This window comes from Mesocricetus auratus, unplaced genomic scaffold, assembly GCF_017639785.1.
Source record: "Mesocricetus auratus isolate SY011 unplaced genomic scaffold, BCM_Maur_2.0 Super-Scaffold_100004, whole genome shotgun sequence".
Lineage (NCBI taxonomy): Eukaryota > Metazoa > Chordata > Mammalia > Rodentia > Cricetidae > Mesocricetus > Mesocricetus auratus.
This window is the reverse complement of record NW_024429189.1, coordinates 92,402,931-92,979,646: the sequence shown is the minus strand read 5'-3', so window position 1 is coordinate 92,979,646 and position 576,716 is coordinate 92,402,931. Positions and strand designations below refer to the sequence as shown.

The following is a 576,716-nucleotide window of genomic DNA, read 5'->3' as shown; positions in this document are numbered from 1 at the left end:
AATTTCAAGATTCCATTGTTTTTTCCCACTGAGTAGTACTCCATTGTGTAAATGTACCACATTTTCTCTATCCATTCTTCAGCCGAGGGGCATCTAGGTTGATTCTAGGTTCTGGCTATTACAAATAAAGCTGCTATGAACATGGTTGAACAGAAATCCTTGTTGTATGAATGAACATCTTTTGGGTATATGGCTAAAAGTGGAATTTTCCTGAGGAAACTCCATACCGATTTCCAAAGTGACTATAGAGAGTTTGCACTCCCACCAGCAGTGGAGGGGTGTTCCCCTTTCTCCACATCCTTTCCAGCATAAACTGTCATTGGTATTTTTGATTTTAGCCATTCTGACAGGTGTGAGATGGTATCTCAGAGTTGTTTTGATTTACATTTCCCTGATGACTAAGGATGTTGAGCATTTTCTTATGTGTCTTTCAGCCATTTTAGATTCCTCTATTGAGAATTCTCTATTTAGTTCTGTACCCTGTAAAGAGAAGCCTTCCTGCCAGCCTATTCCAGAGCTGCATCAGTCCCAAATAAAAACACAAGAGGCTACATTAATTATGAAACTGTTGGTCTTGCTTGCTTCTTACTGGCTAGCTCTGACTTAAGTATTTATCCCATAATTGTTAATCTAAGTATTTCTCTTACCGGAGCAAAGATTCCGGGCTTCTTATCCCTATGGTAGTTACATCTTGACTCCCTGTGTTTCTCCTACCCAGAGTCCCACCTATCTTGCTTCCCTATTGGCCAACAGTGCTTTATTGACATATACACAGGACTTCCCCAACAGTACCCCACTTTTTAATTGGATTATTTGGTGTTTTGGAGACTAGCTTCTTGAGTTCTTTGAATATTTTGGAGATCAGCCCTCTGTCCGATGTGGGGTTGGTGAATATCTTTTCCCATTCTGTGGGCTGCTGTTTTGTCTTATTGACTATGTCTCAAAGCAGATAAAGCAGAAGAGAATGATCTTAAAAACAACTTCCTGAAAATGATAGAGGCCCTCAATGAAGATATGAGAAAATCCCTTAAAGAAATGGAAGAAAAAACAAACCAAAAAATAAAAAAAAACCAACAAATTTCTTAAAGAAAGCAAGGAAAGCCAAGAAAAAATAATCAAACAGATGAAGGAAACAATTCAAATAGTTCAAGACATGAAAACTGAAATAGAGACAATAAAGACAATAAAGAAAACACAAACTGAGGGAATGCTGGAAATAGAAAAGCTGGGTAAAGGATCAGGAACTACAGATGCAAGCAATTTTTATACCTTGGCTTGAATTGCCTACATTGGGGCAAAGAACACTCAGAACATCCACCCATCTCTGAGCTGTTTCCTACCATCACCTTATTCCCTCTAAATCAATAGTGAAGTATATTTATGTTCTGAGGCATTCTATTCTTAGAGAAAACTTCAAGTGGAAAGCATGAAATGATCTTTATGATTTAATCGATAAAGTCTGTGAAGATGTGTGTTAGACTATGAAGTGAAGTTGTGGCCCAGGTAATTGTCTCACATTGTTGGATCTCCTAGGGAAAAATATATGACCTCACCGTCCATCTATCAGTCTGTCCGTCTGTCCATCCATCCAGTCATCCACATTAATTGTTTACTGTGTGCCAAAGTTTAAAACCAATCCTACAATGTTTGGTCAACTCTTATGTGATTTGAGAGTGAGATTGGATAGAGCATGCAGGTGAGATTAGTGAAATAGGAAGTCTGTGAGAGCTGTCATTCCTGAATCTGGAGAACAAGGGAAAACAACCCTACAAACAACAACTTTCAGCAGAAGAAAGACAGAAGCTTTGTTTCTTTCAATTCTGTGAAGTGTGTTTGCAACTATGACTGACCCAAGAACAAACCACTGAAATGAATGAGCTTTCCCATGCACCAAAGGGCATAAAAGAGCAGCAGAGCAAGGACCAATGACTGACGTGCATCCAACACCCTGAGGGACTAGGAGTTATTAGACCAGGTAGGGAGTTAGGCAGACAGGCAGGGAGGGGCCATACTAAGTTCTAAAGACAGCAACTTTTCACTTACCCTCCTGACCTGAGACAAAAGACTGGCACTTTCAAACAAAGGCCTGGTAGGCTCTGTTTTCACCAATCTGGTTCCCTTTCTGTTGGACCATAAAGGAGGGATTAGGTCAGGTTCACCAAGTTGTGGTCCTATCAGTCAGCCTGTCTTTGTTCAAACTGGCTAGCCCTAAAGTAGGGGAAGAATAACTCCCAAAGATACTTAAAACTCCTGTCCCTAGAGGAGAGAATGAATTTTGGATTCTAGATTCCCCCTTTGCTTTGAAGGTTTTATATCTGTGTGCTTTGCTCTGTGTGTGTGTGTGCATGTGTGTGTGCATGTGTGTGTGTGTCTGTCTGTATGTGTATATATATATTTTATGTATATATGTGTGAGTGTGTATATGTGTGTATGTGTGTATGTGTGTGCATGTCTGTCTGTCTATATGTGTGTATGTGCGTGCATGTATGTATGTATATGTGTGTATGTATGTATGTATATATGTGTGTGCATGTGTGTATGTATGTATGTGTGCATGTGTGTATGTATATATGTATATATGTATATATGTGTGTGCATGTGTATGGTATGTATATTGTATGTATATGTGTGAGTGTGTATATATGTGTGTGTATGTATGTATATATGTATGTATACATGTATGTATATATGTATGTGTGTGCATGTCTGTCTGTCTGTGTGTGTATGTGTGTGTACATGTGTGTATGTATGTATATGTGTGTATGTATGTATGCATATATGTGTGTGCCTGTGTGTATGTATGTGTGTGCATGCGTGTATGTATTATATTGTAAGTATGTATGTGTGAGGGTGTATATGTGTGTGTAAGTATGCATGTATATATGTGCATGTGCTTGTCTGTATATATATGTGTGTATATACGCATATATATATATATGTATGTGAGCATATGCATATGCATGTGTGTATGCATGTGTGTATGTATCTGTATGTGCATGTATGTATGTATGCATATGTGTGTGAGTGTGTATGTGTATGTATATGTGTGTGAGTGTGTATGTATATGTGTGTGTGAGTAGGTATGTATGTGTATATTCTTGCCTCTAATAAAGTCTTTCTTCACTGCTTGATTCTGTCAGCTCTCTATGTGCTTTTTGCTGCCTTTTAATTCTTGAAATGGCAGAGAAAAAGAACAGTATCAAGATCCCTAGATGGCAACAACTTGAGTGGCTAGAATTCCACATGGAAATGTGTTGGCACTACACTGATATTTATTTAAATAGAAGATCTTGAATTCTGCACCAAGTGCTTTCAAGTAAAGCTCTTAATTCTCTTTAATACACATGTCTTGATTTAAGGCTTTCAGCTGTTTAGCAACAGGGAGCTGGGTAGGTCATGTATAAGAGTATAAAAATTCTTGCTTCTGAGTTTAGGGATCAAAAACTTCCAGTAGAAGGAATATTTTTAAATTAATTGAACAGGAATAAAGCCCACTAACTTAGGTAGTGATTGTCTAGCCAGTGGCCCTGAATGCTTTCTTTGTTCCTGGCTGAAACCTTATGCCTATTTCCAGATGGGTTAGCTGGGACAGTCTAGTTTTCACAGATTTCAGTGATATAACCTGCTTTTCCAAACTCTTTTTTTTTCTAGTTCGAAACCCAGAAGGACAAATAAAACTTTATTCCAAAGGAGCAGACACTATTTTGTTTGAGAAACTCCATCCTTCCAACAAAGAACTGCTGTCTTTGACGTCAGACCATCTCAGTGTAAGTGCCCCATGGTAAGGTCAGCACAGGAACCCTTTGCCATCCCCTGTGACACTTGTTAATGAAAATCAGCAAACAAGCTGACTTCTAAAACAGAAAGCAGCTGGGAGCCATGCCACAGAGGGCAGTGCTAGGGAGCATCTGGGAACTGGCTGCCACTCAGAGTTTTAGCACAGGTGAACTAGCACAGGACGTCTGGGAGAGCCACACAGCTCGGTGAGCCAGGGTCAGTTGGGGCCACCACTTTCTGACTGTGTTTAGATGGTGAGGGAAAAAAGTCTCTGGAGACAATCATCTTTGTCCTATGAGGCTTCTTTCACTCCTGCTAAAATGTGAGTCCCTTATGTGTTCTGGGTGTCAATCCACAGACTCTAGGACTAGAGTGATATTTTTTTGGAAATTTTCTGAAGGGCATAGAGGTGATCTTTGTACCTTCAATCCCCTCTCAAGGGTAAGGGTCTATAAAATAATAGACCTGTTGTTCACCTGTCACACTAATAATTTGTTTGAGGTTCTGGTTGAGCCCTGTGAACTTTGCAGGAAATAGTTCAAAATTCTCATTTTATCAGTTTTTATTCCTCCACTGAAGATTTGCGTTCCTTTGTCGGATGTTGTTTTTATTATAAAACACCCTCTCAATTCTTCTAAAAACAAACAAAATGTAAATATTCTGACTGACTTTTAAGTTTAAAGTGATGGTTTAATAGTAATTGTTACAAACATAGCTGTTTTTTCCTATTTAATAGAGCATTCTTGATTTCCTTTTAATGTTTTCCAGAGACTGACATGGTCTTTTAGTTTTCTTAATTAAAACAACATTGGAGTAATAACTATATGATTTTGTCATTACCCAAACACCAAGGCTCTAGACATTTTCCTTTCATAGTAAAGTCCTTTGCAGTTGAATTCGTTTTAGCACAAATAAATTGAACCTGCCCTTTCCTTCATTCACGTTCACCATTTTGATTTCCAAAATCGTTGATTTTGGATAGTTTAACGATAGGAAAAGGCCTTGCTCAAGTGGCCATTTCGGATTAAATGTGTGTTTCATAACTAATTAGATGACTTAAGGCATCTGTCCCCTTTTCTAGTGTCCTCTTAGAGTTGATTCACTGTTGTGAGGAACAGAGAGGGAGGCAGTGGTAATGCCCAGTGGGGTTTCGAGTTAAAGGCAAAGACGAATCTGTGTGAATTGAGAAGACAAAGGATGGTTTTAAGGCTGTAACTAGATTTTCAGATCAGAAGGGGATGTGGTGATGTTCTTGGGAGATAGGGCTTGCAAATGTGCATGAAATGTCCCAGATACTACCAACTGCCTGGGCGATGAATTCAGTTAATGTTTCCTGTGGTCTTTCTGGGCTGAAACACATCTTTGTACCACACACCAGCTTTTCTTTTTACTCATTAGGGTGCATCATGATTTAGCACATGTCTGATCACAATACTCCATCTTCACTATACAGCAAAATGATAGAGAAGTTTGCTTGGTGACCAGCATGCCCAAAGGAGCAGAGATGGCTATTAAAATGCTTTGCTGGAAGTTTGGAGGCCCATAAAATGACCACTGGAGGCAGAAGTGACAAGTGAGGTTTTCAACATTGCCCCCAAACTCAATCTACTTATGTTTCTAGCTAATGTGGCTGTGTGAGACACATAGCAGTCACCAACCTCTGACACTCCACCCCTGTTAGAAGGAAAAATTATCAGAAGAATCATATGCGATTGTGAGTTTATTTGGCTTATATGTCTGGGTCCATCATTGGGTATGACAAGGCAGGAATTCAAGGCAAGAACTTCAACCAGAAACCATGGAGGAACACTGCTTGCTGAATCATTCTTTGACTGGCTCACTCACTCCTCACTCACTCACTCACTCACTCACTCACTCACTCACTCACTCACTCACTCACAGGCTCATGCTTACTAGTTTTGTTTTTTTTACACAGCCCAGATCTACCTGTCTGGATGGTCTTGCCTGTAGTGGACTGGGCATCCTTGCATCAGTTAATCAAGACAACCCCCCCCAGACAAATCCAAAGGACGATCTGATCTGGGCAATTCCTCAGCTACGTCCTTCCTTTTAGATGACTCTAAGCTGTGTCAGGTGGACAATTAACACAAACTTAGGAAAAGTATAAGTATGACTTCCCAATATTTGATTACTCATTAAAATTAACTGTGAAAAAATTCTAACAAATAATGAATGTTTGAGCTGGTCTGACTTGATGATGATGTCTTCAAGATTTCAAAGAAGTTTTTTTTTAATTAAACATGAAAGTTAAATGTAGTAAAGAAGAAAAACATTTTACAGAAGAGTCTCGAATGAAAGACCCAAGACAGCCCTCAAGGACCCAAGACAGCCCTCAAAGTTTACATGTGTAGTATCTTTCATTTCTTTCTCTTCCTTTTCCTCCAAAGGCAATTATCATAGCCATATGGAGTATAGCAGACTTCTCTTACTCAACTATTTAGCATCTACTTATTCATCAGTTACTGCTTTTAGTTTCTATTATGGAAATTTTCAAGTAGATACAAAAGTAGCACTCATTGAATTTTCATCAAGGATGCTTTATTGGGACTGGGGTGGGGAAAGCTGGTTAGACAGCCGGCTACAGTCCATTAAGGGCTTCCTCTCTTTCTTTGTCTGGAGATCTGTGGCTCCTCCAAGGGCTTCTCCTCATCACTGGGAGTTAGGGCTGTGAGGTATGGACAGGAATGCTTCCTATAGGCAAAGAAGGTTGGACACTGATGCAGTTGTTTCCAACAGATCTTCCACACCCTTCCTTTCTTCCCAATTAGAACACAGGCATTTTCAGGAGCTTTTAGGGGAAAACTAGTGCCCCTGCTGGTCAAACCTCATGGACATAAACATAAAGCACAACCATTCTCTCCTATGCCTAAGGAGTTAAGGATTTAGAGTCAGAATGACCATGCCGTGCTCTTGGGACAAAATGGATGTGAGTGAACCCCTCTCCATGTTGTGTGGACTTTTGCTGTATTTATTGTTGTCTACCTATTCCTAAGATTACATTTTCTCTTACAGGAATTTGCAGGTGAAGGCCTTCGAACCTTGGCAATTGCTTATAGAGAGCTTGATGACAAGTACTTTAAAGTGTGGCAGGAGATGCTTGAAGATGCAAATGCTGCCACCACTGAGAGGGATGAACGGATATCTGGGCTGTATGAAGAAATTGAAAGAGATTTGATGGTATACATTTGGAAGTGTGATACCGTATGCTTAAGCCATTGGCTAACTCATCTTTAATAGTAGATGGTTCTCTTTCAACATGGTATCTAGATTTGTTTGCTGGCTTTGAGCTTAATATGTATGGACCCAGTGAATCTAGAGGACTGGCTTTGTCAGATAATAACTTATGCAATGGAAATCCTCCCAAACTAAAGGAGAGTAGACACCTTATTTATCAACCCTGGTTTATCTTTGATACATCATATTCATTTCCTCTCTCTGCTTTGCGATTTACATCTTTAGTGTACAGACAATTGATGTGGAGAGCAGAGCTGTAACCCTGAATTTCTTTGGGCCAGGAGACTCTGATGACTACCCAGACTGTGGTCTGTTTTAGAAGTCACTCTTCTGAGAGACCCTGGTGACCAAGGAGGTTGGTAGCTGGGAGTCGTAGGAAGCAGGTCCCATCATTGGGGTGAAAACTGAAAACTCTTTACTTTTTATTAGATCACCTGCTGACTTCTTAATTCATCAAGTGACACCACTTTTTGTCTCCTCAGTTTCTTGAATATGAGGTGAGGGCTTCTTCTTTGGGGCTCTCCTTTGCTGCTCAAAGTGGAGAAGCAGCTAGGGACTTCTTAAATCATCACAGGTGGAATAACCTCTGTCCATTTATGCCAGCATGCTCTCTCAACATCCCGTCTCCCTCATGTAAATTCTACCTTCCTGGGCCTCTGTTATTAAGTAGGCCACACTTGTATACTTCCTTTTGGGTTTCTACCTGATGAATCGATTTATATACACAATAGGGTGCTTACTTATACCAACATTTTATAAGTTGTCTTCATTTTCTGTTCCTTTCCTTAACCTTTGGCTGAAAGCTATGGATGTTACATGTGTTCTTTCCATGTACTAATATGTTATTCTTTACTCTCCAATGAAGCTGCTAGGTGCTACTGCTATAGAAGATAAGTTACAAGAAGGTGTTATTGAAACAGTTACGAGTCTATCACTAGCCAATATTAAGATCTGGATTCTAACAGGAGACAAACAAGGTAATTTGGAAATGGATGACAATGACGCTTGAAGAGGGGGAACTAATTCTTTGAAAAAAATTGTTAATCGGTAGCTTTAAGTACTTCAACATTTTGTTAGTTCTCTGCATAGGAAAAAGTTGAAATGCAATAAGAAAGGTTTTTTAAAAAATATGAACTTATTATTTAAAATTAACAAAAATACCTTCCACAGTATATTCTCTGATCAGCAGAGTTTTTGTACAGTTGCCTCCCTTACAGAGGAACTGTCTTTACAGGGTTTTCCTATGAGTATTGTTCTGTCCGTAGGAAACCTTACTTTGTCCTTTAGTTTCCTAATGCCAGGGAGGTGTGGAACATCTTCTAGAAGAACTCAGGGTGTTGAGTAATCTCCTGAGAGGCTAAGGACAACAGATGTGTCTCAGCTGTTTCTGGCCATGTTACTGTATCTTACCATCTACTGCAGCTGTACCAATGAACCTGGCTGAATTCCAGGACTTTCTGTGAAACTTGAACCACTTTTAGGAATGATCTGACACTGAGTGAGTGTTGTTCTCTTTTTACATTTTTTTACTTTTTGGTTTTACATTTCAAAGTGTGTCCACCACAGCTGTTCTATCCACTACTTTATCACTGCTTCTCCTTAGATACAGGTGAGTCTCCCATGGATACCAGCCAGCCATGGTATATCTAGTTGCAGTGACACTGGGCACCTCCTCTTCTATTAAGTCTGGATGAGGCAATCAGTAGGAGGAAAGGACCTCCAAAACAGGCAACATAGTCAGGGACAGCTCCTGCTCTCACTGTTAGAGTCTCACACAAAGACCAAGTTACACATCTGTGACACATATGCAGAGGGCCTACCTAGATCAGTCCCATGAAGGCTCCCTTGTTATTGGTTCCGTGTCTGTAAACCCCTATGAACCTAAGTTAGTTGGTTCTGTGGGTTTTGTTGTGGTGCCTTTGAGCATACCGGGTTCTGCAATCCTTCCCCTGCTCTTCCACAGGATTCTCTGAGCTCTGCCTAATGTTTTGCTGTGAGTCTCTGCATCTGTTTCCATCAGTTTCTGGGTGAAGACTCTTTGATGACAATTGGGATAGGTACCAGTCTATGAATACAGCAGAATATGATTAGGAACTTTTCATTGACTTTTTTTGCTATTCATGTTTGGTCCTATCCTAGGACTCTGGGGTATCCTGCATCTGGGTCCTGTCCCTCAGGGGGTGAGCTCTGTCTCATGGTATGGGTCTCCAGCTGTGTCAGTCATTATTTAGTCACTCCTGACGTTTTTGCATCACCTTTCCTCAGCACATTATGTATGCAGGACAAATTGTAGGTCGAAGGGTTTGTGATTAGGTTGGTGTCCCAATCCCTCTTCTGGGAGTCTTGCCTAGTTAGAGGAGATGCCTGGTTAAAGTTCCAGATCTGCTACTGCTAGGAGTCTTAGCTAGGGTCACCCTCATAGATTCTTGGGAGTTTCCATTACAGTAGGTTTCTAGCTCATCCCAGAGATGCCCCCAGATTCCAGATGTCTCTCCCGGTACTCTCTCCCTCCATCCTCCCCCAATCTAATCCCTCCTGTTCCTATCCCTCTACCCCCTCACATGTCCCCCCCCTTCCACTGGCAATATTCATTCTATTTCCCCATTCATAGTAATATTCATGTGTCCCCTGGCCCCTTGAAACCTCATTGTTACTAAGTTTCTCTGGGTCTGTTGGTTGTAGTATGGTCCTCTTTTGCTTTATGGCTTGTATCCATTTATGAATGAGTACATACCATGTTTGCTTTCTGGATCTGGGTTACCTCACTCAGGATGATCTTTTCTAGTTCCATCCATTTGCCTACAATTTTCCTGATGTCATTTGTTTTTAACAGATGAGTAATACTTCATTGTGTAAATTACCACATTTTCTTTTTCCATTCTTCAGCTGAGGGTCATCTAGGTTGTTCGCAGGTTCTGACTATCACAAATAATGCTTCTATGAACATAGTTGAGCAAGTGTCCTTGTGGTATGGTGGAGGGTCCTTTGGATATATGGAGTGGTATAGCTGTGTCTTGAGGTAAATGGATTTGCAATTTCCTAAGAAACCACCATATTGATTTTCAAAGAGTCTGTACAATTTTGCCTTCCTACCAGGTGTGGAGGAGTGTTCCCCTTGCTTTACATCCTCTCCAGCATGAGCTGTCACTTGTGTTTTTGATCTTAATAATTTTGACAGGTGTAAGATGGTATCTCTGTGTCATTTTGATTAGGATTTTCCTGATGGCTAAGGATGTCGAACATTTCTTTAAGTGATACTCGGCCATTAGAGATTCCTCTGTTGAGAATTCTCCATTTAGATCTGTACTCCATTTTTAGTTGGCTTATTTGGTTTGTCAGTGTCTATTTTCTTGAGTTCTTTATATATTTTGTATATTAGCCCTCTTCAAATGTGGGGTTTGTGAAGATCTTTTCTCATTCTGTGGGCTTCTGTCTTATCCTTTTAACAGTGTCCTTTGCCTTACAGACGCTTGTCAGTTTCATGAGGTTCTATTTGTTAATTATTGAATTTGGTGTCTGTGCAACTGGTGTTCTGTTCAGGAAGTTGTATCCTGTGCCATTATGTTCAAGGCTATTGCCCACTTTCCCTTCTGTCAGGTTCAGTGTATCTGGTTTTATATTGAGGTCTTTGATCCACTTGGACTTGAGTTTTGTGCAGGATGATAGATACAGATCTATTTCCATTCTTCTACATGCTAACATCCAGTTATTCCAGCACCATTTGTTGAAGATGCTTTATTTTTTCCATTGTATAATTTTGGATTCTTTTTCAAAAATCAAGTGTCCATAGGTTTGCGGATTTATGTCTGGGTCTTCAGTTCAATTCCATTGATCCACATGTCTGTTTTTATGCCAATATCATTTGATTTCTATTACTTTGTAGTAGAACTTGAAATTAGGGATAGTGGTACCACAGAAGTTCTTTTACTGTACAGGATTGTTTTAGCAATCTTGGTGTTTTGTTTTCCCATATGAAGTTGAGTATTGTTCTTTCAAGATTTGTAAGGAATTATGATGAAATTTTGATGGGAATTGTATTGAATCTATAGATTGCTTTCAGTAAGATAGCCATTTTTTTTACTCTGTTAATCCTGCTTATCTATGAGCATGGCAGATCTTCTGATATCTTCTTCAATTGTTTTCTTTAAAGACTTGAATTTCTTGTCATACAGGTCTTTCATTTGCTTGGTTAGAGTTACCGCAAGGTATTTTATATTATTTGTGGCTATTGTCAAGGGTGTTGGTTCCTGGTTTTTTTCTCAACCAATTTATCATTTGTATATAGGAGGACTAATGATTTTCTTTGAGTTAATTTTGTGTCTATACATTTCACTTAAGGTATTTATCAGCTGTAGGAATTCCCTGGTAGAGTTTTTGGGACTGCTTATATATATCATATTATCTGTCAATAGTGATATTTTGACTTCTTTATTTCTAATTTGTATCCCATTTATCTCCTTCTGTTGTCATATTGCTCTAGCTAAAACTTCAAGTATGAAGTACTATATTGAATAAATATGGAGAGAGTGGACAGCCCTGATTTTAGTTGAATTGCTTTAAGTTTCTATTTAATTTGATAGTAGCTATTGGCTCCTCTATATTGCCTTTATTACCTTTAGGTATGTCCCTTTTGTTTCTGATCACTCCAAGACTTTTAACCTGAAATGGTGTTGGATTTTGTCAAAGGCTTTTTCAGCATCTAGTAAGATATTCATTTGGGTTTTTTCTTTCAGTTTGTTTATATTGTAGATTACATTGACAGATTTTCATATGTTGAAACAGTTCTGCATCTCTGGGATGAAGCCTACTTAATCATGGTGGATGATCTTGGTGTGTTCTTGGATTTGGTTTGCAAGTATTTTATTGAGTAATTTTGCATCTATGTTCATGAAGGAAATTGGTCTGATATCTTCTTTCTTTATTGAGTCTTTATGTGGTTTGGGTATCAGGGTGATTGTTTATATTTTCTTTTGTTTTTTTTTCGAGACAGGGTTTCTCTGTGGCTTTGGAGGCTGTCCTGGAACTCACTTGGTAGTCCAGGCTAGTCTCCAACTCACAGAGATCCGCCTGCCTCTGCCTCCCGAGTGCTGGGATTAAAGGCGTGCGCCACCAACGCCCGGCGTGATTGTTTATATTTTGTGGAATGATTTGAGGGGTATTAGGTTTTCTTTAAAGTTCTGGTAGAATTCTGCCCTAAAACCATTCAGCCTTGGGCTTTTTTTAGTTGGGAGACTTTTTTTTTAAGAAAAAAATTATTACTTTTTTTTAAGAAAAGAGCTTGTTTCACATGTCAATCCCAGCTCCTTCTCCCTCCCCTCCTTCTGCACCCCCCCAGCCTCCCACCCCATTCCCACCTCCTTTCACACAGGGGATATCCAGAATCTGTCACCTCACTCAGGGCAGGGTCCAGGCCCTCCCCCAAAAGTCCAGGCTGAGAGAGCATCCGAGTCCAGACTGAGAGAGCATCCCTCCCTGAGCCATGGACACACGAAGTCCATCTGTATGCCAGGGACAAACACTGATCCACTGTCCAGGGCCCCACAGGTTGCCCAGGCCTCCCCACCGACTCTCACACTCCAGGGGTCCAGATCAGTCCCATGCTGGCCTCCCAGTTCTCCGATCGGGGTCCAAGAGCTCCCCCCCTTGTTCAGGTTAGCTGTCCCTGCTGGCTTTGCCAGCCCATTCTTTGCCCGTTTGCTCACCACTCCACTCTCTCTGTCACTGGTTTTCAGGGGTTCAGTTCAGTGTTTAGCTGTGGGTGTTTGCCTCTGCTTCCATCAGTCACTGGATGAAGGTTCTAGGATGGCATATAAAGTTCATTATCAGGAATGTGCATTTAGGGTAATCTCTCCACTATTGCTTAGCTTGCTAGTTGGTGCCATCCTAGTAGATCACTAGAGGTCTCACTGGTGCTAGATCTCTCTTCCAACCTATGACTCCCTCTATTATGGTATTTCTCATCCTGTTCTCCCCCTATTCTACCCCCAACTCAACCTTCCTGTTCCTCCATGACCTACTCTCTCCTCCTCTTCTCCCCCTCTCTTCTTCCCAGCTCCCACTCCCCCTACCCCCCGCCGTGTTCCCAATATGTTCAGGAGATCTTGCCTCATTCCCCTTCTCTGGGGTACCATGCATATCTCTCTTAGGTTCTTTCCTGTTTCCCAGACTCTTTGTCAGTGGAATTGCAGATGGGCACTCCCCTGATCCATGTCTAAAATCCATATATGAGTGAGTACATACCATGTTTCTCTTTTTGTGACTGGGTTACATCACTCAGGATGGTTTCTTCTAGTGCCATCCATTTGCCTGCAAATTTCAAGATTCCGTTGTTTTTTTTTCCCACTGAATAGTAAGTACTCCATTGTGTAAATGTACCACATTTTCTCTATCCACTCTTCAGCTGAGGGGCATCTAAGTTGCTTCCAGGTTCTGGCTATTAGAAATAGTGCTGCTATGAATATAGTGGAACAGATGTCCTTGTATGAAATTTGCATCTTTTGGATATATGCCTAAGAGTGAATTGCTGGGTCTTGTGGTAGATTGATTCTCATTTTCCTGAGAAATGTCCATACTGATTTCCAAAGTGGGTGTACGAGTTGGCACTCCCACCAGCAGTGGAGGAGTGTTCCGCTCTCTCCACTTCCTCTCCAGCATAAATTGTCATTGGCATTTTTGATTTTAGCCATTCTTACAGCAGTAAGATGGTATCTCAGAGTTGTTTTGACTTGCATTTCTCTGATGGCTAGGGATGTTGAGCATTTTCTCAAGCGTCTCTCAACCATTTTAGACTCCACTGTTGAGAATTCTCTATTTAGTTCTGAACCCCACTTTTTAAATTTTTTTTATTTTATTTATTTTATTTTATTTTTTATTTTTTTTATGAACCCCTCTTTTTAATTGAATCCTTTGGTGTTTTGGAGACTTGTTTATTGAGTTCTTTGTAAATTTTGGAGATCAGCCCTCTGTCAGGGCTGATATGGGGTTAGTGAATGTCTTTTTCTGTGGACTGCCTTTTTGTCTCGTTGACTGTGTCCTTTGCCTTACAGACGCTTCTTACTTTCAGGAGGTCTCATTTGTTAATTGTCAATCTTAGTGTCTGTGCTACTGGAGTTATGTCCAGGAAGCGTCTCCTGTGCCAATTCGTTGAAGAGTATCTCCCACTTTCTCTTCTAAGAATTTCAGTGTGGTTGGATTTATGTTGAGGTCTTTGATCCATTTGAACTTAAGTTTTGTGCAAGGTGATAGACATGGATCTATCTGCAGTCTTCTGCATGCCAATATCCAGTTATGCCAGCATCATTTGTTGAAGATGCTTTCTTTTTTCCATTGTATAGTTTTAGCTTCTTTGTCAAAAATCAAGTGTTCATAGTTGTGTGGGTTAAAATCAGGGTTTTCGATTTGATTCCATTAGTCTACCTATCTATTTTTGTGCCAGTATCAAGCTGTTTTCAAGACTATAACTCTGTAATAGAGCTTGAAGCCAGGGATGGTGATGCCTCCTGAAGTTCCTTTATTGCATAGGGTTGTTTTGGCTATCCTGGGTCTTTTGTTTTTCCATATAAAGTTGAGAATTGTTCTTTCAAGGTCTGTGAAGAATTGTGCTGGTATTTTGATAGGGATTGCATTGAATCTGTAGATTGCTTTTGGCAAGATTGCCATTTTTATTATGTTGATCCTACCAATCCAAGAGCATGGGAGATCTTTCTGTTTTCTGGTATCCTCTTTGATTTCTTTCTTTAGAGATTCAAAGTTCTTGATATACAGGTCTTTCACTTCTTTGGTTAACATTATCCCCAGATATTTCATGCTGTTTATGGCTATTGTAAAGGGTGATGTTTCTCTGATTTCTTTCTCAGCCACCTTATCATCTGTATATAATAGGGCTACTAATTTTTTTAGTTAACCTTGTATCCTGCCACTTTGCTGAAGGTGTTTATCAACTGTAGGATTTTCCTGGTAGAGTTTTTTAGGTCACTTATGTAAACTATCATGTCATCTGCAAATAGTGAAAGTTTGACTTCTTCTCTTCCAATTTGTATCCCCTTGATCTCCTTTAATTGTCTTATTGCTCCAGCTAGAACTTCAAGTACAATATTGAAGAGATATGGAGAGAGTGAACAGCCTTGTCTTGTTCCTGATTTTAGAGGAATTGCGTTGAGTTTCTCTCCATTTAGTTTGATGTTAGCTGTTGGTTTACTGTATATTGCTTTTATTATATTCAGGTATGTTCCTGTTATCCCTGATCTCTCTAGGACCTTTATCATTAAGGGGTTTTGGATTTTGTCGAAGGCTGTTTAGATTATCTGTTCTTAATTTAGTTTTGGCAAGTAGTATCTATCCAGGAAATTGTTGGGAGACTTTTAATGACTTCTATTTCCTTGGAGTTTATAGGTCTATTTAAATTACTTACCTGTTCTTGATTTAATTTTGGCAAGTGGTATCTATTGAGAAAATTGTTCATTTCTTTTAAATTTTCCAGTTTTGTGGAGTACAGGTTTTTGAAGTATGGCCTAATGATTCTTTGGATTTCCTTAGTGTCTGTTGCTACATCTCCCTTTTCATTTCTAATTTTGCTAAATTGCATGTTCTCTCTTTACCTCTTAATTTGGATATGAGTTTATCTATCTTGTTGATTTTCTTGAAGAACCAACTCTTTGTTTCATTGATTGTTTGTATTGTTCTCTTTGTTTCTGTTTTATTGATTTCAACACTGAGTTTGATTATTTCCTGTCATCTACTACTCTTGGGTGTGTCTGCTTCTTTTTTGTTCTATAGCTTTCAGATGTGCTGTTAAGTCTCTAGTATGAGAATTCTCTAATTTCCTCATGCAGACACTTAGTGCTATGAATTTTCCTCTTAGCACTTCTTTCATCGTGTCCCATAAGTTTCGGTGCTGTGCATTCATTTTCATTGAATTCTAGGAAATTCTTTCTTCCTTCCTTCCTTCCTTCCTTTCCTTCTTTCTTCCTTCCTTCCTTTCCTTCTTCCTTCCTTTCCTTCTTTCTTTCTTTCTTTCTTTCTTTCTTTCTTTCTTTCTTTCTTTCTTTCTTTTTCTTCCTTGACACAGTAAATAGATTCCGCAGAATCCCTATTGAGAAGTCCAGTGTAATTCTAATAGGTCTGCCTTTATATGTTACTTGGCCTTTTCCCCTTGCAGCTTTTAATATTATTTATTTGTTTTGTATATTTAGTGTTTTGATTATCATGTGGTAAGGAGACTTTCTTATCTGATACAATCTATTTGGTGCTCTGTAAGCTTCTTGTACCTTTAAAGGCATGTCCTTCTTTAGGTTAGGGAAATTTTCTTCTATGATTTTGTTAAATATATTTTTTTGTGCTGAGTTTCTTCTCCTTCTTCTATTCCTATTATTCTTAGGTTTGTTCTTTTCATGGCTTACCAGATTTACCAGATGTTTTGTGTTAGGTTTTTTAGATTTAACATTTTCTTTGACCAATGAGTCAGTTTCTTCTGTTGTATCTTCAATGCCTGAGATTCTCTCTTCCATCACTTGTGTTCTGTTTGTGATGCTTACATCTGTAGTTCCTGTTCCCTTACCCAGATATTCCATTTCCTAAATTCCCTTGGTTTTTTTTCTTTATCACTTCTATTTTGATTTCCATGTCATGAATAGTTTTCTTCACCTGTTGGTTTTTTCTTGGAATCTCTAAGGGATCTGATGATTTCCTCTCATTTTTTGTTGTCTTTTCCTCAGTTTCTTTAAGGGAGTTTTTCATTTCCTCCTTAAGGACCTCCATCATCTTCATAAAATTGTTTTTACAGTAATTTTCTTAGTCTTTGATCTTACTATTGTAGGTTAGCTGAACTCTGGTCGTGCCATATTGCATTGGTTATTGTTGCTTGTAGTTTTACACTGGCATTTAGTCATCTGGGTTCGGGATGATGAGTTCTAGTCCTAAGTTTCTGGGTTTGTCTTTGTTGGTTGGATGTTTTGTTGCTTGGTTTCTGTTTCTTTTTTGGTTTTCAAATCTTTGTGACCTGGATTTTTGGTGGCTGGTGTGATCAATCTATGGTCTAGTTGGGGAGTCTCTGTCTTAGTTGGGTGTTAGCCTTTTGGTGGTTTACTTGGCTGTTGGGACAACAAGGGAACTCTGTTCTTTTGATTTGTGTGACCTGCACATGAGCAGCTGGCATCTAAGCAAACTGGCATGGCTTGTGCCTGTTCTGGCTGGTACGGTTTGCTCATGAGTAGCAGAAGTCTTCTGGGGCTGGGGCCTGGGCCCAGAAGTTGTGACATGGGTCACTGGAGGGGTCCCAGGGGAATAGAATCCAGGGAGTGAGTTTTCTGACAGGTGGGTCACTCAGCAGTTCTTACTGTTGGGGTTGAGGTTGGGGCAGGGCCCAGCAGAGGGGCTGGCAAGGAGCTGGAATAGCTTGGGCATGGGGAAGGGTCCCCGGGAAGGGGCAGAATTGAGTGTTATTTTCTTAAGAAAGAAAAATAGTTTAATAAGATTTTAATCTGTTGCTAACAATGAAAGCGTAAAATTTTATGCTTGATCATTAGGAAACAGAAAATAATTCAGTAAACTAGCATGTGCCTATTTTAAAGGCTATATTCATTTTGTTTGGTACTCCATTGAGCATTTGGGGCTTTTAGATAAGATAAATTATTTCTTTATGTAACTGCACATGCATGCCTATATTCTATTACCTACCTGTCTGACTGTCTGTTTGCTATTGATTTAACCTAGGGTCTCATACATGATAGGCAACACTGTTCCACTCAGATGCAAAGCCCATCCTTTCTTTTTAGAGACAGGATATCCCTAAATTGCTCAGGCTGGCCTTGGACTTGTGACCCTCCCCGCCTTTTCCAGAATTACAGGCCTGTGCCACCAGGCCTACCACTCTGTTTTTCTAGTTAAATTATTGATTACAAAAGTAAGCAGTAGAATTCTGAAGCCTGAGGTACTCACTGGATCCTTATTCTATGAGACTTAGTGCAGCTGATGTGTCTCTATGGGTCAGCTATTCAATTATGACAAGCACCTATGAGTTTATCATTATTTATTTGATTTCTTTGCTTTATACAAAAGATATACTGAGATTTCATTATTTGCTTTTTTTGTTTTAGGTCAAGACTAACGATTTTGTAGAACTAGCTAGTGTTCCATGATTCTTTACTTTTAGAATCAAATGATTATAAAATTAGAACAGCGATTGCTGTCTACTCCTCCAGGTCTCTGGCACAGTCCTGGGTGGCTTGTGTAATGACTATTGAATTCCAGTTTTTTTCATTTAGTTGGAGAAGTATAAGAAGTATAAAAATTTTCGTTCATTTGCCTTCCATTATAAACCTATTGTATTAGTATTGGATATTAGCCAATTTAGTATTTTGGCAATTGAACAAAGTTATTTGTAGTTTCTGGTAAAAGGTTTTATGTGTTTTCTTCATTGTACCTCAGGATCTTAGGATATCTAAATGAGCATTGATTTGAGAATGCAAAGGTGGTTTTGAGAACAAACAGAAATGCCATGGATTTATATATGTTCCTGATCCTCCAAGGGCTTAGTGAGGGGTGACTGGTTCTGGGTCTCAGGTCTTAGGCCTCTCTCCCAGTCTGCTGTGTTGTATACAGTGTTGTGTGTTTGCTAACCTCAATGGGTCTGATAGACTCTGAGGAACACAGCCACAGCTTCAAAACTTTCTGGAAAATGTAACACAGGTGATCTTTCTTTGTACCAGAAACCGCCATCAATATTGGTTATGCCTGCAATGTGCTGACTGACTCCATGGATGCTGTGTTTGTGATAACGGGGAACACAGCTGGGGAAGTGCGAGAAGAGCTCAGGTATGTGTTGAAGGAGAGGGAGAGAGAGAATGCAAGTGTGGGGAGGAGAGGGACTACCAGGCATTGGGAAGGCAGGAGTATGTGTGATGCAGTCCCCAGTGATTCCTCTCACGTAGGTGTTCCTGCAGCTTCCTTAAGTCTCATTCATGTTAGTCACAAAAGCTAGGATAAAGGTGACATTGGCAACAAATCAGTCATTGTCTTTGGGACTCCAATATTTCTTATGTGTTTTAAGAAAGAATCTCAAGTCACGTATGTTGTTCTTTGAAATTGTTTGTTGGCAAAATCTGGAAGATTTAAGTGATGACGAATAACAATGCCACTGGAGGTTCATTTCAAAAACACTGTTTCCCTGGCTTCCTTCCCTCTTTGCAGCAGGTCTCTGGGGCATGGAGTATTGGAATTAGTATTTAGGAGGCACCTGCCGTTTGTGATAAGATAGCTTTGGAAAGCACAGTAGGAGATGCCGTATGGTCAGAAGAGTGAGCACTCATTTGGGACTGCTGAGCGCTCCGTATAAGAAGTGAACGTGTTGCCCTACAGCTGCCACCCAGAGCTAGGACGTTCAAGAGTGCTGCCTGGCACTGGACATAGGAGCACATAGTTATTAATTTTGGAGAACTAATACTTCTTAGCATTATCTGTTCACTATATTTATTTTCTGTCACTTCACTTGAAAAAAACCATTAAAAACCTACATAATGGAATACAAAATAGTAAAAATGATTTAGCTTTTATTGGCTTTGGAAGATGTGTAAACATATCTAAGTGGAATATGAGCTTATAAAATATGCATAGAGTGATATATATTGAAAACACGCGTACACACACACACACACACACACACACACACACACTGCTACTACTACTACGCATCTGACTACCTATCAAGCCCTGGAAAATATATACTATAGTTCTTTCTAAGTAATAGAATCAGGCAGTGAGCTTATTTTCTTCTTTTTGGTTATGTTATCAAAAGTAGTAGTATTTGTGCAAAGTTTTCCAATTGATAAAAAACTAAAAACATGTTTATTTTTTAATTTGAAAAAATTTTCAAAGGAAAATATTTACAGGTAGGTGTAGCATCTCACGCCCCATGAGGCGGTGTTGCTTAGCTAAGTATTTGCTTTCTGTGGAAACTGAGGGGAAAGAGTTTCTAAGGAGACTATTGTGTGGAGATCTCCACTACATTTCTAAAGTTGGTGATTTATATTATCTAAGCCCATAGCTTTGGGTATGAAATATTAAAATCATAACTTTGTGCCATTCCATGTTATGTTTTTAAATTTAGTGAAGTTCATGCAAAAAAAATTATGTCAAAAGAGCAGGACCTGAGGGATAGTAGTCACTGGAGGGAAATTAATTAAATGCCTGTGGTTAAACCTGTTAAATGTGTTTAGATTTTGTCAACACGGATGTATAATTTTCAAGCTACACAGCATGCATACAGCTTGTTTAGTGCCATCAGTGCTGTTTTTGGACACTTGGAATTCCCATTGATTTTGCTTGCATTGATATTTTCTTGTTAGTAGTGTGCCTGTAGATCTACAGTTAAGCCCCGCCAGTGTTTCTGAGGTTATCTCATGGATTGCATGTTAATGGTGCATGCATCTTCTGCTCTGAAGAAAACAGAGAATGCAGCGTTGTTGGGTCAGACAAGAACTCTCATTCGTGTTTTATTTCTGTAGCACTGATCACATGCTTTGTTATAGGAAACTTTCATTAAACTGTGACTCCACTGCTTCTGAGTAACCCGCTGACGCAGCAGGACCCCACACTCCCCCTTTAACCAGTAGAAATTTTAATCATTAGTCCCTTTTGCAAATCAAATGTCTCTAGGGCAGGCGGGTGAGATTTGTTGTGTGATGAAGGCTGTTTATAAGATATTAGACAGTCAGGAGTCCTTTTCTGGAGCAGAATGACTATAATGTCATTTAGACCAATCAAGAGGCATCTTGGTTTGACTTCCCAGGTTCTAGTCTCTCGGGTAAAGTGTTTAGTAAGTCAAGTTTCTTCTCATAAATTGTAAAATTCCAGAACACTACATTTTGACTTCTGGCACATTCTGGTACAGTTTTCCAGAGTTTCAAAAGTGTTGCCTGTTTTCAGTGGTTCATGTCCTTGTCTAGGCCAATTTCCAATTCTTCAAAGACCTTTGGGGGCAGCGAGAGATGCTAATCCTGAAGCTTGCACTAAAACTTCATTCTTTCTCCCTTCCTCCACTGTTGGTAGGGGTAGGGTCATGCTGTTTCTAATTGCCCTCTGTCATTGTATCATATTCCATAATAGAGACAGCCTATGGCTGACTGCAGGAGTAAAGTCATTTACTGTTGTAACCAAAAGCTAGGAATCTGAAGTCCTGGGCTTGCCATGGACTAATCAAGTGTCCAAAAGTGAGATAACTAATCTGTCAGAGGCAGACCCAAGTTCTCAGGAAATAATCAAGCACAAAACACTGGCCTTTGTACCAAAGTCCAAATTCTTTTCCTTTAAACACAATGTCATAATTTAAACCTATTTCCTAACAGATCCTTTTAATTCTTGGATCTAGAGTGCCAGAAAAGGAATGACAAAAGGCCTGTTTCTTCCTCCTTTCTTCTTTGTAGGTTAAATGCATGCCTGAGTACAGGCCCCACCCTGCTGCACTGTGCCTCAGATGGTATGGGCTGTGAACACTATAGTCAACTCAACTCCTAATGTATCTCTGCATTCCAACATTGTGTTAAACTGTCCCTCATTACATAGCCTAGGAGGTACAGGCATCCTTTTGTTTTAGTGTCTGTTTGTATCCTGAGGTTAAACAGTATGTGTAATGCTTACACAATGTACAGTTTATCTTCGTTGAAAGGTATTATGCGCAGCTTCCCTCCTCTTAATGAATTGCTTTTGCAAGAACCAGCTTGTATTTGGAGAACTGAGTTCCAGGAAGTAAAAGAAATGACAGCTATGAATACCCTGTCCCAGGTCTGAGTGTGAGCATCCAGTTTGGCAGGGAGTGTAGGCCTGGGAGGAGGGAGCATTAGGAATTTTAGTGGAGCATAAAAATTGTCCCTTTTTCTGCCCAGAAAAGGGCTTGTGTCACATGTTAGGAAGACATTGTTGGGTAAAACTCCTAAGTAAATAGAATTTCAGCCAGTATGGTCATGAACTTCACCCTCCTTTGGAATGTTTTCATTCTCCAAGGGGGAAATAGGTTGAGTCATTGACACAGCAAATGGGAACTTCACTAAACAGGAAACCCTGGAGATGATTATTATTTTTTTTATGCTTTAGGGCCTTCTCAAAACCCAGTTTGTGGGATCTGTAGCACCATCATAGAAATGTTCAGGCCCAGTTTCATTTCTCCCGTTCATCATTGGGTGCTGCCAGTGTTCATGGCTATGCTGAGCATTCCTTGGATTGCTTATCTACTGTGGAGGCCCAAACCTTGTGTGTGCCCCAGTCATCCTTCATGCCCGCTCTGTCTCCTCCCCACAGTGCGTTTCCCACACAGCCCTCTAACTTTACACTGGACTTTCAAGTGAAGGTGCGATTTTGGTCCTGGACAGCAGAAGGCAATGTTGAGCCAGGAAGCAAGGTGGCGTGAGGGCTTCTGGGTTTCCTTTGTAGTTTGTATGTAAATTCCTAGGGATGCATGTTTAAATAACTCAATAGCTGAAGGTAAAATGCTTTTTTAAAATATGGTCATTCTCTCCTATTAGAGGAACTTCAGTATAAACCTATTTTAATAGACGTTTTCCACACTGGGTGGGCTCCAGGGAGACAGTTCATTTTGCCGTAAGTCAAAACATCTACTAATTTTTCCTTACTTCCTGTCTTCTTTTGGCATTCATCTATATATGTAGTTGTACATTCACATGCAGTGGCTGGCTTGGGCACCCTTGTGCAGGGGACATCTGCTGGTATTCCTGTGATGGAAGCTTCTGTGGTTATGCCAATAGAACTGTTATATATAACCCTGTCACCCACAGGTCTTCCTTTAAAGACATTAGCATATTTTTTAAAAGAACAGTAAAATGCCACTTATAAGGATGCTATGTCATCAAATAAGTTTTCTCTTAAATGGGAGACATGAGTGAGATGTGTGTCTCTATTAGGTCTAGAGAATTACAAGGAATTTCCATTTGCAACAATCCTCATGCTTTGGTGTTTGTAGTTTCTTATAACATTGTATGTCAAACTGATGATCATGCACACTACACACACATACACACACACACACACACACATTCCCCCCACATTATATACACACATACTCTACATCTCTCTCTGTGTCTCTCTGCCTCTCTCTCTCACACTCACACATACCCCACATTATGCACACACACATACACACACACACTCCCTGCACATTATATACACACACACATTTACCCCACATCTCTTTCTCTCTCTGTCTCCCTCTCTGTCTCTCTGTCTCTCTCTTTCTCTCTGTCTCTGTCTCTCTGTCTCTGTCTCTGTCTCTGTCTCTCTGCCTCTCTCTCTCTCTCTCTCACACACACACACACACACACACGGGGCAGGGGAGGAGAGAGAAAAATTGAGAAAAGGAGAGGGGAGGGAGGAAAGGAGGGGTAATATTCTGTGATGACAAGGTGTCATTCATGGTCTTTAGCATACTTAAAATCACTGCATGCCAGAGAGTAGCTCTCCAGCCTTTATACACCAACACTATCAAGATCCCTTTGTTAAAACTAGCTTTTAAGTAGTTTAAAATGTTTGAGATGATTCTGTCTTCATCGTTCTTAGCTGTCTATTTCCCCAACAGCCCAGTTTTTTTGACACGCACTGCTGTCCATCCATCAGCTTGCTTGGTAGACCTAATTCTTGGGCCTTAGTCTGTCTGAGTAGTGATGGAATGGATTAACTTCTAGGCAGTTTTTGGCACGGTTACATAGATTAGCTCTGTGTACTGTGCTATGCCTTTTTAATTCTCCTATTCTTTAAGGAAAGCAAAGGAAAATTTGTTTGGACAAAACACGAGTTTTTCCAGTGGACATGTAGTTTATGAAAGCAAGCAGCAGTTGGAGTTGGACTTGGACGCAGAAGAAGCTGTAAGAGGAGAATATGCCTTAGTCATAAACGGCCACAGTTTGGTGAGTTTGCCTGAGGCTATTGCCCTTTCTTTTCCTTTACCCCAATAATTTTCTCTTTTGTGCTGTCATAATGAGAACCCCTTTTGTGTTTTTCAAACAAATGACACTACAAGAAATAGGGCGTGCACAGGATATCCTGTTTACAAAAGGGAAGACTTCTAGGGTGCATTTCATTGCTTGAATGATCACACTGGATGTGAGGAACTGGAGACAATTCACAGGGAATCTATGAATTTTGCCTAAACAGTCACTTAAGGAGATTTGTTTAAATGCTTTTGTAAGGAGGGATGTCACAGATCAGTGTCACTTAATTGAAATAATGCAACCGAATGGAAGGGTTTCAGTTACTGCTCTTGCTAATGTTTGTGATTTGCGAGTCATAACCTGACCTTCACAGAATTACCATGCCAAATTATTGCCATTAAGACACCTCTGGTGGTTTTTCTAAATAGCAACATTCTACAACAAAGCCAACACTTTGATTTGATTAGGAAATCTGGTTCTTGTCATAATAGAATAAACTTGCATTGTACTTTTTACGCAGTTCAGGTTCCAAGGCCCGAATGAAACTCAAACGACTCCTCCGAGTCTCTAATTAGAATACAAAAGCCCCAACTTCAGTCTAGTGAAATTATCATTTATATGTACAAAGAACTTAATCTCACATCTTTCTTTGGCTTTGAAGCTCATTTTTCACTTTGGAGTTTGGAAAATTGAGCATTTGTTCTTGAAGACAGTTTCTCAGTGAACAAAAGCAGTTGGATATGAGTATATTAGATTCCCCTTGTGACTATCCGCCTGTTAGCTCCCAGTGCTCTAACCTCTATCCAGCTGGATCCCAGACACAGCGATGTGTTGCCTTCTACACCATGGAAAGTTACAGAGCTCAGCTGCAGGCCAACCTCAGTCAAAAGTTAGTCCAGATGACATGAACTTTTCCCTTGCACAGATGAACACCAACTGAAAGTCATGTCTGTCTGCCGAGTCTGGAGCTGAATGGCCCAGCCAGCACAGTTGGACAGGATCCCTAATGGTTTATGCTTTGACTGTCCTTTGGGCTTGAGGAAGCCTGCTTGTGGGTGTGGGCTCTCAGGTGATAATTACCTACAGGTCTTTCTCTCTGTTGAAACAAAGAGCTAAGATAGATGCTCTTCAGGAGCCCTGTTTGCTAAGGACTCACTCAGGGTTTCTCAAATGTCTATTACTTAAAACTAGATTCCTGTTTCCTTTGACCGTGTCTACTATAAAGTGAAAGGTGCGATGTTCCTAGTAAGGTAGTTGTCCAGCTAGTTGGAGAGAATTGTGCTTTCTTTCTCAGTAGTTTCCCAGAGTACAGAAAGGCTTCCGGTGTGTGGAGCAAGGATGCTAAGGGCTGGGGAACCTGGAATGAGGCACAGGTTGCCTGTCATCCTATTTTTCAGGCTTCTGATTTCAACCACAGCACTTTTTAGGGCCAGCCTCCCATCATGTCCTTTTCATCTTGCCTGCACATGGGCATTCACAAACCGTAACAGCACAAAACAATACAAAGGAGGCTAGAAGCCCCAAATGTAGAAATAACCATGGTTTGCAGTTCACGTGAAACTATTGAGATGTGGGTGGGATCTGTCTGTTGCTTCCACTGATTTTAGTGGTTCCCAGAATTTTCCTGACATCTGTTATAGCTATGTCTCTGCCAAGATAGCATGGTAACACGTCAAAGCGGCACATTGGGGACATGTCTCTTTTTTTCCTCAATATATGTTGTTATTTTAATTAGAAACATGAATACTTCACATGTCAATCCCAACTCCCTCTTCCACCCCTCCTCCCTTGACCAGTCCCCTTCCAGCCCCCTACCCAATCCCCATATCATTCCCCAGGGAGAGTGAGGCCCTCCTTGTGGGGATCTCCAGAGTCTGTCATTTCATCCAGGGAAGGAACTAGGCCCTTCCCCAGAGGACATGTCTCTTAATTTTATGTTAAATTTCCTTGAAATTTACTGATGGCTCAATATTCATGCCTTTATTCTTATTATTGCTTTTGTGACTCTGAATTAACAAAGTAATGAGATGGCTTCCGAAATTAAGCCAGTTAAGAACTAAGGCATTTGCCTTGACAGTTGTCATGTGTTTTGTTGCTGTTAACACATTTCTGTTTGTTTTGATGATACAGGCACATGCTCTAGAAAGTGATGTCGAGAACGATCTTTTGGAACTTGCCTGCATGTGTAAGACTGTGGTTTGCTGCAGAGTCACCCCACTCCAGAAAGCCCAAGTAGTAGAGCTGGTCAAAAAGCACAGGAATGCTGTAACCTTGGCCATCGGGGATGGGGCCAATGATGTCAGCATGATAAAAAGTAAGGGTATTTTCTCAATGAGGCACACTCCATGCATGAAGTCCCATTTGAGCATGTAGTGATATGTCATCGAAATGTGCATTATTTAACTTTGCGGTGGTTCTTCCATAAATGATACTTTCTGGGCCCAGCACTTCTACACTTTTTAGCATCCCAGAGATACTTCTCTTCAGTTAAATCATTTGTGTATTTCTTGCTTTCTCCTCTTTGAGGATGAGTGAAAGTAGTCATGGCTGCTTTCCTAGTAGCTGGGTTGATCCATCTTGGTTATTTTACCAGTGTAAAGTGCAAATTTCCCAACCTTTCCTAGTCCAGTTTTCTCTTATGTAAAACTAGGATTGATACTTAACTATGTGACTAATTCATGATAGATGTGGAAAACAGTACTAATTATTGTAGCTATAAAGTTGCAATAAATGGCTGACATAAAAGAGGAATACGTTCCTTAAAGGTACTGCACTTTTCTTTGGAAATGAAAGTTCTTTTCCCTCCTAGGTGCTCACATTGGCATTGGCATCAGTGGCCAGGAAGGACTGCAAGCGGTCTTAGCCAGTGACTACGCTTTGGCTCAGTTTAGATATCTCCAACGGCTGCTTCTTGTTCATGGAAGGTGGTCCTATTACAGAATATGCAAGTTTTTATGCTATTTCTTCTACAAGAACTTTGCGTTCACCCTTGTGCATTTCTGGTTTGCCTTCTTCTGTGGTTTCTCAGCACAGGTGAGTAAAAAGCACCTTGAGTCCCCTCCCATGAACGATACCCACTCTTCTTCACTCTGCTTAACTAATAAAGAAAAGACACTTCTATATGCCTGGCCTAGGAGTGTATATTCATTAGGTGACTGAATGTTGATGAGCCTTGAATCTAACCCACATGAAAGTATACGCATAGCTGGAATTTTTCTTATTTATAGAATAACTAATTAGTACTTATCGCACATCTTTAGCTTTTATAGCAATATTTTTGTATGATAACAGGTATACTCAATGAGGAGATTTTAGAATATATTTTTAGTCTTTAGAAATTTCACACATGCCTGTAATATGTTTGATCATACTACACCCACCTCACCCCAACTCCTTCCAGAAACATTACAACTCCACCTCTCCCAATTTTGTGTCTTAAAAATTACAACCTGCCAAGTCCAGCTTGTGCTGCCCATAAACTCATGGTCATTCATTGGTACATGGTCAACCTACCAGGGACTGCAGCCTTAAAGAGAACTGAGTTTTCCTCCACTATCAGCCAGCAGTGACTAAAAACTCCTCAGCCAGGTTGGTGGATCATGAACACCTCCCCCATGCATGCTGGAATGGTGACTGGCATGATCTTTGCAGGTCTTGTGCAAGCAACCATAGTCACTGTGTGCTCATGAGTGTAGGGCCTGTCATGTCTGGAGGGGACTGCTCGCTTATCTCACTGGCATCTTCCTCCCCCCATCCCTGACCTCTGTCTCTTATAATCTTTCTGCTCCTTCTTTCCCAGTGATCCCTTGGGGAGATGGTGTAATATAGATTGCCCATTCATGGCCCAGCGCTCCACAGCACTGTGCACTCTGATCAGTTGTGAGTTTCTGTTTTAAGCATCACCCACTGCACAAAGAAACTTCTTTGATGTGATCTAAAATCTGTACTAATTAATGGGCATAGAGATGTAGATTTAGAGGGCAATGTGATATTTTACACCAAGAAGTAGTTGATGCTCTGACCTCAGACCTGTTTTGATATCATCCCACCAGCTAAAGTTCATTTACAGGTGATGTTGATGTTGTGTAAGTAGTTAGAAAATTCATATGCAGTATTCTATTTTATATCTATGTGCAGACAACAGTTAAGCTCTAAAAAGAATTTATTTTAAAATTCTTGGATATTTCATTCTGTATATGATGTATTTTATTCATTTATATGTTCCATTACTCTTTCCTTGACACATTTCTTCTTCTCAGCAAGTTGTTCTCCTACTTCCCTGGAGAATGGATGAGTCAGGAAAGTATATAAAGTGAGGTGATCCAAATGCAGAAAGACAAATGCTTTCAATTTTTTAATATTTTTAGTTAACATATGAAGTGGGTAGATATGTCTTATGACCTTTGCATACATCCTGAATTGTGACTATGCCCAGCCTGCTTTCTTTTCTGTCCTGTCCCTTCATTCTTGCATGAGTTGTTCTCTCCCAGGACTCCTGCCTCAACTCTTACATCACACACGTGTGCTCTCCTATCCTATCCACACTTGAAGTCCCTTTCCCTCCTGATTATGGCCCTATGCACATGTGTATAAAGATGAGAAGCTAGGATCCACATATGAGAAGACATTGAACAGTTTGTCTTTCTGAGCTAGGTATTTTCCACTTCTATTCATTTTTTCCTGCTCATTCGTGATTTAATTTTTCTTTACACTTGAGTAAAATTCCATTATGTGTATGTTCCACAATTTCATTATCTGTTTATTAGTTGGTGGACTTGTACGGTGATTCAATTTCCTTGCTGTCATCACTAGAGCAGAAATGAACATGGATGTACAGTTGTTTCTGCAGTAGTGTCTAGAGTCCTTTGCATATATGCACAGGAATATTATAGATGGGCCACATGGCAGTTCTTATTTAGCTTGTTGAGAATTCTCCACACTGATTACCATAGTGGCTGCACTGATTTATACTCCCACATCCTTCTTAGCATTTGTTGTCGTTTGTGTTCTTGATGATGTGTTCTTGATCTAACTGGGATGCTGATTTGCATTTCTATGATGGCTAAGAATACTGAACATTTAAAATATATTTACTAGCTCTTTGCATTTGAGACTCCTCTGTTTTAGTTCTATAGCCTTTCTTAAAACTGGATTGTTTGTTTCCGTAACATTTATGTTCTTGTGTGCTATGTATAGCCTTCTGCTGGCAGCATAGCTGACAAAGTCTCACCCATTCTGTAGGTTCCCTCATTGACATGATCGACAGTTTCCTTTTATGTAAAGAAGCCTTTTTACTTCATGGGGTCCCATTTATCAACTGTTGGCTTTATTTCTGAGACCCTAGATTCCTATTTAGAGAGTCTCACATATGCCATTACCTTGAAGTATTTCCCTACTTTTTCCTTTAGCAATTTCAGAATTTCAGGTGCCATGTTAAAGATTTTGATCCATTTGAAGTTGGTGAAGGATAAGAGATAAATACCTGATTTTTATTCTTCAGCATGGGTGTATCCAACTCACTGTATTGTTTCTTGAAGATAATGTTTTTTCTTCAGTTTTGGCATCTCTGTCAAAAAAAGGTGTCTATAGCTGTGTGGTTTCTATCTGGGTCTTCTATTATGTTCTGTGACCTACATATCTATTTTTGTGAAAATATAACTTGAAACCAGTTATAGTGATACCTACAGCTTTATTTGTTTTGCTCAGGACTGCTTTGACTAGCTGAGGTCTTTTGTTCTTCCATGTGAATTTTAAGATTCTTTTTCCTATTTATGTAAAAATAGTGGTTGAATTTTGATGTGGTTTGCTTTGAATTTGTAGATAGTTTGTAGTACAATATCCATAACCACAATACTGATTCTAATCTATACACATGGAAAGTTTCCTTCTCCTGTGTCTTCCATCAACTGCACAGTGCCTTTGTCAACTTTAAAGTTTTCAATGTAGAGTTCTCTCACTCCCTTGGTTAAGTTTCTTCCAACATGCTTTATCCTAATCTTTTGGTTAAAAAAGATTTTTCTTTATTACTCTCTGTCTCTGTCTCTTTCTCTCTCTGTGTTAATTTGGGTTTCTATTCTTGTGATAAAACACCATGACAAAAAGCAACTTGGGAAGGAAGGGTATTGTTTCATCTTACACTTCCAGGTAAGTCAGGACAGGAACTTAAGCAGGGCAGGAACCTGGAGGCAGGAACTAAAGCAGAAGTCATGGAGGATGCTGCTTAGTGGCTTGCGTCTCATGATTTGCGCGGCCTGCTTTCTTGTACCATCTAGGACTACCTGCTCAGGGAAGGCACTGTCCACAGTGGGATGGGTCCCCCATCAACATCAATCAAGAAAATGTGCCACAGGCTTGCCCATAGGCCAACTTGGGCTGTTTACTGAATTGAGAGATGTTCCCTCTTCCAAAATGATTCTAACTTGTATCAAGTTGACAAAAATCTAACCAGGATTGTGTGTGTGTTGTGTGTGTGTATGAGAGAGAGGTTGGGGGAGGGAGGGAGAGAGACAGAGATAGAAAGAGAGAAGGACAGACAGAGACAGACACAAACACACAGCACACAGAGAGAAGAGAGAGACAGAGAGAGAGAGACAGACAGACACAGAGAGAGAGATAGATAGATTGAGAGAGAGAGAGAGAGAGAGAGAGAGAGAGAGAGAGAGAGAGAGAGAGAGATTTGTGAGGTGTATGTGCATGTAAGTCAGAGTAGAACATCACACTCTCTACGAAGAATCCAGCCCTGCCATATGTTTCCTGGCCTTACAAGTTTTTTCCTGTGGAATTTCCATTGACCCTTGCATTCTGCCTGCCTATGAAACCATCTCTATGTAGCACCAAGTTCTGCTACCAGTTAACAAAATAGCTGAAACCTCTTCTATCATGACTATTGTGGCTATTATGAGCGTGGGTGCCTGAACCTGGAAAATTGCTCCCTTTGTGGCCCCAGTGCTGTAAGTGAGTAGCTGTCTTGTGTCTTATTCTCAAGGTACATTTCTTTTCAAGAAAGGTTTTTAAATTCAGGTTAGGAATTCCAGTGACTACCAGTTTGTGGTTCAGGTTTTCTGGAGAATTTTTTTGTCTCTCCTTTTAGCTATTAAGTTTCCTTGAAGTCTCTTTCTGCATGGAAATGAGTTCTTTTTTTGTTCCTGCTGAACCTTTGGTTTGTTGTTGCCTTAGCTTCATGGAGGTGCTTGATTCTCTTTGGTCTAATGTTGGCCTTGGTGATGGTGTCTCTTAAAGTTAAGGTTGTTCAATGTGAGGTGCACTCTCACCCTGAACTCTTGGGGGAGGGTCTAGGCCCTGCCCTGGATGAAATGACAGACTGTGGACACCCCCATGGAGGGCCTCACCCTCCCTGGGGAAATGAGGGGATATTGGGGGGACAGGGGGAAGGCTCGGGAGGAGGGGAAGGAAACGGAGAGGGACCTGGAACTGACTTGTGAAGCAACCTTGTTTCTAATATAAATTTAAATTTAAAAATAAATTAAAAATGCTAAAATGAAAAAAAAGTTAAGGTTATTCAGGACAATGGAGATTGGTATTATTACTTTAGCACATATCCATGGTACCTATTTCTCCTCTTACTCCCAGCAATATGCATAGTGTCCCATAAAGCAGATGTCATCATAGAACCTTCCTTGGGATGTTGTGGAATAGATATCTCTAGAGTAACATTTTCAAAACCTGATATTGTACTATTAATCCTAGGTCTGGTGATTTGAAAGAAAGTGTGCAGAGCAAAATGTGATGTTGAGAATACTTTTTCCATGGGAACTATTTGCTTGTTCCTTTCTTCATTAACACTAATTCAAAGAATATCCCCATTTTATATAGCAACATTGTGATTTGCATTTCAACGCTGCAAAGCCTTCCCCCATGTTTTCCACGGTGTTCTTTAGATGATAAAGATATTTGTACATGGACACTCTTGGCTCTACAACTGTGATTATGGCCTTTTGTATTTTTCTTATTGAAACATAATTTATTTTCAGAGACCGGTCTGATTTATGCTCTTAAAGAATTTTATTTTTCTTTATAATATTCTGAGCTATTGTTTTATTATAAATTATTTAACTATTTGATTCTATGGACACTTAGATGTCGTCAGTTTTCTCTTCTAGTTCAAGTCACCCAATATCACAAACTGCTAATAGTCTGGCCACTTCAGGGATGTCTGGTCTGGTTCATACACAGGTATAAAACTGTCACATAAGATGAAGAAATTCTTCCTGTCATTTGCTTCCCAAGTGGCCTGCCACTAAATTCTCCTTCTAATTGTTTTCAAACCTTTGAGAAAATTTAGTACAGTGGTTTTAGAATTTCTATATTAAATTTGTACTAACCACTGTGATAATCTTTTTATAGTTATGTACTTTTATTCTTGTTTTTGATTTAAAATTGTTTGAGAATATCATACATGAGTACTGAATTTGCATTATTTCCATACCTTCCTCTCACCAAAACAACTTCTATGCCCCTCCAACTTCCTCTCAAATGCCCTCCAACTTCCTCTCAAATGCATGGTTTCTTATTTGCTTATTTATTGTTACACACACACACACACACACACACACACACATCCATTTAGTGTTGCTCCTATGTGTATTTGTTAATAGCTGACCACTTGGAATTAATTGAACAACCTATCAGGGTCTCATCCCTGGCAAAGACTGATTTTTCCAACTCTCTGAAGCCATTAATTGCTTGCAGCTTTTCATCTAGGATGCAACCTTGTGAGATTTCCCCTGCCCATGTCAGCATGTCAACTGCTGTTGCCATTGTGCTGGTCTTATTTAGGTGTTAAGACTTCATCTTGTTGAGATTTTGTGGGTGTAGCTCCCTGTCATGTATATAAGACAGTGTGTCTCATGGCAGATATCCCGTGGGTCTTACAATTTTTCTACCCCCTCTTCTTTTATGTTTCCTGAGCCTTGGGTGCAGTGGTTTTGTTGTAGATATATCAATTGTGGTTGGGAACCCTACAAATCAGTTGCTATCTGCATATGAATGAGCTGTAGGTTTCTGTAATGGTTGCCACTTCTGCAAAAAGAAACTTCTTTGGTGAGGAGTGAGAGCTACACTTATCTGAGGTAATAGGCTATATATTCAAAATGCAATTGGTAATTACTAGGTTAGTAAGCTGGGACTAGCAACTTCTCCTGTAGGGTCTATTGCCTCTTCAGTCATGGAGAATTGGTTAGCTTTACAGTATGAGGCTTGAATACATGGATTCCCTCCTATTGAGCAGACCTTAGATCAATTATATGGTCATTGGTTACTCCCAATATAAGTGCCGATATTGTGTCCTTTGGTATATCTTGCCATCCTGGCTATTGTTGTGGCTTATTGACTCCACAGCTGGGTAGGACTATTGGTTGCTTCCCTCCCCTGACAGCTCATGTAGAACCTGCAGATGGAAGCTAGTACTCGAGGAGGAGGCTTCAAGGTCAGTTCCAGTTCAATTCCTTCAAGCCCTGTGTCCGAAGTGTGTCTTTAGCAATAGGGTCTTACCTTCAAGTTCTGGAAGGCAGCCAAGGGTAATGGTAATTGCCTATGTCATTTTTGAAATCTCTCTGACTCCCCTGACCTACAACTGAAGGGGATGTATCCCATGCCTGGCCCTGGAATTCTGTTAGATTTCATTTAATATAAACTCATACAGAAATATTTTCCAAAATTGGCAGAACACAGAAAGGGGATTTTTCTCAAAGCTATTGTGTAGAGCAAGAGCCCTGTTCTGTAGCTTGCATTTAACCACTCTAAAGATGGAAGCCTTGTGTGTGGTCTCTGTTTCAGGGGTACTGAGAACTAGCTGTGAGGGTCACTGGGAGGCAGGGCTGGAATTGTTGGGGATTACTGTCTCTTCTTCCTGTTTTTCACTTGAAGGGACTGATTAGGTTGTAACATGTTTTGGCTTCCTCTCTGAGTCCTGTTCCTCCAAGGACATTATGTTACAATGAGGCAGATTCAATGAAAACTTGTTTCGAAGAGACTCTGACAGTCTACGGAGAATTTGTGAATGAGGGACATTCTTGCCTCCATTGAAACCATCTAGGCAGCTTTGGCCTCCAAAGTCATGTGCTGAATGTGGAGGCTTCCTCAGCTCATAAAGCCATATGTCCTTAGAAGAGAGCTGGTTATTTGAGGTTCCTTACTCCCTGACAGTGTTCTCCTAAGTGGTTCTTCTGTGCAGTCCTGGCAGGAGTAAGGCTTATACACATTCTCCCGTGTCCTTGAATATTTGCTCACTTATCAGCAATGAGCTTAGGTCTAGTTTAGGGCAGGTGCTCTGATGGCCTCTAGGGACCCTGCAATGAAATGGAAGGTGGTAGTTCCCACTGACAAAGAACCTACAGTCTGGGAATGAGTTTATTTGTATAAATATGAAATGGATGCTAAGTCACTCCATTGTCACATTTCTCTTATTTGTTCAACCAACTATTTTTGATTAATTTTTTTCATAAAATATATTTTGATATTTTCCCTCCCCAAACTCCTCTCAGGTCCCACCTCCCTGTCTACCCAACTTTATGTTCTTTCTATCTCTAAAACAAAAGAAAACAACTACTTCCAGAAAAAAAACTCCAAAAGATGAGACAAAAATGCCCCCCCCAAAAAACCAGGATGAAATAAAAGCCCCATAACAAGCAAACATGGTGTGTTGGCCAACTATTCCTGGGCATAGAGCCTGCCCTGGATTGTAGTTGATATACCCAGTGACACTTCATTGGAGAAAACTGATTTTTGCTTTACAAGTATGTATAAATTGCAAATAGCAGCTTAGTGAGGGTTGGGACATTATGTCCACTTCCCCTTTTCAGTATTGGGATTTTTGTCTGGCTTGAACCTGTGCATACCTCATGCATATTGCCACAGTATAGTTCATATGTGTACCAGTCCGCTTGTGTCTGGAAGGCACTGTTTCTTTGAAGACACCCACCAGCTTTGACTCTTACAGTCTTTCTACTTTCTCATCCACTTAGAGCCCTGAGCCTTGACAGGAGGGGTTAGATGAAAACATTCCATTTAGAACCGAGGGCTGCAGTCTCTCACTCTCTGTCCACTGTCCACTTGTGCATCTCTGTGTTAATTCCCCTCTACTGTAAGAGGAAGCTTCTCTGATGAGTGTTGAGTGACTAGGAGTCATTTGATTGTTCTCTTCCCTTAGCAGAATAATAACAGTAGGTTTTATCCTAGGCCCATGACCTAGTCAAGTCTGAAGTTCTTGGCCACCTCAGTTTTAAAAGTGGTTGGTCATTCCCCCAATATTTGTCCACTATCATACCACATTAGTACATCTTGCAGCTGGGTTGTTTTTATAGGTTGCAGATTTTGTAGCTAGGTGATATTAATGGTTCCTTTCTCCCACAGTGACATGCAGAGTACCTTCCAGCACTGTGAATGCTAGTCAGTAGAGGTGAAGCTTTTAGTTGGGCACCAGCTTGGCTTCTTGTTCAATTATATCTAATGTTGTCTTCAGCAATAGGACCTTACCATCCGGTTGTGAAGAGCAATCAATAGCCTTGACAATAGCCTGTAATATTTGAGGGTGGGCCATGGTACCCTTATGAACAATGACTCAACAGGATGTAACCCATTCCTGGCACTTGGTGGTATGAGATACTTTTCCCTTTATATGGTAACACCACTTAAATTCCTTTCATATGTGTATATGTTTTAGGAAGCTTGTCTGAGTCACTGTTCTATTGCTGAGATACCATGATCATGGCAGCTCTTATAAAGATCATTTAATTGGTGCTTGCTTCCTGTTTCAGAGGTTTAGTCTACTATCAGCATGGTGGGTAGCATGGCAGCACACAGGCAGACATGGTGCTAGAGAAGGAACTGCGAGTTCTACATTTGGATCTGCAGGCAGCAGGAAGAGAGAGCCCCTGGGCCTGGCTAGGGCCCTTGAAACCTTAAATACCACCCCAAGAGACACACTTCCTCCAGCAATATTACACCTACCGATCCCTCTCAAGTAGTTCCAGTCCCTAATGACTGAGCATTCAAATATATGAACCAAGGAGACCATTCCTATTCAAACCACCACAAAGCTTCTACAGTAATAGGTTTCCATGTGGTTGTTCATAAGGTCTTTAGTGTTAGCTGTCACTCCCAATATTCCCTATTTAAGCCTCCTATTCTAGTTTCCCCTTTATCTCTCTAAAACACTATATTGCATATTTCCATTTTCCTTGGAAAACCTTCGTCTGCCCTTACTAGATATTTAATCTCTGTGTTTATTCAGACTGTAGCAAACATATTGGAAATTTAAATACTAACATCCACATATAACATATTTAAAGAATTTATTGTCTGAGTGTGTGTGTTTGTGTGTGTGTGTGTCTGTGTGTGTGTGTGTCTGTGTGTGTGCATGTGTCTGTGTGTCTGTGAGGAGGGACCCATGCACCATGGCACACAGATACAGGTAAGAGGACAATGAATCTGTTCTCTTCCTCCACCACGTTGGTCCTGGAATCAAACTCAGGTTATCAGGTTGAGGGGCAAGCATCATTTGAGCTATCTTGATGGCTCCTAAAGTGCATGTCTTGTTCAAAGTAAAACCTCTGTCTGGCAGAGAGTTTAGAGGTAGGGAATGTAAACCTCTATTTTATGAAGAAAGAACTGGATTCCCTCGAGAGCTGGCATCAGTGGTGAGCATGGTCAGGAGGGCAGCTCTTACCTCTTTTTTTCTCAATATATGTTTTCATTTAAATTAGAAACGTGAATGTTCCACATGTCAGTCCCAGCTCCCTCTCCCACCCCTCCTCCGTTGTCCCTCCACCAGCCCCCCACCCAATCCCCACATCAATCCCCAGGAAGGGTGAGACCCTCCTTGGAGGGGGATCTCTAAAGTCTGTCATTTCATCCTGGACAGGACCTAGGCCCTTCCCCCTGTGTCCAGGCTGAGAGAGCATCCCTCTATTTGGAATGGGCTCCCAAAGCTCATTCATAAACCATGGTGAACACTGATCTACTACCCAAGGCCCCAGTGATTTCTGTGGCCTCCTAATTGATACTACATTCATGGAGTCTGGATCAGTCTCCTGTTGGCCTCTCAGCCATCAGTCTGGGATTCAAGCAGCTCTTACCTCTTTAGTTCTCTGTCTACTCTGCTCAACCAAGCTTCTCTCTTCTAGAATCATCTGGAAGCTCTAATCGACCTTATGTCAACAAATATCCCAACTGAACTGCTCCTAAGAAGGCAGATAAACATAACTTGTCCTGATGAGATTTCTAGTCCATCAGGGTTTGGATAAGTTTGAATCATGGCTCTTACTGCAGGGCATGCCTTACCCTGACCTACTGTTGCAGCATGCTTGATTTTTCTCCAGGTGTGTGTGTGTGTGTGTAACTTATTTTAAAAGCAGTCAGCCCTTTGGGGACTTTAATAAAGATGACTTGTTCCCTTCAAAAATTGCTAAGACCCAGTTTAGGAGATTCACATTTGAAAAACCATGTAAGTGTTGGCTTGGGGCATTGAGATGATATTATCTGGTGTCAATTTATCATTGTCAGGGAGATACAGAGATGTGTGTCTTAAAAAACAATTCCATGTAATATGGAAGCAATTATCTTGTCAAGGCTGGAAAAGTTTTGTCAAATACTACAAGAAAACATACAGTGAAATTTTGTAAAGTGATGGGAAAGAGTGAGACTAACTTGAGGTCAATGGTATCATGGGTTTTGATACCAGAAACCTGTTTCCACACAGCAGGGGACTTCCTCTGACTTTGCTTTCCAGATGTGCCCTGTGGAAACCTGAGACAGGCTGATGTTCAGGCTTGGCCCTTCTACCTGATCCTACCAGTGAGTCCCTGCTAATTGTGCAGACCAACAACAAAGTAACTAAGTCAGAGCACCTCCTATTAATTTTCCAGTGTCTTTTCTTTAACAGAAAAATGTTTTTAAGAGCAGAAAGAAGTTTTACAGATTTTCTCTGTCTGCAGCACACAACAAAAACAGGACTATACATTTCCAAAGAGCTGTCTCATGCTCTTCCTTCCTTCCTTCCTTCCTTCCTTCCTTCCTTCCTTCCTTCCTTCCTTCCTTCCTTCCTTCCTTCCCTCCCTCCCTTCATCCATCCCCCTTTCTTTCTTTCTTTCTTTCTTTCTTTCTTTCTTTCTTTCTTTCTTTCTTTCTTTCTTTCTTTCTTTCTTTCTTTCTTTCTTTCTCAGTGCTGATAGCTGGTGCTCAAACCCATGACCTTATTCATGCTAGGCAAGCATTGTGTCCCCAAACCAAAACATTTTATGACAGTTTGTACTCACCACATGCTGCACTTGGTGTTAGGTTCTTGGGCTCCTGGGTGAGTAAGTCTCCAGGAGCTGACAGGTTGATATGGTGGAGCTTGGAACCAGTGTGTAAGCAATTACAGGTCAATATTAAGAAGTACCGAGATGTGGTGAGTCACGGTACTAACAAGTGGCCTGGAATCCAGCCCTGGAATGAGCCTGTTGGGGAAAGGTTGCTGTGGCTTTTCTGCTTTCGGATGCTCTTGGCATCCAGACTGCTTCAAGCTGGTGCCCATTACCTGGGAATGTGGGTCTTGAGGAGAATGGTGTAATTAACTACAAGGGATGGCTGTGGGCTAGATCAGAAAGGCACCCTAAAAGACCTGCCACCTACACCAAGTTCATTCCTTAGGATCAATCAAAGCTAAGCAAGCTGGATTGAGAGGACAGGCGCCCCAGCTGAGGGTCTGCAGGAAAGGGGAGGGGGAGTGAGTGCTGGCTGGGTAGGGGTGCAGCCATTGAACAGGATGACATCATGAATTTGAGGAACAATTTGGTGATGAGGGTGATTAGAGGGAGGGAGGAATCTCCAATTTTCTCTTCTCAAATGACTTAGCTTGTGTCAAGCTGACATAAAATTAACTAGTGCAGATACACAGAGAATAAAAGAAAATGCCTCCCTCTTGTGTGTGAGTTTTCCTGGGGAGACACAGCACATGTGTTCACTCACCCAAGAAATGGAACCCATAATGGAGCAAAGTAGCAATTACAATAATGTCCATCTTGGTGAAACAATGAGTTTTCATTAGGGTTGCTAACAGGAGTGTGGGTGAGGAATTACAGGGTCAGAGATGACACAAGGACAGCTGCATCAACTCAAGGGCACATAGTGACCCTCATGTCACCTCTGAGCATCCTGAATAGCCAACAGGCAGCACGAATGGTCTAAGTTTCTCTTCTCTCCTCGTCTGGTCAGTCTCTTGCTGCTGTGGCTATTTCCCCCTTTTATAAAGCTGGGGGTAGGGTGGGCCTCCAGAATCTTCCAAGTTTATGCTTTTTCATGCATGTAACCTTTTGTTTATCTCTTGAGTTTCATGTACCTCTTTCCCCTCCTGGAAAGAATGTTTCCATTGCTAGGAAACTGCCTCACACACTTCTCACTCATTTACCAGCCCTTCCTCCATCCCATCCACCCTTCATATCTAGCTGAGGGCACTAATGCTCCTCCAGTGCCTTTCTGTCACCACAGGATCTAATCGTACTAAAAACGTTTCCAGGGCCAATAGCCAGCACTGCCAGCATCTGTTAGTCATGTGAAACAGCGCTCCACAGAGCCCTGTTGGTTAGGATTTATCATTGGACGAATGGTTTCCACTTCTCTCTCTCTTTAATAACCTATCCTTGTGTCAAAAGTAAATGATACTGCTAAGACATGGCATACTTCAAATTCAGATTTAACATCCAGAGACTAGAATATTTTCTCTTCTTCCTTATATAACTAAGCACAACCCACCTTACTGTCTCCAGCTCATTCGAGTCTAAAATTCTCTAATGCTTCAGCACGTCTGTGTTTCAGAATATATTCAACCTCTGATAGGTTGACCTAGGGCCTTCTATCATCTATCAGGAGCACTGTTGAAGACTCAGCTTGTTCTCAGCTTAGCATCAATCCTTCAGTGCTTTTAGTCAGTTAACCACACAGTAACTTTGTCTTCAGGGCCTTATCTATCTATCTATCTATCTATCTATCTATCTATCTATCTATCATCTATCTATTGAGACAGTACTTTACTATGTTCCCTCAGTTGATCTTAAACTTGGTCTCCCTCTCACCCTTGCCTCAGCCCCCAAGTGCTGGCATTGTAAAGGGTCATCACTATGCTCTACCTTAGCTTGTGATATCTATTGTCCCCCTTATCAGTAACTCTGAGTCATTCAATGAAAGGTATGCTCTTTGCCGGGCATATGGACGGCTTTTTGCCTAAGGTATGTTTCACCAGATCTTCCTGGATCAGGGGAGTGTGCCTGTGCTGGAAATCTGCTCATTTAGTCCCTTCCTTCCTTCCTTCCTTCCTTCCTTCCTTCCTTCCTTCCTTCCTTCCATGTTACTTCAGTGAGGTCATCTTCAGTCACCTTGTTACAGTGATAACCCTCTCACTCCCTGTCTCCTTTCCTCCCTGGTAATTATTGTATTCTAATTCGCATATTCACTCTGTCACTCAGTCACTCAGTCACTCACTTCCTTCTTCAAACTTTGACCTCTTATTGTGTCTTCCTTTACAAAGCAAATTTCTTGATAAATGCCTGTGTGAGTGACCATGTTGAATTATTATTATACAGAACCTAGTATTTGTTGTATATCAATTTCTGAATAATATTGAATTATAAATGAATGAATTCCATGAAGGTGGTAGGAGAGTCATTGGTTAGGAGCCAGAGATCCGTATTTTAATGTTTACATATTCCTATAATAAGAGACTTGAAAATTTTCTCTCTGCCTCTGTATGTCATCAACAAAATGAATATGTAATATCTGTTATACTAGTGGAACTTATGCAAAGATTTTCTTTGTTTGATTTTTGGAAACAGGACCTTTTCTAGGCAAGGTTGACTTGAAACTCTCTATGTAGTTGAGTGTGACCTAGAATTTCCAGTCCCCTGCTTCCACCTCCTAGGTGCTGTGACTATAAGCTTATATCTCTACCTCTGGCTTATATAATGCCGAAGATCAAATCCAGGGCACCATGCATGTTATGCAAGCATTCCACAGACTGAGATGCACTGCCAACTCCCTATGCAAAGCTGTCATAGACACCCTACCCTGTGCAGTGATCCTGGGAGTTGTGTTCCCTTTGCTATAAGCTAATCCCAAGAAAAGGTTTGAATACAGTGTAGGGGTAACAGGAATACTTTAGTGGATTCTTTGTGTATCACTTAGATCATGCATTTGAATTTGTGATAAGCTACTGAAAATTTGAAGAGTAGAATAGTAACCACTACAAGGGTCTGGTGTCTCACATATGTCTGGTGTTGTGTGTTGATTTGATGTGCTGCATGTATTAGTTCATTTCACCCCCACTGACACACAATGAGGATGATCTGATGTCCCTTCAGAGATGAGATAGAGTTGAGCATGGTGATGCATGCCTATAATCCCAGCACATGGAGTCAGAGGCAGGAGGATAGCTTCAAGTTTGAGGCCAGCTGGGTTACCTAGTGACTAAGGTTCCTCCTTAAAAAACAATAAGAAACAAATCAAGCAAAAACAAAAGACCTGAAGAAGCCAACACACTAAAAATCCAGCAGCCCCCAAAAGAGGCAGAACATGGAGAGAGCTCTTGGCCCTGACTCTGCGTTACTTAGCCCTGACAATGACTGTTTTCACTCTGTGGATGGTGTTTCTCATGGATGTGTTCCTTTTTTTTTTCAGACTGTTTATGACCAGTGGTTCATTACCCTTTTCAACATCGTTTACACATCACTACCTGTTTTAGCCATGGGGATTTTTGACCAGGTATGTGGTTTCTTTTTCTGTATTTTTTGCTTACTTTCTCTGTTGAGTCTCTCAGCTATTACTAGCTAGCTTTTGAGTAGAAGGCTGATTCACGGAAGGATCCCTAGGAATGCAGTTTTCAAAAGAAGTGTCACATGGGTCACAAGTTCTTCTGCGTCCTCTCCCCTGCCTGCTGCTTCTCCAAAAAGGTCTTCCATCCAAGTTTGCCTTATCTGTTCTTAGGGGTTCACATCTCGCAGTATTGATGTGAGGCTCTGAGAAGTCATGCATGAAGTCCTTTCTTTCATTTAAGTCCAGCATGTCTCAAATTTCTGTGATTGTATCTTTTTAAAAATGTAATATTTTAAATTAAATTTTTGAGACTTTCATAAACACATACAATGTATTATGATCGCACTCAGTATTACCAACTCCTGCTCCTAAGTCTTCCCAGATTTACCCCAACATTCCCACTGCCCCTCTTAACTTCACATTCTCTCTCTCTTTTAATGATCCGAAGAGTCCAGTTTATGTTCCCTATTTATACATGGTACATGGTTGACCTACCAGAGGACATATTCTTTTTTTTAAATATTTTTTTATTTTAGAAGCACTCTTATTTACATATTAATCCCCCTATTCCCTCACCCTTCCATCCTCCCATGCACCCCACCAACCCCCCCAATCTACCCCCACCTACTCCCCAGGGATAGTGAGACCCTCCACAGAGGACCATCAAAGTACCTCACATCATTTTGGGGGAGGGCCCAGGCCCTCCTTCCCATATCTGGGCTGCAATAGTATCCCTCCATAGGAAATGGGCTCCCAAAATCCATTTATGCTCTAGGGATAAACACTGGCTCCACTGTTAGAGGTCCCATAGACTGATTTGGACTCCTAGCTGGCACCCACATTCAGAGGACTTGGTTCCATCCATTGCTGGTTCCCCAGCTTTGACTAGGTTGTCCGTGCTCTCACTAGGTCAGGTAAACTGTTTCTGAGGGTTTCTCCAGCACCTTCTTGGTTCATTTGCTCATCCCTCCTCCCTCTCTGCAACTGGATTCCAGGAGTATGGCTCAGTGATTAGCTGTGGGTGCCTGTTTCTGCTTCGATCAGCTACTGGATGAAGGCTCTAGGAAAGGCAACCAAGGTAGTCATCAATTTCATTACAGGGGAAGGGCATGAAAGACAGCCTCTCCACCAGTGCCTAGATTCTTATTTGGGTCATCCCTATGGATTCCCTAACATTTTCCCTGTGCCAGGCCTCTCTCCAAACCTATAGTGGTTCCCTCTATCAAGACATCTCCTTTCTTGCCATCCTCTATTCCTTCCCTGTCTCAGTCCTCCTGTTCTCCTCCAACCTTCCCTTCTTCCCCTCTCTCCTTCCCATCTCCCTCCTCTCCCCTCCCCCCATGCTTCCAATTTGCTCAGGGGTTCTTGCCCCTCTCCATTTCTTTGGGGAACCATGCATTCTTCTCTTGGGCCCTCCTTGTTTTCTAGTTTCTCTGGAGGTGTGGATTGTAGGCTGGTAGTCCTTTGCTCTATGTCTAATATCCATATATAAGTGATACATACCCTGTTTGTCTTTTTGTGACTGGGTTACCTCACTCAGGATGTTTTCTGTGAATTTCGTTTGCCTGTGAATTTCAAGATTTCATTGTATATTTCTTCTGAGTAATATACTCCATTGTGAAAACGTTTTCTCCATCCATTTTTCAGTTGAGGGGCATCTAGGTTGCTTCCAGGTTCTGGCTATTACAAACAACACTGCTACGAACATAGCTGAACGTATGTCCTTGTTGCATGAATATGCATTCTTTGGATATATGCCCAAGAGAGGAATTGCTGGATCTTGCGGTAGACTGATTCCCATTTTCCTGAGGAACCACCATACTTATTTACAAAGTGGTCATACAAGTTTACACTTCCACCAGCAGTGGAGGAGTGTTCCTCTTTCTTCACATCCTCTCCAGCATAGACTGTCATTGGTGTCTTGATTTCAGCCATTCTGGCCAGTGTAAGATGGTATCTCAGAGTTGTTTTGAGTTGCATTTCCCTGATGCCTAAGGATGTTGAACACTTTCTTAAATATCTTTCAGCTATTTTAGATTAATTTATTGAGAATTCTCTATTTAGTTCTGCACCCCACTTTTTAATTGGATTGTTTGGTGTTTTGGTGGCTAGCTTCTTGAGTTCTTTGTATGTTTTGGAAATCAACCCTCTGTTGTATGTGGGGTTGGTGAAGATCTTTTCCCATTCTGTGGGCTGCTGTTTTGTCTTAATGACTGTGTCCTTTGTCTTATAGAAGCTTCTTAGTTTCAGGAGGTCCCATTTATTAATTGTTGATCGCAGTGTCTGTGCTACTGGTGTTATGTTCAGGAAGTGATATCATGTACCAATTCATAGAGGTTCAGTGTGGTTGAATTTATGTTGAGGTCTTTGATCCATTTGGACTTAAGTTTTGTGCATGGCAATAGATATGGATCTATCTGCAATTTTGTACATGTCAGCATCCAGTTGTGCCAGCACCATTTTTTGAAGATGCTTTCTTTTGTCCATTGTATAACTTTAGCTTCTTTGTCAAAAATCAGGTGTTCATGGGTGTGTGGGTTAATATCAGTTTCACAGCTGGATAAAATTGTTGATGACTTTTCTCCTTCACTGCCCTGAATAACACCTTCTAGAAATGTGAGAGCTAGTTTGCAGTGATGAACACAGTTAGGTATGTTTCTTTGTGGTAGGATATAGGGTCCTTTGGATATATGCCCAAGATCACATGGTAGATCTATTTATAGCTTTTTGAGGTACCTCTCCACTGATTTCCATAGTGATTGCACAAGTTTGCACTCCCACCAACAGTGAATGAGGGTTTCTGCTCCCCACATCCTCACCAGCATTTGTTATCACATGTTTTCTCAATAATAGCCACTGTAGTTGAGGTGATTATGGAGTCTCAGAGTAGTTTTAATTTGCATTCCCCAATAGCTAAGGATGTTGAAAACTTTATGTTTATTGTCCATTTACATTTTTCTGTTAAGAATTCTGTGTTCAGATACATACATCATTTTAAAATTGTACTATTTGTTTTCTTGAGATGTGTATATAAAAAAGAAATGTGTATATATTCTAGACCAGCAGGTCTCAACCCTGTGGTTCATGATCTCTTTGGGGGTGGCCAAACAACTCTTTCACAGGGGTCACCCAAGACCATTGGAAAACACAGATATTTGCATTACAATTCACAACAGTAGCACAATTACAGTTATGAAGCAGCAACAAAAATAATTTTATGATTGGGGTCACTACAACATGCTGTATTAAAGAGTCACAGCATTAGGAAGGTTGAGAACCCCTGTTCTAGACATAAACCCTTTGTCCTATTTGCAGCTGGTAACTTTTCTCCCATTCTTTAGGCTCCCTTTTTGCTTGATTAACAGTTTTCTTTGATGAACAAACACATTCTAATTTAATGAGATCCTACTCACTGATTGTTGATCCTATTTCCTGAGTGACCAGGGTTGGATTCAGAAGATCCTTAACTGAGACTGTATCCTGACATGTACCCCCTAGTCTTTCCTGTAGGAGTTTTGGAGTCCTTGATCTATTTGGAGTTGATTGTTTTGCATAGTGAGATATATGTTTTGAGTTTCATTCTTCTCCATGTAGTTATCAAATTTCCCAAGTACTATTTCTTAAAGATACTATGTTTTCTATAGTGTGTACTTTTGGTCATCTTTATAAAACAAATCAGGTAGATTTAGGTGTGTGAATTTACATCTTGACTTTCCATTTTATTTCACTGATTAATGAACTTGTTTTTTGTGCCAACACCATGCTGTTTTAACACCATGGCTCTGTAGTTTAAGCTGTAGTGGTGTTTCTAGCAATGTTATTATTGTCCCTGACGGTTCTAGCTATCTTGAGTCTTTTGTGCTTCCATGCTAACATTTTTCATTTTCTGTGAAGAATTGCATCAGAATTTTTATGGGGCTGCCTTGAATCTTTAGTTTGTTTTGATAGGATGGCCATTTTCACAACGTTAAGTCTACTGGTTCACAAGTATGGGAGGTCTGTCCATCTTCTGTGTCTTCTTCAGTTTCTTCCTTTGCTGTTTTAAAGATTTTCATTGTGCAGGTCTTTCACTTTGTTATGCCACTATATTCTTACTTTTCCCCTTTTTCCATTAAATGTTAGAGCACAGATTCTCTAGCTTTCTCCACTCTAATCAGGTCACGACGACCCTGCAGTCTGTCAAAGAGTGACTCTTGGAGCACACATACTTGCCAGGAAAAAAGCCCTGCTTTCCCCTCTGCTGCTCAGGATAAAGGAAACTTAAATTAGAATGTCTGCCTCTCAAATAATGTGGTAAGGAAATTCTTACCATCCCTTGTGAGTTTGAGCAGTAAAAGGAAATCTCAGTTGTTCAGAAGACTCAATAGCTTCTCTTTTAGCTTCCCATCATGCTAGACTTGGTGGCTGAGTGAAAATGAGGACATGACCACACCAAGGTATCGTTGAAGGGAAGGATTTTATTGTAAATATGAGGGACAGAACAGCCAGAGGCATATGTAAGGGTCCAGACTGAACTGTGCCCTGATAATTGGGGTGAGAGGCAGTGAGAGGAGAAGAGAAGAGAGAGAGAAAAGGAGAGAGGCCAAGAGAGGACCAAGAGAGTACCTGGCCTAAGGCAGGTTTATATAGGAGTGAGGAACTGTGGGAAGGGAAGCAAAACCCCTGGGCTGGAGATTTTAAGGTAGGGGCAAGGTGAGAAGTTCTGGAAGGAGCCTCAGATATTGAGTTAGAGCCTCGTCCTGGGTTTCTTCGGGACCTGACCTTGGCTATATGTCCTAATGTTCTCTCACTTCAAGCCCTGCCATTTTCCTCTCCCTCCATAACTTGTTAACTCTCTTCTAATAAACCTTATTCTGGAGGGTTCTTCCCCTCAGGCACATCTAGGAGAGGTGAATACACACAAGCCCTTAGCTGTGGAGAGAAAAGTACACAGACTTTTATTTGGTGTTTATGTGTGTGAGACAGGAGAACGGGGAGAAATCAATTACAAGAATTATAAGATTGGTGCTTCATGGCCTGCTCTGGTTTGGAATGTACTTCCTGGCAAGGAAGGAAGTCTGGCTGCCTGTGGGGAAGTAGAAGCCTAGCCAGTAGAGTTTCCATGGCACAATTAAAGTGTATTACTTTTAAAATGTTTTTTAAAGTATTTTTGAGACCAGATTTTCTTCAATCTGTTATTAGACCTGTTTACTAGACTTCGTTTTCTGGCCCAGAGGTATCTATTGCACAATGCACATCTTCACTCTGTGAGGTCACCCCCTTCTCCCACTCTGTCTACTTTGTAGCTGGTTCTGAGTCTCCTGTCCATATGTACAAAGGGATCTGCACAAAGTACCAAACTTCAAAAGACTTTAGATGTAAAGGATTAAGCACATGCTCTTCCAAGTGCTGGTGTTTACAAGTGTTTCTTTTCTTGGTGCTTTGTAGCTGCCCACAATGTGGAATCAAATAGTAAAAATAAAGCAGTTCTGGGAAAAAAACAACAAAAAACCAAAAACAGTTATTGTGCAACTTGAAAAAAGCAAGGCAAAACAGAACGCAACACAATAAGCCTCCTTATTGCTGTCTGTTCCTCTCCTTTCTTGGTTTGTCGGTGTTGGCCCTTAAATGGATGGCAGTCATGTGTGCTGGCTACAGATGGCCACAGGGATCATGTCTGGTGTCACTCATTTTGTGAAAGGAAGCAAGCCCTGGGGGTTCTAGCCACTGACCGACCAGATGATAAGTGGTGGAACTAAGCTCATCACAAGCTTACTTGAGTTTGGCCTGCTACATTTTGCTATCATTGCTATCTATTATCACCTTTGTTTTATCAGTGTCTTGTGTTAGCATAGGTTATTGACTACTTAATTCTGGGCAAGGATTTTGCAGAAACATCTCTTAGTCATGCCAGTGGTTTTCTGTGTGGGAGGTATTACCGTTTGCATTTCTGCCGATGAAGAAACCAAGACTTGGGTTAAGTAACAAGGTTACACACTGCCAAAAACGGTTACCAGGCCTTCAGCTGATTCCTGTGTGGTTTCAAAGCCTGTGACTCTAACTATACCAGTCATCACACTAGAAGAAAGTACACTCATACCCGACAGCTTCTGTAGGGAGGACTTCTTAAAGAGAACGTGTCAGGATTCACGGAGCAGTCTGGGTCATTCTACAAGGATGAAGGGGAATTAGACTTCCCCTAGAATTTATCATCCGTGGCTGCTCCTGCTCTACCTATTGTCTTTAGATTTTTTTTGTTTTTTTCTTTTTTGTTTTGTTTTTTAAGAGAGAGTTTCTTTGTTTAGCCTTGGAAGTCCTGGAGCTAGCTCTGTGCACCAGGATGGTCTCCAATGTACAGAGATCCACCTGCCTCTGCCTCCTTAGTTCTGGAATTAAAGGAATTCACCACCATCACCTGGCTGGGCTTCTGTTTTTTCCCAATCTTCGATTCTCACAGTGTGGTTGTAGGCATCACTTTGCAGCTAGCCAAAAACGTAGAATCTGTTTCATAGATTTATGTGTCCATTAAGTTTTAGAGAAATCAGCTAAGTTTTTTCTAGAACTTGGTGGCTGATAAATACAGAGCGTCCTATTTGTTGTCTTGAAGCCTTGGCATTTACTACCGAATTCTCACCAGGGAAAGCACGTAGATCCTAACTGTTTAGTCTCAGCCCCCATCACTTTGAACACCACATGGGATTCCCCCTTTCCTCATTGTTCCTGCTTATCTCATCCACAAATTTCCAATTCTGACTCCACAACTCCCTGCAAATTATGTTAGTAATTTCCTTCTGGTCCATTGCTATACAAAATGTGCTGAAATCCTGAAGCTTGAATTCTTCCAAGATGGTAGCAGCCACAGCAGTCTGTGGAGGATATAGCAAACGAATTTTTACTTGAGTAAAAAAGGGGTCATTTGTAATCTGGTAGGTATGTTCTTCAGGAATAAAAACAAGATACTGTCTTGTTTTAGCCCAGTGAGTAGTAGGTAACAAGGCATACTTACAATGACCTTGGGTATTTCTGGGGATAGGGAATATATGGCCTCCTTGCCTCTTATCTGAAATTATACTCTGTTCACAGGATGTGAGTGACCAGAACAGTATGGACTGTCCCCAGCTCTATGAACCTGGACAACTGAATCTACTTTTTAACAAGCGTAGATTTTTCATCTGTGTGGCACACGGAATCTATACTTCGTTAGCCCTTTTCTTCATTCCCTATGGATCCTTTTACAATGTGTCCGGAGAAGATGGGCAACACATTGCTGACTATCAGTCCTTTGCAGTTACTATGGCCACATCTTTGGTCATTGTGGTCAGTGTACAGGTAACCCTTTTCTTTAAAGCACCTCTGCCTTGATGTGATAGGTTTACATATTTTGAAGTTCACTGTCAGTTGGCTTGTTAAGGTGTTAGGTAGGGAATACATTTTGTTTGTGTGTAGGCTTATGCATTTGTGTGTAGGTGCACTCACCTTTGTCCATGCACAAGCAGGTCAGAGCCTGATATCAGATGCTGCCCCCAGTCACTTCTCTGCCTTATTTTTGGGGACAGGGTATCTCACCAAACCTGGAACTCACCATTTCAGCTAGACTGGCTATTGGCTGAGCCCCTGCGATATGCCATCTCTGCCCACCCAGCATTGGCGATACAGGCATGTGTTTCCATGCTTGAGATTTTACAGGGGTGTTAGGGATAAACTGAGATCCTCATACACTAGGTCATTGTTTCAGCCCCAGGATTTTCTTTTTAGTTGCACATTTTGAAATGAAATCGATAATCTTTAATAAATAATAAGATGTGGTAAATTTAGCATTAGGAGTTTATAACCTTCATGTTTGTAGAAAGATAGCAATAACTTATTAGGTTGGGTATTGTGTATAAGGAGAAATGATTAAGGGTTTGGAGGTATAGCTCCAAGGTAGAGTGATTGTCTAGTGTGTTCAAGGCTAAGGGTTCAAGGCCCAGACTGAAAAAAAAACTAGCATAACAGAGTGGCACATACCTGTTATCCCAGCACTAAGAGGCTATAGCAGGAGGATTACTCAAGGCCAGACTATAGTGTGAGATCCTGTTTCAAAATAAAAAGTTGTACCACTATTCCTTTCTTGTGTTTGGAGAAGAAACATTTCCAAGGATAACAAAAGTTTCCTATAATTTCAGACGTAATAAGTCGCAGGTTCTAAAGTGAGAACTAGAACTTATTTGGTAAGACATTTTAAAAAAATTACTCAAGACGCTCAGTGCTCTATTCAAATGGCATATTAAGGAAATGCTCTGACAGGGGAGTTCTTGATGTTCTGAGCTATGATCCAATTTATTTTCTGATGCTGTTGCATTAGATTTCACACAAACTTCTGGTCCATTAATACCTGCAGCACCAGACTGCAGCACAAACTAACCTCTGTGTTAGTTTGTTTTTTTGTTATTGAATGAATGGTTAAGAATCAGATGATCTCTTTGTCACAAGTTACAGTCATACATGACCATTTCTTGAGTATTGAGTAAATGAGGGAGATGATGAAAGGGGATTTTGTCTCTACTGATCCTATCATAAAAAGAGTTTGTCAGGGTGTGTCCAACCACTAGAAAAGAATAATTAAAACTAACTTGGTTTTCCAGATTATATCTACAGTCTTCAGACACATCTATGGCCAGTTTTCAAAAGGCCTGAGAAACAATTCCCCAAGTTGAGCTTAGGACAACAACAGATTCAGCCATGGGCTGTGGTATCTCATGAGGTTCCGAAGTCTTCAAAAACAAGGCCCTGCAGGGGAGCCCCACACAGAACTATGTCTGAATAAGCTTGGAAAGAGCACAAAAGTACAGAAAAAAATTAAAATTTATACACAGTCCCACACTGGTATCAACATGGCAAACATAGTAAAAATCAATTTTGTGTGAGTTTATAATTTTGTTTCTCATTTATCTTTGTCTCATGAGTATATATCTTGTTTTAGGATTATTCTCTGAAATGTCCTTTTCATGGCTATTATACATGAGCATATGAACATATCAACCAAGATATTATCAGATTGCTTGTACTATTTCCACTGGAAAAACAGCAGCACAGTGGCAAACTTACATATGCCAAATTCTCCATGCTTCTTGATTGCCTTAAAGTATACTCTTTTTTGGCCTTTCATTTGTTTGTTTGTTTGAGACAGGGTCTCACTATCTGGCATGGAACTCACAATATAGACCAGGGTAGCCTCAAGCTCACAGAGATCCACCTGCCTCTGCCTCCCAAGTTTTGGGATTAAAGGTGTGTACTGCCATGCTCAGCCAGGTTGTATTCTTAAAGGGGGAATTCTGGGTCCAAGGATATATGAAAGTTTGATGTTATTTTTAACTCATTGAAAAACATCTTCATAAATAGATTCCTTTTAGCCTAAATACCCCTTTCAGCCAGGCCTACACAGGCAAGAGATCATTGAATTAGTTCACAATGTTAAGTACACAGTCTCTGGTTGCCTGGGAAATAATTGAAGTACATTGAAAAGTCTTTATTAAGCTCACAACTTAAACAAGAATAATAATTTTTTCTTTTGAAATAAATATAGACTTGCAGAAGAGTTGACTGTAGTGACAGTGCCTGTGTCTGCTCAACCTGACTTGTTAGGACCATACAGCCATGACAGCACCTATGGAAATTAGGAGAAATTAGCACAGATACAGTATAGTTACCTAAACTACATTCATGGCTAACACTTCCCTAGCTTTTCTGTTAATAACTTTTCTCTATTCCAGAGTCCAACACAGGGTACCTCGCTGGAATGTCACCATAGTCTCTGACTTTGGCTCTTTCTTCATCTGTAATAACTTTGAAGAGTAGTGGTCAGATAGTTTGTAAAGTGTTCTGCCGTTTGCATTGTGTGAGAGTTGATAGACTGTGGACTTCCAGGGAAAATCAGAGAGAGTTGTTTTATTCTTCATGTTTCTTTTCTTAGAGCACAGCTTCTGTACCCGGGAGCATCATGCATATGTATCACATTCTCATTGTCTATCTGTCAGCTGATGGACAGCTAGGCTATTCCATTTCCAGCCTGACATGTTGTATTATAGCATGCGGGGTCCAAAGATTGTGCAAGGCCTTTTTCTCACCTAGAAATCTACACAGTACCTTCTGGCACTATGTAGCTAGTCAGCAGGAGGAAGTTTCCCAGTCAGTAAGAAATTGGTTTCTGTATGTCCTGCAACCAAAGCATGTAGTGTTTTCAGCAATAGGATCTTACCTTCTAGTAATGGTGGGCAACCAAGAACAATGGTGATAGCCTGTGTTGTTTAGGGGGTGGGCTCAAAACAACAATAGGAAATATTCCATGCATGAAACTGAGATTTTTGTTTAATAACTCATGTCTTTTGGCAATATTGTACCTCCATGCAAACTCCTTTTTATTTTAAAATTCCTCCCCTTCTCCTTTATACCATGTGTGTTCCCATCTCCCTTTAATGAACAGCTTATGGATTTTTGATCTCTACAGACACCCTAAGTAAAACATACAAATCTGAAAATGCAAAGCTTGGATTCACATATGAAAAAGAGCAGACAATGTTTTGTCTTTCCAGGTCTGGATTCTCACCAAGTACAATATTTTTTAGTTATGCCCATTTTTCTACAATCTTTATAATTTCATTTTTCTTTACAAATGAATTAAATTCTGTCTTGTATATGTACCACATTTTCATTATCTATTCATCAGTTGGTTGGCATCTAGGGTATTTCCATGTACAGGCTATTCTGAATAGAGTAGCAAAAGTCATAGAAGTGCAGGTATTCCCATGGTAGGATGCAGAGACCTTTGGATGTCTGCCCAGGAGTAGTACAGCTTGATCAAATAGCTTTATTTTAAGTTTTCCTGCATAACTACCACACTGATCTCCATAGTAGCTACACCAGTTTGCACTCCTACTAACATTAAATAAGGGTTCCTGTCTTCCCAAAAACCTCACTAGCATTTGTTGACACCTGCTTTCTTGATCATAGCCATTTTAAATGGGGTGATGTGGAATCTCTAATAGCTTTAATTATCACCAAACATTTTACACTCATGTTCTAGATCTTTCTTCATTCACCTCTGATGAAACAAGTTTGGGAATATTTGTTTTGTTTTTGGTCTTTTAAATTTTTCTTTTTATTTAAATAGATATTTTTCTCATAATATATCCTGATTATGGTTTCCCTTCCTTCTATTCCTCCCAGTTTCTCCCTAACAATTTTGGGATCCCAACCTCTGGCTTCACTCCTTTTCTGTCTCTCATTAAAAAACAAACTGGCTCCTAAGGGATAATAAAAATATTTTGATAGCAATTTACAAAATCATTCTATTGTCTTATTTCTCATAAAAATAAAACCCTTAACATTCTACTTTCTGAGGCTGTTTCAACCTTGGCAGATACAGTTGCCTATATACCTAAGCTCTAGCCACTGGTTTAGCACAAGTCAATCTCCTGTGTATGCAGAAAGTGAAGGTATGAGCCATTGACCTGGTGATCTCAGAGCAGTTCTGAGGGCAAGTTTCTATTTACAGTGACTCTTCTTTTGCATTTGACTGTATTTGCAGATAGCCTTGGACACCAGTTACTGGACTGTAGTTAATCATGTCTTCATCTGGGGCAGTGTTGCTACCTATTTCTCCATTTTACTGACCATGCACAGTAAAGGCGTCTTTGGAGTCTTCCCACACCAGTTTCCCTTTGTTGGTAAGTGACCCTACCTTTTGTGAGGGCCTGTGTCATACTGAAAGTTGTTTGTCTTTGTAACTTATTTTTTTGCATGTGTGGTGTGTGGAGCTAGAAAAGACCAACAATATTTTTTTTTTCTAGAAATTGATTCATGCACCCAAAGTCCTCCATATTTGAAAGGGGTTCCAAAAGACTGCCAAATGCAACATAAAGGCTAAAGTAGCCCAGATGTGATTGGTTGTGCCCTATAAAACAGGGGCATACCATGTACATTGGGACAACTGTACAGTCTGTGAAAAGTTCATTTGTTATACAGAGAAAAGAGGAAGAAATACTCAATTCTCCTTATACCAGGTTACCACCAGCATATCTATCTGCATTTAGATAAATCCATAGACATTATCTACATTTAGATAAAAGGGAAATGTTGCATACACTATAGCCCTCTGTAGATTTCGGAACATCCTTCCAGAGGTGGCCAGAAGAGGTGGCTGAATAGATAGTCAGACTTCAAACACTGGCTTCATCACTTAACAAATTGTGTGATGTTAAATACATTTTCCTTCCTTTCCATGATTTAAGATGTATTTATGAACTGGGTTATTGATTATTTCCCTTTCCAATAGAAAGAATTGAATATCAAGTGAGTTACTACATATAAAGTATGAGGATGCATTCTGGTTAAATAAATATTAACTCTGATGATAGTGTTTGTCTTAGGGTTTCTATTGCACTATGGCCAAAAACAACTTGGGGGGTGTAAAGAGTTTATTTCATATTACATGTGCTGATCACAGTCCATTATGAAGAGAGGTCAGGACAGGTCCTCAAGGCAGGAGCCTGAACACAAGAAGAGCTGACACAGAGCTCATGAAGGAACATAATTTATTGACTTGCCTTCAATGGCTTGCTTAATCTGATTTTCTTTTCCTTCCTTCCTTTTTTCCTTCCTTCTTTCTTTCTTCTCCTCCTTCCCCTCCCTCCTTCCCTCTCTCCCTTTCTCCCTCTCTCCCTCCTTCCCTCTCTCCCTCCCTTCCTTTCTTCCTTGTTTTCAATACAGAGTTTCTCTGTGTAACAGCTGTCCTGGAACTCTCTTTGTAGACAAGGATGACAGAGATCCACCTGTCATGTGTGCCACCATGTCTAGTTAGTTCAATCTGATTTTATAGCACCCAGGATGACTAGTCCAGGGGTGGTACCACTCACAATGGCCTGGGACCTTCCCCATAAATCATTAATTAAGAAAATGTACAGACTTGCCTACAGGCCAATTTTATGAAGGAATTTTTTCAACTGAGAGTCGCTGTTCCCAAATGACTCTAGCTTATGCCAAGTTGACATAAAACTAGCCAGAACAATATTATTATTTAAGAAACTGTGACTTGATGATTATGTTTGGGGGCATTGTAGGGGAATTTGAGTGTCTGATGGTTTATCACAGAACTCCTACAATCCCTTGAAGTCTTGAGGATGCATTATTCAATAAAGAGGACAGATCCAGTGTTCCTGTGTTAAGGGTCACACTTCAGAACGACTCTGGAGAAATCACTTCCTCTTACATAAGAACTATTAATACACTTTCCAAGAAGTTTGGAATTCTCTAGTGCAGTTGAGTAAGCAAGGAACAGAGAGTTTTGCAGTTCACCTCAATAAACTAGAAATGAATGATTTATAGAGACAAGTCTTGTGAGCTCAAGAAGGCAGCACAGCACTTGGAATCAATCCATTCTCTGATTATCCCAGCCTAGAAAACAATTCTCACAAGACTGATCTTGTGAGATCAAGTGTCACAGGATCGCTTCTGAAGTGGGCCTCCTCACGCTGCTGGAGTTCCATTTCCATCCATCTGTGCATGGACACTGTTCTTCAGCTTGGTCCCTTCCTACATGTACACTAACTTCTTCATAGCCTAACAGTCTTGCTCAATATACCACGATAATTCTTTGTTTACTAAAAGATTCCAATCATGTAGAGACATGTTGGTTAGCCATGAGAACAAGTCAGTTAGGAAAGGAAGACATCGAGAACTGTTCTTAAGTTTCACTTTATTTACTTTAGTGTTACCAGATCTGAATGCAGTGCATCCTAACGACGACTATATCATGCAAAATGGGACTGCTTCCCCTGGAGAATGTAGCTTATGTGCAGACTAATCCATTTTAGTTAAGCACATGCCATTCCATGACTTAACTGTGGAGATCAAATCAAAGTTCACAAAAGTTAGATCTGCAATGGGGTTTTCTAAAAAAAGAAAAAGCTTTTTCCTTAGTAACTAGCAACAAGGGGGTGTGGCTTTAATGGGGAGCTTGGTTTTTTGCAGCATTGCCTGTGGGTAATGAACATCAAGGAGCTCAATCTAATTGATTGGATCAAATTTGTTTTTGACCTTGACTGATAGCAACTGGAGTCAGCTGTTCTCTGGTAGGCAGATTTAGTCTCTGAAGCCAGAAGAAGCAGACATACCAATCAGTAGCCAAGCTTTCATACCCAATACTCATTTGAATGGTGGTAACATGGGCACATTGGGGTGAAGAACCAGATGATTGAACGTATCATGGTAAATCCGTGGAAAATGAACTGAGGCAGGGATGGTATCTTCCCATGGAGTCTACCTGCCCACCCCTTGCTGCCTCGATTAGACAAACAATAAATGTATGAAGAATGAGTATCAAGTCTGGAAGCTAGCTTTAGGACTGGCAATAAGTTTCTCTGTCCTTCCATCTCTCATATTGGGTAGCTACATCAGTGGTTATGGGGAACTCTTTTCATCAACCCAGTCACCTCCAGGATCTCTTTAGATCTTTAACTTATAACCAAGGGAATATCAAAGAAACAGCAAGTTCCTTTTGAGACAGAATTTTTGGGCTGTTGCCTACAATTTCAAAGGTTATCCTTGGGCTTCATACAGTGTATCCCTGTGACACAGACAGTTAGTGAGGCTATTATTTGAGAATGGTCCCGAATTCAAATAATTTATCAGAAGTTCTAATCTGGTCATGGATCATGAGGTTGAAGGAAGGAATTAAGCCAAGCTGGCTGGAGCCTGGAAGAGAGGATGCCTGATCAGGATAACAGTTCCCTAGGGTTTTGTAATAGCATTAAATTTTTTCTTTAAGTTTATATAATTATCAATTTAATTCATAATCACTACCTATAAATGTAAATTAATTTATGTAATTATAAAGATTTTATAACAATTCATTGTTTTATAGCTAGGATGTCTATGTTTCTCTAATGGTAGGAAATGCATGGCACTCCCTGAGCCAGAAGTTCGTCTGGCTTGTTGTTCTCTTGATAGCAGTGGCTTCAGTCATGCCGGTGGTAGCATTCAGATTTCTGAAGATGTATTTATACCCAAGCCTAAGTGATCAGGTATGTTGCCATACTGTGAGTACTTGACAGCTGGTTGGTGGCTCTCATGAATGGTGTCCTTCTCTGTCTGAACAGATATACAAGGAATGACTCGTGAAGTTCCCATAGGTCCATGGCATCATGACACAATAGACGGTATTCTCATCTCGACACACTAGTGTACTAGTCCTGAATGCCAGTGAGGAGAGGTGTATTAGGCTAAATGTGGGCATAAAGTGATGAATTATAAGGATTTTTACCCCTGACTCTGGAAAAAGAAGTTCACTGGGATAATTTTGGAGTATTTCTTTAACAGAAGGGCAGGCTATAGGGAAAGCTAAGGGCACCATAGAAGGAATCCGAACAAGTCATGTCGAAGGGTCTCATCGTTTGGGTGGAAATGGAATATCAGCTTTGGAAATAGGTGAGAGAGTTACCTGTTGAGCAGATTTTAAAAAGGAATAGCAGCATGACGAGTGGACTGGGAATACAAAGCTAGAAGAACAGAAAGAACATGGTATGGAGAGTAGCCTAGACCAGAGATTAGAATAGATTTCAGTGGTTCATGGGTAAAAGAGTACAAATAGAGCAATGCTGGGCTAGGATGTGACTTGGGGGCAGAGAGAAGAGGAGGAGGGGGAGACTTGTTGCTATCATCCCATGAGGAAAGATGGCATGTCTCTGGAGGGAGTAGGGCCAGACCAGTGATGCTGAGGGCTCCAAGGTGGTCTTTTCTTACTGTGATGTCCCTTTAATTCTGGAGGCAAATTATGGAATGATTGACAGAGTCTTTTTGTCTGTCATTTCTCATTGGTTCTGAGCTGAATCCAACCCAGAAAATGATGGACAGTTTGAAGATGCTCATTTTTCTTATGTTAAAGATGATTGTCATGATTTGCTTATTAAGTGTCTTTAGACCCGAAAGTTAAAATCTGAAACAGTTGTGCAAAATTTATGGTCATTTTCTCTACTCACCTATACAGGGAGAGGGGAGATATGTTGGAAACCCACCCAAATGATGTTTAGTTCTTAGAATGTTTTAGAAAATTCATATGAGCACTACATCTAGATCATTCTCCGCCCCCTTCCAATTCCTTCTGTGCTCCCACTCCAGAATTCATAATTTCTTCTTCTGTTATTGTGTGGAATCTGTCCATACATGTGTAGATACTGTGCATACATGTCTAGGGATGACTACTAGAGACTGGGCAACCCATACCGAAGCTTGCCCCTGGAGAAAACGGATTCTTCCTTTCCCAGTAGCCACTGACCATCCGTAGTTCATCACCTGGGATATGACTTTGTGAAGTTTGCAGGCAAGTTTAATTCTTGCCCCTCATCAAATAAGCTTCTCTGCAGCAGGTAGAGACTACTGCAGAGAGCCACACTTGTCAAAATGCAGAGACTAACTTTCTATAGGGTGTCCATCTTCAACACAGCCCCGCACTTAAGGCTCAGGAAACACTGCAAAGAGAGGCAGAAAAAGCCAGAGGTGAAGATAGAGTTTCTTTCCAGGTAGGTCCCACAGCCGTTTAGTCTCAAGTAAACACACAGAGGCTTATAATAACTATAAACCGTTTGGCCGATGACTTAGGCTTCTTATTGGCTATCTCTATCTTAATTATTAACCAATTTCTATCAAACTGTATTGTCATGAGGTTGTGACATACCCATAAATGCTCTGACATGTTACTCCTTCAGCAGCTACCTGGCGTCTCTCTGGCTACTCTCTATTTCTGTCTTCCTCTTCCCAGCATTCCTAGTCTGGTAGCCCAGCCTATACTTCCCCCCTGGCTACTGGTCAATCATCCTTTATTCGCCAACCAATAAGAGAAACATATATTCGCAGCATGCAGAAAGACATCTCTCCCATTATAGAGGAACACATTGCTGCTGCTAGATAGTGTCCCTGAGACCTAACAGAGTAAATCCACCCATCAACTCGCAACAATATGTTTACTTCTTTAAAAGTCCACACAATCCACCTATCCATATTCTTGCATCATACATGCACATGTACACACACACACCAAAACAGAATATATAAAAACCCAAAAATATCAGGATAAGTTGACTTTCTATAAGAGGGAAAAATTCTGACTCCAGTTTCGCAAATTCTCTCTGAATTCAGTTATTAGAAACTGCAGGACTCAGATAGACTCTAAAAGAGAGAAGAGGGAAAGACTATGGGTATTGGGGCTATAGACATAACATTTCTGTACAAAAGTTTGTTCAAGCCCCTGGGTTCTGTTCAGAGCACTGCTACTAAAGCAAAGCAAAAACCTCCCAGAAATTTACCATAAGGCCAACAAAATGGAGACAGTAATGAAATTCATTGGAACATTTCTCATTTACATGAGAATTTCTTGATAGGAGTAAAGAAACTGGTTAGTGTCTAGTGTGATCTTTGAGGTGGAGAATATCATGGCATTTACACTTGACATTTCATTTTGCAGAGAAGGTAAATGTTTTCTTGTAGCAGATACTCAGTTAAGTTTACTCAGTGGCTAAATGGAGTCTAACATTTGGGTTCATTATCTCACTGTGGTTTTCCTTCTCCCCAGATCCGCAGGTTGCAGAAGGCTCAGAGAAAGGAAAGGCCCATACGAAGCCGTAGGCCTCAGATCCGCAGGTCAAGCTCCAGAAGATCTGGGTATGCGTTTGCTCACCAAGAGGGTTACGGAGAGCTCATCACATCTGGAAAAAATATGCGAGCTAAAAGTCCAGCCCCAACATCAGGGCTGGAAAAGATGCTTTATAATAACACAAGCTGGATTGAAAATTTATGTAGGAAAACCACAGACGTCGTGAGCAGCTTTAATCATGATAAGACAGTAAAACTGTGAGTCAAGATGGACTTGAACCACAAGGCTTTCTTTTTGCCTCATCTGGGGCTGAGCTTCGGCTGCTCAGGGGCCAAGAGCAGGGCGGATTGCCTTGCTGAACTTACATTTGTGGCATCCAGCTGCCAATGCCCATTACATACTGGTGTGTTCTGCAGGAAACTGACCCAGATGGGCATCATCCAGTTTGTGATTTTGTGGACCAAGCCCTCCCTCGTGGGACAAGCACAGAGTTTTATTAACTTAAATACCAGTTTATCTGAACTTTGAATCTTATTTATGGAAAAAGGTTGTAAATTAGCATCTACACTGGATGGGTCCTGGGTATGTAAAGGGTACATTACAATGGTGTGTCTGAAACCAGAAAACACATGTCTACAGATATACCATGTATGTGAAGAACTAGCTGCCTTTCCCAAATGCGATTGCAGAAGTTAAAGCATGCAGTATGGTGTTCTCATTGAGAGTCAGTCTCTCTCTAGTTGTGACCTCTACCTGCCAGTTCATCCCAGACAACAAACCATTACATTCTGAAGAATACATTAAAAAAGCCTGTGGGATTCCTGTTTTACAAACCAGTCCAGGGACAAAAGAGACTGAATATCTTTGCAGAGGGGCTGCTAATGAGGTCAGGTTTATTCAGAATGTTCAGTCTGTTCCATGTAGGGACAAACACTAGGAAGTATCCTAATGTTTCAGTGACTTGTGTGACAGCATCAGTAGCAATCTGCTGCATGTTATACAGAAAATGGACAGAACCATCAGGGTGGTGGAATGCCACATTATTTTGATAGTGTTCCATACAGTCCAAGGCAAAGGCTGCCAGCAGACCCCATTTTCAAAAACATGAAAGGGAAGTGAGTTAATAGGCAGTCTACTGTTATTGTTTACTCAGGTTTAGGTCATGGAGACTTGATTCCTTTCAGTGTCCAGCTGTTGTATTTATAACTCAAACATCTATGAAAGCTTATTTTTAAAATAGACATTACAACCCAATTTGTGTATCTCTGGGAGAGGCACAATTTTATTTCCTTTAAAAGGCTCTGTGTTGAAATTGCTGCTCTGCCTCCTCTTACCTCTGTGATGGGCAGGTGATGTGCCCTTCCTGAGACTCAGTTTCCTCCTCTACAAAAATGAGGATGTACTACCTACCTCATGTGGTTGATGACCATCAAGCAAAGTTCTCAGAACATTTGAAACGCAACTCTCACACGAATGCACGAGTTAGGCTTCAGCTACTCATCATCATAACAGCAGAGCAATGTGAAGAGACTACAGGACCTGGCCTGCCAGTCATGAGTGGGATGACCTCAAGGAAATGATGTTACTAAGTATGATAGGAAGCAAGTAAAACTATAGCCTGGGGAGTAGGTTTATCTGCAAGGAAGTAAAATAAAGCATCGGGTCTTACTAGTTTTCCAAAGTCAGCCTTTGGTTTCCTAGGCTCCTTCCTTTGGTCCCTACTCAATTGCCCATAAAGCAAAACTGCTTTCTACTAAGAGCTTGCTAATCCTTATGTGACCTTGCTAGATGGTGAGCTAGGATATTAATAGGTCAGTATCCCCTGCCCAATTAGTCTTTGTTTCTAAGGGTAAATTTTTATGAATGGTACTTAATGAGACAATCCATATGCAGGAGCCTAATACCTAGAGCCTAAACCAAAAACAAATGCTATTCCTTTTTCTTATACATATCTAGCTTACATAAAGTAAGATTTTCATGTCTAAAGATCAGCTTATGTGCTTGTTTATGTTTTATAGCAATTTTGAAAACTTGGGAAATTTTAAGTAAACATTTTGCCACTCTTGGTGCTTGGTGTTTGTTTCTTCATTATTGGGAACTCCCTGGGGAAAATTTTGTTTCATTGTTCTCTCTCCCTTGTGTTCTTCACTCTCTCTCTACCTTCCTCCCAACATTCCTTCCTCTCTCTCTCTATCACTCTCCGTTCTCTCCTCTTCTCACTCATCCTCTGTCCCTCCTTTAGATGCTTGGGGAAAATGTACACCCTTTACAGCATTAGAATCAAGAATTAGATGAACAAATTGAATTCGTGTATAATATTAGAAATGGTCAATTTTGGCAAGTTCAGTTTAAAAGGCCATTTATAAACAGGTAGTTCAGAGGACTGTGGGAGAAACATTTTATTAGTTTACTTTGGTCGTATGAGAACCAAGTAAACTTACACAGTCCACTCAAAGATACTGAACCATATGGAATAATTTTAAACCTTAAGATGAAAGTTTGTGGGGGTGGTAGTGACCTAAATAAAATAAACACAATTTCAGTTTTGCATAAATATGTGAGATTATTTGGGGGGGTCTCCCTTTTAAAAATGTACTTAGACCGTAAGCTGTGCTGGTCTTGACTTTTAAAACCTCAGGCTGAGTTTGAAGTATTACAGGCAAGAGCTAATTGCATTTCCTTTTGCTGCTCTCAGGGACATAAGCTGAGGAAGGAAAGGCGAGACAGGAGGTGAAACAAGTAAGGGAGAGAATACAGAAAGGAGAGGCCAGCAGGTGGGAGGAGGCATTCTTGGCTCTGTCTCTTGAGATGACATGATTCTGCAAAGCAAATATAATCTGTCTCTTAACGGAAAAGAACCCAGGGATTAGAGGTTTGAATAACAAAGCTTCTTTACATCCTGTGTGTGCTCATGACAAAACACCCCCAAAACAAACAAACAAACAAACAAAAAACAAAACAAAAAATAAAAAACCTTTTGGAACAAAGTCAGGAATTATGGCTTCTCATATCAGCAATGACTTGGTTTGTGTGGCCAAGGCTTGAAGCTGACCCCCGTGGGGCTTTGCATCTTTATCCATCACCTGGGAATCTGGGAAGATTGGTCTCCAGGCTCTTTCTCATTTGCCTATTCTGTGACCTGTTCTGTCCTCTGCACTGCTCTGTGAAATTGGCTTTGATTGTTAAGAGCATGGGGAGGAAAGGAGAAGATGGGTGGGCAAGGGGAATCAAACTGGAAGTTCTCTTGAGACTGTATTTTCTGGACCTTACAGCCTGTAGTGTTCAGCACATTCATGCTCAGTCTGTTTTGTTTGTTTGTTTGTTTTGTTTTGTTTTTTTAAATTGAAAGTGGCGAATTTTGATGTTTTACAGAAAGGTCTGCTCCCAGTAAGATACAAGATCACACACACAAGAGAAACAAACATGTCTTAAATAATTAAAAAAATCATTAGAAAAGATAAACCAGAAAGAATTACTATTTTATCACAGTAAGTTGCATCACTCTGTATGTACCTGATCAAAATCCCTAAGACTGACTAAATTGGTAATATTGTTAGTGATATCTTGAAATGATTTTGTATCAATAAATAGAGGATTAAGGGAGACCCCAGAAGTGGTAACTTGCAGACTTTAATGGGATTTTGCAGGACATGGGTAAGATAACCATGAGGAACTATGATTTCCAGTTTTGAAATAACATATGGTATTAGAGGTCTACAGTTCACGCTACTGCGTCATATCCTTATTCCTCACCAGGAAATAACAGACTTTTGCAATTCTGTAAGCTAAGCCTTCTGTAGAGCTATTGGGAAGCCAGCGATACATTGCCCTTGTATTTCAAAGTGCTCGTTGTGACAGACTTGGAGCTCACTGGGAGAATCTCCGGGTTTACAGTTACAACTTAACCAGTAAAGGGACCTGTCTGTCCTAAAATTTCAAAACTCCCTTGAAGATCTATCCTAAAATTGATGCAGAATGTAAACCAGCATTGAGATGCAGGCATAAATGTCCAGAGTTGTTAGTTGGTTAGATGTCTCTGGATATCTTAATTTGATCTACATAAATCTCAAAGACAAGTTCAAATTTTTAATGAATTACAACTCTGGAAACATACATAAACTTCTTATTGGGACAACATGTAGGGTGAAAAGCACCAAGGAAAAAACCCTGATCCCGACTTGGGAACAGGGATTAAAATCCCACTAATCACTGAGCGCAAAAACCCACTAATCCCAAACCACCCTAGAAAGTTCTGCTTCTCTCTCCACTCTCTGTCCAGGAACTCTATATAAACACTGTACCCTGTTCAGTTTGCTACTGCCTCAACCTAGAGCAGCCACCCTCCTGAATTCTTCCCTCCCAGTAAATCTCTTGACTAAGGTTTGGGTGACAACCTTCTTTTGCAGGAGCTGAACGGAGTGGAGCACTCTCCCTGTGGAAACCTTCCTCTAGCCCCTAGCTGAGCAGAGCTGTGACACTTTTGCTGGGGAAAGCCTTCCCAGCTGGGGGAGGGGGTTGCAGAACGTTTCCCTGGAGCAGAGCTGTCAGCTGCTACATTTACAGCGACTTTGTGGTATTCCTTTGGCTCCCAACTGCCAGGATATCTTTCCATTTGAGGTGTAAAGCTTACACAGCAGACATGTGGCTAACTTAATCTGGAACTTAAATGATAATCAATTTGGTTGTTCTCACCTTGTCACATGTTTTCCCATACTCCCTGTGTTCAAGGCAAGTATTAATAGTGAAATTTGGTGATATCATTCTGGCTCCTGTTCAGTAAGCAGTGTTGCATAGGTATTTAAACACAGCAAAGAACATGAATCATGGACAGAATTTAAATTTACACCATGAGAACTGATGAAAGGCATCAAGATCAAAATGAAAGTTAAACTCAATGGAAATATTTAAATATACAGAAATACGCACAAACAATTCTACAACATATTTATTGTACTGATTATTAGAGGAAGTGCTGCTATGGGGAGCCAACCAGAGATGACTACTCGATTACAGTTTAGAGCCAATCTAAAGCATTCCAGCTAGCTGATACTACACTCAGGTTTTCAGGTCCTAAGCATAGCCTGAGTGTCCAGGGCATGGGATTTTTGAAGGCAAAGACCTCATCCTGGCGTCTTGCTTGGCAGCTCCAGGGGAGGTCCACAGAAGCAAGCAGTTTGACAGAAACTAGGGTAGATGGTTAGCTGGAGGGAGTTCTGTGTGCAAGCAGGCAGTTTCACAGAAGCTGATATAAGGTGGCTGGAGGTGCTTTCAAACAAGCAAGAAGTTTGACAGAAGCTAAAATAAATCACCCGGGACATCCTGACCTTGGGTTCCTAGAATAGAGCTGGGTAATTTTCCATGGGATTCTCCATCAAGGAGATAAAATTCTAGCTCACTCTGAAATGGTCTCAGCCAGAGTACAGACGAAGGAACCTCTACACTGTCTTGTCCAGTCACCACACAATAGGAAGTAAATTTGAACAGCAATTCTCAATAGAACATAATTGGTGATTTAAAATATCTCACATATAGTCAGATGCTAAACTCATCAACCAGAGGCTTTTAGGTTATAAATATAGGATAGAAAACATTAAATGAGATTAATTACAAAGTAATTCTTTGTTATTGAAAGCAATCTTTTCCCTCACATAGGCTCCTGCTTGATTTCCTGAAGTCTACAGTCCTTCACTCCCACAAAGATACATATACACAAAAGATTAGAAGCTCAGATCCCTATATGAAAGAGAACATGTGCTGTTTGCCTTTATGATCCTGGGTGCCATCACTTAATACAATACTTTCCAGCTCTGCCAGTTTTTCTGCAAATTACATAATTTTATTTTTCTTCACGGGAGAACAAAATTCCGTTGGGTATAGGTGTCACATTTCATTCTCCACTCATCTGTAGATGGATTCCTTGCTGTTGTGAAGACAGCAGCAATAGACACGGATGAGCATGCAAGCATCTCGTTTTTTCTTTGATGAACTGAGATCTTTTGTACCTCCAAATGAATTAAAATCATTTATTCTGTGACCATCAAGATGAAAGTCATATTGTGATGGAGACTGCTTTGGGTCAGTAGGTTGCTTTTGGTAAGATGGCCTAACCACGGCATCTTCCAGTAAAAGATGGTGGGGGGAGTCTTTCCGTCTTCTAGTGGCATCTTTAATTTATTTAATGTTTTAAGTTTTTATTGTAGAAGTTGTTTACTTCCTTGGTTAGATTTATTACAGGGTATTTTTGAATGAGATTATTTCTCAGTATGTTTGTCATGGGTATATAAGGAGGCTATTGATTTTTTTTGTTCATTAACATGATATCCTACCATTTTGATGAAAGTGTTTATCAGTTCTAAATGTTTTTAGTGGTGCCTTTGAGCTCTCATGTATGGAATCTTATCATCTGCAAACAATCTCTGGCTTTTCACTTTTCTATTTGTATCATTTTTATTCATTTCTCTTTTTTATTGCTCTAGCTATGACTTCCGATCATACATTAAATTAGAGTGGAAAAAGTAGACACCTTTGCTTTTGGTGGGAAGGACATTTTCAAAATATTAGTTCTACCAGCATCATGAGATGTCTTTCCATCTTCTTCTGTCTTTAATTCTTTCTTCAATTTTTAAAAATTTTCATTGTAGAAGTCATTCAATTTAGGGAGGTGGGTTTAAATTCTAGGGTGAATTTCTGTAAGGCTAATGTGAATGGGATTGTTTTTTGAATTTCTTCTTCAGTATATTTACCATTGACTTATAAGAAGATTGATTTTGTGTCCTACCATTTTGCTGAGAATGTTTATCAATTCTAGGTTTTTTTAAGTGGGTTCTTTTGTGTGTGTGTGTGCAAAGACTCATTAGGATATGCGCGTGTATAATATAAAGACTCATATATATTGATTGAAAATCAGAATGTTTTGACTTTTCCTTTCCCTGTTTTCATAGCTTTTATTCCCTTCTGTTTTATTGCTTTCATTATTACCCTAAATATTATATTGAATAGGAGTGATGGAGAATAGATACCATTGTCTTGTTCCTGATGGTAGCGAAAACACTTCAAAGTTTTTTCAATTTAGCATGATGTTGGCTATAGGTTTCACATATTGAAATGTTTTCCCTACATTCCCTATCTTCTCCAGGACTTTTCTAATGAAAGGATGATGGATTTTGTTAAAGCCTTTTCTGCACCAATTGAGTTGATCATATGATTTTTGTCCTTGAGTCCATATATGCAATGAATTCTATTTACTGTTTTAGATATATTGAAGCACTCCTACATCTCTAGAATGAAGTTAACTTGATGATTAAAAATGATTTTTTTAGATTTGTTCTTGTGCTTGTTTTTTGAGTATTTTATTGAGAAATTTTACATCTATGCTCACATGGGAGGTGAGTCTATAATCTTCTTTCTGGTTTTGATAAGAAGCTAATATTAGCTTCATATAAAGAGTTTAAAAGTTTTCTTGCCTTCTCTACTTTTATTAATTAACCTAAAAAGTAATGTTGGTAGTTCAAAGTTCTGGTAGAATTCTGTGGTGACTCTGTTTGGAGCCAAGCAGTTTTGAATTGGGAGGAATTGTATTACTTTTATTTTGTTATTAGTTTCAGACCTGTTAAAATTGTTGTCTCACCTTGGTTTAACTTTGAAGTTCATATTTATCTAGAAGTTAATTTATTCCTTTTATATTTTACAATTGATTAGAGCACAGTTTTTGAAGGCCTGACCTGTCTCTTCGCAGCAGCAGGAGAAAAAAAAAGGCTTCAGCAACTCCACTCTTAGGCATATATCCAAAAGATGCCCATTCATACAACAAAGATGTCTGTTCCACTATGTTCATAGCAGCTTTATTTGTAATAGCCAGAACTTGGAAGCAACCTAGATGTCCCTCACCCGAAGAATGGATAGAGAAAATGTGGTACATCTACACAATGGAGTACTATTCAGCAGAAAAAAATAATGGAATCACGAGATTCGCAGGCAAATGGACGACACTAGAAGAAACCATCCTGAGTGAGGTAACCCAGTCACAAAAAGAGAAACATGGCATGTACTCTCTCATATATGGATTTTAGACATAGATCTGGGGAGTGCCAGCCTTCAATCCTATGGCCAGAGAGTCTGGGAAACAGAAACTTTATTTAGTGGCTAATCGAAGAAGAGGCAGACTCCCTTGGTTAAGTACTGAGCTGAACTCAAGAAAGCCAGTAACAGAGAGGGAGGACTGATGATCAAAGGGATTAAGACTGGGCTGGTTTAACCCCCAGAAACAGCTGACCAGACAAAGGTTAACTCTTGAATCCCAGGCATCAGCCTGGGAAGCCAGCATGGGACTGATCAAGACCCCCTGAATCTGGGTGTCAGAGAGGAGGCCTAGGGAATCTATTGAGCCTTGGGCAGCAGATCAGTACCCATCCCAAGTATACACACGGACTTTGGACTCCCATAGAACAATGTGAGGTGCACTCTCACCCTGAACTCTTGGGGAAGGGTCTAGGCCCTGCCCTATATGAAATGACAGACTATGGACACCCCCATGGAGGGCCTCACTCTCCCTGGGGGAATGAGGGGATAATGGGAGGGGTTGGGGGGGAGGGCATGGGAGGAGGGGAGGGAATGGGAGAGGGACCTGGAACTGACTTGTGAAGCAACCTCGTTTCTTATCTAAATTTAAACTGGAAAATAAAAAAAAAATATTAAAAAAAAAAAGGCTTGACCAGGTGCCTGGTGGTTTTCTGAGTTTCATTGTCATCTGTAATAATGTAATATGTTTCCATTTCCATTTCCTTCTCCAACTTTATTAATTTGGATTTAATTGTCTTAATTTCTCCCTGGTTTTTATTAAATTGACAGAGGGTTTATCAAGTTTGTTTATGTTGCCAAGGAACCAACTTTAATTTCATTGATTTTAATTATTTATTTAATCTCTGTCCTGATTATCATTATTTTTTCCCAACCTACTGCTTGAGGGCTTATTTGTTGCCATTTCTTGTCTTGGGGTTTTTATTGCTGTGATAAAAGTACTGTGACCAAAAGAACTTGTGTAGGAAGGGGTGTACTCATCTTAAAACTCTCAGATCATTCTCCATCACCCAGGGAAGTCAGGACAGGAAGTCAGGACATGAAGAGCCCATGGACAAATGTTGCTTACTGGCTTGCTCATAGACCAATCTGGTGCAGGTATTTTCTTAATTGAGGTTCCCTCTTCCCAATGAGTCTGGCCTATGTCAAACTCACATACAAACTAATCAATACGTTTTTTGCAGTGCCTTAAGTTGTATAATTTAGCTGTTTGAGATCTCCCTAATTATTAAATGTCTCTATGTAAAGCAATAAACTTCTGTCTTAAGACTGCCTTCTTTGTGTGTGTGCGTGTATGCATGCAGGTAGAGACTAGGAGACATGTTGTCTTCCACAATCATTCTTCACATTACTTAATGTTTTAAAAAATATTTATTTCATTCTTTTTTCAGATTTTTAAAATTTAAATTAGAAACAAGCTTGTTTTACATGTCAATCCCAGGCCCCTCTCCTTCCCCTCCTTCCCTGCCACCTACCAACCACCTATCCCATCCCCTTTCTGCTCCCCAGGGAGGGTGAGGCCTTCCATGGATGATCTTCAAAGTCTGTCATATCATTTGGAGCAGGGCCTAGGCCCTTCCTCTCCCCCCCCCCCGCGTGTGCCTAGGCTAAGAGAGTATCCTTCTATGTGGACTGGGCTCCCAAAGTCCATTCATATACTAGGGATAAATACTGATCCACTACCAGAGGCTCCATAGATTGCTCAGGCCTTTTAACTGACACCCATATTCAGAAGGTCTGAATCGGTCCTATTCTGGTTTCCCAGCTATAAGTCTGGGGTCCATGAGCTCCCCCTTATTAAGGCCAGCTGTTTCTGTGGGTTTCTCCAGCCTGGTCTTGACCCCTTTGCTCATCACTCCTCCCTCTCTACAACTGGATTCCAGGAGTTCGGTTCAGTGTTTAGCTGTGAGTGTCTGCCTCTGCTTCTATCAGCTACTGAATGAAGGCTCTAGGATGGTGTATAAGGTAGCCATCAATCTCATTATTGGAAAAGGGCATTTAAGGTAGTCTCTCCACTATTACTTAGATTGTTAGTGGGGGTCACCCTTGTAGATCTCTGAATATTTCCCTAGTGCCAGATTTCTCGTTAAATCTATAATGGCTCCATCTATTATGGTATCTCTTTTTTTGCTCTCCTCTATCCCCAACTCAATGTTCCTGCTCTCTCATGTCCTCCTCTTCCCTCCTCTTCTCTCCTTCTCTTTCTCCCAACTCCTTCTCCCCTCCATCCATGCTTCCAGTTTCCTCAGGAGATCTTGTCCCTTTCCCCTTCTCCGGGGCACCATGTATGTCTCTCTTAGAATCCTCCTTGTTTCCTAGCTTCTCTGGCAAGACTGCCTTCATTTTATCTTGTTGATTTTGGTGTATTCATTTTGTTTAACTCTAAGATATTTTTGTTTTCCTCTTTGATTTCTTCAATGACCCATTAGTAATTCAATAGTGTGTAATTTAATCTCAATGACTTTGCATATTTCCCATATTTTCTCTTACCATTGATGTCTAGCTTTATCCCATTATGCTCAGGTAAAATACAAGGAGTTATTTGAATTTTCCTGTAGTTGTGACACTTGTTTTGTGTTTAAATATGTGATCTGTCTTAAGTTCTATTGGCTCCTGAGAAATATGTGTGTTTTGTGGTGTTTGGGTGAAGTGTCTGCTTGATATAGATGTTGTAAGTTCCAGTATTTCTCTGTTGATCTGGATGATATGTCTAATGGTGAGAGTGGGATACTGAAGGCACACACCAGTACTGTGCTGAACTTAATCTGTGACTTTTTATTTACAACTACTTCAATTTTACTTGTGTTTATGTGTGTGTACATAAGTGCATATATCCTCACTGCATGGTGTGCAGGCACCTGAGGTTTCAGAAGAGTCATTGGATCTCTTGAAACTGGAGTAAAGGTGCTTGTGAGCTGCCACACGGGTTCTGATAACCAAATCTATAGGTCTTCTTGATCACCAAGTCATCTCTCCAGACATGGGGTTGCCTTTGTTCAGTGCATATGTGTTTAGAGTTGTAATGTCTACTTCTGAGATGACTGGGACAGGATTGTGACATGGATGGCTTGTCCTCTTTCATACCAACCCATAGTCTTTTGATCACTTGCATCCCCTTCCTCTTCTGAGCTGGCCTCAGTCATCAACTGTGACTCCTTTTTAAAATGGTTTCAGGCGATGATCCTGCTCTCCAGCAGGGGATTCTGTACTTTTTACTTGATGTAGATATCACCTTAGAATAAAGTCATCTGCATTCATTCTCTGTTCAGTTCTCCCAGTGGTACTCTGCTTGTAAATGCAGGGTATCAGGCAGTTTGACTGGACAGGCCCTCGTCTAGTGCTGAGGAACTCCTCCTTCCCTTGGCCTGAATTGCTTCCTTACCAACATAATGAACTCCTGTTTCTGCCTATGAAAAAAGACAATAAGTCTTGCTTTTATTGATTTCCTGTAATCATTAAAGTAGTCTGTGTTAATTTGGAAGAGTTCCCAACCTAAAAAATGCTCTAATCTTTCTTAGAAATCCCAGCATGATCTGTGAGGGAATTCCTTAAGGCTAACAAACTATGGAAATAGAGAAACCAAGGAAAAAGACAGTCGATGCAAACCGAAAGCCAAAAAGAGAGTGAGCGCTCAGCTGTTCAGTCTTTTATTCCTTCCTTTGTACACGCCCCTAGCCACGACCAAAAGTGGGCCTGGCTAGTGGCGTAGTTCAGCTGCCCTATCTCTAGTCATGCCCAAAGTGGGTGTGGTTAGCAGTGCAGTTTTGCCCTTTCGTTACCATAGCTGTATGAGTCTTTAGAGCACCATGTGGTTAATGGCAGAGTCCTAATTTTCCCCCTACAGATGGTGGCTGAAGAATAGTTTCCAAATCCAAAAGAAAAACAAAACAAAACAAAAAACCCTGAAATTCAAATAGGAAAGGAATATAGTGTGCAATCCTCAGTGTTCTTGGCATAAAAGAGCTCATGAACAAGTGCCATCATAGACAACATTTTGGCATGTTTGGGGAAGAGAAAGGGCTTGAGGATCATGGGAACGTTTTGTTTGATGATGAGAAGTTTTAAAATAGGGCATCATGGTGAGAGAGTCATGAGGAAAACAGAATTGTAGGAAAGAAATGAAAGGAAATCAACACTACTCCTGGGAAAAAGGAGGAGAGAAGGCAGGCTGTGGTTGTCACTTGGAAGGTCCTTAACTCGGCTGAAAGACTGTCTGGCAAAGATGCCTTTTCCAAGCCCATTTATCCACTGGAAAAGCAGGGCTTAATGGACAGTTCTTGAAAGGTAAGTATTATGACATTCAGTTCTAACAACCCAGCCAGGTTAATACCATTATTTCCTCCATTTTCAAGCAAGACAAACCCTTTGCAGGTTAACTTACCTTCTCGGAGACACATGATAGAGGAGCTGGGCTTCATATCTTGGCATGTGATTTTCTTCTATCATGTACTCTCAAACTAATACCTCTTCTCATTGACCTTGAGTGCACAGGCTCAGTCATTTTAGTTTCCATTGGATTAGTCTGGGGGCACAATATGAATATGTCTCTTGAAGGCTCTCTTTTTAAAACTAATTTTTGATCATCAAATTTTCTACAGCTGTCCTCAGTTTTCTCCACACTTTTTTCAACTTTTCAGTGTTGTGGGTCTTTCTTGTTGGACTTTCTTTTGGGACCACCAGCAACCCAATGACGACATTGAGAGTTATTATTGATTATAAAAGCTCAGCCTTAGCTTAGTGCTTGGTCCACTAGCTCTTATAACTTCACCCATTTATATTAATTTATGTTCTTTCACGTGACCCTTTACCTCTCCTTGATTTTGTACATCAGACTCCCTCCATATCTCACTGGTTAATCATTCTCTCTTCATCCCAGTATTCCTATCTCTGCCTGGAAGTCCCACTTATTCTCTCCTGCCTAGCTATTGGCTATTTATCTATTTATTAAATCAATCAGGTCCCATAGGCAGGCAAGGTAAAACAGTGACGCATCTTTACACAGCACTATTAAATACCCCACAACATTACAACCCATGATCTAGCATAAGAAAGAAAATAGATTATTTTATTCAAACATTATTGCATATGGTTTCATTTCTGAAGTAGAAATACAGGTCTTATTTTGGGACAACATCGTCATTGGACACTGTCATTTGTCTTGGGCAAATTGTCATTGTCTGTGAAGTTCTTTGCTTTGGAGTTCCTACAGACACAGAAAGATAGCCTGGAAAATCAACTGAACTCTTCAGGTTGCCTTTTCCTATATGGCTTTGCAAATTCTTTAGCATTCATACCATTATAGCTATGTAACCCCAGCCCTAATCCATTCTTTTCAGTTTCATTTTCCATGTCCCAGTTCATGGTCAACCATCAGAAGTATGCATAGAACATCTAGAAACAATTAATAGGTGTTTAGTTTGCACATAGTTCTGAATAGGATAATGAAGTCTGATCTGGTGTTGATCTTTTTTTCCTCAATTATCCACCATCCCTTCTCTCAGTCGATATGTGCTGTATGTATGCTACTTGTCCTGTGGTAGTTGAGAGAATAACTATGTTAATTCACATAAATTACTCCAATTTATTATTATATCTGTCTAAGTCAGGGTTTCAATTGCTGTGAAGAGATAACATGACCAGGGAAACTCTTGTAAAGGAAAACATTTAATTAGGGTGACTTATCATCATGGTGAGACATAGTGGTATGCAGGCATACATGGTTCTAGAGGAACTGAGAGTTCTATATCTTGATTCAAAAGCAACAGGAAGTGAACTTTCTACCACACTGAGTGTAGTTTGAACAAAGGAGAACTCCAGTCTGCTACCATAGTGATACAGTCCTCTTACAAGGTCAACCTAACTCCAAAACAGCCATACCTCCTAATAGTGCCACTCCCTTTGGGGGCCAGTTTCTTTCACATCACCACAATAACCATCCTATTTTATTATTTATTATTGATAGTCTTTTACTGTACCCAATATATGAATTGAACTTCATCATAGATATTTGTGCTAGATAGTTTCATGTCAACTTGACACAAGCTAAAGTCATCTTAGAGCTGGAAACCTCAATTAAGAAAATATCTCCCCAAGATTGGGCTGTAGGCAAGCCTGTAAACTCTCTGTGTTTCTCCTTCCCAGAGTCCTTCTGGACTCCTAGTCCTACCTATCTTGGTTCGCTATTGTCCAACAGTGCTTTATTGACAAATACACAGTGATGGGGGAATTCCTATGTATATGTCAATAAAGCACTGTTGGGGAAATAGGGAGTAAAGATAGATGGGACTAGGAGTCCAGGAGGACACTGGGAAGGAGAAACAAAGAGAGTCAAGATGTAACACCATGGGGTAGGAAGCCCGGAAACCTCTCTGGTAAGAGAAATACTTAGATTAGCAATTATGGGATAAATACTTAAGTCAGAGATAGCCAGTAAGAAACAAGCAAGGCCAACAGCTTCATAATTAATATAGCCTCCTATGTGTTTATTTGGGACTGATGCGGCTCTAGAACCAGGCTGGCAGGAAGGCTTCTCTCAAGGAAAAAAGCTTCCCTTTACAACACAGGACTTCCCCAACATCTCCTCTTTTCTGTTTAAACAAAAAGAAAGGTCTTAACTTTAACATAGTCAAATTATATATAACAGAACAGTTATCAAGTAAGAACACAGTTACAATATTTTGTCAACATTTAGCAAGATTTAAAGAAAATATCATCCATCCCATACTTGTGAGTCTAAAGTTCTATATGTAGCTTATCTTTTATCATAACTAAGGAAAACTATAACTATCTGTCTTCAACTCCATCAAAGACCACAGAAGGATAATATATAAACACTAGGATTGACAGAGACATCTTGCTACCTGAACAGTCACCCAGAGTTCCTCTGTAACGTTGGGGTACCCATCTTCAGCCCATAGGCCACAATGTATCCAGAAGATTTCTCAGCAAAGCAGGAAATTTCAAAACTGTCCATCTGCATTGGCAGTCTGTCAGTCATTTCTCTGTGTCCTGCAGAAAGTCTCGTAGACTCTTCCATGAAGCAGGAACCCTGTAAGACTGAGTTCAGCAGTCACTTTCCTGTGGGTCCTGCATGTCCAAATTATACAACAACAGTCAAGCAGTACAGGCAAGAGCAGTTTCTTGCCCAAATGGCTAATCTTGCCATGTTGAAAGCAAACTCCATAACAAGTTTCTTCGATGCTCATCTTCCTCTCAGACGTAATTGGTGCTGCCAGGAGCAGGCATTTCTCATTGTCAAGAAAAACCCTAAACCATTTTAAATGCCATTTTCTGAAGGTCTTTGAGAGGTTTGAAGACTGTTTATCTACATCAAATATATTTCTGTATATCCAGAAAACCTAACTTACCTAACTATAAATTATATTATAACTAACTATCTATAGTCTGTATTCAATTATGCATTATGTTTTAAAAGATCCGTATAAGCACAATACTTAATCAAGAGGAGAAATAAACACATCACAAAATTGACCTTGAATTTGTATCAATAAATGAAAAACAATACCCATACCATAATTCCCCTTTTTACCATTAAAAAGAGATTGGCTGTGATCATTAGCCAATTATAAATAACTCCATTTAAATGAAAGCAAAGATTTATAAACAAGATGGGAATTAGGATGTCGCTCATTCCAAACTGCTTTGTGCTGGATGGGGGCGCTGTTCATATCATAGGGATCATGACAAAACTCAGAAACCTGTATAAGTCCTTAGTTTCAGGGTCTGTAAGACTGCATCATCTTAGCTGTTTCAGTTGTTGGAACACTTGGTCCACTGCTTCCGGGAGTCTTGGTTCATCAAACCACAGAAGCCTGGAAGGAATCCTCAGCTTTTCATTTTCTGTAGAGACATAAACAAAATCTCCTTTCCCAAGTAACATATCCTTATACTTAAATTTTGAAGTCAAGGCATTTTCAAAAGATAGAAGTTGGATTAATTCAGCAGCTTTTATAATCAAGTGTACTTTAGCAGTTGTTCCTTCCTGAGCAATCAAAAAACTGAAAACACAATAGCGTACAGTATCCAGACTTTCTATGTATTTTTCATCTTTATGTGGCTTATTTATCTATTATTATTACTGTATTTCTTTTACTTTTATTTCTTTATTTATTTCTCTGAGACAAGGTTTCTCTTTGGAAATCTGCCTGCCTCTGCCTCTGCAGCAATCCTCCCAGCATGCGCCACCACACCAGCTTCTCTATTTACCACTATGCCTTTTTTCTCTCTCTCAATCTTACGTATATTTTTAAACACACTGTAAACCTTTAGAGGTTTTTCTTCATCCAAGTCTGACTTTACTGTAAATCTTTATGTTTTTCTGGCCACATGTCTTATCTGTTAAAACCGAGGCTGTTTTAAACTGCTGTTTTTCCAAGTTGGCGGGCATAAGTGTGACTCCAGCTTATCGCCTCAATCCATGTTGATATCCAGCAAAAGCTGTAGGCTTGGAAATGTGGTCACTGCCACTTCCAGCTGTACATACACACCTTTTAATGGTTAGCAGAGCCTCTTAAAATAACCTTGTTGGTTTTTTGTTTTTGTTTTGTTTTGTTTTGTTTTTTTGATGCTGAGTCAGGAAGCCTCACTTAAGCGAACCGGGAGTCTCTGCTTGTTGCTAGCAAAACAGAGCCCACCTGAGAAAATGCTGCTACCAGAAACCCATGCTTTTCTCCATTCTTTTGTTTTTAAAATTCCTTTAAAGCTTTTGTCATTTTGCATGGAAATTCATGATCCCACTTCTGATCACCATTTGTAAAGGGAAACCTTTTCCTTGAGAGAAGCCTTCCTGCCAGCCTGGTTCTAGAGCCACATCAGAGCCAAATAAACACACAGGAGGCTATATTAATTATGAAGCTGTTGGCCTTGCTTGTTTCTTACTGGCTAGCTCTGACTTAAGTACTTATCCCATAATTGTTAATATAAGTTTTTCTCTTACCAGAGAGGTTTCTGGGCTTCCTACCACATGGTGTTACATCTTGACTCTCTGTGTTTCTCCTTCCCAGAGTCCTTCTGGACTCCTACTCCCACCTATCTTGGTTCGCTATTGGCCAACAGTGCTTTATTGACAAATACACAGGACTTCCCCCAACACATCAGGGAAATGTAAATCAAAACAACTCTGAGATACCATCTTGCTCTTATCTGAATAGCTAAAATGGAAAACACCAATGACAGTTTATGCTGGAGAGGATATGGAGAAAGGGGACCACTCCTGCACTGCTGGTGGGAGTGCAAATTCATAGCCACTTCGGAAATCAGTATGGTGGTTCCTCAGGAAAATCGGAATCAGTCTACCACAAGATCCAGCAATTCCACTCTTAGGCATATACCCCAAAGATACACATTCATACAACAAGGACATCTGTTCACAGCATCATTATTTGTAGTAGCCAGAACCTGGAATCAAACTAGATGCCCCTCAACTGAAGAATGGATAAAGAAAATGCGGTACATTTACACAATGGAGTACTACTCAGTGGAAAAAAAATGAAATCTTTAAATTCTCAGGCAAATGGAAGAAACCATACTGAGTGAGGTAACCCAGGCACAGAAAGACAAACATGGTATGCACTCACACATTTAAGGATTTTAGACATAGAGCAAAGAAGTACCAGTCTACAATCCACTCCACTAGAGGAGCTAGGAAACACAGAGGACCCTAAGAGAGACATACATTGTCCCATGGAGAAGGGGATAGGGACAAGATCTCCTGAGGTAATTGGGAGCAACAGGGGGGGGGTGGAGAGGATACGAGAGGAGAAGAGAGGACATGAAGGATCAGGAAGGTTGAGTCGGGGTAAGGATAGAAGAGAACAAGAAAAGAGATACCATAATAGAGGGAGCCATTATAGGTTTGAAGAGAAATCTGGCACTAGGGAAATGTTCAGAGATCTACAAGAATGACCCCAACTAATAATCTAAGCAATAGTGGAGAGGCTACCTTAAATGCCCTTCCCTGATAATGAGATTGATGACTGCTTTATATGCCATCCTAGAGCCTTCATTCAGTAGCTGATAGAAGCAGAGGCAGACACCTTCAGCTAAACACTAAGCTGAACTCCTGGAATCCAGTTGCAGAGAGGAAGGAGTGATGAGCAACAGGGTCAAGACTAGGCTGGAGAAACCCACAGAAACAGTTGACCTTAACAAGGGGGAGATCAAGGACCCCAGACTTATAGATAGGAAACCAGCATAGGACCGATTCAGACCCTCTGAACATGGGTGTCAGTTAAGAGGCCTGGGCAATTTATGGAGCCTCAGGTAGTGGATCAGTATTTATCCCTAGTATATGAATGGACTTTGGGAGCCCATTCCACATAGAGGGATACTGTCTCAGCCTAGACACATGGTGAAGGGCCTAGGCCCTGCTCCAAATGATATGACAGACTTTGAAGATCCTCCATGGAAGGTCTCACCCTCTTTGGGGAGCAGAAACGGGATGGGATATGTGGTTGGTAGGTGGCAGGGGAGGAGGGGAAGGAGAGGGAACTGGGATTTACATATAAAATAATCTTATTTCTAATTTAAGTAAAAAAAAGAAAAAAGGCAAAAAAAGAAATTAAGGTGCATTGATAAGTTTTGTGTCTCTGTTACATGTGCACTAATTACATATTTGCAAACCTATGCTCTCTTCTAGAAAGGGAAGTCCTATAGGAAAGGGCCAATGTCTCATTTGTCTTTGGATTTTCAGTGTATTGCAGTTTCTGGCATAAAATTTATTGCCAAAATATTTGTTAAATGAAGGAATGATCATGATTCAGACTTATTGTTGAAACAAGAGGCATTGACGTGGTCTTTCTGGCAATGGTTGACTTGGAAAACTCATATGCAAACTAACCAAGGATGTTGAAATATTTTGTGCTGACCACATCCTGAGGATAAATTCTATAGTTTTGTTGATTTAATCATCCTGGGTATATAACTGTCATGGGGGAAAACCCCACAGCAGTAATTGAACCCTTAAAAATGCCTCACTGACTAAACTACATGCATAGAAGTTCTACTTCACCACGTGTGTGGAGGTCAATTTTAAATGTTTCAGCCCTGGTGGATTTAAACCTTTTTTTCCCCTCTTTCTGAATAACTAAGTATTTTTCCTTGGGCATGACTTTTATATTTTCCTGAGTCTTGGTCAACCTCATTGTTTATATTTTAGTATTGTTATTCTATCCATTCAGGATAGAATGTAAGTCTCTTTGAATACTGTGGCGAATGAGCTGGGGTATGGCTAGAAAAGAGACAGTGATGCGTGGCGACGTTAGAGACTCTGAGGGAAAGTGTGTAGAACTTATCTCCTTTCCCTCTGGTATCTGCCACTCCATCTATGGTTATAGGACTTGTTACTCAATTCACTATCGTGTTTGCTCTTGCTAATTCATATGCAAAGTTGGGAATCATTCCATTAAGGACTTAGTTCTAGGACAGCCACAGCTGTTACACAGAGAAACCCTGTCTTGAAAAAACTGAAAAGAAGAAAAAAAAGACTGTGGCTGTATCCTTCCTTGTCCCTCACCCACCAACAGTAACTTAGTTGTGGCACTAAAAAGAATCCACAGCCAGGTCTACTCAAATGTTCTTTCTAACTCCCCCAGAATGGCTGAGTTCTGTATTAAAGGACTATTGGATCAGGTGGGTCATTATAAAGTAGTAGATTCTTGAAAAGTTCAATGAATGAAGAAGCAGGATACATATCTGAAACCATGGGATGAATAAGAGCAGCATCAGGATTTAGGGATCAGGAAAGAATAGAGCCAAAACTTCATGACTCTTCTGAACAGTGGAAATGGCCATGCAGTTTGGCTCAGGCAGACTTCTTAAGCCCATTAATAGGGTATTGGATCTTAAACAATTTAATTTTTGTTTTCTGGACATCATTCCCCGATTTGTGACCACAGTGGATAGTGGGGCTAGTATGGTAACAGTAATAGTAAGAGTAACAGTAATTAATAATAATAGTAATTGTGAGCTTTATTCCAGAGGTGCACAGATAGGTCAATATATATAAATAATTCAATATAATTCATCACATAAACTGACTCAAGGACAGAAGCCACATGATAATCTCAATAGATGCAGAAAAGGACAGGATTGCTCCTTTTGGTCTTAGCCTTGGTAGAGATAAGAACTCTCTAGTGATTGGGTGCTCTGCTTTTCTGATCTCCAGCTTGAAGCCCAATATCTATCTCTGGGTTTTATTATTTGTGATACAAAAGATCTCTACAGTGAAATACTTTAAAACACTGAAGAAGAAATTGAAGGTGACTGTAGAAGATGGAAAGACCTCCCATTCTTATCAGTTGGAAGAATCAATACTTTAAAAGTGGCCATTCTACTAAACCCACAGGTTCAATCAGTAAAAAATCTCAGTGCCATTATATTTATAGAAACAGAAAAAAAAGGTAACAATCTTGAAATGTATGTAGAAGCACACACAAAAAACAAAGATAGCTGAATAAATCCCAAGCAAACAATACCACTGGAGTGAGTATCATTCCTGATTTCAAGGTTTATTACAGAGCCATACTAGTAAAAACATATGTCATTGGCACAAAGATGGATGGATCAATGAAACAGAAGAGTCAGGGCTAGAGAGAAGGCTCAATGGTCAAGAACACTTACTGTTCTTGCAAAGGATGGAGTTTGGTTCTCAGCATCCACATTAGGTAGCAAACAATTTCCTGTGACTCCAAGTTTTAGGATCCAGTGACCTTTTCTGGCTGTATTGGATACCTACAGGCATGTATGCATAAACACACACACACACAGTCAATAAGTTTAAGAAGTGATGATTGATCTAAAGAATGGGAGAAAGGAGAGGTTAAGGAGAAGAGTTAACTAAAACTAAGGGTGAAAGAAAAAGCCCTGTTGAAATCTAATAGTTTGTAAGTCTTTAAGAAAAAAAACATAATTTCCTTTCTCTGAGCATCTCCAAAATGCTATAATCACAATAATTTAAACATAGTTCATTTCAGTTCTCTTTTATCCATAGAAATAAGTATAAATCATTCCTACTAAACTAAAAAGAAAGTTTTAAATTTTCATACATGTAAATAATGGTTTTAATCAAATCTACCTATTCCTCCCCCCTCTATTTCATCTCTTAACTTCCCTACTGCTTTTCCATCCCAAATTGGTGTGTCCTTTTTTAAAAAAACTAAATATTGTATTTTTAATGTTTGAGTCGAGGTAGTCTTCATAGGTGGATAATGCTCCCCTCAGATTATTAAAATTCTCAGATGATGTTGTTTAGCGAGTTCCCAAAGACTTCAAAGACTTCAAACAATTATAGGCTATTGCCAATGTCCTGATTGTCCACAAGAAGTTGATGAAGATACCACACACTTGGGTTTTAGGATATTGAGAAAAAAGTATGATGTGGGGTAGAAGTTTCCTGCCTGTTATCCAGTTTTCACAAGCTGCTGGAAGAGAAGTTATCAGTGGTACTACCCAGATGTGGACCCAACAAACTACAAAAATTGCCCTCCTTACAGGGTGAATCCAGCAATAAAGTAGTGGTATGACCATTAAGAAGGTAATCAATTGTTTTCTTACTGGATTAGAGGCCTGATCCACAGGAGGGAACTCATACCTTGTGTTGTTTGTCTGTTCAAAATACTTCAGTCAGGGATGTCATGGGCTTTTTTAGGGAAGAACATATTATTGCTGTTTTGAAAAATAGACATGAGGTCATGTTGCCTTTTTATCCATAGCTTAGAACTGGTCTCAGTCTTCATCAGAGAACTTCTTATGGCAGGGTACATATTAATACAGAGAGTTAAAGCTGGTCAAAATACAAAGATTAAGTGACTGTGGAGTGCTGAGTCCTAAGCAGGACATTTGTATCACTTCTTGAGGTGATCATGGCTCAGGAACTATCATGGAAGAGGAGATGGGAAAACAATGTAAGAACCAGAGCTTGGGGAGAAGTCTGACAAAACAGTGTCTCTTGAACATGATACTTCCATCACACTTATGACCTCACTGCAGCTCTGGTTACCTGTGTAAGATATGCACCAGGCAGGCCTGGCACCATTTCCGCATTCGTGGTTGACAGGCTCAGAAGATGACACCACTTACTTGTAGGACTATGGGAAGTTACTGGGTGATATAGTAATGGGGCATCATCTCTGATGCTGTGCCAGTGATAAACACCCACCCTATCACTTTCCTAAAAGGCATCATAATTAAGTTCAGTGGGTCAAAAATATCAAAGCGGGAGTGGTTGATTGTGAAAAGAGAAATTTTCAATGGAGAGAAAGGGTAATGAGAAAGGGAACGGTGTGAAAAGACCAAAATCCAGTACATTCATGTATGAAATTGTCAAAGAAAAAAATTTACAAAGTAGTGCATAAGGAGGAGATGGTATAATTAAAAAATAGTATTTGCTTTGATTCGAAAGGATAATTAGTATTTGAGAGGCAAGACTTAATATCTGTAGATAAATATGGGGGAATTTTGGAAGCAATATGTGCAGAAGATAAATCAGAGTGGCTGGCACACAGCATAGGCTGAGTAAGTATATACCTTCACTTCACTATTGCTATAGCATCACTATAGAAATCATTTATAATCCGTGCCAAATTGCTTAGGTCCTGCAGACAGTGTAGACTTCAGAGAACAAAGGTGTGAGCCAGCTACATTTGGAGTCTGGTGAAAGGTCTGGGTAGAGGGAGGCTTGCAAACTGCATGTACTTTACGTGGGCAGAGGAACAGTAGAATTTATCTAAGTGAGTTTACATGCTGGCCACAGACAGGGTAGTCCTATCAAGACCACACATATATTCTAGAATAGTGGTTATTACATATCTGTCTGCCTCAATGTGAGCATGGGGAAGGACACATATTATTTAAACTATATGCTTAAAGTACTGGGTCTTCCATCCATGAATAACTGGCATAGAATTATTTTTAATTAATTAATTAACTAATTAATTCTATATGTCTTTTACATCATGCATCTTCATCCATTTATTTTCCTGTCCCTTTGCATCCATCCTTCTCTCCCGAAGACCCTCTCAAATAAAACAAAAACCAAGAGGAAAAAATTAAATTAAATTAAAAAAGTAAAAACTAAAAGAAAAAAATCTTGTCATGGAAGCAGTAGTGCGACACCGTGAGTCACACCGTAAATACCTCTGTCCACATATCTTGTCATTGGTTTTGGTTCAAGGCCTCTAGTTTCTACTACACTATGGAAGATGGGCCCTAATTAGGGCTCATCCTGGGTATCCTGTTGTTGCCATGTGTTGTGGAGACCCTGCAACTTTGGGTCTATACATCAATCAGGTCCCTTCACATATTCCAGCAGATCATAGATGGGGTGGATGATGGGACGGGTCAAGTCATAACCTTGGGTTTGGGCCTAGGTTGTAGGGTTGGTTTGCTAGATGTGAAAAGGGCACAGCTCTTCGTTACAACTTCTGGGCTGTCTTACCTACACCTGCACTATCAGTGTTGTTTTCCCACTCTTATGATCACAAGGCCCGCTCTCCCACCTCCTTCAGGCATTGATGGGCAGGAGGGAGGACATCGTCTCCCCCCTTTTCCACAAGACAGATGAGAAGTAGGAAGAGCTCTCCCATGCTCACGACTTGGGGGCTGGCTCACCCACCAGTGTTAGTAGGGTTGGTTTGATTGTGCTGCCCTGGCGAGGCACAGGGCCTGCTTTTACCAACAGCATGGAAAGAATGTCCATCCTGATATTGAACTCGTGTTGGAAGAGGCAAGTCCGGTCTCAAAGTGGAGGGCCATGATCCAAAGGAACCAGAACAGTTGAGGAAGCTGTTTATTGGTGGCCTGAGCTTTGAAACCACAGATGATAGCTTAAGAGAACATTGTGAGAAACGGGGGCACACTTACAGACTGTGTGGGAACGAGAGACCGCCAAACAAAATGTTCCAGGGGCTTTGGTTTTGTGACCTCCTCTTGTGCCGAAGAGGTAGATACTGCAATGTGTGCTCAGCCACACAAGGTTGATGGGCATGTGGTGGAACCAAAGAGAGCTGTTTCTAGAGAGGATTCTGTAAAGCCTGATGCCCATTTAACAGTGAAGACAATTTTTGTTGGTGGTATTAAAGACGATACAGAAGAATATAATCTGAGAGACTACTCTGAAAAGTAGTTATGGAAGACTACTCCGAAAAGAAGTTATGGAAGACAGGCAGAGTGGAAAAAAGAGAGGATTTGCTTTTGACAATCATGACATCGTTGATGAAATTGTTCAGAAATACCGCACCATTAAAGGGCATAATTGTGAAGTGAAAAAGTCCCTTTCTAAACAAGAGATACAGTCTGCTGCATCACAGAGGTCATGGAGGTAGATCTGGCAACTTTATGGGTCGTGGAGGAAACTTAGGGTTGGTGGAGGTAATTTTGATTGTAGTGGAAACTTGGGTGGTAGAGGAGGCTATGGTGGAGGTGGTGGCAGCAGAGGCAGTTACGGAGGTGGCAACGGCGGATTTGGAGGTGATGGTGGCAACTATGGTGGTGTCCTGATTACAGTGGTAGAGGAGGCTATGGTGGTGGTGGACCAGGATATGGAAACCAGGGTGGTAGATATGGTGGTGGAGGAGGGTATGATGGTTACAATGACGGAGGAAGTTCTGGTGGAGGTAACTATGGTGGTGGTGGGAACTATAATGACTTTGTTATTAGAGTGGACAACAGCAGTCAAATTATGGACCCATGAAAGGGGGCGGCTTTGGTGGAAGAAGCTCAGGCAGTCCCTGTGGTGGTGGCTGTGGATCTGGTGGTAGAGTAGTGGATATGGTAGCAGGAGGTTTTAAAAGAATACAGCAGAAAAGGGCTACAGTTCTTAGCAGGAGAGGGAGTGAGGAGTTGTCAGGAAAGCTGCAGGTTACTTTGAGGCAGTCATTCTAAATGCATTAGAGGAACTGTAAAAATCTGCCTCAGGAGGAAGGATGTTCCATAGTCAGAAAAGCTACTGCAGCTTAAACAGGAAACCCTTCTTGTTCAGGACGGTCATAGCCACAGTTTGCAAAAAGTGCAGCTGTTGATCAATGCGAGGTAGTGTCAATTAGACGTGTACATTCCTGAGGTCTTTTATCTGGTGTAGCTTTGTCTTTCTTTTTCTTTTTATTACATCAGGTTTATTGCCCTGTAAATTGTGGTGGTGGTACCAGGAATGAAATATTAAGGAATTTTAAACTTTTCAATATTTGTGTAGTTTAGGTTTTCTACATTTTAGTACAGAAACTTTAACAAAAATGTACTTTTGAAGGTGTTTCCTTGTGAGTTAACAAGTAAAGAAGATTTTTGTTAATTACTATTTTGTGTGACTTTTGCTAAAGCTAACTGTAAAGAAACACCTACTGAAATTTAAGGGGAATCTATTCTCCTCATTTCCAAAACCATGATGAGTGGGTTCTGACATGTGGAGAGAACAGATATTTGTATGTTTGCAATGTGTGTTTTAGATAAATAGGATTGGGTAATAAAAATTAGCATATTTGTGAATTTAATAGCATTACAATTACTTTCAAATGAAAAAGATCTCAAAAGTCAAAAAAGAAAAAAATGTCCATCCTGTGGTCTCAAGACAGTCCAGTTAAACTGGATTGTAGTTGCAGGGTATGAAGAAAGGTAGGGTACTGCAGAATTTAACAGTCTATGCTCATTCATGAATCTAGGGTAAGAAGTGTTGTCTTAAACTTCAGTCACACATGAATAAGTTCATGTTCAAAGGTTTAGATGGTTGTATGGCATGTACTATTGCAAAAAACACACTGAGCTATATTTGGGTCTAGAATTTGAGTAGGTTATAGTCAGTTAACCAGGCCCTTCAGCCTCCCCTGGCTCTGTATACTGTGATGGAAGGAGGCTGTGCCCTACATCTCTTTAAAGTCATTTGTTTGATATTTGACCCAACAGAAACTGCTTCATCTCTCTTTTAGAGAACCAAGGTTAGTGGAATTGTGTGGGAACTCTTCTTGTTTCCCATCTCCACACTCTCCTGTCATGCTCATGAAAGACCTGCCCAGAAGTATATCAGAGGATCTCATAAGGGACATTTGGAAAGTGTCCCCTCCTGCAGAAAAGGCATGGCATTTCATTCTGTGTTTATCTGAGTTCTAATGAATGAAATGTGCCTGTTTTATTAGAAGCACATTATGGAAGGAGGCTAGGGTGTTTCCCTGTACCTGGCAGCAGAAAACAGAGTTGTCAATCCCACCTTACCTCCCAGTAACTGAGCCAGACAAGGCCCCAGATGCTTTCCAGACATTAACCTTTGTCAAGTCTCCACAGACATGGTACAGATTGAGCTTCACACACTGATTTGGGACAGGGTAACTCAAACCACATGTCTGGAGGGGAATCAAGGCAAATATGGTTCTCTAAGAGGCAAAATATAACCAGTGGCAATTCCCTATCTGATCCAGGGATTAAGAACACAAGCCAGGAATTAGTCCAGCTCATAGTAATCACCGATGCCAGTACTTAAAATTACCTTGAAGTTAAAAGAGCTACCTGTGTTCTGTTTATTTATTCTGTTTTTCCATTCTTTAATAAACAACCAAGAGAACTAGAGTATACAAGTGCAGAATTTCCTTTGGAGTCATAGCTTTTGAGTCTGAGCTTAGGGCCAACAAATGGAATAAGATAGCTCCTGTGCCCAATCCTTGAGCTCCTTCCCGGGCTCTGAAATTAGCTTCAAAGAGACACACTGGGTGTCAGGTACCCATGTGGGCTTGACTCACAAGCATGAATGTCTTTGAGAGTGTCATTAACTAGTGGAAAGGCGAAAGCATCCTCCATGCTGAGGGAAAGGTGTCCTGGACAAAGTCAGACTCCCAAGTCCTCTTGAAAACTGTTTCTGGGGAGTTGGCTTTTTTGATGATTATAAATAATAATTTTGTGATCTATCCCAACCAAGCATTGGCTCTGCCTGATGCTATGTAAAGAGCTCAGAACAGAGCCTCACACATCCTATTTCAGCTAGTTGCTACTAAGGAAATGCCAGCATCTAACACTCCACACCCAGCTGAGTTCACCATCTGTGAAGATCAGTGGTGATCTCAGCAAAGAATCCTTGTAGGGATCATGTATTAAAATAGGTTCATTAATAAGCTTCAAAATCAGTGTTTAAATTCCCTATTACCTCCTCTTCTAGTTCTGCTTGCCTTAAGCAAGCTAATAAATTTATTTTCCCTTCGCCCTGCTGTGGGTATATGTGGTTTGTAAAAGGGTAATAATAATAGGGACCACCTCATGGGGTTGTTTTGAATATTAAAGGAGCCAGTTCTTGTAAGGATCCTGGAATCTTAGCTGGTACAGAGAGAGGACTCAACGAAAGGGAGAGTTCACATTTGCTATGCATTACAGCTCGGAGCGCAGCGGCTGGCATACCACACACGTCAATGACTGCTGGCTATTATGACTACTCGGGCTATTATCCACTTAGCCGAGGGAAGGATGTCTGTCCAAATCTTTTATTTCCTCACTCTTGACCTCCTGGTATGATTCAGACGTAAGTCCCCCGAGGTTGTCATTTGGTTCTGATGGGGAGAGAAGGAAGAGCTATCAGGATAAATGAGGAGGAAAAGATGTCAGGCTAGCAGTTCAGACCCCATGGGGTGCTCAGTGGTTCAGACCCCATGGGGTGTTCAGCCCAGGACATCTGACCTTTCCACTAAGAAGAGAAACTACAGCAGCCCTCACTTTCCCTGGACTCCCACTGAGTCATCCTAAGTCATTCCCTTGGCTCCCAATCCATGGGGAAAGATGTTAGAAACACAGCTGGAATCACAAACTGAGTAGACCAGAATGTTCTGATGTGGTTAACTGGACAAAGAGGATGCGGAATTCCTGGCTCCCAGGGACTTTTATTCACCTCTGGTATTTGAAGAGGCTGGGTACAAGTCTCTAAAACAAATGTTATCTCTGGGGCTAGAAGGAAAGGCAGCCGGAGAGCCCCAGTTTGGCTCCAATGCACAGTTACTATTTCTTCTTCTCTGAAATCAGCCTGTGCCTTATAACTCTAGACAAATATTTGTGGTGTACATTCTTCATTCTGTAAGCATCAACTGGCCACTGTGTACTAGGCATATTGCTGGGTTATATACCCTCAAAGAAGATATGAAGTCTTAAGTGATTACCACGTAATATTTAAAGCTTGTAACATAAGTGCCAGCAAATCTGTTGTGGGCCCAATGAATGGGGAAGTCATAAAAGGCTTCTTGGAGGACATGATGCTGGAATAAAATTGCCACTCTCAGAGAGTGACCACTGAATTATACTCTACTCTTGGGAAGATTTCTCACTCATTTTGGGTCTTGTTTCTTTCATCCACAAAGTGAAGATGGTTGTACATTTTTAATAGGTTCTGTTTATGGACTGAGCAGGGTAATAGAGGTAGAATACTGTGGCAACGTGCCAACAGCACAGTTAGCAAATGGCGGCCACTTTTGCCGGTGGATGTCTGCATGTGCCTCAACATTCCACATGCATATCTTGCCAGGTTTGCACACTTTATTATTTAAGTTTGCATCTCATAGATGGCTGCATCTGAGCCCAGAAGCCCATAACCATGTTTCTGAAGAGTTCCTTTTTTTCCTGGGACTCATTGGCATCCTGAATATTCAGAAACGAGTTTAAGATGGATCTCTAAGCTGAGGACAACCGAGCACACACACTCCTGAGTAGAGGCCTTCCTTGAGAAGCTCACACACTGTCTCTTCTGTGTATGCTTCCTAGACTTACAGGTCTAGGTTCTGGGTCCATTTCTACTGCTTGGCTCCATCCTAAAGCTAGAAGGAAGAAGAGAGATTAAGCTGTGCAGTCATCTTTGAGCTCACAGTATGGTTGCTTCTGGGGAAAATTCTAGACTACTTTGGATTACGAGCTTCTATATGATGAACGACCTCTCATCAGGTTGTTCGCCAGGTGCTTACTGAGGGTCAAGGTGTAGAAGATATGAGTCAAATGTGTTTTTCATCTTCTGTCATTTCCATGTAAAATGACAAAGATGGCTGAATCACCCCCAAAGAGATCAGCACAGATTTCTATACAAGGGTTCTTAGTCCTCTTTACTTTATCATCTGCTACCAGTTTCATGGGTCTTTGGTCTCCTCTTCTTTTTATGAGCTTTTTCTTATCTCCTAGCTGTGCTGGCTAGTTTTTTGTCAGCTTGACACAAGATACAGCCATCTGAGGGGAGGGACCTTCAGTTGAGAAAATGTCTTTGGAAGATTGGACTACTGGCAAGCCTATAGAATATTTATAAGGCATTTTCTTAATTAGTGATAAATGTGAAAAGTCTCAGCCCATTGTGGGTGAGGCCATCCCTGGACTGGTTGTCCTGGGTGCTGTAAGAAAGCAGTCATAAGGAGTAAGTCGGTAAGTAGCTTTCTTCCACAGCCTCTGCATCTGTTTCTGCCTCCAGGTTCCTACCCGGAGTTTCTGCTGTGACTTCCCTGGGTAATGAACTATAAGCTGTAAGATGAAATAAGCCTATGCTTCCCAAGTGGGTTTTGGTCATTGTCCTAGTTTGGATTTTTATTGCTGTGAAGAGACGCTATGATCATGGCAAATCTTATAAAGACAACATTTAATTGAGGGGGGGTCGCTTACAGTTTCAGCGGTTCAGTCAATTATCATCATGACAGGGAGCATGGGGTGTGCAGGCAGAGGTGGTGCTGGAGCTGAGACTGCTACATCTTGCAGGCATCAGGAAAACAACCGACGTATTGGGTGGTATTCTGAGCATATGAAACATCAAAGCCCACCCCCACAGTGACACACTTCCTCTAACAAGGTCATATCCACTCTAACAAAGCCACACCTCCTAATAGTGCCACTCCCTATGAGATTACAGGATTATGGGATTATGGGGGCCAATTATATTCAAACTATCATAGTCATAATATTTTATCACATAAATAGAACTAAGTTACTTAACTAAGACAACATATTTTAGAAGGCAACCAAACAGACTTACCAGCAGATGTAGGTAGAGGTAAGATAGATAGTGATTCACCCTACATGTCTCTCCCAAATTCCACAGTAGGCAAATTAATTTCAATTCTCTTGTGGCCTTTACAGATTAATTTTGCTATTTTTTGTATACTGTGCTGTGATTCAGAGAGTGTTGCCAAGCCCCCCACCCCTACCCCATGAGTCCCAATAATGTGGGATGTCCTTCTGTATACTGCTTTTTATTGGTTGATGAATAAAACTGTTTTGACCTATGACAGGGCAAAATATAGCTAGGCAGGAAACCCAAACAGAGATAGAAAGCTATGGGAAAGCAAGATGTGACATAACAAGCAACAAGCCACTACCTTTGTGGTAAAATATAGAATAATAGAAATGGGTTAATTTAATTGTGAGAGCTAGTCAGTAATATGCCTGAGCCATTGGTCTTGCAGTTATATTTAACATTAGCTTCTGAGTGATTATTTCATAAGTGGCTGTGGGAGAGAAACTGGTCCAGCAGGACCAGGTGAAACAGAGGAAAAATTATCAACTACATGCCAATCTTGTACCCTCTCCCCCTCCCATGAGTCCCTAAATAGAGCAACACTCTTTGAGGTCAGGGCACTTCTATTTTCATTCTTATGTAGTCAATATTCTTGTAAACGTGCCTTCAAAAGATGGGTGTTGGTGTAATCCTATTTCTTGGTTAACTTTTTGTCAACTTGAAACAAGCTAGAGTCATTTGGGAAGAGGACCTCTCAACTGAGAAAATTCTCCCTATAAGGTTGGCAGATAAACAAGTCTGTCATGCACTTTCTTGATTAGTGTTTGATATGACAGAGTCCATCCATGGCAGAGAGTGGTATGGGTGGTCCCAATTCTGGGCTGGGGGGCTGAACTGAATAAGAAAGCATGCTGAGTAAGCCACTAAGAACCAGCCAGTCAGCAGCCCTCCTGCATTGCTCTCATCAGCTCCTGCCTCCTGGTTCCTGCTCTGACTTGCCCTCACTGATGTACTTATAAATTATAAGATGAAAGAAATGCTTCTCTACCCAAGTTACTTTTGGTCTTTTTGTTTGCTTGTTTGTTTTTACCACAGCAATAGAAACCCCAACTAAGACACCTATTATCCCAAAATGAAGTAAAGGTAGAGGACCGGGAGTTCAAAGTCAATCTTAGTTACACAGAAAATTCAAAACCCTCATGTGCTACATGAAACCCTGTTCTAAACCCAGAAGAGATGAATTTTTAAAAATCATTGTCTTTTATTACAGGTCTTAGATGCTAATTGATGGCATTCTTAGCTCTTGGGTTACAGAAGATATTCCAGAAAAGTTACCTAATGATCAGAGGAAGTGAGGTCACACACAGGGGTGGACAATGCAAAAATTATTCAAGGGCCAACATAGCCCACAATAATCTGTAATTTGGCTCTAAACTTGCAAAATTCCAACTGCTCCACAATCACCAAAGTTCTAATCGGTCAATAAGGCCATGCAGAAGGTTTGCTTCAGGGGTTGCTTCTCTCTGGGAACTCCCTTGCTGTCACATATCACATACTGTTTCATTGCATATTTCTTGTTGACAAGACATGATCCTCATTCCTAAGATCTGATATATATGAGGCATGGAAATGGGCTTTAGGAAAGAGGAATAGCTGATAGAGCCATTAAGACATCCCTGGGTCAGGTCAAAACTCTTAGCCAGATAATAGAGCAAAGGTGGGATTTGAAGGATTCAGTACACATTTTCCACAACTGTTACAAAATCAAAGAGAAGTCACAGATATGCCTGTTGTTCTCAGGCTTCATAGGGTTCCTGCCACACTCCAACCCTCACCATTTCCGTGACCATTCCACAGCCTTTTCTGAAAGTCAAGAAAAGTTAAAATCCATCAGTAGTCACTAGATACTGGTATTCCCAAAGACGGGATTCTGAGTTAGTTCATTTGGGCTGCTCTAGCAAAGTACAAAAATGTGTGATTTACAAGCAATCACAACTTATTTCACACAGCCCAAGAGATGGAGAAACACAAGATCAAGATGTTATCAGGCTTGGTCCCATGATGAGGACCCTCTCCCTCATCCATAGAAACTCTTCACTGTATGCTCATATGGTGGAAAAGAATGGCTAGGTCTTTGGAGCCACTTATAAAGACACCACTTACGACACCAGTTGCAAACTCCCATGATCTCATCACCTCCAAAGGTTGAATCTCCAAGTGTCATCTCCATAGTGATTAGGATCCCCACATATGGTTTCTGGGCACATACAACTGTCTGCCAAACTGTGTTGATTAGGAGAAAAAGAATGCTTCCCCAAAGAGTCAAATCTATCACCTTGAGCATTAGAAAGCTCTTACAAATTGCAACCCTTCCTGACTTGATTTCTTCTTGCTGAACAAAATAATTGTCTGCATGAATCTTGATCTCCTAGTGATACTGTGGCTTCCCTGTGTTTTCAAGACTGAATCTGATTCAGATGAAATTATGTGTATTATAGCATGTGGGAGAAGACTGTAAAAGAACATCAAAGAAGCAATTTTCAGTGCCTATAGGAAAGTTGCATTTCCTCTGCCTATTGATTCATTGGCTCTGTCCAAAAAAGCACATGGATTAAGGTCTGGAATGAGCCCTCAGATGGGAGCCTACATTTTGGCATTTGTGATGAGTAGGTAGCCTGCAGGTTTGGAGATCAAATTCATGGTTTTCTTTACAAGTTGTGGAGGGCTGGAAAGATCAAAGAGAAGTGAACATTCTGTAGTAGCATTCCACAAGGTGATTGAGCTAAAGAAAATCCATTTGTAGTTCTTGTGAAAGACTGGGATTAGGAACCCAGTCACTGAGGAGCAGGTTATTCTGTCTCTGTATGGAACACACCCCTAATGCCTGCTTCTTTAGAAGCCCTGGGTTTGTACAAGCCCTCTTCACAATCTCGAGCTCTTCAGGAAAAGCATGTGGTGAATCACAGAGGTCAGCTTTGTCTCTGCATGTGTTTACACTGCAATTTGTAGCATCTAATTTTATCATTTCTGCTTTAAATTTTTTCACTTGGACAGGAAGAATGACACCTGCCCTGCACACTTCACAGTGACTATGGAGAATATATTAATACTGTGGGTAAAACTACTTCATAAAATGGCTTTCCCTCCATTGCTACTTCACCAGTTTCTTACTCATTCCTTCAGTTGTCCAATGTTTACTCATATTATATCACCTGCTTGAGTTCAATGCCTATGACTGGCATGTAGGTATTTTGTTCTCATTTCCTTTCATTCATCTTTGCTTTCTCTGTCCCCGTTCTTTTTCATGTATTTTCATTACTCATTGACTCTTTGTCTTCTCTGCCTTTCCCTCTGTCTGGCCTGCTGCCCTGGTGAGGTTTTGCTTTCAATTTCTGAACTTTGTCCTATGTCTACTTCATTTCAGCTCAAGGCAATTTCACGCCAAGTTGGCCAGAGATAGATCCTTTTACTAAAGGACATTGGAGTACTGTCCCAGAATCATGACCCTGAGCTCATCCGAGTAATGAGCACACTTACTGACTAGGACACTGTGACTTCGTATCCTTTCCTTGCTGATGGAAAGACCTACCTTGGCTGTATTTGCCTGAAATGCAAGCTTACTAAGTAATAGTAAATAGGAACTGTAGGACATTTGTATCATATAAATATTGTTAATTGAATCAGATAAAATAACACTGTGGTATAGATATTTAGATCCAAATGCAATAAGCAAGATTCCCAATATTATACAGCCAGAATGAACTAAAAGTCGGGTGTGCCAGACTCCAGTGACTGTGTCATAGGCATGATTTCCATCTATATTCTTACCTCTGAAATGGTTTTGTGATAGATCAGAGGGTGGTACCATCTTGTGCCACTTAAGAGACAATGACCCCTCAAGAAGCCAGGGTGCAGAATCTTGGTCAGATGAATTTACTTTCTGTAGAACTGTGAACAGTAAGAGTAGAAAAGCCCAAGCTAACATTAGCTTTCCAACTAGGGTTGACAGAATTATAAAAATGTAGGTTATCTAGTTTAATCTGAACATCACATAAAATAGGGAGTAATTTTAGTATAAGTATATTTAATTCATACATCTGTTTAAAATATTTGTTATATACTTGAAATTAAAATTTAACCAGGAAATCTATATTTTATCTGTCAACTCTATTCAGGTCCTCAAAGTGTTCTGCCTTTTCTGCTATCATGGTGTTTTGTTTTCCTTAGAAATATATCATAAAACATGGTCTTCTAATTTGGTTACAAATACTGCACTATAATAAAATAGTGATACATTTGACTACATAAAAATTAAAGAATCAGAGGTAATAAGAACAACCATAAAAGCTGGCATGGTGGCAACTTGTGACCCCAGCCCTTGGGAAGTAGAGACAGGAGATTCATAAGTTCAAGGTCACTTTTGGCTTCCACTCAAAGCTGAGGTATATGAGATGAGAGAAGCCCAGTAAACTGGGCATGGTGGCACACACCTTCCATTCCATTACCTGGGAGGTGGAGGCAGGCAAACTGTGGGTATTAGGCTAGCATGGTCTGTATAGGGAGTTCCAGGATGACCAGTTATATAGTGAGACTCTACAAAGAGTCTATCTATCTATCCATCTATCTATCTATCTATCTATCTATCTATCTATCTATCATCCACTCCCCCACCCATCCATCCATCCATCCACCCACCCACCCACCTACCCACCTATTTGTCATCTATCTATCTATCTATCTATCTATCTATCTATCTATCTATCATCTCAAACAAAAGGACCACATCTTGGCTCACAGAATAATCTCTCACATCATCCCTCTTCACTTGAAGTCAGACATATTAAAATAAAGGGCAAGCACTATAACATTTATTACATCTTCACAGTCTTATGTCACCCACAGACACAACAGTTGGCTTCTTTAAAAGTACTGATTAAGGAGCAGTGAGGTGACTCAGTTGATAAAGTGTTTGCTGTTCAAGCCTAACAGATTATCTGAGTTTGATCCAGAATCTATGGCAAAAGAAGGGCACCAATTCCTGAAAGTTGTCCTCTGACATCTATATGCATACTAAGGCGTGAGCACCCCTTCTCTTCCTCCCTCCCTCCCTCTCTCTCTCTCCCTCTCCCTCTCCCTCTCTCTCTCTCTCTCTCTCTCTCTCTCCCTCTCTCTCTCTCTCTCTCTCTCTCTCTCATTAAAATTTTAAAAAATACAGATTATGCCAGACTTGGTAATCCTGGGGTAGTAGAAGGTGAAGGATAAGGAGTCAAGGAAGCCTAGGCTATATGCAGGGTTAGAGGGCAGTCTGAGCAGCATGAGACACCATCTCAGAGAGGTGTTCAGACTTGGGCATCTCTTTCAGATATGCTTAGGTTTAGATGGGGTAGATATGCTTAGGATAGGATATGAGTAGATTATAATTTTTTTATCATCTTCTATGTATATATGCTTTATATACATATTTGAGACATTTTGTTTATTGACACAATTTAGTTTTGTTTTAAGTTTAAATATCTTCTTTAGACGAAAAGGGGAATTGTAGGGAGAGATTTTAGATGACTGTGCCGCTGACCACACCCACTTTGGGCGTGGCTAGAGGCGCATACAGATGTGGTAATAAAAGGCTGTGCAGGAGAGACACACACTCTCTTTCCGGCTTCCGGTCTGGTCTCGGAAAACTGCTGACTCACCTGAGTTGCCAGTTTCTCTTGTAAGTACCTTCCACAATAAACAGTTACCTAAACCCTCATCAAGTGTGCCCTTTATTTTACAAGGCAGCCCATGGTAAGTCTTGATAATTTGCATTACTCCCAAGCTCCTAGTAGATGCTGTTGGCTCCTTAGGTAGTGAGGCTTTGTGTAATATTGAAGGCCACACAGTTGGTGAATTTATCTGGGAGAGTGGTGATAGGATCAAAGGAGGGAAAATATATGGATGTCTATCCCAAAGATTTGCTTGGCTAGAGTTGACACCTGGTGTGACATTATGTTCTTATGATAGCAAAGACATAACTTTGGTGCAAACTTGGTTAAGTTTCTCACCCTGTCACTTTCTAGTCATGTGATATGCAGGTGAGTTAAGCTTTCAGAGTTGTAAGTTCCGAATTAGAGACCAGAGTCCATGGACATTCACCTCAGAGTATTGCCGTGAATGCTAAATGTGAGTTCATGTATCAAACTCCCAACCCAGTATCGGCCCCCTGGGTTCTCTGGGAACACTTCTTAAGCTTTACTTAGATCCCTGTCAATCTGTTACGCCTCCCATCACCTAGAGGGCTGCAGGATCTTTACATGAGAACACTTGACTTTCAGCGACCACAGGGTGATTTATCACAGGGCTGTTCTCCTAGATTGGAAAGGCGGGCAGTCTCCCTGCCAGAGACATATGGGAGAGCTGTATTCCAGCTGCTGTCAGTTGTGTGCAGTAGATACATTTATAAGACTTTCCACACTTTCCTGGCATCCTCTTAGCCATACCCCAAAGGCAGCCCACTGCACAACATGTGCACACATGCTGGCTTCCATTACAGCTCCATGTTTTCTCCTTCCCCCTTTCATTACTCAGTTCTATGTGGTTGTGGTCAACATGCCACTTGGCTTCTCATGCCAATCTTTGTAAAATTTTTTTGACAAGAATTTCTGTCATTCAAAACAGCAACCCACAGAATGGGAAAAGATATTCGCCAACCCCACATCTGACAAAAGGCTGATTTCCAAAATATACAACGAACTCAAGGAGCTAGTCACCAAAATGGGGTACAGAACTAAATGGAGATTCTCAATAGAGGAGACTAAAATGTCTGAAAGACATGTAAGAAAGTGCTCAACATTCTTAGCCATCAGGGAAATGTAAATCAAAACAACTCTGAGATACCATCTCACTCCTGTCAGAATGGCAAAATAAAAAACACCAAGGGCAGTTTATGCTGGAGAGGATGTGAAGAAAGGAAAACACTCTTCCATTGCTGGTGGGAGTGCAAACTCTCTATAGTCACTTTGGAAACCAGTATGGTGTTTCCTCAGGAAAATGTGAATCAGTTTACCACAAGATCCAGCAATTCCATTCTTAGGCATATACCCAAAAGATGCACATTCATACAACAAGGACATCTGTTCAACTATGTTCACAGCAGCATTATTTGTAATAGCCAGAACCTGGAAGCAACCTAGATGTCCCTCAACCGAAAAATGGAGAGAGAAAATGTGGTCTATTTATACAATGGAGTACTATTCAGTGGAAAAAGCAAGGGAATCTTGAAATTCTTAGGCAAATGGATGGAATTGGAAGAATTCATCCCAGTCACAAAAAGGCAAACATGGCATGTACTCACTCATATATGGATTTTAGACATAGAGCAAAGGAGTACCAGCCTATGATCCATACCATCAAGAAGTTAGGAAGCGAGGAGGACCCCAAGAGAGACATACATGGTCCACCAGAGAAGGGGAAAGGGACAAGATCTTCTGAGCTAATTGGGAGCAATGGGGGGAGGGGAGAAGGTGTTTGGAGAAAGAGAAGAGGAGAAGAGGAGGGGAGAGGAGGACATGAGGGAGCAGGAAGATTGAGTCAGGGGAAGAATAGAGGAGAGCAAGAAAAGAGATACCATAATAGAGGGAGCCATTATAGGTTTAAAGAGAAATCTGGCACTAGGGAAATGTCCAGAGATCTACAAGAATGACCCCAACTAACCATCTAAGCAATAGTAGAGAGGCTACCTTAAATGCCCTTCCCTGATAATGAGATTGATGACTACCTTATATGCCATCTTAGAGCTTTCATCCAGTAGCTGATGGAAGCAGAAGCAGACACCCACAGCTAAACACTGAGCTGAACTCCTGGAATCTAGTTGTAGAGAGAGAGGAGAAATGAGCAAAGGGGTCAAGACCAGGCTGGAGAAACCCACAGAAACACCTGACCTGAACAAGGGAGAGCTCATGGACCCCAGACTGATAGCTGGAAAACCAGCATAGGATTGACCCAGACCCCCTGAATGTGGGTGTCAGTTAGGAGACCTGGGCAATCTATGGGGCCTCTGGTAGTAGATCAGTATTTATCCCTAGTATACGAATTTGGGAGCCCATTCTGCATAGAGGGATACTCACTCAACCTAGGCCCTGCTCCAAATGATACGACAGACTTTGAAGATCCCCCATGGAAGGCCTCACCTTCCCTGGGGAGCAGAATGGGGATATGACAGGGGGTTGGAGGTGCAGGGGGGGGGAGGGGAGGGAGAGGGAGCTGGGATTGACATGTAAAACAAGCTTGTTTCTATATTAAATAAAAAAAAAAGAATTCCTATCATCCTTACCCCTCAAAGTAACTCAGTAGTCAAGACATGAGTTGTAATACCATCTGCATAATAGATGACTTTTTAGCTCTTCATGGTAACTTGAACATGGTATCAATAAAGCTTTATTTATCAGTAGCAGTGTGTCTAGCAGCAACCTAGGTACCCTAGGAAAGCTATAATCAGGTTGTTCATTAAGCTACAGGAAACATGAAGAGGGTTTTCCTTTTTCCTTTAGGGCTATAGTAGTCAACCTTAGCTTGGAATAACTTGACTCCAAAGAGTTGTCCTCTGGCCTCTACACATGCTTTGTGCATGTGCAAATTAGTTTAAAATTTTAAATCAAAGAGTTCCATCAAATTTGCTGGGACAGATGGCTGAAAAAAGCATGAGTAATGCTTTTTCTCTTTCGTGTTAGCATTCACTCTTCCATCTACTACTTTGTTGCTGCCTCAATTCAGACTCTCCTGTTAGGGGATTGGTCATTGGTCAATATGCATCTCTTCTCTAAATTTTGTAAATATTAAAAACAATTCTCTCATTTCCTTATTGACAGACTTGGGTAATGCTAATTTGGAAAGACCCATGGTGCTAATGAGAAGATCAGGTCCTCCTGGTTTGGTGGCCAGTACACACGCTTGGTACACGGCAAACTGAGTGTCAAGAGAAATTGCATACATTGAGGAAGTCAGTGTTTCCTTAAGAAGCTGTGATACTCAGAGTTCCTAGGAGATACCCTGGGTCAGAGAAAGACAGCAGCATCTTCCCTTCTGTGCTGAGATCATCCTGCGCTCTCCAGGAGGTAGTACAGGCCTTTGTATGGAGACAGAATTGCCTGTTGATCTGTATAAATGCAGGAGTTAGATGGAAGATGGAAGTGTGGCTAACCTCTGCACTGCTCTGGAGCCTCTGTGTCTGAATTATTTTTCACTTGACATGTACTTAAAAAAGTCTGTGTTAACTTTGTGGTGGTGGTAGTAGGAGATGAAGTTAACATTGCATCCAGAGTTCTTTTGGTGTGTTGACTATGCCAGTCTGGAATGGAGCTATACTGAATATGGAAATATAGTGTCCCCTCTGAACTTCATTATGGATTCTAGCATTTAGGTGTTGGTCCTGACTCAAGCCAGTGCTGTGACCAATGGAAAGACAGTGGTGAAAGAACATCTACTGACTCATGAATTAACATGGGGGCAGAGCAGAAATTAGCAAGGGATTGTTCAGTTTGGTTCCATGACCATTCAAGCTACATAGACACCATTCACTTCAACCACTGGTCATTCTAATAGTCATTTGATTGGATTCCAATATACAATTTGCAGCCATTCTTTTAGTATAGCATTTGCATCTGTGTGGATACAAACAGACAATGTATCTCTATTAACCTTTCAAGTATATTGCAGAAAATTTGTTCACACTGTGTGATGATGTATCTGTCCTTCCTCATCTACCTAAGGTACCCTCTGATTGGTTTGATAAGGAGCTGAACAGCCAATAGCTAGCCTAGAGAGGATAGGTGGGACTTCCAGGCAGAGATACAAACTCTAGGAAAGAATCTGAGGTGGGGATCTGGCAGCAAGATGCAGAGGAAATCAGAATACTGTACTGAGGAGATATAACAAGTTATGTGGCAGAACATAGATTAGTATAATAGGTTAATTTAAGTGGTAAGGGATAGTTGGTAACTAGCCTAAGCTAAGGCTAAGCTTTCATAATTAAGAAGTCTCCGTGTCATTATTTGGGTGCTGGGGGTTCAAAGGAAGACTGTAACACAAGTAAAACTGTTACAATTATTTAACCCTTCTAAAGCCCTGGAGTTAACAAACTTGAGCTAAACTCTAGAGGGGTCTAGAGAGCTCAATGACTCTCAAGCAATCCTATACATTATTCAGTAACAATACATTGAGATGGAAGAATCATTTTTTCCTATACATCCTTGCTTGTGACTTGGGCCCACTGTAAGTACTCTCTAGTGACAGCCTCTCCTGCTGTTTGTCCACTCTCTACTGCTTTTCGTTATTCTCACTGAGCAACTTTTTAAAAAGGCTCAGTTTTTAAAGAACAATTTTAGGTTCATGACAAAATTAAGAGAAACATGTAGATGTTTTTCATATATCCTCTTTTCCCGAAACAGCCTCCATGTAAGTAATATACCCTCCTAGAATGGCACATTTATTTCTTTTTTGAAATGGATGAAAACACTCAACACTTATTAATCAATACTAGACTTAGGATGTGCTATTAGTGTTACATAAATTTTAACAAGTGTGTACTGATGCATATTACTATTATAATTTAATGAGGTGTATTTCTTCTGATCTAAAATTATGTGTTCTGCCTATTTTTCATTCACTCTACCTCCATGTAGCATGTTAATAGTGTCATGTAGCAGTTAATAGTATAGGCTGTAGAATCAGATACCCCAGTCAATTCCTGGATTTGCCATTTACACAACCTTTTGAAAAGTGTCTTGGACAGTACACACCCAACTCTTACCAGTGTCAAACAGTACATGGAAAACTAAGAATTGTCAGGAAATATTTTCACTTTTCCTATGTGGATTTTTAAAATACAGTGTGTCTTACAGGCATATCCAACTTGTGGTCAGGGGCCATGCACCCCAGAAGAGCTATGAATGTGGCCCAATACAAATTCATAAAGTTACATAAAATATTATGAGGTTGCTTTTGTAACGTTATTGCACATTTTCAGCCTTGAATTTTTACATGACAACAGTTTATTGTAGTGCCTGAAGGATCACATGCCTGCAAGTGGCCTTTGTATGATTAAAGATGGACTTCTAGTAATTAAGAGACAGCTAAGACAAAGGTCCAGTTACTATTTCATTAAGTAGAAGTACAACAATTTACTTAGCCATTGACCTATGTTTGGCAGCTTCATCGGACTCAGTCCTTTATATCACAGGTCTTTATATGCTGCGGCTTCTTTTTCTCCTTTGGATTTATTTCTTTAGGATAAATTCCAAGAGTAGGATTACCGGTTAAAACAGTACAAATATTGTTCTGGCTTGTGACATATTTTTCCATATGGTTTCCCAAAAATGAGTCTTGTTTCCCTCACACACATACAGGGAGGTCTCTGACTCTCTTCTTACCTGTTTTCTGTTGGCATCTTCTGGTTCTCAAGAGGATGCACTTTTCTCTTCAGTTTTAGAGCTGTTTTAGAACTCAAGTGTCCTAGAGACAGGACTCCTAAACTTTTCCACTGGTGGCCCTTCTTTAATGTGTCCTTAGCTATATAGGCACATATAATAGGTTCACATTTACTGATAGTGAATAAAAAATTCACTTACAACAATTCATTGATCTACATATATTTCTACCATTTATTAAAGATGAAACCAAATTTGCATACTAGTAAGATGGATGTATTTGTTTATTTTTACATAAATAATCAAATCTTGGCTGAAAGTATGAAACTGCCACACCCAGAGCATCTTGGATGATTCTCAGTGTTGTCTAATATTGTGAATGTTGCTTCACATAAATGCATAATATGAAAGGGCAGAAGAGTATAGGTATATCCATTTCAGAAATTGCTAGAAATCCTACCCTAAGTCTAAATATATTTAAAATTTTACAGTAAAATTGAGTCAGCAGAGGCTTAGTGGTTAAAAGAAGTGGCTATTCTTCCAGAAGACTCAGGTTCAATTCCCAGTATTCACATAGTGACTCAGACATACATGCAGGCAAGCACTAATACATATAAAAATAAATACATACATATTAATAAGAATCTCAAGTCAGTCAATCAAACAGAAATTAAATATTTATTACATTTATTTATACACCTACATATTTATTTATTTGTGTGTCTGAACCATGCACATGACATGGTGCATGTGTGTAGATTGGAGAATATCTTGCAGGTGTTGGTTTTCTTTTCCCAGTTTGTGGGGCCCTGAGTCCAGGCACAGGTTTTATACTTGGTACAGGTACCTTTACCACCCTGCTGGCCCTCAAACAGCCATTTTTAAGATCAAACATTCTAACACAGTTCAAACATAAATTAACCTAATATGTGTTGAGAAATGGTAGTAGGGAAATTATGTTTTCCAGTATTGAACCATTATGCTTTCATAAGAGCAGAAGACATTATGCACATGTTAAAAGCACTACAATATGTAACACACTGTACTCTGCAATGTGGGTCATGTGTTTCCCATAGTGACAGTCAGTGCTTGGTGGAGAGAGAGCAAGGTATTGCTGAGTACTCATGATGAAGTCATGCATGCAACATAGGCTCATGCTTAGACCTATTACAAATTGAATTTTGGATTAGTTTTTGGTTGCTGCATATCTAGAAACCATCTACTACTGTCAAAATTTTCCTGATCCTCACATTTAGCTATGAAACCCCAACTTAGGGAACTATGACTTAAAAGGACTTTTCTACTCTGACTAGAATATGCACATCCCTGTGAGACAGGTATGATTAACAATTCCATTTTACAGATGCGAATATAAGGCTCATAGAGGTCAAGTTACCTGCTGATGGTGCCAAAAGTATCTTTATATGGTTCCCTCAGAGTCAAATAACTCTTGATTACTCCAGGAATCTACCTCTATCATGACCTTTTCAACCAATCTAAACTCATTGTACAGACCCATGTATATGCCATCATTGTTTACCTGCCTGTCTTCTCTTAGCCTGGTTCTCTGGTTGCCAACTTAAAATACTCAATTTTCATCCCTATCTATTTCTTCTTTAACGTGAAAGGAGAGACCATCAGTGCTCACCCATAGCTAGATAGTAGAAGCTTGAGTGAACCAAAGTGAAGACTGGAGTTCATTCCAGGAGTGTGGATTCAGTTGATCTGCAGTGTGGGTTTGGTTCTGGGATTTCTTTTCCAAAGTTCATTGGCAACTTTGGAGGAGGCTCTAACTCAGATGATTCTAAATGTCTTCCTGGGTTTATAGAGTAGTGTCTATTTTTCTATTGTTTTCATTTCTCTTTCATTCCCTCCTCTCCCTCTCCCCATGACAGTACCTTTGGCCACAACCACCACTTGCAGTCATGTCCCTATCTGCCTCAACTACCATTTTTTTTCTGTCCTGTGCTTTTCTTTGGTTTTACCATCAAATCTCTTCCCTTACTACTATGGCTGTTAATAACATACTTCATTGTATCTTAAAGGACTCTCCCACACCTGGTGACTGTGCACACACAGCCCGTATCTAATGCGGACTCTTCTGATCTACCTCACATCTCATCTGGTTCCTTCTAGTGGCTTTTTAATTTCCCATGGAAAGTAGAAAATGATTTCCATGTGTGCCTAGGTGCAGCTAGGCATGCTGGCAAAAGTCTGTTAATTCAAGCTCTCAGAGGGAGACATGGGAAAAGAGTTTGAAATAAGCCTGCACTTCCCTAGGAGACCCCCTGACTCAAAAATACAAAATGCAAGGCTTGGGGATGTACTCAGTGGTGGAATGCTTGTCCACCATGCACAGGACCTGGGTTTGATCCCAAGCACCACAAAAAGAACAAATACACAGTCTAGACTGGAAGTCATTCTAAGCTTGTTTTCTTCATTTTTATAGTAAATATAAGTTAAAGGTCACATATGGCTAAATAATTTTAATATTTACAGTGAATGGTCACTTAATGAAAAATGTATGTGTGAGAGAGAAATCTAAAATGAGAGATTGATGACTGATGGGAGCACGCAGGAGAGTACCTGATGTGTGATAAAAAGTAACTCAGGAATGGCCATGCAACACCTCTTGGGCATCATGAACTACACCACCAAAAAGAAATGGGAAGTTTCTCTCTGTCTACTGTCGTGTAAATATTTTTATATGACTGAGTGGGAGGTGCCCACTACTTATAATGCTGTTGCATGGTCCAAATCTTTTCCAACAATCCTCTTTTAGAACTGCCTGCAGAGCCAACACATGAGTCAGAAAGAAAATGGGCCCTGTTCCTCTACTCTCTGCTTGTTTTTACCAAAAAAGGCAAAACCCAATTTCATTGCCTACAGTGTTCATTATCTTTGGTGCCAAATGATCTTTAGTGATGGGCTGTCCTTTTCCCCAAGTTCATTCTACCCTGAGGATGAAGATGCTACTAGTAAGAATATTCATAAAACATGTTACGGATACATGAGGTAATTTCAGAATAAGTTTCCCAAATCATACCCCAGCCCCAGGAAATTGCAGATGCTGTGTGTAGGGTATTATCTACAAGCAGGAGATCTTAATTTAAAGTTCATGCGAGTTGGGTTTAGACTTTAGCCTTGTGTATTTTTCTCATTAGAAAGTCTGTAGCTTTACCAGTCTCAAAGGCATTTATAACAAAACAAGGATAACAACACCATTTTAAAGTATTTGATATTTGTCCAAACTCTTAAAGAAAAGCACTATATTGTTAAGAATAAATGTAATATTTAAGCTGCAGAAATGTGCCACATGACACATTATAAGATAATAATATTCTATCTTTATGGCACATACCATTTCAGCCACAGAGAGGGGTTTGGAGGAAACTGCCTTCCCTCAACTGTTCCTGTCTTCCTCCACGCATGAACTCATAGAACAGCTGCTACAGTCCTGATAGACAGATTGTGACCTTGAAGTAAACACTACTTTTTATCTTTGAAGAAGGATGGATTGTCAGGATTGAAGCTGTGATTTCTCAGCTAGAATTTGTTGGTGACACATTCCAACACAGTGCATTAACTGAAGCAAGTGACACCAGACTTACTACTTGAAAGCACTAAGGTGTTGCCTTCTTCCCTGGTTCCCAATCCTGTGTTTTTAGAATCATTGTTTTAAATGGTAAGCGTCCAAAGGAAAGTACTGTTATCATGATCAAAGGGGGAAAAAGCAGAACCTGCAAACTTCAAGGATTATTCTTTTTAGCACTGTGGGTTTTTGCTTTGGGGGGCATTTCTGTACAGGGGTATGCTGGAAAACCAGTTCTTGGAGGTAGGGATTGAGGGTGGAAAGCAAGCCTTGATTGCATTGCTTGCCTTCTGTGGGGTAAACACTACCATCTGGCAAATTTTAAGTTACCAGTGTGAGAGAACTAAACGCATTTGGGAACAGATGCACAGAATATGTTCTCATGGTCCAGTGTGAGCTGGCCCTAGGACGCTGAATACCCAGTATACATGGAGGCTCTAGGGACAAGTTTCTGAAGGATATTCAGTTGACAGTACCACGCTATGGAAGAAGCATATTAGTAGGAATAAATTAGAAATGAATTCTATTGAAGGCTATTAAAAGAGATTAAAACACAGTTTAAAATGCAGTTCCCAAGCCCTTTGATAAAATTTGCCAATCTCTACCTAATCCACTAAGATTTTCTTTCTTCTTTTTTCATCTTCAATCACCTCAACTCCCCAATTTCGTTTGCATTTCATTTTTGGGATTCTAAAATAATAACCTTTCTTTCTTCCTTCCCTCCAAATCATCCCATATACCCCTCCCCATTCTCCAAATTCATGACTTCCTTTTTCATTAATTGTTACTGCATACATATATATAATATATACATATTATATGTGTGTATGTACATATACATACATGTTGTGATATTAGTTTAACATAGGTTACATTGTTTATGCTGTGGAATATTTGTTTAATGATGCAAAGAAGCATTGCATTCTTATATGCTGCATTTGTTTAACTCTGTAAAGCCGTGTTACTTTGTCTGCCTAAGACATCTGATTGGTCTAATAAAGATCTGAACAGTCAATAGCTAGGAAGGAGAGAAATAGGCAGAAAAAATAAATAGGAGAAATCTAGGGAAAAGCAAGAAGGAGAGGAGGACACCATTGGAAAAACACCCAGCCCCTCACCCTGGCATGGAGTCAAAAGGAAAGCAAGGTATATAGAATAAAGGAAAGTAAAAAGCCCAGAGGCTAAACAAAGTTAAAGAAAAATGGAATAATTTAAGTTAGAAAAGCTGGCTAGAAACAAGTCTAGCTAAAGCTGGGCATTTCATAAGTAAGAATAAGTTAAATTTCTGTGTATTTATTTGGGAGCTGAGTGGTGGGCCCCTAAAGAGTGTAAAAAAACCACCTACATATATATACTCCTAAATATAATCTGTTTTGTCCATATAATGTTACTCATATGTATGTTTACAGGGTTTATTGTTTGGTACTGGACAACTAAGTGGGGAAGGTCCTCTTTCCTGCTTCCAGTTTTCTTCTGCTGACTATAGTTCTTTTGTAGGATTGAAGCCTTGCAGGGTTTTCTTCATGCAGCTTGGCATGTTAAATGGTGTCGTCATTGATTAGTTCATGTTTGTGCATTATGTTGGTGACTTTACAGGTATAGCTTCTGACATTCCCTGGAGACACACTCAGAGCAAAACTCCTTGACGCTCTGGCTTTACAATCTCCCCATTTACTCTTCTGCAGTGTTCCCTGAACCTTAGGTGCACACGTGCTTTGTAGGTGTATCCATTTGGGACCAGGCTCACAACCATGCATTTTGATTGGTTGTAGCTTTCTGTAGCGGACTCTGTCTGATTCAAAGAGAAGTTTCCTTGATGGGGTGGCAGGTGAAGACTATACTTCTCTGTGGATATAAGGAAAATATTAATAGATTGCTGTTAGCCATTATGATGGTTTAATAATTAGTGGTCGCAGATACTCCTCTGATAACCATGACTTCACTAGTACTGAGTAGATTTCCAGCACCAGACATGCTTCCATCATACTGAGCAGGTCTTAAGTTAGAAACCTTTTGTTAACTTCCAAGGTATGTATGCCACTATTGCACCCTTGAGGTTATTGTGTCATGTTGGTTGGTCACTGATGTGGTTCATAAGTGTTACTGCTGAGTGACACTTTTTGTTGGCTCCCTCCTTTGGATGCTTGCACGGTGTCTTCTGGTACACTGAAAGCTAGGCCTCGGGGAGGAACATGCTACATTTTAATCTTGGTTATTTTTATGTTTAGGTTTTTTCATTCTTTGTGTAATCTAGATACTGACACTTTATCAGATGTATAGCTGGCAAAGACTTTTTCCTACTTTATGTGTTGTCTCTTCGCTTGAATGATGGTGTCCTTTGCTCTACAGAACATTTTTAGTTTCAGGTAGTTCCACTTATCAATTTTTTGTCTTAATGCCTGTGCTACTAGAGTTCTGTTTAGAAAATCTTTTCTTGTGCTTATAAATTCCAGTGTATTCCCTACTTTCTCCTCTACCAGATTCTGCTGCCTAAGGTATTAATTCAAGGTCCTTGATTCATTTGGAGTTGAGTTAAAAATGCTTATGTATCTTCTTAGATTTTAGGTAGTTCATAAGCTTTTAAAATTCATTCATTTCTTTTGGTTTTTCCAATTTGGTGGAATATACTTTTTTCAAATATGTTCTTATGATTTTCTGGATTTCATTAGTGTGTTGCACTGTATCCTTTTCATCTCCAATCTTATTAATTCAGGTCTTTTCTCTCTTGCTTTTGGCTAATTTGACTAAGGGTTTATCAATTTTGTTTATTTTTTGAAAGAATAAGCTCTTTTCATTGATTTAATTTTGTTGTTTCTATTTCATCAGTTTTGGCCCTGGTCTTAATCATCTCCTTATTTTTGTGTCCAGTCTTGACTTTAGTTTGTTCTTGATTTTTCTAAGACCTTGAGATACATCATTAAGTTATTTATTTAAGATCTCTCTGATTTTGCAATATAGAAACTTAGAGCTATAGACTTCTCTCTTAAGACTGCCTTCATTGTGTCCCATAGGATTTGCTATGTTGTGTTTTCATTTTCATTTAAGTGTAGGAACTTTTGAATGTCTTTCTTGATTTTTCCATGTAGCAGACATTGCTCAAAATTGGGTTGTTTAGTCTGTATGAGCTTGTGTATTTTCAGTGTTTTTTCCTGCTGTTGATTTCTAGCTTTACATCACGATGGTCTGATGGAATGCTGGGAGTTTTTAACTTTTCTATATTTTGTGAGACTAGCTTTATGTCCTAAGATAGTACTAGTTTTAGAGTATTTCCTATGGACTGCTGAGTATTCTGTATTATTTGGGTTGACTCTTCTGTACATGTCTGTTAAATCCATTTGCTTTATGGTGCCATTTACTTTCACTGTTTCTTCATTCAGTTTTTGTCTAGATGACTTGTCTATCGGTAAGAGTTGAATATTGGCAAAACCAGCAGAGACAGCTGATCTGAACAGGGGAGAGCTCTTGGACCCCAGACCGACAGTGGGGAGGCCAGCATGGGGCTGATCCGGACCCCCGAATGTGAGAGTCAGTGAGGAGGCCTGGGCAACCTATGGGGCCCTGAGCAGTGGATCAGTGTTTATCCCTGGAATACAAACAGACATCGTGTGTCCATAACACAAAGAGGGATGCTCTCTCAGCCTGGACTCTTAGGGGAGTGCCTGGACCCTACCCTGAGTGAAATGACAGACTGTAGATATCCCCTATGTGGAAGGAATTGGCAATAGGGTGGGAGGCGGGGGGGGGGGGGATGGGAGGGTGCGGGAGGAGGGGAGGGAGAGGGAACTAGGATTGACATGTAAAACAAGCTATTTAAAATTAAAATAAAAATTTAAAAAAACAAAATAAAATAAACAGCAAAAAAAACCCCAAAAACAACAACAACAACAAAAACAAATCACTTTCTGTGTTACTACACCTCTAGACCAGTGGTTCTCAATCTTCCTGAAGGTGCAACCCTTTAACACAGTTCCTCACATTGTAGTGAACCCCCAATCATAAAATTACTTTGCAATTACAACTGTAATTTTGCTACTGTTGTGAATCATAATATAAATATCTGATATGCCACCCCAAAGGGAGTTGTGACCTACAGGTTAAGAACCATTGCTCTAGACAGTCTATGCATACAGCAAGCTCTTCATTTAAAGCTATGCTGAGAAACTGCATCCATGTAATGTCTTGCTGTAATAACCCATGAAACTTTAAAGCCACTTTCACTAGGCTACTAGTGCCCTTTGTAAAAATTAAATAGCCGCCACTTATCTACACGCATTGCATTTACTGTCTACATAGCTTCAGAAGAGTCTTAAAGGCAGATTATATATTCTTTTACACATACAGTGTATAACAGAATGTAATCTCTAAGATGAAAAAAATCCCGGTACCATTTTACACCTGTGCTTAGTGTACAGAAGACACCAAGTGTCTATCGCATGAATTTCTAACCCTTGATACACACTTATTACCTTTGTCAGGGTTTCTGTTGCTGTGATGAAACACCATGACCAAAGCAGTTTGAGCAGGAAAGGGTTTGTTTTTTTTTGCTTATGATTCTACGTCACTGTTCATCAGCAAACAAACAAACAAACAAAAAAATAAAGTCACCTAGTACTAATTGATTATGTTGGGATTAACCCATGTAAACCTAAGAGTGTTTGTTTTGTGAAATTAAGTGCACCTGTTCCTGATATATATATATATATATATATATATATATAATTTCCTCTTGTGATTTATTCCCATAATGAGTGTGAAATGACTCTCTGTATCTTCTCTGACTTGTGTTGATTTGATATCTGTTTTCTGAGATACCAGAAGAGCAATTCCTTCTTTTTGGAATACATCCTGTGATATCTATCTTTGGTGGTATGTTCTTGGAAGCTTGGAAGCAGTATGAAGAGAGTCTTGATTTTTGATCCAATATGCTAGGCCTCATCTTTTGGTTGGAAAGATGAAACCATGGATACCCAGAGTTATTACTGAAATGTATTTATTAATTCATGCTATTTTGTTTGGTTTTGTAGTATTTGGTGTTTTCTTAGTTTTATTTGATTAACAAATGTCTTGGCTTCTTTTATTATTTTTCGTCACATTGCTCTAAGATCTTCTGGCTTTCTACAATTTCCATTGAGATATTATCTATTATTGTGATGCGTCTGAGTTGGGCCTTCTTTCTTGTAACTTTCAATAATTTTTCTTTATTCTGTATATTTAGTGTTTTGATTATAATATTGAGTAGGGGGGTTTCTTTTCTGGTCCTGTCTATTTGGCTCTGAATGCCTCTTATATATGAATGGACAACCCTTTTCCTAGATGTGGGGAAATATCTCTTATGATCATGATTATATTAAAAATAATGTCTATGTATTTGTCATGAAATTCTTCTCCTTCTCCTCTAATCATAAGTTGTATATTTGGTCTTTTCACAGAGATTTTGTATGTTCTATTCTTTGGCTTTCTTGTAGACAGAAGTTTCTGTTCTGCCTGGCTCTAAAGCTGATTGGTCCTAAATAAACACACAGATGCTAATAGTAATTATAAACTGTTTGACTGATAGCCCAGGCTTCTTATTGGCTAGCTCTCTCTTAATTATTAACCCATTTCTATTAAACTATGTATCTCCATGTGGTCTTGGCTTACCAAAGAATGCCCAGGTATGGTATATTCTCAGTAGCTACATGGCTTCTCCCTCTCAACTCCCTCTCTGCATTCCTCTTTCCAGCTTTCTCCTAGTTTGGTTGCCATGCCTATACTTTCTGCCTGACTACATCCTGCCTGTCCATTGGCTGAAACAGCTTTATTCATCAACCAGTGAGAGAAACATATATTCGCAGTATACAGAAGGTCATCCCCCATCACTTTCTTTTAACTTGACATTGAGTTTAACTGATTTGATTCCTCTACTTTGTCCTGAAGTCCTCCTTATGAGGTTCTAAATTGTCTTATTGAATTTTTCATTTCTAGTATCATTTCAGTTTTTATTCTGATTTCAATCTCTTTGTTGAATTCCCTTTTCACATCTTTAATTGACTTCCTTATTTCATTCAACTGATTATGTTTTTCTTGGGAAAAATGTCTTTGAACCATTCACGCATTTGTTTTCATGTCCTCTAAAATATTTGAACATATTTAAAATTAATTCTTAATTATAGTAATTAAATGAACCATTTTGCCTTACTTAAATATTATCTAAGTCATTGTTGTTGACAACCATTCTTATGGGACTGGAAGTTGGGATGGGAGGCACTTCATCTTGACTTCTCATGTTACTGCTGTCTTTTCATTGGGATTTCCCATCTTCAATGGTCTCTGGCACACCTGAGTTGAGTGAACATTTGTTTCATTGCTTGGGATTTCTAGTGCTTTGTGGATTTTGACTTGACTCAGTGTGGCTTAAACTTCATTTAGAAAGACTTGACACTGACTCTTGGATGGGGTGATTGAAGATGTCTTCAACTTGGTGGAGGATGGCATGCCATCTGACCTCATAAAAGAGAGTTAGTGTGGTGTGGGAGGGTTTTTGCATCAGTGACAGTGTTTTGTATGTCATCTGATCATCAAAGTCAGGTTTTCTAAGGGGTTCTGGGACTGTGTGTCAAAGCTGGGATCTCACAACTGTTAACTTCATAAGCTAGGGTTCATGTGGAACATTTTGTGTGTGTGTGTGTGTGTGTGTGTGTGTGTGTGTGTGTGTGTGTGTGTGTGAGACACCAAATGTGGGGTGTGAACTGTGGGAAATGGAAGTGAAGCATGGAGGTCCAGCGACACATGTTCTGTGTGACTGGGGTGGTGTACTGAATGGCCAAAGCGTATGCTAGAGCAAGAGGGTTCTGAGAGCTCTTACTTGTCTGGATCAGGTGCCAGAAGGGCAAAGAGTGTGCACTGGAGACAAAGGATCTTTAGACCCTAAGATTTCTGCATCAGGAGCTGGGAGGCAGAAGGGTTTGTAAGAGGCCAAGGGTCCTGGGATCCCTTCCTTCCCTGTACTTACTGGGAGTTCAAGGTGCTTAAGTATGTGCCAGAGGCTAGAGACCCAGAGATCCCTAATTTGTTGTCGCTGAGAGCGGAAGTTAGTGCAGAAGGTGAGATGCTGGGGACCCCTAACCTGTAGGCACAAGGAACAGAAGAATGGGAAAAGTGAAGGCTGGAAGCTGGGGATCCAGGGATCCCTTACCCATCTTTACAGGGAAAAAGGCATAAGAATCATCATAGAAAGACATACTTCTATAGTTGAGGCGACTCACAATTTTCTCTATCTAGATGGGAACACAGACGCATGACTTTGAAAGATTGCACCGAGAGATGTGGGGTCATGGAGAGAGTTGTGAAGAAAGGGAGCAGTGACAGGGAGTTTACCAGATGGTGGGCAGTGTTCCAAAAGAAGGTCATGTGTATGTGATTTATACTTCAAGACTGCCTTTTAGAAGACAATGCCAAGAGGAGCTAGAGCCACATGGGCCTTCTCTGCTGTTTTCTTGCCCAGAATCTGAAAGGGGAGATAAGGGTCAAGAGCTTCTCTGCTCAAGTTACTTGAAATCATTTCTGGTTTCTACTAATCTGGTTGTATGTAATATAAATCCTAAGCATGGTCAACAAAAACAGCTACCAAACAAAACAGATGAATATCCATTACCCTCATCTTCCTCTTCCTCAATGTCTTTTTTAGTAATACTAATCAATTCTTACCTACCAAATAGTCAAGTGTTCTGGGAAATTAAAATGCATTTCTGAGGCACGTGGGACACTTAAATTTTTGAAAGACATTTTAATGCTTTTTTGAGACAGGATCTCACGTATCATGTATGTTTGTCTTGTCTACAAGCTACAAGGCCAAGGATCATCTTGTATACCTGGTCCTTATACCTCCATCTCTTTGGGGAAGTCCCCAGTTTCCTCTGTTCTCAACCCTATCAGCATTCTCGGGTCATGTGCTCCTTGAAAAGAAGAATTCAGATGGGATAAGGCAATAGTCAAACAGTTGTCAGCTCCCATGTGTCTCCCCCAGAGTGGCCACTGTTATAAAAGTGCAGTGCTCTTCTTAGAAGCTCAAGCAAGGTGCAAGAATATATTATGGTTTAAGTACTTCTGAACTTGAAGACTCTACTAGAGGAAAGGGAAAAGCACTCTGCACTTTTTCCTGGAGAGGGAATATTGAAATTGCTAATAATCTGACCTAGCTAGAATGGTGCACTCTCACCTGCTGTCTTTACATCCTCTTTGAGGGTCTTGACTGAGCTAGTCCAAGTAGAACCGACCACTGCCACTATCTTATATCTTGACTACCATCACTAACTTCATACTCTGTTTCAGTACCTTGAGCTGAGTCATCTGTTTCTCTTATGTCCCATATTTAGGAGCCTATTGCTCAGTCCCTCCAGGAGGTAACCTCCTGCCTAATATGATCATAGACATGTGTGGTGATGATCTGTTTATATGATGCTGGGGGTTGAACCCAAGATTTCATTTTACCAATTGATCCACATCCCCAGCCCTGAGAACATTTTAGTCTATGGCATGTATTTTACAGCTATTTGAAGAAAACTGTAAAAAATGTAGGCTAAAACTAAACTGGTGATTTCTGTTTTAAATCTAGGCAATAGAAAATAAAACACACACAAGTGGGGAGGGAAAGGAAGAAGGAGAGGGGGCGAGGTGGGGGGAGAGGAGGAAGAGGAGAAAGAGGAGAAAGTAGAGTATAAGAACAAAATCTCCAGTCAAACCAGAACTGTGGAGAATACTGATTTTACAGAATGGGTTGATTTATATGATCTTGTTACTAACCCAAGAATCTTATGCCATGTGGTAGCTGGCGGATTGCATTTAAATCAGAAAAGAAAGATTGTCACTTTTGTGGTGACAGAACAATTCACCTACAAATTCTGCATAATAGAAAGGATGGTACCTTCCGAGGAAGAATTAAATCTACAAAAGAACCAGTAAAAACAAATGTCTAAGTTTTAAAATATTTCTACCAGAAAATGAGCAACAAAATACATTGCAGATCAAATACAGATGGTCAAGAGAGGAATTGCAACAGCAGATTGGCAGAGGAGCTAAGGACCTCTGTCCTGAAGAGAATCCAGTACAAGGCAGAAGGGCCAATTTCTCTAAAGACTGGCCCTTAATTTTCTGCAATAATCAATAAAAGGAATGTTGGATGCCTAGTCTCTGGGTAGTGTGAGATCATTTCTGCCCCATAGCAAAGGGGAAAGAATATGAGAAAGACAGGGCCCTAAAGCTAGGGAGAGGCATAGCATCCTAATACTTCTAGTCAGTTCCCTTTCCATATGGTCCAGGGTTGGATCAAAGCAGGACAAGGATATTTTCCAAAATAATAGGAGAGGAATAAACACCAGTCAGAGACTCTGTGTGAATTACAGTTGTTTATACTTTCATTGGACTAGAATAGGGGTAACTTGTTTCCCTCTCCCACCTCTGTGGTGTGTGGTGTGTGTCTGTTGTGTGTGTGTGTGTGTGTGTGTGTGTGTGTGTTTCTATAAACCTATCACTTTACACACAGTGGGATTGTGTTTTTATATCTTACACATTTCTTCTCCCACCTATGTTGGTTCTGAGCCAGATGAGGTATTATAGGCATGGATCTAAGTGGAGAGGACTTCCACTTAAATCTCCAGGTTCTTGTGCCCCAGAACAAAGACTCGGATCAGATACACATGAATAGTCACAGAAATAGATCCAGGTTATTAAGGAAGAGAAACCAGAGAGCTGAGAAAGATAAGCAATGGCACTGACTGACGCTGTGAGCTTTCTGAGCATACCTGGGTCATTCCCAATCCCGAAGCTCCTATGCTTTCCACACTTGGAGATCATGAGCTTTCCTGGCAAAGGCTCTTTCTGTTACATGGGTAATTTTGGTTCCTTTGAAATGTATTCCTTGCTTATACCCTCCAATGTGTGACTTACAATCCTTGAGATTATGATTCCATCATTGACAGCATAACCAATGTATTCAAGCTTTCATCAGGAATAGATTTTTCAGGAAACGTTCTGGGGTTGGGAGCACTGAGGCACCCAGTCTTGTGGCCTATGTAACTACCAGTTGTCACTTCCCAGTGAGAAATAGCTACTGTGAGACTTCCCTAACTGTTGAGGCACCCTGCCTTAAAGATCAGTGTCTACCAGGCTCTCAGTTTCTCGGGTGTGATTACACTTACTATTTTAAAGATGACTTAATAAATTCTCTCTCTCTCTCTCTCTCTCTCTCTCTCTCTCTCTCTCTCTCTCACACACACACACACACACACACACACACACACACTCATTCCTTTGGTTCTGTTCCTCTAGAGAACCCTGACTGAAACAGTACATTGATTTAAATTATAAATGCACAGTTTAAAATGTTAAGTAGTGCTATGAGGATTGCATAGGAAAAAGTTTCCAGGTTGAACCCCTACTCTCATCCAAACCTCTTTCATTTGTTTTCCTATATCAAGTTATATGCCTGTCCTCTTGTCTCTATAGTCATGCACTTTAGATATGCCTAGGCACATTCATACTGCAGGAGATGAGGAGTTTTGATGTCTTTCCTATATCCATTATCTACTTTCTCTCCCTTTATCCTAACTTTCAACTTGACCTCACCACTTTTCATTATATGAACAATTATAGCTGAGGTGTTTTAAATAGTGTTCACTCATTGTCAGGCAGAGTGAGTGCTAGAACCATTTCTTTTACACAAATTCATTTTGTCATTATTGACACTTCATGCTTATCGTTTGCTTAGTTTCCTTTGTACAGTTCACATAAGAAACCACCTCAAAGACAAAAATTATATGATGCATTCTGAAGCCAAATATGAGTGACCATGGTCAAGGAACACAGACCCAGATACCATGTTCCAGTGTGGCAACAGATCTGTGTTTTACAATAACAGAATAAAGAAAATCACAAATCAAGTTACCTTTCAAAGCAGTAGAAGCATTAGGTCAATGGGTGGCAGAACAGTAGGGAAATCTCAGCTGAAGTCTTTGGTGCTATTTGCTGGCATCCTTAGCCTTTGGTTAGTGGAAACTATGAATATATTTGTACATTTCAAAGCCACACATAGAGGTAGGAAACAAAATGGCTACTAAGTGGGTTAAGGGTAATCCAAGATACTTTGTCTCTAGACTTGAAACGTTCCATCCTTTGCATCACTAAGATCTAATCAGCAGCCTTGGGGTAACAGCTTCTTTTCAGGAACTCTCTGTACAGTACCTGTTTGTATAATAGGTATATGATTTTAATTTTCCCCAAGCTTAGTGATGGATCTGAAAATAACCTCAACTCTGTTGTCTCTATCCAAAACATCTTTCTTTGTATTTCCCCTCCTTTCCTGATTTCTCCTCCCTCCTTCTTTCTGTTCCTTCCCCCTTCTTGACCTATTTCTCCTTTCTTTCCTTCCATGGTGCTTTTGTTATAATCTCATGTGGTTTTCATTAGGCACCCATGTGAGAGCTCTCAGACACCCGTAACTCCAACTCTGGGGAATCCAATGCTCTCTTCTGGTCTCTGTGGCAGCAGACCTACGTATCATGGTGCACACTGTTTCTGGTTTTCAGTGTCGTTGAAGAAACATGCTGCTTTTCCTATTCAGTCTCCAGTTTACCGCCTTCCTTGGCTTCTGCTATTCATCTGTTAAATTCCTCTTAGAAACTTAAGCATCTTAAATTTCCCTGTGATATTGCTTGATGACTCTTTCCATTTCCTTTCATAATTGTAGGTAATGTAGGAAATATATTCATTCTGGAAACTTATGTCCTATTGTGAACTTTAGATATTATATAATTTTATGCTCTCCCTCTGGAATTCCCATTAGTCATATGCTAGGAACTCTGTCACACTTAGGAAAGGGCTTCTAATTCAATCTCTGTTTAAGATTTATGTGGAATTAGAGAAGTCTGAAGCAGATTTGACATGCGGTGGTAGCCATGGCTGTTTTCAGGTGTAGTCATCAACAAATCAACTTTAGGAAACTTCTCAGTGTTCAGGAAATGTTCACCAAATACATCAAAGGAAGAGTACTCTGTGCTCTACAAGTATAGATGTGTTGAAAAGAAGGAGAAACTAAAAATTCATGGAGAATAGGTGAAGTCGTCAAGAGAGACTCGCCTCAGCAGTGAAGAATAAGTAGCCAGATGGCCAGCGTTGCTCTGTTCTAACTAGTAGATTATATAAACAGCATCCCCCTGATCAATTTTCATTTAAATGCTTCATAAATAAAGCTCAACAATATTTACAGAGTTACAAAAACATCCAGAATCCAAGAAAAGAAAGTACGAAGGGCTTTAATACAATTATGCTTACCATGCATAAAAGTAAACAGGAAAAGGAGCACAAGAAAAGCAAAACCTAAGCAAGTCAAGTAGCTACATTGGCATTAGAGTAAAAAGAAAACGAGTACATGAAAGCAGATTTGATGATTTTGTTTCCCATATTTCCAAAGTTAGACATGTGAAATATATAAAAAGGACTTAGAAATGAAAACTACAGCTCCTGAGATTAAAAACCCATTGGAGGAGATTAACTTCAAATCAGAAGTCAGAGAGCAGATATGTGAACTCAAAGACATTTCAGTCTAATATAATTTAGTACAAACTGTCAAAAACTAAGCAGAAGGAAAGCAAGGTGAAGTGAACAGAGCTTAAATATTTTGTGGGGCAATTTAAATGGCCAAATACTAGAATGGAGTGCCTGAAGACGAGGCAGGAGGACACAGGAACCTACTTGTGACAATGACTTTAAATTGCCTACTTGCTAAGATCTGTAATCTACGGACCCAGAAAGCCCAGTTACCCCAAAGCACAGAAACACAACGAATACCAAGAAACATCAAAATCAAACAGCTCAAAACTAGCAGAGATCCCACTCCCAATTGACAATAACTAGGAGAGGGAAAATCAGTTTTCTTCAATGAAACAACACTGGGTATATCAACCACACTCCAGAACAGGTCCCATTCTCAGGAACAGCTGCACAAAGTGGACTCCGTGTTTGTTTGCACAAAGTGGACTCCGTGTTTGTTTGCTGTTCTTTTTGAAAGAGAGAAAAATAACATGAAGTTGGGTGGGTAGGGTGCAGTGGAGAACCTGGGAGGAGTTAGAGGAGGGAAAAGAATATGATCAAAATAAATTGTATGAAACCCTCGAAGAATAAATAAAGCATTATTAAAAACTAGTAATAAAGAGAAGACCTTGTAGGCAGACTCAGTGATTAAGAGCACTTGCTGTTCTTGCAGAGGATCTGGGTTCAGTTCCCAGAGCCCACAGGATGATTCACAACCATCCATAACTCCAGTTTGAGAGGGTACAAACCTGACTTTCTGACTTTTGTGGACACAAGAGACACACATGGTATGCATACATACATGTAAGCAAAACCCTTATACACATAAAAAAATCTCTAAAAATATTTTTAAAGTAACTGCAGAAACTGGCATTAACTTTTTAGTGATTGATGGCCAATAACTTAGATTGACCCAGTACCCAGATGTGGATGAGCCAAAAGACCAGCCCCCCTCCCTAGAGACTCTGACTTAGTAAATCTGAGGGAGCAGTTGTGAACCAGTGTTGGAAAATGACTACATTAGGCAAAATTAGCATGGAGCCGTGCTTCTTCCCTTGTTTCTATAAGAACCCTCAACCACTTCCTGCTCCAACTATTGCTGCCAACTTCACTCCTCACCTATTTGCCTAATTTTTACCTGTGCAAACATGCTAATATTTCAAGACATATGAACCTCAGTTTCTTCTCTTTTTTATTTTATTTTTTGTAATTAAGCATCCCTTCCCACCTTGCTTCTTCTTATGTGTCTTCAACCACTGTAGCACCTTTGATCTCCGAAATCAAAACGATGTGAAGATCCCAGGATAGTACAAAGAGATCCTCCTTGACTTGGAGCCAAGTTGAGGGCACAGAAGGAAATACATGGGATACATGGTAGGAGGGTCCTGGGGTTTCGCAGGGAAGAATTATTTGTGGTAACAAGACTAGTTTACATGGAAGGCTCTGGCAGATTCACTAATGTAACCCCGTTTCCCCCACTTTCTCACTGTACTTGACTCCATCTATGGACAACTAGTACCACCCTGTTTGGGTTTTAGAGAAATTATCACAGCGTACAGCAGAGTTGTTTATTTTTGTCCTCCAGATTTCTAAAAAGATGTTTGAGATAAGCAGTTCATTGCAGTCTTTGATCTCAGCTATCAGCTTCAAAGTATAACATTTAAAATAATTCTGTGTGGTTTCTATTGTTTTGGCGGTTCTGCTTGCATGGAGGCTCTTTTGAAGATGTCACTTCTGTTTTTTGAGCATTTTTATAAGATGGTCAATTTATACCTTTTTTTCTTTTGCGATAAAATCCCATTGTTACATAAATATCCAAGACTTTATTGATCATTACCTTGTTCTCTGTATATAAAATTTACAGAGAATTGGAGTGAGTGAATATTCAATCATAATGGTCCTCAATGGGCATAGGATTTTGATTTTCCCTCTTCATTATGAGTGCTTTTAAAGGAATGATTCTTATGTGTAAGCATGACTCTCTCTCTCTCTCTCTCTCTCTCTCTCTCTCTCTCTCTCTCTCTCTGAGTGTGTGTGTTTGCTTGGACTTAGAATATTTAACAATGCTTCTTCTATATGATGGTAGATAAACTTTACTTTAAAAATGACATTCTTTTAAAAACATTCCTAGTTATTTGTTTTTATTTTATATGTATGTGGGTTTTGTCTGCATGCATGTATGGATATCATGTTTGTGTCTGGTACCCTCAGAGGTCAGAAGAGGTCATCTGATCACATGGAACTGAAGTTACTGTGAGCAACCATGTGGGTTTTGGGAACTGAACCTCAGTTCTCTCAAAGAACAGCAAGCACTCATAACTACTGAGCCATGTATCTAGCCTTAACTTTTCTGTTCTTTATATCAGGTCTAAAGAGAAAAATGTGTTAATGAATAGCCTGTTGTGAAAGGTACCCAAATATGTCTCCAAAGTCTAATTAGTGATACATAATTTATTTTAAATTTCTTGGTTTGCAATCAAAGTCACAGTTTAAAAGAAGTGGGTATAGTCAGGAAGTAGTAGAATCAACTGTCCTGGGTGATGGGACCAGTTTCCATATCCTGCTAGTGCATCAATGTGACCTTGGGCGATGCTCTTCATGCTCTTGTTACTTACTCACATTTCCCACGAGTGTGTCTCGAGGATGCCCTTGTAGAACTTGTTGAGCACAGAAGTTCTGCTTCTATAAAGTGTGGGTTGCATGGGATGTGACCTATTTATCTCTAACGGTGGTGTCAAATGTGGTTGGATTTCAGATTCTGTGTTCTTAAATCCACTGAAAGTTTACCAAGGCTACTCTTTCCTTACAAGACACTGATGGAGGCAGGGGCAGTTTTGTGAGGCTTGGTCTTAGCTAGATCATGGTGTCTTGCTGAACATTCTTTAAGCTGTACCAAATTCATCTTGGTGTTTGTTCTTGTAGAATATAGGCTTGCTTGTGGAGAACATATATCCTAGTGAAGGGAATAAGAAAGAACCATGTAAATAACAAGGTATTTTCAAATACTGATAATTGTTGAATGTTAACTAAGTATAGTGGAATGGTGTGATTTCCAAGCTGGCCAGTGAGGGGCATTGCTCTTTAGCTTGAATGGCAGATGTGATTTCTCCAAAGAAATGACTTGTCTGTGATGACTGAATGATGAGGTGTGCAGATATAAGGGTTTCATTTTAGATTTAGCTAGACTGTTCTCCTTGTTAAGTGATGAGGAGTGCAAAGCATCATCTTTGAATTAAGCTATTTTAACTTTTAAATTTTGACTAAGAAACATTGAAGACATGTTCAAAATAAAAGGGAGATGAGTGTGTGCATCTGTGTGCATCTCTATTCTCCTTCAAAGCAGCCATTTTCTTCAATGAGAACATCACATAAGTTAAAATATCTTAGATCAAAAAGCATTTTATAACGATTGAGATTTCCCCGTTGTTAACAGTGATTAAAAGCTAATAAAGACATATGTATACTTTATCCCATTAAAGAACTAGAGAATGATCAATGTAACAACTAGAGAAAACTCTTCTTGAATGAAGAATTTTCATGAATGTCTTTTGAAAGTTCCCAGGCTCTTCCTTACACAGACACATTAGCAAGGAACAACCATCTCATTGATTTGAAGCTTCAGATACAGTTTAATAAAGAAAGAATTGCACAATAAAGGGATGATGCTGAGGGAGGGATATGAAAATAGGGGGAACCACAAAGAGCTACATATAAATTCTACTTTAAAGCTTTATATATACTATACATATGTAGAGAAGATATACTAGACAAACTTTACATAGAGCAAAATCTGAAAGCTAAATGACCTTAATGGAGAGTTTCTCTTCTGCCCACCACAGAGTTGGGATTTTGAATAGAACTACCTGCAATATCTGTTAAAATTAAAATTACTCTTCAGAAGAACAAAGCAGGATCCCAAGGCAATACAATTTAGATTAATAATGTCCAGTTGCCAATCAAGGATTACTGGTTGTGCAAAGACAACTTTAAAACAATGTTTTTAAAAGAAAAGTTTAATAAAGCATCTATTATTAATTGACCCTGGAGATGATTTAGGCCATTGGAGTTTTAGACAAGTACTTTAAAACAATTATAACATGTTTATCTAAAAACTTAAAATATATCCACATATATGAAGGAGAATTTTAGCCAAATTTAAGGTTCTATTTTTTCCCAGTTTCTTTAATTTGTGACTGATTTGAGAAGCACATCTAAGGAACTCATACTTAATTTACTAAAGATCTAGGAATTCTAGAGACATAGTCAATATTGGCCATCATCACACACTCCAGTTGGAATGGGCATGATGTGATCTGGGAATGCCAGATGGTGTATTAGTAGTCTAGGTGATAATGGCACAGGCAGGAATGAGATTACTACTAAGTATATGGATGTGAGGGAAAAATCTTACAGTCTCAGCTCTATTTAATTGAGTTCCTCCTATGTCCAGGATATTTCCTACGAGTGTTAGAATTTGATGATGGCCTAAATTATGTATTTCCTTCAAGATTTCTTGAGGAATGGTTGGACTTTCATAATTAGTAATGCCTAAACATAAGAAAATTTGGTTTTAGACTCTGATATTCTAACAAATTGGAAGTAAAATAGTATCCTGGAAATCCATCTTTTTTAACTCTAAAATAAGAAGTAGGTGGGGAAAATAATCTCTTATAGTGATGAAATATTGTTTGGTTAATGCTAAGCCTGTTTTAGGACTTATTTAGTAATATCTTTTATATGAATATGTGTGCTGTTTGCTCCATAGAGAAGTTACAAGCGGAATAACAACACCAACTTGTATTTGAGAAGTCCCCACTTTACAGGAATCGTCTAAGCACTTTCTTCATGTGTATTATCCAGTACTAACAACAAACTGGTACTGTGTTTATAATACAAATTTCACATAAAAAGAAATGAGTTAATTTGCCTTTTTGAAATGAGGTCTTCCTGGTAGTTGAGAATAAAGACGTGTGGAATCATGTTGCCAAATCCTGTTATAAAGATGAAAACTGGTACAAACATGGTGAAACACAACTCAGCAACAGTCATACAACTGGATGTTCACAGCTACTGTAGAGTAGAAATTCTGTTCCCTGGGACTCATCAAGGGAAACTCTTGAATATGTATAGCAGTCAGCATGACAACTAAAATGTTCATAGAACAATTATTGGTGGTGGGGAAAATCCCCACATCATCATTAAGTAGATATTCCATCAGTAAGATAACTGGTAAATTCATCTGTGTTGTCAGGGTGGTTTAGAAATTTACATCATTTAAATGATTAGTTGGTATTAGTAGCTAGTATTATGCTATCTAGTATGAGAGTCACTGACTACACGAAGCATTAATGCTTGAAATATTGCTAACTTCTTATGGGGATTTTTTATTTTAAAAAGTAAGTTTTTGAGAATTCCACACTTGTTTACAATGAGTGTATGGTATTTCTAGTGTCTTGTTGGTTGGAGTCTTAATATATGTTCCAGTTATGACTCTGTCCCCAGCTGTCTTACCACTATGCATCTCTCCATTGATTTCTGCCATTGCAAATATAAACTTTAATGTACTAATCAATTAGTTAATCTACTCTCATACAAGGCTGAGAGAGCCCAGGTCTGTATATATAACCAAAAATATGTAAAACAACAGCAAAAAAACCAACAATTAGACGCCATGATCATTGAGTACATACAGCCTACATACCCTTCTTTTACCATGAAAGCTAATGAACAGGGAAGACATTTCCCGATCATTTTCAGATTGTCCTACAACCAAAGGGTATGTCATCTTCACCAATAGGGCTCTACTACATTATCATGTTTAATAACAAAGGACAATGGCAGTAACCTGTGTTGTTTTTGAGACATCAGGAGTCTCTCTAATCAATAATCCATAGAAAAGTATTCCATGCCTTATCCGATGGCTTTCACTTAATAGCTTGTGGTCTTCTAGGCATGATGTTGTCCACCCAGGCATCTTAGTCACATTGAAACCTTTTTCCCTTAAGTTACATTTTGAAATTAGATGGCCCCATGCTCTACAGAAATGGCTAACACAAAATGAACTCAATGGTGTCTTTGTCTGGGGATAGTTTTAGCTAAATAAGATATACATTAAATTTAATTTTTCATGTAAAAATCGTCTACTAAAATTTTTAAATATCACTTACTTTGCATTTATTTGTTTGTTTGTTTTGTTTTTTGTTTGTTTTGTCAAGACAGGGTTTCTCTGTGTTGTTTTGGAGGCTGTCCTGGAACTAGCTCTTGTAGACTAGGCTGGTCTCAAACTCACAGAGGTCCGCCTGCCTCTGCCTCATGAGTGCTGGGATTAAAGGTATGCGCCACCACCACCCGGCTTACTTTGCATTTATATTAAACCACATTCATCTAGAAAGTATATGATTAAGGTTAAAAATGACACACTCTGAAAGAATCTGCAAACACTACCAAGCTTGCAAAGCAAAAATATCCGAAGGTCAGGGTTGGGTTTGATGGTTAAGAGCACTTGTTGCCTTTAAAGAGGTTCCAGGTTCAGTTCCCAGAACCTATATAGTGGCTCACAACTATACACAACCAGCTCTGGGAAACCCAATACTGTCTTCTGACCTCTAACGGCGTTGTACACACACATAGTGCAGGCAAAGCACTAATACACATATAATAAACTGCAGGAATAGATCTAAAAAGTATCCATTGAGAAAATAAACACAGTTCGTAGAAGTGTGGTTGAAACAGAAAAATCAAGGACTAAGGCTTAGGAGTAGAGTTCAGTGGCAGAGCTTGTATGAATGAGGCTCAGAGTTTGATCTTAGGTATAAAAAAAGAATAATGACAATAGTTTTATGGTTAGGAGTGTTGCTAGTTATCATCCCGAGACTCTGAATTCATTCCTTGCATTACCACTGTCTTAACTACTTTTTTAATTGTTGAGATAAAACACCAGAGCAACTTATAAAAGGAAGCATTTAGTTTTGGAGGTCATGGTCTCAGAAGGTTTGTATGAAAATTACCCCCATAGACTCATAGGAAGTGGCTATTGGGAGGCATGTCCTTGTTGGAGTAGATGTGTCCTTGTTGGAGGAAGTGTATCATCGTGAGGGTGGGTTTTGAGGTTTCAGAAGCCTGAGCCAGGTCCAGTGGCTCTCTCTATTTCTGCTGTCTGTAGATCCTGATATAGAACTCTCAGCTCCTTCTCCAGTACCATGTCTCCAGCACACCACCAAGTTTCCTACTAGAATGACAATGGACTAAACCTCAGAAACTGTAAGCCAGCCCCAATGAAATGTTTTCCTTATATGAGTTGCTGTGATCATGGTGTCTCTTTACAGTGATAGAAACTCTAAGGCAGGGTTAGACTTTGTGATAGCAGCAGGAATAGTTGAAACATTACATCTTAATCTACAAGTTGAAAGGGGAGGGATAGTGAAAGTCTTTTGCAAACTCAGAGCCTGCTTCCAGTGACACACTTCCTCCGGCAAGGCCACACCTCCTAACCCTTCCCAGTCCACCAATTGAGGACTAAGTATTCAGACATATGAGCCTATGGAGGCCATTCCCATTCAAACCACCGAACCACCACTCTCACCAGACAAACAGAAGTATAAAATAAAATACAAAACTATGAACAGAGGATTGGGAATACAATTCTGTAGTAGAATGCTTACCCAGCATGTTTAGGACCGTGGGTTCAATCCCCACTGCCCACTTATAAAAACAGAACAAAAATTATATACTCCAAATTCATAATAATAACTCATTGGAAAGGGATAGGAGATTGAAGTTGGAGGATACCAAAAACAAGAACATTATTGATAATATTCCATTTTATTTATGTTAACCAAATATCTGAAATGACCATTTATCATTTGATTATTCTTGAGAATGGATAACTGTACACTTTGTTTATACATTTCAAAAATTTTAAAAAGCAATACATTAAAACTAAGTAACGCACACACACACACATTTACACAAGCATTTACTGGTCTTCCAATCATTAGACACTACCTTTAAACAGAGAATCCAGCAAAGACTACTCAGGAGATAAATTGGAAGGAATAAGGTATTTAAGGAGAGAGACTGTTATATGTACATATCATCTGACAGTTTTAGGTGTGACTGTTTATAAAATTATTGACTTTTCTTGACTATAATATATTATGTACAACTACAGAAATTTTAGAATTTTGAGGAAGAAAAAGATAACCTTACTAGGAGAAAGAGCTTGGGATTTGGTGTTTTTTCCTGTTGCTTGAGTATTTGTATTTTGACTTTTACTAATATCTCACAGATATTTTGAAACAAACCCTCAAATGAAATATGATTATTTTGTCTTTGAACAAAAGAATCTTTGCCTTGGGGCTCCAGATTAGACTGTGATAAGTCTTTCTTTTTCTAAAATGAAAACAAAAGTAAAGCCAATTGCTGATATTTATTAATGCCTTACACTGCCTGCTATGCATGTTGCATACACTGTACAATTTAAACTAATTTTTATGTAGAGACTGTTTTAATTCCCACTTTATAAAGACAAAAATGAAACAGAGAAAAATTTGATGAGCTGCTAAACACAGAGCTAGAAGTAGGTAAAGCTGAGAGCTTTGGGTACAGAGTTAATAACAAACCAAATGTCTGTGGAGGATCCAAGAAAGTCCTTGGGTTTATGTTGAATTTGTGTTGTAGTTGGGGTGGTGGTGGTGGTGGCAGCATATCCTGTTGTCTGTTGCCATTGCCTCTACCCAAGAAACTCAGCAGAGCCTCATCATGTACCTCCATTCCTCTGACCTCAGAATTCAAGGTGACCCGGCCTGTAATCCAGGCGTCAGATGAGAGTGTTTCCAACGCCAGTATAAACATGCAGTAGACATCAAGCTGTGACAATATCACCATTTTCTGTCTCTGGGTTTAGAGAGTCATTCATTCCTTCTTATGCATCCTATGATTTATGGATTCAGATTCTTCTTCAGCTACTTTCTTGTTCATGCAACCCTCAGGACTGTAACAAAAACTCAGAACCCTAGTGGTATCAGCATCTATGGAGAGATACTTTTTCCCATTTCTGGGAATATACACAGGTATTTGTGGGCTAAGGATACTTGGTTGATTGAAAAAATAATTTCATTGTACTTTTAGTATTTAAATCATTATTGTATACATTCCCTAGACTAAGTACTTCACATGTGTGAGATATTATTTCATCTAATCTTTGTAACAATCAATTCAGTGAGGAAGGGTGTTTTATGATTTCCATGTTAGCGATATGTTACTTACTTTTCTCATTTAACAGACCACAAAGAAAAAGGAAACTTAAGAAATGAAGGGTATCTTTTAGCTCACTGTGGGGAGGCATGACAACAGATCACAAAACGGTGGGTTACACTGTATCCACAGACAATGCTGGTGTTCAGCTCACCTTCTTTGTATTTATTCCAGGACACTGGTTGTGGAATGGTGCTGCCAACACTCAGAGTGGGCTTAATAGAGCTGAGAAACTCTCCCAGGTCACAAAGATTGGAAAAGAACCCACGCGGTTCCACTGAGTACTCTGAACCTGAGTCCATTTCATTCTCATTTGTATTTCCCAACACACGAAGACTTTCTTGTTTCTTATTATCATTTAATGTAACGTGATGATATTTAGAGCCGTTTACACACGATCTTCTAGACATGGATATTACCAATATGATGACATTATCTTCTATAAGGACATCTTTTCACTGAGCACACTAAGTGTGACTTGAAAACTTATTGCCAACTCCTGAGTCCACCCATTTGGCACTCAGGAACGGTCCACAACCCAAGAAACAATGCTCTAAATGACTTGTTTTTGCATTGCCCAATGCAACCTTAGAGGAAACTTGGATGGTTACCAGTTTATAAAAATAAGGAAATGAGAACCATGTTTAATAGACAAGAGAACTGATGGTGACTGGAGCCAAGGGTTAGCCTTTTGAAATATGAAGGGAGATGGAGGATCAGTGAGGAATGGGTTTGGAGAAAAACTAAATTAGTGTAAAGTGTCTTTAACTCTGGGGGACTGACCCCACACCAGACTCTAGGTACTTGAGAAACTCTAGTAACTACATAAATATCTTTTGAATTAAAAGCAAAATATCTTTTGAATTGAGTTTTCTTCCATTTCTGTTCATTGATGCATTGATGGCCAATAAACAGTCACTATTTAGGGGCTTTGACTGTTGAGATGAAATGCTAATTAAGATGACTCTAAGTGGTCTGAATACTATTGAATATGTTCCTGGGACTCAGTCTACTTTGGCCTTAAAGAGTGCTCACGGAGGATTTAGCTCAGTGGTAGAGCACTTTCCTAGCAAGCGCAGACCCTGGATTCAATTATCGGCTCTGGAGGTGGTAGTAATGATTTGCTCACTATCATCAGTTTCTTCCTGGCACTGTTGGCACAGGGTCCATGTGATGCCTTTGGTTTCACTGCTGTTTCAGGCACCAATGAAGGACTGAGTCTGCTAATTATGCACCATGAGTGTGAATCATTAGAATTGTGTTGTCCATAGTGAAGGCACAGAATACCCCAAGTTCAGGGAGCTAGTGAATTGATGGCAGAAAATTTCTCTTTGATCATGTACCAGCCACTTAAGATGCAGAGATAAACTGTACACAGAGAAAAGAAGAGTAAAACAAAAACTGAAAATACCGAAGTCCTAATTTTCCTCTTCCAAAACTCTTAAGCTTAAATAAAGGAACATGTACTGAATGTGGATAAAGGCAGAAGCAAAACAAAACACAAAGTTTGCTTCAGGTTTTGTGTCTGCGTCAATTCTCTTTCCTGCCAAGGGATGAGTGTTTGGGGGGAAAAAGCATGCATTTTCTGGGAAATGAAATCAATGCTCTAAATTTTTGACAAAGCTGAGAGGGGGAAAAATCAGCAAGGGAAGAAAAAAATTGCACAATATCATCTGGAAATTCCTTTGCATTCATTTTTCCTGTTCTCTGAGAGAAACTTTTATCTGGGGAAAGACAGACCTATCTTGGCATTCTGCACACAGATTAACATGAGTCCTTGCTGTCTTTCAAATATAAAAAGCTGTTCTCATCATTTCTGCTCCACAAATGAGTCTTCAGGAGTCAAGCCCAGTAGTCATCTGAGGATAACCCTACCAGTTATGATGCTGATCTCTTTCTTGACATGGTGCTCCACCTTCATCTCAGTTCAAATATTACCTAGTACTAGTTTCAGATGAAATGCTCTGCCAAAAAGAACACGGGGTGGGAGTGGGGGCGATGACTGATTTGTCTTACACTAGCAGGTCACAGTCCATCATCGAAGGAAATCAAGATGGGAACCTGGAGACAGAAACCATAGAGGATCTGGTTGTTGACTCACTTTCTCACACAGCCTGTAGACCACCTGCCTAGGGATAATGCTGTCCACAGTGGGATGGGCTCCAATACATTAACTAATAATCAAAACAACCCCTCACAAGCACAAATTTGATCTAATTCAAGATCTTCCTCTCAAATGACTCTAAGCTATGTCAAGATGACAATTAAAGCTAACTAGGACAATTGGTAAGGCGTCTAGGACTGAAAAACAAAACCCTGTGTCACTAAAAAAGGCATAAAGGCTTACAAAATAGAGCTGTTGGAACAATCCCAAATTGACTGTGAAAGTATCAACAGTTCTTCTTCATGACAACACTTATCTCCATCAATTTGTCTGTGAGTGCACTAAGAGAGATCAAAAGTTTCTGGGCTATTGCAGTACCTCTGCAATACGTATTTTGAAACAATCCACAATCACACTTTAGTTCTCAGAATATATGTCATTCAGGGTGACAAGGATACTGATTTTCTGTAGTAGTTTGAGGCTGGGTCCTCTCTGAGTTTTCTTGATAAGTTGTATACCATATCATATAGACTTCCCACTCATACTCTGTTGTTCAATGCTAAAATTGGTGTCCATTCTCCCTACTTTTGCTTTTGTATTTTGCCCTCTTCTTGAACATTCCTAGAAGCAAGAACTTGTGAGTCCCAATAACCCTATTCTTCTATCTTCATTAGTAGAATATGTACTTGGAATTCAGAGTCTTTAACTGTTCAAATATTGTTTGAAATATATATAGAAAGGAGTAATATCAGTAAAATGATGAGGTAGTAATGACCAGTTCTTGTTATCCATAGAATATTGACTTTATGATACATAGATACTTCTGTAGGAATTCTAGACTACCCAGAATAAGCATGGGTGTGAGTATAGTTGCATTGAAATAGCTTAAAGTCTCACTTGTTCTGCATCCTCGAAACTAGCATAGTTCAACATGGGAAACGAATGTTTTGGGTGCATTGGGTCAGTATTTTGCTTTTGAGGGATGTCTGTAGGACTTATTTAATTGTACATCATTCAAGTATGGAAGAACAGGCATAGTGTGTAAGCATGGGGTACTTAGAATTAAAATAGTAGGGGTAATACACAGTTCAGCATAATGGGGAGAGGTGCATAGCCAAGTGCTTCTCCATCAGGAGGGAGGGAAAGGATTGGAGAGTAGGCCTTCCATTTTGACTTTTTGGAGAGCCACACGAGGAACTTGTATCTATCTCCCCTGACATTAGACAATGAGAGTGAGATGGCATAAATTAGAAACATGATGATCACTGGGAGAGCAAGACAATTTGTTATTCCATAATTAAAAAAACCTTGCCATGTCTCAGGAGACACAAGGGGGAGCAAGAGATTGTGAATCCTTGAAAAGAACGCAACCAACTTAAAAAGTTGTATGACAACTGAGAAGTTGCATACTCCCAAATACAAGCGCTAAGATACTGCGGAAACTGTAGCTATTCTCATTGATGAGGGTCATCTCCTGCAGGAAGCCAGTGGATGAAACTTGCGTAATTATTTTATCAGATGTATAGACAGTTTTCAGAAAGACAAACAGACATGGTAACTTGGCCCAAAGAAGGAAACATGTCAAATCCTCAGAAGCCAACCCTAAAGAAACAGATGTAGATTAATTACTTGACAAAGAGATAAAAAAAGCTCTTCTAAAAATTATTATTATTAAATCTTTGGGAATTTCATGAAATGTATTTTGTTCATATTCATCCTTCCTCCCAACTCCCCCCAGATCCACCCTACCTCCCTACCAACCAACTTCATGCTCCCTCTGTCTCTGTCTCTGTCTCTGTCTCTGTCTCTCTCTCTGTGTGTGTGTGTGTGTGTGTGTGTGTGTGTGTGTGTGTGTGTGTGTCTTTCCCAATGGAGTCCAGTAGGTGCTGGCCAACTACTTTTGTATGTGCCCTCCCCACTGGAGTGTGCTTGACTTATGATGGCATCCTATTAAAGAATAAAGACTCTCCCTCTCCCAGAAGCTATTAAATGCCAACAATGCCTCATCTAGGAGTGGGACTTTGTGACCTCCTTCTCACATCCATGCTGGAATTTTATTTGGTTTGAACTTGCACAGGTCTTGTATATGATGTCAAAAATGCTGTGAGTTCATAGTTTCAATTGCCTCGTATCTAGAAAGCAGTTTCCTTGGAGTCATGTACATCTAGCTCTTACAGTCTTTCCACTTAACCCCCTCTTCCATGAAGATCACTGAGCTTTGAGGATATGGGTTTGGGGTGCTGAATGGTTCAAAATCTCACATCTCTTCACATTGACCAGTTGTTGAGTCTCTGGGTTGTTTTGTTTTTTCAAGACAGGGTTTCTATGTGTAGTCCTGACTGTCATGGAACTTGCTGTCTGGACCAGGCTGGCCTTGGACTCGCAATGATCAATCTGCTTCTGCCTCCTGAGGCAGAGGTTAAAGGCATGTGCCACCACTGGCTAATGAGTCTCTGTTAACAAACACTTTCCAAAAAGAGATGCTTTTCTGAGCATGGCTGAGAGATACACTGATCTATAAAGAGAGTAAAAAGTCATTTTAATGCTGCATTTATTTAACAGAATAGGAGAAGTAAGTTTTTCACTGGGACTGATGGATCTGTCTAGCTACAAGTTAATTGTGCCAGGTACGGCCTCCATTTAATGGAGTAGGTTAGTGTTCTATGAACTCAACAATAATGTATGAACACAACAGAAATATGAATAAAAAATAAAATGTGTACTACTGAGTAGCCGATAAAGGTGCTTGTCCCTAAGCCTGATAACCTTCATGCCTGGGACCCATGTGGAGGAAGGAAAGAGCTGACTCCTGCAAACGTTGTCCTTTGACCCCTTCACAAACAAGTGCTTAAAAGCCATTAGAGAAAACATATTAAAGTAATGTAAAGAAATGAAATTGAAGGTCTTATGACTGGTGTCACAGAAATTAAAAGCAGTATGAGTTCTACAAACAATTATATGCCAACACATTGGAGAACATCGAAAAAGTGGCTAAAATTACAGAATCATGCATTCAGGCATGAGACAACTACTTGCAACTAGAACCTTTGAACAGATCTATAACTGGTAAAGAGATTGAATGAATAATCACAACTTCTCCCGACCCCTACAGTCTTCCCACCTCCTCTTCTTGTGACGTTCTCTGTCAGATAGAATAACAGGGATGTCCTGTCTGGAGTTGAGAACTCAACTGCCATGCATTTTCAGCAGTCTGACCAATTGTGGGTCTCTGTGGTAACCACTGCCTAACATAAAAAGGAGACTATTCCCTAACCAAGGATGAGAACAGCGTTAATATAGTAGTATAAACATAAATATTTAGATATTTTTGCCAACATGTTCCATTTAACAAAACAATAGTAGTAGGTTCCTGCTTAGGACACAGACCACCCCAGCCACCCCTCCCAAATTCATTTCTTTTTAAAAATATAATGCACTAAGTCCAGTTAGTGTTGGCCATAAATGAATGGGTGTGAGTCCATTCACTGAGAATTCTACCAGTGATCATATCATCTACAAAGAATTATTCTCCCTCCTTTAGAGACTATCAACTGCTGTATCTCCTCAGCAAGGAGTGGGACCTGGAATCCTATCATCTGCAAATGGAGATACCTTGGCTTCTTCCTTTCCTATTTGCAACCCCTTTGTTTGCCTCTCTTGTCTTAATGCTCTAGCTGAGACTCTCAGGGCAATGGACACCCTTATCTTATTCCCTACCTTCCTGGAAATGTCTTTTGTTTTTTCTCATTTAATGTACTGTAGGCTTGTTGTATATAGCCTTTATTTTGTTGAGATATGTCCTATCTGTTCTGAGTTTCTTTAGGATTATTAATTTAAAACAATTTTTGAGATTATAATATAATTATGTCATTTTCCTTCCTTTCCTCCCTGAAAACTTTCCCATGTATCCAACCCCTTGCTCTCATTCAAATTAGTGGCTTCTTTTTCTTTAATATCGGCTACATATACACATATACACACACATACATATTTATATACACATATATTTGTATATATATTTATTTATTTATATGTAACTTGCTCATTTTACACAATGCTACTTGTATGTATGTTTTCAGTGCTGACCATTTGGTATCAGATAACTAATTGGTGTGTTATTCTCTGGGAAAGGCTCTCCTGCTCTCAATATTCTTTTAGTTGCCTGTAGTTCTTTTCCTGGGGTTGAGGTTTCTCAACCTTTTCCCCCTTCCACATTAGCATGTCTATTGACATCATCCTTGCTCAGGTGATGTGTAGGCAGCCATGCTAGTGAGATTTTATTTAGATAGCTCCTCTGACATTTCTAGGCAATACAAGCTCATAGCAAACTTCCTGTTCCTCTGACTCTTACAATCTTTTCAGTCCACTTTTCTACAATAATCCTTGAGCCTTGGGTTTAGGAGTTGTGTTGTAGATAAATTAGTTGGACCTGGGCTCTGAAGCTTTGTATTTTGATCAGTTATATTTTCATTTTGCAATAATCTAAGTCTGTTGCAAAAAGAAGGTTCCTTTGTAACAAAGGTGAAAACAACATGTTTCTGTGGGTATGAGATAAATATTTAGAGTGTAGCTAGAGATTATGATGGCTTACTAAAGTGAAAGTTGTGCATTCTCTTCCAAGATCCATGACTTCTAGCCCAAGATAATTGACTGGGTTCCAATACCAGACATAATTTTCCTCTTATTGAATAGGCCTAAGTTCAATTGGAGAACTGTTGGTTACTGCTCAAATAAGTGTGCCACTACTGCCTCTTGGGATTATCATGCCATGCTGGTCCTTAAGGACTTTTAGCGTGAAGGGATTTTGGATTTTGTCAAAAGCCTTTTCAGAGTCTTTTGAGATGATGATGATGAGTTCTCCCCTTGTGTTCACCTATGTAATGTATAACACTTAATGATTAACTACACTATTCCTTCACCTCTGGAATAAAGCCAAGTTGATCATGCTAAATTATCCTTTTGATGTGCTCTTGAATTTGATTTTCACTTATTTTAGTTATTTATTCCTTATTGAAATTTGTTGTTATTGCTAGCATATGGTCTGTTTTGTTAATATCTCTGTGTGCATTTGATGAAATATTGTACATAGATCATTTAGGTTCAGTTTTAACCAAGTTATTATATCTCCAAAGTGCCTTTTAATTTTCATCTGATCACTTCATCACTACATATATCTGTGGATTCATGTGACCATTAGTATTGAATTTTTTAAAAATTATGTATTATTTGAAAATTTCATGAAAATATACAGTGTATTTTGAGGACACAATCCCCCTCATACTTATTTCTAATAGTTTATACTTTAGAATTGTTAAAGCAACTTATTTGGTATTTATACACTTATAAAATCTTGATTAATCTTTAATTTAATCATTTTGTCTCTTTGAAAATCCCTCTAATTCACTAAAATAATAAAGTAATTCTTTACCAGAGTTTAAGACTTTTAGCTGTTGTGTTTTCCCTGTAGTGTCATTTCAGCTTTCTTTTTATATAACCTAAGTACTACAACATGAATATCTGACTTGTTATAATTTTTTAACCTTATTTTTCCTGACTTTCCCACCACTGCAAGGACCTTATAATAATTTAACTTCATTTAATATTCTAGTTAAAGCTTTTACTACTGTTCATTATCTAAGTCCTCTATACAAACATTGGCTCTTTATAAAAGTAGGACTCTGAAATATTTTTATGGCATTTTAGTTATCTTGTTATCACTGTTTTACAGTACCTAGAATTTGCCAGCTTTTTTCTGTCTCTTGGTTTTCATGTTCTTTGTTGTATTTTTACACTTAGGCTTTAGTCCCTCCACTTTCCCACTGCCTTGTTTGTCTTTATGATTCTTGGTTAATTGTCTTCACTTGGATTCATTTTGGCTGTGAAGGAAGTTGGCTGAAATAATGAACAATGGTTTTCATCAGTCTCAATGTCAACTGCAAGTAAGACACCCACAGATCTCCCTCGTGCTCCTGACACACTGCAGAGACATCAGTGAGAGGATACTGTCTGTGAAAACGTAGTTTACAGTTTTGTGGCTGAGGGTATCAATATGTAAGTATTGAGTCAAGGAAGGAATTGTAAAAGATGGGGAGGAGATAAGTAAGAATGAAAAGGAAAGTATATTGACTATAGATGATGGCAGTAGAGAAAAAAAGATATTTAAAACTTACGCGCTTACTTGAATGAACATGTGTGTACCACATGGATGCAGGATCCTGAGGAAGTCTGAAGAAACATCAGATTCCCTGAAGCTGAAGTTACAGATGGATGTGAACCACCATGTAGGTGTTATAAGCCAAACCCCAGTCCTCTGTAAGAGTAGTAAGCACTCTTAATCTCTGAACCATTGTTCTAACCCTGAGAAAATACCTATTTTTAAAAGTTCATTTAAAAAGTTTTGACTACATGTATTTGTGTGGATATGTACATGTAAGTGTGGGTGCCTCTGGAGTCCAGAAGAGGGCACCTGATCCTTTGTTGGAGTTGGAGATGGCAGTAAGACTAACAGGGATACTGGGAACAAAACTCAGGTTCTTTGCTGATCAGTATGTGCTCTTAATCACTGAGACATCACTCCAGGCACAATAGAAAATATTGTGTATTAATTTTAGATAAAGGACAGACATAAGTGAAATATAAGGTATAACACCAATAAGCATCTAAAATACTCATGTATAACCACAAAAACACAATTTTAAAATAATAACCATAATCAAATTTAAGCATTGAAATAATTAAAATAAAATGAACCTTAGATGAAACTAAAGGGTGTTTCCCTTTAGATCTATATTCCTTCCCAATGGAAGACAGTTTCTGTCACCCCTCTTACTGCTTTTTGTTTTGTTTTGTTTTGTTTTTAAGGTATTCATGCAATGTATGTGGTGGGAGCTACCAGTGTCTTTAATTCCTGTTCTTTAGATTGGTATGCCCTCCTAGAGGGAAGGATTTCTCTGGCCCCAAATCACTTTCTATTCAGAACCCTACTTCTACTTCTGGTGCTTTGTGAATCAGTAAATTCATGCAGGGCTTTTCTGACTAAGGCTCTGAGGGAGTGGAAGGTCTGCCCACACTGTTTAGCCTCAGTTCCCTCTGGATATGGCAGCAACTCCTGCCATCAATTCCATGCCATCAGATCCTGTCTAGGGGGTTCTAGATATGGTAGGTTGGGAGAGTGTCAGTAGTGAGAATCTCAGACAGGGTCCCTTGCTGCACCTCTGCTGCTGTGTCCACTATCAGGGCTGCCTTGGGGTATGTTGCTCTCATCAGGATGCTGCAAGGTTTCAAGTTCTGCTGAGTTCTCCCTGTCCTTATTCTCAGGGGAGAGGAGAAGCTAAGAACATTGTGGATCTCTCAGCTCCCAACTCTTATATTCCTTTCTTATTGCTGTGTCCATAGTTTGCTGTCCTGTCCTTTCTGAGGGTGGCTTTGTGTTTCCCTCAGCTTTCCTGGAAAATGGTAATCTTAGATCTTGAGTGTTTTTCTATTGGTAGGACCCAGCTCTGCAGGAGTGGCTGGCTGTGACAGGCAGTGCCCCCTGGCTTATTTGTGCAGACAACCTCCCTCACCTCATTTTAATGTGTAATTCTCTCTCTCTCTCTCTCTCTCTCTCTCTCTCTCTCTCTCTCTCTCTCTCTCTCTCTCTCTCTCTCTCTCTCTTTCTCTTTCTCTTTCTCTCTCTCTCTCTCTCTCTCTCTCTCTCTCTCTCTCTCTCTCTCTCTCTGTCTGTCTTTCCTGTTTTGGTGACTTTTCATTATGATTTTCTCTATCTGATCTCACAGATTTGGGCTTCCAATCCACCATCTTGTCACAGACCTCTCTTTTGCCAATTTTTTCTGTCTTAACTAAATAATGGCTTTGCCTTTCAGTCTCCATTAAAGCATCACAAAAACATAGTGTGTTGCATTCCCTCAGGTAATCGGGAGCTTTCTGGATAGTTTTCAATAACACTTCATAGTTAGATTTCTCTTGTAATGATTGTATAAGGTATTTCTCCACATCTTTCAGTCTCTCTATTCTTCTGGGGTTAATACTGAAATGTGTAGATAATAAAAGTTATTTTAAGTTTTGAACTTCATTACAAATCTCCTGAGAAACAGTGTGTATGTATACAGAGGAGCTGTTAGTAGATCTGTCTCAATGTTCATTATGGACATCTAGTATTTGTAGACCCTGTTGTTTCTTTGCTATGGAGACTATTCTCAGACTATTGCTTAGAAGTCGGCACCTGGACTCACTTCAGTTAACTGTCTATTCTTGATTGTTTGGAAACTGCCAGGAAATATTTATTGCAAAAGCTTTTAGAAGGAGGTATTGCAACATCTGTTCTGTTTCTCTAAGAATTTATTTGGTTCTTGTCATAGATAAGACCAGAAGACCTGGACACTAATCTATTAGCAATTATTGTTTTTTCATATCTTAAATTTGTGTGTTTTCCAAGTGGCACTAAGTAAGGTATATGACAGGATTGGCCTGCACATAAGTTATTCTTCACACAGGTCATACATGGGCATCTTGCACTTAAAAGCGCTGCAACACACACACACACACACACACACACACACTGTATAATATATATGATTGGGCCAAGGCACCATGGTGGGTGGATAACCCATGCTTTCCAGATGTTGGCACTGGGCATAGAGAGATTGGGACTGCTATCAGACTTTATAAGATAAAGGCAGCAGGCTCAAGGAACAGATGATACAGTTTTGCCTGTGCTCCAGACTCTCCACAGCCCCTATTTTTGGCAGAAATTCAAGGGTTAGTCTTCAAATAAAACTTGTTGCTGCAGATGGTGGGAAGAAAAATGACTTGAAGAAGCAAAGTGTTTTACTCACCATGGTTTTTAATCGTTGAGCATTATCAGCTGAATTAAGTAAATGGCAAGTCCCTCTCAGAATTCAGTCATAAAAAGGGGTATTTATAAGGTACTGCCACAAGGATTGGATTCTGATTGTTTCTGATGTTACCAAAACCTAGGACTCCTCTGAGGGTCCTCAGAATGCATCAGAACATGACCTGATGCAGAGACATCACAGTTAGTATCTCTGTGCTTTTAAAAGACAGACCTCTACCCACATTCATTCTCTCTGTAACCTGTAAAGGGACCCATACCCACATTCATTCTCTCTGTAAACTGTAAAGGGGCCCATACCCATGAGAGGGCGAGAGAGGTTTTAAGTGAGGGTGCTGGGGTGAGTATGAGAACACATGTGATATGAAAGTGACAGAGACATTGGGGCTACTTGAAGAAGGGGAGAGGAGCCAGGGGATCAATTAAAGCTAAGCATTGTGAAGACGCCAATAAGAGACATGTTAGTTTGTATGCTAAATGAAATTACACCGAGCATGGTGGCACGTTCTCTTAACCCCAGTATTTGGGAGGCAGAGGCAGGTGAATCTCTTATGAGTTCAAGATTAAACTGATCTACATAGTGAGTTTCGGGCTAGCCAGGGCTGCACAGTAAGACCTTGCCTTGAAGAAAAGGAGCTCAATCATTAAACAAAACAAACTGAGTAGGACCTGAGTTTTAGCTGAGATTTGGGTTAGTATATTTCAGGGGAATGAAGGAAAGGCAGCAAAAATCGCCCTTTAATTTTTGTGAAGACATTCATAATATGTTTAAGACACCAATAAAAGCTACCATATTTGAGTATTGTCATCTAAAGAGTGGAAATGAGCAATGTGTTTCTCAAGCTGAGGCAGGAAGAAATATCAAAACATGGCTCTGCAGCAGCGACTGACATTACTCCGAAAGTCTTACCCCCCCACCACCACAATGAGACAGTTACTAAGGCTTGCTGTTCCTAGGAGAGGGGCAAGTTAAAAAAATCCTTATGCCATTGGTCAGCACTGCTTGGCTACTTCTCTAGACCCTGGCCTAGCCTGGACACAGGCCAGCAGACCCTGCTGGGGAACATCTGAGCACACCTGACACTTGTTTATTGGAGCCCAGGTATTTTGTTCGATGTCCACAGATACTAAGAGACACGGCAGGGTTTAATGGGCAGGGGAATGACTATTACAGTGGCTTTTCCTCACTATGATTCAACGTGGATTTGGGGAGGAGGAAAGGAAAAGAGGAGGACAGGGGGAGAGAGAAGGATTTGTTATTCCTAGCAGCGTGTCTTGTCTGTGGTTCAGACAGAGCTCCGAGATTCACTTGCCTGCATCTGGGTCAAGGTGACATAGCCTATGCTGACAGGAGGGTAGCAGGACAAGAGGGTTTGTCTTGCTTCTGGGCCATATGTGGGATGGTTCAACAAGCTTGCAGCCCAGCCGGGGCTTTGGGAACCCTTTCTTTTTGCTGCATGCTTGCTTACTTGACCAAACTGAAAATACCTTTGCCTAACTTCCCTTTAAAACGTCAGCATCTTCAGGATCTGAACAATAGGTTCTGGAAAGTTGTCCTGCTAGTTGCTTCTGTGGGAAGACGAGCACGGAGATTCTCAAAATGCAAGTGTAGCTTATGTGTAAGTGAGAGAGGCGGGCAGAGCAAGAAGTGTGTGGAAAGGTTAAGAAGACCCAGTGTGTCCGGGCCAAACCCGTCACCGGGGAAGGAGCAGAGTGGATCGTTCAGGTGACTCTATACATGTTGCCCTGGGCAGGCTTCTCAGTGCTGGCAATCCTACTGTTGTCAGGCACAGCCTAGTGTCTCTCCATCCCTCTCACAGACGACCATCTCACGTCTGTCCTCCCTTGGAGGGAGCTGGAGGCTACTCTTCTCAAAGGCAATAATATGCTGCACATTTGCAGCCACACCTGTACGTCATCAGATGACATCCTGTCTGTCATCAGGGTCATTCCTATGAATAGGTCCCAGCTTCAGGGTCATTCCTATGAATGGTTCCCTATATGCAAAGCCCTCTTGTCCTCCACATTCAAAGGAATTCCCCTGCCTACCATTACTCAAGACTGCAGTGACAAAGCATCCTATTGTCTCTTCCATGGGCCTCTCTGGGAGTCAGCTGTTGCCCCAGTGTGTGTCACGCAGCAGGCATTTAGACTACATCTTCAGAAGGAAGATCTCTGAGGCGGTAGAGCCTCAGACTTCTGAGCAGGCCTTGACAACAGACACGTTTCTGCAACAAGTTGCATTTCTCCGTTTTCAGGCTGGCATTCTATGAGGACACAGGAGTGAGATAGGTTTGCTGCAGGACCATCAGGACACAGAGAGCTGATTGCCACAATGCATTTCTGTACACAGCCCTTCTTGTCTTTCCCCAGGCTCCTCAGGACACCGAGGAGGTAGCTATATACCAGTCATAACTCCCAGCCTTGAAATAAAGTCCACCAGAAACCTAAATAGTCTATACTGCATACTAGCCTCTTTGCCTACCATTAAAACATATGTATATTAAAAAAAGAGTTGAAATGAATTCCAAATCATCCTCCTAGACGCAGGCCCTAGGGGAAGCATTTCCTATGCAGACCATTAAACATTCCCACTTCTGTCTTGGATTGTTCAGTTAAGAACAATCTGAGGGAGGAAAACTTGTGTGCTGGCCAAGTCCTTTAGATTGCACTTCTTCTGGTTCACTTTGACGTCCATCCAGTTTTGATGGACGATCAGATCACTTGAGTATGAACCTATGGTTTCAACCAGAAGACCACAGAATCTGCCCAGATGTGTGACAGGACTCTTAACTACAGACTTAAGACCACTCTTGGGACTGAAGGGATGGCTCAGAGGTTAAGAGCAGTGACTTCTCTTTTATAGGAAACTCAGTTCAATTCCCAGCAACCACTTGGTGGCTCACATCCATCTATAATGACATCTCGTGACCTCTTCTGGCCGGTAAAGCAGGCATACATGTCAACAGGATACTGTATGCTAAATAAATATATCTTTAAAAAAGAAAAATAAGAGACCATTCTCAATACCTAATTTTGGTTGTCTTGGCCTGGGTAGTACATATAACTCACTTTCACTGTGCCAATTAAAACAAATCAGGGTAAGTATTCTTCCTACATTTTTAATGACATATCAAGGCATTAAATGGTTTACCTTATTGTGAAACGACCCCTCAAACCAAGTTACATCTAAGTACCTGGTGCCTGTCCAAATTGAGAGTGGTCTTAGAATTGTCAATAGTTGTGTGTTTTTGTTAGGGAAGGTTCTACTGTTACCCAGAATTTGTCATATCTGTAGGAAACTGTTTTACATGGAGTTAGAGTTGAGTAGCACTGGAGTACCAAATTTGTTCTGAGCATTTCCAAATGTTCACATCGTGTGTGTGTGTGTGTGTGTGTGTGTGTGTGTGTGTGTGTGTGTGTGTGTGTGATGCCTGGGCGAGGCCTGGACTTGCTTTCCTCCTTACAGATTGAAAAGTATCAGGTGAGAGCAAGGAAATCCAGCTTCCCTTGGAGAAGTACAAGTGTGTTATTATGAGTCACAGGCACAAGTCAGCCTCACTGAAGAACCAGGGCTGACTCTGTGCTCTCTCCTGGGGGCTCTGCCTTGTCCAGTCTTAGGCTCTTGCAGCTGCTGAGCACTGGGTATGTAAGGATATGGCTGCTGTCCTAGAGCCAGGCTCCCATGAAACATCTGCCCACCCATCATCACCCAGAAACAGTCACACTGTGAACCGATTCAAGTTTTGGGATAAATCCACAGTCTTTGGATTCTGGAAAAGGAAATCATTAAAATAAAACCCAAACTGGCTCAAATATTAGACCAATTACAGGCTGATACAAGCTACATGTTTAAATGGTTACAGATTTGAATCCCTGAGCAGATGCAATTCAATAAAAAGTAATAAATTATCATCAAGTATTAGAGAAATTAAAAAGAGGCATCTCTTACTGCTGCCCAATACCATTCTGTCTCTCACAGGAGATCAACATGCTTGTATCATCTCTGGGAGACTGTGAACACCCAGATTTGGGGCTGATCCGGCCATGCCCCAGAAGATCAGCCACACCCTGCCACTAACAAGGCACAAGAAGCCTGTATCCTTTGCTGGCTCTCACAGTCTTCTCTTACTGGAAGGCACCAGATTGCAATTTGGCTTTCTTTACATATTTGTTTGTGTATTTCCAGAGGCTGTGAAGATTCCAAGGCTTAAAATACGACAGGAATCAAGAAAAGTCATGGTCTCAGCCACTAGAAATTGAAGTCACTTCAAGAAACATGGCTCCTCCTGGAAGCACTGTCAAGGGGGAAGGATTACCTTGTTGACCTCATATCTAGGAGACCTTTCTTTTTTCATCTGCTTTTCCTGCTGAACACTATTCTTGACTGAGAAGGTCAATAAGGTGGATCTTGATGACCTGAAGGGAAAAGTGTTATAAGGAGAAGACCTTCTGATGGCTGAAGCTGTGATGTACATCAAGGGTACCCGAGGGTGGTATCTCTCAAGCCTTGCAGCCACCTAAGACCTTGGAAAAAAGTCCTGGCATTCAGATTTTTAAAGTTCCCCTCAAGTGTCCATGGGAGCATACAGGAAGTGTTTATGCAAAGCACACCCATTTCCATTTCCTTAACTTTCTCCCCAGTACTTCCTACTACCAGCCCCTAGTGCTATCCCTGGTCTCCCACACACTGCAGACTCTGAGCAAGAAAGCCCTGCCTATAGCCTTCCTCATGACCTTCCACTCACTCCCCACCTCTGACCTTGCCTTCTAGGTTGAACATACACAGCCATGTTAAACTACATGGCAATGGAATCCTTAGTAGGATCAAAGAACTAAGTCTCCCAGGCACAAGTGTGCATGGAAAGAGGACACAATATTTAGAAAAGAGCCATATATGGCTTCACAGGTCTATAATCCCTGCACCTAGTAGACTGAGATAGACCGGCTACCAGATTAAGTACAACCTTGACTCTATATCGAGGTTTGAGGTCACTCTGGGCTACATAGGACGAGGTTGCATCAAACAACAACAAACAAACAAAAACAAAACTCCACAAAATTAGGGAGGATAATTGCCAAGGATAGGGGAGTTTATTGTGAACACTTCAGACTGGTCAGTGAAAGCAGCCCTGATTCTCACCTCCCAGACAGACAAGAGTCATCCACATTCAGAAAAGCCAGGCTGGGTCACTATGGCAACATGGACCGCACAAGGACAGCTGTACTGCTGGTCCCAATTTGCTCCAGACAAAACACTGGGAGAGAAATCCAACTGCCAGCACTGCTTAGTGGTGATTTGTTCAGAGGCTGTGGCACATCCAGCTGGAAAGGGTGTCACTGTCGTGATATGGCATTCTCACAGATAGGCTTACATTTCTTACCTCGCCTGCTAGCTGTGTCTTCCTATACTCCAGCATCAAGGCTTAGTATTCCATTGGTTTGCTCAAGCCTCAGTCCAACACAGAAAGGACATGCAATCAATCTCTGGAGCCACTACGTAAACAGCTGGGGTGGGGGTGTGGCCCAATAAACTATTCAAATGAAAGGGGATTATATATTCCTAATCCTAACAGAGTATATACATGCCTTACTAGCTACTTGAAAACTCTTTGCTTGTTTTTTAGAGCTTAATTGAAAAGCTATAGCTGCAGAAGCGGTGGGAAGAGGGAAGCAAGGCAGAGAACCTGTTTGAAGGCTCTTCAATCTCAGGTGCTTCCAGGGACCCTTCTGTCCCAAAGCAGGAGCCAGGAAGTCCAGTGTGCTCCCTCTTGCTCCTTCTCTTTCATTTCAGCCTTCCACAATCTTCACTGATAGCTGAGATACTGGTTTCCTAGCAACTGGAGCACATCCAGGCCTGAGCTCACCATTACCACAGAAAATCCAACCCATGCTAATGACTGACAGTGCCTCCCAGCATGAGTTAGATACAGGACAGACACTCAAGAAGCCCAAAGCGCTACATCCTTCCACTGTCCTCTAGAGCCTCCCTTTCTTCCTTGTGGTTTTACTTGATGTTTCTAGGTAGCCACAGTCAGTAGAACCTAAAGTCTTCAGCTGGGCTTTAAGACGAGACGGTTGGAGAAGGGTGAGTCAGGTATGATGGTACCTTCTCCCCACACCTAGACATTGCATTATCTTTTTTACTTCTTCATCTATATTCAAATTAATTGTACCTTAGCATATGGTTTCTTGTAGGAAAGCCAAATGATGGTCTCATGACTCCAATAACCGAATCCAGCTGTTTGACGTTGAAGTCATCTAAACCTATCTGGGCATCAGAACGGTTTGATTCAAGGCTACTATGTCAGTAGCTCTGTGCAGATTCAGGATACAGAGCTGTTTTCAGAGCCCTAAGTGATTATGACATTCTTATTTTGTCATTACGTAATTTAGGCTTCTGGTGCCAGACTGAGAAGTCAGTTACTTGATGTGTAATCACAAAACAGGTGTATGCCCTTGCTTTAAGTCACTTATTTCACATTGGCCTCAGGGTCCTTATCTGTAATCAGATGGGAAGAGAGTGGGATGTATACAATATTGGTGGCTACATAACTCACTGCCCAATGTATTTGGGGATTTTTGTGCAATTTGTTTAAACGTGCCAGGTTTCATTTCCTTGCTTTGCTCTACAGAGTCTAGGATCCCACATCTTCCTGAGACTTGATACATTTTGAAACTAGAACAAAGGAAAGGAGACACAATAGCATAATACAATATCGAGACCATTCTTTCAGAGGTTAATGCAGACATTGTGATCTTCCCTTTTTCTCACAGCACCCAGAGCCCTGCCAGCTCAGACAGACAGAAGCAATTAATTCAATTTGGATCAGTTTCCAAGTTAAAATCCATAAACCAAGGACCTTGGGAGGAAAAAGAAGAGATTCCAAAGAAAAGAAGTTTCTTTGCTAAACACAAGAGGGGTGGCTTCCTGTAGTCACCTAATGCAGACCCTGCCTCTGCGAAAGTGGAAAGGGGTGGCAATATCATAGTCAAGTAAGAAAAACAATTCTATACAACCTTTGCTCCTTCCTACCCAAATCCAAAATGCCTCTCTCCTGAATACTCCTGTGGGGTCCCCTTTATCTTCAAGGTCCATGTACCCACCAGTCTACGAGAACAAAGGGGCAGAAACAATGTCTGAGATCCACAGGCAGCCTGTTAACAGGATGGAGATAGCCGTCCAAGAGATGACTTCAGTGAATCAGCTCAACTTTATTCCAGAATATAAGACATATATAGGACTGGGAAGCCTGGAGACACACTTCCTATCATAAGTGACATGCTTCTATCATAAGACTTCATATGTGGCAGCAGAGTCCTGTAGCAAAACTCCTAACACAAGTCTTAGTTACCATATGCGCAGCAGGGGGAAGGCTTCTAGCAGGAAAGTGTGCCAAGAGTCATGATAGTGATAATGCAGACTTCCAGGCCTAGGGACAGCCTCCAAATAAGGGCAGGTGTAGTTCACGAAGTCCTTGCTGGTGGGAAGAGAGTCCTCCATGTTGCCGATCTTAGGGAAAGCTGCCAGACGATGGAAGACTGCTGCCTCTAACCAGCAGGGCCTCCCAACCACTCCAAGTGTAGAAAGATCTTGAGGCTAGGATGCTGGACTGTAAAATGCATTGTAAATGTGAGGATGCACAGCTGGTATTCATGCAGAATCTGATTTCATTGGTCTGGAGTGGTCCCAGGCACCTACCTATATAGCTTAAAATATGTACACCCAATGCTTGGATTTACTTTGTTTTTATATAGTCTTTCAATATGTCCAATTTCCTACTTCATTCCCACAACCTTACAAGATCTTGAACAAAGAAGCAGACCCTTCTCAAGCTACCTTCCTTGCTTCGGGGCAGTTAGTTTGACAAATTGCCCAGGCAACAATTTCACATGGATATATAACGGACATCTCAAACTTAATATACCCAAACCAAACCCCTCTTCTCCTCTCTAGACTTATTCTCTTTCCCCAAACCTTTCCCACCTTATATCTTCTCCACCTTTACATAAGTCATGACCCTAAATCAAAGTTCACTTCATACTTGTACTAAGTCGGCAGCTCTACGGGCTTCTTCAGTAACTACATCCACATTAGCCTCCAATACTGCCATCCTGGTCCAATTTCCCACCATCTCGTGCTGCCATCTTTCTTTTCCACAGTGTTTCCACAGTGACAATAAAGGAGAAGCTGGTCCTTTCCACCTACTTTGCCTAATCACAAGTTCTATTTTGCAAAATTAGAAGAAACACTGAGCTATGAGAACCCAAACAAATATACAGAGAAGGAGTTACATAGCACTGGTAATTACATATAGCCTTGGCAGACACACAGAACCTTTTGTGAAATAAAGAGAAGGACAGATATTCCATTCAGAGGAAATATCACCTGCCCACAACCCCATCTTCTTAGCTCCTACATTTAAGGGAAATAAGAGAGCATTGGAACTGGAGACAAGGCTCAGTGGTTTAAAGTATATAATGTTCTTCTAGAAGACCTAAATTTGGCTCCCAGCACCTATTCCAGGTTGCCCATAACCCCCTGTAACTCCAACTCCAGAGGATCTGATGCCTCTCCCTTTGTAGGGCACCTGCCACTCACACATGTGCACATACCTATACACAGATACACATACATAATTTAAAAATAATAAAAATAAAATCTTTAAAAAGAAAAGTTCTTTTTAAAAAGAGCAGAATTGAAGAAGAAAAAATTATGGAAATTCTTTTGATTCTAATGACAGTGGATCAGGTAGCTGAGGAAATAAGATAAAAAGGCTGAATTGTCTAGACAGACTATGTTGATCTACAGTGAGCACTCAGGACTCCCATTGGGTTAAAGCTTCCGAAATGTGAAGTGAAAAGTGAATGGTAGCCTTTGTTAGCTAGTTAGAAACACTCTAGAACTGCCTTCTAGATCTAACTGGCCATATCTCTCTGCCATTTGTTGAGAATTTGTCCTCTCATTAACTAAAAGAGATTTATAAGCTGTTATCTTACCAGTAACTATAGTAACTACTTGGGATGTGGAGGTGTTATTGCTTTTACAAATAAGAAAGTACCATCTTAGTAGATTGCGTGTGTGTGTGTGTGTTGGGTGTGCAGTGTGTCTCAGTGTACGTGGTCTCATGTGTGTTTGAACATGTGTTCATGGGGGTGCACATGGGGACCAAACTTAATTTAGGATGTCTTTTTCAGTTGTTCTCTCTTATTTATTTGTTTGTTTATGCTTCACAGTGCCAGGAATTACAATTAGACTGCAGCACATGCTTAACCTGCATTCTAGCACTGAGCTGCATTCCTCCCCTTCTATCTTGCTGTTTTGTTTATTTGTCAGAGTCTCTCATTGAGCTTGAAGCTCACTGTCTCCTCCTGCCACTGCTGGGTCATGGATGCACAACACCATATCCAGATTTCACATGGGGGCTGGAGATCTGAACTTAAGCCCTGTTCTTATGTGGCAAACACTTTCCCAACTGAAACATCTCCTGAGCACACATCTGAATAGATTTTAAGTGCTCAATTTGTAGAGGAAAAGAAGAAAGAGAGAGAGAAAGAAAGAAAGAAAGGAAGGAAGGGAGAAAGAAAGGAAGAGTAGTTCCAAGTTTTTGAATCAGATTGATTTAATGCCAATGCCATGCTTTTTCATCTCTACTGCATTTCTGAAGTGGGAGATAGCCAGATCCCCAAGACCATTAGCCTGCACTTCCTCTGAGCTATTTCTATGGCATGATATGCAATGTCCTTGTGTATATTATTCAGAATTGCTTGCAGACTGGAAATTATATCTTTTATTGTAATTTTATATTTATATTTATATGTTTTTCTAGCCAAATTGTACCACATGTGCTCATGTGCTGTGTTCTGCTTCGGTTGTCATAAGAATGACTCTATGAATCACTCTCATGTGTCCAATTAGAACACAGCTCAGTAGGAAGGAATGACCACCACTGGTAAAAACATAAACAAAATCAGGAAGAAAAAATGTTCAATTATTCTGCTTACAGCTCTTGAATAATACTGTAATCACAAAGAAAAGAAACATTTCTTCATCTGCACTCATCCTTTTCCAAATGAAAGTATACTAAACCTCTGTATACCATGGATTTGCCTCCAAAATGACGCTCCTCTGGTGAAGATCAGGTATGCTTCTACAGTGGATGCAAGCTCAAAGAAATAAGACTCAGTCTTGCCCATAGTGGTGACAATACCGGGCTCCTCATTGAGGATATCATTCTACAGAGTGGAATGAATTTGACTATGGTCATCTGTAGTAAGAAAATAGGTGTATGCAAGGGGAAAAAGGGAATGATGGGGGATGGAAGTTTAAGTGAGAAGGGACATGAAGGCTGTAGGGTAGAGGACTGGGTTGGGAAGGGATGACTAACACTAAGAATGATTGAAAAGGTATGTGGTATGCCAAAATATGGGAAGGTCTCTCAGCTGGGAGTCTTGCAGGAGGGCCTAGGCCCTGCCCTGGATGAAATGACAGTTACTGGAGATCCACCATGGAGGGCCTCACCCTCCCTGGGGATCAGAGTGGAGATTGGGTGGGAGGCTGGGGGACCTGGTAGGGAGGGCAGGGGAAGAGGGGAGGGAGAGAGAGCTGGGATTGACATGTGAAGCAAGATTGTTTCTAACCTAAATAAAAAAATAATAAAAAAGAAAAAGTATGTAGTAAACTAGTATTTTATAAACTTCCTCATGCATACACACAAATAAATATATACACATGAGATTTTAAATAAATACACATAAATTAATGAGTAAAATTTGTCAATATTTTAAAGATGCAGACAGCTCAGTAAACCAGTATTTCCTGGATGATACATTGTACAAAATCATTCATCTATACCTTCCATCAAAATGCAAAAGGTCTGATATACTGGACCATTATTTGATTCTTCAGTGTAGTTTCAGATTCTACTTTTTGGATAACATTAAGAAAATGGGCATTTATTTAGTTTTTGCATAAGGCCAAAGAAAACTAAGATTATCTGGAAAGATTGAACATAACATTTCTCTTACAATTGCAACCAATTTGAGGACCAATTTATTTTCTAAATACTTCACTTAAATTTCTTGTTCTAGGAAATCCAACTTCTTTTTTTTTCTATTTTTTTTTTCGAGATAAGGTTTCTCTTTGTACCAACTTCTTTTTCTTAAAATATATTACTCCCCTCCTTGGATCTTCCTGGGCCTGCTCCTCAAGTAGAGTGGACTCACCCTGGCAGGACAGAGTCTGGTCACACCTCACTCTTGCTCTGCCTCCACCCTCCACCCTCAGTCCTCCACCCTCAGTCCTCCACCCTCCACTTGAGTCTTGGAGCCCCATGCCCTTTGCTTGAGTGAGGAGAACACCAGGAGAGGTCCAACCACCCAGAGTTGCAGACACGGAAGTCTTGGCCTACCTACGCCACCAGGAGACTAGAGGAGAGGGAGAGACCTCACCTGTACCCACTTAAAGAAGGGATGGAAGACAACAGTATAAGAACAACACTGAACCCACTTCTGCCCACACTCAGGGCAGAGAGCAGAGGTGAGCACCTGGTCCCCATCTTAGACCCAAATTCCTCCCACTTGCCTGCCCTCTCTTGGATACCCTGGCCAGGGGACTGCAGCCAGGTCGACTTTCCCTTGGATGGACAACCAAGCGACCAGGGGCCTGCAGAGAGAGCCAGTCTATTCCTGCCTGGACTCAGAGCAGAGGCCAGAGGCCAGAGAGCAGAGGCCAGAGAGTATTGGATTTGCTTGCACCCACCGAAAGTGATCCCTGGTTGCCTACCCACCAGGAGAGGGAGAGACTGTTTCTACACCCACTGGAAGAAGTGATTCGAAAGAGACAATATAAGAACACACTCAGCAATAGAAAAATGAATATGACAACACCAGAGTCTTGAGATTCTACACCAGCAAGACCTGAACACCCCAATGCAGACGAAGTAGAAGGGAATGACCTTAAAAACACCTTCATGAAAATGATAGAGGCCATCAAAGAGGATGTGAGAAAATCCCTTAAAGAAAAAGAAGAAAAAACAAACCAAAAATCCAACAAATTCAAGAAAGGGAGGAAAACATGAAGCAAAAATTACAAGAAAGAATTCAAACAGTGCAAGGGTTGAAAGCTGACATGGAGACAATATAAAAAAACATAGTCTTAAGGAATGCTGGAAATAGAAAAACTGTGGAAATGGTCAGGTACGACAGATGCAAGCATAACCAATAGAATACAAGACATGGAAGAGAGAATCTCAGGTGTTGAAGACACACTAGGAGAAATAGATTCATCAACCAAAGAAAATCTTAAGTTCAACAAATCCCTAACACAAAATATCCAGGAAGTAGGGAACACCGTGAAAAGACCAAATCTAAGAATAACAGGTATAGAAGAAGGTGAAGAAACCCAACTCAAGGGACAGAAAACATATTCAACAAAATCATAGAAGAAAATTTCCCAACCTAAAGAAAGACATGCCAGTGTAGGTACAAGAAGCTTACAGAACACCAAACAGAGTGGACACAAAATGTCCCCTCACCACATAATAATCAAGAACCCAAGCATACAGAATAAAAAAACAATACTTAAAGCAGCTAAGGAAAAAGGTCAAGTAACATATAAAGGCAAACCTATAAGAATACACCCGACTTCTCCATGGAAACTCTGAAAGCCAGAAGGTCCTGGATAGATATTCTATCAACATTAAGAGACCACGGAGTATGGAGAGTCCTCAGGAAAATGGGAATCAGTCTACCAGAAAACCCAGAAATTCCACTCTTAGTCATATACCCAAAAGAGGCACATTCATACAACAAGAATGTCTGTTCCACTATGTTCATAGTATCATTATTTTTAAAGCTAGATCCTGGAAGCAACCTTGATGCCCCACAACTGAATAGTGGATAGAGAAAATATGATACATTTACACAATGGAGTACTACTCAGCAGAAAAAAAAAACAATGAAATCTTGAAATTTGTACGCAAATAGACGGCACTAGAAGAAACCATCCTGAGTGAGGTAACCCAGTCACAAAAAGACATGGCATATACTGACTCATATATGGATTTTAAACGTGGATCAGGGGAGTGTCAGCCTACAGTTCCAGGGCCAGTGAGTCTGGGAAACAGGGAGGTTCCCAAGAGATATGCATTGAACCCCAGAGAAGTGGAATGAGGCAAGATCTCCTGAGCAGATTGGTAATATGGGGGGAGTGGAGAGGGAGCCAGGAAAAAGAGAGGGGGAAAAGAGAAGGGGAGAAGAAGACATGGGGGAGCAGGAAGGTTGAGTAGGGGTAAGAATAGAGGAGAGCAGGATGAGAGATACCATAATAGATGGAGTCATTATAGCTTTAAGGAGAGAGCTAACACAAGTGAGATTTACAGAGATCTACAAGGATAACACCAACTGGAAAACTAAGCAATAGCGGAGAGACTTCATTAATAGCCCCTACCTGATGATAAGGTTGATGACTACCTTATGTGCCATTCTAGAACCTTCATCCAGTGACTAATGGAAACAGAGACAGATACTCATAGCTAAACACAGAACTAATCCTCTGGAACCCAGTAACAGAGATGGAGGAGTGATGAGCAAAGGGGTCAAGACTGTGCTGGTGAAACCCACAAAGACAGCTGACTGGACAAGGGGGAGCTCTTGAACCCCAGACTGATGGCTGAGAGGCCAATAGGGGACTGATCCAGACTCCATGAATTTAGTGTCAGTGAGGAGACCTCAGAAATCTCTGGGGCCTTGGGCAGTAGATTAGTGTTCACCATGACATACAAATGAACTTTGGTAGCCCATTCCACATGGAGGGGGGATGCTCTCTCAGTCTGGACACATGGGGAAGGGCCTAGGTCCTGTCCTGGTTGAAATGGCAGACTCTGGAACCCCCCCCCCAAGGAGGGCCTTACCCTCCCTGGGGAATGATGTGGGGATTGGGCTGGGGGCAGGGTGGGGAGTGGGGGGGAGGGACAAGGGAGGAGGGGTGGGAGAGGGAGCTGGGATTGACAGCTGAAGCATGCATGTTTCTAATTTAAATGAAAACATATTTTTAAAAAAAGCTTCACCCACTTCAAGCATCTATACATAAATGAGGTAAACTTTGGAAATCAAAAGGAAATGGAAGTAAATGGATTATGGCAGCAACTTTCAATAGCAATGGTTGTTAAAAAAAGAAGGACACACTGGACAACAGAAAGGCCAATATTACACCAGCAGAATCTAGGGACTCCACACCAGCAATACCTGAAAAGACCAACTCAGATGAAGCAGAAGAGAAGGACCTTAAAAACTATTTTATGAAGATGATAGAGACCCTTAAAGAGGAAACAATAAAATCCCTTAAAGAAATAGAAGCCAAAATAAGCAAAAATACATGAAATGGAGGAAAATACAAACCAAAAATTTCAAGAAATAAACAAATTTCTTAAAGAATCTAAAGAAAGCCAAACAAAAACAACCAAAAAAGTGAAGGAAACAATTCAAACAGTTCAAGGATTGAAAGCTGAAATAGAAATAATAAAGAAAACACGGAATGAGGGGATGCTGGAAATAGAAAATCTGTGTAAACAATCATGAATTACAGATGTAAGTACAATCAATAGAATAGAAGAGATTGAAGAGAGAATCTCAGGTGTTGAAGACTCACTAGATGAAATACAGTCATCGACCAAAGGAAGTCCAACAAATCCCAATGCAGAATATCCAGGAAACATGGGACACCATGAAAAGTCCAAACCTAAGAATGATAGGTATAGTAGAAGGTGAAGAAAAACAGCTCAAAGGTACAGAAAACATATTCAACAAAATCATAGAAGACAACTTCCCCAACCTAAAGGAGGATATGCTTATGAAAGTACAAGAAGCTTGCAGAACACCAAGTAGACTGGACCACAAAAAGAAGTACCCTCACCACATAATAATCAAAACACCAAACTTACAGAATAAAGAAAAAATATTAAGAGTAACAAAAGAAAAAGGCCAAGTAACATACAAAGGCAGACATATCCGAATTACACCCAACTGCTCAAAGAAAACTTTGAAAGCCAGAAAGGAACATGGATACCAGCCCAGACTACTATACCCAGCAAAGCTTTCAATCACTATAGATGGAGAAAACAGAATATTCCATGACAAAACCAGATTTAAACAATATATATCCACAAACCCAACCCCACAGAAAGTACTGGAAGGAAAACTCCAACCCAACGAAAATAACTAACACTCAAAAAAAAAAAAGGCACGAGATAATCCAACTTTACCAAACACCAAAAGAAAAGAAGAGGCAGAAGGAAATTCACACACAATAACACCATCACCAACAAATCCCAAACAAACAAAAATCAACAATCAATGGTCGTTAATATCACTCAAGGTCAATGGTCTTAACTTTCCTATAAAAAAAGACATAGGCTAACAGAATGGAAAAGAAGACAGAAACCATCCTTCTGCTACATGCATCTCAACATCAAAGACAGACATTACCCTCAGAGTAAAGGGTTGGGAAAAGATTTTCAATCGAAGGAACCCAAGAAACAAGCTGTTGTAGCAATCCCAATATCTAACATATTAAACTTCAAACTAAAATAAAGCAAAAGAAATGAAGAAGGTCATTTCATATTCATCAAGATGAAGTCTCAATTCTGAACATCTATGCCCCAAATATGAAGGCACCCATATTTGTTTTAAAAATTATTAAAGGTCAAATCACACATATAACCTCACATACTTATAGTGGAGGACTTCAACAACCCACTATCACCACTAGACAGGACAACCAGACAGAAACTTAACAAACAAACAAAGGAACTAACAGAAGTTATGACACAATTGGGATTAACAGACATCTATAGAACATTCCATCCAAACACAAAAGAATATACCTTCTCAGTGCCACAACCTTCTCTAAAATTGACCACATACTTGGCAATATAGCAAACCTCAACAGATAAAAAATATTGGAATAACCCCCTGTATCCTATTGGATCACCATAATTTAAAGTTAGAATTCAATAACATCAACAATTGCAAAAACCCTACAAATTCATGGAAAGTGAACAATGCTCAATTGCACCATTCCTCAGTCAAGGAAGAAATAAAAAAATTAGAGACTTCCTAGAATTTGATGAGAATGTAGACACAACATACCCAAACTTATGGGACATGTTGCAAGCAGTGCTAAGAGGAAAGTTCATAACAACAAGTGCTCACATAAAGAAACTGGAGAATAGTCACACTAGAGATTTAACAGCATAACTGAAAGCTCTGTAACAAAAAGAAGCAAACATCCTAAAGGAGTAAACGCCAGGAAATAATAAAAATTGAGGGCTGAAATCAATAAAGTATAATCTAGGAAAACAATACAAACAATCATTGAAACAAAGAGTTGGTTCTTTGAAATAATCAACACAATAGACAAACCTTTATCCAAAGTAACCAAAAGGCAGAGAGAGAGTTGCTAATTAACAAAATCAGAAATGAAAAAGGGAACATAACAATAGACACTAAGGAAATCCAGAGAATCATCAGGTCATACTTTGAAAACCTGTACTCCACAAAATTCGAAAACCTAAAGGAAATTAGTAATTGTCTGGATAGATACCATTTACCAAAATTAAATCAAGAACAGATAAGCAATTTAAATAAACCTATAACCCCTAATGAAATAGAAGCAGTCATCAAATGTCTCTCTATCAAAAAAAAGACCAGGGCCAGATTGTTTCAGTGCAGAATCTCATCAGAAATTCAAAGAAAAGTTAATTCCAATACTCCTCAAAGTGTTCCATGCAATAGAAACAGAAAGGTATTTGCCAGACTCTTTTTATGAGGCTACAATTAACTCGGTACCCGAGCCATACAAAGACACAAATAAGATAGAGTACTACAGACCAATATTCCTCATGAACACTGATGCAAAAATACTCAATAAATACTGGCAAATAGAATCTAAGAACATATCAGAAAAATCATCCACCAGAATCATGCAGGCTTCCTCCAAGGGATGAAGGATTTCAACATACAAAAATTCATCAATATAATCCACCATATAAACAAACTGAAAAGAAAAACCACATGATCATCTCACCAGGTGCTGAAAAAGCCTTTGACAAAATCTAACATACCTTCATGATAAAGGTCTTGGAGAGACCAGGAATAACAGGAACATACCTAAACATAATAAAGGCAATATACAGTAAACCAACAGCCAACATCAAAGTAAATGGAGAGAAACTCAATGCAATTCCTCTAAAATCAGGAACAAGCCATGGCTGTCCACTTTCTCCACAGTTCTTCAATATTGTACTTGAAGTTCCTGCTAGAGCCATAAGACAACAAAAGGAGAAAAAGGGAATACAAATTGGAAAGGAAGAAGTCAAACTTTCACTATTTGCAGATGATATGATAGTTTACTTAAGTGACCCGAAAAACTCTACTAGGAAAATCCTATAGTTGATAAACACCTTCAGCAAAGTGGCAAGATACAAAATTAACTAAAAAATCAGTAGCTGTAGAAAGAAATTAAGGAAGACACCAGAAAATGGAAAAAAAATCTCCCATGATCTTTGATAGGTAGGATCAACATAGTAAAAATGGAAATCTTGCCAAAAGCAATCTATAGATTCAATGCAATTCCCATCAAAATCCCAACACAATTCTCCACAGACCTTGAAAGAATATTTCTCAACTTTATATGGAAAAACAAAAAACCCAGGATAGCCAAAACAACCTTGTACAATAAAGCAACTTCTGGAGGCATCACCATCCCTGACTTCAAGCTCTATTATAGAGCTATAGTCCTGAAAACAGCTTGGTATTGGCACATAAGTAGACAGGTGGACCAATGGAATCGAATTGAAAACCCTGATATTAGCCCACACACCTACAAACTCCTGACAAAGAAGCTAAAGTTGTGCAATGGACAAAAGAAAGCATCTTCAACAAATGGGACTGGTACAATTGGATGTAGATATGTAGAAGACTGCAGATAGATCTGTATCTATCACCATGCACAAAACTTAAGTCAAAGACCTCAACATAAATCTAGCCACACTGAACCTCTTAGGATAGAAAGTGAGAGGTACTCTTGAACGAATTGGTACAGGAGACTGCTTCCTGAGCATAGCACCAGTAGCACAGACATTGAGATCAACAATTAATAAATGGGACCTCCTGAAACTGAGAAGCTACTGTAAGTCAAAGGACACAGCAAGACAAAATGGCAGCCCACAGAACGGGAAAAGATCTTCACCAACCCCACATCTGACAGAGAGCTGATTTCCAAAACATACAAAGAACTCAAGAATCTAGCCACCAAAACACCAAACAATCCAATTATCCAATTAAAAAGTGGTGTGCAGAACTAAATAGCGAATTCTCAATAGAGGAATCTAAAAATGGTTGAGAGACACATAAGAAAGTGCTCAGCATCCTTATCTATCAGGGAAATGCAAATCAAAACAACTCTGAGATACCATCTTATACCAGCCAGAATGGCTAAAATAAAAAACCCCAATGACAGTCTATGGTGAAGAGGATGTGGAAAAAGAGCTGGTGGGAGTGCAAATTTGTATGACTACTTTGGAAATCAGTATTGTGGCTTCTCAGGAAAATGGGAATCAGTCTACCACAAGATCCAGCAATTCCACTCTTAGGCGTATACCCAAAGAATGCACAATCATACAATTTGACATATGTTCAACTATGTTCGTAGCAGCATTGTTTGTAATAGGCAGAACCTGGAAGCAACCTAGATGTCCCTCAACCTAAGAATGGATGGAGAAAATGTGGTACATTTCCACAATGGAGTATTACTCCATGAGAAAAAACAATGAAATCTTGAAATTCTCAGGCAAATTGATGGAACTGGAAGAAAAATTCCTTAGTGAGGTAACCCAATCATAGAAAGACAAGCAGGGTATGTACTCACTCATATATACATATTAGACATAGAGCAAAGGACTACCAACCTACAATCCACACCACTAGAGAAACTAGGAAACAAGGAGGACCCCAAGATTCGAACGCATGGTCCCCTGAAGAAGGGGAGGGGGACAAGAATCCCTGAGTAAATTGGGAGCACAGGGCAGGGGGCAGAGAAGGGAGGTGGAAAGGTAAGAGAGGGAGCAGAGCATGTGGGAGGAGAACGGGAGGTCTGAGACAGGGGAGGAACAGAGAAAGGCAAGAAAGGAGATGTCTTGATAGACGGAGCCAGTATATGTTTGGAGACAGGTCTGGCACAGGGGAAATGTAAGGGGATCCACAGGGATGACCCCCAACTTAGAATAAAGTCAGTGATGGAGAGGCAACTAAGAATCTAGGCAGTGATGGAGAGGCTGCCTTTGATGCCCTTCCCCTATAATGAGATTGATGACTACCTTAGCTGCCATTCCTAGAGCCTTCATCCAGTAGCTGATGGAAGCAGAAACAGCCACCTACAACTAGACACTGAGCCATACTCCTGGAATTCAGTTGTGGAGAGGAAGGAGGGATGAACAAAGAGCCAAGACTGTGCTGGGGAACCCAGCAGAAACAGTTAACATGACCTAGTGAGAGCACGGAGAACCTTGTCGTAAAGCTGGGGAACCAGCATTGGACTGAACCAAGCTCTCTGAGTGTGGGTTCCAGCTAGGAGGCCAGGGCAGTCTATGGGACCTCTAACAGTGAAGCCAGTGTTTATCCCTAGAGCACAAATGGACTTTGGGAGCCCATTCCCTATGGAGGGATACTATTGCAGTCCAGAAGCAAGAAAGAGGGTCTAGTCCCTCCCCCACATGGTGTGAAGAACTTTGATGGTCCTCTGTGAAGGGCCTCACTATCCTTGGGGAGTGAGTGGGGGGTGGCTTGGGGGGTTGGGGGAGCATGGGAGGATGGGAGCGTGAGGGAATTGGGGGGATGATATGCAAATAAGAGTGCTTCTAAAATAAAAAAGAAACCAGAAAAAAAGAAAATTTATATTACTTTCTTTTTAGTTAAATAAGGTCAAGTGATGTTGTTTCCATTAAAATCCATCAGATTTCTTTTACTTTGAATGGAATTTTACTAGCATATTATTTTGTAGAAGCTAAGGTTTGTTTCTTGGAAATTATCGATTTTCAATATTGTTGTTTAAATGAAATAATCATTTAGTATTTACTTAGTTTAATCTCAAAGTCAGTGATTATAGGTATAAATCATATAGTAAATATACCTCAGTGATCTTTGACAATTTTCAAGAGGATAAAGAAATTCTTGGAACAGTAATGTTGAAGATTTCTGTGTTAGATATACAATATATTAAGGCAGTAGGTTACAGGGGATTAACAGACATTGAGGGTGAAGTTGACTTTGGTCCAGAGTTGGGTGGGGGACAGACAAGTTGCTCTGGAGGGTGGGTCTGTGAGAATGCTCCAAATCTCTCCCTTTAGCCTAGCCTTGATTCTGTCAATCACGATCTCATTTTCTGCTCACCCCATTTCTCCTGCGCACCCCTTCCCTGGGAAAAGTTTCTCTGCTTTTAGTAATTCACGTGATTCTATTAGGACCACCTAGACCAGTGGTTCTCAACCTGTGGGCCGAGACCCCTCTGAGGTTGAGTGACCCTTTCACAGGGCTTGCTTTAGACCATTCTGCATAATGGATATTTCTATTAAGATTCCACAATGAAAAAATTTTATGGTTGGGGGTCACCAAGAAATGAGTAACTACATTAACGGGTCACGGAATTAGGAAGGTTGAGCACCACTGATCTAGATAATCCATAATAACTTCCCAATCTCACAGTCCTGTGTCTTAATCACACTCGAAAAAGGCCTTTTTTGTAGGTGTGTGCTGGCTATTTTTATGTCAACTTGACACAGGCTAGACTCTAGCTGCTGGAGTCACGTGAGAGGAGGGAACCCCAACTGAGAAGATGCCCCCATGAGATTGGGCTGTAGGCAAGCCTGTAGGGCATTTTATTAATTAATTAATTAAATTAATTAATTTAATGAATTAATTTTACATCTCAACCACAGCCTCCAACTCCTTCCCTACCCCTTAACCCACCCCTTCTCTGTAATTCCTCAGAACGGGGAGGACCTCCCACGAACTTCAGCAAAGTGTGGCTTATCAAGCTGCCGTAAGACCAAGCGCCTCCTTCTGTATTCAGGCTGGACAAGGCATTTTCTTAGTTTGTGATCAATGGGGAGGTCCCAGACCATTGTGGATAAGGCCATCTCTGGATTGATGGTCCTGAGTTCTATAGAAAGCAGGCTGAACAAGTCATGGAACCAAGCCGGTAGTTAGTACCCTCTATGGCCTCTGCGTCAGCTCCTTCCTCCAGGTTCCTGTCCTGTTTGAGTTCCTGTCCTGACTTTCTTTGATGATGAACAGTTGCTTTGGTCATGTTGTTTCATCACAGCAATAGTAATGCTAACCAGGACAGTAAGGTAGCCTAACATAGATCCTGGGCACACATTAATATATTTCCTTCCATATGTTTTGAGTGCAGTGTAGCTGGTACCCACAGGAGGGACATCTGCTGGTAGCCCTAATGGGCATTGCCTTCCCATGAGAATCCTGTCCACAACTGTTATTCAGGAAACTAGGGAGATAAACATCCATGACTTCGGGAAATAACTTCTTTTTATTTTGTACCTCTCAAAAAAATTCCAATAGGATTGTCCTGGCTAATCACAGAAACCAGTATTTCATCGGTGTGGAATTTCACCCTCTCAGTCACTCAGATCTCAGCCATGAGCTTCCACATGACATGTATCCTGAGTGCAGCTGGGTTCACAAACCTTGAAGTGAAAGGCAACCATTAGGTGAATGCTGGTTAGATTGCCTACAGTACCATCAAAAAAGCACAATAAACTCCAAGCTTTTGAGTAATAATTTATAGAGATGGCCAAACTATGAAAGAATGCTTAGCTTAGATAAAAGGAACTTACAAGATGCATGCAGCTGAAATATTTTCCAGCATATGCTCCCTTCTGAAAGTAATTTATAAGTTTGTCTAGCTTACGCTAGCATTTGTGTGTGATATGGTAAGTAATTATGTAAGGACAGAAAGGGAATCCCTGGGGTATAAATTACAGGAACAACTGGAGATTCAGCCAAAGGTCATTCATAAATCAGAACAAGCCAAGATTCAGAAATTAGTCTCACAGAATCAAATGTCTTATTTAAAAAAAACTCAGGCAAAATGACAAAAGCCATTATTTTCACCCTTATAAGTGTGTGTATATACACCGGGATGTTGTTTCTTCAGATAGCCAAACAACTTACCAGGGTGTCTTTTATTGATATTTAATATCATCCTGTAAGAGTGGTCTTTGGCATCTGGCACCCTCACTGTGCAAAGCACACCATTTGTTGTTGACCTCTCTGGTATGTGTACGGCCGAGTCACTTTGTATGTGTTTCTTCCTAGAAAAGTATCCCAAACCACAGCAATACATGTTTCTCTTCTAATTTTCTTTTCTTAAACATCTTACTTGAGAAATATTTAATTTTATGTGTGTGCCTGTGTATATCTGTGCATGGTGTATGTGTCAGAGCCTGAAGAAGGTATCAGATCCCCTGTAACTGAACCTATAGACAGTTGTGGTGGTGGAAGTCAAGTGGGTGCTGGGACCAGAATCCAGGTCCTGTAGAAGAGTAACCAGTACTCTTAACCACAGAGCCATCTCTCCAGATCCAATTTGTTCTTTTCTTATGGAGGTCATTGTTCCACTTACTCTAACCTTCCCCAGAGCATGGCAGTGGATGCTGTCACACTAAGTTCACTGCTCTCCTATTCCTGTCCATCATTATCTCTGTAGGCTATATTTTGTCCTTTTTTATCCAATGTGCTGTTTCTATAATTACAGACATATATAGCTTACTGGATTACTGCAAGAAGGCTGTGTTCTCTTTCAGGTAGCATAACAATCACAGATCACAGTAACCCACTATAGTATATTAGCTAATAATATGAACAGGTTTGAGAATGAGGGGTGAGGTTGAAGGTGGTGCCCCAGGTAGAAAAAGTCCTGAGCATGGAAGCCATGGTATCATGGTATCTAGCTTGGAGAACACATTCAATGAGGTTCCAGAAGGTATGTGAATGTGATGGGTGAGTCTCTACAAGGGACATATAAGAAAATTAAAGGAAAATTGCATTTACTTCAGAAGTTTGCCTTTGCTTCTGGCCATTTGTATGAGCCTTCTTGGCATCTGTTCTGCTTCTTGCTGAAGCTGAAACATGGCCCCCTCATTCAGTTACATCTTCACCAGCTTTATGTTTTCAGTGGTTTCCTTCACTGCCTAAGCTTGGCTGTCCTGGAAATTGCTCTGTAGGTGAGGCTGGGCTCAAACTCAGTGATCCACCTGGCTTTGCTTCCAGAATGCTGGGATTAAAGGCACATACCACCACACCTGGCTGCAAACTTTTCTTTAATTCTTTTTCACAAGTTAGAAGGTTAGCTGGGTGGGACCTTGCTCTGAGGTCACCACTCCCTTTAGTCCATTTAACACCAGGCTTTTCTTTAATCTGTTTATCTCCTTGATAAGACTTAGCTCAGTTCCATTCCTGGTGTCCCCTTTTCTGTTCAAATTGTACGTTTTGTAACTTTTCTTGTTCAGCCTGCTCCTTTTCATTATAGATCTTCATGAGAGTGAACACTAATAACCATACAACAGAGTCAACACTAGGCTGTTTTGAGATTTCGTCTGCCAGTGCCATTAATCCAAAATTCTACAATTTAACCTCAGACAGACTTTTCAGATAAAGGAAAAAAAGGCAGCCACATTCTTAGCCAAAATATCACAAGAACAGTCACGAGGCCACATACAAATATTCTCCTCTGAAACCTCTTCAACTGGGCCCCCACAATTCAAATCACCCTCACCACTGCTGTCTTCCATGCTTCTACTAGTATGGCCCATTAAGACCCAATTAACACATCCAACTGCTTATCTAATCCAAACTCACAAAGTCCACATTCCTCCAAAGAAAAGCATGGTCAGGCCCATCACAGTAGTACTCCAGTCCCTGGTATCAACTTCTTAGTTAAGGTTTTATTGCTTTGAAGAGACACCATGACCATGGCAACTCTTCTAAAGGAAAACATTTAGTTAAGGCTGGCTCACATGGATCCACAGGCAGCAAGAAGAGCAAGTGCCAGGCTACTCCAGCAAGACCATACCTCCTCATAGCACCACTCTCTATGAGCCTATTTTTATTCAAACCACTATGCTGTGGAAAGACTTAAAGTCTAAATAGTTTGTTCCCTACTGTGAGAATTGTAAGTAGATGGGAAATTTTCTTTAAACTTCCAATTTTGTTTAAGAATTGAAAAGGGAGAAACAGTGAACTTTAGGATAACAGTACAGAATATCTCCAGAAAACCAAGGGAAGCCTTTTCTAGAACCCTTACAGTTCTTAGCCTAATCTTGAAAATCCAGAAATCCCAATCTCCCTGACACTAAAGGTCCTAATGAACCCTAGAACTAGTCAGTTCCTGGAGATAGCAAACACTTTGCCCAGGACTCACTGGCAACAGAACTAATGAATCAAATGTGAACCAGAGTCATGGCCCAACCAATCAGAGCTCTCAACAAACACCAAGGGCCAGACTTCAAACAATTACAATCTACACCCAAGATATTAAACCTGCCTACCCTGCCTTGCATGCTTCTTCCTACAGAATACCCCTTTGGAACTTCTCTTAGCTTTTCTGTGTCCTTCAGCTCTTCATTCTTCTCTGCCTTTTGGTACAAGATAGTCGAAAGGACACTCCTGGTGATATGAATATAGAAGTTCGAGAGTAGTATTGGGAAGAATCAGATAGATAATGAGATGAAAACTGCTCCTTTGAAAGGCACACAGGAGATCAGGCAAAGCACAAGAAATATACTTTAATGTATGGAAATTTAAATCAATATGAAAATATTACTAAAGGCTTGCTTCTGTATCATCTCAGTCCTTCAGCACATTTGCTTCTTTTTTTGTTCGAAAACTGGTTATTCCAACCTCTGTCCGAGCATACTTCTAGTACTGTCATGAGGAGTCATTTGACTTTCAAAATAAATCTGGAAACTGCTTTTAGATACTACAAAGTTACAGGGATGGACTACATGCAAGGCAAAATTATGCAAGGGACTGTATGTGAGAGGGAACCAGGAAGTGCATTTCGATTAAGGAGGCAGCCAGCACTTTGAGTCAAGTTGAGATAAGGTACTACCAAGGTTATTTGAAATCAACAAGACTTTGTTTTCTGGAAAGATTCATATGAACTTTTTTCATTTGATTCTGAAAATGCATCCATTCACAAACTCTCTGGAAAACAGAACAAAGATGCGCAACCTTACAGAAGACAGTTCACTGGTAGGACATGTGCATGCTGAAGAAAATGCTTACCTTTCTACTTCACCTGAAGCAACTGAGTGAACCATCTCAATATTTCAGAGAAACAGGCTGCCCCTGGATCACATCTTGTTTGCCTTTGAGCTTGGCTCAAAATACTTTGCTCAAATGAAAAAAAGGGTAAGAATGTAGGAAAACCACCAAAAGTCAAGGAACTAATTTTATACAGAAGGCAAATGAAGCTGTGGACACTCTGGCTTGCCACCGCATAATAAAGAAATATTTTTTTAGATATCAAATATTTGTCTTAGTCAGTGTTCTATTGTTGTGAAGAGATACCATGACCAAGGCAATTTACAAAAAAAACCAAACAAACAAAAACAAAAATTTAATTGGGGGGTCTGTTCACAGTTTTAGAGGGATAGCCCATGATCATCACGGTAAGAAGTAGATAGGCATGACGCTGAAGTAGTAGCTGAGAGATTTACATTCTGTTCCACAGGCAGCAGGCAGAAAGAGACACTGAGATTTTGAGATCTCAAAACACACCCCCAGTGCCACACCTCCTCACATAAGGCTGCAACTCCTAATCCTTCTCAAGGGGTTCCATTCCTCATGACGAAGTATTGAAATATATGAGCCTATGGGGGCCATTCTTACCCAAACTACTACCCTATGTAGTACTATTATTTGCATTGAAAAGTGTGAAGGCTTCCAGAATTTAAGAGGTTTTATAATTTTCCTTCAGAAGTAATTCTAAGATTGGAGAAACCACTTTCATCTGCTTACCTCAAATATTTTTATCAATGGATATATGTCCTCAAAAATGGCACTTTCTGATAAACAACAAAAATATTTACAGAATCCTGTGAGAAAATATGTGTTGGTCTGATTTTGCATTATTAAAATCAAAACAGTTCTGAAATTCCCAAGGATTTTCCTCAAACAGTATACTCAGGTGAGTGGTACTCAATGTCACCAGGAAAACTCCATCAATAAAATCTGTAGTCAGGGGTTCCTGGCAATAAAACAACAAGTAAATTAAACTGTGGGATAGACTATTAAGATAACTTGTTCACCTTGAAGATGAAGTAGCTGGGCTACATGCTAGAACTCATCCCGAAGCTTCCTCTATGTACAAAGTACACCAGCCCTCTTTTGGGTCTAGTTCCTTTCCTTGCTACAGTAATCAGGGAGCCATGACTGCCTTTGTTAGTCTTCTTGGCATGATCACCTGGCTTATAAAATTCGAGGGGCAGAGTTTGGGGTTCTTATGGATAGCTTACTCTATTTGCAATCCTTCCCTGTAGATTCTAAAATACAAAAGGACTTCTGGTTATAAGAACTTCAAGCAAGCTGTGGAGCAGTAACTGTAAAGTAGGCTTGAGTCAGGGCCTGGATTCGGAAGGGAGATGCAAATGGCATGACCCTGCCTTCTCCAACTTTATCCTGTTTAAAGAAAACAAGGATTTCTTTAAATAATATTTTTGAGCAAGACTCAGAGACAAATAGAGCACAAGTCAGAGACTCCTTTCTTTAAGTATTTGGAAAGTTTTACTTGGCATTTTCAGGCGACGAAGAAAAGTGACCCATTTGCTTGTTGAGTTCTTACATGTCCTGCCAATTGCACGTCAGCTTTAGTGCTGGCCTTTTAGACTCCCCTTTGCCTGACTGCCCAGTTTTAGGAATAAGTTTTATGAATGAGTCTTTTAACAGAACTACAATGTTTTTGTTCAGAAAAAATTTTCAAATATTATTGTGAACATAAATCACCAGAAAAACATATTAAGATACAGATTCCTGGGCTGCACTCCCCACTTCTAAGTCAGTATATCTGGAGGGGGACAGGTTCTCAGAAGTCTAAAGTGATGTCCCTGTTGAGTCTCAGGTTCACTGCTATTGAGATCAGTGGCTGCCTAGGACCCAGCCTAAAACAGACTACTCCTCATTCTCCCTGCTACTTCTTCTTTTGCCAAACCCTCTGCTAACCTGACCCTGCAGGAGGTGAGTGAGAGATGACAAAAATGATGGATTTTTGTCATCTTCTATTTGGGAGTTTTAATCCTGCCACTTTAGTGCTGATTTCAGAATTTTCTTTAGGCTTACCAATTTTACCCTCGCACAATGACCACACAATTCTTGTTCTCATTAGCTTGAGTGATCATTACCTCTTCTCCAGAATTCTGTAGTAGCTTCAATTTAGAAATATTTTATTACCATTTTCTAATCAGTTTCAGTCCATATCAGATCAAAATTTTCTAACTCAGAAATCTTAACCTAAAACTGTGCTCCCTGGGCCTTCAACAAGTAAGAAAAAAGAAGGCATTGTCTCCAAGACCCTCATTGGTCCTTTCAGCCATTTCCTTCCTTCCCTGAATCTCACCAATGCCCCCAGCACTCTAGGTCAAACTTGGCAGATGAAGGATGAAATCGAGTGGGTCCATCTCTTGTAACTACTACTTCAGTTGAGTATGTACCTATTGTTTGGAAGGTGTGCTTTTGAAAACTGATCTTCATAAAAATCAGATGTAATTACTGGGATGGAAGGAATAAGCACTATCTAAAGTTATTAGAATAAATATGTGAACAAAACCAAGTCCCTAGGTCAGTGAGATAGATTAGTGGGTAAAAGTGCTTACTGCCAAATCTGATGGCCTGAGTTTGATCTCTGATCCCAGAGATATAAACAATGAAGGAGGGATCAGACTTTCACCAGATGTCTTCTGACCTCCGCACATATGCTGTCATATCAACACACTCACACATACACACAAGTAAATGTAATTTAAAAATTAAATGTATTTTTTAGAAACTGGAATAGTTCCCCAGTTGCCTACATAGGCTACTTGACATTAATTCCATAGTAATTGCTTGATGTTCAAATAGATAAGGTAGACAGTAGAAACTAAGGGGTAAGCCTCAAGATAAACCATTCCTGATAAGACAGGTTCTACAATGCAGGAGTCCCGTGAAAATTATTCCCTGAGTATCAATTGCTTATGGCCGAATTAACATGTCCATTTTGTAATGATCTGTGAAATTACCCCTGGGGCTTCTGCTTCTTGGTATATATGCCTTTGTGAAGTTAACTTCCCTTGAGTGTAGGAAGATCTGTGATTTGCTTTAAAATGATGGGATATGGCAAGAATGTTACTATACCCTTGTGATAGGACTTTTGTTAAAACATTTGCTGTGGTTACAATGTGGTTACATTGTGGTTACAATACGGTGGATGCATTAGAAGCTTTACTCTCTACTCGTTAGACATTCAGCCTCCTGACCTGTGAAGTAAATCAATTTTTTCTCTCTTGGTAATACCTGCCTTGGGTATTCATTGTAGTGTTGAATACCAGAATAATAGAAAGTTAAAGTTTCTGATTATTTTGATTCTAAAGTTAATAAAAGAGTACTATCCTAGATAGCCCTGTGTAAAGGAGTTCTTAATTGTCTAAATAATAAAAAACTGGAGTCAAATATACAGGAAAATTCTGAGGGATCAGAGAGAAGAAGGAACAAGCCAAAGCTTCTGTTACCTCCTTTGCATCTCAGTGGACAAGAGAGCAAATTCCTGCTTCTTCTTGCTTTTATCCTCTCTCTGCCTAGCCATCTCACTTCCTATCTATCTGTACAGAGTTCAAAGCCTCTATTGTAAGCCTGGTGTTGGTGGCGCATGCCTATAATCCCAGCACTTGTGAGGCAGAGGCAGGCGGATCTCTGTGGGTTCGAGGCCAGCCTGATCTACAGAGCGAGTTCCAGGACAGCCTCTAAAACAATACAGAGAAACCCAGTCTCAAAAAAGCAACAATAACAAACAAACAAACAAACAAACACCAACAAAAAGACACCTCTATTGTTAGCTAGTAGTAAGCTCCATTCTCTCATCTTCAGATAGGCTTTATTTGTACAAGCAAGATATCACATTTTTGTCTAAAACTTTAAAAAGGTTATAACCAATATAAGAAAAACTATATACAGTAAGTAAAATAAGTATGCACAATTTATATAGGCAGTAAGTACATTAACAATGTCTAGTTCATTAACATTTGACAAATTCAGAGAAAATACTCCATTATCTATTCTTTCTTGATGAGTCCAAAGTCTTTTACCTAATTTACTTTCTAATTTGCATTATCAAATTATCCTTTAATGTCTTACAAACCTATTACACTTAATACACCTTTAGCAAGTTTCTTTACTGAGTCTAATAAACAAACAAACAAAAAACTACAACTATATCATCTAGTCTGCAACTCCCTCAGAGACCTGAGAAGGAAATAATATTAAGTTGGTAAGTAGGAAGTGTAAGCAAATGACTTCCAAAAAAATGAGAGAAAGGACAGATGGCTGCTCTGCAACATTGGGGCATCCATCTTCTGTCTATAGGCCTAGGATATCTAACAGAGATTTCTGTGAAGCAGGATATTCTGAAGGACTGGACCACCTTGTCTTGGCAAGGTTTGCAGTCACTCTTTTTTGGTGTCCTATTTGTCCAATTTGGACAGCATACTGTCAGCAGTTGAGGCAAGGGCACTTTCTTGCCCTGTGGCTTACCTTTGCCACAGAGAAAGTAAACATTGTGGAATTTCTTTGATGCCCATCATCTATCATCTTCTCCAACATAGATTGGTGATGCCAGGAGAAGACATGTTATCTTATCATAACTTCATCCTTCCTTTTTTCTTTTCAGGGTAGATTCAATAAACTACCCTTTTACTATCCTATAATATCTGTATTCACCTCCCCATTTTTTCCAAAACAATGTAGTTCCCAACATGGAGCAAGAATTTCCACATACAACCTGACAAAAGCTTAGAAAGGCATTCTAAACACAAAAGAACAAAATAAAGCATGGACTTCTTGGTAGCAGGATTTTCTCAGGTGGGTTCTGTTTGCTAGAGGCAAGCTGAGGCTGGACTCCTTTAAGAGAGGCTTCTTAGCATTAGCAACAGAAACTGCAAGACTCTTTTAAAAGGCCCTGCTACTAAACACTTAAGTGGTGTTTATGAGCAGTCAGCAACGTGCTTCTTGGTGGTGACATGGACCTAGAAACTCTGCAGAGTTGTGGCAATAGCCATGGCTCCCATCAGTACCTCTGCTATGAAGCTAGATTCTCAGGAAGCCAAGGAATGGAGTGAAGCTAGCCTCTGCTTTAATCCTAGCCATGCTGCTTAGCAGATCAAAGACTCTTGCGATCAGAGAAAGATGGAGAAATACAGTAAAGACAGAGTCAGATGGGGAATAAAACCTCTAAATAGTTTACAGTGTGTTTAAAAATGTACATAGACTTGGGAGAGAAAAGAAATGGGATAGAGAAAGTCCTTAAAAGCAGCATTATTTGTAATAGCCAGAACTTGGAAGCAACCTAGATGTCCCTCAATCGAAGAGTGGATAGAGAAAATGTGGTACATTTACACATTGGAGTACTATTCAGCAGAAAAAAACAATGGAACCCTGAAGTTTGCAGGCAAATGGATAGGACTAGAAGAAACCATTTTGAATGAGGTAACCCAGTCACAAAAAGAGAAACATGGCATGTACTCTCTCATATATGGATTTTAGACATAGATCTGGGGAGTGCCAGTCTACAGTTCCATGACCAGAGAGTCTGGGAAACAGAATCTTCATTCAATGGCTGATGGAAGCAGAGACAGACTCCCACAGCTAAACAGAGCTGAACTCAAGGAATCCAGTGACAGAGAGTGAGGACTGGTGAGCAAAGGGGTTAAGACTGGGCTGGTTTAACCCCCAGAAACAGCTGACCTGACAAGGGTTAGCTCTTGAATCCCAGACTGATGGCTGGGATTCCAGCATGGGACTGATCAAGACCCCTGAACATGGGTGTCAGTGAGGAGGACTAGTTAATCTATTGAGCCTTGGGCAGTAGATCAGTATTTATCCAGGGTATACAAATGATCTTTGAGTGGCCATACAGCAATGAGAGATGCACTCCCACCCTGGGCTCCCAGGGGAGGGTCTAGGCCCTGCCCTGGATGAAATGACAGACTATGGATACCCCCAGGGAGGGCCTCACCCTCCCTGGGGAAATGAGGGGATATTGGAGGGGTTGGTGGGAGGGTGTGGGAGGAGGGAAGGGAAAGGGAGAGGGACCTGGAATTGATATGTGAAGAAACCTTGTTTCTAATTTAAATTTAAAAATAAAAATTAAAAAAAAAATAAATAGAGTAACCAGGCAGTGGTACACCCCTTTAATCCCAGTTCTTGGGAGACAGAGGCAGGTTGATCTCAGTAGTTCAAGGCCAGCCTGGTCTAAAAAGTGAGTTCCAGGACAGCCAGAACTGTTACACAGAGAAACCCTTTCTCAAAGAAAGAAAGGAAGGAAGGATGGAAGGAAGAACGAAAGAAAGGAAGGAATGAACGAACGAACGAATGAATGAACAAAGATGTGGTGAACTATTATTTATGATTTATTAAAGCTTGCCTGAGGATTCAGAAAGCAAAGTCAGCCTCAAGCTATAGAGATAAAACAGTGGTGGCATATACCTTTAATCACAGGACTCAGGAGACAAAGGCAGATGGATCTTTCTGAGTTCAAGGCCACCCCAGGCTACTGGAGAGTGAATCAGAGCACAAGTCTTTAATCCCAGCATTAGGGAAGTATTTATGATGGGAACAGGGTCTCAGAGCAAGCATTCATTCTCTAGCCACATTAAGGATAGGAAAGCTTAATCTCAGAATTCTCTCTAGCCACGCTGAGGAAAGACAGTAGTCTGAACCTTGGTGGGGAGCTCACAGATCAGCCCTTTAAGTCTGAGCTAGAGGTAAGAGCTAGTAGCTTGCTGCTTTGATTTTCTGATCTTCAGCTTGAAGTTTGAACCCCAATATCAGAAAGGAAGAAAGGAGAGAGAGAGGGGGGTCTTTGAATTGTTTCACTGCTGGGCAAAGAGTAACATCTGCTAAAAGACATTTGATTATAAATATTGCTAGATTAATCCAATATATATATTTAAAATGCCTTTACTTCAAAATTTAAGTCAAAAGATTTGTTGCTTTGGAGAAGGGCTTTTTCTTTTGTTTCCACAGGAAATCAGAGATTTTGGATTCATTCTACATTAAGAAAAATAAAGTTTGATGGAGAAAGACCCCCTGAAAAATGTCTAAATGAAATGGATGGCCCAGATGATCCAACGTTTCAGAGCACCCCTGTTACAGTTTCTGCTGAGTTCTGCATCCAGAACAGTTTCAAGGATGCTGGCTGAGATGATCCAGTCTCACAGAATACTCCATTCAGGACTTGATCATAATCCTAAATTTTCTTTTGGTCCCTATAAGATTAATAGCAACCCCAATCAGCAGGAAGTAGCCTAGAAAACGATGCTCACATTTCCCAAAGATGGATTATGGATGTTTGACTTTGTTTAGCATGTTGGTTATAAATTGTTATAGAAATTGGTCAGAAATAAAGCCAAACAAAGGAGACTAGATTCAGTGTTCTTGTTTTGAAAAGAAAAAGGTGGAAATGATGCAGAATAATGTCTTGTACACTGTAAAGATTTGTCATTCATATTAGTTTAAGCCTTACTGAGAAAAGGTACCAAGCAATGTGACTAAATATAGATAAGAATTATGGGTTAATTTAAGTTAAAAGAGTTTGTTCGTAATAAGCCTGAGAAATAGGTCAAACCATTTATAATTAATACAAGCCTCTGTGTGTTTATTTGGGACTGAATGGGTAGGACAGAAACTTCCATCTATAGGCTTGGGCTTTTAGGGCAGTCCTTTCAAAGAGTGTGTGTGCTTTCCAGAAAACTTAAACTTCAGATTAGAGACTTTCTACTGTTGGATGATTCAGCTGACCTTTGTCCAGAGTCCCGACCCATAGGAACTACCATAACAAATCTAGATTGTTTCAAGCTGCAAGCTCTTTGATGCAGCAATACACATCTTTTCTCCTAATGCATTACTGCCATCAATGTCTCCTGCAGAAAACGGGCTTAAAGTGAAGTTTAAGGATGAGCACCGAAAGGCAGACAGCAGACTGTGTGGAGCTGGTTAAAGACATCTTCGCACCACAACCCTGGAAGGGTAGACTAGCTTTCAGTAGTACTGCTATGAGAAACAAGGCAATATATCCTGGAGAGGTGCTGTCTCCCAAGAGCACACCCCTTCCCAAGGCTCATGGAACATCACTACAGAACAGGTAGAAAAAATTTAAGAGCCAGAGGTTGGAGGGGGCTGCTATGAAGCAGTGTCTTCAGGGAAAGACAGAGCATTTGTATTCATGAATCCAAGCACGGCTACAGAAGACCTATGTAAGTTCATCCCATCAACATCCCTGCATGAACTGTAGAGGGAGAGCCTGAGTTCTTCAGAGAGTGGCCCCTCCTTGGCTCCCCTATGTACTGGAGGATGACCCTATACCCATGTGCATACAGCAAGCATTAATTGTATTTAGTGAGTTATAAAATTAAAAAAAGAAGAGGACTTAAAGTTAGGAAGGGGACATGGCCAGTGTGGTCTGACAGAAGTTGTAGAGGATGGTGGAATGGATATGATCAGAATACATTGTTTGCAGTGTGAAATTCTTGATGAGTAAATAAAAACTACAATCTAAAATAAGACTGGGCACTTTTCTTGTCTTGAAGTTCTGCCTATTTATGGAACTCCAGGAGGCAAAAACCCTGGCAAGTGGGGAGAGGAGCTGGCTTTGCCTTCAGGCAGGAACAAGTACCAAGCATCTGAATACCAAGTAAGTGCAAAGCCCAATCTGGACTTGGGCTCAGGGACACACAGTGCTAGCAGGCTCAACTCTGCCCTTCAGAGTCTGTAGTCACTGGGGAAGGGCATCAGCACACTCAAAAGGTTAGGTGAGTAGATGCAGTCAGGTGTCTCGGGTGGAGAAACAGGGCTGGGTCTGAGGATGCAGTATGCCAGGCTATAATGAATTAAACAAAAACTCATAGCAATGATTCCAAGTCTCTGCCCTGGCAGAATTTAGATACTGATGCAGAGCATCTACTAATAAAACATCAGATTTCTTTTTTTTTTAAATATATCAGATTTCTAAAAATCTAATTTTCACATGAAGGGGAAATTACCACAGCAGGTGGCAAGATCAAGATTACTGCAACAAGGGCTTTGGATTGGTAGTGAGGAGAGCTGTGTCTTAGATGTTGACAGTTAAGCTAAGTCCTAAGGAAGTAGCCACCCCCTGTAAAGGGCATCCTAGGCAGAGAGAAAGACTGTGAAATTGTCATGGTGCTAAGTCACACAGCCTTCTGTACATTGCATATATTTTCATCTTGTAGAAAGATAACATTGGCTTTAATCCATATTTGACCTAGTATCAGTTGAGGAGAGTGGAATCAGTCAGTGACATGTCTATGCAGACTTAAAGACCAGATCTATTGGCAGTTCTGGCTTACTCTGTGGTCCCCAGGGTTTGAGTGCCTGCAAGGTTATAAAAAAAGAACAGAATAAAATAGAAAAACCCTGACTAGTATTCTTAAAATTAAGAGGCATGTTCTGTCTTAATAGAAGGAACAACTAGTTTTTATAGACGGAAATGTGCAATGACCACCTTCTCAGAGATATGTCTTGTAAGCCATTCTTTAGAGGTCATCTGCATTCTTGGCTTCCGTAGTTGACTTTAAAGTTCAGAATTAAGTTGGAGATACTGTCATGATTCACAAACTCACTATTCATCAGACTCTTCCAAGAGAGTTTTATTCTTATTTCTTTTTGTTTTACGTGCTAGTTGCATTTTCCCCTCTCCTCTCCTCCCAGTTCCTTCCCGAACCTACTCCCTGTGCCCCCACCCCATCCACCTGTCCTCCATTTCTGTTTAGGAAAGGATAGTCCTCCTGTGAGTATCCACAAAACATGGCACATCAAGTTGCAGTAAGACTAAGCACCTCCCCATGTATTAAGGCTGGGCAAGGTGACCCAGTATAAAGAATAGGGTCTAAAAAGCCAGTAAAAGAGTCAGAGACAGCCCCTGTTCCCACTGTTAGGAGGCCCATAAGTGGACCAAGCTACACAACTGTCACATATATGCAGAGTATCTAAAGCGCATATTTCCAACCTTTACCTAACCCAGGGGTCAAAATGCCTTAAAACATAGTCTACAATTTTAAAAATATTTTTAAAAGACACTCAGTAATTATTATGTGTCCTTCCCTGGAACTCAGTGTATTTAGTACAAAGAATATATCTATAAGAATAGTAAGATACATGTGACAATAATATACTATAATAAATCAGAGTATATACATTAAACATTCATTCTCCTGGCTTATGATAATTATTAATAAATCCACTAAGTCAGTGGAAAAAACATTGAAATAGTGGCCATTGCTTCTTGCGTGAATTTAGGGGTTCAATTCCTATTTCTCATCAAAACACATTTGTCAGACAGTTAATGTAGAGTTCTGTCTTCCATATGTTTCGTTTACAGACTCCTTATCCAAAATATATTATTAATTTATGATTGTCAAACTCAAGACCAGCAACATTCTGTGCCAGCCTGAAACTATGAGCATTTTCTCCATAAGCCAAAACAAAATCATCTTCCACTTTGTGAACATTAACCAGAAACTTAACACTGTGAGTAGGGACATTATAAAGTACAAAATCACCAGAATTGTTGGCAGCCATGCAGCTTAGTTTCAGACCAGCATATGAGTGCATGTCCAACTGTTCTCCAGATGAGGAAAAAAACCCATGGTGAAAGTCTCGCTTAACAAGGACCAGTGGACTTCTGGACATCGCAGAATACTTCTGGGACTGTGCAGCCTCTGTGTTCTCGTCTCTCTTGTAATATTGATGATTCTCTTGTTTTTAGTATTGTTTTGTCAATCATGCATTGGACAGATGTGATTATTCCTGGAAATCCCATTTTTTCCTCAAATATCTTTCCCTAAAGTTCTTTGGGAGCTAATGCTTCTCAGCTTTCTTGTCTGGGGATGCCAGCTGTCACTCCAGACCTTGGGGAGTTGTTCTGATTAGTGCTGACAGGATGGAGGCAATTCACCCTATTTGTGTAAATATGTTTTGAACATAATTGTTGTTCTTGAAAATGTGTACCTATGTCAGTCACCTTTAGTTTTGTAAAGACAAGATGTACCTGGCTTAATATTTAGCCAGGCCAGCAAAATAATGTGTTGTTTTAGTTTAAAGATGTTTTGATGTAAAAGTTGGGGAAAATATTTGACATATTTGTTTTTGCTGGAGGTTAACAAGGAGGAAGGGAAAAACTTGTGGCTAATATGGTAAAAACATGCCTGTTTTTTAATGTTTAAGGAAAGATGGCTGGAGCTATTCAAGGCCAGCCACTCGCATAAAACTCATCTGGTGGTCAGACAATTCATTTCTTCATGCTGAAGTCCCTTCCCCATCTCAGGACCCAAACCTGGGCTGCAGCTGGACTGCACAACATATTAGCATGAAAGTGTGAAAATGTGGCACTGAATACTGAGAACACTTATGTATAGTTTGAGAGCTGAAACAAGCCCTAGTGTTATTCGTGTTATACTAACTAAAATATGAGTGTTAGGGTAAGAAATTTGCCAGTTCTCCATTCCTGTTTGCAGATGACTATCAAAGGGCCCCAAGTGTGGATTTGAAGATTACAAATACATTGAATTCTGAATCTATCATGTAGGTTCCAATGTTCAGATCCATGGGTGATGGCTGATCTTGACTATCTTTGGAATGAATGTGGACTCAAGCTGCTGGACACACTAATAATAATCAGATTATTTGAAGCTGAATGGCCCTCCCTAAGTCTTCCTTCTGGTGGCAGCCCAGGTAAAAGAACATAGAAGAAGGAAACTTTGAGTTTTGTCTGCTTGCCCTCACTTTAACTGACATGTTCATCTATACTGCAGCAGCACCTGGAGTTAAGGTCAACTTCTTCAAGTTTCCAAGGTAGACTGAAAACCATCAACTCTCCAGGAATGTCTTAGGATTCCAGCACCAAGTTGGGACTTCAGGGCCATCCAGTCTCATATACTGATTTGGATCCTTTACTTTTCCGTAGCGTGGCAGCCATTTTTTGGATTACCCACATCTTATAAGCCAGTTCAACAAACTCCCAGTCAGTATATATTTTCTGTCAGTTCTGTCCGCTTAGAGAACCTTGATTAATATGCCATGCAGTACTTGGGGAAATGGATTTCCCACCTCATTGAACCACAAATACTACTTTTTAGCATTACAGGGAATATGATGTTCTATTATATAAAAGACTTTGCTTGAGGAGTCATTTAATGATAGAATAAAAACAAAACTGGGGAGGGGCTCACAACTGTGTGTGAGAGGTATTGAAAAAGTCACGAATGTTCTCAAGCTTACAAATAACTTATTGCTTTCTCTCCAAATAAATACCATATGGATCTAAAGCTCCCTCGCTGAACAGCTTCCAACTGTTTCTGTTACTGGCAAATTATTGATAAGGGCTTTTGTTTTTCAGTGCATTCTGCAGTGAGCATCAATTATGTGCACAGTACAGAGCTTATTATAGGAAGCTCTTGCAATATTTACCTCTAGCAACTTTTTAACTCCTGAGATGTGTTCACCCAATACATTACATGGCAGTTCCCACTGCGTGTAAATAGACCAGGATAACATTAGCAATATGACATGAAAACAGTAACCGTCCTTATACCTTTTCCTTTATCACAAGGGTGGTGTTCATTGTTTATTGCTTAGAGGGCTCTGCCAAGGACAATGGTTGCTCAGGCCAGTAGTGTTCATTCTAGATGCATCTTGAACTGATTAAAAACCATTTCTCCTTGCCACAGTGATAGTTTTTACACTGAGCCAAGGATGAGTTTAAGGGATGTGGTCAAATTATCAGAGAAATAGTAGAATGGAAGGTGACAACGAAGTGATTGCTGTGTTTGTCGGTTACAAAAGGTATATATGCAATGATTTAGGTTTAATAGGCATATATGCAATGATTTAGGTTTAATAGGTATATATGCAATGATTTAGGTTTAATAGGCAAAAAACAATTTCTGAATAATCAAATTGATGTTAAAAATTGAAATATTTCTAAGAGATAACCACAAAACGTAACTTTTCTAATGACAGAAAGGGAGTAGATCTAGATGGGAGGGGCAGAGGGGTAGAACTGGGAGGAGTAGAGGAAGAGGAAACTGTAATTGGGATATATTGTATGGAAAAAGATTCTATTTTCAATAAAGGGGAGAAAAAAAGATAGGGAGAATGTCCTAAATGAAATAAATGCAACTGTCCCCATAAACTTATTACCAATATTCAACGAACTAATTAATGTATGGCTACATCATAGCACTTGATATATAATAATTAGAACATTAGTAATTTTTTACTATAATTAAGCATATTATCCTGGTTTATGAGTATTTGTCTTTACATAAGTATGCATTTAGATATATGTACTATTTATGTATGCATTTGTAATAGATACATGTTGTACATAAATTCTAAATATTGAGTCTTATTACAGCAATATAAAGGAATTAAAACATGAAACAATTTTAAATACTTCTTTGTTTAAGGTATATTTACTTATTTGTGATTTTCTGTGTATGTTTGATGTCCACTAACATACATGTGTGCTACAATATGTGTGTGGAGGTCAGAGGACTGCATGTGGGAGTGGTTCTCTCCTTCCACCGTGTGGGTCCTGGGGACTGAACTTAGGTTGTCAGGCTTGGCAGCAAGTGCCTTTACCCATGGAGCTGTCTCACCAGCCCTAAAGATTTCTTTTGAAGACTGGAGAGTCTACACATGATTTCCAACTCATGATAGGCACAAAAGGAAGACTTGTTCCATTTGGGAATAATTGCTTATACATCTAGATATCTTATGAAACTATCAGTGGCCATAGAATGAACCAATGTTACAAAGTGCAGATGGAAAGGCAGCATGGTGGACTGCCTGTTTAGAAACAGTTTCTTCATTGCAGAGAATGGACAAGCAGTGGAATTGAAATAAATTCCAGAGAAACAAAAACACACCAGCTGGACTGAATGACAAATGAATACACTCTACTACTATTGAGAAAAAAGGCATTTTGGTTAAATAGTTTTGTAACTCCCCAGGACAGCTGGAAACATGCAGATTCGAAGGCCAGTGGACGAGGACTCAGTGGGACTCCAAGGAAGCACAGGAAGAAAAAAATCCACCTTCCCACCTGCAAAGGAATGCCAAGGCTGGCTCAACAACTCCTTTGGAGCACCTTTCATGGAGAAAGCTAAGGAACCTCTAAATAAAGACAAGGAGAGTGCTCAATGGGAGGCAGGAAACTGCATTAGCTTCAGCTGGATACAACATTATCAGGCTGTTGGTTCAAAAGGGAAAGTGAATTTTCAATGAAACATTAAAAGTTTATCTTACAGTACATATATGTGATTTTAGAGACACAGCAACATTCAACATGCATGTGTTATGTAAACTACATAACACAATACTCAGTGTGACAGGTATATTCTTTCTCTCAGTGATGCCAGAAAAAGTCAGGTCTAATGGGTTATTTGTAAACTATTGACTCTTGATTCTCTCCATTTAAAAATTCTTCTTTAAGAATTTTATGCATGTGTACAATCAACTATAATCATATCCAACTCCATGTTCTGCCTCCTACTCCCCATTTCCCCCATCACATTCTCTCTGAACTTCATGGCTTTATTTGTGTGATGACCCAGTAAGTTCAGTTAGTAGTGGCCTTTTGTGCATAGGTGTTTGGCCATCTCCTGGAGCATGGGAAGCCCAGCAGGGGTCGCATTCTCGGTGAAGAAGGGCTCTCCCTCTCCCCAGCAATTATCTATTGCCAACACCTCCTCAATATGGGTAGAGAATCATCTCCCTCATCTGCTGTTGGCATCATGAAAGTAACCACAGCTGCTATGAGTTTATGAGTGTGTTGGTCGTGTTGTGTCTAAAAGATAGCATTTCATAGCAAGCCTCCTCCCCATCCTCTTTTGAGCTTTCTCTTACACAATGTTCCCCGAGCTGTGGTAATGACAGGGTTAATATAGATATCCCATTTAGTAATGAGCACCTAGCCTCCTGTTTTCTGCACTTTTGATCAATTATAAGTCTTTCCATTGACTGCTGTCCACAGCACAAAGATGCTCTGAACACAGTTGGGAGCAGCCCATGCAAATAGAAACTCTCTCCTCTGAGGTAAGATGCTAAGTTCTTCTGAGTCCCTGGAAAGGATGCCTTCAGCAGGAGGATGCCACTTAGTTTTAAGAAAACTCAGCACCAAATCACATACACACAAGTAACTTTAACTCACATGCATGAATGCACGCAGCTCGTGCGTGTGCGGGCACACACACACACACACACACACACACACACACGGGGACAGGGCATAAATTTGAGAGAGATCAAGGAGGTTCATTGGAGGGGTTGGAGGGAGAAAAGAGAAGAGGGGTATGGTATAATTATATTTTAATTTCAGAAAGTAAAAATTTTCAAAAAGAATACCATTCAATGTTTCTTTTTCTATTTATATTCTCATTGTTCTGTCATAGTGAGACTATTTTTAAAGTAAAACAAGTCTTGAATACATTCTTTATAACTAACACTGTTCTGATTATTACACTTTACAGGAAGATCTGCCCAAGTCTGCATGTAGAGTCATGTAAACTACTCAACTAGTGCCAGCTTCACCATAAGAATGAGTCTTAGCAAGCCACAGTTAACATATTTTATAAACCAGCTATGAAAGGCAGGGCTGTATCGATGCCAGTGCTGAACTGAAGCTTCCCGGGGACCGGGTATCTGCAGGGTATTTAGTGATGCCCTGTAGAAGCTGGTGGGATGTATGTGCTCATTGTCTTATTTCCTGCTACTCAACTCCCCCAAATAAGACTCCAACATGAGAAAAATAACTAGGAATTGAACCGTGTGTTTTGTGGGAAGTTCAAGGATACACATCTCTCCTCTTCCTTCTGATCTCACTGAAGAAATAAAAAACTGTCTTGGATGGAGGCAGGAAGATCAGGAGTTCAAAGTTGGCTTTGGCTACGCAAGAAATTTGTAGAAACCCTGGGCTATATGAGAGCACACATGTGTGCATGCACATGCTTGAGCACACACACAAACACAAACACACACACACACTCATACACATACGCATACACGAATGCAATATTTTTGCATCTGACTGACCTTGTTTGAAGCAATAGGTACAGCCCAAAGGTCATGTATTTTGAGTTATTCTGACAAAACATCAAATGGTTAAACTCTAGAAGACATTAGTTTAGTGAAGACAAGACAATGAAAATAATATCTGTTTATAAAAATTAAACTCAGCCAAAATTTGGCTCAAATTCTCACATTCCACTTCCATTGTTGTTGCTTGGAATTACCAAGACTATTTCAAAGGGGACTTGGGTCTGTGATACACCATGGTGCCAGCACCTTTTGTGTTCCGGTAGCTGTTAGTTCTTACCCTACTCGCCAAGCTTTAAAACAGAGTACAAGACAAAATTGAATTCCATTCCTTAATATTCTTGGCCCAGAAAAGGAGAGAAATTCTTCTCAATTTCAGTTGTTAACAAATAGGTAGGTTTTGCCATTTTGTACTGTCGTGCAAGTGGTGGCCTGGACAGGATATGACAAGCTGTTTTGTGTGTGAATGGTGTTGTTTTGTTCACGGCAAGTTCTCTGGAAATGTCTTTGAAATTATTATCTGACTCTTAACTCTTCAAGAAGCACAATACAGTTTTCTGTTTCTGTGATTTGCCTTTAGAGTACAGTGAATTATTTAATACATTTTAATTAAATGTAATTACATCACTCCCCCCTTTCTTTCCTCCAGCCCCTCCCAAATGCCCTCCTTCTGAGCTCTTTGATATCCATATCCCTCAAATTGATAGCCTCTTTCTTTATGCGGTGTGTGTGTGTGTGTGTGTGTGTGTGTGTGTGTGTGTGTGTGTGTGTTCAAGCGCACACAAATACAACCTGCTCAATCAATCTGTTTTCGTTGTTTATGTTCGCATGGTTTCAGGGATGACCACTTTTTATTGGGTAGCCAATTAGGAGGCTCATCCTTGGGAGAGGCTAATTCTCCCTTTCTCATTGAGCCTTAGTTGCCTCTAGTTCTTTGGGTAGGGGTGAGACCCTGGGAGATTTTTTTCTCCCCTTCACAGTTAGTATGTCTATTGCTATTCAAATCTTGCTTAGGTAGTCATTTCTAAGAGAACCTTTTCTGCAGCAGCTCTCCTGGTATTCTGGCTCTGACATTCTTTCTGCACCTTCCCCATTCCACTATGTCTCCTGAGCAATAGATGCAGAAGGTGTGGTGTAGATAGATGTATACCTAGGGCTGGGCTCCCCAGAATCCATTATCTCTGCATTGTATCCAGTTGAGGTTTTCTGGGGTAGTCTCTATTTGCTTCAAGGAAAAGTTTCTTTGATACGGGATGGTAGCTACACTTAACGGTGGGTATAAGGATAAGATTTAGAATGCAGTTAGGAATTATGCTCATCTAGCAAGGTGGAGGTAACAAATTCTTTACTAGGGTCTCACGAGCCCAGGGAAGCTGACTAGGCTTCCAGTACCAGACATTATTTCCCTTCTGTTGAGTGGTCTGACAGCTGATGGTTACCACCAATGTATGAGTGTGACTTACCGCACCATTGTGGATATCTGGTCATGATGGTCATTGTTGTGATTGATAGGTGCCACAATTGGGTAGGACTATTAATTACTTCACTCCCTTGACAACATGAATAGACTACAGAAAGGAGATTTTCCAGGTAGATGTAGATATAATAATCCAAGTTCTATTTCTTAAATGTGCAGTGTCTTCATCAATAGGGGCCTATATTCAGCCTTTGGGAGGCAACCAGAGCAACAGCAATAGTCGACATTGTTTGTGGAGTCTTTTGTACTATCCTGAATCTATGGTACTTTACCAAACCATGTTCTTGCCTTGTTTTATTTTTTCAGTTAAGTTCATTCAATGGTCACTATTTGTAAACATCCAAAAGATATTAGTAGGTTCCCTCAGTTGTAGTAAACTTTCTTGTTGGGACTTGCAGCCTTCAAATAATGACATGGAGACTTAATATTAATTATGAAAGCTTGGCCTTAGTTTAGGTTTTCCCCCAACTACCTCTTATAACTTAAGTTACACTGTTTCTATTAAGCTACATTCTGTCACATGGCTCAGTTACTTCTGCTTTGCAAATATGTCCAACCTCTTCAGAATCTCACTGGCTTCCTCATCTCTCTTCTTCCCAGAGTTCTCTCTCTGCATGGAAGTCCCACCTACACTCTCTTGCCTAGCTATTGACTATTCAGTTTTTTATTACACTAATCACAGCAACACATCTTCACTTCACACAGTGTACAAATATCCTGAAACATTCAGTAGCTACTATTGTATAGAGACATCTATAGACACATAGTCTCTTCACTTCCTTTGGATGAGTTGATGACTACCAATTAGTACTTCAAGTCCTTCATGTATCCCAAGACCCACTTAGAAATATCCTTCTGTCTGATACCTATTTCCACAAAGATATATAAATTAATTGTAACTGTAGCCAAAGTCAATAATTACATTCTTCTAAGAACAGATTCTGTCTCATTTTGCTCCATACTTGAGTTCATGCAGATTTTTATTATAGAACATACATTAAAGGACCATCTTAGTGATGTCTTGTCTCTACTCAGTCGTAACTCAGAGATGAGTTGCATTTGTAGAGAACTTCACAACTTTAAAACTTTCAGTCACCAACTGTGCCATGCTTGTCCAAAAGAACGCTCAACCTAGTAAGAAGCTATTAGAAAATAGCACTGCTTTTTCTCTTTTAATGTGAAAATAGAAAATCAAAAATCAGGAAGATTTTGTTCTCATATACTTACAAACAGTTTATTATATTTATACTTTTTTGTTTTGTTTGCTTTGTTAATGCTACTTTCGTTATAAGTTGAGAAGTCTCAGTTGTCTAAGTCTCATTCCAAAGAAATGGGATTTTGGGTTCCAAGGTTTTTAAAAAATTCTATGTAAAAATTTTATAGCTCAAGGTTCTTAAGTACATTTTACAGAAACTTTAGATGACTATTTCCCTTAGATCTGTACTCATTAAAACATAACTCTCTCCGTGGTCTCTTACAGTACCATACAGAACTACTATGAGGAGAGATAATTGGTTTCTAGCCCTGCTGGTAAAGGTGAATATTCAGTTCTTCCTGATTCTTTGAAATATGGCAATAATATGTAGAAATAAAATTCCACACTGGCTAAAATCTTTTCATCTTATCAGTTGAGTCTACCCATGAGATGATTAAATTGTGTTTACTCAGCTGCAAAGTACTTCTGGACTCAACACACAAACCTACTTTTTAGAGCCATAGAATACAGACAAAGGAAGTCAATAATTTTCAGAATCCTCAAAACTTCTACTTTAGTAATTTTCGGTTGCTGTGATAAAACACCATGACAGAGGCCACTTATAAATGAATACATTTAATGTTGTGCTTATGGTTGCAGGAAGGTTAGAGGGTACATGATGGCTGAGAAAAGGGACGGCAGCAGAAACAGCTAAGAGAGCTTACATCTTCATCTACAAATTGGAAAGACAGAGAAGGAAAGAGGAGACAGAGAGGGGAGAGGAGAAGACAGTGAGAGACTAGAAATGGTGCAAGTCTTTTGAAATCTCAAAGCCTGTCCCCAGTGACACACCTCCTCCAATAAGGCCATACTTCCTAATCCTTCCCAAATAGTTCCACCAACCAAAGACCAATTGCTTGAACATATGAGCTTATGGAGCTCTTCTGGTTCAAACCACTGCATCTTCTGTCTTTCATTCAGTGAGGAAGTTTCTGTTTTTCCTGGATATTATTGTACATGCTAGGCAAAGATGCCAGGCTAACTTTAGGAGGTGCTTATAAGATTGACACAAAAAAATTCTATCTTCTTTTCTTGAAAAATGTTCAGTCTTACAATTTTCTCCTAACAATAAAAACAAATGGGTGAAAACTATGTCTAAGAGTGATAACCTGAAGGAGACAGTCCCATGTATGGCTCATTTAGATGTCTGTGTGGTCCTTCTGCTTCAATCATTTTCAGATGTGTAACTGTTTTGCTTGTTTCTTTTAGATTTTAAAAAATAGCAATAAAAGATGCGAGGAGCCTCTGGGAATCGATCTAATGGCCAGAACTTACGAGTGTTGCCAGGGATTCTTTCTAGCCACCCTCTTTGATTTGGTCTCAGAGTTCTTTGAATTTTTCATAAAACAAATGTTTTATAGTTCAGAGAATTTTTGCTATTATTTTCCTGCGTAAATCTTCATAAAGCTTTGGCCAAGCAATGTGTTCAATGATAAGTAGCTGGCTATTGTGAGAAAAAGTCATTTACATTGTGGTTTTCCAGTCTGCCTGCAATGTAGTTTGTGCCACTGCCCCCCCTTTTGCTCTGGAAAGTATCAATCAAAACTTTATTTTTAGTGTAGGGGAACATTCAAGATAGGAAATTTTCTTACTTTCATCTAAACGACACCCACAGCTGCTTTATTTTAAGAAATGTTGGTATGTGGTGGCGCACGCCTTTAATCCCAGCACTCGGGAGGCAGAGGCAGGCGGATCTCTCTGAGTTCGAGGCTGGGCTGGACCAATAGCCTCCAAAACAATACAGGGAAACCCTGTCTCGAAAAACCAAAAAAAAAAAAAAAGTACTCGAATCTGGGCCTACCATTTTGTGCTTGAAGACTGACATTAGGAAGGTAACAGCATGCGTGAGGCCAGCCTGGACAACTTCCAAACAAAGTAAGCCAATGCCCACTTTGAAGACACAGAAAATTCATGCTAAGCATGCTCTCTCTCGGTTTAATCAAGACTCTACTTTTTATCAAAACAAGAAGCACCATCCACTCACACTGAAAGTGCTGCATGAGAAACCCTCTCCCTCCATTACCTGTGTGGACACATGTTTAGTCACAAAGAATTGGAGTTATTGGGTTGTTTTTAACGCCTCCGACTAGTCATCCGTCTTGATTATTTCATGGATTATTCCACTTCAAGTGTTTGAAGCTCATTAGTTCTTAGGTGCTTTTGGTTTTCTGATTTTTTAAATGTCATGTCTGAAAAGAGAAGTGTGTGGAAATGTGCTTTTTCCAATTAAATAGCAGTTAATATTCAGCAAACCACATCCAAAACTAATCAAGATTTGTTAAACATTTCAGTCATCTCTTCGATTCAATATGCTGAGACGGAAATAAAACATGTCACTAAGATCTCTAACACAATGTTAGTTTTTCACATAACCACTCATTCCATAAGAAACTGCTATGCCATCAGGGCACTGAGCACACATGTGAATGGAAGCTTTCAAGGTCGAGGAGCTTAAATTTCAGCCTACTGCTGACTTCTCTTCTGTTTTAACTTTATTGAACAAACCATTGTTTCTATCTTGCTTTAAATAGCATCTTCAATAAGCCTGGCAAGAAAAATTGGGAATAATGACCTCATTTGAAACCTGAAAAACTCAGATTTCAGACAATTCTTGAGACTGTCATGCTAACTTCCCATTGTAGTGACAGAACACTGAGAAAAATCAGCACAAGGGAGGAAAGATTAATTTTGCATACAGTGCTAGAGGGTTCAGTCCATGGCCACTTGGCTGTATTGCGTCTGTGCTATGGTGAGGCAATTCATAATGGCAGGGAATGTGTCATGGGCAACTCCACTTGAGGGTATCCTGGAACAGAAGCCATCATGTCCTGAAAACTACCTTGTTTGCCTGCTTGGCTGCTTGCTTTAAGCAATAGGGACTTTTAGACTATTTTAGACTTCTCATCTAATTTTTTTTTGGTTTTTCCAGACAGGATTTCCCTGTATTGTTTTGAAGACTGTCCTGGAACTCACTCTCTAGACCAGGCTGGCCTTGAACTCACAGAGATCCGCTTGCCTCTGCCTCCCTAGTGTTGGCATTAAAGGCATGTGCCACCAGTACCTGGCTCTCATCTAATTTTTATGGTTATTTTTGTCTTAAAACTGTAGAATCATAAAGGTGTACTGAAAGCAAATTGTTCTGGTGAGCTTTACAGGCATGTATGGGAAAAAATTGCAAGTTTAATAGTTGCATACCACAACAAGTAAGGAAACTGTATCTGGTACAATAGCAGCTCTCTGAGTCACTACTTGATGAAGTTTACAATAATCAATTGCCATTCTCCAAGATCTGTATGCCTTCTGCACAGGCTAAGAAAGAACGTTAAAGGGTGGCTATGCAGCTACGTCTACTGCATAACTCCTGCACCTAAGGTTCAGGGAACATTGCCAAAACGGCAGCAGGAGAATTTTAAGAGACAGAGGAGCAGGAAGTTTGCTGTAAGATTGTGTCTCCCAGAAATGTCAGAGAAGCTATGCCTATGAAGTACCACTAGTATGGCTGTCTAACATGACCTGAACAAGGACAACAATGGACATGCTAACGTGAAAGGAGAAATCCCATGGTCCCCCACTCCTAGACAAAGAACTGTAGGCAAACAAGAGACGTTAAGGGTAGAAATAGTCTCCCTCCAGATATGAGTATATAACTGGTTATCTAATGCCAAGTCTCTGAAATCATACACATGCAAGCAATGCTAAACAGACTCTAAGGGTTGCAGTTATACATTTACAGCAATAGCAGTAAGAAAATGACTAGGAATTTGAGAGGAATAGGGGTGTATAGAAAGAGTTGGTGGAAGGAAATAGAATGGAGGTAATGATGTAACTATAATTTAATAATAATAAAATTAATAAAATAAAATTAATTCTTAAAAATAGAAAAAATATCAATTGTCTTTGTTGCTGAGGTTAGAATCCCATGTTTCAATAGATTAAGAAATGATTGCGTTTGTATGGAAGAGATAATCAAGAGAAATGGCATTTAAAATTCTTGATAAAGGACCCAGAGAGATGGCTCAACAGTAAAGGGGGACTATTCCTTTTCCAGAGGACTTAAGTTCAGTTCCCAGAATCCACATCTGGAGGCTCACAATTGCCTGCAACTTCAGCTCCAGGGCGATCTGATTTCTGCTTTTGGCCTCCACAGGCACCCACTCACATGCGCATACTCCTACACAGACACATAACCATGCACACAAATAAAAATAAGCAAATTTTTCTTTTTGAAAAGAATCTGAGTTCAGTTCTTAGCACCCATGTAGGATAGCTCACAACTACCTGTGACTTTAGCTCCAGTGGTGGGGGTGAGGGGGATACAATGCCTCTGGCCTCCAAGGCATCTCCATTCATGTGCATATGCATATACCCCCAATCCACCCGCCCCATAATTTAAAATAGTGAGAGTAAACCTCTCTTTAAAAATTCGTCATTTGGCATAGACAGAGGGGCAATGTGTTAGATTTTTTAAAATTAACATTGTATCCCAAATTTAACACGTGCGCGCGCGCACACACACACACACACACAAGCTTTTTCAATCCTAGAATTACTTATAAATTCATTTATGTTTTATTCTATAACTTTTGTGATATTTCTAAAATTTTGTGTGTGCATAGGAAAATTTAAAACTATGCCTGTTTCTTTGTTATAGTTGGCATGTAGCTGTTGGCTTATGTAATTTCTTCTCCACCATCTCTGTTCACATCATAAGCAAGGGACATTTCTGTGCCCTTTGTGTCTTACCCTAAGCATAAGACCTGGATAAAATGGTTACGGGGGGGGTGAAGTGGGAGCTTCTGCCTTGCATCCTAGACATGAGCAAAGATGAGGATGAACACACACAATTGTTTCTGTTCATATGCAATACTTCCCCACCCCTACTGGTGGAGGCTACTGTATTATTAATAATAATCCTAAGTAAATGTCTTAATTCCTCATTACCAGAATTCATCTCTACTAAGGAAGATTAGCGCTTAAAATTTATAGTGTCTTCATAGGTCTCTGAAAAGATTTTAAAAAATAAAAAGCATTTTCAACGATTCATATCTCAAAGACATCTCAATGTTGTTCTCCTTTAAGCAACAGGAAACGATCACATAACAAATACAACCTTGGTCCCAAGGCCAGTCAAGCATAGAAGACAGTTTAGCAATTGACTGTGTTCATCACCCTCTTCTACAATGCACTTGACAACTGAGGCCCCCCTCATGCATCTACTATACATACATACCCTTCTCCTGACAACACACCTGCCAACCTCCGATCTCCACTCCACCAAGTTGCATTTTAGTCCATCTGGGGCTCGGTCATCCCTGAAGCTCCCTCTGTCTTTAAGGAAGGCAGGCCTTTCATCCACAGCAATGAAATTTGTCTCAAGTACATGGAGAGAGATAGACTAGAAGACCGCTTCAGTTGAGTCTGATGAAAACAGTGTTGGGAAAGGAGAGCGCCTTTGCAAGTGTTCAAGTGACACCTTGTCTAGATCTGAGTGTGATCAGAGGTCTGGGATAATGTAAAAAGGGCTTTTACTATATATAGTAACATCACACTCAAATCAGAATTCTGTGCTGCCCACCATAGTAGCAACAACCGATTTACTGGGTTAGGCTGTGATTTGCACCCACAGAATGAAAGAAAGAACCCACTTTGGCAATCATTAATTTTGGTACATAATTAGAAAATCTGTCCAATTCTTTATTATTGCATTCATGGAATTTCCCCAGCTTCAGAAATCATGTGTCAAGCCATTTTTAATCTGTTGAAAGACATTTGTGACCTTTCCTTAAGCCTAAAAACAAATAACTCACTCTGTTGGCTTCCTTTCCAGGGAAATCTGGAACAGAAGGATGCTCACAAGTAGGCAATAGAGAAGAGAGGCAGGTTTTCCCCCTGACCTTTGAAATCGTAATGTCATGTGAATTTTATCCGCATTTCTTGCTAACGGTTATTTCACTGGAAAATTTCTGAGAACTGTATTAAATCAAATGTTTATAAGAAAGCAGGTGTTTTCTCTCACGATTGTGTGTTTTCTACCCAACGTTCATTAGTTCTTCTCTTTTTCTGAGTAACTCATTCTCACAAGTGCTCCTGACTTTTCTCCTTGTAACTTAATCTCATTTGGTGAGAAGTTTGTGTTTAATAAATGCTAGTGACTAAGTAGCTAGAAATTGTAGTTTTCACACTAATATACACCAAGACTTTATCTGTAATAATTTGAGCCATAGGATGGCTGACACTTGAGGGATTGTCATTTTAGAAATATCAATGGGTTGCAGTCTACTTCAGTCTAAAATCATTAAGTCTAAGTCTTCATATATTAAAAACTCATTAAAATGCCTTTTATATTTACCTTTATTTAAGTTCTTTCTTGGGACCATCTATAGACTAGGAAAAAGGGAGGAAAGAGAAAAAGGAAGAGAGAGAGAAAGAGGTAGGGGCAGGCATAGGAAAAGGAATGCCAAGTGGCCTGTAACTGTGCTAGGCACTTTTCTCCACTCTCATTGTTATTAAAAACTGTTGTCGAAGGATAGAGACCCCTATTATGTCAGATACTGAAAGCTGGTGTTGTTCATGCGATTTCAGGTGGAAATGAAGACACTAGTGGATTACAGGCCATGTGCGTTATGTTCTACAGAACTTGTGTGCATTTTTCCTGTGTCCAGAGTTTTTGTGGAGATGCAGTAAAATAGTGATGGGCTAGTTGGAACTGCTTAATTTTCTACTCATGGCCCCTTTTCACCTGGGGAAATTTTGTGCCAAGTCTGTTGATGTATTAAATGAGTGTACAAGTCATAACATTTCCTGATAATCATAAAGGAATTTATAATTCTTTATATTAATGTAATCTACATAATAACGGGGTTATTTTTAAACAATAAAAAGAACATGGTTAGTTCTTAAATACTGAGGAATGATCATAATACAATATTAGCCTTTTTCCCCATAATTAATCCATTCTATTTCTATAAGAGCTGAAAACTTCGTATGATTAAAGTACCATGGTTTATAACAATAACAACAAAATTTGCTACCTAAGGTTTTAGCACCTCTATGTGCTGCGAAAGAGAATGAGAAGCCTGGGCCCTATGAGTAGCAGACCAGTTTTAGAATGCAAGGGAGCAGGGCTGAGAAAGAGAAGAACAATGCTGGGACACTGTCATCAGAGTTTGTAGGGTCAGGGCCTGGGTCCTGGCAGAGCAGTAGTCTAGGCTAGCCTACCTTTCCCGTTCACACACCAAAAGGACTCTGTTTCCTACTTCAGGGCCACACGCTCATCAGTGTTCCTTGCTGCTCTATGTCACAGTAGCAAGGACGTGGAAACCGAGAGATTTGCAACACGTGATGAGTGGATAATGAAAATGTAGTACCCATATGCAATGGAATTTTATTCATCTGTAAAGAAAAATGAAATTAAGAAATTGGTGGGTAAATAGAAGGATGTGGAAAAACATGATACTGAGTTAAGTGCCCAGACCCAGAAAGAAAAAAAAGATGCCACATGTTCTCACACACATGTGGACCTTAGCATTGAATTCTTAGATTTTTGTGTTTCATTTAGAGTACCTGTAGAATTCAAGAAACTAGAAAGGGACCGTTGGTAAGGAGAGAGAAGAAAAATCTTAAGAGAGGGAGAACACAGGGTTATGAAAGAGAAAGGAGGAGCAATGGGGAGGGAGAGTGTGGTGAGAAGAGTGGAGGGAGGCAGGGGAGCTAATGATAAGGCTTCTTAAAAATCAATACAGAAACCTATCATCATACCCCGCGCCCCCACACACACACATTTAATCATGAACTCAAGAGGAGTTGCATGCCTTGGCTATGGAAATTTGTATCCCGTAATCCACAGGTTGCCAAATAAAAAGTGCAGTGTCTGGTGTGAGCTACCTCCCTCTGAATTGTTAGTCATAGGGGTTGTGGAGACACCCAAATAATACAGGCTACTGCCATTCCCGTGAAGCGTGCTAGCAAAAGAAGGGTATGTAAGCCAGCAACAAGCTCACTTTTTGATTTTATCAGTGTACAAAACTGTGTTCTTAGTCTTGGAATCTGTACGCTGGGGAACTTGTTCCCACGCTTTAGGGTTTTGTTCAGATGTTGTCATCTCAAGGCTTGGCCAAACCTCCTTACTTAATACTGTGATACGCCCCACCGAGAATGTCTACGCACACACTCAAAGGCATTCCGTTCACTTGCGTTCCCTTCTGTTTTGTCCCTGTCTAATGTAGCTATTATTTACTCATTTTATTCACATTCATCATCTTTCTTCACCTCTTAAAACAGAAGTCGCCTAAGGACAAGCAATGTAGTTTGTTTTTATTCTTCTATGTATGTACAGCACTAGTGAATGCCATATCAATTTCTTTTTAATAATGAAATGCAAACGTCAGCCTATCTTACAGAACCTCCCACATCGATCTGGCAGTGGTAAAGTGGGAAGTAGGGAAGTCACATCTCAAAGGACTTGTAGGCAAACGTAGCCTGGTTGATATCCCCGGGGTGCACCCTCTCAGCTGTGTAAGCCAGCCAGCCGGGGAGTGAAAAGAGAAAGTGTCCAGAGGAAGCAATGTCACATCTTTGTGATTGAGGGAACAGATTATTCTGAAGTCAGAGGCAGAAATTTTTGAAATGAAGAATAGAAGCAATCCACGTGCCAGCTCCTTACATTCTTTGACAGCCCTTTAGTGCAGGGTCCCTAACTTATGCTGTGGCAGTGTGCCCCTATGTGTGCAAGGTCCTTTTCCCAGGCTGGGGCAGCGTGCCCCTGTATGAGCAAGGCCCCTGTCTCCATCCTCAGACAGTGTAGCCCTGTGTGTACAAAACATCCTTATTTGTTCTTGGAAAAAGTCCTTCTTTACATCTCTTCTCAAGCAGCAAGGGGGCTCTTAGAACTTCAGTCTTACTTGTCACTTAGAATTTCATTTATTTGGACAGGAAAAAGCCTAATTCAAAGGTTGATTTGACTCTTCACAAGCGTTGTTTCTTTGGGCCTGTCTCTGTCACAGACCCAATCTTAAGCTGATCATGTAATTTATTCCCAAAAGTAATATTAAATCCCCTAACGAAAGGATGGTTACTAGGTGAGCAAAACTATATATTGTTGTTCTTATTACAAATGTCTGAGTGTGAGAAAAATGCTAGGTTATGTAAAAGTCAGTAAAAGCATGGGGACACTTAATCCTAGTTTTCATTGGTCTTTTCAAAAAATGATCTCTAATTTATTAATTATCCACTCTTAGGACATTTCTAGTTCATTCATTATAGATATTGTCCTTATAAATTCTTTTTTCATTCTCTTTTTAATTTCTCTTGCTATTTATTTTTTAATTCTTTTCAGTTGAATTCTTATTTTTCATATATTTGTTTCAAAATAATGACTGTGTTTGTGGTATACTCTGTTTTGACAAATTGTGCATGAATAGTTTATAGATAGGTTTGTAAACACCTTGGTTTGTCTCAAGGAAAAAATGTAACTTCTTATTTAAAGTTCTATGGAAAATGTTCTTGGCTCCCCTTCTTTAGAAACATTCATCAGTTTCTAAAAAGAGTATTTAAAGGCCAGCCTGAGAACCTTAAGTTTAATCTTCTATAAATTCATTATGTCATACCCACTTTTGCAGTAGGAATTGTGTGGGTAGAGTCTGGTCCATTAACAGTGCATGCCTACTTTATCTTTGCTATATTTAATGGATTTTTCGAGCTCTATTTTGACTTGTCCCTAACCTTACTAAGTGGACATGTGTGCCCATCAGACTGCCTTCTGAATAACCGTGTTCACACCCCCAGTGTAAGGCTCCCGTCTGCTGTGGTCAGCTTCTTTTTTCCGTAATCATCAGTCATTTGCAGACTCTAACTGATCAGATCCCTGAGAATAAATGACTGTTTGATACTTGGCAACATATGGGCCATCGGTGCCACCTCCTTCCAAGGATCAGGGAATATTGTGGAAGACAGAACAGAAGAAGTGAGACTTGGTGGTGGGGTGCATGCTGACTTCCGGGCATGGTATGGCTGCTAAACTCTGCATCCTGTGGCAGCTCTGGATACCTCCACAAGATTGGGTTGGCCATCACCCTCTCGTAAGGGAAGGATTCACATGACCAACCCCTCGTTGAGGATGGCAAATACCCAGAGACACTTTCTGCGGTGGTGTAGCCTCTAGTAAGGAGTCCAAGCCCCTGTAGAAACCTCTCACACACGTTCCTATAGATAAGTCTAACTAAGCTCATTGGCTCACCAAAAAGGATACCTAGTTTAAAAGATATGAAAGTGGAAATGGAACTAATTAGGAAGAGGGTGGAGGAGGGGAGGGGACAAGTGAGGGAACCAAGTGGGTGAATAGGGTTAAAATATATTGTACATGTATAAAAATCTCATCAAGTAAAATCTTGTGTGTAATTAATATATAAGAAATGATTTCAAAAATTCTACTTTAAGATTACTTTTGCTTTCTTTGAGTGACCTTCTTGCTGCGTTGAATTCAGTCCATCTTTTATTTTTCAAGTTTTTAGGACTAGAATTAGAGTCAGCTACCAGAACAAGTTTTGCAAGCGCACACTTAAGAGTAGCAGATTCCGCATACAGATACTAGAGTACAGCTGGAAGGAGACACCTTTGCGACCCCTTAGTCCCGTTGCACCCCTCCCTACCCCCCAATCAACTAGCCGTGGTGATAAGCTTCATTTTTTATTCCTTTGTTTTGGAGACTTGAACACTTTTTCCGTGTTGTGGAAGCTAGGAGAAGGAAAATAGTAAAAGTATCCCGGTTATGTAAAGAAAGAGAAACTTACATGGGACTAGGCCTGGGTGTGGGGAGGAAAAGCTACAAGGCTGAAGGAGGTTAGCAGTGAGCTTGAGAAGCTAGGTGAGCACAGGACCTGGACCTAACCACTGCCCACACTTTCAGTCTGCGGTCCTTGACTTCTGCCTGAAGGACTGTGGGTTCTGACTTGTGAGGAGACAGGGAAACATGCTAGCTAGGTCAGAAAGGTGCAGATGCAAAGCATACCCTTAAAGCACCCTTCGCAAACACGGCCTTAACCCCTCAGGCCTAGTGAGGGACAGTCCACCACCCTGCAGGCACCATCGATTATGGCATTTTTCACTCAAGTTTTAGTGTCAAAATATGCTGGACAGGGTGGTGAGGAACAGGAGAGTTGCACTCCTGTCCCCACCTGGACTGTCTTCAAGGGCTCCTGGGGACCCTCAGGCTCATGGTCATGACACAAAGCAGACCACAAACTCTTAGCTAGCTAGTGACAGTTTTCTTAGATGCTGCCATTGTGGTCTTTTGATATTTACATGAGATCCCAGTAGTGGTTTCCCAAAGAGGTGGGAGGCAGTCGTGGCTGTGGAGTAAACCTGGACAGTTGCCATTAGCTTTAATAAAACACTCGCTCACCTATCTGTCACTTTTCTGTGCCATTGGAGAAAGGCTGAGAAATGCCATGTATACATGTGTTCCTTACTGCAGAGTACCACACAGGAAGGATGGATTTTATTTCTTGAATAGTAGTCTATGCAGGATCAGTCAATAAACAAACAAACAAATAAATAAACCAAGAAGCCCAGCAGAAACCAGGCAGTGGTGGCACACGCCTTTAATCCCAGCACTTGGAAGGCAGAGTCAGATGGATCTCTGTGAGTTCGAGACCAGCGTAGTCTACAAGAACTAGTTCCAGGACATGTTCCAGAGCTACAGAGAAATCCTGTCTTAACCCTCCCCCAAATAAAAGAAGGCCAACAGAGTCTTAAAGAGGCTGTTTCAATAACCATTGTATTCTTGTTTTGATGTCCAAAACCAGGAACAAGACAGAGTTTGTAGCCTTGCTGCCTCATATTTATAGGGAAATTGTAGAACGAGAAACACTGGGTTTAAACATTAGCACCACCATCAGCTCTCCATTGTCTTGAACAGATTGTTTAATTTGCATGTGTCCCCACTCTTCTTTTTTATTTTTTTCATTACTATTTTAAATAGCTTGCTTCACATGTCAATTCCAGTTCCCTCTCCTTCCCCTCCTTCCTCACCCCCCCACCATCCCCTCCAGCCTCCCATCCTATCCCCACTTCCTTTCACATAGGGGATATCCAGAATCATCATTTTGCTCAGGGCAGGGTCCAGGCACTCCCCTAAGAGCTCAGGCCAAGAGAGCATTCCTCTTGTGTTACGGACACACGAAGTCCATTTGTATTCCAGGGATGAATACTGATCTTCTGCCCAGGGCCCCATAGGTTGCCCAGGCCACCTCACTGACTCTCACACTCAGGGGGTCTGGATCAGGCCCATGCTGGCCTCCAAGCTGTCGGTCTGGGGTCCAAGATCTCCCCCTTGTTCAGATCAGCTATCTTTGTTGGTTTCACCAGCCCATTCTTTGCCAATTTGCTCATCGCTCCTCTCTTTCTGTCACTGGGCTCCAGGGGTTCAGTTCAGTGTTTAGCTGTGGGTGTTTGCCTCTGCTTCCATCAGTCACTAGGTGAAGGTTCTAGGATGGCATATAAGGTAGACATCAAGTTCATTATCAGGAATGGGCATTTAAGGTAGTCTTTCCACTATCACTTAGCTTGTCAGTTGGTGTCATCCTTTTAGATCGCTAGAGGTCTCACTGGTACCAGATCTCTCATCAAACCTATGACTCCCTCTAATATGGTATTTCTTATCCAGTCTTCTTTTTAATAGACAGGTTAATCATATGTCACTTTCTTCCCAAAGTGCTCGTGTAACAATGTGCTCGTGTAACAATGTGCTCGTGTAACAATGTGCTCGTGTAACAATGTGCTCGTGTAACAAAGTGCTCGTGTAACAATGTGCTCGTGTAACAATGTGCTCGTGTAACAAAGTGCTCGTGTAACAAAGTGCTCGTGTAACAATGTGCTCGTGTAACAATGTGCTCGTGTAACAATGTGCTCTTGATTAAAGAAGGGCAAAAAGTGTGGCAATAGAGCTGGACCAAACCCTGCCTGCACTCACTTGGAACAGGCTTCTTCAGCTGGCTTCTGGACCTCCTGATTCCAAACAAACAAGTGGCCACTTACTAAAAGTATAACCCACATGATTCTTCTGAGCAGACTCGATTCAATAGCATGGATAGGGAGTTATTAGTCTCCCTATATATTTTTGTTAGATGAGTATTTAACTGGTGTTTTGAACTAGTTTATTATACTGATTTTTCTTAATCATTGTGATTAAGGTGTTTTACTTAATAAAAGCATACATAGAGAAAGACACATATATCATGAGGATATGCTAATTTTCTATAAATAACAAACTTGTGTTTGATAAGGGAAAAAAGACCAACACCCCAGAAGTCACACTTCTAATACTGCCCACCCTCTCCCAAAAGGTGGCCTCTATTCTGACTTACCCAATCATAGATTAGTGTATTTTATTGTCTTGCCTTTAGCAGAGTCTACCACATCTATCCGGTGGCTAATAACGCTTAAATTGCTACATATCAAATATATGCTTTCACTAAATGTGTGTCTTGATGATTTAATAAAAGCTGCAGGAGAGATGGGCAACCCAGGACAGCCACAAAATACAGGCCTGGAAATCCTCCACAAAAACATTTGTTAGTGGGGCCCAGTGTGTCATTTCCAGTGGACATGGGATTTTATAATATCTTTGTGAAAGGAAAGTCTAACAAAGTTAGAACTATTGTGTTTCTTTTGTCTCTGCTCTATTGCAAAATACCATTTACAAAAAAATTTAAAAGGAAAGTGTTCTTTGTGGCTTAGCTTGGTACTTGCCCATACTTGATGAGAATTAGAGAGATACAAAATAATTCTGTCATCTTTGATTTTTAAAGACCTTTACCAAGATGTTTCTAGTGTATAAATAAAAGGCAGATGGCAGACCTTGCTCTCATCACCTCTCTATTTCCTGATGATGATGACGATGATGATGGGTTAAAGAGAGGAAGTGTGGCAAGGGGAGGGACCTAGTTATGTGCACCAACCAACCACCTCAGGGCAGGAAATCTGGTTTCCTTTCCTTTCCCTCATGTCAAATCCTCGGCTGCATTCCATCGTCTGAGGGGCCACCACAACTATGGTTGCTCCAAAAGGAAGATGGACTCCAGCCATGCTTGAATCTAGGTTTCTCCAGAACCACTGTTCCTCTGGGCATAGTTTCCCAACATATCGCATTGCTTGGGATACTTAATTTTTCTAACTAGCTTGTAAAAATGTTATAAAGCCCTTTCTTGAAATACAAAAGATGGATTAATAGTCTTTCATTCATTACACTATCCTATTCTCATGGAAAAAGACAGTTTGAGTCTTTGATTCAGATATTTGCCTAATTTTTTCCCTTGGTGTTGATAAATCATATATCACAATAGCCATAGCACAACAGTGTTTTTTTTTTTAAGGTGGTTTTGTTTTTTCTCTTCATTGTTACTTAGTTTCAGCCTGTTAATTGCAGAAACTTCCCATTGTTTTTTCTCAATATGTTTTTATTTAAATTAGAAATGTGAATGTTTCACATGTCAATCCCAGATCCTTCTCCCACCCCTCCTCCCTTGTCTCTTCACAGTTCCCCAGCCCCCCACCCAATTCCCACATCATTCCCCAGGGAGGGTGAGACCCTCCTTGAGGGGATCTCTAAAGTCTGTCATAGTCTACACAATGAGGACTCTAGGGTGATGTCTCATTTGTTGTTGGCATCTTGTTCTATCAGTTGACTTGGGGTGGTGGATAATGAACAATAAGCCCAGCTAGCTCAGTTGGTAGAACATGAGCTCTTACTCTCAGGGTCGTGGGTTTGAGCTCCACATTGGATGCCAAGTGAAGGTTTAAAGGAGTACACAAATACCCAGATGAAGAATGAACAGGTATTTATTAGGGGAGTACTCACACAATGATGGTAAATAACCACCATGGTCTGCCTGCTCCTGGAGAGGCAGCCTCTGCCCTTCAGGATGCTCCGACCACAACCCAAGAGAGTGCAAGCCAGCCCCTCCTCTTCCTTATAAGTAGTCACATCCACACACCTGAAACTACACCCTAAGATGTGGCCATCATCCCAAATCCACTGGTAAAACAAGATGCCACTACACATTTGAGCTGTTTGACTTGTGTCAACCAACATTTCCTAGGATCCTACACTGTATCAGGTATAATGCTTGTCTTAGATAAGGTTTCTTTGCTGTGAAGAGACACTATGACCACAGCAACTGTTATAAAGTAAAATCATTTAATTGGAATGGCTTACATTTTCAGAGATTTAGTCAATTAGCATCATGGTGCAACATTACAACACAGAGCTGGTGCTGGAGCTGAGAGTCCTACATCTTAATAGGTATGCAACAGGAAGTGATCTGAAACATTAGCAGTAACTTGAGCATATATGAGACCTCAAAGCCCTCCTCCGCAGTAACACACTTCCTCCGTCAAAACCACACCTACTCCAAGTAGGCCACACTTCCTAATAATGCCACTCACTTTGGGGGGCATTTTCTTTCAAAACACCACAGTGTTAGATACAGGTGACAAAATGACCCCAAACTTGTCCTCAGGAGCTGGGCACAGGTGATTCCTCTATATACTTTTCTATATGGGTCAGCTGACATTTTTATGGTGCAGGCTTATAGGGGAGAAGAAAGGCACCATCTATGGGAGTGAAGCTCCTCCATATCTGAATGTAGAGATGTTCTGTAGTCTGACCAGTTACAGAAGAGGAAAACATGAGAAACAGAAGATTTACTACCAGTGGACCCCCAACAGGAAGGTGACTCTTGAGAGAAGAAGAGATTTGCTCCTCCAACATCTAGCATTGATCTGAAGGCATTTGGAGAAAATCCAGAAGAGGTGATAGACATGGAATATTTGAAAAAAAATCTAAAATGATTTAAAGTTCTTGGTCCCAGATAAATATAGGAGGATAAAAGCAGATATATGTGTGTAAAGAGGAGGCGGGTGGGCTTAAGAGTAAGAAACACTGTCCTAACTTCTAGCCTGCTAATTTCTTATGAGTAGAAGGCAGACAAGAGAACACAGCTCAAATCTGATACATGGTAGATAGTTTAATGGACTTCTTTCTACCATGTATGGTGGCAGATGCTTGTAATCCAGTTTTCAGGAAGCTGAGTAGGATGATGGAAAATTCCGGGTCAACCTGGGCTACCTATTGAGATCTTGCACCAAATTAAAAAAAATTAAGACTCATTTAGTTCATTGTGCCTCAAATTTTCCCCCTGTAGTAAAAAAAAGTTAACTTTTTAACTTCAAATCCTTTATCTTTTAAAGCAGTATGAAGGGCATTCACTTGAAAATGGAATATACTAGATGTTAGGGTATAGACATAAAGTATCCCCTATAGAGTCAGTTTTTTGAACAGTTGATTCATAGCTGGTGGCACTGGTCCAGGGAGACACTGTTTAGTGTTTTCAAAGTTTCAGTTAGGTAAGAGACACAGATTAAATTTATTGTATAATATGGTGACAATGTATTGCAACCTTGATTAGATTTAAGTATATAAAATAGTTCTTGCCTTTTAATTTGATTCACCCATTCTACAGGGCAAATACAATTCAAAACAACTTCTATATACCATAAACATACATGAAATTATTCAACAATTTAGAAACAAAATTTTATAAAGACAGTTGACCAAGACTATCAATCCAAAGAGGATACTGATATTTATCTTTCATTAGAAACAAACACATATTCATACACACACACATATGAACATACATAATTTAAAATAAAAACAAGACTAATAACGGAGAGTAGCTGCTCCCACGGTGGGCAGTGGCTGGAAAGGAGTCCATCAGATAATCAATACATTAAGCCATGTAGAGGCTTGAGATGGAACAATAGAGAATTTGGATAAATGATAGATTGTTACTTGTACCAAGAACATAATAGAAATTAAAACGCAGAGACTGATAGGTTCATGGATTGAGATTTGAAAAAGGAGACTTTAATGTTTGAAATGAAGATGAAGAAGTAACTTTTTATCCACTCACCCATCTGTAAGACTGTGATTGGTAAGCACTTAACTGTAGCCCGTTGCTTACTAACTGAATAATTGGAGCCTGTCACATAGAATGATGTACCCACCATATTATGGTACATATATTAGGGTATTTAAGGTCTCACTTATTACTGCTAATACATGACGGCTTGACACAACTTCCAAACCTGCTTTAACGAGCCATATGCTGTTCCTTATTTGGTAATGTATATGTTAAATTTAAATACCAAACACCAGCAACCTTGGGGTTAAAAATAGTAACTGGAAAATACTCAATGTTCTTGAAAATAGTAAAAGATATGTCTGACTGCTTTCATATAACACAAAGTTATGTACCAAATAAAGAAAAAACTCTGTCACTAGCTGGATGCTTGACACAGTTCATGTGATAAAAGTCTCAATTCTTTTCAAGAGTTGTTTCAAATGACAGTAGGATGGGTTACTCTGGCGGGTCACATTTATCTCATGCCTATGCTAAAGTCAAAGAAATTGTCTGCTTGCTTGGGCCTGGAAACTAAGGCCAGGGTGCTCAAGCTATTCTGGCACAGGCATTCTTCCCTTATAATGAGGTCAGAGACTCTGAAAACCCTGTGGCCCCACTTACATACCTCTGTACATTGATTTTATTCTAGAACTGAAATGAACTTACTTTTGCAATAGCTTCTTAACCACTATTGTTAAAACAAATGAAGGTGCCTGTGCTTAAATCTGGAAAACATTTTTAACTTTATGAAATAATTTAACAAAAGTAACAAAGACTTCTGTTTTTTAAATCCAAACAACATGTTTTCAGGGAAATGTGTTTTGAAAACCAATAAACAAACAAACAAAAAACACTTTTCCATCTAAGATCATAAAGCAGCAGGCCGCTTGGTTCAGTAAGTGTATTTCCTGCTTGTCTCTTCCTTTCTTTTGTCCCTCCTTCCTTCCTTTCTTCCTGTCTTCTTTCCTTCCTTCCTATCTTCCTGTCTTCTCATCTTTTCTTCCCGCTCCCGCACATCTTCCTTTCTTCCTTCATTTTCTCTTGACAAAGTAGTTTACATTGAAAACTAAACAATTCTCTAGAGTTAGACTCTCTTAAAATGTTTGTGGAATATTTGCTGTAGAAACCAAAGGACAGGCCTGCAGAGACAGCACGGTGGCTAATGTTGTCTGCTACCAAACCTAAGAAACTGCATCCAATCCTCAGGCCCCTGTGGAGTGAAAAAAAAAGAACTCATTCCCAAAAGTTGTCCTCTGATCCCACATGTGCACCCATAGGTACACAAATAAATCTTTTTTTTTTTTTTTGGTTTTTTACAAGACAGGGGTTTTCTGTATTGTTTCGGAGGCTATCGATCCAGCCCGGCCTCGAACTCACAGAGACCCGCCTGCCTCTGCCTCCCAAGTGCTGGGATTAAAGGCATGCCCACCACTGCCCGGCCACAAATAAATCTTAATAAAAGGAAACTAAAGAAGAAAAATGTTACAGCAGCAAACGTTTGATACAATGAGTACATACGTCACAGTGTGGGAAATCTCTGACAACAAATTGTGTGAAGAGATTAGTTTCGCATTGCTTCTTCACGACTGTGAATCTTACATTCTTTGTATCTGCCCTTTCGTGATTCCTGAGCTTTAGTGGCGGTGTGGGGAATTATAGATTTCCCACTTAGGCCAAGAAATCCACAGCTATGTATTCACCGCTTTCACCAATCCATTGTAAGTCTTTGTATTGACCAAAGAAGTTTCTTTGATGAAAGCTGATATCAACGGTAATCCATGGGTATACATGTAAATAGTTAGAAGATAGCTTGGTCCCATATCCACTTAGCAAAATAATAGTATCTCCCCTATTGTCTTTGACCTTCCCAGACACAGTATCTAGGCCAGGTTTATAATATTAGGTATGAGTTTGTTTCTCTCAAACAGATCTCAGAGTTAACTATAAAGCACTTGGTTATCCCCACAATAGTCATGCCACTATTGTACTGTAGCTGGCTAGTACTCCCTTTGAACTTCCTGTTTTCAAACCTCTGAACTGTGCACTATACTATGCAAGGGCTTGATCTCAAAAGGAGACACACTTTTGCCAGGCAATATGGCAAACCTCCTGTGAAAAACAAAAGCTGCAAGCTACATCAGCTGCCTGGACACTTTTTGTTCCTTGTGGCCAGAAAGCAACAGACAAGAAAAGACACAGTATTCTCAAGTATGATGGCTATTCTTGGTTGGCAGCTTGACTACATCTGGAATTAACTCAACCCCAAAATGGAGGGCATATCTGTGAGGGCTTTTTGCTTAATTCAATGTAGGAAGATGCACTACTAATCTGGATCTTTGAGGTAGGAAGACACATCATTAATGCAGATGAGAGGGGAAAAGACATAACTTTAATCCGGATCTAGAAGTGGGAGACATGCCATTAATCCAGTTAATTTGATTAACCCATCTCTAATCTGGGATTGGTCAGTTTTTCCTGCTCAGGGATGGGTTGCTTTTGTGTCAGGGGCAGAGATGGCTCTGATTTCAGGGACAGTGTTTCTTTCTCTGGTCCTTTTTAGCTTTTAGGCTCCAATTTTAGGTTCAGGGCGCATGCCTTTAATCCCAGTACTAGGGAGGCAGAGGCAGGCGGATCTCTGTGAGTTCAAGGCTAGGCTGGTCCGACAGCCTCCAAAACAATACAGAGAAACCCTGTCTCATAAAAACCAAAAAAAAAAGAAAAAAAAAGAGAGAGGCTTCTCTATATACTTGCCTGGGCTGGCAAGGTGGAGGCAGTAGATTCTTTACTAAGGTCCATGTTCTCACTAACCCCAGGAAGCTGGCAAGGTTTCAAGTACCAGACACAATTTCCCTCCTGTTGAGTGGGTCTTACACCTATGTGAGTGCTACTTATTGTATCTTTCCATGCTGGTAATTGTCGTGGTTTGTGTGTTGCAGCTGGATAGGACTGTTTAATTGCTTCCCTCTTTTGGCTAATTGCTGTAATCATAGAACTAACAAGAGGCTCTGAGGTCAGATCCAGCTCCAGTCATCCAAGTCCTGTGTCCTACATGTCTGCTGTCATCAGCAAATAGGGGCCTACCCTTAGCTCCTGAGAGGCATCCATGGCTACATTTACTGTCTGTATTGTTTGGGGAGTCACTTGGACTACTCTGACCATTTGAAACATTTCTCATGCTTGGTACTGGGGTTTTTGTTAGTCTATGATTCTTTGGAAACATTGTCAGCTCAAGTGGTGGCTTAACTTCCTTTAGGACAGAGCAGGCCTCATGCACAGGAATAACTTGCCATGTAGGTTTGTTTGTTTTGTTGTATTTTTGTTTAGGCTTCATCATCATCATCATCATCATCATCATTATTGGTTTGTTTTGATTTTATTTCTTTTTTCTTTGGTTTTGGAGAGAAAAGGGGGAGGATTGATTATGAATGATAGTTGGGTGGGCAAGGAGGATCTGGGATGAGTTGAAGGAGAAAATATGATGAAAATGTAGTATGTGTGTCTGTCCAGCCACCCACAAGTCACAAAGCTCTCCAGGGTTGAAGCTTCCTTTAGTTATCAATTGTGTCATGATGAGCTTTTTGGGGATAGTTGTTTTTGAATCATCTCTGCTTGTATAGGTAACCCCTTGCCCATTCTCCTGTTAGTAACCCCCAATAAAATTCACTGGTCCACCAAGACGGCTTTGGTTTACTATGGCTCCTATGGTCTCAAACTCTACTACTTTTTCATGCCACATGTAGTCCAAAGCCTATTCTCCAATATGCCACATACACCAATACCTCCAGTTCTTTGCACACAAGGTTTCCCTTTCTGAGGCTATTCATTATCGGCACAGTTCATCCGACTTTCACTCAGGTCTCTGGTCAACATCTTTTTTTGGGGGGGGCTGGCAGAGTAAACTCAAAGCTTATTACATAGATAACATAGTTATAACATCAGTTAAAATTGTAGCTTTTCCAAATATATTTTGTGTGGAATGCTTCTACAAAGATGAATACCCTAGTAACAATCCAAGGATGAGGTCAAGAGTCTTAAAACAAATGTAAGGTGAATATATAATTTAAAAGGATGCAGTATAATCAAACTATTCTGGCCTAAAGAGTCTTCAGAAAAAGGCAATCTGTCAGTTTCCCAGGGTGTAATACAGATGTGTAGCTATGTCTGCTGGCTGGTTTTTATGTCAACTTGATACACAGTAGGTTCATCTGGGGGAGAAGGGATCGTAATCCAGGAAATGTTACCACAGGATTAAACAGTAGGCAAACCAATAAGTTCTTTTCTTGATTGACGTTTGATATGACAAGGTCCAGCCCATTGTGGTCAGTTCACCCGTAGGCAGGTGGTTCAGGGTAGTATAGGAAGCAAATAGAGCAAGGCAGGAGAAGGCCAGAAAGTAGCACTCCTCCTTGGTCTCTGCTCCAGTTCCCTCCTCCAGGTTCCTGTCTTGAGTTCCTGTCCTGTCTTCCCTGCATGGTGAACTCCATGATGTAAGGGGACATAAACCCGATTGTGTGGGGGACTGAAGGGCTTGGGGGGGACTGAAGGGAGGGTGGGAGAGGAGGGGAGGGAGAGGGAGCTGGGACTGACATGTGAAACAAACTTGTTTCTAACTTAAATAAAAAAGGGAGGGGGATGACATAAACCCTTTCCTCTCAATGTTGATTTTTGTGGTTGTGTTTTATCACAGCAATGGAACCCTAATTAAGACACCATCTATAACATTTCTTAATGTATATTACAAGGCAGATTCCAGATCCAGTGACCACAACTACAGCAAAGATCACACACACTCTCTCCCATTTTTGAGCCAACCTCAGCTCATGAACATTCAACTGTCACTTTAATCAGGAAGCACCATCCCTTGAAGAAGGAAACTGACATTTTGCTATAATACATACCATAAATTCTGGTCAATATTGTTTAATTAGTACTGCTCTCATGTACTAGTTTACCAGTCAGTTTGTCCTTTATTGTTTCATTTTAGTGCTTAGAATTCAGCATCCTATATGGACCACCTACACAAAACTTTAACACATAGCAGATACTCCAAAGTTTTTGTGGAATGGATGAATCCTTAAATTTCCCTCCACTACCCTGATTTTCTTCCCTTTTAGATTTCTCTTGCATTGTTCTAACATGTCCTCCAGATTTCCTAAGTATCATCTGCATATACAGAAAATAAATCTTTAGGCCTTTATGTCCAACCCAACAGACTGTGTGACTGCACACAAAACCCTGTACACTGAGTTCTGAAGCCATTGCCGGAGTCTTAATTGTGTTAAGATGTCTGTTTCATGTTGACCTTGTTCTACACGTGACCTGATGCTTGCTTGGGAGAAATTAACTATGCTCTCTATCCATGGCTGAAATTCTTTGCCTTAGCTTGGTTTTCTTCTGCCCTTTCTTCAAGGATCGTGTAGTGTTTCAGGAATTTAAAAATTGATCCTTACAATTCCCATTCTCCAAAACATTTATTCTGAGGAACCTCCTGGATTAATCTCCAATCTTTTTTTTTTTTCCTTGAGAGATCTTTTTAAGTAGGAAAAAAAACCAACAACCTCTTACCAGGTTTAGAAATGACCTTCAAGCTGGGTGTTGGTGGCACACATCTTTAATCCCAGCACTCAGGAGGCAGAAGCAGGCAGATCTCTGTGAGTTCAAGGCCAGCCTGGTCTACAGAGTGAGTTCCAGGACAGCCTCCAAAACAATACAGAGAAACCCTGTCTCGAAACGCTCCCCCCCCCAAAAAAAAAGAAATGACCTTCAGAACTGAATGTGTTGTCTCACATTTATAATCCCAATACTGATGAGGCTGATGCAGGAAGGTTGCTGATAGTTCAAGACTATATGGTAAGTAGTGATTTCCAGGCCAGCCTAGGCTACAGAGTGAGACCCTGTCTTAAAAACAAATAAAACAGTTTTAGCAAAGAAGGTCAAAACTGTCTTGCTGACTAGGTAGTTAAAGATAATTGACTCTAGTAATAGTGACAGAATTACTAAGATACTTGCTGATAGACATTACTCTTGTCAACTGAAGGTATGACCATTACAGCACCTGTGAATCAAACGTCTCCACAACACAAATCATAAATATGTTACAAGTACAAAGTACTACCCACAACCAATATGTAAAATAAGGTTGTTTTTTCCAGAGACTCAAAAGGATATGAAAATGTTATGGTTATAAACAATTTGGAGGGTTGCTGAGAAGGCTCAGTGGGTAAAGGCCCTTGAAACACCAACATAATGACCTGCTTCCGATCTAAGAGGCTCCACATAAAGGTAGAAGAGAACATAATCCAACTCAAGTATGCATGCAGCTGCACAGACCCTCACCCTTACAAATCACACACATACACACAATAAAATTATATTTTTATTAAAAAGTTTGAAGAAGGCTTTGGCTTCTCTTGACAGTCCATAACCTGGACACATGTACATATTAATAAAGCTTTTCCTGTCACCTGCTGGTGCTTATTTTTTGTGATTTACCATAGTGTGTCCCCAATCTTCCTCTTTACAACAAAGAGTGTGATTAATTAAAGCAATGCCATTCACATTTCAGGTTGCTGTGTTTGCTTTATTCAGTAATGTACATGTAGTCCATGATCTCAGTTACAACATTTAACAAGGCTAACAAGTATTCAGAAATTAGAATTTTCTGTTCTGATACTTTATCTTCCAACTCATGTACTGAATTATTTCAGTAGTTCCTCAATTTCTAGGATCTCTTTTTTATTACATGCTATCAAATTGTATTTTTAATAAATAATTGTCTTAAAAATACTCCTTAGTCTTTTTCCTTTGTGTTCAACACTTTTCCTTCCATTTTTCATATGGTAGACTGTATCCATTGTCTGGTGATGAATGATTCTTAAGAATGGGCAATGATTTTTTTTCAGCTGATAATCTTCAATTAAAGTTCACTAAATAACAATAGTTTTCATTGGAGCTATTTAGCCATTAGTATTTGGGGATCAAACATTGATAGATCATCTTTCCATAACATGGAAACCATCAGTTTTCATAACGAATCTACTGTACTTGTGATAATTGGGGAGATTCCAAGGAAGCTGGTTGCTAGTCACTGCAATAGATAAGGCACTGTAAGAAGAGAAACTCAGAGCTGAGGTGGCATGTAGGTGGAACTGAGAGGAAGCACAGAACCTAGGATTCTGCATTGAAAATGAGATTCTTTTTGATCAAATAAAATGATTATTAAAGACAGGCATGGGGCAAAGACCAAATTAACATGGGCTCAAAGAAAAGACCAAGCAAAATTCCTCTATGACTTAATATTTCAGATGGGTTGAGAAGGCCCTGCCACTCAGCCTGGATGTGTGGAGGAGTGATGGAGAGGCTTCCCAAGCCAAAGCCTTACAGGCCTGTACAGTCAGGCCTGGGTACTCAGCAGCTCTGATGTCGCTCCAATCCTCCCGGACTTACTCCCCCAGTAACGTCACCTTTAGGGAAAACCCAATCCTTTATTATACTTTGTTTAAAACGTATGCTAACACTTTGAGTCAGGTCTGCTTTTCTGACCAAATCCTACCTAAAATAGCTGGCCTCCATGAGAGAGTCTGAGGGTAAGATTGAATTTGCAACTTTATTAGACTGCATGATCCTGGGCAGTAAAACTGAAAGAGAAAGGAACTAGGAAGTAGAAGCCAATGCAAACTGACAAATCACTGGATAGCATCTGCTGTTGTGGCATGGAGTCCACGAAGAGACAGTGTCAGTCTCTTGGCAAGTATGTTTGCCTGACCAAATGGTCATGTCAGGATGAGCAGGCTGAGTGCCTGCAAACAGTCCACTGAAGGGAGAGGAGTGTACCAGGCACATCTAGGCCATTAATCTAGTCAGTGTCACTAACACTGCAGGTTATATCCCAAGGCCCTTTGGGCAGCCACGGGGAACCCTGAAAGCCTACTGGTATTGCTAGTGTATAAGATGGGAACTAAGACAAAGCCATTTATTGAGAGTATAAGAAATAATGGGGATAAAACCCTTCCTGGATGCTTGAGATGCATCTGATACAGTATCCAAAGATGGGTTGTCTACTGGCACAACAATGCCGTAAAACAGTTCCAGTCAGTGCTGTAAGGCACGCCTTGCCCACATATCAGGAGTCAGGTAGATGGTTGTCAAGTCCTGACCTACATAGGAGCACAGGGGCAGAAAAAGGGCAACGTTGCGCCCTCCAGCAGGTTAGCATAGCCATGTACATTTATATATCAACAGCCAAACCACAAACATAGAAAAACAGCCGTCTTGGAAATGTTTATGGCTCAGATTCAGAGTAAGGGGTACTGCCAAGGAGCAAAAGAAGGGCTGAAGGGCCATTATATGGGCAACAGCAGGAAAGGCCATTTTTAGAGCTTGTCATACAAAGAGAAACAAGGCAAGGCATGCGGGCCATCTTTCTTATGGCTGCTGTGAGATGGGTGAATGAGTGTAAGATCATTCTCTCCTCTTTTCCCTTCAACCTTTTAACTGCTTTGATGGCTTGTAGAACTGCATAAATGGCAATAGATTTGGCTCGGAGAAGTCTAACTTTAGCATATACCCTACCCTACCCCACCCCGATCTAGACTTTGTCCTACTTAAATCAATTTAAGCTGACCTTTATTGCTATCTAGACTTTTTCCTACTTAAATTAATTTAAGCTGACCTTTATTGCTAAAGATATGTTTTAAACATGAAGAAATTTACTTTAACCACATATTATTCACTCTGGAAGAAATAAATTCCATCTCCTATGGCATGCCTAGTACACCAAAACATACCAGATTCTGTTGGGCCATGTGCTCTTGGCCCTGGGTCACCTGACTTGCTAAAACAGGTCATATGTGTATCTATCCCTCTGGCAGGACCATGTGATGCGACAGTTGTCTCCTAGTGCAGAGGCCAGGCAGAGGAGGAAGGGCAGACTTACACAGAGAGCACAACACACTACCTCTGCCAATTCTTCATTAACCTCAAACAAACAATGTTTTGCCAAAAGATTCTGTCTTTAAGTCCAAAGCTGAAGGTGAAGATAAGTGAAAAGATAAGACAATCTCCAATCATATATAATGCCAATCATGTAAATCTAACACAATATATTAAAATGTACAATGCAACTGAGATATGCCCAAACTGAGCACATAGCTTCTGAACTATGTCTTGCAATTAGGACCATCTCTTTAAAAAAGAACAAGACTGGACCTTTCTTCCCAAATCCTCCCACAGGCACTGGGCACGGTTATTTCCCCAGGGGAAACAGGCTCAACTGCAAACTTGTGAACATTAGCAGAGCAATATGACAAGCAGAGTGTGCGGAACTAATGGGTGAGAGTTGGTTTTGTCTTCTCTCCAGAGCCTTTGGCATTCTTTATCAAGCGGTACATAAAAGAATAGAAGAATAAAAGATTGTCATATTGTCCTTTGTACTTTTCTTTCAGCATGTCACTATGGTAGTCTACCAGGAAGTAATAAATAGCTTCAATTGTGGAAAGGAAAGTATCTGGCTTCCCTTTTTGATGGCGCCAAAAGCAAGTTTTTCTTGTTTTCAGTTCAACTTGTAATAACTCTGCCAAACAAACAAAAAAGAGAACATGTAAATACTTCTCAATCATATTATTATTGAGGACAATAATAATAACTGGTACAATAATGTGTGTTGATACACAATGATGATTTAATTACATCAAGGATTTTTTTTGAAAGTACAGGTAAGTTCCTTCCATTCCAATTCTAAGCAGGGCAATATTTAAATGTACAGTGGTACATAAAGACACAGCAGGGCACAGAATGAGACTCTGCATCCCCATCCTCTCTGGTTCTCAGAGCTTGTAAGACACATTAAAAAGTCAACAATCAAGAGAGTCTTATATCTCAGGGTTTTTATCCTGCTAGCTTCTATCTAAAGTTCCTTTTAAAATTTTGAGTTGTTGACAAAACTTCATTATCCATTTGCAAAAAGAATTTATCGATAGTGATTGTTTTCTTCTGAAATGGTCATTTTTATTCACACCTTTTTTTTTCTTTATATTTTGTTGTAGGCGCTAACTAGGGAGGTGGAGAGACAAATACAGGAGGAGGAGGAGGAAGGTAAAACAACAGGAAGGATGTTGAACAAGTTATAAGGAGCCATACCACTAACTACCTACCTAAAATACCTGTAACACATATAAGGTGTATAAATACACAGACATAGTTCAAATAAAATTTTCTCATCTGGGCTGACAATGCTCCCTCCAAAGATCTAATAAAACCCCCAATACCAGGCATGAGAAACCCTCTTTTGAGTTGTTGCTGGTCAATGTTTCCAAGGGACTCAAAAACATTTACAGGTTTTTGTTACTGCCCTTGTTTGTCCCCCAGAGGTGGAAGGTAAAAGTCCCTACTGCTGAAGCTACTATGCACTTCAGACAGAGGGTACCAGAAGACACCATGTAAGTTTCCAAAAGAGGGAAGCAACCAACAGTCCTACCCAGCTATGATGTCTATGAACCACAACAACCAGCAAAGCACAATAATCCTAAGGGTAGAGTAGTGGCCCCCATACCCTAGTGGTAACCAACTAAAGCCACTGAAGAGAGAAATCATGCCTGATACTAAAAACATAGCCATCTACCCAGGGCTAGCATAATCATGGATCTTGGAAGAGAACCTCTATACTAAACCAGTATAAATCCTTAACTATTTTCAACATGCCTTCATAATAAAAGACCTCAAGAACAAACAGAGTATAACACAATATGGTAAAAGCTATATATGACAAATAATAACCAAAATTATACTAAACAAGGGAAAACACTTATTTCCTCTAAAATCTTGAACATATAAGAATGTCCAGTCTCCTGATTCCTATTCTATTTAATCCTTGAAGTTTTAACTACAGCAGTAAGATATGAGAAACACATAGGGAGGATCAAAATTGGAAAGGAAGAAATTAATCTTTTGCTTCTTGCAGACAATATGATTCTATACTTAAAACACCCCATGGGCTTCACTAGAGAATTTCTGGGTCTATTAAACATGCTCAACAAAGTCAAAGGATACAGAACCCAGTGACTTTCATATGTAGCAACAACAGATTTGCAGAGAAACAAATCAGGAAAAAATATTTCACTATAATTGCTTCCAAAACAAAACAAAGCAAAACCAGCTATCTAGAAATAACCTAACAAAGGAAGTGAGAGATCTCTACAAGGTGGAGAGCTTTGGAAAAGGGAACTCTTATTCACTGCTGATGTGAATGTGTAGCCACTATCGAAATCACAATGAAAGTTTTCCAAAACACTAATAATGGAACTAGCACACAGCCTCACCATACCACTCCTGGGAATAAACTCAATGGATTTCTTATCATATCAGAAGGATTGTCTCTCATCCATGGTCATCACTGATTTTTATACAATAGTAAAAATCATGTCCTACATGTCCATCAACAGATCAATGAATAAGGAAAATGTAGTAAGTATACCATGGAATTCTATTTGGATGTAAAGAAACTGGAAAACAATGCATAAAGTGACATCACCAGACTGTCAAAGGCAAATACCAGAATTCTCTCTCATCAAATTGTTACATATGTATATCTAGACAAGAGTACATGTGAGGAAAGGAGAGCGTTGGGATAGGGAGAGCAACACAGGGCCTCAACCAGAACAAGTATGGAGGAAAGTGCCTTGGTATTTGTCAACTTGGTCATCTAGTTAAAATTAACTAAGAGAGACACATTTTATGTAAGGAACTGATAAGTAAAATGATATGAAACATCTTCAGCAACAACTTTACACAGAACTCTTTACACAACAGAGCCATAAGCAAGCTAAAATGAGAACCTAGAAAATAATGTATCACAGAGACAGGAGTGAGGTCACAGGCAAGCACACACTACCTCTGCCAAAAGGACCCTTGAAGGAATTCTTGAAAGATATATTATGTTTCAGCAAAGGAAGCAGGGGAAAAAGGAATACTGAGCAACAAAATGGTCAAAAGTTATATAATCCCAAATACACAGCAATCAGTAGAGATCCTATTGTGGACTGACAGTAAAGGACAGACAGAAATAATGAACAACAGTAGCAGTATGAGCCAGGAGGAGGCTGAATGAAGTATAGATGTAGCAAGTCCTTTAAGTATTTGAAAGGAAAGGCTAAATGCTGACTTTGAATGAAGGCAACGATGTAATTCTATCACTAGACCCAACATGATATATTGGTGTTTATTGGGGACAAAAAAATACAAAGAACCATTGGAACATTTCCCTGTTCTTCCTAGGGGAATCTGCTGACCCACCAGAAAGAGCCCTCAAAGGAAAGTCATGTGTCAAGCTCCTCTCTTTCCACTTCTGTATGCCTGAAGCCACACCCAAAGGGGTGTGGCCACCATTTCAGGTCCACAGACCAAATGCTTATATTTGAACTTAAAAAAAAAAGAGCCTTTTTAACGAATTCACTTTCTCTCTCTCTCTCTCTCTCTCTCTCTCTCTCTCTCTCTCTCTCTCTCTCTCTCTCTCTCTCTCTCTGTGTGTATGTGTGGTGTGTGTATGCTATATATAGCCTGTGTGTGGTGGCAGTCAGAAGAGGCCTACAGTAAGTAGTCAGTTCTTGCTTTATATCATGTTGGTCCTGGGAACTGAACTCATGTCCAAGAAACATTGTCCACCCGGCTTTGAACTTTTTAAAATGCTGTATGTACAATTCTCTGAAAGAATTCAGATAGGATTACTTTAAAAAGGAATACATAAAAGTATAAAAACATTTTAAAACTTATTTCAGGGAAAAAGAAAAAAACAGAAAAGCTCATGTGTGGTAGTGCGCACCTGTGATTTTAGCGCTCTGGAGGCCATTACGGGCTACACAGTGAGTAGCAGCCCAGCCCAGCTAGCTATACAGTGAAACTCTTCTTGTCCGCTGGCTAGTATGCTAGCATTCATAGGGCTGGAGGGTGCTGCTCACTCACCACAGACCATGTATATTCAATATCAAGCTGCCAAGCAAGACATACCTATTGATTCAATAGTGGCATAACTGTTTGGAGGCTAAGCAACCTCTCTGTGACTGAATCTGAGGCCCACTCCAAGGGAGAGAACACACACTTGATACTCTACACTTGGTCAAAAGCTTATGGCTGGGAAGGCATGTCCAAAGGGAAGAAGACACTACTGTGCTTTCCCTAAATGAACACGTCAAACAGATTTCTAGTCATAGCCTGGGGAAGCTCCTGTTGAGAGTCAATGCAGAGATGAATATCTGGTCGAAGTACTGAGAATAAATGACTGACGGAACTCTCAAACATAAATGGGCTCTATGTCATCTCCATCTTTTCTCAGTGTGGCAATGTACAGTGTATCAAAATGCTGAGATGCTGGGGGTAGCAGGGAGGAACAGATGCCAGTCATCATGCGACCAGGAGCTTAACAATTAGGCCACCATAGCCAGGGCATTGACTGCATTAAACAAGTTCAGTGAATGACAGCTTCAGTGTTGCATCCACTAATGTAAGCTGATAAATGACTGTATGCACAGAGCCTGAAATGACAGTGTTTAAAACACAAACAAAAGTACCATTTCAAACACTGTATCAGTGTTGTCAAAAATGAAGGGAAAGAGCTGCCTGAGTGTGGAAGACAGGACAGTCCACTGATAATAATCTGGAATCCATCTGTCCTCCACATTTTCCCAGTGCCCTTTGATGAATCATCCAGAATGCTATCCCACACTGTACTTTGGCTTTAGGTAGATTGAACATGAGTACACCAAGAACTCTGACCTTTCAGTGTTTTATTCTGATACTAGTGAAATGTCCAGAGCTGTTGTCACTGTAAACTTTAGCAAAGTAATTGTTTCACTAGCAAGGTAACTTTCTATTTGCTCTATTTTACGTGTACGAGTGTCTGCCTGTACGTATGTATGAGTGTGTACCATGTGCATGCCTCAGAAGAGGGTGTTGGATCCCCTGGGACTGGAGTTACAGGTGGTCATGAGTTAACATGTGGGGTGCTGGGAACTGGATCCAAGGTTTAACCACCAAGCCATGTCTCCAGCCTGCTATGGTGATCCTTAATTTGAGCAGTCAGAGGCAGAACTTCTAATACACACATCTGAGAGCTGAAGCATGGTTTGTTCAGCTTAACCAAATGAGAAAGTGTTTAAAATCTAAAGCCCATGATTGCTCACAAACATGGGGCATTTCTTATAGAGGCAATTTGGTTTATCCAGAAATCTTTCTCAAACATAGAGGCTATGCTTATGGCCTGCCCCGTGATTCCTGAGGAGTCAGGAGAGGCAGGAGCTGAATTAGGACATGCAGAGAGTTGTGTTTAGAGACCCATTTCATGGTTGTGAGCCAGCACAGAAGTGAGATGCGTGCTTTCTATGGGAATCAGAAAGGAGGAGCCAATCTTTTATACAAATCTCATTTCAGACAAACCTAAACAGACTGACTTTGAATAGTACCAAAATAAATCCATTTATAGGTTTTTCAGGGACTTGTATTCTTTCGTTTGAACCTAGAAATCTCCATATAAGGTAATAATAAGAAAAGACATGCCAGACAAATCTTCAGACTGCAGGGTAGCTTGTTGTAGTATCAGGACAAGGGGCTGTGGCAGGCAGTGATCTCTCACGCCTTCAAAGCGCAGGGCAGCATGGATTCATCTACTAAACAACAATAAAGTCTTCAAAGTCTTGTGATTCACAGGTACAAACTAATTAATTAGCTAACAAATTCATTAAGCCAATGCATTGTACTTTGTACTTCCTTTAGTTTGGAAATGATTAAGACTATAGTACGTCTTTTCTTGAGGGACCTTTTGGCAACCATGCAATACCAGCTGAGTAGTTCTCTTGCCTTCTAATCACAAAGCTGTTCAGTAACTGGAAAACTCCTTAAGCTTTTAGAGAAACCACTAAGGATGTTGGAAGCACTAAGAAAGGTACAAAGAAACAAGAAAAACAGTATGACCTCCTGAACTTCAGGATAGCAGCTGTGTTACGTGGGCAAGGACAGTAACTTTTAAACTCTTATTAGAAGCTCAACATTTCACTCAAGCAAAAAAGGCATACTGGACCAGGATATGACTCAGTGAGTAACACTATACAAGTGCATGAGGACCTGAGGTTGGGAGATGGCTCAGTGGGTAACACCTGCTGCTCAAGAGCATGGACCTGAGGCTATAATCCCAACACCTTTGGTGAGATGGAGTAGAGATGGGGGGATATATTATATATACACATAAACACACATATGGGAACTTTTTTCATAAAAGGCATAAAGATAGAAATAAAGAAAAATAAATTCTTATAACATTAAACTGAGTTAGACTACCACTGTGAACTCATAATATGTATACCTATTTGTTTTCTTGGTTCTGTCCAATGAAGAAATGGCATGTAGTAACTAATTTACACAATATAGCTTTTAAGATCAGATCCTACTAAAATGAATCACAGGTCTTTAAAAAAAAATGATGACTCCAAGTTTGTGTCAGGAAGAAAGTCAAAGTAGGTTTGAGATATCTTGCTGTATCTACTGAGGCCAGTACTACTACAAACCACGGAAGTCAGCAATAAAAAGGCCAATTAATACACGAATAAGTAACATGACTAAACTTTCTCCATTGTTCACTTCTCAATTTAACGATTGATTGATGATTCATGGATCAATCAAACACTGTTGAGAAAGTCTATAGCCTGAAAGCATTACTCCAATATACTAAAGGAAAATAAACTTTATGGTGGAATGATCTAGCATCATTATAAATATGGGAACAACTTGTTTATATGCCCCCCAACTTAATGCAACAGTAAGTATACAACTTCAAATCACCCTGCATGAATTGTTCAATCAAACAATTGATGACCTGACAGGGAAAGGACATACTATCAATAATGATAACAAACAACAGATACAAACTGGACAAGTCTGGATCTACTCTTTCTTTAAAGTACCCTAACTGTGGGTACTTTAACAGTGGTCAAGCTTGGTCCCCAGCACCCACATTAGAAAGCTCACAACTGCCTGCAACTCCAGCTCCAAGGGATCTGATGTCCTCTTCTGGCCTTTACAGGCTTCTATATGTACATGTACACATACACACATAAATTTTAAATAATCTAAAAAGTATGCTAACCAAAATATCTAGACTGAGTCTAGTCATTAAACAATCAAGCTGATCACTTTACCAAAATCTAAATTAAAGAAAACTTAAATTAGAAAACTGCTCTAGATTAAGAGACTAAAGCTATACAAGCATCAAAAATTCGAGTTTAAATGCTGTGTTGGGGGAAAGTCCACAAAAGCCATTATTGTTTGCATCAGAAAATGTGAGGGACTGTATGTTAGATATTGTACAAGTTCTGTTAACTTTCTTAAGAGTGGTGATGGTGTTGGTTTTATTACATAGGAGTGTCATTATTAAAAAGAACAACAGTATTTAGTGCAGTTTTGCAAAGTCCATTGCTTACTTTAAAACAGTTCCCCCAACAATGTACATAGATGCATAAATGCACACGTAATACAGAAAGGGAGAAGAGAAAAGAAGCAAGTGTGAAGGCTAAATGTACCTTTTCTTTTGAGGGATCTACACATTGGAAGCTTTTCTAAATAAAAGCTGTCAGGGGAGGAAAGTCCCTAGACACATTTTCTTACCCCGGAGGCGCTCATCAGAGGCTATCTGGTTTGTCTGGCTCCAGGTGCTGTCAATGAAGACCACTCTCTTCAATGATGGGCCTTCGTGCATGCTCTCATTCAAACCAGAGCCTCCCTCCGCCTCGGTTCTCTTCAGTTTAAAAGGTGGCATATCAAGGTCATTAGGTTTGCTTCTACCTTTACTTTCAACCCTCTTTTTCAGATGAAAAGAAACATCTTTTATCGAGATGGACTGAGGTCCAGGAAAAACAAGTACAACCTAAAACAAACAAACTCTAGTTAGTTACATGCTACTGTGATCTTCAACATAAATTCTGGCTTAAAACTCTACGAAAAAGAGATGCTGAATGTCTAAAAATAAGCATTAAATTGATTCTATTATTTGTTTTCTTCCATATATGGTAAAGCTTTGGCTTATTCCTATTAGCATGTATTCATATTATAGTACCTGGAGATGTTAATTCAAAATAAGTTACTCAATGATTGACAAAGCCAAGTTAACAGTACCTTGAGTTAAATTTCTGTGGTGTAGTGCTATCCTCCTATAATCCCAGCAGTAGAGATGCAGGGACATGAAATCAGGGCTTCCTAAGAGTTGCAGGCCAGCCAAAGAGACAAAAGGGCAAAAAAATGATCCTTTTTAAAAAATAACCATTGGAAACTTTTTAATGACTAAACACTATTTTCACTTGTATAATAAGGAAAGATAAAATAAATAAGGTAGGGGAGGGAATAGTGTGATAGTTTTTTTTATTACAGCTATTAGTGATGGTAGTATAAAATAGTATAATATGGTGGATACTGTGAAACATATTTGAAGGTCTGACATCTACAAGGTTAAGACAACAAGGATCTTGATTTCAAGGCTAGCATTGACTACACAGTGAAACTCTGTCTCAAAAATGTATAAAGAGTGTAACAGTGTGTTCTACTTAATCAAATAAATGGTATTTAACTGACCAGAGAAGATTACACAAACATATTACTATATCAAACTCAGATGTGATTTGGAAATACAACTTTCAAAATAAAGTCATATTATATAGAAACATATCCTGTGAAGATATCACTGAAGTCAAATGCCTTTAGCATTAAATGAGCATAACACTAGATTGCTAAGAAGATTAAATCATGTCTAAATAAGTTCAGAAAGGAGCTAGAGTTAAAGCGCCCAGAAGGTTCTGAGTTCCAAGCCACCCACCTCGTGGTCCTTCCCTTCATACTCTGGAATGCACGGGTAAGTGTAGATGCTCACAGAGCTGGGTGCTAAGAGCTTTGCATGCACAGCAGTGCTTTTGCCATCTGTTTCGTTTGGATGCTTAATGATATCGATCTTCAATGGAAGCTAAAGTAAAAAGACAAATGAACAAAAGAAGTATGAAGTGCTGACTTTTATGTCAATATAAAACATCTGAAGATACACACCAAGCTCACACTGAGCTCCCATGAGTACACTTACAGTTGGAGACCATGCCATTTAACCTAGAGTACCAAGGACAGTAAGTCATACATCAAACCCCAATGGCCTCCTCCTTGCTGACCATGTACCTGAGCAACTATTTCAGCACAGGCAACATGGAATCTGCTCTTAAAATAATGACCCAGGGATACCTTACTTAAGTCATATACATATTAGTCCATGGCAAGGACATTTAAAAAGCAATTTCTATGAACTCTAGGATTACTTTATGCTGTTTTCAAAGGAAATGGAAGCTTGGGTAAAAATTCATATTTAAAATTCAAGTAGAAATCCTGTTCCTCATACATTTCTCAAGTCAAAGTTACTTTAAGTTTTATGATCTTTGGCAATGAATTTTCACAGCACAAGTTAACCTGTCAATAGGAAAAACAGCAACAGAATAAGCCTTAGTCCTTTATATAACCCTTCTCAAGTTACACTTGATAAAAGTTGTTTCTCAATAATACTTGCTCAAGTTATTTCCCGTAATTAAGGACATATTAATTCCTCTGTTCAAAAACAATAATTTTCTTGGATTTCTTGAGCTAATTTTTTGTTTACTATTTAAGCTTCTTCATTTCAGACTCTGTTGTTTGGTAAGTACATCTACCATCTTCAAGACCCTCATTTCATGCAAAGGTAAGGGCTCTATGAACAGGTCCTGAGCAGCAACCATTTTACTCTGGGACAGAAAACTGTTCCAGCATAAAATCAAATATGCTACGTCTACATTCTAATAGATTTTAATGTATATATTATACCTGCAAACTAGCTACCACACTCAAGAAAATGATCTGTTACCACCAAAAGGTCTTCTAGTACCCTCTCCTCTTCCTTTCCTACTAGCCAGTTGTCACTTCAGTTTACTTTTTCTGGGGTCTTACATAGCTAGAATAATAAAATATGATCTTTCCATTTGGCATCTTTAACTCAAAATAATGACTTGAAAATGCATAAAGATACTGCTTATCATTTGTTCTATAGCTCAACCTATCCCATTAAAGATGAGATTAATGTGGAGAGGCAGCCTCAAGGTCACAGGGCCAAGACTGGGCTTCTAAAATGGGACAGCATAAGCAGAGATAAGGCATCAGACAAGAGGTAGCATGATAGAGTCTTGTAGTGCCTTACCTTCGGCACCCAGAGAGGAACCGCATTAGTAGAGACTGCCATGTGAAGAATAAGATGTTTTAATGGTGCCCCCAAGGCTACTTTTTAAAGAAGTAGTTGCTGCATACTACAAAGTAAACCACATTTCCTTTCTTTTCTTTCTGAACAATTATGTGAGGACAGGATGCTATAAATAGTATATCTCAAAGGAATGCAGTACAAATAAGTACCTCAAACAGTGTCCAACCAAGATTCCAACACCACTATCCCATTTCATCCCTGTGTGTAAACATAATTCCATTGTTTTTTCTAATTTGTTGTAGCAGACTTCAAGGTATAATCAGCATATTTTTTAATAAGGAATGTGCCTTTTAACTTACAAGCCATAAGAAAATAACTATACCAAGTTAACATTGAATAAACTAATATTTGCTTATTTGGAATATATATAAAAAAACTGAGGTACAATTTAGAAACAACATTGGACTTCCTATTTCTCTTAATATATTAACATATCAAATTTTACACACAGGCACTAAAATATACTCTTTAGAAAACTATATAGTTGACCAAATAATTGGCATTGTTTTTAAGTATTTCTAGTAAATGGTGAGTACTGCCACTGCTTTGGAAATAATCCTGTTGTTAAATTTCTATCAAAGTAGTAGGTCTATAAATACAACCTGTCACTTTTTGATCTGCAATCCTTTTTGGAACAAACCTTAAGAAAAAAGTCTTTTTAATGTTTTTGAGACAATGTCATACTAAGTAACATTCAAGCCCATTTGTGCTAAGTGTAGAATTGAAACTCTCTAAAGTCCTAATACATGCCGATCCCATTGAATATAATTATTTGGCTTACTTCTCACATTTGCGTCAATGCTAGACAAGCTAACACAAAGTAAATTATTTATATATAAATGACCTATGAACACTTTACCTATAAAAGTCTTGATAAATACCACAGACCATAAAAAGCTATCAATTGAAATCAGCTCTCCAAGTGGTTTGAAACCACTATAATTATAACACGGTCAAATGTGTAGGCCCCAGGCCTTTACACTTTATCTTAGTTTAACATAGGTCATGGCCTTCTGCTCCATTCTATATCGGATGGGGAAAGTCACCAAACTTCAGGTAAACATCCACTGTGATTCTACCTATAATGTTTTCCCAAGGATCATTTACAAAGACTTAAAGTTATGAAGCTTCTTCAAGTGAGACTATTAAGCCGTCTTTATTAATTTTTTAAAACTAATTAATGTCATTGAAATTACATAATTCATTTCAAACAAGAAAGAGATTTTGATGGGGAAGTCCTCCTATGTACATGTTGTCTGGTTGGTTGATAAATAAAGCACTGTTGGCCAATAGGGAAGCAAGGTAGGTGGGACTAGGAGTTGAGGAGAATTCTGGGAAATGCAGTCAACAGGAGGAGTCGCCATGTGATCCCTGGAGGAGAGAATGCAAGTTTGGAGTTCTCAGTGAGATAAGACCTTATAAAAATATATATTAGTAATTATGGGTTAATAAGTCAGAGCTAGCCACTAAGAGACCATAGCAAATAGCCAACAGGTTCATAATTAATATAGTGTCTCATGTGTTATTTGGGGGCAGAGACAGCGGCGGCACCCAGGTGGCTGGTGGGAGGAATGCATGATAAAAGACATAGTTTTAATAGGGTCAAATTATCAATACAATTCACTTCCAAGCTTATCAAATATATTAGAGCGGGCAATTATATATAAGCTATCTTTTAAAATTGCCTCTTACCTGCACAAACGGAATCTGCTCAATGGGCACATTTTCCACTGGGATATAGCAGGTGTAGCAGTAGAACATCCTTGAGCCACCACATTGGAGACACCGTGACCTTCCACTACGTTGAGCCTTATGAAGCACTTCCTGAGATGCTAAGCATAAGTTCTGAAGAGGGTCTTCTGAAGCTATGGAAACAGTTTGTGTCTGTTTTGTTTCCATACAATTTGCATTCTTTTTTTCACTTTCTTGAAAAAATACAGATGGACTGAGAGCCATTCTTTCTTTGAACCAAAATGTTCTGTTTCTAAAACATGTGTCATAGGTGCTCTGTAAAAATTAAAATGAGGAGGAATGAAAAGTGTCAGTGTTGTGCTATTGTTACAAATAAAACTGTCTAATAGAATTTATACTGTTGGAGGATTAGTATTTACCAACAAATATTACTAAGTTAAAACTCACTGAATTGATATGCTGGTAGTGGTGAAAACTTGTACAGCCACTTTGGAAATCAGTATGGTAGTTTCTCAGGAAAATGGGAATCAGTCTACCTCAAGATCCAGCAATTCCACTCTTAGGCATATACCCAAAGGATGCACATTCATACAAAAAGGACATATGTTTAACTATGTACATAGCAGCATTATCTGTAATAGCCAGAACCTGGAAGCAACCTAGATGTCCTCAACTGAAGAATGGATGGAGAAAATGTGGTACATTTACATAGTGGAGTACTACTCAGTGGGCGAAAACAACAACAATGAAATCTTGAAATTCACAGACAAATGGATAGAACTAGAAGAAATCATTCTGAGTGAGGTAACTCAATCACAGACAAACATGGTATGTACTTACTCATATATGGATATTAGACATAGAGCAAAGGAGTACCAGGCTACAATGCATACCTCCAGAGAAGCTAGGAAACAAGGAGGACCCTAAGAGAGACATACATTGTCCCCTGGAGAATTGAAAATGGACAAGAGTTCCTGAGCAAATTGGGAGCATGGGGCAGGGTGTAGGAAAACATGAGGGATCGGGATGATTGAGTCAGGGGAAGAATAGAGGAGAGCAAGAAAAGAGACATCTTAATAGAGGGAGCCATTATAGGTTTAAAGAGAAATCTGGCACTAGGGAAATATCCAGGGATTCACAAGGATGACCCCAACTAAGAATCTAAGTAATATGGAGAGGTTACCTTAAATGCCCTTTTCCTATAATGAGATTGATGACTACCTTAAATAACATCCTAGAGCCTTCATTCATGATGGAAGCAGAAGCAGAGACGCACAGCTAAGCACTGAGCCGAACTCCTGGAATCCAGTTGTAGAGAGGGAGGAGTGATGAGCAAAGGGGTCAAGACCAAGCTGGAGAAACCCACAGAAAGAGCTGACCTAAGCAAGTGGGAGTTCATGGACCCCAGTATGGCAGCTGAAGTACAAGCATGGGACTGAATCAGGCCCCCTGAACATGGGTGTCAGTTAGGAGGCCTGGGCAGTCTATGGGGCCCCTGGCAGTGGAACCAGTATTTATCCCTAGTGTACGAATGGACTTTGGGAGTCCATTCCCCATGGAGGGATGCTCTCTCAGCCTAGACACATGGAGGATGGCCTCACACTCCCTGGGGAGTGGATGGGGAGTGGGATGGGAGGATGGGAGGGAGAGGGAACTGTAAAATACGATTGTTTCTAATTTAAATAAAAATTTATATATATAAAAGAAAATACAAAATTAAAAGACAATCAACTCAAAAGAGCAATTTCAGTTGCTCTTACAAACTATTCTTCCAACAGAAAATGGAAATGTGATACATTAAAAAAAACACTTCAAATACAAAATTTAAGACACTGATGATCCATTTTGATAGTACCTATTTTGTCTCAAATATGACAATCTTGATTTTAAAATATTGAGAATATAATGAAATTCTGTTTGTATCACACAGAAATGCATTCAAGTATGTAGACTCTAGCTTTGAATTGGCATTCCATGACAGAACTCTCATGGTGAACTGTAATGAAAATAAAAAGCTGCAGTGGTATAAGTAAATTCAGTTGGCTATTAGGAATACACACAATTTTTCACTGATTCTGACCACTGTTCTAGCTTAAAACTCCTACCCCGGGGCAGATCATAGAAAGTCTAACTTTAAATTGTTCCACTTTCATAGAGGATGAACAAATACCCATTTCCAAATGGATTCTGCCCTATGCCTTGGAGGAGGGGAAGCTGAAGAATCTGATAGGCCCTGATGGTTCCCTTTCACTCTGCTACCAATCAAGCCTATAAAACACTATCTATAAAAACCCAAAGCAGGAGCTTCTGGGAAGTTGACTATGGAGGGACTCACACAAGCAGAACTCACTGTAAGACAGTGCACTTCAACTGTTATCAAGAGGAAGTGCCTCTGCTTGGATCCCTTCCTTCCACATGTCTGCACATTTGAATCTGTTAAAATATCTTTATAGGAACCATCAAATGCAGGCACAGTGTTTCCTAAGATCTGTGGGCCACATGAGCAATCAAATGCATCTGAAAGAATCTCAAGTCTGCAGCTAGTTAAAAGGAAAGTCTGAAGGTCCAGCTTGTGACTGACTGAACTGTCAGCCTGTGGATTCTGACACTGTCTCCATTAGAGTCAGTGCTGAATTTGAGGACTGGTGTCCACCATAGAATTACTGCTGGGGTTAAATCCTCACACCTTTTGAGATCACAAGTATTCCTGATGACTATGGAGTGAGAGTAGACAAAAAAAAAAAAAAACCTTTCTTCCTTTCTTCCTAACATAGATGTGTTCTACAAGATATATTGCTCTCCAACTTGAATATATCAGCAACCATAACACATCTGCTAGTGCGAAGACAGCTACTGACAATTATATTTGTAAAATATCCCATTGTGAATTATATGATCTTAAGTCTTCTAAACTTTTCAGAGTATATAACCTTCAGATTCTTTAGTAAATATAAAACAATATAAGAGGTTTCCCACTTAATATTTTCTATGCAGATTATGTATATGCATGTGTGAATAAAGACAATTAATGAAATAAAGGACACGGGTATGACTGTATACTTAAATATGTGAAGAGAGATGAGAATGGAGTTGTGGGGGATTGGAAAGACTTATAGTTTATTCATTTTGCAACTGGCTGAAAAAATAATTTATAACTCCTCCTTCCACTCAATTTCTCCAAAATTAATTATACTCATGCAGTTTCATCCTATCTACTTTGCACATAACATTTATATTTAGGCTCAAAGTCAGATTCAGTTCCTTATTAGTCCACACGAGCAAAGACAAATCTTACATTTCTGAGTATTTATTGCTGGGTCCATATATTTGATATGGAGAAATGTGTTCATTTAGAGGCACTTTTCAGTGACGGTTTCCTTCTGGCAAGAGTAGAATTCTTTACGATTCACCTATTCTTGATTTTTGTTCATACTTTTAGATAGATCCAAATACTTGTCAACGAAATTAAAACCATTTTGTAAAAGGCATCCAGGAATCTCACTTCTCAACTCAGGGGCTCTACAAAGACAGGCACAAAAGGCAGCCTGATGACTTTATTTTCTTCAAAGTAGAGGGGAAGGCTACCTCCTCCATTACAGTCAGCTGGTTTGCCTCCTAAGGGTGCAGTCTTTAAAGTTCTTCTGCCTTGAATTGTGGACGAATTCAGGATCAGACAACACCGTTTCCAATATTTGTTTGTGAAGTACTAAGAACTGGTCACATAATTTGTACAGGTACAATACCCCCCTCTTTTTTTTAAGTCCAAGATACCGCCATTTTTTAACATAGGACTAGAAGCCTCTTCCACAGAACAGCCTATATATCAGGCAATGTGTCTTGTAAACTTTTAATTTGGAGTCCAATCATAGAGTCCTGAAATGCTGCAATGTTAGGCATCTCTATTCATAACCCTAGCAATGCAAAGTGTCAATATACTTGTCTCACATTCCCAAGAAACAGATACAAGAAACGACTCTGCTTATTGGCTGATGGTAAAGCATACACACCCCTGTGGTCCTCTTTCTGTGACCACCCTCAGACCACTCCAAAGCCTGAATTACAGAATGGCGCTCACAGGTTGTTCCAGGACTGAGCTTCCCCCAGGTGGGAAGCCTCCTAAATAGTCATTTAGGCCTCAAACCATTCGAAGCTGTCCCCACAGACACGACACAAGCGGCGCTCGCCCGCAGTACAACCTCCGTGGGGCCCGTGGGCTCCCCGGCCCCAGCCACCCTACCCGAAGGAAGGCGAACCTGCTCCACGCCGAACTCGCGGTCCACACCGCCTCTGCTCCGCGCGCCCTGCCCGGACCGCTTTCTGCAGGACACCGGAGGGCGGGGCCGAGGGGTTGCCAGGGCCACGGTGACGCTAAACGCTACGCATGCTAGAAGGGAGAGTCCGGTGGAGCTTGTTGGACGGGAAGTCCCGCCTTTGCTCTCTCAGTGAACTTTCCAGTAGGGATCGTTGGTTTCCGGCTGTGCTGTCTGCCGCCGTGGCCATGCCACGGAACTGGGAACGAGTTCCGGAAAAGCACTTTCGAGAGTAGTTGACCCGACATGGTGAGAAAATACTAACTCCTCAGAACACTCCGCTTTACCTCCCCTAAATACTGTATTTAACAGAACTCAGACTTGTAGCTTTATGTGGCAGTATCAAGTATTTAATGCCCGGTACACTTCTTAGGAAAACAGTTTGCACGTTATTTGCTTTGCTTAAAACACGTGGAGTTGGCACCTACTGTACCTTTTCCGCATTGAAGTTGAACATATATGGATAACATTAAATTATCTTTCTATGTCCCACCCCAAAGAAACCTAAAAAAGTGGTTGTTAAAATAAAACAAAGCTATCATATCAAGCTATTTATTTAGTGAGTGGTAAATTATGAAAAATGAGAAAATGCGAAAAAAAGAATAGAGCCTTGTGTGGATTCATGAGTTACAAGGCCAGTGTACTGGTTCTTACTGTAGGGAAAAGGGCCAGCCAAAGAAACACACCCTGAGCAGAGTCAAAGAAACACACTTTGTCCCTGCAACAAGAACCAAAGAAATGCACCCTGATCCTGAAACCAGTGCCAAAGAAACACACTTTGTCCCTGGAATCAGAGCCAGTGAAAGAAATACACCCTGGCCCTAAAACTAGAGCCAAAAGGCTAAAAAGGACCAGTGAAAGAACACACTTTGGCCCTGAAACCAGAGCCAAATCTGACCCTAACCCTGTGCAGAAAACTAACCAATCCTTGAGTAGGAGCTCTAACCATCCTAAACAGGGGGATTGAAATTGGACCAATCCCCACCCTGGAAAATCTCGCCCCTAAGAATGCCTATATAAACCCTGTGCCTGTTCAGGTTCTGGCTGTTCAGGCTGCCCTGCTGTCTTCTGCCACCTTGGCAGAGGGCAGCCACTCTCCTGGTTCTTCTCTCCCAATAAATCTCTTGAATAAGGTTTGGACAAGACCTTCTTTTGGAGTGGAGCAGAGACAGCCCTGAGCAGAGCAGAGCAGAGCAGGGCTGTAACACTTTCCCTTCCCCTGGCAGAGTAGTTGTTACACTCCTCTCTCCACTCTCCCAGGGAACAGAGCTGAACTGTAACACCTTCGCTCTTTCCTGCAGGAACAGAGCTGATACACTGGGAAAACCTTCCAAGCTGGGGAAACCCTCTCCTGCCAGAGCAGAGCTGATACACTGGGGAAGAAGCCTTTCCCTGAAGCAAGGCTGTAAGCTTCTATGCTTCTGTGACCTGTGGCATTCCTTGGCTCCTGAGTGCCAGGATATCTTTCCATCCAAGCTGTAACACTCAGTGTTCTATGACTCCCAAGTGCCAGAATACTTTCCATCTGAGCTGTAACGTTTAGTATTCTTTGGCTCCTGAGTGCCATAATCCATACCTGTCCATCCCATCCTATCTTTCCAAATGCTTACACTTACTAGAATTGATACAAAAGTTCTAATAGAACAGTGGTCAACAGATGAATTCTCAGAATCACACACATAAGTGGGAGTAGGGACCTTTTACAGCAGTTAAAAGGAGTTGCCTGGCCATGAGTGGGAGCTCATGTTTTAGTAGAGTTTAAAGGGAGTTGGAGGGGAGTCTTACAACAACCATTTTCTTTCCTTTAGGCTGCTCTTTTGGGGTGAGGTACTAGAGGACATTAGCATCAGCAGAAAGGGAACACAGGCACGGATTTGAGGCGGGTGTGGTTGGGGGGTGCAACATTCTGGGTGGAGAAAGCAATGACAAAATTTCTAAGCCAGGGATAAAAAGTTCACAAGCATTTTCTTTTTAAATGTAACTCGGTTTTATCATAGCTGTTCAGTTGTATGGATGCAAAGGCAAGGGTTAACTACCAGTGTTCTAGGTTGCTCTGTCTGTGTAATAAATTACTCCAGGGTATAGTACAGTACAGTCATTGAAAACAACCGGGTGGTCTATTGCATAGTAAGTTGGATTTTCTCTTGTAACTTGACTGGAAAGACTGGGCATATTGTTAGAACTATTGATAAACTCACTCTGTGGCCTGGACTTCTCACAGTGAGCATGAGAGTAGCAGACTTAGTAGCTTATGCTGGGAGTTTCTATTGCTGCACTAAAACTGTGACCAAAAACAACTTGGGGAGGAAAGCCTTTATTTGGCTTACATTCCATGTCATACTCCATTGAAGGAAGTCAAGGCAGGAACTAAAACAAGTCATGGAGGAGTGCTGCTTCCTAGCTTGCTCCCCACTCCCCATTGCTAACTCAGCCTGCTTTTTTATACAACCCAGGACCACCTACCTGCTTAGGGGTGGCAATGCCCCTTTGTTCCTCCTCACAGCATGGACCCACACACATCAAGCATTAATCAAGAAAGTGCATACTTGCCTACAGACAATCTGATTGAGGCATTTTCTCAGTTGAGGTTTCATCTTTCCAAATGACACTAGTTTGTGTCAAGCTCACAAAATGCAACCAGGACACATTCCAAATGGAATGCTTCCAAGAAGGCTGAAATGGCATATCTACTTTGTCCTATCTTCAAAACATGACTGTCACTTCTCTCATCTTCTTCTGCTTGCAAATCAGATATTAGTCCTGCCCAGATCATAGGAAAGGGGACATAATTCCTACATTCCAAAGCGTTATCAAAGAATTTGTAACCTTTAAAATAAACTAGCATATCCAGGAAACCACACATCAATGGCTTAATACAAAAATCCTTCTGACAAAAGATCCATATAACTGTTCCTAGTTAGATGTACTATTAGGCACAGGATCACAGATTTCTTATTTTCAGTCTTTTGGATGCCTCCTAGGAATTTGGGTCATAGCTTATCTGACAATATAGAAAGTATAATGACTCATAAAACCATGCTCTAGGACAGACCCCATTCCTGAGAGTAATTGTGCAACCCAAATTAGAGTGGGGGTTGTTATTGTTTGTTTATTTTAAGATGTTGTGTGTGTAGAAAGTTGAGGATGGAGAGGGTGGATATGGGAGGAGATGGGAGAGGAGGTGACTATGGCAAAAATGCATTGTGTGAAATTCTCAAAAAAGTAATTAAATTATCACAATTAAAGTGAGCTATGCAAAGACTAGTGTTTATTACTAGTTGAAAGAAGTCAATATGAAAAGGCTATGTACTTGCTATTTTGTGTCGTATCATAGCACAAGTGTTACATGTTTGTGGTGATGAAGGCATAAATAAACCTACTGTGCTACCATCCATGCACAGGTGCAGCTCATTCAATAATGTGCACTAAGTGTGTGGTGTGCTATCCTGCCTAGCTTTGTGTAAGCACATGCTACAGCTGGCATGACAGTTTGTTTGCTCACTGATGTATTTCACACAATGTAGCCAAATAATTTAGTGACTTACAATTGAGGAATAGCTCTTCTGTGTGTTGGTACATATCTCTAATCCCAGCTACTCAGGAGGCTGAGGCAGGAGGATCATGAGTTGGAGGCCAATTTGGGCAGCATAGTAAGATACTGTCTCAAAAGGGGCATTACTGAATCTACAGAAATATTTTTAAATGTTAGATTCTTAGTAAGAATTACTTAGTGAAGTTTTCATCAAGGTTCTGTTGAAAATGAAAATTGGTATACAACCATTTTTGGAAGTCTTGTTGGCAGGACTCACTACAGCTGACCTATCCATCCCACTCCTAGTTACAGATTGTATGCCACCAAAAGATATTAACAAGAAGCAGTTCAATACATACCGAGAAAATCCAAAGAATCATTAGGTTATAAAAAGCCCGTACTCCACAAAACTGGAAACATCTAAAAGAAATGAACAATTTTTCTTGATATATACTACTTAACAAAGTTAAATCAAGATGAGATGAACCATTTAAATAGACCTACGCCCCCCCAAGGAAATGGAAGCAGTCATTTAACGTCTCCCAACCAAAAAAGAAGCCCATGGTCAGATGGTTTTACTACGAATTCTGCCAGACTTTCAAAAAAGAGCTAATGCAAATATTCCTCAAGTTATTCTATGAAATAGAGACAGAAGGAACATTGCTAAATTCATTGTATGAAGCTAGTCATCCTGATACTCAAACCACACAAAAGACTCAACAAGGAAAGAGAATTACAGACCAGTTCCCCTCATGAACATAGATGCAAAAATACTCAATAAAATACTGACAAACTGAACCAAAGAATACATAAAAAATATCCACCGTGAAGTAGAACTCGTTCTAGAGATGTAAAGATGTTTCAACATATGAAAATCTGTCGATTTAATCCACTCCATAAACAAACTGAAAGAAAAACATCACATGATTTTCTAATTAGATGAGGAAAAAGCCTTTGACAAAGTCCAGCAGCCCTTGATAAGACTTGGACAAATCATGGATACAAGAAACATACCTAAACATAATGCAGGCAATATCAAATTAATGGAAAAAAACTTAAAGGAATCCCACTAAAATCAGGAACAACACAAGAATTTCCATTCTCCCCATATCTATTCAATATAGTACTTGAAGTTTTAGCTGTCACAATAAGAAAAACTAAAGGTAATCAAAGGAATACAAATTGGAAAGGGAGAAGTCAAAGTACACTATTTGCAGATGATATAATAAGATATATAAATAACCTCAAAAATTCTACCAGGAAACCCCTACAACTTATAAACAGCTTTAGCAAAATGGATGGATACTAAATAACTAAAAAAGGAGCTCTTCTATATAACCACAAATCATATAAAATGTCTTGGGATAACTCTAACCAAGCAAGTGGAAGACCTGTATGACAAGAATTTCAAGTCTTTGAAGAAAGAAATTGCAGAAGATATAAGAAGATGGAAAGATCTCCCATGCTCATGGACTGATAGGATTAATATATTTAAAATGGTCATCTTACCAAAAGCAATCTACAGATTCAATGAAATCACCATCAAAATCACAACACAATTCTTTACAGACCTTGAAAGAACAATATTCAACTTCATATGGAAAAACAAAAACCCAGGATAGCTAAAAAAATACTGTACAATAAAAGAACTTCTGAAGGTATCATAATCCCTGATCTTAAGCTGTACTACAGAGCGATAGTATAAAAACTTCATGGTATTGGCATAAAAACAGGTTGATTAATGTAATTAATGGAAAATCCAGAATAAATCCACATGCCTATGGACACTCTTTTCTTATTTACAAAGAAGTCAAAATTATACAGTGGGGAAAATAAAGCATTTTCAACAAATGGTGCTGTTATAACTATGTCTGCATGTAGAAGAATGCAAATAGATACATCTTTATCACTTTGAACAAAACTAAAGTCCAAACGGATCAAAAAGCCTGATCATAAATCCAAATACACTGAGCCTGGCAGAACAGAAAGTGGAAAATAGCCTTGAATGCATTGGCACAGGAGACAACATCCTGAACAGAATTCTAATCACACAGGATCGAGACTGACAATAAGTGGGACATCATGAAATTGAAAAGTTTCTGTAAGGCAAAGGACACTGTCAAAAAGACAAATATGACAATTTACAAAATGGGAAAGAGCTAACCAACCCCACATATGACAGAGGAGTGGTATCTGAAATATAAAAAGAACTCAAGAAACTAGACACCAACAAACCAAATAATTAATTAAAAATGGGTAACAGATCTAAACAGAGAATTATCAACAGAGGGATCTCAAATGGCTGAGAACAGCATAAAGAAACATTCAACATCCTTAGCCATTAGAGAAATGCAAATCAAAACAACTGTGAGATTCCATCTCAACACCTGTCAGAATGGCTGAGATCAAAAGCACAAGTGACAGCTCATGCTGGTAATGATGTGGAACAAGGGGAGCACTCCTCCACTGCTAGTGGGAGTGCAAACTTTTACAACCACTTAGGAAATCAATGTCTTGGTTTCTCAGAAAATTGGGAAACCATTTACCTCAAGACTCAACTATACCACTCCCACGCATACCACAAGGACGATTGCTCAGCTAGGTTCATGGCAACTTTATTCACAATAGCCAAAAGCTAGAAACAACCTAGATGTCCCTCAACAAAGGAATGGATAAAGAAAATGTGGTAATTTACACAATGAAATACTACTTATCTGTTAAAAACAATGACATCAAGAAATTTTCTGGCAAATGTATGGAACCAGAAAAGATTATCCTGAGTGAGGAGACCCAGAAAGACAAACATGGTATGTATTCATTTATAAGTGGATATTAGCTGTAAAGTAAAGAAGGATCATACTACAATTCAGAAGCCCAAAGAAACTAAGTAACAAGGAGTGCTCAATGGGGGGAATGCATGAATCTCACTGTGAAGGGGATGATGGGGGGTGGAGATGGGACCTGGAGGTATCAGGTGAGAGAGAATAGAGGGAGAGAGTACTGGGAGAGACAACTGGAATCTGGGGGACATCTTGGGGACAAGCTATAAACCCAGTGCAATGGAAACTCCCAGGAATCTATGAGGGTGAACAAGACTCCTAGCAATGGGGGATATGGAAGGTGCACTGACCATCTCCTATAACCAGGCAAGACTTCCAGCGGAAGGATTGGGACACCAACCAAGCCATAAAACCTTCAACCTACAGTTTTTTCTGCCTACAAAATGTGCTGGGGTAAAAGTTGCACAGAAATTGTGGGGTTGGCCAACCAATAACTGGTCCAGCTTAAGACCTATACCATGAGAGGAAACTCACCCTTGACAATGCCTGGAGTGTCAGGACCTAGAGTTGGGTTAGCCCAGAGATCTAGGACAGAACAAAAATGATTGGAAAAAAAGTCAATGAAATGATTCCTAATATTCTGCTACACTTATAGACTGTTGCCTAGCTCAGTCATCACCAGAGAGGCTTCACCCAGCAACTGATAGAAACAGATGTAGAGACAGAGCTGTGTGAATCCTGTAGAAGAGGGGAAGGAAGAATTGTAGGAGTCATAGGAGTCAAGGTCCACAGAATCAACCAACCTGGGATTGTAGGGGCTCATAGAGACTGAACCAACAACCAGGATGCCTACATGGGACTGACTAAAGTCCTCTGCATACATGTTACACTTGTGTATCTTGGTCTTCTTGTGGGAATAGGGACTGTCTCTGACTCTGCTGCCTGCTTTTGGGACCCTTTCCTCCTGCTAGGTTGCCTCATCCAGCCTTAATAGGAGATGAGGTTCCTAGTGTTACTGTAACTTGATATACCATGGCTGGTTGGTATCCCTGGAAGGCCTGCCCTTTTCTGAAGAGAAACAGGAGGACTGGATTAGGGCATAGTGGAAGTGGGGAAAGACTGGGTTAGGGATATAAAAACAAAAACAAACAAAGAATGTTCATGTTAAGGAGTAAAACACAAGTAGGGAGTGACTCAGGTTCCCTAAAAGTAGAACAGGCAAACAAACTTTGATCATATTATACAGTGTTATAGTAGAACCATGGACTTACATTAGATAAGACAGCATGAGTGCCTCTTACAGCTATAATGTGAAGTTCAGAAGTCTGGGGATCTTGGTTTTGTTTCCTACAGTTACATGAAATCTGGAAGAGAAAAGTCTTACTCTGTATGAAAGGTATTAGTGTGGCCATGCTGTATTAATAAGAAAGACTAACTCTGTGTCTTTTACCCATGAGTAGGCCAAAATTATTAAGAAGAGTTCTGATCACTCTTGTTTAATCCAGAAAAGCCTTGTATAGAGAGCTTAATCTAAGAAATAGAGGTTACATCCAAAGTTCTGAGCAGAGAGGCCTTTCTGTTTTGAGTCATGGTCTTAATAAATTGCCTAAGAAGCCCTCAAACTTGGAACCCTCATGCTTAAGTTTGCTGATAGCTGGAATTTGCAGGCCTATGACACCATCTTCTTCATGTACTGTTAGTCAATCCATATTATAAAATCTTTAATATCTTTATAGTACTTTAAGTCCTTGTCTGCTTATTACAGTAAATGATTTCCTAGACCATAACTTAAGTTGACAGTATTTCCCTACATTGTGGATCTCATTTTTCCTCTTTAGTTTGTTCTGTATCGCTTTATTGTTGAACATTACATGCCAATCATTGTGGAAAGCAGGTGAGATTTGATTGTCTTTAGTTCTGGAGAGCACAGGCATTTTTCTTTATTTGGCTTTTAGAGTAAAAGGCTATTCTGGAACCCTCTTAGGATGAAAGACTGATCCAGACTCTTAGAGTGAAAGGTTGGTCCAGACTCTTAGAGTGAAAGGCTGATCTAGAATCTTCTTTGAGTTGAGATTTAGCATTAACTGTAACCTTAATTGAATTGAGTTTATTTGGTATTAACTATACTTCCAATCTCTTCTAATTATTTCTTATATTTTCTAGATATTTGAGCTAGAAAAAGTTTGGAGTGACACTTAAATTTTTTTCAATGCTGCTCAGGTCTGTACAGCTTTCCTTGTGTATGCTCTTCCTCCACAGTGACCGTATTGACATCATTCATAGGTGAGGCTTCAAAGTGACACAGAGAGGTTATTTAAGCCATCTGCTTTTGCACTTAGGTGTCTTTCCAGCTTGTTCCCTGAACTCACACTGATTGCTGAGGTCCAGCTGATCTCTCTTCGTGTCCGTGTTTTTTCACCATGGCAGGCCAAGCTAAGATTCAATGGATGCAGAAGCCTGTATCTCAGGTAAGGAACTGTTGTTGATCTGTGCTTATTTATAGAGTATGTTCTGTCTTGATTTCATGTAATCAGCAGGGCTGGCTTCCTGGGATTGCCCTGCTGTTGAATTGAGCTTGGTGCTGAGAAGAGCCCTTCGTGTAGCCCAGTACTTTGATAAGCTTGGAATAAAGTGTTATAACCTTGGTTATCAGTATCTTCTGGCTTTCATTAACACTTAGAAAAGAATGCTTTTTACGTGACCTGTTTTTTTCCTTATTATGTCTACAGAGAAGCACTCTACTTCTATGAAAATAGGTGTTCATTTAACTTCTCGTTCCTTACCTCTTTTCATTTTATTCCAGACAGTGAATTTCGTATTGCAGTTGACTAAAAGTTTCCTATGAAAATTTAACTTCTGCAATTCAGTTTTCTATTTCCTATCAAGTAAAATGTGATACTATTTTCAGTTTACGATTGAAATAATTTGATAACCATTAAAAGAAAACAAAACATTTAAATTTATTTCATTTATTTTATTTCTAAGCCTTTTGTTTACTCTGCCCCTCATAGCTTCTTCTCAATTAGATCCAGGGTTCCATGTTTTACTTAATACTTACTTGACTTCATTTATTCTTGTTATTTTAAGTAATGTTGTAGCAAATTATTTATTTTACTATTATTTGTTAAATGCATGTTTAATGATACATATATTTAAATAATTTTAAGAGCATGAAATATTCCATTTAACTACAAATGTGTAACTAGTTTTACAAAGTATATTCCTATGCTTTTATAAACTGGCCCACTGAATGGGTAAATGTACAATAAGTGTTTTAGTAAATTAAAATATGATTTCATTCTTTTCACCCATTTCATTATAGCTATTAATGCATTGGACTGCTGGGCTCTTCTTTCACTTTTTCTCCCTCACTGTATTTTCATTCTCTAGACATGTTAGATGTTTCTCCTATCTATCTACTTACCTATTCATCAAGTGGTGCGTATATCAAATACTTACAGACTTGGGACAGCCACTGTATCTTAGTTATGTGATTCATCTATGATGTATATAGTCTTTTTTTCTCTAGAGACACAAATCTGCTCAATGTCACCCTGAGGAAACTTTGTAAAGTTCAGTGGGTAAAGCCTTCTTGGGGAGAAAAAGTGACTTTCTGTTTTTGTCTTTTTGGGGGATATTTTGTTTTAAAATAGGGTAGTTAATTGGCCTTGAATTTTCAAGCTTCCAATTAAGAGTTAATTTTAATTAGATATTTTAATTGAGAGCTACACAGACCCAGAAAAACTCGGAAAGAGAGAGTGTTAGACCAGGAAGTATCTAAGCAGTAGGAGGAATGTGGCAAAGTCTCTCTAAGATAAGGACTCAGGTTTCATCTTCATGAAATTAGTCTATTGTTGAGTACATCTTCAATGCACAGAGAAACCACTACACAATAAAAATGGGATTATGTATTGTTATCCTGAAGCCTCAATAGTATACTCACAATTTCCTGTGGCTTTCTTGTCAACAGAGGAATATTTATTATATTTCTGGCTCTGGGTTTATTATGGAACTCTTGTCGGAATTTGAAATGAGAGCATTCAGCAAGATTAACGATGGGGTTTCTTGTAAAGGCGGTATTTAAACATGTACCTCTGTCCCTTTTTAAAATATCCTGACTTTGCAAAGTGCACAAATGGATGTTTTATAATACCTTATAACTCTAAAAATTATAACTTAAGTATTACATTTGCTTAAGTGAGTTGTGTGTGTTAAATACAATTAGAATTAATGTCACTGACTGATTTTGCTTCACTAGAAAGTCCCAGACCCTCCAAAGACCTTTGAAGAATTCTTAAAGTCTCAAAACTGGGTGAGTAGAACATCCTATCCTCATTTCTCTGCAACATACCTTTTAAAAACATCAGACATGGAAATAAAAACTGGAAATTAAATAATGAAAATGTTTACACATATTTGTGTCCTTTTCAGCGGATTGTATGTCATTTCCAGTTGCTTTCAACAATAATGTTTTCACATTTAAAAACTGTTCGCCCCGTACATACAATTCGGTGTACTTTGCTAAGTTTTTTGTCTTATGTATTTATACCTTCAAGAAAAATCTGACAGTTACTCTTTTTTTGTGATTTTTTAAATTTATTTTTCAGTTTAAATTTAGATAAGAAACAAGGTTGCTTCACAAGTCAGTTCCAGGTCCCTCTCCCTTTCCCTCCCCTCCTCCCGTGCCCTCCCTTCACCCCCCAATATCCTCTCATTTCCCCAGGGAGGGTGAGGCCCTCCATGGGGGTGTCCATAGTCTGTCATTTCATCCAGGGCAGGGCCTAGATCCTTCCCCAAGAGTTGAGGGTGAGAGTGCACCTCACATTGTTGGATGGGAGTCCAAAGTCCGTGTGTATACTCGGGATGGGTACTGATCTGCTGCCCAAGGCTCAATAGATTCCCTAGGCCTCCTCACTGACACCCAGATTCAGGGGGGGTCTTAATCAGTCCCATGCTGGATTCCCAGGCTGATGCCTGGGATTCAAGATTTAACCTTTGTCAGGTCAGCTGTTTCTGGGGGTTAAACCAGCCCAGTCTTAATCCCTTTGGTCATCAGTCCTCCCTCTCTGTTACTGGCTTTTTTGAGTTCAGCTCAGTACTTAACCGAGGGAGTCTGCCTCTGGTTCCATCAGCCACTGAATGAAGTTTCTGTTTCCCAGACTCTCTGACCATGGGATTGTAGGCTGGCACTCCCCAGATCTATGTCTAAAATCCATATATGAGAGAGTACATGCCATGTTTCTCTTTTTGTGACTGGGTTACCTCACTCAGGATGGTTTCTTCTAGTGTCATCCATTTGCCTGCGAATCTCAGGATTCCATTGTTTTTTTTTTCTGCTGAATAGTACTCCATTGTGTAAATGTACCACATTTTCTCTATCCACTCTTCAGTTGAGGGACATCTAGGTTGCTTCCCAGTTCTGGCTATTACAAATAATGCTGCTATGAACATAGTGGAACAGACATCTTTGTTGTATGAAGGGGCATCTTTTGTATATATGCCTAAGAGTGGAGTTGCTGGGTCTTGTGGTAGGTTTATTCCCATTTTTCTGAGGAACCTCCATACTGATTTCCAAAGTGGCTGAACCAGTTGGCACTCCCACCAGCAATGGAGGAGTGTCTCCTTATCACCACATCCTCTCCAGCATAAATTGTCGTTGGTGTTTTTTATTTTAGCCATTCTGACAGGAGTGAGATGGTATCTCAGAGTTGTTTTGATTTGCATTTCCCGGATGGCTAAGGATGTTGAGCACTTTCTCAAGTGCCTCTCAGCCATTTCAGACTCCTCTATTGAAAATTCTCTATTTAGTTCTGCAGCCCACTTTTTAATTGGGTCCTTTGATGTTTTGGAGACTTGCTTCTTGAGTTCTTTGTAAATTTTGGAGATCAACCCTCTGTCAGATGTGGGATTAGTGAATATTTTTTTCCCATTCTGTGGGCTGCCTTTTTGTCTTGCTGACTGTGTCCTTTGCCTTACATAGGCTTCTCAGTTTCAGGAGGTCCCATTTATTAATTGTTGATCTCACTGTCTGTGCTAGTGGTGTTGTGTTCAGGAAGCTGTTCCTGTACCAATTCGTTCAAGGGTACCACCCACTTTCTCTTTTAAGAGGTTCAGTGTGGCTGGATTTATGTTGAGGTCTTTGATCCATTTGGACTTAAGTTTTGTGCATGGCGATAAACATGGATCAATCCTCATTCTTCTACATGCCAGTCTCCAGTTATGCCAGCACCATTTGTTGAAGATGCTTTCTTTATTCCATTGTATATTTTTAGCTTCTTTGTCAAAGATCAGATGTTCATACGTGTGTGGGTTAATATCAGGGTTTTCGATTCCATTGGTCTACCTGTCTATTTATGTGCCAATACCAAGCTGTTTTCAGGACTATAGCTCTATAATAGAGCTTGAGGTCAGGGATGGTGATGCCTCTGGATGTTGCCTTGTTGATCAGGGTTGTTTTGGCTATCCTGGGTCTTTTGTTTTTCCATACAAAATTGATTATTGTTCTTTCAAGGTCTGTGAAGAATTGTGCTGGGATTTTAATGGGGATTGCATTGAATCTGTAGATTGCTTTTGGCAGGATTGCCTGACAGTTACTCTTATTTAGCCACTCAGCACAGCTCACTGATAGTTTATAGAAAACTTAAGTCAATATTTCTTGATTACTGAATCAAAGTGAAATGTTCAAAATATGTTTTCATATCATTATGTGTAATTACTAAGTCTTTCTTGAGCTCCCAGGACTACTAAGGAGTTTTCTCTGACGATCTATGAGTTCACTCATTTGCAAATGTGAAGCTAAGATTTGTTATACTGAAAGACCCCTACCCAGGACCCCCTAGGAAAAGAAAAGCAAGGCCAGTCCGTTGCCTAATGAAAAAACTCAGACCAGGTGCCTTGGCTAGCTGGCAGGATGTCAAACAGGATCTGTGGTCACCATAGCAGTCATGGGACCCGGATAATAATTGCTGAAGCTTGTCGGGGTCTTTCATGAGGTAATACCAGGAAACTTAGTCTGTGGGAACTACCCCTGCCCCCAAGATGAGCCAATGAAATGCCTGTTGCTATGCTGATACTTATGTAATCATTAAAACTCTATAAATATTGTACTCCCTACAAGCCCGGTATGCTCTGCACCCGAGTTGCAGTAGCATCTGCAGGTGCCTGTGTACTCAATAAATCACCTCTTGCATTTGCAGCCAGTGGTCTGGCCCCGGTTCTTGGGCAGAGGGTTCGGTTCAGTTCCCGGCGCTTTGATGCCGAGGTCTTTCAATACTTTGAGGTATGTCAGATAAAAGTTGGAATAACGACGCTAGTTTGAAAGATAGGTGACTTTTTAATGAAGTATGTTGAAATTTAAGAAATTAACGTACAATTATTTCCACTCATGTAAAACATGAACAGAATTTGCTATGAAATTTTTGGCAATGAAATTTCATGTGCATGCATGTGTTTAAATGAGTGCTTCTGTCCCAGTGTTTTGAGAAGGAATTCCATTTAAAAGCAAAATAAAATAAATAAAACCTATTTCTAAAAGTTTATTTCCTTTTTTCCATTGAAAGAAGTTTTTTTATAGACAATATTCTGATCAAGGTTCCCACTTTCCCCCACTCCTACCAGTTCTTCCCATCTCTACATCCACCCAACTCCACACCTTATCCTTCCTTTTCTCTTTAGAAAGTGAACAAGCAAACAAACCAGAGTTTTGAAAAACACAAAGAGCATGCTCACGTGTATGCACACACACACACACACACACACACACACACACACATTCGCGCGCGCGCGCGTCACTCATAAAAACAAAATCAAAAACTATAATACACAGGTAAAATCGCAGTAAGACAAAAAAATTCTCAACAAAGCAATTTGAGTTCAAAAGTACAAAAATACCATTAGGTCATTATGTGTTGTATATCTACTGCTAGGTATGAGACCTATCTTTGTTGTTGTTGTTGTTGTTTGTTTTTGGGTTTTTTTGTTGTTTTTTATTTTTTTGAAAAAAAATTTTTTATGTTTAAATTTATATTAGAAACAAGGTTGCTTCACAAGTCAGTTCCAGGTCCCTCTCCCTTTCCCTCCCGTCCTCCTGTGCCCTCCCCCCAACCCCTCCTATTATCCCCTCATTTCCCCAGGGAGGGTGAGGCCCTCCATGGGGGTGTCCATAGTCTGTCATTTCATCCAGGGCAGGGCCTAGATCCTTCCCCAAGAGTTGAGGGTGAGAGTGCACCTCACATTGTTGGATGGGAGTCCAAAGTCCGTGTGTATACTCGGGATGGGTACTGATCTGCTGCCCAAGGCTCAATAGATTACCTAGGCCTCCTCACTGACACCCACATTCAGGGGGTCTTGATCAGTCCCATGCTGGATTCCCAGGCTGATGCCTGGGATTCAAGAGTTAACCTTTGTCAGGTTAGCTGTTTCTGGGGGTTAAACCAGCCCAGTCTTAATCCCTTTGGTCATTAGTCCTCCCTCTCTGTTACTGGCTTTCTTGAGTTCAGCTCAGTGCTTAGCTGTGGGAGTCTGCCTCTTCTTCGATCAGCCACTGAATGAAGTTTCTGTTTCCCAGACTCTCTGGCCATGTGATTGTATGCTGGCAGTATTTATTTATTCCTCAATATAATCTGCTTAATCTGTACAATGTTACTTATATGTCTTCTGGGATGACCATTTGGTGTTGGATAACTGATTGCTATCCTCTTCCCTGGGAAGACTATTACACTCTAAGCATACTTTAGTTCTTTGGGTAGGGTTGAGGAATCATGAGCTTTTACCCTGTTCACTTTAGCGTGTCTCTTATCCTTGTTAGGCTCATGTTTAGTGTGACTTTGGGTGTCTCTTAGGAGGCACAATCCCACTGCAAACTCCATGACCTCTGACTCTTGCAACCTTTCCATCTGCTCTTCTTCATTTTTCCCTGAGCCTTAGATGACAGAGCCATTTTGGAAATCTCTTTATTGGAAATGGGCTCAACAACTATGTATTTTGATTGGCTGTGATTTTCTGTAATGGTCTCTATATGCTGCAAAGAGAAGTTTCCTTGATGATGAGTGAGAACTGCACTTATTTGTGGGTATGAGGAATAACATTTAGAATGTAATTAGAGGTTATTCTGGTTTAATAATGGTGGAAAATGTGTTTTCATCCAAGATCCATGACTTTACTAGCCCAGGGTAGATAGCTAGGTTTCCAGTACCAGGTGTGATTTCTTTCTTGTTAAGCAGGTGTTAAATTGGATTAGAGAGCTGATAAATACCACCAAAGTATGTGTGCCACTACAAAACCTTAGGGTTACTTTTCCATGCTGGTTGTTGTGGTGGTTTATAGCATCATAGCTGGGTAAGTATGTTGGTTACCTCCCTGTTTTAGAAGCCTGCCTGGTGCCTTCTGGTTCCATTAAAGCTACTCCTTAGGGAGAAGGCTTTTAGGTCAATTATAGCTAAGAGGCCTCGGAGTCATGCCTCTGAAGTGTATGCTGTCTTCAGCAATAAGGACTTACCTTTTCCCTCTGGAGGACAACAGCAATAGGCAGCATGTTTTGAGAGTCTCTTGGACAGCCCTGGCCAACAACTCAAAAGATGGCTCCTCATGCCTAATGTTTGAATTTTGGAAGATGGCCTTTGACTTTTGGAGGGAGCTTTGTCAGTTCAAATGAGAAAATTTCGTTAGAGCTATACATGCTTACCCACATGTATTGTAGTGGTTTTTTGGCAGATAATTAATAGCATTATTCCTTATGACTTTTATAGACATCCACAAACCATGCAAAACATATGCAATGATGTGTATTAACCTAGAAAATGCTAAATGAAATAAACCCTACCCAGAAAGACCATTGCTGCATTTTGTACTCATACAAGGAATCTGAAACAGTGGAACACAGTAGCAGAGAATAGACTGGTGGTTGCCAGGGACTTGTAGGAACAGGAGGAGAAATGTACTGAAGGATATAAAATTTTCTATTATATAACATGAATATATTCTGGAGATCTAGTGAGCAGTATAGTGACTCCAGTTAATACATATTTTAGAATTGCCATGAAAATAGTTATTAAATTTCTCACCATAAAAATAAGCAAAACCTATATGAAACAATTAGTATGTTCTTAGCTTCGTGCTTAGCTAGTCATCTTAATTTTATAGATATTAGAACAGCATGTTATTTATCATAAATATGTATAATTTTGCTTATTTTCAGTAACACTGGAAAAGAAAAAACTCAGCTATTGTGCCCCCTAATTCTTTCTCTTTATTCTCTGACAAATATTGAGGGGTTGTTTTAAACTGAAATAGTCTAATACTAAAATAATTTAATTCTGAATATTTATGTTTCTAAATGTTATTCTTTTTCTATAATAGCATCATTAGATCAACTGATAAAATTTCAATGGGATCTAATTTAGATAGGGAAAATGCATTAATACTAATTTTTGATTGTTATAATGCCATTATAAGGAAAATACTTTCATTTTTTCCGAGATACTAAAGTATTGAAAAATAATGGGTCATCAAAGCAGCAACTTATGCTCAAATGATCCCCAAAACATGTTTTTAAAAGACTTTCGAAACTTTGTTAGGTTTTTGGTTTTGTTTTTGTTTTTTTGAGATAGGGTTTCTCTGTATAGCCCGAGCTGTCCTGGAACTTGCTTTGCAGACCAGACTGGCCTCCAACTCACAGAGATCCACCTGCCTCTGACTCCTGAGTGCTGGGATTAAAGGTGTGTGCCACCCCAGCCCAGCCTTTTGTGAGGTTTTTAATTGTTTGGAAATTTATTTTTAAAACATTTAATAAAAATAATGCTTTAGAGTAAAGTTTCAAATTAAACTCTGATTTAAATTAATTTAAAATGATGTAAAATGTGTGTTTGTGCAGGATTATTGGCCCAGGGATGTTTGTTTTAGAGATAGTAATATGTGGGAAGATGCTCTGAAAAAACTAGAAGAGGATACTTCATTTGCTTCAATTTATTCTTCTCTATGGACCAATGTTCCTCGAATATTTGAAACAGTCAGCATCATGGAGTCAAGATTAAGAGAATGTTCACATCTTTTGCAAAAGCATTCCTCCAATTTATTTGAATGTAACAGATTGATTTCCAAGAAAAGTAAGATCTATTTTTTATGTGAATAAAGTAATGGTCTGTAGGATGTGTGTGTGTGTGTGTGTGTGTATGTGTGTGTGTGTATGCTGTCTCTATGTGTATTCTCATAAAGAATGAAATTCCGAAGTTTAAATATTTTTAAACTAAATGTTTAAAATCTCAACATCCAGTAGGACCTAATAAATGTTTTTAGGTAGATTTGAATATGTGGTTTAAAAGAAATAATTACTGGAACAAGCCTAAGATAGTTGCTAACTTTGTTATACTGGAATAGAGGTAGCAAAGCATCAGGGGTTCAGAGAAATAAGATGGGATGATTGATGCTGTAAGAAGAAATCTCCATCAATAGTAAATGTAGAAATCAAAGTAATGGAGTGAGAGCTCATCCACATGGTTTAGGTTAGCCTGTAGGTTTATTTAGTATATGATGTAAAAGAAATCAATTTCTGAGATTAATTCTTATCCTCAAGCAATGATAATTTTTTATCCTTGGTATTTGTATACATTTCCCAATCTAATTGTATTGATCAGTACTTCCAGAATAATTTTTAAGTAATGATAGCAGCTGTTGTCTCATCCTTCAAATTTTTTAAAAATCAGCATACAAGGTATTAGATATCATTATGGCATTTCAGGAAAAGTGAATTTTAGTAAATTCACCTCCCCCTTTCCTTCTCCACCCCCTCATCCCTGTGCCACTGTGGCCTCCTTCCAAGTCCCCATTCTACTTTAATGTCATTTGTGTCTCCTTCCTCCTCACCCCGTCAGTACTAGTTTTTATCCTTTCTTGTTTCCTCTCCAGCTTTTTAGAGCTGACCACACCCATTTGTACATGCATATGTACATTACAGGATGTGTACATTATGTACATTACATGGAGGGTTACATATCTGAGTCTGGGTCCCTTCACTTAATATACTCCCAATTGCATTCACTTTCTAATATTTTCATAATTTTATTTTCTTTACAGCTGAATAAAATTGTATTGTGTGTATATGCAACATTCTCACTATCCATTCATTTGATGGTATCTAGGCTGGTTCCATTCATCTCATGGATATCCAGGCTGGATCCATCTCCTTGTTTTTGTGAAAAGAACAATAGTGAACATGGATGACCATGTGTCTCTGTGGTAGAATGTAGAGTCTTTTGAGTATATGTCAGCTGTTGTACAGCTAAGTCATGTGGTAGTTCTGTTTGTAATGTTTTGAGAAACTTCTAAACTGAATTCCATATGGCTGTACTGGTTTACACTCCCTCCAGCAATGAACCAGGGTTCCCCTTTCTCCACATAATCACCAACATTTATTGTCAGATTTCTTGATGGTCATCATTCTGATTTGGGTGAGTGGAATATAAAGGTATTTTCAATTTATATTTCCCTAATGACTAGGGATGTTGAACACTTTTTAAAATATGTATTGGCCATTTAAAGTTTTGTCTGTTTTCATTTAATTAGCTTGTTTCTTGATATGTTTCAGGGCTTGAGGAAGATAACTTTTTACCTTGTAAGTTTTTGATATTAGCATCTGTCTGAAAAAAGATTTTGTTCTCTAATTTAGAGATTTTTCTTTATCTGTGAGGAGAGGACTTGGTACATTGCTATTGCTTTGGCAGGATGACCAGTATTGAATATTCTGATCCGTGGCGTGGGAGGTCTTTCTATCTGCTGGTGTCCCCATCAATTTCTTTCTTCACTGTCATAAAGGGTTTGTTGTAGAGGTCCTTCATTTCCTTGGCTAGGTTTATTCCCACTTCTCTCTCTCTCTCTCTCTCTCTCTCTCTCTCTCTCTCTCTCTCTCTCTCTCTCTCTCTGCCTCTCTCTCTCTGTCTCTCTCTCTGTCTCTCTCTCTCTGTCTCTGTCTCTGTCTCTGTCTCCAATATGTGTATGGTGAACAAGACTGACTTCTTTATATCCTTTTATATCTTTATATCCTTTTCAGTATACTGTATACCTTTTTTTTTGTATCCTGCAACTTGCAGAAAGTATTTATTTGGTTTACAGGGTGCTGTTTTTTTGTTGTTGTTTTGTTTTGTTTTGTTTTATAGAATCTTTAGGATTTCTTGCATGTAGAATTGTATAATCTGTAAACAAGGATTTTTATTTCTTCTTTGTCTATTCCTATTCCTTTTATTTTTGTCTCTGGCTGCATTGCTCTGGGAAACACTTCAAGCACTATATTGAGCAGAGAGTGGAAACACTGGTTCCTGATTTTAATGGGAATGCTTTGGGTTTTTCTCCATTTTTTGCATTAGCTTTCCTCTTAGGACATCTGTCATTGTGTCCCTTAGATTTTGGCATGCTGTGTTTTCAGTTTCATTCATATCTAGGATGTTTTTCTCCTTACTGATGTCCTCCTTGTCTAAGTACCATTCAGTAGTATTGTAGCTTCCTTGAGTTTGCATACTTTCTCTGGGTTCTATTGCTGTTTATGCCTGGCTTTGTTGCACTATGATCAGACAAATGCAGGATGTTATCATTCTTTTGAATTCTTTGTCCATAAGATCTTCCAGATCTTTGCTATTTGTTATTATAGGATTAGTAGTTTGGGGGAGCAGCAAAATGTATTTTTTCATGTTGCATTTATCTCTCCTTTGATACTTGTGCATCTGATTTGAGTTGTTACTTGGGTCTCTTTGTTCAGATTACTTTTGTTCTCTTTCAGTGTTGGCAAGTATATTATTCATGAGATGATTAAGAGGGAGGCTGAGGTGATCAGGTTTTGGGTAGATATCAGTAGAAAGACAAGTGAGCTCAAAGACCAGGGCATGCATAATCTTGTCTGACTCAGAGACTTGCTGAAGCCCAAACTCCCAGTTCCATGCTAGCTTCTCTGCTGCCTTATTCATATAATTTAATGAGTCAACTGGTTACACAGAATGCTTGAACATGATGATACTGGCTATGCAATACAGCCTATTTATTCTGTTTATTATATAAATTTGATTAGTTACATCAATTAGATATGTAATATTCTTTGATTTTAGATTTTTCAAGTCTAAGAATGTGTTTAAGTTCATACTAAATTCATAACTTAAAATTTTTATGTTGAGTTCTTAGATTTTAAAAACGTCATTAATTTTATAGGTGGTATATATGTAGCATATATGCATCTAATTAATATATATTTGTATTTATGTGTGCTTTGTATATGCATATATAAGCTATATATGTAGCTTGTATGCATATATACATATATTATCTTTGTAGAGAAAATATCTATGAGTAGGCAGAGAAAAATATGAAAAATCTCCTTTTATACTTTCCTACTCTAGATATCAGAGGTAGTTATAAAGTCTTATGTCATATAACTTAATGTGCACATATCTTTTACTGGGCCATGCACTATGGTACTGCATTTTATTGAATTTAAGGTAATCTTGAAGCTGCCAAATCTACATAACTGAATGATTTGAAATATATGACTTCTTTGTTAGATATCAGTTGAGATAAAATGATAGCTACTAAAGTACCACAGACATGTTAGGTGGGACTTGATGTTTTGGAAAAACAAAAGGAAACAGAAGATAAACAATAGTTCCATTATTTATTAAGGATATGTGTCTTGTCAAAATCTTAATTGATTTAATTGAATAGTTTTATGTATAATTTTTATAAATTATCTGTAATTTTCTTGTTTTCTATTTTTCATTGTTGTCAATTCCTTTTTCTTAAAGGTTCACATACAAATCTGGACAGATACAAAAGACCACTGTATAAGAGGAAGATAATGGTATGATATTTGTGTTTACCCTCCCTAAAAAAATGTATTTTCATAGGAAATGTAAATTCTGCCATTCTACAGATAAGAACTGATGATACTTTAAAAATGTCTTTTCAGTCTTGGTTAAACAACATTTCTGTCTTGAAGATCTAGGAAATTATTTTTTGACATTCAATGTTAGGGCCCTGAAATCATCAGTTATTATACATATATATAATCCTCTGGATATTTAATAAGTGATTGTGTGAGCCAAAGCTTCATTAATTATCATTAAATATAAACATTTTGGTGTTTGTTTATCATGATTTTTAATGTATAAATCATTTAATTTAGATGTTTAAATACTTTGTTTTGTATTTTCCCAGCTTTCAGATGAAATGGAGACAGAGAAGAATATAGAGGTATTTTAATTTTCTATACTGTGAGATTATATATCAGGTATATTATGTAGGGCCAAAAGAATGCTTATAATGCTGTAGATGTAGGTATAACTATAAATTTGTGCTCCAAGAAAGTGTGGAGAATAAGCTTAGAAACTTTCTATTCTACCCTGTTCTTGCTTTTTTTATGCATGACCTATCTAAAATAATTGATATTTTGAATATATGCCAAAATATGTTCTAAAATATGATTCTTTTTTTGAAATTTGGCTCACAAATATGCAAATACTTTTAATTTCTTAGAAACAAAATATATTAAAGATTTTCCTAGGGGAAATACATAATTTTAATGTATCAACAAAAAATAGCATAATAACGTTTGCTAAATAATAGTTAAATTTTTATCTGTCTTCTAAAGTCATATGAACCTCTCACTATACTAGGAAGAGATCGTTTTTGTTAAACAATATTTGCATTTTTTCTAGGGTTGCAACTTCTCAGGATTCAAACCAAATGAACTAACACAATTACCCAGACATTTGGATGCTAAGCAGATTTATCTTTTTGTTTTAAGAAACAATAACTTTAAGGTATATAAGCATTATTTTATTTTTATTCTATAGTGAAACTTTGAGAATGTGATTTAATGAATCAGGCCTTTATTTAAAACTATGAGAAGTTAGATATTAAGCCAACTTGATTCTTCAAATGTTAATTTTAGAAGGAAACATTAGTAATGTTTATCCCTGTTTACCAAACGAAGATGTATTGGTGTCGCATTTTCTTTCCTATTGCTCTGACAAAATACTATGACTAAGGAAACTTATAAAAGAAAGAGTTTAATTGGGTTTATGGTTTCAGAGGGTTAGAGTCCATGATGACAAAGCAAAGGTCATGGTAGCAGGAAAAGCTGAACGCTCACATTTTGATTCCAAAGTAGAAAGCAGAGAGAGCTAACTGGGCATGACACCAAACTTTTGAACATCAAAACCCACATTCTTCTTCTTCTTTTTTCTTTTTTTGTAATCTGCCAGTTCTTCCATTGTGCTGAGTCACAGCAATCCTTCTGTCTCCATACCCCATCACGGATACCACAGTGCTGGTGTCACATATGGCAAAACCTCACTTTTTACATAGGTGCTGGGGACCCAAATGCAGATCCTCATGCTTGGGCAGCAAGCCTTCATATAGTCCATCTCCCTTCCTTGGCAAACAGTTCTACCAACCGAGGACCATGTATTCAAACATAGGGCCTTTGGGGGCCATCCTCATTCAAACCACCACAATTGGTGTGTTAGCATCTCTAGTGTCTTGATGCAAGTATCCAATTGGCTGGAAATGTGACTATGAAAGATGTTTTTACTTCTGTGTTTCCACTCTTATCAACTCAAGCACTTTAGCATGCTGTTTTTACTCTAAAATTACTTGTGAAACACTCTTCCACTTACGGCTTGTGTGTTCTTTTAAATCTTGAAAGTGCCTTGGTATACTTTTGTGTTACATCCTATAGTATAACAAAAGATAAAGACTGAAAGTGTAGGAATGTGACTAGTTCAGTGGCCATTGGTCATCAGGGATGGGCTGAACTTTGGGTAGTTATTGGTAAAGTTGATCATTGTCCCCTTTTAGTTGCAATGTCTATTTTTCATGTTTATGTATATATACTATGCATGGTCTTTGTATTGAAAAGATGCTAAGTATAAGTTGAAGCTGTTACCAGTGAAGTATGGTTTGTGTCCTAGGGAAAAGATGTACTCCCATAGAAATCACAATCTCCTTGTTGTAGACTTACATTTGATGAGCAAAAAAACAGTATTTATGTATTTCATCAAAAGGAATGTTGAATTATATTGAATCTGAAATTTATAAATTATTGTGACAATTAGTCAGTGAGTTTAGATGACATTGAAGAGCTTCTGAATAGAAAATGAAACTATTTAGAGTCAAGAGATAGTTTACAAGATTGTCAAAAATCTTTGCCAGATAAACGTCTGAAAGAATTAATATCTAAAATCTATAGTTAGCTCCAAAAATTAAGCATAAAGTTTTCAAGTCATCCAATCAATAAACAAACAAATGAATTAATTATACATGTTTCAAAAGAAGAAATATATATGGTCAAGAGACCATGTAGTATCCCTAGTTACCAGGGAAATACAATTAAAATTACTTTGAGATTTCATTGCCTCTCAGTCAGAATGGTTATTAAATAAAGCAAAGAACACCAGCACGTACAGTCAAGGATTAGGGAAGTAAGAACCTTTACATAACCTTGGTAAGAGTTAGGCTAGTATAGACAATGTGGAAATCAGTATGGATATTCTTCACAAATATAATAGAAAAACTTCAAAAGGAATTTAATCATACCACCACCATATTTGCCATGCATGCTTATTACTGTAGTATCTAAAATATCTGCAATATAGAACCAGCCTAGATGCCTATTAACAGACAAATGAATAAATAAAATGTGATAGATGCACATATAATACACAATCACACACACACCTCATGGGATTTTATTCATTAATATGGAAGAAAGTTATTTGCATGAAAATGGATGGAACTGGAAGTCATCAAATAAAATAAAAGCCATCAAGCAAATAAAACCGAATTCATAAAAAAGGTCAGGTTTTTATTCATATTTGTTTTTCATATGTGTCTACATACATGCACGTGTGTGTGTGTGTCTGTCTGTCTGTCTGTCTGTGTGTTTCTCTGTGTGTGTGTAGAAAGGTGATGAGTCAGGTAAACATTCTAAAAGAAAGGAAAGAGGGCAACAGGGGCGGTTATTGAAGGAGATACGGATAAAATAGTATTTGTTTTCTCTCATATGCAGAATGTAGATATATTTGAGGGAAAAAAGGGAACAGTGAGATGGAAGATTATGAAGGAGGGGGTTCTGTGTGTGTAAGGGTGAATATATGCAAGGCGTATATATATATATACACATACATATATGGAAATGTCATAATGAAGCTATTATTTTGTATATAAGCTAAGAAATTATTTTTAATGTGAAAAAGAGCAAAATATGATATACTGAATCTACTTAAGTAAAAAATGTATAGTTTCTAGTATTTGTGGTAAGTAAATTTAATTTGGGGTACCAATTTAGGTGAATTGTCTGCACAAAGGATACACTGATACACTATGTTTAGATAATTTCATGAGAGGATTTACTGATTTAAAATTCCATGACTAAATGAATATTATCTTAAGTTTTGAAAAAGTAAGAAATGCAGGCTGTTTTCTACATTTTTGATGGTCTAGTCTACATCATCCTTGCATTAGGTACTACCCCTGCCTGATCCATTCCTCTTCCTCTACTTCTCTTCAAAACATTAGACCTCCCGTGGGTATCATCCAGTCATGGTATATCAAGTTGCAGTGAGACTAGGCACTTCCTCTCCTATTAAGGCTGGATGAGGCAACACAGTATGCATAGAAGGTCCCCAAAACAGGCAACAGAGTCAGAGACAGCCCCTATTCCCACTGTTAGGAGTCCCAGAAGAAGAACAAGCTACACAACTGTAACATATTTGTAGAGGGCTTAGGTCAATCCCATGCAGGGTCCCTAGTTGTCAATTCAGTCTCTGTGTGCCCTATAATCCCAGGCTGGTTGATTCTGTGGATTTCATTGTGGTGTCCTTGACTCCTCTGGCTCCTACAATTCTTATTCTCCTTCTTCACATGATGTCTAAGATCTACCTAAAGTTTGGCTGTGGAGCTCTGCATCTGTTTTTCCATCAGATACCGGGTGTAGCCTCTCTGATAACAATTGGTCAAGGCATCAATCTATGAGTATAGCAGAATATCTTTAGGAAACATTTCTGTGACTTTTTTGCTAGTCATGTTTGGATCTATTCTAAGTCTCTGAGCTATCCTGCCTCTGGGTCCTGGCCCTCAGGGATGAGCTCCCCTCTCATGGTCTGGGTCTCAAGCTGGAGCAGTCATTAGTTGGTCTCACACACAATTTCTGTGCCATCTTTACCCCAGCACATTTTGTAGGTGGGACAAATTGTAGGTTGAAGGTTTTGTGTCTGGGTTGGTGTCCCAATCCCTCCAGTGGAAGTCTTGCCTGGTTACAGAAGATGCAGTTCAGGCTCCATACCCCTCATTGCTAGGAGTCTCATCTGTGGTCACCCTCGTAGATTCATGGGAATTTCCATTGTGCTGGGTTTCTAGCTCTTACCAGAGATGCCCCCAGATTCCAGCTGTCTCTCCCAGTACTCTCTCCCACCTCTCTCCCCAACCCAATCCCTCCTGTTCCCATCCCCATCCTCCATCTAGATCCCTCCCCCATCCAATGAAAGTGTCTATTCTATTTCCCCTTCACAGTGATGTTCTTGTATCCCCCCCTTGAACCCTCCATGTTATTTAACTTCTCTGGGTCTGTTGATGGTAACACCACAGTTATCCTTTACTTTATGGTTAATATTCACTTATGAGTGAGTATATCCATGTTCATTTTTTCTGGGTCTGAGTTACCTCACTCAGGATGATCTTTTCCAGTTCTATCCATTTCCCTGCAAACAGCATGGTGTCATTGTTTTTAACAGCTGAGTAATATTCCATTGTGTAAATGTACCACATTTTCTTTTTCTTTTTAAAACCTTTTAGTTTTTGTTTTATTTGACAGTGTCTCATGTCTATTCCAGTGTTTGCTCTGCCATTAAATCTTTTGTTTTTAATAACTTTATTTTAAGAAATATATTTTACATATAAATCCCAGTTCCCTCTCCCTCCCATCCCCCATCCACTCCCCAGGTTGAGTGAGACTTTCCATGAGGGATCATTAAAGTCTGTCAAGTCATTTGGGGGAGTCCCTAGGTAGTAGTGGAGAGACTACCTTAAATGCCTTTCCTCTATAATGAGAATGATGTATTTAGACTAAGAGAGTATAGTTCCATAGAGAATGTGCTCCCAAAGTCTGTTCGTGCACTAGGGATAAATACTGGTTGTACTGCCAGAGGCACCATAGATTGATTGCCCAGGCCTCCTAGCTGACACCCATATACAGGGGTCCTGGTTCGATCTTAGGATGCTTCTCCGGCTGTCAGATTGGGGTCCAAGAGCTCATACTAGTTCAGGTCAGCTGTTTCTGTGGGTTTCCCCATCATGGTCTTGACCCCTTTGTTCATCACTCCTCCCTCTCTACAAATGGATTTCATGAGTTCGGCTCAGTGCTTAGCTGTGGGTCTCTGCTTCTGCTTCCATCAGTTACTGGATGCAGGGTCTAGGATGGCATTTAAGGTAGTCATCATTCTCATTATAGGGGAAGGCATTTAAGGTAGCCTCTCCACTATTGCTTAGATTCTTAGTTGGGGTTATCCCTGTGGATCTTTGGACATTTCCCTAGTGCCAAATTTCTCCTTAAACCTATAATGACTCCCTCTATTAAGGTATCTTTTTTCTTGCTCTCCTCTATTCAACCCCCTACTCAATCTTCCTGATCCTTCATATTCTCCTCCCCCCTCTTCGTCTCCCTGCCTCTTTGGATTAACAGCCCACCAGTCTACAATCCATACCTTCAGAGAAGCTAGGAAACAAGAAAAACTCTAAGAGAGACATACATTGTCCCCTGGAGAATGGGAAAGGGACAAGAGCTCCTGAACAAAATGGGAGCATGTGGGAAGAGGGAGGGGGCTAGGGGAAAGACCACATTTTCTTTATCCATTCTTCAGCTCTGGGACAGTTTCTATTATGAGTAAAGTTTCCAGTTTCTATTATGAGTAAAGCTGCAATGAACTTTTAGAGACTACTTCCATTTCCTTGGGGGTGATAGGTCTATTTAAATTATCTCATCTTTTAAATGTGGTAAGTGGTATCTGTTGTCTAGAAAATTGTTCATTTCTTTTAGATTTTCCAATTTTGTAGAGTACAAGTTTTTGAAGTATGACCTAATGATTTTTTTTTATTTCCTCCATGTCTGTTGTTATAACCCCCTTTTCATTTCTGATTCTGTTACTTTGGATAGTCTCTCTTTGCTTTTTAGTTAGTTTGGATAAGACTTTGTGTATCTTGTTGATTTTCTCAAAGTACCCACTCCTTATTGATTATTTGTATTGTTCTCTTTGTTTCTATTTTATTGATTTCAGCCCCGAGTTTGATTATTTCTTTCTATCTACTCCTCTTAGGTGTGCTGCTTTTTTTTTGCTCTAGAGCTTTCAGGTGTGCTGTTAAGTCACTGATATGAGATGTCTCTAGTTTCTTTATGCAGGCACTTAGTGCTATGAACTTTCCTCTTAGCACAATTTCACTGTGTCCCATAAGTTAGGGTACGTAATGCATTCATTTTCACTGAATTCTAGGAAGTCTTTAATTTATCTCTTGACCCACTGGTAATTCAGTAGAGTTGTTCAGTTTCCATTAGTTGTAGATTTTCTGTTGTTTCTGTTGCTGTTTAAATCCAGCTTTAATCCATAGGATACAGGGTTATTTCAGTTTCCTTGTATCTTTTGAGGCTTGCTTTGTGACTGATAATGTGGTCGGTTTTGAAGAAGATTCCATGAGGTGCTGAGAAGATAGCATATCCTTTTATGTTTGAATAAAATGTTCTGTAGATATCTGTTAGGTCCATTTTAATCATAACATCCATTTTGTCTTTGTTTAGCTTCTGTCTGGATAACCTGTCCATTAATGAGAGTGAGTATTGATGTCTGTCACTCTTAATGTGTGGGGTTCAATGTGTGACTTAAGCTTTAGTAGTTTACAAATGTGGGTGCCCTTGCATTTAGGACATAGATGTTCAGAATTGAGAGATCATTTTGGTGTATTTTTCCTTTATTGAGTTATGAACTGTCCTTTTCCCTCTCTTTTGATTAATATTGGTTTGAAGTCTATTTTGTTATATATTAAGATAGCTAATAGCCTATTTATTAGTCCATTTGATTAGAAAATCTTTTTCCAACCCTTTCTTTGATGTTGAGGTGTGTTTCTATTATGCAGCAGAAGGATGGAGCTTATTTTTTTATCCATTCTGTCAGCCTATGTCTTTTTATTGGAGAATTGAATACATCAATAACGAGATATTAATGAGCAGTGATTTTTAATTCCTGTTATTTTGTTGTTGGTGTGGGGGGTATTGTGTGTGCATGTGTGCTTTCGCTGTGTGAGATTGTGAGATTATCTATTGCCTGTGTTTTTGTGTGTGTAGTTACTTCTTGTGTTGAAGTTTTCCTTTTAGCAGCTTCTTTAGAGCTGAATTTGTGGATAGTGTTTAAATTTGATTTTGTCATGAAATATCCTTCTTGTTTTCTCCATCTATGATGATTGAAAGTTTTGCTGGGTGTAGTAGTCTGGGCTGGCATTGATGGTCCTTAGAGTCTGTAAGATGTCTGTCGAGGCCTTTCTGGCTTTTAGAGACTCCATTGAGAAGTTGGTTGTAATTCTAATAGGTCTTCCTTTATATGTTACTTGCCCTTTTTTCTTTGAAGCTTTTAATACTCTTTTTTTGTTCTATATGTTTAGAATTTTGATTATTATGTTGCAGAGAGGTATTCTGATCCAATCTATTTCATCTTCTGTGAGCTTTTTGTATTTTTATAGTCATGTCCTTCTTTTTTTTCCTTTTTTTTGTAATTTAAGTTAGAAACAAGCTTGCTTCACATGTCAATCCCAGCTCCATCTCCCTCTCTTCCTCCCTGCCCTCCTCACTAGCCCCCCCAGTCTCCCACACAATTCCACCAACCCCCAGGAAGGGTGAGGCCCTCCATGGAGGATCTCCAGAGTCTGTCATTTCATCCAGGGCAGGGCCTAGGCCCTCCCCCAAGAGTCCAGGCTGAGAGAGCATCTTTCACTGTGGGATGGGCAGCCAAAGTCCATTTGTATTCCAGGGATAAATGCTACCCAAGACCCCTAGGCCTCTTCACTGACACCCACATTCAGGGGGTATGAATCAGCCCCATGTTGTCTACCCAGCCATCAATCTGGGGTCCAAGAGCTCCCCTTTGTTCAGGTCACCTGTTTCTGTGGGTTAAATCAGCCCAATCTTAACCCCTTTGCTCATCAGTTATCTCTTTCTGTCAATGGATTCCAGGAGTTCAGTTCAGTGTTTAGCTGTGGGTGTCTGCCTCTGCTTCCATCAGTCACTGGATGAAGGTTCTGTTTCCCAGACTCTCTGGAAGTGAGATTGTATGCTGGCTCTTCCCTGATTCATGTCTAAAATCCATATATGAGTGAGTGTATACTATGTTTCTTTTTTTGTGACTGGGTTACCTCACTCAGGATGGTTTCTTCTAGTGCCGTCCATTTACTTGCAAATTTCAAGATTCCATTATTTTTTTCTGCTGAATAGTACTCCATTGTGTAAATGTACCACCTTTTCTCTATCATCTCTTCAGTTGATGGGTATCTAGGTTGCTTCCAGGTTCTGGCTATTACAAATAATGCTGCTGTGGACATAGTGGAACAGACATCCTTGTTGTATGAATGTGCATTTTTTGGTTATATGCCTAACAGTAGAATTGCCGGGTCTTGTGGTAGACTGATTCCCATTTTTCTGAGGAATCTTCATACTGATTTCCAAAGTGGCTGTACAAGTTTGCACTCCCACCAGCAGTGAAGAAGTGTTCCCCTTTCACCACATCCTCTCCAGCATAAACTGTCATTGGAGTTTTTGGTTTTAGCCATTCTGACAGGAGTAAGATGGTATCTCAGAGTTGTTTTGATTTACATTTCCTGGATGACTAGGGATGTTGAACATTTTCTTAAGTGTCTGTCAGCCATTTTAAACTCCTCTACTGAGAATTCTCTATTTAGTTCTGTACCCCACTTTTTGACTGGATCCTTTGGTGTTTTAGAGCCTTGTTTCTTGAGTTCTTTGTAAATTTTGGAGATCAGCCCTCTGTCATATATGGGGTTAGTGAATATCTTTTCCCAATCTGTGGGTTGCCTTTTTGTCTTCCTGACTGTGTCCTTTGCCTTACAGAAGCTTCTCAGTTTCAGGAGGTCCCATTTATTAATTGTCAATCTTAATGTCTGTGCTACTGGAGTTACATTAAGAAAGAGGTCTCCTGTACCAATTTGTTGGAGAGTATCTCCCACTTTCTCTTCTAATAGGTTCAGTGTGGCTAGATTTATATTGAGGTCTTTGATCCATTTGGATTTAAGTTTTGTGCATGGCGAAAGACATAGATCTATGTGTAGTCTTCTACAAGTCAGCCTCCAGCTGTGGCAGAATCATTTGTTGAAGATGCTTCCTTTTTTCCTTTGTATAATTTTAGCTTCTTTGTCAAAGATCAGGTGTTCATACATATAAGGGTTAGTGTCAGGGTATTCAATTTGATTCCATTGCCCTATCTGTCTATTTTTGTGCCAATACTAAACTGTTTTCAGGACTATATATCTGTAATACAGTTTGAAGTCAGGGATGGTGATGCCTCTGGATGTTGCCTTGTTGAACAGAGTTGTTTTGGCTATCCTGGGTCTTTTGCCCTCTGCAATCTGCACTCTGCCCTCTACCTTCTGCCCTCTGCTCTCTGCCCTCTGCCTTGATTGGGGGTGAGAATAGGCAGGCTCTCTCAGCAGGCTTCTGGTCACTCAGGGTCGAGTCGAGTTTATTGCAGTTCCCAGTCCAGGAGATCCCAGAGAGGAGTACAGGTTTTCAAAGTATGACCTGATGATTCTCTGGATTTCCTCAGTGTCAATTTTTATGACCCCCTTTTCATTTCTGATTTTGTTAATTTGCATGTTCACACTCTGTCCTTTGGTGAGTTTGGATAAAGGTTTGTCTATCTTGTTGATTTTCTCAAAGAACCAACTCTTCGTTCTCAGCCCTCAACTAGATAATTTCCTGGTGTCTACTCCTCCGGGGTGAGTTTGCTTCTTTGTGCTATAGGGCTTTCAGTTGTGCTGTTAATTCTCTAGTGTAACTATTCTCCGATTTCTTCATGTGGGCACTTAGTGCTATGAACTTTCCTCATAGCACTGCTTTCAAAGTGTCCCATAGGTTTGGGTATGTTGTGTCTACATTCTCATTGACTTCTAGGAAGTATTTAATTTCTTTTTTATTTCTTCTTTGATCCAGGAATGGTGCAATTGTACATTGTTCAATTTCAATGAGTTTGTAGGATTTCTGCAATTTGTGTTGTTGTGGAATTCTAACTTTAACCCATGGTGGTCTGATAAGGTACATGGAGCTATTCCAATTCTTATGTACCTGTTCAGGTTTGATATGTTGCCTAGTATGTGGTCCATTTTTGAGAAGGTTCCATGTGGTGCTGAGAAGAAGGTATATTCTTTTGTGTTTGGATGGAATGTTCTATAGATGTCTGTTAATTCCAATTGGGTCATAACTTCTATTACTTCCTTTGCTTCTTTGTTAATTTTCTGTCTGGTGGACCTGTCTAGTGGTGAGAATGGAGTGTTGAAGTCTCCCAATATGATTTGAGTTTTAGTAATGTTTCTTTTACAAACGTGGATGCCTTTGTATTTGGGGCATAGATGTTCAGAATTGAAACTTCATCTTGGTGGATTTTTCCTGTGATGAATATGAAGCGGCCTCCTTCATTTCTTTTGTTTGATTTTAGTTTAAAGTCTAATTTGTTAGATATTAGGATTGTTACCCCTGCTTGTTTCTTGGGTCTATTTGATTGGAAAATATTTTCCCAATCCTTAACTCTGAGGTAATGTGTGTCTTTGAAGATGAGGTGTGTTTCTGGGGTGCAGCAGAAGAATGGATTCTGTCTTGAATTCATTCTGTTAGCCTGTGTCTTTTTATGAGTGAATTAAGACCATTAATATTGAGGGATATTAATAACCATTGATTGCTCATTCTTGTTTCTTTTGGAGTTGTTGTTGGTGGTGGAATTATGTGTGGATTTTCACCCCTTTTTTCTTTTGGCTGTTGGTAAAGTGGGATTATTGATAGCCTATGTTTTTCTGGTTGTAGTTAGTTTCCTTGGGTTGGAGTTTTCCTTTCAGAACTTTCTGTAGGGCTGGATTAGTGGACACATAATTGTTTAAATCTGCTTTTGTCATGGAATATCTTTTTTCTCCATCTATAGTGATTGAAAGATTTTCTATGTATAGCAATCTGGGCTGGCATCCGTGGTCTCTTAGTGTTGGTAGAGCATCTATCCAGGACCTTCTGGCTTTCAGAGTTTCCATGGAGAAATCAGGTGTGATTCTGATAGGCTTGCCTTTGTATGTTATTGACCTTTTTCCTTAGCGTCTCTTAATATTCTTTCTTTATTCTGTATGTCTGGGATCTTGATTATTATGTGGCGAGGGGATATTTTTTGTCGTCCACTCTATTTTATAGTCTGTAAGCTTCTTGTACCTTCATTGGCATGTCTTTCTTTAGGTTGTGAAAGTTTTATTCTATGATTTTGTTGAATATGTTTTCTGCCCCTTTGAGGTGGATTTCTTTTTTGCTTTGTTTTTTGTTTGTTAGGGTTTTTTTATTTAACTTTTTACACATGAAACTGTCAGTTCCCTCTCCCTCACCTCCTCCTAACCCTCCCACCCCATTCCATCCCCCCTCTGCTCCCTAGGGAGTATAAGGACTTCCATGAGTCTGTCATATCATCCCTGGCAGGGCCTAGGTTCTCCCCAATATGTCTGGGCTGAGAGAGCATCCCTCCATGTGGAATGGGCTCCCAGAGTCCATTTGTGTGCCAAGAATAAATACTGCTCTACTCTCCAAGGTCCCACAGATTTCCAAGTCCTATTCTTTGATACCCAGGTGGGGTGGGAGTGTCTGGATCAGTCCCATGTTGGTCTCTCAGTCATCAGTCTGGAGTCCATGCATTCCCCCTTGTTAAGGTCAGCTGCCTCTGTGGGTTTTGCCAGCCTGATCTTGATTCCTTTGCTCGGCACTGGGTTCCAGGAGTTCAGTTTGTTTTTTAGCTGTGGGTGTCTGCCTCTGCTTCTGTCAGTCACTGGATGAGGGTTCTAGGATGGCAGATAAGGTAGCCTTTAATCTCATTATCATGGGAGGGCATTTAAGGTAACCTTAATGCCAGTTAGTGTCATTCTTGTAGATCTTTGAAGATCTCACTAGTGCCAGATCTCTCCTCCAACGTATAATGGCTCCCTCTATTATGGTATCTCTCATCCTGCTCTCCTCTATTCTTGCCCTGGCTCAACCTTCCTGCTCCCTCGCCTTCTTCTATACCTATTATTCTTAGGTTTGATCTTTTCATGGTGTCCCATATTTCCTGAATATTTTGTGTTAGGGATTTGTTGGACTTAAGATTTTCTTTGGTCGATGAATCTATTTCCTCTAGTGTATCTTCAACACCTGAGATTCTCTCTTCCATCTCTTGTATTCTGTTGGTTATGCTTGCATCTGTAGTACCTGACCGTTTTCCAAGCTTTTCTATTTCCAGCATTCCTTCAGACTGTTTTTTTTATTGTCTCTATTTCAGCTTTCAAACCTTGTACTGTTTGAATTGTTTCTTGCAATTTTTGCTGTCTCTTCCTCTCTTTCTTACATTTGTTGAATTTTTTGGTTTGTTTTTTATTCCCTTTCTTGCCTTTTTTGGTTTGTTTTTTCTTCCATTTCTTTAAGGGATTTTCTCATATCCTCTTTGAGGGCCTCTATCATTTTCATGAAGTTGTTTTTAAGGTCTTTCTCATCTGCTTCATCTGCATTGGGCTGTGCAGGTCTTGCGGGTGTAGAGTCTCTAGACTCTGGCAGTCTCATATTGGTTTTTCTGTTGCTGGGTGTGTTTTTATATTGTCTCCTTCCCATCATTTCTTCCAGTGGGTGCAGAAGGAGTCTCTTCTTCTGGTGGGCATGTGACCATGGTTCTTTTCCTGTTGATGCGAGTGGGTCGAATACTGTGGTGGTGGTTTTCCCTTTGCGTGGGTAGAGGCGGTCCTGGTACCAGGGCCTTGGCAATCTTTGGGTAGGCTGGACCATGTCGGGATGGGTGGGGAAAGGGATTATGGTGCTGGCAGTCTCTGGGCGGGCTGAATCCCGTCGGGATGGGATCCTCAGTGCGCAATCCCCAGGTCTCCGGTGGTTTTCGCCATGTCCTTCATTAGGTTAGGAAAACTTTCTTCTAATACTTTGCTGAATATATATATTTTTTTAAATCTAAGGTTCTTCTTCTTCTCTTATTATTCTTTGGTTTGGTCTTTTTATTGTGTCCCAGATTTTCCAGATGTTTTGTGTTAGTAGTTTTTTTTAGATTTGACATTTTCTTTGACTTTTTTTAACATTGTATTTTCTCTATTGTATCTTTAATACCTGTGATTCTCTTCTCCCTCTCTTGTATTCTTTTGGTGATGCTTGCCTCTGCAATTCCTGTTCACTTACCTAGATTTTCCACTTCCTGAATTCCCTCAGTTTGTGTTTTCTTTATTGCTTCTACTTCTTTTTTTAGGTCTTGAATAGTTTCCTTTCCTGTCTCCCCCACCCCCAGCTTTTTTGGCATTCTTTAAGGGACTTATTTATTTCCTCTGGTTTTGTTGTTGTTGTTTTCCAGTTCCTTAAGGGTGTTTTTCATTTCTTCTTTAAGGACCTCTATCATGTTCATAAACTCTTTTTTTAGTCATTTTCTTGTACTTTGGCTGTGTTGGAATATTCGGGTCTTGTCAAAGGATAGCTGGGCTTTGGTGGTGACATATTGCCCCAGCTGTTGTTCATTATATTCTTACACTGACATTTAGGAATCTGGGTTTGGGATAATTAGGTCTAGCTTCTGATTTTTGAGTTTGTCTTTGTTGGGTGGGGGTTTTGTTCCTTGGTTTCTTTTTCATCTTTGGTTTTCTAGTCTTTGTGGCCTGGATTTCTGGAGGCAGGTATGACCTCTGATCTAGTAGGGAGACTCTGTCCAAGTTGGAAGCTGGTCTTCTGGTGGTTAGCTTCATCCTCAGTGCCACAGGGGTCTCTGTTCTTCTTGCCATGTGTAGTTTTTGAGCAAATAAAATGTGGCTGGTATGTCTAATAACTTAATATTTTTCATTCAATTTCTCTTAATAGAGTTACATCCAAATATGAAAACTAATATGTATTAAAATAGCTATGTTTGAAATAAAATTACAAATATATTTTATAAATCTATTCTATATAAACATGTATTTATGAATCTAGAAATACTATTGTATCTTTGATGAAAATTTAATGTTCAAATCAATATATGCTTTAAATACAAAGTACATTCCATCATTTTTAAATCCTTACCACTAAGGATGCAACATATTTAATTAGTGCTTTATCAATTATGTGTTGATAGGACAATATTCTAAGTATATTTGGGTCAATAAGTTATATCATCAAGCTTAATTTCACTCTTGGTTTTTACTTTAACTACCAGGACAGTTAATATCACTCATGTATATTGTTAAATATCTGTCAGGCAGTTAGTTCGGTTACCATTGATTATATTCTGTATAAAGCATATTTACATGAATATATTCAGTAATGTATTTTAATTTGTCACTGATAGGAAAACATGGTTAAATTCTGGAGAACCCATATTCTCTCAGACTGCTCCATTGCTCTTTTGCATGACTCTTTTTGGTGGTGGTTTCTCCATAAATTCAAGGTAAGTGACATTTTAAAAATATGGAAAAACTTTGATTTTGTATCATAATTCTTTTTTCAGTAGAAGCAATATTAATACAAAAGTGTTTTACATAGATGAATCTTTGAGCATTACACAAATCCTATTTAAACTTTCTTCTTTTAGAGGAGTTAAATTCCAATATGTATTTCAATAAACTGGATTCTTTATCAGTCAGAAAAGATAAGGGAGAACCAATACTGTAGAGAATAATAAAGTTGCATCTTTCCATGTTATTATATACTGGTAAACTGAGCAGAAAGTCTACTACAAATCAGTAAACACTGAAGATTTAGTAAAGCACCTGGTGGTCAGGCAGACAGACAGAGATCCTTTAATTGATTCAGAAAGGTGAGAATCTGAAACCTGCGAACCTGAAAATGAAATTGGTTGTACTGAGGTACTATTTGACCAGAAGAATTTCAGTAAGAATGAATACCCTAAAGTTGCCTAAAAGCTTGGCTCCCCAAAATGATGCAAAAAAAGTTGAAGGTGGTCTGCGCTGTGACCCCCAGTCTACTGCAGCCTGAGAGAGTGCACACGACAGTGCAAGGCCTTCACTGGTAGCTGCACTCCACTTCCAGTTCCAAAGTTCACATCAGAGGTCTGAGCATGGTTCTCTGCTCACCCATCACAGGTTACACTGCCCATGCCCATAGAACCCTGCCACTAAGGGAATGAGTCCATTAAGGTGATAAACTTCCTTTAGGTGCTGTCTCTGTCATATTTACTCTGAGAACAACAAAGGCTTCTAATTCCTCATGTTGACTTGTTTGAGGAATTTTCCTTTTTTGTTTTCTTTTTAAAACAATTTTATTTTTCATACCAGTTACCTCTCCCTTCCATCCTCCCCCTTCCCCCCAACCATCTCCCCATCCAGCCCCCTATCTACTCCTTGGAGAGGATGAGGCCTCCCATGGCCTCATTAAAGTCTGTCACATCATTTGGGGCAGGGACCAGTCCTGTATCTAGGCTGAGCAAAGTATCCCTCCATAGGTAATGGGCTCCAAAAAGCCAGTTCATGTACTAGGGATAAGTACTGGTTCCACTGCCAGCAGCCCCATAGACTGCCTAAGCCCCCCCAACTGACATCCACATTCAGGGGGCCAGGTTCCATTTTATGCAGGTTCCCCAGCTGTCTGTGGTGAACTTCTACTGAGCAATGGGCTCCCACTTGCTCAGGTCTGATGACTACCTTAAATGCCATCATAGAGCCTTCATCCAGTAACTGATGGAAGCAGAAGCAGACACCCACAGCTAAGCACTAGGCCAAACTCCTGGAATCCGGTTGTAGAGAGGGAGGAGTGTTGAGCAAAGGGGTCAAAACCATGTTGGGGAAACCCACAGAGGAAAAAAAACTAAAAATGTATCAGAACTTATGAAAATCAGAAATAAAAGTAGGTGTACCATCACCATTTTTACAGAAATAGATAATTGCATTATTAGCTTTTTATCACTGTAACCAAACTATCTGGCATGCATACCTTGAAACAAAGAGTTTATTTTTCTCATTTTTTCAGATTTAATTACTGATTCAACCTCTTTAGCAACTGTAACCTGTCTTAATTGTCTTTTTCTTTGTGAATCAGTTTTGTCAGATTTCATGGTTTTAGCAAGTTTTTTATGTTCTTATAAGATATGACAGATATATATGACTGTCATCTAGGAAAGTAAGATATAGTCCCATCCAAATAGTGGAATTAATAACAGAGATACCATCCAAACTCCACTGTGATGCCAAAACAAATGATCCTTCAATTATACTGGCCAAACTATCCTTTAAGAATAGACTATATTCTTATATCATACGCATATGCATGTATGTATATGTATACTATATTACATGTAGTAATATTGTACACAGAACTTCCTAGTATAAATACATGCATCTCCTTTAAGCCTGACAGAAGAGATCAAGATTCCTTGTTTGACAGACTCGCAGAAAGTTATGTATCACTTTTCCTGAGAATACCTCATAAGAAAAAAGATGCATTCTTTCAGGTACATGTAAAACCTTAACAGTTATAATAATAATCTTCATAGTGTATGAAAAATGTATTTTGTTTAACTATATATGAGCATAGTTTGATAACCAAAACTAGTCAGATGTAAATGGAAATATTTTTCAAGTTATGTTTTAACACTATGACCACTACCCAGAATATTGTTTCCTTTGGACTCATAGTCTTAGGATCACTGTAGTTCTATAGTCATGTTGGTTGGAAACTGGTAACTTCTATGTATATTCTTGGTTTTGTTCTATTTACCTATAAAAATATCATTTTTTACTCTATAATAAATCTTTTAATCCATTTAAGCAAAACTGAATAGTTTATATTATACTTACTGAATAAGCTATAATTAAATGTTATTTTCTTTTTATTTTATATTAATTAATAAGTAAGTTTAATCAAAATAATGTTGTTTTGGTAAAGTGAGAAAATATAAGGGAATTCTTTGAATGTTTTAAATACTAATACTTAGTATTTAAAAACACAAGCAATATTCAAGTATCTTATGTTTTAGCAATCTGTAAATCAGAAGTGTAAATCACTTCAGAATTCATAAATGTTTTCACCTTGTTTGACAGAACATTAAATATTCTTAATGAAAGTATAAATAATTCTAAATTTAACGATTTGTCAAATATTTACACTCAGTCTTGGTTTATCTTACACTTTCATAAACTGTTGTGGGGAAAACTGTAGTGCCTGGGAACTGAGAATGAAAGACTTGTCAACTATGGGCAACACCATCCTATTAACTTCTCTTCTGGAGTCTATAGAATGGAGAAAGCAAGCTGAGCACCAGCATATATCTCCTTCTGCTTCCTGTCTGTGGAGTCCCATGTGACCAGTTCCTCAAGCCCCTAATGCCATAACTTTCCTGCTGTAATAAACTGCACCCTGGAACCATGAGCTGGAATAAGCTTATTCGTCTTTAAGTTGTTTTTATTATAGTATTTTATCACAGAAACAGGAAAAAGAAATGAAAACCATCTTCTTGTAATCACCAGGAGATGGCATAATCATATACACACACATACCACACCACACCACACCTTACCACACACCACACACAGTATTGAGAGGTCCTTCTTATTCAACCTGTTTATCATTTTAATTTTAACTATTAGTAAAACGTATGTGTCACCAATAATATGTGGCCATTTGTGTAATCAAGATATTCATAGCTCACTGAATAAAATTAGACACACCAATATGTAGCAGAATTCTTTCCCTCCCCCATCCACCTTCCTATTGTGTCCCCCCCAGTCAAGGATGCTTTAAAACGACTATGTACCAGAAAATTTCAGCACTGTTTGATTAAAATAACCTAATTAATTTCCTATGAGCTACTACAAATTATAATAAACTTTGTTGTTGAAAGCAATAGAAATTCATTTTCTTGTTATAGAGGCCAACAATCCAAGATTAATAGAATTTAAGTCTAAAATGAAGATATCAGCAATGCTGTTTTCTTTAGACACCCCAGAGAGAACTCGTCTTCTATTTCTTTTATTTCTGGTTTCAGGACCTGACAACTTTCTTTGACCTATGGTTCCATCACTGCTCACTCCCTTCTACTGTCACATTGCCTTTTCCTTTTCTGAAGTCAGTCTGATCAGCCTCCCTCATAATGATATGTGTAATTACAGTTAGAATCCACAGATAATCTAAGTACTTTAATCTGCCCTATGACTTCAGTTTCCTTCATCCTAACTGACATTTACAGGCACCAGGGGTTTGAACATGTGCATTCTTTCATTCATTAGTTGGTGCACTACAGTGACCACTATAGACTTCTCTAATGCTAAAACTTTAATCAAATGAACTCATAGCTTATGATTCTCAATGATTATCTGAATTCAGACTACCACAATAGTAATATCATGTGTCTTTAATATAAAAATATGGTCTCTCTCTCAATGTTTATCCCTCAAGAAAAATGTAATAACTGGAGCATCTGAAAGCTAGGCTATCATATAGAAGCATGGTTTGAGAGGTGCTGGCCAAAGGGCCATCTGAAATAGGATGTAGAGGGAGCAGTGTTGGTTGACAAGATATAAAAGCAGTGATAGTCTCTTCGGTTGTACCAGCTTAGGACCTCAGATGCAGGAAAAAGACACAGTAGCTAATCTAATGATGCTCCGTGCTACCTAGGCCAGATCAAATCAACCTTAAAACTTTCCCTCCAGGGAAGAATGAGGAGATTGCTATTAGCCTTCCTCCTGAGGAACTTTTCAACTTTAGAGGTACCTAAACCTCTATTATATTTATTTATTACTGCCTTGTTTCTATATGTGTGTGTAGGAATGTGGATGCACATGGCACGTATAGAAGTGAGAGGATATCTTTCAGAAATCAGTTCTCCCCTCCTACCAGAGCTTCCAAGGATCAAATTCACGTTGTTAGACTTTTACCAACTGATGTATCCCACTAGTCAAATATTCTTACATGTTGTACATACATGTATAACCGGCTTCATTCTGGGTAAAATGGAATTCCAAGCAAAACATAGCCCCAAGGCACAAGGGAGGGAATAATTGGGAGAAGAAAACTGCATAGCCTGTGCCTGCTAGGATCAGGTGGAACTGCTGGAGTCAGCATAGTCTGCTCTTTTTCTGAAGAGTGTGCTCTGGTTCCTAGTTTGCTCCAATTTAACTCTTGACTGGTTTATTACCATATCCCTTCTGAATTCTTCCAGAGCACAAGAGGCTTGAGACCAGAGAAAAACAGAGACCTCCCTATGACAATAGGATATTGGATGGGCTGTAATTTTGTAGATATCTTACTGTAGTTTAATATTTAATACTCACTATAACATATAAAGTTACATCAGTAACAAATATCTTAAAATATATTTTCATTGTGATCACATCTATATCATTTTCTAAAAGATAACTATAGTGAGATTAAATGAAATCAATAGTTAATCAAGCCAATTACCCATGTCTAACTGACTTCTAAATACACCTTATATACACAGATGAATGTAGCTCTCACTGCTCATCAAATTAGTTTCTATTTACATCAAGCAGAGACCATTATAGAGATGTACAACTGATAAAAAACAGAAAATAAGTGACCATGGGGTGTCTACCCCTAATTGGTACATCTGCAATGTAGCCCCTACACTTAAAGATCAGGGAAAGATTGTAAAAGCCAGAGACAGTGTCCTCTGACATGACCGGGAATGGGAAATGATATGGTTTCCTAAACATGAACTGCATATTAAGAATACAAGGAGACATACCAGTATGGACAGGGAAGATTTTACAAGGTTTTGCCCCTACCCAAACAGCTACAAGCAATCGATGTCTGCTGAGAAGTGTAGAAACAGTTTTCTTCAAGGATGATCCCCTTGATAGGTTATCCAATCCTAGGTGGTTAGTACTGAATACATGTATATATGAGCAGCATTAAACTGATTCAGTAGATAATATGTATGCTTGAGAGGGAGTGGGGGACACAAGAGGAGTTGGAAGAGAAGAAGCAGGCATATGGTGGAATTCTTTAAAAATGTTTAAATTTACGTTTAACAAAAGAAATAGCGAGTCAAACACTGCCTTTAATCTTATCCTTTATTCAGGAATGTTTGCAAAGTGCTACCAGGTAGACTCATTTTTAGCTGCTTTTTTTTTTTGCTTGTGTTCCTCAATTAGAGTTGCCAAAAAGCAATAAAATAGCTAAAAGAAAGATATTAAAGGGGAGACACACATCCTAATCATTTATTTGTTATTACTGTTATTTATTATACATAAAATATAAAAGTCACCTAACATGACTCCATTTGGACAGGTGTATCCGGATTGTTTGGCACAAGCTATCTATGCAGCATTCCAGGAATCATTTCCAGAATCTAGTTACCTCTTCAATAATGAGTTTAAAGAAGACCTAGGAAATACTATTTTTCTGTGGTTGTCAGGTATGACTATGTCATTTAAATATTGATTATTTGATTATAATATTTTTAGATTGAAATATTTTGCTCCAATTAAAATTGATAATTTACAAAATATCATACCATTATCTGTCTTAAAATGATCATCACTTTACACTGAAATTTTCATTATCAAAAATAATTATGTATGTCGGGCGGTGGTGGCGCGCGCCTTTAATCCCAGCACTCGGGAGGCAGAGGCAGGCGGATCTCTGTGAGTTCAAGGCCAGGCTGGACCGACAGCCTCCAAAACAATACAGAGAAACCCTGTCTTGTAAAACCAAAAAAAATATGTATTAATATTGTAATAAAGCCAAATCATTTTTTGTTTTGTTTGAGATAAGCTCTGTCTACATAGCCCTGGCAGTCCAAGAACTCACTGTGTAGATCAGGCTGGCTTAGAACTCACAGAGATCTACCTGTCTCTACCTTTTGAGTGCTGGGATCAAAGGTGTGCATCATTATGCCTGAAAAGCCAAATCATTTTAAGTGGTGGAATTATTATAGAAACAGAATTTCTTCAAAATTGACATTGGGGTGTGTGTGTGTGTGTGTGTGTGTGTGTGTGTGTGTGTGTGTGTGTGTGTATGTGTTTACAGTATAGACTGCATGCCAAAATAAATACTTTAAACTGCTACGAAGAGCACAAGTTTTTCCTACATATCCATTATTGACAAAATTGTGTTTACATCCAAATTTGAATGCTGAATTTCTAACCCTGAAAATAGGTATTTTAAAGAAGAAATTATGGTTTAACATGTTTGGTTCCCTAAACAAATAGGATGAGGTCTCTCATGAGAAGATGGAGAAATGAATGACGTAAGCAAGATAGTAGGGAAGTAAATACTGTTGTCATCTAACAACATAAAATAATTCAATTATCTAGTCAAGAAAAAAAGTAGCCAGAGGGAAGGCCTAGGATTTCCATTAGAACCTGCAGGAAAACAGTAGAAGAGAAGAGGAGAGGGAGGAAGAGAAGGAGGAGGAGGAGGAGGAGGAGGTGGCTGCAGCACATGGAGAGATCAGCATATGTAAAATATATAGAGTACTAAGAACCAATGAGAAGGGTAGAAGCCATCAGAAGCACGATGTGGTACAACTATGGCCCCCAGTGACCTGTTTTGCATTGAACTATAGCAGTTGTGCATCTTCAGGAGCTCTCCTAAACCCTCTCTCAGTACTCACCAACTCAGACCTCAGTAGCTTTACAGACACATTGGTGACTTTTACCGTTGAGGTACCTGTTGCTGTGGAGGACTTTCCAAAGAGACTTGTGCTAAGCTGCCATTTCTAAAGAGTCACTATTGTGCTGCTTCAGGACCACCACCTCCTCAAACCCATACATACCCTAGAAATAGAGATGCTGCCTCTATGTGCACTCCTATATACCAGGCCGTGGCCGTGTTAGCAGTGTGCTTCCACACCATTCACACATGACAGACACAACTGTAGAGAACTAGCCTTCACACTGAACCGTAGAGCCCATGTTTCTTTACATATGCCCAACCTGCATGTCTATACTCAGGAGCCCAGATTCCAGGACAAACTCCAGAGATAGTGTCACAATGAAAGCACCCATGACCTGGATCTTAGGTACATAATTCTTCACACATGTGCGCTGCAGAGCTCATCTCTGTTGTGCTCCACAAGTAACCCTGAATCACACACTATTACCAAATTTGTGCCAAGGCTACTGCTCCCACCCATTCTGGGATCTCAATTCCCTAAAATGCTACTATTCTGTATCCTATTGACCCAGAGCTAATGCTGAGTACATGGCCATTGTATGTCTACATTCCCAGGCTTTCCCATCACTGTGGCATGCTAGACCTGCTCAATAAGTTTTGCTAGAACCTAACCCTGGGACTGCTACAGGACTGTAGGTGAACTTTGGTAAAATCCTAATTTGGTTTGTTGATGAGACCTTCTAAGGCCTTAGACATGGCATGTGTATCACCAAGGAAAAGAATCCTAGGAACAAGAGCATAGACAGGAAATGTTGTATCTTAGATTAGGGCATAGTTTCTTAGATGTGAAATAAAAATCATAATTCATAAAAGAAAATCTTGATGAACTGGATTTCATTAAAATTAAAATTTAATCTATTCAGAAAGTACCTTAAATTGAATTTTTAAAAAGCAAGCAATAGCCTGCGTGAAGTATTAACAAAATTCATGAAAAAAACTAACAAAAGAAAACAAACAACCTCCTACTGAAAAATTGGCAAGCCAGGTGTGCCACATGTCTACAATTTCAAAACTTGACTGTCTTGTATACAAGGATCCAAGTTCAAAATCAAAATAAATAAATATAGATGGAGTGTTTGAACAAAATGCATATTCAAATAATTGACATGAACCCAAAGAAACAATCTCAAGTTGTTAACACAGCTGTAACATGAATAATAAAATCCCAGAGACAGATATTGAGGTTCAAGCTTAAAGATCAAAAAGCAAAGCAGCCAGCCACTAGCTCTTACCTCTACCTCAGACCAAAATGGATTATCCTGTCTCCACGAATCCTCAGAGTACAATGCTGACTGCACTACTCTCCATGAATCCTCAGAGTACAATGCTGACTGCACTACTCTCCATGAATCCTCAGAGTACAATGCTGACTGCACTACTCTCCATGAATCCTCAGAGTACAATGCTGCCTGCACTACTCTCCACCAAGCCTCAGAGTACAATGCTGACTGCACTACTCTCCACCAAGCCTCAGACTACAATTCCTAGATTGCTATGCTCTCCTCAACATGGCTGGAGACTAATGCTCACATGAGACCCTTTTCTTCTTTCTTTAATATCTCTCAAATCCTATAATTAAAGGTGTGGAATCCCAAGTGCTGAGATCATCCTTTGTGTAAGCTGTTTCTCTTTTAGACTGGATCAATTTTGTGAAGCTCTGTGTGGCCTTGAACTAACAGAGATGTGTCGCCTGTCTCCTGAGTCTTGGGATTAAATGTGTGCACTACCACCACCTGTCTCTCTGACAAGCTAGTATGGCTACTGGGATTAAAGGTGTGCACCACCAATGGCTCTATGGTTTTAGCTAGCTTTGCAGTTTGATCTCCAATTGATTTATTAGATCATAAACAACAATATGTCACCACACACAGCTGTAATAATTCAGAAATAGACAGTTCTAGTGATTGATAGAGAAGCAAAGTGAGGACAGATATAACAACATGATTAACAGTATGAAGTAACGACTATATAGAACACTGAAAATGAACAATACAAGTTACTTTCAAATACAGAAAGCATGTATAAAGTCTCCGCATACAGTAAGTCAAAAATCAAATGTTCCTCCTCACAAGGGAACATTGTAAATTAAGCACAGCATGTTGAATCATGGATGGAAGGCAATAAGTTAGACATATGACCAAACAAAAACCTCTTTATGCGTATGGGAAATAAGAAATATGGGCTCAGCTTCACAATAGCTGAAGTAGAACATCAATCATGATGAGTCCCATCAGATGAATGGATAATGAAAATGTCATGGACTTATAATAAAGAAACTACTACTCAGCTATAAAAAAAATAAAATCGTGCCATTTGCAGCAGCACGGATGGAATTGGAGGTCAGTGGGTGTTTGAAACAAGCCAGTCACAGAACAGTAAATACCATATGTTCTCACTCACTTTCATAAGCCAAACTTGTTTCTTTATAACAGCACAATAGAACAGTGGTCACAAAATCTGTTAAGCACAGAAAGAGACTGAATCAGCACAGTAAAGGAACTACGGGCTAAAACAACATATGATCTATTTCAAAATGACTAGAAAATATGAAATTTTCAACATATAAAATTATTAATGGTTGAAATAGATGGAAATTTTTACCCTGATTTATTATATATTGTATACATATATTGAATTATGGTGATATTCCCCATAAATATGTAAAAATTCAAAAAGAAAAGAAATATTTTAAAAAATAATCCAGTGTTCAAAGAAGAAATCATTAAAAAACTTAGAAAATAACTGACGATGGTTAAAAGCAAAACTTAATATTTTGATAGAGCATGTGTGGTAGTTCTTCCAGGGTAATTTCTGGCCTTTAATGTATATTCTAAAAAAAGGAAAAGGGCTGAAAAACAATCTGTGATCTTACATCTATCTCATGGAAGAAAGTGATCCTTCTCCTCTTCTCCTTTTAGGTTTCAGTTCCCTATGCTATATCCAAAAAGAAAAGTTTAAAAACCCAGAGAAGAGATAAACTAGGAAGTGCATTTAAAATTCTCATCTTTGAAAAGACTTGAACTTCTAGTTTGGAAGACAATAGGACAAAGAATAAACAGCGAGTGCTGCAGATTTTACTATGAATTCTCAGAACCCTGAAACAAAAAGAAAATACTAGAAACTTCCAGGGAACAGAGATCTCAAAAGACAGAATGCCACTAATCTGACCAGCATCTCTGAATGCCAGGACAGAACAGAATAATGTCTCAACAACTTTGAGGGAAAAGTATTTATAACTTACACCCAAACAAACTGTTAGTGAAGCTAAGGATGAAGTCCAGGTGACTTTGAGACGTGCACATCCTTTTTCTAAAGATACTTTGAAATCATCATCTTTTTTTCTTATGAAGTTATCATACTGATAACCAACAAAATGTGGAATGAACAAAGGAAGAGGAAATGAGATTCTAGAAGCAAAGACTCTAGCATGTGAGAGGGGTATTCTTCAACATAATGGTGAAAAAAAGTTCAGATTGGAGCACATTTGACAGCTTTGGAGGAGAACCAACACATTATCACACACACACACACACACACACACACACACACACACACACACACACACACACACACCCGCACGCACGCATGGGTAGAGTTTGCCACAGAAACAGAAGGGTGGTTTATCACCAGACTATATTAATCATGAATTGTGTCTTTTACATTTTATATTTTAACACCCAAAAATACACCTTTCTTGGGGTCAGACTGTTTCTAGAGATGGTAAATAATTATAGGTATAATTATTCTGGTTCAACCAACATAAAGTCCTGGCCATAACCACCCTCTTTTACTGGATTCTTACTCCAGATGCTTGACACCCTAGGAGCAGGTGCCAAGGAACTGGGGTGAGCCTTGAGTCCTGGGGCCTGATGGAATGATTAAATGAATGCCCTTAAAAATGTAGCAAGGCAGTTGCCATGCCCTCGGGGTTGTTCTCTCCCGGCCAATCTTAGTCTTCCTACTGTGGCCCTCTGTAGTGTGGCAGCCTTCTCTTGCAAGCAATGAAAAATAAACAGCCCTGCCTTAATCAGCTACCTGTTGCTCTATTAATACTTAATATTTTAAAACATAGTCAACCTATCAATAGCACTCAGCAAGTGAAATGCAAAGCATCAGTATATTTTATACAGTGGCAACTAATAATAAAAACAAACTGGTATCTCTATCTTGGTTGGTAAGATATGATTGGCTAAATATACACATTATATTAACAGGTCTAAAGCCTCAGACTGGTTTTTGGACCCAGTGGAAACTAAAAGAACTCTGCACAACCACCATACATGGCTGCAGGCGAGCACCATTGAAATCAGTGAAAAAGAGGCTCATTTCCAGCCAGGAGCGCATAGCAGCCAGTAAGCAAATTTGACAAACTAGATGTGAAAGGGTAGCCGAAGTTAAGTATATTAGGTCAATTCTTAGTCCTGTGTTACTAACAGTTCGATTTTGTGACAGTCCTAGAATATCATTTGGTCTGTAGATTTGCTTCTGTATTGGTGTGTCTTCAGGCCTTTTCCTGTCCTCCTGCGACACTTTTATGTCAGTTTTTAGGACTATAGACACTTTTCATTTAGGCTGTGTGGTTAACCAGATGTCTTGTGTGTGTCTTGCCAGTAGAGAAGTTTAACGGTTTTATTTGGTATATGTAAATCATGTTTCCTTTAGAGTTTAAGTCTTGTTGCATTTTGTCAAGACTTATCTAAGATTATCAAAATGCTTTACATGTGTTTTTTTCCTAGTGCTTTCTTGCTTCTGTAATTGACTGACTTACTTAATCCATTTGGAATTTATTTTGTGATAAGGAATCTGGTTTTCCCACTTTTTATTTTCAAAATTATTCATTTATTAAATAGTCCACTTATAGGAAAATTTAAATATCAATTTACTTTTATATACCTTTGTATTTTCTCCTGTTTCTTGAATTCTATATGCAAAACTACTATACAAAAATCAAAACTACTAACAACCTCAATTAATGAACTTTTTAAGGCAAATTTATTTCTCTTCTATTTATACTATGACTCCAGTGCTAGGCACAGCTTTGGAATGCAGGCTTCATTTCTGACCAGCTGAGTCAGAACCAAGGATCTTTGATTGGTTTCAGAGCATCGTGTGGAGAGAGCTACCCATCCAGTGTTTTCTTTGAAATTCACTGGGGAAGAAGGGCTGACCTATCAATGGACTCTTGAGGGGTCTACTCCTTGGTTTATGTGTGATGTTACAATGACTTAACTAGTTCATTGCAGCTTTTCAGGTCTGTACATTTGGAAGCAATTGATCACAAATGGAAAGATGGTTTCCCACTCTTAGCTGTGTAACTATCATGACATATGAGTCCTATCTATTAGTAATTACAGGAGATTGCTTGTTTGCTAGTTGATGCACAAAAGCTAAGTTAATTTTTTACATCATGGGGCAGCCCTGGCAAGAATTTGCCATTCTACCAGGTAATTGCTGTGAAAGCCAAGTCCCTTAGCTAAGGAGGTGCTCATCACCCCTTATTTCTGCCAGGCTTTGCTTTTCCACATGAATGTCTGCCACTGGAGGTTTAAGAAGGCAGTCAAGACTGCCTGTGTGCATTCCCGTCATGTGTGCATTTGTCTACCAAAGGTTTGCTTAATGTTTGTCCCCTTTCACAGATTTCATATAGAATACGAATTTTTATAGGACTCATTTTCTGACGCTTAGGAAATATTTCACTGTGAGAAGATAGAAGAGGACTATCTGTGTTTACCATCTTACACATTCTTTTTGCAATAGGTAGTGATTAATACAGGGACTCACAACCAGTCAACATGCAGAGAGCAAGAAACTGTAGCTCGATCAGCTATAAAAGAGACATCTGTTTCCTAGGCCTCCCCTCATGGTTCGGTTCAGGGATTAATATGGAAGAGAGGTTGTCCACGTTTCAGTAGAATTTCCCAGACCCATGCACTCACAAACAGGTGTTTACAAAGAGAGCATGTGAAGTTGGAAGGGGAGCATTGCGGGGGGGGGGGGAGATTGGGAAAGTCATTGAAGGGGAGAGAATAAGGCTATGGATTTTATCAAAACACTGTGTGTGTGTGTGTGTGTGTGTGTGTGTGTGTGTGTGTGTAATATTTTAAAGAAATCCCATGCTTCAAACTTTTAAAATATTGTGAACGTAAAAATATCTAAAATCATGTCTGCTGTTACCCTCATATCATAAAGACAGTCTATTTCAATATAGATAGACATGCAGAAGATAGTTCACAATGATATTAGAACATGTTAAGTAAATCTCTGCTAAAAGAAGTTTTAACATTTTTAAAGTGTTTTATTTTATGTGTATTATTTTTTACATGTATGTCTATGCACCACATACATGTCTGATGCCCTCAGAAGCCCTAGAACTGGAATTATAGATACTTTTGAGACCTGTTGTAGGTGCTAGAAATTGGACCTGGGTCCTCTAGAAAAACAGTCAGTGGTCTTAACCACCAATCTATTTCTCCAGTCCCTGAAATGAAATTTTAAAACTAATTTTTGAGACAGGGCATTACTCTGTAACCCTGCCATCCTTAAACTTGCTACATAGATCAGGCTGCCCATAAACTCAGAAGCTTGCCTGCTTTTGCTTCCTGGGTGCTGGAATTAAAAGCATGTACCAGCATGCCTGTAGAGGCCTGAAGAGAACATAAAATCTCCTGGAACTAGAGTCTCCTAAGTTTGTGAACCACCCAATGTGGGTACTTAGAACCAAGGTCCTCTGCAAAAGCAGCAAGCACTCTTAACCACTGAGCCATCTCTCTAGTCTAAAATTAAAACTGTTACTGTTAGTTTTAAAGTGAACAAATGGAGCTCATTGGACACTCATCACGAAGTCAACACTTTTCTCTTTTCATAATAAGACAATACCGTAAACATTGGAAAAATTAGTAATGAATTCAGTGATAAATACAATACATAATTGTTTTTGATTTTTTTTGAGACAGGCTTCACTGTGTAGCCCTGGCTGTCCTGAAACTGTCTGTAGACTAGACTGCCCTTGAACACACAGAGATCCACCTGCCTCTGCCTCCTGAGTGCTGGGATTAAAGGTGTGCGCCACCACTTGCCACATAATACATAATTTATAAAACACATCAACACTTAGCAAATGAACATTACTAGACAATGAAATTGAAGTAAAATGGCAATAACCACTGTTGCCTAGCAACACAGTGATACAGAAGTGAACTGAGGGGAGGGAAAAGCTGGAAAATGTTAGATGATTTTATGAAAGCCCATGAACACACCTAAGAGACATGCTTTGAGGCAGAGAGCACCGTCAAGCAAAGAGCTTCAGCTGCTCTCCCTAGCGAATTCTGTTTCTGCTGCACTGGACGAGAAGTGCTGCCGGTGCCCGGAAATGCTTTGTGCTGTCAGTCCTGTGGCTGACAGAATTTAATGAGAAGGTAGAGCGTCTCCCCGTGTGTAATGGTTACTGCACTTGTTTGGAAATGTACTTTTAAAAGCCAGGTGTAAGGGACAGATGTGTGACACTGACCTTTGACAGGGGAAGGTAAGGTCATTTATAGAATGATGGCAATAAGCCTAGAAAGAACCTTCTCAGACATGTTACCAACTGCTAGTATGAAAAAGTAGGTGAGGGGGTGCGTCAGTGCTTCTAATAGAACACAATAGCTCTCTGGCAACTAGTCTCAAGGTGAAGGCGTGGACGACATTCAAAAGAGTGGTTCTAGGCTTTCTCTTTCCTAGGGGATTAAAGAGGCACACAGTGCAGACTCACAGAATACCTCACGATGCTTTTGACCTTAAAGAGCAAAGCTGCAACTCAAAATGCTTACATCCTAAAGGCTTTCAGAGCATGACATCAGCAGCCCTAGGAACATGCTTCGAGTACAGAACGCTTTACTAGAGACAGGCTCAAAGGCAGGCAGGCAGGCAGGCAGACAGACAGAGACAGACAGACAGACAGACAGACAGACATGCAACCATTGAGGGTGGGGTCTGCCTATCTGTGATTAATGCCTGTTCAAGGTGGAGGCCCAATGGCTTACACAGTAAAGGTGTCCATGATCTCACAAAACAAAAAAGACCCAAGGCTTATCACTTCAGTGGCTTGACCATTTTATAGGATACACATTCCATCCATCTCCTTACCCTTCTCTCATCTTCAGTGTGTGGGTCTCTGCCCAGTCCCTCTCAGTCCTTGGGTGGCCGATCTGTGGGCAGTTTTACTATGACTTCCTGGAGCAAGTTCCTCCAAATATCAGGGTTTGTTTTGTTTTGTTTTAAGATTTGTTTATTTTGTATACAGTATTCTGTATACATGTAGCACAGCAGACCAGTAGAGGGCACCAGATCTCATTACAAATGGTTGTGAGCCATTCATTATGTGGTTGCTAGGAATTGAACTCAGAACTTCTGCAAGACCAGCTAGTGTTCTTAACCACTGAGCCATCTCTCCAGTCCCCCAAATATCAGTTTTAATCAATGAGAAAACCATTCGGAAAATTTCCCCGTGTCACATGCCCATCTCAAGTCAATCACGGGACAGGAAAAGAGCTAGGGTTGGTTAGGAGTAACCTCCTGTTACAGGGAGACAGGGCCCAATGATAAAAAGCCCAGGTCTGAGCTTCCCCACTTCTAAATCTTGGTTCTGTCATTTACTAGCTCTCCACCTTTGGTCAAGTTACTTAAGCTCTGTGCCTCACTTTTATAAGCTGTGAAATGGGCATAAAATAAATATCTCTTGATTACAAGAAGAATTCAGTGAGTTTCTACTTGCACAATACCTAAAGCAACACCTGGTTGTGTAAGAGTACATTAAGTAAATATTACACACACTCCTTTAACTTACAATTAAAAATTAAACACAGAGCATGAGGACTTCTAGGAATGATACAGATAAGAGTTCCTCATTCTCAGTTTCAGTTTTGTTGTTATTGTTGCAAAATACTCCATTTTATGAATTCATAATTTATTTAACGATTAAGTTACTTGAATCTCTTCACTATTGCAAGCAGTGCTTCAAGGGATGATTGTGGAGGGTTGGGAGCATATATTTAGGATGAATCTTTTTGAAATAAATTCCTGGGTTCAAGTATTTATGTATCTGTAATTCTGATGAAACCTGCTACATTTCCCTCCACATAGATTATATCCACTTAAACGCCACCAGTACTATGTAAGGTGCACGCCTCCCTCAGGTGCCAGATCTCAATACCTCTCATCTTCCTGCCAACCCCCACATGTTGATGCAATCATTTTCCCAGGGGAAAATAGATTCAAGTGACGTGAGTCTCCGCAACAGCAATCCACAGCTCGCAGAGCACTTCCCTTCCTGGACTGGGTGACCCTTTGTGTCCCTTACTGTGCGCAGTGCACAGCAGCTCCCAGGATGCTCTCGATCTCAGATGCTCCTGTTGGCCCCAACTTTGCCTGCTGTGGGGGAAGATCTGGAAGTACCTGCCAGTATGTCTAGGGGTTAATTTACTGCTATCGGTCACTGAGGTGACCAGGAATCTTGCTATCCCCACTCCCCTGCCCATTAAGGTCTGACCCTTGGAAGAGCTAACCCAAAGTGGGACTTGGAGGTAACACACCATGCCTGACTCCTGCCTTCACCTCTAATCACCCTCCCACAATTTTATAGAAAATGGTTCGGTTTAAGTCACTTTTGCAGGAATCTCTGTCTCAAGGTCAACTTCTGGGAAGCCCAAGCCAGGACACTTTCATTGTCTCCATTCTTCCTTGTCACTGGGTCCATTCTACACATGAGGGGCAAAAAAAGCTGTTTGAGAAGTGGCTAGCTGGAACTTACACAGTGACCAGGTTGCCTGGACCTGAACCATCAGGCCTTCTATACATATCTTCAGATGGAGAATGGAGACCCCAGTCCTGTCTGTGGATGAAATCTGTCATCATTATGAGGCTTCCTGAACTCAGTGAACCTCCTGCAGACGCCTTCCCAGGGGTGCACCTCCCCAGACAGCTGGTTGAGGTTTCTGGGTCTCTCCTGATCTGGTCTTGAGGTGATTATGCTGCCCAGTATCAGTTCAATACTTTATGCTCGCCACATTCTGGATGCTCTTTGACTCTAACTGCACCAAGCAGACCACGATGAACTTATTTACTATACCTTGACTTAGGACCGCTAGCATTTATATGTACGTTACTTGAGAGCCTGGAAGAGAAAAAAATCAGCAGATGCAGCTCCTGAATGAGCCAGTTTGTTTTCTCACTATATGGAAGGGGGGGTTGGGTACCAAGGAGCACCAGGATCTTATATGTAAACCACAGCTGATCTGATTAACTTCTCCTGCCCCACAGGGCTTATTTGGGCAGTAGCTATAGCTCTTTTGTGAACCTCCTGTCACCAAGGGCTCACCTACTCTAGGACTGAGGTGATAGCCCTCTGGGCTTCCCTACCCCATTACTCCAGGCTGGGGGTTACACGGAAGCTAACAACACCTCCACGCATCACTGCTGCATTCCACAGCCTGGCAAAGTGGTTTTTTAAAAGGCATTGCTTGTTACACAAATGGATGAACAAAAAAAAAAAAAAAGAGTGGTTTTAAGGAAAGGTGGTGAAGCAAGAACAACTGCAGAGAGATAACTAAATAGAAAAAATACCACTGATTAGATGGGAGATTCTGCAAAGAGTTAGCATGGGACTTAAGAATGCAGCAAGTCAAGTCAAAATCAGCTAAAAGACTTGACGCCAACCCACAGCAGAAAAAAATCTGAACTCAAGGACATCTTTGAGTATTCCAATCCTATGGCAGGGGGAAGAGAAAACAGAAGAAAAAATGGGAAGGATAAAACAGAACAAAAACCTAAGACAAGCAGGCCACTATCACATCAACAAGCATCCAAATCCTGGGGACTGAGAGGTGACATATAGCTTGTATGTAAAACAACAGCTCTAGACTTCCTTAATCTTGGAAAAGATACAGTCATTGGGATCAGGAGCTGCAGAAGAGTCAACCCATTTTCAGTATTTCTTGTGAACTTGACAGTCTCCACTCTGCAGCCTGAATGTGCACTTCTGGATTTATATTGTTTTGCCTGTTGACTTGTCCTGCCTAACTAACTGCAAAGTTTTTAACCAGCTACCTTTGTCCAACTGCCCCTCTGGTAGCCTCTATGCTACTTAAGACTGTATTCTGCATAATGTGGAAAACAATCGCAAATTTGAACAGAGAGATTTTTATGATCTTTTTTCTATCTTTTTTTATTATCATTTTTTATTTTAATTTTAAATAGCTTGTTTTACATGTCAATCCCAGTTCCCTCTCCCTCCCCTCCTCCCGCACTCCCCTTCTCCCCCACCCTCCCACCCTATTGCCAAATCCTTCCACATAGGGGATATCTAGAGTCTCTCACTTCACTCTGGGTAGGGTCCAGGCACTCCCCTAAGAGTCCAGGCTGAGAGAGCATCCCTCTTTGTGCTATAGGCACACGATGACTGTTTGTATTCCAGGGATAGACACTGATCCACAACTCAGGGCCCCATAGGTTGCCCAGGCCTTCTCGCTGACACTCACATTTGGGGGGTTCAGATCAGTCCCATGCTGGCCTCCCCACTGTTGGTCTGGGGTCCAAGAGCTCTCCCCTGTTCAGATCAGCCGTCTCTGCTGGTTTTGCCAGCCCAATCTTTGCCAATTTGCTCATCACTCCTCTCTCTCTGTCACTGGGTTCCTTGGGTTCAGTTCAGTGATTAATTGTGTGTTTGCCTCTGCTTCCATCAGTCACAGGATGAAGGCTCCCGGATGGTTATAGACATCAAGTTCATTATCAGGAATGGGCATTCGAGGTGGTCTCTCCACTATTGCTTAGCTTGCCAATTGGTGTTATCCCTTTAGATCACTCAAGGTCACTCTGGTGCCTGATCTGTCTTCTATCCTATGATTCCCTCTTCCCCCTATTCTACCCTCACCCACTCAACTTCCTGATCCCCTATGACCAACTCTCTTCCTCTTCACCCCCTCTCTTCTTCCCAGCTCCCACTCCCCCCCCACCCCTCGCCGTGTTCCCCATCCATTCAGAGGATCTTGTCTCAATCCTCTTCTCTTGGGTACTATGCATATATATGCATATTTTTAGGTTCTTTCCTGTTTCCCAGACTCTCTATCAGTGGAAGTGAAGACTGGCACTATCCTGATCCATGTCTAAAATCCATATATTAGTGAGTACATACCATGTTTGTCTTTTTGCGACTGGGTTACCTCACTCAGGATGGTTTCTTCCAGTGCTATCGATTTACCTGCGAATTTCAAGATTCCATTGTTTTTTTCTGCTGAGTAATACTCCATTGTGTAAATGTACCACATTTTCTCTATCCACAATTAATGCATGTTCTTTTTGAGAATGGACTTTGGACTGGCATGGACTTTTTCATGCACCTTATATTCTGTAAGCATTTTGTTATCAAAGTGATTACAGGTCTTTGTCATGTTTGGTTCCTTCCAGTGCCATCTGTAAATAGAGACTGATGGAAAACCTGAGTGGGGAAGGAATAAGATCCCTCACTGTGTTTAAAGTGGAGACAATGAGGAAGAGCCAGAACTAGATCCTGAAGGAGTTTGTTTTGTGGTTTTCACTTGCCTTACTAGTTCTCCGTTGCAGCAAGACCATTAGAGATAACTGTGGAATAATGAAAATGTCATTTCCCATCCCCTATTCCATATTCACTGAAAGAGCTGACCTGGGATGGTGCTTGTGTGTCATCGTTTCAAAAAGAAAAGTGACTCCCAGAGGTGACTCCAATGTGCATCCTGCATGAAAACCAACAACTTTGGAGTCTTTTTATGTTTGCTTTGCTTACAGCAGTTCTCAACCTGTGGATCATGACTCTTTTGGGGTCAAATTACCCTTTCACGGGGGTCACCTAAGACAGTCAGAAAACACAGATATTTACATTATGATTCATAACAGTAGCGAAATTACAGTTATAAAATAGCAACAAAAATTCTATGTCTGGGGATCAGATCTCCACAACATGTGGAACTGTACTAAAGGGCCAAATCATCAGGAAGGTTGAAAGCCACTGCCTTAGATGGTCATAAACAGCTGAGTGCTTGCCTCTGCCTTCTAGGACAAAACTTAATGCTTCAAAGGAATTTCAACTGATATCCAAGATCTTATTCTCTCGAGGTGGTAATGTATGTTAGGAGAATTATTTTTGGATTGAGTCTTAAGACATGATAATGTCCTTCATTTGGAGGCCACGTGACACTGTCAGTTCCCTTCCATATTAGACCTAAGAAGCACAACACAAACTAACAAAGCCAGATATAGTTCAAACCTCTGATTTTTCTGTAGAAAACAGGACCAATTTCCCAAAGAAAATATGCCCGCTTTATCCATTTCTCCATGAATGATCCCCACTGAAAGCCTTGAATTGGTCTTCTTAGGCCTTGGAGCATGTGGGGTTGTAGTGAAGCCTTAAATGGCCGTCTAGAGTATGACTTGCAATAGGCACTTACATGGCCTCCCCTTCTGGTGTGTACTATAGGGGTAAAACCTCCCCTTGTGTGAACATCACACTGGAGATTTTCTCCTAAAACTGGGGCTTCCATTTGAAAATTTTATTCTCTGATCCACTGTTTTCAAGAAATAAGCTCCTTTTGAGAAACAGTGCTGTGAAGAGGCCGTGGTGGGGAGCTGATGTTTGCAGCTGCAGCTAGGGAAACTGGTGCTTGATTTCCCTCAGGACTAAGTGTTGAGGTCAGTGGCTGCCCTGGTTAATACTTTGATTACATCTTTATGAGGGCTTGCAGACTGAGGCACCTAGATAGTTATAAGACCTTGTTTTAGGTCATTACACTTTCATGTTATATACTGCAATAACTAATACACAGCTCTATCCAGCCAGAGAAAGGAATAACCACTGTTCATATAATGATACAGGCTTTCAGAAAGCATGTGATGGTGGTTTGGGAAATAGGACTAGGACCATGGCATAGCTAGGAAGCAAATGGGAAGCCAAGGGATACCTTCTCATGAGAGTACTTACCTGGTTTCTTGGAAGATGTTGCTTTAAAAAGAAATCACAAACCTAGGTAAGATAGTAGGATTTTGTTATTTCCCACTTCTTGTCAAGTCTCAATTCAAAAGAAAATAAATCTGTATGATAAATTCTTCAAAATTGGAGAGCATATGGGAGCTTCCTGGAGTCTGATAGAATATGTCCCTGTCATTAAAGACCAAAGCTTTGTTGACTGTGGTAAAATGTGCGAAATGTAACCTGACAATATCACTGAGAGTTATATGTGAAGCTTTAACAAGCTTTTTCATAGAAAGAACATTCTAACCATCTGCTCTAAGGTTATCTTAGAAATGGTCACCCATGATAATCATCTGATAGTCCCATGGACCCATGTTCTTTTTGATTGATTATGTACTGAACATGTGTGTGTCCCACACAGACACACAGACACAGACACACTGACACAAAGACACACACACACAGACACACACACATACACATACACACACACACAACACACACGGGGGAGGCCAGAGCTTTAATCTCTTCCTCTAGCACTCTCTACCTTATCTTTTGAGTCAGGGTCTCTTTCTGGGCCCATAGCTCTCCTATGGTCCAGACTGGCTGGCAGGAGGGCTCTCTGTCTCTTTCCGGCATTAAGAATCAACAGAGTGTTTTGACTGACTAATAACCATGCACATTAGGTGTTACATACTTTAATGTCACACTTTTGCAAAGCAATCTTAGTATATGTTTTGTTTATCCCTGTACTATTTGTGTGTAAAGTTGGACTATGAAGGATGGGAAATCATTTGTGTCTCATCCACTCTCAGGTACATGACAGTGGGACAAGGGTGAAATTGAAGTCTTGCAGGAAGTCTCAGACGTCCACTCACAGCCCCAGGTTTCTTCTCTGAGTTGGAGACATTTACACATTAAAGCAAGCACAAGAGTAAAACACTAAAGTCACATGAATCATAAGAAAATGGATTTTAAATGTTCTGTCTGAGCTATTGTACATGACTTCTTAGGTTCTCACTCTATTCTATACTGAGCATTTAGGGGATCACAGATCAGGGTTACCATAATCACTCCTCACAGTTTTTGATATCCTAAAAAAAAGAAAAAGGAAAAGCTCTAAGTGATAGGTCCTCTATCTTCCCTTCTCTTTTGTATGGAAGTTGAACTCATAACAACTTGAAGGTCAGAGGTCTACATTGTAGCTTGTCTGTGTTGAAGTGTTTTAGTTCACTTGTTATATTGAAAGTAACTTTCTATTTATTCTGTTAGCATTCATACTCTTTCACTTAGTTCCTTTACCAGTTTTTAGAAACCCATGTGTTGATATGATTTTGTTTTTAAAGAACATTTTAGAAAGGAATACTCTTATTATAAAAATGCCTTGCATGATACTTTCCATTTATAAATTTAAAGTTCACATAAAATTGCTTAGGAATCAAAATTGGGAATCACATTATTTTTCTCCTTTTGAGTCAAATCGTAACAGTGTCATTATGTACTAAATGAATTTCCAAGTGTATCACAAGAGTTCTCAACTAAAAGGATGGCATCTCAATAGAAATTAAAACCAAACAAAACAGTGAGATCACTGACAATCTAATTAAGAGACATGCTAAGTGATCTTGACTATGGCAAGCTACATCCACCCAGAACCTTTAGTCTACTAAAATCTGTTTCCTGATCTATGAAAGAGGAAGGAAGATGAAGACCTCAGACATCAGTCAGAGATTCTAGATTCTAAATGTGTTTGGCTAAAGCAGATTTTATATTCTGAAATTTACAAGTTAGGTTTTTTAATAGATAAAAATCATAATTAAACATAAGTGCTAGGGCAGGCTAGATGGATCATCAGTTAGGAGGACATGTTGCTCTTGCAAAGGAACAAGGTTCAATTCCCAGCACCCTCTTCTGAACTCAGTGAGGACCTGCACTCATGTGTACATACCCATAAACACACACACAGACACACAGACACACAGACACACACACACACACACACACACACACAGGTACATAGTTTTTAAAATTACAACAATAAATATTTTAAATAAATGTTTCTGGGCAGATTTTTGTACATGACATATCACTAAGAATAGTTTGACTACTCAGTTCTGTCTAATTCAATGTTCTAATGCTGTTTTCATAGTAACTACTTTAATGGTAACTATAGCCACCTTCTGTGCATACTCACCACCTCTGTTTAAGCTCCTGCATGATCATGCTTCATTCTGAGATTTTAAAACTTTGGTAAGAATAATTGCATTCTACCTTTTCCTTGGAAACTGTTCATTGAATGGATTCATGTGTATATGAGTTGATTGTGGACCAACACCCTGCTGAGCACTAATGAAACAACTATGAAAAGCACAGTCTTCTTCTACCCTCGATACGTTTCCAAGGCTCCAGCTACGGGAGCCTGAGCTAGGAAGCTAGACTAGAAATGTCCTTGAATCAGATGCTAAGTCAGACTACCCATCATGGTGTCTTCTACAATGTGTATGACAGAGAGCAACACTTCCTACCGCCAGGTAGCCTGGACACCTGGGCAAAGTACAAGAAAGTTAAGCGATTCTGTTATTTTTGTTGATGGGCTTTATCTTATAACTTTTACTTAAAACATATTGCCAAATAGTATTTTAATGTAACTAAAGAAACCTCAATGAAAAGTACTTTGGAGTTGTTATCACAATAATTAATATAGCAACAACTGAAATAGCTGTTGACCTTCCCTTGGTGAGCATGCATACAGTTCTGTCAGCACCTGCTGATGGCAGAACTATGGAGTGAGTCTTCATCTGTCTGTTAGGCCTGTTGTCTGTGGCCTGGCCTGAAGCCTCAGGGTGTCTGGGGCTTCATACACTGACTGAAGCCTCTACGGGGGTTCTGACCCTGCCACTTCAATGTTGGCATCTTTTACATGGCAGATACTTCTAAAGACTATCAAATTTCTAACTTTAAATATACCCACTTCTAAATCATGATTTATTACCATGTATCAAAGTATATTCTGACTAAAATCCTTTGCTTTCTTTTACTTATATGAGCTGAACTCATTGGCAAGAGTGTTGTGGCAAAATCTTTCCCACATATTTGTATCGTTCGCTGTGAGCCATCTATTGTAAGCATGGCTGCAGGCTGTCATTTTTGTCTGCCATCCAACACTTGCTAGCCAAATACTGTGCACTAGACTTGGTGTCAGTCACCAGGGGAGGAGAAATCTGCAGTTCAGCCAGGCGGTTTTGTTGTTCCCTTTAAATTAAAAGCATATGAAACAGAAACAGCTTCTTAAGGTTTTTTTCTTTATAAATAACATAAACTTAAATAACAAAACAATAAAATTCAAATACAACTTAAAGTAGAGTTTAATGCTGTAACCACAGGGGGAAAGCATGATTATTTGTGGGAAGAACATTATTAAAGATCGTGTTCCCAAATGTAAATTATACAAAAGATAGATATGTTACTTGAAAAAGACTTAAAGATTTTGGAATTTTATTTTTAGGGATTATAAAATGTTATTTTGTGGTGAGATGAAATACAGTATTATCATCATTATTGCTATTTTATATACAGATTTCTAAAACATCCTGGTAGCAATACCTTTTCAATTTGAGTGGCATTAGGATTTTTTTTCATTTTAATCAGTACAGGTATGTTCCAATACTGTAGTTTTGTAAAACCACTTGTCAATTCCATTCTTTTATAAAATGTTGAGAACTTTTCTGAATAGAGCTGAAGTGGATGATAGTTGTCAACACTGCTCATTATCTACGATTTGTGTGGGCTTGACCATCTTCAAGCATCCCAGCAGGGTTAGGGCTGACATACCTTATGTAACATCATCATCATCATTATAGCAGCCATTTAGTAAGCAGATAGTGATATTAAATATTCATTATCAGATAGTCAAATCTAACATACTCTTAAGGGTAAATTAATTTAAGAAAAACATCACTATTACTAACATGATTGTACAACCACTTTTACAACTTTTTACAACTTTTAGTTACTAAATCTGATTTTTGTGTATATTCTTCAACTCTTTCTTTAATGCAGTCTTTTAAAATAAACAAAAATGCGCAAGTCCAGCTTGATCAGTTTTCAGTAGTTTTCCAGCCTTTCTTGGTAACTTTAAAAGAGAGAGAGAGAAATTAAGGAAAAAGAAAGAAGAGAAAAGTCCACTGTAAAGAAATCTCCCTGCTGAATGAAACTGGTTTCTGAAACACCATGTATGATTAGGTTATTGCCATAGGAAGAAAATGGGCCGTTTTTTGTTCTTTCTTCGTTTTCTTCCCTTTGACAGGAAGCCCCTTTTGATTTAAGGCAACAAACATTTCCCCGCCACTGTGTGTCCATTTAGCTGATGCATACGTGTTGTAATGGTTTTCCAGAATTAGTTCTTTGAAGTTGCAATCCTCATTGCATTCTTTCTGATAAAAACAAGCACAAAATAAAACCAAACACAGTTATTAAAACAAGTTCTGTAGTTGTTCAAGATAACAGCAAGCAGGTAATGGTATGTAGAGGTGAAGTGGTGTAACTCATTTTAGCCCTCAGAGTGAGCAGAGCTGACACAGTGTAATGGGTTTGTCTGTGTCATGTATTGTCATATGTCAAAAGCATCTTAAGTTTAATAAAAGAGCCGGGCGGTGGTGGCGCACGCCTTTAATCCCAGCACTCGGGAGGCAGAGGCAGGCGGATCTCCGTGAGTTCGAGGCCGGGTTGGACTGACAGCCTCCAAAACAATACAGAGAAACCCTGTCTCGTAAAACCAAAAAAAAAAAAAAGTTTAACAAAAGATAACCTAATACACCTTTAGCCGTGGCCCTTTGGATAGCCAATTTCTACTCTTTAATGGTGGGATCCCTAAGTCGATTCATTCTCTGTCTATGGGAAATTTAGTGTAAAGGCTGTAGCCTCCACCTCCTGCAGGTGAGGAGCTATTAATAAACTTTATTTCACTTTCTGCTATGCTGCCCTCAATTGTAACAAAAGTTCACCAGGAAGCCAAGTGTTCATTTGATCAAGCCCCTATTCTGTAGTTTGCCTGCATAGGCATTATGCTGAGCTACAAGATTACAAAGGGTGCTAGAGAAATTCTCAAGAATCCACAAGGATGACCCCTTGCTAAGACCCCTAGCAACAGTGGAGAGTGTGTCTGAACTGGCCTTCCCCTGTAATCGGATTAGTGGCTACCCTAATTGTCATCATAGAGCCTACATCCAGTAACTGATGGAAGCAGATGCAGTGATCCACAGCCAAGCACTGGGCTGAGCTCCTGAGTTCAGTTGAAGAGAGGGGGAGGCATCATGTGAATAAGCGGGGTCAAGATCATGATGGGGAAAACCACAGAGACAGCTGATCCAAGCTAGTGGCAGCTCACAGACTCTGAACTTATACTGGAAGCCCTACATGGTTTTCCAGACCCTCTGAACGTGGGTAGCACCAGGACCTAACCCAGGGGCATGAACTGGCTTTTTGGAGCACATTCCCTATGGTGGGATACAGGGGGGAGGGGCTTGTTCCTGTCTCTGCTTGGTATTTCAGACTTTGTTGACTCCCCAAGAAAGGCCTTACCCCCTCTGAGGGGGGGATGGGAGGGTGGGAAGGGGAAAGGTGGTGGGGGCAAGACAAGGGGAGGGAGGAGGAACTAGGCTTGGTATGTAAAATGAAAAAATAATGTTAAATAAAAAAGAATACAAAGGAAATGAATTTTGCTTTACTATAGTGGGATGAACTATCACATATTTTACATCCTAATAAAGTGGAAACAACATGAATGCTTGCAATTCAAAGGCCATGATTGTGAGACTGATGTTGATAAATGAACTGAACACTTAAAATTTTTTCTCAAGAATTTTCAGTGTCAGCAATGTGCAAATTGGATAAAGTCTAACAAAAAGAGCTTTAATAAAATACTCACAGATGGAAATTTTATGCTTCAGATATCTAAATGCCCATGGGAGTTTAGAATTGAAAAGACCCTACAGATCAGTTATTCCAATTCATCTTACAGATGAAGAGTCCAATATCCAGGTAGCTTAAGCTATCTAAGGTCATACAGAAAATGTTTCGCCTTAATGCTGGAGTAATAAAATGTTTTAATGGAATATTCAACTCGTTCCATTGTGAAAAATAATTACAGTTTTCAGAAAGTCATATATTTTTGACAAAACAATTTGAATAATAACTCTAAATTATCAATTATTAGTACCTTTGCATAGAGTTTTCCTTCCTTGTTCATTGCAAGATAGTATTCACTTTCCACCCCTTTGATTGCCACGATTCCAACTGCCACAGTCCTGATTTCCATGATGTCTGCAAGGAATCACAGAAACATGTATCAGTTATCCACTAAGCTTGAGACCTGTTCCCTAACATGCAGTCACAAACACAAGAGTAATCATTAAACCTTTGTTGCACAGAGAAGGGTGTCTGAATGCAAAGAAATAGTTGCGCATTCTGGTTTAACCTCTAGAACCGCTCTTCTAACCTACCTTAATGATAATGCAGCTAATATTTGCTGAATTTATACCATAAAAGAATTGCTCTATGTTTGAACCTGTCTAGTCATCACCACACACTGTGGGGCAGGCATCCTTGCTATACCCACTTCATAGAGGATGCTGCCAATACACAAAGAAGGAAGTAATCTTCCAAAGCCTGACAGCTGGTAAGTGGCAAACATAGAAGTTAAACCCAGAAAGTGTGGTGTAATACAAAGAATGGAGAGGTATGCCTAACAGTTTTGCTCTTCTGTTTGGCTATATTTTTATCTTAAATATTATTACCAGTAAAGTAGTTCTTGATTTTACTGAAAATGAATATCTTTAAAATTAAAAATAAAATAATTACAAATTGTAATGACAAGTAGAATCTACTGTCTTTAAAATCAGTTCTTTTAAACTAAGAGTTTTAATGCCCAGGGATTATTCAGACTTTAATTAGTCACATAAATTTGTATACTTTTATAATTATTTTTAATCTTTGTGGAATTGATTTTGTAGAGTAGGTACTTTACAATGTTAGTCAGATAATTTCTTTTACCACATATGATATGCTAGAGGATCGGTTCCTTGCTCAGCCATAATCAGAGAAGCTTTTTACAGTAGATGGAAATTATCACAGAGAACCACAACTGGCCAATGTACAGGGAGAGACTGTGCAGCCCTCAGTCCTGAATAGCATGTTTTCATCTAACCCCTCCCCTCAAGGCTCAGGGATCTATGCAGAAGAGGAGGCCGAAAGACTGTAGGAGCCAGAGGGGATGGGAGACTACAAGGAAACCGTGTCTTCCAGACACAGTAGGGCTGATGCACATATGGACTCGTAGAGACTGTAGCAGCAAGCACAGGTCCTACACAGGCAAGCCAGATGGACTTCCAGCAACTGAGCAAGGGAAGTAAATGGGGGCTGCCACCCCTAGCTGTCTGCAACTGATACCCACTGCCAAAAAAAAAAACAATTCTCCAATGGACTCTCACTAGGTATACAAACCACACTCCAGGGCAGGTCCCATGCACAAGAGAAACTGGTCAACACAAAACTAAGTCAATGGGCTAGGCGTTGGTGGCGCATGCCTTTAATCGCAGCACTCAGGAGGCAGAGGCAGGTGGATCTCTGTGAATTCGAGACCAGCCTGGTCTACAGAGCTAGTTCCAGGACAGCCTCCAAAGCCACAGAGAAACCCTGTCTCTGCTTGCTTTAGATATTTTTTCTATTGGTCTTTTGCGTGTATATTTTTATGGTGATTTTGTGTGTGTGTGTGTGTGTGTGTTGGGGTTTTTATTTTATTTGTCTGTTTCTAAAAGAAATAAATGACATAATGGGAGAGGTGGGGAAGATCTGGGAGGAGTTGAGGGAGGAAAAGTGTGTGATCATAAAATTAGCATAGCCAGTATTTGTCTTCTGTGAACAGAAACCCCCTTTCCAATATACTGTATGCAGCACTAGCCAGACATACCTAGTACAAACTGCACATATAAAAACTGGAGTCTATGATGCAAAAGCAAAGGAATACGTACTTTGAGTATTTGTGAAGGATTGTTAAATGCATAAAATCCTGTAATTTAAGAGACTAAGAACACAGTTTATGGACTTGAAATAGCAAACGCTCCTGTAGAAACATCTTACTTGGAAGAATGCTTTCTGGAGAATATTGGCCCGAAGAGGCCATGGAAATTTTACACATCCATGACAAGTTCATGACAGGTTATGATGTTAGTGTTGATGCAGGCATACAACATGCAGCAGATCTTCCCTGAGAGCTACTGCCATGTCAGGCTCAGTTCAAAGATAAGCAACCACCTCAGGCTCTTATGTAACAACTTAATCTTTCTCTAAAGATAGCACCAATGGAAGCAATGCACCATCAAAGGTTTCCATGAGGTTAAAATGACACTCCTTCCATGAAGAATACTGAAGTTAATGACTGCTCCATGTTTGCAAAACAGCATAAATCTATTTTACAATGTATTGTAGTTGGGTTCTAAAGATCTTACCACTGTGAAAAGTTTGCACCATTTTCCTTTTTTCCAAACTCCTTGAATCCAAACTCCTTGTATTTTCTGAGAGAAAAGAGTGCTTTGATCCAAAGCCTGGGGTGCGGTGTTCATGGTCAATTAGGATCAGAGCCTGAATGTGTAATGTTTGCAGGGTGTTCCTTCATGGGACAGTTGCTCACAAAACACAGCTGTTGAATGATAGTTATTGGTCCTGTGGTATGTGTCTTTTAGGACCTGTCATATTGTCACCAAAAGCTCCTCAGTCCCCTGACTATCCATTGTATGCTGTTGTTGTTGCACTTTGACACCAATCAGTGATAAACATTGTTAATCTTATTCTTCCTCATATAAGATTAAAGATAAGAAAAGAATTGTAAGGATTTTAGTTTGAAATGGGAAGAGAATACACTTTAAATGGCTATGTTCCTATATTTTCAATTGCGTGATAGTAAAAAGAATTTTTCATGCCAGGAATTGAGCATGCTAAAAGTCATTTGGAGAGACAGCATTAAGAAGTATGGGCAGAAATCAACCCTGATTATTTAATCTGTTATACCCTTTCTGTCTGCTATGCCCTTTTTAAAGTCAAGAAACCAGGGAATGAAAATATTAACACTATCGCTTCTTTTGTTCCCATGTAAATTAGGTATGGTATTCTTTTCAATATCTACAAAATCTATAGAATTGCTAACTATCTAAACTTACAGAATTTTGTCTCCATCCCAAAACAAGAGTGGGGGAGAGTCTCAGAAATATAAGAATATATAACCTACAGATAACAATTTATCTACCAAAATGATTTAATTGTTCTTGACATTTTAATATACAGTGAATTAAGAAAAAGAATGCCTCTTTCTATAAGGCAAATGTAAGATGATGTCTTTCTGTGGTTCTATATTTCTGTTTATAAGAAATTTACTCATTTATCCCCAATGAGGTGAAGCATATTACATTACATAGATGTATCAAACCTTTAACATAATGAGAAAGCTCAAAAACTGAGAAAGATAGAGGAGGAGGAAGAGAGGGGGAGAGGAAGGGAGGGAGGGAGGGAGGGAGGGAGGGAGGGAGGGAGGGAGGAAGGGAAAGAAATGAAAATTAAGATAATATATAATGCACATCATGCCTAGCCAAAAACATCTTCAGCGACATTTTACCATTTAGGGTGTCTAGCTTACACAGTGGGGGACACTCACTAATGGCTTTTCTATTTCCAGAATTCAGCCATCCAGCCTAGACTTTTTTGCCTGTTTAATCTTGTATCACACTTTGAAACAGAGGTGGAGAATCTTGGAGTAAATTGCTATACTTAAATGAAATTCTCCCACTATCTATCTACTTGCAGAACTATGAGTATTTCCTGAATGTTGCTCTCTTGATATTGATACTAGTTCCCTGTTTCTATTGTTAATAGTACTGGATTAAGACTGGGCTGGTTTAACCCCCAGAAACAGCTGACCAGACAAAGGTTAACTCTTGAATACCAGGCATCAGCCTGGGAATCCAGCATGGGACTGATCAAGACCCCCTGAATCTGGGTGTCAGTGAGGAGGCCTAGGTAATCTATTGAGCCTTGGGCAGCAGATCAGTACCCATCCCAAGTATACACACGGACTTTGGACTCCCATAGAACAATGTGAGGTGCACTCTCACCCTGAACTCTTGGGGAAGGGTCTAGGCCCTGCCCTATATGAAATGACAGACTATGGACACCCCCATGGAGGGCCTCACCCTCCCTGGGGGAATGAGGGGATAACGGGGGGGGGGAGTTAGGGGGAGGGCACGGGAGGAGGGGAGGGAATGGGAGAGGGACCTGGAACTGACTTGTGAAGCAACCTTGTTTCTTATCTAAATTTAAACTGGAAAATAAAATAAAATTTTAAAAAAGAGTACTTTAACTTACCTTTTCAAAATTATTTTCAATAACCACATGGAAACATGTTCTATTCCAGCATATTAATATTTATTTCCCAAGACTCTTAAGCATTATACTGAAAGTTTTTGAGGGGAACACATATAAATGTAGATGGGATAATATACACTTCAAAGATGAAAAACATGGTTTGATGATTAGGCTAATCATAATGTTTAATTTTTGTCATGATTTTGCCTTTAGTCAAGTGTACCTTCTTGCATACATTAAAACTAAGAACTAAGAAGAAACAAACAAAAACAATCCTAATGTTAAATAATGAACTTCTCGGATATTCTGTGAGAAATATCTTAGTGACTGAATATTTAATTGCATTTAATTTAATAATAAATTCTATGACATAAATACATGTTTGCAAAAGTATTAAATTATCTCTAAAAGAATCAAGAACTTTAAAAATACAATAATGAATATCATTAAAAGTAGATAAACTATCTGAAGAACAGATGAAAGGGAAAGGTGCCAAAACCTGTAACTAGAGAATGAAAACAATGATGAGGTCGCCCTCACAGCTATCAACAGGACAAAGCCCAACAGCTCATGACACATTGGCAGAGATAGAGCACAACCCTGTCTCCTCCTGGGTAGTAGGAATGCAAAGTGCAGTCAACTTGGAAGACACTTTGGCCTTTTCTTAGGAACTAAACACACGGACACTTTGTGCCAAGGCACTCACCCTATTGAGTAGAAGACATGTTCACACAGAAATCTGAATGTTTAAAGCAGCTTTACTTATAAGAGCTAGAAATAAGAGACAGCCTAAGTGTTCAAGAGAGGAATGAATAGCCAAACTGTGCTACGTTCATACACTGGAATGTTAGTTAAATGTCTTTAGAACTCAATATCAAGCCACAAAAAGGCCTAGAAAAAAACTTAGATGTGCATTACATATGAAATCAGGGGATTTTTAATTAGTGGACTGTTGTGTGGAACTGTTACAGCAGATACATTTTATTATCCATTTGTCAGAATTCATAGACTTGTACAGGACAACAAGCTAACAACATGTATTTAAATATTGTTTCATCGGTGGAAGGAAATATATATCATACCAAGACATTTAAAAATAGTGGAACCATGATAACTCTGCTCTCTGCTCAAATTGTCTTGACTGAAAAATATGTTTTCAAATTGCAGTTTTAATTTTTAAAAGTTGTACTCTAGACTTTCATTAATTGTATACAATGACAGACTATAAAAGGACTACTTATATAAACATCTTAATTATTTATTCTTGTTCCAAATACACAAAGCATATGGGGCTTGTTATAAATATTGTCTTTGGTGATAGATTAAGATCTCCTTATCAAATGAATTGTTTCTTTTGTAACTCACACAGTTATGCAGTGTGCAGTGCACATTGGCAAGTGTAGAAAGCACAAATCCTCTGTGTGTGAAGACCTCTAATCCACTTGTAAGTGTGCTTATTCTTAAGTGTTGGGGTGGAACATGAGATTCAGTAACGTTTTAGAAACTCGAGCCAGTGACGTTAATTATGCGGTCATCAAAATATTTTGGTATTAAAATGACTATCAAATTTCAGTTCAGATTTTCTCTTTCTTCAGACAAAGATAAGTATTACCTAGCAATACATGCCAATTCCTTAAATTGATGGAATGGAAATCACTTTTGTGGGAATTAAAAACCAAAAAATGTTATCCATGGTAAATAAAGGTAATAGGATCTGAAGAATGATAGAGTTTAAATCAAATCTTAAATGATGGACAAGGTTAATACGTAGACAAGATGAAAACACAGTGCAGTTGAAGAAGCAGTGTATGTAAAGTCACGGAAGCTAAGGTTCAAATGTCATAGTCATGGGATTGGAATTAGAACTATCTAGACTAAGAAGTATAAGTGATAGAATTGAATACTAACTGAAAGAATTTGAACTTGTACTTGCAAACAATGAGAGTTCCTTCTGGTTTATAATTTTTAAAGTGTCAGTCTGGGAGTGGGTGAGATGGCTTAGGGAGAAGTGGGAGTTGGGAGAGATGTTGACTGCCATTTAAGGTGGAAGGGGAGAACCAACTCCCAGCATGTCTGGCCACTATATATGTTCTGTGCACACATTTTCCCCCTCACCCGTACACACACATAAATAGATAAATGTAGTAAGTACTAAAAAAAAAAAGAATGATGCCAGGCTAGAGATCCATTGGAGGAAAACTAATTGTATGTAAATTTCAGGTAAGAGGCTGAAATCACAGTGCCTTGCTACAGTGTCCCGTAGAGTCATTTTGACCCACAAGAATTACTGTTATTGTTTTTTAAGTTACAGATTTATTTTTCAAAATGCCTTAGTTTAAATTGCTATGAACTAAATTTACATAGTTATAACCCACTCACACAACAGTTCTTTGTTGTTCTGGATAATTTTTTGAGTATAAAGTGGTATCCAGACTGAAATCCTGCTTGAAACTGGTCTTCCTAAACCCACTTTCATTTCTCGTGGAGGTTTTTGTTGCAGTTTCGCTGTCTGTTGTTATGTCTCCAGTATTTGTGCTATGAATATCTCTGGCTAGTTTCTGACCCTAGTAAACTTTGGTTTATAAATAGAAGCTTCATGAATGCAAGTACAGAAATAGTGTGCTTCCAAATGCCCAGAGAGTTTCTTAATGCATTTTAAACTATTGTATTTCAAATGGTAAATTACATACACAAAGAGTAAATGGTAGGAAAAATTTTTGTTTGATCAGGCTGATTTCTTCATTGATGTTCAGTGGCTTTAATTAAAGAATACAGCTATTAATAAGTTGCAGTTTTCTGTTGCTGTGGGTTGCTGTTTGTTTTAAGCATGGACACAATTACAAAGATAACAAAGAATTTTTTTGAACAAGTGCCCCTTTTGACATTAAAATCCTGTATCTCAGTCTTGTATTTTACCATATCTTGCATGCACTTTATTTACTGTTGTAAATTTCAAAAACAATTACCTTTAAAGAGCAGTTAACTCAACTTAGTTTTCCCCTGCCTTTCCAGGTCATCTGCAGTCCCTCTTCACTTTGTTCTTTGACTACAAAATTCCTCCTTTAAATGTATTCTCTTAATCAGAACTACTTTATGATTTTCATGGATACCAAATACCATTTCCTAAGACTGTCCTATACAGGGAATCATATTAAACATGTGAATATTACTCAATAGAAACACTTGAGAATTATTTTAGGTTTTTGTGCAATCTTTCTTTTGAAATCACTGATCTTACCCTTTGTTATACATTTTACAGACATGCATTCTTGAGAATTCTTTTTTTAATATTTTTTATTTTGGGAGCACTCTTATTTACATATCAGTCCCCCCATTCCCTTGCCCTCCCATCCTCCCATGCTCCCCACCGACCCCCACCCCACTCCCCACTCACTCCCCAGGGATAGTGAGGCCCTCCACAGGGGACTATCGAAGTCCATCATATCATTTGGGGGAGAGCCCAGGCCCACCTTCCCATATCTGGGCTGCAATAGTATCTCTCCATAGGGAATGGACTCTCAAAGTCCATTTGTGTACAAGGGATAAACACTGGCTCTGCTGTTAGAGATCCCATAGACTGCCCTGACCTCCTAGATGGCACCCACATTCAGAGGGCTTGGTTCTGTCCAATGCTGGTTCCCCAGCTTTGACTAGGGTCTCCATGCTCTCACTAGGTCAGGTCAACTGATTCTGCAGGTTTCTCCATCACCGTTGATCCAGTATATGTTTAGAGAGAGGTCTGGCACAGGGGAAATGTTAGGGGGTCCACAGGGATGACCCAAACTAAGAATCCAGGCAGTGGTGGAGAGGCTGCCTTTGATGCCCTTCCCTATAATGAGATTGATGACTATCTTTGTTGCCATTTCGAGAGCCTTCAACCAGTAGCTGATCAAAGCAGAAACAGGCACCCACAGCTAAACACTGAGCCATACTCCTGGAATCCAGTTGCGGAGAGGGAGGAGGGATGAGAAAAGGAGACAAGACACTGATAGAGAAACCCACATTCTTAAGAATTCTTACAAATTGCAAATAACAAATTGTCTTCAAATATTGTTAAAACTATTATATTTAGCAAGTAATTAAGCTAGCGTGATATTTTATATGCTAAATATTTGCTAACCACTATTTTTATATTTTAATGCCAATATCTTAATTTTAAAGTTCTAAATGTATTTTTAAGGACTTGTAAATTTTATAGACTGTAGGCTCAGTGTCTAGGGGCCAAATGAATACAGTGCCCCTTCCCAATTGATATAGTGTCTCTACCCTTCACTAAGAAGTAGTTTCAGTTTCTTTTCACCAGTACCAAGTTGAACTGGTCTCCTCTTGTCAAGGCCACCGATGAACCAGCTACATCAGGTCCAAGAATACTGTGACAGTCATAACTCTGGTAACCTTCGGCACTTCACCCTTTATCCTAGTCTGGCAGCTGCTTCGCTAGCCTTGTACCCTCCTTGTAGGAATTCACTTGACCATTATTACTCTCTTGTCTAGGCAGGATGGCATAGGACTGTGGTACCAACTGCTTGAGAGACTGAGGCAGGAAAATCTCAAATTTGAGGTTAACCTAGGCAACATTACAAAGGCCTCACTTCACTATTTTAGGAAGATTAGCTTTATATAATAACGTGTAACTATCGCTATCAACAACCTATATTGTTTTTGTGATTGAGAGTCATTTCATCCCTCTACCTAAAATACATTTTATTCTAGTTTTTTGTTTTGTTTTGTTTTGAATTTCAGACAGGAATTCAAACATCCTTAAACTAAGCTGGAAATACTTTGAATTTATAGGGTGAGATTTGACCTTCAGTTGGTTTTTATTTTTGGAAACAGCGATCTCATTTTTCAGCATTATTTGTTGCATATTTTCATTCCCTTCTCTCCCAGCTGTTACTTTCTCTTACTTGGTTTACTTACCGTGTAGCTGTGTGCTTATGTTCACTAGCTGTAAGTTACTGGTTCTCCCATGGTTTATTACTTATAAGCAGCTCTCCTTCTGGGTGTTGTGTGTTTAGTGAGCCAGCCTTTTCATAGAGCCCTTCCCAAAAGTGAGGACACTGGCCACCCTCACCAACTTGCAGCATTTCTTCTGCTCTTCCTCATCCAGAATGCCTCCAAGGTTGCTCACCCACTAGATTATTTACTTCAAACCAACATTTTAGCAAGACTTAGATTGAGACAGAGAGCCTAGTGTTCATGGTTCTCCCAGTCATGTGGGCTATTAGCTTATTTCATACTAACGTGCCGTCACTGTCTTTCTTATTATTGTATTACTTGTTTCATTATTTCAGAGTTTGGGGTATAGTAAAAAAGTGTACCCATGAAGGATGTTTTAATAAAAGTACATCTTTCAAGGTAGTGTTGTAAGATCTCTTTGCATATAGTAGGTTATATTTTATACATAAAGAAAAATTTAATTTTCTTTACCATTGTAAAACTCATGATCCCAAAATTTTTCTATGGGTTTACACAATTGAAAGTTCATTAAATGAATGCAAATTAAAATATAAATGTCATTGTGCCACAGATGGCAAATATGCCTCTCTGGTCCGATTAACATGCTCCCACACTTTAAAAGCTAGCTCAGTTATTCTTTCAATTTAGTTTCTGAATGATAAGATGGCATTATGGTTTTGCCCTGATATTTGCAAGCAGTGATCCACAAATAAAACATTTCAGGTGTTGAGAGTTGTTTTACTTCCCCCAAAACAATGCTGCGTGCTGTAGGATAGTCACACAAAGTTATTTAAGAAATAACCATGGCATGCTCATGGCCATACCTAGAAGGCAGAGACTTTGCTGACATGAAGAGTATCTACAAGTAAACCATGCATTGTTAAATATATTTCAATACAAATTTAAAAGGTGAGTTGTAAAGTTGTTTTACATCTATTAGTTTATATTTAGCTGAGAATAGTGCTAGTCTTACTAAGGTTATAAATTTAACTGCACATGACAGTGAAAGAACCTATTTATAAAATAGTGAAAGTCACTATGTGTTGACTAAATGATGAAATAACGAGCAAGTCCAAAACAGATTTACCTCATCTCTTTGTTTGCCAGACAACCTTACTTAATGTTTGTGGAGACATTCAAACCATTACTTTCTAAACTAGAAAAATACAAAATTAAGAACTAGTGGATTGAATTTTTATTTTAACCTAAGATTGCTATAGAATCAGAAAATCATTGTTAGCTTATTTTAAGTCTGGAAAATGCCTATGTCTTCATTCATAAAGAATATTATGAAAAGGCTGGAAAGTTGACTCAGAAGATAAGAGCACTGGCTGTTCTTCCTGAGGCCCTGTGTTCAATTTTCTACACACACATGGCAGCCTTCAGAGGCCAGAAGAGGGTGTTGAGGAGTTCCAACATACATAGAGGTGGCACCCAATCCACATAGGCAAACAACCGTACACATCTGGGTGGTTGTTGGATTGCTGGAGGGCCCTCTCATTGTTTCTGGCTGGTCCTCAGGTTCCAGTTTCCATGCTTCACTAGTCCACTGTATGTTACACAGAAGAAGTATACCCTCTGTGTCTAATCAAGCTGCTTTAAGCAAATAGGAATGAGTGCAAATATTCTACTGACACCTGACAACAAGGTCCGCATTGCATCTATCACATTAATTCATTCCCCTTGCCATGCCCATTCCCTCAACTTTCATGCCCATTGAATATCCAGGGATAAAAGCACAAGGCATTGAAGTCATGAATTATTTAAGTCCCTGTCATTTTGAAAATGAATGTATAGAAAAGTTAAGGGGGATGATGTTTTTACTAGGTTATGAGTGATGCTGAGTTGGAATTTTTAAAATTAATTCTTTTATAGTTTCACACAATCTGGCCATATTCCCTCCCACCCTCACCATACCCCCTCCTCCTGTCAAGTCCCTATCTCAAATTCATGTCTTTTCATTTTGTTTTGTTTAAGACTTACTAGGCTCAACCTAGTTGAGAGATGCCTATGTGGGCATGGGTGTAGAGCTACCCACAGGATCATTGAAAATTCACTAGCTATTACAAGCCTGAAGACAACTTCCTTACTTTCAACAACCCTTATCTGCTGTTAGCCACCCTGGGTATGGCTGGGCCCTATGAGCACCTCCTCAATCAGGGATTGAATGTTTAGGGATTCAGTCTTGTCCGATCCTGTGGAAGTAATTGCAGCTGCTGCACCTTTCTGAGTGCCATAGCTTTGTCACAAGACTGTCCCCAGTTCTTCTCCCCATCATCCCACTCTTAAGCTTTTTGTGTCCCCTCTTCTACACGTTCTCATGTGAAACATAACTTCAAATGTTTAGATCGCTTGTTTGGTTGAGTTGGAGATTTTATTGAAGATAATGAACTTGATTTGATGTCTTTGAGGTTTGATGGATCTTATTCTTAAATTCATTTTGTGGTCTAAGTCTATAATTACATTTCAGTTATAACACGGGACTAAAAGAATTGTTTTTAGTAATAAAAAAGAAATATGCATGATCCAAAAATGTTAAGAGGACCATCTCACTTTTTAAAATACAATTATTGTTGGCATTTCTAATTTAAAGGATTTAGTGTTCATTCATTCCAATGTAAGAGAATTATATGTAGATGTCACTTAGGAAATCCTCATAGGTTGTCCTTAATCCCGCTTTCTTCTCATGTTTGCATAATAATGCTAAGATCTTCAAAGGAAATAAATTAAAACTTTCCCAGTTTTCCTGCTCCCTATTTTTATGTAATGTCTTTAACTGTAGCAATATGGGATCCCTAACTGCCACACTATGCAAGTGAGAATTCCATGGTTTGGTGCAAACACATGGCCTCGCTGTTCTATCCTTATCATCACTGTTCACTCTGAATATGCTTTTATAGATCGCTAGTATCATTAAGGATAGTCAGACAACAGCAATAAATTTCTGTCACATTAAGATACATCCCTGCGGCCGGGCGGTGGTGGCGCACGCCTTTAATCCCAGCACTCGGGAGGCAGACGCAGGCGGATCTCTGTGAGTTCGAGGCCAGGCTGGACCTACAGCCTCCAAAACAATACAGAGAAACCCTGTCTCATAAAAACCAAAAAAAAAATACATCCCTGCTCCCTTCACTTACTTTAAAGGAACAACTTAGTCATGGCAAGTGTTTTGGTAGTGAAGATGATTTCTTTCTGGGATGTCAAGGGTTATTACAGATGAGGCCTCATCTTCTTTGTCTTTTCATAAAAATATTAGGGTTATTAAATGATTTATGAGTTACATGTGTTGCCTAATAACTTATAAGCCATTGCTATGACCTTGATTACGGAAGAAAGCTATTCTGTACTATAAGGGTAATAAAAAGATTTCACCATGAAAAGTTTAAATTGTTTCTCACTCTAATGCTTTAAAATTTAACAGTCATAATAATGGTATACACATATAGTTTATTAGACTTTACAATAAAATTCTCTGATGATTGAACTAACATAATTCCCACACCCTTGTCATATATTTAATTTTGAGTTGTTGGATTATCTTTAGTTTTTAATGTCCCTAGAAGAAGTATGTTATATATTGACAGTATTCAGTGAATATTTATCTCTAGCCAAAAAAGAATTCTTCAAAGCAAACACATTTGAAAGCAGAGTCACTCTCATATTTTCCACTGGAGAGAAGTTACTTATAAGGAAAAAAGTGCTGGAGTGTCATTTTAAATTTGTTTCAGTTTTACATTTGCTTTTAAGATGGTTTGGTTCGTTTCCTTTCTTAGGAACAACTTATATAAGGAAATTCTGTCATGAGCTGAGTTTTTCTCAGTGTCAAAATATATGAGATACTCACTTAAGAACATGCAATTTTTAGTATCTCGTGGTGTGCATACTATTTAAAGTTGATTTCCTCAAAAGTTGCAGTGAATTAGACAAACTCAAGATTATGAGTAATTAGATTAAAATAAGTCAGGACCTCTGACTAAGCAGTGTCTGCATAACACAGAACAAGCTATCTGCAAGGTCGTGTCAGTGTCTGACCTTCAGAAGATGTGTGGCCCCCTGACTTTGATGCCTGGAGAGAGCATGGCAGTGTCCCCACTGGGGAAGAAACCAGTCTACCTTCCTCAGCTTACGCTTAGAGGGATAACACACAAAGGCCTCCATCACAATAGAGAGAAAACCTTCCCAATTCTTTCTTTTGCCATAGAGCCCACTACTGCAAGATAACACACTTGATGTACATGATGGATAACATTAATCCTGTATTTGTGTCTTTTGACTCTGAAGAAGCATTCCCTGTAACTGTTAAACAGCAGAGCTGAGACACAGAACCTTGGAATAAGGGGACTGACTCCATACCATCACCACTGAGAACTGATATTCAATCCTGAATTTATTTTCAATGATCTCAAAAAAATCAGATAGCTTGTCAGGTTGGCTAAAAATAATCCTTCATTCATTGAGAGACTTAATAAGAAATTTAGTGAAGCGCCTCATGTGTAAGCGCATCTGTGCGGTACGGTGACATCAGCTTAAAACAACTAGAGCTTGTTCTCAGCTGACTCCAACTATGCCTGAAGGAGAAGCAAATTATTTGACTGTACAATAAATATGTGGTATTTATCCAGTAGCATATTCTGAAGTGTTGTCTGTGTTTACAAACTGGCATTTCTACACCAGTTCCCTGGCCCTTGCCTCCTGGAAACGAGGAAAGTAGGGTTCCCTTATTTAACTCTGAAATTACAGAAGTTCTCCCACTTCAGAAAGGATGGTTTATCTGCCTTTGTAGATGTTCTACATCTGCTAAATATAAATCTTTACTGTAAATGTAGTTCCAAACAAGCAATGTGGATACATAATCCCATAATCATATTTCATGAGAATTAGAAAAAACTGAAGGAATAGCTTCGCAATGCCTAGAAAGTCTCTCTGGTTTCCCTAATTCTAACTAATGTCTTAATAGGATACCGGGTTTTCGTGACATAGGGCTAGAGATGAAGTAAATACTGTGATATCAGTGAAGACATAATTTTCCAAGAGAAGAATGTGATTGAATGTAAGGGGATTGAGCACACAAGCATCAAGAGTAAAACTGATAGGAGAGAGGAGTATAAAAGGACAAAAGTATGTTCTGCTACCCACACAGTAAGATAGGTCTAAACAGTGTGGCTCCAGTGCTGGCTGTCAGTGCTCAGAAAGGAAAACATGTTTTAAAGCCATTTCCACCATTGGCTCTTAGGAAGGTTCAAGTGGATGTCCTTTTCTAACAATGTCACTCTAAATAATAAATTGTTATGTGGAGTAGTTAACATGCTTTTACAGAAATGAAAAATTTGAGGAAAGAGAAAAAGTGAAACTGTCTATTTACACAAGAAGGTGCTAAAAATACTTTTAAAGGCTAGAAGGCCTGGCAAGCTTCTGCAGGGATGTCGGTCCTAACTCCTGTATTTCTATCTCAACTCTGCACACAGCGCTTGTCTCCCGTCTCCTCTGCCATCGCTGTTACCCAAGCAGCCATTACTTCTCTACCTACCAGTCTGCACCCAGCCTTTCTGGCTTCACATTTGCCTTTTGTGAAAACATAGAGGCCATGGCGTAACAGTCAGTCTAGTGTTCCAAACACGTTGGGTGTGCACTCTGTAAAAAGCAGAGGAAAACAAACCCTTCAAAGCCCTCCAAAATCTGACCACAGCCTACTTCTATCACTTTCTCCCATTGTTCCTTTACAAATTATTCTTTGGCTTCACCACACCAGTTTACTCATTTTCTTATTCTACCGTGAAATTCCCAGCACATTCTCAACTCCATCCAGCAGTTTCCACAATGTCACAGAGTTCTGTACTGCAGTATTTCCCAAATGCTGCCTCATGGACCAGACTACTTAATGCTTGTAAAAATGAAATTCCCAGTGTTGCATCTGAATTCCTCCTTGGTAGGCACTCAGCAAATGCTGAAGGACATAGATATATGAACCCCCTACCATCCAGTGTATTATAAGTTAGCAATGGAAGTTATTAATTATTCCAGGATTAAGGGAATTAATGATTGCCTTAACAAAGGGTCTATACAAAAATGTGATGATTGAAGTTAAAAGATAACTAGAAATAGTAAGTTTCCTTCTGATTTTTACGACAGTCTCGTCACTTATTTAATTAGAGAAGTACAAAATCCCATTATTAATTCAAGTAATATTTCATCTCAGATTACTTTGATGATACTCAAAACGCCTTTGAGAGAACTCATAAACATCTTCAGTTTTCCCTTCAACTATAAAAATTTCCCTTTTTGATTTTGGCTCAACTTGTATTTTTAGCATGCAATTCTGATGTAGGTAATAACTTCCATATGTTTCCATGGTGATATAGAAAAGCACATCTGTTTACCTGTCTTCCTAGCACATCACACCTCAGGCCACACAGGAACTCTCATATTTCATGAGTTAACTAACATATCTTTGTTCTTATCCATATTGTGATAATTCTGAAAATACTGAATATAATCTATCTTAATGCTCACCTTAATGAATACTTTCTATTCTAGAGGAAAGCCCAAATGGTTTTTAGCCTGTGCCATACAGTATAGATTCTACATCATTCATGCTAATTCTAGGATGCTTTCATTGTACCCTGTAGTTATCATTACTGTCAAGCTAGGAGAAAGACATCTGTACTCCAGATGTAGATATACTATACTATTTCCTCAGGTGTATTATTTGTTTTGTGTCCTAACATTTTTTTCTCATTTACCCATTATTTTATTTGTTGTTTTTACTATAACTTCATGTTAATATATCTTTAGGATAACATTCGAAAGTGATTTTTTTTGTGCCTGTTAATTAAGAGGTCATTATTGGTGTCTTTTATCTCATAAGAACGATTTTAACTTTATTGCACAGTTTAGCACATGAGGCCTGGCAAGATGACTCAGCAGTTCATAAAGGCACTCTGCCAAGTCTGGGGACCTGAGTTCAGTCCCTGAGCCCCACATAATGAAAGAAGAGAGCCAACCCATGCAAGCATTCTGACTGCCACATGCAAAACACATGCACACACTACCAGTAAGTAAAAATAAAACCTTAAAATGCTAGTTTTCTGCCTGCCTGTTTATGAATGGCCCATGTTCCAAAGTTTATTATTGTTAGCATAGTCTGTTGACTTAAAGATATTGGCATGACCTGTAAACCCTGAATTTGCACTACGAATTCTTACTTTAAGAATATTTCTAAAAATGTCAACTAAGTCAGGTTATTTTTGTGATTCCTGAGGAATCTCACTATTAAACATTATGCTTATAATTTTTATTCAAAATAATTCTTTGTTTGCTCCCTTTTTAAAAGTAAGTGGTTCTCAGTAAGATGGGCTGAGAGAGTGGAGATGGCACAGGCCGGGACAGTGCCAGAGACGCAGGGCTTTCCAAGCTGAACATACACAGCAGACACCTTGACGATGCTTTTATCACTGCCTCATTCTGGAAAGCCATTGCCTGCCCAACCCATCTCTCACGTGGCTTATTACAGGATTTAGCCAATGATGACAACACTGACTTCTCTAAGTAGATAAGTGTTTAGGGGTGAAATTGGGAACAACTGAAAACCTCATTTGTAAGATGTTTCTCACATTTCCAGTGCGGGGGGGGCGGGGGGGATGAATCCCACCTGAGGATCGTAATAGTAATTCATTAAAAAATATAACTTTGTTTCTTAGACACAAAACATCATCCTAAATGTTTTAAAGTGCTATTTACGTCTTAATTTCTTCAGAACAATTTAGAAAATAGGTCTGATATTTAGCTTGCAGAAGCAACCTTGGCTTATTGATGTCTAGTCCACAGACTTCAAGCAGCATAGTGGTAAAGCCCAGAGAGTTAGAAAGTAGGGAGAAGGAATCATGCAAAGAGCAGTGGCGTGTCAGACACAAGGTGGATTTCTAGGGCAAGAAACAGGAGCATAGGCAGGGCAAGCCCGTGAGGAGATACATGTGGGTTTGCATTTTAATGCTCAAGAGGAAATGAGGTGCTTGTGAAAGCTGCCTCTAGCGACAGTATGACAGGAGGGCTGACAAAAGGCAGGGGCCCATGAACACGGGACAGCACTGGTCTAAGTAAAAGTACACCTGCTCTAAAGAAGGGTAATCAGAGTTTCATGTGAAGACACTCGTTCCCTGAAAATAGGTTATCATTGTGTAAATGGGAAAACCTGATGCTTTTCTGAGTGAGTTAAGATTTACACTCTAAAAATCTCAAGGTAGTGTTGATATTTAGGTACGTCAAAGCAATGCTGATTATTTAGAGACAGTGTTTAGAGGCATTTTAAAATGATGTTGATATTTAGAGAGACAATTTGAGCTCACCAAAGTTTTTATGTGTCTTGTATATAGGCCTAAATTAGAACCCAGAGAGAAAACGTAATTTGCTTTGATTTTAAAATTGATTTTATCACCTATCAACACCCTAGAACAGTTGTGTCCTTTTTGCACCTACTGTCTTTGCTAGTCTAAATGGCTCTCAAGATTTGATTATTTAAATCTTTCAAAGTTGTGTTTTAGGTAAATGTAAAGCAAAACAAATTGAATGGAGAGAAGGAGGGCAGTGCTGGATTCCCTGGGCAAGGAAGCTTCTTCCCTCCTCCCAGCCCATCCTGTGGCCAGCCTTGCTTTTCTCCCCATCCTCTCCAGTTCCGTGCACAGAGAGTGGATCATGACAGTGCACCATGACATGAAGCTAAAATAGGCCAGGAGAGGCTTGTAAACTATGTGCCCATGTAGAGAAAGAGGATCGTGAGTCTAACCAAATAAATCTCTGGACAGAACCTGGATTGTCTAATGTGTGAAAATAAAGGATCAGGAAGCAGCAGTGTTCTCAGTAATGGCACCTGACAAGATCCAGATTTAGTAAAAATATATAAGGAGCCTCCCTTTTATATGTGAATAAGATACAGAGACGATCTAGGCCAGGAATCATACGCAAATAGAGACCATTTAACTGTCTAATCCCAAACCATACAATAATTAGAATAAGAAAATTCAACATGAATTTTAAGTATTATTTTAATAAAATATCAAAACTGTTCTAAAAAACTCAACGCTGTTCTTACTACCTGTACAAAAAGTTATTCTTTAAGAATTTCACAAAATTTGTTTTGATCATATTCACCCTCTCCTCCAAATCCTCCCAGATCCACCTCCCTCTCTTTCTACCAACCCAGCTTCCTGTAGTCTTTTTGCTTTCACACCAATCAAGCTCATTTGTGCTGACAATGTTTCTTGGATGTATGACCTTTCACTAGAGTACGATCAATTCACCAAAAGCCACACTCTTAGAGAAAACTAACTCACCCTCTCCCCGAAGCTATCTATTGTCCTGGCTAAGGGTTGGACTTTGTGGCCAGTTCCTCTGTCCATGCTGGGATATAGCCTGGCTTGAGTTTGGACCAGTCTGGTGCATGCTGTAACAATTGCTGTGAGTTCAGATGAGCAACTGCCTATTGTGTCTGGAACAGATTCCTTGTAGTCATCTACCACCTGTGCTCTCTTCTTCCTCAATGATTTCTGAGCCTTGGAAAGAGGTTGCATGATACTAATGTCGTATTTATGGTTGGTCCTTCCGTAGTCTCCTGTTCTCTGCCCCTTTTACCTGTTGTGGGTCTCTGTGTTAATCACCATCTACTCCAAATAGAAGTTTCTCTGATGAGACTTGAGAGATGCAGTAATCCTACAAGTATAACTAGAAGTCATCGAGTCAGTTTAATAATGTGTCCATTTAGCAGAATAATAGTAGCAGCTCATCCTGTTGGACCTAGGATCCGTGTAGTCGCAGGTCCTTGGTCTGACAATGGTGCCAGGTATGGGTTTCTCTTGTGGAGCAGGCCTTAAATACAATTAGAAAGTGTTTGGTCTCTCCCATGATAGTCATGACACCCTTTGCACCACAGGTAATGTCTTGCCAGGTCATGTAGCTGGCAGGGTTTTCATCTGGATAAAACGGATGATTGCTTTTGTTCTCCAGTAGCATTCATAGCACATTCAAGCACTTTGAAAGGTAGCCAGAAGAAATGAGTCTTCCGTGTCAGTACCATGTTCTGTGACTCAAGTACACAATGTCTTCAGTAATAGGGTCTTTCCATCTATTTCTGGAGAATAACCAATAGTATTGGCAATATCCTGAATGTTTGAGAGTCTATGGGGACTCATTGGCCAACAACTCCACAAGTTCGGGACTGGGATTATGATATGTTAGCTTGTTGCCTCTAATCCAGGCATTGTTGTCCTGTTATGGGATGGTTCCATTTTACATATATACATATATTACTCACACATATATGAAAGCTTCTATAATAGTAGCTGGGTTTCCATATAACTTCTTCAAAAGGTCTTTAGTACTATTTAGCACTCTCTACATTTCTTCCTGTCTTAGTTACTTCGTCATTGATGTAATAAGACACTATGGTAAAGTCAACTTATAGAAGGAAATGTTTTGTGGGTTTACAGCTTCAGATGGTGAGTGCATGACCATTATATTCAGGAGAATGGCAGCAGGCAGGCAGGCATGGCTCTGGGGCAGAGAAAGCTAACTATGAATGGTATGACCTTTTGAAACTTCAGAGCCTGTGCCCACTGGCACGCATCCTCCAGCAAGTCCACTCTTCTTAATCCTTCTCAAACAGTTCCACCAATTGGGGACCAAATATTCAAACTCGTGAACCTATGGGGCCATCCTCAATCAAGTCACCAACACTCCTCTATCCTGTTCATCATGGTTTCTTAGTTCCCTTTAAGCCATTATCCCACTACATCCTATCTCCCTTCCTTTGAAAGACACATAGTATAATTCACATCCTTCATAGCTTTTATACCAATTACAGAAAAGATTGATGACTCTGTACCAAACAGTCTCTAGCATTATACATGGGTCTATGTAGCATATGCAGAACACAAAATAAAGTTGCAGCTTCCTTGAAATAAACTAACTTTTGGAATAGAAGACTCACATATACCTCAAGTGGCAAAGGAGATTCGAACTGACAAAGCACTGGGGAAAAGAATCTTTGACTCTAGAACTGTTGATGAGAACCTCTGAAGACATGAAAGCTATGAATAAATCCATCAAGATAAACAACATTTGAATCAGGAAAAGTAGAAAAAAGAAGATTCCCAAGGAAAATTAAAGAAATAGATGAATGGCAAAGAGGAAAATCTGTGTTTCACATGCATGCTGACTGTCTCCACTAGGACTTGACATAGTAGTATGTTGGGTAGGCAATATTTGGAAAATGAAAAACTGAAAGTAAAACATCATATAACAAGTGACAAAACTTCTTAGATATTTGAATACCACACAAAGACCACACAACTCTGGCTTCTAATATATCTCTACTCAGGGCAAAGCATCATGTTGCCAAGACAAAGAAACTATACAAGTTTTAGAAGTACCAGAGGGGTTTCAGGTTATTTAATCATTATATACATGACTAGTTTCAAGAGTCCTATTTTTCAGACTATAATGAATACAATGTGTGGGTTAAAATATTTGTTTTATGACTTGGCTATTGCTTGAACATTTTTGGAATTTGCTGGTACTCCCACCTCGGCTGTTTGGTAATGATCACTTGGACTGTGAGGAAATGTCAGAGTATAAGGGAAAACAATACAAGGCACTGCAGATTTAGAATCTGAGTTAAGTTCAGTACATGCATTCCAGAATTTGCATGGTCAGAGGTCATATTTAGACACTAGGTACACGAATCAAAGACTGAAGTCAATTGTATTACATTCCACTAAATCAGGCTTTACCTTCTACAGCGTTAGCCTCTGTGTCTTGACATTCTGTACCTGTGTGTGGATCAGAGGTTAGGGAACTAGGTATGAAATTTATGGCTATCTAGAGGCACTGAGTTTCGGGGTTTATAAGGCTTCAGCAGGGATAAGGGAAAAATGTCAAAGTCCAGGACCAGCCCCACCAATGACACATGATGCTCTGGCTGTATTTTCTTTTGCACTGGGGGCCACAACAAACATTAGCACAAACACAAAGTCTGTTCTTGGTAAAGACAGATGATAGAGTCATGAAACACACTGTCTGGAGGAGAATGACAGCTGTGGAAATTGTATTGAGGGGTGGAGAATGTGGCCTAGGGGTAGGATGTTTGCTTAGCATTCCCTGGGCCTGAGGTTCAGTCTCCAAAAATACCACTATGCAGTGGACGAGCCAGCAAGAACTGAACAATGGATAGTCCAGCAGGAAAGAGGAGGCTCTGGTTTGTAGCTGCCCCTGAATTCATCATTGTCCTCAGTTGAAATGCTCCTTCTACGGCAGGGTTTTGCCTATATTGAACTAACAGCATGCATGATATTAGGACGTGAATGTGCATCTTGAAAGGATGCACACTTTCGGCTCCCAGAAGCCAGGAGAGCCAGCCCTAGCACATTACCACACATACCTCCCCGGCACAGTCCATGCCTGGCCTTTGTCCTTGAAACTCCATGAGATGATTATTTTAAAAACATAGACAATGTATGGTGCTGAACCAAGACTATTATAATTACTCCCCAAACTGTACGTTTACATAAGAGCAAAATTCACAAAGAAACAGAAGAGGGCCCTGAGGATTATTAAAGAGTTCTAATGCTGCTTGCTTGACAGACAGGGAAGGAAGCACACTTAACACAATGCTAAATGGAGCTCATTTATCACTTTCACTGTCTTATCTAAAAAAGGCAACAGCACACAACACTACAAGAATGTGCAGCGTGTGGGAAGAGGAGATCCGAAAAAGCCTTGCTGCCCTAACTGACTGCAAATAGTGAGCTGCTAAGATATCCTTCAAGTTTGCTGGAGGCAAACAGTGGTTGTTTGTGATGTCACCTAAGTGCTGCTAAGAGAGTGAATCCATGCTTAGAGGTGGTCAAACATGTACAAAAGTCTATCTCTGCCACATTATTTGTAGATTTCCAGGAAAGTCAAAAGATATTCTATAATTTCTGTATTCACATCATCAAAAAAAGAAGAGAGAAGATTGAATGTTAACTATATGGCTGTAGTTTTTTAAAACTAGAAACAGGGCCAGTGAAATAGCTCAGGAGGTAAAGCTGTTTGCCAAGGATAGCAACCCGAGTTCCATCAACTAGCCTGACTTGGTGGGAGGAAGGAACCGTCTCCTGCTAGTGGTTCTCTGATGTTCACAGCCATATCTCACACACACACACATACAGCCACACATATACACACTTTCACACGCATATACTCACACAAAGACACATATGCACAATATATTCACATATACACACATAACTCTCTGATGTTCACAGCCATATCACACACACACACACACACAGAGCCACACACTCACGCACGCATGCTCACACACACACACAGAGAACCACACATATACACACTTTCACACGCATATACTCACACAAAGACACATATACACAATATATTCACATATACACACATACACTCTCACACACATACAGTCACATTATACACACATACACAATAAGTAAGGTTAACAACATTAAGTAGAAATTAAAGACAAAGTGTGTGTACAGAGGAAAGGCATTTTGACTGTATCTGGGATTCATGAGTTTTTCAGTAGGTTAGACTTAAGTAAGCAGGACGGTGGTGGCACACACCTTTAATCCCAGCACTCGGGAGGCAGAGGCAGGTGAATCACGGTGAGCTCGAAGCCAACCTGGACTACAGAGCAAGTTCCAGGACAGGCTCCAAAGCAATACAGAGAAACCTTGTCTCAAAAAACTTAGAGTGAATTTCAGAAAACCAAGATCTTAGGAACATAAAAGCTATCCACAGCTGTAACTAATCCTGTTGCTTTTATGAAACATTATCAAAAAAGGGGTTTTATGTTTTATTTTCTCATGTATTACATTTTTATTTGTATGAAAGTCAGAAAATATGAGAACATAAAGTTCACTCTGATTTCTATAAAGACAAGAGCTTGGCAGTGGTCAAAAGCACGTTTTAGTCGTTGTTCTTGAAGAGCCTCTTCGAGGGAGCATTATCTTAAAATGCATGAAGTGTGTTGAGTCTTAAATTGGGAAAGAGGGAACAGGAAAATCTTGGATGAAAAATAATCCAAATAAAACTGAAGCCTTTAAATGATAATTAATTAGAAACACAAGTTTACTGTGCTAGAAGCAAATGTTTGTGAGTTTCTATGACCTTTAAAGTTGACTCGGTGCCAAGTTATCGCTTACTTGTGAATTATGACTACCTAAAAGTTCTATTTTTCTTCTTGGTTCTTTCCCCCCAGAGAATACGTAGTTTGTCATGTTAACATAAATATCTTGACTTATCCATCTTATCATGCTGAAGCCTCACCTTAACACCAAGTTTCCTAAGAATGCTAATGTTTTATCTCATTTGGTCAGCCAGCAAAACTCTGGCCAGGAAGTGAATTGGGGGAAAGGTATCAATTAAGAAAGTGCTACCCAGCCCAAGATAAATAATATCAGTAGAGTCTTCCTAAATGAGCACAAAAGTTACACTATTTTGTTACATTTTACTATGAACCTATTATGAACCTTTCCAAAAACACATCATTTGGTGGACAGCTACAAAACTCCCATGTTTCCTTAACACAATTCATCATAGCTCTGCTAATTTTAAAATAACATAATAAATAAAACATTGATTTGTCAGCTGTTCTCTAAATACTGAATTAATAGACACTGAATTAACTACTGTTGTTGGAACAATGGACTCACTTCAGTGAATCTCCAAGAAGTCTGTCATCATTTTAACAGACTTCTTTATCAAATCAGCATTATATCATTTTTTTCTTCTTGATACATGGACATATAAAAAATTCAGTTGCTTGAAATTTTAATAATACATGTATTCATAAAAATTACTGTGTGAGCCGGGCAGTGGTGGCGCACGCCTTTAATCCCAGCACTCGGGAGGCAGAGGCAGGCGGATCTCTGTGAGTTCGAGGCTGGGCTGGACCAATAGCCTCCAAAACAATACAGAGAAACCCTGCCTCGAAAAACCAAAAAAAAATTACTGTGTGTATATATTTTTAAGAAAAAAATTACTCAAGTGACTATATTTGCCAGTTTTATGCTGTTGATTTTCATGTTTTGTTTAATGGAATCATTATTTTCCAAACCATTAAGCTTTGAAACTGCAATCCTTTTTAAAATATTCTTTCTTCTCCTTTCCCACACTGAGTTGCCACTTACCACGAATTCCATCTACTGGGTGGCACAAGGGGCCCACTCACTCCTGTTTCCATAATCAACACCATTCTTGCCATGCTGAACTTAGTCTTTCTTAGTCCTTCCCTGACTCCAGTCTGTCCAGCACAGGGTTTCTGCCTTCCCCAAATCCAAAGTCTTGCCTTAAACTTTGGAGCGCTCCTATTTTGGCACCAGAGCAGAGTAATAAAAATAACTGACTTCAAGATGCGACTTAAAATCTAGATTTGCCCACTCCCTCACACCTCCCATTAGTGATGGCATAAAACTGGCTTTTGAATCCCAGATCTCCCCCTCCATACTGTGGAAATAAATGAGCCCTTTGAAAGATGGAATTAGACTGGGAAGAAAGGTGCTTCCCACATGCTCAACAACAACATTGCCCAGCTACTGATTCTCACAACTGTCACCTTCTGTCCCCTCAGCACAGTCACCTTCTACCTAAGCTCAGCTGTCAGTCCATGTTTCGCCTTTCAAAACCAGGCTCAGGTGGCCCAGCTCCCGTTTTGCCCTCTTAGGACATCCACAAAGGTATCTCCCACTCTTTTCAGTGAAAACAGGTCTCTTACCTGCCCTGGTTGTAGTCTCATGTGGTTGTGGCATTTCCCTGTTTACAGCATTTCCTTCTTGAGGAAAGAGCGACTAACAAACGTAATTCTTGAGTTTTTAAATTTTTTTCATATGTCTAGTTGAGTACTTGCCTATTGTATAACTGCTGCATTTATTTAATGCGTTGGAATTCAGCATTTGAGAAATGTTCCTTCCTGCATGTTCTTCATACAGCAGTGCGTTTTACATTAGCCTTTCTTAACCCCACCAAGCAATCCTAATTGGCAGAAAAAACCTGTCACGTAAGACACTGTCCAACTGCTTTCCTTCCCATTATTTCTTTCAACTTCTAAATAAAACTGTCTGCTTTCCACTTCTTCCACAAAAGCATCTATTGTGTTCATCAAATATAGTAAGGGAATTGGAGTTATAATTTTAGGCCCAGAGGGAAATTTGGTACCATGGAATTCTGAAGAGTTAGCTCTGAAACACATCATATCTGGAATAAGAACCTTTAAAACATCAATGAAATATGTTCAACAAAATTAGAATTATTTAATATGGAGTCTAGACTTGCTTGGATGTTGTAGAATGTCTCTTAAGAATAGTTATAAAAGGCAGAAGTGGCATGACTATGTGATCACATCAAGCCATGTGGCAATTCATGGAGCTCAGTTATTTGTGTTCATGGAAATTTACTCCGAAGTATTCCTGACACTCTCTTAAGCAACACAAATATCATTCTGGGGCAGTTTCCAGCACATTCTAACTCTAGAGGAAAAGCTGGGAAGAGTATATTCCTGACTACCAGGGCAGGGGGATGACGTGGGGGGGGGGCACACGACAGGACTCTGTGATTCAACAGTGCCCAACTGTAAAATAGCACATGTTAATCAAAATGGAAATTTTCTCCTACTAATTATATATGAAATAGAGAGCACTTTATTTCCTTCTATTTTGAACAAAAAAAAATAACAGGCAAAGGTATTTAAAACACGGAAATTGCCGGGCGGTGGTGGCGCACGCCTTTAATCCCAGGACTCGGGAGGCAGAGTCAGGTGGATCTCTGTGAATTCGAGGCTGGGCTGGACCGACAGCCTCCAAAACAATACAGAGAAACCCTGTCTCGTAAAAAACAAATAAACAAAAAAAAAACACCGAAATTATTTACTTACATGTTGACATTTTAAAATGTCTATTTTTAAGTAAAAAAGTTTTGATAAGTAGTTATTAAAAGGCTGAAGAGTTTTTCTAAGTTATTTTTAATCAATAATAATGGACCCAGCCATAAATTCTGTAAAATATCTGCCTTGTTATCTTTGGAATGCTATTTGAGTGACTATACTTTCATCATGCCCTTACTACAGTTTGTTTTGAGAAAATATTTGCTTTGTGTGGTACTTGAAGTTAAGTCAAGAGTCTCATGCAGTCTCAGAAAGCTATCACTTACCTGGAGTACCAGAAAAAATGTTACTTCAGATGCATTTTCCTACACACAGTTCAGTACAGAACAATATAGAACCAATGCAGGCACTCAGATTGACCTTGCTGTATGCACACAATGAATGTGTAACAAATACATTACAAATGCACCATCACTCTGTTATCTGTGTATTTGGCACCTAGCACAGTGCCAGGCACAAAGCAGGAATGCTACGTGGGCTCCTGAGACTGAAGGCCTGAGCAGGGAGCCTCAGAGTGCAGTTATCCTCTGGAACTCCAGTTTTGGAATGCTTATCTGAACAGATAAGTTGAGTGATGCTAATGTTGTTTCTTCAATGTAAACGTTTTGCAGTCTTTTCAAAAGTATAGGCCCCTGACTTGTACAGTAACTTGGGATGAAGCAGTTGCAGATCCTAGCTTATTGCAGCATCTTTTCTGTAATTCCAGATGGTTTCCTCAGCCATAACAACTTCCTAGATAGCAGCTGAGAGTAAGGATGCAGGCCTGGAATCTCAACACTATTGAGGCTGAAACAAGAGTGCGGTATGTGCAAGGCCAGCCTGGGCTACACAGCAGGTTCAGAGCCATGTACAAACTGAGCAGTCTTCCCAGTCCTAAACTTTCATAACTACAAAAGTTAGATGCTATCTTTGTCATTATAATGAAGACACTAAGATTAAAAAATAAGTATTTTTCCTGAAGCTAACATCACTTATATCAAATCTTAGATCTGAACAAAAACTAAGGCCTTTCGCTCATACTTCCTAGAAGGTCATATCCAAGAAACCTCTTTTTTTTTCAACTTGGGAAGGAGTTTATTTCAGCTTACAAAGTACAGTCAATAGGAATTCAATAGGAGCCTGGAGGCAGGAACTGAAGAGCAGAGACTGTAGCACAAATCCTAATTGGTCTTAGTAATAAAAACCTGGAGCCAGACACCAGAGTAAAAGATCAGAGAAATAAAGGAGCAAGGCACAGACACCTCTTACCTCATCAACTTCTCATCTGGAAACCTCTCTGTAAGGTAGTACTTTCCATAGAAAACTAACAAAACAACTATACAATCACTTTGTATTCAATATTGTTATAAGTGATATTTCCATTCTTTCAGAAGTTTTACATATGATTTGTCTCATCATCATAATTTTTTACACAAAGTTTAGAGATAAATTATTGCCAGTGTTTATTTCAGTTTGCACATAATATTTTAAATTACAGTTAATAAAAATTTGTGAATATATGTCAAGGAATGAAGGTTGGATATCACATTGAGAGAACTTCTCCAAATTCTTATTTCTTCTCTACATATTAAACCCAAACTCTCAAATTCTGAATGGGTCTTACCTACTAGATGTTCAGTTCATGAACTGCAACTGGAAAATCTGCATGTAAAACATGTTACTGCCTTAATATAAAATGTATCCTAGCTTTTTCCCCTAGGCAGAGGACTTACTTAACCCCTACTAACGGTCATGTAAATGGGAATTTAAAAGCTTAGTTAAAAAATAACTCCAAATGAAAATTGGTAGTATCAATCTTCAAGAAAGCCTTGAGAACTTTCTAACTTTCTATAAAAAATGGCCAGCTCTGAATAAGGATTATCTTTTCCCATATTCCCTCATGCTCCTCACCAGCGTTTGTTGCCAGTTGTTTTATTCATCTTAGCCGTTCTAACTAGGGTAAATGGAATCTCAAAGCAGTTTTAATTTGCATGTCCTTAATTGCTGAGGATGTTGACCTCTGTTAAGATCATCCTCTTATTGCTGTAGCTCTGTGATACAGTTTGAAATCTGGTGTGGCAATTTCTCTAGCATTCTTCTTTTGCCTGGTTGATCTGGCTATCCAGGGCCTTTTGTAGTCCATATGAATCTTAGGATGATTTCTTCTATTTCTGTAAAGAGTTACATGGGGGTTATTGTTGGGATTGTATTAAATCTGCAAATTGCCATAGGTAGGATGGCCATTTCCACTATGTTAACTCTCCCAATCCATGAACATGAGAGGTCTTCTCATCTCCTAAGATCTTCCACAATCTTTTTCTTCTGTGTATTAAAGTTTTCATTTTATAGGTCCTCCACTTTCTTGTTATGCTACCCCTAGATGTTCTTTGATGCTGTTATGGGTGGGAGTATTGTCATGATCTCTTTCTCAGCATGTTTGCAATTGATACATAGAAAGGCTACAGGTTTTCCTAAGTTGATTTTATATCCTGCTACATGGCTGAAAGTGTTGATCATTTCTAGGCATTTTCTGGTGGTATTTTTGGGATCTCTTATGTATAATATTGTGATAGTTTGAATGTAATTGGCCCCCATAATCCCATAGTCTCATAGGGAGTGGCACTATTAGGAGGTGTGTTTTTGTTGGAGTGGGTATGGCCTTGTTGGAGGAAGTGTGTCACTGTGGGGATGGGTTTTGAGGTTTCATATATTCAGGATACTGCGTAGTGAGTCAGTCAGCTTCCTGTCGCCTGCAAGATATGGGACACTCAACTATTTCTCCAACATTATGCCTATCTGCATGCATCCATGCTCTATGCCATGATGGACTGAACCTCTGAAACTGTGAACTAGGCATCCTCAATTAAATGTTTTCGTTATAAGATGTGGCATGATCATGGTTTCTCTTCACAACAATAGTAAACCCTAACTAAGACAAATGTCATCTGCACATAAGGATTATTTGATTTCTTTTCCTTTTATATCCCTTTTCATCTTCTTCTCTTGTCTTGTTGCTCTAGCTAGTATTTTAAGCACTTTATTGAAAAGGAGTGGGGATAGTGAACAGCCATTTCTTATTCCAGATTTTAATTTGACACATGAAAATCAGTGTGAAGAATTCTCAAAAAGGTAGAAGTAGATCTACCATATAACCTAGCTCTACCAGTCCACATCATAATCCCATAGGACTGATGCCTGTTTAGCCACTCTATTTACAACTAGAAAAAGAACCTAAATGCCATTCAGCTGGTGAATGCATAATAAAAATATGGCACATATGCAAAATTGAACACTATTCAACTTCAAAGAAAAATGAAATTATAGGTAAATGAATGAAACAAACAAAAACATTATACTGAGTGAGGTAACCCAGACCCAGAAAAACAAACATACATGTTCTCTGTCATCTGTAGTTCCTAACTCCAGATCTTCAGATGCGAGTACGTAGCCTTGAGTAACTGCAGAAACCAGGGAAGTAAAAAGGGACCTGGATCTCTATAGAGGAATAGTTGGACACGGGTGCTACAAAGGGGGAGTGGATAAAGAAGGGAGGGGGAGAGTAATACAGAGTTAGAGGGAGGAAAGGGGGCTGAATAATACTAAGGATGTTTGAAAACACCATAAGGAAACATCTTGTATATTTTCTTAAAAACCCATAAATAACAGAAATAAACATACACATATATATGTGAATATATTATCTAATTATATAATTTAATTTAAGTTGTGCCATTGTGGTGATAATACTCTCTCCAAGAGCCATTGACTATCTAGCCAAACCCCTAGTGCCAGGTCTAGAAAACCTCCCTTCCAGTTGTTGGTCAGGGTAGTCCAAGAGACCCCAAGAACAATAGAAACTATTGCTATTGCCTCTCCAAAATTTAGAGTTAAAACCTTATTGCTGAAGACATTGCACTCTTCAAACATAGGACTAGGAGGAACAGGGATGGAACTGACCTGAAAGCCTGTACTTGAGGACTAGCTCTCATAGTATCCAAAAGTATTATCCAAACTGCCAAGAAAGAAAGGCAATCAATAGCCCTACCCATATGTAAAGCCTATGGACCACAACAAATGGCCAGACTGCCATAATATCCTAATAGTGCAGTAATGGCATTTATATCTTGGGGGTATCCAACAGCTCCCTAATGGGACTGTTAAGGTCCTCTCAGTAGGAGAAGTCATGAATTTGAGAGGGAGTGGAATGGCACATGTAGGATTGGAATAGGGAGGAAGGAGTGGAAATAATGTAGATAAAATGCACATTAGGAAAGTGAAAAATTGTCTTCATTTATATTTTTAAAAAATGTTAAATTCTAAATTGGCTAAAATTAAATAATACTGTGATTTATTTCATATATAAACAATACTATCTTAATATTTTGGATGCAAATGCATGCAGACTCCACAGGTTGTTTCTGACATACATTTGTAGATAATGCAACTCAAATCTGACTTAAATTTTTATTTGAATTAAACTGTTTCATAAGAAAAGTTTTATAGACATTAGCCATGTACTCCTCTACATGTTGAAAATGGTATTGATCAGGCAATACATAGCTCTAGACATGTTTACAAGATCTATAGTTCACATGTGTTTTTCAAAACAGGTTTGTGCACATATGAAACATAATAACAAGGCAGCCTCAAAGAACCTCAGCTATCTAACTGGAACAGAGATTACAGGAAATGACATTGACTTGTGAATGAATTTACAGGGCAAATTAGGTTGAGTTGATTTCTTATTAAGTTAGGGTTAATGATCAAGAAAGGAACTAAAAGTCTGTAGTATGAGAATCAAACATTATAAAGAAGTTTTTTTTTCTCCAATGAATGTATTATTTCAGTTCCTGAAATTGGGCCAGTGAACTAATGGTTCCACATTAAACATATTTCCACAAGCTGCAATTAAAACTCACCATTCCCTAGAATAGTTGTGTATTAAGCTACTTTACAGTAGAATACATTGTGTCATGGCTGGCTTGAATAAGGCTCTTAAAAATGTCATTCAGGAAAGTATAGAGAGGCAGAGTCAAAGAACAACATAATCAGTGACATTGGACCAGGCAAGGAGCACTGGGCGTCTGGGAGCACAGCAGAAGCACCAGGAATGGGAGGAAAGCTGTAGAAAGCCTGCAAGAAGGGCGTGAGCCCCCTCCACAGTTTTCCATATGATATTTCCTGTTAGCTGAGTCAACTTACATTTACTTTTCTGCTACTCTAATACCATTACAGTGAATCACTGTATACTCAGTTTCTCTGTAAAACCATGTATTTATCACACAACTTCATGTTTTAAATTTGTTTTTCAGTGGTACAACTTCTAGAACTTTGGCACACATCTTGCCATCCCACACTCTGAGACTGTGTTACTGTGCTTGTGTGAATGACAATGTCACAGTCTAGTTAGTGATAGAGCATTGTGGCTTCTCTGCACATGCTGTCCTAGTGTTCATTCTGCATTTCCAGAAGCTACTGTCCTAACTCAAACAGTCACAGTATTATAATATCCCTGCTGTTATCTAAGCTGCCTGAATAGCTGCCTTTTCATATATAACATTATTGAAGAATTGACTGAAATGCTGAGCAGGCACCAACAAAGCACAATTCAAGATAAAAGAAAGGCAAAGTGTCATGAGTTCAGGTTCAGGGTTACAACTGAGTGTATCTACAAGCAGGGGTGACCAGACTTGGCATTGATTCAAAGATCTAGAACTTTAATAGACAAACTTAGGATGAGTCATCATCTACTCCAAACTATGTTCTTGGCAAGTTGGATGTCCTAACAACTATGATGTTACCAGCGAGGCAGTAATCTTGCTGCTTCCAGCCCGACCCTGCTAACTTTGGACCACTGTGTTCTGGGTACCCTGTTGTTGATGGTGTTCATAGAGGACTGGCGAGCAAAGAAAGGCTGAAAGACCAAACTCATGGGTAGTAATCAAAGAGGGCATATTGCTTAGCCTAGAAAATATTATCTTGCATCAATTGTAACTGCTTATAAGGATGATTTTGTAAAGTAAAAGCGGTTCATTAATTTAGTCTCTTTTTACATTATATATAGGTTGATCTCATGATAGTTTGTTCCATCCAGAACTAGTAGGGGCCTATATGTGCCTATATCCATTGGAATTAAGTATCAAGAGCCCTTACTTAGGGTTCCTACAGCCTGAAATTTAGAAAGCATATTTAGGTACGGAGTGGAGATATCATTCAAAACTTTTTTTGAGTCCCTACTAGCCAGCCAAGCATTTTAAATAAAATCATTATGGACATCCAAAATATAAAATCCTACCTATCAGTGTGATTTAAACTCCTTACCAAGGAAGCCAACTGAGAAAAATGAAAGAACTTTTGTGGACTTATAATAGTAGTAATATCTAGGCAAAAAGCAGAAATCTGAGTTACTGATCATCAGTGCAGGCTAAGGTTTAATAGTGATGTGGGGTGAGTCCTGGTCTACATGGTACTACGCCATGGTTTTCTCTTCAACATATGAAACATTAATTATGTAACTCATCTCAACTTATGGACTCTCACCAGAAAGCAACCATGAAAACAGAAGACCTGTTAACCCTGTCTTTGTACTAGAAGCCTACACTAGTCATTGTTCCTAACATCGTATTTACTCAAAGTCACTCCTTCTTCCTGAGACTTCTCATTTTGTAAATCAAAACTAGTAATGCATATACATCATTCAATTCCTTTAATATTTTAATTAGATACTACAGTGTGTGAGTTGCTCTGTACTTGTGCCTGGCACAAGGAAAGCTCCACAACTGTCAGCTAGTACTGCTATGAATTAGTGTATTAGTCACATGTTGGAGATACATCATCATCACTCCTAGCTTCCATTAGGAAACAGGAAAGGACTTTCCTTCAAGGGCCCTTGAACAGAGCAAAGTCTCAAACCATGTCACGACCAGCTTTCACTCCTTTTACATCATGAACAGTAAACAGTGGTCCTTGCTTCCTTAATCCATAGTATGTGTGCCTTCTAGGCTCAGAATTAGTCAGCATTCCACACAACAAATATCTATTTGCCAAAAAGGAAAGAAAAGAGCTTTCACTAATTTTTAAGTTGACTTTGACCATCTTGCATGGTCAAGTGGGATGAGCCCAGCCTTTGAATGCCAGAACTAAGGATGGAGTCAGGCCTGACACTGGCACCAATGAAACCTCGAACCTTGAGCAATTGTCTTGTTCTCTTTTCTAACCTTCATTCTTGGTCCAGTGCCTAATATAATAGTCAGTGACTGTTTATGGAATTTCCAATTTAGCTAATAATTCCATTCCCCAATCTCAGAATATGTATGTGACAGTGAATAAAACAAACATCTGTTTTCTCCTTCTAATTGAGCAAAGAGTTTATATGTAAGATAAAGGTAATATGTATTGGAGAGTGACAACTTCTTTTTTTGTTTGTTTGTTTTTATGAGACAGGGTTTCTCTGTATTGTTTTGGAGGCTATCGGTCCAGCCCGGCCTCGAACTCATAAAGATCCACCTGCCTCTGCCTCCCGAGTGCTGGGATTAAAGGCGTGCGCCACCACCGCCCGGCGGAGAGTGACAACTTCTAAGAGGGAAGATAGAAGTATATGGGTTGGGTAGAGAAGATAGGGGCATTCTCAGTGGGGGGAAACGCATCAGTTCTGTAAAGACTAGGAAGAAGTAGGGGAATGAGCTACCTATGAGAGGAAGTATTTCACAGAGGGCACAGAGGAAGAATGGAAGTGAAACAGCGTGACAAGATATTGAGTGAGGGGACAGGTGTGGGTCTCCTAGGCTTCTGAGGGCCATGAGAAAGATTGTAAGGTGGAGTAGTAGCAGACTCTAAAGTTTCCATCCATGGAAAGCTTCAAGGGAAGTTTTATCAGTTAGGTCTTAGAATACTTAGACTACTGGGTGTTGGGGCCTTTCTTATCCTATGACAGTGTGCCTAAAATAGGAAGTGACAGCTGCAAATGTCAAACAGAAAAAGTTTCTATGAATATATAAATACAGATAGATATATGTGCATGTCCATCAAAAGTTTCACATCAGCTACTATGTGGAAATCACTTTTAAAAAGTCAAGAGAAAAAGGAAAACATATCGTAATTGTAAACTAATATTTTTTCTATCAGTTTCCTTGTGCTTTGATAAAATTGTAACTGCTCTAAATACACAATTATTCTAAATGTTGATTTTAAATTAGGAAGAATGGTAAAGTGTACAATGATTGTTCATGGTTGACTTTTTGATTCTGTGCTGTGTCTTTGTCCAGAACACTTACGAGTGTTGTACTGTGTAAGAATGATAAGCACATCTGACTGTGAGCTTAGTTTCACCCAGTGCTTCATGAGGCATTCACGAGAGTCCATGCCTGCTCTGGATGTGTTTCCCTCCTCTGTCCTGGACCTCTCCTGCTCTCCTGATGTATCCGCATGCCTTTTCTTTCTCTATGAATATCACTCCGTCACTGCTCCCTGCCTGTATCTTTTTCTAGTGACTTCCTGGCATCATTCCCTCAATTGGTCATCGCTTTTCCTCGGTTCTTCCCCCCTTTCTTCTCATAATATGAAGTTAAAGACAGAAATGCTGAGTATTTTTTCTGTGCCCTAGCTCTATATTACCGCTTTCCCTGCATCACATTTATCCTGCAGACAGACAAGGCACAGCTGGCCCCTCTTTGGGCCTTACCCCAGCTGCATCCACAGCATTTTCACAGTTTTCTGTCCTGGGAGAGAAGTCTGCTATCAAGATCCTGCACCAACCCCCACTTTGGGTCCCACCCCCACTGCTTACCACACCCACTCCACACCCCCACTGCTTACCACACCCACTCCACACCTCCAATTCTACATCCACACCCACTCCACTCCCGCCCCCACCTCCACCTCTCTGTGCTGATGCCCACTTCCAGGAAAGTTCTAACTCTTTCCCTCTGTCCCCTTTCACCCCTCCGGGTACACTCCTTCAGTATAAACCCACTGAGCTCTGCTTTTCCAAGGAAACCAATGGATATCAGTCACAAATTTCCAAATTGCTTCCTGTGGAAGCACATTAAACAGTCATATTTTTATTTCTATATACTTTATTACCCAATGTCACCTCTACAAGTAATAAATAAGGACATTCCCTAAGACATGGATGTTTAGAAATTTTAAATGAAAAGCTAATGTCTTTATTGGGAAATTGTAAGTCGTATAAAATTGTAAAGTGCAGGGGAAGTCTGGTACTAGCATTTCAGCAAGGAAATAGTAATGCCATAGGGACAACTATCTCCTGACAACTGTCTAATTTCAAATGATTGTAATATTATAACTTAATTATACTATGATAAACAATTAGAATTTATTTAGTGATAAAGTTTCAAATACGTCATATGTTATTTTTGTTTATTTTCTCTGAAGACATGAGGGTGACTATTTTAAATAGTTGTACATAATTTTTAAAAATTGGACAGCTATTAGCATCTGAACTTAGTAGATCATGGACATTTCATATAAACTAAAATATTAGAAAAATTAACAAAATATAAACAGAGTTGAAGTGAAAATCTCATTTGTTTCAATTAAAATACCATGAATACAAAAACAAATTTCAAGTGCGAAAAGTTCCTAAATTTGGAATACTAATACTTAGTTTTTGAAATTATGATGTTTAATCCGACAAGAAAAGGGATCACAGAAAATGTTCCTGAACCAGTCTATGACCTGCAAGAAGCTTATCCAACAGAAGTATGAGTCAACCTGTTGGTCAGAATGCTGGAAACTGAGAGCATGCCTTACACATCTGAACAGAACATTTGAGGACCATAAACAATGAAAGGCACAGGCCAGCTTTCTGAATTACGTTGTCAGCTTTCTCTCTGCTTTAACTAAAATATGTTTTAGATTTTATTGTTTTTCTTTTCATTTTCTCTCTTTTGATTTTCAAGGCAGTCTCACCCTGCAGCCCATGTTGACTTCAAACTCATGGCAATCCTCCTGCCTCAGCTAAGCCTTCACAGTATGAGCCACTATGTTTGTATTTAATTAATTCTTTAATTGCAGATACATGAGGAGTATTAAAAGAGCTGGGAATGTTTGGAATTTTTCTAGCCCTTGAGAGCAGACATAGCAGATAAAAACAAGATGTCTTTGGTGTTCAGTTAACACTGCAGGACTCTCTGTCTAGCTCAGGCCTTCATAGATGTGCTACATTGGATCTTGACCTAAACCTTATGCACTCTAGAATAGATGAAGCCACACCTGAATGACACTGGCACAAACTTTTGGGGAACCATTCTATAAGCTCCTCAAAAACCTAGAACTAGATATACCACTTCTTGGCATATTCACAAAGAATTCTGCATCCTAATACAGAGATACTTGCTCATCTATATTCATTGCTGCTCTATTCATAATAGCCACAAAGTGGAAACAGCCTAGATACCTATCAATTGATGAATGGATAATTAAATTGTGATATCATAGAATTTTATTTAGCTATAAAGAAAAAAATGAAATTAGCAGGTAAATGGATAATGTTGGAAATAAACATTCTGAGTTAGGTAACCTAGACCAAGAGAGACAAATGCCACACCATCTCTCTCATGTATGGATGCTAACTTTGAGTTTTTAGATATGTGTGCTTGAATTGGAGAATCCTTAAAAGTCAAAAGGCTAGAAAGAGGGTATGGAGGAGGGATGTCAAAGGACAGAGAGAATACGGGTGATATTAATGAGAATAATGGAATAGGAAGAATTAAGTGGACTGGGGGATGGGAAGGGAAGGTAAAGGACAGACTATGGAGAGAGCGAACTAATATTGAAGACCTTTGAAAGAGCCAAATGGAAACCTGTTTGTGTAGGAGCTTCATAAACTATGCAAATACACACATATAAAAGATTTTAAATCGTGTCACCTTATAACCCAGAGAGACAATACTTCTCCGAAATAGCATAGGTTATCTAACAAAATGTCAGGTGCAGGCTACCTCTTTTCAAAGTGCTGGTCAGCAGGATACCATAGAATATCAAATTTTATAAGCTATTGACATTGTCCTTAGTTATCTTCAAGAACTCAAAAGGCACTCTGTTGCTGGAAACACCACAAAATTGAACAATAGAACATGGAGAAATCAAACTTTATCCCCATTGGCTAACTTTAATAGTGATGGAAAGCACAGTAATTGAGGAGAAAAGTAATGAACAATCCTACCCAGCTGTGAGTGAATTATAACAACAATTGGCCTGGCAAAATACACTCTCTGGTGCAATATGGCCTGGCTATTATAGTGGTAACCAGCCATTTTTCTGGTGGCATTTAAGATCCACTCCACAATATGGATCTCATACCTGTTGCTATCAGCAGGGTCAAGAACCTGTGGCCAGCTAGTTCACAAGATGTGTTTCACTGTGAACATCCTGTGCATTCCTTTATACAGTACTTAGTATTCTTTTTGGAGTTGGTATCTCCAGATAGAGTGAAAATTTTCCAAAAGTACATTTTTATGCAAAGATGCAGCTGCAGTATATTGTACAACATATACTCTAAATCTATTTCAACAAATACCACTCCACTTACTAAAAGAGCCAATGCAACTTAGAACTTCTAAGTTCTATTTTATAAAATTCTAGGATAACTTAAGGCCAATCATATCACAATTGCATATATGGTGTTCCAGAATTGCCCTTTACACTCCTAAACTAAAACCCCAAATATACAGTCATTGCCTTAACTCATCATCTTTGATTCCTTTCTGTTGTCTCTTTATTTTTATTGGGCAGAAAAAAGCTTAGAAATTAATTGAGAGCATAATAATCACAGGTAACAGGACAAAAACCAATTACCGTTAAACTATTAAACCATCCCCAGAAGTGCTGGTTAGAGCAAACACGCCACTGCTTATTGTATGTGCCTTTTGTGTTTGCTCCATTTGGGTTTATTGGTGTTTAGGGAGGGGAAAACAGAGTACAAGCATTCCAGTGAATCTCAGAAATGCATTTAAAGTGTACTTTTTGGCATCTTTAGCAATCTGTAAGCAAAAGAAACTGAAATTGCTGCACCAGCTCAAGGGACAGAGAAACAAATGGAGATGTTTTAGAGGCAGGAATAGAAGTTGAAATAAAATGTTATTAGAATGCTGAGTACTCATTAGACAATATTACAAGAAAGAAAAATTTATGTTTATGCATTTAGATACAAATTATCCAATGACATGGCACAAATAATATGTGGGATTTTGTTGTTGTTTTGTTTTTGTTTTTGAGGGGTTTTGTTGTTGTTTTTTGAGACAGGGTTTCTCTGTGACTTTGGAGGCTGTCCTGGCTCTTATAGACCAGGCTAGTCTCCAACTCACAGAGATCTGCCTGCCTGTGCCTCCCGAGTGCTGCGACTAAAGGTGTGCACCACCACTGCCCAGTTAATATGTGGTATTTTAAAGACACCAATCAGAGTATAGTGACATGCATGGTGGAAACTGAAACTCTGCACCTGAGTTAGACTTACTTGAACTCACATCCACACTCTGCAAGCTGCTTCCCTCATAACCTCAGAGCCAATCTATATCTACAAAGCATGGCTACATCCACCAACACATCCAGGTGATGGATGGAAGCAAATCAGGTCATGTTAGCGAAGTGTTGTGCAGTTCTAGAAAGTAGACCTGTTGTACTGACAAGTTTTATTATTGCCTTAAAATAATATCAATATCCTGTGTTTTCACTGGGGAAAAATATTACTTGAGATGCATCCCACCCCTTAAAGTGCCAATTATTTTCCCTAAAAAGAGGTGTCGGCAAAGGTGGCAGCAATAGAATGCATGTGACAGAAAAGCAGGCAGGCCGCCACACTATACATGCTGTCATAATGCTTGCCTGGGAATTCCCTACAACCCCACATGCAACGCCACTAAACGCACAGCAAAGCCACCAGACTTACTGCTTGGTCCCACTCTCTGTAAGTATGCTAACCACCCAAGGATTTCCAAGAAACCATCCATCAGTTCACAGAAAGGGTATTTGTTTCAATTTAATCAGTTGAGTCATCAGCAAGTTTGGAACACACCAGTGTGCCTTAATTAAAATGAATGACACCCAAATATGATGCAAACAGGCCCATGAATAATTTTAAAACTAAAGTTGATATAGCAATGAAACAAATGATCTGGCCAGTTTCCTCTGGCCTTTTTCCATCTCATGAAATGAAGAGTGTTATCACAAACTTATATTAGGAGAGAGTTTAAGAAAGTCTTACAGTGGAGGAAAATGTTATACCAGCTCCAATATTGGCATACATATTTTTAAAAAATTAACTTCAACTTTAGCTATATTCTTTATTCACTCAAAAAGATGCTTTCAGTTATATGTTATACAATTTTTCAGAGACTAAATTCAAAGATTTACTGGAACAGAAAATGTAAATGGAGTTCTAATTGGTCTAAATAATAAAAACCTGGAGTCAGATATAGAGGAAAATGCTAAGAGATCAGAGAGAAAAAGGAGCAAGCCACAGCCACCTTTATCTCATTAGCTTCCTAGCGGAAAAGAGAGCTAGTTTCTGTTTCTTCCCACTTATATCCTCTCTCCACTCAGCCATCTCACTTCCTATTTCTGCCCAGCCATCTCACTTCCTGTTTGTCTGTACAGACCTCCAGACCTCTGGTTCTCTGACTAGGAAACAAACCTGGGTCACAGCAATGAGAGTGCTAAATACTAACCACTAGACCAAGCCATGTGGCTAAACACAGATAAGAATTAAGGGTTAATTTGTGAGAGCTTGTTAGTAATAAGCTTGAGCAATAGGTCAAATGGTTTATAATTAGTATAAGCCTCTGTGTGTTTATTTGGGACTGAATAGCTACAGGATGAGGCAGGACAGAAACCTCCATCTACAAGCAAATAAATTTATGTCTGTAATGTAATGGCTTTGATGTAAATACCTTTAATGTAAATTTAATAAACTATTAAAATACTTTAAAAGGTCATAAACTTTAAAGTAAATCTTAAAAGCATATATATACATATACATATGTATGTATATATAAATATATATATATATTCATGCCCATCTTCTCTGGGATCTACCATGGTTCATTGTCTGACCAACTTCAAGCAAGTAAGAGAAATATGAAGAGCAAAGTTGGCCAGAGTCTATCCATGAGTCTATGAAGCAGCCACATTATTTCATAATATACTATTCATAGAAGGGAGCTGAGATTTCTCATAAACAGAGACACCTCAGTAGTCTTGTACAAAGAATACAACAGGTCATCGCCATAATTCTACCTTGTATCTGAAAATAATTGCAGCTCTGATTTCTCAGGAACTAGTACGGAAAAATGAATTCCCTTCTGATATACCCTTTAGAGCCACCATTTATATGCAGCTGACTTAATCGAGTTACACTTATCATCAAAGATTGAAAAACCAAAAAAAAAAAAAAAAGAAAGAAAGGAAAAGAAATGTTGGCTACATCCAGAAAAAAAAAATGTGTATGCTTTCCTGCGAGCGTAACTTGAATCATGACTTCCAAAAAAGTTTCCTTTCAGGGGAAGCCATCATATGAAGTGAAGTGGCCTCCTTTTAAATTTATTCACGTAAACAGTCTTTGATACCTCCCTGTGGCACACTGAGAGTACAGTAGTGAAGATCTCCCTGGACTGTGTTTTTAGAGAATTAACATTGTAATTGGAGGCAGTTACATTTTCAATAAATATTTCAATCAGATTAAACCTGATGATCTATTATAAGCAGTTGTTCTCATGGAGATTTTTTAAAAAGATTTTGTTTTTAATATGTGCATGGATGGGATTTTTAAATATGTGCATGAGTAGGGGTACAGTGCCCAGAGGCCAAAAGAAAGGGTCTGATTTCCCCTGGAGCAGGAGTTACATGTGGTTGTGAGCTGCCTGATGTGGGTTTTAGAAACTAAACTCTTATGCAAGAGCAGTATGTACTATTAACTGCAGAGCCATCTCTCAAGTCCGAAGATTTATTAGATTTATTATTTACTTGTGTTCTCTCCACCTTTGTGTGTGTGTGTGTGTGTGTGTGTGTTCTCTTTGATATAAAGAAAAAATCAGGATTGCCTTTGGTGCCCTCAACACTGATACCTAGAGAGATGCTGAATTGCTCTCATGTCCAAACCTCACCACAGAAACAGTGGCTATAAAGGCATTTCACCTCGGGAAGCCTGAGCTGCCTCTCTTGTTGGCTTAGACAATGCCCTCTGTTCTCTAAACTTGCCCCTCTGCCTTGTGGTTCTCCTCTAACCCCAACTAAACTGTTAGTTTTCTAAAACCATGGGCTGAGGAGTTGTTTACTACTATATCTTTAGTCTCTCACAGGAAGACATCATGGCTATTGAATTTAACAAAAGAATGAAAACAGGAAGGTGTCATCAATCATTCAAAAATTTGCATGATCCCTTTCTTACCAGTGCAAAGAAACTGTGCCCTTCTACAGATGACTTCCCATGATCCTGTGCCTCCTTTCCATGAACCAGACTAACCAGGGATGTGATCAGAAACACATCTAGAAACTCTATAAATCACAAGAGACTCCTGCTTACCAGACTGCTGCCACTAACACAGAGTGAGAGCCGACCCCTGGCTTCCTGCCTCCTCATTTCTCTCTCCCAGTGCTCCTCTCCTTCTCTCACCTCTGTGCTGATCCCTGGGTTCAGGAGTCCATTGCTGTGATTAAACATTCTGACCAAAAGCAACTTGGAGAAGAGGGGTTTATTTCCTCTAATAACTCCCAGGCCACAGTCTTCACTGAGGGAAATGAGGGCAGGAACTCAAGGCAGGAGCTTGGAGGCCATAGAGGATTACTGTCCACTGACCTTTTCAGCTTCTGCTTCCTTATTCAGCCCAGAACCACCTGCCTTGGGTAGCACCACCCACAATGAACTGGGTACTTTTAAAGCGTCAATTGTTCATCAAATAAATGCCCCAGCCAATCTGATGGAGGCAGCCCCTCAATTAGCATTCCTCTTGCATGGTGACTCCAACTTGTGTCAAACTGACAGGAACCCAGCCATCACAGGGGCCATTCTCACTAGTAGGTGGATTTCCACCCAAAATAACCAGTCTACTGATTGTTTTCTGGTAGTACAATTCATTGTAGTTCTTAAAGATTTTCTTTCTACCTCCTTTTAATACAGATGAGCCAATATCAACTATTAATTATTTCTTCTGGGTATTCTTTTTGATATATAGGTAAAAATGATAGTGAATGTTGAGTAGGACCATAGCTCTTCCAAGCTTGATCTTCATGTTGCTCTGATACCTAATCTTCCAGTGTCACCAATACTATCTGTGCCTGCTTATGACTTGATAACAAAACAATTTTCCACTGGACCCTTGAAATTATCTAGAAAAATTTAACCAAATTATTTTTGGTGGATAATTTTATTTTTGAATGATAGAAAATAAGAAAAAATGAGGTGTGTTTTCTTTTATTTCAGCAAAGCGTTTAGACCTTGTTCACGTCAATTTTCTTGACGATTTAACAACATATTTTTACTTTGACCTGATTTTAAATGTGTAATCAGTTAAATGATAAACATATTTAATATTACAAATCATTCTGCATTCTCCAATTGGGCTGAATGGACCAGCGGGTGATAAAAGGAGAGTACTGTGTTGTGAGTGCCAAGTACACGCAGAAAGAGCCAGGGACAAGCAGGTGCCTAGTGTGCAGCCAGTGAAACCACTGAGGCCTGGAGAGGGTCCGAGTGCCACTGGCCCTGTCACCATTGCATACCTCAGAGGAGAGGCTCTCTGGTAGCTTTGCTGTCAGATTCTGCAAAACTTCAAATTTCTAAATATCTTTTGGTCAATTAATTGCTGAAACTATGTTTTTGATAAGCAAAATAACATTTGTTGAGTGGAGCACACATGAGAAGAATTTTTCAGTCACCCTGGACTCGCAAAGCATTTTAAGTTTCTGTATGAGAAATAATTCAATAGTTTGTAGGTTGCCCAGACACAGCTACAAGCTACATCATTTCCTATTAGGAAAACAGTTCCATATGTCTGCCCATAGCTCAGATAGAACTTCCACTCAGGCTTCAGTCCCACTGGAAATATCTGGATTTAACCCTCCATCATTGTGCAAAATAGGGTCTTGAAGCAGACTGACACACAAGCTTCCATCTCAGCATAACTGAGCTCCGGTGGTTCTGAAATCACGGGGCAATTCTAGGCGGTTGTGTGACTTTTTTTTCAGACAAACAGCTGAATGATAGGTTGGTTTAGTTCTTGACTACTCCAATATGCTCTCAGGTTTCAAATTAATGAAATTGAAATGTTCTACCAGAAGTAAGAGTAAGAGAAGAATGGGGACAAAGGGGTGTTCTGTTGTCAAGTCAGTTTGGAAACCTACATGTGTTACTTCCTTGAAGTTGAACCTGACCATGGAGTAACGTAAGCTCAGGGAATTCTGCAGGAGACTAATTCTGCACTATTAATTGAGTATTTCTCAGTCAACAAGCAAGAGAAACAGCTTGAGGAAACACCATTAATATCTCGGGGGACGTCAGCGTTCTAAGAAACACACTTTGGAAACACCAAGGAAAACATGCAGACTAAGTTGATTCTGAATTTCATCTCAAATATTTCTGTCAATATTATCCATAATTGCATCTAAAATTCAAATACAAACATAAAATAGGAAATATAATGACAAATTAAAAATAAGCCATTTAAGGAAGTTGAAGCATGGTATTTAAAAATCTTGAAATATTTCTGTACTTGGGTAGGTCTACAGATGAGTTCAAATACAGAGATGAAACTGGGTCAACAATTACTTAAATGTTCGTGACTTCTTCATTTTTAATTATGTATATTTGGTGGGAGGAGATATGTGTACATGTGAGTACAGATGCTTACTAATCCAGAAGAGCATGTGGGAGCTCATGGAGCTAGAGATATCTGACATGGTGCTAAGAGCTAGATTCTTGCTCTCTGCAAAAGAGTACCCGCTCTTAACTACTGAGCCATCTCTCCATCCTCTGTTCAGTGACTTTTAACACAGTTTTTCAAGTCTTGTTAAAGGAAGAGGATTTTCATTTTCAGCCTGTTTGAGGTGTAGGAAGATTAGCTAATGGCCTGTCTTTTCTCCTATGTGTTATATGCCATATGTGAAATTTAAACATAGAGATATTGTGTTTCCACAGTGATGCTCCAGAAGTTACCATGCTACCAAAATCATTTACTACAAAAAAGTAAAGAAAGTGCTGCCTTCATGTTGTGCATAATCCCAGCCTTGCAATGGTGGCAAGCTTCCAGTCCTTTCGACTAGACTGAAAACATCCTTTGGGGGACCCGTGGCTCTGTCCCCACTAGGTTTTCTAGGTTGACACTGTCTCTTTCAGTCTCTTTGAGTTTACTAGTGTGACTATGAGAGAGAAAAGCTTAATTTTAGAAGTGTCTGGACTCACGAATGCAAGCAGACATGGGTGTCTGTACCACCCTTGGCCTCCTGTTCCAGCACCTGTCACAATGCAGCTGTGTCATTCGATTAAGCAACCTTCTTATATAATGCTACAGGGCTGTCGTCACATTCATGTCTAGGCTGGCTCAGCACATGTTGATGCCATTGAGATTAGTCCAACTCCAGTGCATCTAGAAGAACGCCTTGAGTCCCAATTCAAAGATACATTCCTCCAGTCTGGTAGTGGAGCCAGTTTAACTCAGAAGTCCTCTAAATGCAAGGGCTCCAAGATTTTCACAAGCATCCCTGAGGTGGCTCAGGCTGCAACCCATCCACCACTCCTCACTTCCTACCTTCCTGCAACCCTAGCTGTGCATAGAGTCACTGGAAAACTGTAAGGAATACTAATTTCCTGTCTCCTCCCCTCATGTTGAGATTCTGATTCAACTGAGCTACAGTTTCCCAAGTACTCTAATGCGATTCCCACAGGGCAGTAGTTCTCAGCCTTGGAAGCATCTCAGAATCATCTAGAGAGCTTTTAAAATTCCTGGTGCCCAGACTGCACCCTGCATCAACTTAATGAGAGTCTTTGCGGATGGGATCTGGCACCAGTAATTTTTACAGGTCCCAGATGAATACAATATTCAGCCAAGATTGAGAAATAGAAGGGGAAAATGTCTAGAGAAAGCAGCTCCTTCCACATGTTCAAAATCTGCCAGCCTTTGGCTCTCATAAGCCACAGGCTGGAGACATCTTACACAGTTTAGCCATAGGAAAAAGGCCATCTGATCTGGACTAATGCAGAATGACAGTAACATAGAAATGATCTGTTTAGGCCCAGAGAGATGGCCCCATGGTTAAGAACATGTACTGCTCTTGCAAAGGACCTGAGTTTGACTCCTAGCACCCATATCAGGCAGCTTGCAATCGTCCTCTAACACTGGTTTCATGGAATCTTACACCTGTGTCCTCCACTAGGTATCTGCAGTAACATGCACATACCACACAGAGACACATATATAATCAAAACTAAGAAAAATAAGTATTAAAACCCAGTAGTTTTAGTGATGAGATGTAAAAAGAACCTATTTGTGGTAATGAAGTTTCTAGTAGTAAGTTTCAGATACTTGCCATAACTATATAGATTATAATATGGACAAAAAATTTAAGTTAGAGTTTTCATAGAGTAGCTAACATTTCTGAATCTGCCCCTCAGCAATTTATACATCCCTCATATTTTAAAGATTTGAAATGCCTTTAACAAGGAATCTCAGTTGCCAGTCTGTCAGTCATTTCTAGGATTTTGTTTTGTGCTTGTGTTCCATAGAACTCCCTAGGGTCCTTAGGCTTTTTTTTTAAGGCAGGTGCTGCATTTATAATTTTGTTTCTTTATTTTTAGTGTGGGTTGTTCTTTTAGAGAAGTCTTTGAAACACAAGCACATTTACACTCTTGGCATTCTAAGATGTTGTGTGTACAGGGGTTGGGGGGCACTATAGAGACTGGCGCAGACAGGAAGCCATCCAAAGAATTGTTGACAATTGAGTTGCTGAAGGTTCTGTGGCCAAAGTCAAATCCAACAATGCTGTGTTTATTTGTGTTCCGCCAATTGTGAGGCCACATCCCATCACAGCCTACCAATCCAAAAGTGAATGTTGCCAAGGCATTGGCCAACTTTCAGAAGAAATAACCCTTTCTTACTATGTGGCTAACAGTGCTCAAAAAGGCAGCTGAGCTTCCTCCTGGGTCAGAGGCTTCTGGTCATCACGAAGTTCTCAAGTGGAACGGGCGGTATTAACTATTGTTGGGAACACAATATTTTAGTTACTGGGTACAAACAAAGCAGGAAAATGATCTTAAGAGGCTGGGTCCTCCGTCCCACATCTGTCTCTCAGAGCTGTTGCCGGGTACCCAGCTCACTGCTGCCATCTCTCACTCAGCACCTCAACTCCCAGCTAGACAGCAGTGATATTTTTGTCAGGTGTGGAGTGATTGTCTCTGTCTGCTGATGAGCTGTCTGCTCCAATAATTATCTGAATCCAGCCTCTGGCCCTGTCTCCAAGGGGACAGTTCTGACAACAGAAGCCTTGAAACATTGACCATTCATTTCCTGCCCTTCCATGATGCTGCTTACCAGTGTTCTTCTGTGTAAACTTCTGCATCTATTCTTGTTATATTCCAGTTTCATCATTTTGAACCTACTGTAGAGCTGAATGAGGGGCCACCAGAGAGAGCAGAGAGGAGAGCTGTTCCCCATCTCACTGCCCTAAGGAGTTCAAACAGTGGTCTGCTCCTTTTGGCTCCTCCTGAATCCCCAAATCCATACAGGTCATCATCCTTGGTGAACTGTTTTGAGGACCTGGGTTTATTTGTTTTCTTTTTGCTGTACAGTTTACTTATTCTGGTCTAAACTTGATGTTTTCTGCAAGATAATCTAACCTTGGGAAGACTGAAGAAAAAGCTCCAAACACCACAGTAGCTGAAGTGATCTTTCAATCCCCCTGAAGATTTGAGGTGCATGTACTTAACCAGCCCCACCACTCCATGCTCATACCCCTGCTCTCTGTACACCTATCTCAATCCAACACCTTCAGGAAGCAGGGTGACATACCTCTCCCCACAGTGCCAGTCCATTTCTATCAATGTTTTATAAAGCATGTACCCACGGGGTAAATATGTGGTTCAGTGGTAGCAGGCATGCCCAGCATGTGTAGGACCTCAGGGTGCCATACTTCACTGAGCAAGCAAGCAGCCCGCCAAGTCTTGTTCACATCCTCGGGTCATGTTTCCTTTCACTCCAACAAAAGCCATGAGAGTGGCTAATGGAAAGAAAATGAAAACCAATGCCATTCATTATAACGGGCCTCCAAAGAAGCTCAAGGACCTACTTAGAAATGGAAGGCATCAGAAGATGAGAAGGAAATCTGGGGTTTCATTTTGAGCTTTCTTCCTTTCTGAGTTTTACTAACTTAAGTCCAGTTACTTTTAACTGTTCCGGTGACAGCAGGATGGGAACCTCCTCTGTTGTATCCCAGAGCTGACTCACTAGCTTTTATGTAAACAAACCCAGGTGCCCACACTACTTGTACCTGGATTCCCTCATAGGTATCCATTTGCTTGTATTCATTCTTAAAACGAGCAAGCCTGTCTCAACTGATGGGCTATGCTTATCGGAATTTTCTCTGAATAAATTATTCTCCTTTATTCTTCCATCTCTTGGGATTTCTTACAAACAAAAGTGCCTTTATATCTGTCTGACTTGGAGAAACCTTATCATTTTCAGTAGGGTAGCAGGACAATGACAACCACTTTATAGTTCAGTTAAGAGATTCTGGTGAGGTTTTCTTTTTCTAGGAGATTTTACTATCTTGAGATAGTGTATAAACTTAGAATATGAAAAAGCTTGTAAGTGAAATTTATTTGCACAAATAAGTCTTTTTGAGTACAGAGGTATGTATGGTACATCGTTCTTATTATTGTACAATTAGTGTTGGAAGAAAGGGGGTTTGCCAAAAAGACTTCAGGGCTACTTGAGGTTAGCACCAAAACCATGTTTCAAAATATAAAGTAATTTTACCACTTTGCAAATATGTACAGATTCCTGAAATTCATAAATTCAAGGAATGTAAAACAAACTAAATAAAATTTACATATATGTAGGTGTTCCAAATGTAACTACTTTAATATCAAATAATTGTACATACTAATTTTCTCTTTTACCTCCCATTATTTTTTACCTTTTTCATGAGTTAGTAAAAAGCATCCAAAGGAATATGTCATTAAGCAGAAAAAGCCTACAGTCCAACTATGCTAAACTTGTTATGAAATTTGAAACTAGCCCTAGTTGCAAGGCCTATTATGTAGAGATAACAGGCACTTTTATCTCATTCTTTAGGTGACAATTATGTAAAAGTGGTTATGCTTCTTTACACTGTATAGTATACTCCCTGATTTAGAACAGAATAGACTGTGAGAATGAGAAAGTGTTTTGAAAAATGCATCCATGTTTAGAGGTTAAAAAATTGGAAAAAAAAAGGGAATTGTCCCCAAAGTCATTTACAGACGGTGACTGAATGCATGTTGTAACTGCCCCTTAGATATTACCTTCCACCATATTCTATTGCCCATGATAAAGTTCACTGATTTTCAAATAAAATGAAAAATCCAAATTCAGTGGCTCACATAGAAGAGGCTAGCAGCAAAACCTCATCCAGTGGTCATTTATTTAACTGAATTCCATACTCACAGCTTGCATCAGTTATGTCATCATTTTCATATTGGAAACAGATTTGCCAAACACTTACTTATTAGTCAATGAATTTAGAGCCCATAGGCTCTTTCAGGAAGAGATGAGAAAAGCTTAGAGTGACCCTGTCACAGACACTCACCTACACTATTGTCTCCATGTGCCCCTTGTGAACTATACTACCACACATATTATCAAACACACAGTGTCAAAGCTGTCCATTTATTAGTAATGCTGACAAACCAATTTCCATTTGTGAGTTTTAAATGCTTAAGGTAAATGTGGACTGTGTGTTCTGCTGAATTGAATACTAAAACCAGTTACTACTTGTAATGATTAAATGAAAACCTAAGCCCCGAAATTTTGAGGTGAAAGGGCAATTGCATTTTGAGGGGAACGTGGGTGCTCCAGTTGAAAGTCTTGGATAAGTTATGTCCAAGCAACATGGAACTTACATGCCAGAGACTCCTGATAAAGAAACTGTTAGCAAGATGTGTTGTCTCCTGGGTGGGGGATCAAGGAATCTAATACAAACTCATTACACTAAGGATGGTTGAGGGCATTAAAGACTCCCTTCTATTTAAGAAACACACAGTTGATGATGCTCAGAAAGTAGATTCTTAACCAGTTTGCACCATGACAAAATCCTTTCAAAGGCAACACAGCAAATAAAGACTTATGTTCCTCAAACTAGTGGCTGTTAGTTTGGTGAACCCCTGCTGAGAACGATATGCAAACTTCTACTGAGTTTGCTAGAGAAACAATGGCATGCCAGTGTGACTACTGTCTCTGAAATGTTTTCTTGCTAAAGAGCATTTTGGATCTAGGCCACAATATAAGTATTTTCTACTGGCTTGTGTTGTCAGTTCCAGCCATAAGGTAAGTACACTTGCTCTATTCTCACAGATATTTTAGAGACTTAGTGTAGACACATCACTGTAGAAAAATTAGAAGTTGTTATTACATTGTCCCCTCCCCCCATAGGAAAGGAGAGCTTGCCACCAAAAGGTGAACCTTAAACAAGACATACAGATCTAAGCAGGGCTGTAATAAAAACATCACTTACTGTAACTGTTCTTCATCTCCTGGGTCCCTTTCACCTTGCCTCGTTTGTCAATCCTCAGATACCACTGTGTGCGACAGAACAGTCTCCTCACCCTTATATCCCCTCCTTCCATGTAATCATAACTTCTTGTGTGTCGCTCAGGGCTAGAACAGTTCACATTCGTAGCCGTTTGCTCTGGACTCATGTCATTGCATGCTAAAGATATAGTGCCCACTAGACAGACAAGGTGGAAGCATGACCTGTAGAGCAGGGTTGGCAGGATCCATGTCAGTATCCATTTGTGCATTATAGTGTAGTGCTCCGGGTGTTCATGAATAACATAATGAGAATTGAATCTTGAGTTGACTGCTACTCCTAGGTCATGGGCCTCCTCCTGTCTGTGTACTGTAGACTGATTTGAGAAAAGGTAGTCGCTCTTTCCAAACTGTTAGGCTTATCTTTTAGCTTCTGATACCAATGACAGGGTTCCTCCTTCAGTAAGACAGTTGGTAGATGTCTCCTTCTGAAAACAGGTTGCAACAAGGCCAGTTGTTGTCGTGCCGTTTGCTCCTTGACTTCTGTTCACAATGGGAGATTAAGAATGGGGAGGGGAGGAGAGAGGAAGAGAAAAAGCTGTTGTATAAATTCCAGCGGGTAAGCAGTATAATATACAGTTTAGTTAAGCATTGGCAGCACAGTTAAAACACCTTCCACAGAGAGTGTTAATGTCATTGCCACTCTGCGTGTAGATTCAGAAGAGATAGGCATTAATGGAGAAACATCACAATAAAACTGCACCATTCATTTCAGTTAATGTTTTGTTAAGAGTGCCCTGTACTTCGAGCTATAGACTTAAATTGCGTTTTAGAGCCGCTATCAATAAAGTAGAAACACTGCCCCTGGATTTCATTAGTATATGCTGTTACATTCATGCTTAATAATCATTTCCCCCTAAACTGCCCATATTTTTCAAGTTAAGTGTCGGAGTTGCTCTGGAGAGCTTCAAGCTTCTCTTTCCATACATACTGCAGCACAGTTTCTGTAGATATTTACACGGTTCAAAAGTCTTTTCCCTTCAGTACAATAGCCACAGAAAGAGAAAACCTTTCAGAAAAGATTCAGCATTGTTTTAAAGACGAATAACAGTAACTTACTTGTTCTGTTTAGAACAGCTGGGTACACAAGAGTTCCGTGTCTGCTGTCTGCCTCGTGCAACTTGAGCCTCTCTACTGTAGCTACAAACTATTTCTCAGCTGAGAAATCCTCCAGCAGAATCATAATTGTTTCCATAAATCAACAGGCAAAAGGGTTTTCTCCGTGTGTGAGCGCGTGCGCTTGTGTGTGTGCGTGGAGCCTTTTATTCAGAGATTTTCAATAAATACCTTTGCTGACCTCATTGGAAGCAATTAAAACTTAACCAGTGAGCTGTTTGTTGAATAAAACAGCAGGGATAGAAGGAAACTTGTGTACTGTTGAGTGGTCATAAGGGGGAGCTATGAACACGGCTTATGTTTAAATCTACAAGTGGGCATCCACTCTGTGGAAACAGACCTCTGATTCTCAAGCAGTTACAAGGAGAAAGGGAAAGAAATGTTAGACCTTTAAAATACAGTAGTTGTACAGACTGAAAACATTTCCTAGAACATGTATACGGGCTTTTTAATAGACAATCTTTACTGTTTTTTAGTATTATTCTCTCATATATTACATCCAGGCTGCAATTTCCTCTCCCTACCCTCCCCCCATTCTCTCCACCCCTCTCCCCTGTCCCTCAGATCCATGCCTCCTCCATCTCACCTCAGAACACAGCAGGTTTCTCAGGGACATCAACCAAGCATGACATAATATACCACAATAAGACTAGGTACATACCATTGCATCAAGACTGGATGAGGTGACCCAGGAGGAGGAAAGTGGTCCCATAAGTAGACAAAAAAGTCAGACACAGCCCCCACTCCCACTGTTAGGAATCCCATAACACCAACTACTTAGCCATAACATATATGCAGGGGACCCATACAGGCATACAGGTACCCATACAGGCTCCCTTATCTTATATAGTTTTTGTTTGATTGATTTATTAATGGACGGATTGATTGATTTAGGAGGTTTTTTGGCAGTCATGGTTTGGGGGCAGGGAGTAGTCCTTCATACTCAGTGTGCTAAAGCAACCCACCACTCAGGGTCCAAAAGCAGGAATCCCTAAGCAAGCAAGGACATATCTTTTCACAGGTATTACACCATTGTGTGTGTCTTTAGATTGAAAAGACCTAGTTTCTTATTGGATTGAGATTCTAACAAACAGTGTGGCCTTGGACCAGTCCCATGACTTCTCTGTGGCTCAGTTGCTGCTTTAGGTGTCAAATCAATGACCATGCCTAATTGGATGGTGCTTCTCTGTCATTTACCATCCTGTGTCTTGTGGTTTATTTATTCTGATGACTCACCAAAGCAAAGGGACATGTGATTAAGCAAAACTAGTATTCTTTTAGAAAAATGCTTTCAACTTGGTGTTCAACTTGTGCTTCCCTGAGAGCAATAGCATGATACAAGTAACTGATAAATCCAGGAACAGAATTTTAAGGTCTTTAGCTAATGGATATAAAAGAGCCTTTTTTGCTTTCAGCAATGAATTCTTGCCTATTCTATACTGAACAAGGCTATATTTTATATTTAATATGAAGCCAATGTATCATCAGTCTAAATAAATATTTAATAATACGTGTACTGAAATCCTCTTTTCCACATACCCCCAACACACACACACACACACACAGAGAGAGAGAGAGAGAGAGAGAGAGAGAGAGAGAGAGAGAGAGAGAGAGAGAGAGAGAGAGAGAGAGAGAGAGAGAGAGAGAACTTCGCACGTAACAAACACTACCACCAGGTGGTGCAGGTAGACCAAAAAGAGACAGAATCAAACTAAATCAATTGAGCGAGTTCATGCTCCCCTTTTTGACTGTGCTTGTAGGGGATGGAGTCAACAGCACAGCATATTTCATACATAGCCAGTTGTCTTTGATCCTTGAAATACTGAAGCACCAGATTTTCAAAGCCGAGGAGGGTGTTCTGTCCTATAACTACGGCTATTGAAAGCTAGAGGGCTCAGAACATCCTTCCTTCATGCTCCCTCTCCCCAAGGAGGAGGAGGAAAGGAAAGGGGATATGATGCTGTTCTTGTCTTGTTCAAAGACAATCTGGGAGGTCTAACAGAGAGCAGATTCAGAATTTCTAAGAGTTGCAGTTCCCTTTAGAGAAATGAAGGCTATGCAGTCAGTTCTCAGTGCAACCTCTTCTTGCTGAAAACAAGTTCTAGAGTTATTATCCAAGTAATGTCACCTAGCAGGTTAATATCAGGCAGGGAACTGTATCAGTGGTTTAAATTCCTTTTGAAGTATTGATTCGTTTCCCTATTGGAGAATAATCTATTCAATATGGGCCCAGATTGGGATGGGCATTTCTGTCCTGTCCTCACTAGTCTCAGCTGTTGGAGATGGTCCTCAATGAGTCCGATATGTCTAGGAGGGTTGCTCTCATTGTCTCTCTTAGTTACATGGTGGCAGTCATCTTCTCCACTCACTGAAATGTACACACAGTCACGGAGATGCCAGGGTGCTCTGAAGACTCTGTTCTCCACTATTTCCAGACAGAGGTAGCTTCATCCTTAGTTGAAATTTTCTCCATCTTGTACATCTTAAATCTGTAAGAAAAAGGTCTACATCTGTTCTTCAAATATTGACTTTTAAGATGTCCCTAGCACCTGAAAAGTTTGAAACAGAAGTGGTATCTTATACTTGCCCCATGTGCTTTGGGAATAAAATGCACTTAGAAATATAGAGAACTGCCGGGCGTTGGTGGCACACGCCTTTAATCCCAGCACTCGGGAGGCAGAGGCAGGCGGATCTCCATGAGTTCGAGGCCGGGCTGGACCGATAGCCTCCAAAACAATACAGAGAAACCCTGTCTCGTAAAAACCAAAAAAAGAAAAAAAGAAAAAGAAAAAAGAAAGAAAGAAATATAGAGAACTAAAGATAAATAAATAAATAGATAAATAAATGAAACTTAGAGAACTTTCATGCCGTCACTTGTCATATCAACCACCCACCTCATCCTAAGCAGTCTTCATTATGGTTTTCATTCTGTGGACAGACAAATGACGGAAACTTTGGCTTGTGGAATTTTATGTTTCAATTTCCAGTTTTTTCACGCTTATAGACACAAGATACATACATACATACATACACATGGTCTTTACTTTATACCCCACTCTTTTACATACAACCAAGTATTAAGACACACATACACTATTTTACGTGTTCCTTTTATTTTCACTTAGTAAAAATACAAAATTCCCCATCTCAGAATTTAGAAAGCTCACTCGTTTTTTACAGCTGCATGCTAGTCCATTGAATGAGTATATCCCAATGTATCTAACCAACGTCTTGTGAACATTTAATTTTTACCCATATATTTTACTATAGAAATATTAAAATGAATGCAGTTATAAATATCCTCATTATAGCTAGCTGGGCATTGGTGGTGCACACCTTTAATCCCAGCACTCGGGAGGTAGAGGTAGGCAGATCTCTGTGAGTTTGAGGCCAGCCTGGTCTACAGAGCGAGTTCCAGGACAGTCTCCAAAACAATACAGAGAAACCCTGTCTGGAAAACACACACACACACACACACACACACACACACACACACACACACACACACACACATCCTCATTATAGCATAAAATTATAGTTACAGTGTCAGTTTCCAAAAGCTGTCTATTCACCTGTCTTCAAGTCCCAGGTAGGATAGGGATTCTTTAAGTTGGGACAAGGTAGATTTATACCTATAACTATGACTGTATGTTGTGCCTTACATCTGACAGTGGATCCAAACTCTATCCCCTCCACGCTCCCACAGCTAACCCCACACTAGGAATTTGTCTTCATCATATCCTGTGTGCTTTCAATACATAAATCCAGCCTTGACTCTGGATCATACTGTGCAACCAGTCTTACTTATCATCTTGATTCATCCATTGAACAAATATTTATCTGATAGTTCTGTGCTGCCAGATGCTGGGTTAGCCCTCTGAAGACACAATGGGGAGTATTTTGGAAGTGATCTCTGCCCTTCCAGAGTGTGCATTCCAGTGAGAGGACAGCATAAACAAGGGAATATGGGGATGGTACAGGGTGGGGAAGCCAAGATTACATTCCAAGAGCCAGAAGAAGGGCTATGCTAATGTTCATAAGCAGGAGCCTGAGCAGAAAGGGAAGTGCGAAGCTGGGCAGGCAGAAGGGGACTTGACATTAGAGACTGTGTATGCTGAAAAGGGAACTTGGGCTCGTTTTTAGAAGAATAGAACACAGGAAGACAGACCTATCTTTTCAAACCTGATGGGCCTGGTCAAAGACAGTAATTTAAACTCAGAAGGAAAACCATGATGGAGCAATCCTGAGGTCCTTGATCATGTAAACAGCTCGCTTGCCTTTGGCATGATGCCGGAACATTTAAACACTAACTGCACATAAGATGCAAAGAGTGAGTCATACATTCAGCATTGCGGTGTGCCGGTGACTCAACCTATAAATATCTCAGTTTACAAATGCCCCTTGAGTCTTTGTATCCCCGAGTCTATAACAAAATTGCTTCATTTAATTTTGTATTTATAAAAACTCTCTGAAATGCTAATCTATATTTAAATTCTGCAAGTTATGTTATGAATTTAGTCCTATAGCAAGATTTACTTGGAACTAGTGGGTCACTGTTTGGACAGTTGTAATTTCAGTGTAATTAAGGTACATTGACGATTTGTTCTTGACGGCCTCTATTCTCCAATCCTTATTTCTAGAGTTGAGGAATGTCCTCCTTGACTGAGCTCTCCAGTTCTTCTGGACTTTGACAGAGCTGTATGCTAACAGAGGGCTTTGCAATTGGGCTTATTACATTGTTTGTATAAATTATCATTCTTGTGTTCCATATTAATCATCTATAGAGCAATGTAACAAAATTTGGGGTGAAGCTAGTAAAAATATATTTTACAGGTTTTGTACGTGTCAATATGTCAGAAAAAATGGTTTAATTTTTATTTCATTATTTTATAGCTATGACTTGTTGGTACTGGTTTTACTTTTAAAAGTGGGAGATACAGGTAATTTTCCAAAGAAAGACAGGCAGAATGTTGCATAGAAACCTGTCTTCTGTTGATTTCCTCAATGACCAGGACACCACAGCATGCTGTTCAAAGAACTGCAGACAGAGACTCTTTCTGGGAAATTAATCCTTCAAAGGGAACTCTCTGGTCAGGAATTCCCTCCAGAGAATTGTGACCAGTCAGAGAGGAGGGTTGAGACCATAGCCAGCACCTGTTCACTTGGATACAGATTTGCTTTTCCTGAAGACTTTTCAGTCTGTGTACAAGACAGCCCATGCGTATCAAATGCTCCCCCCTCACTCTCCATAAGCCCCACTAACGCCCCAAGCCTCTATTCCTGTCTGTCCTTCAGGATGCCACACAAGCTTCAGTCAGCTGAGTTTTCTTTGAGAATCTTATTGTGTGCATCTTCTGAGTACATACACGTAATTAAAATGTTTGGTTTCTTCTGCTAATCTCTCTTATGTCGATATAGTTCATGACTCAGCTAAGGAACCTTGACGGATAGAAAGAAGCTGGTCTTGATTTCTCTGTAATATGAAGGACGTGTGCTTGAAAAACATATATCAGTGTAAAACTCATGAGTACCACAATGTCTGGGTGGACAAGAGGACAATTTGTACTCACCTATAAGCCTCTCATACAACCGGATGCCCATGATGATGTCTTTAAAGATTATTCAATATTTTTCCTCAGGGGTATTTGATTCAAATGGACTGAATCCTTCTTATTAGTTCTTCCATTTCAATTTCTTTCACACCTGTTTCTTCTTGACAAGTATTACTTTCGTGTCATAAGTGAATTCTTTGGTACTTCTTAACAGTTCAGGACCCATCTCAGGGAATGGTGATAGCCACAGTAGATGGGTCTCCCCACCAAATTTACCCATCCAAGACAATCCCCACATGCATACCCAGGAGAACTGTCTCTGAAGTTGACAATGAAATCAGCCATCCCAGCCATTAACTTGATGCAACTTGGTATCAACATATCACTTTAAGCATTAAGTGCCTTCCACATGGACAGCCTACCAAGTTCTACTGTCATCTAAATGTAGCCTGGCCCCATTAACCACAGCTAGGTCATCTTCTGTGTGCCATCCCTGGGAGAACACTTCTGGGCAGTTCCTTTTGAGGATCAGAGAACCCCTTCATCTTAGGCTTCCTGCCTTTTAATGAACTTGGGTCTTCACAAGATGGAACCTCTGGTGGGAAAAAATTTAATCTCAGGAAATCTTCCCAAGGTAGCACAGGAGTTTTCTCTTCGGTGGCACTGATCTCTTCAACACTTACAGATGTTTAATCTGCCCTGCCTGAATGATTTCCTGTTTTGAAATCCCCCCACCCTGAAAATTTAGTCCATTATCTTTAAATTCAATTTCACTCAAGTTTCCAGGACACAGTAGGAATGAAGTCACATTGCTGACCAAGGTATCCCATGGGTGGGTGGGGTAGTTAACCCAGTCCCTGATAGAGTCCTTTTTCACCTCTGCAATCACATGAGCCAGGTCTCCGCTGGCTGAGTTTCTCTCAGGATTCCTGTCTCCTAAGCTTCCCCTAGAATAGCCCATTAGTCTCTGCTTCTCTAGCACAGAGTACAAAACTTTTCCACATGGTAGCCACAACCATCCCAAAGGTCAGGTTTATCCACATGGCCGTGTTTATCAACGCAATAACCCTACTCCTGGTAACAAATTTCTGTTTGGTAACTTGTTCTGTTGTTGATATGGAATGTACTAACAAAAAGAGCCTAAGGAAAAATGAGCTAATTTTGGTCAACAGTTCCACTGTAAAGTCCATCATGAAGGGGAATTCCTGGCAGTGGGGGCTTGTGGCAGATTGTCATATCACATCTGTACTCGGGATGCAGGAAATGATGAGTGTGGTGTCCGCAGTTCTTTGTCCTTTTTATGTCGCCCAGAACCACCTGAAGTAAAAGGGCCTTCCCACCTTGGCTAGCCCAACCAAGATCACATCCCACAGCATGTCCAGAAGCTTGTGTCCTAGGTGATTCTACATCTCGTCAAATTAGCAGTTGATATCAATATCACACCCATGATTATCAGGAAAAAAAGTAAATTGGCTACTATTATAGCAAGTGACAGAAAGGAGAGGAGTGACTGGAATCAGGTCACAGAATGTCTTTCTAAAGAGACAGCATGTAAGCCAAGAGCTGAGCGGTAAGAAGAAATCAGAAGGCAGAGAGGTTCCAAAGAAAACCAAAGTTGTAAGGTGGAGATGAACATACTGTTTCCTGGAAATGGAAATACAATGATCACAGTGAGTAACGGGGAAATTCTATGGTAAAACCAATGTGGCTTTGAGATTAACCCCTACCTGTTATAGCTTCTACTCATGTCTGAATGTGAGACACCATTCTTAAAACCTCATGAGATGTACCTTTTTGTCATCTAGGAGATGACTAAAATGTAAGTAAAGAGACCACTTGGTGACTATGGTTAAAGTCCAAGTCAGAGGTCATGCCTTGGACTAGGATTACAGCAGCAAGGATGGAAATAAACTTGCACACACACATTAGAAGTAAATCTTGGTGGTGGGTAATGCAAGAGTAAGAACAGATCAGAGTTAAATTGAAGGGGCTTGCCACATGAAAGTGGGTAAACAGTGGTGTCCTTTGCTAAACTAAGAAAGATGCCCACATATACACTGACTGTGAAGTCTGACTCCCTTGAGGTGAATTGATTACACATGAGTTTGGAAGTAAAAACAGAAATACATTTTAACGGCATCTGGCAATATCTAGTATATATAGAAAACTTTTCTTGTGCTGTATTATGTATTTTATTCAAAATGTTGAGAATGAGGGCTTCAGTGGTTCTGTGGGTAAAGGACTGCCTGCACAAGTGTGAAGACATGATCTCAGATCCACACCACTCATGGAAAAACCAGATGAGGCAGAAAGAGACAGTAACCATGACAGTAGTATGGATACAGGAGGATCCCTGGAGTGTGGCACCAGCTAGTCTAGCAAAAATGGCCAACCCTGATCTCAAGACAGAGACCCTATCTCAAAAACAAGGTGGAGAGTGAGTATGATGCTTGACATCAACTTCTTATCTCCATACATACATACAACAGGCATGCACACACACTCACACAGCACACACACACACACACACACACACACACATACACACTACATTAAGACTATTCTTTCTTCTTTTTTATAATTAAGAATGTCTCTGATGAGCCGGGCAGTGGTGGCGCACGCCTTTAATCCCAGCACTCGGGAGGCAGAGGCAGGCGGATCTCTGTTGAGTTCGAGGCTAGGCTAGACCAACAGCCTCCAAAACAATACAGAGAAACCCTGTCTTGTAAAACCAAAAAAAAAAAAAAAAAAGAATGTCTCTGATGGCCAAAGTTGAAAAGTCCCAGTATTAAAGCAAATGAAATGTATGGACAGTTAAGGTTATGCTATATGACTTTAATATGAGACTAAAATAATTTAGTCCTTTGATTTGAAGCCATAAGTGAGTCTTGGGGCTGTCACCAGATGATAAGTGGTTGCTCAGTTGAATCCCTGTGATGTTAAAAAAAAACAATGCTGGAATTTTAAAAGGTATTTAATATCCTCTGGTCGTTTTTTGATAAAAGTGCTTTCATCTTTACAGTTCCCTCCAAATAACAAAATATTGGGAAACATAATAGTAAAATATTACATATAAGCATGCAAAAACAAAACAGGTCACACAATAAAAATGATAAAATTGAAGAAAATTCCCTATTAAATGCCAAAACGTGACTCATTTGGAAAAGTAAACATTTTTATGTGAACCTAAACAAAGCCAGCCTGACTGAAGTGGGCAGAAAGCATGGGCTGACTGCACATGGCCACCATAGATTGCCAAGCCTGAGTGAGTTCATTAAAGTAAAAAGTTACAGAATTTTCTAAAAGAAATGGGCCTAGAAAGATGCTCAGGAGTTAAGAGCAGGTTCTACTCCTGCAATGGACCCAAGCTCAGCTCCCAGCACCCATGTCAAGAAGTTCTCAGCCACTTATAACTCCAGTTTCAGGAGACTCAACACAGTCTTCTGGCCTCTGTGGACACACATGTGTTCACATGTGTACATATCACTCACTCCTCTCCCCAGTGCACACACATAATTAAAACATACAGACACCTTTGCATGCACATATTTAGGAGCAAAACATTTTTAAACTATTATTATTGTTATGTATGGATGTTTTGCCTGTGTATATGTTTGTGCACCACATATTAAGTGCCTATGGAGGCCTGAGGTGCTGGGCCTCCTAGAACTGGAGTTACAGATGGCTGAGAGCTGCCCTGTGGGTTTTGTGGGTGTAATCTAGGTCTTCTGGAAGAAAGCTAGTGCTCTTAACTGCTGAACCATCTCTCCAGCCCCCAACAGTAACATAAAGCTTTTTAAAGGAATGTTGTTCACTAATGGCAAGCACTATTCATATATCAAATAATAGTAGATGAAGCTTAGCCAAATCTGTGAAAGAACATGGAAGATATAACATACATTTCTTTTATAATATAGATGTAAAACTACTAAAAAGATGCTTGACAATTGCTTTCCCTTTTAGATAGTTCTGAACTTCCCATGGCAATGTGGTACATCATATTACTTTGCATAACCCCAGAGGCATCAACAAAGCAAAAGACTAATTTCAACCCAAACTCAATTTGAATGCTAACAATTCCAAACTCAGAGACTCTTTTTTTCTTATTACTTAAAAAATAATGTTTTCATTTGTGCTTTTATTTTATTTTATTTTCATTCAATTCTTAAAAGTTTTTAATTTACTTCTTGATTTCTGTCCTGACCCAATTTTCATTCACTAGAGTTTCTCAGCTTCCATGAGTTTGTATACCTCCTGCTGGTCCTATGGCTGTTCCTCTGTGGTGGTCAGGCAGGCTTCCGGTGTTATTTCAGTTTTCTTGTGTCTGTTGAGATTTGTCTTGTGTCCTAAGGTGTGGCCAGTTTGGAGAAAGTGCCATGAGCTACTAAGAAGAAAGTACATTCTTTATTGCTGGGGTGGAATATTCTGTAGATGTCTGCTAGGTCACCCTGATAAATGGTGTTATCTAACTCCAGCATTTCTCTGTTTAGTTTTTGTGTGGATGACCTGACCTGTCTCTTGGCTAGAGCAGGGGTACTGAAGTCACCCACTAATACTATGTTAGGGTTAATATGTGATTTTAATTAGAGTCATGTCATTTCTTTTATGGGTTTATGCACCTTTTGTGTGCATAAACCATCACAAAAGGTGCATAAATATTTGAAATTGTAATATCCTCTTGGTGAATTTTTCCTGTAATGTAGTGGTTATCAACCCACAGATCATGCCTCCTTTGGTGGTTGAAGGACCCTTTCACAGGGATTGCATATCATATATCTTGCATATCAGATACTTACATTAAAATTCATAACAATAGTAAAATTACAGTTACAAGTAGTAACGAAAATAATTTTATAGTTGGTGTTACCACAACATGAGGAACTAACTGTATCAAAGGGCTGCAGCATTGGGAAGGTTGAGAATCACTATTTTAGTAAATATATGATGTCCTTCTTTATCTATTCTGGTTAATTTTGGCTTGAAGTCTATTTTATCAAATGTTAAAATATCTATATGCCTACTTGCCTCTTGGGTCCATTTAGTTGGAACACATTTCTAGTCTTTCATCCTAAGGGGACATCTGCTTTTGATGGGAAGGTGGTATGATTTTTGGATGGAACAGAAAGATGGATCCTGTTTTCTCATCAGATCTATTACTCTGTGTTGTTTCATTGCGAAATTGAGACCATTGATATTGAGAGTTGTTAATGAGCAATGTTTGTTGGTTCCTATTATTTTTTGTGGTGGTGTAGGTCTCCCCCTTTTGACTGGCTGTTCTGGGATTGTTTATTTCTTGTGTCCCCTCAGTGTAGTTAATGTCTTCAGACTAAAGTTTTCTTCTAGTGCCTTCTGTAGAGGTGAATTGGTGGGAAGAAGTTTCTTTCATTTGTTTTTATCATGAATTCTTTTTCTTTCTCTGTGAATTGTGGTTACTAGTTTTGCCAGATACAGTAGTCTGAACTCGCATTTGTAGTTTCTTAGAGCTTGTAGAATGTCTATCCAGACCCTCCTGGCTTTCACAGCACTGAAAAAATCATGTTGTTATTATTATGGGCCTGCATTTAAATATGTTTCCCCCCTCCAGCAGCTTTAATATCCTTTTTGTTCTGTATATTTAGTGTTTTGATATTATGCACCATGGTGAATTTCTTTTCTGGTCCTATTTGGTGTTCTGTGTGATTCTTATGCTTGTATAGGTGCCTCCTTCTTTAGATTAAGGTAATTTTCTTTTATGATTTTGTTTAAAATATGTTCTGTGCCTTTGATCTTGATTTTTCCTTCCTTCCATTATGCCTAAATTTTTTTGTAGGTTTGGTCTTTTTATGGTCTCTTATATTTTCTGGTAGTTTTTTGCCTGGATATTTTTGGATTTAATGTTTTCTTTGACTGAGATATCCATTTCTTCTACCTTGTCTGTAAGACCTGAAATTCTGTCTTCCACTTTTTTTAATCTGTTTATGAAGCTTACCTCTGAGCTTTTTACTGAGTTTTTAATTTCCAGCTTTACCCCATTTTGGATTTTCTTTAGTGATTCTATTTATTTATTAAATTCTATTTTTGTGTCCTGAATTGTTTTCATTATTTTATTCAACTCTTTGTGTTTTCATGGTCTTCATTAAGACATTTATTCAGATCCTCATTAAGGTTCTTGTACATATTCACAATTGCTATTTTGAAGTCCTTGTCTTGTGCTTCAACTGAATTGCTTTTCTCAGGGTCTGTTGCTATGGGGTTGCTGGCTTCTGGAGAAGCATATTGTCTTGGCTGTTCATGCTTGTGTTTTTCCTCTGGGACCTGGATATCTGGAGCTGTGATACTTGTACTGTGTCTTGGTACAGATAACTGGCCTTGTCTTTGTTGGGTAGATGTTCCATTCTTTGGTTGCTGTTGCCAGCTCTAGATCCTAGCCAAATGTGGTGGTTATGGGATCTCTGAGTACCAGCCTAGTATGGACACTGTGGGTCCCTGGTGGAAGGTGGTTCCATGGTTTGGCAGAAGTCACAAAGAATGGAGATGCGCTAGAAGGAAAGACTGAAATGGACCCAAACCAAGAGACTCTAGTCCATGAAACTTCACTATATGTTAAATGACCCTAAAAGCAATATATTTTTGAGTGTTATCTATCCTGTCATTTTTGTCTTGGATCAGCAAAATTAAAGTCAATAATTCTAGTTTTTAGTATAGCTAAAGATTTCAGCTACAGATTAGTTAAAATTAAAATTAATCATTTATGCTGTATTCTTCCCTTGTTTTCCTTGTCTTCCCCATTCCTTCCATTCCATTTTATTCCATTCAGCATGCTATATATCATGGTATATTGATGTAGTTTGTAGCTGATTCAAAATTATCAAAATATCACTATTCTTGTTATTCTTCAAAAAAGTGAATAATCATAATATATAAAATTCTTGGATTACTTCACCATTGTATACAACAGTTCATATTTGAACTCAATAGAATCTTATTAAGGTTCATGTTCTTAAACTCAGCTTTTGTCTTCTAAACTAGGAAGACATCTCTTTTCTCTGTTTTCAATGCCCTTTATTTTCTAGGTATAATTTAAGTTCTGACACTTATTTGTCAGTCTTCTTATTACTGCTCATCAAGATTACCTCATCCTAAAATTTACATTTCTTGTTAGTCGTGCCATCACATATATGCCCAATATCTGTTAGAACTTCACTTTTGATATTTACCTTCAAGATGTATGGATGAAAAGGGGTTTAACATTTTTATATCATTGGATCAAAAATTCCCCAGCATCACTGGATAAGCTGGATGTATGGTTGTTTGAATTTTTCAGCTCCAGCTGAAGTACAGTTATCACTCCAATATTACTTTGCTTCTTTTAAGATTCAGTGCCTGTGATACCCCTGGTACTTAAGATGGCATGCTTTATAAATATGTACAGATTCTGTTCTAGTTTAAGCTGTGCCTGGTTGTTCATAGACATTTGTACATATGCAGTAAGTTGTTGAGGAACACTTACATTAGTCCCCTTGTATGGAAATCAGAGTTCCCTGGAGAGAGCTCCTTGGTATAGAAGAAAACCTTTGACAGAAATTGTGTGTGTATGTATAATAAAGTGTGGACTATGAAAGAGAAAAAAAAAAGATTACCTCATCCTTCCCTCTACATTTTAAAATTCTGATGTCACCACTCCCATCTTTTGCTTTCTCTTACACACACACTTTTTCTATCATACCCATACTTTTCTGGTTTTTAGAAATCTCTTAAAGTTTTGCAATTTGTCTTTTTGTTAGCCTTTTTGAAAAAAAATCTGTTTTCTATTATAATCGGTATTTTTCTGAGAATAACTTCATATTATAGAAGGCAAATAATTCTCAAATAATAACCCCTAATGTTGGAAGTTCTGGTAATTTTTAAAGAGTTGTTTGTGTAGTCTAACTTGGCAAATCGTTCGTTCGTTTGTTTGTTTCATAGTAAGAGAAAAGCTTAAGGAAGGAAGCTTGGATGGGTCATCACTTAAGGCAAGTAACACTTGAAAACCCGTTTTTCACAAGGAGAAAACTTGGAAATTAAACATGGAAAATGATTTACTCTAAGAAACTGTTGGAGAAATTTTTAAAAGTAGGGGACTTTAGGTACAAGAACAAAACCCAAAGTTAAGCACAAGTATGATGAAGGGGAAGTCGTCCTGAGGTAGCAGTGTGGGTGCAACTGAACACAGGCCACCTGGGAGCAGGTGATCATGGGAGGAGATGCCAGCAAGTGAAGGTGAGAGCCAGAATACACCTAATAAATAGAGATGGGTGGGTGTGGTAAGTAACAAAAGAAGACTAATCTAACATGTATCTTGTTTGTGCACAGTGTTTATAGAGCACTTAATGAATGCTAGGAAATTTCCTAAGTATAATGTACTCCTCCTATTTTTAATCTTCATTCAGGAAATGAGATAGATTAATATAAGATAGATGATAGATAGATAGATAGATAGATAGATAGATAGATAGAAAAAACAGTATTGCTACCCCCTTTATCTTAATTTTCTATGTGAGGACTCAAAGCTGAAGAGACGTTAGATAATAAAATTTGAAATAAATTGAGATGTATACAGAGGAATGCTAGCCTGGAATCTGAGCTCCAAGCCACAGTTGTCTTCAATACAGAATTCATTTTGATGAAGGAGGTAATGAGTTACTGTAGTGGAACCGCCCCCTCAAAAGCAGAGCATGCTAGCTGCAGTGACCTCAAATGTACACCAGGCCACATGCAGAGAACTCAATGGAGAAACCTTCTAACTGTGGGGAGACACTCACTCGGAAGAAAGACTACCCATCTCAAGAGAAACTTGTGCCAACAATTAACAACATCAAACTTAATCCTTTGTTAATATAGGTGAGGACAAGAGCAAAGGGCTTGATGAAGAAAGCAAGCTGACTCTTGTGATTTCTGTTGATGTGCAATATAAATGCTTCAACTTTTGCCAGAATTTCTGTATTTGTTTGTTGAATATTCACTGAACATTTTCTAATATATATGAGACTCTGAACTTTAGTTCTAAATGCCACCCCACCTTTCCATCCAAACCTCTATTCCCAGAAGAAAACAACAACATAGTACTTGCTTACATAGAGTTTATTTGAAATTATGTTACGTTTTTGAAAGGCTCAGCCTAAAAAAGAAATTATGAAAAAACTAGTTCTTAGATATCAATAACATTATGAAAGAGTAAATAACTTAGAGTGATTAGGGAATAGAATTGTTACAGCTAGACAACAGATCAATGATTTGGAATGTCACCACATTCACAAGTTGGGCAAAAATACTGAGAGGCAGAAGGATAGAAGATAAAGAAAAATATATAACAAGTATATTTGCATAGGAGGTCAGTCCTGCGTAATGTGTCATCACTCCAGGAAGAAAATATGATGGAAAAGGAAGGAAATGAGAATTTCCAAAATTGAGCAAAACTGAAATAGTTAGATTGGCATGACTCCTCAAGAGTCAAACTGAACCAACAAAGGCCCCCATGTCAGCGAAACACCTGCTCTCATACAGTAAAGAGAAAATGCTGAACATTTTTTTTGAGTCTAACAGGTTTTGTTTTGTTTTGTTTTTTTATATTTTATTTTCCAGTTTAAATTTAGATAAGAAACGAGATTGCTTCACAAGTCAGTTCCAGGTCCCTCTCCCATTCCCTCCCCTCCTCCCGTGCCCTCCCTCCAACCCCCCCCGTTATCCCCTCATTCCCCCAGGGAGGGTGAGGCCCTCCATGGGGGTGTCCATAGTCTGTCATTTCATATAGGGCAGGGCCTAGACCCTTCCCCAAGAGTTCAGGGTGAGAGTGCACCTCACATTGTTCTATGGGAGTCCAAAATACGTGTGTATACTTGGGATGGGTACTGATCTGCTGCCCAAGGCTCAATAGATTCCCTAGGCCTCCTCACTGACACCCAGATTCAGGGGGTCTTGATCAGTCCCATGCTGGATTCCCAGGCTGATGCCTGGGATTCAAGAGTTAACCTTTGTCTGGTCAGCTGTTTCTGGGGGTTAAACCAGCCCAGTCTTAATCCCTTTGATCATCAGTCCTCCCTCTCTGTTACTGGCTTTCTTGAGTTCAGCTCAGTACTTAACCAAGGGAGTCTGCCTCTTCTTCGATCAGCCACTAAATGAAGTTTCTGTTTCCCAGACTCTCTGGCCATAGGATTGTAGGCTGGCACTCCCCAGAGCTATGTCTAAAATCCATATATGAGAGAGTACATGCCATGTTTCTCTTTTTGTGACTGGGTTACCTCACTCAGGATGGTTTCTTCTAGTGTCGTCCATTTGCCTGCGAATCTCATGATTCCATTATTTTTTTCTGCTGAATAGTACTCCATTGTGTAGATGTACCACATTTTCTCTATCCACTCTTCGGGTGAGGGACATCTAGGTTGCTTCCAAGTTCTGGCTATTACAAATAAAGCTGCTATGAACATAGTGGAACAGACATCTTTGTTGTATGAATGGGCATCTTTTGGATATATGCCTAAGAGTGGAGTTGCTGGGTCTTGTGGTAGGTTTATTCCCATTTTTCTGAGGAATCTCCATACTGATTTCCAAAGTGGCTGAACCAGTTGGCACTCCCACCAGCAATGGAGGAGTGTCCCCCTTTCACCGCATCCTCTCCAGCATAAATTGTCATTGGTGTTTTTGATTTTAGCCATTCTGACAGGAGTGAGATGGTATCTCAGAGTTGTTTTGATTTGCATTTCCCGGATGGCTAAGGATGTTGAGCACTTTCTCAAGTGCCTGTCAGCCATTTTAGACTCCTCTATTGAAAACTCTCTATTTAGTTCTGCAGCCCACTTTTTAATAGGGTCCTTTGGTGTTTTGGAGACTTGCTTCTTGAGTTCTTTGTTGTTGGGGAAGTCTTATGCTAATAAAGCACTGTCTGGCCAATAGGAATCTAGATAGGTGGGGCTAGGAATCCAGGAGGATTCTGGGTAGGAGAAACACAGGAGAGTCGACATGTAACGCCGGGTAGGAGCCCGGAAACTTCTCCGGTAAGAGACATAATTAGATTAACAATTATGGGGTAATTACTTAAAGCAGAGCTAGCCAGTAAGTGACAAGCAAGGCCAACAGCTTCATAATTAATATAGCCTCCTGTGTGTTTATTTGGGACTCATGCGGATCTAGAACCAGGCTGGCGCGGCAGAGCCCAGGCGACTGGCGGGGGATAACCAAAGCGGCTAGCAAAAGAAAAAGCTTCTCTTAACACTTTGTAAATTTTGGAGATCAACCCTCTGTCAGATGTGGGATTAGTGAATATTTTTTCCCATTCTGTGGGCTGCCTTTTTGTCTTGCTGACTGTGTCCTTTGCCTTACATAGGCTTCTCAGTTTCAGGAGGTCCCATTTATTAATTGTTGATCTCACTGTCTGTGCTAGTGGTGTTATGTTCAGAAAGCTGTCTCCTGTACCAATTCGTTCAAGGGTACCACCCACTTTCTCTTTTAAGAGGTTCAGTGTGGCTGGATTTATGTTGAGGTCTTTGATCCATTTGGACTTAAGTTTTGTGCATGGCGATAAACATGGATCGATCTGCATTCTTCTACATGCCAGTCTCCAATTATGCCAGCACCATTTGTTGAAGATGGTTTCTTTATTCCATTGTATATTTTTAGCTTCTTTGTCAAAGATCAGATGTTCGTAAATGTGTGGGTTAATCCCCGGGTTTTCAATTAGATTCCATTGGTCTACCTGTCTATTTTTGTGCCAATACCAAGCTGTTTTCAGGACTATAGCTCTGTAATAGAGCTTGAGGTCAGGGATGGTGATGCCTCCGGACGTTGCCTTGTTGACCAGGGTTGTTTTGGCTATCCTGGGTCTTTTGTTTTTCCATACAAAATTGATTATTGTTCTTTCAAGGTCTGTGAAGAATTGTGCTGGGATTTTAAAGGGGATTGCATTGAATCTGTAGATTGCTTTTGGCAGGATTGCCATTTTTAATACATTGATCCTACCTATCCAAGAGCATGGGAGATCTTTCCATTTTCTGAGGGCTTCTTTAATTTCTTTCTTTAAAGATTCAAAGTTCTTATGATACAGGTCTTTCACTTGTTTGGTTAGCGTTACCCCAAGGTATTTTATGTTGTTTGTGGCAATTGTAAAAGGTGATGTTTCTCTGATTTCTCTTTCAGCCCTTTTATCATCTGTATATAGTAGGGCTACTGATTTTCTTGAGTTCATCTTGTAGCCTGCCACTTTGCTGAAGGTGTTAATCAGCTGTAAGAGTTCCCTGGTAGAGTTCTTTGGGTCATTGATGTAAACTATCATATCGTCTGCAAACAGTGAAAGTTTGACCTCTTCCTTCCCAATTTGTATCCCCTTGATCCCCCTTTGTTGTCGTATGGCAATAGCTAGAACTTCAAGTACCATGTTGAAAAGGTATGGAGAGAATGGACAGCCTTGTTTTGTTCCTGATTTTAGAGGAATCGCGTTGAGTTTCTGTCCATTTAGTTTGATGTTGGCTGTTGGTTTACTGTATATAGCTTTTATTATGTTTAAGTATGTCCCTGTGATCCCAGATCTCTCCAAGACCTTTATCATGAAGGGGTGTTGGATTTTGTCAAAGGCTTTTTCAGCATCTAGTGAGATGATCATGTGATTTTTGTTTTTCATGTTGTTTATGTGGTGGATTACGTTGATGGATTTTCGTATGTTGAACCATCCCTGCATCCCTGGGATGAAACCTACTTGATCGTGGTGAATGATTGTTTTGATGTGTTCTTGGATCCGATTTGCCAGTATTTTATTGAGTATTTTTGCATCAATGTTCATGAGGGATATTGGTCTGAAGTTCTCTTTCTTAGTTGTATCTTTGTGTGGCTTGGGGATCAAGGTTATTGAAGCCTCATAGAAAGAGTTTGGCAAAGACCCTTCTGCTTCTATTGTGTGGAACACTTTGAGAAGAATTGGTATAAGCTGTTCTTTGAATTTCTGGTAGAATTCTGCACTGAGGCCATCTGGACCTGGGCTTTTTTTGGTTGGGAGACTTTTGATGACAGCTTCTATTTCCATAGGGGTTATAGGTCTATTTAAATTGCTTATCTGTTCTTGATTTAATTTTGGCAATTGATAGCTGTCCAGGAAGTCATCCATTTCCTTTAAATTTTCGAATTTTGTGGAGTACAGGTTTTCAAAGTATGACCTAATGATTCTCTGGATTTCCTCAGAGTCTGTTACGTCCCCCTTTTCATTTCTGATTTTGTTAATTTGCGTGTTCACTCTCTGCTGTTTGGTAAGTTTGGACAAAGGTTTGTCTATCTTGTTGATTTTCTCAAAGAACCAACTCTTCGTTGCATTGATTCTTTGTATTGTTTTCCTGGTTTCTACTTTATTGATTTCAGCCCTCAATTTGATTATTTCCTGGCGTCTACTCCTCCTGGGGGAGTTTGCTTCTTTGTGTTCTAGAGCTTTCAGCTGTGATGTTAATTCTCTGGTATAACTGTTCTCCTGTTTCTTCATGTGAGCACTTAGTGCTATGAACTTCCCCCGTAGCACTGCTTTCAAAGTGTCCCATAGGTTTGGGTATGTTGTGTCTTCATTCTCATTGAATTCGAGGAAGTCTTTAATTTCTTTTTTTATTTCCTCTTTGACCCAGGGATGGTGCAGTTGAGCATTATTCAATTTCCATGAGTTTGTAGGTTTTCTGCAATTTGTGTTGTTGTTGAATTCTAATTTTAAAGCATGGTGGTCTGATAAGATGCATGGAGTTATTCCAATTTTTTGTAGCTGCTGAGGTTTGATATGTTGCCAAGTATGTGGTCGATTTTTGAGAAGGTTCCATGTGGTGGTGAGAAGAAGGTATATTCTTTTTTATGTGGATGAAATGTTCTATAGATATCTGTTAATCCCAGTTGGGTCATTACTTCTATTAGACCCTTTGCTTCTTTGTTGAGTTTCTGTCTGGTATTCCTGTCTAGTGGTGAGAGTGGTGTGTTGAAATCTCCCACTATAACTGTGTGGGGCTTTAGATGAGATTTAAGTTCTAATAATGTTTCTTTAACGAATGTGGATACCTTTGTATTTGGGGCATAGATGTTCAGGATAGACACTTCATCTTGGTGGGTTTCACCTGTGATGAGTATGTAATGACCTCCTTCATCTCTTTTGATTGGTTTTATTTTAAAGTCTAGTTTGTTAGATATTAGGATTGCTACCCCTGCTTGTTTCTTGGGTCCATTTGATTGAAAAATTTTTTCCCAACCTTTAACTCTCAGGTAATGTCTGTCTTTGAGGGTGAGGTGTGTTTCTTGCATGCAGCAGAAGGAAGGGTTCTGTCTTCGAATCCATTCTGCTAGTCTGTGTCTTTTTATGGGTGAGTTAAGGCCATTAATATTGAGGGATATTAATGACCATTGATTGCTCATCCTTCTTCGATTTGCGATGGTTGTTGTTGGTGGAATTATGGGTGGAATTTCACCCCTTTGTTCTTTTGGCTGTTGGTAGAGAGGGATTCTCTAATGCTTATGTTTTTCTGGTTGTAGTTAGCTTCCTTGGGTTGGAGTTTTCCTTCCAAAATTTTCTGTAGGGCTGGGTTAGTGGACACATATTGCTTGAATCTAGTTTTGTCATGGAATATCTTGTTTTCTCCGTCTATAGTGATTGAGAGCTTTGCCGGGTATAGTAGTCTGGGCTGGCATCCATGGTCTCTTAGTGTAGGTAGAATATCTATCCAGGACCTTCTGGCTTTCAGAGTTTCCATGGAGAAATCAGGTGTAATTCTGATAGGTCTGTCTTTATATGTTACTTGACCTTTTTCCTTAGCTGCTCTTAATATTCTTTCTTTATTCTGTATGTTTGGGGTCTTGATTATTATGTGGCGAGGGGATTTTTTTGTGGTCCACTCTATTTGGTGTTCTGTAGGCTTCTTGTACCTTCATTGGCATGTCTTTCTTAAGGTTAGGAAAGTTTTCTTCTATGATTTTGTTGAATATGCCTTCTGCCCCTTTGAGGTGGGTTTCTTCTCCTTCTTCTATACCTATTATTCTTAGGTTTGGTCTTTTCATGGTGTCCCATATTTCCTGGATGTTTTGTTTTAAGGATTTGTTGGATTTAAGGTTTTCTTTGGTTGATAAATCCATTTCTCCTAGTGTATCTTCAACACTTGAGATTCTCTCTTCCATCTCTTCTATTTTATTGGTAATGCTTGTATTGGTAGTGCCTGACTGTTTGTCCAGCTTTTCTATTTTCTGCCTTTCTTCAGATTGTGTTTTTTTTAATGACTCTATTTCAGTTTTCAACCCTTGCAGTGTTTGCATTGCTTCTTGCAATTTTCTGTTTATCTTTTCGTCCGTTTGTTGCCTTTTATGAATTTTTTGGTTTGTTTTTTCTTCCATTTCTTGCATTTTTTGGTTTGTTTTTTCTTCCATTTCTTTGAGGGATTTTCCTATATCCTCTTTTAGGGCCTCTATCATTTTCATGAAAGTGCTTTTAAGGTCGTTCTCTTCTGCTTCGTTCGCATTGGAATGTTGGGGTCTTGCTGGTGTGGAGTCTCTAGAATCTGGCGGTGTCATATTTGTTTTTCTGTTGCTGACTGTGTTTTTGTATTGTCTCTTTCCCATCTCTTCTTCTAGTGGGTGCAGAAAGAGCCCCTTACTGGTCTGGGGACCAGAGTTCCCTTTTGGTGGGTGCTAGCAAGTCCAATAATCTGGTGGATCTTCTATTCCTTGTCCAAATGCTGGTCCCGTGGGTGGAGAAGAAGAACAGGAATCTGGGGCGCTTAGCCTCCTACCTGGTCCTCTGGACCCTATGCTGGGTCCTGTTGTACCTGATCTGGAACAGCTACTCCCCTGGTCTCCCTGCCTCCTCTGGTTTCCTGGTCTCGTTGGTGGGAGAGAAGATCTGGAGTCTGGGGTGCTTGGCTCCCGCCGGGATTGGGAGCTCTGTGCAGTTGCCAGGCGATCTGCAGGCACTGGAACACAGGCCGGGAAGCCGGCCTGTTTACCTGATGCTGCTGGAGGAACACCTGCTTCCCTGGACTCCCAGCCTCCTCTGATTTCCTGGTCTCATTGGTGGGAGAGAAGATCTGGAGTCTGGGGTGCTTGGCTCCTGCCGGGATTGGGAGCTCTGTGCAGTTCCCAGGCGATCTGCAGGCACTGGAACACAGGCCGGGAAGCCGGCCTGTTTACCTGATGCTGCCGGAGGAACAGCTGCTTCCCTGGACTCCAAAGCTGAACATTTTAAAAGTTAAAGTTATCGCAAATTATTTCTTAAGGAACTCTAGTCACACAGATATTATGTCTTCAGAAAACAATATAGTGGCTTTTGTTGTTGTTTTGTTTTTGAAGAAAGACAAAATATTAATGAAAATTGACATCAAACTGTCATTCAGATGGTAAAATATCTTCAAGAAAATAAGAATTTCAAAGGCTTACTGACTATAGACTTTCCCTGGAAGAATTACTACAACAGAATGAAAAACATTTCCAAGGAGCTGGGGCACTGATGGCTCAGCAGTTAAGAGCATTGATTGCTCTTCCAGAGGACCCAGGTTCAATCCCCAGCATCTACACAGCAGCTCACACGGTCTGTAACTGCAGCTGCAGGGTACCCCATGCCCTCTTCTGGCCTTCCAGGGCACTGCTAAATAAGCTGAACCATAGCCTGCTACAGACAACATGGGATGATCTGTTTATCACACTCAGGAAAGCAAAGCCTGCACATACAGAAAGCAGATTGCCAGGGTTGCTGCAGGAAACGGGTCCTGTGCAGAAGCAGGTGCCTGCAACTGAACTGTGATGGCATTTATATACTGAATGCCTTTGTCTGTAGATATAACTTGACAAGCTGTTTCATCATCACACTAAAGCTTTCTAGTAACCTATTTGGGTAACTTAGATAGGTATTCCCATTTTCTAAATAAAGAATCAAGGCTCAAGGAGGCTGTCCATTTTTCAGGGTTAGGCAATGGCATTAGGCCTTGGAGAATGAGACCACTAATTCAGAAATGTTCAAAAGGACTGAGTGCTTCATCCCATACTTTGAGTCTGGATTTCTTTCACTTGATTTCCACAATGAAAGGGAGTTTTGTGAAGTGCGTGTTTCTAGAGTGGCAGTGAATTCTGTCTTTGTTTTTGTGTTGATGCTCACAAGTGCTTTTCATTACCTGTGTTGAAGACTCTTCCTCCACTTTTCAAGTTAGGATTCTGTCTTTATTCCTTATGTTGCTTTGGGATTTTCCCCTTCATCTCCAATTTCTAGCTCTTTGAGTGCGAGGCAAGCATGGTTGGTTATCTTTGTATTTATCCTCCTTGGAATTTGTTACACTTCTTAAATCTGGGACTGAACATCTTCCATCTGTCCTGGGAACTAGGCTGTCATTGTCCCTTGGAATATGATTGTGCCCTAACCACCCCTCATTTTCTTCATGGTACCGTCTGTATCTCTGTACTAAATGTTTTGGTTCGCCGTGGGTATTTTCTATGTATATCCTTGAAATTTGGTGATCCTACCTTCTTCTGTCAAACACACTGAAAGAATTTTTAATTTCAGATATTGTATTTACAATTCCAAAAGGTATACTCTACTTTTTATAAATTATGTTAATGAAATTTTCTATTTTCCTCCAATTTGTTCATTTAACTTGAACAAATTTATAGTATGTTAAAGTCCCTTGTCTGTGAAACCAAAGACAGCAGTCTGATGCATGTATGGTCTATGTGTTTGTTACTCTCATGGTCTTTGCTTGCCCTGTAAAAACTGTTAAGCACATAGATGGGTGTGATGGTTTGAATGTGAATGGCCCCCAAAGGCTCTTATGTTTAAACTCTTGGTCCCCAGTTAGTGGGACCATTTGGAAAGATTAGGAGATATGACTGTTTAGGTGAAAGCTCCATCCAGCCCCACTCCTCCCATTCCAGACCCCACTCCTGAGAATATTCCAGACCCCATCCCTGAGGAAGTCTGCCAAGTGGTGGATCCTCCCTCTGAGATGCTCAAGACCATGCCTACAAGGTATTTAAGACCTCTACCCTAGACCTGCCAAGTGATTTCTCTCCCTCCTGTTTCTAAGAGTCACCCAGGAGAGCTTTGCTTTGCTTTGCTTTATTTATTAAACCTGGCCTTATTAATTTGGCTGGATTTGGTTAATTGCATGAGTGGAAGAAACCCACTACTGAGGATTATTTTCAAAATACTTGTCAATGACCTTGTTGGAGTATGTGTGTCCCTGAGGGAAGTCTTTGAGGCTTCAAAAGCACAAGCTAAGCCCAGTATCTCTCTCTGCCTGCTGCCGGTGGATCAGGATGTCAAGCTCTCAGCTACTGCTCCCAGTGATATACCTGCTAATTCCTGCCATGATAGTCATGAACTAAACCCTCTAAAACTGTAAGCAAGCCCCCAATAAAATATATGAGTTGCCTTGATCATGGTGATTCTTTACATTAATAGAAAAGTAACTAAGACAATGAATTTCCAACAGAAATGTTTGCCTTCTCCCATTAGAGATGAGAGATTAAAACACCATGACTGGCTGAGTCATTAGTAAGATAGGTCAGACCTGAACTGCAGTGTTAGGAAGTTCATCCCACTCCTGGGTCATTCCTCTTTGGGATCATGAACTTCCTTGGCTTTTAATAAAGAACCTGTGGGTCCTCAGCCTTGAATACACAGGTACAGTCAAGTCTAGTCTTTAGATGTGTTATGCCTAATTTTTTTTAACTGTCAGTACCACACATCTTCAAAGTCTTGCTTATGCCTGGGGGGGGGGTCTGGGTATTGAGATCTTTGATTGACATAAGAGACTTCATATAGCCTTTGTATGATTCTAGCCTAATGCAATCCCAGTCTTCCATATGTCCATAAACACTAGTAAATACAACTTGGTAAACATTAGCTACCATTGTGTGCAATCAATAGAGGTTGCAGTCATTCACATATTTACAAAGGTATTAGGAACTATGATACCACTCAGTAGCAAAATCACAGTTACAAAGTAGCAACAAAACTAATTTTATGGTTGTGTGATCACCACAACATGAAAAACTATATTAAAGGGCCCAGCATTAAGAAGGTTGAGAATTGCTGCTCTAGAGAATTGATTATCTACCTACGTAACCACCTAAGGCCACAGGGCTAGCCTGGAGCTAAGAAGGGATTAAAGCATGCCTAAAACTCTGGATTTTCTCGTCCTGAGAGCAGCAGATTTTGGCTGCTCCCTCACCCTGCTGCAGCACTAACAGACCCTGGCAGACATGAACATACCCTGGTATATGTAGCAACTGATAGCTCATGCATCTCCAAGGCAATGAGGACTGTTTGCTGTTTATCTGACCACTAAAACATCTCAGACTGAGCTTCCTTTCTTTTCTATATGACCTTATAGGGTTCCTTGCCCTGGCCCCTGCTTCCCCCAATATACAAATGAAGCACCCTAGATGTTCTTGACTCAGAATGGCATCCAACTGGCCTTTCTTACTGGGGTATGACTATCCCCTGTCCCCTCCTAATAGACGGGCTGTCCTCTGACTCTGACAGAATGTCCTGGGTGTTGTTTCCCATCATATTCCCTGCCCTCAGGATCCTTCTTCAGTTCCAGCTATGCTTGGTCCGGGACTCCCGTTCGCCACCCCCAGGTCAGGCTAGTGCGCAGTAGTCTGACCATACCAGACAAAAGAGGGCCTTGAGTCAACATAAGGCCATGGCGGTTCATCCCTTCTGTGCCCTAGCACCGCATGCACAAGCCTAGTCCTTGGCAGTGCTCAGAGTCAGCAGGTACTTTCCAGAGATGAGAACGCCATGCTAAAACTCCTGCTCTCACTGCTTCCAATGCCTTTAAAAACAGTTTGTGTGACAGATTCAGTGTGCTGTTGGAGACGTTGGCTGAGGCACTACCTGCGCAAAGCCTTAAGGAAATCCACTGAAGACTATTTTTATTATGTTTACAAAAGCAAATCTAGAGCAAAGTGTCTGGAAGAGGTAAAAATAAAGCAATGAGAAAAATAGGGTAATATAACTGCTAAAAGAAAGCAAGAGTGGAAGGAAGAGGACGGCATTAAAGGGGTACCAGGAAGCACGGTGTGAATGTGTAGCTACCAGAGCGTGGCCCAGAGACACATGAAGCAAGGATTTCAACTCTAGAAGCATCTGAAAAGTGTGGGCAGCACTAACCCCTAAACTAGGGTCCCAGCCTGAATGAGAGGGAGAAAGGGGGCTGGATGTAGGCATTGTCTCTCTGCAATGTGACCAGAGGCATCTTGCTCCCAGGACCACAGCTATAGACAGCTACTTTCGCTATGATGGCTTCCCTACCATGGTGGACTGCACCTTAAAACTTGAAATAAAATGGACTCTGCTTCCCTTAAATTGCCTGTCACAGCAGTGGGAAAACTATTTCCACCTTCTCTCCAAAGTTATATTCTTGGTTTTGGACATAACTTTGCTTTCCATTTCGATGTGGAAGATGGAGCAGATCTCCATGACATCTGCCTGCTCCCTGTTGACTACCATACCCTCCGAATCTCCATGACATCTGCCTGTTCCCCATTGACTACCAAACCCTCCACTCTCTCCTCTGTGCTCAAATTGAGTGTCATCTTTGTCCAGCGCTTCACAAATGTAATTTCATTTACTTCTCCATGGGATCTTAGGAGATCAGTGCCAATGTTTTAATTTCAGACTGGAAGCTAATTTCAAGTCACATTACAGGAAACAATGATTCAGCTCTGCACACTGTCCCATTCCTGCCCAAACAGTGGCTCCACACCCCACCGCATCACCACCACCTGTGATGTTATGACACACATCTGTTTTGTTGTTTTTTAGTGAAGGAATGTGTTTCAAAGATTCCCTGGTGTTTCTTCTGCTATTTGATGTTTAAAGAGCAGCCCTGTGTGCCCTTGTGTTTTTCCCATGCACTTTTCCACTATAAAACAGTGGCACCAATTATTTTTAAGTAAAGTTGGTGCTTAGATCGTGTAGTAGGGCTGTCTTTGTCCCCGAGGAAGTAGCATTAGGAAAGACAGGTCTTCCCAAGGCACCAACTAATTCCAACCCTCCATAAATCCTCTCAGTGTCTTGTGGCCATGAAAATGGAACTTCTGGTGGTATCCTTTCCCTGGCGTGATTGATTTCATTAAGTTTGGATTCTGTGAGTCTCCACATTCAGGGCAGCAGCTTAGTGGTAGCCAGATCAAAAGAATTTATGATTACCAGCCTTATAAGAGCCCATTCTTATTCTAATCATTCATTTTAACTGTTAATTCCTCATTCACTGGGAAAGAGCTTGGTTTAATTAAAAGCAGAAACAAATTTGGCAAATTTGACCTTGGACTATGAGCTTATTTTAAGGCATATTGTTAGTGGTGAGTACTGAGAATCCACCCATGGAAAAGAGTTGGAGAGCCTCTAATTTCTTTTCTAAAACAAAGGAATCAAATGCCTCTTCTTTGTTCAGTGCAGAGGTCTGACTTACAGTAAGCATTCTGATGGAAAGATGATGGTGAGAGGGTGGGGGACCAGTACTGCGTCACCAAGACTCTGCTAGCATTGTTCCCATAGAACACAATGGCTCCAGACAAAGAGGAAACGATAGGGGTGAACCACAGCAACCCCCAGTTTCACATTCGCGTGGAGGGGACAGCACAGTAAACTTGACACAGTTTTCTCCCCGAGCTTGACCCTAACACATACACTTTACAGAAGGAAAAGAAAAATACTTAATCATGTAAAGTACGCATAACACTAACCTCACCAGAGTGAAAATCTAATCACTTTGATTCTGAAGTTTCAAGGTTTTGAATGAACTCAAAAATGCTTCCTCTACAATAGAGGTAGTCGCGCTCTAAAGTGCCTCATCTCCTTCATTGCTGTTGCTGTGGGGCTGGGCCATGCCTGCTGCTGTTACAAAGGACTGCTCTTGACTGTCAAATATTTTGAATTCTTAGATAACAGTAAGAGACATAACTGCTTTCAACTTCCCATAAGCCACCGTGCTACCTTTTCCTTTACAGACAGTCTATGGAGGATAAAGGTTCATGACACTTGTAAACCATTAAACGCATTAACAGCTTATGGCTTCAGGGATAAAACCACATCACTCAGATCATTTGTTAAGCAACTATAGTATTTAAATAAACTCATAATTACCCTCAAGGATTTGGATTCAATGCATTATTTCCTGACACATTTTAAAAATCTTCTTACACTAGCACAACCACTCGCCTTAAATGTTCTTTGCTCTTCTTTTTCTTCATATCCTTAAAGACATTACCAAAAAGAACCCTTTGCTGAATCCAGGGTGGTCTTCCATTCCTGGTCGAGTGCCTGATCACCCTGCCTCACCCCTATATAAACTCCACTGGTTTAATTCTTCCCATGTCTGAGCCCCTGAAAGTTTAATCGAATTGTTAAGCAAAATGTATCTAATTACTTCATCCCACAAATATCCACTTTCTCATCTTGAAAATTTCATTTCAGATACAGCCAATCTGTTCTACTCAGTCATATTAATTTTGTAACAAGTGATGGATTTCCCACAAGTATGACCTGTATCGGTTATCAGCCTATTTTGATAATAATGACAACTAAAGCTTATAGTCTTTTGTCCTGAGTGCCCTGTGTCCAAAACATATGACCACATTTGTGTCTTTCCAAAATGTCAGAATTTACTGAATAAATACATGTGTATGTGGTTTATGTTAGGTCAAACCCAGGACATACAGCTAACATCTAGGTCCTCCCAGCATCCCTGAGCCTCCTAGCTGACATACGCCATCCCCTACCCTAGACCAAGAGCCCTTCCCCCAGCTTCTCTTCCCTTTATAATTCAAGCATTTTGACTAATACCAGCCTCTTTTACCTTTGGGTCTCCTAACTCTGCTGGCCTCTTAGCTTCTGGCCCTCCCCTGTCCCCAAATGCTTCTCCTCACATGACCCAACTCAGTTTTGTCCACTCTGGACCCTTCCAGATGCCTCTGGCTAAGCTCTCCCCTATATCTACAATAACCCTTCTCTTCCAGTGTACCTAGGAGCACCCATGTCCTCCTTTTATTTCTTTCATTCAGTCCAGAGGCCGGAGCACAGTTCAAAGTTTAGAAATATGAACAGAGTCTGTGTTGATCAAACCCAAATCACTCACAAGGAAGAAGCTGTTGCTACATAATCAGGCCACAAGAGAGCCAGGGTCAAGAACAAGGAACCAAAGGGTATAGCCAGGTTCAAGCAGGAGCAATCTGGATTCAGATGGACAGTCTGCTATTAAGCGGGTCACATCAACAACACAGACTGAGCCAACTAAAGCCCCAGAGACAGTCTGGAATCCTCTGCCTGATATGTATGTATGTATATACGTGTCTCTGTTAATAGGTCTTGCGGGGGCAGGGGAGGCCTTGCCATTGCAGTGCTATGTGTCCTCCACTCTGTGGGGTCTGGGTGAGAGAGTTATGCCCTTTCTTTGGCCTGGCATGTCTGGTAAGTTCTTGTACCTGGTCTCCCTGATGTGATTTGAATATGTTTGTGTACTCCTTATCCACCCTGATAAACTTATAGGGCAGAATCCTTGCTACTACCAGGAATAAATCATCTACTGGTTGTGTCTCATGAGTGATGCATGACAGACGGCATCTATCCAGAAACCCAGTCATCCTCCACCCTGAAAATGAGTTAAAAGCTACTTATAAAATGGAGTAGCATGGGACAAGAAACAGTCTAAAAGACCACTGTTAGAGTAGAACACAGCCTGACTGCTTCACACCATCCACAAAACTTTTTTTTTTGTTTTTTGTTTTTTGTTTTTTTGTTTTTTTTTTATTTTATTTTCCAGTTTAAATTTGGATAAGAAACAAGGTTGCTTCACAAGTCAGTTCCAGGTCCCTCTCCCATTCCCTCCCTTCCTCCCGAGCCTTCCTCTCCCCCCCCCCCCGTTATCCCCTCATTTCCCCAGGGAGGGTGAGGCCCTCCATGGGGGTGTGCATAGTCTGTCATTTCATATAGGGCAGGGCCTAGACCCTTCCCCAAGAGTTCGGGTGAGAGTGCACCTCACATTGTTCTATGGGAGTCCAAAGTCCGTGTGTATACTTGGGATGGGTACTGATCTGCTGCCCAAGGCTCAATAGATTCCCTAGGCCTCCTCACTGACACCCAGATTCAGGGGGTCTTGATCAGTCCCATGCTGGATTCCCAGGCTGATGCCTGGGATTCAAGAGTTAACCTTTGTCTGGTCAGCTGTTTCTGGGGGTTAAACCAGCCCAGTCTTAATCCCTTTGATCATCAGTCCTCCCTCTCTGTTACTGGCTTTCTTGAGTTCAGCTCAGTACTTAACCAAGGGAGTCTGCCTCTTCTTCGATCAGCCACTAAATAAAGTTTCTGTTTCCCAGACTCTCTGGCCATAGGATTGAAGGCTGGCACTCCCCAGATCTATGTCTAAAACCCATATATGAGAGAGTACATGCCATGTTTCTCTTTTTGTGACTGGGTTACCTCAGGATGGTTTCTTCTAGTGTCGTCCATTTGCCTGCGAATCTCATGATTCCATTATTTTTTTCTGCTGAATAGTACTCCATTGTGTAGATATACCACATTTTCTCTATCCACTCTTCAGGTGAGTGACATCTAGGTTGCTTCCAAGTTCTAGCAATTACAAATAAAGCTGCTATGAACATAGTGGAACAGACATCTTTGTTGTATGAATGGGCATCTTTTGGATATATGCCTAAGAGTGGAGTTGCTGGGTCTTGTGGTAGGTTTATTCCCATTTTTCTGAGGAATCTCCATACTGATTTCCAAAGTGGCTGAACCAGTTGGCACTCCCACCAGCAATGCAAAACTTTTAAGGAAATACATGAATAAAAAAAGAAATGGAAAAATAGCAAATTTAGACTCAAGAAGCTACATTTATGCTTTTCCCACTCAGTAGAAATAGATTAATTTAATAGATCACGTTGTGACTTAGTTGATACAATGTCTCCTCTCCACTGAGTACTTGGACACGTTTGTCAAAGTCAGATAACTGTAGGTGAATGGGCTTATGTCTTGTCTTCATTCTATTTTGGGGCCAGTACCATGCCAGCTTTGTTAGTTAGCATGGTTCTGTGACATGACTTTAGATCAGTAATGTTGATACCTCCAGTAGTAGCTTCTTTTTGCTCAGGAGCTTTGATGAGGGTTGCACTGTAGACTGCTTTCGCTGAGAACAATGTTTCACATTGATTCTCCCAATCCCTGAGCACTAGAGGCCTTTCCTTTGTTTTCTTCTTCAGTGTCTTTCTAGAGTATTTTGAAGCATTCTCTGTAGAAGTGTTTCTTTTTCTTGGTTAGATTTGACCCACTGGAGTAGTATGAATTCAGTCAGCAGATCCTCTGCCAAGGTGGCACTCAGCCACAGCAGCCTGGTTCTGACCAGTGCTCATGTGAATGCTTTCTCCACTGCAAAACTACCACGCAGATTCTAGGTGGTTCCCCTACTTGGGCTGCAAGTTTGTGGCAAGTGAAAAGCTTTCCAGTGGCTTGGGTCATTATTGTCTGTGATGATGGAATTTCCTAGGATTCTCTTTGGTTTTCTTTTCTCCCTGCAGAGCAGAGAGTCCTTAGTCCTTAATGAAAAGACAGAGTAGCAGTTTGTGGAGCAAACTCTTTCTAGGCTGTTGTCCCAGGTAGGCAAATCTCAGAAATTCCTGCTCTCTCTATTGCTGCCCTCTACTAAATGGACTCAATAGGTTGTGCCTATATGTACAGATGCATATATGCAACAGTACTTAATGAGGAGTTCCTGAATTTGAGAGGGAATGTGGAGGGGGTATGTGGGAAAAGTTGGGGGGCTGAGGGAAGGACAGAAATGATGCAAATGCAGCACTCTAATATGAAATTCTCAAAATAAAATAAATCTTTTTTAAAAAGAAGTTATTGTATTTTACAGTGCAATTCAAATAGTTGACTCCATGGAGACTTCTTTCTTTTTTAAAAAGTATTTTTATTTTAAATTTTTATTGGTTCTTTGTGGATTTCACATCATGTACCCTAATCCCACCCATTTCTTTGACATTTTGTATCTGCCTTCTGTCCTTGTAACCCTCCCAAAATAAAAGAAAATTACATCATAGAAACTGTAGTGTGTCACAGTAAGTCACACAGCGTACACTTTAGTCCATAAATCTTGCAAATGTTCATTGCAATGAATTATTGGTCTGGGTCAAGGCCTCTGGCTTCTTCTACACTGTCAAATGCTGAATACTCACTGGGACAGCTCTTGGCTATCCTGTTGCTGCCCTGTGTCATGGCATGTATAACTTAGCTAATATCTAACCACTTATCTAATGAAGATAATAGTGGAACTACAGATGTTAGCCCTACTAAGAAATAAGAGAAGTAGCTTCTGTAGTTCCAACATAAAATAAATGGCACTTCCCTTCTGATACAAGTAAATATTTTATTATGAACAAATGTCGTCTGTCCTTGAATTGCTAAATTTAGTTGAATTGGCAAAAACTTGGGGATAGTAACGATCCCACACATAAACACAGCACGCCACAGTTAACAGAGTGTGTTTGTGAGCACTTGAACACTGTGGTCTCTCTGTAAAGTTATTCACAAGTATAGATACTATGCTAACATAGCACTCAGGAAGGAGTTTGGTTTTACTTTCCAGCGTGGTAAAGTCCCTGGTGCTTCAGTTTGCCCATTTAAACCATAGATTTTGTAGGGAGAGAAGCAGAGCAATGTTGGTAGGAAGGCAAATGTAAAGCTTTTGAGTTCTAATGTAGAGACGAGCCAGGAGCTGGAACCTGGGGTTAAGGCACCTGCTGTTTAGCAGATAAAGACTCAGGGCCAGAAAAAGATAAAGGTATACAGTAAAGACAGATTCAGAGGGAAAAAGAAAACCTCCCAAGGATTTACAGTGCGTTTAAAAATATACGTAGACTTGGGAAAGAAAAGATACAGAATAAAGTGGTTAAAAAAAGAAAAGAAAGGAAGAAAGAATAGCCGGGCAATGGTAGCTCACGCCTTTAATCCCAGCACTCAGGAGGCAGAGACAAGCAAATCTTTGTGATTTCAAGGCCAGTCTGTTATACAGAGTGAATTCCAGGACAGGCAAAAGTACACAGAGAAACCCTGTCTCATAAAAGGAGAAATAGAATAATAAATAAATAAGTCATGTAAAGATGGAAAATACACAGAGAGTCTGGATACTGTGTTACTGTGTTATCTTTGAATTGTTTGATTGCTGAGGAAGGAGCAATGACTGCTAAAAAACATTTGATTACAAATGCTGCTGAATTAACCCAACTTATATATTTTGAAATTTAAGTATTAGGATATGTTACTTTGGAAAGAGATTTTCTTTTTGTTTCCAAAGAGGCTATGGGTTCCCTCCAGACTAATATGGTTTAATGAAGCAATGGCCCAGGCGATCCAACACTGAAGACACCTGGGACGATGCAGACTCAGACTACTACAGCCAGGATTTCTGTGTTTTCTCAGGATCCCATGGTGTGGACACTACCCCCAACCAACAAGAAGTAGTTTGGAGTAAACAATGCCCAAATTCCCAAATATTGTTTATAAATGTTTGTTTTTTTGAAACACTTTTTATTATATATTTAAATTAGAAACAAGCTTGCTTCCCATGTCAGTCCTAGCTCCCTCTCTCTCCCCTCCATGCCGGCTCCCCCCCCCATTAGCCTCCCCCCAGATCCCCCACCCGATTTCCACTCCATTCCCCAGGGAGGGTAAGGCCCTCTGTGGGGGATCTCTAGAATCTGTCATTTCATTCCAGGGAACTCGCAGGCCCTCCCCCAAGTGTCCAGATTGAGAAAGCATCCCTCATTGTGGGATGGGCAACCAAAGTCCATTTGAGTGCCAGGGATAAATACTGACCTACTACCCAAAGCCCCATAGATTGCCTAGCTCTCCTCACTGACACCCACATTCAGGGTGTCTGGATCAATCCCATGTTGGTCTCTCAGCCATCAGTCTGGGGTCCAAGATCTCCCCCCTTTTTCAGGTCAGTTGTTTCTCTGGGTTTCACCAGCCCAGTCTTGACCCCTTTGCTCATCACTCCTCCCTCTCTCTGTCACTGGGTTCCAGGAGTTCAGTCCAGGGTTTAGCTGTGGGTGTATGCCTCTGCTTCCATCTGTCACTGGAAGAAGGTTCTAGGATGGTATATAAGATAGTTGTCAAAATCATTATCAGGGAGGGGCATTTAAAGTAGTTTCTCCACTACTGCTTAGTTTGACAGTTGGTGTCATCCTTGTAGATCTCTGGAGATCTCACTAGTGCCAGATCTCCCCTCAAACCTAGAATGATTCCCTCTATTATGGTATAATATAATATAATAATATCCTGCTCTACTCTATTCTTCCCCAAACTCAACCTTCCTGCTCCTGTATGTCCTCTTCTCCCCTCCTCTTCTCCCCCTCTTTTTCCTGGCTCCCTCTCCCCTCCCCCCCCCATACTCCAAATCTGCTCAGGAGATCTTGCCTCATTCCACCTTCCCTGGGGTACCATGCATATCTGTCTTTGGGCCCTTCCTGTTTCCCAGACTCTCTGGCAGTGGGATTGTAGACTGGCACTCCCCTGATTCATGTCTAAAATCCATATATGAGTGAGTACATACCATGTTTGTCTTTTTGTGATTGGGTTACCTCATTCAGGATGGTTTCTTCTAGTGCTATCTATTTGCCTGCAAATTTCAAGATTCCATTTTTTTCCCCTGAGTAGTCTCCACTGTGTAAATATACAACATTTTCTTTATCTACTCTTCAGTTGAGGGGCATCTAGGTTGCTTCCAGGTTCAGGCTATTACAACTAGTGCTGCTATAAACATAGTGGAACAGACATCCTTGTTGTATGAATATGCATCTTTTAGGTATATGCCTAAGAGTGGAATTACTGGGTCTTGAGGTAGACTCATTCCCATTTTCCTGACGAATCTCCATACTGATTTCCAAAGTGGGTGTACGAGTTGGCACTCCCACCAGCAGTGGAGGAGTGTTTCCCTTTCTCCGCATCCTCTCCAGCATAAACTGTCATTGATATTTTTCATTTTAGCCATTCTGAGAGGAGTAAGATGGTATCTCAGAGTTGTTTTGATTTGCATTTCTCTGATTGCTAGGAATGTTGAGCACTTTAAATGTCTCTCAGCCATTTCAGTCTCCTCTATTGAGAATTCTCTATTTAGTTCTGTAGACCAACTTTTAATTGGATCCTTTGGTGCTTTGGAGACTTGCTTCTTGAGTTCTTTGTAAATTTTGTAGATCAGCCCTCTGCCAGATGTGGGGTTAGTGAATATCTTTTCCCATTCTGTGGACTGCCTTTTTGTCTTTCTGACTGTGTCCTTTGCCTTACAGAAGCTTCTAAGTTTCAGCAGGTCCCATTTATTAATTGACAATCTCAGTGTCTGTGCTACTGGTGTTATGTTCAGGAAGCTGTCTCCTGTACCAATTCGTTCAATGGTACTTTCTATTCTAAGAGAATCAGTGTGACTGAATTTATGTTGAGGTCTTTAATCAATTTGGACTTAAGGTTTGTGCATGGCGATACACAGGAATCTATCTGCAGTCTTCTACATGCCAGCATCCAGTTATGCCAGCACCATTTGTTGAAGATGCCTTCTTTCTTCCATTGTATAATTTTAGCTTCTTTATCAAAAACCAAGTGTTCATATGTGTGTGGGTTAATATCAGGGTTTTCAATTCAATTCCATTGGTCTACCTGTCTAATTTTGTGCCAATACCAAGATGTTTTCAGGACTATAGCTCTATAATAGAGCTTGAAGTCAGGAATGGTGATGCCTCCCGACATTGCCTTGTTGAACAGGGTTGTTTTGGCTATCCTGGGTCTTTTGTCTTTCCATATAAAGTTGAGAATTGTTCTTTCAAGGTCTGTGAAGAATTGTGCTGGGATTTCAATAGGGATTGCACTGAATCTGTAGATTGCTTTTGACAAGATTGCCATTTTTACTATGTTGATCCTACCTATCCAAGATCATGGGAGATCTCTCCATTTTCTGGTGTCTTTTTTAATTTCTTTCTTTAAAAACTCAAAGTTCTTGTGATACAGGTCTTTCACTTGTTTGGCTAGGGTTACCCCAAAGGTATTTTATGTTGTTTGTAGCAATTGTAAAGGTGATGTTTCTCTGATTTCTTTCTCAGCCCTTTATTGTCTGGATATAGTAGACTTTCTTGAGTTGATCTTGTATCCTGCCACTTTGCTGAAGGTATTTATCAGCTGTAGGAGTTCCCTGGTAGAGTTTTTCAGGTCACTTGTGTGAACTATCATAGCATCTGCAAATAGTGAAAGTTTTATCTCTTCCTTTCCAATTTGTATCCCCCTTTGTTGTCTTATTGCTCTGGCTAGAACTTCAAGTACAATATTGAAGAGGTATGGAGAGAATGTGCAGCCTTGTCTTGTTCCTGATTTTAGAGGAATTGCTTTGAGTTCCTGTCCATTTAGTTTGATGTTGGCTGTTGGTTTGCTGTATATAGCTTTTATTATGTTTAGATATGTTCCTGTCATCCCTGATCTCTCCAAGACGTTTATCATGAATGGGTGTTGGATTTTGTCACAGACTTTTTAAGCATCCAGTGAGATGATCATGTGATTTTTGCTTTTCAACTTGTTTATATGGTGCATTACATTGATGGATTTTCGTGTGTTGAACTATCCCTGCATCCCTGGGATGAAACCTACTTGATCACGGTGGATGATTTTTCTGATGTGTTCTTGGATCCTATTTGCCAGTATTTTATTGAGTATTTTTCATCAATGTTCATGAGTGAAATAGGTTTGAAGTTCTCTTTCTTAGTTGTGTCTTTGTGTGGCATGAGTATCAATGTTATTGAAGCCTCATAAGAAGAGTTTGGCAAAGACCCTTCTGCTTCTATTGCATAGAATACTTTGAGGAGAATTGGTATAAGCTGATCTTTGAATTTCTGGTAGAATTCTGCATTGAGGCCATCTGGACCTGGGCTTTATTTGGTTGGGAGACTTTTGATGACTGCTTCTATTTCCTTAGGGGTTATAGGTCTATTTAAACTGCTTATCTGTTCCTGATTTAATTTTGGCAGGTGATATCTATCCAGAAAGTTTCCTTTAAATTTTCAAATTTTTTGAAGTACAGGTTTTGAAAGTATGACCTGGTGATCCTCTGTATTTCCTCAGTGTCTGTTGTTATGCCCCCCTTTTCATTTCTGATTTTGTTAATTTGCATGTTCATATTCTGTCATTCCGTGAGTTTGGATATTGGTTTGTCTATCTTGTTGATTTTCTCAAAGAGCCAATTCTGTTGCATTGATTTTTTCCCTACTTCCTGCTTTATTGATTTAAGCCCTCAATTTGATTATTTCCTGGCATCTACTCCTCCAGGGTGAGTTTGCTTCTTTGTGTTCCAAAACTTTCAGTTATGCTGTTAATTCTCTAGTGTGACTATTCTCCAGTTTCTACATGTAAGCATTATAAATGTTTGTTTTCATTCATATGGGCTTGGTTATAAATGGTTAATTATTATAGACACTTTCTTCGAAGGGGGGAGGGAATATGAGAAAGAAATGAATATTTTGTATTGATGAATTTCCACTTATTGATACAAATTTAAGGACAATTTATTATACATATATGTTTAGGTATTGACATATATATATATAGTCACCTAGAAGAACTTTGGGTGACTGTTCAGTAGTGAGATGTCTCTGTCATTTCTAGAGTTTATATATATCCTTATGTGGTCTTTGATTGAGTTGAAGAGAGATAGCTATGGGTATAGTTTTCCTTCATTAGGATAAAATATAAGTTACATATAAGACTTTAGACTCACAAAGATAGGATAGATGATAGAATATTTTCTATAAATTTTGCCAAATGTTAATGGACTAACTATTGTAACTATAGTTCTTATTTGATAACTGTTATATTTAATTTTATTATGTTAAAGTTAAAACCTTTTTATTTAGACAGAAAAGAGGAGATGATGGGATGTCTTCTATACATGTTTCTCTTATTAGTTGATTAATAAAAAACTGTGGCCAACAGGGCAGCAAGATAGGTGGGTCTAGTAGATGTGGAGGATTTTGGGAAATATAGGCAGAGAGGAGTCATCATGTGAGTCCGTGGAAAAGAGGACATGAGTGAGGCGTTCTCTGGTAAGATAAGACCACGTGGAAACACATATATTAATGGACATGGGTTAATAATCAAGACAGAGCTAGACAATAAGAAGCCCTAGTCACCAGGCAGTGGTGGTATATGTCTTTAATCCCAGCACTCGGGAGGCAGAGGCAGGCGGATCAATGTAAGTTCGAGGCCAGGCTGGACCGACAGCCTCCAAAACAATACAGAGAAACCCTCTCTCGAAAAAAAAAAAAAAAACAAACAAACAAAAGAGAAACCCTGGTCAGTGGCCAGCACCTTCTTAATTAATATAAGTCTTTGTGTGTTCATTTGAGACTTGCACGGCTGTGGGACCAGGCTGGTGGGAAGAACCATCTACAATAGTAAAGTAGAAATAATTTTTAATTAGATAATAAAAAATACTCATGATCAGGTGGTGGTGGTGTGTGACTTTAGTCCTAGCACTCAGGAGGCAGAGGCAGGTAGATACCAGTGAGTTCAAGACCAGCCTGGTCTACAGTGCTAGTTCCAGGACAGCCAGGATTGTCACACAGAAAAATCCTGTCACAAAAAAACACAAAAAAGAAAAGAAAAAGAAATACACTCACAAATAAGCAGACTTTCTTCAAAAATGCTCATTATCCCATTTTACTGAAATAAAATTGCACCTGTATTTTATTCTTTATTCTGCATGTCACATACAGTTCACTTAATAGCCACCTGAGTTTTCTTTCCTTATTTTCCTGATAGCTAAATACTAGACAAATGTCTCTTCCAAGAGCTTTGTTTTAAAGTAGATGCGTCCTAAAGAAGACGTATGAATGTATATAAAGCAGATGAGTCCTCCAGAAGACATATGAATGGTGACCTGTTGTCTCTTCTGTCTCAACAATTTATTCATTTTCTGTGTTAATTCAATTGAGCTGCTTGATCTTTCTTTGGAGTTGCCCAGGATCTATAAGTTATTTGTATTAAAAAAGGTTATTAAAATAAAAACTTCAGAAGTATCTGGAAATAACCATACTTTTGTGCAGTGCCCCTTTTAGGGCAATAACATGTCAAAAGTCAATAGAGAATAATCACATACAAGAAAAGCTGCCCATGCATATATAGTAAGGCTGGCATATTTTGTCAATGGTGGAATTTGCGAAAAAAAAAGTAAAAAAATAATTGAAGACACAAGCTGTATCAAATGTAGTCTTTGTGATTTTTCAATTAATCTCCACAAGTTCTCAGAGATTCTGCAAACAAGTATATGAAAACTGCAATTAAGACTTTTCCCCTAAAATAAATCAATGGGTTAAAGAAAGGCAAAAGATGTGAGACTCACAAGACAGACATTTATTAATAATACTATATATCAATCATATCTAAAGTTTTTACATTTAATAGGCTTTTTGCAACTTTTCTTTGATTTGGGGTTTTCTTTTTTTTTCTTCTTTTGTTTTTGTTGTTGTTGTTTTCTTTTTTGAGACAGGGTTTTTCTGTGTAGCAGCCCTGGCTGTCCTGCAACTCTATCTAAAGACCAGGCTGACCTTGAACTCATAGAGATTCGCCTGCCTCTGCCTCCCCAGAGCAGTGATTAAAGGTGTACGCAACCACTTGCAGCTGTTTTTATTCTCTAATTTATTTACTCATTTCTTCATTTACCTCTTATTAATATCCCATTTAGGCTCTTTGCATGGTGTTAGTATATTGCTTTCTACTAACTGTAGCTCTCAAACCATGGTCAGGTGACCTGCATGGCAAGCTTTCGTTGGAGGGTAGTGGGCATAAAGCCAAGCTTCCTTCGTTCTCAATGCTCACTCCTTCAGTGAAAACCAGGAACCACAATCACACAGTCCTCTGTTAAAGAAACACTGCCAGTTGTGATCTCAGCTTGCATGAAGCTGAGGCCAGAGAAGTTGAGCCTGGGCTGCATAGCTTTTGTTAAAACAAACAAAAAGAGCAAATTTGAGAAGTTTTTCTCATTTCTTACCTCTGTTGCAAATAGCAAATTTGTGAAGTTTCTCTCATTTCTTACCTCTGTTGCCCATTCTAATTCCAAACTACTTTGGATCTGCTCCTGATTCCCAGTGTCAGTCAATGGCTATCAGATGTTTTCACCTCTGACGGTGTCAATTGCTCACCTGACTCTGGGGTATCAGGCCAACGTCTAGTATTTCCTATTTTGTGCTGTCAAAATTTATCCAAGAAAAAACATTTTCTCAACCCTTGTTACTTAGCTTGTAAAATGATTTTGTGAGAATAGCATAATACAAATTACTGAATTTAACATATTTCAAAAGCCCAGCTTACCAGAATCATGAGTAGAATATTCTCACTGTCTCAACCCACATTTCTGTCTCTCTGAGCATACTTAGGGGCACTGCTGAAAGTCAAAACCAGGAAATGTGCCCTTTTGTGAAGGAGGAAGAAACAATTTGTCAAAGTCTTTTATTTATTTTTGTTTGTTTTAGCTATTGATTTCAACATGGAGAATATTTTAAAGAACCCAAAAGCACACACCACGTCTGTACTCAAGGAGGAGTCATCAGTGTCAAAAGTAACGACAAAGGTGTGTCCCATAGTAAATATAAGAACCTTCCTTGTTCAGTTTGCAGTGTCATTAAAATTAACTGTCTTCACACAGTCATTCTGGTCAGCACGTGTACTTTAGGAAAAAATTTAATGATCAGATATTTATTTGGAGATACTAACCTTAAATTTAATATTTATTTTCACCATCTCTAGTGAAAACTTTAAAATAACAAAAAGCATAGCATTTATCTTTTTGTCATGACAGTTCTTTGCAGTGGCTTCTCTTGGGATGACATACAAAGATACCTTCTAGTAGCTGTCATGATTGCCATGACAGTGCAAAGGGGTATTAGCAGTGGCTGCCCAATCTTCACTTCTTAGGTGTGGCCCTGGAGGAACTGACATTGTAAATGCTATTTTCTCGAGAACCACGGCTTAGGTCCTCTGTGGTCTTTGTTTTGTTTTGCTCTGTTTTTTAGGGGAGCCATTCTGAGTGACTGTGGCCTAGGAACACAGATTTAGATAACCCCAAATTCCATGCTCTATTGTGAAAGCAGTTTCATGAGGTTTTATAGTTTTATAGAATAAAGAAAATCATGAATCAAGGCAGGTTTAAAATACACTGATGGGTGCATCACAGAATAGTGACAAGATGGGGGAGGATTTTCCAGACAGAAAGATAAATGGATAGATCGATGAATAGATGGGTGGGTAGGTGGGTGGGACAAAATTAGAAAATGGCATCCAGAAGGAATGTTCTTGCAAACAATCTAGCCTAAGAAGCTAGTAAGTCCCTTTCATTAACAAGGGGCTGGAGAGATGGCTCAGTGATTAAGAGCACTGACTGCTCTTGCAGAGGACCCAACATGGTGGCGCACAACCATCATAACTCCAGTTCCAGGGGATCTAACACTGTCTTCTGGCCTCTGCTGGCACTCACACATTTAATGGGCATCCTTAGTGCAAGCAAAACACAGACATGAAAATAATGGTGTTTTTAAAGATGCTTTATAGAATTTCCTTTTATGTATTTCGACTCACCCAATGGGAATTTCCTTTATGCTTACAATGTGAGTCTATTTACAGTTCTCCAAGAAGAGAAAGGTGGTTTCTGACTTGTGCTTTCTTTTTCCTTCCACAGTCCCACTACAGGAGCTTGGGTCCAGAGTTTCACCAAGTTCTCTTTGATTTTAGAGGTCAGAGCCCACTAATTTTGTACTATCTTAAGATGCACGAGATACGTGGTATTTCCATCACTCATAAACAAACGGGAAGTAAATTCACCAAGATACTCCAAGAGCCATATCCTTTCTATGCTGGACTTCAAGGCAACCAGTTTCTAAGGCACTGTCTACTTTCTGTCCTGATTTTTAAGTGTGTTTTGACTGACACTTCATGTATCATTTACTTAAGCTTTGTTGACTTCTGCTGCACGTTTGGCCTCCCCTTCTTTCTTTTAGCATCAAGTCTGTGATTTACCACGTAAGCAAAGCAAAGAGAACACAAAGCCCTCCCCTCCAAAACATGGTTGTGTTGAGCCCCTTCCCAAAAGTCTCTCTTGCCACCTGTTCCATGCTAGTTCAAGCATTTATCATAACTGTTGGTGGTTGGCTTCTGATTTTCCAAAGAGACTCTCATGTATTGTTTATTTGTGGATATTGAAAAATATCCATCATGGTTCAGGATTCACTGTAGATACACAGGAACTCTAGCTGGGTCTAGTGCAGTACTTCCCTCTGAGTATAGGAAGGCATACTAAGAGTTTTCTTTATGATATCTATTTCTGTCTTTAAAGATAAAAGTTTACACTTCACAAATCTTTGGTAGACAGACACCCTGACTGGGCTCTGGTCTCCATCCACACTCTCCTATTGGGAGGTAACGGTACATCATTGTGCTCACATGGGTTGCTAAATAGCACAGCACACCTCTGTTTGCTTTTTTTTTTCAGGTAATAAGGAAATTTATAATTTCTGTCACCTATTTAAATTAAATTAATACTTATTAATGGAGCAATAGCTTAGAAATACTCCTTAAGAGAAACCATGGAATAGTGATAATATGTATAATGCAACATAAACATAAATATATCTATAAATGTATAAACATAAGTCTTCAAAAACAAAAAGGTGGCAGAGCTAGACCCTGAACTGAACTCCTGGAATCCAGTGACAGAAAGGGAGAACTGATGAGCAAAGGAGTTAAGACTGGGCTTGTTTAACCCACAGAAACAGTTGACCTGAACAAGGGGGAGCTCTTGGACCCCAGATTGACGGCTGGGTGGACAGCATGGGACTGACCCAGACCCACTGAATGTGGGTGTCAGTTAGGAGGTCTAGTAATCTGTGGTGCCTGGGTAGTACTTATTCCTGGCATACAAATAGACTTTGAGTGTCCATCCCACAATGAGGGATGCTCTCTCAGCCTGGACTCTTATGGGAGGGTGTAGACCCTGCCCTGGATGAAATGACAGACTCTGGAGATCCACCATGGAAGGCCTCACCCTCCCTGGGGATCAGAGTGGAGATTGAGTGGGGGACTGGAGGGGCCTGGTGGAAAGGGTGGGGGGAGGAGGGGAGGGAGAGGGAGCTGGGATTGACATGTGAAACAAGCTTGTTTCTAACTTAATTTTTTTAAAAAAAGAGGGAAAAAAAAGACCCATGCCACCAAAAAAAAAAAATCAATGAGTTGATAATGAATGAATATGTTAATAATGAATTGATATGCTAAAGGTGATTTCTTGTGGGAAGGTAAAGAGCAGGATAGTTGTTCATGAAATTGGATGTCTCAGCCATTCCAGTCTGCTGCTGGAGTTGCTGAGTATTCCCAGAGAACCACTGGTCTTCAGTCTATGTTAGAATCCCAAAGAAGTAGGTTCTAACACTTGGTGGGGGGGAGGGTGTCAGAACACAACTTCAGGAGTTGCTGTAGGAACTGTAGGCTCTGGAAACCAAGCTCAGGTCATCAAGCTTTTGCAGCAAGTTCTTTCATTCCCCTGAGCCATCTGGCTGTCCCCTGAGCATCCGCTTAAGAGGGATGTTATACACACCAAGAGCCAGCCTCCTGAACTGGGCTGAAGGAGACTGTCTCTCCCTTATCTTTGTCTTGACCCTATCCTGAGATGTCCTCTTCCATCCCTCCCCTCATTCTGGATTCTAATCATGTCTAATTATTTTCCAGCTATTTTAACTCCTGCTCACTAAGGTTCTGAGTCTGCCTTCTCACCTGGGTGTCCTTTCATTCTGCAAGTCCAGAGTCCAAGCTGTTTCTTGCAGATGACTTAACAATGACAGAAAACCTATTATGTTCTGGGTAATATGTTGTATGCTAGGTATGTGACCACAGCCCATGCTATGATTTTACCGGGTCCACTAAAGAGGCAGTCTCTTTGTAACTACCCTCGCATGCCTCTGTTAGCATGTTCTAGTCTCACTTTGTCCTCAGTGTCTCAAAGCTGCTGCTCACTAGCCTCTAAGGATGGCAGCATGGTTGGTGTTCATAAAACAGGCTTCCTATTCACAGAAATAATAGAACCCACAGAAAGTGGGTGTTTCTTCCCATGTCCTGAAGCATCAGGACCATATTCCACACACAGATGAAATGCAGAGTGTTGAACCAGGGGACCTGATTCAGGGTGCCTTATTCTGAGAGAAGAGGAAAAGGGTTGCCTTTCTTCATGGAATTAGCACTTCAGGGATGTTGGCTGCTTCTCCATCATTGTGTACAAGAATATTTGTCTACATGATCCAGCCTCGAGATGACCTGAGAAAATGTCACCAGAGGAGTGGGACCAAGGGAAGGAGAATGATGCAAAGAGACATCAAAAAAAATTGAAGAGTTTCTGAGGAAAAGCCTTGCCTGTGTTACTCTGGTGAAATCCCAAAGCCATGGGGGCAAACGATATAGCTTTGGCTCTTGCCAATCAGAGTAGAAGCAAGGATCATGAGAGCATCATCAGATAAAGGCCACATCAGATAAACCATCATCAGATAATTTAAGTCTTGCTCTTGGTAAGTGTGCATTTCATTATATTTTAGATGACTTTTACTTGAAGCTATTCTTCACTTCCTGGGGTGTGCTAAATTTCTTTTAGAAAACAGCCAGTTAAAACAAAAGTGGGGGATGAGGACTTTGGAAGTGAAAATCATTTTTAAGAAAGTGCAGAACAAAAGGGTTTTGTCCTTCGAGGGGGCCTAGTGCATGCATGTGTGCTGCAGGTATTCTGCAGCCACCCAGAGCCAGAAGTAACTAGAAAAATGTCAGGAAGATGTGGTCCTTTCTTGTTACGAACTGTTTGTTTGCTTTTTCTTTTTGCTTAAAAAAAAACCAAACAAACTGCAAATCACCACAATTTGACAACTTGTTGTTACTCTAATGGTGAAATACAAGAGTGTAGTCACTTTAAGTGATCAGGTTGGATCACTGACTTATTAGACACATTTTGAATTTTGGATTAATAAATATGTTATTGTAGTGGTGGGGGGAGAGAAACTGCCAACGTGATCACTCTATTAGAGGCAAGGTTTTTATTATGGGTAAAGAGAGAGAAAATATCCAGCGGCATCTGAAAGAGTCCAGCACGGAGAGAAAAGAGTGCAGACGAGAGGAGGCCAGGACTGGGGAAGTCGGGAGAGGGATGGTGGAGATAGCACCCAGCAAGAGAGACGGGAAGGGAGAGCAGAGGGAAGAGAGACTGGAGTGCTGTGGACACATCACAGAGTGAGGAGGAAGGGTAGCTGGGGGGAGGGATTCCTTTGGGGGACGGAAACCCGGTTCACAAGTTTCTCAGGTATGCTGGCGTTTATCTAACTACCAGAAAATCCTCGTCTAGCCTGAGCTCATCACTCTGTATATGGAGGGCCTGAGACCTAACAGCTGCAAAGTCTTTCAATGACTCAATGAGAAAATAAGAATAACAGGAGAAATTCTTGTCCTGGAAACTTAGTCATAGTTTTGCTATGTGTTTTTAATTCAAGAAAGAAAATAAAATGGCTGGATATGGTGGCACATGCCTATAACCTTAGCACTGAGAAGGCAGAGGTTGGGTGGGGGGAGTCAATACAGGTTTCAGTTCAGCTACCCAGAGAGAAAAGGAAAAAGGAAGCCTGGGTCAGGTGGGGTGTTCACTCTGATGAAGTGGCACTAATACTGCTGGCCACCTGGAACCTGGGTAGACTTAATAGGCATAGCACAAGGCGGAGGCATTAGTTAGTCTCTCTCTATAGAAGGTTTCTGTAGGCCAGCAGTCTACAGAAGAGAAGGAAGAGAAGCAGCAGGTTAGTTTTTTTACACAGTGGTCACTCCCTCCCGCAGACCACTGAGGACACCTTTGCCATCCCTCTGAGCCTTACCCTGGCTGAGGCTGAGAGTCTCACGGTGGCTGTGACCATGTTAACACTATGCATTCACTCATGACTTCATTTACCCAGGGTTTCTAAAGCTCTCCACATCTCCCATGAAATCTGTTTACTCAAAGACCAAAAGACTTTAATTTTCACCCAGCCAACCACAGGGTTGTCTCTTAGAAAGCAGGTGCCATAAAATTTGTCTTTGGATTGGCTGTCAAAAAAGAGGAAAGATTGGTAAAGTCAGTGAGTAGCCTAAAGTGTAAGTTCTCACCCAGGAGTGACTTTGACAATTAGGGGACATTTGTCAATGAATGTCTAGAGACACTCTTGGGAGATGAAGTGGGCAGATGCTCTTAAATACGCTGCCATGATAGAGCAGCTCTTTACACAGTTATCCTGACCAAACATGGGCAAGGTGTGATGAAGAAGCCCTGGTACACAGGGCTTGGCCTGGAAACTTCTCCAAGCATGCAAAAGAAAGTTGTTCCACAAGCAGTCAAGTGTGCTAAGAGGATACGCCACTGTGTGCAAATGGACATATAGCAACTACTACAGATTATAAACTACCTAACATGAAAACAATTCTCAAGAGGCTCTGTGCAGAAAGGCCTGATGATGACCTGAATTCAATGCCCCAACCAACTGAGGAAGGAGAAAACCAAAGCCTGACAGTTCCTGTGCATGGTGACACACATCATACACACACACACACACACACACACACACACACACACACACACACACACATATCACATCTCACACATACACATCACACACACATATCACATCACACATACATATACATGTCATACACACACACACACATCACATCTCACACATACACATCACATCACATCTCACATACACATCACACACACATACACACACATATCACATCACACATACATATACATGTCACACACACACACGCACAATAATTTGTGTGTGTGTGTGTAATTACTCTTTTTTATTTTTTATTTATTTTTCAGTTTAAATTTAGATAAGAAACAAGGTTGCTTCACAAGTCAGTTCCAGGTCCCTCTCCCTTTCCCTCCCCTCCTCCCATGCCCTCCAAAGAGAGAACATTTGTCATCATTCTGAGATTCTCCCCTGGGTTCTTGAGCTGCAATAGAAGTACATTGTCGTTAGAAGAGTGCTCCGTCCTCATAGGACACTGGTCAGAACAAAGGGAGAAGGTGACCACTCGGTGAAAACTTGAGACGCACAGGGCATTACTGTTCATTTGTATTAATGTGTCCTTTGCTTTGCATAGTGAAGATCTTGATTTGTGTATTGCTTTCTAATGCATGTGTCAACTCTATCCCATGGCTTAAGGAGAGAAAAGCTTTACAGCTGGGTGTGGTGGTCCACACCTTTAGTCCCAGGACTCAGGAGGCAGAGGCAGGTGGATCTCTGTGAGTTTGAGGCCAGCCTGGTCTACAGAGCAAGTTCCAGGACAGTAAGGGCTACAAAAAGAAAGGAGGAAGGTAGGAAGGGAGGGGAGGGGAGGGGAGGGAAGGGGAAAGAAGGGGAGGGGAGGGGAGGGGAGGGAAGGGGAGGGGAGGAGATCTTTACATTAGTAAGAATTTTTACCGTGGCAGTCTCTGCTTTTCCTTCACGGCCATGAGCACCATGGCCCTGTTGTCTCATGGCTGCCTGCCATGTCTTGAAATAATCCACAGAAGACTGTCCGTGCCTCAGTGTCCTCATTTCAAATTGAACACACAGTTTCTGTGATCCACTCTTTCCTGCTAAATGGAGTGAATGGACTCGAAGCTCTGACTGAGGCCTCTAATAGATCTCAGTCTTGGTTTGGAACAGCAAAACCACAGCTGTTGTGACATTCAGAAGAGAACAATTTTATTTGTCCCCAAATGGCTCCTGCTCCACGTAGTGGCTTGCTATGTACCCTTGGAGTCATGTATGGGATTTGAGGCCAATTCAGACAGGGGAACTGGACAAGCATGTTGCCACAGCTTTCCCGGAGGGGCAGAAAATTGCCATTATTCATAATTTACAGCTTTTAAGTACTGTATATTTCTTCAGTTGGAATAAAATCATGGCTTTAAGTGTCTGAAGAGAATGAAAATTAGGACACTCATTAACACACATTAACAAAAGTCTTCATCAACACCAGCATAATATGACCCAAAACAACACTTTACAGAACAAAGGACATTAAGGACCAAGCTTTGTAAAATAATTATAATATCTTTATGAAGAACTTATACCTGGCTCATTTCAACAAAGCCATATATTTAAACTTGAATTTTTTAAGGAACTGAAACATTACTCTATTTCAGTACCAACAGTGTTTTCTTAGAAAGCTCAAATCTCCCATAATGCCACGTAAATCATCTCATAGAAGTTCACCCATGGAAGCCATACTTAGGACACAGTAGAACTGTACAAAGGGACAAAACCTAACTTCTAATGAGTATTCCAGGGGATTGATTAAATAATAGTATGAAATGGAGCATTTTAGCAAGATCCACCTCAAGCGTGTCATTAATTATTCCAATCCTCCTACCACAGCAATAGAACTTTCTGCAGCTCTTTCCCAGAGAAGCTAATGCCTTTGGTGTATTAATGTGGCAAAGAGTGCCCAGGGTAGCAGATGCAACCTGATAATTTTAGGTCCTCTGTCTGGTCCTGGGGGATTACTTTCGGGCTGAGGGAAGGTTTGGTAGATCTGGGATTACAGGGTCCTTGTTCAGGTAGAAGGTGAGAAAACTGCCTTTTCCCTACCATGTGCCTGCCCCAGCTCCCTACTAACTGAAAACAGTAAGCATGCATGCCTCCCTCACTGGGCTCTTGGGCAGGACAACGTGTGCTCCTGTAACAACAAGATACAACATGTGGACATCAGAGCATCTCAGGTACAGGCCCTTGGTGAAAGGTTTTGCAAACCTATTAAAATAGTTCCTTCGGCAGAGCACAGTGGCACATACCTGAAGTACCAGCTTCTTGGGGAGTGAGGTGGGAAGACCATCTGAGCCCACAAATTCAAAACCAGCCCGGCAGCATCTCTACAGCAAAATGCAACAAATTCTGTCCATCTACAGCAGTTACCACAGACCTATATGTGTGGGAGAATTGTGACACTGTCTTTGCAAGATGCCAACTATTGTGTTAAAATAATGTGAGACAGCAGTATACAGACAAATGCAACACAGGAAAGGGGAAATTGTTTCAGTTTGGGAAATGTAGGAATATGGGATTATATTATGTTAATATTTTCATGATATCTGCACACTGATATTTTTTGGTTTCCAGACAAGGTCTTGCAATGTAACCCAGGCTAGCCTGGAACTTGTGATCTCAGCTTCACACATACTGGGATTGGGTTAACTGAGCATCTACACTGGTTGGCAGAAGTCATGTTAGCTAAGCATCTACACCGGTTGGCCAAAGCCAGGTTAACTGAGTGTGCACACTAAAGGGTGGTTACCCCCTAAGCCTCCTAGAAGAGACCTTGAAATTCTCAGTAGATTGCAAAGTGAATACTTAAACAAGATTACAAAATTGGGGTGGATTTTTTCTTCTATATTTTTTAATTTAAATTAGAAACAATCTTGTTTTACATGTCGATCCCAGTTCCCTCTCCCTCCCTTCCTCTCCTGCCCTCCCCATTGGCCCCCTATCCCATCCTCTTTCTGCTCCCCAGGGAGGGTAAGGCCTTCCATGGGGATCTTCAAAGTCTGTCACATCATTTGGAGCAGGGCCTAGGCCCTTCCCCTGTGTGTCTAGCCTGAGAGAGTATCCTTCTATGTGGAATGGGCTCCCAAAGTCCATTCGTATACTAGGGATACTGTTCCACTACCAGAGGTCCCATAGACTGCCCAGGCCTCCTAATTGACACCTACATTCAGGGTGTCTGGGTTGGTCCTAAGCTGGTTTCCCAGCTATCAGTCTGGTTTCCATGAGCTCCCCCTTGTTCAGCTCAGCTGTTTATGTAGGTTTCTCCAACCTGGTCTTAACCCCTTTGCTCATCACTCCTCCCTCTCTGCAACTGGATTCCAGCAGCTTTGGCTCAGTACTTAGCTAGTTGGGGTGGAATTTTAATGCTTACTAAAAACTTAACAAATTTCTGATTTTAGAACACACACACAAACAGGACTGATAAAACTATTCAATTGCAATACCTAGGGAAACGAGCTTAAAGGAGTTGAAAAATGGTCTGTACTCTCAGCTGCCCATCACAACAGACATGGCATTCCCATTCACACTTAGCCTTAAGAAAGGAAACCCAGGCCAGGTGATCCCTGCAGTTTCCCTGAGAAGGGGCCCATTTACCTTTCCCAAACATTACTAATTGGAAATCATTCCTTGACTGTAAACCCAGCACACCACCTGCTCCAACATACTGTGAGATCATCAAGGAGGCCAAAAAAAAATTTGCAAAGAATCAAAAGGATTTTAGGAGGTAAGTTGGAGCAGCACTATGGCTTTAAAATACCATGTTTTAGTAACCAGAAGTGATAGTAGAGATTGCCTGAACTTGATCTCTACTGGTGAGGAGGTTTCTTGTATAACATCTTCTGGATTCCCAGATTCTTTTCTCATGTCAAATGTCTGTGTCATAATGGAGCCTGACAGCTATCAGGACTAGATGGGTAGGAAACCTTCCTCTGGGGTATATCCCAGCACAGGGACCACCAAGCCATAGAGACTGGAGCATCGCCCTTCACAAAGAGGGACTTGGAAAGCAAGAAGGTTGTGTACCATGGAAACAGCGTCTGGAACCAGGGTGGCAGCTGGGTGGTATGGAAGAGACCAAGACAGGACGGACTCTCGGAAAATGTTTTCTCAGAGAACATTTTCTGCTTGTGCTGGATCTAAGTGATTACTCCTGAGCAGTCATGACACTTTTATGTGCTAGAGAGTTAGGAATGGCTATGCAAGAATTCCCATGAATTTTTACAAGAAAAATCTGGCATAATCCACTTCATGATGTCAAGGTAACTGTCTAAAGACTGTTGGCTTTGGGAGAAGGAAGGACCAGACCCAGCCTTGGGAATTCAGTGCTACTCGGGGGCAGGGAAATAAAGGAGCAGTCAGTGTGGTCCTACCCAGCATGCAAAACAGTCTGTGCTCCTCTCCCTGTGTCCCCATCCCCCACCCCCCCATAGTGGGGAAAGGTGCTAGTAAGCCCTGATAGAAGCAGTGAGGTGTTGTCTCAGGTCACACCAGGTGTCAGGCAGCCAGTGCTGCTCAAGATGCTGGCACATGTTTCTAAAAGGGAATGTGGGGAGGGTTTAGCACCCCAGTCAGTCCCTCAGGAACAAAGGGCTTACTGCTATATTCCTCCCCATGTAGGATAGGCTGTTTTATTTTTAAATGTTGAAAGAGTTTTAATTTATATTCTCCAGAGCAAAGCAACGAATCAAAGAAGATATCAGGTTCCTGAAAGAGAAACAGGAAAAAATTGACAAGGAGCTTGACCGGTTTGTCTCACACTCAACTTTGTAGTTCTTAAGTCACTTTTAACTGACAAACAAATTCACAGGAAACCACAGTGGGTTTGTTGTATAAATATATATTAAATATCTACAAAGAGTTAAATCCCACGTAACAGTCTATAATAGACTGGTTCTCAACCTTCCTAATGCCACAACCCTTTAATACAGTTCCTTATGTTGTGGTGACCACCGACCATAAAATTATTTTCATTGCTGCTTCATAACTATAATGTTGCTACTGTTATGAATCATAATGTAAACGTCTTTATTTTTCAATCATCTTAGGCAACCTGGGGTTTGTGACCTGGGTTTGTGACCCAGGGGTTGAGAACCACGGACCTAAAACAACCTACTAACTCCCTTTTTCTAAAAAAAAAAAAAAAATCACCTTCTGCCAACTTAATCCATTGCTAAACATTATGATTATCTGCTTTTACTTTGGCCATAGGACTTAGCCTATAAGTACGCCCTGCCTGGGAAAGAAAACTAGCAAACAGCCTTCTGCTGGCCTCTGGGACGGCAGTCTTATGTCACTTCTGTCCCCACTGCTCCTACACATATGCAAGCATGTTTCCCCAGTGGAGGAGGGATAATTTGGCTGATTTTTTTATATAAATTGAGGTATAAAATGGTAAGTACAAAGGGTTGAGGTGGACTGACTTCCTCCACTGAGATGACACAGTCCTTTAAGCCCCCTCGAGAGACTGGAGTTTGGCCAGTCTCTGTAAATGTTCTGTATTTCCTCTCACCAGAGAAAGTCCAACCCAACACTGCTTTAAAAATCTTATCTTACCCCTCACCACAAAACAAAACAAAACACAACAAGCCCTATCAGCTACCATCCCTATTTGCAATCCCCTAAATTAGGACATCAGATTCCCAGGGACTCAAAACAGAGCCAGCAGGGGCAGATTATGTGCAAACATGGGAAGGCAGATCTGAATCTGCATTCAAAGAGACACATGTCACACAGGAGAAAGGGGAGGTGGAAATGCTCTGTGGATAGACAATCCATGCACCAGTTATAGGAACAGGCTTACCATATCACCCTCCACAGATAGTCATGCTGACCGAGAATCACAAAGAGGGCACACAATCAGAAAGCGTGGGTAAGATAGTTAGGGTAGTCACAAAACTTTGTGAATATATACAACTCTTGAATAACCATGTTGTCAAATGTAAATTTTAGGTTATGTGACCTATATCCCAATAAGATCAGGATGCATAGATGGGTAGAGTAGATTTTAACAAAATGAAGTACAACTGAGTCTAAGATTAACACACAACTCAAGGGGTGCCCAAGAGAAAGGGCATCGGGAATTGGGAACTCCTGCTGCCTGCTGCATCAATTGTAGTATTTCTCAAGTATTCACTGACTAGAACCCTGGAAGATCCCTGGGATCCTTTCTCAAGGAGCTTGGCCAAGTACACACCCTTGCACAAATGTGCCTTGGCCATCTCAACTTCCCATCATGTAAGCCCCCATAAGATCCAGGCAGCGGAGGGTTAGGGTAAAACTATGTGATGTGTGTAACCAAAGGGGATGCTCTTCCACTGGGGTGACAGTCACAAGGTGGTAGGAACTAAGGCCTCGAGTAAATGTTTGGATTAAAATCATCTGCTTTCTAGCCATCTGTGGAGGAGGTAGTGACAGCAACATTGCCTATCTGAGCCTGTTTCCTCATTGATAAAAAGGATAAAAGTTATCCCTGCTCACTGCAGTTGTAATGAGGTAGCTGCATAACACATATAAATGGCCAGTAAGAGCACAGCACGTGCAGTCTTTGCAAATACTGGCTGGGACATGCATATGAACAGTTCGTTGCTCAAATGGTTTTCTTTGTTCCATTAGGCTCCAAGCAAAGGCTTCCAAAAGCATCCAAGAAGTCAGCACCGAGTTTGAGAATTTTCTACATAAACTGGTATGTTTCCCTCCTGGAAATAATTGAGGGTTCTCTCCACAGCCTCTTGCCTCCAGATCTCATAATGTTTCATAAGCAATGCATGGTCACACCCAAGCTGCAGTGGCAGAAACAACACATTCTTATCATTGACTGTTCACTACAAAGGGGAGACAATTCATTCTAAAGTACGGTGATAACCTCATGCCCACTGCCCTCATCCCTTGCTTCTAAAACAGTCCCGAGGACAGTTTCTGTAACTAAGACCCCATAAAGTGCAATTGGTGCTTGGAGTATTTTTGTATTAATAATTCAACAAAGCTACATGATGCTGTCAGCTACGTGAAAAGAATGCCCCCTGCCCTCAACTCACCCAAATGAAAGGGAGACTTGACAAGGATCAAGTGTGAGGAGAAAAGAAAGGGATGGAGAGGTCCTGTTGTTTCCCTGGGCCCTTTCTTTTCTGCTCCTTCAAACCTTCTGAGCAGTTCTGTTTTGGCTGGAGGATCTTGTTTTCCAAAGAACAAAAACATGTAGATGATAGTATTCAGGAACCTAGCAGACTGAACTACCTGAGACCAGAGATGGAGGATTCCAGCATGAAATGTCTACCCTCTGCAGTCCAGACGCCAGAGCAATCCCATTAGCTATGGGTCCAATACCAAAACTGGGACGAGTAGGGTCCCTATCAGAGAGGTGCGAGAAGTCATGAAGCCCTCGAGTGTTTCTGCTAGACACACAGGATCGATGCTTTTGTTTTTGTTGTTTTTACGCATTTTTCCTTATTCCTATCTCTCTTGATGGATGTCCTACTACTGAATGGTGCCATGAGCATTTAACATATGTAAGAGAACAGCAGTGTACTTGTATAGGAAAGGGCAGACCCTGCAAGGAGCTGTGGAAACCAGCTCATCCTGACACTACAGCTGCTACCTCAGCCTCCTTCACTGTTGCCTGCATAAATCAATCTATCAATCTCTCATCAGTAATCCAGACTCTTGTACAAAATCTCCAGACTTAGAGCCCACATTTTCAAATGCTAATGAGACAAACTAAATACATTTGCAAACCAGATGTGGCCTCTTTTCCTGATCTGAATGCTGCCTGGTCCAGCCAGTGCAGCTAACATGACTCTTCAATGCATTTTAAGGCCAGAGTCTTCCACACACCCTGAGTCTGCAGGCTATACTCGTGTTTCGCTGGTCTATACTGCCTACACTAGTTTTCAAATTGTAGCCATCCTTTAGTGTCATGCTCAAAGTCCATTTCTCTATAAGCCATGGCTCTATTCCAATTCTTCAAGGAAGAGCTGTATATACCTCACAACTTCCAGAACACCAGTTTCTGAAGGTAGGCTCAAAGCAGTTTTTAACAGACAGGAAGCCAAATCAGAGCAGAATAGTTTCAGTGAACTCTGTGCCTCCCCAAAGACAAAGCACCGAGAATGACTCTGTCCCCTAGAGAAGTGTACATACTGAATACTCAGAAACTGTCCCCATGGAGGTATGTACACTGAACTGTGGTGATATATTATTTATGATTTATTAAAGCCACTGGAGATCAAAATAGCAAAGCAGCCATACTAGTTAGCCATAGAATCCAGGCAAACACCTTTAATCCTAGGACTCAGGAAACAAAGACAGATGGATCTCTCAGTTCAAGGTCACCCAGGACTACATGAGATTGAAACAGGCTAAAAGAGTAATAGAACTCAAGCCTTTAATCCCAGCCCTAGCAAGGTATCCAAAAGACAGGAGCCCAGTGTCTTGGACTGCATTCTGAGAGTAGTCTCTAACCATGTTGAGGACAGCATTACAGTCTGAGTGAATCTGAGGAACAGTGAACTCAGGAGCATACTGAGGCATTTCCCTTCAGTCTGAGGTAGAGGTAACAGCTAGTGGCTGGCTGCTTTGCTTCTCTAATCTTCAGGCAAGCTTTAATAAATCATAAACAATATATTACCACACTGAACTCTCAGAATGACTGTGTTCCTTGGAGGTGTGCACACTGATTAGAATTACTGAACATTTTCCTCATTTTCCTAACAAGGAATTCCATGGTGAAAACCATTAAATGAACTAACAGCAGTCCCACATGATTTGTTTTTTAAATAATTATTTGTAAGGATACAGGTAATTAAAAATGCAGCATTATAAACAAATTCAGTTCTTAGATTACTGTGCTTAAGAGAACTTAAAATTCTTTCAACAAATTAGATACAAGGTTGTCCAGGTATTTAAAGGGAACTGTGTCAGGAGTTGGTTTTAGGGTGGATCTTGGTTTCCTAGAGACTTGTTCTTTAAGACATTCCACAACCTGCCTAGATCTTTTAGAAACAGGCAGCTGATAAAACCCAGTCACTGAATGCTGGTTAATGAGCCAACACAACCATATGAAACAAAAACTGTCCAACCACAATACAACTGCTGTCTCTGTCACAGGAATATTTCAGCAAGCCCACTTTGGTCTAAGCACTCTACAATGTAACTTAGAAAGGGCTTCTGCGAGTCTGCCACTGGCATATGTCACCACATGACCAGACACTTCTGCCTGCTCTTGATAAGTGTCCTAAGTCCTTACTCCACCACTGTCAGTGTCTATCACACTCTAGGCTTCCGCATACTCACCCACACCTACATACCTCACATCTGCCCTACACTGGACCAGGGACACAAGCCTTGCCAGGCATTCAGAAGAGGGGTGGGAGATATGGGTGGGGCTGTCACAATAGGCATGTCTCCTGGATTAGAAAGAGAAGTGGTCATGTGAAAGAAAGTCAATTCAAATTTTCTTCTGAAATCTATCTTTTGGGCCCTCCCCCCAAAAGTGATCTTTCCATCTTCAGAGACATAGGAATCCCACTTTCAAGTATACTGTGTATGTCTAGGAATATTTACAAACCCTTAACCATGTACTATGTTCCTAGCGTATTGAGGCGAAACTCAAGGAGGAATTTAGAGGGCCATCATCACCATCCTCAGAGTCACCACAGTCGTTGCAGTCACTGCAGTCATCATCATCCTCATCCACTGCCATGTCAGAAGACGTCAACTATGTGGAAGATGGTTAAGGAAAGCCACCAGTGACCACCATTCAAGAACAACACATAAAGTTCAGCTGCATCAGTTTAATTGTAGCAGTGTTCAACTAAAAGTACGTTTTGCTATTCATCTTTAAAATCTTCAAATCAATAAATCTCAGTCATACACCTAAGTGTACCCTTGGCTCTGATTCACAAAAAGCACATTTAAGAGAGAAAAGTAGTCATTATGAGGCATAGCTTTCACTTGTTTTTTTTTTTTTTTTTTTTTTTGGAAATGCATCTTGATAATAGCAACCGTTCCTCATAACAAAACGGAAAAGGTACTGATTTACTGTGGCACATGACGTCTTGCCAGCTCCTAAATGCCCCAAATAGTTTCCCTGAGATGTTTTACATTGCTTAGGCCTCAAGGAAAACCAAGGCCCCACCACCAGGCTTGGTAGCAAACAAGCTATGCTTCTGCAGAGCCAAGCTGGAGCTGTTCCTCTGGTAAAAAGCTTCACGCACGTTCGTGAGGAAGCTGGGCAGCACGTCAGCAGGCACTATAGACACTGTGCAGCCTCCCCATCCTGCTCCAGTAAGCCGTGAACCTTTGGCCCCAAACTTCCTAAAACAATGAGAAGAAAGACACATTATCACCTATAAACAAAGACAAGAGCGGTTTACCTGTTCCAGAACACAGGCCCTTCCCAGGTTCTATGAAGAGAGTATGGGGAGATCAGGGATTTCAAGCCTTAAGAAATACATGTGTTTCAGAAGATGACAGTGTCTGCCGCTCAAGCAGACACATAAAACTTGGACCCAATAGCCCACATATGTAACCCATTCAGCACTGGACCCAATAGCCCACATATGTAACCCATTCAGCACTGGCCCCAATAGCCCACATATGTAACCCATTCAGCACTGGCTAGAAGACATACAGGCAGGCGGGTTCCTGAAGCTCAAGTTCAGGAGAGATTCTGGCAAAAAATAACATGGGAAAACATCATTTTAAAAACATACAAGGTGGAAAGCTATGGATAAAGTCAACCTTTGGCCTTTACACATAGGTACACATATACAAATGTGCATCCACACACGCACACACACACACACACTCACAAGAAATCTAAATTGAATATAATTTACAATTTTTTTCAGTTCTCAGGACTGAGAAACGTTTTAGTGATATCTAAAGCTACTCCTTGGTATCGAAAGTAAACTAATAACAGTGCTCACTGTATAGGTCTGGAACCACCCACTGTAGGCTCCATCCCATATAGCCGTATAATAGCTGCTTGAAAACTTGTGTAACAAATCTCCAGTTAATCAGGAAGGGAAGGAAAAAGAAGGTGGGCAGGAGACATGAGTGCCAGGAGGAATCAAAACATCACCTCAGAAGAGGGTAAATTAAAATCAGTATGTATGGCATAATATCCTCCTTAAGTTTCAGATGCATTCTGTTTTGTTGTTGAGATAGGGGAGGCATGCATATGTACACAGTCCTGTGTGTGCACATGTACAAGTATACGAGCATCTGGTGGCCAGAGGTCAACATCTGGTACCTCCCTCATGGTTCTCCACTTTATTTTTGAATGCACCGTCTCTCACTGACTCTGAAGCTCATTGATTCCTCAAGGCCAACAAGCCCCAGAGGTTCTTCTGCTTCCACTTCGTTAACAATGCGAAGACTGAGGTGTTTGTTCCTATGACTGCCTTTTTATGTAGGTGCTGAGGATCCCAACCTGGCTCCTCAGGATCGCACAGCAAGCACGTTACTGACAGAACCATCTCCATCTCTCAGTTGTGTTCATAAGGTTATTCATTTCACATATTGAATTCAGACTGTAGTGCTAAGGGATGGGCATGTAGCTCAGTGGTACAACGCTTGCCTAACATGTATGAGATCTGGGTTCAGTACCCAGCACCACAGTGAGGGGGGAAACCAGTTCCCCAGAACTGACAGCCTAGGTTTATTCTTCATAAATTAACAGAGAACCTGTTAGTAAACGCTAGGTTGGTTGGTTGCTTGCTTAATGACTATTAGAAAACTATGCAAACCTTTCCACAGAGATGGTGGTTCTAGAGGTCACTTCATCTTCCCTGCACTTTCTAGGACTGAGCTAACAAGTGGACCCAGCTTTGCCGACAGTGAGATGCTCAGTGAGAGGAAAACCCTATAAACCACCATATAGTCGGAAATTGTTGTAGATACCATCCAAACATATTCCCAATAAATTTTTCCTCATGAAACTTACTCCAAATTAGTAATAGATTTAAAACTTCATAATTAATTTAGCCCAATTCCCCTCTACTTCCTGGAAAACATCAATAGAACGAATAGAACATTACCCCTCCTCAGGAAATCAGGGTTACTACATGTCAGCTACTCGCTTTTCCCTCAGTGATGCCCTCCAGTAATTGCATTCAGATATGTTTCCTTAAATGTGAAAACAGTGCTTATCAAACATAAAAGATTACCAGTCTTCTGATGACCCTCAAATAGCAGCCTCCTAGCTGAATTAGGCCCAAACTCCTATCATCAGGCTGAAAAGTCACTTTACTCATGAGACTCTAGAAGCTAGAAAAGGGCTTGTTAGTAGTTTCTTGGTTGAAAGGAGAAATTTAGTCATAAGTGGCCGCATCAAGCACTATCATAGCTGAAGAAGCTGGGAGAAATGGGAGACTCTTTGAAGCATCTCAGAAAGATCCTTAAAGGCAACCACAGCCTGGTCTAGATGACAGTGGGCCCACTTGACACTCTATGCACAATGCACCAGGTCTTTAACCATCCTGCAGGGGCCTCCTAGGCATATTTCCATACACTTCTGTTTCGAACAGTTTGAGCAGAGTGGCAGTACACACATGGGAGGCGGGGATAGCTGACTACAGAAAGCTTGCATCCAGCCTGTTTCAGGACAGGAAAACAAAGTGAAAGCCTGTCTTAAAAACATTAAAAAGAAATGATTTCAAAGCAGTGCCGCTTCTGATCTAGCTGCAAGAGATCCAACCCATTTTCCCAAACCATCTGTCAATTCACACTGAGCAGAGGCTAAGAGGAGACCTCTAAGCAAATTGATTTGCTGCCGAATGTTCAAACTGCTCTGTGGCCACTCTGCCTGCTGCAGAAGAGAATGAACTACACTGCATCAGCCCAAGCTGCAGAATCATCAGACTTTCATCTTCTTTTCTGTTTTTTAGACAGAAAAAGCCAGACATTGAGTGGGAGATGATGTGGGGAGGTCTGTGAAGAGTTGGGAGAAAGGAAATAATGTGATCAAAATATGCCATATGAAAAAATTAAATTAAAAAAGGAAAAATAAATGTTATATTAAATAAATACATAGTCTTCTGTCCACAATCAACAGCATGTGTTCACAAACTAGAAGTTGCTGTGTCAGTAGTTAGCAGTCAGCAGCCTGCCTTGTGCAGCTACACACACGCACACACACACACACACACACACACACACACACACACACACACGCAAAACACACACATGGGGGGTGTGCATAATTCTTAACTTCAGTGTTTTCCACTGATTCTTAATGTGCCTGTTGCATATGTCTCTGAAACTACAAGGAAAGTCTAAAGTTGGGACACTAACAAAGGTGTTAAATTAAGAAGGAAATATAGACAAGTCAAAACCTTCTTACATTTGAAGTTCTCAGAAAACAGTGAGAAACTAAAACTATATCTCCTTCCCTAAAATCTCATACATGTCATTGTGATGATGCTGGGGAGGCATAAAAAGGATTGTCAAAACACCATGGCACAGCAAAGGGCTGGTAGAAAACCCACACCTGACGGCCGGCCTCTTACAGCCAGTCTGCCCTAATACTCTGCTTTCAACGAATCTGACTGATCACACAATTTTGGCTGGGATGTAAGGCACAAGGCAACAAGTGACAGGGGACAGAAAGACCCAACTGCTACAAACTAGAAAGAGAAAACTGCAAATTATGCCTTGCATCTCAATTCATTTTCAAATATCTGTGTTTTGTACAAATGGGTGTGGATTGCTTGGGGAAGCCGGGATGTAGACAGTTCATACCCATCTCTGCCCAGGACAAGCACAGCTCGAGGTGTTTGGCAGGTTTTAATCCATGCAGCTGGACTAATGGTTTAAATACAGATGTTATGTTGGATAAATACAAGCAATGTGCAAAGAGTTCCAGTTTCTCTTTTTTGGGAACTGCAAAAATATCAGGAAAATAAACCCTCCAGCACAATTTCTACAAGTTTTTATAGTTAGACTACAAACAGCATTTTCAGCCTTTCCATGCTGCTGAGGGAGGAAAGAATGAGAAAACATTGTGTTTCAGAATGTGGGGCACCAAAGAGAAGCGGGGGGGGGGGGGGCTTTTGTTTGAGCAAATAGAGTGTAGTATAGCATTGTTCCTAAAATTCCTTCCCAGGGGGAAATTAAGCAGCATCCACCCTCTTCCTAAGCTCCCAACAACAAACAGGTATGTTTTCTCCTGTGTTCACCTGTTGGGAGGCAATCAGTGAGTTTATTGGACTTCTTTATATGGCACAGGTTAAGAGATTACTTCCCGGGATGTGTGTGTTCAAGTGTTCCCCCAAAGCCTGCACCTAGAAAACCTTTCCCCCAGCACGGATGAGAGCTTCCCCTTTGCTGCGTGGAGAGCCACCCTCCTCTACTCTTCCCAGGCCTTTAGCCCCTCCTGGGGCCAAGTACAATTAGGACTGAACACTCAGGGGAGGGGTTGTGACCCTCCATGGAGGGGTGTAAACAGTTGCAAGTCCAACTGAAATGATCTTGCAAGCTGTCACAGCTGAATGCCCCAAGATGGCTGCTGCTTGCCTCAGAGAATAATTCATAACACTCTGGAAGTGAAAGACATTTGACCAAAGACACGTGAGCGCCCCCCCACACACACACACAGGTAGAGTGGTACTCTAGCTTCTCCGTGGCAGGGCATGCAGGCCAGCATGTGGCTCAGTGAAGACCACACATGGCTGTGACTGGTGAGGAGGGGCTCAGGAGGCTGAGCAGAGTCAAGCAAAGGCATGTCTGCATGCATTCTCATCCCGAAAACCTGCCATTTGTCTTCTTTAATATCTTGGGCAAGAACAGCAATAATATAGTGAGGAATCCTTTCTAATTTCAACAAGTGACCAAAGAGAAACAAAAAGCATTAGGCTTTTTTTTCTTAAGTAAAGTTAAGGAACTAATAACAAATTAGCCATCCCACATGTAACTGACTTGGCTTCAAAACTGTTCTGTGTTCCTCAGGAAATCTTACTTTAAAATTTAAATTTACGGTTCATTCATTTAAAATAGACATTTTATAAATGGGCAAAGATTGCCTTCTTCCTTCATTATTTCATCTCATCTAATTAAGATTCTAACATTAATTTAATTTTTAAAAAACCTAACTACATAAGTGTAATTTCCTTCTGGTATTTCCTTTCTCCTTTTTGATGGGTGTCACCCTGCAGCCCCTGGCTAGACAGGAGCTCTTAAGAAGCTACAACTGGCCTTGACCTCCCAGCAGTTTCCATGCCTTAGTCCCACAGGCACTCGCACTCAGCTCTGGGTCCTTCCTCTGTGTTCTAAACGGATTGTTCTCTTGATGAGTAGTAAAAAGAAAAGAAAAGAAAAGAAAGAACAAACATCAGTACTGTCCCTACTTTGTCCCTCTGCTCCACTGAGGTCATGAATGTGTTCTTGATGCTGTCCTACTGACTGACTACTGAGGACCACCTTGGAAATGCAGTCTACCTCAGGTCACACAAACCTCCACTGTGTGTGTGTGGGTGTCGTCTATGGTTATTCCCTCAACTCAACTACATATCTTTTCATGAAAATAATTTCCAAAAAGTTTTCTCAAGCACACAGACATTTTAAAGTGCTACAATATAGCCAAGGGTGAGGGTAGAGGAGCAAAAATGGCAATGGCAGTACTCCCTGAAGCCATTTCCCCTTCCTACTCCCTCATCTAGTCTCCCAAAGACCGGCAGCTCAGGCTGCCAGTCTCTTGGTGTTGCCTTTTCTCTGTGACAGGGCAGTCTTGGGCTGTGCCAGGAATTCCCAGGGCCCTTCCAGCACTTGCAGCATCTCTGTGTCAGGGGACAATGGCAGGGTGCCCGCTTTGGCAGGGTTCGAGGGCTTTGATAATCTCCACTGTTCTTCTGATCTCCCATGCTCATGCTCACTGCTCTTCTGCTTCCCTGTCTTCCCCAGGTTTGGTTTGCTTTAGGTGTTTTCATCCTTTACCTTATTCCTAGTATCTCTAGCAGTCTTCAGCACCCATTTCCTACATTATCACACTCCAAACACTAGTATAAAGACAGCGCCTTGGCTTCTGTGTGAGATCACTGTGTGAGATTCAGAATGACTTTGAGTAAGGAAGCTGGCAGTGGCAGTGGTGCCCACTGCCCTGTGACTATCCTCCCAGGGCCCTGACATGAGGATCTGGCACTAACAACTAGGACGGTTGCACGTGACATACGGTTACATAACGGCAAAGAAAATAGTCACTATATAAGACGCCTGCGGACCCAACTACTCAGGCCAAAATTTCATTATTCTAGAAGATAACCTCTCAATATGGAAAACAGAAGGATATGGTTATGGAATAAGCCAAAATTCATCTGAGCCCAGACTTGGTGGCACACATCCGTAATCCTAGCACCTGGAAGGCTGAAAGAACAATCAAGAATTCAAGGCCAACCCTGACACCATCTCAAAAAGAAGCGATAAAAGGAAAAGGAGATTGGTATACAGCAATAAACCTTACAAACAAAAACAGCCCTTTGGGGCTGGGGTGGTGGTGGTAGAGTGTGGTAGAAACTTGCTTAGTACCCAGGAGGCCCTGACTTCAAACCTGAGCACCAGCATATAAAAGTCGACAAAGCTCCTTAATCTAGACAGCTAATATTTTACTTGGAAAACTAATGCAGCAGATGTAGAGTCTAGTCAGAAACACTTTCATCACCATTAAGTGCTTTCTAAGAGATGAAGGGATGTTCAGCTGTTCTCCAGAGGACCCAGGTTCAGCTCCCAGCACCTGTGTCTGGCAGCTGATAACTTGACACACTCTTCTGGTCTCTGAGGGCAACTGACCTCATGCAGTGTATACACACACACACACACACACACACACACACACACACACACACACACACAATATTTTAAAGAGTTTTCCCAAACAAAATTTGTAATTAAATAGAAGGTATATTTCCAAACTCATGTAAGACACACTCAAAATCTCTCACTAGAATCACAAAGGGTTCCATCAGAGACGGTCACTGGACATCACAAGACAGGTGGTCATCCAGAGTCAGCATTCTAGATGAGAAGAAGCAGAATTCAGCCTCAGCCTCCTACTGTCCAACCCACCTCCTACCGCATGCCACCACCCTGCTCCACCAGGCTTTGCTCCAAGTTCAAATGATGGAAACCATGGCAACAAGCTTTTCACTGGAGAGCTTCAGAGAAAGGAAAGAAAGCACTAAAATGGTCCAGAGCTGAGTGTAATCTATCTCAGCACAACCCGCAGGGAGGAGTGCAGTGGGCATGAGACCAGACTCCCCCACCAGCTAACACTCTGTGGGAAGCTGCTCAGTTCACTCCCAGCCTGATGGCTTTCTAGATCCATTTCTTCTGTTCTTCTTTCTATGATGCCCATGGCACTATGAGGTAATTCTGACCTAGAGTTATGAAAATTAGCTGCCCCCCCAAAAAACCTAATTTTAGACAAAAAGCATTTTCTCACTCAAGAAAATCAGCAGTCCTCTTGATTCCTTTCTCCCACACAGCAATGGTCTAGAACCTTCCTCTAAGAGTATCTGGCACTGGATCACGTATTACATCTGTTGTCACACTCTCCCTTCTGGAATCCCTCCCACAATGAACAGTGTCCATGTAGCGTGAATTCTTCCAACAGCTAATGGGGTTCATGTAGTGTGAATCCTTCCCACAATGAACAGTGCCCATGTAGTGTGAATCCCTCCCACAGTGAACAGTGTCCATGTAGTGTGAATCCCTCCCACAGTGAACAGTGTCCATGTAGTGTGAATTCTTCCCACAGCTAATGGGGGCCATGTAGTGTGGGCATGTCCATGACCTCTTTGACTTCACCTGTTGCCCTCTCCTTCCTTCCCTGATGCACCTCATCCATAACAACCTGTCTGCTTGTTGATCCTTCAAGTCTCTACTCAAGTCTCTACTCAAGTGTCGCTCTCCTACAGAAGCCACCTCCAACACCTGTGTGTGAAGACTGCCCTTCAACCCCAGCAGTCACTATCCCTTCCAGCTTCTGCCCACAACATTTATCACAAGCAACCAAATTATTTCATAATTCTCATTGGCTCCTTTGCCCACAGAAATGCAAGCCAGTGCTGGTGACCATCCTGGGAGAAGAAAGCACACTGGGGAATTCCAGGAGACTGGCAGATCTCCTCCATACTGTTTCTGGGAGGATTCAAACTTCCTACCTGCTTCCTAGTAAAGACACTTACTCCTCATTTCTGCATAAATCATTCCACTTCCTCTTATGTCAAAGACTGAAAAGCATTTGTCTCTTCCATTTACTGGGCCCTGGATACTTTTTGTAAAAGAGCATTTGAAATAAAATGAGCTCTGAAAGGGGTTTTGGCAATAGTGAGCAAAGGCTGCGTCAACGGAAGTGCCTCAGTCATGCCGTGTGCAGGCTCTGGACAGGACAGGCGGGTTCCACATGCCATATGTGATCCACTGGAGCTGCTTGGTTTGAACACTCTGGCTGGGTGTGGCATGAGCCTGGCAAGCCACAGGCGCCAAGTGACTAATTACATTTCCTTTGCTAGCTGCGTGCAGAGCTGTGTCATCCTGTCAGAATGAGCTAACACAAGTCACCTGATTCCCCTCCAATTTCCCTTTCGTTCTCCAAGGACAGTGTGGGACCTCCCTGGTAAGAGCACTCTATTATTCCCATTCTTACACAATTACAGCAGTGAAGTCTGGAGGTTTCATGAAGGAGACTCTCTCTTCACACTTCTGTCCCAGCCAAGTTTACTGAAATGGCCTCCCTTTGGTCTTTATTTCCCCTGACTGCCCAAAATAAATATGGCAGCCCAGGAGATGGGGCTTTCCTAGTGATTCTCCCAGACTACCTCCCTCAGTGGAACTCTCAAGTTCAAGACCTTTTCTGACTCTCCCTTCTGGACAGAACTCCATTAGGTTCCTAGGGGTTCATGAAATTCCTGTGAGGTCTAGTTACCTAATAATGGAACTGGCTCCACAGTGACTTTCAAGCCCCATAAAGGTCTCAAACCACCCTGAAGACATGCAGAGAGAACTTGGGGGCTCTATCATGGGGACTGGAGCCCCTCATATGGAAAGGATTCCTCTAAATTATGAGAATATGGCTTTTTGTTAGTGAAACTGCATTCCCTGATGCCATGCTTTGGCCCCCACAGAGCCCTCTCAGCTCACCGGCAGATGTCCACCAGCTGGTCCAGCTCAGGGCAGCTGCACTCATACATGTCCCGGCAGCTTCTGTGGCTCTGGTTCATCAGCTCTCCCAGCAGTTGGACCGCATTGTCAGGCGCTTCTTCACACACCTGCTTAAATTGCAGCACACGCGCAGCCTCGCTGTACACATGCTTTGCCCGCTGGTAGAGCTTGAAGGTGAGCTCTGAGGAAGGAAGGACATGGGGAAAGAGATAACAAAGGATTATAGGACTACACAGTACCAAGAAAGAAGGGTGTGTGTGTGTGTGTGTGTGTGTGTGTGTGTGTGTGTGTGTGTGTGATGTAGCTAAGGCTAGCTGACTCAAGATTCTCCTGCCTCAACCTTCAGAGTGCTGGGATTAAACAGGTCTGAGCCACCACACCTACCTACCTACCTACCTACTTACCTACCTACCTACCTAATACACCGTTGTAAGGGCTTCTATTACTGTCTTCACTGTCAGTACCTGAGATTTTAGTCCGTCTCTATTTCATGGAGTTGGTCCTTGCTAAAAACCATCTACTGGGAAATCAGTTTTACTTCTCCCTGAATACTGATCACATACATACACACACCAAACCTTGCCATGGCAAGGGAGAGGCAGCAGTATTGAGCATGTCCTACATGTCAACCGCCTTAAAGGCACAACACCTCATGACATTTGCAGCCGCATGGGGAAGGGAGATGAGCAGAACCACTGCTGCTTAACAGAGCCCCTGTGGGTGCAGAGACTTAGCAGGTGCGGTGATCTGCCTATATGGCAGACCAACCAGCCAAGGATGCTGCACGACTCTTCCCAGTGTGCCCCACCAAAAGTCTCCTGAAAATATGTACACCAGTAATTATGCTTACAGAAATGTACCCAAAAGTGGACTTGATGGGAAGATGCGTATCAGTGGGAGAGATTGGGAGAGAGAGGTGGGGATGAAAATGATGAAAATTCATTGTATTCATGTATGGAGCTATCAAGGAATTAACAATGGAAATGTACTCTAGAGAAATATATAAGCACACTACTTATACATGCATATAATTTTATTTACACTTAATATGCAGTTATATGTTACAGTATCATTAATCATAAGCAAAACATAAACAATCCAAATGGCTAATAACAGGACTTTTTCAAAAAATAAATATGACATCCATTAAAAAGTATCATGGCTATTAAAAACTCAAATTCTTGGATAAGGAAATTGCCATACAGGAAATTACTCAGCATTGAAGGAAATGACAACACAATAGCCTATGTGTAACTAGTACTAACTGAAGCACACACGTGCACACATACACACACATATGCACATGGTAGTCTACAGAAATCACATGTCAACAGTGCTTATCTCTAGGACGCATCTCAAGGGTAAACCTATTATCCTCTTGAAACAGCTCTGGATTCCACAAAGTCCTCAATGACTGTTAACTGCAGCGACACACCCTATCCAACCACAATGTCTGCATCATGTTTGGCTCATTGCCAAGGTACCAACTGAGACCACGAGGCATGCTGAATAATGTAGAAGATAGTGTGGTGGGTCTCAGGCAGGACAAGGAAATTCACGGATGCCCTCTGGCCACTAGAGAAGGTCCAGGGATGGAAGTGAGAAGGTGACAGTGCATCAGTTGTAACAACCAGCTGTGACCAATTTGCTACCTCTGCTGGGCTTTGTTTCCTGGGCTCTGAAATAAGATTGAGATTTACTTCTCAGGATCCTCTCTCTGGCTTTGCCCTCTGATAAAGCACCTGAGACTTCCTCTCTGCATGACCTTCCAGTGCCCCTGTAGGCTACCCCCACTGTGGTGAGGAGGCTTTTATAATGACTGCCACTTGTGTCTGTGCTCTTAGTTCCTCATTCTGTCCCCACAGGCTGACCTGTAGCGATCACACCAGGGGTTCCTTGCTGTCTTGCCAAAGGATGGGAGAAAATCAGCAAAAAATGGGAGGAAAGAGAGTGAGCACTCCTTGACTCTGTTGTGTTATGTGTCGTGGTCACTCCGTCCTGCAACTGTGTGAGTCAACACTGACAAGCTAAGCTCCCCCAACAAAACCCTGCTCATGTCAGTTACTGCCTCAATCCACAGCCATTTCCCCAGTGTTTACCACAGTCCACACCTGATCCCATCAGGACCTCTTCCTTCAGCCAAACTGCTCCATCTGTAGTTGCTCTAACAGTCTTTGCTTTTGGATAGACTCATTCGTCCCACACAGAAATGGCTTCTTGACCTCTCTCTCTCTCTCTCTCTCTCTCTCTCTCTCTCTCTCTCTCTCTCTCTCTCTCTCTCTCTCTCTCTCTCTCTCTCTCTCAAAACTTTACCTCATTCTGAAGGCTCGAATTACATTTCACATCATCCTTGAGGCCATGAGGGGCTCAGCTGGAAATAATTTCTTGCCTGAATTTGTACCATGCTTGCAGCCCAAGCTCATCTGAGGCTTATGTACTTTCCATCATGGTATTTCTCCAAGCTCGGCAAAGGTTGTGCAGGGTCCTGAGAGAGACATTTAGTCTCTTAGCTCCATGCACACCAAAAGCAATGCTCACTCCCTATCACCTCAACATCGCCTTCCATGGTAGAGTCTGTTAGGTGTTTAAGGTTAATTATGATAAAATTGGGACTTTTCTTTTAACTCCAGTTCAAAAATCAAAATACTTCCATCTGGGATCGCTATTTTGGTTAAGCAGAGAAGGAACAGGAGCCACTACTGACAACTGAGTGTTGAGACAGAGGAAAGAGGCAGCCAGCAGGGTCCCCTTTGTTATTAAATCTGTAGCTGCTGACACCAAGTGTGGTTGAAAAATATGAAAACTAAAGAGAAGCCACTGGTTAAATGTAGGTGGGGAGACACAAAACATGTTTTGTTCCATTGGTAGCCAGGTCATGTGAGTCACCCACACTGTGCTGTCAGTTTGCTGTGTCCATAGTCAGTTCCACTGAAATGGGAGAATTTATTCTAAGACAGGGATGTCAAAATGTCCCAAGAGCGGAGGGAGCTTTACCAACCCAAAATACTGGCAGATACCCTCCTCAAAACTGCACCAACTAAGCCGGGGGGTGGTGGCATACACCTTTAATCCCAGCACTTGGGAGGCAGAGGCAGGCGGATCTCTGTGAGCTCAAGGCCGGGCTGGACCGACAACCTCCAAAACAATACAGAGAAACCCTGTCTCGTAAAACCAAAAAAAAGAAAAAAAAAACTGCACCAACTGAAGAAACAGTACAGGGGATGTTGGCAGCCATTCAGAAAAGAAAAAAAAAAGACGGTTGACTTGTGGCATGGTTTGAAAGAGAAATGTTCCCACGTAGGCTCATATAATAGAAATCTTAGTCTCCAGTTGTGATGCTATTTGGAGAAGTTATAAAATTCTTTTGGAACTCTGATGCAGGAAGGAAGACCATCACAGGGGCAGGCTTTGGGGATTTACTACCTTGCCCACTTCCTGCTGCTCCTTTGCTTCCTGTACAGATAAAGGGTAATCAGTCATTATGGCTGTCTAGAACCATAAGCCAAAATACACTCACTCCCTTCTGTAAGCTGCTTTTGGCCATGGTGTTTTAAGCCAGTCACAGAAAAGGAAGCAACACAGGTGTTTTGAAGATGGGTCTCAATTGCTTCCTTTGCACATGCTTAATATAATACAGGCTGTAGAATGTGTCATGGAAGGAACAAAAATGACTTTGACAACTGTACTTTAATGTTAATTGCTTTTTAAAATGAGATTAGAATCCTAGCAGGTTGTATTATGCATTTAGAAGTACACACACACACATACACACACACACACACACACACACACATGTACACATGCGCACACGTAACAACAAATAATGGGAAAGAGGCCATGGATTTGAAAAAGAGCAAGGAGGGGTATTTGAGAGGGTTTGAGGGGAGGAAACGGAGGGGAGAAATTTTAAAAATGAAAACTCAGAAATTTTAAAAATGAAAAATAAAACATAAAATTTGAGGTTGAAACAAAATCTTCAAACTAATAACTTTAGAGTTCCATATGTTTCAATTTTACTTTTGAACAATGTCACCTCCCATAGTCGCAGAATCACTATCATGTCCTATGAAGCCACACCCTCTGAGAACACACTGCAATGCTGACTGGGTGACAGATCCCTGCACCATGCTGTTGTGTGAAAACATTCATTAAGTATCAGTAGAACAGTACCACACAGACAGAACAGTGGAGAATAGAGCAGCACAGGCCACCACCTTCCTTATTGACACCTTCCTTTTCTGTGTCAACTGCTATCCTGATGAAGCATTTTAGACAGATTATTCATGGCATATATTTTTCCTTACCTACTTAAGTATGACCCTCTATAAAATAAGGGCGCACCCTTATTATCAACCTAACACAATAACCCTGGATTCTCTACGGTCTTGTGTATCCAGCCCATGGTTCAGTTTTCCCGGGTGTTCCCACTTAAATTTCAGTTGGTTTACAAACAAACTGAAAGCCCACCATCCCAGAAGAAAGCTGACTCTCCATCTCTAAGCCTGGGTATGCCCTCTGGTAGGTTACCCTTAAACCCGTGTGCATACGGGCAGCACTAATTGCAGTTGGCAGGTTATATAAAAAGAGGGGGGACACAAAGTTAAATGGATAACTTGACTAGGAGCACTGAGGAGCTGAAGATGAAAGAGGTGGATAAGATCAAAATTCTTATATGAAATTCTCCAGGAATAGAAACACTTAGAGTACTCAGTCACTCTAAGTCTTCTGCAGTGCCGTTGACCTTCTAGAGCCTCAACATCTCATGGCTACGTCCTTAAGAAAATTCAACATGGTCCACTCTGGAGAGTTTATTTTAATTCTCCTGTCCAAGAACATGCTCCTTTAGCATTAGACACTTTCCTTGAGTGAAGGCTCTTAACATAAAATATTCAGAGAGGTTTTCTTTATTAAACTCTTAAAACTTCTGCTTCTGCTATGAGAAGAAATACTCAGAGCATGCTCCACACTACCACACCCTCATGGTCCTGGCTGTGTTAGCAGCAAGTCCTCTTAGTGGGAGTGTCTCTAGAAGGGCACTCTGAAGGTGGGGGAGAGACTGTCACAGCTTCTGCACCTCAGCATCAGCAGCTGAGAACATCAAGGGGGAGGAGAGGGGCAGAGGGGTATCTTTTTTCACTCATAATGATCAAGCCCAAGACTCCAGCAGACTCAGAGACCACTCCTAGAGGGAGCAGCTCTGTCTGTCGGCTGAGTGTCACAAATGCCCTCTGAAGTCCAAGTTCTAACTTGTCATATGTGCATCAAGCCTGTTGTACAGAACAGTGAGGAGCATCTAAAATGCTGGGTCAGTTAGCTTTAGAAACAGATGCCCATGTGTTCAGTCTTGTAACCCTGAAGAGGGGCATCACCTTAAAGGATGAAGGGAGCTGTTTCTTACTGTGCCCATACCTTCAAGCTATGACACTCCATATGGTTCCTGCACCACTCATTGATTCTCTTACCCAGGAGAAACCAAGGCTTCCAAGTGTGGTAACCACGTTGGTCTTGAACACTGTTATCTCAGTTATGAAATCCAGTCCTGAAATTCCAGCACCAACTGATGGTAAGTGAACCACAAATGAGTATTTGGTTATTGAAGAACTTTCATTTGTACAATAAGTTGTTTTCTAGCTCTGAGACTACCTTCTAACTCCATCCCTCATCCTCTGTTTTCCTAGAACACTGGCCTTGTCTGTTTCCTTGTCCTGATGAGGTGTTCCCTGTGATCTTCATACTGTGGTCCCTTCTTGTCATTTGGACTCAGGTATCATCATAGCTTTAAGGACAACTTCCCTTCAGTTCAGATATGGATTGGTCACTTCCCTACAAGAACATGCTCTTCATTCTGCTTTCTTCTCAATGCTTATCACTACCCAATTTTTACCATTTTGTTGTGACAGATTTACACACTTCCTTCAACCAGAACACCAGCTCTCCTTTTTCATTTTTCATTTTTCAACATGTCACTCCAGGTAGACTAGGACTTAGTACATGGTAAGTGCTGGCCAAATGGTTCTCTACTTGTCCTTTTCATAGAACTGCAATTAGAAATAGGCTAAATAAACAGTGTGGGACAGTTACAGTAGCAAACATGGAGAAGATCCACCAATAACATTATCGGTGATTTAGAGGAATTTGTGGATATGCTGTGTAGAGACAAGCAGTTAACTCCAGTCAACTCTAGTCTCCAACATGAGCCCTGATACCCATAATCACAGGTGACTGATAGTGGCTTGTGTCATACTTGGTTTCATAAATGTGAAATTGCTAAAACAAATGATGTTTTAAAAAACAGATAATTTGAGTAAGCTTTCTTTTCTTTTTTGAGTAATCTTTGTAGCAAAGGCACACAGCCTACTTTCTGCCTTTAAAAGAAGCAGATTGGGGGTACGGGAGAATTTGCTCAGTGGATAGAAGCCCTTACTGCTCTTCCAGAAGAACTCCAGTTCCAGGGGATCCAATGCAATCTTCTGGCTTCCACAGGCAGCACTCCTCTCTCTCTCTCTCTCTCTCTCTCTCTCTCTCTCTCTCTCTCTCTCTCTCTCTCTCTCTCTCTCTCTCTCTCTCTCTCTCTCTCTCTCTCACACACACACACACACACACACACACACACACCACTCTTTAAAAATAAATACAAGAAGGTTGGGAAGTGGGCAGTGGTGACACACACCTTTCACCTCAGCACTCAGGAGACAGAGACTGGTGAATCTCTGTGAATTTGTGGCCTGCCTGGTATACAGAATGAGTTCCAGGACAGGCTCCAAAGCTACAGAGAATCCCTATCTCAAAAGACAAAAGTAAAGAAATAAATTAGATAAATACAAAAATCTTTTAAACACCTGAGTGTGTAGCCTGGGGAAGGAGACCAGCACAGGGACACACTTAAGGAGGAGCATGAACCAGAGCTTCCCTGATGTAAGGACAGAACAATCTGAACCACCCTGAGAGCGATGGACACCCTGGACTACAGGTTGGAGAAGTCTCTCCAGGAAGCCACCCCCACATCTGCGGTGTTAACATCCTCTGAAGAACTCAATCCACAGACTAAAAATCAACCCATGGGCTGTGACCAGCCATGGTAATGATTTCTTCACCTACACAGTATATTTGAATTGAGAAATTTTTACACAAGAATCAGGATCTCTTCCTTCTTTTGGAAAAATTAAGTTGTCTGTCTGTTCTGAACCTGCTTCCTGCACACTAGCCATTGGCTGAAGATGAGAAAACATCATCCTACCTATCACCAGTGAGGCAGTCTACATGCTCATTAGATGGTAGGGAGCAGTGGAACCATAGACATCTCCTATCGATTCAAAAATAAGGAAATGTCAGGAGTTGGTACCTGTCTTCCCACTCTTTACAAGGGCTTGTGTGTAACCCCTGTCCCATAAAACTCTCTGCATCTGAAATGCATGATGGGGGCAGGGGGAGCAGGCAAGCCTCCTTCCTCCTTGAGTGGTTCATCATGGCAGAATAGGCTACTATAACTCTTACAACTAAATTTCACCACCCCTAGGTACACTGTTAGCTCTGTATTGATTAATGTTCTGTCCTCCTCCAACTTTGGTGAGCTGTGATTCCCAGACACACATGAACACCATGGAGCCCTTCAAATATGTGAAGACAGAACTCATGTCTTATGTCCTGAACACTGTTATAGATCCACTATGTCAGCTCTAAAACTGAAGAGCCATCAGAAAGAAAGGGAAAGGCTCTTTACTCCCAAGAAGTGAGTCTACTGGAGGAAAAGAATCATGAAATGAGAATAATAACGGCAAAACAGCTAAGTCACTCTTCACAGCTGACAGAAGGCACCAACTTATGTGGGCATCCTGGTCTAGGTAAACCTGAAGGCAGAGTCTAGGTTAGAGACAGCTCTCTTGAGTCAGGGTAAGGACAGTGAGCGAGAAAAAGAGAACCATCAATAAAGAAAATGTTAGTAGCTGGAGCCCGGTCCCTTGGTGGATTATAGAACTCCATAGGTGTGCCTTAGAATTAACCACAAAAGAACCAGAAGAGAGGCATCAAATCCCGATCCTCCCATCTTTATTGTCTTCAGAGGGTTTAACATTGCCTCAAAGTGTCTGGGCAGTATGAAGATATCAGTGAGCTCACAAAATCTTTAGGATTATCTGCATAGCCTACTCTCTACTAGAACGTGAGTAAAGCAGAGAGCAGTGGTCACAATGCAGTGTTAACGTCATTCCACAGGATACTGTCTGGGTACAACATGGCAGTCAGTGATCACGAGGCAGGGCAGACAGTGAGAAGCACTGTCTACCATTCCATAGGAGCCTGTCTGGATACTGCTCTGCAAATACTTTGTCAGATAACCTGTGCTAGACAGTCAAAAAATCCCAGCATGACTCCAGTCCAGCAAGGAGAGGAGCCTAGTACCTTTGCTTATGTGCAGGTTTCAACTGAGCCTAAGAGTGGAATCTGACACTCAGGCAAGACCCTCGATGGCATCCACAGTGACAACAGAGATCCCACAGAGGTGGGCAAGGTCTCAGGTGCTTAGAAGCACCTACTGTCTGCCTCTGGCAGAAGGAATGCCACGGCAGCTTCTCTCACATGACTCAACTTCAAGCCTCCTTCTCATCCTTATGACACTCTGATGGGTGCATCTTTTCTCTCGTTATCATACAGTACTGGGGGTTGAACCCAGGGCCTCATACACATTAGGCAAGTGTTCTACCATTGTTCCTCTACTCCTGAATAGCATTTTCAGAATTGACTGCAGTCCTGGGCATGGGTCTGAGGCCATACAAGGGAAAACTGGTCCTTCTCAGTGTGGTGGGTTTTTCATGTCCCCTATTAGAAAACTGCATATAGCACAAGAGACACAGAGAATGCAAACTGATGTTTTCCTGGATAAGGTAAAAGGTAGTAAATATTGTGGAAATCATCCTTAGCCTAGATGAAGCCTTAATCTCAGGATAATTACAACAAAATAAATTAATATGCTGGTCTAAGAGAAGTAGTAATCTTTATCTTATGAGTGTACAATTAATCTTTCTGGGACTCTCAGACCCCCAAATACTTTCCCCTGTGTGGGTGAGAGGCCGGGAAGCTATGTGCCACTGGCTGAGTTGTCTGCAACGTGGAAGGCTCTAACGGGCTATCCAGTTGCTTGTTACCAAGAGCAGAAGCTCAGAGGCAGATGCTGCAAACTGCTTCAGTGTCCTCCCCAGGCCCCGTGTTTCTCATGCAGCAAAGTCATGATTCCCTATTCTGAGGCATCGACTCTGCACCACTAAAGCATATAATGGAAAAACACTATATAATCCCCATTGAAGTTGGACTGTGGTTGCAAATTTATTTTCCTAGTAATAATATTTTTCATAAATGTGAAATTTACGAAATGGTGAAAGCCACACAAAATAGACTGCTGTTTTCAGTCACATTAGTACCCCATTCCCATGCTGCAAAGACTAAATTAAATTAGCATTTTACATTTAAGGAGAAAAAAATACTTAACTACCTGCTTTTAAAAAGCAAAACCACCAATGAAGTATACATCCTCTTCAAGAAAAGCCACACAGTCTGTGGAAAACTGCATTCCATGTGGCATTTGTGAATAGTTTACATATTGCCATTTTGTACACGCAGGGTAACAGTACCCACATGTACTGAGTGCTGCAGGAGTCAGCACTGTCAGCTTCGGAATAAGGCTTCCTCCTCTGGCCTTCAAGCTTTTGCTCCCATCACCCTCGACCTGTATGTGACACTCTAACAATACAGATGTCCCTGAAACATGACAAGACAGAGCCGCCCTTTCCCTCCCTTTCATTCTCCAGCCTTCAGATTCTCCCTGTCTCCGGTCTGGACCATTGTATCACCTTCCAGCTGCTCTCCTCTCACTCCTAATAAGGCTGTTTTCCTTTCTTGAATATTTTATTCTGTGAAATTCTGTATATTCTCCACTGTCCAATAAATGAGACTCCTTGGTATGCTGTCCTTTGTGACCTCTTACAAGGGGTTGTGACACATTTCCCACTGACCTGAAGTGTTCTGTTCACTGTCCAAAGTCCCAGAGAGGAGGCCCAACATCTGTATCCCACATACTCATTCTGCAAGCCTTGCTCCTCATTCGGGATCAGCCTAGACACCAGCTTCCATGGAGCTCACCAAGAATGTAAGGTCAGAGGTCTAGCCTCTTCACACCTCTTTGGTGTCATGCATTCCTTTCTTTTTTTATTAATTTTTTTTTATTTAGAAACAATCATTTTACACATCAATGCCCTCCCCCATTCCCTCTCCCTCCCATCCTCTCATGCCCCCACTGAACCCCCCACTCCCCATGGGGGATCATCAAAGTTTGTCACATCACCTGGGGGAGGGCTTAGGCCCTCCTCCGTGTATCTGGGTTGCAATAGTATCCTTCCATAGGAAATGGACCCACCCCCAAAGCCCATTTGTGTACTAGGGATAAATATTGGTTCCACTATTAGAGGTCCCATAGATTTCCCAGGCCTCCTAACTGGCACCCACATTCAGAGGTCTTGGTTCAGTACAATGCTGGTTCCCAAGTTTTATGACCAGGATCCATGTTTTCTCACTATAGGTCCCTACTATATATAGATGATAAATGGGCTGAGAAAGAAATCAGAGAAACTTCATCCTTTACAATAGCCACACACAACATAAAATGTCTTGGGGTAATGCTAACCAAACAAGGGAAAGACCTTTACAACAAGAACTTTGAGTCTTTAAAGAAAGAAATTAAAGAAGATACCAGAAAATGGAAAGATATCCCATGCTCTTGGATAGGCAGGATCAACATAGTAAAAATGGCAATCTTGCCAAAAACAATCTACAGATTCAATGCAAGTCCCATCAAAAAACCAGCACAATTCTTCACAGACCTTGAAAGAACAATACCCAACTTATTATGGAAAAACAAAAAAAAAAAACAGGATAGCCAAAACAACCCTGTACAATAAAGGAACTTCCAGATGCATTACCATCCCTGACTTATATGGTCACAAGCAAAGCTAATCATGTAGTAATGAAACTTGTCCAGTTAAGCACAATGCAAGCTATTCAACCAGTACCTACCAACCCAGAGCACAACCTGGACACTCCCAAAACAAAGGCTCCCCATTAGTTATCCTTTTGGTAAACTGAGCTCCAAGTTAAGCAGCCCATTCTTACCTCAGGGCCCACTTCCTCTGCGAATTTCTGTCTCCTGATGTGTGTCATTGCCACTGTCCTATGCTTGGCACCATGCACATTGCTCCCAGCTTCTTGCATCTCTTTCTCTTTCATCATGCCCTGGGAAACCGCCCTCTGAACTAAGTAAGTGTGGCCTCTGAGCTTCCACGACCCCAGACAATGAAAGCACACACCTAAACAATCACTGGAGTATTCAGTGCCTAGCAAGCAGTTCTTAAATAGTCCTAATTGCTTCCTAGTGTTAGTCTGAAGCCATTTCAAACACCTAAAGGATTTGAGGATTTTCCTTCAGAGTGTGTGCTTAATTTTAATGGCTCTGCGCATTTCTAAATCTAATTACTAGGAATCTAGGAAAAGAAAACAACAATTGTGCATGGGCCTTTGGCGGTCTGGCTGGGAGAGTAGATGCTCCAAGCCAGTTTGCTGGGGAACTTAGTTCAAGTCAAAACTAGGCCTGTCAATGTGTAGGCACCCCTGGGAAAGGGTAAGGCACCCTCAAGAGCTCTCTGCTAGGGGCAGCTATCACCCTTGCATCCAATAATATAATCTGAGTACAGTGACCTCAACAAGAGCCCCATCTTCCAAATGGTTAAGAAAAATGTTTAATCACAGTCTGAGATCAAAGAAAACAAGAACTCAGAAGGATACACCAAAACTCACCTGGAAAACTAGTCATCACAAGATGACTAGATTTAGAAATTCAATCAAATAACACTAATCTAGATGAATCCAGAATCAATGCGCTAACTTGTGTTCCCAATTTTTTAAAATGTTATCAGTAAATAAAGGAGAAATTCCTTGAGAATAACAGAAGTACAAAATATATTAATTGATCCGACAGAGACTTAATGAGTATAAACAGCATTAGTAATATATTAGTAAGAATTATAGAAAGGAATACATAAAGGTAGTGGGACAGCTAGTTTAGATAGAGATAAAATGAAATACAAAAATATTTTTCTTTAAGAGGAATACTTTAAACTCTTAAGTAATATTGCTTATTAATTTTCCTTTGTATTTTACAAGGAGTTCTGGGAAATTAACTGATTCCAAACAACGGTAAAAGAAGGAGAAGAGGAACAACAGGTAGATGCAGAAAAAGAAAACGAATACAGAGAAATAGTTGAGGTCAGGTGAGATGTCTAAAGAGAGAGCATGGATTTACTGAGTTTCCATAAAGGCTAAAATTTCTTTTCAGAAAAAGAGGAATACCCATAAGAAAAATAGTCTTGTTTAAGAGTATAAGCCTGAGGCAAGACCTAGCTTATGAGAAGTATGGGTATGGGCTAGTCTAGGCAACACTATCCTCATGACAGAAGAGACAAAGGTTACAATATGAGATAAAGCATATTGAGGCAGCCGGGTAGTGGGGAGCCCCCAAGGCCGCTGAACCTTCAGGGAAGTTCACCATGGAAAGACTGAGCCAAGAACAAGATTCTGCCAAGGTGACAGAATCTCCTCAGCACTTATGACTCCCTCACCTTTTCACCAGTGACTCTCAAACCACATTATTTCATTTAGACATACACCTGTTCTATATCTTTATTCAGGCACTAGGAAAACAAATGATGGAAAGAAATGAATTCACCTTGTCTCCACAAATTACTTCTCATACAATATTCTAACTTGCCAAGCTGCCCATGCCTTAGCTTTGCCTCCCTGGGTTTCTGCTGTTCTCTCTCTCCCTCTGTCCCTCCTGTCCTTCCTTCAGCAGTGTTGACTGGATTCTCCTTTGCTGTCTTGAGAGCCTAGTGCGCCCTAATGCTTTATGTGTTCAATGTAGAGCAGAGACCTGGCTTCTGAATGGGCATCCATGCTGGCAGATCTGCTGCCATTGCCTTCACACTGCCTCCTGACACACTCTCTCCAATACTCAGCCTCGGGAGCCCCCTTGTCTTTATTCAGCCTCCACTCGTCTGCAATGGCCTAGCACACTCTCAGGCCTATGAATCCACAGCTTTCCTACAGAAACCAGCTCAAATTCAAGTCTCCTCCTTCTGAACTGAAGCCACTCATCTCCTCCAGGCTCCCTGGGCTCTTGATAAACACCCTGATTCTAGCCAGTACTTTCCAGCACTTATCCCTTTGAGACACTGAGTCACTGGGAGGTAAAGACGTCACTCTACTTACACCAGCCTGTCTGACAAGTTAAATTAGACAATGTTTTAGGTCAAAAAAGAAAGTCAGACACACTGGATGCCCCCCTTCCAACGTTCTATTCAATTTCTTGATTTAACAAACTTTAATTTTAATTAATGTGCACAATAATGAGTTACATTACAACATTTTCCTACACGTGTATCATTGTGGTTTGTTCATAGCAACCCCTCATTGCCCTCTCCTATCCATCATCCTGTTGGTTCCTTTCCTCCCCTTAAAAAGCCTCACTTCTGCTTTAGTGTCACATACATTATAAATCTAGATTCCATATATGAGAGAACACACACCTAGGAAGCACACACATGCACAGCACGTTTCTGAAGGTTTTGGTGAGCTGGGTTTGTCCACAGCTTCTGCCTCCCAGCACAGCACGGTCCACTGCAGGTGTTAGTTCTAAAGACACTCTGCTATCTGCACTGCTCTGCTATGGCGCCCTCTTCATGCCTCTGCCCTGTACCTGCCATCCTGTCTGCCTGGAATTCATCTGCTCTTCAACCCGCGGTAGCTGATCCATCCTTAGGAAAGCCAATAAGACTTCTCCTTTCTGGTCTCCCAAGTGGACCTCAATGACCACACTCATCTCCCCAGCACTGAGCTCTGTTCATGCACATTGCACAGTTGCTCCTCTAAGGGAGGGCCTCCCATTGTGCCTCTTTTCATGGCAAAATGGAGAAAACATGAGTCAACTGCCTTTCTGGAGTAAGACTCAGCAAGCTTTTCCTGCAAAGGGCCAAATAGGAGATAGCTCAGATTTTGTGGGTAACTCAGTCTCTGTCACACTCAGCTCTTATAGAACCAAAGAACCATAGCAAATAAATCACTGTGGTCCAGCAAAAACTTCTTACGAAAATAGGTGGTAGGCTTCCTTTGGCTAGCAGTCAAGTATGCTCACCCACTTCTAGAGACTATATCTGAGCTTCAAATGAAATAGATACAAGAATGTTAGAAACCAAAACTTAGCTCCTGCTCTCAAAGTATCCCTTATCTTGTCCCAAAGTTGCCATCAGTTGCAGCCTTAAGACACTATTTTGGATCCAGGTCTTATAGCACAGGCCTATAATCTGATATCTGGAGACTGGAGCTGAGAATCCTAAATACTATATAAAACAGCTTGGATTACATGGTGAGTTCAAGGCCTGTTTGGGCAACTTAATAAAATCCCGTCTCAAAACACTGAAAAGGGGCTGGGGATGTAGCTTAATGATGTAGCACTTACTAGCATGCATGAAGCCCTGGATTTGATCCCTGTACCACAAAGATAGATAGATAGATAGATAGATAGATAGATAGATAGATAGATAGATAGAATCAGAATTCCATAGGCACAGTACAATGGGACTCCAAGGTTGATATCTGCACCAAGTTCTTGCCTCCCTAACTTCTCCTCGCAGGAAATTAAATCTCAATTCGATATCCAGGTTCCCACAAATAGAAACATTTTCCTTCTAAGAGAAACAGCCACCCCAAGACTTCATGACAGCCTTCTAAAATGTACCCCATCCTCATCTGTTCCTGATACCATTAGATAAAACAGCAGTGTTCAAAGACAACCAGTCAAAAATACTAATAACCTGACATTTTTGCATTTTGCAGGCTGCAAACTTCAACAGAAGCAGTGAAGACCTTCTTGATGTTCCAGAGTAATATTAGAGCAGTTACAAGTAATGCTGTAACCTAATTTTTATATTAATAATATAACTGGAAAGTGAATAGGGAAGAATAAACACAAAAGGAGGGAATTAAAGAGCGGAGAGTCTCCTGAGGCACAGAACACCTGCTATACACTAGAAATGTTTGCTGATAAGTGAGTCGGCAGGAAGCTAAAGACCTAGACAACCCAGTTAGCCAAAGCACACACATTCTCCAAATTCCTTAAAACACAATTTTAAATCCATAATATCCACGGAGAAGTTTGAAACCTTCCATCTGTGTGTGGCAAATGGGCCATGCCATTCTCTTTCCAGTCGACTCACCATCTTGAGTATTTGGACTCAGGATTTGGGTGCAGAGTTCCTCCAGGCTAATTCCCAGGCACCTGCAGATCTCCTCCCTGCTATAGGGTTCAGCATGAAGGGCATCCTCTGTGACCAACAGCATTTCTTCCAGACTTATCCCTAGTTGGGTTTGTACTTCTTCTAGTCGCAGGACTTTATCCCATTGCAACCCTTTGTGTTTAGCAAGGACCTGCAAGTTCAAACCAAGATAGATGGTTTTATTTAAGAATTCAGTATGTTCTATTTTAATTAGTCACAATTAGATTGAATATTTTTTCCATTCAAACTATCAAAGTCTTCCACCATTGCTTGGAAATGCTTTGTGGACTCAGATGTTTGGAATTAAATATGCCTATAAAACAGTCACTTAAAACACACACATTGCAAATGCATGCAGGAGCATGTGCGCACACACACAATTCCTCTCTCATGTTGTTTTTGTCTGTCACCTCTACCCATTAGGACAGTGGTTCTCAACCTGTGGGTCACGATTTCTTGGTGGTTGTAGATCAGAAATCCTACATGTCAGATATTTATAATACAATTAATAAAGTAGCAAAATCACAGTTATGAAGTAGCAACAAAATAATTTTATGGTTGGGATCACCACAAGATGAGGAACTGTATTAAAGGGTCACAGAGTTAGGAACTACTGCCTCAGGGCTATTCTTGAATATTCTCAGTCTCGTATCTCTATTTAACCTATCTATACTTCATCCCTCTATATTAAATCAGGAGAAAAACTATTCAAATTTCATTTCACCTTAGTCCTGAGTTGTATGGTGTAGTCCTGACTCTAGTACAATATTTCCTGTTGATCATGGGAGTCTGGAAATGGCTAATGAATTTAAGTATCTGAGTATTTGGAGACAAATTTCTGCTCTTCAATAAAAACTTCATGGGTGGCCCTACAAAAAGTTCCTTCATTGGCTCCATAGTAATAGTATATCTGTATGTTCCTCAAGAAAGAGCTTATCTTCCTGTTGCAACTTGAGGTAGCCCCACAATCTGATGGAAGAAGGATAAACTAAATCTTTCTAATCAGGTCTACTCATGGGAGTTGTAATCCAGAAGACATTTCTCTCATTATCTCTCCCTCAACCACTGACAGCCCTTCATAGCTGAGAAAACAATGAAGGTTTTTCTCTCTCTGAGGGCTGAACAATTCATTGTCTGGATGTGAAGTCAGCAGGTACAAAAAGAAACCAGCCAGTGAGTAGGAAGTTAATTGTCAATAAAATGTGCATCTCTATCACTCCTTCATTGTATTGATTTTCATTTTTTTCTCTTTATTTAAAAAACTTCTTTCATACAATATATTTTGATGTTTTCCCTCCCCAAATCCTCCCAGATCCTTCCCAGTTCCCTACCTCACTACCCACCCAACTTCATGCTCTTTCAAAAATAATCACAAAATGAAAATCAGAAAAAAAACAAAAAAATCAGTAAGACAAAAAAAATGCCAAAGCAAAACAAAACCAAAATGAAACAAAAGAGCCTGCACCAAAACCATGGAATTGGTTTGTGTTAGCCAACTATTCCTGGTCATGGGGTCTTTCCTTGAATGCGGTTCACAAACCAAGTAAGACTACACTAGAGAACACTGGTTTTCCTTTTGACAGTGGGTATTGGTTGCAGATAGCTTTTGGGTTGTGGTGAGAACCCACGTCCACTATCCTTTTTCAGTGCTGGAACCCTTGAATCTGTGCAGGTTTCTATATGTTGCCACAGTCTCTGTGAGTTCATATGTGCATCAGTACATATGAACAAGGAAACACTGTTTCCTTGGAGTCATCTACTACCTCTGGTTCTTAAAATCTTTCTACCTCCTCTTCCACATAAATCCCAGAGCCTTGAGGGGAGAGGTTTGATGAAGACATCCCATTTAGGACTGAGTGTTCCAAAGTCTGTTATTCTCTGTACATGTTCAGTTGTGGGTTTCTGTGTTAATTCCCATCTACTGAAAGAAGAAACTTCTCTGATGTGGGCTGAATGAAGCACTGATCTGTGGGTATAGCAGTATGTAATTAGGAGTCATTCATTACTGTGTTCCTTTAGCAGAGCAATAGTAGGTATTTCCCTAAGCCCATGACCAATCTAGTCTGAGGTTCTATATATCTCATAGAGTAGGCTTTAAATCCAATTTAAAAAAAAAAAAAGAAGAGTGGTTGGTTACTCCCATAACACTTGTGCCGCTATTGCACAACATATGCTGTAGACAGGTTACAGGATTTGTAGCTGTAGACAGGTCACAGAATTTGTAGCTGGATGACATTGATGATTACCTTCTCCTCTGTTCACAGTATCTTCTAGTACCAAGAAAGCTACTTAATAGGTGTGAAGCTTCTAGCTGGGCACCAGCTCTTTTTCAGTGACTCAAAAAGATGAAATACATTTCTGGTACTGGAGGATTTATCTGGTGACATAAGATATCTATTTGAGGCACTGTCACTCCTGTTATTTGGTGACTCATTTAGATTTCTTCTATATAGGTACCTATTTTAAGAACTCTTATGGTAGATTTCCATATTGTGTTTCAAATGTTAGTGTTGTCACTCTCCATATTCCCTTTTTTACCCTTCTATCTCCCTCCCTGTTTAATCCTCCTATTCTAGTTTCCCTTCTATCTCTCCATAACACTACACTCTATTTCCCCCCTCTTTGGAAGAACCTCTCCTTCTTCCTGGTCTCTTACCAGGTACCTGATCTCTGTGGTTATTCAGATTGTAGCACATATTTTGAAAGCTGAAAGGTAACACCCACATATGAGATAAAACATACAATATTTGTCTTTTGGACTCTGGGTTAGCTCAATCAAGATTATTTTTTCTAGCTCAATCTTTACCTGCAAATTTCATTTTCCTTGGCATCTGAATAATATTTATTTCTGTAAATGTACCACATTTTCAATATTCATTCATCAGTTGATGGACATCTAGGCTCTTTCCAATTTCTGGATCTTATGAATAGATCAGCAACAAGAGTCTCTGTAGTAGGATGTAGAGTCCTTTGGGTATATGCCCAAGAGTAGTACAGCTGGATCTTGAGATAGATCTATTTTTACCTTCCTAAGGAACTACCACACTGATTTCCACATGGCTGTACAAGTTTGCAACCCCACCAGCAGTGAGTAAGTGTTTCCCTTTCCCTATAACCTTGCCAGAATATGAGGTCATTTATTTTATTGACCTTGGCCATTCTGACTGGAGTAAGATAAAAATCTCAAAGTAGTTTTAATTTGCACTTTCCTAGTGGCTAAGTATGTTGAACATTTCTCAGACATTTGTGTTTCATCTTATGAGAACTCTCTGCTTAGTTCTGTACCCCATTTTTTAATTAGGTTATTTGTTTTCTTGATGTTTAGGGTTTTTTTTTTAGTTCTGACTTTCTTCCTTTTGGACAAGATACAGAACTTACCAAAGGATGTTTGTAAGTTTGTTAGAATCACTCACTTCTGAAAATGTTACTAGATAAAGTCCTCAAACTTCTTAAACATCTTTAAAAAAAACTGGTTCATATACTTAAAAGGAATGATTTTAAAGTAGAACTGGGAACAGAGACAATATAACTGTTTTTCTGTTCAGTTATTTCACAGAACATGGTATCATTTTTTTTTCAGTGTTTGTTCCCATTTTCTCTCTATTACTTTTTTTGAGAGTTTTCTTTGACAATTTTATACATGTATAAAATCCTTTCTGGTCACTTCACCTATTGGCCTCTAGTCTCCCTCCCACTTCTAAATCCCCTTCTCCCCCAAGTCCCTCTCCCATAGTCATGTCTTTGTTTTTTGTTTTTTGTTTTTGAGACTCAGATATTAACTAGGGTTTGTAAGTATTTACTAGTGGGAGCCTCAGTGGTACACACATGAATGACGGCCTCTCCAACAGAAACCATCAGTAACCAATAGTTCATCCAGGAGGACAGGGCCTTGAGTCCCTCCTAATTCGTTATTAACTGTTGATAGATCCAGTATTTATATGACCACTGCGGGCAAAGATAATTGTTATAAAGTTATGACTACTTGGGCTGTGCCATGCCTAGAGGTAAGAATTTCACAGCCCTTCTCCTTATCTTCTAGCTCTTACATTCTTTCTACTTAGTCTTCTACAACAATCCCTAAGCTTTGGAAGTGTTGGTGTAAATGTCCAGTGTAGGGCTGAGTACTCAACTGTCACTTATTCTCAAAACCTTGAGCCACCCTGAGTATCTGCCTACACAATCTCATTCATTGAAATACACTGTCATTCATTGCAGAGAAGCTTCTCTGTTTAAGGCTGAAAATAACATTTATCTATAATGCCTTCAATTAAATTTTTAGAAGGCAACTTGGTACCATAACCATTTAGCCAAACAACAGTATTAAGTTCACGCCTGGGTCCTGACTTCCTCAGTCATAGATTTTTGACCAGGTTTCAGTAGAGGTATGAATTCATCCTTGTGTATCAGGCCTCAAATACAGCCAGAGAATGATTAGTTACTCCCCTAACCATTGTGCCACTATTACACCAGTGGGTTCAAAGAGTTTGCAGCTGGGTATGACCGTTGATGCCTGTTCTCCTCTAGTAGCCTATAGAATAACTTCCAGGACTATAAAAGTTAGAGGGTAGGAAGAAAGCCTCAAGCTCAGTTCTAGATGACTGGGGTTATTTAATAACAAATGACATGAAACTGGGGGAAAGACAGGTTGGACAGCACTAGGCAGAGTTGGTGGTAGATCAAAATGCATTGTATAAATGTAGCAGATTTTCAAAGACTAAATTTAAAGATATTACTAAAAATTAGAGATGACAGTAAGGGGCACATAGAATCCACTAACTAGTAAGTAAAAAAAAAAGGCAGAAAACATTTTACAAGTGCATTCCTCTGAAAGAGAGAGGGGAGGAAAAAGGAAGGTGAGAATAAGAGGGAAGAAAGAGGAAAGGGAAGGATGGAGAGGAAGGGGAAACAAAACACAATTCCCTATGATAGTTCCCATCTCCATCTTGAACCACTCACATCCTAAACACTTGGAAAAAATGTCTTGCCCCAGTGACTTTTATGACCACTCTGCAAGGCATGCCTGCAGCCTACAGGCTACTTCCAATGGAAGCCTCCACATTGCCTTTCCCTGTATGCAGAGACACTAACATGAAGAGATGCAATTCACTACAGTAATACCACAGTTTTTTGTTAGCCTGATGTCTGTTTCACTTTCAGCTAATAGGTCTACAAAGCCAAGTCAGTGTGCATTTCAATTAAAGAATAAAATCTTCCACGTGCTCACGACAACAGCTGCACAGTTCATGAGCTGCTGCACTGCTGTGAGGGAGAAAAATAGGAAAGTCACTTAAGCCCTTAGAAATTTGGCCCAGGAATCAGAAAGATGACTTGCAGATGAGGAGAGGGTGAGTGAGATCACTTGCTCAGAGACAGAACCTAACAAGGGAGTTTGTCACTGCAACCTTCATGATTAGCACACTTCGCATCTGGGAAGCAGGGGCATGAGTAAGGGTTGCAAGTCACTTCCTCACAGTTTCCCACTCAGCAGCATGGAGAAGTTTAGAGACAGTAGTTCTTCAACATGCATCGCTTCCTTTTCAATGGAGGGTTCACATTATACACCCTTCAGAAAGGATCCTGAGCTCCGGTCCATGCTCTACAGACTTTAAAAGCAGGCAACAGTGCTTTGTCCACAGTGATGGAAAAGGTAGGGATGAACAGGCTAGGACCCTACATTAGGTTTCTCTCCAAGCAGGCCCTGAGGCAAGACTATCAGAGACAGAATTTGTAAAGCAAGTTAGCCTATGTCTCAATAGAGAAATATAAAGTGACAAAGAAAGAGAAGCCAGTATGAGGGACACTGGCATGGACAGGTAAAATCGAGCCTGCTGGTCTTCAAAGACTGATATATATAAATCTCAGCTGCATCTTTACCTAAAAGCAAAACAAATGGGTATTTACCACTGAATCACAATCATCACTCATTGGGCTGCTCTCAAGGTCTGATCTTCCTAGCACTGTGTGTCCTGGTTGAAAACTAAAATACTAAGCACCCTTATCTTGTTTATACTCTAACAAATAAAGCTTGACTAAAGATTAGAGGGTGGAGCTAGCCATTAGTTAACCATAGAGGTCTGGAGGTCTGTACAGACAGACAGGAAGTCATATGGCTGGGTGGAGAGAGGAAGTGATAAGGTGGGAGGAGACAAGAGCTCAGTCTCCTTTTGTCTGGGAAGTTAGCAAAGTAAAGTGTGCTGTGGCTGCTCCTTCTCTCTGATCCTCCAGCATTCCCCCCTATCTGACTCCGGTCCTTTATTTCTAAGACCTATTAGAACTCATGCTACAGGTTGGCATGAATTCATGAAAAAGCCCCCTTGCTTCTGGCTTTGTAGCCACCGGCACAGATCAGAGCTGCACCAGGGGGCTCCCGCTGGGGTCATCACACAGCCGGCTTAGGTTCTTTGCTCTTTTTCCCTAAGCCTCTAAGCCAGTTTGGAATTTTGTTGCTGCAGCCTCTCTGCAACAAACTTCACAGGCCCCAAACTCCAGAGGCACCTGGGCTCCAAACACCACAGGACTTACCCACTGTAGACTGGCTGGCTCTACCTTCAGGCAGCTCCCTCCACATGTGCTTTTTCCACAGTCCCAGGTGCCTGTGTGTTTTTCAGATAGCTGGGGCACACACTCTCTCTCTCTGTCTCTGTCTCTCTCTCTCTCTCTCTCTCTCTCTCTCTCTCTGTCTGTCTTTCTCCAAAAATACATTGTATAGTACTTTATTAGCTTTGAATTTTCTGAATGTTAATGAGAAAGGAATGACAGCTGGGGAGAGACATTGACTAATAGAAAAAAGCTACAGAATTAAATCTGCCTGTGTAATTTAAAGATGTGTTGACCTCAGAATGGAAACCAGGACATGTGTTACATTGGGGAAGGGGTTTTGTTTTTTGTTTTCACAGGAGAAGAAAAGCTATGGATACCATCAAAATTGATAAAGATTAGATTTGAGCAAGAGACATCCCTTGACTATAAGAAGTGAGAGTTAATCAAACAGCATGGCCATTCAACTTTAAAACTAACAATTTTTCATTTGATCAGATATAACTTGCCATAAGAGAACCTCCCCAAAATTAGGTTAGGGAAAGGGTTTTGTTTTTGTCTTTTCAGGGGAAGAAAGGCATCAAGCTAAGGAATCTAAGGACCACTGGACAAATGAGACATCTGAAGAAAAAGGACGAATCATCCAGAGAAAAAATTTTCAAAGAATAAGAGTAATTTGTTCTATTAGTATATCACATCTCCAACAGGATACAATTTCATCAGTCTTTACTGGACAAATGAGACATCTGAAGAAAAAGGATGAATCATCCAGAGAAAAAACTGTCCAAAGAATAAGAGTAATTTGTTCTATTAGTATATCACAACTCCAACAGGATACAATTTCATCAATCTTCTAAATAGTATTTTTTAAATTTTCTCTACAGACATATAATGCAAATGGTCTTTTTGTAGTCCTAGCCCAACTAAAAATTAAAGCTGACTTTGGAGCTGGAGGGTGGCTCTCTCCTTCTCTAAACCCAAGCATGCTTGTTAAAGTAAAATCCAAAATCTCTGTCTCATGTCAGAAGAGCTACCTGATAGAAGAAAAGCAAAAATTAAGGGACTATTTTATTGCCACTAATCTCATAATCCTTTGGTTCTATTTTGAGCCTTTGAAGCTTTTATTAAGGTATAAGTATTGTCTCAAAATTTATAAGATTAATATATATATTCTTTAAACTTTTATTACAATATTAATGGTTATATAGAGTACTAATTAATTCTAGAAAAAAGGCTTCCTCTAGTTTCATGTACATGATTTCAGGTTTGAGTCTCTATCAGATAACTAGGAATAAAATTTTTGTACTCTGGATGTACATAGCAAATATTGATCCTTTAACCTCTTTGAGATCTGCTACATAAGAAATTTAAAATGTTTAAATTTTCTGCAGTGAACTATGACCATGCCTAACAGTTACCTTTGAAGTCTCCAAAAGGATGATGGGGTCGCACAATGACAATTCCACCAAGACTGTGACAATGCCACTAAGATAAAAAATACCATCTAAACTACAAACTGTTCAGGACAGTTTCGAGGTGGCTAGCTGAGATGATCCAGCCTCACAGACTACTCTAGCCAGGACTTGAGACAAGCCCTGCACTTTCCCATTATGCAAAGACTGGACAACAAATGATACAGCTACCTCTCCCAGAACTTGACAATTAACCCAAAATTTTCTTTTCAGGATCCCCTAAAGATGGCATCATCCCCAGACAGCATGAACTAAATTTAATATTACAACACCTATATTCTCAAGAGGTGGGATTTTTGGTTGTTCAATGCATTATGGATATTTGCCATTGTTTAGTGGGGGGGTTCATTACAAGTTATTATTGATCAAGAAGAAAGTTGAACAAAGGAGAGTAGATTCAGAGTTCTTGTTTCAAAGGGGAAAAAAGGAAGATATATATATGATAGGATATAAGGGTATATTATTGAACCTACTCTGAAAAGAGGGGATATAGAAATAGGACAAAAAGATAGATTATTGAATCTACCTTTAAACCAAAAAAATAACTACTAATTTTAAGCATTTTACATTGGCTTGGATTTTTTTGTATAATGATACAAATTTGAGGTTATTTTTATTAGAACATAATGTACATACATTTCTCATCTTATTCAAGGTATTGTACCCATAAAACTTATTTAACAATGTAATGCAAATTTTTAGCCCTTGAAGGTTATTATTACCATTTATGATAATAAGGAAATGCAGATTAGTAATTAGTCACCTATTACAATCGAACTTGTAGTTATATTAGGTATGTTTTCAAGATCAAGCAGAGATATATTTTAGACACACAGATCTTCAAACATTTCAGAGATCTACAGAATATGGTATTTAAGATGTTTTAATAGCATAGGCTCTTTTTATGACAATGAGACATGTCTGCTACTGGCAGCACCAATCAACTTCAGAGAAGATGATGGGCTTTGAAGAAACTCCATATGGAGTTTACTTTCTTCATGGCAAAGGTCAGTCAGTGGGCAAGAAAGTGATCTTGCCTCCACTGCTGACAGTGTGCTGTTCATATTGGACAAGAAGGACACAAAAGAAAGGACTGTTGAACTATGCCAAGACAAGGTATGATAGCCTTTCAGAATATCCTGCTTCACAGAAAAGTATGTTAGATATGCTAGGCCTGTAGGCCGAAGATGGATGCCCCAGTGTTGCAGAGGAATCTTGGGTGACTGTCTAGGCAGCCAGCTGTTTCTGTCATTTCTCAAATTTTTTTGGAAGTCGCTTGTTTGCACTTCCTGTTTACTCAGGTAATATTATATCCTTCTTGGGTCTCTGATGGGGTTGAAGATTAGATAGTGATAGCTACAGTTTTAGTTAGTTATGATATAAAGTAAATTAAGTGCAAAAATTTGGACTCACCAAGATAGGATAGATGAATATTTTCTCTGAATTTGCCAAATACTAAGGGACTGGACATTATGAATATATTTCTTGCTTGATAATTGTTCTTATTGTATATAGTTTTATTACTATGTTATAGTTAAAATCTTTCCTTTTTATTTAGACAAAAAGGGGAATATGTTCCTGGAGAATTGTTCAAAGACTCATGATGCCAATAAAGCCATCATGAATCAAGGATGGAATCGGTGATTGGCTGACCAGGATCAGTCATAGAGTTGCTGGAGACCTGAGAGAGGGACAGAAAGAGGGAAATGGGATTCTGGGGGTAACTCTGGGGATGCTGGATTGGGAAAAAGTGTGTAGAGAGGATCAGCCAACCCACTCTCCACTGTTCCTTGGATTTATCAGATCTTTATCTCAATTTCTGACTCCTGAGTTTTTGTTATACTGGAACAATTTAGGTAGTGATTTCAAAAACCCAATCACAGAAAGCCTTCTACCCAACTCTTTTCTCAGTTTGGTGGTAGTTTTTCTCTTGTTTCTTTTTGTTGTTTTGAGACAGGGTATTACTCTGTAGCCCTGGGTGTCCTCCTGCCCCATCCCCAAGAACTAGGATTACAAGTGTACACCACCACACCTCACTGTGTCTCTCCCTTGGTATCTCATTGCTCTGATGCTCTACAAATATTTCTCTTCAACCAAATGATGTTTCTCCTCCCAATGAAATATTTCAAGGCCCCTGCAAACAGCTTCCCAATTTCTTGTAAGGTCAGCACAGCAATGAGGGCTCTGCCACTTTCCAGTTCCATTGCCCAGACTACCCCACACCCCTCTGCCTCTTTCCTGTAGTTTAAATTCTCTGTACTAACAACAACACTCACTAGAGTCCTGGGAGAGAGAGCATGCTCTACTGAACACACAGAATGAGTGAGATTGACCACAGTCTCAAGTATCTGGATTTTCTGCTCAAATTCAAGGAAATTGTCAAAGCCCTGAGAACACTGTGCCAACTTCTCTACACATTCTACCACCAGTCAAGGAGCCAGTTCCATATACTGACCACAAAGTGACAGGAACTGAAGAATGTGGGTAAGCAATGGCTCCCAGCCAAACGGGCCTTCCAAAGAATCACTGCACATTTTTCTTGAAGTTTCATGAAAACTCTCTACTTCACTGCTGCCCATGTTGCCACAAAGGGTTGAGAATATGTAAAAAAAAAAAAAAACAGCAATGCTAGAACTCCCCCTCCCGATGTGACTTCCCATAATGTCAACTATTGGCGTCACATATTTTATCCTTCAATATAACAGACATACAATATCTCTGGAAAAGTTGAAGGCATAAAATATGTATAAAATATGAAGAAGTTTGTGCCCACTAAAGATTCCTGGTCACTTTGTTAATTTAAGAACATAAAAATGTGCTTCACTTAAAAGTATCATTTACGCAAGCAATAGTTAAAAGTCTCTATTGAGTTTGCTTTGAATGTTTTTAATTTCAGTTCAAATGCTCTACAAGACTCTAAAATTTAATGACTCTAAATCAATTAGTTTTTGAAAGTTGATGGTGAGAAACAGTCAGAGGGAGAAAAATTGAGAGTAAAAGGTACTGTCAATATTAAAGCAAGACAAATAAAAATCACCTTCAGTAGTTTACTGTACTTCCCTGTAATAACTATGTATGGTACAAACAAGAGGATTTTAGAAAGGTGAGGTATGAGGAAAGTGCATGCTAGCTGTCAAAACTCTGCTCTGTGGATTTCTTTCTAACGGTTAGCTACTCTCCCCCAACACACAAAGCAGGTCCGTCCAGGCTAAACACGCATCTTTGCCATTTTTACCTGAGAGTCTACTTCTTTATATAATGAAGCCACTCCAAAATAAAAATGAAATTCACTCATGTGTTGCCAGCAACGGAAGAATGGATCCATACTTTAAGTCAGACATGTTTAACAGACTCTCAAGTTATGTTCCTAAGCAAAAACAGCCCCATAGTCACAACCCTTCTCTTCATCCCCTGTTTCATAAGCTTAGGCTTAGATTCTATTAGTCACAGAAATGGGAGTTGGAGAATATTCTCCACTGTGATGAAGTCTTTTACCTTTCTTTTTCCCACAAGGTAAAAGAAAATTCTTACAGTATTTGAATCAGCATGGTTTTTCATTTTGTTTTGTTTTCATTTACACTATCTAATATAATATAAATGCTATATAAGTATAATATTGAAGAATAGTGACCAAAAAATGTGCATGTTCAGTTCAAAAGCAACACACCTGCCCCCACTATTCCCTCAGGTCTCCAGTGATCCCCTTCTCTCATATCTATGTCTTCTTTTGCCCTCTCACCCTCTTCCCAAAAGCCTCTCCTTTCCTGTCTCAGAGTTCCCTTTCTAGTTCCCTGGCTTCTCTCTAGACTTACTCCCACCTAAATACACACACTTAACATTTAGAAGCAAGTATTTGCAAATGACAGTGAACATGCAGTGTGTGTCTTTGTGAGTCGAGGTTCCATCCATTTCCTTGCAAATTTTATAACTTCAGTTCTCTTTATGGATGAGTAAAATCCATGCATATGTATCAACTCAGTTTCATTACCTATTCATCTGTTGAAGGACATCTAAGCCAATTCCATTTCCTTGCCGTTGTGAGTAGAGCGGCAATAAACATGGATGTGCAGGTGTTGCACAGTGCCTACACCAGTTTACATCCACTCCAGCAACAGTGAATAAGGTTTTCTGCTTCCCCACATCCTTGCAAGCACCTGTCATTTCTTGATGATAGCCAGTCTGACTGGGGTGACATTAAATTGCAAAGTATTTTTTATTTGGATTTTTCTGATGGCTAGGGATGTTGAACATTTAAAAAGACATTTATTGGCCATTTGTTCTTACTTGAGAACTGTCTGTTCAGTTCACTGGCCCGTTTACTTATTGGCAAGGGTTTCATTTCATTTTATTTGTAGTTCTTTATTTTAGATGTTTCTCCACTTTCTGAATAATGGCTAGCAAAACTTTCTCCCATCCTGCTGGCTTTCTGTTTACTCTGTTGTTTCTTTTGCTGTGAGGAAGCATTTTAATTTCATATAATCCCATTTGTCAATTTGGGGAAACTATTCCTGTGTTATTTGGATTCCATCTAGAAATTTCCTGCCTATATCCTACATCCAGAAACAGTTTCCTTTATCAGTACTATCATATCTGGTTTTAAAGTGGGCTTTTAATCCGGCGTGAACTGGGTTTTGTGCAGGGTAAGAGAGTTACATCTCTAATTTCACTCTTCCACAATGGATGTCTGGTTTTGCCAGCACTGCTTATTGAATAGCTGTGTGCCTGCCCCCCACCCGGGTCATATTTCTGATACCTTGTTCACAGTGGTTCAAAGGTTAAGAGCACATAGTTTTCCCTACAGAGGATGAGAGTATGGTTCCCACCCACATCAGGCAGCTCACAACCACCTGTAGCTCCAGCTCAAAGGAATCCAATGTCATCTTCTGGCCTCTACAAGCACCTGCATTCACATACACACAGCCCCTGTGTGGGTTAAGCACACATCAGGGCAGGTGCCTGTAGAGGCCAGAGACATTGGATCCCCTGGAGTTGGAGTTTTAGGTGGTTAAGATGCTTTAAAATACCGTGTTTATTGACACTAAAGCCAGGGGAAAGCAATGCATTATTTTTGAAGCATCTTCTAAAAACATGCCCTTCCACAGTCAACACTAAATGTTGAGTATTCTCCAAGAAGTTCTTCTGCTTAAAACTAAAAACAAGTGTGACTCAAGAAGTTCTGAAATGCATGTCATGTGCCAACCACAGTCTGCTTCCCCTTTTGGATGAGACTGAAGAAGGGAGGTAGGAATTGCAATCTTCTCCAATGGAAAATGATATGAAACATGAATGACAGGAGACATGAAAGACAAGGAAGCTGTCCTGCAGGGCAGCCATGTCTCTGAATGTTACCAAACCTGTTTGTCAAATGACATGCATTTGTGCCAGGAAAGAAACCAGGATGTTCATTTTTCTATAGAGAGGTATCTGGATTTTTTTTTTGCAGCCAGTAACTAGGATTAAATATTTAATGTGTGAGGTGAGCACCGGGTCCCCATCTTAGACACGATTTCCTCTCGCTCACCCTTTTGGATCCCCTGGCTTGGGGACAGTAGCCAGGTCGACCCCCGCCCCCGACGGACGACCAAGCAAACAGGAGCTTACAGAGAGAGCTGGTCCACTGCTGCCCAAACCCAGGGCAGAGGGTAGAGGATCCCCTGGCTTGGGGACTGCAGCCAGGTCGACACCCCCACAACAGACGACCAAACGACCAGGAGCCTGATAGAGAGCTGGTCCACTTCTACCCACACTTAGGGCAGAGGGCAGAGGACAGACAGCAGAGGCCAGAAAATATTGAATTTGCTTACACCCACCAAAAAGGGACCCTGGTCACCTATACACCAGGAAAGGAAGAGACTCTTTCTAAACCCACTGGAGGAAGTGATGGAGTAGAGGCAATATAAGAACACACTCAGCAACAGAAAAACAAAACAAATATGACACCACCAGAGTCTAGAGAGTCTACACCAGTAAGACCAGAACACCCCAATGTGGATGAAACAGGCGGAAATAACCTGAAAAAACACCTTCATGAAAAATGATAGAGGCCCTCAAAGAGGATGCGAGAAAATCAAATAAATGGAAGAAAAAAACTAACCAAAAAAATGCAAGAAATAGAAGAAAAACAAAGCAAAAAATCCAACAAATGCAACAAAGGGAGGAAAACACGACGCAAAAGTTACAAGAAACAATTCAAACAGTGCAAGGGTTGAAAGCTGACATGGAGACAATAAAAAAAAAACACAGTCTGAAGGAATGCTGGAAATAGAAAAACTGGGGAAATGTCAGGTACTACAGATGCAAGCATAACCAACAGAATACAAGAGATGGAAGAGAGAATCTCAGGTGTTGAAGAAACACTAGGAGAAATAGATTCATCAATCAAAGAAAATCTTAAGTCCAACAAATCCCTAACACAAAATATCCAGGAAATATGGGACACCGTGAAAAGACCAAACCTAAGAATAATAGGTATAGAAGAAGGTGAAGAAATCCAACTCAAAGGAACAGAAAACATATTCAACAAAATCATAGAAGAAAATTTTCCCAACCTAAAGAAAGACATGCCAATGAAGGTATACGAAGCTTACAGAACAGCAAATAGAGTGGATCACAAAAAAAGTTCCCTTGCCACATAATAATCAAGACCCCAAGCATACAGAATAAAGAAAGAATACTTAGAGCAGCTAAGGAAAAAGGTCAAATAGCATATAAAGGCAAACCTTTCAGAATCACACCTGACTTATACATGGAAACTCTGAAAGCCAGAAGGTCCTGGATAGAAATTCTACCAACACTAAGAGACCAAGGATGCCAGCCCAGACTACTATACCCAGCAAAGCTTTCAATCACTATAGATGGAGAAAACAAGATATTCCATGACAAAACCAGATTTAAGCAATACATATCCACTAATCCAGCCCTACAGAAAGCTCTGGAAGGAAAACTCCAGTCCAAGGAAGTTAACTACAACCAGAAAAACACAGGAAATAGATAATCCCACTTTACCAACACCAAAAAGAGAAAAGGGGTAGAAATCCACATACAATTCCACCAAGAACAACAATTCTAAATCAAATGAGAACGAACAATCAAAGGTCATTATTATCCCTCAAAATTAATGGTCTTAACTCACCCATAAAAAGGCACAGGCTGACAGAATGGATTCGAGGACAGAACCCATCCTTCTGCTGCATACAAGAAACACACCTCAGCCTCAAAGACAGACATTACTTCAGAGTTAAGGGTTGGGAAAAGATTTTTCCAATCAAATGGTCCCAAGAAAGAAGCAGGAGTAGCAATCCTAATATCTAACAAACTAGACTTTAAACTGAAATCAATCAAAAGAGATGAAGGAGGTCATTTCATAGTCATCACGGGAAAAATCCACCAAGATGAAATCTTGATTCTGCACATCTATGCCTCAAATACAAAGGCATCCACATTCGTAAAAGAAACATTACTAAAACTCAAACCACACACAAAACCTCACACACTTACAGTGGGAGACTTCAACACCCCACTGTCACCACTACACAGGACTACAAGACAGAAACTTAACAAAGGAACTAATAGAAGTTATGACCCAATTGGGTTTCACAGACATCTATAAAACATTCCATCCAAACACAACGCCACATGGAACCTTCTCAAAAATTGACCACATACTTGGCAACATAGCAAACCTCAACAGGTACAAAAAAAATTGGAATAACTCCATGTATCTTATAAGACCACCATACATTAAAGTTAGAGTTCAACAACAACACAAACTGCAGGAACCCTACAAACTCATGGAAATTGAATAATGTGCTATTGCAACACTCCTGGGTCAAGGAAGAAATAAAAAAAAGAAATTAAAGACTTCCTAGAATTCAATGAGAATAAAGACACAACATATCCAAACTTATGGGACACTTTGAAAGCAGTGCTAAGAGGGAAGTTCATAGCACTAAGTGCCCACATGAAGAAACTGGAGAACAGTTACATTAGAGAATTAACAGCACAGCTGAAAGCTCTAGAATACAAAGAAGCAAACTCACCCAGGAGGAGTAGATGCCAGGAAATAATCAAATTGAGGACTGAAATCAATAAAGCAGAAACTAGGAAAACAATACAAAGAATCAATGTAACAAAGAGTTGGTTCTTTGAGAAAATCAACAAGATAGACAAACCTTTATCCAAACTCACCAAATGGCAGAATGTGAACATGCAAATTAACAAAATCAGAAATGAAAAGGTTGACATAACAACGGACACTGAGGAAATCCAGAGAATCATCAAGTCATACTTTGAAAACCTGAAATCACAAAATTCGAAAATTTAAAGGAAATGGAATACTTCCTGGATAGATATCACCTGCCAAAATTAAATCAAGAACAGATAAGCAATTTAAATAGACTTGTAACACCTAAGGAAATAAAAGCAGTCATCAAAAGTCTCCCAACCAAAAAAAGCCCAGGGCCAGATGGCTTCAGTGCAGAATTTTACCAGAAATTCAAAGAACAGCTTATACCAATTCTCCTCAAAGTATTTCATGCTATAGAAGCAGAAGGGTCTTTGCCGAACTCTTTTTATGAGGGTTCGATAACATTGATACCCAAGCCACACAAAGACACAACTAAGAAAGAGAACTTCAAACCAATTTCGCTAATGAACATTGATGCAAAAATACTCAATAAAATACTGGCAAATCGGATCCAAGAACAATCAAAAAACTCATCCACCATGATCAAGTAGGCTTCATCCCAGGAATGCAGGGTTGGTTCAACATACGAAAATCCATCAATGTAATCCACCATATAAACAAGCTGAGAAACAAAACTCACATGATCATCTCACTGGGTGATGAAAAAGCCTTTGACAAAATCCAACACCCCTTCATGATAAAGGTCTTGGAGAGATCTGAGATAACAGGAACATTCCTAAACATAATAAAAGCTATATACAGCAAACCAACAACCAACACCAAACTAAATGGACAGAAACTCAAGATGATTCTGCTAAAATCAGGAACAAGACAAGGCTATCCCCTCTCCCCATGCCTCTTCAATATTGTACTCAAAGGTCTAGCTAGAGCAATAAAACAACAAAAGGAGATCAAGGGGATACAAATTGGAAAGGAAGAGATAAAACTTTCACTATTTGCAGATGCTATGATAGTTTACATAAGTGACCCAAAGAACTCTACCAGGGAACTCTTACAGCTGATTAACACCTTCAGCAAAGTGGCAGGATATATGATCAACTCAAGAAAATCAGTAGCCCTACTATATACAGATGATAAGAAGGCTGATAAAGAAATCAGAGAAACATCACCCTTTACAATTGCCACACACAACATAAAAATGTCTTAGGGTAACGCTAACAAAACAAGTGAAAGACCTGTATCGCATGAACTTTGAGTCTTTAAAGAAAGAAATTAAAGAAGACACCAGAAAATGGAAAAATCTCTCATGCTCTTGGATAGGTAGGATCAATGTAGTAAAAATGGCAATCCTGCCAAAAGCAATCTATAGACTCAATGCAATCCCCATCAAATTTCCAGCACAATTCTTCACAGACCATGAAAGAACAATTCTCAACTTTACATGGCAAAACAAAAGACCCAGGATAGCCAAAACAACCTTACTCAACAAAGCAACATCTGGAGGCATCACCATCCCTGATTTCAAGCTCCATTATAGAGCTATAGTCCTGAAAACAGCTTAGTATTGAAACAAAAATAGACAGGTAGACCAATGAAATCAAATTTAACACTGAGATTAATCCACAAATCTATGAACAGCTGATTTTCGACAAAGAAGCTAAAATTATACAATGTCAATCCCAGGTCCCCCCCTTCTCCCTCCCAGTCCCACCCTCATCTCCCCCACCCCCACCCCAATCCCCACATCTTTCCCCAGGAAGGGTGAGGCCCTCCTAGGGGGGGGGATCTCCAGAGTCTGTCATTTCATCCAGGGCAGGACCTAGGCCCTTCCTCATGTGTCCAGGCTGAGAGAGCATGGAAAAAAGATAGCATCTCCAACAAATGGTGCTGGCATAACTGGGTAATGGCATGTAGAAGACTGCAGATAGATCCATGTTTATCACCATGCACAAAACTTAAGTACAAATGGATCAAAGACCTCAACATAAATCCTGCCACACTGAACCTGTTAGAAGAGAAAGTGGGAGGTACCCACTTTCTCGAATTGGTACAGGAGACCGCTTCCTAAACGTAATACCAGTAGAACAAACACTGAGATTGACAATTAATAAATGGGCCCTTCTGAAACTGAGTTGCTTCTGTAAGGCAAGGGACACAGTCAGCAAGACAAAAAGGTAACCCACAGATTGGGAAAAGATATTCACTACCCCCACATCTGACAGAGGGTTGATCTCCAAAATTTACAAAGAACTCAAGAAGCAAGTCTCCAAAACACCAAAGGATCCAATTAAAAAGTGGGGGGCTGAACTAAATAGAGAATTCTCAATAGAGGAGACTAAAATGGCTGAGAGACACTTGAGAAACTGCTCAGCATCCTTAGCCATTAGGGAAATACAAATCAAAACAACCCTGAGATATCATCTTACTCCTGTCAGAATGTCTAAAATCAAAAACACCAATGACAGCTTATACTGGAGAGGATGTGGAGAAAGGAGAACACTTGTCCATTGCTGGTGGAAGTGAAAACTTGTACAGCCACTTTGGAAGTCAGTATGGAGATTCCTCAGGAAAATGGGAATTAGTCTACCACATGACCCAGCAATTCCACTCTTAGGCATATACCCAAAAGATGCCCATTCATACAACAAGGATGTCTGTTCCACGATGTTCATAACAGCATTATTTGCAATAGCCAGAACCTGGAAGCAACCTAGATGCCCCACAACTTTAGAGTGGATAGAAAAATGTGGTACATTTATTTACACAATGGAGTATTACTCAGCGGTAAAAAACAATGGAATCTTGAGATTTGCGGGCAAATGGACGGTACTAGAAGAAACCATCCTGAGTGAGTTAATCCAGTCACAAAAAGACAAATATGGTATGTACTCACTCATATATGGATTTTAGACATGGATCAGGGGAGTGTCAGCCTACAATCCCAGGGCCAGTGAGTCTGGGAAACAGGGAGGTTCCCAAGAGATATGCATTATACTCCAGTGAAGTGGAAAGAGGCAACATCTCCTGAGCAGATTGGGAACATGTGGGAAGAGGAGAGGGAACCAGGAAAAAGAGAGGGGGATAAGAGGAGGGTAGAAGAAGACACTTGGGAGCAGGAAGGTTGAGTTGGGGTAAGAATAGAGGAGACCAGGATGAGAGATACCATAATAGATCGAGTCATTATAGCTTTGAGGAGAGAGCTGACACCAGTGAGATTTCCAGAGATCTACAAGGATAACACCAACTGGAAAACTAAGTAATAGCAGCGAGACTACATTAATAGCCCCTACCTAATGATAAGGTTGATGACTTCCTTATAAGACATCCTAGAACCCTCATCCAGTGACTGATGGAAGCAGATACAGATACTCACAGCTAAACACTGAACTGACCCACTGGAACCCAGTGACAGAGATGGAGGAGTGATGAGCAAAGGGGTCAAGACAGTGCTGGTGAAACCCACAAAGACAGCTGACTGGACAAGGGGGAGCTCTTGAACCCCAGACTGATGGCTAAGAGGCCAACAAGGGACTGATCCAAACTCCATGAATGTAATGTCAGTGAGGAGGCCTCAGAAATCTCAGGGGCCTTGGGTAGTAGGTCAGTATTTATCCCTGGCATGCAAATGGAATTTTGGAGCCCATTCCACATGGAGGGATGTTCTCTCAGCCTGGACACATAGGGAAGGGCCTAGGTCCTGCCCTGGATGAAATGACAGACTCTGGAGATCCCCCCCAAGGAGGGCCTCACCCTCCCTGGGGAAAGATGTAGGGATTGGGCTGGGGTTGGGGGGATGAGGGTGGGACTGGGAGGGAGAAGGGGGGACCTGGGATTGACATTTGAAGCATGTATGTTTCTAATTTAAAGAAAAAAGAAAAAAATATTTAATGTGTTATTTCTCAGAAATTTGAGAAGCTAGAATGAGGCCAAATGATATCTGAATTCTCCTCCATTTTTGAAAAGGAACCAAATTATAATCTTCAATGGATGTTATGCTGCCTTCTTATATTTCCCCTTTAAAAATTAATTGTGAATTTCAGTGTTCATAGCTGTGTAAGATTGATGATTACTTTTCTCCAGCAGTAGCAAGCTACAACAACTGACCTGGTTCAACATGTCCACTGGTGCAATAATAGAACCAATGTCATGGGAGTAACCAATCACTTTTGATTGGATTTAAGATGAAACACATACTTGAAATAATTATTGGTTCCAAGAACCTAAGGCTCGACAGGTCATAGACCCTAGGAGAGAACCCACTACTATTATTCTGCTGAATAGACATAGTATTAAACCAACTCCTAATATTTATTATGTTCATAAACTGCTGCATCTCTCAACTCACACCAGAAAATGCTTCTTTCTGCAATAGAGGCAATTAATAGAGATCCAGGACTAGTCAAGTTACAGAGAATAAGAGTCTGAAAAATTCTCATCATAAACGGGATATCATATCATATCCCTTCCTCCCAGTGCTCACTGAGAAAGAAGGGTGGAAAGATTCTAAGAGCCAGAGGCAGTGGAAGACTAAAAGGAAACAGTGCTTTCCAGACACTACAGGGTAGGTGAACATATGAACTCACAGCAGTTGTGACAGCAAACATAAAACCTGTGCAAGCTCAAGTCAGGCAAAATCTCAGCATGAAGACAGAAGGTGGACATGACATCCCACTCCCAGACAAGAAACTATTGGCACCTGATAGCTGATAGGAAATGGAGAGTCAGCTTTCTTTAAGTCAGGTCTAAGAGCATGGCGCTGGTAGTTCAGCCATGCTCCCCAGCATAGTGCCATGCATCCAAGAATAACTGAACTTGATGGTTTAATTGGAGTTGTAGTTTTGGAGTGCTATTGCTGTTGTTTCAATTAGTTCAGTTTGGCTTGGTTTTTGAGTCAGGGTCTTACTATGTCACAATGGCTGGCCTGGAACTTGCTGTGTAGACCAGGCTGTCCCTCTGCTTCCCCAGTGCCAGGATTAAAAGTGTATACCATCACACCCATCATGAACTCCATGGTTTATTTCAAAAACAAAAAAGGAGAGGGGAAACACAAATATGGCTGGTTAAGGGATAAGGTAGATCTGAAAACAGCTAGGGGAGGGTGGTTACTATCAAAATACATGGCATGAAATTCTCAAAGAACTAATTGAAAGAAAGGAAATGTGCCTCTTTTAACTGAATGAAGCTTATTTATAAGCAACTTTGGTTTTTAAAATGTGTTGTATCTGTGTTATCTTGGATCAATGTATACCAAATAGTCAAATTCAGTTGCCAGTTTCAATGTCAAAGTACCTTTAAACACATGCAGAGTAATTCCAATCATATTTCAGCTGGCACATGCTTGTAATCCCAACACTTAGGAGATGGAAGCTGGAATATGGCAAATTTGAGGCCCTTCTCAACCAGTTCTAGGCCAGCCTAGGATACATTGCAATGTCTTCCCAAGACATCCTCAAGAATGAGAGGTCCTGAATTTGATTAAAAGCTTCAGCTACAAAAGACATGCCCTCTCTTCTAGTTAGCTCTCTGAAGACATTCCCCCAAAGAGCCCAGAACTTTCAGTAAAGCTTCCCAGACACCAGTTCTTGGATCCTTCCGGTGTCTTTGGAAGAGAGCTGTCACAGCATGAACCCGTCGCATGCATCACACTTGTCCCAGGTCACTGTGGCTCTGGCAGAGGGGCTTGAATTCCATGGTAAAACCCTGAAAATAATGTTGTATATGTTTGGAGTCTCCTTGGGAAGACAACACTTACTCATCGACCTCACGATAAAAAACAAATGAGTAAGCCCTCAAGGATAACATTGAAGTCTTCCACCTCCCGAAGAGGAAGCATGTCCCAGCAGAAAACAGTCATTGAATAACCACTACGTCTGCCACATACGTGTACTGAGAAGATGCTATGAAGCTTAATATTAAAATATTTCCCTACATAATTTAACAATTATCTCAATGAGTAGATTCCAAATTTAAATTTCTAAATCTTCATTTTAAAAAAAGTTCACTCCCCAAATTTTCCAGGGAAAAAGTAACTTTATGCTTACAGCTTTACAAAATGGAGTCAAATAGAAGATTTTGTTGCGAGTGGAGGGATACATGGATCTATGTTACAATGCTAAGTCATTAGGACTTAATAATGTAGGTTAATATTACACCCATTTAGTAGAATAATAGTTATTATTGCTATCAAATAGAGACCTACAACTGATCAAGGTGAGGAGAATAAGAGACTTTGGAACACTCAGCCCTAAATGGGACATTTGTATCACACCCCTCCTCCCAAGGCTTGGGGATCGTTGCAGAAAGGAGGACATAAAGACTATAAGAGTCACAGGCAGTAACTGATGACAAGTCACTGTTTTCTGGAAACAGGCATTTGATTAACACCTGTCTCTTCTTTCACACTCAGCTTTACCTGAGAAATGTCGACATCCATCTTGTTAACCCTTGTATCCTTAACTGAGAAATGACTACATCCATCTTGTTAACCCTTGTGTCCTTAACTGGCTGACATGAGCTCAGAATGAACTCTATTGGATGAAGGAATGACTACTCTGTCCCAGTTATTTCTCTCCACTTGACAATATTTTACAAGTATAGCTAACTTGCTAATAAATGTAAGAGCTACAAATTGTAGAGGGATCTCTACTTAGCTTAGGAATAAGGAAGTCAAGCAAGACTTCTTTGGGGGTTGTTTAGAAGTATTTCAAAGAGGGCTAAGAAAAAAAAACTATCCTGGAAATGTGGGAAGTCTGAGATAAGAGTGGTATCTGCCATAGTGACTGCAGGGCATGCTAGGAGATGCTGAGGTAAGATACACCAGCCTTGGGCCTCACAGAGATAATGAAGTGTGAGGGGAGGACACTTAGTAAAAGATCAGAAAATGTGGCTGGTTCCCATTAGAGAATTTTCACTAGCAAGGTCCAGGAATCCCAAACTGCCAGTCTTGAAATGCTGTAACCTAACACCATAGAACTTCAGCCTGGAGGCCTGTGACCTGAGCCTTGGACCAGGACTGAACTATGAGTAGCCAGTGCTTCCCTTATTTACATGGCAGAGATTGCACAACTAGAAATTGCATGGGCAGCAGGTGAGGGTACCCAGCCAGCCTAGACTGCCATCCTTCATATGGCATGAATTACAGGCCGGGAAAGTGCACATGAAGAAATTCACCCTAACTGAACAAGTCTCCTAAATGGAGAAAGCCCAGCCCCACCCTCACCCGAGCCAAGAGTCCTTTGCCGTAGGTGGTATTGTAGTCACTGCCTCAACCACTTCTTCTTACACTATATCCCATTAGCTATTTTCCCTGCAGTGGTTAAGTGTGAATTCCTCCACTGTCTGACAGTTCCTGCCCAGCTACTTGCAGCTCAACTCAGTTCAGCATGGCAAGAGTTTTTTTACTTTATGCCAAAGCAATGGGAAACTCGGGGGAAGTGGTGAACAAGGGGGCTGCTTGATCAGGCTTACATTTCTACACCATCATCCCATTATTTGCAGAATGAGGAGGAAGAAGGCAAACAGAGATTTAAGGATCAGGGCAGAAGAGAATGCAGGAGTCAATGCATGCCAATCTGACTGGTAGAAGAATAAACAGCTTTCAGGGGTAAGGGGAGAATGAGCTCAGTGTGGACATGCTGACTCACCAGGTCCATAAGTCTTCCAAACAGAGATCTCTGACACTCTGGAAACTCAGCTGTGAACTTCTTCCAGTTCCGAAAGAGCGAGCATAGAGCAGGAGATTTTATCTGTTCAGAACCGATGGCTTTGGACCCAAAGACTTGCAATTAAGAGTGCTGCACTACAGTCAGAACACTCTAAGTGTAGGGAACTACAAACCAATAGAGGCTAAGCAGAAGAGCAGGCACACTGCAGGGATCACTGTTTGCCACATACGTACCTTTGCAGCCAGCCGACACTCCATCACCCTGATGTTGAAATGGGAAGTGGCTGCCTTGTTCATCTCCACGCAGCTGTTGGCAATCACAAAGACTGCTCCACTAGGGAGTTTTACATCAGTCGCTCTCAGAGGACTAAACTCTATTAACTTAGCCTATTGAAAGAAAAGTGATGGAGGAGACAATCATTTATTAGGATTTGGGAAGACACGTTCAAGCTTTTATGCATTTATTCCATCTTAAGAAAGGCTTCTACAAAAATGGTGCATTCATTCAAACACCATTTACCAATATCCAGACACTGCACTAGGTGCTGGAAGCACAACAGTGACCAGGACAGGCGCTTCCTCTGCCCTCCTGGAGACCACAGTTGCTACGGGAAGACATGAACTTATATTTCCATGTGAGTCCATGGGAGCACCATGAAGTTTAGGGTCTTACACGGATGCTTAATGGAAGGACCTAATCAGACAACCTAGTGTAGCCTTTGAAAAGGGAAATATACACTGAGTCCTAAAGGATGCTTGAAGACGGCAGAAAGAAGGAAGAGTTTCTGTAGTGTGGAACGTTAACAAATGACACTAGTGTGACGAAAGCTTTGTGCACTGATATCCAACTGAAGTTTAGAGCTTGTAGAGTGAGAGGCTAAACTGGAGGCAGAAACTGGGAGTCAGGTGGTGATGCACTTTGCAAGTGCAGTCAATGAGGACTCCCTCCAAACCCTGTACCTAACTTACTCTAACAACACAACTCCCGCCACAACATCTGCTCGCCAGTTCACATCCAAAACACCTAGAGTATAATTTTAGTGTTAAAGCAAATTTCCTCATACCTCATGTCTTTTACTTAGAAGAATCAACAAAAACATATTCTTAATAAGACAGATCCAGGTGTTCTTGGAAAACATCCAAACCTGAAGGAATCTCATGCAAAACTAAGGCAGATCTTAAAGAGATGCCTGCTTCTATTTTGGTAACAGGCAGTTCACAGGCAAAAACCCAAACCTCTGCCTTGCCTGAAGGAGCTGATAGCCAAGAGGAAGTGGTATTGAACTCAAGAATTTACCCCTGGCCCGCCATCAACATTTTTCCTCCCACCACCAAAGCCCCAAAAATGTTGACAGAAAAAAATGACACCAAAGAGTAATTTACAAAAAGAGGGGTTGTGCATATATGTGGTAAGAGACTAACATTTGGGTTTAAAGCCAACATGAGATTATGAAACACCACAAGATGAAGTGATTTCATGCAAGGTCAGGAAAGGAGGTCCCAAGGAAGGAATTGAGAAATCTCATCTTAGCAATGAGATATGGGGTGGGGGTGTCCTAGACACAAGAGAAAAATAAGTTTGAAGTGTGATTCTGAATGCTTAAGGTAGAGGGGATCAATATGAAATAGATTATATTCACTACCCTTATCCCTGACTTACAGAACAGTTAGGCAATGTTCTCCAATAGAGCCTGAAAGAGTAGATGTCCCATCACCGCATGTGCTGGGGGCTTCAGGCCTTCCCCTCCAGAGAATTTTCCCAAGTTAAAATTTCCAATTGGCTCAATGCTACTTACAGTTCCTTCTTCTGCAAGAAATGATATGGACTGGTCCATGCCTCCTCCTTCAGTGCCTATGTAACGCTCACTCTTGGCACAGATTTCTGCAAGTTCTACCTGGAAAAGCAAACATTCATTTGTACTGGGATATAGTTGCAGCATAGTTTTCATGCCAGACATGTTAAATTGGTTTGAATTCCAGTACCAACTGTGTTCAGTTAGATACCAACCACGTAGAGCAATATGTTCTTCACAGCAGTTCTAGTCTGCCATTGAACTCAGTAGGAAAACTTAGCAAGATCAAGTAACAAATCCATAATGGGTCTAGAATGAGAACAGAACACGCATGCTGTTTTCGTATCCCTAAAAGACTGCAGTGCAAGCAGCTTTCTTCATCTTTCTGTTGACACCACCTCTCTCTTCGGGCACTAAGTTACTTGTCTTTGTTTCCAGACAGTGCTATTCCAGTGTCTCTAAAGCCAAAGCAGGACCAGAGTTTCCAAGTCAAAAGTAATGCTGCCTCTTGACATGTCCATTAAGTGCAAGAATAGAACTTCTCACTCTAGGTACAACATGATGAAGAACCTGGATGAAGAGGCACAGTCCTAACTGACACTGAAAATATTAAGGGATCGTAAATTGCTTCTTATCGATTAATATAAGTTTAAAATCCTCATCTCACATCCAAAGCCTTCTCAACTTACAACCAAGCTGAACATGCAATTGGATTATTTATCATTGTTTTTCAGTAGAGGTATCTTCTTGACCATCTCCCACATTTATACAACCCAGTGCCACTTCCTGCCTCCTATACAAATCCTATTGTTCCTCAGTACCCAGGTCACTAACCACATATCAAGCTGACCACTCAGATTTTCTGCCATCATAGAGGCCTCATGAAATACTGTGCACATTCTGGTGTCCTATTTCTCTTAGCCCCTGAAGCTCTGATAGTGTCATCTAGTTACCCACATTGCTATTTGTTTGTTTGTTCTCTCTTCTGAGGTTTAATTCAGGGCTTTATTTCTCACTTGTTCTATTAGATGTTCAGAACGATCGTGCCGAAACACTGGTATACTACAGTCTTCTCTTGCCCACTTGCTTACCTATATCTTCTCAACATAGTGCACAAGTTGCTCAATGACTTATCTCTCTGCTCTCCCCTCCAGCCTGTCCCCCCACCACCATTCCCACAAGCCTCCAATCCAGAAACATGGAACAAACCCTTCTCTTCCTGACTGCCAGCACCCACCTCTCCTCAGCACGCTCCTATGCCCATTTCAACAACTCAGTATCCCCAAATTTACACATGCCACAGAATTCCTCTCTGCTCTCCCTACTTCTAACTCTATGACCATTCTGAGTCATGCTTTAAGTAGGGTTACTTGTCTCTCTCAGCAGACTGTGGGTGTTCATGTAACACCTACTCCACAGCCCACTTAAGTAATCCAGGCTGGATCAGGGTGCTTTACTGTGACCTGCTTCCACTTCATCTCTTTTCTCCAAACCCTCCGAGTCTGTGAGAGATAAGCTATGGTGCTTCCTCAGTGTCACTGTTCTGCATGCTGCCAGGTATGTGCTAAAAACTCCATAAGCTACCGCTGCTCCCCTTCCTGAAAGGAGCTGCCCAAATGCCATCTGACAGCTCCAGCAAGTGTCATTGCTGGCTCTCCTTGGTCATGTGGCTTCACTAACATTAACTTTGCCTTGTGACATGAGGTAAACCTGGGATTTTGGCAACAAAGGCATTGCACATGACCTGATGATACACACAGCCAGTGGCCTGTCCATAATAGACACATTAAAAATAAATTAGTGACCGAAAGGTCAAAACTCTTGCACTTAAAATGCAAAGAAGCAACACACCCAAAAGAAACACTGCAGACAGCAACCTGTGAACAATTAATAGCCTGGCTGCCGGCCTAGCTGTGACTTTGGGATAAAATCAGCTCCTGGATGCAGCAATACCACCATCACTGAGTGAAAGCTGTGTGCAGAGTGTATGAAGAATCAGCTGCAATCCTTAACCTACCCCACAGTACAGAAGAGGATGGCAAAATGCAGGGACTCAGACAAGACATGGAGAAGCCAGAATCTGAGCTTCATCCATGTGACCCTGAGTCCCAGTCCCTTTCACACTTGAGTGACTTCCCCAGCCTGCTGTAAAGGGATGTGAAAAGACGATGAGTATCACCAAAACAATAATATTCTCCTTTTTATGAGGAGTATTAATTACTTGTTTATAAAGCTCTTAAAGTGGGCTGTCAAGATGGCTCACCAATAAATGCGTGTGTCGCCTGGCCTGATTGTAGGGAAAAGGGGCCAATCAAAGAAACACACCCTGAGCAGAACCAAAGAAACACACTATGGCCCTGCAACCAGAACCAAAGAAATTCTCCCTGACCCCAAAACCAGTGCCAGAGAAACACACTTTGTCCCTGGAATCAGAGCCAGTAAAAGAATACACACACACACACACACACACACACACACACACACACACACACACGTGCACTAAATACTAAATAAATATTTAAAGCTCTTAAAGTATGCCATTATATGCTTTAATAGTTATAAGATGTTCTCTAACGTGTGTGTGTGTGTGTGTGTGTGTGTGTGTGTGTGTGTGTGTGTGTACAGAATTCAGAGTGACACCTTCGTGTCAAGGACAGCCTACCCACAGGGAAGGGGCCATCCCAAAACCTGTTACTGTTTTGTCTGACAACGTCTAACTGGAAAGACAATACCCAACAATTCTAAGTGTGAGAAACAAAGAAAATGAAAAGAATGAAGAAAATGAAGGACTGAATTGAAAGATAAAGGCTGACTTCATTGACAGAGCCTTGGGGTACACAAAGAAAGCACAGTGGGAAGATTCCAGTACCAGGAGTCCCCATGGTTAGGATGGGCTGAGCCAGAACTCTCCTTCCAACCAGCTGTGTGATCTTAGGTAATACGCTTCATTTTTTCCAGTTTCTATTTCTCATCTGCTATGAGCAATGACAATAACATTAGTAACAGAAGATTTACTGAGCACTTACTACTGCTCCAGTGACTTTCTTGAATAACTCACTTCTCAGAATCCCATAAAACATATGTTCCTCCATTTTATGGATGAGGAGACTGAGTCATTTGTTGGGTAATATTATACTGGAAGTTATTAAAGCTAAAATGAAAATCCAATTATCTAGTTCTACCATCATTACCATAATATATCACCTATCATCTATACTGAAGAGAAAAACAAAGCCCTCCAAGCCACAGGATTACTGTGATAATCCTAAAGCTTAAAACAACACAAGTAAGACCACAGTGCTCTAATGCAAACTACACATGTTGACAAGCAATGATGTGGTTATTTTCACAAACGAAGAAGGAAATGTTTGATTTACACAAGAAGATAGCTAAAGTGAAAGTCAAATACGGGGTGTTTTAAAGATGTTCATGGAAAGGTTCATTGAAAGGTTCTGGAAGTCTCAACAAGTAATGAACCATAAGGTTAACAGAAGAATGGGGCCCCACTCTAGCCATCTCTGTCCACCTATAAAGCGGGGAGTCCCCACCCAATAAACAAAACCAGCCTGCCTGAAAAATTCAACAGCGGGCCCACTACTGGCTGCCTTCCTCAGCGGCCCCTGCAAGTATGGGCGGCAAGTCCTAGATGAGTAAAAGATCCAAACTAGAAGCAAAGGCTGAAAGAAACCCAAATCTGAGTTAAGGAAAACACTCTGGTAAGTCAGACAGCAAACAAAAGTAGTCAAGCCCATAGCCCAAGCTGGAGACTGTGACTTGAGCTCAAGGGGTCCCCCCTGGAGGGGCACTCCTGGCTAACTCAGGGTTATGTTAGTCTGCCCACGAGCTTTCCATTTTATAAGATCTTCCAAGAATTTAATCAACCAGAGCGACTCACAAAGGCACTGAATTGTTGCTTCCAGCTTCTGAAATTGTGTGTGACTTCAGTAGACTTCACAAAACTAAGAAGCTGTCAAAAAGCATGTTAACAGATGTGTATGGGGAAAACGAGCATCCCAGAGGCAACCTGCAGGAAAGTGAATGAACTCAGGGACCCAGTCTATGTAGTTAAAGGCAAGCTCACATTTGTACCACAGCTGAGGCATAACTTTCCTGATTTCTCTACACTCAGGAGTACATGCAGCCTGAAAACCCTCAAGCAAACCCATCAGAGCTCGAGCCTAATGAGCCTTACTCTCCCTCCACATTTCCCTCTGCTCTTATAACTATGTATTTAGGAGCCCAGGTTCCTCTAGGCTAATATCTAGTGACATTTGATTTTTCTCTTTCATTCTTAAACAACAACTGGACTGTGGATGCTCTGCTAAGCTGTGGGTAGAGGAGAAAGCCAGAGTCTGCCCTCAAGGGGCCAGCAACACTGATCTTACCTACAGATCTTCAAAAGAAGGCAGAACTCTGCAGCGCTAGACAGCTTCTAACTTCCTTCCAATTAGCCCTGCTCCTGACTTCACCCTGCAGTCTGCTGAGAAGGTCCCTGGGAGGAAGGTACCAGAATGCACTCTGCTTCCTTCAGACTGTCAGGAATGTTGGGAGGGAAAGGAAGGCAGGTAGAACTCTTACTGGCTCCCCTGTCTCTTCCTCACCTCAAACCTGTTCTCAGTGCTCACTTCCTGCAGGCCTTCGTACCCTTCAGAACACTGGGTACTTTGGGGACAACTGTATTGCCAAGCTTTCTCTCAAAATGGCAAACCCTTGGGAAGTACCTTTTCATGACGTGATCCAGGGTGTGTCTAAAAGAAGCTGATGCGAACTGGTTTGCTTTGTAGCACAGCTCACTGCTGTGCTCCAATCTGGAGACCTGTCAAGATGCTCTTAAGAAAACAACAGTACCCATAAACCACTGGAATTTCTCTTTCAAAGATGTGACTGCTAAGTCTTCACATCTCTAGCACAGAAAGAGGAAACTTACATCTGCATTTTTCTTTTTATCTGAGGATAATGGGAGCTAATTCCCAAAGTGAGCCTGGCAGGTACAACTGATCTTGATAGTCAAGGCTGAAATGTTCTACAATGTAATAGTGGAAATGGAACAAGGATATCAAACATGAAACAAAAAAGGATCTTTCACAAAAGTAAATCTAAAAGCCTGCTGAAGTCTAGAACCATCACTCTTGAGTGAGGACGTCACAGAGACTGCACTCTCACTCACTGGGAAAAGTACAAGCTAGTTGGAATGTGCAGTTCTGAAAACATCTGAGGTATTTTGTGAAGACAGGGGAAACCTTGGAGCTGGCTCCCTCCAGAACTGATGAGAGGGGGAGACATACCATTTCATGGATGCATTGTGGAGAGACCCAGATTTGGAGATGAGACCATCAACAGTACGGCAAGGCACAGAATTTTATGTGGAAGGGTTTGATATTCTAGGCCCATGGAATCTTGAGGAAATGTCTATCCACAAACTTCACCCAGATCAACTGGATGAAGAGGGTCTTATTGGTATATGATAATGCACAATCTTCGATATTTCCCCAAATGATGTCCCTAGGTGTGCAAGTGCATGTACCAAAGGCATGAATATTACCATGGCTTGAGCAGTCATGAGATGCAAAAGAAGGAAGAGCCCATCCCTCTCAGGTGCAGCCTATGGCACCGGGGAACTAATCAGCAGTGCAGACCCTCGGCCCATCCCAGACCACACATTAATTTGAACAGCCCCTCCTGATGGCACAGATCTGTAATCCCAGCTACTCTGGAGGCTGAGCCCAAAATACTGGAAATCCAAGCTCTATCTGGTTACAAAGTGAGTTCAAGGTCAACCTGGGCAACTTAGTGAGATCCTGATTCCACATAATGTTTTTAAGTAAAAACTGAAGAGAATGGGGAGGCTCTAGTACGGTGCTGGAGCTAAAGCACAAACCTAGGTCCCAGGCTCATGCTCCAGTACAGAAAGGGATGCGGGGAGAGGAAAAGGAAGGCGGGAAAGACAGTGCTCTTCCAAGTGATGTCTTGCATTATGAGGCTTTCTTGGTAAGTGGGTTGACAGGAAGAATCACATGCAGGAAGGGAGGGAGCTAACAAGCATCAAATGTCTTCTAAGAGCAGACACTATACATCCCATCTTGTTTAATTTCCAAATGTCAGAACTATAATCACCGTACCACAAAGAAGGAGACTGAGGCTCAAGCAAGTCAGTAACTAACCCAAGCTAATGCAGGAAGACATCACAATTCCAGTTCACTTAATTGGACTCAGCAGGTTCTATTACATAATGCATACATATTTATACACTCAAATCCAAAAAGGCTACCCATTGAGAGGAAGGGTGACATAGGGAGCTTAGAGGGAGAGCATATGAGAGGGCTGGAAGGAGGAAAAGGAAGGAGGGGAAGTGATATAATTGCATTTTAATTAAAATTAAAAACTAAATTTTTAGTTGTGAACCTGAAACCTTTAAAAAAAAGCATTCATGCATTTTGATCATATTTTCCCCTCCCCAAATCCTCCCTGATCCTCCTTATCCTGCTACCCACCCAACTTCATGTCCTCATCCTCTCTCAAACAAAACAAAACAAAAACAAATGAAAAATCAAAACAAACAATAAGACAAAAAATATGAAAACAAAATAAAACAGAAAGCCCACCAAAAAAAGCAAAGTAATTTATTTTAAAGGGAAGAAAATCCCATCTTGATGGACTGGACAGTTGGGAACCTGCAGGCCTTTCTTCCCATTATACAACTACAGTAAGAGTCACAAAGACATCCTCCCTACAAAGCATGGTGATCTCAGAGCGAGGCTCATAGTCTGCCATGACTTCTACCACCCATACAACAGCTTATATAACACCCGTGACACGCTTAAGCACTTTCCGGGCACTAATATCAGATCAATGAGAGGAGCTTTACTGCTACACAAACTTTCTAATGAAGAAAATGAATCACAGGGAGGTCAAGTAAACTGTCAAGGTCACTCACTAGTAAATGTCAGGGTCAGTACTTGAACTGCAAGCATGGCTCTGGCTTATAAACAAAATCCTATTCTTTATCTGTAAGAGCATGTGGAATATAACTCAAGAACCCAAATTTCAGGAACCCCCAAAGCTTCTCTCTTTACAGATTTCTCACAAGGACAATCAATTGAATCCCTTTCATTGTTTAAAGTGTCTTTAAAAAAAAAAAGAAACTGTTCTGGGAGGAGGCAGTACCCACACACAAGGTAACTATTATTGGAAAGACGGGAAAGATAATTGAAAAAAAAATGTGGGAAGACCATAGGGGCAGGAGGCTTGCCATACTGATGGAATTAGACAAAAATATGACCCAAGTCACTGCTACTAAATACCAGTGGGGCCTCCAGAGCCTGTGGTAAGGACTGATGTTGCTTCCTTGGCTGGCAGATTACTTATTTTGGCTCTGACCTTCCAAAAACGCTCAGTAATGATGATATTACGGGATGGGTGGCGGGCCTACGATATCTGTGGTTTGGCAAGTGTGTCTTAGAACTGCATGTGCCTTCCCTGGAGACCCCCCCCCACGTTGTGTGCAGAGGGCTCTTCAGACTGGGTTTTCAGCAGTGTAGTCTTATCCCTCTTAAGAACCAAAAGGAAGGAACTCTCAGTGTAGTCAGGACCCTCCAGCACAGTGATGGTTGAAGTTCTAATAATACAGATGAAAACACCAGCCAACAGAAAAATATCACTCCATGAATTACAAACTGAATCCACCAAATGCACAGCTACTTCCAGACACTTTCTGCCTGGGAGAAAGGGCTCTGTGTAAACAACAGTCAACACAATGGCATGAAGTGGGAAGAACCTTCAGGGTCAAGAAATGGCAAGGGTGTTCAAAGCCTTATTACAGGAAGGAAACTGACTTCACTGAGCTGGACTCAAATGTTATGTGGAAAGCAAGTGCTGAAGGCCATTGCAAGAGAGAGCCAGAAGAACATCATGCCAGCACTTGTTCCAGATAGTTGTACAGGTCTTCTTCATGACTACTGAGGTTTGACCGTGTGGTTTGTCCCAGCAAAACAAAGGTTGAGTGTTGGTCCACAGCATAGCCATGGCAAAGCCCTTAAGAGGCAATAGGAGTCACCAAGGACACAGCTTCATGAGTATAGGATGTTTTTCTTGGGGAATAGGTTAGTTACTGCAGAAGTCAGTCCCCCTTTGCACAGTAGCACCTTGTATGCCACCCTCCAAGTGATGGTACAACATGAGGCTCACAGCAGACATAGCAGCTCAGTGCTGAACTTCCTGTGTCCAGAACCACAAGCTGAATAAACTCCTTTCCTTTCTAGACCACTCAGTCTCACATATTCCATTATAGCAACCAAAAATATCCTAAGATAATTTGTATTTTGTGTGTTCTAAGAGCTCTGCAGTTTAAATTCAGGGATGACAGCACGTCTTCTGAAAGATGGGAATGGTTCGGCTATTTTGATCATGGAGCCAATATAACTTGATTTCTGCTTTGATTGGATTCTAAGAATCTTAGTAAGTATGCTTAAATAAAAGTTGCATTAATAAATGAACAATGAGGCCAGAAGGTGGTGGCACACGCCTTTAACCCCAGCACTCAGGAGGCAGAGGCAGGTGGATATCTACGAGTTTGAGGCCAGCCTGGTCTACTGTGTTCCAGGACAGTCAAGGCTACACAGAGAAACCCTGTCTAAGAAGGAGGGGGGAGAGGGAAGGGAAATGAAGAGAAGGAAGGAAATGAGAGAGGGAGAAAGAAAGAGAGAGAGAGAGAGAGAGAGAGAGAGAGAGAGAGAGAGAGAGAGAGAGAGAGAGAGAGAAACGATGAGGGTTGGAGAGGTGGCTCGGTAGTCAACAACACTCAGTGCTCTACCAGAGGACCCACATTTGGTTCCCAGCACCCATATGGTGGCTTACAACCATCTATAGCTCCAGTTGTAAAGGATAAGATGCCCTCTTCTGGCCTCCAAGGTCACCAAGCAAAGCACACACACGGTACACTTACACACATCCAGGCAAACACTCATACACATAAATTACAAACAAATAAATTCATAATGTGTTTTCAATTCTTCTTTCCTTTGTCCTGGTTTTCAACTTTTAAGTCATGACATTTTTGAATGTGTATTCTTAGTTAAGTAATTAATAAACTTTATTATAAGCAAAAAAGTTGTCAGTATAAATATAAGAGAAAACTGAGCCCTAAGACATCAGGTTGGACAGCTATACTGAGAGGCAATGGCAAGCAGGAACACATCTTGAGCAGGGGTGAATACAGTGAGCTGCATTAGGTTACAGAGCTGAGGTTGGCTCAGCCGCATTGCACTCTTGCTTTGGTCCATCCTCGCTGGCTGCTCTTCTGCCTCTCCCTATTAAATGGGAATGTTTGCTCAGTGTGTCTTAGAAGTATGTCACTCTTTTTATTTTACAGAGACTCACAGCCATGAGTTTGCTTCAATTGATGAATTTCTCTACCTCTTGAATCAAGGATATAAGTGACTTTAGCAACTGAGATAGTGGCATGTGGGACACAGAATTGAAAAATGCTTGTAAGGGCTAAAGGTATAGGTTACGGGTAGCGCAGATGCCTGCACTAGATCCCAAATTTAAAATAAAAGGAAAATGAAAGACAGGGGTAGAAGGAGAGAGGTAGAAAACAAAGAAAAAACGGGAGGGAGGGAGGGAGGGAAGGAGGGAGGGGGGAAATGGAAATGGAAATAAAGGAAAAGAAATTAAACATTGGACTTTTCCTTATTGCTGTATTTGGTATCCTGAGACTTCCACCTAAACCAGCTAGGGGGCTCGGCAGATGGCTCTGTGGGTGAGAGAATTTGCTCTGCAAGCATTAAGATCTGAAATCAAATTCCCAGAATCCATGTAAAATGCTGGTCATGGCTGTAAATGCCAGTAACTCCAGCACTGGAAAGCACAGACTATGAATACTGACAGTTCACTGGCCAGCCAGCCTACTGAAAACTGCAAACTTCAGATTAGTGGGAAGCTGCCTCAAGGAATAGAGGAAGACACTGATATCCTGCTCCAGCCTGTGTACCCACACATTTACAGGCACCACACACACAATAATCAGAATCATAAACATCACTATCATAAAACAATCAGGCATGTGATCCAGTTACCTTCATCATCCCAGATGAGAAGCAATCCGGATGAGCTTATTCAGGACAAACAAGTCCTGTCACTGTCAAGCTAGGACCAGAAATGTTGAGGCTGTGGGGTCTCTAAGTGGCAGGGTGGGGGGCCTGGGAAGTGATTAGACCGGTGGTGCTCACCCTTGAAGAGAACCGATAAAGTTCTCTTGAGATTCTAGTTAGCTCCTAGGAATTACTATTAAGAGTGAAATACTGCATCTCAGTGGCTTTCTAGCTTGCCATATCATCTCCCCTCTTACATGCACCCCCCACTAAGATACTATCTACTATGTTGTGATTGCCCAAATCGATGTGACCAGGCCTGAGCCTCCAGAACTGAGAGCTAAAGAAACCCCTGTTTAATGAACCAGGGCTTTTGTTACAGAAATAAAAAATGAACTAAGATACACGCACACACTCACGTACACACCCACTCACATACACACATGAGCACACATATACATATACATATACATATACATATACATATACATATACATATACATACTTCCCCAGTCTCCATGACTCTCTCTCTTCCATAGTGAATCAACTTTTAGTTTAAGTATGCTGCCAAATTAACTAGTCCATTGTCATTTCATAAAAACACTTATAATGACCCTTTTTCTTGCTTTTATCATACATCTCTACTATTTTGTTCCATAGCCCACACTTTTCAAATTGAATTGATTCTCCCAGTCCTGCATATTCCCCCTGCCTCTGGTCTTTGCAAATGCTCTTCCACTTGTATTTATTTAACATATATTTATAAAGTGGAAACTGTCACAAACATTATTATTATGTAATAGTTTCTGAGGCAACAGCAAAGAGGAAACAGGCATTATAAACTCCCCTCACCTTGTAATTGCTTTCGGTAAGACTAAGTTAAGTTGCATTTTCAGTGGAACTTTTCCTGGATTTCTAGGTTCTGAATTCCATACTTCCTCTCTGTTAGAGCCTCTGGATCAGTGCAATTTAGTAGCTAAAACAAGTGAGCTTTCTCAACTGCAAAATGGGAGTTATAATAATTACCCACTTTATTTGGTCATTGTAAAGACTGTAAAAGCCTAGTGTATAATTAGAGCACAATGAACATCACTATAATTATTGGCCAAGCAACACTCCATGTAACATTCTGTACCACTGGACATGTTCAGTCCCAAATATTTACTCAAACGTCACATTATCTGAGAGACGCTCTCTTACTTCCCCAAAATATCTCAGCCCATTTCTACTTTCACCTCATAAACTGCTTTTTACTCAAGGATTTTCCACTTCATGTAATCTTTTCATTTATTTGTTTTCCATCTCTCTCCCTCCCTTGTGAAGTTCTATGAGACTGAATTTTAATCACTGCCCCACCCTGTGCCTCAGATACTGTGTGGCGCAAAGTAGATGCTCTATAAAAATGTAACTGCATCACATGTGAAGCAGATGTGGTTTCCTTGAACGGGAGCAGTTAAAGTACAAAGGTTTATTTTATCACAATCGTCAATGAGATAGTTCACTTTGCTAATATTATGAATCTTTATTTAATATTTATCACATTTTTATTACTTAATACTCTAAAACAAAATACACCACTTTTATAACAATAAAGATAAATAAGGGCTCTACAAGTATTCCTGGTGAGATTAGGGAGCTAAATCTATTTTTATCCACTAAAGACAGCATGCTGTGTTTCCCACTTCATCTCATAACTCCGAAACTCCTCAAAGCCAAAGTTCATACTCAGAAGCTCGTTCTCATTATTTTCTGTCAATATTTATGACTTTTAGCTAAAATGTCTGACTTAGAAATATTTAATGGATTTTCAATTTCTTATAAATAAACAAAAGAAAACCATGATTTTACCACTTTATTACAGCTACATAATGCCTGTCCCCTATCTCCAAAAGAGGACCATTAGACAGCAGAAAACAAGCTTTAAAAGGTGGCTTACAGCTTTAAAAAATGTCTCCATCTCAGGCCACTACTTGTGCATCATGTCGGGCATTCTGTGCCAGCTCCTCTTTTGTTTTGTTTTCTCCTCTATAGATAACTCTTTCACCTAAAGATGTAAAAGGCAGGGGGAGGTTCAGAAAGTTCCAGAGTATGGCCAGAAACGGACCATCTTTGTCACCAGTGTTATTACAACAGATCTCTAACTCACATGTGCAGGTTAAAGAACATACCTCCATATAGAACACAGCTGACAGTGCCCATACCTGGGATAGATGCCTAATGCTGGAGACATGTTCAGCATATAGTGTATCAGATTCCAAATAATCAGAGTACTCTATCACAGAAGAGGGAGTCTAAGAGACTAGGCCTACCTGGAATAGAATTCCTTGGCTAATGAGGATACATGCAATTTACCTATGGTTTGAGTCTAAGTACAAAATGATACACTTTTAAATAAAAGCTAAAATAATAGCATGCCATTACCAAGAAATTATCATTTTGTGCAAGAGAACACATTTTTTTTCTTCATTCAGGCAGGTACCAGATCACATGTCTCTGGGGACGCAAAGATTTAAGGAGACAGGCCATATATTCAAAAATCTCGAAGTGGTCCAAAGGAAGTGCTACACTGAAGCCAGTGATTAAATGGGACCTTGTAGGCCCAATAACTTCAAACAAGAAGGAAGAACTCTATTAAACCCAGTATCCTTGTCACCCATCTCACAAAAGCATGCCAAAGGCAGGGAGGGTACTGAGTGAGAAAACATATGTGAATTGAACCCTTCTGTAGCCAACAGCACACTATCCAGCTGCCTCCTAATGCAGAAGCTTCAACTTCACAAGCCATGGCTGACACTGTTTATCATTCCGTTCCTATAATGCACCAAGTACATGACTAGAGAAACCCAAAAAGACCTGCCTTCTGTCAACACCGCCCACGAAAGAAAAAAATAACGTTAATTCAACTAAGAAAGCGTGCAAATGGCGGGTAGCCTTTAGCCCGGCAGAGCACGCTAAGCCCACCTGTTACTGCAGAAGCTCTGGTTGACCCTGGTGCTCAACCACACCAGCTGTGGGATCCTCTGAAGTTATATATACTACTGAGAAATTTCTTACAATGTAACATAAAGCTTTAGGAATTAAGCCTGTGTAGTATAAACCCCTTAAAGAGCACAATACTTAGAGATACAGATACGTATAAATATTTGTTAATCAAGCCAAATTCCAGTTGCCTGGTATTTTCTTTGGAGTCTGCCCATGTCATTACACTGAAATGTGATATATACAAACTCTTGAGTGACTGCAAGCGAGATAACATGACCCTATACACACAGTGGCAGTTTAGAATTACATTGGTTTAGGTATTTTTATCTTAGACATCTCAGTTTATTCCAAGCTTAGAACATTTTATTTCCTACGCAATGCAATGAACGGAAAACTTGAGGATACTTAAATGTCAGCACAACAGTGAGGAGTTTTAATTCCTTAGAAGCCAAGAATTTGCCATTTTTTACAGCTGTTTTTTAGGAATTCAGCAAACACACATTAAGCATTCTATTTATTAAAACACAAAAGAGAAATACTAAGTGATGGTATGCATTGTCACTGTTAATTTTTCATTACCATGATTAAGAGAAAGCCTACCTTTCTAAAGGGTAATTTAACACCATATGTCTGAACTAAGGCATTCTTGGGCACAGGCAGCACGTTTCTCCCTGATGTAGCTGCTGCTGCTATGTCCTTGCTTGTCTCTTTGTAGCAGACTAGGTCTCATTAATGTCTCTAACACAGCTCCCCAAGTAGCTGGGATTACTGGCCGGTGTCAGTGGGGCCTCACTTGTATTTTTGAAATTTTTAAATACAATTGAAAAAACAGAAGCCACATGATGTGACTCACTGAGGAGGGGACAAGGGGTGGGGGAGGCGTGATGGGGAAGCAATCTCAATCCAATAAGAAACTAACCCTCTGGGAAATCCAAATTGCGGAAATTTGACCAAAAAAGTTGGCTTAACCCCAAAAAATGTCAACGTCACAGCAGACTCAGAAAAAAGAGAGATCATTCTACAAGAAAAGAAAACTAAAGAAGCATAACGATTAAATACAGTGACTCACCCCTGAATAAATTCTAGATCAGAAAAAGGTTGAAATTAAGAAAATAGAAGGGGGTGTGGGGAACATTATTATGTGGCCAACTGGGAAATGTAAATATGAACTGCATATTAGATAATAGTATTACAGTATTATTAAATTTTCCAAGAATGACAATTAAATTGTGGTTATGTTGAAGCCTTGTTCCAAGATGTGCTCTGAAATGTTGAGGGTGATGTCTACCATTTACTCTCCAAGGATTCAGGAGAAAAATTAAGATAAAGCAAATACAACACAGTGTCTGCATGGCTCCAAGCCAAAGAGTCCAGATGCCTGTGGCCTGCTCTCCCATGTTTTATGGGTGTTTGACATTTTTCATGATGGAAAATTAAGGGGAAAAATTTAAGTGCTACATTAGCAATTCATTTAATTGTGTTCAAATACATGTGTGCATGTGTACACAGGAAAACTGCCGCTAACAATTTAATTTCAAAAGTTAAAAGAAATCAGTGAAGATTTGCATATGTAAAACATGTATAACTGTAAAGATATTGTGCATCGACACACGAGTTCCCTTGAATTACTCCTGAGGAAAATGGCATCTAAGTTTTTTCTGTTAAATGTTTTGCTTTATCATCAAGTTCTCTTCTCCAAATTTTTTGCTTTGTTATCAAATTTAACCATTACAAACTTGTTATTTAAAATAGTAAGTATGACACTTGTAAAAACTGACAATTTATATAGTAATCATAAATTTTTTAAGCCATAAAAAATAAACAGTAGTACAACTTGTTAAAAATACTAAAATGGGCATTTTCATCTCTTTGCCATGAAGAGCCCTCCATAAGTTGTGGAGTCCTGACTGCAGTAACAATTCGTCAGAAGACACACTGAGATATTTCCTGGACGCCCCTAACCACATGGTTTTTCCCTCCCTCCCTACTTTCTGTGATTTGATGACCACACATAAAGTTCTACAGGCCTTGCTCCCACTTGATTTAAGTAAACACAGTCAAAATTAACAACTGTTAATAGCCCAAAACATCTTCTTATGTGGGATATTACCCAAGAACTTTGAAATAACTGCATCTATTCACATGCTTAAAAGAATTAAATCAACATATTGGTCAAAGAGTAACTTGGGTGGCACTCATTAAAATCTATCATTTGAAAGTGATACCAAAAACAGCCACCCTCCAGACTGGATTAGTTCTGATAAAAGGCAGGACCTGCGGGTGTCTACAGCACGGCCTGGGTTTCTCGAAATGAGTTTTACAAAGCACTTGCTAGAAGAAATGAAATGGGAGCTTTATTAATACTTCCACTACTGTTCCAAGAAGTTATGTTTCATGGGAAAAGAATTTAATTACAGATAAAGACGTTCATGGAGTAAATTACTTGAGCATGTCTGTTGGGAACTTGACAGAGAGAGAAGGCTACACATGTGGAATGAAACCAGAAATGTTAACTTTGCCACTCACACACCCTGCTATCCTGGAGGATTTGTCCTTTGATTGATTCATTTTTGCAGAAAAGTAGCAAGAAAAACTCTAGCTTCCTCATTTGACATTTCAGTCACATAATAGTGAAGTGATGGCCAGATAAAGTCATGAGATTAAAAGTTAGAAGCAATAAGAATACCACATCAGAGAAGAGAATAAAACTAAACCATAAAAATAAGAATACTGGTGGCAATAATGGACCCAACTAACCAGTGTCAAAGGTGGGACTTACTTTCTAGGGCCAGCACTGGAAACCCTAATCGAATCAGTTTTCCTCTCTGGCTTTGTTTTTCCCCCAGAAAATGTTAACTAACATTTGAGTCCCTAGGCTATGTGAGGGAAGTAGGTGTTCAGATCCATGTAGAATTCCTAGGATAACTGGGATAGAAGCAAAAGAGCACGGAGTCTGGAAGTCTCAAGACGATTCCCATCTAGGAACACAGAAAGATTCCCCCGACACTGCTCTGCACTAGCACACTACCAAAGGGGACAGCAGCAACAACAGTCTGGGAACATCCACTCACCACAGCTCTGCACCAGCAGGAGACAGTACTGTATCAGAGCATGCTGCAATCCCTCAGGAAGAAAATTGTGTCAATCGGCAAGGTAGATGATACCAGCAAAGATGGCTTCAAGATAGCTAACAGCCAGATGCTTAACAACATATTTCCATCTAAATGTCACTTCCTATACTATTATGTTATTAGCTACTCATAATTTTCAGTTTTGCTAACAACTGGTGATTGTTTTATTTTGTAATATTTTTCTCTTTCCAACTATTATTACTCTCTTTGTTCTGACTGTATCATCTGAAATAGCCTTTCTCTGCATTGGGTGTTGTCTCTGCCCCTCTCACCTACAATACAAGCTTCTTCTTGTCACTGTGGCTCTGACCTCTGTCCTAGAATGGTGTCTGTGTCAGTGATACTGAATAGAAGAATGAAAAGTAAGTCATTCTTCCCTACTAGACCCTAGGTTCCCAGGATTAGAAAGAAACTTTTAAAGTTACTAATGAAAGTCTCTGCTCATTTTCCAGGAGCCCAGAATGCCTTGGCTGCCAGGAACCTACCACTTAACAACTGGATTAAGAATGGAGCTCATCACTGTCACAATGATGTCAGTAACAAGATCACTCACAACTCACTGTTAGACCCTGCACTTTATACAACTCATCACCACAGCAGGGTTACCAGTAACATTATCCCAATCTTACATATGAAGATAGCTGAGGTAAGACAGCTCTGAAGCAATGAGCTAGGAGACCCAGATCTGGATGACTGTACAGGCCCACTCTCCCCTCCACATCACATCACAGAGATGAAATTAACTCCTTTGAATTCTTTCTTTTTGGTTTTCTTGAGAAGACCATGCTGCCTTCTATCTCTTGCTCCCTTACCAATTGCTGAGAATTTATATTCATGATCCCAAACTCTAAATAACTTCCAATAGTAGCTCCAAGTGTCTTGTAAATGTAATGCTAGAAGAAAACTTAATGTGTCAAATACTTACTTCCCTTTGGTAAGTCTTTTGGGGATAACTAGGTAAAATACTATTAAATTTCTTGTGTTTGTGTGTGTGCGTGTGTAGCAACAGGTAAATTGAGGATGTTGGAGGGAATGTGTTTCTGTGTTCATGAACATGTGAGCACATGTGTGTGGAAGCCAGAAGTAAAATGCTGTTAATAGTTCTTTGTGGAGAGAAACCTTTTTCTTGCTAGGCTCTTTGCTTTTTCCCCACCAGTTGCCTGGGCTCTGCCACGTTGTAGTCCCAAATAACACACAAGACGCTGTATTAATTATAAAGCTGTTGGCCTTGCTTGTTTCTTACTGGCTAGCTCTGACTTAAATATTTAACCCATCTAAGTATTTCTCTTACCGGACGGACATCTTACTTCTCTGGCGGGCTACATGATGACTCTCTATGTTTCTCCTACCCAGAGTCCTCCTGGACTCCTAGTCCCACCTATCTTGCTTCCTATTGGCTAACAGTGCTTTATTGATATATACACAGGTCTTCCCCAACAGTTCTTCAGGAGCCAACCACCTTGGGTTTGGAGATTTTGTTTGTTGTTGCTTGAGGTTCTTTTTGAAACAGTCTCACCTAGAAACCGTGGCCTCAAATTCATACAATCAAGGATAACCTTGAACTTCCTAACATTCTGCCTTAACCTCCAAGTTCTGGGACATGTGTGCAATACCCTACCCAGTTTTATACAGTGCTGGGATCTGACTCCTGTATACTAGGCAAGTACTCTACCAACTGAGCTCCATGCCCAGTTTCCACCATGCCCTGCTTTCCATGTGGGTGCTGGGAAGGGATAAGGGTCCTCATGCTCACACAGAAAGCACCTTGCCAACCATCTAGCTCCTTTGCTTTAAATTATTTTTATATGTCCATTCTACTTCCTCAAATATATTTTTCTAGTCTCACTCCTCAGCTTTATCACCTAGGATCTGATCACAGTCTCCTACTTTCACAAGACCTTTAGAATAATTAAGTAAGAAAAAAAAAAAAAAAGAACTCATAGTATACCAGCTAGAACACTTCCTTACTATGAAAAAGTGTCAATAAGTTGCTCAACATGCTTTTAAGATAGTGAGTTACTAAAAATTTAATAGAAAAATGCTCAGAAGAGAAAACAAAATTTATGTCTACAGAGGCTAACCCCCAAAAAATTAAATTTGAGAATGGTAAAATTTGATAAATGAGACTTTCTTATATTTTTCAAAGATAATAAATTAAACACAACCATTTTCAAGGGATGTGGTATTTGCAATTAGGCCAATGTGCTTACTTTTTAAAAAATTATTGTTGCAAAACATTTTAATTAATGCATATTTGTTGCAAATACCATTAAACTTGATAGTAATAACTTGTTCAAATATGAGACAAAGTCTCAGCATTGCATTCGTGTGGAAATATACTTATTAAATTTAAATCTTATTAACTTGAGGACCATTAGTTTGGAAAAGATTTTTAACCATTCGAATTTTCCCACTTGAGGTGGTGCATATGTTAACCAGCTTGATCTAATTCTCCTACATTGCGCTCATAACTGTGCTCCATTTTAGCGGCAGGAACTCTCTGAGCTTTGAAACGCTTCACGGTGATTTATGGCAGGAGTGATCTGACTCTGGCCTGATAGCCCTGGGAAAGGGTTTCACTCTCAGGCCCCGTGCCCTTGCTTTTTATTTTTTGTCATTCTTTCCTTTTTCATTTATTTATTTACTTTAATTAAAACTAAAAGAAGACGGCACCCAAAGTAAAACATGTGTGGGCAGTTCCTGTGCTCAGCTACCCCTAGTATCTCCATCTAGTGGGTACTAAAATTACAAGCTTGTTTTCAGCTAATAAAGTCTCAATTGGCAAGTTTGTCAAACAAAACAATTATAAGGAAAAAATCCAGAAGAAAGGTATCAAGGGATCTTCCAGGGGCTGGACTCCCAGTGAACAGCCAGGAAGACTGCTATGCTAGAACAACAGAACCCACACGGTTTTTATTTTGTTAAAATCTAGATACAGTATCCCAGGATTTTTGCTTTTCTTCCAACAAAATCTAAAATCTTGAAAATCCATTCAAATATTTAGATATAGCAAAAGTTTTATGATGATGCAACTTTTCAAAAAGAAAAAAAAAACTTGCAGTCACCTCTTACATCCCAGAATATTAGTGCTAATAGGGACAGAAGTCTACCAATAGCGTAGGTGCACTTACTTTACTAGTGAGGAAGAAACTAAGGGACACAGATGGTGAGAGACATTTCCTCAATTGTTAAACTGAGAGCAATGGAGCCAAAAGGCCGGTCAGCTCTGTTCTTCAGTCCCACCGGCCTTAGCAGGCAGTCACTGCTGTCTGTGGGCTAAGTACTCATTTTATGTTTTCCTTTAATTAATACAAATATAATAGTAATAACAGGAAAGTAGTTGTTTCACAGCTGATGGCAGGAACGATAATTTGCTAATTTAATCCAATTGAATCGCTTCCTTGGGGGTGTAAAATCACCCGAGGACTGATTATATGCTTATTTTATTCTTAATGGATATAAATAGCCCTCAATATGGAAAAGTCACCTTGTTGTCAATTACCAGCAGCTTAAGCAAGCCCTGGGAAGGCAGTGTTACCCTGAGACTGCCTCTGGATGTCTAAGCCCACAGTTAGTTTTGTGCAACTCAGTTGACCATGTATGGGGCTTTAGGCTTAGACAAAGTTGAGGGAACAAAAGAAATATCTACCATCTCCATTTGAAACAGCACAGTCCGAGTTACAGGTGCTGCTGCTGGCTCCAGAACATCCATGAATGTCAAGATTCCAGTCTCCCAAGGTGACAGACTTACCACACTATACAGAGCCAAGGAGTTCAGCCAGTGGATTATGGAGATGAACAAACACTAACATGTATAGTTCATCCTTCAAGAGTATACAACCCACTACACAAAACTGATTAGGAAATATCCCCATTTAGAGCACAAATAAGACTCAAGTTGGGGGCCTCTGAGTAAGGGGACAGCAGACCAGATACGCTGGGGCCCATTACAAGGAAAGGTAGCTTTTTCCTGAGAAATTTCAACTATAATCCTTGAGTCTACTAGGTTTTTCTGTGAGCAAGTCCTTCACTACAAATCAGAAATCAAAGTATTAATATATCTTCAACTCAAGGAAGACATAATGGAGTTCTCAGACAATTGCTCAATCGTATGTTTGTATAAAATGACTGAAATGACTTTCAATTTAGGAGTATTAAAAGAAGACAAGCAAGCAGCCCAGCTCTGAGGGCACACATCTATAATCCCAACACTTAGCAGCCCAGCTCTGAGGGCACACATCTATAATCCCAACACTTAGCAGCCCAGCACTGAGGGCACACATCTGTAATCCCAACACTTAGCAGTCCAGCACTGAGGGCACACATCTGTAATCCCAACACTTAGCAGCCCAGCACTGGGGGCACCCATCTGTAATTCCAATACTTAAGAGGAAGCAGGAAATTGGGAGCTTGAGGCCAGCCTGAATATAGAATCAGTGCCACAAGATTCTGTCCCAACTAATAAAGGAAGAAAAGGTCAAATAGGAAAGTGGCCTGAAGAAGAGCAGATGTGTGCTCTTTTAATTGTTAGAATAGAATCAAGTTAGCCATAAATTATCTTCTTACATTACTGGACTAAAATAGCTTGTAAATACTTTGTTTCAATTTTTATAAATAATGTCAGGAGAGATACTAACCTATTGTTTCTTGTGATGTCCTGGAATCAAGAAGTCACACATGTTTCATGTCAAGTTACACTGGCTTCATTAAAAAAAAAACTGGATGCTAGTCTCCATCACAGCTTTTAGAAAAATGTGACAACCAACATCCTTCACCATTTCTATTTTTATCTTAGTCTGAATTCCCCACCTACATCATAGGCTCCTTAAGGACAAGAGCTACCTGCCTAATAAGAGGTTCCAAATCAAATATCCCATCTTTTACTCTGAACTTAGCAAGATTTCAAGAAATCATATCCCTTTGACTACAGCACAAACTGCCATCTAAAAACAAAGTCAGCTCACACTATTAAGCATGAATGTGAATATTAGTAACTCATTTCCATCGTATTTGGAGTGCCAGCAGGGCCACAGACTGTGAGGACCAGGCCTGTGTCTCACCTTCAGGGAGTTGCTGGTCCAAGATACTTGTCACATCATACTGTACCCTGCTGAATACAAAAAGATCTGATTTTGGAGCAAACACATCTGCGCTAGAATCTCAACAACTCCAAATGACTTAACTTTGATCTCACTGAATAAATTATCTAGCTTCAGTATGTCCCCTGAAAACTCAAAGTAATAATGAAATCTGCTTTGAAGGCAGGCTGAAGAAATGTCTTAGCAGTTAACAGTACTTGGCTTCTTCCACAGGACAGGGATTCAATTCCCAGCCCCCAGCTCACAACAATCTGAGTCTTCAGTCTCAGAGGAAACCAACGCCCTCTTCTGGCCACCCCTGTGCATTGCATGCATGTGGTGCACCAGAGTACATGCAGGCAAAACACATAATAAACAAATTTTAAAATGTTAAAAAAAGACTTTTTAAAAAGCTGCTACAAGGCCTCACCCTTTCTGAGGAGAACGGGAGGATGGGAGGGAGAGGGAACTGGGATGGTATGTAAAGTAAGATTGTTTTTAATTTAAATTAATTTAAAAAACAGGAAAAAAGCTGTCACAGGTAAGAGATGGTGTGCTCAACACACCTAGAGGCTTAAGAGAAAAGGCAGTTTTTACATAAATTCTAGCATGGGATTACAAGGTCCTATTTTTCTATTGTAGCTCCCAGACCCTTGTCTCCAAAGCCACTCTCAAGCTTTTCAAATAGCCCCTAGTGGTACCTTTGCCTGACTGAATCACTTTACTCTCCGTATAACATAGTGTGCTTTTGCACTCTTTCCACAACCCATGCACTTACAAAACCACACAGCTACAGAAATTCCTCTGGCCCATCTTTCTTTCTAGTCTCACTTATTTTCTTGCTAAATGTTTTCCTAAAATCTCGGAGGAAGATCAGTGAACTGGAAGAACAAACCCAGCTCAACTGGCCTACCCCTGTGGAGTGAAGAAGCCAACATCGTTCTTGTTAAAAAAGGGGAAAATGAGGCACAGGGCATCCTCACAAGTTATAGATAAGTTGGCCACAAAGCAGGACAAAGTCTAGACAGCATTGCTCTTTACACTAGCAAATACAGTTTCCAGATCAAGATCAAGCAACTCTTGACCAAGACAGTCTTCTAACTTGTGAAATATGAACACATAGCAAGAGACAACAACATTTCTGAAATTGATTTTGCAGGAGGTGGGGGTGTATCTGCCTTAGATTTTCATCCTTATAGTACTTTCAATGCATAGAATAAAAACAGTAAGTGGGGCTATGCGCATGTGGGATACTCAATATCACCTGCATAATTCCAACTAATTTTTTAAATACTGTATAATATTTAACAGATTGTTGCATGTAAATCAAAGAGTGGAGGCCTCAAAACACTGTAGTCTATTAATGATAAGAATCCACACATCACAACCAAAGCCTAGAAGGTAGCCACTGGCAGAAACAACATTTCAGTGGTAGTCATCTCAAACTCCTCAAGCAATGGCCCACACCCTACAGTCCACCTTTCCCAGTTGCTCTGGCTTGCCTTCATAATGCTAAAGGTAAGCATAAATCTTAGTCCCGGGAGGGAAATAGGGGGGTGGGGGTGATCTAAACAGTCTCTGCAATCACACACCTTAGTCACACCACCTGAGGGAACCCTACCCAGTAAATCAAGGACTCCAGCTCCAGTCTCCCTCTCAGCAAAGAACAAAGCCAGGGATTCAAATATCATGCCTTAACTGAAAGAAAGGGCTCTTTTTATTGATAAAATGTGTGGATGGTTTTGCATTTACATTGTTAACTTAAATGTCAAACCTATTTAAATCCAGGCCACCCATGGCTAACACTGAAGCTTCCTGGGTTGTGTACAGTGAGCACCTGGCTTTGGTCCATGAGTTGCCATCCTCTTAGAGGCCAGATGCTGCAGCACATTAGCAGTCTACATCTGGCTGGCGTATGGTAGCTACTATTTTCCTTAACTATTATGTGGGTGAGGTTTGTGTTATTCTAAGCAAACTGCAGCACCGTCCTTGTATGGAATTCTAAGCATAATGGTTAGTGACAGTGCAAATTGGAGGCTGATTTTTCTTATACTGTGTAGCAAACTGCTATTAAAACATTCAAATTTTACTTGAAACTTTTGGATAATTGTCACATTCTTTTTGTTTTATAATGTAGACATTTTAAGCTCAAGGTCTCATCCTTAAGCCCAAGAATATTTCCCTTAAATGTAGCCGTGTGTGTGTGTGTGTGTGTGTGTGTGTGTGTGTGTGTGTGTGTGTGTGTGTGTGTGTCCTTAAAGGAAATCGCCCGTATAAGTGGGCACGGTGAAATATTGAATACATGTGTTATAGAGCCTCAAACATTTCACTTCCTGGCAACGGGTCCCCATACAGGACTTCAGACCTCAAAAGCACCATTCAACAAAGAACATCACCTCATGCCTTTGTGACTAATTTAGCAACTAGAAACCATTCCTGTAGATGGAGCTGTTAACGGGAATCTCATGAGCTACAATGGGTTCTAGGCCCTGGTTGACCGGAGCTTATCAATCTGGACCAGAGGGCTGTTTGAATGCATGGGTGACCTCCCTCTGCCTGAAATAGCCTTGGGCTGTTCCCAATACATGAAAGCATCCTTTGTTTAACTTTACTAAGGAATCACAGTTTCAACCGTATTTACAAGTAAAATACTTAACATCTTGTACAATGAATGCTGAGTCAGTAAAGGTGGGCACATTCTACGAGCACTAAGTGCCAGCAGGGCTTTTGTCATTTCTCTTCTTAGAGCAGCATTCCATCCCATGGGTGTGGGGAACAGCTGACAGGGCACTTCTGAAAGAAATAGCCAGTCTTGCAGTCCATAGCTTAGAATCCCCCACAGGCTTCCAGCCAGAGAGTGCCGGCTCTGCACCACATGGCTCCCAGCCACTCTCCACTTACCTCCCACTACTATGCCTTCTCTCAGCCCCGCTCCCAGTCACAGGGGCCTCACTCTTCCTCAAACAAGACAGCCTCCTTTGACCTCTCTTCTACCCGCCCAGTTCTCAGCCTCTCCCTCAGATCTCCCTTCATATCCTCCCTAGCTAAAGTAGCAGCTTCCCCTGCTGACTGAACTTGTGTTTCCTCACAGTCCTTAGGTACACTCCGTGTTCACCTCCACACTTATTACCCAAACCCCATCACTAGCAACATGGAAATTTCACAACAGTAGGGATTTCCTGGATTTTTATAGGATTTTTACAGTTGGATCTCCCAGTGTCTATAGCAAAGCCTGGCACACAGTAGGTGTTAGATAAATGTCTCCCAGTCACTATCTCCACCGCTCAGTATATTAAATTTATGCAGTACCCGAAAAGTCTATCTTCCCTGGCTGCACTCCTCATAGATCCAATTATATTCCTATGAAAACACTGTGTGTTTCACCAAACAAACAGGATTCTTGATACCAACTACAAGTTTCACTACCTATGTCAATGGACCACAACCTCCAAGGAAGCTTTTTATGCCCAACCTCCACTCTGGGTTACCTGGAATTACATGGATTATTTTTAACAAGATGCCAAAGACATGCACACAAAGAATGTTCCCAATCCCACTGTTCCTCTTCCATCAACCACAGTTGCCCCTTGGGCTTCAATATGGGGCACGCAGCACCACCCACACAGCTCTCCTCTCCTCTCAGATCCTCCACAGCACATCACTTGCATAGACCAGCACACCACAAAATCAGAATGTACATGCACCTATCCCCCACGGAAAGAGGGAGGAATTTAGGAGTAGAAGCCAGCCTAATACACCTTGGTGCTTAGAACTAGGAGTTAGCTGTAACAGTGTCCCAAAACAGCAAGCTGTCTCCAGCATCTTTACACGATACTTAATCCTTTGTGGGTTCCAAGAACAGATTAAAAATGAACATGGGGAGTATGATGCCGGCTACATCATGAGATAACAGAATGCAAGCATGCCTTGTGAATGAATACCCCAGCAGTGAATTCCCCTGCATGACCAGTCTTGACCTTTGATACTTAAGCCTCATCGGTGCAGCACTTAGTGTTTTAACACATCACAACTAAGGCATCTGCCCATTCAAAATTGATCAAGACTGGCAAAATCATACTGCATCTATACCCCCATTTCCTTGTGTTTTAGACTGTATAAGCTCTATGTTCATCAGCAAATTGTCATTGCACAAAAAAAAAACTTGAATCTTGATGTGAATGTATCTATCATGGACTTTTACATGATCACCTTCTCTTGTCCCCCCCTCCTGCTTCTTACTGGTCACCTTCCTCCTCCCACATAGCCTCTTCTCTGCTTCAGATAACTAAGCCTGAATAGGCCTGACAGCTGGCTACAGCATGTGCAGTAGATATTTCTTGATGGCTAGCCTGGGTTTGCCAGAGGGTCTTGACAACAGCAGCTGAGTCTGACAAGAGATGACATGGACCTATGGACAGTGACCACGTCACCTCAGCAGATACCAGCTCAGGGGATCCCCTCCCCTGGGGCAGGGTAGGGGAGTATATAAGGCTAACCCCCTCCTGGAATAAACTGAGCTTGTTTCAACTTGTTCCCAATTCCTGTGTCGTTAGTGTTGCACCTACTTTCCCCCACCTCCAAGGGACATCTGTCGGGATCCTGCAACATTTAAGCCTTTTTTTTTTTAAATCTAGATTCTACTTAAGGAAAAAAATGTGATATTTCTGGAGCTAGCTTGTATTAACAAATCTGAAACCCTCCAAGTCTATCCATTTTCCTCCAAATGACATGTTTTCTCTCCTTAATGGCTGAATAGTACTCTCCTGTGTGTATGCATCATGCTTGCTTTACCCATGTGTCTATTGCTGGATACCTCAGCTGATTCTATAACATGGCTGTTGTAAATAATGTTACAGTTCATAGATATGCAAGTGTCTCTATTGAATACTGCATTCAGTTATACAGTGGCCTGCCTTAGTTGGGTTTTTATTGCTGTGAAGAGACACATTTTTAATTGGGGTGGCTCACTTACAGTTTCAGAGGTTCAGTCCATTAACACCATGGCAGGGAGCATGGTGGCATGTAGGCAGCTATGTTACTGGAGAAGTAACTGAGAGTCCTACATCTTGCAGGCTACAGGAAGTCAACTGAGACACTGGGAAGTATCCAAGCATAGGAAACCTCAAAGCTTGACCCCACAGTGACACATTTCCTCCAAAATCACTCCAATAAAGCCATACCTCCTAGTAGTGCCTATGAGAATATGGGAGGGCAGTTACATTCAAACTACTACATGGTCTATCTGGATCATAAGATCATTCTATTTTCACCTTTTTGGGGGACCTCCATAGTTATTTCCACAGCATTATGCTAACTTACATTCCTACCACAAGCACTAAGGGCTTTTTCCTTTGCCTCATCCTCACAAGCATTTGTTGTTTGATGGGCATTTCCTGGAGGAGTGAGGATATTTAAAGATATCTACAGAGGAAAAATCTACATCCACATCCTGAAGTGTCCACATCATGCAGAGTCCCAGGACTCTAGGTGTCAACAGAGAAGACACAGGCATTGCCACACAAAGTAGCTGCTTGTTACAACCTCATTCTGTTTGATATTCAGAAAAATTATGTGGTTTCCCTCCTACTCCTCTGGTGTCTCCACAGATGACACTTGACTCATTTTCTAACACTGCAGGAAACTGGAGGTTCTGAGCTAAGGAACAATGCATTAGAATCTTCCCCATTTAAAACAATAATACACTCCAGCTTAATGCCTTTACATAGAACATCTGGGTTTCTGGAATGAACTACTGTCATCAGTGGGAGATGCCTGTGTTCTCTTTGTTCCTTCCACCTAAAGCTCCTCTGGGATTTGGCCATGTCCCAGTGGCCCTTGTTCTCAATGTCTAGCATTGATGACTGAGATCCATTGTGCCGCCTTCTTCCAGTTTCTTTCTGCTCCTGGTCGTTCAGGCCATCCATTGCCTCTCTTCCTTCTCATGCTATTCATTTCTCCTTCCTATTCTTTATTTTCACCGAAGGGTGATACACACACAATCTAAAGGAGCAAATGGAGTACAGACTTAGAACAATTGAAGCCTCCAGCTGTCACACTTCTCAGCAGTGCATCTAGGAGCAAATGCTTTCTCCTCTGCTCCTGCTTCAATGATTGGACCGTTTCAGCCTAAACTTTTTTTGTTTTTTGGACAGGACCTCACTATGTAATTTGGGCTGGCCTGGAACTCTCTATATAAACTAGGCTGGCTTCAAACACATTATTCTGCCTGCCTCTGCCTCCCTAGTGCTGGGGTTAAAGATGTGTGCCACCATACCCAGCCACACTATCTTAAACTCTATTGCCTTCCTAGCAAAGAAATAAGAATTTGGCCCATCTTTCCTTTCCCCTTACTCTTCCCACCTTTCTCAATGACGTTATGCTGAAAATCTTGGTTAAAACTTTATTCCTTATGTCAATTATTGAGACTACTATTTATATACACACCAATACTTTGAAAAAATATCTCGCATGTCTAGTCTTTTGTTTTTCTTGTACTTAATAACTGCCTAATACTCTTATTTGCCTAGCACTATGTATGTGTGGGGATATATATATATATATCTCCACATGAGCTTCATGAAGCTCTACATGAGCTCTGTAAAGTCTCTCAGCCCACTTTCACATGTGGTTAAGTTAGATTTCTTGCTTTTAAGTTGTTAAGATGTTTAAGTCCTATTTCTTCCCATCCCACTTTGAATTTGTGCAGATTCTTATCCATCAGGTGGCATGAGTGCTGGGCAGGACTATCCTTCCTGGATTTTTATTTCCTAGTTCCCGTGCCATCTTCTTTCTTGTTTTGCTCCCAAATTTGGGGGCAGGAGTAATATCCCTCCAGCTTTTATGTGTTACAGGTTAAAAGTGTTTTATTCTATTTTCATAGTTGATTATTTCATTTAAACAGGCAGTCAAAGTTAAAGGTCACTGAGTATACGTTAAAAATATTGCTGAATTGCCTAGTATCTTCCAATGCCCATTTTGAGGAATATTTCCACTCCTGATCCTTCAATTGTAAAAACCTTCACTTTCTTACTATTCTATTTCCTTGGTCTTAGCTCTTGAGATTCCCAGTGGCAACTTCAGCCTGGCCTTCCTTATTTACTACTCAAATACCAGGGAGCCCTTTCTAAACCGTGGCATTTTACGTATCTGGTGGGTTGGGAGTGGGGTGGAGGTTTCACGACACACAAGTACTGAAGCACACAGGGGAGGTCAGAGCTAAACTTCCATAGTCTATCCCCTCCCTCACCACGTGGATCTGCACGGACCTCCTGCTTGCAGGCTTGGCGGCCCTGCCCACTGAGCATCTCACAGTCTCCAGTGAGGACTTCTCTCTGCCTCTGTTCTACAAAGTCATGCACTGCTTCCCCGTCCACTTTCCATCTCTGCATCTTAGAGTTCCAGGCTATTTATATCTCTTTGGTATATCAAAGACAGAACTTGTATTTACATTTCCTAGTTAGATTTGTTGTTTTTCCTTTAAATACATTGTCATTTTGGAGAAATAGTATTACTTTTAGTGGCTGCTTTCACTGTTTCTTCTAAATAGTTGAAATCTTCGGGAATTAGTTCACAAATTTTCTTATTTTTCACTCAATTACCCGTTCCTTTTTTTCCTATTTTACAAGGTAATTTTTCCAATCCTTGTATTTGATTTTCTATGTTAGCAATTACATTCTCCATATCTGAAGTTTTTATCATCTGCTCTTTAATCAGGCACTTGATATCTTCTCATCAGACTGAGAACACAATGTCTTCTTCCTTCTCAGTATCGTCTGTCCTGTTAATTCCTGCATTCTCTATTCTGTTCTGTCTGCTTCATTTTAGACATTTTTCCCAAAATTGGACTATCCTCTGATGCTTTATCATAGCTCAGAGTGAGTCAGTAACACACAAAGCTTTGGACATGACTTGTAACAGGGTCACATTGCATGTCATGGGTCGTGTTGGAGAACTGTCACAAGAGGGTTCACTGAGTTCTCTCTATGAACACTCTGGCCCTCCCAGTAAGGTGTGAGTTGATAACACTGCCAGTGTGCTAGAGCCGACCTGAGCATGCAGAACTAGAAATTGCACTGTTCAGAAGCAAAATATTCTTTAATTTCCCAGTTACCAAATCCATTTCCTGCCTTGCCTTTCTCAGTGGTCAGTGTCCTTAAATCCAGAAGTCTCTGTGTTTCTCCAGGGACTGGCACATGTGTGGTGGGATGGCCCCAGGTGAGACAGCTTCAAGGGTCTAACTAGTCCTCAGTAAAAACACTCCCCACCTCACCCCACCCTGTCATCCTACCCTGTTGTCCTCCTGTCCTTCCCTGAGACTGTGGGATGAGTCAGCTTGCTTCTATCTATGTCTCCTCCCGTGGCACTTAGCGTTGACCTTTCTTCATTCTGCTAAGTCATACACCGTTCTCCCGTCTATTTTCCATCTAGTGTTTCCTGGTTTCAGGTTCATCAAAGACAGAACTTGTGTTTGTGTTTCCTAATCTTCCCTGCTTCGGAAAAGAAGACTTGAGTACAAGATGAAAGCATAGGTGTGCCTTATGCTGACATCTTTTCCCTAACTTCTTTACTAAGCTGCCTGCTTTGCTGCGCCTACCACTACCATTCATCAGTTCTGGTATGTCAATAGGCATTGTTTTACTAGCTTCCACCCAGAAACCTTTAGTTTACTAATTAATTAATACCTTCCACGCCTGCATTCAATGAACACAGCTAAATGGCATTTTCAGTGAAATAACTGGGAAGGTTTCAGTCACCAATGCCTGTGGACCCTGGTATCCTTATGAAACACACTGGTTATCCCCATCCTGCCCCTGCAGTCCCACAGTACTCTCTGCCCCTGGAGAAGGGCCTCTGTCCTCTGCGGATGGACAGCTCCCCCACTCACACGCACTCCTTGTCATTTCCATCCATGTTACCGGTATTCTCCTGTTGCTAGGCTTCAACAACGCTGCTCCAAGGCTGCTCCTAGCACTGCATGGCTTCTAACTTCACCAAGAAACTCTTCCTAGACCATTTCTCAGACCTGGTGCCTCTACAAATACCCGCTTATTAAACTCACATAAGTCCTATTCTATGCGCCATTTGTTTCTTACCAGGGCACTAATTAAAACACAAATAAAATGGAAGAGTGTGAACTATCTCGTATTTACAGTCCCCTGACTTCTTGTGCTTCTGATGTCATAAGAGCCACATGTATAGTTGGCACTTAAAGATTCTGAGAAATTATGCTTTTCTTCCCCAATCAAGATTCTGTTTCATTTCAGCAAGGGAACAAAACAACAACCAAACCTCTCTTTATAATTATGCTTCCCTAGAAAATATAAATATGGTCAGGACAACTTAGACTATCAGGTAAAATTGGGGCACATATGTTGTTCCTCTGGACTCAGATAAAAAAAATTAAACTCCCAAGTATAATTCTAAAAGCTCAAGTGTTTCTTTTTCTTTTTTTTTTCTTTTTCTTTTTGCTTTTCCCTTAGACATTTATATCAAGGGTCAGAGAAATAGAGGGAAAGAAAAGGCAATGGTCCCATTTAAAAAGAACAGTAAATTTCTTGACTTCAGCTCCCTCTAGATGGTAGAACCTTCATCTCTGTACAAATTGACAGACTTTTATAGCCAACGAACATTCCCCCTCCCCTATCTCCCACAGAACCTGAAACTCATTCCAGATAGGTGGCGTGGAAACTCCTGGGGCCTTACCTTCTTGGCCTCTTGACAGCAGCTAACAAATCTGCCTGTCGCTCACATCACGAAGGATTGTCCTCCTTGTCTTTGCTGTCCCTCCTTTCTGACTTCCCTACCTCCCAGACTACCCTTCAGTCTCCGCAGCAGACAGCCACTGTGCACATGACTCACACACTCTTGCACCCTAGCACTGTGTCTTAGTCTTCTCTACCTTTCTACCTTACAACACCTGTCTTACCCCCTCCAGAGATTTCAAAAGTCAATAAAAGATGGACACTGTGGTCTGGCCATTATGCCAACCAGAGGATTTTAAGTCTGGGGACAGACTAGGATACCCTGTCTCAAAAACTAGAGTTAATTATATAACTGATGATCCTTAAAAATTATACATAGATATAGATATAAATATAGGTAACTGCTGGAGGAATTGCTTCACAACTGAGAAGTTCTATATACGTAGGTTTCTCATGTTCAACACTTGGCTTCACCTCAGGTCACAGTGCCATCTAGAGCCCTACTCCAAGGCACCACACAAAGCCAGAGACTTGAAAACATCTTTGACTATTTGTTGTCCTCTATCTTCATACCCAGTCAATGCTCACAACCTGCTGATTCTGTCCAAGATGGATCTTAAGCTGAATATCCAATTCCTTTCTCTCTCACCCCTACTCCTGCACACTAAACCATGTCTTTATTGCTAATATTGCTACTTTTAAGTTTATAATACAGTCATTGTGATCTTTCTAAGATACAGATATAGTCATGTTACCCTCTTCCTAAAAGTAAGCCCACTACTATCTACATGAAGCTCAAATTACTCCACATCTTAGCATTTGGTCTCTAATATGATCCAGTTACTATGGGTTCAAGCCACATTCAGCATCTTTTATCTTCTCCAACTCCCCAAGATTATTTTACTCCCCTTGTGTTCCTTACATCTGCTAAAATGATTATCTGATATAGTCTCATCTTCATACTCCCTGCTTTCCTTTCTTCAAAAAATACACAGTAGTATAGGCTAGGTGTGGTGGCACACGATCTCGAGAACACCTTTATCCCAGCACGTGGGAAGTGGAGCCAGGTTCATCTCTGTGAGTTCAAGGCCAGCCTGATCTACACAGTGAGCTCTAGGATAGGCAGGGCTACATAGAGACTCTGTCTTAAAAAAAAGTAGCATTTACTTCACCCATTGATCTACAGTTTGGGAAGTCCAAAATTAAGGGGCTCCATCTTGTTTCTAGGCTAACATCTTAAGCCTTTAAGTCCTTGGTGTCTCGGCTTAGATGTGCTCCCTGAATCTAGGCTAGACTTGCCCTTCTATCACACTTTTTAACTACATCACATTCTCTGATAGCTGCTCTTTATCTGTATCTGTTAAAATCATCAGCATAGTGAAGTAAGATCACATCTATTTATTTCATCCATGCTACAGGATTTCCCAGCACAAAGTTGTCGCTTAATAATGTTTAAATGTTGTGGTTTAAATAAGAAAAGCCCCCGCCCGAAGACTTGTGTGTTGAAGGCTTTGGTTCCCAGCTGGTGGCTGGCACTTCAGAGAAGACACTGAATCATGAGGGTACTGACAAGATCAACAGACTAATGTATTAATTAGATTGATTAGTTCATAGTTGGATGAGCTATTAGGAGCTGTGCCTAGTAGAAGAAGTGAGTCACTGAGAGCATGAAGGGCTCTGGCTTATCATCAATACCTCTCTTTCCTCCCCACTACTCACTCTCCCTCCCTCGCTCCCTCCCCCTTCCTCAGTGTCTAGCATGAACAGCTTGGCTTTACCCTGCTTTGTGTCCCATACTCTGCCTTACACAGACCTACAGCAATGCAGCCAGCAAACCGTGAAACTGAGATAAATGAATCTTTTATTCCTTAAGCTGTTCACCTTGGGTATTTTTTGCAACAGTCAGCAGACTGAAATAAATGATTACTAAACTAACTATATCAGATTAAAAGTTGTGCCAGACAAGGCAGAGTTCACATATAAATTTTTCTTTCTCTTCTCAAATAATACAGCAGTAAGCAAGCTAACTCTCCCATGAAACAAGACTGTTTTTGGTAAAGGAAGTCTAAATCTTTGTTTTCTTCTTCATTTCTCCCTTTCCCATATATAAAATTTTCACTATAAAAAATTAAACACACTTCTCACAAACTAAGAATATGACTAACTTTCTCTTGATCGGCCTAATGCTAGTCTGTTCCTAAACTACCTATGAACTTAAGTTTACATATGTGGATTTAAAGTAGTGATTCTCAACCTGTGGGTTATGACCCCAAAGGGGTCACATATCAGACATCTTTCATATTCAATACATGCATTACAATTCATAGCAGTAGCAAAATTACAGTTATGAAGTAGCAACAAAAATAAGTTTATGGTTGGAGTTACCACAAAATAAGGAGCTGTATTAAAGGGTTGCAGCATTAGGAAGCTTGAGAACCACTGATTTAAAAGAACCTACAATAACCTTTCTCTTGAAGCAGAACACCCATGTACTTATTAAATCTTAGTGCACCTGCTCTGAAGTGCAAAACCAGAGATTTCTGCCAACTTGGAAAGATGTTCTGACCTCAGGTAGGATTCAAGTTTCCTTAAGGTATGCTTTGTCTTTGAAGAATATTTTTGCCTAACCTACTGATATTGGGTATTAACAGACATACATTTGGTTCCTTTCTTGCCAATTCTCTATGCTTTCTGCCCATGGCCTATCAATACTTAAGGTTTTAGATAAAGAAAAACAATCCAGGCCAAGCCACGAGGCCTAAAATGTCTTGCTCTGAATGTATCTTGTCAATAAGAAGACTTTCTTTAAAGTGACAAACTTCTACTCAAGCTCCATATACAATCCAAGAGCAGTTCACTATAGCCATACAGCCCTGCTACCTGGCTGTCTGGAGACTACCAGCAGCCCTACAGTGACCAACCATAGACAGAACATGTTACATTACAACACTTGCCACAAATGTTGGCTTTTCCTTTCTGGTTAAGGCAGGTTTTCAACATCAAGGAAGACATTCATTCTGATTTTGCAGTGCAGAGGCTGTCTTGGAGGTTTGATGAGGTTAACATCACAGTCACTTACCTTGGATAGACTCATTCCCAGAACTGTGAGAGTCACTAGCCCAGCACAGCAGACCAGAGCACTGGAGCTGGAGAGGCCCGAACCTGGAGGGATATTTCCATCTACCAGGCAGTTCATTCCAGTCAGCTTGCTAAGACCAAAGTGTTCCTAAGAAAAAAAGAGCAACACAACCATAGTCATTTCAGTGTCGGGGTCAAGACAGTAGAAACTTCTATCATTCCATAGAGAAAAGAAAGTCTACCAATAGACACCAAGCTGTAGTAGAAACTGGTGTAAGTCAACACAGTGGAAGCTACCCATGCCATCTGATTTAATGGCACTTGCCCACAGGACAAGGCAATCTGAAGATGACTTCATTTTCAACAAAAAGTTACTGATTCACTTCTTAAACTGCCTCAAATGATTGTTCTTTGAATATCAACTGATTTGAACAAGTATAGAAAAATTATAAAGCAATCATAATTCAAGTTGCCCAGCAAGGCAAGAACTCCCCAGTCACCAGTGAGTAGGTTGAGCTTTAGCCTGCCAGCGTCTGGTATGAAGTCTAATACAACAGCAGATGTTTCCTGGGGTTTGGCCTCAGGAGGCCCTCTGAAGAAAAGCAGCTCCAACTCTATCAACTCCATTTATCATAGAGAAAAACCTAAGCAATAAGAGGTTAAGAGACCTTTTTGGAGATCACACAAAGGACTCTGGGAGACTAAAGACTCTGAGACTTTCCTAAAGTCACTGGGAGTGAGACACAGCACTGAGTTCCAGTTGAGGACTTCACTGCTGTGGCAGCTGGGGCCAGCAGTATCTCTATCACTAAATGTCTGTCAGTTATATGAGGAAATTCAGAGTTTTTACTGGAGCTATTGATAGAATTTGGCCATCTAGAGCTTTAAAGACAGCCAGAATAGAACTTAGGTATAAATTGTATTAAAGACCCCCAAAGGAGACAGGGAAATTTTTTACAAACAGGAAAACTCAGCTAAGCCAGACTCTGAATTAAAGGCAAAAAATCTATAATGTTCTTGAACTGACGTGTAAAACCAGATTTGGGGTGATACCATTTTATAATCTTTGTTTAGAATTAAAAATAAACCCAGCACTCCCTCCTCTTCAATAAAAACATGGTCTTCTTCAGAAACTTCTCAAATAATTTAAGACCAAAGTACGAGAAACTATTACATTACCTAATTATGCATTTCATCATACATACTCTTCTAGGGAGAGATTTCAATAGGCAATTTAGCCTAGCCAAAGGAACAACAAAATGCTGCAAATAAAGACTAGTTTTGTCCTTAATTTTTTTGTTCTTTTTTTCTTCCTTGGAAAAAGTCATGCGCCACAAAAGACAAGAGTCAGATGTGCTTCCTGACTCCAAGTCATTCTAAACTCTCCTTCCAGAAACACAAACAAATTATACACTGAAGACGTGCTGCTGCCAACGCCCCTCCTCACAGAACATCAGGCAGCCCACTCAAAAGCAGCAGTCCTCGGGGAACGCTATACATTCAACCATAAATGATCCACATAGTATCTTGAGTGTGACTCATACTTACAAACTTAGCATGCAATGTTTAAGTTCAAAAGTCACAGCAGACTGAAAAACACAAATGGGTTGTGCCAAATTCTGTAATAGCTCTATCCCAAAAGGATAACATGTTCAATTGCACATAAACAGATTATCCCTTGGATCTTTCTAGTATCTTAATTTGAAGGTTTCTGGACTGGATAACATTGAAATTACTTTTCTTCCGAAAGTTCATTGTGCAAACGTGTTTTTGCACAGAAGTTGTCAAACTAAAAAGGAAGGCTTTAAGCCCTTAAAAGGATCCAAAACAATACAAAAAAACATATATAGATTTAGATGTAGATAGACAGACAGCTAGATAGATCACTTTACCATATGGTGTAAAAAGGCGTGTTGTTTCAAGGAAGGTCAAATTACATTTGCCTGACCAATGCTTCCAAATACTCTGCCATCTAATTCCCACTAATGTGGATAACAATCCAGATGATTTGAAGATTTAAAACAGGCCAATAACTTTTCCCAGAAGTTATTACAATGTGTCTGGAAAAAGACACATTCTCAAGAAATGAATGCTACACTCCTAGGCCAGACCTCCATGACAGCAGCACAGAACTACACATCCCAAGTTACTCTGACGGGCTCTGTGACAACCATGTCACTGAGTCCTAAGCTTCTTGGGACAGTTTTGGATAGGACCTCTGGGCCACTTGGATCACAAGCTCTCAAAAAAAAAAAAAAAACAGAAAAAAAAGGCACATTTACTCATTTTCTTTTGATTCACAAAGACAAAAAGTCTATTTCTTAATATCCTTTATCTATGATGTTACACGAGTCACTACAGCTGAAATAATTATTGAGTGGATGCTAATTTTAAAAATAAAGTTAAGGAGCTGGAACGTTGTCTCAATGGTTAAGAACATTTGTTGCTCTTACAAAGGACGACCTGGGTTCCATTCCAAGCACCACAAGGTGGCTCACAACGGTCTGTAACTCCAGTCCCAGAGGAACTGACACCCTCTTCTGGGTTCTGTGGGCACCAAGCATGCATGTTATGCAGTGACATACATGCAGATAAAGCATCCACACACGTAAAAAGAAACAGATATATTTTAATTATTAAAAAATAAAAGTAATACAGCCAGGCGGTGGTGGCACATGCCTTTAATCCCAGCACTCAAGAGGCAGAGGAAGGTGGATTTCTGAGTTCAAGACCAGCCTGGTCTACAAGAGCTAATTCCAGGATAGCCCCCAAAGCCACAGAAAAACCCTGTCTCGGAAAAAAACATACATACATACATACATACATACATACATACATACATACATACATACATAGAATAGAATAGAGTTCCCACCAAAAGAAACATAAGAGTGAGTGGTTCTGAAAACAGCAAGCATTGGTTTTCTGTTTGTGCTTTATACATTGTTACTCATGAGAAAAAGTGCAAACGTTCCACTGTCCTCTTCTTGCACACAATGCTGGGATTTAAATTGAGATTCAGTCTGTGTTTCTAGGAAACTACTCACAGGAATGCCTTTCACTATATCCCTTTTAGTCTCACCTGGGCAAGAAGGAAGAACGTTAGCTGTCATCCCCAGATGCCGAAGGGTTCCAGCATCATGACATTCTTGCAACAGCTCTTCATTGAATAGCAGTGACATCATTTCACAGATAAAGCCAAGACTTAACACAAATTAACAAAGCTGCACTGAGCTCACATTCAAATCCACAGCTGTTCTAAGTCCCATTCCAGTACACTCCCATCTATCCCCAGAACACAATGTAAATACTAGGACAATCTCTCCTCGTGGCACATTTAATGATGCATAGTCAATCAAATGAAAAACCGTTACTGTCCCTGGCACACACTACTCAAAAGCAATCATACCTTCCCCACCCTCAGAAACAGAGGTTAGCAAAAGTACTGAAAGGTGACCAAAAACACGAAAAATCTAGAATAACATGAAAATCATCTCAATGGCTGAGAGGTGTCTATTTACCTGGATTCCTTTAAATCCACATAGGAAGTAGTTGTGCCATAGAGGTTTGGTTTTGTCAATACAGATGTTATTAGCACTAGTACTGAAGTCTCTGAAAAAAACAAGACCCATTAAGTCTGTATGGCTTGAGAGACAAAAATAAATGGCTGACTGCTGCCCTCTTGTGACAAAACAATAAAACCGTGTATCCTTTTCTATTTACTTTCAATGAATCTCACAGCCTCCTGCAAACAGGAACACCTCCAGTTGCTAAAGGCTGAGAGAGATGCTGTAGTAGCCTCAATGGCTAATCTACCTCTAACTGGCCCTTTCATTTCCAAAATCAGATGGGAAACTGCGTACTTTAGCGTAGTTCACATCCATTTTCTCTCTCATGTTAGTCCTCATTAGCCAGTGTAAACCACACGTTTCCCTCTAGGTCTGCTACTCGGCAGATGCCCCAATGAAACAGAAGTACTCAAAGCTTTCTTTACCCCACATTCTCTGATACCTATCTAATCTGACTATCTGCATAATTTAAGTAAAAGAAATAACAAACAAATGTATTTTAAAGGGAGAAAAATAAGACACTGATATGAATTTACAATTAAATAAACAACTAGATGATGAAAAGGAGAAATTGTTTTTCATAATAAAATGCCAGGCACAGTGAGATGGCTCATGGGTAAGGTTGCTGTCATGTAATCCAACAACTGGATCCTTAGAACCCACAGAAAGACAGAATTGATTCTACAAAGTTGTCCTGACTTCCACACATGTGCTATAGAATGCATGCCACACATGCATATCACTCACACACACACACACACACACACACACACACACACGATGAACAAAGTATAATGTCAATTAATCAGTATAAAAGAAAAACGAAAATATTAAAATACTGAATGTGAATTCCATGATATTGGCTTCATCAATGGATGTTTAGAGAGTGAGGGTTTAATAAAAACAAGCTATATACATAGACTGGAAGCATTATCTCCTTACCACCACCAGGTACTCATTAACTGGAAGAAGAAAACAGTAACTCTGTGTTAGAAAGTTACTGGTTCGGTACAGTAGTCGGTCTGCTTCTCTGAATTACTCAGAAAAGCCTGGCTCTCCTTTCCTCCTACCTCTATTCTACACATGCCTTCCCTAACACTTCGGGCTTCCGTCTTCCTTCATAGTTTAAGAAGCATCCATATTGGCTTTTCTTTAAAGGTCTGGTAGAGTTCAGCAGTGAAAACGTTGTAGGCCTCAACTATTTATAATATTTTTATTAATTCCTTGAGAATTTCATACAATGTATTTTGATCATATTCTCCTCCCCACATATCTCCACAGCCCCTCCCAGGTCCACCCCACTCTCCCCAATCCCAGTCAATTTTTTTGTCCTCTGTATTTGTTTTTTAACCCACCAAGTCCACTTTGTGCTTCCCATTTATTCTTTGGTGTGGGGCCATCCAGGGAGCATAGTCAACCTACCAAGAGCCGCATCACTAAAGGAAAATTGGCTTTCCCTCTCCCAAGAAGCCATCAGCTATCCATAGCTACTCAGTTACAGGGTGGGACTCACAATCTCCTCTCCAGTCCATGCTAGAGTGTTGACTGACTTCACCTTCAGCAAGCAAGATGATATAAATGTCCCATTTGTAACTAAGCATCCCACCAGCAGTTACTCTCTTCACTTTGGTCAGCTGTGAGTTTCTGCACTATCTACAGTCTATGTGGTTATCCCCATAAGATTTATGCCACTATTGCACACATGGGCATATCTTTCCACACCAGTAGTTCACAGGGTTCACAGCTGGGTAAGACTCATGATGACTATTTTTCCCTAGCAATCTACATAGTATCTCCTACTACTATGAAAATTAACCAACAGGGATGATGTTACCTGATCAAAATTAATGTTATTTCTTCATGTCTCATAACCAAAGTGTGTAGTGTCTTCAGCAATAGGCCTTACCAAATTGAAAATACGTTTGCTTAGTTGAGGTTTGGGGGGGGTGTTATTGTTTTGTTGTTAGTTACTGCTTGAATCTCATTGCTTGTTTATCAATATCTACAAGCTGTTGATCTCGCACCAGTTTAATCTGGGTAGAATATATCCATCTAAAAATTCATTCACTTATTTTAGATTTTCCAATATTATAGGCTATAAGAAGACATCAGAAAATGGATTTATCTCCCATGCTCTTGGGTAGGTAGGATCAAGATAATAAAAATGGAAATCTTACCTAAAGCAATCTACAGATTCAATGCAATCGCCATCAAAATCCCAACACAATTCTTCACAGACCTTGAAAGAACATTACTCAACTTCATATGGAAAAGCAAAAAACCCAGAATAGCAAAAACAATCCTGTACAATAAAGGAACTTCTGGAGGCATCACCATCCCTGACTTCAAACTCTACTGTAGAGCTATAGTAATAAAAACAGCTTGATATTGGCATAAAAACAGACATGTGGACCAACAAAGACCCTGACATTAATCCATACAACTATGAGCACCTGGTTTTTGACAAAAGAAGTCAAAAAGGTACAGTAGAAAAAGAAAAGCATCTTTAACAAATGGTACTGGCATAACTGGATGTCAACAGGCAGAAGATTGCAAATAGATCCATATCTATCGCCATGCACAAAACTCACATCCAAACGGATCAAAGACCTCAATATAAATCCAGTTACGTTGAACCTGACAGAACAAAAAAAATAAAAAATGGGAAGTAGCCTTGAACGCATTAGCACAGGAGACCACTTCCTAAATATAACAGCAGTTATACCACTCTTGGGCATATTCCCAAAGGATACTCAACCATACCACAAGGATACTTTCTCAACAATAGTCTTAGCAGCATTGTTCATAATAGCCAGAATCTGGAAACAACCTAGATGCTCCTCAGCTGAAGAATGGATAAAGAAAATGTGGTACATTTACACAACCTACTGATTTTTGATTTGGCTTGTTCTTGTTCTTCCAAGACCCAGGGATGAATTAAGCTAATTATTTGAGATCTGACTTTTTCTATTTTATTTATTTAACACCCTCCCCTCCTCCACATACCATGGCATGTGTGTGGAGTCAAAAGATGGCTAGTGGGAGTCAGTTCTCACCCTCCAATACATGGGACATTGACCTCAGGCTGTCAGGGTTGACAGTACCTTGTTTTCCCCATTAAACCATCTCACTGGCCCTTCTCTGGTTTTAATTTATGCACATAGAGCTTTACACTTCCCTTGCAGAACTGCTTTCATGCATCTCCTAACCACATTAATTAAAATCTGAGTATACTATGCTAGTTTGGCATTGTATGGTAGTAATATCAAACACCTGTGGTTGCTCTCCCAGTTAATATCCCACTCAGAAAAATATGGAGAGCTCTTGGGCTGAGGAATTATTTTCTAAACTACACATTCTACCTCAATCAAGTCCCACTTGGACATTGCAAATACTTAAACTAAAAGAATATAGCTGTAAAAACAGAAAAGCAAAATAACACCAAACACATAAATCCCAATGCAGTAACATAAGAAACACACACACATGCACAAAGGGTAAGATAATGCCTCTAAAAGTATTAATCTTACAGTAATGGCATCTGGTGTGAGTAAGATAAGTGTTGGCAGAGTTTTGAGAAAATGAACACTTCAGTACTGCTGGTAGGAATGCTATTTGGCTCAACCATTATGGAAAACAGTATGGTGTTTCTTCAAAAAATTAAAAACAGAACTAGCACATGATCCAGGAATCCTTCTGCTTGGTATACACACCCAAGGGAAATGAAATCAGTATCTCAGAGAAACATCTGCTATCCCCATGTTTACTGTCAGGTTACTCACAATAACTAAGGTATTTAGGAACAGAAAGACCATATAAAATTATACAACTGTATCTCCTATAATTTGCAAATCAAATACATAATATAGTCATGTACCATTTAATAACAGGGATATAGTGTAAGAAACTTATCATTAGTCGATTTTGTCATTGTATAAACAATATAGAATGTACTTAACACAGACATAGACGGTTTAGCCTACTACATACATATGTATTTGGAATATTCACCACTATAAACCTACACAGCATGCTTTTATGCTTGTGATGGTTTGATGACAACGGCCACCAAAGTTTCATTTATCTGCATGCTTAGTCCTCTGTTGATGAAATATTTGGAAGGATTAGGAGATGTGGCCTTGTTATGTCTGGCCTTGGAGAAAGTGTCAGTAAGGGTGGCTTTGGGGTTTTAATATCCCACAGTAGGTCTTCTCTCTCTCTCTCTCTCTCTCTCTCTCTCTCTCTCTCTCTCTCTCTCTCTCTCTCTCTCTCTCTCTCTCTCCCCCACTCTGCCTGTTGCCTGTGAATTAGGATGTAAAGCTCTTAGCTACTTCTTCAGCACCATGCCTGCTTGTGTGTCCTCATGTCCCTGTCATGATGATAATGAATTAACCCTCTGAAACAATAAGCAAGCCTCCAGTTGAATGCTTTCTTTTATACAAGTTGCCTTGGTCCTGGTATGTCTTAACAACAACACACAGTGACAAAGACAATACTGAACACTGTAGCTGACTATAACACAGTGACAGTATTTCTGTATCTGAATCTATCCAAACAGAAAAAGCTCAACAAACATATTGTAAGTGTAAACAACTGAAACTAGCACTGATATAGAAAACATAACAGAGGGAGCATGAAGGACAGAAAGTTGTGGTGAGTGAATGAACATGACGGCCAAGAATATAATGCGCATGACTAGACTTTATAAATGTACACATAGCCGGGCGGTGGTGGCTCACATCTTTAATCCCAGCACTCGGGAGGCAAAGGCAGGCGGATCTCTGTGAGTTCGAGGCTGGGCTGGACCGACAGCCTCCAAAACAATACAGAGAAACCCTGTCTCGTAAAAACCAAAAAAATAATAAATAAATAAATGTACACATAAATGACATCAAATTTATCTCAAAGGTTCTTTTTTGATAAATTAACATTGCCTTACTATAACTTGTTTTATTTATAAACCTTTTAATTTTTGAAACTTTTGACCCTTTTGTGGTAATTCTTTGCTTAAAATGCAAATATTATAAGCAGTAGTAGTTTTTCAGTCCCATATATTCTCATGGGGTCATCATTGACCACAATACTGCTGTGTGGCACTGGACTGTACAAGTAAAGCTTATGCAGAAAAAAAAACAAAGTTGGTTCAGCATTGGAAAATTCACCAGAGTAATCCACCATATGTTTAAAGAGGACCACGAAGACTGGACAGACATTTAATACAATTCAGTACACATAACTGATTTCTTAACATTTTGGACCCAGGATATGTCCTAGAAACATCCATTACACATCATACTATCTTATACTAAGACTAAAACTTTGAAGAAAACAGACAATACAACATTAAAATCATAGAGTGCAAACCTGCTGAGAGATACAGCTAAGTGAGCAATGACTGTGCAGCATGGTAAGATTCTTTGAGAAGAGAATTAGACAGTGCCATAGTAACGAAGGACAGTTAGCCTATACCTGACTTTATTGAGACAGTTACCTCAGCAGATACTCGATACTTTCTGGGCAAGAACAAATTATTTTCATGTTTGCACAGCTCAATACTTGAGACAATGCCTAGTACATGACAACTCTTCAGTAAATGCTTCCTTTTTACACTTATGTATTTAGCTATTCATTCATTTACTATGTATGTGTGAGAAAGAGTGTGGCATGTATGCATCATGCCACAAATGTGGAAATCAGAGAACAACCTGCAGGACTTGGTTCTTTTCTATCATGTGGGTTTCTGGAGATCAATTTTAGGTAAAGGCACTCAATATCCCTGAGCCATCTTGCTTCCTAGTAAATGTTTCTTCAATGAGTGTGCAAACGAACATATTTAGTAGTGACCTGGGATGCTGATAAATGCCAGGCAAGAAATATCAATAAAGTATATGATTTAGCTGGAATCCAATATTTTCTAGAGTCTATCTACATTCAGATACATTATTGCATGCTTACACACACACACACACACACACACACACACACACACTCCCTACCCACCAGCAATACTAATTACTCACGGATACAAGGGGTTTGTATTGGCCAGCTGCAGAGTGTGTGTTTTCACGGGTTCCACAGCTATTAGCATATCTTGTTCCACAGCCATGGGAAGAACAGAGTACCCACAGTAATCGATGTGCTCTCCTGGACAAAAAAGAAAGCAGATTTTAGCAAGCATAGAAATAAAAGAAGCTCAACCTAGCTGTATGAACAACAATTGCTGGAGAGGACCACAAAAGCTTCCAGGCTGACTGGGTAGAAACTAAATGACCAGAATCTGGAGAGTTTTAAGTCAAGTGACCTCACGCATCTTTAGCCCACTTAGAAGCCATTTGTGATGCACTGCTCTATGTGACCTAGTGTCCTTGTAGCTAGTAGGTAAATCCTTTGGGATGCATGAGCAGATCCATTAATCTTTACCAACCAAAAGCCAATAGCAGTACCATCAGGTAGGTAGCATCTGCAGCCGAGAACTGAGAAGTCTCCACCTTGCTGTAACCTGTCTGCCTAATGTTTCCACCAATATATCTGAAAAGTGTCTTGATGTGTGATTTCCTTTCCTGATAATGTAAAACCTCAGGAGAATGTTGGAACATGAGGTTGGAGTAAACTGTATCTGTGTTCCCAAGACATGGTCACTCATAATTGGTTCCAGAATAAATTTTTATCCCCTTTCAGGTGAAAGCTATGATTCTTGCTTAGATAGCTAATATACAGGAGAAATATGGCCACAGTTTAATCAAAAGTAAAATACTATAGGCAAACAGATACTCAGTTTCTTTTTATCAAACATTTTGAGGCAACTTCTGCTAGTCATGAATAATTCATTTTTGTTAATTTGGAGATTTGGAGGCTCCTTTATATCTTAAGCTTATTTTTCCACTTTCTAACTCGTTTTGTTTTGTTTTGCTTTTGTTTTCTTTTTTAACATCATTTTTTGTTGATTATTTGGAAATTTCACATTCACTTCCAATCCTCCCAGGTCCACCCCCACCCTGCCCCCCACCACTTTTGTAACCTCCCCAAAACAAAAGAAGAAGAAGAAGAAGAAGGAGGAGGAGGAGGGGGAGGAGGAGGAGGGGGAGGGGGAGGGAGAGAGAAAGAAAGAAAGAAAGAAAGAAAGAAAGAAAGAAAGAAAGAAAGAAAGAAAGAAGAAATACCAAGTCCAAATTGTGTCCAGCCCCTTAAAAAAAACTTAGTCCTTCCCCACCCCTACCCCCATCAGAAGCCATCAACTATGAACAGCTAGAATTCAGCATTTTCATCACACTTTTTTAAGAGTTCTCTTCAATGGCTTCCTGTTCACTCTTTTTTTCTTTGTTTTGTTGGCTTGGGTTTTTTTATTTTGTAGAGGGGGATGTGGAGGGAGAGAGGTTGCCACAGAAACCTTCTATGTCTCTCACTCTCAACTGTGAGTATCAGTCATCGATACCACTGTAAAAGAAGCTTCCTTGCCCTAACTTGTCAGCAGCAGCATGGATCATGGACTTGCACATGGTTTCTGACTACAGCATGGACCACAGACATCAACATGGCCTCCGGTGGTAACATGGGCCACAGACATCAACACGGTCTATGGCAGCAACACAACCCACAGATGTAGGGAGAGACTACCTGCAGCTTTAGCCATGTCCCGACGTGAGGGAGAGGGGAATAGAGAGAGGGCCGCCTGGCTGGGAGCCAATAGAATGCTTCCCTGCTAAGTGACCTCTCTCTTCATTAAATATTTTAGACTCCTTCTTTTCCCATTGCAGTGATTTCCGAGACAGCTGGTTCCAGAAGTGGAACTTAAGTTTGCACAGCCCCCGAGGTGAGTGTTCACAGAGCCCCTGCCCCCAATGTCTTGGTGTCCCAAAAGGCAGCAGCTTCCCGAAAGCTGCACTGGACTGTCTCCCCTCCGTCCCCCATCTCTCCAGCCCAGGACCGCACTGTGGCCCCTGCCCCATCTCCAGACATCAACATGATCTATGGCAGCAACACAACCCACAGACATCAACTTGGCTTCAGGTAGCAGCACAGACCATGGACATCCACATGACCTTTGGCGGTAACATGGGCCATGGACATCAACACAGCCTCTGTTGTGACCATGGCCCATGGTCACAAAAAATCACAGACACCAACATGGCTCTCAGTGATTCCACAGATTCCAGACATCAACATGGCCTCAAGCAGTAACATAGATCATGAGCACTAACATGGCTCATGGAGGCAGCACAGACCTCGGACATCAACACTGCCTTGAGGTAATACAGACCACAGACATCAACATGGCCTTCAGAGGTAACACAGGCCATGGACATCAACATGGCCTCCAGTAGACACATAGACCAGAGACAAGCACACAACTTCCAGCCACAGAAAGGACCACAGACACCATTGTGGCCCTTGGCAGCAGCACAAGCCATGGACTTCAACATGGATTCAGATGGCAGACCATGAACATCTCTTTGGTGGAAACATGGGCCATGGACATCAACACGGGGCCCAGCAGCAGCAGGTTTCAGCAGCAGCACAAACCACAAACATCAACACAGACTCTGATGGTAACGGAAACCACAGATACTAACATGGCCTGTGGTGGCAACACAGGCCATGGACATCGACATGGCCTCCGTCACATTCTAATTTACAACAATCATTTCCGAATTTGTTATGTGACTACAAAGTATCAAGCTGATTAACATCTTACTATGGATAAGAAGCTGTTTATTTTCCTGGACATGTATCTCATCGTTCCTTTGGTAGACGATAACCAATGAGGAAACACGAAATTAACAGGTAACAATTCAGCTGCACAATTCTATTTTTATTCCACATATTGTTATAGCAGACAAGGCTTTTGCTTCTGCATTGATATTCTCTTTAGAATGGGATAATAAGGGCCTTTTATGGATTAACAATGACATGTGAAAAACTAATTTACAAAGTTATATTTCTATCCAATAATCAAGAGGAAAGCAATATGAATCAAGTAAAAAACACATATTAGAGACATGGATAGGGCACCCTTTCTGCTGGAAGGTTACAGCATGGGAGGCAGCCTGCTGAGAGTGAAAATAATTCCTTTGTCAAAATGTATTTAAAAGAAGAAAAACACCCACCCTGGGTGAGCATCCTGGAGGAAGAGAGCAAGAACCACTGGGAATGAAGGGTAACAAACTGATTATTTCCTCAATATGTTAACAAAACTTACACTTATTCTTTTAACAGACACTGAGATTCATTTTGTCTCTATCCCTGTCTCACTAATACTGGGATCACACCCCCACATACTTTACTGAATCAGTAAATAAGAATTCTTTGTTAGGAGAACCCTACCCCACACAAGGGGAGCTGGCTGTGCTCTGAGGACACTGCTCCTATAGATCCGCTAGTAATGAGGAGCTGATGCCTTCTGCCCCTCCTTTCAGGCCCCTTTCCTCATCTCTTGTCTTCTGAGGCTCTACCATGTTCTCCCCTCTTCACAGCCCCCTCTCCATCCCAATCCCACAGTAACCCTGATGACATCCAGATAAATGACCTGGTCCAAAGCCCAAGCCCTCCTTCCCCTTGACCATCTTCCCCCATGACCCTGCATCCAATTGCCTAATTCCCATCACCTCCAACCTTTATCGAACTTTTATAAGACTTGAACTTCAAATCTCATCACTGAATCTCCCTATCCTGCATGTCTCTGCCTGCTTGTCCCATGCCACGCCCTGCCTTCTCTTCTCCATCCTGGAAGTTCCTCTTCCCTTCCTTTCCTTTGCTACCCAGCACAGGTGCCAGATTTTATTGCTGTACCAGTTATCCTGACCATACTGTCAAATTCCCTGTCCCATGTCATCCTCTTCAAACTCCAGTCAACAAATCCCTAACCTACCTCAAAACCACATACATTACACATAGTGAGGCAGGAAAATGCAAGTGCTGAGGCAGGAAAATGCAAGCTTTGCATTCACAACCCACAAGTTCACCTTAACCCAGGTCTCAGTGCTTTCCAGCAAATGAGTTTTCTTCAGTCATTCACTGTCTCCCTTTTTTCCCATTTTTCTTCCCTCTCCTTAAAATCTCAGTCCTACTCACAGAAATGTCCTCAGTCCTCTACTCACAATTATACATAAATGTCATCAAGGTGCATTCTTTTCTTCCTTGCCTCCTGTTAAAAGGGTTGAAGCTGACAGTGCACTACGCTCCAGACACCAGCCTTCTTGCCTTTGCAAGTGTTCCTCCACCAAGTACTCCCTTCTCAATTACAGGCAATGGCTCCCTCTCCATTGATTTTTTATCCCTATTAGAAACCATTCCCACTGACCACTCTCAAATATTCTTTCTGTGAAATTCCTAAGTCCTCTGTTATTTGCTTCAAAATAAAAAACATGGCCGAAGTTGACAATGAAATCTGGTTAATAAGTGCTTGCAAGTGCTTTGCATTATCCAATTACTTGTCTTATAAATTTGTATTTTTCATTATAAAAGTGGTTTTGAGTTTCCCATGGACCCTGAACTTTTCTTGGTTCCCCATACAGTTTCTTACGACAAGTCTTACTCATCCTAGAGGTTATAACTTACAGCATCCCTGCACACATCTCCAGATCCTCCACATACTGCATCCCCTTCTCAAAAATTTGAGATGTGTACATTTAGCTTAAGTATCTTTGCTCAAATAGAACTATATTTAGGCTTGAAATGAGGAGAAAAGACAAACAAGAGGCACCTCTGGTTGAGCTTTTGCATGCCTGGCACTGCTCATCAACAGCAGCCCCTGTACAGACTCCAACCAACCCCTAAGTTCCACTGACACAGGGTGAAGATGACACTGAGCATCTAGGGACTGTCATACCTGCCATTCTACTGTGGGTTCTACCAGGACAGCTACCGCACATAAGATCAACAGTGGTCAAAAGAAGGGCAAAAGACTTCCTTTAACTATCTATGTTCCACTTGACATATGTTTTGTATTTTTGTTTTGGTTTGGTTTTTCAAAACAGGGTTTCAACTGGCTGGCCTAGAACTCTCTGTAGACCAGGCTGGCCTAGAACTCAAGAGATTCACCTGACCTGCCTCTGCCTCCCAAGTGCTGGGATTAAAGGCATGCGCCACCACTTGACCTGTGTATAACAAACTCTTGTTATACTTTTCCTTGGCTTCCAAAGTACCACTTAAGATAGTTAATTTCAAGTATGGACTTGATTTAGGGATACCTAGATCGCTTGAAAGTGTTATTTCTGGATTAACATGCATGTCCTGTGTTGCTGTTTCTCTAATACGTCTTTCCCATTCTCCCTCCTTCCTCGTGTGTGTGTGTGTGTGTGTGTGTGTGTTATATTTTCCTAAAATATAAAAAACATGACTTTCTACAAAAATTTTACTAGTAATACAAATGTGTGTGAAGTTTGCTGTGCAACCATGAACAAAAAAATTAGAGGAAAATGAGAATTTAAGTGCTATACGAGGTTACATTTTTTATCATATCTACTTTTCCTTTCCAGGGGAAAACACTCAAACCTGGTTATAAGAGTTAAAAGCTGGAAATAACTTTATGTACAATAAAAGAAAATTGTAAATTTAAAAACACCATCTTATTAACCTATTTAAAGACATTAAAATAATAATTATAACCTCTTCAGGAACATAAGAAAATATGATATATTAAACACAAAAGAATGAGTTGATATACAATCTACAACTGTACCCATTATTATACATTTATGAAAACAGGTTATACACAAAACTACTAAAATTTGCTATTTAACACTAAAATGTAGAAAATTACAAAGTATTCCCCTGAAGTAACAAAAACAAAATACAAATATACCTAATGAACCTGGAAAATCCAGACCACCAGAGGAAGGGGGGGGAATCAAAAGAAGAAATTCAGAATACCTATTATGTTGACTCTTCCTGGGGCTCGAACATAAAACTTGGGTGTGGACCCAAACTTTGAGTTAAACATCTCTTTTAGCTTCAACAATCTGAAAAACAAGAGTAGAATATCTCAAGACAGTATGTGTCAGGAAACCCATGCAGGCTAGGAATATACCAGTGACAGTGGATAAAGCATGTGAGAGCCCTTAGCATCGCAGGCAACACACATACACTGTAGACTGTCAAAGGTCAAACAGACATATTGCAGTGATATATTGTTTATGATCTAATAAAACCACTGAAGATCAGAATGCAAAGCTAGTCACAGCTATAGAAGCTGAGCATCGGTGACACACATCTTTAATCCCAGGACTTAGGAGACAGAGGCAGATGGATCTCTGTGAGTCCAAGACCACCTTGGGCTACATGAGAGTGAATCAGTCTAAATGAGAAACAGAGCTTGTGCCTTTAATCCCAGCACTAGAGAGGTATACAAGGAAGAAGTAAAGGGTCTCATGTGGGATTCAATTTCCAGCCACAGCAAGGACAGAATCTCCCCAGCTGAGGCAGAGGTAAGAGCTAGTGGCTGGCTGCTTTGCTTTTCTGATCTTCATCTTGAACCCCAATATCTGTCTCTGAGTTTTTATTATTTGTGCTACAAGATATCTAATAGAAAACCATTTTTCCATCCATCGTGAAGAATCTAACTATGTATTTTTTCAGTAATAATGAGTGAAGAACATCTTTTGTGGGGGAAGGGTTCAAAGCTGTCCTGGAACTTGCTTTGTAGACCAGACTGGCCTTGAACTCACAGAGATCTAACTGCCTCTGCCTACAGAGTGCTGGGATTAAAGGTGTGTGCCACCAATGCCCAGCTGGAAGAACACGTTTCTAGTAAAGAAGCAGCTTGTATCAGGGTCAGCAGGGCCACAACCTGTGAAGCCTGCACAGCAAGTCTCTGCCTCTTCTACGCCCTGGTGGTGGCTCCTGGGCCTTAGTGTTCTTTGTTATAGCCACATGCCTCTAGTCTCTGCCCCAGTTGTCACAGGCACACCTCCTTAACTTTTCCTTCTCAGATCTGCAAAGAATCAAGTCCAAATAAAGTTACATTCTGTGGACCAAAGTAAGTTTGAGTTCCAGGAGTTACACACTTCAACCCAGTACGGGAATTGATAATTATAGTGGGTATCAGGTGTCACAGTTCTATTCTAGTGGAGTCTGTAATTCATTGCCAAAACCAAGCAAATATTTTCCTATTCTCTAAAATTGGAGAATTTAAACTAAACATTCCTCTTGGGTACTACTCAGATCCAAAATTCTTATAATAGATTTAATCATTCATCATTGTAAAATCATACCAAATATTTGAATACTCCTCATATCAAACTGCTCAAGTAATAACACCAGTTACAATAAACATTTACTAGAGAACATCATATTCAAAAGCTGAAATGATTGATTGTTCCTAGAGTTATTTCAATGGAAAAATGAAAACACAAACACACACACACACACACACACATTCCAAGAATGAAAGGAAACATCACAATGACAGAGAGTCATGCAGACATCACTGTTGGAAGAGACACAAGCTGGCGTCCTAGAAATCTTAAAGTAGCTAGAAATGTTTTCCATTGGTGTCTTTGGTGCTTGCTCTTCCTGACCTAAACTCTCATCCCTCCAAAGATACCATCATCATTTCCCTCTTCTCACTCCTCTCTGCATCCCCTTCGCCTCTGTGAAACTCCTCATTTTTGTGCCTTCATACCGTATGTCTCCATGACATTGTGACTCTACAAGACTCAGTAACTCCAGTGTCCACTACTATCTGTCTCATACATTCAAATACTTTGGCCCAAATTCTCAAAGTCAATAATATGTTTGGACAAATTTAAATCCTGTGTCCATCCTGTTCCCATTGTTTGGTACAAATAAGATCACTTGTTTTGTTAAATGTGTAATCAGTCAGGTCCATTTATTAATTAGCAGCTCTGGATCATAACAGAGACCTGGGCAGGAATCAGTCTCCGACTCCTCTAACATTCACTCTCTGGAGCAGAGCAGGCACTGGGTTTTGGGGGTTGGCATAGTACGCGAAATGGGCCTGGGTTTGGTCTCCAGCATGGAAAAAACAAAAATTAAGAATTAAAAAGTAAACATTAACTGGAACATAAGGTACATGTAGACAAGATGAATACTTGAATCTTCTAGAACAAGATCATATAAAACTTCACAAAAAGTAGTTTTCACTTTAACTAGAGAACACAGAATATCCAACTTTACCTCTAACAGGTAAAAAAGGAGAGAAGATGGTAAGGGAGGAAGGAAGGGAACGGAGGGAGGAAAGCAAGAGGCAAGAGAGGATGGAGGTGACTGGGTGCTGATGGGTATTTTGTCAGCCTGGCATAAGCTAGAGTCATCTGGGAAAGTGGAGCAGAGCAGGTACACAGCACTAAGGTTTATCACTAAAGTCACCCAATGAAACACTAAATAACCAATCTTCATTGCCACTAATAAATTCTAAGAAGACCCATGACCATGTGATTACATGATTAGTAATAATAACAGATATAATTTTTAAAAGTACCCTGCATGAACGGATAAAACTACTCCCAGAAACTGTATGCTTACTGAGTGAAAATTCCATTCCCAGGAGCAGGCTATCTCTCTAGAAGTTGGTGGTCAGGGAGATCCTAGAGACCTCCCAACAGCACAGGCTTCTACAACTGCTCTTTGTTCCCCAGCAGGGTAAGACCCTATTGCTGAAGACACCACATGCCATGGTGCAGGGCATAGAAAAATCAAGAAAGAAGTGGCCTGAAAGCTTTCTCCTTGTTAATTAGCCCACACAGTGCCAGCACCAGCAGGTACTATGCAAGCTGCTGGGGAAGAATTGTGATTAACAGTCTTCCTCAGCTATGGACCCTGTATATAATAATACGGCCCAACAAGGGAAGATGTGCATACTGGTGCTATGGGAGGGAATAGAGCGGAAATAGGAAGACTCAAGAAAGGGCAACAGAGGGAGGATGAATATGATACAAATACATTATATAGGCTATGAAAATGCCATAAAGAAAACATCATTAAAATTAATGTATGCTAACAAAAACATTTTTAATCCTTAGCATGCTAGAAAATAAGGAAATGTCTTTAATTTAGTAAAAAGTATTTACCAGAAATATTAAACTTCATATTTGATGGCAAAATATCAGAAGTATTCTCATTAAAGCTTATCCAAAGCTGGAAGGATGGCTCAGCAATTAAAAGCACCTGTTGCCTTGCAGACGACACAGGTTTGATTCCCAGCACCCACATGGCAGCTCACAATCATCTGTAAGTAACTACAGTTCAGAGGGTCCTCTTCTGACTTCCACAAGCAGCAGGCATGCGCATGGTACACATATATACTCGTGGGCCAGACATTCATACACATAAAATAATTTTTTAACTTTTCCATTAGCCAGGTAGTGGTGGCACACATCTTTAATCTCAGCACTCAGGAGGCAGAAGCAGGAAGATCTCTGTAAGTTTGAGGTCAGCTTGGTCTACAGAATGAGTTTCAGGACAGCCAGGACTGTTACACAGAGAGACGAAACCCTGTCTGGAAAAATAAAAAAGGGAAAAAAAAAAGAATGGAGGGAGGGAGGGAAGGACGGAAGGAAGGAGGGAGGAAGAAACTATGAGATTTTAGGTTTCAAATTGTAGTCTTCTAAATAGCTTCAGTACTACAAGAGTCAGGGTCACCAAATGAGCTGAGATGAGAAAACAAGAAACCTGAAAATCTGCTCACAGAGGGCATCATCATAGCACAGCATTATTTGTACAAGCCAAAATGGCAAGGTAATCCTAACGTCCACTAACTGGTAAACAAAGAACACTATGTCCATATAGACAGAATAGTAGACTAGCATACTGATACATGCTACAAGGCTGAAAGCACACTAGGAAAAAAGCCAGTTAATCAGTTTTAAATGAATGGGTTATATGGTATATGAAATCAGTAAAGTTATTTCAAGAAATAATAATCTAGCCGTTTTTATTCATTTGTGTTAGTGTTACTTTAGGCAAGGTTTCATGTAGCCCAGGCTTTTCTCCCAATCACTAAGGATGACCTTGAATTTCTGATTCTCCTGTCTGCACTTTCCAAGTGCTGGGATTACAAGGATATGCTGCCATAGGGGTTCAAACAACTCTGGGAGTCAAACCCAAGGTTTCATGCATGAGGCTAGCACTCCACAGATTCTGTTTTTGTTTGGGAGGGGGTGGTTTGAAAAAGAATGACTCCCTTAAGCTCCTGTTTGAATGTTTGGTCCCCAATTGGTGGAACTGTTCAGGAAGGATTAGGAGGTGTGACCTTGTTGGAGATGTGCCATTCCTAGTTAGGTCCCTCTACCTAGCACTTGTAGGTCATGGTGTAAACTCTCAGCTACTGCTCCAGTGCCTGCCTGTCTGCTACCATGTCCCCACCATGATGGCCATGGAAACTGTAAGCCTCTGAAACTATAAACTCACCCTCTGAAACTGTAAGCCCCCAAATAAACTTTTCTTCAATAATTTCACTGGACCATGGTGTCTCTTCACAGCAATAGAAAAGTAACTAAAACAAGGCACAGGGTCTCATTTGGTCTAGGCTGGCTTTCAATTTGTGGTGACCCTCCTATCTCTCCCTCCTGTTGCTGGAATTAAATACATTCACCATCATGCCTTGCCAGTCTGACAATTTAAAACCTAAAGAAAAGAGATATCACTACAAAGAAAATTAGAAGTGAAACTTGAAGTTTTACAGTATATACAGAAAACATGAGTCAAATGAAGACAGAATGTACTTAGTTCCACAATGAGGGATGCTCTGTCAGCCTGGATTCTTTGAGGGAGGACCTAGGCCCTGCCCTGAATGAAATGGCAGACTCTGGATATCCCCCATGGAGGGCCTTACCCTCCCTGGGGAACAGAGTAGTAATTGGGTGGGGGGCTGGGGGATTGGTGGGATGGCGTGGGATGGCGTGGGAGGAGGGGAGGGAGAGGGGGCTGGGATTGACATGTGAAGCAACCTTGTTTCTAATTTAAATTTAAAAAATCTAAAAGGAAAATATATACTTAGCTCTCCTATTTCTCCCTGAGTTTTCTAATGCTGAAAACCAAATGCAGGTGGTAGCTATGGAGTTATGCTACCACCAACTCCGGACTTTTCAAAGCTGCTTTCTCTAGAAAGAGAATAAAAAGACAGGAGATGGCGCACACCTTTAATCCCAGCACACAGCAGGCAGAGGCAGATGGATCTCTGTGAGTTCAAGGCCAGCCTGATCTACAGAGAGAGTTTCCGGACAGCCAGAACTACACAGAGAAAAACCTTGTCTTGAAAAACCAGGAGAGAGAGAGAGAGAGAGAGAGAGAGAGAGAGAGAGAGAGAGAGAGAGAGAGAGAGAGAGAGAGAGAGACAAATATAGAATAAAAAGAAATTATTCTCTTAAAACATAAACAGATCAGGAATTCCACAGGAGTTCAGGTTCACCTGAGGGTACCAATGAACTCCACCATGTGGCCACTTATATTTGTAGATTACACTATCTACATTTAATAAATCTTACCCTTTCTAAAACAGGATGCTTCAAAATATTCCTGCAAAACATTGCATAAAGCAGCCGGGCATTGGTGGCACACTCCTTTAATCCCAGCACTCGGCAGGCAGAGGCAGGTGAATATCTGAGTTCAAGGCCAGCCTGATCTACAGATCTATAGAGTGGGTTCCAGGACAGGCTTCAAAGCTACGCAGAGAAACCCTGTCTCAAAAAACAAACAAACAAACAACAAAAACTACTGCATAAATACAGTGTATACACAAGTACAAAACAAAATAATAGTTGGGCATGATGGTGACTTGAGATGCAGGAAGGTGGATCAAGAGTCCATTGTCATCCTCAGCTATGTATAGACACTATCTCAAAACAAATGACAATGAATAGAGAAACAAAGAACAGCAGAGTAGAGCTTACATGACCACTGTGGCTAAAGCTGTGGTGGGATATCTGTACACTAAGTGATGTATTGCTGGGATTGATGTAATGAAAAGCTGAATGGCCAATAGCCAGTCAGGAGGTAAATGTGGAACTTCCAAGCACAAAGGAAGCAGGAGATGAAACTGGGGGAGAGAGACTCAAAAAGACACAAGGAGGAAACAGGGGATGCAAAATGGAAAAGAGATAACAACACATGATATAAAGCATCAATTAATATAACTGTGTTAATTTAAGTTATAAGAGCTAGTTAGAAACAAGCATAAGCAATAGGCCGAAGTTTCATAATTAATAAGAAATCTGTGTCATTATTTTGAGAGCTGACTGGTGGGACAGAAAAAGACTCGCTTCAGAATGCAGATTACATAACATTAAATATTTGTTGCATACATAAATACTGTAAAAACAGTGAAAGGGATAAAAAAAAACAGTACAGGAATTTAGTCAGTGATTCTTCTCTTTTAGCAATAGATCTGTATTTACTAGCAACATCCTCCCTCGGGGCAATGATCTTTATTATTAAAACCACGTAAAATAGGCTGGACATGGTGGCACACGTTTAATCCTAGGCAGAAGCAGGCACATCTTTGTAAGTTAGAAGCCAGGCTGGTGTACACATCGAGTTCAAGGCCAGCCAGAACTACTTAGTAAAACCCTGGCTCAGAAAAAAAAACATATTTGAAGTTTATTTGTAGACATGCTTTCTACCAGATACACTACAGGGGGTGGGTTTCTTTCCATGGATTCTGCAGGACTCATCTGAAGCATGTCTCTCACAATGTGTGCACATTTGCTGAATATGTAAAAACAATCACACCGAAAGACCTCAGTGAATCTTAAAACACTTGGAAGTTGTTACATAGTGTGGAGGTAATCCAAACTATGGGGTGTCTAGAATAAGATTTGTTTTATCCTGGTAACTAAAGGTACAGTGATTGCTGGCTTGCCCAGGAATGAGCATTTTCAAGCCATAGGAAAGCACTGTCTCATCAACTGAAAAGGAATGGGGAGAAGAGCGGAGTTAAATTCAAAGGCAGTCAACTTCAGAGAAGCCCTTAGGCTATCAGAAGAGCAGGTGAGCTCATTCTGTGAAATTTCAGCTCCAGAAACCAGAACAACAGATTTCTACAAAGTATCTGTAATTAAAGACCCTCCACTAGACATCGAAACGAACTGTCATTCTATAGCTAGGAACTGGCAACAAATGAGTTCCTTGATGACATGTCCGAGATTCTCGGATTTGTCAGAGATGCAGAGACACAAAAATGACTGTAGAGGACGGAAACTTGGAAAAGCGGTATCACTGGACAGGCAAGATAACGAGCAGTTCGAGGTAGGTTTTAACATTTTTACTCAGTCCTCCGGCATGAAAGGGTAAAAGACTCCGTGTGAAACTACGCACACAACCCCTGGCAGCATCTAGAATCCTAAGGGATCTGTCTGCCTCCAGGGACGCAAAATAAGCCTGCCAAAAGCCAAGAGCGCTGTGCGCACCTCTCCAGCCCTGGAATCCCAGGCCACGCCTCTCCCCCACCTGGGATGTTCTGCCACCTGGACTCGTCGTGTGGTGGGTTCCTCCGCAGCCATATTTTGCTAGATCCCTGGGCAGTTTCCAGAAGTGCTGCACAGCTGAGGATCACAAGATAAAGGCGGCAGGAGTGGCTTTCTTCCGGGACCTCGGCGGAAATCCTGCAGGTCTGCAGAAGTGGCCCTCTTCCAGGCCGTCCCGCCCCCAACTCCTCCTCCCCAGCTCTGGGCACAGCTGTCAAGCGCAGCCACCACCTCGCGCTAGGCTCTCAGCGGCAAGACCGATTGACCAGGTTTTTCTGTGTCCTGATGTTGTTCAGCACAGCGTTAGAACTTGGAGACCTACACACACCTTGGTCTTCTGATCTCCCTCAGGATTCTTTACTTTTAAGTTAGGGTTTTCCTTTCTTAATGTCCAGAAAATATGTCCCAAAACCATGAAATGTTCACCTATTGCTTATTTAAATTTATTTCCAAAGTAAGCAACATAAAATTAAATGTAAATACATTTGCACCTACTTCCAAAATGCAAATACAGGTAGGCCTCACAGAATACCACTAATGGTGAGATACACTTAGTATTGGTTAGGTCTCAAAGAAACCTGGAACAAGTCCTGAGTTTCCCTTCCCTGGCTTCTTGGTCTCTGGGCACCCAGATATTCTCTTTGCTCTCTCTCCCTCTCTCACTTTCGCCCACCTGCCCCCATGGTCAGATGCCTCTGTTTTCTCCCTCATATCTAAACTAAACTTCCTCAACCCATACCTAAGCGCAATTGTGTCCTCAGGCTCACCCCTCATTTTTCTGTTGCCTAGGGAAGTCCCAGAGACCCTACTACCAGCTTACCATGCCCACATCTACCCTATTACTGTTCTGAACTGTAAAAGTTACCCTTCGTATCTATTTTCTCATAAATTGATTGTCTAAGAGCTGCCTCACCATCATTACCAACTGCATGTAAGCAACCTGCGGGCAGGAGCAGTGTCCTCAGCACCTGGCACAGTACCTGGCAGATAGGTTTTCAATACACAGTCAGTACTGAATGAACACTGAGGGGTGAAGCTACACATCTAAGTCACATTGCTCTTGGGTACTTAATTACGTTCCAGTTGCTGTAATGAAAATGCTCTGACCCCCCCCCAAAAAAACCAAAACAAACAAACAAAAGTGATACGGGGGAAGAAAAGGTTTATTTGGCTTACAAGTGCACAGGGAAGTCAAGACTGGAACTGAAATCACCATGTCTGCAGTCATGTGCACACAGAATAAATGCATTAGTCCTTTGCTTGCTGGCTTTCAGCTAGCTTTCTCCTGTGTTAAATTTATGCACAAAAGTCTCAAATCTTTCTAATAAGAGGGACATAAGGTTTAGAACAAGTGCTTATGGAGACTCTGCCTGTCAATTCCCCTTATTTGGAATGGGAGAGAGGAGATATTCACATCACCTTCACAGGGGAAATTTACACCTTGTACTCTTTAAAATTCATTTAGTTTGTGTGTGCATGGGCAGAGGTCATAGGACGACTTCTGGTGTCAGTTCTCTCCTTCCACCACGTGAGTCACAGGAATTGAACTCAGGTCAGCAAGTTTGGCAGCAGGCATCAGTCCCAATAAGATATCTTACCAGCTGGCCCCTATACCCTACTTTTAAACAAATCAGCAATCAGTGTCCTAAAGTGTAGCAAAGCTTTCTTAGATACAACACAAAAAAGTAAAATGAATCCTTAGCATGCAACAGTAATAAGATAAACAACCTTGTAAAAAAATTGAAGAGATTTTTTAACCAAGAAATACATGTGGTCCTTCGAATTTAGACCTGGAAGAATGACTCCTACAAAGGACATGCCATCAATGAGGTGGTGACCTGAGACTTCCTCAACAAATGCATCCATAGAGTAAGTTTCAAGAATTGTGACCCTAGGGCACTCAAAGAGACCCAGAAATTTGTCATGAAGGAGATGGGGACTCCAAACATGTGTATTGATACCAGTCTCAATAAAGCTATCAGGGTCAAATGAATAAGAAATGTTCCATATCATATCCATATCCATTTGTCCAGAAAGTGTAATGAGGATGAGGATTCACAAGCTCTACACTTTGGTAACTTATGTCATTGTTGTCACATTAAAGAATTTATAGACAGTCAATGTGCTTGACAACGAATGCTAAATGTCAAATACAGTTACAGAACTGAAACACAAACACACACACACACACACACATACACAGCGTCTGCCTTAAGGAAATGCAAACCACAGCCACTAAAATGTTCAATGCTCTTGACAGAATAGCTAAAAGTGAAATAGGTGAGCTCATACTAAATGGTGACAAGATAGACAAGTAGGACTCTTGCACATTGCACTAGAAGGCTAAATGACAAAACTACCCAGGAAAACATTTTGGGAGTTTCTTACAAAATTGAAAATACACCTCTGGTATGATCCAACCATCATCTGTGGATTGATTTGTTTGTGTCCATTGCTTCATAACATCATTACCGCAAATTTAGTAATATGTAACAATACATACTATCATCTTACCATTTCTGTCACTAAAAAGTCAGGGTGTGTCTTAGGTGGGTCTTCTATTTAAAGAGTCTCAACTGGGGAAGGATTCACACCCAAGAGCACATGGCTAACACAGGTAACCCCTCACAGGCATACCCACATGCTTGACTTCTGGGTGATTCCAGATTTTGTCCATTTGACAATGAAGCTTAACCAGCCAGGCAGCGGTGGTACATGCCTTTAATCCCAGTACTCAGGAGGTGGGGGGCGGAGGTAGAGGCAGAGGCAGAGACAGGCAGATCTCTGAGTGTGAGGCCAGCATGGTCTACAGAGCAAGCTGCAGGACTACACAAAGAAACCCTGTCTTGAAAACCAGTCAATGGCTTAACCATCACACCAACTTCAGCACTTGTGCTTCTTGAAGACAGCAAAGGACACAATGTCTGCTACTAATACAGTCTTGATCTTGTTTAAAGTGATAATGTACATGTAACAATGTTTATCAACTTCTCTCCATCATTTTGATTAGGAGCAAATCATGGCCTACCCATACTCAAGGGACAAAAAACCATCAAACAGCATGGATGAAAGGCCATCTTGGAATCAGTCTACCATGCTTACACCACAACCTGCACACAAATGTTCACAGCAATTTTATTTATATTATAACTACGACTTGAAAAACCTCACATATCCATTAACAGAAAGATAATTATGGGATATCCAAAAACAGAACACACAGCAATAAATTCTAACAACCAACTGATGCAAGCAACATGGATAAAAGAAGTCAGATAAATTAGAATGCATCATGTTTATTTCAACTTACATATAAGGTTCATGAAATTGTAAACTCATCTACAGTATTGAATAATAGACCACTGGAGGCCTAAGAAAAACATGAGGCAGAAGATACAGATCATCAAAGAATTTCAGAAAAAATCTATCAAGAAACATCTTTAGTTTAATAAGCTCATTAAGTTCTTATGATAATCATTTCATAGGTATAAATACTTGGCAAAAATTTATCCAAATGTTTGATAAGTTTGTGCAGCTTAACTTACCACAACACAGCTAAATTACACCTCAATAAATGCTGTTTTAAAAATATTTTGGAGCCAGCCGGGCGTTGGTGGCGCACGCCTTTAATCCCAGCTGCACATAAAAGCAATGTGTTGTTTTAATGAATCTTTGGGTTGATCCAGGAATTACACAACATTAAGGCTGATAGATGGTATATTTGTGTCCACTAAAAATCAAATGTGTTTTAGATCTGAAATTTCTTGTGATAAAATATTGAGAAGAAAAGACTATTAGTAAAACTATGTGGTTACAGGAAAGGTGATATTATTGTTAGAAAAACTATGGCCAAAAAGATATTACTTTGAATGATAATTTTTTTAACTGTCTGAAATTGCTTCTTGTAATATTTTCCTAAAAAACAATTAAGTGTCAGGCTACAAGGCTGAGTTCTCTCCTCAGCTCAAAGGATACCAAAAAAAAAAAATGTTAATGATATTCAAAGCAATATTTTGTAACATTCTGAATGTATAACAATAAATTTGTTCACAGTATGTTCAATATAGAAATAATACAACCACTGCCATGCCTATTTCTCAATGTGTCTTCTCACAAGATTTTTGGAACCAAGTAATTCCAGACCTAGAAACAAAAGCAAAATGATCCTGTTCCCAATGGATTCAGATGAAAACTGGTAACATCAGATACAACTCCAGAAGTCACTGGAGCACAGCCACGCTGGGCCTTTAAGGATTCAACAGAATGTCATGAATGTTAAAGCTGAACTCTGCTCAACATCAGCTGTACCAGATGAAGATAAAAAAGGGTTTTATCCCCCCGGAGATTTGGGACCCTTTAACTGATCTGTTTAGATACACAATTGGACTGAAATCCTAGAATTATATCTATTTTATAACTATACAGCATTTGTGAGATGAAGTGTACAAAGCTTGGAAGGTTACGAAAAAAAATCAGAGTTTGCCTTACTTTAACTTTTTTCTTCATTCTGAACTCTATAATGGTTTTGTACAACGCATTAAAAAAAAAACTGTCATCAACTGCTACTTCAATTTGATTCTGAAAGCAGTTAATGCCCGTTTAGGATTCATTAAATAATTGAATGATTTATACATATCTAAATTTGGATATCCACAGAACTTTTTTTGCCAACTAGAAATAAAACATTACGTGGAAACTGTGTTGCTATAAATTCAAGTTTTGGAATAAAAACACATAGATAACAATGGCAGAGGCACGCTACCTGTCATATAGGACGGGCATGTTTCATTAGAAAGAGACGGTTCCAGAGTCCCAGGCAAGGAAGGAGACAGTTCCCTCACCTAGGACGCTGGAAACTGCTAGAAGGTTTCCGAAAGCCCTCAGATGGGACCCGCAACATCCGATTTCCCAGTTGCTACGCTTAGTTGCTAAGGCACCAACTGTCACGCAGGAAGAGAGAGCTGTGCGCTTCCTTCGGGGGCCGTAGTAGATCGTCTCAAGGTCGAGCTCATTGGTTCCGGAATGCGCTTGTTTTGTCTAGGAGAGACCGGAAGGCGAGGGGAAGCGGGAGTGACGCTTCTGGGCCGCGGTGGACTGTGGGAGGAGGCTGTCTCTAATTTCTCCTGCCCCCTCCCCCGCTCCGGCCAAGATGTCTGACATGGAGGATGATTTCATGTGCGATGATGAGGAGGACTACGACCTGGTGAGGCGCAGGGAGCGGGCCCGGGGCTGGAAGTGGGGTGTGGCGGTGGGACCGAGACCGAGCGACTGCAGCTTCCCCCCGGGACGCTTCGGCCCCGTCCCTCCCTGCACGGTGACGGGGTTCCCTCCTCGCCGGGCGCCACGGGCCTATAGGGCCTGGGCAGAGAGGGAGGGAGGGAGGCGGCGGTCCGGCCAGGCCGCGGGGTCCAGGGATAGCGCAGGTGGCCGGCCCCGGCCTGTGCTCGCGCCTCCCTGCCCGCCGCCGAGCCGCCAGGGCCCGGCGCTGAGGTCTGGGCCCCCGCAGGCCCACCTCTTCTTCGCACTGGCCCTGAGCCCGTGCCAGAGGATAAGCGGGTGAAAACTCGCGGGGGGCCCATCCTGCTCCCAGACCTGACTGCAAAACTCGGGGGAAAAAACAGCTTGAGAGGCTCGTCCAGGGTCAGCTTGGGTCCCAAGTAAAGGTTCAAAGCAAGAATAGAAGCGGGGTAAAGTAGTAACGCTGCTTGTTCCGTTCTCTAAGAAATGACAGGCTGAGAAGAAGGGTTTGCTTTTTGTTTGGTTAGACATGGGAGAGGTAAGAGTTAAGGGAATAGGAACTAATGGCTTTTTTCCTTGACTTAAATTTCCCAGCATCAGTGTTTGAATCATCAACAGCATAGAAGTAAACAAACTTGCTTAGTTTGGTAGTGATTTCTTTTTAAGGTTTAATTTGTAAATGAATCTACAGGTTTTAAACTGGCCCCTCGTTTTAAGTTGATAGTCAGAAACTCACACCTGTGTGAGGCCTAAGAAAAATGCTCTTGATCCCCTTAATTGAGAAGCATTTTCTTTGGTCCATAGAAGTTACAGAGATGTTGTGTTTTGGTAAAGTCGTGGAGTACATGCTTTGAGAAGTCTGGTTAATCTTTTAAGTGCCACATTCTCAAAACATGAATTTTTTGGGTTTGACTTACTGTGTGACTTCTTTGTATGGGTGAATCTGTAAATCACTTCTAATTTTTTTTAAATTTTTGCATTTTGCAGAAAGGCATATTTTGCAAAAGGAAGAGGTAAATGCTGTGACTGGAGAGTCATAGTAGATATTTTGGTAATTGTTTAAATGTAGCATTTTTTTGTATTAGTTTGTTCATATACAAGGCAATTTTAAACAGATACCAGCAGTTCATTAATATATTAGTTGTGATAACTAAACTTTTCTCTGTCATTTTGCTTTTATTTCTATTACAGGTAGTTTTTAGATTATCAAATGTTTCTTTTGAATGTTTGTAATTTTAGCTTGTAATGTTTTTAAAATATCTTTACTTATCTCCTTTCCTGATAATAGTCTGTTAAATACATGAATTTTAAATGAGTGAATGCTAGCACTAGGATTAACTTGAAAATACAATATAGAAATGAAGATGAGAATCTTTCAAAATACGCTACTAGACTTTACTAGTTTGTGGAAGTTTTTTGCTTTGAGACAGGGTCTCACAGTGTAGCCATGGTTTGCTTGGAATTCAGTATGCTTCCCAGGTATTGGAAATAAAGGCATGCATTACCACACCCGGCTTTGGAAGCTTTTTAATTAGACAGTGTTTGTACTTGGCTGTTTCCCCAGCTTTTCAAGGCCTACTACATTTACCATATAATGAAGTTGAATATGCAGTTTCAACTTAAAACAAAAAAAAAAAAGAAAGAGAAAAACCTTAATATAGTTAGGAGTTTACACTATTGCAAAATTAAATTTTGATTTTTTTTTCTTCCTAGACTGTTCAGTAGCTCTTCTCATCCATTTTGCATTCTAGATTCCCAATCGTATATCAAGTAGTGGAGACTGTTATAACCCTTTTACTGACAGTTAAGATGTTTGTAGCATAGCATCTTTCAGGTAATTTATTTTCTTTTGCTAGTCAGTAGCCTTTAATTATTATGTGTTTAAAAGGGTGAGGATGGCTGCTGTTTCATACCAGGTATGAGATGGGGTCTTACTAGTTTGCCCAGGCTGGCCCTGAACTTCTCTAGAATAGTGAGCATGACAGGCCTGCAGCATCAGTCCAAGCTAGCATTGTTTGGGGGGGGTATTTGATTTGGTTTTTTGGATTGGAGGGGTTAAATGTGTGTTAGAAAATTGGTTATCTCTTCATTTTATTTATTAAGTGGAATAGGATGTGTGGCTCACTTGCTAGAGTGCTGCCCTCACATCTCAAAAGCCCTGGGTTTGGTTTTTAGCACCAAGTGTACTAGATGTGGTAACACACTTCTGACACCCTTTATCACTTGGGTGGTAGAAAGCAGCAGAATGGATCAGAGGCTCAAGGCCATTCTTGGCTACATTCTGAGCTAGAGGCTGGGCTGAACTACATGATTCTGTTCGAATTAACTAATTAATTCAAATGTTTGTAGGCGGATTTTTCTTTAGGCTGCCAGCTCACAACAACAAGGAAGCGTATTAATTATGAAGGCTTAGCCTTTAACTTAGGCTTATTTTCAACTGTCTCTTATAACAAGTTAATCTATATTTGTATTAATCTAATAGTTCCAGAAATAATTTAAGCAAACTGATTTTATTTTCAAAGTTATTCTCTAAAATTCTGTTTTATGGCCAGGATATTTATATTTGAGCGTAATTACTTAAATGAATTGTGTGGAAACTGCTATCTATAAAATAGAATAGTTTCACCAAACTAATGTTCCCTTGGTCTAAATCATAGTTGACATTAGTGAATGAATAGTTATTGGTATGCTTTTTTCTAGTTTTAATATATTTTTAATGCCCGCAGCTTTTTCTTTTTGTGTTTTTTTTTGGGGGGGGTGGAGGATGAGATTTAGCTACAGAATATCCAACAGAATCTCTTGTCACAGATATGCTTGCATTTACAGACATAAAATTTTGCACTCTTAAGTCCTTATCTGCCCAGTTCTCATAAGCAACCAATTTAAACATCCGTGCCTCCTTCATTTATTTAATCAGGGTATGGTTTATGTATTCTTAATTTACCTGAGAGATGCAAAAATATTACTCTTTTGAAAACATTTTTATAACTTTGTGTGTGTGCGTGTGCGCGTGCGCAACTCCATGCATGTGGATGTCAGTAGACAACTTGCAGGAGCCTGGTCTCTCCCACTCTGTGGGTTCATGGCTAAAATCCCAGTTGTCAAACTTGTCAGCAAGCACCTTTTACCCACTGAGCCCTTTTGCCAGTTCACTGCTCTTTTTACAGCTTCAAAGATCATATGTAGGTACTGTATTTTGTTGACTGGTTCTCTGTTAACAATTTGGCCTGTTTTCAGTCTGCAGTATTATAAACAATGTGTAACTTAAAAAAGAAAAATGGGCCTAGAAAGATGCTCAGAGATTAAGAGCACTGGTTGCTCTGATAGAGGACCCGAGTTCGGTTCCCAGCACCCATGTGGTGGCTTATGACTATCTGTAACTCCAGTTCCAGGGGATCCAATATCTTCTCCTGGCCTCTGCAGAACCAGGTATGCATATGGTGTACATACATACATACATACAAACACTCTTACACATAAAATAAATCTTTTTTTTAAAACAGTAACTGAAAATTATACTGGCAGTTAAGGTAAACTGTTAAACTGGATAATGCTGTCTTAGATTAAAAACAGTTCACTAAAACCAAAAACATTTAACTCCACTAAAGGTAGTTTTCTTCAGAAGTGTTAACTATAATCCACGTCATTGTTGTTGGACACTGCTTCTTAAAGCTGCAGTCAAAGAATAATACTGATTTAGAATAAAAGTTTCTGTGAATTTTCAAAAGGGCCTATTAGTTTATTGATATACTTTATATAAAGAATCTTAGAGTTTTAAACAAGGGCAGCTAAAATAAGCAACTGACAGCGCTTGTGTGGTGATGATAAAATTAAGTCAATGAATTGGTAATAAGCATACATAAATACATTTTGTCATAATAAAACATTTTAAAACGTGCCATGGTAAGTTTGTTTGTAAGCCATGAGCATCCAAAATGATTTATGTATATGTTATATCCTATGTGAATATCTGGGCTTTGGGGAGAACAAGAAGCCTCCAACAAGGAAAAGGAACCTCAAATTTAGCAGACAACGAAAAGCATTGGGACAATTACATCCGTAAACCCAAAGAACACATTTGAGAATGAGAAATAGATCCTAGGTCACATGGTATTATGTCTCTCCTTGAAAATTTCATCTGAAAATGAAAGTTTGGGATGAATAAAAAGATGATTCCTATTTATACCATGAATTATAAATTAGTGCAGGTTAACTTGAGTGAGACTTTTTTTTTTAAGTTTGGATAGTTGAAACACAAATGATGTTATATCTGGTATTTAAGAATAATGGTCCGGGAGTGGGGGGAGTATGGGAGAATGGGAGGAAGAGGGAACTGGGATTGATATGTAAAATAAGATTGCTTCTAATTTAAATAAAAATTTACAAAAACAAATTATGCTCCATTCCCCTCTACCTCCCAGTGTCCTTTGCCTCTGATGCAGATGGCTAGAAGTGGGCAAGTCCCGGGAAACACTCTGCTGATGGGTCTGTTCTCCTAATGAGTCTTCCTTAGAGCCTGTACTGATGGCATGAGTGTGAAAATAAATAGGGAGGCAGAAGCAAGATCTCTGTGAGTTTGAGGCCAGCCTAGTCTACAGAGTGAATTTGAATTCCAGGACAGCCAGAGCTATCCTAGAGGCCCTATCTCAAAAAAAAAAAGTAGTTGTTGGTTGTTGTTCATACTGAGGTTGAGAGGAGTAGACATTAAGCCCATAAGCTTACATGTATGTCATGTAGAGAGAAGCATGAATGTAGGAGCAGTTGGTTCTGCTAAAAAGAACTAGGGGATCAAAAAGGAAAGCCTTTGTGAGTACATTAAACAAGGAGAGTAAGGCTAGGAGCTGCAAAGGAGTAATGAAAGGAGAGGGAGTTGTGTAGATTCCTAACCAGAGTATGACTTGCTACTGCTAGTGACTCCGGCCTCTAACTGCAGGCTGACACTGAAGCAGGAGAATTGCAAGCACAAGGCCAACCTAGGCAACTTAGTAAGACCTTTTCTCAGAAAATAAAAAGAATTAAGCAAAATCACTGGTGGTGGAGCTTTTACCCAAAATGTATAAGGCCTGAATTCAGTTTCCAGTATGGCCAAGATAAAAGTATGATTTGTGTTAAAACAGCAATTCAAAATGCTGTGGCATATTTGGGGGAAAGGGAGTAGATCCAAACTGTATAGATGGATCATCCTAGACTGCTTTGGAGAGTTATTTTATCAGTAGGTTGAAATTGTCACTGAACCTTAAGATTTTTAAATCCCTTTTATACTATCCAAGTGACTTTATTTTACTTATGTTGCTTAAACTTCTATTTAAGATATTCACAAACTGAAATTTTGGTTACTACTAAAAACATTTCTTTGAAACTTGTACAAATCGTTATTCAGTTGGCAAAATCAAATTCAGTTTAGAAGTACTTAATGCATCTAATTCTGTATTCTGGTTGTTATCTTGTGTTACTAAACCATTAGTGATTGTTGTGGCTAACTTTGTTTTCCTTTCCCAGCACCCATAGGTAGTCTTTTTAATTTCGCATCTTGAATTCATTGCACATCTTCTGTTCTTAACCACATTCTCTTCTGTTTTTCTTCATTCTACTGCTTGAGCTCAGGCATCCATTGTCTTTTATCCATCTCTCAGGAGTAGCCAGTGGGCTGTTTTGTGACTAAGAAGGCACACTGGCTACAGTACGGCAGGAAAATATAAAGAACTTCCTTTCAGCCGTGTTATAGTTGCCTCAGGGTGAAAGGTAACTAACTGAAGCTAATCTCTTCAGTCTGTGAGGCATTTTCTGTTTCCTTGCTGCTGGAAATTCCTTGATTTATTCTGCCATGGACCGTGCCTCTTGGCCTTTCTCTTCTTGACCCTCGCCTTATTTTTTGTTTTTGTTTTTATTTTATGTTTTGGGCTAAAAAACAAAAAATAAATGAACACTGAATAAGAGTTCAAAGTCTTACACTTTTTGTGATATGGCAGTCAGAATTATTTTTCATTCATTTCCAGATTCTGGGCTACATTCAGAAGATTTGGGTTGCCAAAAGGGTAATTTTCTGGTATTTGCTGTACCAGAAAGTGAGTTTTGAGTGTAGGACACACACAGAACAGTGTCTTCACTGTTTTCCACAATTGATTGATACTTTGATCTGTAACCATCAGTACTGACATTATTGCTTCACATAAATACATATAAAATGACATGTTTAGGTTCATTTTGGAAATTACTGAAATTCTGCCCTTATTCCAAACCAAAATCCATTTAAAGATTTTTTTATTCAACAAGTTAGTGAGTCAAACGGCAATTTTTAACGATACAATCCAAGAGTATACTAATTTGATGTCTGAGGAACATCTGTAGAATAGTACTAAAGTCTTTCTTCTCTGTAATTAAGGCATGTACTTCTATAAGAGTAGAAGACTATATGTGAGGCTTACGCTACATTTCATAACAGGCACTAGTCAAGTCCGAGCCAGGGTGTTTGAGACATTTTTCATTGACATCCACAGTGCAAATTGTCTCTTTCTATGTTCACAACCCAAGTTGCAGTGATGTCCACAGAGTAACCTGGCTAGTACTACCAGAAATGTTTGGTTTGTTATTAATTTTGGTCTTTTTTTCAGATACCTTTTACTATTGTCAAAATGTTTGTGGCATTCCCCCTTCACATTCAGGTCCCATGCATGCATCTGTCCTGTGTTGTGTGCCTCACCCCACCCCTTGACTGCATTGGATTGTAACCCACATCTTAAGAAGCCAGATCCTAGATACCCAGATGAGAAATGCAAAGAGAAGCATATTGTGTGAAGGTGGAGAGGAGTCTGAGCAAAGGCCAGGGTAGCTGCAGCATTGTGAGTGAGACAAGAGTTAGTTTCATAGGAGATGCTGGCTGTGGGCAGGAGTCAGATTCTTACTGCTTTCAACTGACTTAGTGAGCAATGGGAAGTCATTTTTTATTAAATAGTCTAGATAGTAGATGTTTTGTGCAGGTTATTCTGACTGTTTAACATGTGGTCAGAACTTTAAGAAGACGATCAGAAAGGCCGGTACTGCTCATGGAAAGGTAAACTTTCTTTGGTAGAGATGTGTGTGGCTGAAGAGCAAGCAGTTGGGGTGACTGGGGTGTCCCTGTGTGCTCCTGCTGTGTTGCCTCATGTGTGCTGCTCTTGCCTTCACGTGCTCCTTACCTCATCTGTTTCTTCTAGGCAGTGGACCCATCTGTCTTTCAAACCCAGCTGTGACTGTCACTGTGATAGACAAATTACAAGAGTCAAGAAAATGAATCATTATGGATGCTTTTTACCTAGTCTGGTCTCTAAAGGAAGTGCTCCAGTGGAGTTTCAAGTGTTAAACTAGACTGAATTTCATAGGTCTTTAGTCTGTGAGAACGAGTGACATTTGTGATCTCGCTCTGCAAAGGGCGTGTATTACACAGCCATCTTGTATTTCGGGGCTTCCTAAATGTTATGCTTAGTGAAACTTTCTTTGTGCCTCTGCCCTTACGATATTCTGTGTATATTTTTTGAAGAAATAAACTATTTTAATTTAAAACAGCTCTACTATTCATGTCTTTGTGTCTATTCCCTTTCCCTCCAGTACCATTCTTTTGATATAAACTTACCCATTTGTAATGACTTGTAGGTGTGGAGAAAATAATCTTTATTTTGTGGCCATCTAAAATCATATTTTTTTGAACCAGTTAGCAGGTTAGAACCCTTGCCACAGACCCTGACAGGCTGTGCTCTGACCTGCACACACATCTGCCAGGCCATCTCGCCAGTCCAGATAGCTTTGTAACATCCAAATAAGTAAGCTGAAATGCAGGGTCCTTAGATGTGTGAAGGTTTTTTCCACCATGTAAATTTAGTTCTTACTGAAAAATAATACATCAGAAGTGAAAGGTTGCTTAAAAAAAAAAAAAAAACAAGCAGTTGCTATAAGAAGCAATGTAAGCCGGATGGTGGTGGTGCATGCCTTTAATGCCAGGACTCAAACGGCAGAGGCAGTCATATATCTCTGAGTTCAAGGCCAGCCTGGTGTATATAGTGAGTTCCAAGATAGCTAGGGCTGCAGAGAGTTCTGCTTTGAAAAACAAAACAAAGACCAAGAAGCAATAAGCAAAGTAAAATAGTGCTAAGATTTTAATGTATTAATGAGGATTACAAAATACTCATCGATTTCACAGAATGAAAGTTGTTGCATTTTTTTAAATTTTGCTTGTTTAGTGTGTATGTTTGATATATGCACATGTGTGAGTGGACAATGTGGAAGACAGAGGATGGTGTCAGGTTTCCTCATCGCACTGAACCTGGGACTATACTGGTAGCCACAAGCCTCCCCCCCCAGTCCTCAGGGTGCCCACTTCACTCTTCCACATGACCTGGGGTTACAGGTACTTTTACAGTTAGGCCTGGTTCTTTACATTCATGATGGAGATTTGAACTCAGGTCTTAATGCTTGCATAGCAAGCACTCTTACCCTTATGCCCCCTTTCAGCCTTTGGAAGTGCTAGTTTTGATCTAGAAAAGTAATTTCTATCTCACTGTATAGTTTATTCTGCATTTGTAAAATAAGATCAGTGTCAAGGTTGTTTTATACAAAAATAATTTTTTATCCTAGCAACATTCACTTTTTATAGTGCCATTTGTGACTTTTTTCTCATTGATTATCTCTCTTTCCAATACACAGGAGTACTCCGAAGATAGTAACTCTGAGCCCAACGTGGATTTGGAAAATCAGTACTATAATTCCAAAGCATTGAAAGAAGATGACCCAAAAGCAGCACTAAGCAGTTTCCAAAAGGTTTCTATTTCCAACTGATTTTATGTCTTGAAGTTTGTTTTTTAAATGATGCTATATTACTTTTCTCATTACAACTACCAAATATCTGACCAAAAACAAGGGTGGAAGTATTTGTCTCTGTTCACTGTTTTAGATACAGTAGTCCCTTACAGCAGGAAAGCTATATTGACCAGAGCATGTCACTGGGATTCTTCCCATCTCGGTGGACCAATATGCATGAGAATCACATATGTCTGAATGGAATGCTTGGTCCCTAGTTGGTGGGACTTGGAGATGGAAGTGTGTCACTGGAGATGGTCTTTAAGGTTCCAAATCCCATGCTTTCCCAATCTCCCTCTCCCTCTCTCTTTGCCTCTCTCTCTCCGTCTTCCTCTCTCTCCCTCTCCTTCTCCCTCTCTCTCTCTCTCTGCCTCTCTTTTGAGGATCAAGGTGAGTTGGGGACCAAGTGTCAAACACATGAGGCAGACATTTTATTTCTGAACTGTGGCATGTGCCTTAAATTCAAAGGAATTGATTTCAAAACTGATATTTATGATAATCCTGTCAGAAGGATTGCATGTAGATACTAAGCATGTATTTCAGAAAGGGTTCTGTTGTCTTTTCTAATTATGCTGTTGGTGAAGCAGGATCTTTGTCCTAAAATCCACAATAAAGAAACAATCTTGTGATCAGGACTATTATTATTACTATAACCCTGTTGGTTCTGGGTACAGATCACATTGACTTCTTGACTTATGAATATTGGTGGGAGTCCTTTCTGGGACTGTGTAATCAAATATCTTACATGACACAGTCAGCTCACTTCCCCAAGGATCCCAAGAAGTCTCTTTTAATCCTCTTAAAAATTACATTGACAACTAGTAAAATTTTGGAGAAAATATTTTTCATGAGTTACTTATAAAAATGAACTCAAGCTTAGAGTTCATTCAAACATAGTGCTTTAATATTTAAGACTAAAAATGTCTCCTCATTTTAGGTTTTGGAACTCGAAGGTGAGAAGGGAGAATGGGGGTTCAAAGCACTGAAACAGATGATCAAGATTAACTTCAAATTGGTAAGATTAAATTAAACTCATTATGAGTAACTACATTGAAACCTCCTGCTGCATACCCCATGTCTCCTTCTCTAAAGTTATATTGATGTCTGTCCGTGTGTGAACTGAAAAATTATGACTACAGCAATACTGATCTTTTCTTTTTAAAATTCTGAGTAAAATAGTTATATCGTTTCTTCCCTTTCCTCCCTCCAACCCCTCCTGTGTCCTCTCCCTCCACTATTAGCTTTTTAATTTAATATAAGAAAAAAAATGTTTTCTGTGGATGAACTTATCCCTTAAATGTGCATTGTGTGTATTACTGCATATTTATAGGTGCGTTATTTATAAGGTTTTTGAAAAACTTGCTTTGGAGGTTTATTTTGGATTTTAAAAATTCCATTCATTACCAAGAGCTCTTCTCCACTGACTGGGACCAAGTACTTTAGCATTATACCTGACACCTCTGAGTCTCTTCCCACTAGCATCAATCAACAAGTCAAGAAGGCCTGAGTACCTTCAGAAGATGCTTTGTACTCTGCTACTCTGGTCCATGATGATATCATCTCTCTCCTACATCATTGTGGTGGCTAGTTAGCTGGTCTTGCATGCCAGTTGTCAGTTTTTCCTAAGTAGGCAAACAAAAGTGAAGACGGCAGGTTAGAAGTGGAGGAAAGGAGGTGGGAGATTACTTTCCTGATAAAGGCTTTCTTCACAAGTATAAGGAGGCTTGAGTTCAATATGCCTAGAACCCACATAAAAGCTGAGCACACACTTGTAATCCTAGTGCTGGGAAATAAATAAAGACAGGAGGGTTCCTGGGACTTTGTGGCTAGCCATTCTAGCCAAACTGGTGGGTTCCGGGTCCTTGAGCAATCCTTTACACACTCACACATACACATGTAGACATGCAAATGCACACATACACACACAAAAAAAATAATAATAAAGAAGAGAGCTAACTTCAGACATGAATTTTACATCACCAGAGATTGCGGAACTTTTTTCTTCTCTTTTAGCTTCATTTAAACACCTTTTCTATCTAGCTCTGGTTGCCCTTGAACTCACTGTGTTGGCCAGGCTGACCTTGAACTTGACTCAGTCTCATGGATGCTAGGATTACAAATGTGTCTCTCCATCCCACCTTTGGAAGAACATTTGAGAGAAAGTACAGTGGGGGTGCTGGTGAGCAGAGGCTAAACAGGTCCAGGCCAGGCTGGTGGAATAGTCACTACAAACCAGTTACCACTTTCTTTTTCTGGTTTCTGTATTTCCGAATGCCTCCTTCCTCTCTAGGTAATACTTTGATTCCATGCCATCAGGACTGTCTTATTCCACTCTTTTAGCCTCTTCCAGGTGTATTCTGACTGTGGTATCCCCTCCCATCCTTAATAAGAGTGGCTCCTTAACCCTTTCCTGCAGAAACTATCAGTAAAATGTTTGAGCTCAAGTCTTTGACCCCAAATATTAGAACCATTCAAAACATGTACATTGTTAATAGTTTATATATTTAATTTAAATCTAACTGACAAAAGAAAATCATCTGTGTTGCATTTATCCTTTCTGATTTTGCACAAAGCCCCTATGCTTTCTGTTTATTTTTATAATATTGCACCAATGTTTCCTATATTTAATTATATAAAAATAATATTTAAATGTGGAGGAAGCAGCAAGTGACTAAGGGGCAGAGATTTTGAATTAACAAAAAAAAAGTAACATTAAATGCTAAATACCAACTTTTTTATTAAAAACATGATTTTAAATATCCCTATCTTCTTATCTATTTATAAATGTCAGAGTTCTCGGTCAGACTTGGAAACACCTTTTAACAAGTCCTTGGCAATCTCTAAATTGTTTTTGGTGATTTTGGTAATAACCCTTTGATCAAAACTGAGGTCAGAAGGCATATAAAATAGTCACTTCAAATACCAACTTTTAAGATGCTGTGATTTGCCAGAAAACATGATTCCTTTAATACTTGCTATCTTCACATAGAACAGTGGCTTAGGTTTTAGTCCATTTAAACAGTGGACTGCCCTTAACACTTGGTTTTTCTATTTTACCTTGAACAGAGCTAGGAAAGATAACAAAGGGTTAGCTGTATCATTGTACGGTCTTCCTGGTCTTCACAGCATCTGTAAGTAGAAGACCACACAAATAATCACTGGTGTCTGTGCTCATTTTCTAAATAGATCCTATGTAGTTTTGCAGTGTTGGGCAGTACAGTTAGAAGGGTCTGTTTCACTTGATCTGTGTACAGCCTATTTACTTAATCTTCTCTTCAATCTTTAATTAAAATTAACATAATTTTTAAGTTCCCTGCTGGTATGTTCCCCCCACCCACCCTGCCTCGTTTTGAGACAGAGTCTATTTAGACCTGGCTGTCCTGCAAACCAAGCTGCCCTCAAACTCACAGAGCCACCTGCCTCTGCCTTCTTAGTGCTGGGATTAAAATAATGCACTACCATGTCTAACACTTTTTAAAATGAGGGTCTTAGACCTATCAAGGTGAGTGGATAAAGAAAGGTGCTTGCCATCAGGTCTGACAGCCTGAGTTCAATCCCTGGGACCCATGTGGTGGAAAGAGAGAATCAGCTCACACAAGCTGGTCTCTGGCCTCCACATTCATGGCATGGCACAAATTATATTTTACATGCCCTCACAAATAATTGGGGGAAGGGTAAGTATCTTAGTTATTTCCTCATTGCTGTGATTATTACCCTGACAAAAACTTCTTAAGGAAGAAAGGGCTTATTTTAGCTTACAGTTCAGAGGGATACAGTCTAACATAGCAAGGAAAATGTGACAGCAGGCAGGAATGTCATGGTAGCAGGCATAGGAGACTAGTCGTGTACGTGTGTACTAAGGAAACAGAGTGTGAACAGGAAGTGGGGTTGGTATGTAACCTTACAACTGTCACTCAAGGACTTGCATCCTCTTCCTGGAACTCCCACAACCTTCTCAAACAGTCTACCAAACAGGTATTCAAACACAAGCCTGCCTGCAGGGGGACATTTCAACACTCAGATTGCAACAGTGAGCTTGAAGTTAAGTATGGTGAGAAATAATTCAGAAGTACCTTTTTCTAAAATCCTGTTTTAGTACTAAAATATAATGCCAAAGTTGAGACAATCTTTTCTCTTTCTAAAGGAAACATTCTGTAACTACAGGTTGCTTATAGAATAGTCCTTGTTAGTTATGTCCTCATGAAACTTCCATAGTTAGAAAAACAGATTCCCTAATTCCTTACCCTAATAACCATAAGAAAGTATTTATACCTGCCAATGCACCATTCCCTGAAAGAAACAACTCAACAAAAGAGGTTAATAGCAATTAGAGACTAGACCAGATTATGTAGTTGGACTCTAACATTGACTTACATAACCCACCCCAAATATCTAACTGGTGGACATTCCATTTCACTGGTATCCTTTTGTTTCTCCCAATCTTTCTTGTGTTCTGGAATAATCCAAAACAGTTTATAAACAGTCATACAACATAATGTTGCAATGGCAAAGTACAGTTTCCCCTCCCCCAACTCCTCCCAGATCCTCCATACACCATGGGATAATTTTCTTATGTGAGGAGGAATCCTGAGACTAGAAGAGGCTCTTTGACCTTATGGAAAGCCAGCCAGTTCAAGGGAGAAATGAAACATGTAACTGTTGTTAGAAAGTTAGGGTGAATCTTTATTTAGAAGAGAAATAGTTGATATCTGCATAGTTATTGGCCACTACATTTGAAAATTAAAATCTGCTTCTTTTGTTTAGTAGATATCTTAGTAGTTTTCTAATCAAATGTGTTGTGCATTGAAGAGGAATATTTGAAACATGGAAAATATACAAGTTTCATCTGTTTAGTAGGCCGAATTCCGACATTGGTTTGTGTCATCTTGTGTGTAAGGTAACATGTCTGTAGTGTTCTTCCTCCTTTACAAGAGTATATCGTGAATTGTGGGAGGTCCAGTTCAGTGGGCAGTGGTTTGTACTGAATCCTGGCCCTGTCTCCAATCATATATTTTTCTTTCCTCACAGACAAACTTTCCAGAAATGATGAACAGATATAAGCAACTCTTGACCTATATTCGGAGTGCAGTAACCAGGAACTATTCTGAGAAGTCCATTAATTCTATCCTTGATTATATCTCCACTTCTAAACAGGTTAGACTGGAGTTTTTCCTCTTGTCATTGTGTTATTTAAAGTAAGAGTTCTGTGGGTTTGGGTGCTGCTGCTTCGATAGTTGCTTTTCATTTTGAAACCATCTCTTGTATCACAGCTGGCATCTTAACTAGCTGTGTGGTCAAGGGTGGCCCTGGGCTCCTAGACCTCCCCCCCTTTGCCTCCCAAGTGCTGGTAGACAGGCATGTGCTACCATGGCTGTCACAACTTTGGGGGGGGGGTTGTTTTGTTATGTTTGTTTTGTTTTGTTTTAAAGAAAAGGTCTAGTTAATAATTACTAGTGTGCTTCAAAAGTAATGTGTTCCATTTCCTTGATTCTTGTTCTGATTTAACATTTGAAGGTAATAAGTCCAGGCTAATCTCTTTTAATAGTATCTTTAGGTATTACCTGCAAATGACTTGAGCAGACTGTATTCAGTTCATTTTCCATTTGCCTATCATAGTTCTGTTTTTGATGAAATTGTGTCTACATCTGAACTGCATTGAGCATGCTAAACAAGTGTTTGTTCCCATTGAAGCTGCGCCCCCAGTCTTCCTTTAGCAGTTGGGGATGTTAAATACTGAACATCAGTCACAAAGTGTGATATTTAATTAGACTAAATTCCTTGAGAAGAACTTGTTCTGTGACAGTGTAAATAGGTGCTCTGTAATCAAGGCTTTATTTGTACAAGCATGATACCACCACAGATGCATGGTGATAGCTGATAAAGGGAGGTGGCCAGGGGAGATTGGTTCTTCTAGAATGTGGTGGTTAACAAAAGCAATGGTGGTTTTATATATCATTCCTTTGGTAAAGGGAAGGTGGTAAGGGAGATTGGTTCTTCTAAAATGTGTGGTGGTTAACAAAAGCAATGGTGGTTTTATATATTTCATTCCTTTTTTTTTTCTTTTAAGTTTTCTTACCCTCAGGTATTGAACACAAGATATTCTCTATGTCATTTAGTATCTCTTTTTGTACGCCTGACCAGTGTTCTCAGAATCAGCCTCATTACCCCCCCAACACACACACACTTCTCTTTCTTGAGATAGTTTATTGCCATTCTTTGTATTTTTCCCATCTAAATAGGCAGATTAAGGTTATTCTGATAATAGCCTTATAACTTTCTTAAGATTTTTATTTATTTATTATGTATACAATGTTCTGGCTGTATGTATGCCTCACTCCAGAGGAGGGCACTAGGTCTCATTACAGATGGTTGTGAGCCACCATATGGTTGCTGGGAATTGAACTCAGGGCCTCTGAAAGAGTAGCCAGTGCTCTTAACCTCTGAGGCATCTCTCCAGCCCATAGCCTTGCAATTTAATGACAATAGTTCTAGAGTAAGTTGTATGTGTCAATTCTGCTGTATAATGAGACCAGCCTGGCTGGTGGCACATGCCTGTGATTGCAGGACTTGACAGGGACAGTAGGAATAAGAAAGAGTTCAAGGCCATCCTGGGGAACAAGGTGACTTTAAGGCTACCCTAAACTGCATGAGACACTGTTTCTAAATAAATAACACTAAATTAAGTGGGCAAATATTTTTTAGTGCTTACAAAACAAGTATCATAAAAACACTTTTGGTACTGGAAACATGCCAAATGCTAGAGGAATAATATTGGATAATTTTAAAGCTTGAAGGTTTATATTCTGTATGCTGTTACCTGAAAGCCTTTTGCCTTTGAAAGGCCAAGTAGCTCTTATGTGGGTAGCATTCTAACACTGTCAGTAATCCTGAGTAAATAGACAGACTTTTCTGAGGAGGCTGTCAGACTCCCCTGCTCTCATGGTTCTCTTTCCACTCTGGTACGTAGAGATTCAGGGATCCAGACACCAGGAGCAAAGCTGTGAATAGAAGACGATTATCAGAGGAGCTTAAGATGGTTTAAAACAATGCTTTTTATGGGGGAAAGGTCACACTCAGATTAATGAATTGATAGTAATTAAACCATCATCTAAAATTACACTAGACTTTTTCCTCCATCCAGCTCCAAGGTTGCCCTGTGACTTGAAAGCTCTGCAGCCCAGTTAACTGTCTAATAACATTTTGAGAGAAAAACAGGACTATGCTAAGACATTCATTAAATGTGGTGGCTCACATCTGTAATGCCTCAATGAGAAGGGTAAAGTGAACTCCGTCACCACCAACCTGGTCTCTTAGTTTGCTCAGTGTTTCCTCTATAGAAGGTTATGAAGGCTGAATAAATAAAATGTATGTATACTAAGTTTTAAAAAAAGCATATCACTATTGAAATAAAAGGAGTGATTAGGTTGGAAAGGACAAACCTGATTATTATGGCATTAGGATTTATGTCATGTAATTACATGAGAAAATATATTTCTTGGATTTACAAAGCAAACAAAAACATCTTAGAGTTATAAACATGGTCTCTTATGTTTGGACAATAGAAGACATTTGGTAAGAAACAAATAGTGTATCTTACATGTATTAAAGTTCAAAGATGCACTTTTAGTTTGTTCAAATTAACTTTATTAACAGGTACAAATTTGCTGTTTACAATTATAGAATTCTGATTTTTTATGTCAGATGGATTTACTGCAGGAATTTTATGAAACAACACTGGAAGCTTTGAAAGATGCTAAGAATGATAGACTGTGGTTTAAGACAAACACAAAGGTAACATTGCGTTTGTTCCTCCTTTTGAATAATGGGCGGGTGCTTGAGTAAAGTGTCCTAAGCATACATAATACCTCCTGCTAAAAACATTTGGTCTTAATGATTTTTTTTACAGCTTGGAAAATTATATTTAGAGCGAGAAGAATATGGAAAGCTTCAAAAAATTTTACGCCAGTTACATCAGTCTTGTCAGGTAACATTTCCTTATGTTTTTGCTCAATATTTCATTATGATAAAAACATGAAATAATATTATACAGTTAATTTAGGAATGTTTCTGTTCAAGCAACCATCCCAAAAATTAAATTTTGTTTCGTTTTTGTTTTTTTGTTGTTGGTGGTGGTTTTGGTTTTTACGAGACAGGGTTTCTCTGTATTGTTTTGGAGGCTGTCCTGGAACTCGCTCTGTAGACCAGGCTGACCTCGAACTCACAGAGATCTACCTGCCTCTGCCTCCCGAGTGCTAGGATTAAAGGCGTGTGCCACCAACGCCCAGCCCAAAAATTAAATTTTAAGAAATAAGTTTTTAAAAGACAATGAGTTCAAGGCCAGTCTGGGCTGTATAAGGAGGCTTTACTTGGGGTGAAGGTTACTTTTTCTGAGTTCTGTCTTTTTCTGAATTAATGGTTCTCAATCTTCCAAATGCTGTAACCCTTTAATACCATTCTTCATGTTGTGGTGACCCAACCATAAAATTATTTTCATTGCTATTTCATAACTGTAATATTGCTACTATTATGAATTGTGTTGTAAATATTTGATATGTAAACTAATGGGTGATCCAGGGTCATTCAACTCCACCCTGTGGACGGAGGTTTCTGTCCTGCCAGGTCCTGTAGCTCTTTAGTCCCATATAAATACACAGAGGCTTCTATTAATTATAAACTGTTTGGCTGATGGCTCAGGCTTCTTATTGTCTAGCTCTCTCTTAATTGTTAACATGTAACTATTAACCTATGTTTTTCCACATGGCCTTATATTACTGGAGAATGCCTGGGTGTCCTACATTCCTGGTAGCTACATGGCATCTCTCTGGTAATTGCCTTTCCTCTTCCCAGAATTCTCCTAGTCTGGTAGGTCTGCCTATACTTCCTGCCTAGCTACTGACCAATCAGCATTTATTCATCAACCAATAAGAGAAACAGCATACCCCATCACCACCCAAGTTGTTGTGAATATGACATAAAAGTCATTTGTAACATTACTCTCAGATACAATTTGGAGTGATGGTCTATATGTCTACAGTCCAATATAGCAGTTGTATATTCTGATGTGTCTTATATGAGAGAAATCATGTTAAGGTAGATGCATGATACTCTGGTTATAATTTATTAGTGGATAACTAAACTGCATTTTAAGTTCAAAGACTTGAACAATAAATTTGGTTTAGTGTATATGCTTAAGTTTAGTAGTATTTACAGCTATATTACTTTAGGCCATAAACTACCTAAGGCTCACATTTGGAGAGTATCTTTCAGGGTCACCATGTGTTTTCCTTGACATACTGAAGGAAGGCTGAGATGAGAAAGTTTGGCATATTTTTATTTCCCTAGAAGCACTCAGAAAGTGCATCTTGATTGACTATAGATTTAAAACAATTGTGAAGATTTAAGGAAGACAATTAGTATATCTCCTAGCTAAAAATGCTACATTGATCGTTTTAATTACATTTAAATGTACATGCCACATAGTGCACATTGAGGTCAGGGAACAACTTGCCATGTGAAGCAAGGATGACTTGACAGCAAGGGCCTTCCAACATCAAATTTTATGGATCTGGGGAGATGGCTCAGTGAGAAAGATTGCTTTTGTTAAGTAGGCATGGAGACACAAAATTAGGTCCACAGCCCCCACTGATAAAGGTCCATGTGGTCAAGCATACCTGTAACCCCAATACTGGGAACAGGGACAGAGTATGACTGCTGGGACTTTCTGGCTACCAGCCTAACTGAAGGCAGAAAATGATATGACAACTAGTATTCTTCTGACCTACATACAGGAATGTACAACCATACACATGACAATACAAAGTTTTTCTTAAGTGAATGAGTGACTGTGTTTTATTTGAGTGAATATTTTATATGCACAAAAACTTTTAACGCCTTTTCTCTATCCAGTGGCAGTATAGTAAAAGCATATGAAGGTTCGTTTGGTAGCTATACAATCAGCCATGACACAGTAAAGTGTGTAATACATTTCTACACAGAGAGGATATAAGATTCCCAGGTTAATGCTAATAACAATTACTCAGTTGTCCTTGCATTTTGTCTTGTCTAAAATACTTGTTTTCCTAGACTGATGATGGAGAAGATGACCTGAAAAAAGGTACCCAATTACTAGAAATCTATGCTTTGGAGATTCAGATGTACACAGCACAGAAGAACAACAAAAAACTTAAAGCACTCTATGAGCAATCACTTCACATCAAGTCTGCCATCCCTCACCCACTGATCATGGGTGTCATCAGAGGCAAGTTTGGGGGTTGGAAAGAGTAGGAGGGAAAATACCAGGAATTATTACATGGGATGGTGTGACTTTTAGGTTGTTTCTATTTTACTGACAGTAAATGTAAGCTATGAAAGTCATAAAGTGATCTGTTAGAAATTAGCACACATCCTTGTCCTAAGAGGGTCACAGTAGTAAAGGTACTATTTAGAAAAGTCACATTATGGTGTAACACTCCTGTTTTGTTCTGACATCAAAGATTACTTCCTATTCAGTAGAAGTAAAGATTTGCAGTGACAGCTGGTATTCAGTGAACTTGCTTTTTAGGATGAAGGTGTAAAACCCTGGGCATACCCTGACTGCAGCCATGCAGAATGTACAGTTAAACCCTGGGGCTACTGTGGGCTACTACCATGCAGGACATACTATTAAGCCAGGAATGCTTGGGGGCTATCAATGCAGTTGCCTTCCTTTGATATTCATAAGTTAATCTTGTTATTGTTGAGTTGAAAATGTTCCTTTTCTCGTGTTTTATTCTTTACAGAATGTGGTGGTAAAATGCACTTGAGAGAAGGTGAATTTGAAAAGGCACATACTGATTTTTTTGAAGCTTTCAAGAATTATGATGAATCAGGAAGCCCAAGAAGAACCACTTGTTTAAAATATTTGGTCTTAGCAAATATGCTAATGAAATCAGGAATAAATCCATTTGACTCACAAGAGGTATGTCTGCTTTCCTCATTTCTCTTATTAGTTGATTACCTTTTGGGAAATAAGAGGTACATATGCATAATTTTTGTTTTGTTTCTCTTTGTTAGGCCAAGCCGTATAAAAATGATCCAGAAATTCTAGCAATGACAAATTTAGTAAGGTAAGATTTCTGTTTCCCTGCAGACTTATTTAAAGCAGCTCAAAAAGGGGAGGGACAGATAACAGCAGAGAATAATTAATGGTCAGCTTCTGGGTTTTGGTGCATTTGTGTAAAAGGCACAAGTGCTCATGTCCTTTTTTGAAGCCATTGTGCTGTTTCTGTTAGTCACAAACTATAAAGTCTCATTTACTTTGTTGTGATGTTTTGTTTGTTTTTCCTTGTTTCTAGTATAGGAGAGTGAACGCAGTTGCCAAGGTTGGCCTTGAACTTGTAATCCTTCTGCCTTGACCTCTTTCAAGCCTGTACCACCAATCCCAACTTGGTTTTCTTTTTTATTTGACATTATTTTATTCATTATGTTTTCTGTTTGTTCTCTTATTAACCATGTGTTTGTGTATATGACATACATGACAATTTTAACTAACAGTAAATGTCTTAAAACTTTGTTTCTCAATATTAATACCTCTGCCTACCTTAAGTCTGAAATTGTGAATTGGTCCGAGATCAGACATTTTCAGTAATAAGAGGCATAAAAAGCATACTTTCTTAATGACAAGATAAAAATGGCAATCTTTTAGGGCAAGGCTTAGTGTTAACTACACACCTTTAATCCCAGTGTTTGGGAAGATGAGATGGGAGGATCTCTGTGAATTTAGGACAGGCTTGTCTGCAGAGTGAGTTCCAAGCCAGCTGGGGTTACATAGTGAGACCTTGCCTCAGAAATAGAAAAAGAAACCTAAATATAGTCATGGGTTAAAAAAAATTCAAGTCTTTGGGAAAGCAACATATTCTTCCATTGCTTACATTTGAAATTTATTTAAACGTTGAATCTGGTTTGCTTTAATTGTCAAAGGGCACGTCCCCAAACTTTTTTCAAGTTTTAATTTATATACATTTGTTACATTATCTTGAGCTGATTTGACTACAAATTAACATTTAAAATATGTTTAATATTAAGATTACATTTTTTGTTTGTTTTTCCAGATAGGGTTTCTTTGTGTAGTCTCTGCTGTCCTGGAACTCACTCTGTAGGCCTTGAACTCATAGAGATCCACCTGTCTCTTCCTCCTGAGTAACTGGGATTAAATGTGTACACCACCACCAACTGGCAAGAATATTTTTAAAATATTTTGCTCAGCATTGGCTTGCTAAATAGTAAGAGTTTTACTTAGAAATTAATTTAAGTATAATAAAATATAGCAAAAAATTTCTTTATCACACCTTTACAGAGTAATAATTGTGCTGTATTTATTATGTCTCATTACCCCAGTAAATCATCTGTAGTGGAACTCAAAAAGTTATTGTAATGGTACACTTTTACCCAAGCAAGTAAATAAAAATAAAATCTACTTAATGGGAAAATCTCTTCTAGTTAAAATATAGGTGTATGTAGAATAAAATATACGTGTAATGTTTTCACTACTTGAAAATACCTCCTGTTGTGCATTACAGTGTATTGGGCAGGTAAAAAAGTAATACTTCCTAATTTTATCTTCCTAGTCAGTTGCCAGCAGACTAGAGGAAAATATTTGCTGTTGAAGCACTTGAATCACCTGCCCCTAACATGAAGTTACATTGCGACCCAACAGATGGAAGCACAGCAGAGGGCGTGCAGAGTGGTTGATGATATGTCTTACATTTAAAGCACACAGTGGTGCCATATCCAGAAGGTTGGCTTCTTCCTTCTCAGCACCTTTATCAATCCCATAGCGCCTTACACAGTTGTTTCAAGAGTAGGTGCCAGATTCCCTAAGGAGAGTTATAGACATAAATCAGCCTTTGGCCTTCTGCCGCAGGGGGTTCCGTCAGTGTGTCCTCTGTGCGTGCGCATTTGGCTTTCCTGTCACTTGAGTTTCTGCTACATAGGATGGTGGGAATTTTAAGGCTGGAAATTTTTGAGAATCAGGCCTTTTGAAAAGTTTTTACAGTTGCTGGTAGCTTTCTAGAAGATGAAAATTAGGAAGCTGTATTTTCTATATCTTCTTCAGTAAAGGATATGCTCTCTTATTTGAAAGCTAAAGCAAGCTCCTTTGTTGGATAATGTGCATAAAACCTGGTTTCTTTCATTAAGAACAGTTAGGATCAGAAATGCACAATTTAAATGAAAACATCAACTAATATAATAAACATTTCATTGTCAACTTTGAATAAAACAAAGATTTGAATTATCTTAAATTACTAATGTATCTTTATAACATCCCCTCCCCAAACAAAAAAATTCATTTACTCTTTCCTTTAGAAAACAAAAAGACTTTAAAGTTTTGAGGGAAATTTGTTTATTTGATGCTGGAGATGGTTCTTTTGGGGAAGCTATGTGTGTGTGAATTTAATTTTGACTTCTGTAACAGAAACAATAATAAAACTTAGGTTCTTGCGTATAAAGATTGGGAAGTAGATGCTGGATTATGATGTGATAGATTTCTTTATATGTGGCAATATTTATACGTTTTTTCTTAGTGCCTATCAGAATAATGACATCACTGAATTTGAAAAGATTCTAAAAACAAATCACAGCAACATCATGGATGATCCATTCATAAGAGAACACATTGAAGGTATGTTGTTGGCTACCTGAATTCTGTTCCATTGTTTCATGTTGTTAGGTATATGCTTCTTAATGGGGTTACACAGAATTAAATTGCCATAGCAGAGGACAGAAGCATTTCTAAGTGCTACCATGGTATATGAAACTGTTGTCTAAATCATTAGCAACCTTCATATGAGTACCAGGTCTCTACATGGCATTCGTTGTCCCTTGCCTTTTTATTCTAATGTAAATATTGCTGTGATTTAATTATTGATGCTTAGATTCATACCTAGTTTTTAAGGTTTGTCAAAAAACTGGGAAAATGCACTGCTACCCATAGATGATGATGAAATAGATGAGTTTCCTCCACAGCATACGGTAACATTGGGAATCTGTGTCGGGTGGGGCCTCTGACAGCTCCAGCACCCCCATACTATTAAAAAGTATTGAAGGCCAGGCAGTGGTGGCCCATGCTTTTAATCCCAGAACTCAGGAGACAGAAGCAGGTGTATCTCTTGCGTTCAAAGCCAGCCAGGCTACACAGAGAAACTCTTTCTCTAAAACAAACTTAAAAACTATTAAGGGTGCTTAAATGACTGTTGGGATCTATCTACTAAATATTTAAATGTCAAATGCATCAGAAAATTTTGAAGAAGAGTCAGCAGAAGTATTGCTCTCTTGTTCTCTACTTTGCATTTTTTTCATTCAGTAGATTTTTATTTCTTTTATGAGCGTGGAGTGGTACTATACTTTGTAAGGACAGAAAAATATAAAAGCATTATCTGTGAACTCCAGTGTAGTCACAAAATTATTTTGAAAAGAGAGTTGTGTGTGAGGAATTGTATGTGGAACAGGCATAGTGGCGCTTGCCCTCAATCCAGCACTAGGAAGGCAGAGGCAGGTGCATCTCTGTGAGTCCCAGAACAACTATGGCTACATAGTGACGATTGTGTAAGGAATTAATGGAAGTGTAAGATGTAATGCACTAGATTGTGGAAGCCCCAGGACAAGTAATTCACCTTGTTTGAGTCAGGTCTTCTCAATGTGTTAAATGTTAAAGAAATGTTGAACAATGGATGTTGAGAAAAGTTGCAACATGAACATAATCAGAAATTCAGACTGGGAGAGAGAGCCTCTAATCAAACTGCTTTTGCCACACCTGGGTTTTTAAAACATAAACACCTTGTGTCTTTACGAAGCACAATGGTTTGGGAAGGTGGATTGTGTAGTTAATTAGCATAGCTGTACTTAACATGAGTTATAAAGATACTAACAATGTTATTTTCTCTTTGTCTTTCAGAGCTTTTACGAAACATCAGAACACAAGTGCTCATAAAGTTAATTAAGCCTTACACAAGAATACATATTCCTTTTATTTCTAAGGTATTTGTGAACTTTAGTGTTTATGATTTGTACCTACAATCGTAGTAGACCTATCTTTCTTTTTGTTTTGTTGTTTTTTGTTTGTTTGTTTTGTTGTTGTTTTGTTTTTTTGAGACAGGGTTTCTCTGTATCATTTTGGAGGCTGTCGTGGAACTCGCTCTGTAGACCAGACTGACCTTGAACTTACAAAGATCCACCTGCCTCTGCTGGTATTAAAGGCGTGTGCCACCAACGCCCAGCTCCTATCTTTCTTTTTTAAAAGTGACTAACTTGGACTTGTAACATTTTTTTCAGTAGACTATAACTTTAGGGCTTCACTTTGGAAAGATTTTCGAAACATGGGTTTCATGTCACCTAGTCTAACTTCTTATTGTGTATGTGGGGGTGGGGGTGGAGTCATATAATATTGTATAGCTGAGGATTCACTTTGGAAGGATTTTTGAAACATGGGTCCAGACTGGCTTGTGTGTATGTGTGTGTGTGTGTGTGTGTGTGTGTGTGCGCGCGCGCGCGCACTTGTGTGTGCATGTACTCATGTAACACTGTATGGCTGAGGATGATCTTGAACTCCTAATCCTCTTGCTTCTGCCTTCCAAGTGCCAAGTTACAGGTTTGAACCACCATGCCTAGCCAAGGCTTTAAAGTTAATGTGAACTTTTTAGTCTTATTTAATGGAAACTGTTTTAAGAGAAAAGAGTTTTAATGTATGAGAGAAATTACATATCATTCCATTTCTAAGATTCCCTTATTCTCAGGCAGAAGAGAGTAAAGTGCTAATAAAGGTCCAGTCCCAACCACTGCAAGCATAGGGGAGGGGGGAGCCCCACAAGTTAGAAGAGCCCTTGAGGGCATAGCTCAGTACAGAGCACTTGCCTGCCATGAACAGGTGCGTGGTACTTCAGTCTCCAGAATCAAAAGGAAAAAAGGTGGCAGAATCCTTTATCATGCGTGTACTCTGCAAGATACTCTGATGTGATAATTGCTTTTTAAAGACCTCAAGCCAAGCCTGGAATCTTAATCTAATCCCAGTTTCTTAGGAAGTTATGGTAAGAGGATTATAAATTCAAGGCCCAACTTGGCTACAGACTAAATTGAAGCCAACCTGGCTGTCTTACTGAAAACGTATCTTAAATGTGAAAAGAGGTATAGTGCATACACAAGACCAAGGTTCAATGCCCAGGATCATCCAAAAAAAATTCTCTGCACAGATGGGATCATAACTCAGTAAGAGGGCATTTGACAAGTGTGTGTGGGGCCCTGGTAAAGGAAAAAAAAATGAAGCCCCTTTTATTAGTGTTTCCTTTCAATGGTATAGATTAAAGCCAAATGATTGTATAGAATCATGAGGTCTTTTTTAAATGTTAACTAGTCTAATTACATTGCATAATGAGATCTTTTGTCTTAGGAGCTAAACATAGATGTAGCTGATGTGGAAAGCTTGCTGGTGCAGTGCATACTGGATAAGTAAGTACTTTGCTTCTCTTTATTTTTATAGTGTGTATCTGGTATGAGCATATGAATGAGTACAGGTGCCTCTGGGGACTATAAGAGGGTTTTAGAGCCTCTTGAGCTGGAATTTCAGACAGTTGTGATGGGGGAAGTCCTACTGAATATATGTTCTCTTATTGGTTGATGAATAAAACACCATGTGGCTAGTGGCCGATAGGGCAGCAAGATAGGTGGGTCTAGGAGATGAGGAGAATTCTGGAAAGTGTGGCTAGACAGAGTTAGTATGCTGCTGGAGGAGTAACACCATGCCAGGCATTACCTCATGGCAGTGCATAGATTGATAGAAATGGGTTAATAATTAAGACAGAGCTAGCCAATAAGAAACCCTGGTCATTGGCTAACACTTCATAATTAATATAGTGTTTGTGTGTTCATATGGGGCTCAAGGATTGCAGGGCCAGAAAACTCATGCTTACACGGTTGTGAGCCAGTGAGCATCTGTGTTAGGAATTAAACTCAGGTCCTTTAGAAGAGCAGCAAGTACTTTTAACCACTGACACCCCCCTTTCCATCCCCCTTGGCAACTTTTAAAACTGCAAGATGTTGGGAACTGTCTTAGTTACTTGTCTATTGGCATAGTAAAACACCAAGACTAGGGCTAACTTAGAAAGGAAAGCATTTAATTGGACTATGGTTTCAGAGAATAAAGAGTCCGTGATGGTAGAGCAAAGGCAAAGCTGAGAGCTCACACTTTTATTGGCAAGTAGGAGGCAGAGACAGACTCTGGGAATGGCTCTAGTCTTTGAAGCCTAAAGCCTACCCTGTGACACACTTCCTAATCCTTCCCAAACAGTTCCACCACCTGGGGACCAAATATTCAGTGAGCTTATGGGGACCACTCTCTTTCAAACAATACAGTAACTGTAAATTTTGGATCATGATGGCAAGGATAGTAACTCCGTTGTTGATTTGTTCTTTAAAAGAACAACAAACAAAAAACACTGGTGGCTATGATTTTTCTAATAGAGGATATATGTGTGATTTTTTTTCATTTGTAAATGAATGAACATAGTGAACACATGATCGCTGGAAAGGTTCTGAGTTATTTTTCAGACAGGTTTCTCGTTTGATATAAGGCTTGCATACTGCTAAGAAATTATTTACTGGGCCAGTGGCATGGCTCAGCAAGACAAAAACACTTAGGACATAACCCTGATACCCTGAGATAGATCTAGGACTCCATGGTAAAAGGAAAGAAGCAGCTCCTAGAAGTTGTACTATACCTTCATACGTGTGATGTGTCATACACATTAATCTCACACACACACACAGTTTCTTTGTCTAACAGTCCTGGCTGTCCTGAAATTTGCTCTGTAGACCAGGCTGACCTTGAACTCACTGAGGTCTGCTTGCCTCTGCCTCCTGAGTGCTGGGATTAAAGAGGTGTGCCACCAGCCGGGCAGTGGTGGCGCACGCCTTTAATCCCAGCACTCAGGAGGCAGAGGCAGGCGGAGCTCTGTGAGTTCAAGGCCAGGCTGGACCGACAGCCTCCAAAACAATACAGAGAAACCCTGTCTCATTTAAAAAAAAAAAAAAAAAAGAGGTGTGCCGCCACCACCCAGCCACATTTTATTTTTTAAAAAAATTTTTAAGTCATTTTCTGGATAGTTTTTCTTTCTATTATTTTTATTTTTTTAATTGGGGTCTCACTTATAGCTCTGGCTGGCCTGGGATTTACTATTGTAGACCAGTCTGTCTGCCTCTGCCTCCCTAGTGTTGAGTTAAAAGATGAGTAACACCATGTCCAACCTAGAGGGTGTAAGCATATCTGTTACACAACAGTTTTGATGGTATTAAAAACAGCGTGCTTTGAAAGCATGACGGGTGCCATTACCTTTCATGACAGTAGGTATTAGTCTGGTGAAAAATGATGAAGCTGACATCTGGTGTCTTTTTAAGAATTGAATAAGGCAATATGGTGTAACACTAATACTGAAGTCACTCATTACAAGTAGGCACATGGGTTGCTTATGTGTATTGGTTGGTGGTGTGGTCTGTGGAATGTGCTTAGCAGAGATGACTAGAAACCTTGTTTTCTTATTTGGTTCCAGCACTATTCATGGCCGAATTGATCAAGTCAACCAACTCCTTGAACTGGATCATCAGAAGAGGGGTGGTGCCCGATACACTGCACTAGATAAATGGACCAACCAACTAAACTCTCTGAACCAGGCTGTGGTCAGTAAACTGGCTTAATGGAGAACAAGCTTTGCAGGCGTGCTTAAGGCATCAGTGCAGAGATGTGATCCTTAAGGACTGGAAAGGCAAAACTCCTGTGGGTTGGTGTGTCCTGAGAGTGATTGGAGTTATGGCAGAAGTGCTTTTTTGATCAACTGGTTTGTGTTTTGCTGCTGCATTTATCCCAAGAAAAACAGCTTTAATCTCCAGAAGAAAACCAAAACACCATGGGATTTATGCTGTGTTGACATCTTGCCCTAAACACACAACACCGTAATAATCTATCATGGGCAACATGACCAGAATGAAGAATTTTGTCATGATTTTAAACACACTGACACGCTACCGTTGGTTAAATTTAAACATGTTGTTCCTGCAGAAATTCTCTCACAAATAACCTGCAATAACTTGAAATTCATACCCTTTGAACACTTCCTTTTCTCGTGTATAAATGAAAACATTTGCTGCATTTTGCAAAATGTCAATTCTCCAAAAATGTGTCCGTCTATTTCTGTACTTGCAGCTAGTAAAGGTTAGATGTCCCGTACTTAGAGTGGCACACTGTCACCTAGGGCTCAAGCAGCATAATAAACAGTGCAGCTCAGAAATTGTAGTTTGGTTCTTGATGTGTTTTTATTACATTTGGGGTTACTCTTTTGTTTTTAGTACCTTAGAACTTTCAGATTATTTTATCTTCAATTAAGATTTAAAAGCCTGAAAGCAAGTAAGTTGTGTGCTTCCTGGTTTTTAAACTAGTGTTTATTGATAAAGTAAGAACTACTTTCTAACAGAGCCCTTGCATAGCACTTATTTTGACAGTGATACTTTAAAGGATTAAGATTCTTTTTTTTTAAGGATGGTATTTCTTTTCAAAAGAGTTCATATTAACTCTCAGAATGTCACTTTAAACAAATATGCCAGAACATAGACAGCGAAGTGAATGTTACCTGCATAGTGACCATGCTAGAAGGTTATTTTCTAATGTCAGCCACCAACCATTGCCCAAAGCCTCTTGGGTTTGCTCTTTGAAAATTGCAGTCAAAGTTAATTTAAGTAATGTGCTACTAACTTTGTGTTTGTACCTTGTTTGAAAAGAATATTAACAAACTTGTCTTTCTTCACAAATACCACTTTCAAAAAAAATACCTAAATTTAGATAATACAAAAAGTATGCAGCTGGCTTTGAAAGCAATCCCAAAATAATTTTCAAGTATTTTGTGCAGTGGCAGTATAGTGAACTGTGGCCTTCCGTGGTGACAGAATTCAGCTCATTTGAATGTATTCAGTTTGAGATGTATTCGTTTTTTTTTTTTTTTGTCATATAGTGTCAAAAGAAGGAACTAAGATTAACATAATGTCCTTGGTTTTTCTAGTGCTCATTATGGAAACAGTGAGTGGCAGTGCAGAAGGAAGGCTGTGTGACTGGAGTGGCAACCAAGAATTTTGATCATTAAATCAGATTTTATAAACAGTAGAAAGAGCATGGACTTAAAACAAGGCATGCTTATTTGGTTTTGTCAAAATTTTACGAAAATATGTGATATATATTTATACTAAAACTATATAATCCTTAGATTTAGGAAAGCAGTCAGTTAATGTCTAGCAGAATAAAGCAGTATTAAATACAGATATAAGTTGGAAATTGTAGAAAACCTTGAAAGAAGATGAAAGACAAACTGTCAATGGTAGGGAATAAAGAGTTTAAGATATTCTGAAAGTATGTGTATTTTCTTCTCTTCTACATAATCATTTGTGAAAAGTGTGCTCATGTTTTTACAGGAGTGATACTAATTAGGATTTATTTTTCCAATACAATTTGGAGGCCCTTTGTTACCCAAATAAAAATGACAAGTTTCCGTACCTGTATCAGGTGTGTGCATGTGACAACCACAACTCTAAGGATCTCAGTGATGTGTGCTGTCCAGCTCCTGAATTGCCCCATTCTCTATAGTCTTCACTGCTCACAACAGTGTGCCTTAGTTTCTAGAAGGTAGTGTGCTTGTTATCCTGTGGGAAGCTGGGCCAACTGTATAATGACACCCATTGTTATAACATACCTCCATGCAGCTGCCTCTGTGTCAGGGACCCTACTTCCTGTATTAGTCCCACAACATGGGTAGTGGTCTAACTCAAATCAAGATTTTCTTGAACTTTGATAGCACACGCCTTTAATCCCAGCACTTGGGAGGCAGAGGCAGGTGAATCTCTGAGTTCAAAGCTAGTGCCTGGTCTACAAAGTGAGTTCCAGGACAGGCTACAAAGCAATACAGACAACCCCTGTCTCGAAAAAAAAATTTCTTTTCTGAAGGATTTTTTTCTATGAATCAGATTTCATAGAGTTGAAATCTCACTGTTTTATTTTCATATCGTTTCTGTTTAATCCCTAAACGTGGTTTGATACTCCACACCAGTCTGAGGCATCTACACAAGGTATCTGCAGCGGTCTGAGGTGTGTCTACAGCAGTCTGGGTTGTCTAAAGCATTCTAGGGTGTCTATAGAGATCTGGGTTATCTACAATGTATGAGGTGTCTATAGAGGTCTGGGATATCTACAGAGGTCTGGGGTTTCCACTACAAGAGCTGATTTCTCTTTTTCTCTTGCTCCTAAATTAGCACAAAATTGTTTATTCTCACATCTTAATGTAACATAACTTTTTCATATGTGAATAGCTTTTCTAAGCACATGAATCCCTCTGATTGAACTGAGAGTCTGGTTTCACAGTGGGGTAGTTGAAGTAAAGCCCCTTTCCATGGGCTGCTGGTGATGTAGTGTGCTGTTGGTTACTTTATATAAAACATGTCTGTCCCTGGCGAAAAACACTTGTTCTTAACATTTAAAGGACCAAAGTGGTAGACGTTTTCTCTTTCAATAGTTCGCTGAGTGGTGGTAGTCCATGCCTTTAATCCCAGCACTTGGGAGGCAGAGGCAGGCTATTCTCTGTGAGTTCAGGGCCAGCCTGGTCTACATAGCAAGTTCCAGGACAGGCTCCAAAGCTACAGAGAAACCCCGTCTCAAAAAAAAAAAAAAAAGACTTACAGTTCCCCAGTAAACACTGGTGAGCACACAGTAGATGGGCACTGATGAATAGATAAAGAGAAAGACCATGTTAATCTTAAAGCCTTTTAAAATCAATTCTTAAAGTTAACCCTGAAAGGGTTTCAATTATGGAGGTCTTTAAAATGATAGTAGACAGTATTAAAGAAAGTTTGGCTTTGTTCTTTCCATGGGATTTTGACTGTAGAATGTCTTAACATTCTTGTATCTCCCCTGCCCCCGCCCAACCCCTACTAAGATCCTGAATTGGTCTGGCCATCCCCCTGCAGCACCAGTCCTGGTTCTCCAAAAATTTGAAAGGAACACTGTTTGAGCTAAGATACAGGACAAAGATTTGACATAGCTATCAGATGTCAAGCCTCAGAACATAAGTTACAAGGCAAATTTGAGGCCAGCCTGGGCTACAGAGTGGAGTTACCTCAAACCAAAATAAGTAAAAGTAAAAAGCAAAACCAGAAAATCTCAGGTGCCTTTATTCAGAATCAGAGGAACCTAGATCACTGAGTGCAGACAGCCTTCTTCATGAAAGAGTAGGAAAGCTCCTTCCCATTGTAGCAGCATTTGTTTTCAAGGCATCTGCCACACAGCCCAGTCGGAATTAAGCAATGGACACGGGACAGAAAATTAATGTGGTCTAGGAAATGACCTGAATTTCCAGAAATCTGCTCCTTTAGTGTGCAGAATACACACAGTTCTTTGCCTGTCACAGAGGCCTAGAGTTGTCAACTATCTTTTAAAGATTCTCAGTTATTCTATGTTTTCAGATAATACTAAAAAAAAGAAGCAATTTATAGAGAACCATGTTAATTTCTTCTGAGACATTACCTAAAAACAGATTTTAAGATTTGGAAACAAGGGCTGGAGAGATGGCTCAGAGGTTAAGAGCACTGACTGCTCTTCCAGGAGTCCTGAGTTCGATTCCCAGCAACCACACGGTGGCTCACAACTATCTACAATTCAATTTGGTGTAGGAAGAACAGTGTGTATGTAATAAATAAATCTTAAAAAAGATTTGGAAACAAGTGTCACCAAGTTCTCACTGTTCAGGAAATATTTAGCACCAACAATAGATATAATAGTCCAGTTTTAACCAGTAGTGATTAATATCATAAAACATATTTTCAAATGATGTCAAAACTCTTAATACCTTCTCCCGAATTCCAAAACTTAAACCTTTCTGAATCTTAGCAATCTTGAGAATTTTTTGAGCCAGATGCCAGTGCAAGTCATTAAGGTGCTTACTACCTAGACACTGCTTAGAGGTACTGAACTGGGAACACTGCCTCTCGTCAAAGTCCCCACTTACACCAAGATGCAGATAGGCACACTAAGAAGAACCCTGAAACCTAAAAGATAACAAGAAGAACCTTAGGAAAAAAAGGAAATGTTCCATCTTGTTTACACAAATGAAGACTAAGTATCTAGCCTCTAGAGTGATGTGCAGGCACCACCATGTACAGCCTAGGGTTTTGTTTTGTTTCTTGCTGTGTTGCTCTGGCTGGCTTGCTTATACAAGGGGCTTAGAGATTTTTTTAAGAACTATTCATTTTGATCAACTCATGAAAGCAACAAGAGTTCTAGCATGTTTATGTGTCAAACAGAGTGATGAGTGGAAAATCAAGAGTTTTACGTTCATGTGATCTCACTGAGTGGGAGGAAGTAGGTGCTAGGAACACAGCAGAGGGGCTGGAGAGGTGGCTCAGAGGTGAAGAGCACTGACTGCTCTTCCAGAGGTCCTGAGTTCAATTCCCAGCAACCACATGGTGGCTTACAGCCATCCATTATGCCATCTGTTGCCCTCTCCTGGTGTGCAGACATACATAGAGGCAGGATGTTGTGTTTATAATAAATAAATAAATCTTAAAAAGAAAAAAAAAGGATCACCAGGCAGTGGTGGCCCATGCCTTTAGTCCCATCACTTGGTGAATTTCTCTGTCTGAGGCCAGCCTGGTCTACAGAGTAAGTTCCAGGACACTTAGGATTGTCTCAAAAAAAAGGGGGGGGGGGAAGAGGGGGGCAAAAGAAAAGAAGGAAGGAAAAGAGAAAGAAAGCAGGCTGAGTAAACCATGAGTAAGCACTCATCCATGACCTATGTGTTAGCTCCTGCCTCCAGGTTCCTGCCTGACTTGAGATCCTACTCAGACTTCCCTCGGCATTGAGCTGTACCTGGAAGTCTAAAGTAAAATAAACCCTTTTCCATTTCAAATTGCCTCGAGTCATGGTGTAGATCACAGCAATAGAAACCCTAACTAAGACAAATATGTATGCCTAATATTTGGAGCTGTTTTTGTATTTAATAGTTCTGGGCTCCCAACTCTTTATCTTTTAGAGTAATGGATAGAAGTGTATAAGTTTTTCTGGAAACCTATTTAAAGTTTTGTGTCGTGACTAGGCTTCTGAAGAGTTATTTTATAGGCAAGTGTAGATTATCTACATGGTTGGCTATCAAAAGGTTAACCCTTACACGTTGCTAATCCCTTTCTTAACTATGTAGCCCTTATCTCACAAGCAATTAGAAAAGGAAGCCCGAGTTCTGCAGCGCAGAAGGGAACATGCTTTCTCTACACCCTGCATTGTTGTACTCTCAGGCATTCACTGAGTGCTAGCTACTTCATGCCAGGCGCTGTCCTGAGGCTCAAGAATGCCAGTAGAACCAATTATCCTTTTGCCCAGAGAACACCGTTCTATGGGGAGAGGCAAATAAGTTAATTTCAAACAGGGAAAAAACTGACCAAACGAAAGTTGATTTCACATTTGATTAAAGAAAAGGCTGAATATACAGGTTTAGGGGCCAGATTATGTGTGGTTTATTATTTGAAGTAATGAAGTTTTGTTTTCTGTTTGTTTTTTTTTAATTAGTTTATTTTTTTTTAATTTTATGTGCATTGCTGTTTTGCCATGGGTGTTGGATCCCCTGGAACTGGAGTTAGACAGTTGTGAGTGGTCATGTGGGTGCTGGGAATTGAACTCTGGTCCTTCTGAAGAGCAGTCAGTGCTCTTAAGGACTGAGCCATCTCTTCAGCCCCTGTTTGTTTTTTTTTTTTAATGCGACAGGAAACATTTAGAAATGTAAAAGCATCTGCATTATTATGGGAAGTATGCATGAAGCAAGGCAAAGAGATCAGTAAAGACATATTGTAGGAGCTAAAGTTTCATTGCACAGAATCAAGATAGGGTCAGCAGGATTTGCCAAATTGATATCATGGGTTATGGAAGCAGGCTATTAGGCTTCTCACTGTGTGACCAGTAGACAACATTCAATGAAATGAGAAGGCTGGGGGAGGGGGTGGATATATTTTGCAAAAGGGGAGGAATCACCAAAGATTAAGATTGGAAAAGATCCGAGTGGTGGTGGTGCATGCCTTCAATCCCAGAACTCAGGAGGCAAAGGCAGGTGGATCTCTGTGAGTTTGAGGCCAGCCAGGTCTACAGAGTAAGTTTCAGGACAGTGAGGGCTACACAGAGAAACCCTGTCCCAAAAAACCAATCAATCAATCAATCAGTCAATCACTGCTATTTTTAATAACCTCAACAACAGAACTATATACAACTTGTTCTGAAATAACTTTTTTTATAGGAAAGTGCCTACTTGCATACAATTTCCACAGCAATGCTGGCCACAAACAAAGGAGGGGTGAGGGATTTACTAGGGAAACCTATGTGCTTGCATGGGGAAGGGGCTTAGGCCAGGGACACACATGCTTTTCACAATCCTGTTTTCTTTCTACCTGATTTGAAGGAAATCCTTTTATATTCTAGACATTAACTTCTCTTCTTGCAAATTATCTGAAGCACTGTCATTTATATCCAGGATTAAATTAAAAACTTTTGATGTTAAATCATTGCTGTTTTTCCTTGGGATTGTTCTTTTTGCTCAGGATTGCTTTAGCTAGCTGCAGACTTCTGTACTTCCATATGAATTTTAAGATTTTTTTCCTGTTGTTTTGATAAATGATGTTGTGATGAACACAATGACCTTACATCTTCTTGAATACAAAGCCAAAATAGGTACAACCAAGTCATGCAAGAATGACAAAAATTTGCTCTCCTGAAGCAGGCAATGTGAGCATGGCAATTGTTCCCAAAACAATGCTCTTCCCAAACAAGGGAAGGCTGAGGAATTTATCAGGGAAAACCATACATATTCATATGGGGAGGTACTTTGGGGTGGGGGCATTCCAACACATGCCCCATTTGCTTCATAACCCCTCTCCCAACCCCCAGAGTTTCTTTGTATAGCCTTGGCTGTCCTAGAACTTACTCTAGACCAGGCTGGTCTCCAACTCACAGAGATCCACCCATCTCTGCTGGGATTAAAGGTCTGTACCACCACTGCTCAACAAGAAGGCCATTTTCACAGTTTTAACCCTACCAATCCTTGAGCACCTGAGGTCTTTTCATCTTCTGTGTCTTCCTCAATTTATTTGTTTTAAATTTTCACTGTAGAGGTCTTTCATTTTGTTGGTTAGGTTTAGTCCAACATTGTTGCTTTGATTTGGAGTTTGATTGTTTTTCTGGTTTCTTTCTCAGCATATTTGTTATTGGAAATGCTACTGGGTTTTGTAGGCTGATTGTATATCCTGATGTTTTGCTGAAAGTGTTTATTAGATCTAAGAATTTTCTGGAGCCATCTTTTGTGTTCCTTAAATATAGAATCACATCATCTGCAAATACTGATACTTCTTTGATTTCTTCCTTTGCTATGTGTATCCCTTTTATCTCCTTCTCTTGCCTTGTTGCTCTAGCTAGAACATCAAGCACTCTGCTGAGTAATAGGAATGGAGAGGGTGGACCCTCACTATGTAGACCAGATTTCTGCCTGCCTCTGCCTCTCCAGTGCAAGGATTAAAGGTGTGCACCAGCATGCCTGTCTGGCCTCCATTGCTTTTTTAGAAAGGTTTTCTTTAAGCGTCATTGTTCGTTCTTATCATAATTTAGACTTCGTTTACCAAATGGCTTGGGGTTATAGGAATGCTGTTTTGTTATGGGCATTTGAGGCAGGGTTTGCTGTATAGCTATGTGTTAAGTATGTGCACAACTGTGTCCTCCTCTACTGCTCTTTGTCTATTCCTTTGAGGCAAGGTTTCCTCCTGAAACTGGAGCTGACTTTTTCTCCAGTAGACTGGAACCCAGCAAGGTCTGATGGAACTGGGGATTACTGGTGTTCATGAGGAAACCTAGCTTTGTTACATGGGCACTGGGATCCGACCCCAGTCTGCATAACTGAGGAGCAACTGCTCTAACAGCTGAGCCAGCTCTCCAGCCCTTTGTTTGGCTTTCCTGCCACAGTACCTTAGCTGGAGTAAACATACAGGATGAAAAGCAAGGGACTTGGCAATGTGCATGTGTGCATACCAGAGACTGGGGACCAGTACAAACAATACAGCCCTAGGTATTCTGTCTTGGGAGAATGCTAACCACAGCTGACAGGAGCAATAAAGATTTAAGTAAGTTTCAAAGGTTCAGACATGATTCGTCCCCAAAATGTTCCTGTGTCCAGAGCTTGATGGCTCGTGCTACAAAGCTGAGACAGTAGAACATGTGAGAGATGTCACTCAATGCAATCGCCCTAGAAAAAGATTAATGCTGGTCACTCAAAATGGGTTGGTCCCCATGGGAATGGATTGATGCATAAGAATGCGGGTGACCCTGAGTCTCTCTGGCTTCCAGACTTTTGGTGTGTTTTCTCCCTCTCACATTGCTTTCAGCACCATCCACCACAGCACAGCCACAGGGACCACACTCTTGAGTGGGCCTCCAGAGAACTGTGCTAAATAAACTCCTTGGTTAAGTACCTAGTCTCAAAACCTATCTCCTAGCGGCAGTAAATGAGCTAATACAAAAGTACCAATCACCAGAAGTTCTCTCCAATCGCCATCCCCCCATGCTGCTCTCCCCAGCCTCCCCAACCCCACTCCATTCCCCCACCCCACCTCACCTCCCTGCCACCTGAACTGAAGAATCTCTTTTTATTCAGTTTAGTGTAAATACAACAGCTACCTACATGCTTACAAAGTAATGCTGGGAATACTTGGAGACAATTCCTTTTAGAAAATATTTACTTGGGGGCTGGAGAGATGGCTCACTGACTGCTCTTCCAGAGGACCACTGGAGTTCAAATCCCAGCACCCACATGACAGCTCACAACTGTCTATAACTCCAAGATCTGACACCATCAAACAGACATACGTGCAGGCAAAACACCAATGCACATAAAATAATAAAAATAAATAATTTTAAAATATTAACTTATTTGTGTGTAAGAGAGAGTGCTTGTTCTGAGTACCACAATGCACACATTAAGGTCAGGTCTCAGTTTCCACCTTGTTGAGGCAAGGTCTTTCTGGTTGTGTATGCTTCTGCTGCACTGAGGACTCCAGGCCAGTTGGCCCTTGAACATCTAAGTAAGCCTCCTCCCTCTGCATCCACCTTGCCATTAAGGTGCTGGGATTACAGAATCCCAACACCCTCTGCATCCAGCATTTTTTTCATTTATTTATTTTGGTCAGATGATCATTTATTTAAGTATTTCTCTCTTGTTACCTGGGCATTCCACTGCCACCCTGCTGATGTCATCTATGATGCCTGGAGGGTGGTGCCCATCCACACTGGAACACTCAGACTCTGCAGTACCCAGGATCTCCTTAATATTCCAGAAAGTTCTCTGGGTAAAGACAGTTTCCCTATCCATCAAGTAGTGTTGGCATCCTCATCACATTAAACACATTTCCACTGTGTTTAATGATTTCCTGCCTCTTTTCGTGTCCATGACTACTTGATGGCTTTGATGATCTGGGCAGAGGCAGAGGGTACCACCTCAGTCTGGGCCTTTCTGTTCTGAATTAATCAGGGTCTCTGTAATCCTCAGACCTGTCTAGTCACCCATTGTCTTGATAGTGTCATCACAAGATTTTTTGGAGACAGAACCAGGGGACCTATCTTGGGGGCCTAGATGGATGTAGTACCATCCTCACCATCCATACACCTTAGGTACACAAGTTGGATGTTATTGGAGGTCAAACTTGGGCATTATGATAGAGGTGACTAGTGACAAATGCACCCAGATTTGAGGCAACCAAAAAAGTTGCACCATAGCATCCAGAAACCCAAAAGCAGCATCCAGCTTTTCCTATAGGATCCAGGGGTCAAACTCAGGTCATCAAGCTTGCACAGTCAGCACCTTTACTTGCAGAGCTAAACCTGTAGCCTGTGCAGATAATTCCAATGGGAACTCCATTTCTTACCATCAGTAACTGACATGATATTATTTCTTTTGTGGGGTGGGATAATGGGGAAGTCCTGTGTACATGTCAATAAAGCACTGTTGGCCAATAGGGAAGCAAGATAGGTGGGACTAGGAGTTGAGGAGGATTCTGGGAAAGAGAGACACAGGTAGACATGATGTAGTCGCCAAAGGAGTAAGAGGTCCAGACCCTTTTCTCCAGTAAGAGAAATACTTAGATATACAATTATGGTTTAATACTTAAGTCAGAGATAGCCAGCAAGAAACCAAGCAAACGGCCAACAGCTTTATAATTAATATAGCCTCCTGTGTGTTATTTGGGGGTTCAAACAGCATGGTAATGCCCAAGCGACTGGTAAGGAAAAAAACTACACTCTAAAGGGGAATGGATTTTCAAGACAGGGTTTCTCTGTGTAAAAGTCTTGGCTGTCCTGGAACTTACTTTGTAGACCAGGCTGGCCTCGAACTCACAGAGATCTGCCTGCCTCTGCCTCCCAAGTGCTGAAACTAACGGCGTGCACCACCACCACCAGCTGATATTATATTCTTACTTGTGCACATTTATGTTATATTTGTCAGACAACAAGTCTTGAGGTCTTCTCTCTAAATTATTACTCCTAGAATGCTGAGACAGTCATGGATAGTCCAGCCTAGCCCCTAATTCACAATCCTCCTGCCTCAAGTCCTAAATGCTGGAATAAAGGAATACGCCACCAAACCGAGTTTGAATATAAATTTTTCTCTGCATGCATAAGGGCCAGAAATTTATTCTTCAAGTAACATGGTCATTAATTAAACACTTAACTTTGGAGTTCCCTGGGATATTGTACAGGCTTGTTTTGTGTCAACTTGACACAACCTGGAGTCATCAGAGAACAAGGATCCTCAGTTGAGAAAAATGCCTCCATGAGATCCAGGTGTTAGTATTCCGGCACCTTACTGGCCTGTCCTTGGGGTTCTTATAGGATATGCCCTCAGCTGCAGACACTAAAAGCACAACCTATGAATGTTCACAATGTTCCCTTTTAAAAGGGCCCTTCCTGCCTACCTCCCTTTCTCTCTCTTCTCTCTTTCTCTCTCTCCTCCCTCCCTCCCTCTCTCTCTCTCCCTCTCTTTCTTTCTCCCTCTCCTTCTCCCCTCCCCCTCTCTCTTTTCCCTGCCCCTCCCCCTGTCTCCTCTCTCCTCTCTCCTGCTATTCCTGTCTCCCTCCCACCTTTGCTTTCCCGTTTTTTATGATCCCTTTCCCTAATAAAAAGCTCTTCTGCTTTAACCCTGTCTCATGGTATCTTTCTCTCAAATGCCGCTTTTCTTAAACTACCAGGAGTAAGGGATTTTCTCAATTAGTGATCAATGAGGGGGTGGGCCCAGCCCATTGTGGGTAGTGCCATACCTAGGCTGATGGTCCTGGGCTCTATAAGAAAGCAGGTTGAAAAAAAAAAAAAAAAAAAAAAAAAGAAAGCAGGTTGAGCAAGCGGGGATGGGGGATGGAATGGAGGGAGGCAAGCCAGGAAGCCGCATTGCTCCATGGCCTCTGCATCAGCTCCTGCCCCTAGGAGCCTGCCCTGTTTGAGTTCCTGTCCTGACTTCCTTCAATAATGAGCAGCAATATGGAAGTATAAGCCAAATAAATCCTTTTCTCTCCAACTTGCTTTTTGGTCATGGTGTTTTATCTCAACAATAGAAACCCTAATGAAGACAGACATATAGTAAAAAGCTTTTAAGGCTATTGTCAACAGGTTATAAATCATCTTTTCAGAAACAGCCTGTGCATATAAGGCATACAGCTCTTCCATATCTGGCACCTGACTAAATGCTCTGCTTTGTGACAAATGTGTGCGTGTTTTAAGTGGATACAAACAGGACTACAAGCTGAGGTGCAGCAAGGCATCTCACAGCGTCATAGTCCTCTGCCCTGACTGCAGCATAGTGTCTTGAAAGCGGTCTTTGTTCAGTGTGTGTGCAGGAGCAGAAGCAGTTTACAATAAACAATATCTCACAATAATGGCTCATTCTTTGGGAAAAAATCCAACAAATGTCTTGGGGAAATGTCACCATGCATCTGGTAGTCAGCAAACTTGGAGTGGGGTTCCTGTCTACTTTTGCATTCCACACCCAGGCTCACAAAGAACTGGATTGTGAGAACATTCATTTTTAAGTGAAATACTCCCACTGTTTTTAAGACCTCTATGCTAGCTAGATTTTCCAGTGAAAAAGCCCCATGGCAGGATCCCTGCTTGTTACTTTTAGTGCTTTGTGGTCTGACAATAACAACCTCCAACAGTCTGTTATTGTCATGCCCAGTATGTGCAATTGCCTATGAACGCATATATACCCACGTGCAATTGCCTATGAACACATATGCCCACTATGTGCAATTGCTTATGAACACATATGCCTACTGTGTATTGCCTATGAACACATTTGCCCAGTATGTGCAATTGCCTATGAACACATATACTCATGTGCAATTGCCTATGAACATGTACATATTTTCTCATTGAATCCAAACAGCCACCTTTGAGGCCAGCACTACACTATTCTGTTTCCTCTCAGGTGATGAAAGGGAGGTGCAAACATCCCTACACCTTAGGCCATACCACTCAAGCGGAGAAGCTGAGCCGTTATAATCCCAAAGGCTGTTTGGTAACCTCTGTGCTTCCTATATTCAGTAAACCTTGTCCCTTCTCTTCCCACATAATCCCTTTGTTCTGCTGGGACACCCTAATAAGCATGTCTTTTGTGTTCACTTAAAACAGTGTGTTGCCTTTTCCACCTCATCTGTCTTCTTGAAGATGCTGTGGCCATGCAGTTCAGACCAGTCTTCCAGAAGAGTCAGCAATCACTGCCCATCAAAGGGAAGGTATGTGTGTGTGTGGGGGGAGGATCTACATTAGCTGAATGGCTTAATTCTGAAACCTGGATGACGATGCCATAGCCATTCTGCAGACATGTGCTTAGACGGCAAACATATTTTTTCCTGTGGAGTGTATCCAGGTCACCTTTTAAGAGACACAGTCACTAGGCACACTACTGTGATTTGCACATCGACCCTACTTATCTCTCTCTTGCTTTAATTTTCCTCTGCCACCACAAGAACATTGTGAAGTTTGCTTGATTTGTTGATGTCCTGTTCTTCTGGGGTATATGCTCTCTTAGAAAGTTTGTCTGTTTTATTCATTTCTGTCTCAGGTGAAGAGAACAATGCCTGATACGTGGTGAATACATAGCAAAAGCAAATGAGACGCAGGGCCTCTGCTTTCCTTATCCCCAGGTAGGTCTGCTGAGACCTCTCTGTTCTGCTTAGTAAGCATTTAGTTTCCTCCTCCCGGCCAAGGGATAGCTTTCCTGAGTGCAAAGACAACACAAAAGTTCTATTGTCTGCTCAGCACCCTTCCCAGAGTTCTGGGCAGGTAGTCAGCTTCATTAGATGCTGGATGATTAGATACTATCTGTAATGGACCAGTGTTTTTCAACTGGATAACCATGAAAACTTTCCAAAAGGGCCAGGTCACCAGGCAAGAAGTACACATCTTTCCTCAGTGTTCAAACCCTTGGCAACAGGAATTCTTACAACTAAGAAAAGCCAAAGATAGTCTAAGATGCTTTCATTTGTAGAAAATGGGAGCATTGTTAATGAAAACAGTGACAGAGCCAGGCGAAGGACAGATGAGGCCATTGCTATGGGACAAGGAATATCGGGAAGATGTGAAAGCATAGAGGAGCATGGCATACTCCTGGTTAACATGAAGGCCTATGCCAGAGGGCCCTACTATTTAACCCAGCCTGCCTTGAACTCACCTTGTTCCTGCCTCCGCTTCCTGAGTGCTGGGATTTACAGGTCTGCACCACCACACCTAGATGAAGTTTAAAAATAGTGACGGATGTCATAGCATAAATGAATTCCAAAGAGATCAGATACACAAGGCCTCATGTTGTATAATTCTGCTTAGTATGGAGTGTCCAAAATAAGCAAATGTGCGGAGACAGAAAATACATTGGTGGTTTCCAAAAGCTAGGGAAAGAAAGAGATCGAGATGGACTGCCAAAGGATGTGGGGTGATGACAATGGTCTGGACAAACAGCCATGATCAGTGTGTAATCCTGAAATTGAATTGAACCATATACCTTAAAGTGGTTACTTTGATATCATGTGGCTTCAGATGAGAAAGATTTCCATTTTCTTGAAAATTACCAAGAAAGTAGATTTTAAGTATTCAACCACAGCCTGGCAGTAGTGGTACAAGCCCTTAAAATCCCAGCACTTGGGAGGCAGAAGCAGGTGGATCTCTGTGAGTTCGAGACCAGCCTGGTCTACAGAGTGAGTTCTAAGACAGCCATGGCTACACAGAGAAACCCTCTCTTGAAAACCAGAAAAAAAAAGATTCTAACTACAAAATAGAAATAAGTATGTGTGATAACATATGTTAATTAACTTGATTTAGATATTCTACAACATATTCATGTCAAAACATTTATGATTAATATACTTAATTTTCACTTGGGAAGTAGAGGCAGGAGGATCAGGCGTTTAAACTACATAGTGAGCTCAAGGCCAGCCTGGGCAAAATGGAACACTGCCTCAAAACAAACAAAGAAATGAGCAACAATATTTACTCATGCATGTATGTCTGTGTTATTTATTAAGATAAGTATTTTAAAATAAAGTTTTAAAAAACGCCATGTACAGAGTACTATGTATAGGAAATTTAAAGAATTCTGAGACCCACAAGTAATCACTTCTGACAGGACATCTCAAGTCACTCTACGTATGTGGACTTAATTTTTAGAGCTGAGTATCTCTGAAACCTCCCGCTTATCCGCTGAGAAGGGAAGCCGGACCCCCAAGTTCAGGTGTAAATACAAAAGCTAAGACGTGAATCCTTTCATTGTTTTGTTTTGAGACAAGGTCTCGATGATCCTTCCCTCTCTGCCTCCTGGGTGCTGGGATAACTGTCGGTGTCACACTGAACTTGCCTGAGCAGGGGACAAGGAGCTAGCAGGACGTGGTTAAGAAAGGCTTAGCAGCTTCTGGAAGCCAGCACAGCTGCTTCTCCAACAGTTGAACAAAAAGATGCCATGATGTTTTCTCCCCAAGAGAAATGAACGGTAGAGCCAGGTGAAGACCGGCAGGTGATGTGTGGAGCAACATTATTCATGATAGCCTTACCCTCTGAGTGCCCATCCAGGACAGGAGAATAGTGGAAATATGGTACCTTTGAGAGACAGGAAACTCAGCAATAAAGACAAGGCTCATTGCTGTTACATGGATGAGTCTTCAAAAAGTTACCCTAAGTAAAGAGATTGAACAAAATAGCCCCCCACACACACACACACTGTGGGAAGGTGGTGTCTCACACCTTTAATCCCATTACTCAGGAAGCAGAGGCAAGTGGATCTCTGTGTGTTTGAGGCCAACCTGGTCTACAGAGCGAGTTCCAGGACATCCTCCAAAGCTATGCAGAGAAATCCTGTCTCGAAAAACCAAAAAAAAAAAAAAAAAAAAAAAAAGAAAAAGAAAGAAAGAAAGAAAGAAAGAAAAATATAGCCCCAAACTGCTGATTCTGTTTACAAGAAATGTGCAGAAGAAGTGTGTCTATCAGGGAGACATGCTGGGGGTGAGTCCCAGCTCAGTTGTCAGTGATGCTGAGGCCTTTTGCTGGGTGAAAAAAAATTGAGAACTGATGTCCAATAATGACTGGAGTCCTTGGCATGGTCATGAAGGTCACTGAATTGCACACGTAAGAGAAGTCAGTTTTATGATACATAAACTCACTATGGAGTCCAGGCTGGCCTCAAACTTGTGATCCTCCTGCCTCAGTCTCTCAAATGTTGGGATCATGGGTAGGTTTGCATACTTATTTTTTGTTTTTAAGTACAGGAAAGCATAGAGAAGAAAACAGTACTTACTGAGGCCAAAAATCATCTTACTTCCTTCTGGCCTTTTTTTGAAACACATGTTTTGAACAGTTGAGATTAGTCTTGGTGTGCAATTTGATGTCCCCATTCTCTGGCCAAATGATAAGCATTGAACTAAATAACATTTCATCTGGGAACCTCTCCATGCTGGGTCCAACTGCATATTCCTGATGAATATTTCCATTTTATAAGACCCATGCTGAACATCTTTGTATAAAATAGTTGCTAGGGCTTTTTGTTGTTGTTGTTGTTTTGGGGTGGTTTTGAGACAGGGTTTCTCTGAATTGTTTTGGAGGCTGTCCTAGAACTCACTCTGTAGACCAGGCTGGCCTCGAACTCACAGATCCACCTGCCTCTGCCTCCCGAGTGCTGGGATTAAAGGTGTGTGCCACCAACACCTGGTGTGGTTGTTGTTTTGAGACAGGGTCTTTCTGTGTATCCCTGGCTGGCCTTGAACTCCATATGTAGACCAAGCTGACCCCAAAGGCAGAGATCTGCCTGCCTCTACCTCCCCAGTGCTGGGATCAAAGGTATGTGCCACCATGCTCAGCCAACTAGGGATTATTTTTAAATCTAGTTCATCTCCAGTTATTATTCTGTTTTACAATCCTTGAATTTGGAAACTTGGCCTTTGAAACAGAGGCTTCTTTATCTCTAGTTGGAGAAGAGAGTCCCGCTCGAGCACAGAGAATCACTCTGGATTTCAAAACAAAGCCCTGGATGACGACAGCGAGAGAGCAGCTTGGCCCGGCCTGCCTGCGCTGGGGAGAGGGGTCCAGCGGCACCAGGGCCTACGATATGAACAATAGACAACCTCAAGTGCCGTACCAGGTCAGAAACAAATCCAAGGAAAGGAAAGGTGGCTGAGGCCCTCAAGCAGACGCCTCCATGCCAGGGCACTCCCTGGAGTTGGAGGTGAAATGGAGGTCTGGGAGCTAGAAGGAAAAAGAAATTGCAAGATCTCCCAATGGCTGACAGAGTTGAGGTCATTCCAAGCACAGTGGCAGCAACAGGGACCCACAGTGAGTCTAGCCTTGGGCAGAAGACTGTTGCTATTTGCTTTCACAAACTGACTGCAAGGATGCTGTGCGTACTGGACTATGGAACCATAGTTAGCCCTTCTGTACACCAGAGACAAAAGAACAAGAATTATAGTGTATTAGTCTAGACGAGACGGATAGCATTTAAAATCTATAACCATAAATATTAATAAATGTGTGGGGATGGTGGCTTGATGGGTCAAAGGACTTGCTGTGCAGGTGTGAGGATCTGAGTTCAAATCCCCAGAGACCACATGAAAATCAGATTCTCTCTCTCTCTCTCTCTCTCTCTCTCTCTCTCTCTCTCTCTCTCTCAGAGATGGGAGATAGAGATATGAGGCTTCCCAGAAGCTTACAATCAGCTAGCCTGGAGTGCATAGCAAGAGACACTACCTCAAGAAAGGCGGATGGTAAGCATGGATACTGAGGGTTCTCTCTCTCTCTCTCTCTCTCTCTCTCTCTCTCTCTCACACACACACACACACACACACACACACACACGCACACACTCTCTCTCTCTCTCATAATAATAATCTCAAAAGTAAAATTTGAAAAACTAATAAGGGGAGGCTGATTTCAAGTGATCATGATGAAACTGACCATGAATGGTCTAAAACTGGATGTGGTGCTATTTACACAAATTCAGTGGATTCTCTACAAATTATCCAATTGTGCACCTTATAAAGATGAACTCTGTGATGTATTAATTGAATCTCAATCAAGCTGGCTTACATTTAAAGAAAGAGCTGGTTGTGGCAGAGATGGAGGCAGGAAGATCAAGAATTCAAGGGCAATCTTGGTTTCATACTTAATTCAATGCCAGCCAGACTGGGCTTCATGCGAAAGACTCTCTCAAAAACCTAAGTAAGCCAGGCATGGTAGCTTATGCCTTTAATCCCAGCACTTGGGAAGCAGAGGCAGGAGGATCTCTGTGAGTTCTATACCAGCCTGGTTTACATAGTGAATTCCAGGACAACCAGGACTATACAGAGACACTGTCTCAAGAACAAAACAAAGAAACCAAGGTAAATAAATAAACAAACAAACACATAAATTTAAATAAAGAAAAAGAAATGTCCAGTGAGTCTGGGGCTGCCACACCAAGGGCAATTCCTAGGTATCATTCCATTTCCCCACCCGGTCTCCATTCTCAAAGCCCGGGGGAGTCTTAGCTTAGAGGAATAATGGTCAAGAAAACTGTGCTGTAAACCTCAGATGGAAACCCCACATAAAGGGGACATTCAAGCTGGGTGGTGGTGGCACGTGCTTTAATGTCAGCACTCAGAAGGCAGAGGCAGGCAGATCTCTGAGTTTGAGGCTAACTTGATCTATAAAGTGAGTTTCAGGACAGCCAGGGTCACACACTGAAATCCTGTCTTGAAAAAAAAAAACCCAGAAAAGAAAAGGAAAGAGAAAAAGAAGCAGTGCAGAAGACGTTGCATCAGAATGATAGAGAAAGATGAGGAGGCTGGTTCTCTGACAACTCGAGTCTTGTTTGTTTGCTGTTGACAACTGTCAACAGACACCACTCTGCAGTTTCTGATGATTCCCCACAGGACGCACATTGCTCTATGCTGAGAACACACTCCAGAAGGCTGGCTTGAATTTACTTATTTAGTGACAAATGGAGTGCACTTAGTTATGAAAATTAGAGTTCTGTCGGGGCCAGATGAGGAGAGAAGACACAGAAGAGCGAAGGGGCTGGAGAGGAAAAAGTGAAGCTGCTTCTGCCCTCCCGGAGTGTGTATCTGCTTGTACGTTTTCAATTGTATGCCAAAAAGTCAATTTGACCATTCTGGTTATGGAGACAGCAAAATACCTTCTATTTGTGAAGATATCAAATGCCAGCTCCTAATCGTCCTCTTTTAGGGAGGTTATCACTGAGAATAGGTGAATCGTGCAAGTTCAAACAACAGTCTTTATCTAGACACTGTAAGGAGCTTAGTGTGAGGTACGGATGTCACCTGTGCCCCAGTGCTCTGAGGTTTAATCCCTACCCAAGAGGGAAGCTCTGGCAAGGCTTAGTTTTTTTTTTTTTTTTTCCAGTTCTGGCCTGCCAGGTGGGTCCTGACCTGCTCAAGATGAACAGGTAGCCCAATTGAAAGGTTTTGCCTATTCTATATTTAAGTTATTGTTTTGCAAGTGGGAAACTAAAGCCAAGAGTAGGGATGATTTACTGAGGTGTCTCCTGTCTTCCGCCCACGATGAGCTTTACTAAATAAACACAAACCTGTCTCTAGATAGGAAGGAATATGCCCTGTTCCCTGCTCTGCTCATGACTCTGTTGGAGGAAGACATCTGCTTTCCAGACATAGTAGTTCATGCCTATAATCCCAGCACTTGGGAATCTGAGGCAGGAGGATTGCTGTACGTTCCAGACCAGCTTGGATTACAAAGTCACAAACAGTCTCATATAAGTAACAAAAGAGAAGAGAAGAAAATCTCTTTTAAAATGGAAAAAAACTAATTGAGCCTCTGGACTCTTTCTGCAAAAAATGCTGGTGTGGTCAGGAAAAATGCATTTTCAGACCTTAACACAGATGCAGGCTTCATTTTAAAGTCTCAATACAGCCTACTTCAAATGCAATCTCGTAGCACTTGGAAACTGTTATCCTTAATTATCCTCACCAAACTAATGTTTATAAAGTTACAAGAAGTCATTTGTAATGCATGAGCTCAGTCTGATTATTCAGGATATAATTTTTTTGCACTGTGGTGCATCTGTTGCTGTTCATAATATCTAATTTCTTATATTAAATAATTTTATCTTCATTAGTTCCTTCTTTTTAAAATACTGCTTGTGTGTGTATATGTGTGTGTGTGTGTTTGAGCACATGAATACATTCATGCACACCATTGCACACATGTGATGTCTAAGGGCAGCTGTGGGAGTTGGTTCTCTCGTGGCTCCATGTGACTTGTGATGGTGCTCAGGTCATCATAATAAAGTAGCTTGCATGAGCATGGATAGAAGCATGGGCAACGTACCAGTAGCTACATCGATGAAGGAAAAGACTCCCTGTTTCAGCAATCACTAGTTATCAGTATTTCCTGAGAAAGGGGTAGGCTTCATAAGTCCCTTCCCCAGTTGTGAAGAATGTAGATGAGCCCCATCTTGCTCAGGTAACCAAAGCTGCTGTGAGTTCAAAAGTGTAATAATGCTCACGTCATAGCCAAATGTCAGCATCGCACAGCATTCTTCTTCATCCTCTGGCCCTTCCATTCCTTCTGCCTCTTGTGCCATGTTCCCTGAGTCTTGGAGCAAGTGTATAGACGGTTCACTTAAGGCAGAACACACAACAGTCACTTCCTTTAAATACTTTGACCAGCCACGAGTCTCTGCAGTAACTATCGTGTACTGCAAAGAGAAGTTTCTCTGATCAAGGTTGAGAGCAGAAGTCATCTATAGATGTAACCACAAACATGTAAAAGGCAGCTTGGTACCGTATCCATTTAGTTAAATGGCACTAGAAGGTTCCCTTCTAGAGCCTATGATATCCTCAGCCATGGCTTTTGACCAAAGTTGCATTACCAGGCATGAATTCACTCCTATGGTATGAGCCTTAGATCCAACCAGAAAGCTGTTGATTATCCCCATAACATTCACGTCGCTATTGCACCACTGGACATGCCTGCCTTGCAGGCTGGTATTATAGCACACAGATTCACACTTTGGCAAGACCATTGGTGTCCTTTCTCCACAAGAAGCTTGCATATCACCTTCTGGCATGGAGCTAGCTAGACAGAAGTTGGAAGAAGCTTCTATCTCAGTCCCAGTTGGATGTCTCAATGCCTTCCAACCAAATTTTGTGGTGTCATAAGCAATAGGATCTTGCCATTTAGATCATAAGGAGGTACCCCACACCTGGCATTGGCATTTTCACTTAATAATTATAGCTTCTGGTAGCAGCATTATCCACCCATGGGGAGAACCTCCACTCAAACCCTTTTTTGTATATTGTGTTATTTACTTATTGTTATTATCATTGTATTTTCTGATTAACTTACAGAGTAGCAGATTTTCATATGGCTTTTACATGTATCCTTAGTTTTGGTTAACTCTTTCCTCTTCTCTCACCCACCCCCAACCCTGCTTAAACCTCTCTGCCACCAGTATTCCTCCCAACTATTCTTCCCTTCTCTCTGCTCTAGTGTCCCCTTTCTAGTTTCCTGGCCTCTAATGTTTGGAGTCAAGACCCACCTCTGAGAGACAGATAGGGTGTTTGTCTTTCTGGATCTGGGTTACATTAACTCAGTATTATGTTCTCCAGTCCCATCCATTTTTCTGCAAATGTCATAAATTCATTTTTCTTTGTAGCTGAAAGAATTCAATTGTGTATATACACCACATTTTCATTATCTAGTCAACTGTTTGTGGACATCTAGGCTGGCCTTATTTTCTAACTATATAAACATACAAGCAATTAGCATGGGCATGTGGGTACTTCTGTGGTAGAATATGGAGTCCTTTGGTATAAATCCCAGGAGTGGTACAGCTAGCTGTGTCCTATATTAACCATCTTATCTTTTTCATAAGCTGGAAAATAAACACCACTTCTCTTCTCCTAATTTTTTTTTATTTTGTTTTTTTTTCAAGACAGGGTTTCTCTGTATTGTTTTGGAGGCTGTCCTGGAACTCGCTCGGTAGACCAGGCTGGCTTCGAATTTACAGAGATCCGCCTGCCTCTGCCTCCCGAGTGCTGGGATTAAAGGCGTGCGCCACCAACGCCCGGCCTCTTCTCCTAATTTTAAATGTCTTAGTGCATTTCAAAATCAAGAAACCAAACATGGAGAGGTGTCTTAACATGCTGAACCTGAGAATAAATCTTTGGATATTGTCATACAGTAAGCTAATTGACAAAAAACAATAAAGTGAAATTTAGCCGTGATTCAAAACAGAAACTTTCAATCCTTAAATTTTACCTCAGACAAGCAAGAGGGGACAGGGTGAACGAAATGGCTATTTTTGCAAGTATTTAAAGCATATGCAAAGATAAACTGCCCTTGGTTGAGGTTGTTCTAGACTCCGAAACTAGGAGACCTGGGAGGAAGCAATGTTTCTCCTGAGATGCTTTCATCTGCAGGTAAGAGCAGAGGCGAGCACTTTCCTGTAAAGCAGGGATTCCTGCTTGCAAAGAATGGGAGTAGTAGTTGTATAATCATCTTGGTGTGGAAAGCATCTAAGCATTAAGACCTTTCTACCGCCCCCTCCATCTGTAAGCTTTTCAGAGTAGGTAAGCTCCCAAGAGTGGTGTGATGCTTCCTGTGGTGTAGCAGTGAGTTTACGAAGAGGTAACAAATTAAAATAAGTATGCAGTTAGTATGACAAAAACATTTTAACCAAAACTGATGAAGTATTTATGGTCATTTAAAATTTTTAGTGCTTTATTGATATTGAAAAAAAAAAAGAGTAGTACTGGTGATCAAACCCAGCATTGGCTCTTTGATTCTTATTTGAATTTAGGGTTGTATGCAGACTATTAACTAAAGTGTCTATAAGACTGAAAAACATTGCATTGAATCACGACAGAGCTCCATGACCTTTGCCACATCTTAAGATACAAGTCAACTGAAGCTGTCACATGACAGTATTTTAGATATTTTATAGGCAGGAAATTACATATATATGCATGTGTGTGTGTGTGTGTGTGTGTGTGTGTGTGTGTGTGTGTGTGTCTGGGGTTTTTTTTTTTTTTTGAGACAGGGTTTCTCTGTGTAGCCCTAGCTGTGTTTGGAACTTGCTGACCTCAAATTCACAAAGATCTGCCTGCCTCTGCTTCCCAAGTGCTGGTACTAAAGGCATGTGTTACCACTCCTGGCAGCAATGATACTTTTACCACGGGAAATTTACCTATTTGGATTGGCTTAGAAGCAATTTTTCTGTCCTAGCCACATAGAAGTAAAGTGATACATGCTCACTAATACACATATTCACATGGATGTTCCTATATGCTTAAGTAAACAGAATAAGTAAAAGTTCTGGAATACTTCCATCAGCATATGTTCGCATACTTGAAACAAACAGAAGAAGCCTCCAACATTTGCTTTGACTTCTGCTTCTTCTCTCTTTCTAATTATCATTTTCTGGTTAGTCTTAATATTTTATCAAAAGAACTCTCTATCATGCCTTTAGCCCCTTGCCCTACTGCATCAGGGCATGGTTGTCCCCATGTGTCAACTTTTAAACACAAAGTTTGAAGTCATTTGTCTATCCTATTTGAATGTCATTTAAAAATGTAAACTGGTGAGCTTGAAAATTCCTTAAAATGGAATTCTAGAAAATCTTTAATATTCCACAAATCGCATTCAGTTTCCACTTTTCTCCAAAGCAGACAAATTCCCCAGAGTTAGGCTGTGTTCCAGGGCATCCTCCTTTTCATTTAATTATTTTGAGGATGAAAAGCTTTTTTTATAGCACCCCCACAAAATCTGCTATGCCAAGCACTACAAGCAGTCACACAGAGCCTTGAGCCCCGCACAATGCTTGCGATTGTATTGTTCCTCCCAGCTCTGTTTCTCCGTTCCCAGGCCTTGATCTGGACACTGCATGCAGGTTTAACTCTGACAGACCCAAAAGCCACACACGTCTTCCAGTATCTGTCTTGAAGCAATGGGGGGTTGTTCCCTCAGCATGAGGACACACCACTGAAGACAGTGAATTCCCTTGTCTTCAGTCACACGAGAGCTAATTGTACTGTGTGGTGAGAGGAGGACCCTTGCCTGAAAATAGCTGCCAAACCTTCTCCTCAGGGAAAAAAAACTGACTTAAATTTAACTATATTCAGCAAGTCATTTTATTCAGATTCCCATCTGGTAGACCTTTGTCAAACAATATAATCCAGAAGCTTAGCCAGAAGGTCTGCTGTTCACAGACTCCTATGGATGCTGTGTGGGGGCTTGCATTATGAACATTCCTCTTAGTGTTGCCTCAGCCATGTCACCAGAGCTGGAAGACCAGGTCTGGGGTCACTGATCCATCCACAGAGCCACTTACTCATGTTAGGAGAGTCACTTGGTCATCCCACCCTGTGTCTCCAGGCAGGTCCCAGTGGCTTCATCAGTGTCTCTTAGGAATCATGTGCTTGTGTTAACTGACAGATCTGTCTGTGGAGAGGCTCTAGTAAGTACGCTGACCTCTTGATGTACTTCTTCTTTTTCCTTCGTTATATCTTGGCCATATTTTGTCAAACTGTCCAAAATCATTTGAAGGGTTGTTAAGTCAATATATAATATTAGATTTATTTATTTTATGCATATGAGCATTTTGCTGCATGCACCCATGTGTGCCATGTGTGTATCTGGCATCCTTGGCGTTTGAAGGCATTAGATGGCTGTAGGTCATTGTGTGGGTTCTGGGAACCAAACCCCACTTCTACAAGAGCAACAAGTGCTTTTAACATCTCTCCAACCAAATAAATGGTTTTAAAACAGTTACTCTTGCCGGGCGGTGGTGGCACATGCCTTTAATCCCAGCACTCGGGAGGCAGAGGTAGGCAGATCTCTGTGAGTTCGAGGCCAGGCTGGACTGACAGCCTCCAAAACAATGCAGAGAAACCCTGTCTCGTAAAACCAAAACCAAACAAACAAACAAACAAAAAAAAACCCAGTTACTCTTATTACCATGGGGTAGGAAAAAGTCATTGTTGCTTATACTTATCTTGAGCAATCCTTATACATAAGCATTTATTTAAAAGCTACACAGACTTCTGCTAGCTTGTCAGCAATATTTTAAGTCTGTCAATTGTCTCCCTTGCAACTGTTTTCTTGTTGTTGTTGGTTTTTTTTTTTCAGAATTGAAAAGACAATCAGAACCAGATTCCATAGAGCAAGTCTGTAATCCCAGAACTTAGGCGGCTAAGGCAGGAGGATTGGAAGTTCAAGGCTAGCTTGGGCTTTACAGCAAGTTTCAGGCCAATCTTGGCTATATATCAAGACCTTGTTTCAGAAAACAACAAAAACAAAGACAAGTAGATTAATAAATAGAAGTCAAAGACAATATTAGGCCTACAAATTCAACTTCATTTAAATTTACATGTAAATATGTCATAATTGGAGCTGGAAGATGTCTCAGTTGGAGCAGTACTTGATGCACAAGAATGAAAACCTAAGTTTGGGTTATTGCTGCCTACATAAAAGCTTGGCACACATCTGTAACCCCAGCAAGGGTCAGTGCAGATTAGAAAAAGAAAGATACTTGGAGCTCATTGGCCAAACAACCTAATAGAGTCCATAAGATCTGAGTTCAGTGTGGGACCCTGTCTCAGCAATTAAGATAAAGCATGGTTGAAGAAAATACCTGACTTTGATCTCTGACTTCTACATACACACATGGACGTGCATCTACACACATATGCATACAGATACAAACACAATCATGTACACATAATACTCGTCACTCACACAAAAAGAATGTATGTCATACTTATTTAAGAGAATATTCATGTTGCTTTTATTGAATGGAGAGTCTATGATTCTCAACAAATTGCTACAATTTTTATACAGGGTACTACAGACTAAAGAGACTTGACATCTAGTCAATAAATTAAAGATTAAAGACATTAGATTAAGATAAAACATACAGAGGGTTATGTCTCATGTGCAAAGAGATTGGTGGATGGTGAAGAGTCTGGATCTAACCTTGGTGAGGGGGTGAGGAGAGGTCAGTGGGGCAAATGGGAAGAGAAACAGGTCTCTGTCTGAGCTTGGGGTAGAGTGAAAGAATAAGGAAGGGCTGGTCCTGACCAAGTGTGTGCAGTATATGAAAGAAACTACCTTGAGGTCATTCAGTAATTTGTTTCTAATTATCAACAGAGGGAATTTCTTTCACCAGGTTGAGGTAACATAGATAGATTAACATTGGGGTAAACAGAGGCAAACTGCACAGTGGCTAAGGCTAATGCCATCCTAGAGCTTTGTTAGTCAGAGACCCACAAAACCTGCTAGACCAACGTGGCCAAGGGGATGAGTGTTAACTATCCTTTGCTTCAGTATGATGCTATCTCCACAGCAGGAACCTTGTGAAAGTGCCTGCTCTTGTCAAGCATCTGACACCATGTCATGTCTGGGAAATTCCAAGTGAGGACAGAAGAGGGGAGTGAACCCTGACCCAGTACTGGAACTCTCTACCTTAGTCCACAAATTACCTTCTGCTCTATTAAATTTCCCCATAAAATGAAGTTATCCAAATGCCAGATGTAGTCTCTTAAGAACCCACAGGAATCCCTGTACACACCTGCAACCCTGTAATAAATCCCCTCCTATCCTTACTCTGTCTCCTCTCTGAATTCTTTATGTAATGGTGGCTAGGACTGAGAAATCCTGAGTAGACGGTGTTCATCTGCTTGCCTGTCTCTGAGTCCTCCCTAAACTTCAAGCACAACAGGATAGTATTACTGAAGACTCTAAAACAAAATTCCCGCTGTGTAGAGAAGCCAGTTTCTTACAATGTTATGCATGTATTTTCCTTTACTATATATTCATAATGTATAGCATACACTTTCTGCTATAAAGCTCAGGTTGGCCTAGGGATTTTCCTGCTTCTGCCTCTCAAGTGCCATGTTTATAGATATGTGCCGCCATGCCCGTTTTATAACATATATGCTTATGTACAAAAATACATACTTCTAGATAAACCATACCAAAGTTCAGTGGAGAATAAAACCTCAAGGCTAATCCCAGTCTCTCAGCCAATTGGACCACCTTGCATACTTCTCTGAATGACAAGGCCTTGTGGAAGTCGGGTTTGAATGCACTCTCCTCTTTCAGACATTTCGTCTTCAAGTCCTTTTGAGTAGCTGGCATGTCTCTGGAACTAGACTGAACTAGTCATGAATGTTCTTGTTTTTTAACTAGTGGGCCTTTCTCAGAAAGCACAGCTCAGGCAGGGTTCTGCATTACTGTTTTCTAACAAAAAATAATTTCAACTTTGAAAGGTTCAGGCATTACGCTGGCCTGTCCTGTTACCTGGCAGGATGCACTCAGGCAACACTCTGGTCAGCCCAGAGTTCCGTGAGAACCAGGCAGGTGCAAAGGACCCCTTTAAAGGACTGACCCCTGCCCGTTTACGCTCTCTTGCTCTTGCTCTCTCTCTTGCTCTTGCTCTCACTCTCTTTCCCTCTTACACTCTTACTCTCATCTTACTCTGCCTCTCTCTCTGTCTCATATCTTATCTCTCTCTCTCTGCTCTGCACGGGTTGGTTACTTCTCACCCCCCTTTTCCCTCCCCGTCCACCAATAATCCACGTGGGATCGTTGAGTCGCGGTATGTGTCTCCTTACTGGATAAACCTAAACATTTTAACAACAAACTTCCTTAGATTTTTCTCTGATTCTCTACTTAGAATTAAAAACTGCATTGTGCTAGATGTGGTGATGCACATCTTCAATCCCAGAAGCTTGGAGACAGAGGCAGAGGCAAGTGGATCTCTGTGGGTCTGAGGCCACCCTGGTCTACAGTTCCAAGCCAGTCTACATGGTGAGGCTTGGTTTCAACAACAACAAATAACCAAGAACCTTTATCAATTGTGCAAATTAACATTGCACAATTTTTTTCTGTTTCGCACAATCTGCTTTGTATATCTTACCTCAGCATCTATTGCAAACTCCGCTAAAGGTAAAATAAACACTGTAGAGAATGCTGGAGGAATAGCTGCTGTCTCCTAGTTGGCTAGTACTCTCTTACTAATCCATGCTTTATGCAGAATCTCAGCTCCCATTTCTCTCTCAAGGCTCTTTCATCTATAGACCCTGTGTTTACTGTTGACTAAAAAAAAAAAAAGGCAACATTTTGTTGGCTTTCATTAGTTTGGCTCAACCCATTAGCTCCACGAACAATAGTCTAATTGTCAGTGAAATTAGCCTTTGGGCTGCCACTCTATCCCCTTCGATTTTTTCCATTGTTCTGGGGCAAGAGCCACATCCCCAGGGCTGATTTCATTTGTTCTCTCATTTGAAAAACAAGCAGGGTTAGGGTGTCTCAGGGTGGCTAGGCAAAATGGAACCAATTTCTTCAGAATAGAACTCAACAAATGTGGATTGCTTGTCAGAAATGACACCAGCAAATCTAAGGCACTGGAAGGCAAGAGGTCACTTTCTATTGTATGTTTTACATCTAGACTGTGGGATAGTACATGTTTTCAAAATCATCTCTCAAACACCTTCCAAAAATAAAAAGGAAAGAAGGAAGTCCAAACTGAAGGAACTAAAGCTTTGAAGTGTCCCATACTTTTAGATTACTATCTGACTAGACACACTCCAGTGACAGTAAACTCCACAGAGCATTTTGTACTTTTCTTTGGAGTGCTGCTTTTGATTTTAATTAAAAGCCTGGGGCACTGGTAACGTTTGAGCAAACTCTTTTCCTCTCTCTCCTCATCCCCCTCTCTCTTCACCCTGTAACCCTGGCTGGTCTGGCCTGGAGCATCATTTTCCTGCCTTGGCCTCCAGAGTGTTGGGATTACAGGCATGAACCTCCGTGCCTGGCTTGAGTTTTGTGCTGAAGGGAGGAACTGTGTCTGCCTTGGCTACTTGTATATGTGTTCTATATGGCTACTCTTATATATGTTGACACACAGTAGGTGAGTTCAAAAGTGACTAAGGAAGCCGTGCAAAGAGCAAAAGTCCCTTTCTTTTTACAGCAATGACTCTGGCTGGGTGTGGTGGCACATGCCTGTAATCTTAGCACTTGGCCCAGGGATCTGGGGTTCAAGACTAACCAGCCTCTTTGCAAGTCTGAGGCTAGTTTGGGCTAGATGAGACCCTATCTCAAAAGAAAAAGAAGAAAAAGAGGTTATTCTGAAAGGATATAGAGTGTTTGCCCAGCATGTATTATGGAGCTTAATCCTCAGCACTGCAAGAACAAAGACAAACAAAAAAGTGAATCCACGTGACTGATGGGGATTCTATGTGCAGTGCTCCCCCCTTCCCCCTTTCAGATTGCTTTCCCTTGACCCTATCTCATTAGCAGGATCTGCCTCTCATCAAGCTTGCTTCTGCTCTCTAAATAGATGTTTTAGTAGTTGGAGAGGCAGATGAGAGGCACCGGCTCTTATTTGAAGAGGTACAGCTGCAAGATCACTTTATTAAAGCAAAGTTTTATTTGGTGTAGCAGTGTTAGATGTTTGCACCTGTTGCAACTTTGTCGCAAATATTCTGAGTGGACTGGAGGGGAACTCAGTGGCTCAGTGGTTAAGAGTGCGGGCTGCTCTTGCAGAGGACAGAATTCAGTTCCCAGAACCTATGTGGGGCAGCACATGATCGCCTGTAACTCCAGTTTGGGGGGGGGGGGAATCTGACACCTTTTTCTGGTCTCTGTAGACACTCTACCCCCCCACACAATTATAAATAAAAATAAAAAGTTTAATACACAACTGGTATTTCCTTAAGACACTCAATGATTAATTGTTTTTTTCTTTTTTGAGACAGGGTTTCTCTGTGTAGCCCTAGCTGTCCTGGAACTAGCTCTTGTCGACCAGGCTGGCCTTGAACTCACAGAGATCCACCTGCCTCTACCTCCCAAGTGCTGGAATTATATGCATGCGCTACCAATGCCCAGCTCATTAAGTATTCCTAAAACACTTTCTCAAAAGGACTAAGTTTTACAAAAATTTCATTTTAGTTTCTTTTTTCAAATGAATATTCTACTTGCTACAACACATTTTCAATAGCTATTTAATTAAAACTTCACTGCAAACTATATTTAAAAATTAATTAACAAGAAAGATGAAAATGTAATATTTCAAAAACTGGGTTGGAAAGAGACAAAGGCACCAGGGTTTGAATTCACCCACTGCCGTTTCTCCTAAGTGTGGGAGGAGTCTTCTCTGATCATTCTCCATGTCTTCTCTGATAATTCTCCATGGTTGTAACATTTGAGTTCGAAGTCCCTTCTATTTACATAGTCTCATAGGCAGTAACTGTACACAGACTGCCCCACCAAGAGATACATAGTTGGAAGAGGCAGGGTGGCCATAGATTTGCTCATACCTGAGCATGAATAGGCAACTGGATCAATGCAGAAGTGACATTGTGTCTGAAAAGTAACACATCCCAGACCTCTCCACATCAGGCAGGGCCTGGCTGCCTGGCCACTCAATCATAGGTCTTAAGGATACTACCTTATACCAGACAAGGGACAGTTAGGGAGCTTCAGTTTAGTAGATGAAGGAAAGAAAGAAGGAAACCAGGCTGCTTTTGTTTTGTTTTGTTTCTTATTTTACATGTGTGGGTGTTTGGCCCTCTTGTAGGTCTGCACCACACACCTGCCTCATGCCCACAGAGGCCATAGAGGGCATCAGATTCCCTGGAACTAGAGTTACAACCAACTGTGAGCCAGCAGGAATGCTGAGGATCAAAACTAGGCCCTCCAGGAGAATAGTAAGTTCTCTTAACCACTAAGTCATCTTGCCAGTCCCTCTGCTTTTTGAATGAATATTATTAATTTTTGGAGACCATATGTATAATGTGCTAGCACACTCTTTAATTCCAACACTCAGGAAGCAGAGGCAGGTAGATCTCTTATGATTCAAGCCTAGCCTGATCTACATAACAAGCTCTAGGTCAACCAATTCTACATAGTGAGAGCCTGTCTCAAAGGATAAAAAAAAAATAGTTTGGGGTTAAGTACACTTGTTGTCCTTGAAGAGGACCAGAGTTCAATTGCCAGCACCCATATGTTGGCTCATAACTGCCTATGACTCCAGTTCCAGGGAATCTGTTCCCCTTATAACTGCATAGACACCAAACATGCATATGGTACACATACATACACACAAGCACAACACACACAAATAAAATTAATAAATCTAATATAAACTTTAATTTGTGGGTGTGCATACGTTGCATGTGTGGTGGTCAGAGACTAACTTCTGGGAGTTGGCTGTCTCCTTCCTCTGTGGGTTTCTGGGATTGTACCCAGAGATTGCACTCGGGCTATCAGGTTTTCTAGGCAATGAGCCCTCACTCCAGCCTGTGAAAGCATCTTTTGACAAGAGCAGCTCTTTTGTATGTCTTTCAGGTCTTCATGGGCTAGGGTAAGGACCCAATGGGCTGAAACTGCGCAGACTAAACACTTGGAGCTGGACTTTCAAATTTCGAAGGAAGTGCTGAAAACCATGAGATTCTTGCACTCAGGTATTACCTCTGAGCCTGTGATGATGCACATTCAATGGGTATGTGGCTGAGTTTGGGCACTGCACATTAGCCAGCAGACTGTAAATGCACCATGATATTAACAATGAAGTTAATACCAGGAAATTACACTTAGAGAATTTTTTTTAAATAGTAGGGGATAAGCTGGTTTGTTTTGTTCTTGTTGTTTGGGTTTCATTTGTTTGTTTATTTTTGTTTTTTTTTTTTGAAACAGGGTCTCTCTATGTAGTCCTGGCTGTCCTGGAACTCACTTTGTAGACCAGGCTGGCCATGAACTCACAGTGAGTTGCCTGACTCTACAGCCAAATGCTGGAATTAAAGGTGAACACCACTATGCCCAGAGAGCAAGTGGGTTTTAACTGGCCTTTTCACTTTACTTGTTTTTCCTTCTCTGTTTCTACTCAGCCAGGGACCAGGTTGCTTTCCCATTCTCTGCCTGCTTTTTGCCAGGAAAGGCTTATGTTAAAGAGGCGGCCCATGATAGAGAGGAGCCTGATTCTCCCGCCCTGCATCTGCATCCCACATTCCCACCGCACACTTCCATGTTAGGCACACTTGCTAAGGATGGCCTCAGAACCATTCTTAGACCATGGCACTCCTTTGTCTATAGACTCACCATTGTATTTCCCCACCCAGCATCTTGTCCTGAACCTCTGTGAACCACAATAGCAATCTAAGAATGCATCCAGAGTGTGGTAACCATGGAGACTCCATCATATGTAGCAATAATAGGAACTGAATATTTACCCCAAGAAGAGTTAATGTGTTATGATAATTACCACTGAAACACTTGTTATGAATGTTAGCTTAGACACATTCTGTACAGTTCTCTGAGTCCTGACTAGGAAAATAGGAAAACTGAGAACTCTCTCTGTCTCTGTCTCTGTCTCTGTCTCTCTCTCTCTCTCTCACACACACACACACAAATTTGTGCTAAAGACACAAAAAGTTTCTAATAAAATAGTAACCTTGTAAAATCACAAATTTCCAGCCATTAAGAGTATTGAAACAGAAGACAGACTTTACTGTTTGATAAAGGAGAATATTCTATTTGTGTGGATCAGAATTCATTTCCATTTGTTTTAGTTTTTTAATTTTTAAAATCAGGGTCTTGCTATATAGCACTGGCTGTCCTGGAACTGCCTATGCAGACCAAACTCAACTTGAACTTACTTATTTATTTATTTATTTATTTATTTATTTATTTATTTATTTATTTTTGCTGTGAATTTTACTTATTTACTTTTTTAAATTTTATTTTATATTCCAACCACAGTTCTCCCTTCCACCTCTCCTCCTGCTCCCTTTCACCTTTCCCCTAGTCCACCCCCCAATCCACTCCTCCCAAAGGGTAAGGTCTCATGGGAGTCCACAGAGCCTGGCACATTAAGTTAAGGTAGGATCAAGCCCCTCCCCACTGCATTAAGGCTGAGCTTGGTATCCCACCATAGGGAATGGGCTCCTATAAGCTAGCTCATGAACCAGGGACAGATCCTGTCTTACTGCAAGGTGGCCCTCAGATAGATCAATTGTCTCCCACATGCAGAGGGTCTAGCTTGGTCCCATGGAGTCTCCCCAACAGTTGGTCCAAAGTTCATGAGTTTCCATGAGCTTGGTTCAGCTGCCTCTGTAGATTTTTCCTTCATGATCTTGACCTCCCTCGCTCATTCTCTCCTTCTTCTCTTCAGCTGGATTCCTGGAGCTCAGTCTGGTGCTTCGTTGTAGATCTCTGCATATGGTTCCATCAATTATTGATGAAGGCTCTACTACGACAGTTGGAGTATTTTCAATTTGAACTTCTAACAATAGCAATCCTCCTGCCGCTATCTCCCAAGTGCTGAGATTACAGGTTTGCACTACCATGGACTCAATCTCCAAATTCATTTTCATTCAATTTTCTGTTCATTATTCAGTGAATATTTATGGAGAACCTACTGTGTGGATGGTGCTTAAACAGTGTTGGTACAACAACAAATTCGCCAGGAGCTCAGCGTAGCAGAGTTGGGCATTGAGCAAATACACTGCAATGCAGGGTGTGGGGCATAATAACAGAAGAATGGCCCAGTTGATATCTGTGCCAGAGTGCTCAGACTTTGCGTTGTCCTAGCTGACACTAAGTGGAGCATCAACACGCTCTTTGCCACTCCCAGCCTCTATTAAGCAGTGGGTTCTGGAGCAGGCTGCATGCTGCGGTTGTTTTAAGCTCTATATTCTAGGGCTGTTTATTATGAAGCAATGGAACAACTAGAATGAGAATGAGATAAAAACATCCACATAAAGAAATGGTAATGGTTGCCTTGCAAGTGCCCAGTGCTTGCAAGTAGTTACTATTAGGGCTGTTTTATTATCAGCTACCATCATGATAAAAATGATAGATTTAAAAGGCATAACATTAATCTATCTTGGCTGTCCACTTGCATCTCACTCTGTCTCCTGGATCCCCTCTTTCTTCACCTGCTGGCTGCCTGGCTCAAGGTCATTGAAGTAGCTAAGTACCTCACATTCTGTTGACTTTACCCGGTCTATTTCACAACTTCCCCTTCAAGCTGCTTTCAGATTGTCCCTTCAGATCTATCCTTCAGATCTATTCTCTTACATAGCAACCAGAGAGAGCTTTTTTTTTTTTTTTAATTCAGATACGTCCTACTTAAAATCCTTCAGTGGGTCGCACGGTTAGGATACAGCCTCCGGCCCTGAACTTGGCGTCAAGCCCTGTGCAATCTGCTCTCTGCTTACCTCCCCAGGCTTATCAAAGCTTACTGTGCTGCAACAAGCCTGGCTAGCCTGTACCTACTCTCAGGTCTGCCTCTGGGTTCTGGAACATGCTGTTCTCTTTGATCCTTCGAGTTTCTTAAGGGTCTTTTAAGGGGTTGACTCTTCCTGTTGCAGGGCTCCACCTCAGGCCTCATTTGCTCACGGCAGACCCCAGCAGCACATTTTAAATGGTGAATAAAAGATAACTAGTGCTGATTTGTATTATTGTTTAGTTATCTGTTTAATGTCTGCCACTCCAAAGATGAGAATGATTTCTTCACAGCCACGTTTCCTCAAACCTAACACCTAGGAGGCGAATGAGGGTCATATGGGTTCGTTGCGTAGGTGTGTTTAGTGTCTTGACGTTGCATTGTATTGTTCAAGTTCACAGCCAAGTTGAATGGCGAGTACAGAGAGCTCCCTTAGGGCCCCTTCCCCTACACTCTCAGCACTCTGTGTGATGATTCATGCTCTTAAAATGTCTGCTGCACTCTCTAGTGTCTCTTGACCTGGCCCTGCGAACTCAGACATGTGGATGGCAACCTCACAGCATGTGTCCCTGCATCCAGCCATCTATGCAGTTCAGGAAAGAGGACTGCCAGAGGGTCTTTATGAAAAGGCACTCTCCGCTCTGGACAAAGAGCATGTCAGGGACTTCGGTGTGCTGGGTACCCCAACTTACTATGGAAGGAGGAGGTGAGCTGGGAGTAGGGATGCTCCTTGCATTCCTGGGCATCCTTCTCCTCCACAGAGATAGGTACCATGAGTGGAAACAAAGGAACTCTTTTATTACCCCCACCCTGCCCTCTCATTCCCATTGACTTCTCTCCAAGCCCTCGCAGACACTGGAGCCGTGTGTACTGGCCACAGAGGCAAAGGGTGCCTGGACAGTACATGCCTCCACCCTAGCTCTACAGCAGGAAAGGAAATGAAGAGGAGGGGTGGACAGTAGGATGGTTGTGAGAGTGGCTGCCAACTGCTACAGGAAACCAAGAGCTGTGCTTAGAAGTTTCTTTCTAATTTAGTATACACAGGCACACCTACCATATTACACAGATGTTTCCCCACAAAAGAATTTAACTAAGAAACAAAAATATCGGTCTATACAAGGGCTTGCCATGAAGAAGTATTTCTTTTTGTGATATCTCTAAGCTACGAACAATCTAACAACTCCCAAAGACTAGTGAATGAGCAAATTACGATGAATCCATACCATGGGATGCTGTTCTGTAATAAAAATGAATGAAACGGTAACACATCAACACTTACGTGAACGAAGCCAGAGCTACAATAAAGTACATGCCTTATGGTTCCGTGTGTGTGAAGTCCTAAAGACTGGGAAGAACCTGCGCTCCCACGTTCATCCAGCACTACTCACTGTCACCTGAGGCCTGTCCTATTTACCATGACACCGATCCAGATGAACTTCAAGCAGATCCTAGAGTCTTTTACAATAAACAGGCCAATAAACTGAACAGACAGTTCTCAGAAGAAAAACCACAAGTGGCTAACACGTGTTTAAAGTGTCCAACACCCTTCACTACTAGTTAAATTCAAATTAAAACTACTTTACTTTGAGATTCCATCTCACCCCATTAAGAATGGGTATCATCAAGAAAATAAACAATAAATGTTAGCAAGAAATGTGGAGAAAGAGGAACCTTTATACACTGTTTATACACTGTTGGTATGTTAAACTTTTGCAGCCACTATGGAAATCAATGTGCAGATCTCTCAAACACCTAAAAGTAATGTGGTAGAGCAAGCAGACAGTGGTGGTGCACATCTTTAATCCCAGCACTTGGGAGACAGAGGCAGGTGAGTTTCTGAGTTCAAGGACAGCCTGATCCACAAAGTGAGTTCCAGAAAAACTAGAACTGTAACACAGAGAAACTCCGTCTTGCTGAAAAAAAAAAATCAACCAAACAAAGAACAAACATTAATAGTGTGGTGGTTTGGATGAGAATGGCCCCCATAGGCTCACATGTTTGAATGCTTGGTCCCTAGTTAGTGGAACTGTTTGGGAAGGATTAAAAGACGTGGTCTTGTTGGAGGAAGTGTCACTGGGGGTACATTTGGAGGTTTCAAAAGGCTACACCAGGCCTAGTCTCATGAGTGTGCTCTCTCTCTCTCTCTCTCTCTCTCTCTCTCTCTCTCTCTCTCTCTCTCTCTCTCTCTCTCTCTCTCTCTCTCTCTCTCTCTCTCTCTCTCTCTCTCTCTGTGTCTCTCCTGCCTGTGGATCAGGATATACAGCCCTCAGCTACTGCTCCAGCATCAATCATACTTGTCTGCTTCCCACCAGTGATGACCATGGACTAACCGTCTAAAACTGTAAACAAGCCCTAATTAAACACGTTCTTTTATCAGAGTTGCCTTGGTCTTGGTGTCTCCTCACAGCAACAGAACAGTGACTAAGACACATAGAACTACCATATGGTCCAACCGCACCACCATGCATCCCAAAGGCTCTATAGCCTACCATAGAAATGCTTGCACTTCCATATTTATTGCTGCTGCTGAATTTCCAATAGATGGGAAATGAAGACAACTTAGATTCAACCAACAGGTAGATGAAAATGAAAATATAGTACATACGCATGATGCAACTTTCTTCAGCTGCAAAGAAAAATAAACATTTTGAGAAAGCAGATGAAACTGGAAAATGATATGTTTAATGAGGTAACCCAGCCTCAGGAAAGCAAGCACTGCCTCTTCTTGATGCATGTAGCGTTTATCCATGTGTTACTGCATGGGGTGAAACGCTAGAAAGGTGACCGGGACAGGGGAAGCACATGTAAGGTACATGGAATAGGGAAAGGGCAATGACTGGGGAGCCGGGGCAGGGAGAGGAGTGAGCAGGAAAGCAGCACAGATGTCTTCCAGTCCTCAGCGCAGTTGGCACTGTCTAGCCGGCAAGCACCTTCTAGAAGAAAGGATCAAGCAAAGTTTTATGCTGAAATGTCTGCACAGTGCTGCCCAAGCACCTTCAAAGCAAATGAGACTGGGGAACAAAGTGGGGCCACAGCCTGGGGGGGGGTGGTCAAAAGCTTGAGTTCTGGAGCCTGACCTGTGACAAACTCAGACAGAGCTGTGGCCTCAGCAGCTCTCCACCAACCCATCCATTCATCCACTAAACATGCACTAGAGTGATTACCAGATGGCTTCGGAACCAAGAAGTCTGCAATGGGGTCCAAGACTCAAGTCCACAAAGTTCCAGGTGATACTAACGCCCCTAAATGGGGGGGGTCGTACTCTGGCTGCCTAGTTATTTGCTCCTTTTCAAAGTAAGTCTTTGTTGATTGGCCGGTTGGTTTTTGCTAGAACCCAGGAACGGGCACATGCTAAGCAAGAAGTCTATTATGGAGGGACATGCCTCCTCCAGCCTGTAAAAGTCGGTTCTACGTCTCTGCAGGAGCATGATGCCTCTGGAGCAAACAGCCACTGTTTAGGAGTCTTTCATGATAAATAAAGACTGCTGCAGGATGTGAGTTCTATGTAGAAGTAAAAGGTACTGAGCTCTGTTTATTAATAGAAAGGGAGAATGTTTGCTTTCTGAGGAAAATCCTGGAAGAGAAAGAAGAGACCAGAGCAAAAATGAAAGCAGAATCACGGTCAAGGGAACTTTGGAGCAAACTGATCCATGCCATTTGCTTTTACTGTGTCACAGCAGACTCCATCCTAGTGTTTTGATATTGCTTTGTCAATAGCATTTGAGGAAGACGTGGGAACAGCTGTATCTATTTGAGGTTGATATGGTGCAGAAAAGAAGCACCATGGAAGGTGAGACCCAGGCCAAGTATGAATGATTAGGCAGAAGCCAATGTCAGAATCACAAGTGACAGGGGAAAAGCAAAGCCCCTCCTCCCACAGCTGAGAATCTCTGAGGAGTAAGGACTAGACAGTGTGCTTAGAAGCTTGTGTATGTAGTATTGTGGGAATGGATGGATGGGCCCATAATGCTGAAGAACTTGGTGCTACCACCAGCTGTCAGCTAATCCTCAGCCAGGACTGGCTCTACCTGGGGACAGCATTGTGTGTTGCAGATGATTGGGACAGACGACTGAGGCAGAAAATAACAATACATTTACTCTTAAGAATAGAATCCCCTAAACACCCGTGGTGAGGGTGTTTGCCACAGTTTAGAGTAAGATAACCAGCATTCTCTGTATCTCAGGCTGGCCTTAAGGTCTCCGTCTTCCTGCCTCTGCCTTCCCAGTGCTGAGACTACAGGCGTGCACCACTATACCCACCCTGGTTAGTTTAAATTGCTAACATTTGGCCAAGGGAAACAAGGGAGGAAATGCCACCAGCAAGGATATTCTGATCAACAGATTGTGGTTTCCCATGGTCAGAAACATTAGCTAAGGGAGCTAGAGAGATGACTTAATAGTTAAGAGTGCTGGCTGCTCCTCCTGGGGACCCAGTTAGATTCCCAGCTCCCACATAATGGCTCACAGCTCTCTGTAGTCCCAGGGGATTCAACACCCTCTTTTTTTCTTGCCTCTGGGGCCACCAGGTACATGCTTGGTATTCACACATGCATCCACACATATAAAATAATAAAAAAAACTACATGTAGTAAAAAAAATAAAATGAGGTGGAGGGCTGGAGAAATGGCTCAGTGGATAAAGTGTTTGCCTTGCAAGCATTAGACTGAAGTTCAGATCCTCAGAAACCACTTAAAAAGCTGGATGCTACAATGCATTTCTGAGGAAGGAAGGAAGGAAGGAATGAAGGAAGGAAGGAAGGAAGCTTGGTTATTCCAGCCAGAGAATGGTGGTACATGATATCCCAGCATTCAGGAACCAGAGGAGCAGAGGCTGGAGGATTGCCACAAGCTTGAGGCCAGTCTGATGTACATAGTAAATTGTCAGTCAGCTAGGACTACATGGTGAGGGAGGAGATCTTGTCTCAAAAGAAGAAGGAGGATGGGCTGCAGGGATGGCACTGTAGTTAGGAATACTGGCTGCCATCCTATATGAAGAGATTACCTTGCTCAGCCTAGACACAAGGGTGTGGGGGGTGGAGAGGTGCCTTGGTCCTGCCTCAACTAGATGATGAGACAGACTTATTAGACTCCCTAGGGGAGGCCTTACCTCTCTGAGGAGCAGATGGGAGGTGGGGGAGGGAAGTAAGGGGATTGGGAGGAGAAGAGGGAGGGGGAACTGGGGTTGGAATATAAAAATAAATTAATATAAAGAAAGGATACTAACTGCTCTTCCAGAGAACCCAGGTTCCATTCCCGTCACCTACATGGGATCTCACAACTATTTGTGACTCCAGCTCCAGGGGATCCAGTGGTCTTTGCGAGTACCAGGCATGCACCTGGTGCACAGACAACATACAGACCAAAAGAAAAAATTTAAATAAAGAAAGAGAAGGAGGGGAGAGGAGTTATCCCTAGGTATAATCTGGATGTTGGCACCAACTGGCAGTCAATGGTAAAACAGAATACCTTGTGTACGAAGAAGCACTGTGTTCTCAGTACTCTTTTTTATGATAATAAAATTAGTTCAAGATGTCACATCAACAAATGTTTATCTGTCTGAAAGACACTGCCTTGTGAGGCATATACTTCATTTTCCAATAAGAATGCACTAGGTTAGCCTTTAGTAGAACATGAGTATAAGATGTCCTCTTCTCAGCTCACCAGGGGATGGGGTGGAGTCACAGGGGCTCCAGCAGACCGTGTGTTTAATTCAGCCACAGAGCTTTTTACATCCTACTTGCTTACTTACTTACTTTATTTATTTATTTATTTAGGGTTTTCAAGATAGGACTTCTCTGTATGCAGCCCTGGTCTTACTTTGTAAACCAGGCTGGCCTCGAACTCAGAGATCATCCTGTCAGCATGTTGCATCTTATTTTTAAAATATCTGATCATTTGTCTCTTTTCCTTGAAATGGATGTCTGTGTTTCTCATTAAGTAGTATAATATTCTATAAGAAGAATTCATAAGAAGAATTATTAAAAGTAAGTGTGTCAAGGTTTGTGTATGTTTTACTAGCCAAAGAAAATAGTACTGCATGTCAGAGTCTTTCTCTATGAAATGGATGGGCTGAACTGCAAGATTGCCAAGCCAGATGCTGGGGGTATTCTTTGTCTCAGACATTTGATACTGTTGAAATGATTTAGGATTTCCTTCAGTTTTTCCAAGAATTCACCCCCTGCTGATTCAAGCAAACCATTAACAGAGGTCAGAATGTGACATCCTAGAGATCAGGTTCTCCCAGCAAGCACTGGAAAATTCCAAGGCTGTCAGAAATGTTGGGGTGATGGCATGAGGTTCTTTTGGGAAGCTGCCATTTCATCTTCAATTACAAATAACCCTGAGTGAGAGAAAACAAAACTTAAAAGGTCAGGCATTACCTGATCCTGCTTATATGAAATATCCTGAAAGGTAAATCCCCAGAGAGAGGAAGCAGCCTAGTGGTTGCTGGGGACTATAGAGAGGCAGGGGTGGAGAGCAATGCTGAGTGAACAGGGTTTCCTTTGGAGGAAGGGAGAATTTTCTGGAAATAGGAAGAGGTGATTATCGGGCAACACTGTGAATGTCCTAAAGCCATAGTACTTCACACAGTTGATTTTATGTCACACAAGCATCACTAAAAAAAAAAAAAAAAAAAAAAACACTGAAAACCAGGCGGCGGTGGTGCACACCTAATCCCAGCACTCAGGAGGCAAACGAAGACAGATCTCTGTGAGTTGGAGGCCAACCTGGTCTGTAGATGAGTTTCAGGATAGCCAGGGCTACACAGAGAAATCTTGTCTCAAAAAACAAAGCAAACAAAAAAAGCCACTGACAACCTTGAACTCCATGGAGATACACACCAAAGTGAGCTAAAGAGCCATAGAACCCTCGTGGGTCATATTTCACCTGTCTTATTTATATTGAGCCTACAACTCAAAACCTCTTTATCAATGAACTCTAAATTAATGATTGATCATCACCAGTGCTCCCATGTATCAGGTGGAGGCTGTGTTTCATATATTTTCTCCCCCTGAGGGAATTAACTCACCCAACTCTCACAGTAAGCCTGAGAAGTCAGTACAGTTATATTTCCATTTTTACACAGGGTCAAGTTCCTCCACCTGAGCAGGGCATGATGTGACAAGACTCAAGTCTCCAGTGTGGCTTTCTTTAAGCCTAAGCTTGTTATAAATGACCTGAAGATAGAGTCCTTGGTAGAATATAACAGATTTAAAGACACTTTGATAAAAAAAAACCAAGCACTCTTTGTGCTTATAGTTGCAAAACAAAAATATACTTGTCTATTTCTTCAGTGAATGATGTAATGATAGGTCCAATTGGTGAGCAATGAGCTTGTAGTAAGAGATGCCAAACAGATGAGACCCAGGTCCAGAGACTGAAGCCAGAGCAAATCTGTAAGCCATGAACTCCCAGTATTGTAGGAAATCCTTTAAAAATCTGCTGGCACCTTCTTTCAGTTAGCAGCTACAGCCACTCTGTTTCCAGGCCCTTATACTCCTTTTCAGAGGGTTTTCTTTCCACAAATGTCTTTGGCAAAGTCAGCCATGTGGATATTGCTGTGTTAAAGGCATCTGGGCTTGTTGGTTGTTGAAATGTCCTGCAGTGGTACTACACACACCCATTCACCTCCTTATCTATCCTCCTAGTATCCTAAGATGGATTGTCAACTCCCGAACGTGATGCAATGTTTGAATCTTGGTGACCCGTGAGTCATGCAGATCGTCTGATGTCAGGTGATGTGACCTGATGGCATGAGCTCTGGGCATCCATCCAGCAGCATTTCAATAGCATGCTCTTTCAAAGTGTCCGTTCCTGGTCCAGAATCCACACGGTGGAACAGCACTGCATCTTTCCCATCTGGATTTCCCCTTAGAACAATATCCCTACCTGGCACAGAGGGAATATGTTTCTGAAGCCAAATCCAAAGAAATTATAAGAGCATACCATGCCAGGAACACAAAAGTCAAAAAGAAAAGAATGCCAACTTGGATCTAAGAAGAAATGAAGCAGTAGCCTGGACCACATCCTGATGTCACGCCTGTACCTTTCCTGCTCTCTTACACACGAAGGTTGCCACGGGGTCTTGGGAAAAGAGGTGAGGGCTTGGGACAGTTGCACCATAGAAGTGCTGCCCCAATGCTGTCAGGTTTTGGCCTCTGAGCTCCAACTCCAGTGAGCATTCTGTGGACATTTTGGATTTAATGTGTTCCTCATCATTCCTAGCACACAGCAAAGTAAACACACTCTATGGTCAGGCTGCTGAATATGAGTGGGAGAGCTGAGTAGGAGAGAATGAATGCCGGGCTTGTGGTTTAGAGATCAGGAGAGTGGACGAGGCCAAGGGGGAAAGAAACTGGGATACTGGATCTGCAGGAAGTCTGTGTGTGAGATAGGCTCTGTCAGGAAGCTCCTCCCTCACCCACTTCATTCCTGTTGTGGCCCAGGTATCCAGAGAGCAAC

General features: G+C 40.3%; 6 protein-coding genes, 3 long non-coding RNA genes and 2 pseudogenes across 22 annotated transcripts in view; 6 read left to right on the top strand and 5 right to left on the bottom strand.

Annotated features, from left to right (window-relative positions):
* The window catches only part of Atp8b4 (ATPase phospholipid transporting 8B4 (putative)), a 177,856-nt gene extending 116,424 nt beyond the window's left edge, over positions 1-61,432 (top strand). The window contains exons 17-28 of the mRNA XM_021226305.2: positions 3,652-3,767; positions 6,811-6,975; positions 7,898-8,009; positions 18,738-18,843; positions 23,792-23,939; positions 26,094-26,277; positions 26,773-26,996; positions 41,631-41,714; positions 48,828-49,073; positions 53,311-53,449; positions 56,673-56,803; positions 59,347-61,432. Of these exons, the coding sequence (XP_021081964.2) occupies positions 3,652-3,767; positions 6,811-6,975; positions 7,898-8,009; positions 18,738-18,843; positions 23,792-23,939; positions 26,094-26,277; positions 26,773-26,996; positions 41,631-41,714; positions 48,828-49,073; positions 53,311-53,449; positions 56,673-56,803; positions 59,347-59,628 (1,937 nt within the window). The 3' untranslated portion in view covers positions 59,629-61,432. The remainder of the gene's footprint in view (positions 1-3,651; positions 3,768-6,810; positions 6,976-7,897; positions 8,010-18,737; positions 18,844-23,791; positions 23,940-26,093; positions 26,278-26,772; positions 26,997-41,630; positions 41,715-48,827; positions 49,074-53,310; positions 53,450-56,672; positions 56,804-59,346) is intronic.
* LOC121140503 lies at positions 6,320-38,570 on the bottom strand. The gene is made up of 2 exons (XR_005877376.1): positions 38,237-38,570; positions 6,320-6,489 (listed from the first exon to the last, which is right to left on the bottom strand). It is a non-coding gene; the product is annotated as an uncharacterized LOC121140503 (long non-coding RNA).
* A 21,122-nt stretch (positions 61,433-82,554) lies between the features above and the next one.
* On the top strand, positions 82,555-84,512 carry LOC101842942 (annotated as a pseudogene).
* Positions 84,513-204,664: 120,152 nt separating this feature from the next.
* Positions 204,665-223,684, bottom strand: Dtwd1 (DTW domain containing 1). 5 transcript variants are annotated; one of them, XM_005068461.4, is made up of 5 exons: positions 223,541-223,684; positions 219,288-219,602; positions 216,147-216,290; positions 214,946-215,204; positions 204,665-207,872 (listed from the first exon to the last, which is right to left on the bottom strand). In XM_005068461.4, exons 2-5 carry the CDS (start codon positions 219,549-219,551, stop codon positions 207,625-207,627), a joined length of 915 nt encoding a protein of 304 aa, XP_005068518.1. In that variant the 5' UTR covers positions 219,552-219,602; positions 223,541-223,684; the 3' UTR covers positions 204,665-207,624. The 5 variants fall into 5 exon arrangements, with proteins under 5 accessions (XP_005068518.1, XP_012967862.1, XP_040602152.1 ...); XM_013112408.3 differs by having other exon boundaries at positions 223,525-223,624; XM_040746218.1 differs by lacking the exon at positions 223,541-223,684 and adding an exon at positions 223,363-223,510.
* Positions 223,672-393,892, top strand: Fam227b (family with sequence similarity 227 member B). The gene is made up of 17 exons (XM_040746215.1): positions 223,672-223,846; positions 232,249-232,377; positions 234,168-234,221; positions 240,780-241,011; positions 244,687-244,742; positions 245,099-245,134; positions 245,599-245,703; positions 259,516-259,614; positions 261,532-261,633; positions 265,434-265,560; positions 271,037-271,174; positions 378,051-378,148; positions 379,253-379,413; positions 387,808-387,885; positions 388,832-388,906; positions 390,774-390,843; positions 393,749-393,892. The coding sequence occupies exons 2-17, from the start codon at positions 232,330-232,332 to the stop codon at positions 393,890-393,892; spliced, it is 1,623 nt and encodes a 540-aa protein (XP_040602149.1). The 5' UTR covers positions 223,672-223,846; positions 232,249-232,329.
* Fgf7 (fibroblast growth factor 7) lies at positions 284,145-338,190 on the bottom strand. The gene is made up of 4 exons (XM_013112389.3): positions 337,933-338,190; positions 336,800-337,356; positions 287,015-287,118; positions 284,145-285,230 (listed from the first exon to the last, which is right to left on the bottom strand). The coding sequence occupies exons 2-4, from the start codon at positions 337,083-337,085 to the stop codon at positions 285,036-285,038; spliced, it is 585 nt and encodes a 194-aa protein (XP_012967843.1). The 5' UTR covers positions 337,086-337,356; positions 337,933-338,190; the 3' UTR covers positions 284,145-285,035.
* Galk2 (galactokinase 2) lies at positions 388,609-506,344 on the bottom strand. Of its 7 annotated transcripts, none has more exons than XM_021226302.2 (10): positions 506,182-506,344; positions 493,791-493,879; positions 487,943-488,066; positions 481,875-481,965; positions 478,355-478,501; positions 444,299-444,397; positions 442,737-442,889; positions 418,625-418,835; positions 403,293-403,494; positions 388,609-388,865 (listed from the first exon to the last, which is right to left on the bottom strand). In XM_021226302.2, the coding sequence occupies exons 1-10, from the start codon at positions 506,238-506,240 to the stop codon at positions 388,814-388,816; spliced, it is 1,227 nt and encodes a 408-aa protein (XP_021081961.1). In that variant the 5' UTR covers positions 506,241-506,344; the 3' UTR covers positions 388,609-388,813. The 7 variants fall into 7 exon arrangements, with proteins under 7 accessions (XP_021081961.1, XP_012967840.1, XP_012967841.1 ...); XM_013112386.3 differs by lacking the exon at positions 388,609-388,865 and adding an exon at positions 393,935-394,472 and having other exon boundaries at positions 506,182-506,341; XM_013112387.3 differs by lacking the exon at positions 388,609-388,865 and adding an exon at positions 393,935-394,472 and having other exon boundaries at positions 506,103-506,282.
* LOC121140501 lies at positions 413,324-418,414 on the top strand. 3 transcript variants are annotated; one of them, XR_005877374.1, is made up of 3 exons: positions 413,324-413,451; positions 415,518-415,619; positions 418,245-418,414. It is a non-coding gene; the product is annotated as an uncharacterized LOC121140501 (long non-coding RNA). The 3 variants fall into 3 exon arrangements; XR_005877373.1 differs by having other exon boundaries at positions 415,518-415,624; XR_005877375.1 differs by having other exon boundaries at positions 413,324-413,456; positions 415,518-415,624.
* A 56-nt stretch (positions 506,345-506,400) lies between the features above and the next one.
* On the top strand, positions 506,401-535,826 carry Cops2 (COP9 signalosome subunit 2). 2 transcript variants are annotated; one of them, XM_005068563.4, is made up of 13 exons: positions 506,401-506,543; positions 515,255-515,368; positions 516,345-516,422; positions 520,436-520,561; positions 523,088-523,198; positions 523,314-523,391; positions 525,491-525,665; positions 526,186-526,364; positions 526,460-526,512; positions 528,970-529,067; positions 530,340-530,422; positions 531,828-531,886; positions 533,983-535,826. In XM_005068563.4, the coding sequence occupies exons 1-13, from the start codon at positions 506,490-506,492 to the stop codon at positions 534,125-534,127; spliced, it is 1,353 nt and encodes a 450-aa protein (XP_005068620.1). In that variant the 5' UTR covers positions 506,401-506,489; the 3' UTR covers positions 534,128-535,826. The 2 variants fall into 2 exon arrangements, with proteins under 2 accessions (XP_005068620.1, XP_005068621.1); XM_005068564.4 differs by having other exon boundaries at positions 506,402-506,543; positions 523,109-523,198.
* A 2,640-nt stretch (positions 535,827-538,466) lies between these two features.
* Positions 538,467-554,607, bottom strand: LOC110340643 (annotated as a pseudogene).
* Positions 554,608-565,779: 11,172 nt separating this feature from the next.
* Positions 565,780-568,486, top strand: LOC121140241. Its single transcript, XR_005877034.1, has 2 exons — positions 565,780-565,831; positions 567,199-568,486. It is a non-coding gene; the product is annotated as an uncharacterized LOC121140241 (long non-coding RNA).
* The last annotated feature ends 8,230 nt before the right edge of the window (positions 568,487-576,716 follow it).

Coding starts and splice junctions, on each gene's coding strand:
- Dtwd1 (XM_005068461.4), bottom strand. CDS start 219,551: ATGGCTCTCAGTCCATCTGTATTTTTTCAAGAAAGTGAAAAAAAGAAT. Junction 216,291..219,287: donor AGCAGATTCCGTTTGTGCAG/GTAAGAGGCAAT, acceptor TTTTTACTTTAG/CTTCCATTGAAGATCGATAT. Junction 215,205..216,146: donor ATGAAGGGAAGGACCACGAG/GTGGGTGGCTTG, acceptor TGTTTGTTTTAG/GTTGTACTTGTTTTTCCTGG.
- Fam227b (XM_040746215.1), top strand. CDS start 232,330: ATGGCAGGCCAAGCTAAGATTCAATGGATGCAGAAGCCTGTATCTCAG. Junction 234,222..240,779: donor TCTTAAAGTCTCAAAACTGG/GTGAGTAGAACA, acceptor GTGTTTGTGCAG/GATTATTGGCCCAGGGATGT. Junction 265,561..271,036: donor TATTTTTCTGTGGTTGTCAG/GTATGACTATGT, acceptor TTATATTAACAG/GTCTAAAGCCTCAGACTGGT.
- Fgf7 (XM_013112389.3), bottom strand. CDS start 337,085: ATGCACAAATGGATACTGACATGGATCCTGCCAACCCTGCTCTACAGG. Junction 287,119..336,799: donor GGAGATGAAGAACAGTTACA/GTAAGTGATGTT, acceptor GATTCCTTGCAG/ACATCATGGAAATCAGGACT. Junction 285,231..287,014: donor AAGGAAAACTCTATGCAAAG/GTACTAATAATT, acceptor TGTTTTTATCAG/AAAGAATGCAATGAGGATTG.
- Galk2 (XM_013112386.3), bottom strand. CDS start 506,240: ATGTTGCGGGTCCCATCTGAGGGCTTTCGGAAACCTTCTAGCAGTTTC. Junction 493,880..506,181: donor AGCAGTTTCCAGCGTCCTAG/GTGAGGGAACTG, acceptor CTTGTTTTTCAG/ATTGTTGAAGCTAAAAGAGA. Junction 394,473..403,292: donor CAGCTGGTGGACATCTGCCG/GTGAGCTGAGAG, acceptor TCATTGTTTTAG/GAAGTTTGGGGCCAAAGGTT.
- Cops2 (XM_005068563.4), top strand. CDS start 506,490: ATGTCTGACATGGAGGATGATTTCATGTGCGATGATGAGGAGGACTAC. Junction 515,369..516,344: donor CACTAAGCAGTTTCCAAAAG/GTTTCTATTTCC, acceptor TCCTCATTTTAG/GTTTTGGAACTCGAAGGTGA. Junction 530,423..531,827: donor ATATTCCTTTTATTTCTAAG/GTATTTGTGAAC, acceptor CTTTTGTCTTAG/GAGCTAAACATAGATGTAGC.